Source organism: Chelonia mydas, chromosome 6 (genome assembly GCF_015237465.2).
Source record: "Chelonia mydas isolate rCheMyd1 chromosome 6, rCheMyd1.pri.v2, whole genome shotgun sequence".
NCBI classification, from domain to species: domain Eukaryota; kingdom Metazoa; phylum Chordata; order Testudines; family Cheloniidae; genus Chelonia; species Chelonia mydas.
This window is the reverse complement of record NC_051246.2, coordinates 103,843,509-104,345,056: the sequence shown is the minus strand read 5'-3', so window position 1 is coordinate 104,345,056 and position 501,548 is coordinate 103,843,509. Positions and strand designations below refer to the sequence as shown.

Sequence of the window (501,548 nt, the reverse complement as noted above, 5' to 3'; positions counted from 1 at the left end):
ACTTCCTTCAGCACTCTCCCCCAAATATCATTGGGCTCAGTGGTGCAAAGGGGCTGTAAAGTGGCCTAACTGGACAGTTAAAAGATTTCCGAGGTGGCTGGGAATGCCCAGGTAGCGTACAGCTGGCCCCTCCAGCTCTAGCCTTGGCATAGGAAGTATGTCAGGAGCATGACTTAAGGAAAAGGGGCATGGCCAGAGATGCTGGGAGGAGATTACTCTAAATTGCTATGGTGGACAAAGAAGCCAGAAGAAGACAGGTGTACATGGACACGCGGGGTCCACACACTACCCTGTCCTTTACATCATGTACTGGAACATCTTAGAGAGCAACCTTTTCTTGAGTTATTGTTATTATTCTCCAGAAGTGGGCAAGGAAAATTGCAAACATGTATGAAGATCAAAGAGATAACAATATAAATAGACAAGCACAGAGACAAAGGTTAGTGGGTAAGGGAACCACATAGAGGCAAAGTGACTAAGCAGAGCTCTCTGTCACATATTTTAACAATTCTGCTTTTTTTGTCTCAGTAATTTTACCTTCTTCCTGTGTTTGGGGAATCATAGAATCATAGAATATCAGGGTTGGAAGGGACCTCAGGAGGTCATCTTGTCCAACCCCCTGCTCAAAGCAGGACCAATCCCCAACTAAATCAAAGGGAGACAGACAGACAATGATTTTCCCTGCACACTTCTCTGGTGTCTGTCCAATATCGATATGCAATGAACTGGGGCGAGTAGAGAATTTGTCCAATATCAAATTTGCCTGACAAAGTTTTTGCAACTCTCTTAGATGTACTTTGTCACCTTAACTTTGAAAATGCCTCATTCGTTATTTGAGGTATCATGTTTGTATTTTAATAAGTTATTCCATATGTCTTTGATTCTCTGTTCATTTTTGTTATAAATATAGATTATTAATTACTTGTGCTCTTTCTAATGCCTAGAACTTTTGTGTTCCCTATTAGTCTTCATTTTGTTTGTATATAGAAGGGAATGTGGCCATAAGCCCTGACTAGTTTACAAAGATCCCACAGGAGTTTTGCACATGCTGTACTAGACAGTTGTAGGGAAGATGCTGGAAAATAATGACCTCTCCTCAGGGCAGAGACTTGAGAAATTAATTCCCAGATCTCAGTGTTCCTTCACTTCTTGTCTTACATTCATTCTTGATATTACAGACTTGATATAATTTTACACCGACTTTGCACAGATGTAAATGACTACACAGGATGCAACGGTAATCCAGGCCATTGTGGCTGATTCTCACACACAATATGAGTAGAGAAAATGCCTCTTTCTTAGGCCCTGATTCAGCAAAATACTTAGACATGTATTTAACTTTTGGCCCTCTCCTTTGTCCTCATTTCCCACCATTTTGCCACTGAAGGGAAAGGGGGAAGAGAGAAAAAAAGAGAGGAGGGAGGAACCAGAAACTGAAAACCCAAAACTTCTTGATTTCAAAAACTTAAATAATTTCCTTTTTTCCCACTAAATCAAATTAAATTTCCTTCTAAAGGAAAATTTTCTGCAAAAATGTTCATTTTTGAAAAAGTTTGTAGTTGTTACGGAAAAAAAATTGAACAAAATAAGTCCTCTATTTGTAGGCATTTTACTGAGCAGAAAAGCAGTCTGATGCACATGGGGAATCGGATGTAAAAGGTTTGGCACCCACTTACCAGAGAACTGCCCTTTTCAGAAAGTTTCTCATGCTTCTCCAAATTACACAAAACGTTTTGACTTTCAGACATGAAATCCATGGAATGTTTAACTTTTTATGAATTCTGAAAAGTGTGTTTATGTCTAAGTTTCTCATATTCCTTAGCATGTTCTTCTGTGCCAGGAACTTCATGCTTACTTGGCCCAGGGCCTTAAGTATTAACCTCTGCTGATTCAGTCTAAAGCTTTGGCTAATCGCTTGATTACAAACCTCTCAGGACCCCCTGGGTACATCCTCTGATGGCTAACCTGAGACGCCACCTTTACTACCCCAGGCTACATTGCTATTTTTAGTGTGCTAGCTGGAGCCGAGCACACCTGTCTATTCAAACTGGGAAGCAAGCTCCCAGCTGCAGTGTTGATGTACTCTTAGGCTATGTCTACACTTATGGTGGCAATGTAGAGTACCGACACTGCATATCCAGCTAGCATGGATATAAATAGCAGTGTAGAGGGTGAGGCACCGCTTAGGTGAGTAGAGTGCTGTGACCTACACACCTGAACCCTACGTATGTACCCCACATAGTTCTCTACACACCCAAGCACTGCCTCCCACATCTACAGTGCTAATTTTTTGCAGTGCAGTGTCCCACTGCCTCCAACATGCTTGAGTCTTTTTCTTTTGAAATGAAAGGCTCCAGCAGCAGGGAGGCAATAGAGAAAGGCTCTGGCAGCCACACTGAACTTGTAATTGCAAGGCTGCAACACAGTAAGGAAATGAACATAAGGAAATACCTTTTCACACAGTGCACAGTCAGTGTGTGGAACATGTCGCCAGGGGAAGTTGTGAAGGCCAAAAGTGTAATTGGGTTAAAAAAAGAACTAGATAAGTTCATGGAGGATAGGTCCATCAAAGATGATCAGGGATGCAACGCCATGCTCTGGATGTCCCTAATCCTGTGACTGTAGGACTGCTGGGACTGGACTGGACGACGGGATGGGTCACTCGCTAATTACCCTGTTCTGTTCATTCCCTCTGAAGTATCTGGCACTGGCCACTGTTGGAAGAATTGAAAAACATTTTGCTTTGGCTAGTTTCAGCAATACTTCTTTCATGGGTTGCAGGGAGGTTGCGTGAGGACGTCAGTACTCCACTGCATTCTTTGAGGTTGATGCAGATCATCAACTCACCTGGCTTTCTCACTGCCACTGTACTGCTTGATCCACTCTGTGATTTTTTTCACTGCCTTTCTAATCCCACAAGGCTGGTTTTTCTCGTCTTTCTCTTTTTTTTGAGCTCTGCTACCAAGGTCGCTCACACTTTACATGGCTGAGAGTATACTGGCTTCACCTTCAAGACCACCTCTAAGTGGAACACACCATGCATGTATTCAAGATCATGAAATAGATCCCTCTAGTCAGCCATGTTCTTTGCATAGAGGTCAGCGGTGTCCTATCACTGAATAAATTGCAGCAATTTAGCTGCTTCGTTTGGAGCTGTCCTACAGATGACATTTTCCATCTTCTAATTCATTGTAACTAGTACAATTTCCTCACATTTTAGCTGTGAGGATGGGTTATGAACCCCTTGTATAGTCTATATTATTCTATACAGGTTCTTATACCACCCTTATCACCGTAGTATCTGATGGCCTCCCACTAGTGCCTCCTCTCCCAAGAGGGAGATCTGTGTCTATAATGGAGTATTTTATTTTGGCTGTGTTTTTATTTGGGGGGATTTTATTAAAATGTGCACACCGCTATGTTTATTTTATGGAAGGCATGGTCAAAGAAATGCGCCTTACATTTGGAAGAGAAAGTCAGAAAATTTGAGATAGTCCTTTCAAGACCATCTTTCATTTCTGCGTCTAAATGTTTCATATAAAAATCATGATACACTGTCATTCTAACTTGACACCATAATGTGGGACAGCTGGACTCCCATCTTGTCTCATTTTCCAATAATCGGTGCACTGTATTAGGTTGCATGAGGAACCTAATACAGTGCACCGATTATTGACTAATTCTTTGGCAAGGGAACAATTAGTCCATGAGTTTTGTTTTTAGCTCTGTTCTGCATGTCTGCAGTTATATTTTCTCTCCTGATTAGGATTTGCTCAGTAGTGGAGTTGGTTATGCATCAAAAGGCTTAAGGAACCATTTTCTTTGGGGCATGATTTTATGCTCGGATTATTTTGATGTATAAAGGTCTAGGGCATCAGTCAGAAGGTTAGGTACATCTTGATCTTATAATGCAGACTGCAATGGCAATATATACATTAATAACATGTTAAGAAAAATGTGTTGTATAACTTTTCTTATGTAGTAATGGCAAATACCTACAAATCCATCAGAAATCATGCAAAATTGATATCTTTTTCTATTCTTTCCTCTTTCTGATCCATCTAGCTTTAGTAACTCCCCCCAGATATGTTCTTGAAGATTATCTTTAGACTCTCCCTTTCCAATTGTCTTTGCTTTTTTGCAGAAGGGGACAGTTGTGTAGAATTAGATTTAATTAGATTCGGAGACATCACTATCTTCCAAAAATATGTTCAAAGTAGCCTCCTGGCTCATAGGATTAAAACAATGATTTCACAACCGTTTAAAGCTGGAATAATTCCATTGAAATCAATGGAGTTTCACCAGAAGAAATCTGGTGGGATTTAGGCATCCAGTTTCAGAAATTTTGGCCACAGTACTTTTTGTTTGTTTGTTTTTTAAACTGCCCATATTTAGCCTACTATAGTTTGAATGAAGACAAGGCAAAGCAGGCCAATTTCAAATTCTATGGCTTTTCTGTTGAGGTTTTGTCTTTAAGAAAATCTAAGGTCTGTTTCCCAGGGAGATCTCTGGTTATCTAGACTTTGTTCAACTATTATTTTAAAATATGGTGCTAATTATTAAGCAATCAATTTGAAAACACCTAGAAGATAAAAAGGTGATAAGTAACAGTCAGCATGGATTTGTCAAGAACAAATCATGTCAAACCAACCTGACAGCTTTTTTGACAGGGTGACAAGCCTTGTGAATGGGGGGAAGCGGTAGATGTGGTATATCTTGACTTTAGCAAGACTTTTAATACTGTCTCACACGACCTTCTCATAAACAAAGTAGGGAAATTCAACCTAGATGGAGCTACTATAAGCTAGATGCATAACTGGTTAGAAAACCGTTCCCAGAGAGTAGTTATCAGTGGTTCACAGTCAAGCTGAAAGGGCATATCAAGTGGATTAAGGGTCCAGAAAACATGGCCTATGAGGGAAGAATGAAAAAAATTGGGTTTGTATAGTCTGGAGAAGAGAAGACTGAGAGGAGACATGATAACAGTTTTCAAGTATATAAAAGGTTATTACAAGGAGGATAGAGAAAAATTGTTCTCCTTAACCTCTGAGGATAGGACAAGAAGGAATGGGTTTAAATTGCAGCAAGGGAGGTTTAGATAGGAGTTACGTGAATTCCTTTCAGTAACTCCTAGAAACCATTTGCTTGATTAAGATGGATGGAAACAAGCAAATATTTTTGCTTAAAGTGTTTTTATGAATGAAGCAAAATGATTGGGTCAACTTCAGCCCCAGCATAACTCTACAGGTGCCAGTGGAGTTATATTAGGGATTAATGTGGCCCAGTATCTTTAATTCATGGTGTAATATTTATACCTCTATCCACCACCACACTGGAGCTTGTTGTTTCTTTTCAGCGTGAACAGTGCCACCTGGTGGACTCTGTGGATCTGATTCTCCTTTCACACCAGCTTCATCAGGGCATAACTCCATTGAATTGAATAGAGTTGCTCCTGATTTGTGTAAGTGAGGAGGGACTCAGGTCCTGAGTGTATACTAGAAACTCCAGAGGAGAAAATCAAGAGTAAAATATCTCTTGCTCAAGAGCAGTATGAAAGCAGCCGTATTAAACAATGGAGTCATCATTTCACTTTGCACAAACAACTATTTTCAAGTTAATTACATTATTTCTGTTAATGATCAAGTATTTAATGGGAACTAGTTTATCACCCATGGCTAACTAATTGAAGATGTTGTCTTTTCCCAAGGGTAAAGCATTCTTTGATGTCATATATTCTAACTTAATTATCTTCGCCCAGAAGTTCCCAAACTTTGCATGGTGAAGACTATATCTTAATAGTAAGACTGACTGGATACTCCCCTCCCCTTTGTAATGAGGGACTAAAGCTGTTGCAGAAGCATTTTTGCACCAAAACATGAATTTACTTTACATACAATCTTCCTGCCTCCTAAATGAGTATTCATCCCCTTTAGCTATGCAAAACTTTTGTTGAATAGAACTTTTCACATTGCTTCATGAAATTGGGCACACAATTCATGGAAATCTCTAAGGGTATGTCTACACTTTGAGCTGGGGGTGTGATACTTGCACGAGCTGTCATCAGGTTAGCACACTAAAATTAGAATGTAGCCATGGCTGCATGAGCTGCAGGATGAGCTAGCCACCTCAAGTACATGATTAGGGTGTCAGATGGGCAGATACTCAGAGCCTATCCCATAGCTTCCAAGGCTACATTGTACTTTGAGCATGCTTGCTTGTTGAGAGCTAGTGCAAGTGCTTCCTTGAGTTGGGAATCCCACCCCCAGCTTTAAGTGTTGACATACTGTGACGGGTTTCCTGGGTGCAACCTGGAACTGATGTACCGCTGAACCCTCTGTCTTACCAACCTGGACTTCCTCTCACACTGTGACAAGCTGCAAACCTCTGCAGGTACTGCTCTTAACACAGACATCTACAGGCAGGGACACACCCAGCTGTGTTACATGAATGCTTTTGCCAGCCACTCATGAACCAACAATAGAGAGGCTCCAGCCAATTCCCCCCAGCACCTTAGCCTAGGACCCCAGAGCTATACTGTCCTGCCCTGGTCAGAAGCCTGACCAGTGTAAGTTTAAATCCCAGTCTGCCACTTCTACAAAGTAAAGTGAACGTGTACCAGCTTTTGTACACTTCAAGCAAAACACATTGTTTTACATAAAATATAAAACAGATTTATTAACTACAGAAAGATGGATATTTCGTGAGTATAAGTAGTAAGCATACAGACCAAAGTTGTTACCTAAGAAATAAAAAGTAAAATTGCAATCTGAGTTCTATTAACTCGACAGGATTTGAATCAAGCAGTGTCTCGCCCTAATGGTATAGTTCCTCACTACCCAAGCTGGGATTCTCCTTTCCAGCCTGACACCACTGCCCCCATTCAAATTATTTGTTCTCCAGGCATGTTTCCAGGTGATGAGTTGTGGGGGGAGTGAGGACAAATGATGATGTCACTTCCCCTCCTTTATATGTTCTTCCAGCTTGCTGGAAAGATCTTTTGCTATGACGTGAGTCAAGCAGTCTCCATTGTTTATGTGCTCTCTCTGAGAGGTCTCCATTATATTCAGTTCCTGGGGTAGTCCTTGTGAGTGCATATTCCCCCTAGTGGGCCATCATCAGTGTCTGGCTGCCCCATTGTTGTACCTGAAAGGCTGGTTGTGGGTGTTTCGAGATTCACAACATATTTCAGTAACATACACATAGCAAAACTTCATAACTCCACATACAACAATAACACATACAATTTAACAGGATATTAATTGTACAAAACATATCATAATCATATCACATATGGTAAATATGGGGTTGACAGGGTGTTGCTTTGGGGTACAGAGTATCACACATACCCTAAGAGAAGTCTGTTTGGCATCTAGTCAGTTCATATAGGCTATCTTTCCCATACAACCCCATTTCTGACTAATTGGACCTGTTTCTCCCTTACCTGTTGCCATCATCTGAAATCTTTCCTCTGAGTTCATGTGCCAGACGACCTCTTTCCCCTCCACTGCCAGGATCTTCTTGGGGTTTCTGGTTGGCATGCTCCTCTCACCATTCTTCCCCTGCCCCCAGAAGCCTTCAGCAGCCCAGCAAAAAAGTTCTGCTACTCCCATATGTAGGTTTGGAAGGATTCCATGTTTATTGGTAAATGTCAATAAGCAATGATTTCACGAATCACATACATATTTCTATCAATAATGATCAAAATTTAAAGATAGGCAAAGTAAGAAAAATGTTGTTTGAGAACTTTAGAGTCCCATGTAATGTGTATGAAATATGTTGTAATGCTGGCATAAAAGGAACTGGAGCAGGGGCGCCACTCAGGTAGCTTTAACTTTTTGAATCTCAACACCTACCATCATTAGACAGCGTTCAAAAAAGAACTAGATAAGTTCATGGAGGCTAGGTCCATCGATGGCTGTTGGCCAGGATGGGCAGGGATGGTGACCCTAGCCTCTGTTTGTCAGAAGCTGGGAATGAGCAACAGGGAATGACTCATTTGATGATTAGTTGTTCTGTTCATTCCTTTTGCGGCACCTGGCATTGGCCACTGTTGGAATACAGAATACTGGGCTAGATGGACCTTTGGTCTGACCCAATATGGCCGTTCTTACATTCTAAATAATTATTGCATGACCCCCTCCCCCCAGGATTTCCCACAACTGTAATCATTTAAAGTTAAGTTCTTTTTAAAATGCTTTAAAATAAACATTGATATTATCTGTCAAAATTTATTAAAAAATCAAATTATGCCAAGCCTACTCATATCCAAACACTGTATTCTCTAGTGGGAGAAAGAAGCAAGCAAAATGCACCATCATCAAGATCTGGACATGCTCCTGTGGCTCTTTGCTATTCATGACCTCATTCTGGGTGGAAGTCCGCACCCTAGTGCAGAGGACCAATCAAAGCTCTATACACTACTTCAATCTCCCTATTGGGACTTAGTTTCACTTAAGTAAAAAGTGGGGCCTCATATTAATAGAAAAGAAGTAGCAGGCCATGTTAAACAGTTAAATATGGGGGGGTTGTAAACACAGAGGGCTTACTTACTAAGCAAATATTGTACATTTTTAAAAAGTGAATTAAGAATAAAGAGGCAAAAGAAACCAAAAGCCCTTAAAATATCTTTTAACAAAGTCTAAAAATGGAAAGTTTATTCATTTAAAACAGTCTTATTTGAATTTTAGCAAAATTCTTTATACAGGGGATATTGATTAGAATCCCTTGCTTCTTCTTTTTTTAAACACTCCTTCTTAGTAAAAAGAAGGGGAAGGTTAATTTTGCTGATGATTTTGTCTTTAGCTCCAAGTCACTTGTTATCTCTTCTTTTTAGACACACAGGCTTATATGAGTAGGATGGAGAACAGGATAGAGATGGGATTTAAAAGAAGATTTTTCCAGATCTCTCTCTCTCTGTGCATATGGGATGGCATGATATAAAGTATGAAGGTGCTTGAGGGAAATCTAGAACTGGTGAGTGATGACTGCTGGTGTTGGTAGCAGAGAAGGGGCAGAGGTCAACAGCTTGGTAACATGGACAAAACATCAGACTTAGACACATTATTAAGATAATCAAGTATATTTTTTCCACTTAACTTCATTGGGCTAAGGCTTGACTTCACTGATTGAGTCCATCTCTATATGTGGGATCCAAGCACTGTCAAACCTTGGGTCAATCTTGAATTGGATCCAAACATCATACCTGGAGCTCATTTCTAATTAAAAGTGTCTCTTTAGTACAGCTGGGGAGGAACCAGCTGATCAGCTTTATGGGAAATTTCACAATTTCTAATTTTGTTCCATTCTGGAATGAAAACAAAAATTTGAAATTTTCCATGAACTGCAATTCTGAAAAAAAGTTCATTTCACTTTGAGCAAAAAGTTTCATTTCAGTAAAATCAAAACATTTTGTCTGATTTTGACCTTTTAAAATTATTTTTATATAAAACCAATAGTTTTATTTCAAAAAGTCATTTGTAACAGAAAATGTCAAAACAGCACAGTTTGATATTATCAAAACACTTCATTTTGATTTTTTCAAAACATTTTGTCAAAACCAGCATTTTTTGTTGAAAAACAATTTTAATAAAAAACTTCTGAAACTAGTCAACCATGGAATGTTTGCAGCTCATTTGTATTAGTTCTGTTCACTAATGCAATGTATATACCTAACTCCTCAGGCACTCCTCAGATGTATATGTAAACCCAAACATCTTACCATGGCACATGTTACTGGTAAAAAGAACATCATCATCATCCACAGTATGCATCCGATGATAAATTGGTTAGTCTCTAAGGTGCCACAAGTACTCCTTTTCTTTTTGCGAATACAGACTAACACGGCTGTTACTCTGAAACCTATCATCATCATCAGTAAGGGAATCTTGACCTTCAGATACACAGGGACAAATTTTAGAGTATGCAGTTTTAGGGGCCTAATGATACTGACAGTGTGCTTTTAATCTTCATTTATATAGATCTACATTTCAAATATCTCTCCAGGGCCACATTCTGAGGACTTCATTCTCAATTGTTATTTAAAAGCCATGCTTCCTTACACTTGAAAGGCCCCCTTTTATTTTTTGCTGAATGCTTTCTTTCTTATATTCTTACTTTTCACCTTTAAAATTTTTGATATTTGCCTACCCCCTCTACTATCTCTAGGCTCAGCGTCTGAAACTCGTTTTCTAACTGGACACCTGTGTTGAAAGAGGAATTAATATGAAAAATGTCTCAGAATAATTATCCATTCTAAATGCTCAGCTCACGATGTGCCCATGCAGCACATTCTAGCCTGTTATTGTAATGACTTTGGACCAGAAAGTGAGCCCCTTATTCCCATTAATGAGCAGCTCCCGTGAGTAATCCCACTGAAGACAATCGGACTACTCCTGTGAGTAACTACTCAACAGTGTGAGTAAGGGGTTCATATTACAGCCTTTTAGGGTTTTAATGTAGGACTTTGATGTAGAAGACCATTCACTTTACCCATTTTTGGCTCCATAAATCCTGAGGTGAGAGCAATGTTAGCACTCATGATTTGATCTCTTGCACCATGTGGTGTTCTTCTTAAAGCCCCAGCCCCTAAACTCATATGAATGTATGTGAATAGCAACTTTCATTAAAAGAAAAAGTTTCTAGTCCTTGTGGTTGCAAAAAAAACATGAAAATGTGATCCAAATGTATCCAAAAGGCTCAAAAACCAGAATGCAAATAAAAAGAATCCAAATTTATTTTCTCTTTTTAAATCTCATAATTTTAACCCAATCTCATGATTTTGGGGGCCTGACTCCTGATTCTTGAATGGTTGGGACTGGCAATACTGTGAAAGTGTTAGCTATATAGATAATTTTTCCATCTGCTTACACAGCCAGAGTTTGGATTGCTTTCCCATTCAGAGATTATGGGGATACAAATCCCCAATTTGTAAGTAGACAAAACAAAGGAGATGATATGGTTGTTGTGTAATATACTTGTCTGACTCTGTCTGGAATACTGTGTTTGCAATATTGGACAGGATTTCACAAGAACCCTATTAATTCTGTAGCCAGCAGTCATTTTGGGGGACAGCAAGTGTGGCAGGGAGATTGAAAGGTAGGTGGAGAAAGCCAGGAAAATTTCGCCTTTAAACTTCATGGCTTGAAACATTAAAAAAATTTCTATCCAGGGAATGCATTTTTGCTTTTTCTCTCTTTTTTGGTGGCTTACATTCACTTGATATATATGACCCACTAGCTGCTTGTTCCACAACTCCAAGATCTTTGTGTGGCTTCTGTCATACTATCTTGAGGCATTTAACAAAAGAAAGCAGGGCATAAAGCAACCAGTATGTTACTATATTTCCTAAGATGTGCTGAGCACTTGCAACTCCAATTGACTTTAAGTGGACATGAGGGTGTGCAACACCTCTCCAGATCAAGGCATAAATTATTAAAACAGATTAATGAAGTAATAAAAAAGATTTTTCACACCGGTAACGGATGGTCTACAATACGTGGTTCGGTCAATGTAAGCTGCCTTGCATTGACCTAGCTGTGGAAGTGTCTTCACTTAAATTTGGCTCCTGCCAACGTAAGTGCCTCTCTACACCAATTTAGTTATACCACCTCCCCGAGCAGCATAGAGTCAAGATCAATGTAATTAGGTCAACATAGTGTCAGCAGCATAGACACTGCATTCCTTACGACGTTAACTGTTATTGGCTTTCAGGAGCTGTCCCATAATGCCCCACACCGACAATACAATTGATACAAGCTCTCCTGGTGAGGATGCGCACCACTGACACAAGAGCCAACCATGTGCATACACAAGTGATTTAATAACTGCGATGGCTGTATGCCAACATAAGTTAGGTTGACCCAATTTTGTAGTGTAGATATGGCCTTTGAGTGGGAATCAGTGGGACGGGGGGAAAAGGTGGAGTGGGAAGGAAGATAGAACTCATGAGGAGCCAGGGGAGAACTGGGACTGGGTGGGCAAAGAGACTGGGACAGAGTATTGGGGGGCAGGTAGAATGTTAGTGAGGAGCCCCGGGAGGGAGATTAGGACTGGGAGCCAGTGGGGATGGGAAACATTGATGGGGCGGTGGCAGGGAAAAGAGAGATATATGGAAAATGGAGCTAGGAGGAGGAAAACTGGGACTAGATGAGCAAGGAGATTGATACAGGGAGCAGGGTGGGAAGATTAGGACTGGAAGGAACAGAGCGGAAGAGATAACGTCAAGAGATGGGTCAAGCTTGCAGGACATGGGCAAAGAAGACTGTGCCTGCTAGAACATACTCTCCTCCAGAGCCTGGAATGGAACCCAAGATTCATGAGTTGCACCATTCCTCAGCTGGCTCACTGGCAGTGTCTCATTCCTTACTTGTCCTGCTCCACACAGAGGAGGACAATCTACTACTGCTATAAGTTATTCCATTAGCTCAAGTGGCAGAGGTTTGCGTGGTGGATCAACCCTGCCAATGAACTATGTGGATGTCAATAATTATTAAGGTTACAAAGTCAAAAGTTAAGAAATGCCTGGGCAACCTTAATATGGCCTGCTTGTGTGTGTGCGTGGATTATGATACACGCTTTAATGACATGATCAGATACTATTTTTTTGCACAGGACCACTGTTGCCTCTGAGCTGTGCGCGTGTGCGCGTGCATACAGATCCTAAACCCCACGCACACGGCAAAACACCGCTCGCACAAAAATTTGCAGAGAAGCACAACAATTTGCGCAGAAGAAATTTTCTGGGCACACGGCCTGTCAAAAATTAGAGGGAACATTGCAACAGGACCCCTGCCTCCTTCAGTGCACAGGATAGACCTGTTCTGGGGATGAATCAGGGATGTGCAGGACTGTTGTCTATAGGACTCATGCTTCATTTATTGCAGAAGCTGGAAGGTGTGACATGAATGAGGCAGGATCACAGGAAGAGAGAGGATAGTCTCATGGTTAAGGCAGTTGAATGCTGCCCTGGGGAATTGAATTCTATCCCCGCTTTTGTCACAGAATTCCTGTGTGATACTGGGCAAGTCACTTCAACCAAATTTTTCACAGGCTGTCACTAATTGTGTGTTCCTCATTTTCTGAGTGCCTGATCTGAGACCCTGAGGTCTGATTTGCAAAAGTGGCGAGCACTCAAGCAGTAACTGAAGTCAATGGGAGCAGTGCTTTGAACATATAAAGTGCTGTACAATGCTAAGTACTGTGAAAAATAAGGGCCTAGCTATGTCAAACTGGGCACCCTGGGTTAATACCACCCCATCATTTAACATAGGTGCTGTGAAAATAGATTAATGAATGTTCATGAGCATCATAGAAAAGCCCAGGAGGAAATAAATAATTCTGTCTTCATAACAGAGTTTGAATAGTCAGTAAATAAGGCCTAAGAGCCACACATTGAACAATGAGGTGAAAACAAAATATTGAATACATGCGGATTAAATGAGCACTGCCCATCCTGTGCACTTAATGAGGTAGTGGTCCTGAGGAAAAAATAAATGATCATGTGATTAAAGAGAGTGTCATAATGCATACGCTCAAGGGGACTGAATTAAGTTACTGACACAATCTTAACTGAGGAATTTCCTAACTTTTGAGCACTTGACTTTGCAACCTTAATAATATTCTTTTAACTTTTTTTTTAAATGTGTAATAATGGTTAATTTATCAAACTGGCTAGGAATCACATCTGCAGGAATACTTCATTACTGCTGCTATGTTTGTTGGTGATCTATGTATCACAGACGTATAAATGTGCATATGGTGGAACAATTTGTCTAGCAAATTTAAAAAGTGATGTTGACAGAGTCCCAAGAGAGAGCTGCACAGCCTGGTCTCATTGCTGGTTCTATCATACCACAGCAGGAGCCAGGCAGCAAGAAAGGCATGTGGGAAATAAATAAGGGGAGGGTTAAGATAAAGAGCTGGTAATAGCCCAGGCCTGTATGCCTGGAGTCTCACATCAATATCACCACTAAAGATGCCTACTTAGCATAATAAACATCAATCTCTAGTCTTATGTTTTGCCCACTTGAGAATACTGTTACTTTCTGCTCAATTACTAGTTCATATATGGTACTTTAAAGGGTGACAGACTTTGTTTTTTTTTTTTTACAGTGATATACTGCCCTAAGCACCATAAAACTGAATTGCAATCTATCCGGAAAAAAGCAGTGGCTGGAAAAAAACAGTGGTAAACTGGACAGGAATGGTTTGATCTATAACATTATAAAGTCACAGTTCAGGTGGCCATGAATAAAGAAGTGTTGCTTTCAGCAAAATATAATTATACTGTCTGAGTAAGGTGGATAATGGAATATCTCTGGGAATTATTATGCATTAAACTTCTGCAAGGTGCTGAGTGAGCCCAACTCCCATTGAAAATAATGTATGCTGAGCTGTGCTCATTACCTTGCAGGAGTCTCTCTGTATCTTGCAAGATCAAGCCCATTAGTTTAATTGTAAACTCTCTGGAGCATAGGTCATCTTTTACTCTGTGTTTGCACAACACCCAGACAATGGGACCCCAAATTTGAGTGGGACCTTGATGTGATTCTAGAATACAAATAAATAAATGATAATATATTATTAGAGAGCAAGGTATGAGAGGTAATATCTTTTATTGGACCAACTTCTGTTGGTGAAAGAAACAAGCTTTTGAGCTTAAACAGAGCTGATGAAGAAAACCTGAAGAAGAGCTTTGTATAAGCTCAAAAGTTTGTCTCTTTCACCAAAAGAAGTTGGTCCAATAAAAGATATTACCTCACCCACCTTGTCTCACTAATATCCTAGGGCCAACATGGGTACAATAGCACCACAAATAATAAGATATAGCGGATGCATACACAATTGGAACTAAAAGCGAATGAAACATTTAGTAAAATAGGAAATTAATAATTTACAAGATATTTTCAAATTTAATAGCCAATCTTACAAAATATATTTTGTCTCTAATAAGCAGTTATAGGTAGCAGTGAGGTGTTTCAAACCTTGAGCTTTCTAGAGTGCAAATGATGAATGAACTTCAGTAGACTTTTGAAGATTTGTAATAGGCAGCTACTTTTGGACTGGCATATAATCCAGTTACCTGCCTGTTAGGATTCTGGATTTATGACATACCAATATAATCTGTAAAAAGAAAAGGAGTATTTGTGGCACCTTAGAGACTAACAAATTTATTTGAGCATAAACCTTCATGAGCTACAGCTCACTTCATCGGATGCATGAGTGTAAACAAATTGTCCTCTGTAAATACTTCACAACAGGCCTTATAAAGTATCTGGAAATGGCAGATTCTGTAATTTTGGGTGTATGGAGCCAGTAAGTAACAAGAAGTCAATATTGTGTTTAAATCTATTTTTTAAAAAAACCAAATAATAGAATTCATATTTATTTACTTAATTTTTACATAACATTTGTGGAATCAAAAGATTTGGTTAACGAGACCTTAATAACATAATTATAAATCCAGAAATTCAAATACATTTCTTTAAGTGCCTAGCAATGGAATATAAATTTTTTACTGAGTGGGTATTGTATAGGGATCATAATCAGGTGATCAGAGAAAAGTTATATGTGTTTGTGAACAGGCGCACATACACTGGGGGAGAGGTTGTCAGGTGTTGAAACTTTTATCTCGGGAAAACTACTTACTTGTATGAAAAGTTCTCTGAAGACAGGATTTTTATAGCCCTTTCTACATCACATCATAGCTTCCTGTTTATCGCACTGAGGAGCATATGACTTGACTCAAAGCAATTAAGCATATTATCGTATGTCATCCACATATGTGGCTTCACTATCACAATCATTTGTGTAGTGATCAGATCCTTTTAATAAAGAATAGTTTAGAAAAGTTCCAAATGGATGTAATCACAACTAATGGGCTCTGTGAAATTGATTATGGTAATCTCCTGACCTTCATAGAAGAAATAAGTTTATCTCAGCTGGTAGGAACTAGCATTATGGAACCCTCCTCACTTCTGACTACCCATTTTGAATGCACCCATCTCTGTGGTTTCTGTGTGTAAAGGAATGCAAACAATGCAAACATTCAGCCTGTAAGATTGTTGTCTCTTCCCTTCCTCTGCGCCTCGCTACTGGTAGGATCTTACTGAATAAATGTAAAATGAACTGTGCCTGCTATGAAGGAAAAATGCATCGACTACCATTGTGCCTTTTTTCTACAGAAAATGGGCACTTCCCTGTTTAGGAACAGATCCACATCTAGTTCCTATCTCCTGAAGAAAACCAAGGGTGGCAAACTCTTTGAAGTATCAGAGGGGTAGCCTTGTTAGTCTGGATCTGTAAAAGCGGCAAAGAGTCCTGTGGCACCTTATAGACTAACAAACGTATTGGAGCATAAGCTTTCGTGGGTGAATACCCACTTCGTCGGATGCATGTAGTGGAAATTCCCAGAGGCAGCTATAAATATGCAAGCAAGAATCAGGCTAGGGATAACGAGGTTAGTTCAATCAGGGAGGATGAGGCCCTATTATAGCAGTTGAGGTGTGAATACCAACTCTTTGAAGTGTTTCCTTCAGCCTACAAGCTCTGTAACTTCTACCTTTCTAGGGTTAAACTTTAGCCAGCTCTTCTTCATCCAGGTGCTGATCTCGGCTAGGCACCCGGAGGGCCATATAACAGTGGCATTAATGTAAATTGTGAATGCCATACAGAGTTGTGTGTTAAGAGAGACAAGGTGGGTGAGGTAATAATATCTTTTACTGGATCAACTTCTGTTGGTGAGAGAGACAAGCTTCCAGGCTTTTCTCTGCGTAAGCTCAAAAGCTTGTCTCTCTCTTTAACAGAAGTAGGTCCAATAAAAGGATATTACGTCACCCAGCTTCTCCGTCTAATATCCTACGACTGATACAGCTACAACGCTGCATATTTAGTTGTGTGTCATCTGCATATTGTTGATATTTAAATCCATAAAGTGCAATCATTTCTCTTATCAGTTGCATATAAATAAATAATAGGACTGTAGAGAGAATTGAGCCAAGTGGTACTCCACGAATTGTGGGGGGGGTTATGATGGGCACATGACCTTAATCAGTAAAACTGGGGATAATAGCATTCCCTTACCTCACAGGGGTTTTAAGAGGGTAAATACATTAAAGATTGTGAGGTGCTCAGATACTATGATAATGCGGACCATATAAGTACCATAGATAGACAGATATCCGTGAACTGTAAGAGATCATCCATCAGTACCACCACTTGCTTTTCTGTTCCATATTCTAGTCTGAAAACAGTTTGTGAAGAGTTTGTCTAGGATATTGGCTGTGGTCCTGTGGACTGTTGCATTTTGAAGTTGACTTTTTCCTAGCTTCTCAATAAGTTTGCTTAGGAATGGGAAATGTTATGCCCCGTAGTAGTTAGCTAGCTCTGTTGCACCTAGGAAAGTTTACTGGGTGGAAGGATTTCTTCCATACGTTAAATGTTAGAAAACTCAATCAGAAGAGGACACAACTGATCATAGCTCTTCTTCACCAACAAGCAAAGATGTGTCTAATTCACAGGTGGTGGGCCATGCCTTTTTCAATGTGCCCAGCACTTCTTACACAATGAACACGCTAAGCTAGGGGGAGAGAGGCGATCTGGTGTTTGGAATGTGTATGAAATCCAGTTCCATGCACCCTGAAAAACCTTCCCAGATGCAGGTTATTTTCCCAACACAGAAAGATGCTTGTTCCTTATAACACATGGTGTTGGGTTCTGCTGTGGACCACAGGCAATCAGGTTTGATGAAGTGGTTCACCCTCTACCCTCCACCCAACGCAATAATAACTCTTTGAGACATGTTTGTGTGGCTTCTGTGGAGTCAGGGAAAACTGATCTATTGGCCATATTGGTTTTAATATGATTTGATCCTTTCTGGCTGCATCTATTTACAGAGAGTTTTCTTGAAAATAACTGTTGCTAGCAATGGTAGGATATGCAGCAGAAAAAGGACCTCTGGCATTTTTATTACTGTATCAGCTAGACAAGTGGTTTTCAAACTGCGGGTCGCGACCCAGTACTGGGTCGCAGAATGTAAGGCACTGGGTCGCAGCGGCTCTGGTCAGCACAGCTGACTGGGCCGTTAAAAGTCCCGTCGGCGGTGCTGCCTGGCTAAGGCAGGCTAGTCTCTACCTGTTCTGACACCACGCTGTGCCACGGAAGTGGCCAGCAGCAGGTCTGGCTCCTAGGCGGGGGGACCATGGGGGCTCCACGCACTGACCCCGCCGCAAACACCAGCTCTGCACTCCCATTGGCTGGTTCCGGGGTGGGGGACAGTGCTTGCGGGCAAGAGCTGCTTGGAGCCACTTGTGTGCCTCCACCTAGGAGCCGGACCTGCTGCTGGCTGCTTCCGGGGCGCAGCGCAGTCCATGATGCCAGGAGAGGCAGGAAGCCTGCCTTAGCACCCCAGCTGCTGGGAGCCGCCCGAGGTAAGCCCGTGCCCTAACCCCGCACCCCAATACCCTGCCCCAGCCCTGAGCCCCTTCCTGCAACCCTAACCCCTCATCTCTGGTCTCACCCCAGAGTCTGCACCTGCAGCCCAGAGCCCCGACCCCCTCCCACACCGCAACCTCCTGCCGCAGCCCAGAGCCCCCCCCTCACCCTGAACCCCTCCTTCCCAGCCCCACCTGCAGCCCTCACCCTCGCACCCCAAACCTCTGCCCCAGCCCTGAGCCGCTCCCACACCCCAAACCCCTCATCCCCAGCTCCGTTGGGTCATGGACATCAATAATTTTCTTCAACTGGGTCACCAGAAAAAAAGTTTGAAAACCACTGATCTAGACCTGTTCTGACCTGTGTCTCCTCTGAAGCACAGCTAGCATACTTTTGGCTGCTATGAACGTTGGTCCAATAAAAGATATGACCTCACCCACCTTGTCTAATACAATAATGCTAGACAAGTAGGAGAAGTAGGGGGAGGATTAGAGCGGCCAGATTGTGATCCAGAATACACCAGCATAAATCCAGAGTAATTCCAATAAAATTGCAATCTGACCGTGATCAGAATTTTGCTTGTAATCTGTGAACAAGCTCACAGGACGTTTAAACAAAACAGGAGCTAAATTAATTCTTGTTGTAAGCAGCTACCACTCCCACGGTAGTCTCAGGACACCAGTGCTATGAACCCTGGTGTAAATTACACGTGCGTGTTCAAAACGGCGAGAAGAGGGGCAATGCTGTGACTTGCCCCAATTTGGCACGCAAAGCGAGCACAATCTCCACACGGCGGCGGCGGCGGGAGGGGCGGTGCCGGGGAAAGCAACGAACAGAAGATTGCAAAATAACAGATGCCAACCGGCATCGCCTCAGGCGCGCTGCTCAGGCTCAAGGGGGCTCACGTGCTTGGACCTGTTGTGTTTACGGGCCGCGCCACTTGGCCCGGAGCTGGTACCTGGCACGCGCCAGGAGCAGGGAGGGGAACACCCACGGTGGCGGGACCCGCGCGCATTGGTGGCCCCGGTGCTGACTGGGCTCTCGGTGTGGGCACATCCCCACCGAGGGCGGGCGTGGCCCGCGGGAGACCTGTGGGGTGCTGCCTCCCCCACATCCCGCCCCGCCTCCTCGCTCCACGTCGCCGCCCCGCGGCTCCCCAGCATCCGCGGCGCTGCCTTGCTCGGTTCCTCCTCACGGCCCGCGGCTCCGCCAGCGCCTCCGCCCGCCTGCAGGGGGAGCCACCTGGGCGCCAGCCTTCCCCTCCCTCCACGGCCAACCACGTGACCCAGGCGCCGCAGAGCCGCCGCCGCCGCCGCGCAGGCTCCCTGGCGCTCCCCTCCCCAAGTCTAGGGCTTGGGATCAAAATGGCGGCGGCGGCTCCGGCAGTAGCGGAACCGGGGAGGGGAGACAGGAGAAGCCGCTGAGCGGGCCGGGCTGGGCCGCGTCGCTAATGGAGGCCGCGGGCAGCAGCTGCTGTTGGAGGTGAGGAGCCACCGGGGGCAGTGTGGTGAGTATCTGGGCTCACGGGCCATCTCCGGGCCACGGCCCCTTCCACCGGGAGCTGGGCTGTTGCTCCCATCGCCGTGGCCTCTCTCCCACAGGGCTCCCGGTACTTGTCCAAGAGCTGAGCTCCAGCCCACCTGCCCCAGACCGCCGTCTCTACAGCGCTGGGGCGGGGCTGGACTATAGCCCTCCAGCACCACCACTGCCCACCTGCCCCAGTGTTGGCCTGCGGCCCCCTTCACTCTCTCCCTCCAGGTTTCCCCTGCGCTCCCACCCTAGTGCTGGGCTGCAGGGCCCCCCTTACACCCACCTCAGGCAGCTTCCCCTTCTGCCTCGTACTGAGTTGTAGGGTTCCCTTTCAGCCCACGGGGCTTGGCTTAGTTTTCCTTCTCCATGGCTGTCTTCAGGGTCTCGCTTTAAACCAGTGAGTGGCTGGCCCCCTCTCCACTCCACAGGACTTTGCACCGTCCCTGTGGTGGGTTGCAGGACCCCGACTCCAACTGTTTTTCTCATGAATATCTCATTGCTCGTCTTAAACGAGCTTGGAGTGCTTTGCAGACAATGTGCATGCTTGTCCCTCTGGAACATTCCCACTGCTGGTGGGATGGGGTTTTCATGCTGTTGGCTTATGCCTCTCACTTTTCCTCTGTCATAGAAGGGTATGATGACTCCCACCTCACCGGTGGAAGCGGTGTGAGACTTCATGTGTTTTTCAGGCAGTCTGAGATTTTTGAGCAAAAGATGCCCAGAAATGCAAATATCATCCTAACAGATAAATAGGAAGGTAATAAGACATCAACTTTGTAGGATTTGCACCCATTTAAACCACATCTGGATTTGGCCCAGAGAATTCAACACAGCATCTTTTAGCTTTGTTTCTTTTTTTTCCTAGTAGCCAAACCAATACAGCATAATGTGATACATCTGAAATGCTTGGCAAACTGCATATACAGCACCACTGAAATGCCACCTTTTCTGGTGTGTAAATAATAACACTTTGTATTTCTGTTTCCTCTTACATCCATTTTGGACATGGGTTTGTTAGTGATAATAACTTTATCTACCTTACACAGAGGTGTTAAGCTTTGATTTATTTGACTGAAAGGTGGTATAGAAGAGTACATCTCATAGCACTTTACAAACATTAACACCACTCTCTGTGGACAAGTATTATACTTGTATTACATAAGGAGAGGGGAATTCCTTTTACTTACATTCACTGACTTATGTTTTCTGCTTTGAAGCTCTTGTTTATGAAACCAGAATACAAATGTTTATTTCCCAATTAGAAGTTCAATGCAAGCGTAACTGTCTGGCTGAGTAGATGGAACTTTTATTCTTAGTGAGGGGTGGGGTTATGTTCTCTAGTTTTTCCAGATATAAATAAACTCCGTGGATTGTATTGTCTGAACTTTTAAAAGGTAGAAATGGTTACTCTTGGCAGAATATCTGAAAGTGTAATATACTCAAAGGAATGCTCTTGGGGTGTGTGTACCTTCAGAGAATAATTTTCCTATAACTAGAATTATAATCGATACATTGAACCTACTACAGGAGAACCTCAGAGTTGCAAACACCAGAGTTATGAAATGACCAGTCAACCACACACCGCATTTAGAACCAGAACTATGCAATCAGGCAGCAGCAGAGATGAAAAAACAAAACAAACCCCCCAAAAACAAATACAGTACAGTACTGTGTTAAATATAAACTACTAAAAAATAAAGGGAAAGTTTAAAAAAAAGTTGACAAGAAAAGGAAACTGTTTCTATGTTTTTTATTTAAATTGAGATGGTTGAAAAGCAGTATTTTTCTTCGATGTTCAGTTGTAAACTTTGAAAGAACAAGAATAATGCTTTGTTCAGAGTTATGAACGTTTCAGAGTTACGAACAGCCTCCATTCCCAAAGTGTTTGTAACTCTGCTGTTCTGTTGTACTTCGACACCACGCTCTGTATACATACAGCACTTAGTGACTGTTTCCTGCACATACACATACTAATCACTGGCCTAGTGAATCAGGTTTTTATTATCTATGACTTGAAAAGTTGGTGTGATAGGCAGTAATTGGTAATTCAGTTCAACTGTTGACTTGCCTGGGGTCTTCATGTGGGAAAGGAGGACATTTAGAAAGTCAAGTTTGCAGTCAATGTTTGTTTCTATTCCTGATGCTTTCCAAAGAACTGACACTAAGTTCTTTATCGTTTGATGTATGCAGTGCTGTTGTAGCCATGTTGGTCCCAGGATATTAGAGAGACAAGGTAAGTGAGGAAATATCTTTTATTTGGCCAATTTCTGTTGGGGTGAGAGACTGAAGAAGAGCTCTGTGGGGCTCGAAAGCTTGTCTCTCTCACCAGCAGAAGTTGGGCCAATAAAAATATTACCTCACCCACCTTGTCTCTTTATACTTTGACACAGTCTCACTAAGTTATGTTAATCTGCTTCAGGATGCTGAGCAGCGTTTAGAGTGGGTTGACATTTTCCTCCCAATTTTATATATTTGGTCAGACTAGAAACACAGTTTTAAAGTTTGGAAATCTCAAACTACTTTTTCTTAGTTACTCTGGCTTAATTTTTTATGGTTGTACTTATTAATGTAAAGGAGTCTCCTTGTATGTCCAGATTCCCCTGCTGAGTCATAGATGGTTGTGTTGTAATCATGTATACCTGGCATTGGTTGATTTACAGAGATGCATATATGAAAGACTTGAATTATTTTTATAAGCCATCTTAGAATACATGCATAGACATGCTGCTGGGCTGTTTTCTCAGGTTTTGAGCCTGTTTAGGAGACAGCTTGAAATTTTGTGTGTAGACATATTACATATTCTGATGCAATTGTAGAATAAGCAGTCTCTTAGTTCATTTCTTTGAATTAATTTCAGCGGGACTATCAGAGCCTTGAGGCCAAAGTTAGCCTTCATTTGAGATAGGAAGAAACTGCTACATATGTGATACAGTACCAGGTTAGTACCAGGTTCATACCAGTGGAGAAAACAAGAAAACCTTTAAAAATACATCATACTTGCTATTGGCGTTAGTTAAGAATTTATTGGGGCAAACTCTTGTTTAAAACTTACAAAAATATAACTAGAACTGAGGCTTTCATACTTCTAAACATGTTTCTGTAGATGTATTTGTGAAGGTTGCCAAATGGCTTTTGGGACTGGTATACACTCTCTTCAGAACAGATGCAGAAAAGTAATCAGCAAGCTTTGTCTTGTGGTTAGATCACACAACCTGAATATAGGAAATCTGTATTCAGATCTGGCTCTAACCCCAACTCTGTGATACTGGGTGAGTCACCTAATCGCTCTTCTTCTTATTTTTACTGCCCAGGTACTCTCAGGAATGTGTGAGGCTTAATTCTCAATGTGCTGCTAAATGCTTTGATGGAAATTGCTACACAATTGCACAGTATTTCCCATGTTAATCTACCAATATACATATGCTGTGACCTGACAGGACTGTCTTTGAGGATGAGAGAATAGTTGAATTTTCATGCCCATTCAGTCTTTGTCCTGTATACGACTATGGGCAGGTCCACACTTAAAAAGCTGTAGCGTTTCAGTGAAGACACTGCTCTGCTGACAGGAGAGCTGCTTCTGTTGGCATCGCTAATCCACCTTTGCAAGAGGCGGTAACTATGTCAATGGGGGAAGCCCTCCCATTGATATAGCACTGTCTACACTGGGGTTAGGTTGGTATAACTGCATAGCTCAGTGATGTGGATTTTTCCCACCCCTGAGTGCCATAGTGACATAGTTATACCAATATAAATTTGTAGTGTAGACCTGGCCTACACTACGTGGGAGGGATAGCTCAGTGGTTTGGGCATTGGCCTGCTAAACCCAGGGTTGTGAGTTCAATCCTTGAGGGGGCCATTTGGGATCTGGGGCAAAAAAAATTGGGGATTGGTCCTGCTTTGAGCAGGGGGTTGGACTAGATGACCTCCTGAGGTCCCTTCCAACCCTATGATTTCTATGATCTTTCTTTCTAAGAATTCCATGCACTGCTACAGGCTGGGGATTGACTGGCTAAGCGGCAGTTCTACAGAAAAGAACCTAGGGATTACAGTGGACAAGAAGCTGGATATGAGTCAACGGTGTGCCCTTTTGGAGGAGGGATAGCTCAGTGATTTGAGCATTGGCCTGCTAAACCCAGGGTTGTGAGTTCAATCCTTGTGGGGGCCATTTAGGGATCTGGGGCAAAAATTGGGGATTGGTCCTGCTTTGAACAGGGGGTTGGACTAGATGACCTCCTGAGGTCGCTTCCAACCCTGATATTCTATGATAATCTACCAAAAAGTATACAGATTGTAATGGTGATTTTGAGTGCTAATGACTGCTGGGAACTGGACTGAGATCACCACAACACACTTCACAGATAAGCCAGTACACAATCTCTGTACTTTTTATTTTAATCTTTTGAAAAAAGAAGGGAAAGCAAAATAGCAAAGCAGGCTTAAGGAAAACTTATTTTGTAACTTGTATCTGAAATCTCACCTTAGCTGCAGCTTCTAATTTTTAGTGCAGTGGTGCTTTTTACCCATTTTTTCCCCTACCTAGGCTTACACCAGGAAGTCAAATAATGTCAGCAGCTCATCTGGGACCAGGATTCAGAATCCTCTGTGCTTGCAGTTCTTTGTTCTCATGACTAGAGCACAAAGCTCTCTTGCAGCATTAAGACATTGAGTTAAATCGGAAACTGTTTAAGTTGTTCATTGAGTAGTACCGAAGTCCACACCAAACAATGAAGGACTCTTTATATGTGTATATTTTAAAAACGTGTAATTCAATAACTAAGTAAAACTGAATGGTTTACAGATTTTTTGGGGGAAGGAGGGTTTAGCCTCTGTCCTTTTCTTACATTTAAATCATTCCCGTAATAGCCATACTGGATCAGACCAGTGGCCTATGTAGTTAGTATCCTTTCTCCAACAGTGGCCAGTACCAGCTGCTACAGAGAGAGAGAGACCTGCAGTAGGTAATTGTGGGATAACCTGCCTCCAGGGGAATTTTATTTCAAATCCCTCAAAGTTAGAGATTAGTTTATGCTCTGAAGCTTGAGGGTTCAAATAACTTCCAGAGCTTTTTAAAAATATATATTTACTATTATAACTGAATAATCTTCTCTATATAAATGTCTGATCCTCTTTTGAATCCTTTTAGCTCCTTGGCCTCTATCTTGGGGCACTGAGTGCAACAGTCTAATTGTGTATTGTATGAAAAATTTTACTGTTAGAATTTGCCACCTCTCAATTTCAATGAATGTCCCCTTTTTCTTGTACTGAGATGAACAGAAGCTCCTGATGTACTTTTACCATTTGTAGTTTTTGTAAACTCGCATCATGTTTCCTGTTTGTGTCTTTAAAGTCAACAGAGTACATCTTTTCAGTCTCTCCTCATATGAGAATTTTTCCGTGCCCCTGATCATTCTCGTTGTTCACCTTTGATCTCCCTCTTTCTACTATATCCTATTTGAGATAGCGTTATTTCAGTATGCTAATTTGCAGCTGTTACTCTTAAGTATGGTAAAAGGAGTACATTTGTCTCCCAACTTCTTAACACCAAAGACTCAAGACGATCATCCCAAGGGAAATATATTTGTCATCGTTAAACTTTTAACTAGTTAATGAGTATAGAAAATCTTTCCCTAGCTTTTCAGCTTTGTTTTTTTCAAGAGCTAATAAAATTCTGCTACTTTCAGAACTAATTGACAGATCTGTGTTAAACTTCTACTGTTAGTATGGATGCCTCAGTTTCAACATGTAGAGGCTTGCTAGTAAATGTCACTTTATCAGAGTTACATACTTTGAGAAGTGTCCCTCAATTAGTGGATCTGAAAATTTAGTGCCAACCAATGTCATCTTATGATCTGGAGTCAGATATTGAGATTAGATGCAACTATGGCTCGCTTGTATGTAACTGATAGTCCAGTGGTAGGATTTTAATCAGGATTTTGCTTAAATACTTTGTACAAACCTGTCTCTAACATTAATCCTGTGGAGTGTCTTTTGTGTACTGACATAAATAATATTTGTCAGTTACCTTAGGAGTGTGCCTAAGAAGCAATGTGATACGAGAGGGGAGTTACCTGTCTTTGCTTTGATAACTCTGCAAAGAAGCAAAATTAAAAAGCTTAAAAGTAAAGTTATTGCCATGAGTTAGTCATTCTGATAAATTGAGGAAAAATACTTCTAAAAAGCTAGAAAAATAAGGAAGTGCATTTTAGGAAACCGTATAAAATCTTAAATCAAACTCTCCTCGTTGCCTTCATGGCTCAACACAACTTCATCCTGGCCTACATCTTGGATCTCATTGTGTCTTCCTTCACTCCACTAATGGTGCCACCCTCAGTGCTTTTGTTGTTTCCTTCTCCCTCTCCCACCTCAGTCCCTTATACTTTGGAAACACTTGCCAGGCCCACACCCGTCTCACTCATATTCCTTGTAAAGACTTCCACAACGTATACGTGTGAACGTGCAGTCAAATGCCATCTCTGTCTCAGTGTTACTTAATAGAAAAGACTGGTGGTGGAGGAAATTTGAGATAGTGTTAACTTTAGCTTATTTTTCTTCCAAGTGGGTCTTATCCTCTGTGTATCATGGTCCAGTCCTGCAAACGCTTATTCATGTGAAGCCTTGTCTACACACAAATTTGCACCCCTTTAACTAAGGTTATCTTTAAATGTCTTTAAATTTATGCAGACCCCTGTATGGAGACACTCTTGGTTTAAAAGTATCTTTTATCAATTTAGTTAAGGTAGTTGGTTTATCCAGCTAGTTAGTTCTTTGGGGGCAAGGACTGTTCTTATCTGTGTCTGGTAATATGTAGTAGTCTCTTCTTTCTGAAAAGAGTACCTATATTAACCTAAGCAACTTGTGATGTTTGCATTCCTTCCAAGGTATCTTAAATTTTTTAAGGAATATGCTCACGTATTATATACTGATCTCTTGTGAAGTATTTTTCTGAATGACTGGATTGCTTATCTCGGGGGTTCTCAAACTGGGGGTCGGGACCCCTCAGGGTGTCACGAGGTTTTTAAATGGGGGGGGTCGTGAGCTGTCAGCCTGCATTCCAAAGCCTGCTTTGCCTCCAGCATTTAAAATGGTATTAAGTATATTTTAAAGTGTTTTTAATTTATGAGGGGGGTTGCACTCAGAGGCTTGCTATGTGAAGCAGGTCACCAGTACAAAAGTTTGAGAACCACTGGCTTATCTTATGTTAAGATCTGAAATGAGAATGTTGCTTCCCACAGCAACTGCAACACTAATTTTTTTTTTTTACAGACTATAACAAGATACTATAATGCCTTTGCATGATAGGGAGGTGGTTCAAGTTTATCTTTTAAAGTAATCCTAATGAAAGGAAAGGTGGTTTGGTTTTTTTTACTCTTTTCCTCCTGCTCCCAACATATAACTCACCTTTTTCTTTTTATTCCCCACCTTCCTCCCCTAAAGTGGACCATTCAAAACAACACAATGCTATAAGATAACAGCAGGGGTAATCAATTAATTTTTGACAAGGTCCAAATTTCTTTGTCAAAATGTAGTCAAGGTCCAGACTCCAGAGAAAATAATACAAAAATAACAATAAGTAAGTAAAGATTTTTGCAGTCTGTTCATAAGTGTCTGGCGGTCCAGATTTGGCCTGCGGTCCAGCTATTGATTACTCCTGGATTACATGGTTTATTGGGGTCTGTGAAACCCTGTTCTTTCTCCATTTGACTTCTCTGGTCATCCCCTCTCCTTTAGCTCACTCTTCATGAAGGCTCTTGTCTTAAACCAAACATGGAAATTCATTTAAGGTTGACATTTTGTCTTGCCCCATTATAGGCATCTGTGCTGCAGATGTCTGATATGTGGGGGATGAACTGATACAGATATAAAGTCCTATAATACATGGGAATAGCTGAGTTAATTAGCTTTATTTCTCAATTTCTTTTGGCTGTGTGCTTTCTTCAGAAGCATTAGTATAATCTACTGGTAAAGAAAAAAACAGTTAAATTAATCAGACCTGCCACTTGTCGTGCAGATTCCTCCATTACTGTCTGATGTACCTCTAAGAAGTTTTGAGGTGCATTATACTATTACGTTCTTTAAACGTTGCTGCATAGATGGAAACATTAATACTAAATATTGACAAAATGCATATTTTGGAGCCATGAAGACATGGATCATTTGGTGTAGTAATAGAAGTGACATTTTTAACTATAAAGCAAAGCAGTGCACTTTGCAATATTTTTGTTTCCAAACTGTAAATGTAGTGTAATTGACACCGAATATGATGTACTGAGTGAAAGCTCAGTATTTTCTAACAGGTATCACATACAGTGTGTAGAAGAACATGAGAAATATTGTGTTATGACCTGACTTTCAGACATACCAAGCACCTGTGTTCTCACTGAATTCTGTTATAGTTGGTGCTATGAGGCTTTGATTTTTCCAGAAATGTGCATATGCTGGTAATTCAACCGTCTATTATGTCTGAATTGAAAGAGAATTGAACGCTTATCATATTCTTTTTGTTGTTGTTTCTGAACTATCAGATTTGGATCATAAAGTAGCTCCCATCTCTGACTCAACCATTAAAATCACTTTAGTTTTTATTCATTTATTAAACACCTCCAGAAAAAAGATTTATAATGGAAATACTGAAAGACTTTTTATTATAGCAGGGTTGTCATTGACTGCTACAATATTAATTTCTAATTACAAATATGTAGACTACAGTCTTGGGAAAGTGTTTTTGGAGGCATTTCTGTGCTTAATCTAGGCTTTTATTTGATTGAGTAAATGACTCTGTAACCTAGGCAGTACTGGTGATAAAATTCTTCTCTAACCATTGAGTCCAGAAAATATCAGTAGTCAGTTACCAGTCAGAGATTTACAAAAGATCAGTATTTGCTTTTGTTGGATTAACTATCATTTTAAGGAGAGTACATCCAGAGATTGAGGTATATTTTTTGTCAAAATATTTTTATCCTCACTACTGAGAACATCTCAAGTAATTCTGACACATTGAACGGTTTTGCAGTTTATTGTTGATACTTGCTGGGGTACCCAGGGTTGTGTAACCCCTTGCCACACCTGCCCTTAGGGTGAAGCAGCCTTGTCTGTGCCTGCTGTGGATCAGCTCCCAGAACCCACCAGCCTCTGGTGACACAAGCACTGCCTTCCAGGTCCTTGCAGGCTTTGCTCTCTGTGTGTAGATATACCCCCATATCTCAATGTCTGTACTTTGACCCGTTAAACTTTTAGCCCGAATCGGGGAGATTGCAGGTTATGTATTCCTTACGCCACCCATTCCTAAACCGAATTTTGCACCCCTTGATAATCTGTACTTTATTCCCTGATAACCAGAAACTTCTATGCTTAAACTCTGTACCGTTTTCTTTTTACTTCAACATTATCTTAATAAAATTATTAAATATGATAGGCACATACCAACCCCCAAGTCCTCAGAGCGTTCTCTGCAATGTCTAGCCAGGTGGGCCAGAGTTACCAGGTCTGCTATTCCCACAGGAACAGTACGTAACAGCTTGTGAGATTCAACTGAGGAGCAGCACTTTGCTTAACACCACAGCACTGAGATGTTCTGTTTTCACTATAAATATGTTACAGTAGATTCCACTTATTAGTAACCCCTTGGTTGCCATCAAAAAATTTCTATTATTCAACATTTTCTAATAAGCAGAAGGCAGGTTTGTGAGACTGCAGCTGGGGAAGCAAGCACTGGGAGGTGCCTTCCCTGGCTGCAGCCCTGCAACCTACCTGTGGGAAGGGCAGCAGTTAGGGAGGATGGTGGGGCTGCAGCCCAGATTCTGGTGCTTTCTAGGAGGTGTGGGGCCCACGGAGTTGCATGCCTGTTCCTCTATATGTGCTCTCCAGGCATCAGGGCTCAGAACTTCTTTCTCTGCATACAGTCCCCCAGCGGGGCACAGCCTGGAGAGCACAGGGAGAGGTACTATGCAGCTCCAGCATCTGGGCTGCAGCCACTCTCCCTGTTACTGCTCTGCCCACAGCCCCTTACTGCTTGTGTGGTCCCTGGGTGCAGGCAGGTTTGCCAGATTGCAACCCCAGAAGGAAGGGCTGAGGTAGGCTGAGACTGCAGGCAAGTTTGCAGGGCTGCAGCCAGAGAAGACATATCCCAGCACTTTCTTCCCTGGCTGCAGCCTTGTAAACCTGCCTCCAGGTGGTGTCTTCCTTCCAAAAATGTTTCTAATTAGTGGTGTGCCATTGCTAGTATCTGAATGCCATTAAGACTGATGTTAATGGGATTCCCAGCAATATGTTGCCAGTAACCGGAAGCTGCTAATATCAGGATTGATATTAAGCCGAATCTACTGTACTATCAAATACTAGAGATTCAGGAGATGGCGAGTAAGGATATTGGGAACAAATGGTTATGTATAAAGCAAAATCATAACATGCTTTCTAGAGACTAAACTTAATAGGCTAACCTCCTGTCTAAAGAAGTTTGTCACCCAAAGTCCCCTACAGTGTTTTCAACCAAGATTGGCTGAGACCCTGCTTTCATGAATGCAAATACATTGTCCATTTATTTCCTAGGTGCAGGATGCCCGGGTGTTGTCTTTGCTTTCTGGAAATACCCCCGTCCCCTGAGTTCATTGTCTTTACTCCTAGACAGGCTAACCACTTGCCCCTCCCTCAGGTTATTTTTTTTCCTGTGTTCATTTCTTGTTGACTTCATAAACATTTGACTTTTGTAAATGGGAAACTATTGTAAGCTTAAAATGGTTAATTTACATCCTGACAGATCCAATTCTTAATCCCTGCCTGGAAAAAAATGAGGAGTCCTTGTGGCACCTTAGAGACTAACAAATTTATTTGCGCATAAGCTTTCGTGAGCTAAAACCCACTTCATTAGATGCATGGAATGAAAAATACAGTAAGCAGTAATATATATAACAGTACATGAAAAGATGGGAGTTGCCTTACCAAGTGGGGTCAGTGCTAATAAGGCCAATTCAATCAAGGTGGACGTGCCCATTCCCAACAGTTGACAAGAAGATGTGAGTATCAATAGAGGGAAATTACTTTTTGTCGTGACCCAGCCACTCCCAGTCTTTATTCAGGCCTAATTTGGTGGTTTCCAGTTTGCAAATTAATTCCAGTTCTGCAGTTTCTCATTCAAGTCTGTTTTTGAAGTTTTTTGTTGAAGAATTGCCACTTTTAAGTCTTTTATTGAGTGTCCAGGGAGACTGAAGTGCACTCCTACTGGTTTTTGAATGTTACAATTCTTGATGTCTGATTTGTGTCCATTTATTCTTTTGCATAGAGACTGTCCGGTTTGGTCAATGTACATGGCAGAGGGGCATTGCTGGCACATGATGACATATATAACATTGGTAGATGTGCAGGTGAATGAGCCCCTGATGGTGTGGCTCATGTGGTAATGTCCTGTGATGGTGTCCCTTGAATAGATATCCGAACAGAGTTGGCAACGGGGTTTGTTGTAGGGGTTGGTTCCTGGGTTAGTGTTTTTTGTAGTGTGGTGTGTAGTTGCTGGTGAGTATTTGCTTCACATTGGGGGGCTGTCTGTAAGTGCGGACTGGTGTATCTCCCAAGGTCCGTGAGCGTGAGGGATTGCCCTTCACGATCGGTTGTAGATCCTTGATGATGCGCTGGAGAGGTTTTAGTTGGCGGCTGTAGGTGATGGCTAGTGGGGTTCTTTGTTGGGCCTGTCCTGTAGTAGGTGACTTCTGAGTATCCTTCTGGCTCTGTCAGTCTGTTTCTTCACTTTTCCAGGTGGGTATTGTAGTTTTAAGAATGCTTGATAGAGATCCTGTAGGTGTGTCTCTGTCTGAGGGATTGGAGCAAATGCGGTTGTATCTTAGAGCTTGGCTGTAGACAGTAGATCGTGTGATGTGGTCTGGATGAAAGCTGGAGACATGTAGGTAAGTATAGTGGTCAGTAGGTTTCTGGTATAGAGTGGTGTTTATGTGACCATCGCTTATTTGCAGTGTAGTGTCCAGGAAGTGGATCTCTTGTGTGGACTGGTCCGGGCTGAGGTTGATGGTGGGATGGAAATTGTTGAAATCCTGGTGGAATTCCTCAAGGGCCTCCTTCTCATGGGTCCGGATGATGAAGATGTCATCAGTATGCTGCAAGTAGAGCGGGCTGCTAGGGGATGAGAGCTGAGGAAGCGTTGTTCTAAGTCAGCCATAAATATGTTGGCATTCTGTGCGTATGTGGGTACCCATTAGTCCCGCTGACTTGAAAGTATAAATTGTCCCCAAGTCTGAAATAGTTGTGACTTTGTCCTCACCCACAAAGTTCAGCCACCAGATTTGCCATGACATTATCGGGGATACTGTTCTGGTGGCTTGTAGTCCATCTTTGTGTGGATTGTTGGTGTAGAGAACTTCTACATCCATAGTGGCTAGGATGGTGTTTTCTGGAAGATCACCAATGGATTGTAGTTTCCTCAGGAAGTCAGTGGTGTCTCAAAGATAGCTGGGAGTGCTAGTAGCATAGGGCCTGAGGAGAGGGTCCACATAGCCAGGCAATCCTGCTGTCAGGGAGCCAATGCCTGAGATGATGGGGCGTCCAGGATTCCCAGGTTTATGGATCTTGGGTAGCAGATAGAATACCCCTGGTTGGGGTTCTAGGGGTGTGTCTGTGTAGATTTGTTCCTGTGTGGCTTCCGGGAGTTTCTTGAGCAGATGGTGCAGTTTCTTTTGGTAACCCTCAGTGGGATCATATGGTAATGGCCTGTAGAATGTGGTGTCAGAGAGTTGCCTTCCAGCCTCTCGTTCATATTCTGACCTATTCATGATGACTACAGGACCTCCTATGTCAGCCTTTTTGATTATCAGTCTAAAGCGTGTCACCTTTTGGTGTCCTGCTTTTGTTTTACATGCTTAAGAACATAAATTTTCTGGTACAGATACATAACTCTTTTAGTAGTACATGTACATACGTTTCATAATATCGATGACCACTGTGACACTGACTTTCATTTGAGGCCTCTCGTAATGTTGTGTGGTGAACTAAAATGTACACAGCAAATGCATGAAATTTCTGTAACCCCCTTCACCCTCTTGCAGTTGGCCTTAAGAGGTTCTTCAGTCACAATTATTTTGATTAGAATGTCAGTTGTAATTAATAGGCTGGGCCTTTCCTAGGTTTTCTAGGGATCTGTTATTTTTACCCAGTTGCCCTATTTTTCACCTATAGCTTTTTGTATTTTTGTGGAGAAATATTTTTGAAAATATGACAGTATTCATACTGATGAGGTACAGCTATATTAAAACTGAGGTAGATTAGGTCCTGAGGATCCTTGCCAGTAGAAAATGTTCTCAGTAAGCCCCTATCCCTGTAGGTTCAAATTTCCTTTCTTTTTGAACAGAGAGCTGGAACTTATTTCTTTTGACATTTGTTAGCATCTTTGAGTTTGTACGAGCTGTAATGTGATGCAAGGATCACTTTTGCCTCTTTCTCACATACTCATCACACCACACGTTCCCCGGGTTTAGCATAGTTGCTATACTCACCAGCACCTCCACTGCTGGTATTAGTGAAGTGAAAATCTATGCTTGTCACCTGTATGACAACGAATTTGGGTAATGTAAACTCTAACTTCAGTCCCCTATTTCTCTTGGTCTACCAGCTTTTGGTCCACCGGCTTTCATAGTTTTTAGGGCTTGAAGGGACCACTCTGATCATCTAGTCCAGTGGTTTTCAAACTGCAGGTCGCCACTCAGTACTGGGTCGTGGAATGTAAGGCACTGGGTCGCGGTGGCTCTGGTCAGCATCACTGACGGGGCCGTTAAAAGTCCCGTCGGCGGTGCTGCCTGGCTAAGGCAGGCTAGTCCCTACCTGTTCTGACATTGCGCTGCGCCCTGGAAGCAGCCAGCAGCAGGTCCGGCTCCTAGGTGGGGGCGGCCACAAGGCTCCATGCACTGACCCCCTCCTGAGCACTGGCTCCACACTCCCATTAGCTGGGAATCGGCCAATGGGAGCTGGGGAGGGCGATGCCTGTGGGCGGGAGCTGCTTGCTTGCCTGCCTCTGCCTAGGAGCCAGATCTACTGCTGGCCACTTCCAGGGTGCAGTGGTGTCCATGGTCCTAGGACAAGCAGGAAGCCTGCCTTAGCATCCCTGCTGCACCGCTGACTGGGAGCCACTCGAGGTAAGCCTGCACCCCTGCCCCAGCCCTGAGCCCTACCCAAACCCAGAGCACCCTCCTGTGCCCCAAATCCCTCACTCCCCAACCCCACCCCAGAGCCTGCACCCAGAGCCCTGACTCCCTCCGACACTCCAACCCCCTGCCCCAGCTTCATTGGGTCACGGGCATCAACAATTTTCTTCAACTGGGTTGGCAGAAAAAAAGTTTGAAAACCCCTGATCTAGTCTGATCACTTGCATAATACAGGCCATAGAACCTCACCCAGTAAGTTCTCTCTGAGCTATAACATTTCTTTTAGAAGAATATCCCATCTTGGTTTAAAGACTTCCAGAGATGGAGAATTTATCCATATGTCCCTAGGTCATTTGTTCCAGTGATTAAGTACCTTCAGTGTCAAAACTATGTGCCTGATTTCTAGTCTGAATTTGTCTAGCTTCAGCTTCCAGTGCCTTTTTCTGGTAGATTAAAGAACTCTTCCCCATGTAGGTTCTTGTAGGTACTTATGATTGTCACCTTTCAACTTTCTTTTGTGTAAGTTAAATTGAGTTTCTTAAGTCTTTCACTATAAGGCAACATTATCCATATTGCAGATATTCTTGTAGCTCTTTTCAGAACCCTTTCTGAAATGTGAACACCAGAACGAGACACCCTAGTCCACTAATGGTCTCATTAATGCTATATACATAATGCTGTATAATAATTCCACCTTCTTTCTCCTAACTAGATGCTTATACATACAAGGATCACGTTGACCCTCTACAGTACCGCACTGGGAGCTCATGTTCAGTTGGCTATCCACAATGACCACTACGTCCTTTTCAGTGTCATTGCTTTTAGGATACAGTCCCCCATTTTGCAAGTGTGACCTACGTACTTTTTCCCTAGGTATGTATGACTTAGCATTTAGCTTCATTAAAACTGATGTTCAAATGAGCCCACCTTACCAAGTGATCCAGGTCAGTTTTTGTAACTGATCCCATTGTTTATCACTCCACAGTTTGTCTGAAAATTTTACTGGTAATTCTTTCTTCATTAATAAAGTTTGAGTAGCCTGGAGCCAAAAACTGATCCCCACAAGACTCACCTCTGCTGGGTAGTGATTCCTCTACTAAGGATTACTTCTTGAAATCTCATCAGCCAGTTTTGAATCCATTTAATATGGTCTACATTGGGTTTTTAATATGGTGCTAATGTTTTAATTGGAATGTCATGTGGGACTAAGTCAGATGACTTATGGAAGAATATTATGTCAACACAGTTTATCAACCAAACTTGCAGTCTCATAATCAAAAAACAAGATCTGTCATCCTGTTTACCCTTTTTAAATACTGGCACATCATTAGCACTTTTTTTTTCTTGTTCTCTTGTCCCTTGTATTACAAGATTAAAAACAGACATCAATTATTCAGAGAGCTCCTGGGTCAATTCTTTTAATGCTCGTGCATGAAAGTTATCTGGTCCTCCAGGTTTTAAAAAACTTTAATAGCTGCTGTTTAACATTCTCCATGCTTACTGATGGAATAAAAAAAAATCATTATCACTGTATGGCTGAATATATCTTGCTGCTTTCCAAATGCAGAACAGAAATATTTAATGATTACTTCTTTTCTGCATCATGACGGACAGTTTCTCTCTGTCTCTCTCTCGTCATTACAGCCAGTATTTTGAGTGGTACTACTTTAGGAGTTGCCTCAACAGAATGCTCTAAGATCGGTATTATCTTCGCCCAGACAATTCTTCAAAAGAGGTCAGAAGTTGGTTTTCCTTGTGGGATTTACCACGTGACTTCACCTCAAAACAATCAAAGATTGGGATGATTTAAATCAAAGAAATTGTGTGCTAGTGTAGCTAGTCTTTGTGTAGCAAGAGTATAGCTAGGTAGGTATGTCTTGGATTAGTTGTAGTAAAGGAAAATGTTTCTAAAAAGCCCATTCTCCTTTTATCATTTCTGACTGTCCTCTGCTCAGCCTGTCAGATGCAGACTCCTCTCTGGTGTCAGAGGTCGAGAGCTGCCTTTTTCATGCTCCCTCAATCTCAGCCACTGAGTATCAAAACTGGTTGCAGTGTGTAAAGATGTGACACAACTGACTAATGTATAAAGCATCTCAACAATGTAATGTGATCTGGTGTACCACTGGGAGGGAAAATGTTGGCTATTATCTTGTGTATTTTCAAATGTTCACCTCTGGAAATATTTTTTCAAAAACCAACACTTAAATGTCTCTTTGATCTTGACCTCACTTTCCTCAGCCAAAAGGTCAAAGTGACTGGGTCCTGGCTTGCATACTTCATGTCCCTAGCTAGAGTTGCTAGACTGCATCAATCTCAGTGTGTCTAAAGTTTACATTTTTTGTACAGTTTCCTCTTACTAGTATTTCTTAATATTGTGTTTATTAACATCCACTCCTTTATAACAGAAATCTTGTAAAACTTGTTTTACAACTTAGAGAAATTTAGTATACACACACACACACATACAATTTATAAATTGGCCTAAGGAAGTCTCTAAAGCTGCTTTTAGTCACTTTCTTGAACTTTATATTGATCAAACACTGTGAGTGATGCTTTTCTACTCTTCCTCTTCCATCTTGTCAGTTGGTCTTTCATTATCTCATGTTTAGGTCCAGACCTCTGCGTCTCTTACATTTAGATGCATAGCCTGTTCATTAGTTGTCCTGTCAAAACTCTAAGCAATATTAAGCATTTCTCCTTTTCCCTCCTATTTCCCTTATTTTAATATCAGGTTTAACTTTGACTATTTTTGTAGGGGCTTCTCCTCCTGTAGTAAACAGAGTTCTCAAACTATCAGGTTTTGTGGCAGGCAGTTACCTTTTCCAGCAAACTCCAAAAAGTTCATTAGATTTCTAAGTAGTCATCTTCCTTTTTTTTTCCTTCCTGCTAATAAAACTCACTTGATGGATTAATTTTTCTAGTACCAGAATTTCCCACACCTTAATATTCTACTTTATATTAAATCTAAAATATGGATAGAGTAACAAATTTTCTATAACTTCATTTTAGGATGTGGATGCTGAAGGCAATTTTATGCAAGTTCTGCTTTCTAAATTAATCTTACTAGTTACCTTGGTTCTGCATAGTAGTATTTGTAGAGCAAGTCATGAAGCAGGAGATCTGAATTCAGATCCTTGGCCCAGTCTCATTACCCAAAGACAACAGCGCAGTACCATGTCCAGCTTGATAAATGAAATGAAATACAATCTCTTATTTAAAAAAAAAAGGACTTAAGGGTTGATTTTGCATTTTTAATCTCCAGTGGCAACAAATGTCCCAGGAAGTATGTTTAAGGGGAGCAATTGCGGGGGGTTGGGGGGAGAGGATGAGTGTCAAGAGAGCACAGGAATGCGTGGGGAGCCAAATTTATGTCAGGGTATGTCTTCACTGTAGGCTTAACCTAGGCTCTTACATGGGATTTAGACCAACCCCCCATCATCCACATCCACAACCCTTAAGCCCAGGTTTATATGTGCTTTGAACCCAGGTTTGCTTGCCCAGTGAGGGGTATAGGTTAGAACCACAGGTTTTGTTGTAAGTTGGGTTCAAATGTACTTACACTGCAGAGGGGAAGCAGCTGAAGCCTGGGTTATGAAGCTTGGGTTTTGATAGTCCTTCAGTGCCAGTCCACAATGCCATAGCCCAATCCTCTAGGTCTATATTTTCTGTCCCTTCTACTACTAACTTTCCATTCATCTCCGATCTACTAGAAGCAACCTGCTGGCTTATATATACCCGGTCAGTGTTTAAGTCCTCATGGCTTGCTCCATTTCTGCACTGATCAGCTCAGGTGAATAATGTGAGAAGATGCCATCCCAGTGTGCTGCTAGCTGGCTAGAGGATCACATCAGGGTTCTGGTTGCCCTCTGGTGTAGGTACAGCAAATAATATAGTTTTGAGATGCACCCGAAACTGTCCTTTTCAAGAGGCTGCCAGAGGAGGCGGATCAAGTGGCCAACTATCCAGTGTCGGGAGTGAATTAAAAATGTCAAGCTTGCCTATCCCACGGCAAAGGACACCAATAACAAGTCAGGCAACTCAATGTCTCCTTGCCTCTAACATAAAGCGTTTGAATCAAGTGATCGCCATAGCCCCAAGTACTGAGTCCACCATCATGCATGATAGGCTTTTGACCCAGAATGGCTTGGGTTTTTGTTTTTGTGTGTGTGTTGTTTTTAGATCAGGGACAGGGACAGCAGGGGGTACAGAAGAGCTGGAACAGACCATGTGGTCTGATGGTCTTGGGGACATCCTGGATCTATATTCTGACAATTATTTGGGGATGAGCCTGGGGAATGGACTGCATAGGAAGCAGCAGCAGAGATGGAGCTACAGCTGAATAACTGGCTGCTTCCATTTTCATTATTTTGGGGGGGAAATTGCAACTTAAGTGGGAATATTTCCCAGGTTATGACTAAGGCTGTGATTCTGTCATGGAGGTCACAGATTCCGTGGGGTTTTTTTTGGGACCTCCATGACTACTTCTGGGGCAGGGCTGGAGCAGCTGGTAGCACTGGGGCTGCTGGAGCAGTGGCCACCGGAACAGCTGACTGGTGGCCAGCCCTGGGATCACCAGAACAGCGGCTGGAGTTGGGTCAGCTACCTTGGGGCGGGAGCAGCAGCAGTCAATCCCTGCTGCAGGAGCAGCGGTGGGGCTAGAGCTATGGGGTGGCCTTAGCTTCAGTTCACCCTTTCTCCATCCCCCTTTCCATCCCTACATGTGTGATTTAAGATGGATTCCAAGCTCTGTGTGGGGGGAATGGATATTAAACATGCAACTAATGATTCAGTCGAGCTATGTTTGAACTAATTACTGGAGGATGGGGGGAGAATCAAAGATGGGATTATAGGCTTAGCAAGCATACATGCATATTTCCACATAGACTCCTCGCCTTATAACTTTCTACACACTGGTGTACTATTACACAGTTATACCAATAATAGTATTAACTCCAGACAGTCTCTATTTTAAGTCCCAGTGGTTGTACTAAGTGGAAAAAGTCCTTGGTGATTGTGGTACTTGGTCTCCTGATGCTGTCCAGGCCTGTGGGAGGAGGAGGAGGTTGTGGTGTTCTCAAGCTTCTGTCTCTTGGGTAAACATTCACTTACTGCTTTCCTGAATTTTTTTCTCCACTCCTGCCTGGCTGGTGATTTATATATAATATAATTTTATGTCAGTGACCTGAGATGGTTGGTGAGATTCCTGGGCAGGACACTCTTCCAGTGGCTGCCCTGTAGTTTACCATCTCTGTCTGATTTACAGTCAGCACATGAGGAGATATCTACTTTGCACAAACACAATAGCAAATAAACATATATCTACACATATGCGTTCATGCGCACACACAGTGCAGTAGTATGCTTCTTGAGGCATGTTACCATGTGATGCAAGGATGTGGGCAATGCGGGCACATAAGAATCCCTAATTTATTTTGCTTACCTGAACCCAGCCTCAGTGATGACTGGTGCAATCTCTGACTGCCTATATTGGACTTGTAAACCGGCAGTGTCTTGAGTCCATTCCTGATGGAAGCCCTCATCCTTATTCTCACAGATGTTGGTGTCCTTGTGCCAGATACCAAGAGGCATAGGCCGAATGGATACTGCTAGCAGAAAAATTGCAGACTCAGGCCTTGAGAGGCACATGTGCTCCTGAAGTGGAGCACCCATAGGGACATGCATCTTGAAGAACTGCAGTTCCTGCACAAAGTGAATGACTTCTTATGGTCGACCAAGACCTTCATGACGATTTGAGTAATGTCCATGCTGGTTGACATATGCTGCTTGTGCTGGGCAAACAATGGGTAGAGGTATGTCATCAGTGGCACCAGTGCAGTTTGGAAACCTCATTCTCTCAAAGCCAGTTGTTTCAGGCACACTAACTGTGTCCATGGGTAAAACACAGCAGTACCTGTCCCACAAAGCTCCATCACTGCAGCACTGAGTTAGCTTGCCAACACCAAAGTGGTTAGGCATGGACCTGTGCAGTGTAGGGTAGCAAACTTCCAGATGGCAGTATCAACCCACTTCTGGATTGGTATGGCTTCCCTTATTAGCATGATCTGGCACTGAAAAGTCAGGGCAAGATCCTTACATAACTCCATGAAGATCTGCTTTCTCATGGGGAAGTTCTGGAGGCATTGCTGATCTTCCCAGATCTGCATGTTGATGTAATCACACTACAGGTTGCTGTACACTAGAAGTGCCAGTCCACATACGATAGATGGTATGCATCAGCTGTCTCTGCTCTGCCATATCAACATCTAGCTTGCATGATCTTTTAATGAATAACTGTGGTTGCCTTAGGAGGTCACAAACAGCTATTGAAATGCCCTCCACCATGTCCCATACCTGTAACTGCATCCTGCTGAAACAACAGTGCTGCCAAAAGTAGGAAACAGTTCATGCACCTGATGTGGGAACCATGCCTTGGCCTGGATGGAGAGGAAAGAAGTGAGGAGTGTGCTGAGCCAGAAGTGTTTTATGCTACTATGGTGGCAGGCTATGAACACTTCCACACACAGGCTTGGGAAGGACAGACAAGTTCTCCCACAATATATTGCAAAATAAATCAGAGTGGCTCAAGTTAGTCAGGCACTAAGAATCCTGGGATATGCCTACAGAAATCCTAGCAGTTAACTTGGACTACTGCAGGACCCACATAGCTGCAGCCGCATTGGTATGAGTCAAGTGTACCTCTGAAGTCTTGCAGATGGGTTTGGCTAACAAGAATGTCTGAGGATCAGCGGCGGAGGGGGGTGGGGGGAATAAACAAGGGGAAAGAGTTTTACTTAATATAATGACTCAACCACTCCCAGTCTCTATTCAAGCCTAAGTTAATTGTATCCAATTTGCAAATTCATTCTAATTCAGCAGTCTCTTGTTGGAGTCTGTTTTCGAAGTTTTTTTTGTTGAAGGATAGTCACTTTGAGATCAGAAATTGAGTGACCAGAGAGATTGAAGTGTTCTCCGACTGGTTTATGAATGTTACAATTCTTGACATCTGATTTGTGTCCATTTATTCTTTTACGTAGAGACTGTCCAGTTTGGCCAATGTACATGGCAGAGGGGCATTGCTGGCACATGATGGCATATATCCCATTGGTAGATGTGCAGGTGAACGAGCCTCTGATAGTGTGGCTGATGTGACTAGGCCCTATGATGGTGTCCCCTGAATAGATATGTGGACACAGTTGGCAACGGGCTTTGTTGCAAGGATAGGTTCCTGGGTTAGTGGTTCTGTTGTGTGGTGTGTGGTTGCTGGTGAGTATTTGCTTCAGGTTGGGGGGCTGTCTGTAGGCAAGGACTGGCCTGTTTCCCAAGATCTGTGAGAGTGATGGGTCGTCCTTCAGGATAGGTTGTAGATCCTTGATGATGCGTTGGAGAGGTTTTAGTTGGGGGCTGAAGGTGACGGCTAGTGGCGTTCTGTTATTTTCTTTGTTGGGTCTGTCTCCTCCCCTCCCCCTCCGCGCCCCCCCCCCCCCCCCCCCCCCGTTCCTCAGACATTCTCGTTAACGCCTGGAAATGGCCCACCTTATCACTTCAAAAGGTTTTCTCCCCCCCCACCCCACTCTCCTGCTGGTAATAGCTCATCTTAAGTGATCACTCTCCTTACAATGTGTATTTTTTCATGGTCTGTGTGTATATAAGATCTCCTCACTGTACTTTCCACTTTATGCATCCGATGAAGTGAGCTGTAGCTCCCGAAAGCTTATGCTCAAATAAATTGGTTAGTCTCTAAGGTGCCACAAGTACTCCTTTTCTTTTATCAGAGAGAAAATCCTAAATATATGGAGGCTAAAAGAAAGGAAAGCAGCCTTCTTTTTGAGCTTTGGCAGCAAGTTGTGGAACTCCGGATGCTCGGACAAGCATGTTAATATAGATCATCTAGTTTGTTATAAGAGCTATGACAATAGCTTTTATTGGGCAAACCTGCTACAATCTATAAAACTATATGTTGAGGCAGGAAAGATGGTCTTATGTTTCACATTTGGGAATCAGTAGGTCTGAGTTCTATTCCTGGCTCTGCTGATTACTTCCTCTACTTTTCAAACTTTTGTACTGGTGACCCCTTTCACACAGCAAGCCTCTGAGTGTGACCCCCTCTTATAAATTAAAAACACTTTTTATATTTAACACTATTATAAATGCTGAAGGCGAAGCGGGGTTTGTGGTGGAGGCTGATAGCTTGTGCCCCCACCATATAATAACCTCCTGACCCCCTGCGGGCTCCCGACCCCCAGTTTTAGAACCCCTGCTCTATTACTTTTGGAAAATTAGAGAGACAGAATGGGTGAGGTATAAAATACACCTTGTTTCTCTAATATCCTGAGACCAACACGGCCACAACGCTACTGCATACTCACTTTAGGAAGTTATAACTAACTCCCTCTGTGATCAATCTATAAAATGGGAATAATACTTTCCTATTTTATAAGGTATTGTGAGACATTTAGATATTAGTGTTAAGCCCCATAAAAATGCCTATAAATAAAAGCAAATCTATTTTGGTGGCCCAGAACATAAGAATTCTGAATAGCCTTTGTTTGTGTGCTTTTTTGCATGCCAATTCCAAGACAACTGTTACAGTTCACTTCTGTTTTATGTGATATTGTTAGTTTAAGCTCTGAGAACAAACCAAAAGTGGACATCTACGCTTAAGGGTTCTTTCAAATTCAAATTGTGAAAGGCTTTAAGAAGTATTAATCTTCACATATTTTTAAGAATGGATTTCCTCCGTGCATAAGAGAGTTGCTGCTTTTTGGAAGTGAAGATGCCATATATTTATATATTTTAAGATTATTTAGGCTTGGCTAATCAACTTACTGATGCTTACTAAATGGTTAGCACTGTAAACATGCTGTACAAGAACCCCAACCTCTTCTCTAATAGGTTTTTTACCACTAAAAGATTAGTTTTTGAGTCTTAAGGTATTTTTTTCTTGGCACTTTGACTGTGATACACTGTGCTGATAGTAGCAGCTTTTGCCTTGTGCAGTGTTTCTAGTTGGACTGCATATTTGAAAACTAATTATAGCAGTTGTCAAAGAAAATGGCTGAAGCTAATTATGTGCTGTGGAAAATATAAACCGAATTCTCAGATATTTGACTCAACTAGAATGAAGACTTATCGTATAGCTGTTTGGTTTTTTTTCAAGGGGGCTTGGGGGGAGTGAGGGGAACGCTGTCCAAGCAATTTCCTAGTTTGGTTTAAGCTTTAACTGATTCTTCCTGGAAAAGTCATACAGTAAACAAGATTTATGGTTATATAGCACACAGAGATATGCATTAAAACCAGCAGTGTATATTATAAATATACAGGAAATTTAAAAGCACATAAAATGTTTTCAACTTTGTCTTTAACAGCCTGAAATATTCCATGACAATTATATTGTCCATCTTTACTTTGCTAATGCCCCTGCGGCATATTAATTATATCAAAAAGAGGATTTATTTATTTTGTGTACTTAAAAAAACAGAAAAAGAATACTTCCTTTTGATTTGCCCAGAATGTTTTTTTTTAAATTTCAGATTTCTCAAAAATATGCCACGGTAGCATATTATGTCAGAAGACATTGCAAATGCCGGAGATCAGTTTAAATTAGGGGGATTTTCCTCATTTTTTGTATTCTTTGTAAAGGTGTGCAGTTAGACTTGGTACTGTTCAGTGATATTCGCATGGGTGGTTTTTGGGGGTGGGGGGCTGGGTATATTTAATGCTGTTGCATAGCACAGATGTAAAAGACATTTTATCTTTGAGTCAGATAAAATTAAGCAACTTTCTGAAAATGGAAAGTCATTGCAGAAGACATGCAGTCATGTGTGTAATTTGAACAGAAGTCCTAGAAGGTAAAAATGGTGGCTTGTTGTTGAATTTGCTAGACCAAAAAATGCTTCATGTTCATCAGCGTCTTGAATGAGAATGAATTATTAAAGTCTTGCATGTAAATCTGATCAATGCAAGTAGGTTGATTTTAAGTTTAGAGCACACGTGTAATGAGTTGGAAGGACGTATGTGGTGATAAGATTGAGATTCAATTTGTCAGTATATTAAAACATGGTTGCTTGAGAGTAGCTTGGTACAATATATAGGGACTTAGTACTGCTATTGTATTAGTCTGCTGTATAGCACAACATTTTATTGTTGGTTTTGTTCTTCTGTCTGCCATTTATATAAATGTTGCTTTTTTGGGGTGTGGGGAGCGGAATCCTTGGATTTAGCATTTCCTGTTGATGAAATTTTTTTGATTGCTGCTAGGACAGGATGTGTGCACGGAGTATCACTTTGAGCTGCACTGATCTGGTCTTGGCCTTGGGTGTCAAATTCCAACTTTGCCTATTGTGAATGGCCTTGAAAAGTTGACTGCTTTTGTAAATATACCGTCTTCTATTTTCTTTCTCTCGTGTAATGCACCCCGAAGGCTACACATGTGTCTTTGTGGAAGAAGAAAGCTTGGATGTGGTTCTCGCCACTATGGTACCAGAGAGCTTTGCTGGTGTTTCCTTCTTGCTTAAGCCTTATTGTGAAGGCCTTAGAATGAAGGACCAGGGTTACTGTGGTTTGTTTTTGTTTTCTCCAATTTGTAAAACACCCACTTTTTTACAGGGAAAAGGTTTTTTTTATCCTAACTTCATAAAGGAGCACATTGTCCGAAGCTTGTAATTCTTCAAGAAAGCCACAAGAATAGTCTTTCCTAGTACAACTGGCTAATTAGGCCTACTCTTTGTACTTGCTCCTTAGTAACCTCTGATACGCTTTTATGCCTAGTATGAAGTTTTGACCAAGCTAATTTGAATGTGCCGGTTTCTTAAATTTACATTTCTGACCATTTTTAAGTGTCCTTTCTACTGTGATTTTTGCTCACTGTTTTGATGCAAAGAACTGTGAAACAGCCTCCTTTGCAAGCACGGATTTGGAGCTATAGATTTGGACTATCAGGTTTTTAATGCAAATGAGAAGGATAAAGTCAAGATTACTTTCCATCAGCTATGTTTCTTCCTCTTTTGGCCTAAACTTATGACCTTCATATTTGTGGTCAGGCTAGGTAATTGAAAGGTTCCGTAGTTTCTCTAGGTTTTTTTACTATTGTGTTCAAATGCTTTAACTACATCAAGCTAGATTTCTTTGAGATTAACAGTAGTGTCAGCCTGTAGTTGACTGGGCCTTTCCAAAATCTCCTTCAGTTGGTTTTGGTGCACAGTCTGTAAAGTTCTTTTTTTGTAAATATTTGACATACTTATGGTTGGACCTTGCCTTTCAGATGTTACCTCATTCACATTGTCACTAATATCCTCGGACCAACACGTCTACAACTACACTGCATACAGTTGTTTTTATGGTATAATCACAGCGCTGTGCTATTTCTTGGTTGTCTAAGATTCCATTTTCATGTTTTAACTTTAAGTTTGTTACTTGATATTAAGTCCAAGGAATGGTTGGGTGACCAAACACTATAGTATCCCTAGCCTGGATAAAAGCAATAAGAAACAAATGTGTAATTGGTATTCCTAACTCTGAATATGAGTTCTTACTGTGGCCAAAAGGCTAATGTGATCCTTGGAGCTATAAACAGCACTATTGAGTAGGAATAGGGGGAGGCTATATTACCTCTGTATTTGGCACTGATGCAATCACTAGTGGAAGAGAATGTCTAGTTTTAGTGTCCACAATTCAAGAAGGATATTCTTCAATTAGAGAGGGTTCAGTGAAGAGCCACAAAAATGATTAAAGTTTGGAAAACATGCCTTATCATGATAGACTCAAGGAGTTCAATCTATTTATTTTAACAGAAGCTCAGACTATATGATCACAATGGTCTCATCTGGCCTTATAATCTGTGAACTCTTTTTTGCTCTCTGTGTAAAATGTGTGCATTTAAATCAGTGGTTCCCAAACTTTAACAACCTGTGAACCCCTTTCACTAAAATGTCAAGTTTTGTGAACCCCCTCCTAAAAATGAATATTTCCAGGGATTTTCTCCTTTACCTGAGTATAAATGACAGGCGCAGTGATCTTGGAAATATAAAATTTGTTTTTATGACATGCTTATTACACACTATTATTAATTATTGTTTATCATTACAGTATTTTTATTACATTATGAAAACAGCAACACTCTTCCAAGACCTCACTTTCATAGCTTCTATCACTTTGAATAAGCCAGTTATAAGACAAGGCTCCTATGGTTCATCAAGGAGTGTCAGATGTGAAACAGCATGAAGGTATTTAAGAAGCCAACTAAAAGAGTTCCTCCTACACAAGCATTCGGGTCTTGAGCAGTCCAGGCAAACAACGCATGTTGCAACAAAGTTTAAATGTGTTCTTCATAATAATTTTAAAAACAATACTAGCTGCCTATTTAATTTTAAAAACAGCAAAAAATATCCACCTCCCTTTCCATTTCTTATAAGGAGTCTCGAAGTTTAAATCTCCTCAGTGTGATAGATATGCTTGCTTTGATCTGCTTAGCTCTTGGAAGTCCAGGGGCTCCGCGCTGCCTGGGGTCCCTAGGGACAGCTGTCCACCATTAGGGAATTTTTTCCCAAGAACCCCCTGTAACATTTTGCGAACCCCCAGGGGTTCATGAACCCCAGTTTGGGAACCACTGATTTAAATTGTAGACATAAAAAGCACATCATGTTTGTGTAAGTAACTTACTAGCCTGTTCAGTTTTAAGAGTAGGACATTTCATAATTCTCTGCCAATAACTCCAATTCCAGAAGAAATATATAGAAGAAAAACAAGCTTTCAAAATATGAGGGGGAGGAAAATATCAATCAATTAAAATTTACAGAAGTATTCCATTACACTTACAATTCATATATGAATGTTCATGTCAGTACGGGTCATTAACTACAATAACTTTAACTTTGATCTATAAGATATAATTAAATATATGTATATAATTTAAATATATTCTAATTACACTTTCCTTCATACATCTATATCTTGGGCTAAAGAATTCTTTCAATATAAACGTTACAAATATGCATCCCTTTCCACATATATCTCTGTGCTTTTTGCATGGTGGCTGGTCAAACTCCTATGGTTTCCATAGAAATGGCCATGCAACACCAGAAAGCAACTTCAAGAAGAACAAAGAGACTGCTAAAAAGGAGATAAAACAGCAGACTTTCAAGCATGAGGTTTTGGTAAGGTTGTGCAAAGCATATTTTACTGAATGTTTCACTAAATTCCTCCCACGCTGAAATCCCACATATATAAATGGAATTTTATTTATTGTGGAGCGACTGTTTTGACACAGCCTACGTCTTCTTGGGTGACTTTTTCACATTAGATATTCTAGATTTGTTGAAAGGATTCACTTTGATTATTAATAGTAGTTAGAATATATAGCATCTAATATTTTTGTAATCCGTCTCTGCCTGAAATTCGCTTATTCCTCTAATGTAATTTGGGAAGTTTTAGCAACTAATTTTTAGTGAATGTATGCAACACTTGAGCAGCTTTAAATATTTGTGAATTCTATTATATCGTGTAGACTTATGGGCCACTTGCATGTCTTGCTCATCCAGATATTTCATTGACTTCAGTGGGGACTTTGCGTGCCCAAGAAACTTATACCAAGAGATTTCAGTCAGTTGCAGTTTAAGGACTGGTTACTGTGAGGTGCTTAGTGCCTTCTGCAAGTGTCCTGAGCATCCTCAGCTTCCATTGACTCACTGTGTCTTGAGTGTACTCGGCACTTTTGAGGATCAATCCCCAAGTACAACTAACACACAAGGAAAATAGGGCTGAGGGAATAGAAATTAAATGACTGTTTATAATTGTCAGTAGCTGTGACAGCTGTACAGTCACTTCATGATATTTAAGAACAGAAACAAGAGAACCTTGTAACCTTTGCTCTTTAGTTATGTATCCTGGAAGACACTACAGTTGTTGAATAGAGAGCTCAAGAAAAAAAGAGTATCTTCTTTATAGAAACTAAATCTATTTATAATTAAACCAAATTTTGGAATTGGCAGAAAAAAAATTGATTGTCATCTTCTCTTTGACAGGTTTTTCTGAGCCCCTGTGCTGTTTGAGACACTTTTTTTCCTGTTGCTTAAGTACAGAGCTTGAAAAACTTACTTACTAGCCCAAGTCCTAAGCCTTCTAACTAGAAAGAATATCCTCCACCTCCCCTTCCCCACCGCAAAAGTCACTACCCTCAAAGTCATGTCTTCTATGATTTAAAGGAATAAAATGTGTACTGTTTGCCAGTGTTAGAATTAAATACAGTTATCTAACTTTGTACATTTGAATGCAACTTGTTAATGTTGGTTGAACAACAGAACAAAAGTTAATTATGGGGGGTAGAGGGTTTGTACTACTTGAACCTTTATACTGGTATAGTTAAAATGATACAAGTTTTGTATGAAGATTAAACCCTTAGACTGTAAGCTCTCTAGGGCAGGGGACTGTTTTTTTCTTTCTATACATTGTCTAGCACAATGGGTCCCTAAACCTTATTGGGGTTCATGGGCTATTATAATAAGGAATTTTGTAGACATCTTTCAACTTAGACATAAGTACATAATCCCCTCCATCCCATGCATCTGTGTTTTCATTGCGGCGGAGGATGTGCACCTTAAGCTGCTGATATTCAGTTGACAATTAGGCTGTTCCCTATGGTGATAAAATGTTAACACTGCAAATTGAAAACAAATCTAAACAGATCTTCTTGAGAAGAGGAGAATGTAAATAAGCTTGTGCCTGTACATAGACGCATAGACAAAGCAGTAAAGAAACAATGCAAAAAGATAAGCGAAATTGGATAGAAAGTAAAGGCTAGTGAAGCTGAAGAAGCAGGGGAAAGAAACAGTACAAGAACAGTCTACACAATCCTGAAACAGTTAACAGGATGTGGATCAAAATTCAGAAGTGTCCCAATGAAAGGGAAACAAGGAGAAATTTTGAAAACACAGGAGGAACAAGAAAAAAATGGGTGGAACACTTCAAAGAAGTGCTAAACCAACCAGAACCAATTACAAGACTGGAATGTAACAATGATAAACCATTAGACCTAGATATAGATGTATCTGAGGTAAAAATCAAAGAAGTGTTAAAAAAAGCACTGCAGAGGCTGAAAAACAACAAGGCGCCTGGTTTGGATGGCATTCATCCTGAAATGCTTAAATATGGAGGCAAAGACGTGGAATCAGTCATCTGTTCGCTATGCAACAAAATATGGATGGAGGAATAAGTGCCGGAAAAATGGACCCTTGGTATCGTCATCAAGTTATCAAGGAAAGGTGATCTAAACAATTGTTCAAATTGGAGGGGAGTAAGGAAAAGTCACAGGAAAAGTATTACCAGCAGTCCTCCTGAACAGAATGAAAGGAAAGATGGATACCACTCTACGTGAACAACAGTCTGGTTTTAGACAAGGGAGATTGTGCACAGGCACTGTTTTCACCCTGAGATGGATTATTGAGAACACAATTTAATTCCAAGGCAGTCTTGCCATCAATTTTGTGGACTTTCAAAAGGCATTCAATAGTGTAAACAGAGGAAAAATATGTGGAAAATTGTGGAACAATATGGAATTCCAACAAAATTAGTTAACATTATGAAGGCATTCTACGCCAACTCAAAATGCTGCATTAAAATGGAAAATGAATTGAGTAAGCCATTCAGTATCAAGACAGGTATAAGGCAGGGCTGTGTCCTGTCTCCATTTTTGTTTATGCTAGTCATTGACTATAGCATAAAACAATGCAACAGTGATACATACATCCTAAAATGTTAGCAGTTAAAGGCTATTTGATCTAGATTTTGCTGACGACATTGCTCTTATCAGTGAAGATGCCAACAGGCTACAAAAATGTACAAACAAAGTAAAAGTAATGGAGAAGATACAATGCAAAGAAATGTAAAGTCATGTTAAAGGGAATTATAGGGACAGAAATCAAAATTGAAGAAGAGAAACTGGAGAAGGTGGACAATTTTACATACCCTGGAAATACCATCAGCCAAGATGATAAAAGTTCTAAGGAAATAAGAAGAATTGGGAAGGCAGACGCTGCATTTGGAAGAACTATAAGAATGGCCATACTGGTCAGACCAAAGGTCCATCAAGCCCAGTATGCTGTTCTCTGACAGCGGCCAATGGCAGGTGCCCCAAAGGGAATGAACAGAGAGCGCATGGATCACTTGATGATAACGTGTCACCCAATCCCAGATTTTGGCAAACAGAGGTTAGGGACACCGTTCCTGCTCATCCTGGCTAATAGCCACTGATGGACCTATCTTCCATGAATCTGTCTAGCTCCCCTTTGAACCCCGTTATAGTATTGGCCTTCACAACATCCTCTGGAAAGAAGTTCCAGAGGTTGACAGTGTGTAGCGTGAAAAAATACTTCCTTGTGTTTGTTTTAAACCTGCTACCTATTAATTTCATGTGGTGGCCCCTTGTTCTTTGTATTATGAGAAGGAGTAAATAACACTTCCTTATTTACTTTCTCTATACCACTCAAAAACATCTGGCAACTCAAAAACATCTCCCTCAAAACAAAACTGAACGTGTACAAAGCAATTATCGCCATCACAACATATAGCAGTGAGACATGGCAACTTATCAAGAAAGATATGCAAAAGCTGGATGCATTTCATCACAACTGGCTGAGAAGAATATTGGGAATAACATCTAGAGGAAGAGGAATGAAGAAGTCAGAATTACTGGACAAGGCACTCTCTCACAAGTAATCTACAAAAGAAGACATCAGTGGCTGGGACGTGCTGAGAATGGAAAAAGAATGCTTACCAAATGCCACCCCTTGAATGGAAGCCAGAAAAGGCAAGAAAAAAGAGAGGAAGATCGCAAATAACATGGAAACTAACAGTTCTGAATGACATCAAGCACCTCAACATGAAATGGGAAGATCTGAAGAGAAGGGCAGTTGACAGGCAAAGATGGCAAATGTGGGTAGCCCAATATGCAGCAAAGCACGGGATGGACTAAGGTCTAAGGCAGTGGTCCCCAACCTTTCTGTAGGAATAGCACATTCCTATTCCCAGAAGACTGAGGTGGGCGCTAGACACCCGCTGCCGAAATGCTGCCGAGAAGTGGCAGCAGAAAGAAGCGTCGTCGCCGAGAAATGGCAACGCTTCTTGGCATTTCGGCGGGTGGTTCTCCGGTGGCCTCACTCCTCAGCGGCATTTCGGCGGCGTGGTGTCTTGCGGGCACACACAACTGCCCCAACGGGTGCCATTGCGCCCGCGGGCACCGCACTGGGGACTCCTGGTCTAAGGTCCGTACATACAACATGAATCGTTGTGCTGTATGTCTCTGGTGCTGAGTTCCCTGGTTTACCTCGTGCCTTACAATATTTACTTGTACATGATTAACTACCTTTTGACATTAAAGTACACCTTATATTTTCTATAAGGAATTTATTTTATGTGAAGACTTGGTTTGCTTTTAACAAATTTATCTAAATTTTAGGGGTGGTCTACACTAGAAAATTATTACTGTAAGCTAGGAGTTCACACTTATAATGGTTTTAAGTTCTGGTGTGGATGCAGTTATAATGGTATAAAGTTGCATTCTACTAGGATAGTTTATTCTGCTTTCCCAACCAGAAGAAGTTGTATCTGGTTTAATCAATTTTATACAGTGACAGCTGTACCTACATTAAAGGGAATTCTTGTCATTTTAACTTTAAAGCTTTGCTGCTTTAATTATCAGTATAGTATAGGCAAGCCCATAATTGTAAACTTGCGAGCTAAAAGTTCATGATACAGCTATCCTGTTACTTGGCGATTTTAACATGCAACTGCATTATTAATATGAATAATTTGGAAGAAAAATATTCTTTGATCTTCATCCATGGGATGATCACTTTTTAAAGTTATTTTTGTCTTGAAAATTGTACTGGAGGATATCCGATTAGGAACATAAATGAACTTTTTCAATTTAATATATTTTAGAGTAACTACTGAGAACAATGAACAAAACTAAATAATTTATTGTTTTTTTGTTTTTTCTTTAGAAATGGAAGAACATAGTCTGCTGGATCGGGGATTGAAGGTTTATAATGGATTATGGAATTATACATTGAAGAGCCAGCAGGCGGCATGCCTGAGTGACTAAAGAAAATGGGTGCTAATGCATCTAACTACCCTCATTCGTGTTCCCCAAGGGTAGGGGGAAATTCGCAGGCACAACAGACATTCATAGGTAACTTTCAATTCTCCTGCCATTTTTATAACGTTTACTGTATTGTATGTGCTTGTATTGGATTGCTTGCAGTATTGGTAGTGGGATGCAGAGCCTTTTATCATCTTCACCTGTTTGAATCCACTTAAGCTCAGTAGTGTGTGAAATTTGGTACTTTTTAATAACTAATTGGCCTATGTGCAAAATGAGTTGATGATGTTTCCAGTTCCTAATGGACAGATGTCCATGTGATAAAAACTACCATCACAGTTGGCTCTCTGGACGATCTCAACCATACATGAAAACTGTCCTTGCTTATAAGGGACAGATGGTACCTGTTAAACAGTACATGTACCATTTTTCTACTTTGTTTGCTCCAGAAAGCTCTGTGCATCATATTTTAATAGAATTAAAATGTTTCTATTTTTATTCCTACCTCCCCTCTCTCTCTTTCTCCTCTTTCCCCCTCTCCCCCCATGTCCTCTTTCCTGTGTTGTTGACACTGTCTACACAGAGATTGAATCACTTTCTCCCCCATAGAGATGATCACTCCAGTATATGGTTCGGGCACAACCTGGGAAACTTCATCCTTCTGTCCCTACTACATTTTTCTTCTGTTAAACAGAGGCCTTTATTTTCCAGCAGCACTAAAATCACTTAAACAGAAATTTGTGTGTTTTAGGAGCTCTGAAACCAAAGATCTTTGGAGGTGTATGTGTGTGTTTCACAATGGGAACCCCTAAACACAACCATAGTACAAAAAATTAAAACGCTGAGTGGTTTCACTGATGGCATCTTTTTAAAAAAAAACTTATTCAGAAATCTGACAGCCTAAAGATTGTTCTTGTAATGGTATATAGCATAAATGTTCTTATGCTACCACTTATTTTCTTGGATTACCCCTTGTTGAGATTTAAAATCCTAAATTGTAATGTAAACCCATAGTTATATAAGATGTAAAACTCCTTTTTTTGAGTGCTTTGGCTTGTGATGTGGAATCAATAGTTAACCAATGATCGTGATGCAATGTTATTCCTATATTTAATCAGGTTTCAGAGTAGCAGCTGCTAGTCTGTATCCGCAAAAAGAACAGTACCACCTGTGGCACCTTAGAGACTAACAAATTTATTAGAGCATAAGCTTTCGTGGGCATATATAATCTTCTTACTCTATGATCCATTCTCTGCATCCGATTAAGTGGGCTGTAGCCCACGAAAGCTTATGCTCTAATAAATTTGTTAGCCTCTAAGGTGCCAGAGGTACTCCTGTTCTATATTTAATCATCACTGAAAGTGCAGATACGTCCTAAGCAGAGAAGCATCTGCTATCTGCGAATACTTTTTGAATATGTATCTTTTAATCCACCAGAAGTTACTGAAAATCTGAGTAGATGCAATCTTCATTACATATTGCATATCTCCAAAGTAGACTCTCCATTTTGTGTGTGTACTCACCTTAGGATGCCAAGAAAACTGTTGTAGTAAATATCACCTGAGTGCCTACAGAGTATGGGACATTACTTCCTGCAAGGCTTTAAAAATTTAAGTGTTCCACTTATATCCCTTTAATTTCTGATTAACTAGCAGTGGTAAACAAATTGAGCTATCTTCCTTTACAATCCCAAGCTAAAGTCTTTCCACCATTGCAAGAATGACACTCACAAGATTGATATCTCTATCTACCTAAATGCTGCAACCCTCCCCCCCAAACAGCTGACCCTGAAATCAGTCACCAAGCCAACCAGATCATACCCCAAGCAGTTTTACCCTGAAAAGGAGACATGCCAGAGACTCCATGGAGTTAACTAGGAACTTCGCTATTGCTATTAATTATATGTGGAAGATGCAGTGATGGGCTGCAATATAAAACCCTAAGATAGATACCAATGTTTTTTGTCACCTCTAAATTTCAGCGACGCACAATTTATCCAGTGAGAATTGAGGTTGAGATTTTCAAAGAAGCCTAGGGAAATAGGGCATCAAATCTCAGTAAAAATCAATGGAAGTTAAGCACCCAGTCCTCTTATGGCTGCTTTGAAAATCCCAGCCTAAAACCCTACAATACCATGATTATATATGCTATATAAGAAGGATAAATAAGGATTATCAGGGCCTTTCCCCTAATACCTTTCCCTACCTTCCCCCCCCCCCCCCCCTTGTCTCCTTGCCTTTTTGTCGTCTTGATTCTTATTTCTTCGTTCTTTTGGTTCCATGACAGAGGAAAACGGATATTTTGCTCAAACAGACTAAGACTGTTACTGAGCGTTTCAGCAGTTGATCGAATAACTAGTATTTATTCTTAGAAATCATCACTTTTCTAGACGGTGATTGTGTATGGAACTTGTTTTCTATTCATGAGATTTACTTACTTTCTAAAAATAGAACTGGATATATGAGAACAAGGTCATAAAGTGGTTTTGTATACACTAGCTTTTTACTTCTGGGGATCTAGGTTCAAATCATGTTATCTTAGACTCTATTTATTCCCAATTAAAACTTGATACCACCGTCCTAGTATAGATATAGTCTGAGTGCTACAAATTGAGAAAACTGATTGACAAAGCAGTTGGAGTATTTTCATGGTGCCTGCCTTGTGTTACTAGTCACTTTCTTCCAAGAACACTAAAGTCACTTGCAGTTCATTGTTAGGGGGCTTATTCCTTCACCCACTCACTTCCCTGGTCCTTCTCGCATGAACAGAGAGCAACAATACCCGAAGTCCAAAGGTGCAAACAATTCGATGTTTATTGGGGTGAACTTCCAGCAAGCATGATTCCAGTTTCCTTCCTTAGTATCCTTCTTCCCAGCTCTGACACCGCAGAGCCTTACACCTGTGTCCCTGTTTCCATTCCTGCCCTTAGCCAATCATGATTCCAATTTCCCCAGCCCCATTCCCTGTTCCCATTTCCCCTTTTAGCAAAACATGATTCCAATTTCCTTACCCCCATTCCCTGTTCCCATTTCCCCCACCCGCATGCCCACCCCCACCCCCCTACATCCTGATTGACTGCAGACTATATAGTAAAACTTGAGTTCTGCTTAGCTATACCTTAACCAATTATTTTCCTGAAATTTAACTAACCAATCCTAACATATTGTAACATGATTATGTACCCAATTATATCCCACCACCTTAATTAGTTTACACCCAGCAAAATTAATTATACAGCAGACAGAAACAATCACAGAACCAGGCAGAGATTATACAGACAAACAATAGCAAAGTGGGAACTATAATGACAAAACAATACAGAAGTGAGGATTTCACATCCCAGCTATTGATAAGTGAGTTCTTGCCAGACAGGATGCTATCAAACTAAGTTTCCTTTTACATTTTCTAGGCACTTCCCTTTCTCTGGAGGTGATAGGCACTATCGGGACAGGATTGTATTCAGGACAGGATTGTATTCCTAACAGCCCAATAGCACCTTATTTCAATGTGACTAGTTTGGAATGTGAGGATGTGACCGTTTGGTTCCCAGCTTATGGCTGCCTCTGTTGCTTAGCCAAAGGCCTTAGCCTAAGAACAGGGCCTCAGACTGTCACAGTAAGAAAAGGCCCTTACACCGGCAGACAGTGATTTTGATTCTTTTGTACCTCTATAACTAGCCAAGAGATAAGAATACACCTAAATTCTTAGAGTATAGGCCTTTACAGACAGGCCTGAATATCTATATCGTAACATTCATAAAGAGAGAGTACATGAAATAGAAGGTACACCCTTTTTTTTGCTGCTGTGAGAATACGTTTGTTCCACTAAAGATTTAAACATAACATATTCATCTTTGTTACTGCTTTGCTTACAAAACTCAGAATAAGGCTTTCATACCATTTACCGTGGTGAGATGCCTGTTTAAGGTTTTATTTTTAAATATAGTTCTACAATTCCATTCTGAAAAAGTATAGGCATGCGGAGGACTGGATAAATCCCATTATTATTCAGTGTCAGTTGGCCAAGTAGTTTCTTTGGGCAGTTATCTGTTTTTTGAAATGTTTTTCTGCTCAAAGACCAGTATAAACTGAGGAGCATGAAGCTATTGTCATCTTAAAATTCACAGCACTTAACAACTCAGTGTCTCACAGGGGAAAAATAAATTCTTTAATTTTCTTTTCCCACTGTTGCACTAAGAAGAAAATCAAATCAGCATACGGAGACATTAATTGAAAATAGTGTTTTGCAGAGAGATGCTGAGCTGCTAAATGCTGCTAGATTACAACAATGACCCATCTATATCTTTAGGCTTTCTCATTTTTTCCCTCTGGCTCAAACCTGGATGACATACAGTTATTAAAATAATAGTGTACTGTTAGTCTCTCAGAATAGATAGGCGAATACATGATTGTGGGTAATACTGTAATATTAATTACAGTTAGGGTCTATACCTTGTACATGGTATCTAGTACATGCTAACTTGAACCATGTTTTGATTTCCAGTGGTGATTCAGGTGCAAGTGAAAGAGAAGAGGGGATGAGAGTTCTGCAGTCCTGGTCTACATTTTTTTTTTTTTACTTTATTTTAGGTGCTTTTTGTAATCTTACATTATTCTGGAGCCTGGGGATCACAGAACTATAAAATGCGACTTAAGTACTTTTAATTTTTCTGCAAGTCTTTTGACATTTTGCATGTCCCTTTTTTTGGAAAATGCACTTTAACATAGTGTATTTTATGGAATTATAATTATTTACATAGTGCTGCAAGTGTGGATGGCACTTCATTGATAGAAAATAAGAGCAGAATCCTGCTCCAAGCTTTCTATCTAATATAAAGATCACACAAATAAAGATGTTGCAATGGGGAGATCAGTGAACAATAAAACACAGGGAGAAAGGATGTTTGTTTTTGGAATTGTGAAGTAGGATATTTTGGCTTGCAATCATTTGAGTTGTCCTTAGCCTTTCATTTAAATAATCTTTAGATAATTTTACTGGTTACTCATACTGTAAACTGGATGCATTCCCTGGTCCGGTAGAATTTAAATGAAGCTGGGTACAGTGGGAGAGACACTTCCTTCATCCACAAAGTGTTGCAGAACCAGTAAAGCAAATCCCATAAAATGGATGGTGAGTTTTTAACTGCTTTTGCGTAACAGGTAAACGGTAGAATTACATAGCCATTTGCATTGGTGACAGTGAGTCACAACAATTTACAGAAGAATTATTTGTTCCCACAGTCCACCAGGTTCTAAAAAGTGGTTTCAGCTGAGTTTGTGCTTTTCACAGTTCACGTGGCTTAATGTGAAATGCTACAATATTAGCTATATAAGTAACACTGTATTTTCACAGGCTAATTTCATGGTAACGTTGTAACATGAGTATCACTCAATCCTACTTAAAATAATAAAGATCTCTTAGAGAAATGTACAATAAAGTATATATGTTATAAAGTCTATGATAAAACTTTTAGTTTATATAGGGCACAGAGGCTTAGAGTTAGTTGAGAATAGAGGTGGCGTAGTGAATCTGCAGACTGAAAAGGATAGACCCACACTGTGTAATATCAATAGACATGTAAAATACTTTATTAAAATTATATTTGAAAATACTATTCTAAATGAGCATAGTTATCGTAACCATTTTGGAATTCTTTTTGTAATTGCTAGATTATATCTGCTGCCTTTCTAAAGTAGACAAATGTATTTTCCCATGTAAGGTTTGTTTGGTTTAGGTGAAATCTTTTTCCCACCTGTCATATGGCAACTGGAAAAAATAAGGCTTCCATTGGTGTGTTTTTTGCCATGTTTGCAATAGTGTATTCAGAAATTGGAGATTGAGTAAAATGAGGCCAACACATGGGTTGCAACAAAATTTTAAAAATTTGTTAAATGAAATAAAAATCTGCAAAAAGCATAGTTTGGTCATGCCTTTTTCAATAGATACAGTTTGGAAATGCAGTCAAAACATCTGTTTTAAATTAAAATGGATTCTCACAATGTAGTGGGTTAGGGTGGGGTCAGGAAACCGTATTGTATTTGTGAACTTTAGAATTAGATAATACAAATTTATTATCTACTCTGGAAAAGTGGATCATTTTATTACTCTTTTGCCTCTGGTTAGCAAAACTGTGCTACAGGCTATTGCTCTGAGATGAATAAATGAACCTGCAGTGATTCATTTGCAAATCTGACTAGTGCCTATTTAAAGAACTTGATGTAAAGAGAAGGGAAGATTATGTAAATTGTGATGACATTTGCTAATCTTTATCTAACCAAAGATACCAGTGGTTCAGCGTTAAATTTTTTCTTCAAATGTTTTTAATCCCATTAAATTTTCCTTTCATCTTCAGGAACATCATCCTACTCTCATCAAGGTTATGGCTGTGAATCAAAACTGTATAGCCTTGACCATGGCCATGAGAAACCTCAAGACAAGAAAAAGAAAAGCTCTGGCCTTGCCACCCTCAAAAAGAAATTTATTAAGCGTCGGAAATCTAGCCGGTCTGCTGATCATGCCAAGCAGATGCGAGAGCTCCTCTCAGGCTGGGATGTTAGAGATGTCAATGCATTAGTAGAAGAGTATGAGGGAACTTCAGCCTTAAAGGAACTTTCTCTACAAGCGAGTTTGGCAAGACCAGAAGCCAGGACACTACAGAAAGACATGGCTGATTTGTATGAGTACAAATACTGTACTGATGTAGACTTAATATTTCAAGAAACTTGCTTCCCTGTGCATCGTGCGATATTAGCAGCAAGGTGTCCATTTTTTAAGACACTGCTTTCTTCCTCACCAGAATATGGAGCAGAGATAATAATGGATATCAACACAGCTGGCATAGACATGCCTATGTTTTCTGCTTTGTTACACTACCTTTATACAGGAGAGTTTGGAATGGAGGATTCGAGATTCCAAAATGTTGATATCCTTGTGCAGCTTAGCGAAGAATTTGGAACACCAAATTCCTTAGATGTTGATATGCGTGGGCTGTTTGATTATATGTGTTACTATGATGTGGTTCTTAGTTTTTCATCCAACTCTGAACTAGTAGAATCATTTGGTGGAAGTCCAAACTGTTTAGATGAAGAGCTCAGAGCTCACAAAGCTATTATTTCATCACGGTCACCATTTTTTCGACACCTACTGCAAAGGAGGATACGAACTGGTGAAGAAATCACAGACCGAACCCTGCGGACTCCAACTAGAATTATACTGGATGAATCTATCATACCAAAAAAATATGCCAAGGTCATTTTAAACTGTATGTATACAGATGTGGTGGACCTCTCAGTTTTGCACTGCAGCCCCTCAGTGGGGAGTCTAAGTGAAGTTCAGGCTCTTGTAGCAGGAAAACTAAACATGACTAGGGCTGAAGAAGCTATGGAGCTTTATCACATAGCACTGTTTTTGGAGTTTAACATGCTTGCACAAGGTATGTAATGTGTTCATTTTAGCTCCTGAGATTGAATACAAGGTTAAACTGCTTCTTCCTTTTAGTTTTTGAAAACGTTTTCCCAGTCACACTTGAGTTTTATTATGCCATTAGATACTAACTCTTATTTATCACATTTCATCAGTAGATTTCAAAACTCTTTACAAAGTATGTGTCATTGTTCTCATTTTACATATGGAGAAACCAAGGCACCAAGGAAGACTTGAATGGCTTGCCCAAACGTCACCCAGTAGTGGCAGAGCTGGGAATAGAACCCATGTCTCCCAAGTCCCATCCAGTGCTCTAGCCATTAGGCCACACTGTCTCCATAACATAGCCACTTATTTTGGCAAGACCAAAAGCCAGGACACTACAGAAAGACATGGCTCATTTGTTCTAATCTACTTTTAAGTCAGGGTGTGCTAATATGAGTACGTCTTTGAGAAATGGCACCTGAAAAATAGGGCCCTTTACTCTGTCTCAACTAGGACACCCCAAAAGTGGGGCACCTAAAATCACTAGTCACTTTTGTAAGTCTTGAATTAAACCTTGTTTAATATTTTCACTTCAAGGGAGGGAGCAAGGTCCAGTGGATGGAAAATATGAGCTGTGTTGGTACTGAGTTGCTGGGTGATCTTGCGCAGATCACTTCATCTTTCTGTGGCTGTTAACTTATCTGTAAATTGGGGAAAATTTCATGTATTCCTTTATAAAATATTTAAACTCTGTGGGTGAAAAGCATGATATAAGAGCCTAGATATTAAGTTTCACTGTTAGCATAGGCTTACTTGTTTAAATGAAATACATTTTCGCTTGTTTGAAAAAGAGTGAAGGCAGATATCCATTTGTGGGTGTAAATGACATGAGACGGGAAAATTAGTGAGCTTTGTTAAGCCTCATCTTGAGACAGAAGGAAATATTCCGAGTTTCATAATAGGATGTAAATTGTTAAGATGTATAAATTTGAATGACTGGCTATATAGATTATGCAAAATAGATTACATGATTTCTGCGGGTTACTGGGGAAGTTCAGAGCAATGGAAGGCTTTAAATTCGTAAAGATACATTGATAATTGAAAGGATATTTAAACAATTTTTCAATTTTCAAAAAAGTTTTCAAATAAAAATTCAGAGGAGAGAAGTTGATGGCTAGTGCCTCTCAAGGTTAGATTAATGAGAAAGATCACTGAATACAAAGAAGAAGAATGAAATAAAGCAAAATGTATGAAACATAAATGTTGGGCATTGTGGATAACAGGAATAAAAAGTGGTTTTAGCCACAAACATTTTTCTGGGTTTGAAAAAATCATTTAATCATTGACAAGTAGGACACTTCCTAGCAAATGGAGTGGTGGTTAGGGAGTAATCAATTAATGCATAATTTGGGCTTTCATTTTATGTTGTTGGTCCTTACGTCTGTGAAGATAATGCAGACAGCTCCAGTATACCTGCAGACTTCTGGTGAGGTCAAGTGTTGGCCCTTACTATCTGTTGTTTGAATTTAAGGTGCTGCCATGTCATGCGTTCTGGGAGTTGTACCTTTGAAGTATCTGGTATTGGCTGCTGTCAGAGGCAGGATTCTAGACTAGTATTGCAATTTGTATGCTCTTATCTGGGACACCTTATAATGTTGCAATGAATTTGAATAGAAGATGCAGTATATGGCAGGTCAAGTATATCGGTAGCTTGGATCCGCTGGAGAATCACAGCATGGAGCAGCAACCGCAGTGCTTCTAATCTCCCTGTCTGAGGGAGAAAAGATCATCTCTATCCTTTCAGGCCACCATTGCTCAGACCTCCTCCTGAGTACCTTTTTTTTTTTTCTTCTCCTTTTCATGGAGGCCCTTTCCTACCCAGCTTGACACTGGACAGGCATTGTGTAGGTATAACTGAGGGTATAATTTGTCCTGTGGCATCTTTATTATTGACAATGATGCATAAAGTAGAGAACATAGCATGACATTCAGAACTCAGTTTGTCTTCAGTGTTGACAGTTGTAGGGAAAAAAAACATAATTTTACTTGTAAACTGGCAGATTTGTAATGGAATATATTGAGACTATCTAGTGACATACAGTACTGTTATGCCATTTTTTAAACAGTCACTTTTCAAAGTAGATCTGCACTTCAGATATTTCCTAACTGTAACAAGAAACTTGGATAGCTTAGGAAACTTACAGAATATAGATTATTTAACAGACACTGCCAGAATCTTTCTAGTCTGCAATGTGGGTATTAAAGAATAGATGAAATTCCTGGAGGAAGATCATCTCTTATATGGACGACTGTAAGAGTGATATTGAACTGTGGAAGACAGAAATGTGGGATGTTGACTTGTTTAAATAGTTTGTGCCCTTTCCTAGAGGAGTATATCAGGAAAACATTTTGTAGGTAATAGTATTGAAGGCTGTGAAACAGTTCTTGATGCTGACATAAGAACTACTGAAACATGAAGGATGCATGTTTCTTGAAGAATGCTACTGCAGAGTTTTCTTTCCTGTAATATTACTAGAAATGTGTCTGAACCATGAAATGTAGAATGAACTGGACTGTAATGAAACACTTTTCTGTAACCTCTACAGTCGAGGAATGTGAAATGTGTGTTTGGCACTAAGAAATGTCATTGCTTCTACTCTGAAGGTGTCCGAGTACATGGAAAACCACCTGTATAATCTCCTGGCTTGTCAGTTTAGCAACTACATCAGAAAGTTGATTAGTCCATTGCTCTTGTATAAGAATTTTGTCAGTGTCCAAATGAGAATCTCTATAATGATAAGAAGGAAGGTACCAGAGCAATATATGTCCATCTTGCAAGCAAAGCAAAATGATGATGATGATGAAATTGGGAACTAAAGAGGTATGTTCCAAGACATGATGAGAGAGCTTTAGTGCCACCATCCCTTGAGGTCTCCTTGGGTTTCAAAATTTTGATAGTGGAATTTTCAGGTCAATAATTGTTTGTGTATTGCTGTTTTATATTGCAGTTATGGATTAACTTGACATAACATAAAACATATTTTAAGGAAATGAAACTGCAGGTTTTAGTTCATAAGTAAAAAGTGACAAAATATACAACTGTAGCTAATCAAGGTAGTAGGTATTAGTTTATTTGTAAGCAGTAACATTTGTTACAATCTAAAAACTGGAGTATTTGGCATATGAATTGAAAGCAAATAGTGAAAACATGTTCTTCTTTGAGTGCTTGCTCATGTCAGTTCCATTCTAGGTGTGTGCGCACCCATGTGTACAGTTGTCTCTGTAGAGCCAGCTGTGATGCTCTCTGGAGTGGCGCTCTCATGCGGCGATATATCAGGCACCACCAGTCCTACGCCCTCTCAGTTCCTTCTGACCGGCCTTGACAGTTGGTTGGAGTGCCTGGTCTTGCTTAGCAAGAGCATTAGCGATTCTTCACTGTTCAGATTGTTCTCCTTGGTTATTTAGTCAGTGATTAGTTAGCTGTTAAGTGTTTTAGTAGTAGTTTAGTAATTAGAGTCCCAGCTGGGACTTTGTCCTGGAGCGGGACATGCCCTGCTCCCCTGGCTTTAAGCCATGTTCCAAGTGTAGCTGGCCGATGCCCATCAGTGACCCTCACAACAGTTGTCTGAAGTGCCTGGGAAAGTCTCATCGAAATGACAGGTGCTGGATCTGCAAAACTTTTCATCCCCGAACTGAAAAAGAGCAGGACATTTGATTTACGGCCCTCCTCATAGAGGCTGCTCTGTGCCCAGCATCGGAACCCTCTCACTCGGATTCCACACTTACTACCTCAGTGTTGGCATGCAGTGCACCACCGGCACCAGGTTCCACCCAGCACTGTTAGCTCTTGCCAGTACTGAAGAAGTGGTCTAAGTCATCTGGTCTGCAGGCACCGCGAAAGGGAACTTCAGGCAAAGGACCTGAGCTAGGCCTCATGCCTGCAACGGAGGCTTTCATGGCTACCAGTTGGTGGGTACCAGCCAGGGACCCACTTCTGACTCCACGGAGTGGTAGGGGATCCCAGCAGGGCCATCTGTGCTTGAGGTGGGCCCGGCGGCCAGAAGAACAGTTAGTTACTGGCACAACAGACACCTGGCCGCATGGCGGATTCCACCAAGACACCAGCTCAGATGACCAAGCCTGTGATGGGACTGCCCCTAAAGGCAGTGGGATGCCCCCGGACCGTAGGTGGTGTTCCCCTTCACCATGGCCAAGGACCCCAGTACTGCAACCCCGGTCTCTGGCCAGGAGGCCCAGATCTCTGACGCCACGGTCTCTGCTAGCAAGACACGGGACTCCGGAATTGCGATGTCGATCCCCATATTCTCTGTATCAATGGTCCTCCTGCCAGAAATCGCCAAAGCGCAGGTCGCCATCGCCTCGCATGTCACCTAGTCGTCGGTCTCCTCAGATGCAAGACCATTCCTGATCATGGCACCAGTCGCCGGTACCGTTCTTCAGGCAGGAACCGGCCCTCACTTTCCCTGTACTGGTCGTCGACAAGAGTCAATCAACAGACTGAGGCTTCCACAGCCCTGCCCTGGTCTCCAGAAGGACAGTGGTCTGGGTTGGATGAACTGTTTAGCCCGTCCCCTGTACGGGACGAATCATCTCCCAGCTGGGAGCCTGCCAAGGTGCCTGTGGTACCAGTATGGGGCATTAGCCCGCCCAGTGGCAATACTGGAACCGTACTCCCACAGTTCCTCCCCAGGTGTCATCGGACAAGCTACCTCTGGCACAGCCAGCATCGGAGCAAGGGGCCCAATCTGAAGCGGTAATCCCGAGGGAGGCCTCCAGTGGTGCAGTCATCCTCCTCATCCATGGATGAGGTGGTGGTGGGGCCCTCACAAACTGGTAGCCCACCAAGCACCAAGCCCTCTTTAAAAGGGTGGCAGCCAACCTGAACTTGGAGGTCGAGGAGCCCAAGGACCCCTTCAGTGTCATTCCTGCCTTTGCTCCAGCCTGGGTCACGTTGCCCGTTCTCCCAGGGGTCCTGAAGATCACCAAGTTGGTGTGGCAGACCCTCTCTTCCATTTTGCCCATATCCAAGAAGGCGGAAAAGAAGTACTGTGTTCCCACCAAGGGGTTTGAATACCTATACACCACTCTCTTGTGGGGTCCCTGGTCATGTCTTCCGCCAATGAAAGGGCCAGGCAAGTGGCACCCCCAAAAATAAAGATTCCAAGAGACTAGACGTATTTGGAAGAAAGTTGTTTTTTTGGGGGGGTTTTTTGGTTTGTTTTGGGTTTTTTTGCTCTGTCTCTCACAGCAAGCCTCCAATTTAGGGTCTCTAACCATCAGGCCCTATTTGGCAGGTACAATTTCAACCTGTGGGACTCCATCGGCAAGTTCAAAGAGAGCCTCCCACAGGATCTGGTGCAGGAGTTCACCACTCTCATAGATGAGGGCAAGGCGGTAGCCAAGGGTGTCCTCCAGATGCCCTGGGATGCCACAGACTCTGCATCCAGGGTGTTCACCTATGTAATAGCCATGAGGCATAGCTCCTGGTTACAGACCTATGGGCTGTCCCAGGAGATGCAAACCTATGGGCTGTCCCAGGAGATGCAATCCAGCCTCCAGGACCTCCCATTCGAGGGAACGGGGCTAACTGATGCTAGGCTCCATGACCTTAAAGACTCCCAGGCCACCCTCCACTCCTTAGGCCTTCATATTCCTCAGCGGGCCAGAAAACCATTCCGCCCCCTCCACCATTGTTGAGGTCTTGGGGTACCCCTGGATCTGGCTCCTACAAAAAGGACAAAGACTGTTTTTAAGTGACACCACCTGCTGTCATCTCATCCACCTGTTCAGCCTGGTTCTTCCAGGGACCAAGGCACCCAGAAGCAGTCGTTTTGAGGGTGCGCCCGAGGATGGCGCCCGAGGATGATGCCCCAGTCACTACATCGGATCCGCTCTCCGTCTTCCTCAACCGCCCCAGTCCTTTCTGGTCAGCCTGGTCCCATATCACCTTGGACCGCTGGGTGCTTGACACAGTTTTGTCGGGTTATACCTTGCAGTTTGTAGCCGACCAATCCTTCCATTCCCCTTCCCCATCCCTCTCCAGGGATCCTTCTTACAAGCAACAGCTTGTTCAGGAGGTCAAAAACCTCGTGAGCCTAGGGGCAGTGGAAGAGGTTCCACAAGAAATGGAAGGAAGAGGGTTTTACTCTCGTTACTTCCTCACTCCAAAGGCAAAAGGGGGCCTAAGATCTATCATAGACCTGTGCCACCTCAACACGTCTCTCAAGTTGAAGTTTCGTATGGTCTCCCTGGCCTCCGTCATTCCCTCCCGAGATCCAGGAGACTGATACTCCGCCCTAGACCTAAAGGACGCGTACTTCCATATTTCCATATTCCCGGGGTACAAGCGTTTCCTCAGTTTCATGTTGGGCCAGCGCCATTTCCAGTTCACAGTGATGTCTTTGGTGTCTCGTCGGCCTGGAGAGTGTTCACAAAGTGTTTAGCGCCAGCGGCCGCTTACCTGCAACATCGGGGAGTCAAGGTCTACCTGTACCTTGAGGACTGGTTGATAAGGGGCCAGTCCTCAGATCAGGCGGAGGCATCTCAATCTAATCTGTTCCACCTGCTGCTACCTGGGCCTAATAATAAACTACCCTGACTCCAGTGCTACCTATAGAATTCATTGGGGCAGTACTCGAGTCTTGAGGAGGAAGGCTCTGGCTCAGTTCCAAGCCATAGTGGACCTCATCTTGTCTCTGTGCCCAACCACTCACCACCGCCCACATGTGCGTGAGACTGTTGGGTCACATGGCAGCATGCACTTACTTGGTCAGGCATGCGTGACTCCACTTCAGGCCTCTACAAGCATGGCTGGTGTCGGTCTGTGTGCCCAACCAGCACAGTACGGACCGGGTGATCGGGGTTCCGGACAGCGTACTGTCGTCCCTTACCTGATGACAAGATTCTGCATCAGTGCTGGAGGGCAGTCCCTTTCGCAGCCCCAGTCTCATTGGTGACTCTTGTCTCTGACGCTTCGGACCTGGGTTGGGGAGCCCACCTGTGTGATCTCAGTACTCAAGGCCATTTGTCCAGTCACGATCGGTCCCTGAACATCAATGTCAGGGAGGTCAGGGCCTCTCATGCAAGGCGGTTCGGGTCCTCACAGAAAACACAGCCACCGTCTTCTGTATCAGCAAGCAGAGGGGAATCAGGTCTTCTACCCTATGTCAGGAAGTGCTCTGGCTCTGGGATTTCTGGCTGCAGCATGACACCCATCTTGTGGCCACTCACCTCCCAGGGGCTAGGAACACTTGGGCGGACCACCTCAGCAGAACATTGTCATCTCACCACGAATGGTGCCTTCACCCGGAGGTGGTCAGTTCTATCTTCCACAGGTGGAGAACTCCCCAGGTGGACCTATTCATATCCAGGTAGAACAGGAATGCCACGTCTTCTGCTCATTCCAGGGCAGGGAAAGGGGATCCCTGTCAGACGCCTTCCTGCTCTCGTGGTTGGGGGCTCTGATGTACACCTTCCCTCCAGTGCTGCTGCTGCCTAGGGTCCTCATGAAAATCACCCTGTCCTGCTTGAAGGTCATCCTCATAGTGCCGGTGTGGCCGTGCCAACACTGCTGGACCTCTTGGTGACGACCATGTTCCGGACGCCACTCGGGACGGACCTGTTGTTCCAGAACCTTGGCAGTCTCCTGCACCGGAACTTGGCGGCGCTTCATCTGACGGCTTGGCTGCTGTGTGGCTAAACACGCAAGAATGACAGTGCTCATCCAACGTCCAGCAAGTCCTGTTGGGCAGTAGAAAGCCTTCTACCAGGCCCACCTTCTTGGCCAAATGGAAGCGATTCCCCTGCTGATGGTGGATAAGGGAGTTTGTCCTGAGCGAGCCGCATTGCAGGTCATTCTAGACTACCTCCTACACCTCAAGCTTCAGGGCTTGTCGCTCTCATCTCTAGTGCCTATCCAGGACATCTGTAGGGCGGCCACCTGGTCATTGGTCCATAGCTTCACGTCCCACTATGCGCTTACCCAGCAGGCCTGGGAAAATGCTGGCTTTGGTAGAGCAGTACAGCAAGCTGCCAAGCGGTGAATTCCGAGCCCACCTCCACAGATATTTCTTGTGAATCACCTAGAATGGAATGGACATGAGCAACACATCTCGAAGAACAAGTTATGAAAGATAGGTAATTTTTTTTTTATCATTTTTCATGTCTACTTCTAAGTGTAGAACCTCTCAAAACTCAACAGTTTTTAAGTGTACACACACACTACATACTGGCAAAAGGATTAGCTCTCAAGAATATTAATGAGGGAACTAGAAGCTGAGAATAAAGCACTTAGACACTGAATGATTGTGCTATTTTCTTTTATAAATAAATCAGAAGTCTGATTCCCAACAAATGAAAGTGAGGAATTTAAAGATGCTCAGTAAACATCACAAATGTATAAATTATACTCCTGGGGGAATTCTGCGCCACTGTGTATGCACAGAATTTATGTCCACAGCAGATTTCTTTGTTTCCCCACAGAAAACTGACTTTCTGATGGGGAAAGCAAAGGGATGCCGCAAAAGCGGTCATGCACTGCTCCCCAGCAGCTCGGGTGCATTGTTTTGGGCGTCCAGAGCAGCCAGCAGAGAGAGAAATCACTGGGGGGAGGCAGCCAGTGGCTCCTACCCTATACTAGGCTCAGCTGCTAGTTCTGGCTGGGCTGGGGAGGATGGGACTTCTTCTTCCCCTGTAAGGAGTGGCCAGGGCTGGGTCAGAGTCACCCCCAGAAACCTCTCCAGTTGCAGGAAGCTCTGTCCCCCCACCACACTTCCTGCCCCATCACTCCTCAGCCAGTGGGAGGAGGGGTCACTGTACAGGGAGCTGCTCCCCCATCTGCCCAACCCCTGTGCATCTGGACCCACCTCATACCCAAATAGCGCTGCCAAGCCCCACGCCCCAACAAGCCTCACCCTCTGCATCTGGAGGTCCCCACCTCCCTGCATCAGGACCGCACCCTTGCAAACAGACCACCCATCCCCCCCCACACTCAAACTCCCACCTGAACAAGCCCTACCCCACCTGGACCACCCTGACTAGCCCCCTTCATCCAGGCTCCCACCCCACTGAGCCCCACCAAGCAGACATCCCTTTGCTGAGCCCTCCACACCTAGACTCCCACTGCTGAGCCCCAACCTCCTTCACCTGGATGCCCCTGTTTATCCAGTTCCCTGCACCCCTCACCAAGCTGCCCGCACCTGGATAGCCCCACACAGAACCCTATCATCTCGCACCCGGATCTCCCCACACTAAGCCCCTCCACACCTGGATGCTGCTGGGCTGAGCCTGCCTGCCTATATCTAGTGTGCTTGGCAGGAAGGGACAGAGCCCCGAGGTGTTTCTGCGGCAGGTCTAGCCTTTGCACTGTGTCAGGGTCAGGTGCAGTCTCGCCACTGAATCAGTGTCCTGAGGGACAGGGGGAGGGGCTGCACGGTGATCTCCCACCTCTGTGCAGTTAGTGGCCTGTGCTCTCCACTGCCATGCTGGACCCTCCACATTTATTTATTGACAAATAAAATTTGCTGAATTTTTAATTTTTTTGGCACAGAACTCCCTCAGGAGTAAAATCAGCTTTTAAATTGATAAACTGTCATATTTGGACATGAAACTGAGTGCAAAAGGACATTGAGAGAGAATTATTGATAGTGAGCATAGAGAAATGATTCTATTAGGTGTTTCTGTGACACAACTGAAGAACAACTAAAATTTGATTCACTACCTACATTTTGTTTTACTTCTGCTAATTTTTTTTTTAACTGAAACATTTTTGGCTCAGTGTGTTTTAAACTGTTTCAACTAAAGATGATAGAATTTCAACTTTAATTATATTTTTATTCTATTTTCATGAAGATGGTGGCATTGTTGATATAGATAATTTTAAATTATTGGGTTTAATTTAAGTATTCCTTATTGGGGCACAGTCATCTTGAAAAATTTTCTTTTTCATAATAATTTAAAAGTAAATTATGTGCTTTAGCCTATTCCTAAAGACCTATGCCAATTTCTGAAGACTTACAAAAATATTTTTCTGTTTTCAAATTTTTTTCTTTCAATGGAAAAAACAGTATAGAAAGGAGATGGACTATAAACAGGGGAAAAGTGAATGCAAAGTGCTATCCAATGTAAATTTAGGATGGAAAGTGGAAACATGTTTTCTCAACTCAGTTACAGTAATCCTAGGTATTAACTTGTCCCAATGCTAAGTTTAAAAGTCCAGTGCTATTTTAAGACGTTTCCCAGTAACTGGATATCTTTGAACTTTGTAGAAATTTTGTGTTTGCTACTTGTAGCTTCAGGTTAGTGGATTGTATCAAAATTTAGTGTGTGTGTGGGGGGTTTTGGTGCCCCAAATTGTGATATCCCCATCACTGGAGGTTAGATAAACACCTGTGAGGGATGGCTTGGGTATACTTGATCCTTTCTCAGTGTAGGGGACCAGACTGGATGATCTCTTGTGGTTCTTTCCTTCCCTGCATTTCTGTGGTACTCAGAAATTCATATTTCCCGTTTATCAATGTTTTGATACCAAGATTTGTGGGAAAAGGTATAATCTCAGTTAAATGGAAAAGTAATGCATTTTATTAATCAAGAAAAAAAGATGGGTGTGTTTAGATTATCAAATGCTTTAGCACAGTGCAGATTTTTTTTTTTTAAGGGTAACCACAATAGTAAGTGGTTCTTCCAATGATCACTGTATAAGATGAAGAAGGGAGACGGGTAATAGTTTAGCCTCACATAATTAGTTCACATAAATCTCCAGTAGTGTACTATTCTCTGCTTCCATATCTAGTATATTTGAAGCTGTGACCGTTTAAAAGATTTAAAGTATGGGAGGTGCACCTAAGATGCATGGAATTGTTCAGTGATTTCTCGCCAAGCAGTCTGATTATGGAATAAATAGTATCTTTGGAATCATTTGAAAGTCAGTGGAAATTTGAAGTCCTGGAGAGTGAAGCTTTTTCAGGGTTGTTTTTTTTTAAGAAAAACAACCCCCCTAAAATACGCTTGGAAATCTATTTATCTCTTAAAATAAGCTGTTAATAAACTAGACTAGTGAAACGGTCAAGAAATGCCAGCATTAAAGTTGCGCGCACACAACCCTAATTCTTCCTCTTCGAGGATATGTATTTCAGTACAGTTTTTAATTACATGATCAGATAGTTTTGTAAATACAATATAATATCTTACACACTTTCCCCATCATCTAAGATAACTTGAAGCATCTTGTACTATATGCTACTCTCTATGCCAAAGGGTCAATAATTCACTTTATGAAAAGAACACAGTAAAAGCTATTTCAGATTGAGTCAAATTCTGCATTCATTTCATCCACTGACCTTCAGTGAGTTGTAGGATCCTAAGTAATTTTTGAAAATGAGACTTAGGCTCCTAGGACACCTTTCTTCCTAGTGAAGACATGTTCTTTACTCAACTTGATTTCAGTTTAGTTAACTAAATTTAGCTAAGTTCTGATGAAGACAACAAAGTTTGTACTTTTCACACAATTAAAATCCTAGGGTCCAGGTCCAGGTAAACACTTGGCGGCTCCTTAGCGTTTATCTCAACTTGTTAACTAGTGTGAAAATTACAAACTGCCTTATCTCACTAGGATTTTACTCATGCTAGTTAACTCAAGTTAACTAACTTGAGTAAAGAACATATCTTTTTTCCTCATGAAGAGAGAGCCTTTGACGTTTTTGTAAACTTTAGCCTAAGTCAGCAATACTGAACAATATTAATATAGTGTAGGCACATGAAGAATGAAAAAAAATGTAATAACTTGCTACAGAAATAGTATATGGTCATGTAATAAATTAAGACTGTTGGAAAAAAAAAAAAGGTAATACTGTATATTGCGACTTTAACACCGGTATTTCCTGGCCTCTTTGTGCTTAATGGTGCAGTCTTAATGTTCCATTAATTATTTCATTTTCCTATGGAATAAATATGTACGATAAGTGTAAAATAATTATAAGATGCCTGATTCCGATTTACAGACTCAAACTTCAAACATAGTAGAAGAACCATAGTTTACTCAGTAACATCTTAAATTTACAACGGAGACTACCCGGAACTTGCAAAATAGCCTTCCAGACTGCTGTTCCTTTTTTTCATTTTGACTGACTTTCTGTGGGTATCTGTAAGATTCAGAACAATAGTTATTCTAGTTAGTACACTAAATGTGTGACTGTATACCTATCAAGGAAAAGTATAACTAATTATATGTATGCAATGACACAAGTAACAGGATTCATTTTAATCAAAGCAAAACTCCACCTATTGTACTGTATGTGATGGTATAGCTCTTATTCCACACCAGTGTTCTTTTTTGATATCACATGACCCCTCTGGAAAGCAGGAGCAGATGTTCAGGGCCTTTCAGACTGGCTTCCCAGTTGACAAGGAATACGTGACATGGAGATCGAGTATATTCTAAGTGTAATTTATTTTCTTTATACACACCTGTCCTGGAGTAGAGGTGGTCGAACAACATTCAGGCTGTCCCTTCTCTCAAGAATCTCAGCCTGAGACTGGTGTTCTTCTCTCTTTGGAACTTATAACAATTGAGATACATGTTTTGACATTTGAGGAAGCTGACCCAATCTTAAGTGTTGCAGTGGTACAGCATATGTCTCTGAATCAGGAGCACAACTCCCACAAAGGCTTTTAACCTTTCTGTTGCTCCTCATTTAATGTACATCACTGTGCTGGAACAATTGGTAGCTGCTCCTCCTCTTCCCCTTTCTTTGAGCTTTCTTCTGCCAGCATTTACTAGAATCACTGGCTTACTTTTTGCCACTGAGGTTCCCATTTTTTACTTTTTTGTTTGTTTGTCTAAAACATTCAGCAAGTGAACAGGAATCTGTCTGCTTTTAGAGCCTATGTCTCAAAGCGACAATTTATCTAACTAATAAGAATGTAATTAATTGAACTAGAATCCTTTTTATCCTGCATATTAGATACAGATTTGTGCGTGTAGGACTTATGGGCAATCACCTTCCACCTTTTTCACTAATAGCTGCCTTCTCTGCTGGGCTGCTCTATGGAAGGATTCTAGCTATGTAGCAAATTCCACTCGCTCCTGAAGTGCCTTTGGTCTCCTTTTGCTGACTTTGATTTGCAAGTTTATGTCCATCTTTGCGTCAAGAAATTGGTCTATTGCCAGTGTATCCTGGATGTCTTCACAGGTATCTGGATATGCTAGATAAAACAGTCTCCTCAGATCCTCTGCTAGTTTAGTTGTGGTCTCTACTTTTGCTCTTTTCCTGGCCCTTAGCTGAACCCTTTCTAGCTCTGATTGCTGGCTCCAAACTGTATATCAGGAGCTTTTACCAAGTCTAGATAGCTATCTTTTCTGGGGATAAGTTATGCAACCCTGTCAGGACTGGTTCACTTAAGTTGGCTGCTAGAAAAACCCTATCTGGTTGAATGAGTGGTTGAAAGGTGGACATTCATTTGTGGTATGATGTTAAATTGGATGAAATGAGCCTCCCAGAAAGTTTTTTCCTCAAACTGGGACAGTTAGGAGTGATCTATCTGTGCTTCTGGATAACGGAATGGGTAAAAAGTGCTGTAAATCCTGTCTCACCCAAGTTCTCTGGCCCCATTCAAGCAGCTGAATCCTGTGACATTACCTCTACAGGTGATTTTTTTCAGCTCCTTAAATCCTTGCTGCAGCTCCTCCCTGTTAGCAAGTTCCAAATTGACCAAAGCTTTGAGTCTCCCTGATTTCCTGGAAAACATCTTAGTTCATGCTAGTCAGGTTGCTGATCTTCTTTTCCAATCTGTTTTTGCCCCAGCCCGGACTGGGCATTTAGAAGGTGGGCTTCAAAATCAGTGCAAACACTTTTTATAGCTTTTAATCCAACTATTTTTTCTCTCTTTCTTCTGATACCATTGTCCTACTATCTGTGGCCCTGCAAGCTGGCTTCCCAGTGGAGAAGTAGTCAGTAACACAGAGTCTGGGTATATTCTAAGTGTAACTTATTTTATTTACACAACCGGTCCTGCAATAGAGGTGGTCAAACAGCATGCAGGCAATCCCTTCTTTCGTAATCTGAGCCCACTTCCTAAGAGCTACTCTGCCTTGAGAATTGACTCTCATTAGAGACCAAGGCAGAGAGCAAACTTTCTTCTGTTGCTCATACAACACACTCTCCAAGAACCTCTGCACGTAATCTTGCATAATCAAAAATAACAATACAGTATGTCTTCCCAAGACACACCATTTGCTTTCATGCTAATAGGAAAAAAAAATTAGAAGACTTGTGTGCAACAGAGCCACCTGGTGATACCTGCAATATTTTTCACACAACTCCAAATACCATGCAGAGTAGCCAGCTGTTAAGTTGTGTATAAAGATCAAGACAAGGCCCCATGTCAGTTTTGTTAATTTTCTTTAATGGAGATGTTAACATTTGAAATGCCATTACTAGCCTTTATTAGTAACTTTTTACTAAATCTTCAAACCAAATTGCTAAACTTTAGATAGCTGCCAGACATCTACTATGAATCAAATAGTACCTTTCAGATTAACTGAGTATTCAATTAAGAATGAAGCCGTTGATTTTCTTTCGTAACTAAAAAATAAATTTGCTCTTGAAGGACTCTCTACTGTTCAAATGAAAATGTTTTGCTTTACTTGGAGCCTCATGTAACTTCCATTAAAGTTAATTGGAGTCTTGCAGCTTACTCTAGAATCATAAATTTTAATGGAAATCAGATCAGGCCTTTTGGAGTATGAACTAAACTGGTCAGAGAACATGTCTGCTCTATAGACCGATTATGTCAATAACACTGGACCTAATGCTCATGGGACTACTCAGGTAGGAAAAAAAGTTATGCTTGGGCAGTAAGTGTTTATAGAGTTGTAGAACCTAAGATACTATAGCATACTATGTAAATATCAATTGTATTAAGATTTTGCCTGTCTGTAGTTTTTCCTTATCTAGAGATTGAAGTTGGTGTGGAAAACAAGTTTAAATTGTATGAAAAATTAACTTTAATTCCAGGCCTCTTGCTATATGTTGTATCATTATTTTTGAGATGCTGATTTAGTTTCTCAACAGCAGTAAAAAATAAGACACTTCATTTCTTTCAAAGCCTTATTCAGTCTTTGATCTGGAGGCACACACCATCTAACATCAAAGGTACTCTTGATCTCAGCAGGACTGACATATCCAAGTGCCAGGAAACCCACACTAGCAACATTAAATGTACATAAATGTGTTGTGGGAAAGTTAGAGCAAATATTATGTCAGCTATAGATCAGTGCAGCATGAATAATCAAGTACTCAAAACTTGTTTACTCATTTCAACAAAGTAAAGTAAATATAAGTGAGTATATCTAAATACACAGTCTAAAGTAGTGGTTTTCACACTTTTGTATTAGTAACCCCTTTCACACACAGCAAGCCTCTGAGTGTGACCCAATTCCCCCCCCCCAATAAATTAAAAACACATTTTTTTAATATATACATTTAACACTATTCTAAATGGTGGAGACGAAGCAGGGTTTGGGGGTGGAGGCTGACAGCTCGCGACCCCCACGTAATAACTTCGCGACCTCATGAGGGGGGTCACAACCCCCAGTTTGAGAACGGTTCCTAGAATGGAGGATTTGGTCTGTTATGAATAATTACGGCATTTAAAAAGAAATTGAAATCTAGCAGGGAAACTGATTGAAAAGACTGTCCTATTTTTTCCTTGAGTGGCCTCTTTAGTATTTGTGTAAAGCCATGCACCCTGGAACATAAACAGTGCTGGCTAACTGCACTCCCTCCCCCACTCTTCCCACTCACTACAGCTTCCCCCACATTGTTCCCATGTTAAAGTTCTTCCTTCTGTTTTAGTTTGGTTGATTTGGCAGCTCTTTCACTTCTGTTCCATGATTATTTCCTGTTCAGCAGTTTAGCTCATGCAGTTTGAATGTGCTTCTTAAGGAATGTTGAAGCCAAGTTGAGGGCCATTATCAACTGATAATTACAAACAGAGCTGAAGAGGTAAATGCAGACTTCAGGCTTGCTAAATCCATACAACTTTGTGTATCTGTTTGCTGTGTGACAGAGTAAATGAACTTTGAAGCTGTGTATGTGAGTGCTTTTCCTAGTTATTGAATCATTTGCATGAAGAAATTACATGCTGTCTTTAACGTTATTGTCACAAATTTTACTCAAACATGCTGCAAGTTCTTTTTGATTTTGAAATGGGAAAAATTCATATTCTTCTCAGCATACCGAGGAAAAAGGGCATCTTTTGTTTTTTGCGTGGAAATATTTTAATATGCTAAATATGTGACTGTTAGATATCTGTGACCTTTTGGTGGATTCAGTGTTTCAGAAATCCAGTTGTTGAAGCTTTTGTGAAGAGTAGGTAAATTTTACAACTATTTTGTCACAATTTAAATATTTGACTTGAAAAATCTTAACTTCATATGAATTATCCATAATAGTTATTGAATGTGTTCCTTAATAGCCGTTTGCCCCTTCTAAGAAAATGTGTTTCCATGGACAACAATAAGCTACAATTAATATTAAACAAAATGGTGCATGGACTAAATTTAAGACTGTTATGAAAGAAAAAATCAAATAGGATGTCAAGTGCATAAAATAAAGCCAGATGTGTATTGAAAATGGGCAAAGAATCATACTTTGTATTGTAGCAATTAAGAAAACATTTTATATTCAGCCTTCCAAGAATGGTAACATATGAATATCTGAAATTTTTAATGGTTATAAAGTCTGTTTAGAAGAAACTAAAGATTGAAAACCTGAGAAAGTTGAATTGTAAACATCCTCTGAAGAGCAGAAAAGAAACCTACATTGTTGAAGTAGGTCAGAGGTGCAGAAAACAAACTCGAAATTTCCCTTTGAACCAGATAAGAATATGAAGTGGCACTCTGGCCTTAAATCCATCAGCTATTCTCTCAAATCTGGAGTTCAAGTGTGGCTTTCTTAAATGAAATGTCTTTGCTTGCCTCACTCTGCTCCATGGTGGATGTCTGTCCTCAAAACAAAAACACGTGTGTATGCACTTAGGGCTTTAAATCTGATATGAGATTGCAGGCGTTCCACATTTGGTCTCCCACCTATTAGAAACCCCAGGATGACTGGCTATATATGTACACTGGGACAGTGGTATTTTTCCAACAAGAGCACTGGAAAAACCCCACTGGACTACTAAGTGTTTTGCCACTCTCTTGGTCTTCTGCCAGGAAGTCTTAGAGCAGTGAGTGAGGACAAACTATTACACTAGTTGGGGATTGTTTTGAAGATAAGAGCAACTTGCTTGCTTGGAGTGCTTAATAAGGGCTGCTGTCTTGAAGAAACAGAGAATCTCCTGGTGAGATAAGACTCTAGAATGGACTGAGAGCAGATGAGTACCGATGCCATTTGTCTCACCCATATTTTAAAAAAATCAGTATGTCTAAGGGCTTATCCTTTTTGTTTAAAAAAAAAAAAACAAAAAAAAAACAAGCTTTCTGTTTGTTTTACCCCTGAGGGTAACTACTTTGTGTGAAAACAACAAGGAGTCCGGTGGCACTTTAAAGACTAACGGACTCCTCGTTGTTTTTGTGGCTAGATTAACACAGCTACCTCTCTGATACAGTGTGTGAGCTATCTTGAGGTAAAAGCACAGTGGAAGCAAGGCACTTCAGTGTTACCACAAAGTGAGCTCAGAGAGGTCAATCCCAGGTTTGAACTTGGTGAGCTGATCTCTTTGTAAAATCAGAATGCCTTGTCTTCACGGTGTTTTTACCTCAGGATAGCCCACATATGCATGTTAGTTTACCTGAAGTAAAAAACCACATTTTTTGGCAGTAAAAACAAACTCTTAAGATCAGCTGAGGATACCAAAACCTTTTTTCTAAATGTTGTGGTATACTACCGGAGTGCCATATCTCTTATGTTAAAGAAAAGTGTTAATCAACTAGGAGGAGAAGGCACTATGCTGAAGTTAGCCTGCCCTGTACCTGCCACTGGACTATTCAGATTATGGTGAAAGATTCCCTCTGAGAAAGGCCCCCTGTGTCCTATGCAATTATGGAGCCATGCAAATTGGTGCGTAGTATACCTTTTTTTTCCTAAAAAGGTTGCAGTTTCCTGTTTGTGCTGCATAACTCCACCATTTTGCTGTTGCTGCTTCTGTGACATTTTACCTACCTGTGCAAAGCTCCTAAATTCAGATTGGAGATGAGGTGCTGTGCATCTGGGTGGGCAGGCATCGTTCTAAAATATTTTCAAGAAGAACAGGAAGACATGGGTGCCTCCTGAGGTCTACAGGAGATTGGGGTCGGGGGTGGGGAAGGGCTGTTGGTAATCTGCATAGTGAGGATTGAAGGAGGGGGAAGCAGTGGACCTAGGGGGCTAAGGAAGGCAAAGAGGGATGCTTGGAAAATAAGTTACAAAGACCACATTAAAAGCTCATTAGTTGCAGCTTAAAAATTTGTGTTGTGCATACAACCAAGTTTTAATAGTATGGCTGATGGTTATCAAGCCTATCTAAATTTTAATGCTTCCCCAAGTCCCTCTTACCCTTACTGGTTATGACTACACAGCAAAGAAAAACCCACGGTTGGCCTGTGCCAGCCACATTAGACTTTGGGGCCGTTTCATTGCTGTGTAGACTTCCGGGCTTGGGCTGGAAACCCCAGGCTCTGGGACTCTCCGAGGTGGGAGGATCTCAGAGGCCGAGCTCCAGCCCAAGCCTGGAAGTCTATAAAGAAATGAAACAGCACCACAGCCCAAGCCCTGCGAGCCTAAGTCAGTTGCTGTGTAGACATACCCACTGACACCTGGATCCCCAGTTAAAATTTCTCCTTGCCTTCCATGGACATCCCTGTGCACATAAACCCCTTTCTATGGGCTTCTGTTGGATGGATACCTTCTCCAGCAAGCAGAACTGGTACATCACCTCTCTTTCACGGGTCTCTTTCTCCCTTTGGTCCACTGCTGCTTTAAAATAATAAATCCAAGGTTCCTACCAAGAAATTTAGATCTGATGTGCTAGATGAGACGTGGGGTTTTGATTCAAGGTCTTGTCCAGAATAAGGAAGAAGTCCTCTCTTTATTTTCCTCCAATTAAGTTGTTACAGTAGAAGCTCAGAATTATGAACACCTGGGGTATGGAAGTTGTTTATAACTCTAAAATGTTTAACTGTAAACAGAATGTTATAGTTCTTTAAAAAGCTTACAACTGAACATTGGATTCGTGCAACTTTAAAACTTTACTATGAAGAAGAAAAATGCTGCTTTTAGCCATCTTAATTTAAATGAAACAAGCACAGAAACAGTTTCCTTGTCACATTTTTTAAACTTTCCCTTTATTTTTTAGTAGTTTAGGTTTAACACAGTACTGTACTGTATTTGTGTTGTTGTTTTGTTTGGTTGTTTTTTGTTGTTTTTTGTCTCTACTGCTGCCTGATTGCACACTTCCGGTTCCAAATGAGGTGTGTGGTTGACTGGTCAGTTCGTAACTCTGAGGTTCTACTGTAGTTGCATTCAGCTTGATTTATAGCAAGGTGAATTATCGCTTTGGCAAGACCCCAGGCTATAATTCAATCTGTTCAAATTGAGCTAAAGGGCTGTCTACACTGAAAATCCCACTGAATAACAATTGAGCAAAGTTAGCTCAATCAAGAGAACTTGATTGAAAAAGCACCTGTTTTCCTTGTCTAGCCAAGGTCTAAGAGAGCAAATTGACATCCTACAAAAGAAGCCTGTTTGTCTCCTGTGAAATAGTCTGATAATTTTGTAGAGGTATGAGACAATAGGAGATGTGAAGGGCAAAATTTGGCTCCATAGGAATCTCCTAAAGATCATGGTAATGGCTGCCAAAGCTTGGAGTTAGAATATTCACAGGCAAGTCTGGCAAACGGGTCTTTGGAAAGGTTGCCCCCATCTGAATCTTGGGGACTGAAATACATAGGAGCCATATTCGGTCAACCTGATGGCCCATCTAGCCCAGGATCCTGACAGGGGCCAGTGCCGGATGCTTCAGAGGGAATGAACAGAACAGGGCAATTTCAAGTGATCATCCCCTGTCATCCAATCCCAGTTTCTGGCAGTTGGAATCTTAGGGATGGATGGAGTCATGTCTTGGCTAATAGCCATTGATGGACCTATCCACTGTGAATTTACCTAGTTCTTTCTTTAACCCAGTTATTGTTTTGGCCTTCACAACATCCCCTGTCAGTGAGTTCTCTAGGTTAACTGTGTGTTGTGTGAAGAATTACTTCCTTATGTTTGTTTTAAACCTGCTGTCTGTTAGTTTCATCTGATGACCCCTTATTCTTGTATTATGTGAAGGGGTAAATAACACTTCCCTATTTACTTTCTCCATACCATTCATGGTTTTTAAAATCATAGACCTCTGTCATTCCTACCCTTTAGTCTCTCTTCTAAGCTGAACAGCCCTTTTTTTTCCCCTCTCCTCACATGGAAACTGTTCCATAACGCTAATAATTTTTGTTACCCTTCTTTGCTTTTTTCCCAGTTCTAAAGTATCTTTTTTTTTTTTTTTTTTTTTTTTTTTTTTGAGGTGAGACAACCTGAACTGCACACAGTATTCGAGGTGTGGTTGCAATGGGCTTATATAGTGGTGTTATGATATTTTCTGTATAATCTATCCCTTTCCTAATGGCTCCTAGCATTGTTAGCTTTTTTTTACTGCCACTGCACAGTGAATAGATATTTCCATGTTGACTCCGAAATGTTTCTTTAGTGGTAACAGCTAATTTAGATCCCATCATTTTGTATGTATAGTTTATTTTTTCCAGTGTGCATTACTTTGCACTTACCAACACTGAATTTCATCTGCCATTTTGTCACCGGGTCAAACTTTGCAACTCTTTGCAGTCAGCTATCTTGAGTAATTTTGTGTCCTCTGCAAATTTTGCCACCTCATTATTCACCTCTTTTTTCCAGATCACTTATGAATATGTTGAACAGCACTGGTCCCAGTACAGATTCTTTGGGGGACCCTGTTATTTACCTCTTTCCATTGTGAAAACTGAACATTTATTTCTAGTGGGTTTTTTCTTTTTAACTATCATTTCAACCCATTTGCCTGGTAAGTTAGGTTATTTCGCCTATAATTGCCAGGATCACCTTTTTTTTTTTTTTTTTTTTTAATTTTTTTAGATTAGGGTTACATGAGCTATCCTCCAATCATCTGGTACAGAGGCTGATCTAAGCTATAAGTTATGTACCACAGTTCTGCAGTTTCATATCTGAGTTCCTTCAGAACTCTTCGATGAATACCATCTGATGCTGGTGACTTATGGCTGTTAACCAATTTGTTCCAAAACCACCTCTATTGACACCTCAGTCTCGGACAGTTTCTCTGATTTGTCACCTAAAATGAATGGCTCAGGTGTGGGGATCTTCCTCTGCATTGAAGGCTGATGCAAAGAATTCTTTTAGCTTCTCTGCAATAGCCTTGTCTTCCTTGAATGCTCTTTTAGTACATTGATTGTCCAGTAGCCCCACGCGCTCCCTGGCAGGCTTCCTGCTTCTGATATATTTTTTTTTAAAAAGTTGCTATTAATTTTTGTGCTCTTGGCTCTTCAAATTATTTTGGCTTGCCTTATTGTACTTTTACATGGGAGCAGAAAGCTCCATTCCACTGGGAGGAACAACACTGTGGCTTGTAATATCCTTTAGGTAAATCTTTTTCCTTGCCAGGTGGCTGTCACTCATAGCCATATGACTGCCTGGAAAGAGACTAAATTGGACTCTTTCCATAGCCTAATGTTCAAGATGTATCAGTGTTTTTAGATAATCAAAAGAGAGTTCCATTATTGCCTAGCACTTCCTTGCTTTCCAAGGAATTATTTAATGTGCCTGTATTCTGTCACATTCTGTTTTGGAGAAAGGACCATTTCCTTTATTCTGTACTTCAAATGAGCCTTGCATCCAATCAGTGACACATATGGTCACTATACACCTGTCAATCTCAATAGAAAATTTAAGACAGTTGATCAATTCTTTTGCTTTTCTGTGTTTTTTAGTAATGTTGTTCAGCTTCTCAGGACTAGACAAGTATGTGATAAGAATCTCACTGAAATGCAGATTTTCAGTCTTGCACAGTACAGCTGTAGTCATCTTTTCCCAAAAACAAATGATAGGTGTAAAATATGTGAACAGCATTTACTTTGAAATAAATCTCTTTAGGATTCTGAGAAGAGACTTTCCTTTTGAGTGATGTGTCAGAGTGTTTATCTCTGCTTATTTCCTTTGAACCAAAAATCTTTTCATGTAGTTTTCAGACTTCAGGACACTTTTGGAATAATCGGATAGTCTTTTTGCCTGCAAATCTGACTCTTTATAACCAGATTGCACAGAAACCTGCAGTGCAATTTGGCAGGGACAGAATGAATGCAACAAGAAATCTAACAAAAAAAACAAGCCCACCTCATAAAAAACTCCTTCAAGAAGTCAGACTGTTTTGTTTAGAAAAGTTAATCCTTCTAAACATACCATCATAAATCATCTCCCAGGGGCTGATAGGTTTTCATTGCCAAGTTTTTTGTTGTGCTAGAACTTCCTATTTAAAATCAAAATGGAAAAGGTTTTAAAATAGCAGTTCACTAAAATGTAAATTATTAAATCTCATGGTAGTTAAAATAGCTTCTAAACCATACAAATTAAGCTCCAAGATCCGGTTTATGACATTTTGCAACACACTGTGAAGTATTTTAACAGCTAAACTTCCCAAATGATTTCAGCTTACCCCCTCCTTTTTAAATAGCCTTTCTTTTAAATGTTAGTCTTCAAAGATCTAACATGGGATTTTTGAAGGATCTAAAGGGAATTAAGCACCCAGCTTCATTAGGTTCCTTTGAAAATCCCAGGTCTGCACATGTAGGAAAGAAAACTGTAACTCTTACACAAATATAAGTAGCATTCAAGAACTTGTGTGTAGGTCTCTGTTTTAATTGGTCATTACTTTTATTTAACAGCTTTCATTTTCGGAGAATATTTTTTTTCTGTGCTTTGGATAGCACCACTATAAATGAAGGGTGTGTCCGTAAGATAGAGGGCAGCCAATTTGAATAGAGGATATTTGAATCTGGCACTCCCTCTTCCACAGGCTCTCACTACAGGGTCCAGTCTGTTTTTGTCTTGCTCCTAGAAGCAGCCGATGCCCCAAGTAGGCCTTCCATATATACTAAACTGAAGCTTGGCCCATGCAGTTGTAGAGAGTGAGGGGAGCCAAATCTTCAAATACTATGAGAGCAGGAGCACTGAATTTGCAGAAATCTACTTCTAGCCTTCCTGACAGCAGTTCTATTCACTGTAATCAGGAGACAGCTCTGAGATCCACCACACTAAGTCACCATTGGGAACAGTGTGCTTATCTCACTGAAGGCACCACCCTTTCCTGAAACTCTACAGGGAGCCCGACACCAGGGACTAAGATGGCAACATTTAACTTGTTGAGGCATAGGAGTCCTCAGATATACCTCTTGTGAAAGAGTCTGTTCTTCTCTTAGCATTCAGCCATGTTGTGACCTATAGGTGTATGTGACTGCCTTGCACTGAGATGCCTACAACAAATTCCATAAAAGAAGCTAAGACTTCCTCTGTAAAGAACATCACCATCTTCCAAAGTGTTCCTGGGAAAAGTTCTCTTGGTTCATACTTCCATCTAAAAGTTGGTTTAAAATAGGCTGTGCCATTTCAGATGCTGACATCAACCTACCAAGAACCTCTGGAAAACCATAATCTGGAACCAAGTATCCATGAGCTCTGGCTATTCAGTCCTAAAGTAAATGCAGTTGTCATTTCCCACTCTAATTCTACTGACCTGCTTCAATGAGTGTATCCCTTTATGATCCCAGGGGGCAGTCAACATCAAGGAGCTAAGTGGCTCTTGGAGCTCTACAATGGCATATGTCTGCTATCTGGTGGATAATGAAGATCTATCTTCTGGGTTCACCAAGACAATCTGCAGAAGCCTGTCTAAATACATCTTGGCTATTAGCAGTTTCACTTATTTCAATATTGTTACAGTACCGGGGGGCTGTTTAGGGTTTAATGCATTCAAATTGGGTGAGTGTGGGGGAATAACTTCTATCCCAGAACACTGAAAGAGCTGGCACATGAGATTGATTGTCTGGTATATACCAGTGCTAGAAGTCTAAATAATAAGATGGGTGAATTAGAGTGCATTATGTTAAATAAGGATATTGATATAATAGGCATAACAGAAACTTGGTGTAATGAGGATAATTAATGGGACACAGTAATACCAGAGTACAAAATATATCGGAAGGACAGAACAGGTCATGCTGGTGGGGGAGTGGTACTATATGTGAAAGAGTAGAATCAAATGAAGTAAAAATCCTTAAATGAACCAAACTGTACCATAGAATCTCTATGGATAGTAATTTCATGCTCTAATAGTAAGCATAGAACAGTAGGGATATATTACCGACCACCTGACCAAGATGCTGATAGTGACTGTGAAATGCTCAGGGAGAGTAGAGAGGCTATTAAAATAAAAACTCAATAATAACAACAATAATGAGGGATTTCAACTTGACTGGATACATGTATCTGTCATTCAGTCATTGATACATATTGACTGGATACATGTCACCTCAGGACAGGATGCAGAGAGAAAGTTTCTTGACACCTTCTTGGAGCTTTTTGGAGCAGCTAGTCCTGGAACCCACAAGAGGAGAGGCAATTCTTGATTTAGTCCTAAGTGGAGCACAGGATGTGGTCCAAGAGTTGCATATAGCTGGAACTCTTGGTAATAGAAACCATAGTATAAATATCCCATAATATAAATATCCACAGCAGCTCAACACTGTAGCATTTAATTTCAGAAAGGGGAGCTACACAAAAATGAGGCGGTTAATGAAACAGAAAGTAAAAGGTACAGCTCCAAAAGTGAAATCCCTACCAGCTGCATGGAAACTTTTAAAGGACACCATAATAGAGGCTTAAATTAAATGTATACCCCAAATTAAAAAACACAGAGAACCAAGAAAGTGGCACTGTGGCTAAACAACGAAGTAAAAGAAGCAGTGAGAGGCAAAAAGGCATCCTTTAAAAAGTGGAAGTTAAATCCTAGTGAGGAAAATAGAAAGGAGCATAAACTGTGGCAAATGAAATGTAAAAATATAATTAGGAAGGTCAAAAAAGAGTTTGAAGAACAGCTAGCCAAAGACTCAAAAAGTAATAGCAAAATGTTTTTTAAGTACATCAGAAGCAGGAAGCCGGCTAAATAACCAGTGGGGCCACTAGATGATCAAGTGCTAAAGGGTCAGCAACATGTCAGTGGTAAAAATTTTGAGATCTGTAGTAATTTCTCAAAAAATTGAATGATTGAATGACATAACCTCCCCAAATGTCTGTCACTAAGTATGGTAATATTGTCAAGTGTCCATCGTGCAACATGGTGGTGCTGACGATAAAGCCATTGTGGAGAAACTAAATTAATTTTTTCCATTGGTCTTCATGGCTGAGGTTGTGAGGGAGATTCCCAAACTTGAGCCATTCTTTTTAGGTGACAAATCTGAGGAATTGTCCCAGATTGAGATGTCATTAGATGACAAATTGATAAACTTAAACAGTAATAAGTCACCATGACTAGATGGTATTCACCCAAGAGTTCTGAAGGAATTCAAATATGAAATTGCAGAACTACTAACTGTAGTCTGTAACATTTAAATCAGCTTCTGTACCAAATGACTGGAGAATAGCTAATGCGACATCAATTTTTAAAAAGAGCTCCAGAGGCGATCCTGGCAATTAGAGGCCAGTAAGCCTGACTTTGGTACCGGGCAAACTGGTTGAAACTATAGTCAAGAACAAAATTGTCAGACACATAGATGAACATAATATGTTGGGGAAGAATCAACATGGTTTTTGTAAAGGGAAATCATGCCTCACCAATCTGCTAGTATTCTTTGAGGAGGTCAACAAGCATGTGAACAAGGGGGATCCAGTGGATATAATGTACTTAGATTTTCAGAAAGCCTTTGACAAGGTCCCTCACCAAACGCTCTCAAGCAAAGTAAGCGGTAGTGGGATAAGAGGGAAGGTCCTCTCATGGATTGGTAACTGGTTAAAAGATAGGAAACAAAGGGTAGGAATAAGTGGTCAGTTTTCAGAATGGAAAGAGGTAAATAGTGGTGTCTCTCAGGGATTTGTACTGGGACCAGTTCTCTTCAATATATTCATAAATGATCTGGAAAAAGGAGTAAACAGTGAGGTGGCAAATTTGCATGATGATACAAAACTACTCAAGATAGTTACGTCCCAGGCAGACTGCGAAGAGCTACAGTGTTGATAAATGTAAAGTAATGAACTTTGGAAAACATAATCCCAATTGTATATACAAAATGATGGGGTCTAAATTAGCTGTTACCACTCAAGAAAGAGATCTTGGAGTCATTGTGGATAGTTCTCTGAAAACATCCACTCAAGGTGCAGCAGCAGTCCAAAAAGCAAACAGAATGTTGGGAATCATTAAGAAAGGGATAGATAAGGCAGAAAATATCATATTGCATCTATATAAATCCATGGTATGCCCACATCTTGAATACTGGTGCAGATGTGGTCTCCCCAATTCAAAAAAGGTATATTGGAATTGGAAAAGGTTTGGAAAAGGGCAACAAAAATTATTAGGGGTATGGAATGGCTTCCGTATGAGGAGAGTTTAATAAGACTGGGACTTTTCAGTTTGGAAAAGAGGTGACTAAGGGGGAATATGATTGAGGTCTATAAAATCATGACAGGTGTGGAGAAAGTAAATAAGGAAGTGTTATTTACTCCTCATAATGCAAGAACTAGGGGTCACCAAATTGATAGCAAGTTTAAAACAAACAAAAGGAAGTATTTCTTTACAACACACAGTTACCTATGGAACTCTTTGCCAGAGGATGCTGTGAAGGCCAAGACTATAACAGGATTCAAAAAAGAACTAGATAAATACATAGGATAGGCCCATCAATGGCTATTAGCCAGGATCGGCAGGGATGGTGTCCCTAGCCTCTGTTTGCCAGAAGCTGGGAATGAGCGACAGGGAATGGATCACTTGATGATTACCTGTTCATTCCATCTGGGGCACCAGGCATTGGCCACTGTCGGAAGACAGTGATACTAGGCTGGATGAACCTTTGGTCTGACCCAGTATGGCCATTCTTATGTTCTTATGTATATTTATTAAAAATACTTGCTATCTATTTGGGGGTGATACCATATAACTAGTAAATAGTTACTGTCATACCTATATTTAAGAAAAGGGGAAAAGAGCAATCCAGGCAATTAGATCTCTTAGTCTGTACCTCAGTAGTGTACAAGGCTTTAGAACAAATTGTGTGAAAGAATAATTAATGAAGGCAAACGGAAAAGGGGGTATAATGCAACGGTGGGTTTACCAAAGATTGATCATGCCAGACTAACCTGATTTCCTTCTTTAAGGAGATAACTGTTTTTTTCAGATAAGGGAAATTCAGTTGATCTAATATACTTGGACTTCGGTAAAGCATTTGACATGGAACCGCATGGGAAATTTAGTTAAATTTTAGATGATGGGGATTAGCACAAGATTTGTGAGGTGTGTAAGGACCTGGCTAAAGGGAGATGGCAATGGGTTATGCTGATAGGTGAACGGCCAGATGGTGGTTGCCAGTGGAATTCCTCAAGGACTGATCTTGGGACCAATCTTATTTAATATTTTTATAAATTAGCGTGGCACAAAAAGTAGGAATGTGCTAATGAAATTTGCTGATGATACCAAGTTGGGAGGGATCATCAGGGTCATCCAAGTTTTCCTGAATAATATTCCACTCACCCTCAGTATTGAAGACTGGAGTAACAAAAATGGGATGAAATTCTGTAGTCAAAGTGCAAGGTCATGCACTTAGGGTCTGATAAGAATTTCTAATGTAAGCTAGGAGCTCATCATTTGAAAGCAACTGAGGAGGAGAAAGACTTGGGTATGTTGGTCGATCACAGGATGACTATGAATCACCAGGGTGATGTGGCTGCAAAAAAGGCAAATGTGATGATGCATTTCCAGTAGAGAGAGAAGTATTAATGCCATTGTATAAGGCACTGGTAAGACTTCATTTGGAATATTGTGTACAATTCTGGTCACCCATGTTCAAGAAAGATTAATTGAAACTGGAACAGGTGCAGAGAAGAGCTACTAGGATGACCAGGGAAAAAGGAGCGGAAACTGGAAGAGATTTGCTTGTTCAGCCTGGCAAAACAAAAGTTGAGAAGAGGATATGATTGCTCTTTATAAATACATTGGGTGTGGGGGATGGGGAGGCGGGAAAGTAAACACTGGAGAGGTGAATAGCTGTTTAAGCTAAAGAATACTTCTGGCACAAGAACAAATAGGTATAAACTAACTATGAACAAATTCCGGCTGGAAATTAGACAAAAGTTTCTAACTCTCAGAGGAGTGAGGTTCTGGAACAGCCTCCCAAAAGAAGTTGTGCAGACAAATTAGTTTTGAGAGAGTTGGACAAATTTATGAGTGCTATGATAGGGCTGCTTGTAATGATGGGGTGCAGGGCTCTGCAGCCCTTGGAGTCCCTTGTGGTTTATATCTTATGTTCCTAAAATCTCATGCTTCAGCTGATAACCTATAGAGGTCAGGAAGGGATTTCTCTCCCATTCCCCCAAATGTATTGTTTTAATCTCCTTCCCCTGAAGAATCGGAGATGGCCCCAGTTGGGGATAAACACCAGCCCAGCCCACCCCACTCAGTGTCCTGAGGCGGTACCGACCATTCTCACTCTGAGGCTGACTGGTCCTTGCCTATATACTCAGTGTCTGACTGATTGCCATATGTGTGGTCAGAAAGTAACTTCCCCCAGGTCAGATTGGCAGTGACAATGGGATTTTTTCACCTTCCTCTGTAATGTAGGGTGCAGGTCACTTACTGGGATCATCAGGCTATATTTCATTTAATCAATTTCCTGTCATTGCAGGGCCTTGCGCACTAGTGCACCTTGGTCCCTCCTGTTCTCTGCCTGTGGCACATGATGATCTACTCTCCTGTGGGCTGGAATATTTTGGTCGGTGGGTTTAATGTTTGTGTGTAGGTGACCTGTGATATACAGGTCAGACTGGATGATCTGGTGATCCCTTCTGGGCATAAACTCTGACTCCTGGATCAGGACTTCATTGTGATAGATGCTGTACAAATAGAACAAAAAATGCTCCTTACCCCGTAGAGCTTACATTCAAAAATATAAAACAAGACAACAGTTTGTACAGATGGAAAACAACCAGGAGACAATGAGACATTATTAGTCAGCAGTGGTCATAGGACACTAGCGGCCTTAGCACTCTGAATTTTTTTTAGGTATCACTGAGAAGGAGAGTTTTAAGGAGGGATTAGATGATAATACTTTGTAGTTGCTTATGGGGAGTTCCTCCCAAGCGCAAGGGGCGACCAAGAAAGAATGAAGGTGTTTGTTTGAAAATTTAACAAGTTAAGTGTTTAAAATTTAAAATGTACAGAAATCTGTTCATCAGAGATACCACTAGATTTGTTTGTTGCCATTTTTGGGAGGTGAGGAGAGCAGGGGAGGATAATAAAACTGAGGTTGAGATTTTCAAAGACGCTGAATTCCTTTAGTTGCCTAACTTCCATGGGCTTTCAGTAGTAGTTAAGAGCCTGACTTCTTTTTTTAGATGCTTTTGAAATCTCAACCCTAAGTCAACAAGACACTTATAACCACCACAGCCCTCTAAAACACAAACTGTGTTAATCCAGTGGTTATTACTTCAGGGAAGGCCTGAGAAGAAGAGATGGACATTGAACTATGCCTCAAAAATCAGTGGACTTGGGCTTTGTAGCACCAGTGTGGTGAAATGAATTAAAAAATAAGAGGCCATCCACTGAGCACACTGCTGTCGGCACTCAATATTCAGTCACTTTTCAAATACTGCTTGTCTCTCTCTGGAGACAACATGGGCAACCTCAAAAAATGGTTGCACTGTGGTTGACAGCTCCAGGTGAAGTTCTTGGGAGCTGGAGGTCCTTGACTATAGCTGACTCCCTCCTTCCAGAAAACAGAAGATAAGTTTGCTTTGCTATCTGTGGGTCACAATGTGAGGCCCATGTGCCTGCATGTTTCTTCCCACATAACATCAACTACATAATCTGAGAACTCTTCCCAGAATACTCAATGAAGTGACTGTCTTTTCAGATGAAAGCATCTCACACGGTGTCTTAATAACAAATTATAAATGAAAATAATGAAACCAGCATGTGTACAACCAAGTAAACTCTTTGTAGTAGGGACTTCCTTTAATTTGTCTGTAAAGCATTATGTTTATTTGGGGAGTTATATAAATCTTACTACTCTTGTATATTTGATACCTATCTACTACCATTTTGGATACAACAGAAATGGAGAAAATGTTTATGTACCATTATACTGACTTTTCACCTTTGTTCATAGTGGTTTGTATCTTTTTGATTTCATTAATATACCCTGATCAGCTTTGTCAACCTTATCTTTGTCAACATATGAGCTCTTTCTGCTTGTACAATTCCTAGCGTAAAGGGGCCATGATCTGGATTAGGAGATCTGGATTAGGCACTCTGGATGCTACCATATTATACATCTTTAATATATAATAGAACAGAATGAAGTCCACTAGTGAGATTCAGTAATAGAAAATAATTTTAAAACAATTTCTTAATATTTTTTGTTTTAATATGCATCCTTAAAGGAGATGATATTACAGAAGATTGTCAGGAATATTTATAAGATAAATAGCAAAGCATTCAACTGCGTAATATTGCCTACAGTTACTCTGCTGTATTAATTTGATTTCCTAGAAGCTTTTCATACACTTTGACCATCTCTTTTAACTTTGAGGACAATGCCATTTCAAGGTATTTTTGAAAGCATCATAGATGTTCTTAAGATAATAGTGGTTACAGCTTATTCAACTTGGACATAAAATTTACTATAATGAGTAATCCTGGAGCTACTCATGATATTAAGTACTGTGCCTGGTGGTAAGTATTTGCAGGTTTGCACCTGAAGTTGATTAAAGATTAAGATTGGGTTTATGTGCAGAACTAAATAGAAAGTACTTAATAAAAACAGATTACAGTTTGAGAAGAGTGACACCATCAGTGTAAACAGTAGTGATCCAAAACTCAAACATTTTGTAAGGAATTTTATTGTTTTTGATAAAACTTCAGATAATGTTTTGTTTTTAAACCAGAGGGAGCCATAGTGTAGTATCTCAATTCAGTAACTACAGTTTCTTCGTCAAGCGATCGTCCCTGTTGTATTCCACTGACGGTTATGCATGTATGCCCGCCCGGAGCTTTTTAAAAGTAGTAGTGTCCCTTGGTCCATGCATTCACCCTTGTTTCACTTCATGGTACTGACTGAGGTAATAAAGGGCAGAGTGGACCGACAGCACGCTCAGTTCCTTTTCACCACCGCATGGTCGGTGCTTCTGCTGTTCTCCCATCCCTTGTGACGCACTTCCCAAATTTAGCAAAAACCACTGTTTTATTCTTGCACTTAGCCTTTTATTGTTTTTGTAATAGTTTTTAATTATAACAGCCCCCTTCCTTTTCTTCCCTCCCTTCCCCCAACACCAAGCCTGAGTACATGATTATGCTGAAGATGAGGTTCAAGATCTGTGCTTCTTGCCTTTGCTCGTTGATCAGTGATGAACACCAGTGCTGCCTATACTGTTTGGGGGAAGCCCATGTCATGTCCAGGTGCCTTATCTACCTCCTCTTCCCTGCCCGTACCTGGGAAGGCCAAGTTCTCTGCCTCAAGAAGCACCTCATAGAGCACCACAGTTGGACCGAGGCCGGAGATCCTCTCTCCCCTTCCCCCTCGTACATCAGTCTGAGCACTCAAGGAGTTCACCTCCTACCATGGAGCTCCAATTTGATTCCACTGGTACCATCACTACAGAGCCTGTGCTGGGGCCTAACTGTGAGGCAAGGAAGCATGCGCATAAGCATGGCAATAAATCTTCCTCAAGGCCTAAGAAAGATGCCGCATCGTCCACAAGTTCCAGTCACAGAGAAGCAGCATGATCCAAGGTCCGCAAACACAAGAAGTTGCATCAGAAGCCAGACCCATCGGTCCCAGTTTCGGAGCAGCGTACCTCCTCTGCATTGGTGCCATTGAAGTCCCGGGAGTCGTCGCTTCCGAGGAAGCCCTCCACTCCTGTTCCAGCTCCGGTTCTGTCTGTGGAACGTGTGCCGTTGATACCAGAGAGGTTTGAATCCACTCCCAGCCCTCATGAACTGATTGCCCTGGGTGCAGTGAGGTCTCCGCATTTTCTGGTGCACTCACAGCCTAAGCAGGCCCACTCCCTTATGTTAGGCATGCCACCTTCAAGTCATGTTCCTGCATGCTCCCCTGTGGCTCACTCCACTCCACCAGCTCCAGTGGCATCACCCTTTGAACAAGGATCTGAGTCTTCATCAGAGTGGGAAGACTTTGAAAGTACACATGGTCCACCGTTCCTGTACTATTGACAGAATTACTTGACAGTTCCACCAGCCCAGTGGCACTATCCTCCCCTGCCCCAGCACAGGAGTCACTGATACCCAGCTCCATTGGGACAACCACAACAGCTGTAGGATCTGCCTGGCTGGCTGTACTGGGGTTCTTGGTGGCTATATCTGCCTTCAGAACTATCCTGGTCCACCTGGGAGGAATCCCACACTTTGCCACTCCACCCTTTGTCAAGTTGACATTTGGAATCAGGGCTGGAGGATGCACCAATTAGCCAGGGTCTGACAGTACCACTGGATACAAAGCGGTTACCCTCATTGTCTCCTGATGCGGCTGAGTCATCGACATCGTCTTCTCCCCCAACGACTACTGCCAATTCCAGGAACTGTTGGGGAGGGTGGCCACCTGCTCTACACATTCTGTTGGAGTTGATGCAGGACGGTCAACATCAGTTGCTGGACATTCTGCATGCATCGATACCAACCGGAGTGGCACTACTGATCAATGATGCCATTCTCCAACCAGCCCACACTGTCTGGCATACCCCAACCACATGAACTCCCACCCCAAAGGGATCTGAGTTTTTCTTACCCTCCACAACATTTTTTGGTTATCCAAGCTGCTTCAGAGCGAGACAGGCAGCAGCACCTGCATTCCACCCCAGCTGACAAGAGGTAAGACCTTCTAGATTGCAAGGTCTTTTCCTCATCCAGCCTTCAGTTCCGCATCTCTAACTACTTGGCACTGCTGGCTAAATATGACTTCTTGAAATATGGCCAGTTAGAGGACTTTGTGGACAAACTGCCCAACAGGGTCATGCCCGCTTCCACTCTGTTCTGGAGGAAGGCAAACTGGTAGCCAAAATGATGCTACAGACTGTGGTAGATTCCACAGACACATCTTTGCTCACTGTAGCTACTGGGGTTGTTGTGAGGAGGGAATCCTGATTACACTCCTCTGGTTTCCCTAGGGTGGTTCAGAACATAATAGAAGACCTCCCCTTCGATGAAGCCCACCTTTTCAACCAGAAACTGATGATTTCCTGCATTCACTTAAATGCTCTAAAGCCACTCTGCGGTCGCTGGGTATTTATAAAGTTTTATTGTCCATCTTCTGCACAGTGATCTAGAGCTCCCCAGGTTTTCCACCAGCGATCCTATTAGCCTCCCTAAAAGCATCCTGAGACCCAGAGGTCCAGTTGGCACTGTCCTCCGCACAAAACACCCTGTCTTCATGTAAGTTATTTCTGAGTGCATGTAAAGAGCCACCTTGCGCCCCACCACTTTTGCCAGTCACCCCCCTGGGGGGCGCAGTGTCGGACTTTCTACCAGCATGGAGTGCGATAACAAGGGATAAGTGGGTCCTGGGTGTCATTCAACATGGCTATATGATTAAGTTCACAATGCTACTTCATCCACATCCCCTCCCACCCCCCCCCGAAGGGGAATAGATAGTGATATAGCCCATTCCATATGACCTTTAAGGGCCCAGGGTTCTACTCCACCTAATTCCTGGTACCCAAAAAGAAAGGAGGATGGAGACCCCAATCCTAGATGTCTGCTGTCTCAGCCACTTCGTACACAAATTAAAGGTTCACATTCTTGCAGCCATCATGCTCTCGCTAGAAAAAGGCACATGGTTTATGGCTCTCGAGATGCAAGATGCTTACTTTCACATAGACATCCACACAACCCATAGGTGATCCCTGAGATTTATGCTGGGCCCTTGACCCTTCCAATACAGAGCTCTCCCATTTGGACTCACCACTGCTCCCTGGGCCTTCACCAAGGTTTTCTCTGTAGTGGCAGTCCACCTCTGGCATTGAGTCCTCATCTTCCCTTACATTAACAATTGGTTGCTGATGGCACGGTCCAGATGAGAAACTCAAGCGTCAACATCCCAGCTGATCATGCTCACCCTGAGGGAGGAGAGGAGGAGAAGAAATCCAAAAAATTCGACTTTGGCTCTCATACAGTCCCTGGAGTTCGTTGGAGCACAGGTCATTGGTTGACATGACCTCTGCATGTGCTTACCTGCCAGAGGACCGGTTCTGAACCCGGCTGGAACTGATCACTTCGTTGACTTCCAACCACTAAGTTCTGGTCAGTGCTTGCCATTCCCTTCTTGGCCACATGGAACAGTGCCCATACCATTGTTGTTTCTGCTGTCTACAACTGTGGTTATAGAGCCCATTCTCCATTCCATTCCTTGGACGCCATTCTGACTGTCCTCCCTTCGGTGTTGGACAAACACAAATTAGGTTTGCTCCAGGATGTCCTTCCTTCCATCCTCCCCAAGCATGCTGATCATTACAGATGCATTGCTGGATGGATGGGGTGCCCACATGACTCAGGGAACTTGAACTGCTTGGAAGTACAGGCTGCATATCAACATCCTACAGCATTGGGCAGTACAACGAGCATGTCACGCCTTTCTCCCATCCATCCACTCCCGTCATGTTCTCATGTTGGACAATACCACTACAGCTTACTACATAAGCAAGCAAAGGGGTATGAGGTCTCCAGTGCTTTGTGCAGAAGTGGTACGCCTCTGGAAATAGTGCATCGTGCACTGTATCCTGTTGTCAGCAACCTATCTCCTGGGGACTCCGAATGTAGTTCCATATTCTCTCATCAGGAACTTTGTGACTGACCATGAATGGGAGCTACACGACTCAGTAGTTGCAGACGTTTTTGATCGCTGGGTGGCTTTGGCCGGGGATCTCATTGCCTCCCACGCCAAATACTCCCAGTACTGTTCCAGGGGCATGCTCAGAGCCTGCTCCCAGGGCAATGTCTTGGTCCTTGACTGATGGGACCAGATCAATTATGCCTTCCCTCCCTCCGCTTCTGCCCCATGTCCTTCACAAGATTTGACAGGAGAGTGAGACGGTCCTTCTGGTCACCCTGTTCTGGCCTCTCCAGTTCTGGTTTCCCCTTCTCCGCATCATCCACTCATGGTACCAACGTTTCCAGAACTCCTCCCTCAACACAGTGGCAGGATCAGACACTCAGACCTGCAGATGCTTCACCTGAGAACCTATTTTGTTGATGGGCATCTTCGCTAGTGTGGCAGGAAAGAGTCCATGAGGCAATCCTACCAGGCCAAATGGAAACGTTTTGTCTTCTGAGCCCAACAGTCTGGTACCTGTGGCCATAGGCATTCCGCTCCTCCTGGACTATCTCCTGTCCCTAAAACCATCAGGACTCGCTCTCAGCTCCATCAAGGTGCATGTCACAGCCATTAGTGTTTTCCACACCCCCTATGGAAGGACACAGTTTTCACTCACCCATTGACCGTCAGGTTCTGGAAGGGCCTCATGTGAACATATCCCCTTGTCCAACCCATCACTCTGCAGTGGGACCGTAACCTTGTCCTAATGGCACTCATGAAGCCACCTTGCAACTTCTGGCCTCCTGTTCTCTTTCTCTTCTCTCCATGAAGATTGCCTTCCTGATAGCTACCACCTCTGCGAAAAGAGTTGACGAAATGGGGGCCTGATAGCAGACCCCGCTTTCACCACATTACATAAGGGCAAGGTTTTCCCATGCTTACATCCTAAGTTTTTTTTTTTCTAAAGGTGGTTTCCTGTTTTCACCTCAACCAACCCATAGGCTTTATTGCCTTCTTTCCAAAGCAGCACTCTTCAGCAGAGGAATGACAAGAAGAAAGTCAAGGAAAGTGTGGGCCCCTTACTGAATGAGGGAGGCAACCTAGTGACAGAGTATGTGGAAAAAGCTAATGTACTCAATGCTTTTTTTGCCTAGTCTTCACGAACAAGGTCAGCTCCCAGACTACTGCACTGGGTAGCACAGCATGGGAGGAGGTGACCAGCCCTCTGTGGAGAAAGAAGTTGTTCGGGACTATTTAGAAAAGCTGGACGTGCACAAGTCCATGGGGCCGGATGCATTGCATCCGAGAGTGCTAAAGGAGTTGGCGGATGTGATTGCAGAGCCATTGGCCATTATCTTTGAAAACTCATGGCGATCGGGGAAAGTCCCAGACGACTGGAAAAAGGCTAATGTAGTGCCCATCTTTAAAAAAGGGAAGGAGGAGGATCCTGGGAACTACAGACCAGTCAGCCTCACCTCAGTCCCTGGAAAAATCATGGAACAGGTCCTCAAGGAATCAATTCTGAAGGACTTAGAGGAGAGGAAAGTGATCAGGAACAGTCAGCATGGATTCACCCAGGGCAAGTCATGCCTGACTAATTGCCTTCTATAATGAGATAACTGGTCCTGTGGATGAAGGGAAAGCAGTGGATGTGGTGTTCCTTGACTTTAGCAAAGCTTTTGACACGGTCTCCCACAGTATTCTTGCCAGCAAGTTAAAGAAGTATGGGCTGGATGAATGGACTATAAGGTGGATAGAAAGTTGGCTAGATTGTCGGGCTCAATGGGTAGTGATCAATGGCTCCATGTCTAGTTGGCAGCCGGTATCAAGTGGAGTGCCCCAAGGGTCGGTCCTGGGGCCGGTTTTGTTCAGTGTCTTCATTAATGATCTGGAGGATGGTGTGGATTGCACCCTCAGCAAGTTTGCAGATGACATTAAACTGGGAGGAGAGGTAGATAGGGTACAGAGGGACCTAGACAAATTAGAGGATTGGGCCAAAAGAAATCTGATGAGGTTCAACAAGGACAAGTGCAGAGTCCTGCACTTAGGACGGAAGAATCCAATGCACCGCTACAGACTAGGGACTGAATGGTTAGGTAACAGTTCTGCAGAAATGGACCTAGGGGTGACAGTGGACGAGAAGCTGGATATGAGTCAACAGTGTGCCCTTGTTGCCAAGAAGGCCAATGGCATTTTGGGATGTATAAGTAGTGGCATTGCCAGCAGATCGAGGGACGTGATCGTTCCCCTCTATTCGACATTGGTGAGGCCTCATCTGGAGTACTGTGTCCAGTTTTGGGCCCCACACTACAAGAAGGATGTGGAAAAATTGGAAAGAGTCCAGCGGAGGGCAACAAAAATGATTGGGGGACTGGAACACATGACTTATGAGGAGAGGCTCAGGAACTGGGATTGTTTAGTCTGCAGAAGAGAAGAATGAGGGGGGATTTGATAGCTGCTTTCAACTACCTGAAAGGGGGTTCTCAAGAGGATTGCTCTAGACTGTTCTCAGTGGTAGCTGATGACAGAACAAGGAGTAATGGTCTCAAGTTGCAGTGGGGGAGGTTTAGGTTGGATATTAGGAAAAACTTTTTCACTAGGAGGGTGGTGAAACACTGGAATGCGTTACCTAGGGAGGTGGTGGAATCTCCTTCCTTAGAAGTTTTTAAAGTCAGGCTTGAGAAAGCCCTGGCTGGGATGATTTAGTTGGGGATTGGTCCTGCTTTGAGCAGGGGGTTGGACTAGATGACCTCCTGAGGTCCCTTCCAACCCTGATATTCTATGATTCTAGGGCACGGTTGGTCCGCCCCACCCTTAATCACCTCGGTTGATATGAGGTGAAACGGGTGCATGCGCAGACCAACAGACATTACTACTTTTAAAAAGCTCTGGCTTCGGGCATATGGTGCATGCGCATAAGCCTTGGTGGAATACAGATAGGTAGCACACATATCAAAGAACCTCCAGTTACAGGTAACCTCCTCTTTCTGTTAGAGCACACAAGCAGATGAACAAAATTCTAGTTCTGTTTGGCTTTAAGAAGATTCAGTTTGAATGATTGCATACATCAGAATGCTGAAACACAGTTATAAATGTTTTTAAATGTACTCAGAACTCCATAGTTTGACCCTTCCTAATCTTTGTCTACAGGGCTCTTCTAGTTTTAGATTTATGCAGTGATGGGAGCCGTATAAGACCTTAGGTACAGATTTAGGTGCGTGTTCTCCTTAAGTATTAAACTGCCTCTAGTAGTCTTGCTGCTCTGTTTTGTTTTTGTAGGCTGTGAGGATATTATTGCTGAGAGCATCTCACTAGACACTTTAATTGCCATTCTCAAGTGGAGTTCTCAGCCGTATGGCTCCAAGTGGGTATACCGCCAAGCATTGCATTTCCTCTGTGAGGAGTTTACCCAGGTCATGACTTCAGATGTCTTTTATGAACTGAGCAAGGACCACCTGCTGACTGCTATCCAGTCTGACTATTTACAGGTAAATGTTTAATCTCATCCTTCCAAAAGTAGTTAATTATGTTTTGAAGCTGTATTTTACATTTAGCAGAAGCATTCAGAGTGAATAAAATCTTAAATCTTCCTAAATGGGAAGAATAGATATTAATATTCTTGTGCATTTGTGTGCGCAGAATAAAGCTTTCTCTTTAACTCACGTATACACAAAAACCACAGTAGAGGAACTGATTAAGGAAAGTACTTTGTTTTCTTGGCTTTTAACCCAACCTAAACTGGCTGTATAAACTATTGCTTGAAAGTCTAAGAGTAGTCCACAGCTGTGAATTATTTTAAGTGAAACAGTTCTAGGTTAAACTTTTGCCTTGCCTGTTTAAGTTTTTATGGAAATTGCAGTCTCAGTTTTGCTACTTTGATGTATAAACTGTATGCAAGCATTATTTTGGTTTGTGTTTAAACATACTGCTTATTTTTTACCTTAGAAATATTGATGATTACACTGGTCTTCTGTGAGGATGTATACTGTTTGCTCTTACACCTTTCTTGAAGGGGCAGAAGTGTTGAAACCATAATATATGGCCTTTCTCTAAAATGTTCATTAGTAATTTAAATTAAATGTTAACAAAAACTAACAAAATTGATTTGAAGAGTCTTAATAAAAGTCTCTTCTTTCATTCTTCAACTCCTGTGATGTGGCCATTTCACTAGTTTTCCACTTACCAGGTTCTGTGTAGCCTGGAAAACTATGAACTTCTAATGAACTTTGAACTTCTTTCAACAAGTGGAAAAAATTATCATGGGTGGCATAAGCCCACATCTCTTTCCTTTCCAAATCACCTTTTTAAACAACTACAGCCTGCTCTACGCTGGGGGGGGAGATCAATCTAGGTTACGCAACTTCACCTACGTGAATAAAGTAGCTGAAGTTGACGTGCTTAGACCTACTCACTGTGGTGTCTTCACTGTGGTGAAATGACTGCTGCCACTCCCCCATCGACTCCGCCTGCGCCTCTCACGGTGGTGGAGTACAGAAGTCGAAGGGAGAGTGATCGGGGGTTGATTATCGTGTCTAGATTAGACACGATAAATCGACCCCCGGTGGATCGATGGCTGCCCACCAATGCGGCGGGTAACATAGACATACCTAAAGAGTGGTCACTCAGATGAACCTTTATTTTTATACTTTCCCACTTGTCTGTTTTCTGTTTCCTCTCAAAGTAATTATGTTTGCAGTGTGGCTGAATGTATGAGCTAAATCTAGAATCCAAATGACATAAGTGCCATTCTGTGGCAATGATGTTCAGCCAGCAGTGCATTTAGCCTCTGTGTCCTTTCTTTCCTTCTCATTTAGAGTCTGCTGATTCAAGCCAAAGCTCCTCATAATTTCATAGTGATGTGCTGTAGATCCTGGAATAACTTCTGTAACTTCTATGGCTTGATGAAAGTTCATTCTTAATCATGATTTATTGGCATTTTCTCATGGTTCCAGACTGCTAGTTCTTGTAGTTTGGCCCTTGGCATCCTAGAAATAGACAATAGGCAAAGAGTAATGGCCATACTGCACCACACAAGTGATCCGTGAGTAACAGAGCTGGTTGGATGTCTGACAGTGTTTTTCATCAGAAAATGCCAATTTGTTAAAACTAAGACTTTTTTGCAGAAACATATTGGTTTCAATTCGAAGATTTCTCGTGTGTAGGATGGAATTTCTGGTCAAAACTAGAGAGAGACTCACTGTATAGTTGACTGATTAGGGCATTTTCCTGGGATGTTTTAAAACCAGGTTCAGATCTCTCTCTGAATTAGGCAGAGCAGGGACTTAAACCTGAGTCTCCCACATCAGAGATGAGTGCCCTATACGTGTGTATGTGTGAGTAAGTAAGAAATGTCTTTTGATGTGGAACAAAAACAAATGTCAAAACCTCTCCTCACCCCCTTAAATAGAATTCTTGTTTTCTGACCAGCCCTAGTTAGTAAGCTTCTGAGACTTGGGAGATATGTTGAAGCAGTTATGCTAATGGCCTGCCTCTCTAACACCTTTGTCTTAGAGGAAAGGTTGTAACTATGGGGCAAAATTTAAGAACTTAAGAGTGAAACTATCCAGGCCATGTCCTAGAAGCTTCAGTTCTGCAGCACAAATCTGTCATGTCAGACAGTCTTTACATTGGGTGTTCCCAGGGCAACTGGGGGCAGACCAGATCTTTTTCTCTGAGCCTGGGCTTAGAACCGCACCTCAGGAAGAACTCACCAGAATTCTCTGCCTCCAAGCAGCAGACACAACAGTCTCCAGGTCTTCCTCCTTAGCAGAGCTTTCAAAAGACGTTTAACTAATGTCTTGGTTTCTTCAGTGGCTTCAAGGTATTCCTCAAAACTACAAAAGAAAAGCAGAAAAATGTGTTTGGCTTTCTGAGAAGGATTTGAAGGACAGCATCTCTTCTCCCTTCCCCACCCTCAGAAATGGCAGATGGAGAAAACAGGTCGAAGGAACCCAGCTCCCAGCTGGAGTATGGGCAAGATCCACACCAATGGACTCAAACAGGCCACAGTGAAACCAGCTCCCAGTAGGAATGGGTCAAGGTCCCTGAGCGGTGCTTCAGGATTGGCCCTTTCCTGGGAGTGGATCACTTCAGAAAAGGAGGCTTGAGATAATCTGAGAACTGTATGCAGTAGAACTCACTCATTGCTCCAGAGGCAAGTTGATTCTTTCCCCAAAGTAAATTAAAATATACCAACATGATTAAGATCTTTGTTAGCATCAAATGATGCAGGTTGCAATAGTCCATCTCCTGCTCATTGGAACAGTAGCACCAGTTCCATGGAGAGACACACATTTTGGTATGGTCATACAATTGTCTGTGGTACAAAATAAAACAATGCCGCCCATTTAAGATCTCAGGTCGTAGCTCTACAAGGAGATATACATTCCAAATGGAAATACTGAAATCTATCATTATAGAATTATCTTCCCAGAGTTTCAGAATATGAAAACAAACTCCTGGAATCTAGTGAATATATGATTGGGGAGAATCACTCAAAGATACTTTGGCTTCTGTTACAACAAGCATTTTCAATATAGTATAGTCCCCTTTTGGACTTGCAACTTCTGCATGATTATTCACAAATGCCATATCATCCCTTCCTTCAAGCAAAAGGGATTTATGTCTACCATTGTCCGACTGGCTTCTCATCATGTTATGCAGGGCCCAGAAGCCATCACCAAGTCTCTAGAAACATGACTTTGAATGAACAAGTGGAAGGGCCAGTTACAGCCTTCACAAAATGTGGACATCTTCTATTTTCCAAGACCATCTTTATTTCAGAAAAGAGATAGAAGATTGTGTCTTATTTGCCAAAAGTTAGCACACGCCTCCTAAAATAATCTGAGTCAGTTCCTGGGGTAGTGGGTCTTGTGTTAACACCCAGCACAATTCTTGCTTTGTTTCCAACCATGAATTGCAAGAAATCAGTATATAAAGATCTTGATCCAGATCCAGTACTATAATCTCATAGTGAACTGGTTCTTAATATTATTTAAGTTACCAGATGTAAAGTCCAGAGAATCTGGTCATCAGTGCAGGTCCCAGATTGCATGTAGAAATATATCTAGACTCATATGACTTCAGAGGGGCTGGGTGGCCCAAGGAGAAGACATGGAGTATACCCTGTCTCATGCGATGGATCATCATGCTCACGCCTTCATTTTTAGCAGATGATTCTTCAGACATATGGGGTATGTTTCTAAAAAGGCAAAAAACCTTCAGCACTCTTTGGAGAAGCAGCTTTGCTCATGTCCTATCCATGTTCACTCTGTTCCTCAAGGTTCTACACCAACAAGGAAAGTTAAGGTCTGCCAGCTCAGCAACACACACTTAGAACTGAGGGAATGCTGTTGACCATCTAGCCTTTAAGTGCATCCAGTGCTGCCTAACCCATCAGCTGGGAAGCTGAGAGAGAGGAACTATGGTCACTTGTTCTAAAATGGTGATAAATATTCTACTAGCATCTTAGAGGAAATTCACAAATTTTGTCTCTGTATATATCACTTGAGGTTTAGATATTGGCATTACAAGAAAGAGACATGGGCCAAGTCGGCTGAAGCAAAGGATATTGTAGTGTTTTTACAAGATTCCCCAACCATGGGGATCAAGGCCAAAACTTCTTGGAAAGACAAGTCAGTGACTGCAGGCATATTTCACTGTAAGAAACCCATTCCTAATCATTGTCACATAACAGATTCCTGAGTATCACCAATCTTAACAAATCTCTCACAATGTGAAGATTCCTGTCATGATCTTGATCTGTGCAATACAAATCCTAATAAAACCAACCTTCAGCTTCAGTTTGTATGTCCCTTCCTCTTCTCACTAAAACTATCTTGCCTATTCACCACCTTCTCTCCCAGGGGCTTTTAGAGCTTGCCATGCTTCACTGAAAACCTGTTATATGTTCTATCAAACATGGTGGTTCCATGTACTAGCCAGGCCTCCATCCCCACTTCCACCTGTAATAAGTGGTGATATTGTCCTTCTGGATGAATCCAAACATCCTAGGGAAGTAAAATTCATGTTAGATGTGAACAGAGCTTACAGGGGGTAAAACTCCTCTCACTACCATGCATTCTGTGAAAACAGCAGCCATTTAATGGGCAAAGAGATCACGCGTGTTATGATGAGACCTCCCACCCACACTTTCTCAAACACTATGTTGACATCTTCAGTCCTCCTGATGCAACGTTTGGTAGCAAAGATGTTCCAGACCAGGATGCCCCAGTAACCCACAAGTTCATCTTCAGTCCCGTGTGGGTAAAATTAATCCTTGCTCCCTTCCTAGGGATGGCTTTCTGCATCCCACTGTGAAGACTGACAGAAAGGGGATTGAGAGAGGTAAAATTCTGTTACTTGTGAATTTTCATTCTAGGACTGTCCTTTGGAAGGTTGGAATATGTCCAGGGTATTTTCTTGCTATTGCTCTCTTAAGCACTTTGAAAGGGAAGAATGTGTTTCTCCAGGAAATCCCTAAATTTCATGTCACGACAATACTTCAAATGGTTTGAGTTGAATAGTGCTTTTGAACGTCTGTATAATTAGTATTCTTCAGCTTTGGAAGCTATAATTCTGGAGAGTTCCTTCTGTGGGGTGATCCTAAATTCAGGCTCTGAGCAAAGATCTGGTCTGTTCCTAGTTCCCCTGGAGACAGGGAATGCCCACTGTGAAGACTGTCTGACATGGAGGGTTCTAGAGTGAAAATTCACAGATAAGACACAATTTTCCCTTTTAAGCTTACAAAACTTGTTTTTGAAGATCATGTTCATGTCTGTAACTGGGGACATACTAAGAAAATTATATTTTTAAAAAGTAATATATAGGATTGTTATAGGGTTACCACCTTTGAAATGCAAAATAAATACATCCCCACCTCACAAGGCAAGCCCTCTGCAACTCCAAACACAAGGTGACTTCACAAACCCCCCTTCAACAGCCACTTATAGTATCTAGAGAGGGAACACACATAAGGTTGATAACATCATTTTCTTTTTTTAAACTGCGGAAGTGGGAACACTGCAGCATCTTTAGCTGGACACTAGGGCTGTCAAACAATTTGAAAAATTAATCACAATTAATTGTGAGTAGGGCTGTTGATCGCAGTTAACTCACGCGATTAACTCAAAAAAATTAACTGATTAAAAAAATTAATTTTGATTAATCACACTGTTAAACACTAGAATACCAATTGAAATTGATTAAATATTTTTGGTTTTCTTCATTTTCAAATATATTGATTTCTATTACAACACAGAATACAAAGTGTACAGTGATCACTTTATATTATTTTTGTTACTAACATTTGCACTGTAAAAATGATAAAAGAAATAGTATTTTTCAGTTCACCTCATACAAGTACTGTAGTGCAATCTCTATCATGAAAGTGTAACTTACAAATGTAGAATTGTTTTTATTAGATTGTTTTGGTTTTGAGTGCAGTTATGTAAAACTTTAGCACCTACAAGTCCACTCAGACCTCCTTCAGCCAATTGCTAAGACAAACAAATTTGTTTACATTTACGGGAGATACTGCTGCCTGCTTCTTATTTACAGTGTCACCTGAAAGTGAGAACAGGTGTTTGCATGGCACTTTTGTAGATGGTGTAGCAAAGTATTAACGTGCCAGATATGCTAAACATTCATATGCCCCTTCATGCTTCAGCCACCATTCCAGAGGACATGCTTCCATGCTGATGATGATCCTTAAAAAAAATAGTGCATTAATTAAATTTGTGACTGAACTCCTTGGGGAAGAATTGTATGTCCCCTGCTCTGTTTTACTCGTATTCTGACATAAATTTCATGTTATAGCAGTCTCGGATGATGACCCAACACATGTTGTTTGATTTACGAACACTGTCACTGCAGATTTTGACAAAATGCAAAGAAGGTATCACTGTGAGATTTCTAAAAATAGCTACAGCACTTGACCTAAGATTTAAGAATCTGAAGTGCCGAACAAAATCTGAGAGGGACGAGGTGTGGAGCATGCTTTCAGAAGTCTTAAAAACAAAACACTGATACAGAAACTACAGAACCCGAACCACCACCACCAAAAATAAATAAATTAAATAAAAAATTAACCTTCTGCTGGTGGCATCTGACTCCAATGATGAAAATGAACATGCATTGGTCTGCTCTGCTTTGGATTGTTAACGAGCAGAACCTGTCATCAGCATGGATGCATATCTTCTGGAATCGTGGTTGAAGCATGAAGGGACATACGCTAAAGATTCATATCTGGCACATAAATACCTTTCGACGCCGGTTACAACAGTGCCATGCAAATGCCTGTTCTCACTTTCAGGAGATATAAACAAGAAGCGGGCAGCATTATCTTCTGCAAATGTAACCAAACTTGTTTGAGCAATTGGCTGAAGTAGGACTGAGTGGACTTTTAGGCTCTAAAGTTTTACACTGTTTTTGAGTGCAGTTATGTAACCAAAACAAATCTACATTTGTAAGTTGCACTTTCACAATAAAGACTGCACTACAGTAATTGTATGAGGTGAATTGAAAAATATTATTTGTTTTGCTTATCTTTATTACAGTGCAAATATTTGTAATAAAAAATAATATAAAGTGAGTACTATAGACTGTTTTGTTTTGTAATTGAAATCAATATATTTGAAAATGTAGAAAAACATCCAAAAATATTCATAATAAATTTAAATTGGTATTTTATTATTTAATAGTGCTATTAAAACTGATTAATCACAATTAATTTTTGTAATCGAGTTAATTTGTTTTGAGTTAATCACTTGAGTTAACTGCGATTGATGGCCCTACTGGACACAAAGTTTTAACATTAGATATCTTTCCCCACTTCTCCCCCCAGTGTATTGTGATGATGATGGAAAGCTTTAGATCCTGCGTTTTAAAAAAAAAAAAAAAAAAAAAAAAAGGGCGGGGGGGGGCGCAGATTAAATTATTTCCCTGGCAACTGGTAAAAATACCGGCCCGGTGATAACTCTAGATTGCTGAGAAGAAAAGGGTGGAGCATGTGGCACAGGTGAGTTCCAGAACTTTTTATGAATACAAAGAATTTATTAAAAATGGAGATTTTTTTTAACTCTAGAAACAATATTTTTTAAAAAAAACTTTAAACTCCTAAAAGAGAGAAGGCGGTGGGGGCAGACACTTGTAAAATCATAATGAAAAAAAACAGCGTTAGCAGGTTTGAGGAGGATTTATTTTTGTTTTTTTAAATAAATAGTCACTTTGTAGATTAGATGAATTACACCAGGTTCTTTGCAAATTGTATTGCTTTGGGAAACATATATTGTATAGCAGAACTTAAAGCTAGATATTCCTACTCTATCTTTTCCTAAGTTTAGCTATCAGTTTTACTACAAAGTACTTGAAGCAATAGTGGTACAGTAGAATGAAGGCTAATGTGAATATGCTTTTGTTGTGAGGTGACTCAATTAAGTTTTTTGTCTGAGAAATATTTGTATGTTCAGTGGTTCCCATGCAACGCATTGTTAATAAACTAAGTATGCATTGTGTTCCCTTTCTTTATTATAGGCAAGTGAACAAGATATTCTTAAGTATCTTGTTAAATGGGGAGAACATCAGTTGATGAAAAGAATAGCAGACAGAGGTAAGAACCTTGTTTTTAAAAAATGAATGGAACGGAGGACATTTCAAACTGATAGTTTTTAGTTCAAGAAAACATGTAATCTGACTATACTGTGACAAAGGAAAGCTAAACAAAAGCACTACACTGGGAATTTGTCTTCACTGGGGGCATGTCTTCACTAGCAATGCCATAGCAGCGCTTTAACATGGCCGTGTAGTCACAGCATAGTGCTGGGAGAGAGCTCTCCCAGCGCTATAAAATAATCACCTCTATGAGGGGAATAGCTACCTGCGCTGGGATCACTGTCTACACTGGCACTTCACAGCGCTGAAACGTTCAGTGCTCAAGTGGTGTTTTTTCATACCCCTGAGCAAGAAAGTTGCAGCACTGTAAAGTGCCAGTGTCGACAAGCCCTGAAACATCAGCAGTAGCAAATAAACATTGTACTAGAAAATAGCCAAAAGCACAAGCACTCTTGATATTAGAAAGACAAGATAGGTGAGGTAATAACTTCTATTTTATCTTCTTCTGATAGTGAAAGAGACAAGCTTTTGACCTACACAGAGCTCTTCTTCAGGTCTGGGAAAGGTACTCAGAGTGTTACAGCTAGATATAAAGGGGGATCAGTTAAAATAAGACCATTTAAGACAAAATGGCCAGTTAACACCTCTACAGTCATAGGTAAGGCCCTACCAAATTCACGATCTGAAATCAGCCTTTCCCTGTGAAATCTGATCTCCCCTGCTGCTGGGAGCCTGTGGCACCTAGCTGCTAGTCCAGTCATACTGGGGAGGGACAGGACTTGTCCTTCCCCTGCATGGCTGCTCTTGGTGGGGAGATCAGATCCACCTCCAGAGGCAGCACAGAAATGAGGGTGATACACCCTCTCTTCTGTGCTGGAGCAGCCCAGGAGCTGGGCTCTGGGCTTCTGCACCCGGGGTAGCCCAGGCTCAGGGCTTCTCTCTCCCCTCTTCCTCCTCTCAAACCTCCCCCCCCCCCCCCCCCCCCCCCCGCCATGGCTCTGAGCTTCAGCTCCTGTCAGTGTAGTGCGAGAAACTGAAACTGCTAACTGTAGGAATTTGCTACCTGTAGCAGTTACTCATATGTAAGGGATTGCAAAAAACGGCTATCTGTAGGGATTTGCTATATCAGATAGCCGTTTTTTACAATCCCTTGCATAAGAGTAACTGCTTCAGGTAACAGGTTCTCGCACTACACTGGCTGGATTTGGGACTTCCTTAATCTGTCACTGGCCTGGACTAGGAGCCCCCGGCTGGGATGCTCCTAGCGGCATAGAGGAGATTCTACCCACCTTCACCTCCCAGAACCTCCTCTAACTGCAAGAATCTCGGAGACTGCTACCTAGGCAGCATAGAAGTGAGGGTGGCAATCTTGGACCCCCCAACAACTTTGCAACCCCCCCACGATCCCATTTTGGGTTGGGACCCCCGCGGTTACAACACTGTGAAATTTCAGATATGAACATCTGAAATTGTGACATTGACCAATTTTAAAACCCTCTGGCTATGAAATTGACTAGAGTGGACCCTGAATTTGGTAGGGCCATAGTCATAAGACAAAGTGGGTTAGTTGGTTACAGATTGGATTTATGGCTTCTTATAACAGTGTCTTTAAGTCCATGACTTTTGGTGTCTAGCAGAATTTTGGATTTAAGTTCCCAGGCTCATCTTCTGAAGGTGTTGTACAGCTATGGAGTGGTGGTTTTTTGAGAAGCGTTCGTCCAGAGGTGATATGGTGTTTTTGTCTTTTATTTTTCTGAGTTCTTTCAAGAGCATAGTGATTGTCTCATTTCCCCCACTGAATTATAGGGACATTTAATGCACTGGATATGGTACACAACATGTTGTAATAGTAATGTGTAGAACTCGTGGATATTGAAGGGTATGTTGTGGTGGGTGTTGAACATCATACCGGTGGAGATATGTCTGCAGGTTTTTTGCATCTGTTATGGCAGGGTCTGGTACCATTTTGAGTTTGTGTGTCCTGGTCTGTGGGGAACTTACCTCTGGAGAGGGGATTTGGGAAGGATTTCTTTCAGGATATGGTCCTCATCAAGTATGGGTTGTTGTTGCTTGTTTGATACCCCATATACTTTCCTGTGTGGGGTGATAGGTGACAACTAGGGGTGTGTGGTCAGCAGTTTTTTTTCTGGTATTGAAGCAGGTTCTCTTGGGGTATTTGGGTGGTCCATTCCATGATGCAGTCTACTTCTCTGGTGGAATAGCCTTGTTTGGGTAAGGCAGTGGTTTTCAAACTGCGGGTCACGACCAAGTACTGGGTCGCGGAATGTAAGGCACTGGTAGGCGGCTCTGGTCAGCACTGCCGACGGGGCCATTAAAAGTCCTGTCGGCGGTGCTGCCCAGCTATCCCCTACCTGTTCTGACACTGTGCTACACCCTGGAAGTGGCCAGCAGCAGGTCTGGCTCCTAGGCAGGGGGGCCACAGGGCTCTGTGCGCTGCCCCTGCCCTAAGCACCGGTGCTACACTCCCATTGGCCGGGAATCCATTGCGGGGGGGCGGCGGTGCCTGTGGGCAAGAGCTGCTCCGAGCTACTTGCGTGCCTCCGCCTAGGAGCCGGACCTGCTGCTGGCCACTTCTGGGGCGCAGCGCAGTCCGCAGTGCCAGGACAGGCGTGAAGCCTGCCTTAGCCCCCCGCCCACTGCACCACTGACCGGGAGCTGCCCGAGGTAATCCTGCACCCCAGCCCTGAGCCCATCCCAAATCCCTCATCCCTGGCCCCATCTAAGAGCCTGCACCCCCAGCCCAGAGTTCTGACCCCTCCCGCATCCCAAACCCCTCATCCCCAACCCCACCCCAGAGCCTGTAGCGCCAGCCCAGAGCACCCTCCCACACCCCTCATTCCCACCTCGCAGCCCTTACCCCCGCACCCCAACCCTCTGCCCCAGCCCTGAGCCCCTCCCGCATCCCAAACCCCTCTTCCCTCAGCACTCGAACTGATTTAAATCACTAGTCAGGAAGACTCAATTTAATTATGGATTTCTACATAAAAGTGCATTCTTGTTGGTTGTTATAACCTTAATACATATTCTTTACAACTCAGAGATAGATATAGTTTCATTTTTAGAACGTACACGCTGTACATTTTTAAAGCGATTTATTTTGAAAACTTTTTAGATTAGTTTTACAGCTATATCAGAAAATGAATGATTGTTTAGTTATTTCATTTACCAAAGGTAATTGAAGCAGATATTTATGAAGTCATTGAGAGGTGAACTATCTCCAATTCAACTGGTTAATCGTTAATATTTGGAGGATTTTCTTGTCATGTTGTATTAGGAGGAGAACATCACCAGACAGACATTTAAATTGTTTTATTTAACTAAAACAACAACGTTATGTATTCTGGATTTTTTTCTTCAACAGCAGACATATAATATATTAACAAAACAAGCATATGAATTTTTGAATTTAGTTAAACATTCAGGTTTTTTAAAATCAGGTTTGTTTTTGTTAAAATTGTTTTTAACTAAAATAGTTAAATGAAATTAAAAAAAAAATTAAATCGACAATGACAGCCAGCTCAACATGAGAAATTTAAAATATTGGCTTCTGTAGCTAACTCAGTTGTCTTCACCTTCACTTTCCTGTTTGTTCATAATCTGGAAAGAAGAACAAGCTTTCCTGCTTTTTCAGGTCCCAAACGATTTCTCAGTTTGGAATGAATTTGTCCAAAGGAAGAAACTATTCTTTCTACAGCGACAGAAGAAGCTACTGCTGCTAAAAGTGAGATCATCACTTCAACAGTCTCTGAATCCAAGTGCTTAAGTGACTTCCACCAGTTCACTGGTGTGACTTTCTTTAAAATATCATCAGCAAACATATATTTCTTGAAGGGTTCACCCTTAGATCTGAAGTTTATTATAGTTGGCATTATGGAGTGATGATTGCTGGATGTCCATGTCATAGCCAACTTCTCTTCTTCAGCAATTAAGGTTTGACCCTGGTACCGAGCATTGAGAGTATTTGCAAGAAAATGAACTGGAGACAGTGCTTGTCCCATTAGTGTTTTTTAATGCTTGTAATTTAATTCTGTCATTGCATATTTCTCTTTTTAAGATCTCACTCAGTTCCTTCCAAATTTCAACAGCATCAGCAATAAAACAGCTGTTTCCCTGCAGGCTACAGAAATAGGCTTCAGGGTACTCGGCATGTGTTCAACATTTCTCTTAAGCCCAATGTTGTGAACTTTGGCTGTGACAGTGCCATCTATTTTTTCATGATTTTGTTCACAAACTGTCATCAGATTAGGCCAGTTCTTGATATAGTGCTCAAAACAGTCCACTACTGAGTTCCATCGCACGTCTTGTGGGAGATTTAGCTTGGTTCCTCCCACTTTTTTCAGAGCAGCTGCTGCAAAGTGGTTGTTACGGAAGTTTTTTACAGTTTCAACAACATTAGCCTTTATTTCTGGAACACTGAAGTCTTTGGTTAGGAAGTGCATCAAATGAGCACTTGAACCGTATCACAAACTTACCTATGGTTGTTTCTAGATGATGGAGATTTTTTTTTTCTTTTTGCTACAGATGATATATTGTGGCTATGTGACATACATTATGTGACTGAAACACCCTCATTGGCAGATAAATCTGAAACTATAGAAAATGATGGTGATCTTGAAGGTGGATAGTTTTCAGAATCCTGTATGTTGAGGATGGATTCTCCTAAACAAAATAAGTCAATGCAGTTATTTAATTATTACCATACTGCTCATTTAATATTACTCACTGCATTCACTAACACTCAGTACTTCTTTAAAGATTGTAAAAGGAAGATCTGCCTATTTCAGCTATTTATTTTTTTTATCACAACTGCATCTAAAATGATAGTAGCATAGAGTAACAACTATATTTTTTGCTCAAACATGAGAATTCAAGAATAGTCCAGAAGGAAGTCAGGCAGTCTTTAAGAAAGAAGTTACCTTTAAAAAAGGTTACCAACCTGAAGATCCTGCATGTTCAGACATGTTCCTTTCATCATCTTCAGTGCAGCTTCCTCTTGAAAAGGAACACTTCTCATGATGATGTTTCATTCGCGCAACCAGGCCTTGCATTTCTTTGTTGCACTGTTTGCATTTTGCACGCATGCCTGTCTTATGCACAGATGGAGGAACTTCATTAAAATTTTCCCAAACTGGGTCTCTTTTATGGCCTGCTGCCATTATAGGTTTTCCCTTCCAGTGAGAGAATGATATGGTAGATCTGAAATAAATGAAGGCTACACTCAGAAAGACCTCAAGGCTTCTGGAATATGCTGCTCAAACAGTTTCACTTTTGTTTCTACTGCCTGTCCCCTCCCTTCTCACATTTATCCCCAGACTTCTTCTCCTTGTCTGTTCTGCCCCCAAGATCTTCTAGTCATTGAACTTTTTGAAACTTTTCATTTTTAGAGAGAGGTAAGGGATTGACTCTGTGTACCCAAATTTGCAGAGGGACAATAGGGTTGAGGTCTGTTATTTCTCATCTCCCTATATTATTTTATTTATGTATTTATTTAAAAACATTTTTGCTGTTAACAAGCATATTATGTCTGGAGACGCAAATCCACACTTTGAGAACTGCAAAGCTAAGCATCTCTGATGGTATCTTCTAGACTGAGCACTGAGTCCCATTGGGGTAGATAGAAAGATTAACCTAAATAATCTATACAGAAGCCCCTGAAACTCCATAAAATTGGGTCCCTAATCCATGAACTATTGGAACTCATTTATAAAACTTTTCTTAAACATTACATGAATATATTCTCATACTATAGAATTAGAATTTATAATCCCTATTCCATGAAGAGATATCTTTGAGCTATAATGTGTCTTTAGATCGGATTTTTTTGATAAAATGCTTTTTGAGGAAAAAAACCTATTTCTTAAAATTATTTATTTACTTTAAAATCATTTTTGTCCACCCTGGTTTTGTGGTGCATTTGTTCAGAAGTTCTTCCTCAAGGTGGCCCATGAATAGCCGTTCTAGTACTTCTGGCTATTCCAATGGTTTGGATAAAGTTTGTTATTGAATGTAAAATTGTTAAAGCTGAAGATGAAAAGGATGAGTTTTACAATGTCTGTGGAGTGGATATCTCAGTGTTGTCCTTTGTCTTCTAGATATTTGAGACAGGCAGCAGTTCTATTGTTTTGAGAGATATTGACGTATTTAGGAAGCACAAGAATGGTGTTCTGTGGGAGGTTGGTGTTGTGGAGTTTCTGGAGAAAGTCAGTTGTGTCGTGGAGGAAACTGTTCCTTTGTGTTGAGTGGTTTGAGGTTGGTTTAAGAGTCCTCATATTCCTACAGTAAGAGTGCTGTGGCCAGATAAAATGGGTCTGCCTGGGTTCTCTTATTTGTGTATTTTGGGAAGATAGGGGATGAGGTTGTATAATTTCTCAGAGTTGTTTGGGAAAGGATTTGATGATATCCTTAAATTGCTGGTTGAATAGTGGTGTGGGATCTTCTTTGATTCCTTTATAATAGGTGGTATCAGAGAATTGTCAGTTGGCCTCATTGACGTAATCATCGTGGTTGAGGACTACAGTGGCATCCCCTTTGTCTGCTGGTTTGATCCCTATCTGGTGGTTGGATTTCAGGGACTGTATAGCTGTCCTCTCCGCAGTGGAAAGATTGTGGTGGATGTGATGCTTGTTAAGAATTTCACTGATTATTTTCCTCAAGCAACTAATGTAATGATCAAGTGTATAGTTTCGTCTGCTGTGGGATGTCCAGTCAGATGATTTTTTTCTTATGACTGTCTGTGGGCGTATGACGGTAGTTGTGGGTGGTGCTGTCTTTTGTTGTGAAAGAATTGTTTGAAGCAGAGTAAGCAAAAGAATTCTTCTAGTTCTCTTGTAGTATGGTGTCAAGTTCTGTGGTGGGGAGAAGTTCAGTCCCGTGGAGAGTACATATAATTCAACTGCAGTTAAAGGAGCACTGATAAGTGGAGGATTGGGTGTAGTGTCCAAGTGGTGGGTCCTGGTTTATGGTTTCTCCTGAATGTGGTGTTCCGTGGTTGTCAAATAGTTGTAGTTGGTTCCACTTTCTGTTTTTGTGGTGGGTAGCTGTCATCAGGTTTTTTATAGTTGTTTGGGGGTTCTTGCATGATCTCTGGGTGGGTTTCCTGATATTTTTTCTTCCAGTGTGTAGAAGCATGTGATTTCTTGTCTTAGGTAATCCCTTCTGGAATATGTGAGGTGCAAGAGATGGTTCCTCAGTTTTTTCTGAAGTCGTTCTGCAGAGCTGTTCAACATGTTTGCAGTTGTATGTAGTAAAATGTGTGTTGTATCTCAAGCAGAAATAATGGGCTGGATGTAGAAATTACTAGATGGGTTATATGGCCAGTGCTGTATAGCTGACTCAGTTATGATAATGGTCCCTTTTGCCCTTAAAAATCTGTGAAAATAGTCTGGTCTTTCTTGGAAACCACTGGGGAAAGGGAAAGAATCCACAGAAGAGTATTGAGGAACTACCAACAGTTGGGGATGAAAAGCGTTTTTTGTTGCTGCAGGAGCATGGTTTTGCAAAGACCTGAGAAATATCTATACAAACCATCTTTCTGTCAGTTTAAGCAGTAACAAGCCAGATAGAAAATAAATGTTGGGGAAATGGCTTTGGGGCAGGTGACTCTCATCCATAGGAACCAGACTGGATTGTGCTGGTGGCATGCAGGTTCATTTTGTGGGAAAACAATACCAGGCACTGTCCTTTTCCTTCCTGCAACAGAAAGGTAGAACTTCTGTTTTCCTATTAAAAAAATGTTTGTTCAGGTGGAGACAATATATTTATTATTCCTTTCCACAGAGCCCAATTTACTGAGTGGTACTGCCCACAGTGTGAACAAACGAGGGGTAAAGAGGCGAGATCTTGACATTGAGGAGCTGAGAGAGATCCTGTCTTCTCTTTTACCTGTTGTCCGCACTGAGCACATTTTACCTATGAACAGTGAAATACTGAGTGATGCTGTAAGTTTTTCTTCTCCCTCACTCCACAATCTACCTTTCAGACACACAGATCTAGCCTATGGGATTTTATACTTCAAGCAGTGCAAAAGTCCTGGGTTATTTTACCTTTTTGAGATAAAAGCACCAAAATGTTATCAGTCAGAATATTTATGAACTTTTGTTATGGATAATTATCCTAAAATAATGTTTTTAATGCAAGTTTTGTGCAAAATTTAAAATTTGGAATGACTAGTGAATTTTGGATCCAAGTGAGTACTACTTGATTTAAAAAAAAAATGATTTCACTTAAATTCCTCAGGGAATATGGCTGTACCTATTCAGAGTGTTTGGTTACTAAAATATTAGTAATATAAATTGTAATATGTTCAGTTTAAAAATTCTGTCTCTTACAGATGAAGAGAGGCCTCATTAGCACCCCTCCTTCAGATATGCTACCAACAGCAGAAGGTGGAAAGTCAAATGCCTGGCTACGGCAAAAAAGTGCTGGGATATATGTTAGGCCACGACTGTTCTCACCATATGTAGAGGAGGCAAAGGTAACCATTGATAATATGTGGACATTACTAAACTGGCGTCAACAAGGAATTCTGCAGACAGAAAGTTTCCGTATATCTTGTATTGTGTGCATGTGCTGCTCTAAAATACTAACACTTACAGTTTAACAAAGCTTATGGGCCTGATCATCAGACCCAAGTCTACAGCTTGTCGGAGGAATTTTGACAACTTTTCTAGTCAGAATTTCCTGATTCACTGAAATCAAAATGTTTTGATGAGTCTTTGATTTTGATGAAATTCTGAGGGAAGACCTGTCTGGTGGGCTGATGGAGAGCTGAGAGCCTGGGGGTTCTGGCTTCTGCTAGGTGGAGAATGGCAATTCCACCTTTCAGAGAATTTTGAAATTTTTGGTTTTCATTCCAAATGTAAACTAAGCCACATTTTAAAATCTCTAAATCCTCTGCAAAACAGAATGACTGTCTTTGTCCAGCTTTTCTGAAGCCCTCCGTTGTGCACCTCCAACAACCATCTTCCCATAACTCACCTTAAGGTAGCAGCTGAGGTGTAGGTGATGTTCTAGGATAGGCTTAGGAAAGGGCCAGGGCATGTCTGTGATGGGGCCAGGAGTATGATGCAATCTGGCAATCCTGGATCACACAGTGGCCCCTTGTAGACCACTGCTACATGTTAAAGCAGGCATGACTTACGCCAGGAGCTGGTTTGGCCTCAGCAGTGTGTAGGTTTGGGTGGCAGAAGGGCAGTGTAAAGCCAGCTATTCTCATGTCCCAGCGCTTCCCCTCCACCTCCCTCCCCCCATGGTGCTCTTGTGCATCTGAAGATCGAACTTCTGTAATCATAAGAAGAGTCCATAAGCATGTGAGATTTTGACGTGTTTTTTTTTTGAGGGGAGATTCCTAATTTGTTCTTCATGGGGTCAAACTAAAGAAATTCCAACATTAAATTCCTTTTTGCTACCATTAAAGGGCTCTTTTGCTAATGTTAATCGGAATTCATTCCTCCATGTTTTAGATCTTACCTAAAACAAAATTGGATCTGGCCAGAGTTACTCAAAAGAACTAAGACATTTGCACTAAAATATCCACGTTACCCTCTAGTTTGTGTGTTAGACTTAGAGAATATTGTTTAAAATTTCTAACATTGATATAAAAAGAAAAGGAGTACTTGTGGCACCTTAGAGACTAACCAATTTATTTGAGCATAAGCTTTCGTGAGCTACAGCTCATTCATCGGATGCATACTGTGGAAAGTACAGAAGATCTTTTTATACACACAAACCATGAAAAAATGGGTGTTTACCACTACAAAAGGTTTTCTCTCCCCCCACCCCACTCTCCTGCTGGTAATAGCTTATCTAAAGTGATCACTGGAGAGTGATCACTTTAGATAAGCTATTACCAGCAGGAAAGTGGGGTGGGGGGAGAGAAAACCTTTTGTAGTGGTAAACACCCATTTTTTCATGGTTTGTGTGTATAAAAAGATCTTCTGTACTTTCCACAGTATGCATCCGATGAATGAGCTGTAGCTCACGAAAGCTTATGCTCAAATAAATTGGTTAGTCTCTAAGGTGCCACAAGTACTCCTTTTCTTTGTGCAAATACAGACTAACATGGCTGTTACTCTGAAACCTAACATTGATGTGTATAGCAGCAAGAAAAGATATTGGCTAAAAAAGTTAACCATAATAAATCTTTGATTGTAACTTCTATTAGTGTAATGCTTTTAAGATAACAGATTTAATATTTGTGGTTTTTAGCAATCTGCATGAGAGTGCATTATCACTAGTCGTAAGGAAAAACAAGATGATACATTCTGTAAATGTATTTATTGCCTGGAATCGAGGTGTCTGAGTGTGTTTGATTGCTTGGTTCCATTGTTTCTAAATCAATCCTTAAGTATTTAACTTTGTATGTGAAAAATTGATTCTCATGAACATTTTATGTTTGACCTTTGATGCATACATACTCATTTTGCATCTAGTGATTATATATGTTAATTCATATACCAGATTAGTATTGTTATGCACAGAAGTCACATATTTCCAGTTTCATCAAATTCTCTTATACCTTCATTAATATTTAGATACCTAAATTACCCTCCTGCTCGTGTAAAGGAATCAGTTTAGAACTAAATGAGAACTTTAATCAGGGTGTCCATGAAAATCCCCTTCTGTCATCAGTTGAGAAGTTTTAAGGAAGCCTGTTTCACCTCTAGGAAAGGTGCATAGTGTGTTGGCTTAAAGGAAGGATTATCTTTAAGAGTTATAGCATTAGGAGTCGGGAAATTTAAGTAATATTCCCGCCTCTGTCTCGAGCTACTTGTGTGACCCAAGGGGTTGGGGGGAGAGCGGACTTGATTCTCCTTCTTCCATCTATAAAATGAAGATATTATATTTCCAGCATTATCTGTGAGGGGTGCCTAAACTTACTTTGTTGATTGTAAAGTGCTGTGAGATTTTTTGAGTGGAAAATACTCTAGAATACCCAAGTAATGTTATAAATTGGGAGCAGAAGAAATGGGTTTGTGTACTGTTGGGCCTTCATACAGCACTGTACTGTGCTTCCTACGTACTCATGGTATCTTCTAAAAGAATTGATCTGCATATTTCAGGGGGCAGTAGTTGGTTGTGTTATGGTTACTCCATGTGGAAAATATGATTTTGGAAAAGTAGTAATTTTTTTTAGCAGTTCTTATTATCTAACTACTATTATTTTAGTCAGTGCTAGATGAGATGATGGTGGAACAAACAGACCTAGTTCGTTTGCGGATGGTTAGAATGTCCAACGTCCCCGATACCCTCTACATGGTAAACAACGCAGTGCCACAGTGCTGTCATATGGTTAGCCACCAGCAAATCAGCAGTAATCAGTCCAGTCCTCCTTCAGTTGTCGCGAATGAAATCCCAGGTAAGAATGCTAGCTGATCTGCAGCAAACTATTTACTCTTCTCTGGGGGTTTTGTTCGTGGGGATTATTAAATTCTTGTTGTTTCCCAGAGTTTTCACATCTGGGGTTGGTAGATGGACTGCTTCTTTTAAGAGATTTCCTCCAAGGACTCTGAGTTTGGGATGAGTAGGAATTTTTTTGAGTAGAATTCTAATTGTGAGGGAGAGGTGCCCTGGTAGAAAGGGTGCTAGTATTCAGTTAGTTTAGAAGCACTTTTATAAATGAGACTAGAATCAAATATCTACTTTACAGAGCTGTCCATAACTGATAGCATTCAGCTATGCTACCAACAGCAGAAGAAAGAAATACTGCCATCCTATAGACTAGACTAAAAAAAAATCAACCAAATGTCAAATTATATAACACGTTGCACTGTGCCAAATTCAAACACTAGTGAACTGCCAGTGGGAAAAAGTTCCCCAAAATAAGTTGGCTTTGACTGAAAATGTTCTGCTGCCACTCCTGAAAAATTCCACTCCAAGGACATGGAATGAGAACATCTTGACCAATCTTAAATGCCATTGTAGCTGGGTTCTGAGCAATTCAAGGTTTAAAGATTGTCATCAACACTTTGACTCACACCTGAAAACAACGAGTGAGCCAGTGCAGCGTTTTGAGCACAAGGATTTTGATCTGGTAGTGGCCCACCTTATTTAATGCTCCACTAACAACATGAAAGAGGGATTGTTTAGCCAGGTTCATGAGCAGGGAGATCACTAGAGCTGTGGACTGAGCCAAATAGGTTTGTGTTACAGTCATATGTTACAACAAGCTGTGCACTCATGCCAGGAGCCGTCCCTGGAGCACAGAAGCAGAAAAGAGCTGGCAGCCTGAAGAACCAAGCAGTGTTCTCCTGTCTGTGCTCCAGGGGCTAGGTATGATTCTCAGCTGATCATTCCCCCACAAGGACAAGATTGAACATTATGGGCTGGTAGCGTGACATGTTCCTGAGGCTTTGTGAACCTCTGCTGAACTGTGCCTGCAGTATTCAGGTTAGGGTCAGCAAACTCTTGTCGGGGTTGCTTTGGACCTGTTTGAGTTTGTCTGAATCAGAAATCATGCAAGAGCTGAACTTGGCCCATGAACTCCTGAGTGAAACTATATTGTTCTGTATCCTGCTTCTACAACACTCATGTCATCCAGACAACACTAAAATGTGTGTGATTTGAGAAGATTGAGTGTGTTGACTTATGAAAAATAGTTCCAAACTCAAGCCAGATTGTTAACAAACCTTTTGAAGGGAAGGCTGAGTCATGCTGCCTTGAAATCTTCCTTTCATATAGTGTTACCTTGATACATACAGTGTTTAACTGTCTGAGTGTTTTGCCATGGTGAAACAGAGTACAGTGGAGTTGCATCATCCGCACATTTAACTTACGCTAATTCAACTATATGCTCTCAGCAAAAAAAAAAAAGAAAAATAACAATAACAATAACTCGCGGCAGTGGAGTACTGTAGAAGAGTCAACGGGAGAGCGCTCAGGGGTCGATTTATTGCGTTTAGACTAGACGCGATAAATTGACCCCCGCTGGATTGATCGCTGCCTGCCGATCCGGTGAGCATCTCACCGCGCTGAGTGTGATTCTAGTGTTTAAAGATACGTATTTTTCGTACAACATGGCCCCTAAACACAAGCCAACTACTTCATCTGGTGCTCAACCGAAGAAACAGCGATCTGTTCCAACGCTGGAGGAAAAACTGGCTGTGTTGGACTTACTGAGAGGTATGTCGGTCTCCAATGTGGCGCGTAAATATGGCCGCAACGAATCTAGCATCCATGTCATCAAGATTTGAGAGAGAGAAATTTGTCAAGCCATGGCATCAAGTGCTCCAATAGCTGCTAAGGTGAAGAGCCAGGTGCGTGATAAGACTTTAGTGAAGACTGAAAAGGCATTAAACTTATGGCTGGAAGACATGAACCGTAAACGTGTGCCTATCGTGTGAGAAAAGGCTCTTAGCCTCTACGCGCTGTTCAAACCTCCCACCTAAGAGGGACAGCCTTCTGATGAGAAGGAATTCAAAGCCAGCCAAGGTTGGCTTAACAGTTTTAGGAACCTCTTCAACCTCAAAAACGTGCAGACTACTGGTGAAGCTTCATCTACCAATGAAGAGGCAGCAAAAGCCTACCTCGAACAATTAAAGAAAATCATAGAAGAAAAGGGCTATCTTCCGGAACAAGTTTTTAATGCTGACGAGACTCGGCTCTTCTGGAAAAAAATGCCCAACCGCACTTACACTTTGAAATCAGAAAGACAAGCCGCTGGCTTCAAAGCAGCTAAAGACAGTGAGACTATGTTGTTTTGTGGCAATGCAGCTGGGAATTTAATAAAGCCGGGCTTGCTCTACAGGGCTGCAAATCCCTGTGCCCTAAAAGGCAAGAACAAAAATCTCCTGCCTGTGTTCTGGCAATCAAATAAAAAGGTTTGGGTGACGGCAGCATTATTTATGGATTGGTTCCACAAGTGTTTCATTCCGGAGGGCAAGCGGTACCTCGAAGAGAAAGGACTTGACTTTAAAGTGTTGCTGATCGTAGACAGATGGCTCCTGGCCATCCTGAGGCACTCCGGTTTGCGCATAACGACATTGAAGTAGTCTTTCTCCCTTTTTTATTCTTTCATTCTTCCGTCGCACGCTCTCTTTTTGACTATATGCGATTTTCACCTTACGCGCTGACTTTAGAACCTAACCCCTGTGTAAGATGCAACTCCACTGTATAGAGGTTTGTTTGAGACTCTTAGAGATATTGCAGATCTGCACGTTTTTACTATGTTAGTTCATATGCCAGAAATAAAAAAAAACATTTTGGAAAAATTAGCAAGTCTGATATTGCACCAGGGTGGATAAAAATCAATGATTTTAAAAAAAAAAAAAAGATAGATACATTATAGCTCAAAGATAGCTCATCATGGAATAGGGATTATAAATACTAATTCTATAGTATGAGACAATATATTCATGTAATGTTTAAGAAAAGTTTTATAAATGAGTTCCAGCAGTTCATGAATTAGAGACCCAATTTTATGGGGTTTCAAGGGCTTCTGTATAGATTATTTAGGTTAATCTTTCCATCTACCCAATGGAACTCAGTGCTCAGTCTAGAAGATACCATCAGAAATGCTTAGCTTTGCAGTTCTCAAACTGTCGATTTGTGTCTCCAGAGACAACATGCTTGTTAACAGCAAAAATGTTTCTAAATAAATAACGTATAGAGGTGAGAAATAACAGACCTCAACCCTATTGTCCCTCTGCAAATTTGTGTACACAGAGTCAATCCCTTACCTCTCTCTAAAAATGAAAAGTTTCAAAAATTTCAATAACTAGAAGATTGTTGGGGGTGGAATAGATCTGGACAAGGAGAAGAAGTCTGGAGATAAATGTGAGAAGGGAGGGACAGGCAGTAGAAACAAAAGTGAAACTGTTTGAACAGCATATTCCAGAAGTCTTGAGGTCTTTCTGAGTGTAGCCTTCATTGATTTGAGATCTACCATCCCATTCTCTCATTAGAAGGGAAAACTTACAATGGCAGCAGACCGTAAAAGAGACCAAGTTTGGGGATAAGAACCATGCAAGAAATATGTTTGCTGATGATGTTTTAAAGAAAGTCACACTAGTGAACTGGTAGAAGTCACTTAAGCACTTGGATTCAGAGACTGTTGAAGTGATGATCTCACTTTTAGCAGCAGTAGCTTCTTCTGTCGGTGTAGAAAGAATAGTTTCTTCCTTTGGACGAATTCATTCCAAACTGAGAAATCGTTTGGGATCTGAAAAAGCAGGAAAGCTTGTTTTTCTTCTCCAGATTATGACCAACAGGAAAATGAAGGTGAAAGACAACTGAGTTAGCTGCAGAAGCCAATATTTTAAATTTCTCATGTTGAGCTGGCTGTCATGTTGATTTAATTTTTTAGTTAAAAACAGTTTTAACAAAAACAAACCTGATTTTAAAAAACTTGAATGTTTAACTAAATTCAAAAATTCATATGCTTGTTTTGTTAATATATTATATGTTTGCTGTTGAAGAAAAAAACCAGAATACATAACGTTGTTTTAGTTAAATAAAACAATTTAAATGTCTGTCTAGTGATGTTTTCCTCCTGATACAGCATGGCAAGAAAATCCTCCAAATACTAATGATTAACCTGTTGAACTGGAGATAGTTCACCTCTCAATGACTTCATAAATAGCTGCTTCAATTACCTTTGGTAAATGAAATAACCAAACAATCATTCATTTTCTGATATAGCTGTAAAACGAATCTGAAAAGTTTTCAAAATAACCTACGTTAAAAATATATAGTGTGTACCTTCTAAAAATGAAACCCACATCTATCTCTGAGTTGTGAAGAATATGTATTAAGGTTATAACAACCAACAAGAATGCACTTTTATGTAGAAATCCATTATTAAATCAAGTCTTCCTGACTAGTGATTTAAATCATTATTTAAATCAGATCCACCCTGTACTGCACACACTGTGGTGATCTTTATGAAACTAGAAGCAATTGATGTTTGATTGTAGTTACGTGACGTGGTGTTTATTTCACCTCTGAAATGCAAATACCCCATGCATTACTCTTGCTGTCTAAACCATTTAATCTTTGTGGAAATCACAGGTGGTAATATTTTGCCATTGGATAGCTGGTGAGGTTCACAATTCAGACGCTGCATTTAGGGAGGCTTGAATTTAACTTTTCTCAAGATATGCACATGTTACTAGGGACAGAAAATTCACAAAGAAATATCACCCATCACCAGACAGCAGCAAAATGTTACATGATAGTTGTGCAATAGGATAACCAAATAACCAAAATTACATATGATTTCCTTTTGGAAAGGCTTCTAATTATTTCAAGGCAGCTGCATAAAACAGTGTAATTTTCACAGGTTTATGTTGGCTTAAAACTCATGTAATTTCTTTAAAATGCATTTTCTGTAGTTATTACTGGTACTATGGTCTTGTGATCCCAGTGTTCCACCAAAAACATAAATTGCGCCAAGAATATCAGCATATTGTTGGCCTATAGTATTCTAGAGGGAATGTGCAGTTGAGATTTAAAATATCATGGCCCCCAAATCATAAAATTCCTGCATCCTGTAAGACGCTTACAAAGAAGAGTATATTTGTGGTTCGCTTTCGTAAAAGCCAGAAAAATGGCACACATCCTTAGCACTAGTTTATTCTACACTTTATCCCATAAAGATGCTCTAAGGCATTAAGCACAAATATGTAAGTCATACTATTCTTGGCTCGGTGCCGGTCGTCTTCAGCAACGTAGTCAGCCTAACGTTAATTCTGAATGAAAAACTAAAGTTAGTCACGGCATTGAATTGCTTAGTTCCATTAATGTCTTAAGAAATAAATTCTCATGTAACTTTTCACTGTCATTTTTTTTCCCCCACAGTTCCCCATCTCCTTGTTGTTAAAGAGATGGTCAAACGGCTCCAGGAACTCCGTCATACTGAGCAGGTTCAAAGAGCATATGGTCTTAATTGTGGAGAAGGAGCCACTGTCAGTTATGAGATTCAGATTCGTGTATTACGAGAGTTTGGACTTTCTGATGCTGCTGCTGAGCTTTTACAGGTATGGAAAATTGTCTGGATAAGTTTAATTCCTTCTCCAGAGTGATTTAGTGCAAATCTTTTGAAAACTGAATGTTTGACTAGGACTGCAACAAAAACAAACGTATAGGTGTTCACTACTTTTTTTAATCTGCCCTTGTATTTACACTCAGTGATCAGGCACTAGTAATGAACTGCTTGTTGGAGGTGTAGAAAATTGGATGCTAGAAAGAGGGTGGTATTCATACATCGTAAAATGGGCTTGGAAGTGAAGAATTTTTACCAGTGAGAAAACGCATATTTTTATTATATCAAATAAATTAAGCTTATTTCCAGCATCAACCAGCAGTGGCATTTGTTGAAAGAAGTGGAGGAGACACAGAAGGAATGTTAATGCTTCTTTTTGGAAAATATGCTATAATGTGGAGTGAAAATGTCCAGTGCCTGATTCCAGTGACGCTGGTTACATGTAGTCTCAGAATCTGAGAAGCTGTTGTCATTGTCACTGTGCAAAGCACTTGATGTTCAGACACTTCTCTCTTACCTTTAAAAAATTCTCATTGGGGAAAAGGGCTGATAATCGCACAGACTCAAAGTAGATAGGAAGGTGAGAAGGTCTTTGCAATAATGTAATTCAGTGGTGGTAAAATACACTGTTTTTGAACCCCCCGGGGGAACACCAGTAGATTTTTTTTTAACTGATTACACATAAGAATTCTTACATTTCTGTCACTTAAAACAAACAAACAAACAAAAACCCCAACCACCCACTAAAGAAGAGTTTTCTTTTCCTCCACTTGAACTGGTTGGTTAAATGTTGCAAAAACGGTGTTCCAGTGCTTGACACTGGTTTGAATTCTGATTTGTTTATTGGTTCAGTAACATTTGCAGTGTTTGCTATGCATGAACATTAGAGAGTAGGTATACTTGTCCCCCAAAATAATATAGGTATTGCACAAGCATTCAAGCATGAGTAGGAGCAGACTGTGCTCACTATTTATTATTTGCTTTTTGTAATTTATTGTTGGTTATTTTCCTGTTTCAAAAAGCTTCCATCTAGACACGGAGCAAAAATTATACCATGTGACTTAAGTGACCACTCACTGTAAATAGTGAAAATGAGCAATTTGTGAACAACTTGTAGGCTGCAAATTGTTCATCCAAACGACTCTGAATACTTAAGAATAACAAATTGGTTCAAGAACAGGTCATGAAGAGTGAAAAGGACTAAATATTTAGATAGTAAGTCAGTCCTTGCCCCCTAAAGAATTTACAATGTGCCTGTACAGCACCTACTGTGATTGGTGGGAAGGGAAAGGGGCAATTTTGATTGAGGCCTCCAAATGCTGCTGGAATGCAAATAATACATTTGGATATCTTGATCACGGTGAGTAATTTGACCAGTGAAGCTGATGCAAGGCTCTCGCCTCTGACTCGTTCGTGATCAGCTCTTCGTCACCTTCTTTGAGTTTTTCAGTGTATTATTTAAAATGCTGGGACTAACTAGTCATTGTACTAATCTTAGATTACAAGTCCCAATCTTTGGTCAATTTTATAGGAAATCTGCCCCAAAAACCACAACTTTTTTTAATCTCTTCTATTTTGTTGCGTTCCCTTGCAGAATCCTCACAAGTTCTTTCCTGATGAGCGATTTGGGGATGAAAGTCCACTCCTAACTATGAGACAGTCTGGACGATGTCGAGTTAACAGCACTCCCACTGCAGAAACCATGTTTACAGAACTTGACTCTTATGTGGCCTTCCATCCACCACTGCCCCCTCCTCCACCTCCTTACCATCCACCAGCTACTCCTATTCACAGCCAGTTCAAAATGGGCTGGAAGCAAAGGGTGCCGAGTCAACATCCCTCACGTTCCTTTTCTTATCCATGCAACCATTCACTGTTCCACTCCAGGACAGCTCCTAAAGTTCCCCCACCTGTCTACTTACCTGGTGTCAAAGCAGCAGCACCCCCTGATTGCACTAACACTACAGGACTGGGGAGACAAACAGTAGCTGCAGCAGCAGCAGTAATGGCAGCTGAAAAGCAAGCAGTAAGTGCATCTTTTTTCCCCCCATTGAAGTAATTTGTTGAAAAGGAAAGTTAAGGTGAAATGTAATGACATAACATGGCTTGGAGGGAGGTGCAAAGGCTGGGTTTATAACTCAATGGGGAGCATAAATAAACCTTCTCCCCTCCACCCCTTCTGTAAAATACCTGAACCATCATGGTAGAGGGAGCCAAAACAGAAGGAGCAGAACTAGTGGAATAGACAGGGGCATAGGTGGATGTAGGTGTTACTTTTGCTATACATATTCACTTGAGAAGTAATGTAGACAGACAGGCATGTGGAGGAAATCCATGGAGAGTTCTGAATGCCTGGGGGGTAATTTTGAATTGGATTCTAAAATGAATAAGCCGGTGGCAGGTGATGGAGAATGGGATATATGCATATGTAGAAAGCGTTCATGGATTAATATTTAAAGGTAAAGAAAAAATTGTGTAGGAAGACTGGTTTCCTTGACTGAAGCTGACTTCATCATATGATTGGTTGTATGTCTGGATAGAAATGTAATTGCTAAAAGCACATTTTAAAAAGAAAAAAGTTTTAATGTTGACATTACTTGATATCAGTTCTAGGACTCCTAAACCTGTTTTGAGACTCTGCATGTGCATGTCTCCCAACACACTATACTTCAGTTTCTGAAAACCTGCTTATAGTCACTCAGATCTTTCCAAACAATTTATATTTACTTAAATCTGAACTTCTGTATGCTTCTGCACCCAAAGGTGACTTGTTTTTCAGTGGGTAAAACTCAGTTCAGCTCTTTCTAAATCAGTAGTTCTCAAACTTTTGTACTAGTGACCCCTTTCACATAGCAAGCCTCTGAGTGCGACCCCCCCCCCTTACAAATTAAAAACACTTTTTTTATATACATTTAACACCATTAGAAATGCTGGTTGCAAAGTGGGGTTTGGGGTGGAGGCGGACAGCCCACGACCCTCCTGAGAGGTCCCGACCCCCAGTTTGAGAACCCCTGTTCTAAATTATTTGAACTTGGTAGAAATTGTTTTCATATTTTAAGAAAAATATTCAAGTGCTTTTTTATGCTCCCATTACAAAATAGCCCTTTTTTAAGTGATTTCAAACTTGCCATGTACTTATTCCTCATATTAAGAAATGCCTTTGACGTATGTTAGTGTCTGAAAGTCATGCACAAAGGTTGCATGCTTATTAGCCGCTAGATTATTAACAAGCAAATATATGGTGGGAACTCCACAGATTGGAGTGAGTGAAACTGCTTTTAAAGAAGGAACTTGATTTAAAGCACTTGTATGTATGCTGCTTTGTATTCTCTTTAACATTAGCTTAAAGAAACCCCCCACTCTCTTGAATGCAAAGTAATAACTAAGTATTTAGCATAGGAATTGCCCTGCTGGTCTCTGAACAGTGACCAATACTAGATATTTCAGAGAAAGGTGCAGGAAATCCTGTAGTAGACAGCCTGCCCACAGGAGAAGTTTCTTCCTAGCACACTCTGTTAGTAATTGCCTCATGCTAAAGCATAAGGAACCATTTTAAATATCCTTTTATCATTTCTAACATAACTTTAGACATTGTCATCATCCATATAAATCCTTTTTTAAAAAAAATCTTACACCCTTGGCCTCTTTATCCTGTGGCAATGGTGCTCCAAAGTTTGTTTATATTTTGGGGTAAGAAGTATTTCCTTATTGTATTGCCTTTCAGTTTCTTTGGTTGTCTCCTTATTTTTATATTATCTAAAAAGTCTAATAGGAATCCCAACTATCTTTTCTATACTTCATTATTTTGGATACCTTTAACTTGTCCCCTTATTCATTTTCTTACCAATTACAATCTTTTCAATCTCTCTTCCTGTTGAAATCTTTCCATGTCAGTTCAGTTTTCACTTTCTCTGCGCTCTTCTTTTTCTGTTACCCTTTGAGATTGAGTGACTAGATTTGACCACAGTATCTCAGGTGAGGGCATACCATTAATACATAAAATGACATAATACATCCAGTCTTTCCTATCCCTGTTTTGTTAGACATACCAATGTTTGCTCAGCATGTAAAAGTGGGTGGGGGAGGGGGGAAGTGTTAATTGAGGTAGGCAAAAGTACACGTGGGTATTTTTTTTTGAGTGATTACAATTAATTTAGGAGCCAGAAACATGTATGATTGTTTCAAATTATTCCTTCTCACTTGCATTTAACATTGACTTTTTACCTGCCACTTATGCTGCCTATTCACCTATCTTTGCTAGGTCCATCTGAAGTTCTTCTGTCTTCTCTAGTCTTGACTAAACTAAATAATTTTGTCATCTTACAAATTTTGTCATCTCACTACTCACTCCCTTTTCTAGATAATGAATATATTAAACAATTCCAGTCCTAGCAAAGAATCCTTGATAGAGTATCCTGCTGTATCCTTTTGCCATGCTGAAAATTGACTATTTATCCCGACTTGTCTTAGTTTCTGATCAATAAAAATGTTTACTTCTCAATCCATGAATTTGTAGCTTCCTCAGTAGCCTTATATGAGGGTTCAAATTTGTCAACTTCTTCTCCTTTATCCATTCTTTAGCCAGTGTGGTCAAATAATTCTAGTAAAGTAGAAACGCACAATTTTCCTTCACAGCCCTTGTACTAGGTTATCCCTGTCAAGTCGTGTTCATCTAATGGTTTGCTGGAGATGATAAAAGTAGAAATTATCATTTTCCTGGGAGGTTTATTGGTCTGTAATTGGCAAGATCACCTCCAAACATGTAACAAGGAGAGAAGAATCAATTTCATAACTACCACAGCAATTTTAACTCAGCCATATTGTGTGCATATAAATATATAAAGCATAAATGTAATTATTCTGTATTTACAAAATACAGAATATGTATACGTGCAGAGAGGTTGCAACCAGATATATACATTTCCTGACTTTTATGCATTTAAATTCTCAGCCATAATGTTTCACTAATGTTGTGTTTTGCACTGAATGTGTATTTTTTGAAAAACTAATATTGTAGGTGGCTGAAAGCAGTCATATTTAAAGTTTGTTGACTGGCAGTCTGAACTTGCACATGTAATACATTTTATTTTGTATTGTTTATTGAACAAAGGACTAAAATAATCTTCTTTGTCAATTGAAAGTAGCTACCATTTCATAAGGGAGTGGGGAAGAGAGATTGGACATGGTTTGCTCTTTGCAAGGGAGGGACATTCTCTTGGGATTTGATTAGTTGCATATTCCAATGTAGAAATGATATGCATGATCTTTTGCCTTTTACTTATTCTTTCCAAGGGCAATGTGCAGAGTTGGATGTTTTCAATAGTTGCTTCTCAGTGCTAATTTTGGGTAATAACCTGCTTTTAAAGCTGGTTAGTGTGGATCAAATGTATGGAATACAGTAGATGAGTCCCTCCTCTAGGAAACTGAAAAGTGAACTACTGATTGGTATGGGGTGTGTATGTGTGTATATATATGTGTGTGTGTGTGTGTGTGTATATATATATATATATATAAAAAAATATAAATATTAACTGATTTGGAATAGCACATGCTCTTAAACAAGTTTTGAAACAATGTTGAATTTACTGGCCAGGATTGTTCTAGAAGACTGAAGTGGGTCAGAAAGAAAAAGTATCACCAACTACTAGAGAAAATGATGATATAGATAAATGTTATTCAAATGTAGAAGTAAAGGAAAATCCAACTAAAGTTAACTCTTTTTTTCTTTCTTTTCTAGTGTACTCAGCCAATGTTAAATGAGTTGATGCCAGATATTGCTATGGGTGTGTCAACGATGTCTCTAAAGGACAGAAGATTGCCAGAGCTCACTGTTGACACAGAATTAAGCCAGCCAGTGGCAGAGGTCGGACCTGGACCACCCCAGCATATTTCATGTATTCAGACTAGGCACATACACAGTTCTCGAAAGAAACATGCAATAGAGCAAAAAATAGATACTCGAGAAAATCAACAGGAGTATCCAGATTTCTATGATTTCTCTAATGCTGCATGCAGACCTTCAACTCCAGCACCTAGCAGACATACTCCTTCACCTTCCCAAGGCATGTATTTTGGTCCAGATTTGTATAGCCACAATAAGGCATCACCGAGTGGCTTAAAGTCAGCCTATCTACCTAACCAGTTATCTCCTAAAAAGCAAGAGGATTCTAGGAGAGAATATGTGCTTTCCCAAGATGGGCATCAGCACAGACAAAAGAATGAGCCAATACACCTCGATGTCTTAGAACAACCTCCCCAGCGGTTGGACTTGGCATTGGCTGCCCAGGAAAATGCTGGTAATGGCCCAGTTCACATCAGGGGAAGAACAAAAATGGAAACTGACTTAACGTATGGGCTAACCTCTAACAGACCTTCACTCTCTACGTACAGCTCTGAGATACAAGAAGAGCGATCCAGCAGGAGACTGACAGAGGAAGAGCCTCTGGAACACGAAGCACAGAGAAATACAGATTTGGAAAGGGAAGATGCAGTAAGCAGGGGAAGGAGGTCTCCAAGCAAACCAGACTTTCTATACAAAAAATCTGCCCTCTGAAAGCAACCTCCACTATTTCTCTGTGCCTGAGAGTTGTGAAACACCCCGTTCTTCACAACTTTTGGCCTGACATTTGTCAGACAAATTCATTAATGCCAGCAGAAAACTCAATTTTGCTCACTTTTTTTGTATATACATTGCTTTATTAGAGACAGCATGCTATCAGTTTATTTTGAATGCTGCTTCTGGGTTTATTTTTGTGGTTTGAAGATATTAAGTCTTTACAAAAAATAGCTGGCACTTTTTTTTTTACAAATTGGTAGCCTTTTGCACCTGTACATTTATTTTACCTGTATTAGTTTTGTACTAATATGTTAAACTTTCTTGTTACATTTAAAGGACTGTATTTTCATACTTCTGCATTTTACCTTTCACCTCCCAGTTCTCCACGTGCATTGGGTTGCACACTATGAAATGTATTTTCTTATGAGATAGTAACAATGTGTTTATTTTTGAATTATTGTAGGAATTCCAAAGAACAGCACATCAGAATACTTTTTTAGTAACATTGTTTGTTGAGGTCTGAAATCTTCCTGGTCTATCACTACTGCAAATCCAGTCTAATACCATTCTGTTTAACGAGTCATGGCAGCTGGTCTCCATTCATTCTGATTCAGCAAGTCTACTCTAAAACATATGGCTGAGGCTTTCAAACGAACCTAACGGATTTCGATTTCCAGGTCCCAGTGAAATTCATTTGAAGTTGGGTGTTGCTGTATTCGGCTCCTTTGAAAATCTCAGCCTACGTTATCTGGTCCATTTGTGATTTTGGAGAACTTCATGGGCACTGAGAAGTACTTATTATCAGACTCAAATGATTGATTTGTGAAGAAAACTTAGAAATACTGCAGATTGATCGTAACATTACTGTGCTAGACAGGATACCCTTGAATTGGGCTGAGTGAAGGTCAGAGTTTAGAGGATTCATGCCAAAACCTAAAGCTCTAGGAAGATCAGGCTTAGTATCTGATGATGTCTAAATTATAACACTGTCAAATGAGAGGGCTGCCTCTCTAGTGGAGGTGCTGAAGTGACTGCTCATTGCCTTCTTTTGTTCTGTCTATGAGAAAAACAAAGGGCTTTAGTCTACCTGATGTCATTCACTGTTCCTTAACATTTTAAAGTCTTGAATTTATCATTTCAGCCGTTCTCTCTTGTGAACAAATTCATGGACTGAAGAGTAACTGTGTTAGCTTCATTGGTTGCATATGGCTTAGTACTTTTTAAAATTACACCTCTAGCCCCTTGATTAAAACAGTAATTTTTTTTTGAGGGGGGGGGGGGGTCCTAACTCTTCCGCTAACATGAATACAAGGTAGAGACGAGACACTGGTGGTTTGGGCACGTCCCTTGCCATGGTGCTGCGGTTACACGGTATAAGGGGTTTAGTGATAGTCATTGAAAAGTCAACACTTGCCAATAGTTACCCCACACTTATTTCCCATTCTGAATGTTGTGAAGACTCTGGTATATGATACCACAGTGTAGTAACTTCTGATAAATGCCTTTTTTTGGGTTGGTCACTATAACGAAAGATCTTGTAGCAGTTGAAGACCTCAATCAGTGTGAGCTAAAGACTATTTTAACCTTAAAAATGCTTAATGCTATTTAAATGTAAATCTTTTTCAGTTTTCTTTAGTATAAGTCAATTTTCATGTAAAAGATAGGTGTCTCTTCTTGCCCATCCCTTCCCCCCAGAACTCAAAAACAACCTCCCCGCCTCTCATTAATGTATACAAAGCTTAGGAGCCATAAGACCTTATTGTGCAACTATATACTGAATTCTCAATCTAGAAAGTGGGGGTTGGGTAAACTATCATGGGTTTGTGATCTAGTAAATCATAATCTCTCCTGCAGCGCTTTCATACCATGTTAAGATTCCTTTAAGATACAGTCATGTTAGTCTAATGATACTGGGTGGTGAAGGTTGACTAAATCACAGTTGATAATTTGTCTTTTTCATCTTAGGAGGCTTGGTTTGAAATCTGGGTTGGGTCACAAGTACAAAATGCATGTGGTGATTCTAACCTCATGTCTAATCTATGTTGTGTTCATAGAATTGTCCCACACAACACAGTGTGACAGTTGCCCTCACCTCCAGGAATGGTAGGATAGGTTAACACTGGTGTCGCACTGGCTAGGGACTGAGGTGCATTGATCTTGCTCTGTGAAGTCTGTCACAACATTTTCTAACACTAATTCTTAGCCATATGTACTCCTCCTCCCTCCCCATCCCCGCCATGCTCACGAGCACTAAAATCAATGTAACCCTCTCCCAAAAAGTAAATTACTACTTGCATTGAAGCCTGTGTTCAAATGTTAGTAACTTGATCACTTTAAATCCTAGCTTCCAACAGAAGACTTACTTTTCTGTATAACTTACTTTACCTACACCTTGATAGGTCTGCTTACAGGAAACCTGTTTTAGCTATTGATGATATTTGATGTGGTACTGTATGGTAAACTGTGGCTCAAATCTCTTAGAAATAGTATGAGTAGTTATTTGATGGAACTTGTGGAGGGGTGGCTTGTGAAGAAGGCTGACATGTTTTTTGAGTATATTTTGAACGCACCCATGAAATGTGTTTGCGGTGGAATATGTTGGTGAGAAGCTTTTTATTGGAAAGCTTGTCTGCCCTTAGAAACCAGTTGCCACTTTCAAGATCTCAGAAGCTGGCATTTCACACCGTCAAGCAGTACTTAAGGAAAAAATCCATGAAAAAGCGTGACGTCCTTGACAGGCCATAAGACAATCAGGCCACTAAGACAATCTACACTTTCACTTACTCATATTGATCTGGGAAGAAGATAGAGAATTGCTGCTGATCTCAAAATATTTTCAGCGGAGGGTAACCGTTTGTCATCTTTCGTTGGGGTTTTTCTTGTTTTAAATTGTAGGATTTAATCTACATTCTGAATTGTCGGTAAAGTGTAATTACTGAAGCCAAAAGTTGCATGAGACAGCATTGTAGTAATTGTCCTCTAATCCCAGGGGTGTTTTATATTTTTGTGTATAGTAAACATACATCACTTCCCCTCCCTCCCCCCCCCCAAGTCCTAACCGGTTTAGAAATATCAGTTAAGTGAGATGATTTTTTGTTTTTGTTTGTTTTTGGTGGAACCTCCAGGTAACAGTGGAGTGTCTCTTGCAGATGTATCAAAGGAGTGTTGTCTAGTTTGTATTTCCTGTGTCATCACTGGAGTCTCCTTGAGAAGAGAGACTTAGCTTGTAATGCTGACAGTTTTTTCTTCTAGTTTTTAAGTAGTATAGGCAAAGTAGGCCAAATTATGCCCTGGTTTAAGTTGATACAACCCATTTTTAGTGAATGGAGTTGCCTCTATTCATCCCAAGGTTAAATTTGGCCCCAGGCTTGTATAACTGGACATGTGAAACCTAATAAAAAGATGCATGCATCCTACTCTTTAGAAGCATTATGCTGAAACTAATCTTCACTCCCCTCACCCCAAAAAGCAGCTGACATACTGGGGTAGTGAGTTGTCTCAGCTACTTAATACAAAAGACATGTTACCATTCCCTATGCTATACTTCATCTCTTTTCAGTTTATTGGCTGCAGCAGAAGCCCCTTGTTTACATGACAGACTTTCAAATTAGAGTGGGAATTCTAAGATCTCCCTGTTCTTCCATATAGTTCTGAGTTAGAGAGAAAACTGCTTACCCATGTAACATTGTTTGATGCAAGATCCATCAATAGATGTTTACTTCACAAATCATAAGATGATTTCCTGTTCTTGGTTTATTTAATGTTCATTTACTTGAAAACATCAGTACACAATCTTTTATTCAAAAACAAAACACAGATTTCTCCTCTCCCCTTCCCTCCCCCCGCCCCATTTGCCAACACTGTGTATGGATGAATACCTTAATTCCTGAAAAGGATGCTTCCTTTAAATTGTTTTGCTGGTTTTTTTTTGTATCTCTCTACTTCTGGAAGGTGGCCTGGCCTTCTGCAATGTTACATTTTGTTTATTGTCCTTGTGCTGTTACTGGTAGTCAAGTGCCTTCAATGCTAAAGGCTCAGAAAATTTTCTTAAACTGACTTGATGTCCTATGCAAGTGTTTTTTCTACAACCTGCATAACCAGTACTTTGTAAAACTTGTTTACGCTTCAATTGTACATAGTGTTTTTTTTAAAAATAGTATTTTATTTAGGTACCTCCAAACTTGAATTCTAGTCTTGTGTGATGCATTGTAAAACAATACATTTCTCTTTTGAGTACCATTACAGTTGTAAAAAGGTTTTCACTGGTTCTATTTTTCTACTGTTGCTGAGAAGCATGTACCATGACTTTATCCTACATATAGTTGGCATTTCAAATAAATGGCTTGTATAGAAAGTGCTTGTGTAAAGCTTTTTCCGTTCAGCCACCTAAGACAATTGTGGTCCATATCCATCAGCATGCTCTGAATTGATAGAAATATCCCTGTTGACTTATTGGAGGAATAGAGCACCTCTTAATTACTATAATCATAGTTACCTGTCTGAGTTTAGAGTCAATGCTGTCAAAAAAAAGGAAAATATAGAGAAAAAATATTTCCCTGTAACAAAGAGTCTTAGAGGAAGAGAGTAGATTATAGGTGCTTCCTCTTAGAACAGGACGTTCTTCTCAGACATTGCCTTGAATTTTGAGGCTGTGATTCACACTAATGGGAGAATGGGAATTCAAAGGTAGTGATTTTGCTCATTAAATAGTTATGTATTTGTAAAAGGTTTTATTTGGGTAAGTGAACTTTCCTATATAGGGCCAAGTTGATCTTGCTTTATTTAGGTGACTAGTCCCAGGGAAGGCAAACAAATTGTTAGTAAGGCAGCAGGACTTGGCCCTTGACCTAGAAGCCATTTATATCCTAAAGAGAACAGAACAGTTGAAGACCTTCACTAAACACAGAGCATTCATTTCATGGACAATTTGCAGTTACCCAAATCAGTTAAGACGTATGAAATCAATTTCTCAAATTTACAGTATTTGATTATTTCAAAGCTGTAAGTTAGGTTTATATATGTGAGCCAGGCTACGTTGAATAGTTTGATTTTGAACTGCAGCTGACTTCTAGGTTACCTTATATTTAGTTTTCTTTTCTGCCTGATGCCTCAGGTGCATTATAAAACAATGTTTCCCCCTTTGAGAATAGGGGCGTTACTTCCTACATTGTAAAATAAGTTAGTGCCAATTTTAAAATGGCTTTTTTCACAAGTCATGTTCTTCCAGACTGATTCTGGGGCAGGGGGGCAGTGTTCCAGCTTTAGGTTCTTTAGGAAAAAAGCAACTCTAAAGTACATTAGATGCAAATTCAGACTACAGAGGTAAAATAGCTGGTGCAATGTATAAGCGGCCACTGATCTCTTCAGTTAAACTGCTTTACTTGATGTGTTTAAAAATGCAGTGTAAAAACAGTTGTTTTCAAAGTATGCCTCTTCCCATGAAATTCATATGCAAACTGCTAACTTCTAATGGCAATTTTTGGATAAAAATGTAGTCCTTCACAAGGAAACTATCTACTTAGTGTGTGAAATGGTGATTTAATTCTTTAAGAGCACTGTCACCTCTATAAAATTCCCCACTAGCACTAAAAACTGTTTGATGTGGGCAGAGACGTGTTATAGATCCTGAAAGCTGTCAGATTAGATAGTAACCTAGACTGTATGCTTTCCCTGGGTGCTCCCACTGATTACAGTAGTTGCCTCTACGCTTCCTGAACTGTTTACTTTGCCTTGCTCGCCATCTTAGGCTGCCATGGCTGGAGGAATGACAGCAATAGAGTTAAATGCCAAAGGATCCAACTCAACTGATGTAATTTCCCACAGCCTCCTGGAGCCAACTTTCCTTCCTTCAAAACACACTTCTATTGCTTTCAAACAGCACCATCCTTCCTGCTAGTCAGACCTGTAGCTTCTTCCAAACTTCACCCCTTTACTTTCAAGGTGGGTTGCCATTTGAATAGAAGGCAGCCTTCCACCACAGATCTTAAAAGTTGCCTGCCAGCAGAGTTCAGCTACCTGGAAATCAGGAAACAGACCAAAGGTTTAGCTTGTGAGAACTAACAATTGTTTCTAAAACAGATTTCAGGCTCAGCAGTTATATGCTGGTGTTTGGTGATCACAGTAAGCAGTAGTGGATGACCTTAAATCACTTCAGAATAGCTTTATTACTGATTAAGGAGGACCTTAATTGGTGTCCTGTCTCCATGGTTCACCCCTGTGCCCAGTATTATCTATTAAAATGGCCGATTTCCCATTACTTCTGCTAGGATTACTCAAATTAATGCCTTTACCCCACCATAATTCAGTTGTTTCTTCAAGTGCTTGCTCATGTTGATTCCATTCTAGATGTGTACGCGCTCACGTGCACAATTGTCAGAGACTTTTGCCTTAGCAGTATCCGTAGGGTCGGCTGTGGCACCCTATTGAGTGCCGCGCTCATGCGTTGGTATATTAGGCACCACCAACCCTACACCATCTCAGTTCCTTCTTACTGCCCGTGATGGATGGTTGGAGCGCCTTGTCTTGCAGATCACAAGAGCATTATTGGTTCTTTACAGCCTTTATCTTCTTTGTACATAGTTTGTAGGTACGTAGCCATTAAGTGTTAGTTGGTAGCTGAGTCCCAGCTGGGACTTCACCCCAGAGCAGGGCATGCCCTGTTCTCCTGGCTTCAAACCATGCTACTCATGCAGCAGGCCGATGCCTATCAGTGACCCCCACAACAGCTGCTTGATGTGTTTGGGGGAATCCCATAGAAAGGACAAATGTCGAATCTGTAAGAACTTTTGCCCTAGAACCAAAAAAGGAGCGGGATATCCGCTTGAGGGCCCTCCTCATGGAGGCTGCACTTCGCCCTGCACTGGAGCCCTCCACTCGGCCCCCACGCCGAGCACTTCAGCATCAGTGAGGAACGCGCCACTGGCACCAGACTCTACCCAGCACCGTTCCCCCTCGCCGGTGCCAAAGAAGCAGCAAAAGAAGAGGCGGCCCCCGGCACCAGAAGGAAAATGGGCTTTGGACACAGGACCAATGTCTGGCCATGTGCCTGCCCCAGGGCTTTACGAGGGTACGGTGGAGGTCAGATCCCCCAGCCTGACCAGGGATCCACCTTTGACTCCAGGGAGCAGCAGGAGACCTCGGTCTCTGCCAGGGCCCTCATTGCCAGAAGTGGCCCTGGTGGCTGAAGAACAAGTAGGCTGACTGGCACCATACCAGGCAGACACTCACTAAGACCCCAAGATCTAAGGGCCAGGTGATTATGGGAGTGCTTCATAGGGCAGTGGAGCACTCTTGGTCACTGGACCACAGGCACAGATCTCCATCTTTGTGGCCTCAGACGTGGGCACTGTATCCTAAGTCTCCGACTAGAAGGCTCAGGTCCTTGGCACGCTATCCACCTACAAGACATGGGACGGTGGAGTCAAGGAGCCGGTCCCCATACCATTGGTACTGGCGAGCTTCCTGTAGCCCAGACGTTCTCCCAGATGTCAGTCCTGGCCAGGGCAGGGCCACTCCTTGTCATGGCACGGGTCCCCTTTCCCCTCTCCCCCTCCAGTACTTTTCGGCAAGCAGACATTGTTCCTCGCCCTTGCCTTGCCAGTCACCAACCAGAATAGGTCTCAACGGCTCCACCCTAGTTGCTGGAGGGGCAGTGGTCCGAGTCAGACCCGGAGTTCAGCCCCTTGCCAAGAAGGGGTGATTCACAGCTGACTCGTGAGGCCGGTGCAGCACCTGCAGCGACATGACAGCCGGGACAGGGGCCCGCTCAATGGCCATATTGGAACTTGTGGGGCATGCCTGTAATGCTGGTCCCGTGTTCCCACCAGCCTTCCCTGGCCACCTCAGACAAACTGGACCTGGCCCAGAGTTGGAATGCGGTGCCAAATCTGATGTGGGGGCAGTGCAGCAAGCCCCTGCACTGAAGGAGCCGTTGCTGGAGAGGGAGGAGGACCCTGTTCCTCCACAGGTGGTGCAGTTGCCAGCGTTGTCCCCGGACGAAGCAGTGACTGGTCCCTCCCAAATGGGCAGTCTCCCTGACATGGCTGCTAATTTGAAACTACAGATTGAGATTGCTGAGGAGTCTGACTTTAACATTATATCATAGAATCATAGAATATCAGGGTTGGAAGGGACCTCAGGAGGCCATCTAGTCCAATCCCCAACTAAATCATCCCAGCCAGGGCTTTGTCAAGCATGACCCTAAAAACCTCTAAGGAAGGAGATTCCACCACTTCCCTAGGTAACACATTCCAGTGTTTCACCACCCTCTTAGTGGAAAAAGTTTTTCCTAATATCCAACCTAAACCCCTAAATCCCACTGCAACTTGAGACCATTACTCCTTGTTCTGTCATCTGACCCCTGAGAACAATCTAGATCCATCTTCTTTGGAACCCCCTTTCAGGTAGTTGAAAGCTGCTATCAAATCCCCCCTCATTCTTCTCTTCTGCAGGCTAAATAATCCCAGTTCCCTCAGCCTCTCCTCATAAATCATGTGCTCCAGCCCCCTGTCATTTTTGTTGCCCTCTGCTGGACTCTCTCCAATTTTCCCATATCCTCCTTGTAGTGTGGGGCCCAAAACTGGACACAGTACTCCAGATGAGGCCTCACCAATGCCGAATAGAGGGGAATGATCACGTCCCTCAATCTGCTGGCAATGCCCCTACTTATACAACCCAAAATGCCATTAGCCTTCTTGGCAACAAGGCACACTGTTGACTTATATCCAGCTTCTCATCCACTGTAACCCCTAGGTCCTTTTCTGCAGAACTGCTGCCGAGCCATTCGGTCCCTAGTCTGTAGCAGTGCATGGGATTCTTCTGTCCTAAGTGCAGGACTCTGCATTTGTCCTTGTTGAACCTCATCAGATTTCTTTTGGCCCAATCCTCTAATTTGTCTGTCACTCTGTATCCTATCCCTACCCTCCAAAGTATTACCTTAGCCACCGCGGCCCGGGTCACACTGTCCAATCGGGGGTCCTCAGAATTGCCAAATCGCTGTGGCAAACCCCCTCTTCTATTCCACCGACTTCTAAGAAGGCACAAAAGAAGTACGTCCCTGTGAAAGGGTTCAAATACCTCTACACGCACCCTCCAGCAGCGTCCCTGGTTGTGTCAGCTGTGAATGAAAGGGACAGGCAGGGCCACGTTAGTGGTACACAAAAGAACAAAGATGCCAAGAGACTTGATTTATTTGGCAGAAAGATTTGATGGCCAGCCTACAATTCAGGGTGTCCAACCACCAGGCCCTGTGAGGCGGGTACAATTTTAATCTGTTGGACTCCAAAAGAGGCCCTCCAATGGGACCGAGCCCAGTTCACTCCTTTGGTGGACGAAGGCACAGTGATGGTGAGGGGAGCCCTCCAAGAGGCCTGGGATACTACTGATTCAGCAGCGAGGGTGATCGCCTCCATGCCATGAGGCGCAGCTCCTGGCTGAAGTCCTCCACCTTTTTCCCAAGAGAGGCAGGCCACTCTTCAGGACCTCCTGTTCAAGGGGCGGGGCTCTTTGAGCTGACTGACTCAAGGCTCTACAGCCTTAGACTCCCGGGCCACCCTCCGCTCTTTGGGCCTTCACACTCCTCAACAGATCAAGAAGCCATTCCATCCTACATCTCTGCGGTCTAGGTACTGGGGAACTCCCTGATTGGGCTCCTACAGGAGAAAGGAGAGCCAAAGGGTCTAAGCAGTGACACCTGTCGTCTTCCCACCCGTCTGATCAGTCTGACCCTCCCAGAAACCAGGGAGGCCAGAAGCAATCATTTTGAGGGTGCACTCAAGGATGACACCCAGGTCACTTCACTGGATCCACCTTTCCTTGACTGCCTCCACCCCTTCCTGTCAGCCAAGTCTTGGCTAACCTCGGATTGTTAGGTGCTTGACCCAATTTCTTCAGGCTACACCCTGCAATTTGTGGCCCACCTCCCTTCTTCACCCTCTTCAGGGACCGTTCTCATGAGCAACTGCTTGTCCAGGTCAAAAACCTATTGCACCTGGGGGCAGTGGAGGAGGTTCCTTGGGACATGAAGGGAAATGGGTTCTACTGCAGCTACTTCCTAATCCCAAAAGCAAAAGGGGGCCCCAGACTTCTCCTTGACCTGCGTTGTCTCAACAAGTCTCTCAAGAAGTTGAAGTTTTGCATGGTCTCTCTGGCCTCCATCATCCCCTCCCTAGATCCAGGAGACTCGTACGCCACCCTTGACTTAAAGGACATGTATTTCCATTTTCCTGGGGCACAGGCGCTTCCTTCGTTTCATGCTGGGCCAGGTCCATTTACAATTCACAGCAATGCCCTTTGGTCTCTCGACAGGCCTGAGTGTGTTCACAAAGTGCATAACGCCAGTGGCCGCTTACCTATGGCATTCAAATTTACCCATACCTCAACAACTGGTTACTAAAGGGCCGGTCCCAGGATGAGGTGTAGTGGCATCTCGATCTGGTGCTGTTAATAAATGAGAAAAGGTCAACCTTAACCCCAGTGCAGCGCACAGAATTCATTAGAGTGGTCCTTGACTCTACTTGGGCCAGAGCCTTCCTCCCCGAGACTTGGATGCAAGCCATGGCAGACCTCATCTCATCCATGCAAGCCCACCCTCTCACCACCGCTCACACATGCCTGTAATTGTTGGGACACATGGCAGCCTGCACTTATGTGGTCCAGCATATATGGCTCCGCCTCAGGCCCCTGCAGGCGTGGCTGGCGTCGGTCTACATCACCAACAGGCACAGCATGGACCAGGTGATCGGGGTTCCGGACCATGTACTGTCATCATTCACCTGCTGACAGAATCCTACATCAGTGTTGGAAGGAGTCCCCTTTGTGGCTCCATCCCCATTTGTGACCTTCGTCTCTGATGCATCAGACCTGGGGTGGGGAGCCCAGCTGGGCCATCACAGCATGCAAGGTCGTTGGTCAAGTCATGATCACTCCCTGCAAATCAACGTCAGGGAGTTCAGGGGCAGTTCGCCTGGCCTGCCAAGCCTTCCTACCTCACATAGAAAGCACGGTGGTCCAGGTCCTAACAGAACACAGCAACTATGTTCAATATCAACAAGCAAGGCGGAGACTGACCGTCTGCCCTTTGCCAGGAAGCTCTCAGGCTTTGAGACTTCTGTCTGCAGCACGACATTATCTCGTAGCCACTCACCTTCCCAGGCCCAAGAATGCTTTGGCAGATCGCCTCAGCAGGATCTTCTCGTCTTGCCACGAGCGGTCCCCTCCCTCTGTTAGTGGTCAGCTTCATCTTCCACAAGTGGGGAACTCCCCAGGTGGACCTGTTTGCATCCAGACAGAACAGGAAATGCCAAGTTTTCTGCTTGATTTGGGGAATCACCAGAGGCTCCCTGTTGGATGCTTTTCTGCTCCCATGGTCGGGGGCTCTGTTTTATGCCTTCTCCCCAGGACTGTTAATTCACACAGAGTCCTCATGAAGATCAAGCAGGACAGGGCAAAGGTGATCCTCATAGCACCAGCTTGGCCTCACTAGCACTGGTTCAGCACACTTCTGGACCTCTCGATGGCTGCTTTGTTACGGTTACCACTCTGGCCAGACCTAATGTCCCAAAACCATGGCAGTCTTCTGCATCCGAATCTACACCTGACTGCTTCGCTGCTGCATGGTTGAATGAGCAGGAGCAGCAGTGCTTGGCTGATGTCCAATAGGCCCTATTGGGCAATAGAAAGCCCTCCACCAGAGCGACCTACCTGGCCAAATGGAAGTGGTTCACCTGCTGGACCTCAGATAAAGGCGTTCAGTCTGAGCAAGCCTCGCTGCAGTTAATCTGGGCCTACCTTCTGCATCTCAAGCTCCAAGGCCTGTCCCTTTCATCTATCAAAGTCCACTTGGTGACTATCTTGGCTTTCTGTCCACTGCTCGAGGGTAGGTCGGTTTTCGCCCAGGACATGACGGTCAGGTTCCTCAAGGGCCTTAAGCACCTCTACCCGCATGTCAAGGACCCCATTCCTCCCTGGGACCTGAATCTGGTGCTGTAGTAGCCCACAGGACCCCCCACTTCGAACCTCTGGCTTCCTGCTCTTTTTCCTGTCCTGGAAGGTCGCATTCCTGGTCACAGTAACATCTGCCTGCCAACTCTCTGAGATTAGGGTGCTCACCTTGGAACCACCCTATATGGTCTTTTACAAAGACAAGGTCCAGTTGAGTCCACACCCGGCTTTCCTACCCAAGGTGGTCTCTGTTTCATATGAGCCAGGACAGGAAAAAGCAGGAAGCCAGAGGCTCGAAGTGGGGGGTCCTGTGGGCCACTACAGCACGAGATTCCCTAGATATTAGGAAGGTGTTGGCCTTCTACATTGTAAGGTCTAAGCAAGTTGACGCAATTGTTCGGCACAGTGGCTGACAGGATGAAAGGTCACCCAGTGACCACTCAAAGAATTTCTTCTTTGATCACAGTCTGCATTTGCCACTGCTATGATCAGTCGAAGGTAGAATCATAGAATATCAGGATTGGAAGGGACCTCAGGAGGTCATCTAGTCCAACCCCCTGCTCAAAGCAGGACACCACCCTGGTGATTGTAACCGCCCACCTGTCCAGGGTGCAGGCCTCTTCAGCAGCTTTTCTAGCCCAAGTGCCTATCCAGGACATCTGTAGGGCGGGCACCTACATCCCACTAAACACTTACCCAGCAGGCCCGCAACAATGCTGGCTTCAGTAGGGCAGTACCACAAGCTGCTAAACTTTGAACTCCGAGCCCACCTCCAAGGATACTGTCTGAGAGTCATCTAGAATGGAATCAACATGAGCAAGCACTCGAAGAAAAAAAAGGCTCCCTACCTTTTGTAACTGTTGTTCTTTGAGATGTGTTGCTCATGTCCGTTCCATTACCTGCCCTCCTCCCCCTCTGTCGGGAGTTGCCGACAAGAAGGAACTGAAAGGGCATAGCGTCAGTGGTATCTAATATACCGACGCATGAGTGTGGCAGTCAAGAGGATGCCATTGCTGACCCTACAGATCCTGCTAAGGCAAAAGTGTCTGACAAATGTGCATGTTGATCAGCCAATTGTTCTAACAAATACTAGTGCAAGATCTCACAAGAAGTCCATTCTCTGGAAAGTTTTACTTAAAGTGAGTCAGGCATCTTAGAAGCCAGTATCTCATCTGTAAGGAAAAAGGCTAAGATCTGTTCTGTAAGTATTGCAGATTTGTTTTGCTACTTAACCATTTAAAGAGACTTCCATTACAGAAAGCTCTTGGTTAAAGGCACTGTTGTTCTGGGAGATCTGAGTCTTCCCTAGTTTTTATTTCAGTAAGATGCACTTGCTTGCTTTGGCTGATATCACCTTTGGGCAAAGTTTGAAGTTGCTATTTAAAAACCAAGTTCACTTACTTGATGCGGTTACCTTGTGGGCTTAGTGACTCCTTGAGTAGGTTTGGATGAGGTACCTAGTTACTTTCCAATCAGCTGTTTATCATCCTTCCTGTTGTCCTTGCCTCTAGTTTCTTTTTACAGTGGAAATCTCATGACCCTATACAGGAAGTTGGCTAAATCTATACACACCCACAGCCTTATTCCTGGGTTGAAAGATTTACTGTTTAGACTGGATGCACAAAGCCTAAACTGCACAACAGTAATTTTAAAAGCAACCATGACATGCAGATTGTCTGAACAGTAATTTTATTTAAATTTTACAGAATTATTTTTGGAGTTGAACTGCATATCTAACTCCAGTAACAATTTCTACAAAAAGAGCATATACAGTACCCAGAAATGTAGTTTTAAAAGCAACTTGTCATATCTGCATAAAACAAACCAATTAACTGAGTATCTATTTCTGCCAAAACTAGGTTTTGCAAAGTGAGGCAGTCAAACAAAATTAAGGGGGAGAGTAGTAAAGGACAAGTTTAAAAACAAAAAGCAATATGGTTGATGTAAAAGCAGACTCTGGGAAAATACAAGCCCTTCAAGTACTATACATATCAATTGGGAGTTTAAGATTAACCAATGTAAAAATTCTCAAGAAACTCACTTTAAACTAACATGTAAATTCTGATATTTAAGTTTTGTTTTAAGGACTTCAGTTGTAGATTGAGTCTTATGTCAAATAACCAGCAGAGTGGTTCCAAAAAGGTCACAAGTTTATATGGCAGCAAATAGGAATAAGTCAACTTAACATTTTAAAATCTTTCTCTAACATTTAAAAACTAGAACAGCTTAACGTAGGTCAGTTTTTAAAAACCCCAAAAGCTTAGTTTGTAACCTATTAGTATCATCCCACATTTAGCATTCCATTTACATTCTAGTGAGAGGATAAAAGTGACAGCATTCTATTAAGATGTTACTGTACAATGAAACATGAACCAAGTTTTTCTAAAAAAGTAAAAAACAATGCCATAGGCTGTTGCTTGAAGACCAGTCCATGATTCCTTAATCTCCTCCGACCCAGAAAATACACTTCCATAGCAACAAAGGAGTTAGTCTGTGCAAGTACAATGAAATTTAAGTTCACATAATGACCCTACTTTTAAGCTGTGATTCTCCTCTAAGGATTTAAACATACCGTAATGTTTAGAGAATTATGCCTATCAGTCTGGTTAAACATTCCAGGTGAATGAGAACCGTCTGCCTTTGTATTGTAAACTTATGATAGTACCACTACACCAGAAGAGTTAGTATGGCAGTATTCAGACCAACAAAGCAACACTATGCCACGCTACAATGTAGATTTATCACCGATTCAGAAGGCTGTCTGCCCCCATCTTTAGTATGGTATATAGCTACAGGTACTAAAGTGAAACAGGTCAAAGCCTAAAAAAGGACACAAAGTGGCACAAAAGTTGTTTTAACAAGGACCAATTCACTCCCTCTGAAACAAAACCAACTTTTGACAACTTAAGTATATTGATGCTGTCTGAAATCTGCATGATACGTTGCTTTGTTATGACATATGTATAAGCTACAAAAGTAAGAAGTATTTTATGGAACAGCGAATGAGCAGAGTTGGAGGAGACCTCTTGGAAAGCAGGATTTAGGGAAAGAGGTCAAATATTAGCAAAGGTGCCACTTCTATTTACTGAAGGATGTTTTTTCCATTTGTCCTTATGAAAGTCAAAGCCTTTTCAGTCTAACTGCAGTAGTACTGCATCCTATTTGTCCGTCTTCTCTTGCGTGACTGAAATTCTTCAAAGAATTGCTGAATGTCTTCTCTTTTAACAACCTGAGAATAAAATGAAACCCAAGTTGTGACAAACTAATACAATAAAAGAAAAGGAGTACTTATGGCACCTTAGAGACTAACCAATTTATTTGAGCATAAGCTTATGCTCAAATAAAGTGGTTAGTCTCTAAGGTGCCACAAGTACTCCTTTTCTTTTTGCGAATACAGACTAACACAGCTGCTACTCTGAAACCTACAACAAAATACATATCTGGAAAAGACAGTCTAAGAGAGAAGTTTCTCAGGATAGATTTGCAACGCACACAAAACATTCACTGCATCACCAGCAGTATCAAGAAATCCAACTTGTTAAAAACAATGGTCCTGACCTGCCCAGTGCAAAAGCATAAGTTCCATAATAAAGCATGTGAACTCCCATCCTGCATGGCAAAAAAAGCAGCCCCAAGGGAAAGGAAGTAAAATGTTAGAAAAGTACAAAATGCTTGTCCAGCTCTTATGAACTATCAGGAACTCTAATTACAAAGTGAAATAAGGTGAGTGAGGTAATCGCTTTTATTGGAACAACTTCTGTTAAACAATCTTTCACGTTTACACACAGTAAGCTCGAAAGTTTCTTTCGTTAACAGAAGTAGGTCCAATAAAAGATTACCTCACTCACCTTTACTCTCAAATATCCTGGGATCAACACTGTTACAGCAACACTACAAACAAAAATGAAATGACAGTAGGACTGTAGTGGGCTGAAGACTGCATAATTGCATACACAGTGTCTGTATTTCAGCCAAGCTAGGAACAGAACCAAAAACAGTACCAAAATGTCTCAGCTGAGGTAGTCTGGGGAAAAAAACTCATGGCTTTGAAGGTAAAAAGAAAGTTTAAGGTGTAAATTCTAGCGCGGACTGACAATGGGATGTGAAGGCCTTGGATAAAGTATAACTGAATAGAGCAAGTGTGGTAGCAACACCTGTTCTTGCTCTTTTAAGAAATGTTAAAGTGAGGCTGACAAAGGACACACAAGAGACTTAAGATGTTTATGTGGAAAAATATCATATTAGATTAAAAATTCAACTCATTTATTTTGTTTATAAACTGCACTCATCAGTACTTTAATACGCTGATAATGGGTTGTTACAGAACAGAAGAGCCTAAAGATAAACAGACATTATGTGCACAATTACAAAGAGCCCAAGCAGTCTCTCAACCTTTCCTTTACTTACAGCACATGCATTTTCTCAACGCTTAGTCAAAAATGGAGGTGACGTTTCTACTTCATTCTATTTTCACCCGTGCGCCCCCCCCCCAAAAAAATATAGACATTTTAACCTGTCATAAAATACGTATTTTTTATGAAACACTGTTTAGTTATAGCTTACTGTTCCTTCATCTGCAAATCTCCTGAGGTAGTCAGTCAGTTCTGTCTTTAGGTCGTTGTATTCTGGAAGTAAAAAATGGAAAAAACCCTCAATTGTCTGCTTCAATGATTGTTTGCTATCTCCTCTTGGTAACTAGTAACTGACTAGACTTGCCTCAGTAAATGGATTTCAAGTTTGGATTATTAATTAATGAAGAGCTGCAGGAAGGGTTTATCCTAAGGTGGTTCTTAATTCTGTGTATCCTCCTACTCAATAACTTCACTTTGAGCACAAGTTGCTAACTGTTAGAGCTGTGAGCAATGGTGGCTTGTGACTTTGACAGGAGAAGCACAAATCACAAAAGTTATATCCACCCCCACCCACTGAATAATAATAGCTATAAGAAGATTAAATACACAGAAAAGATCACTCTCAATTAATCGGTTTGCAGAGAAAGAAAAGAGTAATTCCAAATAAACAAGAGACAGTTAGGACATTTTCATATTAATTTAAATGCTGGCTTATATTAAAGTCCTAAGCATAACTTGACATTGCTCAGCTAATCTTATATCTCTGCTATGAGCATTTTCATGCATTCAGATACCCTGCAGTCACTATGTAACTATAATATAATCACATCAACTAAAAAAAAGGGCAACAATAGCACTTTAAATAACACAGCTTAGAAAACTGCTTTAAAAAAAGGTTTTATAATCACTTGGCAAATCAGAACCTGACAATCACATATTTAGTGGACTATTTGCTATAAAAATACAATATCAAAAACTCATTCAAAAAATTTCATGTCATAGCAAGAAACTGACAGTTATACATCCATTAAATGACATAAGCTTACCTTATTCATATAGTGAAAATCAATCAGGCTTTCTTTTGAAGCAAAGCGTGCAATAACATCATCGTACCAGGTTGGTTGCTTCTCCAGGAAAGACAACAGTTCTTTTTCAATGGATATTGTGGCCAGTGCACTGAGACAACCCTGATCCATTGTGCTCAAGTATGTCTTGATGCGTTTAAGGCAAGAAAAGCTGCTTTTCACACACACTGTTGCTGGTATAGTGGCAACTAAGCAAAAAAAGCGGTACACTTCCTTAAGCACCTCACAGAGCCCAGTTTCACTGATTAAGCGCAGCAGGTCGCTAACAGAACGATTTTGAAACTGCTCATCTTTGAAGATAACACCATACTCATTCTTGAGACGATCTAAATCAAAGTAGCTGCCATAAGAATTGGAGAGTGAGGTAAAAGCATCTGTGGGGAACTGTTTCCTGAAAGCTGGAAATCTTGATGAGTCTGATAGCTTAATGAAATGGAGGGCCTTTATGTCTACAAACCTGAGAGACAGCTGCAGAATGATGTTATCAATGATATCACTGTATAGTTGTAAATACATTTTCTGACCATCTTCAGAGGATCCATCTTCCAAATCCAGCCTATGCTTTTTTGAAGGTGAAGGTAAGGCAGTGAGGGTAGTGGCTGCAGAATTAAACACCTCTTTGAACTCCTCTTCTTTATGCAGATCACCAATCCTTGTGATTGTTAACTGAACTTGCAAATTGCAGTAATCTACATCAACAGCCTTTTTCTGAAGATCATCATCAAGAATGTCAGTGATGCTGAAGATGTTACGGTAGGAGTATGCCAAGAAAAGAAACGGGAAGTCGTTTAGTTTTGTAAGGTAGCCTATGGCTTGTCGCCAAGATTCTCCATCCCAACCACTGGCACTGACAATCTCCTGAAATACTTTGCACAGTTTCTCTCTTTCTGAAACAATGGCATGTAGGACTCTGCTGTTGGATGTCCATCGAACTGCACAGAGGGAAGGTATCCTTTGGCCCACAATTTGATCTAGCAGGTCACTGTGTTTGCTCAAGCGTGTAAAAAAATGTGGAGAAGCCTTCCAAGGTTGCAAAAAAGCCACGCGTTTCTTTAATACGCTGCGCCCCTTGCTGGAGAACTAGATCTAATTTGTGGGCAAAACAATGCACAAACAGAGCTTGTGGAGCTCTTTTTTAATTAGGGCTTGCAGACCTCCCAGCTCACCAGTAATCACTACAGCACCATCATATGAATGAGACAAGTTTTCTTTTGTAGTTGTATTTTAACAATACTGAATCCACAACCTGCTTCAAAGCAACTGCGGTCCGATCTGCACTGCCATTTTTAAAACCCATGAACCGCTCCTGTGTTTGCCCATTCTTGTCCATGTAGCGTAACACAAGTGAAAGCTGGCTTAAGTGAGAAATGTCAGTTGTTTCATCTACCCCGCAAGCAAAAAAGCGCCACTCTATCTCACTGTCAATGTGGGATATTATTTCTTTAGCCACACATTCGATCAATTCGTTTTGAATGGTCTTTAATAAGTCAGAAAAATGGATGCATTTTTCTGCCAATAAACATTCAATCTCTTGTCATGACAAAAAAAAATAACCAAAAAGTTCCCTGTAATTACCCTGATTGAGAGATTGTTCCATCACACAATTGCAATGGAATGCAAGTTCCTGAAGAGATAAAACTGAAATATCAATTAGTCGCTTCAAAATCTCTGTTCTTCCTGACTTTCTTGTTGTGCTCTAAGATAGCAAGGTGCCTTTGCTCACTAAGCAACACATCTATAGGAGTGCTTGCCTGTTCTAAGCGTTTCAAGGAAACTTCATTTTTTATGTGCTCTTGTGATGAGTTGTGTATAGATGTGCTTCGTGACAGATTTTTCCAGTCACAGTAACCTTCATTAGCACACGTGTTTTTTTTAGTTGAAAGAAGCAAACAGGACCAACAATATAATCTGTTACTCATAGCACTGCCTGTTAGCCATTTATGGACTTTGTACCAAGATGTCTGAAATTGCCGCGTTCTTTTCCCATCTTTCTTTAAGACCTCCAGGGCTGGTGTTATTCTGCCTTCCTTAATGACCGAACATCTCTCTTCTTGAGATCTTAATGAAAATCCTCTCTCTCAGGTCACACACAATGTCATTTTCTACAGAAGCCATTACTGAAAATTTTAAAATCTCAAATTCAAAACACACGTCACCAAGTTCAGAACTGGCCTTATCTGCTACAATCCTGCCATGGCCTCGAACAGTGGTTACCATAGCAACACCTTTATAAACTGACGACTTGGTGTGGTAACTTGCCATGGTATCAAGGCAGCTCCTTGAGGCAATATTAGCTTTACCAAGATTTGAGCCTCATGCAGCACTACATTCTTCTAACTTTTTGGCATTGCATTTCACTACTGGACAGTGAGTTGTGTCAGATTTAAATCAAATCACAAACACTCCTTGTGGATTTGTGAACTTATTTAATATCTATGCTTAACTGTAAATCTATATTTATCAATTCAATAACAAAGACTATGGAAAATCTATCTTGCAACTTTTAGGAATTCTTGGTTAGGCTGTACCTCATTTGCCTGGGCAGATGAGCTGGCTGTGAGGAAAGCAAAGCACTATCAACACTAAATGAGATGGATCAGAGAACATAGGATACAGATTCCATTTCTAGGACTTGGCAAGTCTTCAGCTCAGCCCACTGTTTCCTTACCAGATTCACAATACACCTCCCCACAGCAAGTTACATATAGCAATCTGTACCTTTCTGAATGAGAATTAACTGAGCAAGAATCAAGCAATTTGTTCTGTTCTTGTAAATTTTAAACCTAAACCACTGATTTTTAGGAGCAACCAAGCATGAACACATACTCTGACAACACCCCTACGCCTAACATCACTGACACATACTTTCTATATAAGGGAATTCCCCTGTGCCTAGAGCAACCAGCTTAAATGGGCATTTTAAGGACAAAACAAACCTAAGAATCAAGCCCTATGAATAAATTAATACATCAGTACTAGCTGTTCTTTATATGTGAAGCGAGCTTCATTTGTTCAAACCCTCGAGGGTTTATTAGCTTAAGTTCACTGGAGCAGAACAGATTCTACTCTGAGGTACAATACAGTCACACTGGCACATTGTGTTCTTCAGAAAAGTGGTAAGAGCATGAGTTGATACAATTGACAAAGTCTTCCATGTAGGAGCCCTAATTTATGACTCAGGCCTCTGGCTTTTTGGCCCAGAAATGCTCAAACATGTCAGATATAGTGCAGCCTCTTGTTGAGGGACTGTTGCACCATTTTTTCAAGTACCTCCATCTTCATGTCTACAGACACTGGACCAGAGTTTGGGTATACGCCACAGAACAGTGTCAGGAAATTCCATCTGCCCTGAAGCTGACGATTCCCCCACCCCGCAAATAATGCATATAAGAAGCTAACTAAACAGTAAAATTAAGCGAGTGCTTGACTTCCTCGTTCAGTCCCATGCTTTTCACGGTTACCCTTCCCTGCCTATTATCTACTTCTAATGACAGCTGGGCAGGGAAATTGTATTTGCACTGTTGGTTGATGCTATATACATAATGTATGAACACAGAAAACAAAGCTAGCTAATACTAACATGTCAACTTTCGAGAAGGAATTACCACTGCCAGAACACTGAAGACCTGCTGAATTAGAAAACAAGCAGAAGTTTCTAGAAAATCTACTTCCTCAATGTAAATAGTAAACAACAGGCTGGAGACAAAAACATTCAAGGTTTCCTACAGAAATTTGTCTGGAGGCTAGTTAAACAGTCTCTTATAAGTTGCTTTTTAAAGACACGGTTGCTATTTAAGTAGAAAGTCTATTAAATAGCTCCTTTAGGTAAGATATGTATTTAAAATGCTATGCTGAATTCCCAAAATGAAGTTATATTTACCACAGATGAGTTCTACTTGCTGGACTCTGTTCATGCTATTAAGCGTGTCCATTAAAGGATCTCTTCTGTCTGTTTCCTGGTCACTTGTACCTTTATTCTCATAGGCCAAGACAGTGTCACATTCATCAATCAGGAATTGGACATCCAGTTCTGAATACATTTTCTGAAGAGTAAAGTAAAAGTTATTTTCCAGCTTAAACTTTACGGACCATCTGCCAACCTTTCAAGCCCTCTCGCAAAGAAATAACATTTACCACATTGTTTTATATCAGCAAGTATTTCAGCCATTTCTTGTGAATGCTTCCAGAACTGTGCTTACTTTAGACAGTAGGTAAATAAATACAAAATGTTCACAGGCTATTATATACAATTAATTCTGAAGATGAGAAAGTCATCAGATAAGATCCACGCTTGTTTCCTTAGGTTAGTGGAATGTTTTCCAGTAGATATTTACATTCAGAAGTTTTACAAACTGTATTATTTGACTTCTCTCAGTAGAGTCTTCAAGGAACTAATATAAATGTTAGCCTAGAAAACAAAATGTATACATACTAAACAGTCTTTGCATGTGCACAATTTACTCCGCCAGTTAGATGGCCAAAAGGTGGCAGCATCCTTCTTCAGAGACTGTTTGGTCTGGAGTTCTCGCAGCTTACAGACCGGTTCATCGCTCTTTGTAACTGTCTGAATTAAAATGAAACAAGTCAGTATTTTTCACTTCTATTTTATTTCAAAGGGGTTTAATTCAGGTTTTTTCCAGTTTGTCCTTTTCTTAGCTACAATACTGTCCTGCCTTGATCTCCCCCCCCCCCGGCCCCCCTTTTTTTTTTTTTTTAAGTTCCCTAATGTGGTGTTCAGAGTAAAGTTCGAATTACGACACTGCTGTATACCCAGGAGAATCAACTAAAACTGCTAAAGGCATTCATACTCTAAATTAATTGATTATCCTTCTTACAAATCAACATCAGATTCAATGCAAAAGCTATAAAGGGCTCAGAAATTAGATCTGGGCTAGCCTGATGGCACAGTTACAGTGGGTGGTACTTCCACATTAGCAAACAAATTTAGAAGTGATCTCACGCTGATCAAGCAACAACGGGGGTGACATCAGAAGAGGAATGGAAGATCTTTGCTGAACATACTGTATTCCTGTATGCCCTGGTCTACTGGCTGATCAACTGACACATTAACCTTTCACAGCAGTATTTACTGGCACGTCCACTGCAGTGGAGGCTGTGCTAGGACAATTACATAAACTTTGAGTAATATTTAAGTAGATGAAGTATTGAAAGGGAGCATGGAATATATGTTTCCCATTCACAGAACCAAAACAGGAGCTTTGCCCACACTAAGCAGAGCGGGAACATAAGACCATAAGAAAAATGTGCAGTTTACCTCTGGACATTTCAACCCAGAACTAGTAGATGGCTCATTATACTGTTCAACTTGCTCTTCCTCCTTGATCTTCCCTTGGTGATCTCCTCCACTTTCCTTTTTGATTTCTCTGTTCTGTTCTTCAGTTTCCTTGACATTCAGCACAATCCTTTCATCTTCAAGTGAGGTCACTTTGGTCACAGCAGGAACTAGAAAATGTATATCCATAACTAACATAAGCTTGCTGGACAAAGAAATCAGTTTCAGAATTTCTTTTGATACTTTTGATTTCTTTTGGTCATACAAGTGCTCAAACTGCACTGTACACTTCAATAAAAACAAGAATATATTCTAGAGCTATCTGGGGACATCATGTTCTCATTAAACAATAATAAAACTGCTTAATCTTTTACCACAGCTTCCTCATACCCCTCGCGCCTCCTACTGCAAAAACAGTGTTAAAGAACAAGTCCCAGTAAGTTTATTTTTATTAACTGAAAGACCGATTTAAACTGCTTAACTCCTTTGTGCCTTCCCACTTCCAAAGCAGAAAAGAAAACTTTCATTGTTCTTTCATCCTGAAAGCCTAGAGTTTACTGGAAAATAATGGAGAAAACAGGGGGGAGTGGGAATACCATGATCTCCCACAGTGCTGAACACTCCTAGGATGCTAGTCTTCCTCTGAGTTCTTGAAATTCACTGGTATTTGAAAAAGATTGGATGGTAGCCAGGTACTTTCTCTGATTTTATTTTAGCATATTTTATTCCTGATATACCCTTGAAACTTTATTTTTTTCAGACAAACAGAAGGAAAAAAAACAAGAAAAATGTTTAATTTATTATAAAATACACTTTTAGAATGTTTACGGAGGTCTTAAAGACAAACAAAAGGAACAATATTCTGTGTGGATGATGAAACAGTCTCCCAATTTTACAGAGGCTTCTCAAAAAAGACTGGTTTAAATAATTTCTCCATATATATAAAGCGTAATTATGAATCAATTACAAATAAAATTAAGCAAACATACATATGCACATCTCTCTCAAGACCTGGAACACAGTGTTGCAGATGCTCTCAAATTCTGAAACACGAAAGACATGACTGCTGCTCCTTAAGAGCACTGCTTCTCCCTCAGTCAGTGAAATTGCCAACATAATTTTCTAGAGTGAGTGAATATTAATCAAAGCAATCAAACATTTCACTGAGACCATGTGCTACAGAGTTTGCTCTTTATCTCTTAGTTATTTTACCAGGGAAAAGCCCCTGTCATCTCTTTTCAAAGCAATCCTGGGGGATATAAAAATGGATAGACCTCCACTAGCTTCCTTCATGATTTAGTGAAGCACTCTCAGCACCAACAGCACTACAATGCTAGAGCATATTATATAACTATGCTATTTGGTTCCCCGTATATAATGGGTTTACTTCTTTGACATGTAATCAAGTGTATGCTCCATGCCATACCTATTCTAAGAAAACACACTGTCATGTATTTATACTACAAGATGATTCCATGTATGAAATCCTTGGACATCAACCCCTTAGACACATCCTGAGGTAGCCAACTTTTTATGACCTGACAGGTCATAATCAGCAATTGATATAATCAACCATTTGGAAGTGAGCACCTTCAGCCAGCCACCTGCTGTGGAGCAAAGCAATTTAACATAAGAACAGCCAAACTGGGTCAGACCAAAGGTCCATCTAGCCCAGTATCCTGTCTTCCGACAGTGGCCAATGCTGGATGCCCCAGAGGAAATGAACAGAACAGGTAATCATCAAATGATCCATTCCCTGTAATGCCCAAAGGGAAGATGATTCCCTTTCTTTCTAGCTCCTACATTATTTCTACTCCTGAAGAGAAGAATGTGCAGCAAAAAACACTAGGACTACTGTATTTATTTTGATTAGACAACTGGAGAGTTGTTTTCCTTAGGAGAGACCACATCCCAAACAGAACAAAGGGGAACTCTCCATATCCATTCAATGCAGAGTCACCCTTCAGGGTCCATTCAAAGTTACTCCAACATCATCTCTCCCCCCAACCTCTGTTTCCCTATATCTACGTCCAGTGTTGTAATGTCTTTTCAGTAATTTTGATTTAGCCTAAAACGTAAACACCGGGGGGCAAGAATCAAGTCTTTTTGCAATATTTGCCATAAACACCTACGCTGAGAAAATACACTTATAAACTACTTTCAAAACTAAAAAAAATAAGATTTCATAAAACTTAAGAATTAGGCCTTCCTTTTTTTATAAAGCAAAAAACCTAAAGTTGCCACATAAGCTACTTTATTGCCTGAGGTTTTTGTCTAAGTAGTGTAACAATTTCTTCAGCCTTATCAGCAAATATCTGTCTTCTACTTGATAGGATTATGTGAGTTAAGTCAGCTATGTTTGGGAGGTTTATAGAATGGAAATATTAGTACAGCTCTCCTAATTTTACCTGCTAACTGTGAAGTATACGCCCAAAGAAAAGCACAGCAATTCATGCAGGCCTGGCACACCATCTCATGGAAGTCCCCGCTCTCAGGGGGAACTGCACCAAGGTGCTGTCAAGAAGAAATAGGAACATATGACAGACATATTAGTTGCAAATTAATAGATTCTGCAGAGTATTTTTTGCTCTAGGTTTAGTGGCAGAAAAACAAGCATCATGCCCACCTCTTCCCTCATGTTTTCAGTATTCCCATTATCAGTATATTATCCCCAGTTTGTCCTCCATACCCAGCATCCGTACTGCTAGAGGATGAGAGAGGACCAATCAAATTTAAGGAATGTATCCAGATTATTAGCCTCTCTTCACATGTCAATCCCCCGAGAAGTCTGGACTCCATCAGCCAAGACATCGGGAATCCTTATGGATACTTTCAAATCTTGACTATCCTAAAAGGACAGCTACCACACACTGCAGTTTTAAGTAGCCCTCTTATTTAGTAATCTGAGATTCTCTAAATGCTGAACGAGGTTTATAAAACATTGTATCCTTCTTCAGCTTCAGTATGGAAGCAATGTGAAAAGAGTTAGATACAAAATCTAAACTGTCTTCAAACAAACTGGTGAGAAACATCAAGATGAATAAAATGACCTCCATTTTCTTTTGACAAATTTTTATAGTTACAGCTAGAATATTCATCAGAAATACTTAATATCTAATACAAACATTTAGGGAAAAAAATGCTATGATTTATCTGAATCAGAGCGTCTATAATTAATGCAAGGTATACTATACCAACAATATTCCTATTTCATGTCTTTGTTCCAGGACTTCAACCATTCTACTTGCTTCAGTCTGGTTTTGAATTTCACCATCTACCCTTCCCAACATGATAAGCTGAACCCCTAACCCTGCATAAAGCAGGTGATTTTCAAAGGCAACAATGTGACCCAGGCACCCAACTCCCATTTACTTTCAATGGTAATTGGGTGCCTTGGCCATTTGCCTTGAAAAAAATCTTCCCTAAAGTTCCTAATCAGGCACTGAGTGTGCAGCTTGTTCCCTCCTACCCAAAATAAATATGGCTCTAAGTTAATGTCCCATTAAATGAGCTGCCATTCACCACAGATCATGATCACAGTTGATAATGGCGTCCTCAATAACCTTCTCCAATTCCAATGAAACGCTATCATTCAGAACAGTCTTCCATAAAACAAAGTTTTAGATATCTATTGTCACTTATTAGGACTAGTTTATACATTAAGAGCAACCTTGAATAAAGTAGAGGTCCTCTCCATTTTGGGTACTAGTTCATCATGAGGACTGCCAGCATGCAAGAATAAAGATTTAGGTTTTTTCGTACAGCCTGAAAAGAGCTAATCTGAAAACTCTTGCCCTGGTTCTCAAAAGATCCCTATCTTTCCAAGTAAGATCTGCCATAAGGAAAACACTAATTTTAGCCTATTTCCAGACAAGATGACAATTTTGTTAAATACATATCCTTACCCTTCCATGGAACCAGTCTTCACAAACTATGCACTGGATCATTTCATCTGGGATCTAGAAGAATGGTTATATTATTAGCAATAATATCAACCTTCAAAGTTTCTCACAGGACTTTAAGTGCCATGTATTCTGAAGAATATACAAGTGAATCACTTTCCACAGTGAGACACCTAAATCGCATAACCATGATAAATACTTACAGCCTCACCTGGCAAAGTTTTGAAGCACTTGTAATTTGTTATATTCTGGCGACTAGAGATTCCCAATTATCTAACAAGATTATTTTTCCATTGTTGCCAGATATGCTCTCTGTGACATTCTGCACTCCAAATTTACCATTGTGATGTAATTATGCTATGTTTTGTACAAAGTATGCCTTGTGAAGTATCATTCTAAACGTCTTGATCTGCTAAACATTAATATCTCATTGGATTGTATGTGAAGTTATGAAGTTTTGCTATGTATGTGTAACAAAGATATGAAGTTGGAAACACCTACAACTAGCCTTTCAGGTACAACAATGAAGAAGCTACACAGTGCTAATAGTCCATCAACAAAGACAATGGAAGAGCTTAACCTCACCTCTGGACTCTTCAGTCAGCTATGGGCAATGGCTGCCATGACTCAGTGGGAACATGCAAGGGCTTGTGACCAAATCACATGATACTGAACTCCATTTTGGTACCAGTACTTTTCTACGAACTGGGCTGGAAACCTGATTTGGAACAAAGAGTTTCCTGCCATATGGAAAAACTATGTAAGAGGGAAGTGACCTCATGACTAGGAATCACTCGCCTACAAGACAACACCTGGAAACACTGGAGGAACAAAGACTGAACTGAGGGAACAGGGTCCCAGGTGGGAAAGAAAAAAGCCCTGCACGTGTAAGGAAGCTAAAATCTGCTTGTATCATCAGTCAGGGTGAGATATTGCTGATTCAAATCCTATCTAGTTTGTGTGAGACAAATTGCAATTTTAATTTTCTAGGTAATCTGCTTTGATCTGTTTGCTATCACTTATAATCACTTAAAATCTATCTTTCTGTAGTTACTAAACTTGTTTTATCTTAACCAGTGTGTTTTTAAGTGAAGTGTCAGAAGCTTGGCTCTGTAAGCATGGGCTGTTGCATATCTTCTCCACATCGAGGGGGAAGCAGACTAATTTAATGAGCTTGCACTATACAGAACCCTGTACAGTGCAAGATGGTATCATTCTGGGTTTATACTCTAGTAGGGGTGCAAGGCTGGGGAGCTGGGAAATTGGCTGGTGCCTTCATTGTCAGTCCATGAGCGGCTTAGGTAAAGCACTCAGGTGACAGGCGGGTGTGGCGCGCTACCTACTGTCCTGTTGGGTGATAACAGGGCCTGGAGGGTCTGGTTGGGCATCACCAGCAGAGCAGTGTGGGAGGCCAACCCAGCTGAATGGTATGAGAGCACAGTAGTTCCAATGGCTTCCAGGCTTCACCCCGGGGATGACAACTGGTCATACACTCTCACCAAAAAAAGACAGACAAAAATCATCTCTTCACTGCAGTGCACTTACGACCCCTTTCTCATAACTGGAAGTGTATAAATAATGGACACATCAGAAGCAGGAAGAGGTATTTATGTTAGGAGTCTCATCAGGTTTGCAGTAGGAGAGCTAGATCTGCTAATTCAACTTTAGAATTCTGTCAAGCATAATACAAGACAATTTGGTTTATTATTAAAGCATTGTTGTTTTTAAATAGTCTTTCATAATAAAGTGCTAAATGCCCCAAAACTTGGCAGAGTTGATGTTGTACTGTACTTCAAAATTATAGTGTTTGTCATATTAATTTATACATTCATATGGGTCTAACAACAAACCAGATGTTTGTTTTTCTGCATTTGCTATTTTGGTATTGCCTATTCCCAAAATGCCCTCCGTGACAAGAATTCACTATTTCTTATACAGTATATTTTAGTAATATTTTATACTATTCAAAAATAGTAAATATTTAGCAAAATACTATAAACACATTCTAACTTTCCTTATCCATTGAAGAGGTGAGAGACAGACTAGCTATAATCCAATATTTTGAAGAGAAAAAAAAAACCCTGAAATATTATGTGCCAGTCAAGTAAAGTGGTGAATTTTAATTCAGATATGATGGCTTCATAATGTACTAGTGCTGGAAACTTTGATATAGAATATGTTTTTTATTATTAATTTCTTAGAGAATGTGGTTTGTTATTTAATAATCTGAGGGGGGTTTTATTATTATTTTGAATTTTCAGGTGAACAAATACAGAGTTGAGACATTATGATAAGAAAATAATTGGAAATCCAAGATTAATACACAAGCTGACTCACTTTATTGTGGGAACTGCCCAGCGTTAATTTATCAGGATGTAGGGGTAAAATGAAGCATGATTTTATCTGTTGATGGGGGGCTGGCCCTTCATTTAAGTTTTTGAATGGAGAAACAGCATTAATTTATTGCCCGTCTTCCTTGTCTATCTTAAGGCAAAACATACTTGTACTCGTAAACATTATGCAAATGCAGAGTACTATGGAAAATGATTAACAAAAGTAACACCGCAGGTAAGATCTCTCTGTTAAGATGGAGTCCATTTGGAAGAATCTGATGATCATCGTTCTACATGAGAACAGCCATACTGGGTCAGACCAAAGATCCATCTAGCCCAGTATCCTGTCTTCTGACCGTGGCCAATGCCAGGTGCCCCAGACGGAATGAACAGAACAGGTAATCATCAAGTGATCCATTCCCTACTGCTCAATCCTAGCTCCTGGCAAACAAAGGCTAGTGACACCATCCCTGCCCATTCTGGATAATAGCCGTTGATGGACCTATCCTCCATGAACTTATCTAGTTCATTTTTGAACCCTGTTATAGTCTTGACTTTCACAACATTCTTTGGTAAAAAGTTCCACAGGTTGACTGAATGTTGTGTGAAGAAATACTTCCTTTTGTTTGTTTTAAACCTTCTGCCTGTTAATTTCATTTGGTAACCCCTAGTTCTTGTGTTATGAGTAAATAACACTTCCTTATTTACCTTCTTCACACCAGTCATGATTTTACAGACCCCAATCATATCCCCGCCCTTAGTCATCCCTTTTCCAAGCTGAAAAGTCCCAGTCTTATTAGTCGCCTCTCATACAGAAGCTGTTTCATACCACTCACAATTTTGTTGCCCCTTTCTGAACCTTTTCCAGTTCCAATATATCTTTTTTGAAATGGGGCAACCACATCTGCACGCAGTATTCAAGATCTGGGCGTACCATGGGTTTATACAGGGGCAATATGATATTTTCTGTCTTATTTATCCCTTTCTCAATTATTTCCCACACCCTGTTTGTTTTTTTGAGTGGATGTTATCAGAGAACTATCCACAATGACTCCAAGATCTCTTTCTTGAGTGGTAACAGCTAATTTAGATCCCATCATTTCATATGTATAGTTGGGATTATGTTTTCCAATGTGTATTACTTTGCATTTATCAACATTCTATGCAGAAAAAAAGTCTGTGCACTTTATCCATAGTATTATTACTAATTGTGCATTTCTTACCTCATCTTCAGGATCAGGATAAGGTCTTTTACAAACACAGTATAATCCGTAGAAGTTGTGATTATACTTATTGCCTGAATTCACTTTTCCCTTTTCCTAGAAGGGAAATGGGATATAAGTTTTAATGTACAACCTGGTGAAAAAACATGAACTTTCTTGAGAGATTGTATAACCTGAAGACAATTCTTGTCCTATTCTAATCTCCTAAGAGATGACCCACATAAACTTACTGGAAATAGCTTGCATTGCAAATTTTTGAATTTGCTGTTTCCACAGTCACAGCGGAAGTTTCTGGAAAGAAAGAGACATAATAGTTCAGATTGTTTATGCTGTCTTAAAATAATGTCTTATTCTTATAAGTGCTCCTTATTTAGAGCCGTGACATGCTCTCACAAGCTATTTAAACAAAAACATATGTGAGAATTGGCTAGACTGTCCTGAAGCCTTTCCATCTCATGCTGTGATTGTCAGATCTCAGCTCAGCAGTGTTGAGTTACATCAGTATTTGGTTGGGAAACCTCAATGGAAGATCTAATTGTTGCTGCTGTAACTACTCACATGCATAAAGGCAAACACATGTTTTACTGTTTGCAAGACTGGGGCCTAAGTTAGTTGGATGTCACGGGAGCCTGTATTACTGGACATACTGTCTTTTGGATGAGATATACAACTGAACTCCTTCCCACTTACGATCATTCAAGATCACACTGAAATGTTTGTACTAAGAGGGGTATTAGTTGGGGTGCTCTAGGTGGGAAAACTCTCCTTTGGGCATTACATCTGCCTATCAAAGATTCAGTTTCAATACATTCTGATGATAATCTTCACCTAATATATTCAAATATTTTTCTTCATTTAACCTACACTATTCGGTAGTAGTGCTGTGTTTTATTGAACAGCCATTACATTCTACCCCAGAGGTGGCTGCATGCCAATGATTAGCACTGTGAACACTATGTATTTTACTTGATTCAGATGGATGTGGCAGGCCTTAATATTTAGAAAGTTCTTTACAATGAATAAAAGTGCTTATAAAGCATGTGAGCAAGAATACTTTATAATTTAACAGAGAAACATAATCTGTACTTTGAAAATAGGTTTTCTTAAGACCGGTGTTGTTTTTTCCTGAAATCCACTCCCTCCAAACCCATGTAGTAATTGCTTTAATGAAAGGACCCAACTGTACTGTGAACCTCTTCCGTGCCATTTCTGCCTCTGCAACCAGCAAATGTTTTCCACACCTATCAACACCTCTTTGAGAAGATGGGCACTTAGCATAAAGGCACAGACGACTTTTTGGTGTGATGCTTTACTTCTTCACAATATGACAAATAAAAAAAAGTGTCTCAGAAATTACTCCAATATCTCCCTCCTCTGAAAAAGCTTTACCTTTTTGTATACAGTTCAAATAACTTGTGCGTGCCATGACATTCATAACTGCAGGCTAAACAGATTCCTGCTGGTTCTTCTCCTGGGGGGGTGCAAGTACTGCAGGCATACAAGGCTTGTCTTTTCACAGCACCCTACAATGACAAGATAAATGACTATAGAAATGCAGAGAGATGCAGAAATAATTGAAGGAAGATAACTTGCTGTTGAAGTAGTAAATGCAGTTTGTGTCAGAAGAACTGGATTTCAGAGCAAGTTAGTGTTTGGTGAGCAAGCTGGCACTAGGTGCAACAAACATACAGTACAAGGCATTTAGTTAGTACATTCCCAAAGTTGCCAAGTTCCTTCTTGTAGTCCAAAATGCTGACCTATGAATAGCTCTTGAAAAGGGGATAGACTAAAATAAATGCCATGAAGGTATGAATATATGTTTCCGGGCCCTGGAAATGAAATTTTTTTTTTCAAGACTAGGCTGTTGCAATACGTGACATGCGCCCTCAGCCCTGTACTTGAAGAAATAGGGAGTGGGATAATTTGTTGGAGAGGAAACTATGGGTGAAGTGAGTTCAGAGCTAGGCAGAGTGCTCTGGACACCAAGTCCTCTATTCACCCACAGAGCAGGCAGAGACCCCAACTTTGTCTCCCACCAATGACCATCACATAACATTTGCCGGCCAATGACTGCATTTTGTCTGATGGGGTAAACTCTTGAATTGTGCTGTTGTGTGGCCCCACTATCAGCCTGCAAACCATGTGTGGGAGAGAGAAAGAGCACAGAAAAACACCCTATCAAAGACAGGCTTATCCCAAAATACAAGGACGTTGGACCTCACCCTCTGCCCCAGAGGCACCATCTCCGCAGTCCAGCCTTGCCACTGAGCTTGCCACAAAGGGGGCACCGAGTGCAAGGCACAGGGGGAGGCCAAGCACCAGCCCCCGGCCCCCAGTGGCACTTGGGCTCTGGCTCAATCAGGACCCCACCTAGGGACTCTTGAAGAAAATCAAAGACTAACCCCGCCCCGCAACAGCCTCACCACACACACCCCGCTTGTTCCCTCGCCCCCCCATCGCCCCACACCTGCCCCGCCCCGGGGAGCCGCTCCCCGTACAGCTGCCTCAGCCCCGAGCCCGTCCCCCGCCGTTTCTTCTCCGCCTGCAGGAGGCTCCCACCCCTCCGCTGCCTCCCGGCCCGAGCCTCTTGCTCTCCCGCCCGGCCCCGGCCCCGGCCCCGCCCCCTCACCTGGGAGTAGCTGCAGCGCTCGTGATCGCTCCCACCCAGCACCGCCCGCGCCTCCTTCTCCAGCTCCTCGTTCTCCGCCAGCACGTCAGCCAGCGAGACCACGGGCTCCTCCGGGGCCCCCGCGCAGCCGCCAGCGGGCTCAGCGCCCCCGGCCGCAGCCTCCATCGCGGGATCCGACCGAGGCAGATACGGCACAAGGCGGGAAACGAGACCCAACGCTGGGGGGCGCCGCCACAACGGAAGCGGAACTGCCAACAGACCACGTGACACGGAAGACCGCAAAACAAGGGTTCAGCGCGTGACACGGGCCGACGGAGCACATAGCAACAAGTCACACAGGGTGGGGCGGGGCTGATCAGTACCACGTGACGGAGGAGGCGGTGTCACATGACGGGGCAGGTGGCGGTCGGACAATTCGCGCGTAATGGCCCCGCGAGAGTTGCTACGCGCGCCATTTGGCTCCTCGGGCGAGTTTGGAGGGGCCGTTGCCTCGTGGGCGCCGAGGGCTTCCGGGTTAGGGCGCATAGGACGGATTCCGATTGGGCAGCTCCGCTGCCAGTCTCTGCCCCTCAGGCCGGGCTGGTGGGATGGAGCTGCGGGCGCAGCTGACCGGGCGCGACGGACAGGAGTGGCCGCTTCGCGTGCGCTGCCAGCCTGAGGCCGGCGCCGGCGGGGAGCTCCGGGGGCTGCTGCGCGGCCTGTCCCAGCTGCAGGAGCAGATCTCGGCGCTGCTCGCGCCCCTAGTGGAGCAAGAGCGCGGGGGGCTCGCGGGGACGGGGACCGCAGCGGGGTCGCTGGGTGAGTGAGGCGCGGGGCCTGCGGCGGAGCTGCTGGAGTCGGGGTGGGGCTGAGTGGCTCTGGGCCAGGGGCGGGCAAACTTTTTGGCCTGAGGGCCACCTCTGGGCATGGAAATTGTATGGTGAGCCATGAATGCTCAGGAAACTAACAATGCATGTTCAGACAGGAAAGGAGGACTTGCGGCACCTTAGAGACTAACAAATGTATTTGAGCGTAAGCGTGAGCTACAGCTCACTTCATAGGATGCATGCAATGGAAAATACAGTGGGAAGATTTATATACACAGAGAACATGAAACTATGGGTGTTACCATACACACTGTAAAGAAAGTGTCAAGGTTCCTCCCCCACTCTGAACTCTAGGGTACAGATGTGGGGACCTGTATGAAAACCTCCTAAGCTTACTTTCACCAGCTTAGGTTAAAACTTCCCCAAGGTACAAATTAATTTTATCCTTTGTTCCTGGATCTCCACTGCCACCACCAGATTCTAACTGGGTTTACTGGGAAATGTAGTTTGGACACGTCTTTCCCCCCAAAATCTTCCCAACCCTTGCACCCCACTTCCTGGGAAAGGTTTGGTAAAAATCCTCACCAATTTGCATAGGTGACCACAGACCCAAACCCTTGGATCTGAGAACAATGAAAAAGCATTCAGTTTTCTTACAAGAAGACTTTTAATAGAAGTAAAGAAATCCCCTCTGTAAAATCAGAATGGTAGATACCTTACAGGGTAATTAGATTCAAAACATAGAGAATCCCTCTAGGCAAAACCTTAAGTTACAAAAAAGACACACAGACAGAAATAGTCATTCTATTCAGCACAGTTCCTTTCTCCGCCATTTAAAGAAATCATAATCTAACGCATACCTAGTTAGATTACTTACTAAAAGTTCTAAGACTCCATTCCTGGTCTATCCCCGGCCAAAGCAGCGTATGACAGACAGACCCTTTGTTTCTCTCCCTCCTCCCGGCTTTTGAAAGTATCTTGTCTCCTCATTGGTCATTTTGGTCAGGTGGCAGCGAAGTTACCTTTAGCTTCTTAACCCTTTACAGGAGAGAGGATTTTTCCTCTGGCCAGGAGGGATTTTAAAGGGGTTTACCCTTCCCTTTATATTTATGACAGAGAGTGATGTTGATTTGTTCAATATCTTCATAAATAATCTGGAGGATGGTGTGGATTGCACTCTCAGCAAATTTGCGGATGATACTAAACTAGGAGGAATGGTAGATACGGTGACAGGTAGGGATAGGATACAGAGGGACCTAGACAAATTGGAGGATTGGGCCAAGAGAAATCTGATGAGGTTCAACAAGGTCCTGCACTTAGAACGGAAGAATCCCATGCACCACTACAGACTAGGGACCAAATGGCTAGGCAGCAGTTCTGCGGAAGAGGACCTAGGGGTGACAGTGGACGAGAAGCTGGATATGAGTCAACAGTGTGCCCTTGTTGCCAAGAAGGCCAATGGCATTTTGGGATGTATAAGTAGGGGCATAGCCAGCAGATCAAGGGACGTGATCATTCCCCTCTATTCGACATTGGTGAGGCCTCAGCTGGAGTATTGTGTCCAGTTTTGGGCCCCACACTACAAGAAGGATGTGGAAAAATTGGAGAGAGTCCAGCAAAGGGCAACAAAAATGATTAGGGGACTGGAACACATGACTTATGAGGAGAGGCTGAGGGAACTGGGATTGTTCATTCTGCAGAAGAGAAGAATGAGGGGGGATTTGATAGCTGCTTTCAGCTACCTGAAAGGGGGTTCCAAAGAGGATGGTTCTAGACTATTCTCAGTGGTAGAAGATGACAGGACAAGGAGTAATGGTCTCAAGTTGCAGTGTGGGAGGTTTAGGTTGGATATTAGGAAAAACTTTTTCACTAGGAGGGTGGTGAAACACTGGAATGCGTTACCTAGGGAGGTGGTAGAATCTTCTTCCTTAGAAATTTTTAAGGTCAGGCTTGACAAAGCCCTGGCTGGGATGATTTAATTGGGGTTTGGTCCTGCTTTGAGCAGGGGGTTGGGCTAGATGACCTCCTGAGGTCCCTTCCAACCCTGATATTCTATGATTCTAAGTCCTCCTTTTCTTTTTGTGGATACAGACTAACACGGCTGCTACTCTGAAACTTGTTCAAACAGGGACACTCTTACAATAATTACTGGACTGTTTGTGGATTTTACCACACAATTTTGCTCCTGTCTGAACACAAATTGAATGTTGGCCTGGATTTGTCAGGCATCAGCTTCCCGTCATTGGAACTCATTGAGATTTACCAGCCCCCTGCTCTCAGAAATCTCCTCCCGTGTAGGTTCCAACAGCCCACAATCGAGTCGCCTCTGGGTGCCAGGAAAGTCATCTAAGCCAACAAGTAGCAGGTACCTGAGCTTGCACATTTCAGGCTGTGATGGCTCATGAGGCGCGTTTGGGTTGTGCAGCCGGAGTAACATGCATGTCCTCACGCCCGTAATGCAGAAAGGCCGGGCAGTGGAGCGGGGCAAACCCCCGACCCCATTCCCCAGCTGGAGCGCTGGGTGGGTGAAGCGGGGCAATGGAGCTCGAGGGCCAAATTAAAAGGTCTGAAAGGCCGGACGTGGCCCACGGTCCATAGTTTGCCCACCCCTGCTCTGGGCAGTAGCTGGGCACGGCGCTGGCGCGGAGGAAAGGGAAGGGGCTGGGTGACAAAGCATAAGCCCCAATGCGGTGAGAACTGGGTGCCAGGCGCTCGTGTGTCACCCAGTTCAGTTGGCCGTGAGACTGCTGGAGTTGCCCAGATGAGCCCTGCTCCACCATCGCCCCGAGTGTGTGCGGGCGCACGGCAGCCCCCATTTGTCTCCCTGGGGATAGAGATGTGGATTGGAGGCAAATGTGTGTAACTGCACAGCATCCTCCTTTGACTCAGCCCACATGTTCAGGGGTTGCCAGTCCATCAGCCTTCCCTCCCAGTGCTACATAGGAAGGCGCCTGGTGTGGTGATGAGGGTGCTGATCTAGAAAGGGTGGAGAATCACTCACATAGATCATTCAGTTCCAATAGAAAACCCAGTAAGCTTGTTGAACGTTTTGTACAGGAGTAATTTCTAGAGGGTCAGAGCTATCACAATCCCTCCACCTTAGGGGATAGAAACATATCATTCAGACTTGTGGTGCCCTTTTCCAATAAGAAAAGCAGGTCTTGTGGGGTTTTGTCTGTACCCTACGCATAGTGTCAGTGCAGAATCACACAACAAAATGGTATGGACTTACAGATAAAGAATGTGAAGAATCCATAAATAAACAACTTTGAATGACATGGTTTCAGGGGGCGGGAGGAGCATGTTTCAGCCACAACTTTTGCTCCAGGAAGGCACCTGGAAAAAAAGTTTCTCTGTCCTCTAACCCATCCACAGTTTTTCCTCAGGAAATGGATTTGTGAGTATTTTTTGTATTTCTAGTATTAATTTGTATTATAATTTTAAAAGGTGATGTTGGGGAGGAAGAGGCGGAGGAGGAAGATGAAGAAGAAAACACTGATGTCAAAACATGTGTGGATGGACCACCTTTAAAACGGACAAAAAGTCAGCACTCCTAACTATTGACTTAAAAGCTATTTAATTTTTAAAAAAAAGACTTTTCTGCTGTTGCAAATGTTAGTGTTTATATTGCACTGTTGTACCTCTGGAAGAAACTATTTTTGGAAACTAGACAACTGCATTTGTGTTCCTTTTGGTTAAGTTTTAGAAGGAAAATGCCTTTTTCTTTTTCTGGTATTTAATGTTACTAATAAAATACCTGACAAAAAGAGAGTGAAGTGTTATGTTGTAGATTCTCTTACATGGAAAGAAATTAATTCTTAAGTATTTGGGAGGAAGAAATTATGGATTGCCAGTGTCAAGAGGAACCTTTGTTTGCAGGTGTCTCTTTACTAATCTGGCCACTAAAGTATGTGGTTTTGAATCTTTTAAAAGTCAATATTATTTTGTACTGCTTCTGAGCTCCCTGTATTTTTCCTGCCACTCTTAAAATAGAGTAAGTTACAGTTAAAAAAAAGAAAAAGCAAGTTACTCTGCTGAAATATATTAAACTACAGGAAACAAACTAACAATTTTATATAAGGGTGCTATTGATAGGGGACTGTATAAAATAACTGGAGTATTTCAGATCTGCTTAAATACATTAGCAAGGAGGTAGTTATTTAAAAAAAAAAAAAAAAAAAAGTTGATCAGCTTTACAAGAAGCCTAAAAGATCCGTTTATGATGTTGGGTCTCAGGTACACTTGTGTTTAACACTTAACTTTACAAAGACATACGCATAGGTATTTGGAATCAGAATCATGTAGCTTTGGGTGCCACCATAATTCAAATAATAAATAACTACAAAATGTGCCATAATTTGAAATGAATACTAAAGTACAGTCTTAAACCAATAAATGCAAGAAATTGTCAGGAGAATTGTGTCAGTTATGTAATACCAACAGCGTCTTATCTATCTAAAAAAAACATAACCTAACTCACAACAATGTTGTAAGGATGAATTGGATTATAAAACACCCGGAAGTGCTAAGTATTGTGTAAAAATTTGTCTTTATTTGGATATGGGCATTAAGTACAGTAAGCATTGTCAGTTTTGCGGTTCACTTGGTTGACAATGTGTCTGATCTGTTAAGTAGTTTCGTGTGGTTTAGCCATTACATCAGATATGAATAAAACAAAGAAATAAACTGCTTTTATAGGTCCCTCATTGTGAACCATTCATTACTTCACTGTAGTCGACACCGAAAGTTTGTGGATTCATTATCTGTCTAAGGGATTTGCCTTGCCACCCATCATTACAGTGTTTTAAGTGCCTTCCAGAAAAAACAATTTGGGAGTACCAGAATCCCTGGTGGACTTCATGTCTGTCTCGCTTCCCTTTTTGGGTTATAGAGACACTGCATGAGTAGGGTTTTCTTTGTTTATTATTTTTGCTTTTTTGGTTGTTTCTGGTGTATTGTTCTGGTTATGATGGAAAAGCTTTAATCTGTTAGTATCTATACATAGTGCCATGCAATAATAGCTAGTGATTACTGTGACTACTGCTCTTGATTGGCTTATTACATATATGAAGAGTGCATGCAGCCAGTATGTGCTAAAACAACCTGTCATTGTTACCCCTTCTTGATCTCCCACTCCCCTCCACTGGCTTGTTTTTTACTCACCTGCTAAATCTTGTGCAGTGAGCTCTGCCCATGAAGTTCCTTACTCAATTAAAAAGGGGGGGTTTGCAGGCACAGTGGTCTGTCTGCACAGAGCAACTTGCAGGACCTAGGCCTTTAGATTATAAATGCTTTTGGAACAGGGACTGTCTCTTGTACATGTTTGTGCTGGGCCTAACAATGGGATCCTGACCTGGTTGATTGTATCACCATATAATATACTTAAAATACACAACTGCAATAGTCAGGTTGTAACATAACTCCTGTAAGATTAAAGTTTACCATTGCCTCTGCAACTCTGCCTTCATATAGTGGTGTTAGCCATCTGCTGTAGCCTGTTGCTCAGTTTGAATTGCACTGAGCAAATAATGAAAGACACTTGCATTGCATGCACAAAAGAACATAATGTATTTACTCTGTAAACCTGAAATTTTACTACCACACAATTGAAAAACAATTCATTATCTTTTTGCATATAAATTTGTTTGGCAGTCTGTTTCTGATTTAAAAAGGGAGGGGTTGTTAAGTGCTGCTAGAGTGACAGAACATAAAGATGTTCACATTCTACACAAGAGTTACATTGGATATCCTCCATGTAAATCCAAGTGTCTACTACATGGTATCTGACAAGGAGGATATGGTTGCAAGGTAGCGACTTTATTCAGTGAAGGCCTGGACAAGAGATAACAAATGCAACAATGAACTCTGGTCTCATGTTATGCTGCAGATGATTAGCACTAGGGCAAGACATCAAAATATATGTATATTTAAACTTATTCTAAATAAAGTTTTAGAAGAGCAAGGCATTCAAGACTGACTATTCAAACAGCGGGAGCTATGTAGACTGTAATAGCTTACATCTTGCTTTGGGTGTTCTAATGGAAGGTGGATGATGCTGGTCTAATGAGGGCTGAATGTGACGTCTGGCAAGTTAGTTGACTACGCTTCGCTCTTATTCTGCAATGTAATGTATGACCAGTGCCCTGTATGTTCTGTAGCTGTAGAATCGGGTACCAGTATCTCAGCTTTCATTTACAAAAAATTGTTTCTAGCCCTCATGATTGCAAGGATTACTTTGAAAAGGTGAACAGAATACAAATGGATACTTACCTGAGTTGTAAGGTGCCTGAACTAATAGCCCTAAAAGGTGTGAACTGCCCTGTTAATCTCACCTAGTTTGCAATAAATGCCACAGTTCTGTGAACATAAAATTTGGCATTTTTCCAAGAGGCTGTGGAATTGGCCAGTTTACTGTGGCCAGGTACCTGGAGGTTTTTTTTCCTCCGTGCCCAGCTACTGTGTGCCTGCAGCTGCATCCTGGCTTTCCCCACAAATGATGGGTGACTGGATTAGGGTATGTTTCCTGTAGTATCTCATGTACCAGACCATAGGGAATTGGCCACCAGAGTAAGAGTCTAGCTGCCAGTCAGTGTGTGGAGGCAGTGAGAGAGAGAGAGGCTGGTTAATTGTGCTGTCTGGAAAACAACACAGCAACCAATGATGAAAATGAACTGATAAAGCTGGCTACAAACTTCCCATCCCTCTGGTGCATAAAAACAAAGTTATGAATGAGGCTGTCTGGGTAATATAAGAACTCAGGTCTGTGAAGATAGCCTATATGGTGAACATGAGGCAGGGAAAGGCTCCAGCAGCAAGATACTACACTGCTAAAAATAGCTGTGTAGATAGGGCAGGCACTGCTTGAGTGTAGAGCTGTGGATGGTACAGGGCCACAGGGTAGTGTGTCTTTACTTGCCTAAGAAGTTCTTTACTGTCTAAACTGCTACTTTTACCTGTGCTAGGGGTGGGTATAGTGTATGTACTCTATGTGCTGCTGTAAGGCGCGTGCAGTGGAGATGAACTCACTGTGTACAGGACATTCTGTTGGATTACCTGGTTTCTGGGGATGTTGGTTTTTAAAAAAATGCTTTTAAAATATTTTTTACGCTTTGAAACTAAGTCCTCTATCTCTAGGTGACAGCCACTGCTTGAGTTCAGCACAGCCAAGGGAGCAGAAGACTGCCGCATAAGCACAAGCAAAACTGTCCTTGCCCCAGACTCTCTGCTTCTGATGTCTTTATGGGCTTGTTCTCTCAGCAAAGTGTCTGTGCTGCTAGTGCCCTGCCTTTCTGCCAATTACGTCTCCTACATCACCACTGCTCTGGGCCTCTTTTCTGGAACCACAGGGCAATTCTGATGTAGTCTTTTCTGTCACTTGTGCAGGCTTCCTGTTTCTCTTTACCCAGCTGGGTCACTTTTCCTCAACCCCTATGTAAACTGCATGGCTGAACAGCTGTCATACCACTCTTTCTCCTAACTCCCTGCCCCACATCTGTCCACTGTGGCTGCTCTCCCTAGTGTTTACTCCCTTAGGACTGCTTCTGCTCTGGCCTGCTGCCCTAATAGGTCTTGCTTCTTATCCGGAATGAATAATGGAGAAGGGAAGCGTTGGTCCATAATGAGTGGATTCATGACATTACAGTGGAATATTTTTCAAGAGGAGGTGCTGAGTAGCCTACATTTGAGGAACAGAGCAGTCTTGAGACCAAAATTAAAAAGTGAGCATCAGCAAAACAGGTAACATTGAACCATAGAATGGAGAATAGACTTATTTAGGTTAGTGTTAAATACATCTATTGTCCTCTAAGCGCTAACCCACTTCTTAAAAGGCAAGTACAAGATCATATGGGGGGAAAGAATTCATGCACTAATTTGATCTGTTGAGAATTTCAAACTTCTCGTGAGAATTACACTGTATTTGTTCCCCCAGCCAACAAAAATCCAGACCAGAAAAATTTTAAAGGTTTTATTGATTAAAAAAGTTATTCATTCACAATGCATTTAGTCCCAAAAGACACAAAAGTTCAAGAAATGCATTCTTAAAAAATAGTAGCAATTATAAGATGCTCAAGTTGCTAGTTTACACAATAACTCAGTCACTTGCAAGAGTTGAGCTTGCATTCTAGGGCTTAAGTAGAACCATAGCTGATGCAAACTTTTTAAAATGAAACACATGGTGTTAGTTAAAACAGTTAATCTTTTCATGCATTAGTTTACACCATGCATGTGTGGTGAGGTCAGACTAGAGTTGGTAGTTAATACACATTCTTAAGGCTAAGAGAACACCAAACTCCGCATTTGCAAAGTTGTCAAACCAGAGATGATGATCAACAAGGATGTAACGTTGGACAAGAGACCCAAGAACCAGCTACAACAATAAGTATGCCAGAAATAGCCACAGAAAAAGCCTTGCAGTGAAAGGCCTATCAAACAGCTTTTTTTTTTTTTTTTTTTAAGATTTTTTTTGAAACTTCAGGTATTACAGTAGAACCTCACTGTTTTGAACATATCTTGAATGGAGGTTGTTTGTAACTCTGAAAGGTTTGTAACTCTGAACAAAACATTATGGTTGATCTTTCAAAAGTTTACAACTGAAAAGAGACTTAATATAGCTGTGAAACTTTACTATGCAGAAGAAAAATGTTTTCCCTGTATTTTTTAGTAGTTTGTTTAACACAGTACTTTATTTGCTTTTTTTTCCCTCCATCTTTTCAGCTGCCTGATTGTGTACTTCTGGGTCCAAGTGAGATGTGTGGTTGACTGGTCAGTTAGTAACTCTGAGGTTTTACTGTACCCATTACCAAAGGTAAGATATTGGACTTCACAGCTTTCTCATGTGCTCTTCTACAGCAGTTCCTATTTTCTAGTGCAAGTTGAAGAACTGTAGTCTTATTCCCATGATCTTATTGTAGTCTTCATAGGAGCTGTTCTCTGATGAACAGTGTGACCAAAAAGAAGTTTTTGTACCATAATTATGAACTTCAAAACTTACAGTAATTCATTTCTTTTCCACCTCTTAGAAAATGTTTAGTATTTAAAGCCAACTGATAAAATTCCCTAACACAAGCTAAGATTATTTTAAAAGTCTAAAGTTATGCAATTTCTAAAGAAGCTGTGATTCTACATGAATGTGAGAATCTCATTAGCAAGTATCTAAAAGCCTTTAAGATAAACTACTTTTTAAAGATGACTCTATAATTAAACTAGCTGTTTAGACAGTTTGATATTCATTTTGATTTCTTACCAACTCTGAATTTTAAGGAAATCTCCCAGTGACACAGCTCCCTTGGTGCTAGAAATGGTGGTGACTAACTCCCTGCATTTCTACCACCCTCTTCTCTAATCCTGAGCAAAGCAGGTCTAGACAGTAAAGTGGTAAAATATTGGTGAGCTGTCTCTGCACTAGCCCTCTTAATATCAAATCTTTCATAAATATCCCCAATTATGTTACAGTTCGTGCATTTCTCTGCATAGCTATTTCCACAGCAGATGCTCTCTGGATCCACTAGTATAAATAGAAAGTGATTCTGCCTTCTTCCATGATCAACTACTGAAATCATGACTGTATGCTGTCCCCATCCAGAAAGGCTCAGCCTGTTACACAGAAGAGCTGACTAATCTGTGAAAGGCCACTTGATTGCTTGACACTGAATCAGACTACCTTTTTTGTTACTCTTTGAAACTTCCTCCCTCATAGGCCATTCTTCTGCAAAAGATCCTACCCACAGAGGCACAGATCTAGTTTCTTCTTTGTACCTGGCAACTTTGAAATTCATGTTCTAGATGTACTTTTTTTTAAAATTACACCATTTCAGCCAGACCTATCGGCACAGTGGTTCACATCCTATACAGTAAAGGAAGAGAGTTTAAGAGAAAAGGATTCAGACTTATTGAACCAGTTTGAATTTTCGAAGATGAAGGCAGAGGTGGCATGAGCCATGTACCCTTCTTGACATTGTTAACTTGTGTTGCCAGAAGTGTAGACAAAGGGACATTCTAGGAAGCACTGGGAAATAGCCTATCAGTGGAGCTTCTTCTAAGCACTGGCAGGTAGCAATCCCAGTAGCCAGCTTTGTCAGGCTAACTAGGAAACAATCAAAAGGAATTTTTCAAGGCAGTATTAGAAACATCTTATTTCAGCGAATGGAACTATTGTCTCACTGGTATCTGCATGGTCCCTATGTAACGACAGAAAGTAGGGAAGATACTCCAGTTTTAGAAACATGGAAAATAAGTTTATATAGGTTTAAACAGATTTTAAAAAATTAAGAAAATTGTATCACAGTATTAAAGCTCTGCCTTTAGAAAGTTGATTCTTCCATTCCTACTTAACACTTTTTCAAGACTCCTTCTTTAGGTATTACACTTTGCAATTAGAACTTATTACACTTGCTTTCTTGTAAAGGGTAGATTGTATGTTCAGTTCTTAGCACCCATGCTGGCATTTAAAACCACAGAAACAGAATTGCTCCATATGCAAACGAAAGATTAAGAATGTTTTAGCTGCTGTGTTTAAATACAGTAACGCTGAAAGCACAGCTAGAGGAGAAGTGATTGTAATCTCCCCAAGATCCAGGCAGTCCTAGAACAGGTGGATGTTTCTGCTCCAGCAGTACAGTAGAATGTTAACTTTTATTATTATAGTGGAATTCACATAACTGACACAAAAAGGGGTATAAATTATCTTGTCTTGGGCCTATTGCTTCTGCCTCTTGGAAGACTCAGCACTGCACTGGTTTAACATTCACAAGGTTATCTCCCCAAGGGCTAGAAACTTTATTTAGCCTTTGTGAATTTGCCGAGCCAAGCAATGTTCTCAGTGGCCAAGTGGAACTCTCAGAGCCTGCTGCTGAATTTGGTTAATGGGCACTCCTTGACAATGTGTAGCAACGACAGAAACTTTGATTTCCACTAAAACCAAAGGGCCACCAAGTAAGCGCCTATATGGCATGCTAAAATAGGATGGTTCAATTTGATGGGGAATCATCATCAAGCGGGTGTATTTCCAGTGGGGTCCTGTAGGCATCGGTTCTTGCCCTATGGTATTTATCATCATCACTGACCTGGAAGAAAACATAAAAGCATCACTGATAAAGTTTGCAGATGACACAAATTGGGGGAGTGGTAAATAATTAAGAGGACAGGTTACTGATTCAGAGCAGATGATGATTGCTTGACAAACTGGGCACAAGCAATAATAAGTGTTTTAACATGGCTAAATGTATATATCTTAGAAAAAGAATGTAGGCCCTATTTAGATGATAGGGAACTCTATCCTAGGAACCAATGACTTGAGCACAATCTATTTATCTTACCAAAGAGAAGATTAAGAAGTGACTTGATTATAGTTTCTAAGTACCTGCATGGGGAAAAAAAATGTAATGGGCTCTTCAATCTAGCAGAGAACGCTATAATACGAGCCAGTGGGTGAAAGATGAAGCTACACAAATTCAAAGTGGAAATAAGGTGGCCATTTTTAATAGTAAGTAATTAACCATTGGAACAATTTACCAAGGATCATGATGGATTCTCCATTACTGTTTTTAAATCAAGATTGGATGTTTTTCTAAAATCGTCAAAGAATTATTTTTGGGAAGTTCTGTAGCCTGTTGTATACAGGAGGTCAGATTAGATGATCACAGCAATCTCTTCTAGCCTTAGAATCCATGATTCTAAATTAATAGCATGATAACCCAATTGTCAGAATTACTTGCTATGCCAAAAAGGTCACTGAAAATGGAGAGTGAAATTAAGATATAGGACAACCACCAGTAATACTTCTACATGTTTTTGGAAAATAAATCAGGTACTCATTGTATTAGTGGGATTATTTAGCTCACTTGTTAATTGGGAGAAAGACTGGATATCCTTGTAGCCTTTTATTTGTTTGCATCTCACTGGTTTTCCAGCAAAGAGTTGATAGACACATCTTCTCCCATTTTTATAATAATTCCCCAATGCACAGTTGATTCACCAAAAGCTGTTCTAGTTCCACTCAAACAATGAAACACAACAGTAGTGAACTCAGTTACCATTAAGAGAAAAGTATGGAGAAGAAAATAAAGAAAAATGAGTTTTGTAGAACCTCCAGTCCACTGCCAGTTACCAGCCTCTCTTTGGCATCAGTGAAAAGATGTTAAAGGCATCACACCTCTGGGCCTAGACCACTCCCCAACTTCTGCCTAATAAAATATGGTATTGTGCAACCTGTAACTCACTGACTATGAGACAGAAAAGGACTATCCTCACTAAAAAGCTGTTCAGCCATACTTCATTCTCATCTTTTTAAAAGGATAATTCAGAATTGTAGCATGCAGTAGTATTTAAAAAAAGGAGAAAGCAAAGTAATGTGTTAAATGCAGCTTTTATCAGCATGTTCTAATCTTTTACATTTACCACAAAAGTGTCCATTTTCATTGATTCAAAGGGAAAGCTTGCACGTAATCTTTATTTGCACAGTGGAGTATGTATGATTGCAGAAGCATACTTCCCCAGGATACTTCATAGGGAGGGTGGCAGTTTTGCATCATAAGGCATCAAGTCTCACAGGGCTCTGCTATTCTGGCTAGTATGATGGGTCCATACTTTAAAAAAGCATGTTTTTTTTAAAATAGAAAGCAGCTACTGTTCAGTATTTAGCCGTTTGAAAGGAAAGGCTCTTTCCAACCTCCATTCAGAACTTCAGTCTTATGATTAGATCAGACATAGGTGTTGTTCCTGAAGCAGCTATTGAAACCGGAGATTGAATTAAGTGTCAATCAATTGTAATCTACTGATCTGATTAGAGGCCTTTACAAATGTTTGGTGCCGATTGCAAACAACAGCCAAGCAGATTGGAATGATGCAATAGCCCACAGTTTTGGGGTCAGCTCTTGTACAGGAATAAAGGAACAAAAACATCTGTAAATATGGTATTAAAAATATAATAGTCCAGAGCCAAAAAGGCAGGGACAGCAGTCGTGCTTTTAAGGAGTGTGTCCATGTGGTTCCTTCTCGTGGCTCCTCAGAGTGCTGTTGAATGTGCTCCAGTGCTAGTTTGTTGTAAGTCTCATTTATTTCAAAGACATAGTAAAAAGCTGCAGCACTTGCTAATAGATACAACCCCACACCAATCCATCCCATCCTCTGGCGAAAGTTCATCATTCTCCATGCTCTGCACCTTTAACAAAAACAAGACAAGCATTCAGTAGTGATATAATCCAGTGTTTGGGTCATGAATTACTTGGTATGACAGTATAACTACTAGAAACTACTACAAGTACATCCTGTTTGGGACTGTTCATTTTTTCCTTCTCTACATTAATAAGGTGTCATGCATTACTGCAACAGCATGCCAATGATAGTCAATTACATAACCCCTTTACGGTGATTCTGCTGATAAAGTGAAATGGATGACCCAGTGTCTACTGGAGCTTGGACAAAGGGCTAGCTGACTGAGGCTCAATCTTGACAAGACAGAAATAGCATTAATTGTGACTAGGCTAAGAAAACTGGCTAGACTTGTGCAAGCAATACTAACTAACTAGCCATTATTTGAAAGTTAGGTTTGCAATTTAAGATCTTATTAGACTTTGGGGTTCTCCTGAATGCCTAGGTAGCAGCCATGTCAGAGGACACATTTTTCCATCTGCATTTAGTAAGGCAAATGCAGTCCTATTTTGGATGGAGACCCTGCTATACTTATGTCTTCATCACCTCAAGATTAGACTACTGTAGTGTGCCCTACTTGGGGCTACACCTATAAGATATTTCAGAATACATCAACCATCTCTTAATTTGCATTTTTCATAGGAAGCACTATACTAATTTCATTTGAGCTTTAAGCACTGGCCTTGACTTTTACAGTTCTAAAAGGCTGAGAGACTCCCACTATCCTCAAACAATATTACTGCAGTCATCGCCATCTGAGGTGCTTGAGCTGGAATGTCCTCACTGTTAAGGAGGTGGAACTGTTTGTAACACAATCTTTGAGGGGTCCTTTACTTCAGAACATACTCTCTATCCACCACCCCTTGGTCTACCCGAACCTGAATTTGTTAATTGTTCCAAACTTTCTGGTTTTCCCTTTTTCTGTGACATTTGGAGAGGGGACTGAAAGAGGTTACCTGGTAACACAGTATTACAGAGATGTGAGGTGGGTCTGAATGAGTAATTGGTAGTGGTTTTGATGTATTTAATATAGTTGATTATTGAGAATTTGAAATACTGCAGAGGCTCAGTGCCTAGTAGGAGCACTTCTAATACGTATATTTTCAGACTAGAAATAATCTATAATACATAAGATACTGAAAACAGATTTTAACATGAATAGCTAACAAAGGTTATAAACAGCTGTCTAGCTCCCGGTGTCCATGTCAAACAGCTACCCCGAGGGGCTGTTTTGGTGACAGATACACAAGTTGTACCTCAGCCTTGAACTAGAGGAACATTGGCAGGGCAGGAAAGTTGCCAAGTTGTACTTATTGTGGCTAGATGATTTATATAACCAAACAAAAACAGTTTTTTTCCCCTCAGATATTCCTATCCAGTTGGTACTTTTAAACAATGTAAATACAAGTCAAACAACTGAGCAGAGTGCCTCATTCTGATATATTAGATGTGTCTGTCAGATGCTTCTAAATCACCGCGTTATCCAAAACAGTTTAAAAGAAGTGTTTAACTATTGGGTAAGTACTGCATTAAAAATGCCAGAGTATATGTTTACCCAACAGCTTAGTGGCAGTCTAGTTTTTCCAGTAATTAGACATTGTATAGTTGTCTATTGGTAATTTCCTTTTTAAAAGGAGCAAAGGAACTTGAATAAATAAATGCACAGATATAATTAAAACTGCAGTACAAAAACTAAGAAATTCAGAGTTAACAAGATTTACTCGTATCATTTTAGTTTCTTACCTCTTTCTTTCACACAACAGGAGTTACAGACAAAACATCAGCCTTAGTTCTGAATTAGTTTAGAAAAGTCAATAGAGATCATTGCTTGGAAACCCTAACATTAATTTCTTGGTTAACTGGCTTGGAATTGCCCAATTCTCTATTTATAGCTACTACAGGTTTCCAGAATTAGTATTAAAAAACCCACACATTTATTCCAGTTCCTCCACTCCCACACCAAATAACATTCAGTCAGAAAGCACAAGTTACTGCTGACTTAAAAACATGTGATCTTAAACACCAATCACTTCTAAATGACCATGAGACTTCAAACTATACTTTGGTCAGAAAGCACTCTGCAGAGGTAAAATATGGTACCCTCCTACAGAGATCCAGCAGCTGGAGATGGTCACCTGCAACTTGCATGATGCCCCACTTTTAGCAATCCTGGGCACACAACTTCCCCAATAATTAAGCCATTATTTTCCCTTTACTATATTTATGTAAATGTAAGGGAAGTATAAGCTTGTGATTACTTTCAATATGTTGTTACATGCAACAAGCCCAGGCTTATAGACTTCTAAAGTATTACATTCACACACAAGTTTAAGATGAAATCTAGATTTAAATTAAATTTGTGATTGACTATTTTCATTTTATTGCAAATCCCTTCGTGTGCAAGTTGTACACCTATGGCATTTGTTGCCATCTTTAGAGAAGTTTATCTATGTACAGTTTTACACTGAAGAACTAGTTTTAGATGCTGCTCATATTTGTGTTGAGTTGGAAGATGCTCTAGGATTTTCAGTGAAAGATGCCAGAAAAACAGTAGTACTTCCATGATATAGGTCTTTAGAAAATTTAGCTAAGGAAACCTTACTGTCAGCACTCCCCTCTTGCTGAGGCACGGAGAGATGATGTGGCTTACCAAGGTCACATAACAGGCACGTGGCAGAGCTGGGCTTTCAGGAGTTTCTGACTCAGACCACGAAATCATGCTGCTGCCACAAAACTGAGTCAGGAACAAGTTATAATGGGCTGTATGTATTATAGTAGCCAAAAGCTATGCTTTTAAAAGCTCTATAAGTGTACAGAGCAAATGTGAGAGACTAAAATTTAGCCTGCAGGCTCCTCGGGGCAAGGATCTGCCTTCTAGCCATTTCTGAGTGGTGTAGACCCAGCACGATGAAATTGAAGCGATGAAGAACCTTCCCTCCCCCACAGCGATACCCCTAAAAGAGAGGCCGCCCCCAGGCCACGTGCGCTCCCCGCGCCGGGCTGCTCCCTCTCCAACCCACAGGAACACACCCGGGAATGGTCCCGGTCCCAGGAACCCCGCACGAAACTGGTTCCCCTCCTCGACGTGAGTCCTCGCCTCCCCATTCCCCTTCGCACCCGCTTCACTCCCCGCTAGACCCTCCCCGGGTGCGTGCCTGGGGCAGCCCCACGAGCCTTCTTCCTCCCACCCCCGGCGTGTGCCTGCCTCGCCCACCCGGGCGGCCCGGCAGCGACGGTCCCTTCCCCGCTCCGGCGAGAAGCGGCTTCTCCTACCTTCCTCAACTGGAAATGCGGCGGGCGAGCGGCCCGGTCCCATCACCCCGCTCCCCCGCGCCGGGAGGAGGCCGGAGCCGCCGCGCAGCTCGATCGCTGCCTCCTGCGCCGGGCAGCAGCAGCCATCTCCCTGCGGCCACTGGCCGCCCGGCCGGAACACCTGCGCTTCCGGGAGTGGAGGCTTTCCACTTCCGGTGTACTCTGCCCGACTTCCGGGACACAGGCGGCGCTGACTGCGCCTTGTGCCGCCGGCTGAGCATGTGACGGGGCGGGGGCAGAGGAAAGAATTCTTAGCCACCGCCATCTTGGAAGGGGCCCGGAGCCCCACCTGGCTTGTCAGAGCACGCCCAAGATGGCTCTTGGGCTGGGCCGTGTGGCTCTAATGCGCTCCATACAGACGCAGGGCTGTAGCCCACCCTGTGATTGTTAGGGCCTCCCTGGTTCTCACCAGGGCTTCAGCTGGCCCCCTCGCTCGCTCCCAATCATCACCCTCACCCAGGTTTTCCCGCTGTCATCCCTTTTTGGAGGTCGCTGTCCTGGGAAGCTCTGGATAGACGTGCAACCAGTGGGAAAGTGCTGGAGATGGTTGGAACTCAACAAATGCTAGTGAGAGATCTTATGAAAAGAGTCGCTTTGCAGGGTGTGTTTTAAGGGGTTCAGCTGTGATTAAGGGTGCCAGAGACTTTGTAGAACTGGGAGGGACACTGACGCCAGAGGGGCCATGCCCCCCACTTATTAACATGGATATAGTTTGGGGGCAGGGAGCAGCATTGTCCCCTCCAAACTGCAAGCTTCAGGCCTGTTGGGGACATTGGGGCATGGCCGCTAGGTAACTCGAGGGGATGGAAGACCACGAGTGTTGATGAAGCGCCCTCGCACTAGGCCCAAGTGTCCTTGCCCCCCCCCCCCCCCCCCCCCCGCGCCTGGAGGCACTCGCAGCAGTTATGCTGAGGATCTGCAACAATATGTTGCAGAGTCAGACTGCCTGAAACTAAACAAGGCCAAACAGGGCAGATATGAAAGAACAATGCTGAATAAAGCAGCTTTATGTATGGTTTAACAGGTACAGAGAACAAGGGAACTAGCTGGTAACTGGATTGGCTGGCTATATGGATACTTAGGGCAGCTTGCTATTGGATAAGTATGCTGAAGAAAGGATGTATAAAAGCCTGTGTAACTTCCTGCTCTGTGTGCAGGATTTGAGATTCTATTCTCCCTGTACCGTGTTTGCAGCTGCAAATAAACTTTCCTGCTTCTCCACCCCGTTGTGATTATTGGGTGACGCACACCGCGCAATGAACCTTGCTGTTGTTCGCCTCTGGCACTGGGTGCCAGCAACAGGCCCAGTGGTTGACTACCCCCCGGGGCCTGTGCCCGGAGACCCCAGCCAATTTGGACCACCTGCTCCTCAGCCTTGCTCTTCCTCTTCCCCTTGAGGCCCCGCCCCTGGTAGGCCAGGAGACGGAGCCTGTGCAGAATGAGTATATTCCCCCTGCCCTCCCTTACAGGGAACTGGCCAAGCCACTTGCCCAAGCCCTGCACGGACTTGGCTGAGTCCCCTTTCCCTTCCTCCCTGAACCACGCATGTAGAGCTGGTCTGTGCCCCCTCTCCCTTCCCCACCAGCCCCTCACAGGGAGCTGGCCCGAGCCCCCTCTCCCTTCCACCCTTCCTGCCCCTCCACGGAGCCAACCTGATTCACTTGCCTAAGCCCCTTCCTCCCGCACACGGGGCTGGTTTGAATCCACCTCTCGCCCCTGCCCCGCTCCAACCCTGCTGCTCACCTCTCCCCACATCCCCGTTCTGTCAAAACTGGGCATTTGTGGTGATCAGTTGGCAAGAGCAAACGGGAAAAATGCCTGGTTTTGCCAAAAAAAAATTGGGACATCCAGGGCCAAAACTGGACTTATGGTTATCCTAGGTCAGGTGTCCCCAAACGTTTTCGGTTGTGCCTCCCTTACCTGGTCTGCGCCTCCCCACCCAGGAGCAGGGGCCGGGGTTGTGGTTGGGGCCTGGGAGTGGAGCCGGAGGTGCTTTTGGGGCATGGCCAGGAGCAGAGCCATAGCTGGGGGCAAGGCTGGGTTAGGGCCAGAGCAGAGCTGGGCACAGAGCAGAGCTGGGTCGTGCACCCTTTTCAGTCCCCACCAAACCCCCCCGAAGGTTCCTCCATGCCCCCCTATGGGGGGTGTGCCCCACAGTTTAGGGACAACTATCCTCGGCTGGTAAGAGCCACCAAGGGAGCCCAAGCAGCTGTGGAGAGCCAATGGTCATCCACTTGGCCTGGGTGGGGGACTGGGGTGCCCAAGAGCAGCCCCTGGCCTGTGTCCCTGCCCCCCAAGATGTACCATCAAGGGCTCCGCACAGCGGCTCTCTGGAGCTGTTACTAGCTGAATGAATTTTCCTAATCACCTCCTGTTGTTCTCCTATATGCCCTTCCCGTGGAAATACATACAGTCCCTCTATAGCACATATACTGCTACATTTTTAATACAATGGATTCCAAAGACGTTCAATTCAATTCAGTAAGGTTTGTCCATGATGTTACAGGAAATTATCAGTCTGTCACAGAACCTTTCGCTTGCAGGTTGTTGGTTCAATTCTGTTAGTTATTCATTCCCACTCATCTGAAATCTATCTATCTTTGTCTGTCTATCTAATCTCTGTTGCCAACTCTTGTGATTTATGGTGCAGCTTATGATACCAGATGTTTTTCTAAAAACCCTAAATCCTGGAATCATTTGAATACATCAGAATCTTAGCTTTCATTTTAAAAAAACTGTCTGGCCCTTGTGGTTGTGGAGATAGGCTTGAAAATGTGACCCCCTACCTGGCTTGACAACCTGAAGACAAAAAAATCCACCCAAAGCTCTCCAGAGGTATTATTTTAAAAAATATCATGGTTCTTAATTCAGTGTCATGACTTTTGAGGGCTTGATTCATTAATTTTGAACATGTGTGGCTGGTAGTACTCCTATCTATCTCACACTCATCACTCTGGTTTCAAAGTGCCTTACAAGTTTATTAGTAGTAGCCAGTTCATTTGCAAATATTTGTGACCATCCAGTATTACAAAGGGATTTTGACTGTTCTATATATTTTTTTCTCATGGATCTTCCATGACGACGCAGTGGCGCGGGAAAGTTATCGTTAATCGGGCAAGAAACAAAGCAGCTCTACCGAAGAACCGCGGCAGCGGATTGCCCAGTATCTCCACGAGAGTTTCCTGGAGATCTCTGAGGGAGATTCCCGTGAAGTGAGGAAGTGTATCAACAGCCTGTTCTGCTGCTCAAACTAGGCATGAGGTGGGAGACAAGCCTGCTTTCTGCAACCCTCCTGCCCACAACAACTCGCTTCAGCAATTCCCCAAATCAGATCCACTTACCAGGGGCCTCCTCTCCTGTTTGCGCTTTGCCAAGATCCAACTGCTATGACTGGCTAGCTCCTCCGGGGTAGAAAAGAGCTCCTGACTGCATGCATCTCTGGCCTCTGAGTCATCCTCTGCCTCTGGGTCCCCCTCCCCCTCTTCATCCAAGATTGCCTCCTCCTGGCTCAGTCCACTCTCGACTGGCATGCAAGCCAACGAAATATCCACAGGGGCTTTTGCAGTGGAGGTGGGGTCACCACCGAGTATTGCATCCAGCTCTTTGTAGAACCGGCAGCTTGTGGGCGCAGCACCGAAGCGGCGGTTTGCCTCCTGCACTTTATGGTAGGCGTTCCGCAGCTCCTTCACTTTGACCCTGCACTGCAATGTGTCCCGGTCATGGCCCTTTTCTTTCATGCATCTAGAAATCTGTCCATAGGTATCATAATTCCAACGGCTGGAGTGCAGCTGTGACTGCACTGCCTCCTCTTCCCAAATGCCAATGAGGTCCAGCAGCTTGGCATTGCTCCAAGCAGGGGATCGCCTGGTGTGTGGAGCAGGCATGGCGACCTGGAAAGATGTGCTGAGACCACTGCATGCATCACTGAACAAACAGGAAGGGGACTTTCAAATTTGCAAAGGAATGTATGGGGCTGATGGTTGGTCACCTGAGGGCAGGGCAGTAGAGTTCAATCCAGTGGCCAGAGAGGTGAGAACAGGCATTGTGGGACACCTCCTGGAGGCCAAGCACAGCATTGTAATCACCACGGTGCCTACACTGGCACCACAGCGCAGTAGCCCCAGCGCAAATAGCTCTATGCCTCTCGTCTGGGTTGTTTTTTTAGAGCGCTGCATCTGCGCAGTTTCTGCACACCAGGTGGCTTGGCAGTATGTACACCTAGGGAGTTACAGCACTCAAAGCTGCTTTACTGCGCACAGGGGCCTAAGTTTTGTACCTAGTTATTATGGTGATTAACATTAAGATGTGGCCATGAAAGAGACAAATGTCATCTTAGGATGTATCAGATGAGGTATTTCCAGTAGAGACAGGGAAGTATCTCTGAGCATGCCTATGGGATCAGGCCCTGGACATGACCTGGGTGGCCTAACACCCATGTTTCCCCAGGTTTGTGAATCACTCTGGGGCTTGGGAGTAGGTGCTTGAGTGTCTAGATTGAGGCAGCACTGCATGTGCTCAGATGCAGAAACATAGGCACCTAAGGAACTGTTTACTCCAATTTACGCCAAGCAACTTTAGGTGTCAGCAGGCATAGGTGCCGACTCCATGGGTGCTCACCCACAGGGAAAAAATGGTGGGTGCTGAGCACCCACTGGCAGCCAGCTCCCCCCCCTCCCCACCAGCACCTCCTGCCCCCCAGTCACCCCACTAATCAGCACCTCCACCTCCCTCCCAGCGCCTCCTGCCTGCCGCAGATCAGCTGTTCCATCACGTGCAGGAGGTGCTGGGGGGGAGGGGGCAAGGGTAGGGCACACTAGGGGGAACGGAGGTGGGAAGAGGCGGGGTGAAATGGGGGCTTGGGAGAAGGGGGCGGAGCCAGAAGGTTGAGCATCCCCTGTCAGATTAGAAAGTTGGCGCCGCTGCCTACAGGTTAGGTGTTTTGTGGATTGCAGCGGCACCTAGAACTGGGACTTAGGTGCCTAAGTACTTTTGCAGATCCCACCCTAAGTGCCTGATCCTGAACTATTAGAGTCATTGGCAGCTTTGACGTTGATTGCAATGGAGCAAGATGGCAGCTTTGACCACAAAGAATCAAGCCCATCTTTCCCTATAAATTCACGTGGCCATGTTGAAATACTGGAGAATATACGCTTCTTACTGGGGCAGATTTGTGACAGCACAGCACCCAGAACAAACAGCAGAATCCTTTGATATGAAGCAATTTCACTTTGAGTCCTATTCTGCAATCTGTACCTAGGCTACGGTCCCACTTAAGTATTTCTTCTAACTCTGCTTGACAGAAAGAAAAGGAGGACTTGTGGCACCTTAGAGACTAACCAATTTATTTGAGCATGAGCTTTCGTGAGCTACAGCTCACTTCATCGGATGCATACTGTGGAAATCGCAGAAGACATTATATACACAGACACCATGAAACAATACCTCCTCCCACCCCACTCTCCTGCTGGTAATAGCTTATCTAAAGTGATCATCAAGTTGGGCCATTTCCAGCACAAATCCAGGTTTTCTCACCCTCCGCCCTCCCACAAACAAACTCACTCTCTTGCTGGTAATAGCCCATCCAAAGTGACCACTGTCTTCACAATAAAAAGAAAAGGAGTACTTGTGGCACCTTAGAGACTAACCAGTTTATTTGAGCATGAGCTTTCGTGAGCTACAGCTCACTTCATCGGATGCATAGCATATCGTGGAAACTGCAGAAGACCTTCTGCAGTTTCCACGATATGCTATGCATCCGATGAAGTGAGCTGTAGCTCACGAAAGCTCATGCTCAAATAAACTGGTTAGTCTCTAAGGTGCCACAAGTACTCCTTTTCTTTTTACGAATACAGACTAACACGGCTGTTACTCTGAAACCTGTCTTCACAATGCGTATGATAATCAAGGTGGGCCATTTCCTGCAGAAATCCAGGTTCTCTCACCCCCTCACCCCCCTCCAAAAACCACACACACAAACTCACTCTCCTGCTGGTAATAGCCTATCCAAAGTGACCACTCTCCTTACAACCTGCATGAAAATCAAAATGGGCCATTTCCAGCACAAATCCAGGTTTTCTCACTCCCCCACTCCCATACTCACACAGAGTTCCTCTGAAGCCCACCAGATGGTGCCCTACACCACAAAGAATAGGTGTCATATAAAGACACTGAATTAAAATTTGGCTTCACTTAGGTCAATGGGAATTTTGCTACTGAGTGCGATGTGGCTAGGATGTCACCCTCTTTCTTTAAATGTGGGTGAGCCACTGGGCCCTGATCCTCAGCGATATTTAGGCACCTAACTCCCATTGATTTCAATGGAAGTTAGGCATCTAAATACCTTGAGGCTCTGAGCCTCGGTGCCTGATCCTCCTACCACTCAAGTCAATGGCAAAAGTTTCAGTGAGAGCAGGATTAGGCCTTATTTTAGAATGATTTCCCTTCCATATTTTATAAAAATCTGTGAAGCCCATCTATGAAAAACTACAGATTTAAATTTCTGGGAATTGGCCTTTTCCATAAATGATGTCATCATACTGTTTATTTTTAAAATGAATGAAGATCCAATAGATTTAATTAGCAATTGAAGGTTAACAAACAGATACAGACTCAGAAAAAGAAAATTTAAATGGAAGATTGGGAAGACTTGCTAACAGCAAGGAAACTCACAAGCAAAATAATGGAAGCCCTGTTGCTTGATACATGAAAATTTAGATTGGACAAAGCACTAGAAAACACACTGCAGAGAACTATACTACACAGGAACTGTACAGATATGTTTCTTCATCCTGTAATTTCTATGACTCAAAGATGTCCCCAAAGATATTTATAAATGAACTAAGGTAAATTCTTGGTCATCTGATTTATAGGGACCAACAAAGGTCTTATTCCATAATCTGGGAAAGGTGTAAATAAATGGTACAAAAGTATGTAACAACTTTACAGAAATGCTGAGAAAGTTCTGGATTGTGGAATGATGTGATCGCTTTAAGGGGATGGAATGATTTGGCTTTGGATATGTGATTACTGGATGAACCATACAAGGCTCCAGGACCCAACAGTAGTTTCCTCCCATTTTTCTGAAAATAAAGATCTGTAAAAGGCAGGATTGTCAGTCTCTAATAGCTTTCCTATCTTTTATGTGAGCCCAGAACTGATCCCATCCTAATACATTAAAATGGATTTACCATTAATGTTTGACAGTCAGTTAAATTCCCTGTATTCATGAAATTTAAAAGCACCTAAAGCCTTTGGAGTAAAATACCCTGTTATGTTACTGAATAGTTTAGCATCATATTGCTTTCTGGACAGCAATGGAATACAAAGCTAGACCATGATCCTGCAATGGCAGCTGTGCAGCACTCCACTGACTTCAGTGGGAGTCTGTGTGGCCTTCGGGGTCCACCTGTATGCAGCTCATTGCAGGTTGAGGGCCTGAAAGTATTTGGCAAATAAAAAAAAAGACACCAACATTAAAACAATGTGCAGAGGTTTCTTAACATCCAGAATACAACGGACCCTCGCTAGAACGTGGGATTTGGGATCCATGCACAGTACCGCGTTAAAATGAATTCCAATTAAAGTAATTAAATTTGGGATCCATGGCTGCGACTGCATTATATGTGAATTCGTGCTATATAGACACGCATTCTAGTGAGGGTCCGGTGTACTTCCTACATTTGATTATTAGAGGGCCTTAGGGATCCTCCAAACCTGACACTTAGACCAATAAGCAACCCTTCTAGTAAGGTTATTTACTGGAACTTCCAGTGTAAGGATGGACCTGTTTTTAGTATTTTGAATTGTGGTGCCATGTAAAGTCCACAGTCATGGATTAGGGCCACCACACTGTATAATCAGATAACAAAAAGCTGGTCTAGGCATAACATGAGAGACAATAGGTGGATACAACAAATAAATGAGGGAACACAAGGTAAGAGTGCGAAGATCATGATAAGCAGCATTCACAGCATGCCAACTGCCTAACCCTTTTCGAGTTTCTTGTAGCCATCCTGGCAGAGTTGAGTTTTAAGGAGTGATGTGAAGGTGGACAATGTGGTGGCTTTGCAAATATTGGTATGGGGCTCCATATGAGTTTTTAAAATTATTGTACCTGTTTGCATACTATTACTGAGGAACTGTTTCTACAGGCTTGGATGTGATGAATGATACCTCCATACACCTCACGTCTCTAGCACATAACTAACCCTCAAAACTATCACTTAAGCACACAGTACTCAGATTTCATTTTATTATACTTTTGTAAACTCACTCAATAAGTTTCACATTGTTGATGTTTCTGATTAATAAAAGAATGGAACAGGGTTCCAATGAAATGGGGATGAGGAAATGACAGCTTGCATGTCACACAGGTCCTCATGTTATTTGGAGGGCTGTTTGTAAACTGCTTGTACAAACATTTGCTTTAAAATCTTCCAGACTGAACTTGAAAAGCAGTGGAAAGGCACAATCAAGTCCTAAAGGGAAGTGTGGAAGAATGAAGGTGGCATAACTTGAATGCTCAGCCAAGGTCAACGTCTTAGTTTCCATAAATACTTTAACTCTGCAATTCATTTTCAGGCTCTGGAGAGAAAGATTTCTTCTTTGGAATGAATGTCAGTATTGTGAGTAAAACTACTGGTTTTGAGACAGACAGACAGAGAATAGAAGAGAAAACATAAAAGAAACATGCAAATCACCATTAGCCTAGAAGAAAAATATAGGAGAGAACACTTCATTCTAGGGATGTACAAATAAAAAACTGAAAATGATGGCCAGTTGGGCTTTAGCATATTTCCAGAATAATATACATAGTAGGTTACAGCCCTATTGTTTTTCCCAGAGACTGACAGTCTCTCCAAGACAGCAATGTGTTTTCATTGATCAGATACACTATCCAGTCTCCTGTTCAAACATTTAGAAGAGATTGTGTGCACTGAATAAGCTGGGCAACATCTATCAAATACTGATATCACATTAACTGGTTTGTTTGTATCTGCTAATTTATACAGTAAGTCACTCACAATACAGAACATCTGTATACAGGTGAAACAGCAGAATAGAGTCAGACAGCAATTTCTTGGTTTTTATATACTTTTGTCTTCTTATACCTATTTATCATTTAATAATACAATTAATTGAAAGGTTTGAAATAGAGAACTGATGATTTTGGTGATTCAGTACGTGGGCAATTTTCCTTCTGAGCCAGTCATGAATTAGTGACCCAGCATGGCACTGGAAGTGTTGACTTTCAGATGACGTGTAGGAGGGGCCGGGACTCCCTTGAGCCTCCGTCCCCAGGTCCCACTGTCCTTCATTTACCCTCTCTACTCTCCCAGTGGCTGAACTTGTGGGAGTTCTCTGGGGCAATCGCTCCCTGGCAGAGGGCTGGTTCCTCTTCCTCCCTTCCCCTTGTGAGAGAGGAGGGTCTGGCTGGCACAGTGGTCAGCCTCTCAGGCAGCCCCTAGATAGGGCTTTACGGGCTCAGTCTGTCAAAGTCTATTGCCCCTTTGTGGGCTTTACTTCCTACTCCTCTTCCTGGGGCGTGTTGCTTGGCTGTCAGCTGTGGTGACTCCGGAAGCGGTGTGTTCCATGGCTGTCTCCTCCTCGACTGGCCTGTTTCTGTTACTAGCAGTTTCTGGGTGGAGCAGCCTTCTTCCTGGTAAGCTTCCCCTTTTAAGCCCCTTCTTCTCCAGGAGGAACAGGTTGTGCAGGTGTGGCTTATTAGCACACCACAGGCCCTGAGGAGCTCATTAGCCTCTTCCTGGCCAGTGGGAGGGCATGTCCTTTCACATACCCCACCCCTCAAGACGGAAGGCTCTTCGGGGTGGGGAGGGGCTTTTGCCCAAGAAAAGAAATCAGCATTAGCATGGTGTTTGCCCCGTCGGTGCCATCCTCAGAAACTGTATGGTTGTTATACAAGGTATTATCTCATTATGCAAGGGTTTGTGTCCCTCATGGTCTGGATCCAGCAAAGGGGCACGTGACTGGTGATTAGGGAGAAGGGTAATACCTGCGGGTATTTACTGCCCATTTGATCACTAATGTCTCCTTTTTGATAATAGAGTATGACTTTTCCCTAGGGAATAGCTTCTTACTTAAGTATAGGACTGGGTGTTCTTCTCCATCAAAGTCCTGTGAGAGAACAGCGCCAAGACCGGCATCTGAAGCATCTGAACGTAGCATGAATTGCAGAGAGAAGTTGGGGTTAAAGAGCACGGGTGCCTGGCATGGTCATGTTATCAATTCCCTGAATGCTTCCTCCCACTTCTCATCCCAATGGATCTTGTTAGGGTTGTTGCCTTTCATGAGGTGGGCCATGACTGAGGTGAAACTGGGAATAAACCTCCAGTAATATCTGGCCAGGCCAAGAAAATCTCTCACTTGCCTCTTTGTCTGGGGCACGGGGTAAGTAAGGGCCTGCACCTCGTCGACCAGAAGTTTCATACGGCCACCCTGTACATGGTACACCAAATAGGTCACTTCATCCACAGCCAACTTACATTTTGCCAGGCTGGCTGTAAAACTGCTGCCTCCTGTTAGGGTTTTAGCACTGCCCTTAAATGCTGCAGGTGTTCTTCCCAGGTGGGATTGTAGATGACTATGTGGTCAACGTAGGCTGCTATGTATTGATGGTGGAGATTGAGGATCTGATTATTAGCTGTTGGAAGGTAGTAACAGCCCCATGGAGGCCAAAAGGCATGGTCTCGAATTGGAAAAAGGGTTTTCTCTTGTGAGGAAGGGAACAAGGGGATCTGCCAATAAACTTTTGTCAGATTGATGATGCTCAGGTGCTTCGCCAGTCCCAGCAATTCTAGTAACTCATCCACCCTTGAAAGTAGGGATAAAATTTTGTGATTGCATAAGTCTTCCTGAAATCAATGCAGAGCCAAACTTTACCATCTGGTTGGGGAACGAGAAATGTGGGGCTTCTCCATTCACTTTTGGATTCCCTAATCACCCCCATCTCCAGCATTGCTTATATTTATTATTGGACTGTATCCCACATCCTTCATGACAATGGTCTAGGGTTCTCCTGGACTACCAGCCCAGAGTAGTCTCTAGGTGATGCTGGACCAACTGCATTCTCCCCAGGTGGTTGCAGAACACCGCTGCAAAGTCCCCAACTAGTTGGAGAAGTTGCTTCATTTGTGCAGGTGAGAGACCCTCACTAGATCCCCTGATAATGCCACTGGAGCTTTGCCACTGGGCACCTGGGGCCCCAATTCTAGATCATCAGGGGTTCCCACACTCTCCAAGTTTTGAGGAGGTTCACATGATAGACCTGGGTTTCCTTCCTCCTCCTCTAATAGTTTATGGGCCCTACCTATCTGACCAAGGGGTACCTTGGGGATCCCTCTGTTGCTGGCTAGCTGAAACTCTGGGCAGGAGGAACAGTATTCTCTCACATCTGGGTGTACGCCGGGCCAGTAGAATTAGACTAATATCCAAGCCAATATCTTCTCTCTCCCCAGATGTCCTGAACAGGGGATATCATGCGCCAGCTGCCACACGGCCGATCACTACCGGTGTGGTATCAGCAACTGGGCCCTCACCACTCCAGTTTGCTGATACGTCTCGATTTGGTACAAGCGCTCCTTCCTCAGTGCAAAGTGCAGGTACTGTTCACCTCCCTGATGCTCTGCTATTTCTCCCCCCATGGTGGCCAGTTGCTCATATGCCCAGCTCAATTTAGGGTTGTTTCTCTGCTCTAGCATGAAATTCCCATCCCATAGGGGGAGCTTCTCAGTCTCGATGACCTCTTCATCCCCTGTGGAGATCTGCAGCTGTATTGCTCAGGACATCCCTTCTCCGGGATCATTGGTTTCCACAAGGCTTATGAAGCTCCCAGGAAGTGCGGTCCCCACTTGGTCCCTGTTCTCACTTGTTGCCAGGCCTGGCTATTGACAACTTGCCAAAAAAGAGGCCAGTCCCAACCTATGATAATGGGATAGGCCAACTTTTCTGCCAAGGCTATGGCTATTGCTGTAGAATGGGCCCCCACTGTCAGTTGTAATCACTGGCTGAGGTAGGTTTTAACATCACAGATACATGGAAGATGGATCGTGTTCTTCGGAGTGGCATCACTCCCCACCATGGAGGCCTGAACCACCATCTGGCTGCAGCTGGAATCCAAGAGTCCTTGAACCAGCTTCCCTTGGACCACCACTGATACCACCAGCTCAGTGGGAGGGGTTTTTTGCACATGGGTTTCCACTGTCCAGCCCTGGGCATACTCGCATTCCGTCAGCGGGCACTCCCTTTTTATGTGCCCAGTCTGCCCTCAAGAGTAGCATGTTAATGTGGATAAATTGGAGAGAGTCCAGCGAAGGGCAACAAAAATGATTAGGGGTCTGGAACACATGACTTATGAGGAGAGGCTGAGGGAACTGGGATTGTTTAGTCTGCAGAAGAGAAGAATGAGGGGGGATTTGATAGCTGCTGTCAACTACCTGAGAGGTGGTTCCAGAGAGGATGGTTCTAGACTATTCTCAGTGGTAGAAGAGGACAGGACAAGGAGTAATGGTCTCAAGTTGCAGTGGGGGAGGTTTAGGTTGGATATTAGGAAAAACTTTTTCACCAAGAGGGTGGTGAAACACTGGAATGTGTTACCTAGGGAGGTGGTAGAATCTCCTTCCTTAGAAGTTTTTAAGGTCAGGCTTGACAAAGCCCTGGCTGGGATGATTTAATTGGGGATTGGTCCTGCTTTGAGCAGGGGGTTGGACTAGATGACCTCCTGAGGTCCCTTCCAACCCTGATATTCTATGAATGGGCTGAAGTGGGTTGCCTTTTTCCTAGACTGAGGAGAGCCCATCTGTGGGGTGTTAACTGAACCTCTGTCTGTGGGCGCCACTTCAGCAGTCTGAGATCCTTGGTGTTCCTCTGCATGGCATGGCCTTTGTGCTCGGTGTCCCTGTCCCCTTCGTGCTCCATCACCATGGCCTCAGCTACTTGGGTCTTTTGTGCTCCTCCAGGTGGAGCCACTTCCAACAATGTTCTTTCAGCTGTTGTGCTTGTGCTACCATTCGGGGTCTGATCCCCTTGGGGTATCTCAGGTATGGGGCTAGAATAAGAGCCCATTGTTCTGTGGGCCACTGGACTGCCAATGCCACCCTCTCAAACATGACTAAAAAGATTTCAGGGTCATCCTTCAGTCCCACCTTGGTGAGCTTCACTGGTACCATTGAAAGGACCCCTTCAGTGGAACTGTGGCCCCCCGGTGCCTCCTGCAAGCGTATGACTGGTACTAGCTGCTGTAGCATTTCCTTTTGGAACTCCTGCTGCTGGGTCATCAGTTCCCTCAGCTGCAACTGTTGGGAGTCCTGGACTTGCCGTTGGGCATGCCACTGCTGCAGCAATTTCTGTTGTAACTGCTGCTTCTGGGTAGCTTGCTGCTGCTGCATCTCCACCACCTATTTATACCACCGCTCCGGTTCCATCTTGCATGGAGCAGCTGGGCCTTATCTTTTCTAAGCCCTTTCCCTCCCCCAGTTTTAAACCCCTTGTATCAGGCATACTGTGCCTACATTTTCCACCACTTGTAGGATGGGGTGGGACTCCCATCCAGGTCTCGCTGTCCTTCATTTACCCTCTACTCCCCCACTGGCTGCATTTGGGGGAGTTCGCTGGGGCAATCGCTCCTTGGCAGAGGGCTGGTTCTTCTTCCTCCCTTCCCCTTGCAAGAGAGGAGAGTCTGGCTGGAACAGTGGTCAGCCTCTCAGGCAGCCCCTGGATAGGGCTTTAAAGGCTCAGTCTCTCAGTCTATTGCCCTTTCATGCGGTTTACCTCCTACCCCCGTTGGCTAAGATTCAGGGAGGCTCCTGAAGCTTTGTGTTCTGCAGCTAGCTCCTCCTCAACAGGCCTGCCTCTGGAACTCACAGTCTCTGCACGATGCAGCCTTCTTCCTGGTCAGCACCCCTTCCTTTGGTAAGCTTCCCCTTTTAAGCCCCTCTTCCAGGAGGAACAAACTGTGCAGGGGCACCTTGTTAGCGCAGCACAGGCCCAGAGGTGCTTGTTAGCCTCCTTCCAGGCCCTGGGAAGGCGTGTCCCTTTACAACATATAAAACCTTAATCCTGACCACTTGTGGTCATTGAAAACCTCCTAGCATTCACAAGCATAAAGGTATCAACTCTAGCGTCCTGACCAGACATGAATTTGTGAAGTTTATGTTCTGGCTATGTAAATTCTCTTCACAATTTCAGCTGCTTACATTATTTGCCTTCACTTTTACCCTAAACAGTTGTGTAGTACTGCTGCGCACTGTTATATAGTTACCATGTTCCATTTCAGAGATGGGCACATTTCATTGGGAGAATGAAGTAATACTTGTCTACAAAGTTTGTAAAGCACTTAGTGATCCTTTGGGTCTAAAGATGTTACATCCAAATGAGATGATAATAGGAAGTCCTCAAAGTTCTTATCTAAGTCACATTGTAAAAGTGCTGATGCCAAAAGGACTAGCAATTGGGGCAACAAAATGCAATTATAGGTTTGAATTCAAAACTTTCCCAAAGTTCAGAGTTGCTAGACTCCAGAATTTTGATACCGATCCATCTTTAACACCAGCTAAATATAAAATGAAAATCTAATTACACTGCCCTCCATCTGCATGCAGATTAAAGGCCCTATAGGTACATATCAGGTTCACAGTAATAAAGAAAGACAGAGCAGTGAAAGAAAATTGTGCAGTTATGGCTATTTAACTCTTTGGAAATGGTGTCTCTAACTGCAGCAGAACATCGCTAATTTGCACTAATGACTGGGAGAACCGTTGCAAATGACTAAATGTTGCAAATTAGCGAGCAAATGAACAAACAAATAAGCGAGGATAATGTATCATAAAATGTATTTTATTTGTTTATTTAACAAGTGGAACTTGGTTTTAATTATGATACTTCATCATAAATGTGTACGTGTTCTGTTTGATATTTTGTAAAAGAAATGGAGTATCAGTGATATGAACCCTCACTAGAGTGCTCTGCTATTAAATATGCACAGAGGAATGGGAGAGACTGCTGTTTTTCATTAGAGATGGCTTCAAACTGAAAACTTTAGACCCATAATTTGAACCCTGTTCTTTCCTACCCTTCAAGTTTAGGGTAGTTCAGATCTGGGGGGTTTTCTCTGGCCCATTATGAAAATATAAACAATTAGTAAGGTTCAGATCTGAATCCAGCTTTGGATTTAATCTCCCCAGTGTTTAATATTGTTAATTCCTGGTCTTCTAGTTCAGGCTCCTCTGTTAACATTCAGCCTAGCCAACAGGGTCAGGAACTTGGGCTGGCATACAGTATCTGATCACCTGTGGAAGCCGTTTGTCAGTCCACCCACCTCCCTCTCATGTATGATAGAAAGGAGACAGATAGATGTGTATGCTTCGAAAACAGTTAAAGATTTATTAAGGAAATTGACAAAAGCAGGGATGGGGAATGATAACTAGAATAAACAACCCAATACAAATGCAAATGTGGCTGCCCCCAATTGGACATGAATCCTGGAGACTCATACAACCCTTAACCTTGGCTATATTTAAACTAAACAAAAGGAAAACACAAACTACCCCAATACTGTACTGAGTCAGAGGAGACAACTTCAAGTAAGACAAAACAGCTGATGGTGGTATATCTCGTTGTAGCTTGAGAGTATGGGATCCGAATCCTGGACCTCCAACCAAACTTCGCAGCCTGACTTGGGCTATGGGAGGGAGGAGCAGCACAGGACCGTCAGCAAAGATCTACTGGAACCAGGATTGAAGATAAAGAGGTCACTGGAATCAGGATATAGGTAGGTGTTATAGTTCGTGTGTGATGATAAGCGATGTCTTCTTGGCCGATGGTGTGGGTCCGCAGTCACTGAGGAAATCCTCGACGTCCATGCAAATCAACGTGATATCTGGCTGCCGCTCTGATGGACAGCAAGAAAGTTCAGGTGTGCAGCCCTTTTTATAGGCTCAGTGGCATGAACCTCGTGGCCTAAGCTGGTTCTAACTGCCCCCTAAGAATCTGTTGCTCTTTTCTGTCACTAGTTTGAAAAGGTGCAAATGTTCTGACAAGAAGGAGCAACAACATGGAGTCCGAGTTGTCATTATGGCACAACACCATCTTGAATCATGGACTCTATTGATTTCTGTTCCATAATTAACTCATTTTATACTAATCATTACAGTGCAAACATTAATTCAAACATAAACACTAACATTAACATCATTAAACATACATTTAGGGGAAAACTTCCCAACACCTCCCTAGGTCTTGGGGGAGATATTCAAAAGCACAAATGGGAGGTAAGTATCCAACTCCCATTGGGAATTGAGCCCCTTGGTGCCCTTCCCATTGATGAAAATCTCCCCTTCCATGAACAAATTACAGACTTCACTGTGGAATTTAGCAGTTTTACTGCCTGACAGGAGTGTTTCTAGGTGATTGAAGTCTTTGAAGTGTATTGCTAAATGCAACAGAGAGCAGCATATTACAAAACATTTACTGAATGCAACACAATAGCCACTGGAAGTTTCATATCCTGCTATAGAACATATAAAGCAGAGGTGACCTATAGGTTGTTTGTAAACAATAGACTTCCATGTGGTAGGCCAAGACACCCTCAATTTTAATATGGGGTGAGGTAGGCCTCAATCTTAGCATGATACGCTTTCTTGAACCACTCAGCTCATGACCGAGCATCCTATGCTGGGACCTAGAGTTTTGGCTCTCACCTCCATGTTAGAGAAGAAGCTAGATACAAATTAAATGGAATTCCTAGAATCTGGAGCTAGAATGCAGCTGGTTAGGTCATCTCATCCATCTTCCTCCTCATGTAGTATTTTTTTCAACTGTACATTTAGTAGTGTTCTGTCTAGTCTAGTATCCGATGTGTCAAGCAATGGGGCTTCCACAAGTTCCCTCAGGAGACTGTTACCCTAACAGATAGAACTCACTATCAAGAAATTTCCCATGATATTTCAAGTATGACCCTTAGACTCCTGCCAAGTGCCAATATGGCCTTTAGGCCACTGGTAAGGTGCCAATTTGCCCTGAACTGGGCAAATTTTGGATGCCCATTATTTAAAGAGAGAATGGAACTTGGCTGAATTTAGAATGTTTTTCAGTAAGCAAATGCTAGGGCATCTATATCTACACTACAGACCTTACAGCGGCACAGCTGTACTGGTACAGTTCTGCCCCTGTAAGGTCTCCCGTGTAGCTGCTCTTTGATGGCAAGAGAGAGCTCTCGTGCCGGCATAATTAAATGAGCGGCGTTAGCTATGTTGGCAGGAGAGCCTCTCCTGCTGACATGGCGCTGTCGACACCAGCACTTTTGGCGGTGAAACTTAGGTCGGGCAGGAGGTGTTTTTCACACTGCTGACTGACAAAAGTTTTGCTGACAAAAGTGGTAGTGTAGACAAAGCCTTTCACTTTCCTTTGCCAAGTATTTTAGTTTCTCAGTAAACCGGAAGTTTTTTTTTTCCCCAACTGAATTCAACTAAGATTGAAACTGCATTAGCACTAAAAGTGTTAACCTTTGCAATACATGAGTAATATGGCTATTGAAATCCATTTTGGTATGGCTTCTAGCACATTTTATTTCTTTTTTATAACAAGTACATTGACACAAACAAGTAGAATCAGGTATGTTCTGTGTCTCCTTTTGTAGTAAGTTAACACTCCATTGAGTCAATTGTAACCATCTTAAAAGTTATCTGAAAACCTATTCACATGCTATGGCATAGTCGCTGCAAATGAGTTGTTGTTGCTCATTGGGTAAATCATGACTACTTTGCAGGGACTGTCCATATATTGGTGCCAAGCAGAAAAGAGGGAAGCAGAAGGACCATAAAAATAAACATTAGGATTTTGTGAACCAAGAATTTGCTTTTACCGTGTAACTACAACTACTGACCAACAGCAGATTTTTATTGTTGATCATACAAATATCACAGAAGACTCAATGACAAACAAACACAAGGGGTGAGAGCCTTTATAGGAGGCAGAGCTTCTGCTGGTTGGCATAGGGGGCTACAAGTCAGGGGATCCGGGTTTATTCACTGGAGTGATCTTGGACAAACATCTTAAGCTATAAAATGAAGATAACGCTCACCTTCGTAGAGCACTTTGAGCTCCTCACATGAAAGACTCTTAACTAAATGTAAAGTATTATTATAAAGTTGGATATTTTTTAAATGATGGAAATTTGAAGGAAATTAAGTGCAACCTCAGGTTTCTGGCAAGTTGCCAAGGAGGGCCTTGGTGGGAGGCAAACCCACAGCCAGACCAGGGCTGCTAACTCATCTGCCATGGCCTCAGCCCTCCAACAGAGCCTGCAGTGGCTCAGCCCTCAGGCATGCTGCAGCAGTTTATTCCTTGGCAGGGCCCAGGTCAGATGACCTCCAGGCACAGGTATTTTACTGACCTTGCTAGACCGCCTGCAATTTAGTCTGTACAACAGCACTGCTTGGCCAGGAACACTCCTGCTGCCTTGCAGTGTTACAGACTCCCTCAGCTTCCAGTCTGCTCTTGGTCTGTTCCTGCTCCTGCCCCAGCCTTGTCCCAGGCCCTTCAGTCTTGTCCATGCCTTACTCTGACCTTGCTCCAGCATTGTTATAGACCCGCTCCAATCCTGCATCTGTCTCCAGACCCTCAGACTGACTCCAGTCCAGCTTCAATCTTCAGTCTGCATCTGGACTCCAACTCTGATCCTGATTTGGCTTGTCTGCTCTGGACTCTGACCTCAGTTCTGACCTGTGGCCTTTCCTCAGACCCTAGTTTTAGTGCAGCTCTTGGCCTAGTCCCAACTCTATGGCCGGCTCCAACCACAAGGTCTGACTACCTAGAGCTTAACACTTGGTGTCACAAAATCTGACCATTCCCTCAACTACTCTGTCTTTCGTTCTTACTCCCATTGACTTTAATGAACATTGGATCAGATCCTCAGATCTCTCTGCAAATCTTGAGACTACTGTCTTTTTGCCTACGTGAAGTGAGGGGAGAAGGAAGGTGGTAAAAATAAGAAAACCCAAACAAAATCAAAATAATCATCAAGATGTGCTCATGGACTATTGAGTAACCACATAATCTTATTTCTGTCTCCCTGCCCCTCTTCTTCTTTGTATCTTTATGACCCTTCCAACTGGTCATGACACATTTAGATGGTACATCACTGTCCTAGAGAGCCAGGTACATTTATTTGTTTTGTCAGCGTATAGGAACTGCCCAAGCTCCATCTAGATCAGTGTCCTGTCTTGAACAGTGGCCTGCACGAGATGTTTCATAGGAAGGTTCAAGAAACCTGCAGCAGGCACATAATCTACCCTCCATGAGTAGTTATTCAAAATTGGTTTGCGCTCCAAAGCATGAGGTTTCCTATTCCTTCCAAAAATGTTATTAACACTAAATATTGTAATATTCTTGTTATCCATATAAATGTCCAATCCCTTTTTAAATTCCTGATCTCAGTGACATCCTCTGGCAACGAGTTCCACAGTTCAATCATGTTGTGTGAAAAAGAATTTTCTTTTGTCAGTTTTGATTTTGCTGTGTTATGTGATAGGAGCTTTTGATCTAACTTCTCTAGTCCATTCATTATTTTATGTACTTTTATTATGTCCCCTTTCCTTTTTAAGGTAAACAATCCCAATTTTTTTTAGTCTCTCTTTATATGTGATTTTTTTCATGCCCTTAATTATTCTTCTCATTGCCCTTCTCTAACTCCTCTATTCTACACTCTCCATTTTGAGATGGGATGAGCAGTGCCACACACACTATTCCAGAGGAGGAAGCACCATTGTTTTATATAATGCCAATTCTCCATGCCATTCTGTATCCAACCTAACGTCTTTCCTTTTTTTGACCACAGTTCTGTGCACTAAGCAGAGATCTTCATTGGGTTGTCTGGGGTACTGGCCAGGTCCCTTTCCTGAGACGAGGAAAGAACATTTTTGGGTGCTTGAAAAATATTCACCCAAAATGATCCTTCAGACTTGACCTTTGGTCCTGTGTCACTGAAGTTCTGATCTAGTCTTCCTCTCTTGCTAGCAGCCACTTCTCAATGAAGCCCTTGAAAATCACATTATACATGTTTTCTGGACAGCCACCAACACTTTGTTCCTGGTTTGTCTAAATTACTTTATAAAGATTTGTCTTCTTTCCAACAAACTGTAAATAGCCCTTTGAATCTCACATAGATGTTTGCTAAATTAGTCTCTTAGTTTTCATCAGCTGAAGGAAGAATTACACTCTGTTACCACCCTCTGTCAGGGCCTCTTTTTAAAGAACTAACTGAATCTTTTACAAATCCTATCCAGGCTTTTGAACACCATGTTATGATAATGCTTCATATTTCATTGGTTATCACCAAACATGAACTGATGGTTTATTTCATATTAAGTCAAATTAATCTTGGCAGGAGACAGGGAAAATGCTTGATCAAAGAAGCATTGACCCTGCATTTTCAGACAATGACCAGGTGGCTTCAAAGGCTGGGAGGAATTGACTAGGCAGATTGAATAAACATCAGTAGAGAGGGCTGGTAACTGAACACTTCCAATTTCAAATAAGATTGAGCATTCAATAGGCAATGTCCGGAGCAGCTGTCTGTTCTATAATTGATTACATATATTTCAGGACAAACTGTAGTTTTGATCAAACAAACAATGGATGTACTAACTAGATAATTAATTCAATAATGCTCGGATGGTGCTGATGAAAGGTTCTATATAAGTGCAATTGGGATTTAGTGGAACGTTGTGTCACTCAATATCTTGGTCTTCAAAGAGAAGGGAGCTACCAGAACTGATCAGTCAGAAGCCAGGGAGCTAAATTGGGGCTGGAGAGGAACAGTGAGAGGACATGTTGTTTGTAAGAGCGGATCTGATCTAATTTTACTTTCCTCTAGTGAATTTAGCGTTCATGAGTTGCCTGTCTGATGGCCCCAGAAGACTGAAGTCTTCTATTTATCTACAGAATAAACACAGCAATGAAAGCATCCCACACAGCCCCGTCAATGTGCCTCAGTCCTCTTCTGATCTAGGAGTAAGAATAATTCAGTCTGTGGCTCTGATTCTCCTCTCACTCATACCTGTGTAAATCAGAGTGTAACTACTGAAATCAATGGACTTGCCCAAGTGTAAAACTGGTGTAAGATCAGAATCCACTCTTCCATGCTCAGTCCAAGGTGGGCCAATTTTCCAAGAAGGGGTGCCAGCTATTGTGATAGTTTTTGCATAGTGGACACCTGTCACTGGCAGGTGGTTTGAGACCACCAAACTCATTTCTACTAGGCCAGCAAAAAGCCATCAGAGGGTAACAACTAATTTAGCACCAACATAGTTTTGTTACACCATCAGCTGCAAGCAATTGACACAATGGTAAAACTCTCACATACCCACCTGGGAAGCCAGGCCTACGCATCTAGGTCTTACAATACAAAAACACAGGCCTCTGCCACTTGAGGTAAAATAGATGGCCTGCAGTTGGTAGCAAACAGGTCTTTTATTGTCTCTATCAGCCAGTCATTAGAGGGCAATATGATTTCTCTCTCCTTCTCCTCTCTGTCTTTCACTCTCTCAGCACATAGTATATTATGACAGAGGATACTAACAATTACCCTAGAGAGGCACTCTGATATGCCCTATCACTAGTTTATCACCAACACCTGAGTCATGATTCTAACATGGTGAGAATCCTTTACCTGTGCTGGCTTATTGTCCATATTTCTTGTCTCGATCAATAAGAAACAGCATTAATCCTGAATAAGAAAAGGATAAGGATTTGTTTATTTTTATCTTGTTTTTTCCCTTGTACAATTCTGACCTCCCGCGTCCAGAATTATATCTTATCAATCAATTCTTATTTAGTAAGTTATAAAGTGCATTTTTCTTTGCATTAAAACAATGAAAGCTTGTAGTTAAGTTATATTCTTTTTATGCAAACATGATATAATACAGAAACAAGAGCCTGCTGCAAACTGCAGCCTGCAGCTATTGAATCTGCCCCCGCAGCACAGAGTCTCATCTTCCAAAAGTATGTAACCTAAATCTCCCTTGCTGCAGATTAAGCCCTTTTTTTTTTGCCCTACCTTCGGTGGACATGGAGAACAATTGATCCCCAGCCTCTTTATAACAACTCTTAACATATTTGAAGACTATTATCAGGTCCCTCATCAAGACTTTCTTTTCTCAAGACTAAACATACCTCAGTTTCCTCAGGTTTTCTAAACTTTTTATCATTTTTGTTGCTTTCCTCTGGACTCTCTCCAATTTGTCCACATCTTTCCTAAAATGTGGTGCCCAGAACAGGACACAGTACTCCAGCTGAGGCCTCACCAGTGCTGAGTAAAGTGGGACAGTTACCTCCCATGTCTTACAAATAACACTCCTGTCAGTAGACCACAGAATGATATTAGCCATTTTCGCAACTACATCACATTGCTGACTCTTACTCAGTTTGTGAGCCACTTTAACTTCTAGGTCCTTTTCAGCAGTAGTACCACCCATATGCGCTGACGTACTCATATCCTAGGGGGTGCTCGACCCCTGCTCCGCCCCAGTCCCCTTCCCCACTCCACGCCTTCCTCCAAGCCCCCGCCCCCGCTCCGCTTCTTCACACCCCTGCTCCGCTTCAGGCCCTGCTCCCACTCCACCCCTGCGCCGCCTCTTCCCACACCCACTCCACCCCTGCCCCACCCCACCTCTTCCTGTGCCCGCTCCTCCCCCTTCCTCCCAGCGCCTCCTGCACACAAATGAACAGCTGATTGCAGTCAGGTGGGAGGCACTGCGGGGGGGCGGGGGGAGGCGCTGATCTACAGGGCTACCAGTGGGTGCTCTAGCGCCAGAGTACCCATGGAGTCGGCACCTATGTTACCATCTTGCCAATTATTCCTCATTTAGTAGTTGTGCATTTGATATTTTCCTTGCTAAGTGAAGTACTTTGCATTTGTCTTTGTTGATTTCAGACCAAACCTCTCATTTGTCAAAGTCATTTTAAGTTATAATGGTGTCCTCCAAGGTGCTAGCAACCCCTTCCAGCTTGGTGTCATCCACAGATTGTGTGAACATACTCCCCGCTTCATTATCCAAGTCATTAATGAAAATATTGAATAGTACTGTACCCAGGACTGATCTCTGCAGGACGTCACTAGATACATCTTTCCATTTTGACAGCAAACCACTGATAACTACTCTGAGTATGGTCTTGGATCCAGTTGTGCACCCATTTTATAGTAATTTCATCTGGACCACATCTCCCTTGTTTGCTTATCAGACTGTCATGTGGGATTGTGTCAAAAGCCTTACTAATATCAATATATATCAAGTCTACTGTTTCTTCCCTATCCACGAGGCCAATAGTCCTGTCAAAGAAGGAAATTAGGTTCTTCTTTGAGTGCTTGTTCACATAGATTTCAATCAGGTGTGCACGCGCTGCATGCACGGTCGTAGTAAATTTTTCCCTTAGCAGCTCCTGTTGGGTCGTCTGTGGAGCCCCCTGGCGTGGCGCCTTCATGGCACTCAATATATGACCCTGCTGACCCCATCGCCCTTCAGTTCCTTCTTACCGTCCGTGACGTCCGTTGGAACAGTGCTCACTTGCTCAGCAAGTGCTCCCTTAGCATTCCTCTGTTAGTCATTCGAGTTAGTGTTATAGTAATTTAGTATAGATAGGTTAGATAGTAGGTTGGGAGCGGAGTCTCTCCTCAATCCCTAACCGTTCCCCTCCTTGGTCTCTGGGGCATGCTGCCAGCCCAAGGCTTTAAGCCCTGCAGTGCTTGCAATAAGTCTTTGCCCATCAGTGACCCCCATGACTCCTGCTTAAAGTGTCTGGGGGAAGTGCACCAAACAGAATGGTGCAAAATCTTTTCGGCCAATAACCAAGAAGGAGCGTGATTTCCGCTTGAAACAACTTTTAATGGAATCTGCTCTCCGCCCAAAGCCGGCTGCAGACCGTCAGGACCCAGCACTGAGCGCATCAGTATGGAGCGCTCCAGCATTGGTGCGCAACATGGTGCCAAGGAAGGATTCTAGTATAAAAGACCCTTGGCACCGGCACCACAGCCAGGGACAGCGCCCTGGCACTGCTCGACCTCGCTGGTGCCACATAAGTGCCATAAGGAGGCTGATAGGGGGCGCTCACCAGCTAGGAAAGCCACGGGACTGTCAGGGGATGCACTACCTCTCATCCTATTGAGCTCTGTGAAGACGTCTGCACGGCAATGTAAGCCCAGGGTCAGTAGAACTCGATTTAGCAGACCCTGGGTTAGTTAATTTCGGGCTTGAGCATCTACACTCATATTTAATCTCAGGTTAGGATTGTTGAACCCTGGATCCTGACCAGGGGCTCCAGTGTCTACACTGCATTATGTGGATCCGAGTCCAACCATCCATATCCCAGACTTCCTAGCACCCTCCCATAGCCTTTGGCTATGGTTTTAGGGAACCACAAGGAACCGCTATATGTGGGTTAGAAAGGGTAGATTATGTAAAACTGCTATTGCACTCTCTTTTACCTATACTTTTCAGAAATCATGACACCCAGGGCTCTTGCATTCAAACTCCCTGAATGGAGGTGTTAATAGCAGCTTCCAGTCAGCTTCATAGAGAAAATACCACTCAATTTCTTAGGGCTTGTCTACTTGGGGACACTCAGGAAAGTTAATCCGAATAACTGATTAGTTAAACTGCATTAAACTGCTTAAATTCACATCTTTAATTAGTTTAGGTTAACTTTTTCTGAGTGTCCCCATGTAGACAAGCCAATAGTAAACAAATATTTACATTGAATGCAATAACAAAAATTAAACACCATTTGAAATACCTCTCAATAACTTTTAATACAAAACCTATTAGTTAGTAAATCTTCCTCTAGAGCTTTCTACAAACTCTTTCTGCTGCCATTACCATACACATTCATGAAAGGAAGATTTGGCGTATAATACCTTCAATACAGTCAAGAGCTGTGTGACGTTGCACTCCATATGTTTATGGAAATATGCTTATGAGTGTAAATATAATGTACCTGGAATATACTTTATGCAAAAGGTCTCTTGTAAGGTATCATTAAAAAGCTTATAATCTACTGAATGTGTTCATCCTATTTGTATGCATGTATCATTCTTGTATCTGCAGCTAGAAATATGAAGTATTACTCTGAAGTCCTATTGTAACTATGCAAAGTGTGGGCCATTAATGATGGCTTGGAATCTTGATGACTCCCATTAACTAGGATAATTGGTAGTAAATGGCTCTGTTTACTTGTAAGCCTTCCTGTATATGTAGGTGCCAGCCAGTGGGTAATGAAGTCTCACAGGACATGTGAACATGTCACATGATACTGGAATGCATCTTAAACCTAGTGCTTTTCCATTTAGAAGGAAGGGTGGGAACCCAGAGAGAGACAAAGGATTCCTGCTTTGTGCCAAAGATATAAAAGGGGTTGGACCAGAACAAAGGTGGCTGCCAGTCATGAAGAATCCCCTAGTTACCACCTGAGCTGGAACTAACAAGAATTGTACTAGGGGAAAGGATTGGGCTCAGACTAGTAAGAAGTCTAGTCTGTGAAAGAAGCTTATTGGAACATCTCTAAGGATCAGATTTACCAGTATTCAGTTCCTTAAATGTATTAGGTTTAGACTTGTTTGTTTTGTTTTATTTTGCTTGGTAACTTACTTTGTTCTGTCTGTTATTACTTGAAACCACTTAAATCCTATTTTTTATACTTAATAATATCACTTTTGTTTATTAGTAAACCCAGAGTAAGTGATTAATACCTGGGGGAGCAAACAGCTGTGCATATCTCTATCAGTGTTATAGAGGGTGGACAGTTTATGAGTTTACCCTATATAAGCTTTATACAGAGTAAAATGGATTTATTTGGGGTTTGGACCCCATTGGGAGCTGGGTGTCTGGGTGCTGGAGAGAGGTGACCTGCTGAGCAGTTTTTGGTTAAAGTCTGCAGCTTTGGGGGCATAGACCAGCCAGGGTCTATGTTGCAACCGGCTAGCGTGTCTGGCTCAACGAGGCAGGGTTCTGGAATCCCAAGCTGGCAGGGAGCCTCAGAGGTAGTTTCAGCACATCAGGTGACAGTCCCAAGGGGGTCTCTATGACCGAACCCGTTACAAGCTGGTCAGAAAATTTTTGTGAAAACTGACATTTTTCATGTCATGTCATATTATGCACTACTACCATATGTCGCTATAGTCAAAATATTTTCTTTTCTTTTTAAAATCATTAAGGACAGCTGCTACTTAGTAATGATTGAAATATCTGATCTTATTTTCTAGATGAAAGTATCTCCTGCTTGTGTGTCAATGAAATAGTTTGACACTTTGAACAAGAAAATAAGATAAGCACTCAGTGTAGTAATTAGAGGAGCAGCTGTCTTCAACAGCCTTGCGTTAGCCTGGAATGACTTGGCGTCAGTAAGTGAACTAATTGGGGCTGTTGTCATGGATGTGTGCACTGCTACTGAGAGGGTACTGCTGCCTCCGGTCATAAAGTTTTGGCAACATGCAGGAAATTATTAATAGCTTTGAATGCTTGGAATTCGCACATCATATCAGGGCCTTTGATGGAACCCACATGTCTCTTATTTGTTGTCATCTTTTCCCGCTACCCCGTTGGAACTCATCAACAGGAACAGAGTCATGCAAGGCCTGGTAGATCATCAAGGTAGATTTATTAACATTAATATGGGCTAGTCTGGATAGGTCCATGATGCCAGGATTTTTAGAATCTTGCCCCTGTTTTATGCAATGAAAATGGAACTTTTCTTCCCACTATGGATGTTAACAATGTTGTGGTTCCAGTTGTTATTCAGGGAGACACAGGTTATTTTCTACTTATCTGGCTTACAAAGCCTTTTACTGGACACTTGGACAGGAGAAAGGAGCTGCTTAACTCTGTTATGAATAGTTGCAGAATAACTATGGAGTGTGCATTTGGAATACTGAAAGGAAGGTGAAGATGTTTCATAATAACAAGGCTAGAGGTTTCTGAGAAGTGTCTGTCTCGTGTTATAGGTGCTTGTTGTGTTTGCACAACATCTGGGCAAGTAAGAGAGAGAATATCATGGAGGCACAGAGACTTTCAGAATGTTATGAACAGCCAGACAGGGTGTCTGTATCAAATGTCCTCACAGGCCAGGGAAGTGTTATGATCAACACTCTGAGAGCAGGGTGTAGGGGAGGAAAAGGAATGTAGTTTAATGAATTCAGTGGACTCAACTGAATAAGATAAAAGAAAAGGATTACTTGTGGCACCTTAGAGACTAACAAATTTATTTGAGCATAAGCTTTTGTGAGCTACAGCTCACTTCATCGGATGCATGCAGTGGAAAATACAGTGGGGAGATTTTATATACACAGAGAACATGAAACAATGGGTGTTACCATACACACTGTATCAAGAGTGATCAGGTAAGGTGAGCTATTACCAGCAGGAGAGCGGGGGTAGGGGGGACTTTTGTAGTGATAATCAAGGTGGGCTATTTCCAGCAGTTGACAAGAACGTGTGAGGAACAGTAGCGGGGGAAATAAACATGGGGAAATAGTTTTACTTTGTGTAATGACCCATCCACTCCCAGTCTTTATTCAAGCCTAAGTTAATTGTATCCAGTTTGCAAATTAATTCCAATTCAGCAGTCTCTCATTGGAGTCTGTTTTTGAAGTTTTTTTGTTGAAGAATTGCCACTTTTAGGTTTGTAATTGAGTGACCACAGAGATTGAAGTGTTCTCCTACTGGTTTTTGAATGTTATAATTCTTGACGTCTGATTTGTGTCCATTTATTCTTTTACGTAGAGACTGTCCAGTTTGGCCAATGTACAGTTGTGACTTTGTCCTCACCCATAACTATTTCACATTTGGGGATAATGTATACCTTCAAATCAGCGGCACAGCTCTGGGTACCCGCATGGCCCCACAGTATGCCAACATTTTTATGGCTGCCTTAGAACAATGCTTCCTCAGCTCTCGTCCCCTAATGCCGCTACTCTACTTGCGCTGGACACTACAGTGCTAATCAACTATGGCCACATAAACACCACCCTATACTGGAAACCTACTGACCGCTATTCCTACCTACATGCCTCCAGCTTTCATCCAGACCACACCACACTATCCATTGTCTACAGCCAAGCTCTACGATACAACCGCATTTGCTCCAACCCCTCAGACAGAGACAAACACCTACAAGATCTCTATCAAGTGTTCTTACAACTACAGTACCCCCCTGCTGAAGTGAAGAAACAGATTGACAGAGCCAGAAGAGTACCCAGAAGTTACCTACTACAGGACAGGCCCAACAAAGAAAATAACAGAACGCCACTAGCCATCACCTTCAGCCCCCAACTAAAACTTCTCCAACTCATCATCAAGGATCTACAACCTATCCTGAAGGATGACCCATCACTCTCACAGATCTTGGGAGACAGGCCAGTCCTTGCTTACAGACAGCCTGAAGCAAATACTCACCAGCAACCACACACCACACAACAAAAACACTAACCAAGGAACCTATCCTTGCAACAAAGCCTGTTGCCAGCTGTGTCCACATATCTATTCAGGGGACACCATCACAGGGCCTAATCACATCAGCCACACTATCGGAGGCTCATTCACCTGCGCATCTACCAATGTGATACATGCCATCATGTGCCAGCAATGCCCCTCTGCCATGTACCTTGGCCAAACTGGACAGTCTCTACGTAAAAGAATAAATGGACACAAATCAGATGTCAAGAATTATAACATTCATAAACCAGTCGGAGAACACTTCAATCTCTTTGATCACTCGATTACAGACCTAAAAGTGGCAATTCTTCAACAAAAAATCTTCAGAAACAGACTCCAACGAGAGACTGCTGAATTGGAATTAATTTGCAAACTGGATACAATTAGCTTAGGCTTGAATAAAGACTGGGAGTGGATGTGTCATTACACAAAGTAAAACTATTTCCCCATGTTTATTCCCCCCTTCCCCCACTGTTCCTCACACGTTCTTGTCAACTGCTGGAAATGGCTCACCTTGATTATCACTGCAAAAGGTCCCCCGCCCCCGCTCTCCTGCTGGTAATAGCTCACCTTACCTGATCACTCTTGTTACAGTGTTTATGGTAACACTCATTGTTTCATGTTCTCTGTGTACATAAAATCTCCCCACTGTATTTTCCACTGCATGCATCCGATGAGTGAGCTATAGCTCACGAAAGCTTATGCTCAAATAAATTTGTTGTTCTCTAAGGTGCCACAAGTACTCCTTTTCTTTTTGCGGATACAGACTAACACGGCTGCTACTCTGAAAACTGAATATGATGTAAAGGATACGCTTTGTGAATTGATTTTATAAGGCGTTATTAGGGAGAGCTGCATCCTAATGAAATTTTTCAACAGTGTGCTATTGTAAATAATTCAGAAACTTTCCTGATGACACAGTGCAAACTTAAAACAACTAAAATGGTGCCGAAACAGCCAGCATGCAGAACAAACCCATCTTTATGCAGCTGGGGTCACAAAAAGCTGTAAGTGGGATTGTACTTGTTCTTCTTCCCTGCGGGAGAGAGGGGGATGATATGGGAACTGTCTGTCCCTTGCACTTGGGGGTATGAAAAGGGGATCACAGTATCCTGTGTTCTCTACAGGCTGCAGGACAGGGTTAGGTTGGGATGTTATACGTGAACACAGTGAACAATGTTGTCCAGAGAATTTGTCTGCTTCCGCATCATGTCCTTTCCTACATATCCCTTTCTCTGTCTTATTGCTCCATGCACTCCTTTGCCCTTACGTTTCTCGTGGGGCCCTGTGCTAGTTAATATTTTTATGATTGATCTGGAATCAAACATAAAATTGTCACTAAAAAGGTTTGTAAATGACACAAAAATTGGGGAAGTGGTAAATAATGAAGAGGATAGATCACTGATACAGAACAATTGGGATCACTTGGTAAACTAGGGAGCAAGCAAACCATTTTAATATGGTGAAATATAAGCATACACATCTAGGAACAAAGAATGTAGGCCATACTTACAGGATGGAGGACTCTCTCCTGGGAACCAGTGACTCTGCAAAAGATTTGGGGGGTCATGGTGGATAATCAAATGAACATGAGCTCCCAGTGACCAAAATGGCTAATGCATAGACAGGGAAATCTCGAGTAGGAGTAGAGAGGTTATTTTACCTCTATATTTGATGCTGGTCCAACCATTGCTGGAATACTGTGTCTAGTTGTCTTGTCCACAGTTCAAGAAGGATGTTGATAAATTGCAAAGTGTACAGAGAAAAGCTACAAGAATAATTAAATGTTTAGAGAACTTGCCTTGTAATGATAGATTCAGGGAGCTTAGTCTACTCAGTTTAACAAAGAGAAAATTAAGGGGTGACTTGATTACAATCTAGAAGTACCTACAGGGGGAACAAATATTTAATAATGGACTTTTCAGTCTAAGAGAAATGTATAACACGATGCAATGGCTGGAAGTTGAAGCTAGACAAATTCAGACTGGAAATAAGGTGCACATTTTTTCACAGAGAGAGTAATTAACAGAGTCGTGATGCATTCTCTGTCACTGGCCATTTAAAAATCAAGACTGGATGTTTTTCTAAAAGATATACTCTAGGAATTATTTTGGGGAAGTTTTATGACCTGTGTTATATAAGAGATCAGACTAGATGACCACAATGGTCCCTTCTGGCCTTGGAATCGATTAAAAGAATGCCTAAACTCTCTCTGTAATCTTAGGTAGCCAGTTTACCTCATTTAACTTTACATGTCTGAATAGCGAAAAAAATCTTAGGCAGTGGCCAAACTGTGGTTTGCGTTTTCTACTGTTATGCTTTTAACTTTGTTGCAATACAACTGCCTTGGATGATGTGTGTGTAACATACCAAAGTACAAACCAGACTACTGAGCAGCTGTGTCACCGCTGCCCTGCAACCTGGGGTGCCTTACAATGCCTTGCTGAAGGAGCTCCCACCTGGGCCACTCACAAGCAGTCTTCCAGCATGTAAGCCGCACCCTCAGTGTGTGTGTGTGTAACTGCAGCCTGCCAGCCACACTTGGGTTACACTCTGGCTCTCACCTGCCTTGGTTGTATTGCAGTGTGAGCCCAGCACACCCCCAGTCTTCGATTTTCCCCCAGAAATGTATGTCCTGTACTGCCCAGCCCTCTCCTGGGCAATACAAACTATATTAGGTCCATTATTTCTTTAAAAAGAATAATATATACACAACTTGCCATCCCAAATGGAGTTTCCCAGATACTTCAATTAAACACTGGATTAGATATAACAATAAAACTAGTTTATTAACTACAGAGAGATTTTAAGTGGGCACAAGTAATGAGGCATAAAATTCAGAAATGGTTTAAAAAAAAAAAAGATAAAACTCTACTAGTCCCTAACTTAAACTATGTTAAAATTCAAAGCAAAGTTTTCTCATCACATGCTTTCAGCAGTTTTACTGACAAAACTTCTCAGGTCAAGACCCCTCCCTTAGTCCAACAGCTGCTTCCTTTGTCCCTTCACATAAGGTGAATCAATATGGGGAGCGGTGACTTGGGGTGTTTGTTCCTCCTTTTTATACTTTCAGTGCCCCTACTGAAAAACATTTCCAGCAGGGTATCAGAAGACCAAAAAGTCTATGGGGAAGGATGTTCCCTGCTGTTTTCTCCTCACTTGTTTCAGAATTCTTTCTTTCCCTTCCTGCTTGATGACTCTGTTTACTGCTTAAATGCAAATTAAGCAGAGCACACATTCCTTTGTTTGAGACAGACCTGTTCACCAATCTCAATTTGGAACATGTGTTAACAACACTGTACAGTGGAATCTTGTAACTTCATATACAACGTTGCTACACATATTTTATCAGGACAGTACTGATCAGCAAATTATGAGTTTTCAACTGACACCTTACATGGCATACTTTATACAAAGATTATTACAACAGTGTGTAGGGTGTGAATGCAGGGGTACATACTATCACAACGTGTTTGTCTTGTCAAATGTTTATCTCTTTCATGTGGCCTCCGTACTGCACAGCACTGCATAAAGGTGTGGAGGAGTGGGAAGAAGAGATGGTTGAGGGACAGGGAACGTGAAGCAGCATGGGGATGTGGGGGACAGCACATTTGGTCTATGGATGTGAGAATACATATATTTTTAGAGGGGGCCCCTGCTTTTAACCATTTAACTGTCCTGCTTGGATGCCATTTTGAGCATACTGTGGGAGCTGGAAAAAAAACAAGTAAATAGAGAATTAGGGGTGTTGCACAAGGATGGATATGTCCGCCCTCCACAGCACAACTTGTACCTGGAAAAAAAGCTTCTAAATCCCCCCAAAAAGGCACTAATGGGAGAGTATTTAATACGTAATGAATGAGGTTCCTGCTACAGTACTGTCACTCTGGGTCTGTGGCTACATCTTAGGCGGTGTCTCCAGAGGCACTTCCAGATGGGTCTGAGGCTGGCTATAAGATCTGAAGAGATCGTGGCTGTTGCTCCTGTTCAGGGGCAGTGGTTACCTATGTGGTTTTCAAAGACATATTTGCCTCATTGTGGGCAGTAGGCAAACAAATCCTGGGGTTTTGTGGTGGCCTCTCAGGGAAAAATCTAGTTCAGCTCCTCATAGTAGCTCACGTACTGACAGCATTACCAGATGTCTTGTTTTTTGTCTTTGGCACATGAACCTTATAGAGATATAATTCATTCTGTAGTGGCTATGCCTCTTTCAAAATGGATGAATTATAGCACGATAAGATGCCAGATAAGATCATTTGTAAGTGGAAGCAAGGGAGTTTATGTTGAAAAAACTAGATATACCAAAAAAACCAAATCCTTCCCTGTATGGACAAGGTCTGTGAGTTGTACCAATTTAATTATTTCAGAAAAAAAAATCACCCCATAACCAAAATATTTAAATCAGTACAAAAACTGTGAAGACCAGGCCTCAGTCTATAGTGAGACCCAATATGCAGCATGTGTCACTTGAGTTCTTCAGAGCTTGAGAGGAAACTGCAATGTCTCAAGGCATAAGTAGATCCACGAGTGGTACCATTTTAGCTAGACTGGTGTGGCAAATCCAACCCTCTTTCCCAGAGCGTCTCTCCCTTTCTTTGGACTTAAAAATAAACGTCTGCAATATAAAGTTGTCATAAATATAAAGGGAAGGGTAAACACCTTTAAATCCCTCCTGGCCAGAGGAAAAACCCTTTCACCTGTAAAGGGTTAAGAAGCTAAGATAACCTCGTTGGCACCTGACCAAAATGACCAATGAGGAGACAAGATACTTTCAAAGCTGGGGGGGGGGGGGAAACAAAGGGTCCTCTCTGTCCGTGTGATACTTTTGCCAGGACCAGAGCAGGAATGTAGGTCAGAACTCCTGTAAAGAGTTAGTAAGCAATCTAATTAGATATGCGTTAGATTCTCTTTTGTTTAAATGGCTGATAAAATAAGTTGTGCTGAATGGAATGTATATTCCGGTTTTTGTGTCTTTTTGTAACTTAAGGTTGTGCCTAGAGGGATTCTTTATGTTTTGAATCTGATTACCCTGTAAGGTATTTACCATCCTGATTTTACAGAGGTGATTCTTTTACTTTTTCTTTAATTAAAATTCTTCTTTTAAGAACCTGATTGCTTTTCATTGTTCTTAAGATCCAAGGGTTTGGGTCTGTGTTCACCTATGCAAATTGGTGAGGATTTTTATCAAGCCTTCCCCAGGAAAGGGGGTGTAGTGCTTGGAGGGATATTTGGGGAGGAGACGTTGCCAAGTGGGCACTTCCCCTGTTCTTTGTGTAACACTTTGGTGGCAGCTTTTAACCTAAGCTGGTAAAAATAAGCTTAGGGGGTTTTTCATGCAGGTCCCAACATCTGAACCCTAGAGTTCAGAGTGGGGAAGGAACCTTGACAAAAGCTTATGGGTTACACAGGCTGTGGTCCCTCAAAGACTTTTCAGAGAAACCAGAGACCAGCTTCCACCCCTAAGAACTGATTGCCATCCATTTGTATTTTCAAGGCTTCTGTCTTCTCAAGGAAATGGGCTCAGAAACTTACTCTTTGTTTTTAGACAAAGGCTGAGAGTCTCCTTCAGATTTCTTAGTTTTACAAATTAGGAAGAGTGGTGGCTTCCAGAGGCCAACTACAAATTCACGGGTCCCTGGGTCCCAGTCCCATTCCACTAGACCCTTGTGACTTTAAAATAAATAAAAATTGACATTTTATTTTAATCTAGCAGTAGTATGAAAACAAAGGTCTTTTAAATAACATAAAATAATAATGAAAAAGCCAGACTATTAGCAACGAAGATCATGTCATTGCCTTCTTTCCATTCATTACAAAAGAACATATTATGGCCTTTACCTGTTGCTAAGGGATAGTTGAAAAAAGTCTTAATTCAACGGGCCAAACTCCACCATGGTGCCTTTGAATACAAGCCTATTGAAATAAATGGAGATGCATCTGCTTATTCCTGGGTTAATTTCAATGGCATTTCAGCCACAGCTAGCTTGCTTACCTGTTAGTTAACCCTCAAACAATCTAACAAGTGCAGAGGGGACTGACTGAGCCACCTGGTTGGCCAAACTGCCCAATTGGCAGACCGGTTCTTAAGACCAGCAGCAAGTGCTGGGTGCTCAAAGTGTTCACCTGTGTTAGCTTCCGATCCTGCCTTGTTCTAGCTTAGACCCTGCCATGCTTCTGCCTTCTCTGACTCCAGGAAACTTGGTTTGGACCCAGTTCTTGACTCTTGTTTGCCCCTGGGCTCTGGCATTCAGCCTGATTCTGGTTCTGACCCTTGGTTCCATTTCCCTGTGCCTAACTCCTGCTCTGGCCACTAGGCCTGGGCCCTAACAAGAAGAGTGATTGAAAGGTTCCAGTTACGCAAAAGAAACCTAACTGAATTATAGCCAGAGTCAAGATGAAAGGGAAGGTTGTTGTGATTTCCTCAAGAGGCCATGATTTTAATTGTCCCAAACTCTTAGTCAGCATAAAGCACCTCATAATCCACACCTCACAGCAGTGGACCATGAGCAAGTCAACCTGATATTAAAATGTGTTCCCAGTCAGGAACTGGATACATAAGAAGAACATCAGAACATAAGAATGGCCATACTGGGTCAGACCAAAGATCCATCCAGACTAGTATCCTGTCTACCGACAGTGGCCAATGCGAGGTGCCCCAGAGGGAGTGAACCTAACAGGTAATGATCTGGTGATCTCTCTCCTGCCATCCATCTCCACCCTCTGACAAACAGAGGCTAGGGACACCATTCCCTACCCATCCTGGCTAATAGCCATTAATGGACTTAACCTCTGTGAATTTATCCAGTTCTCTTTTAAACCCTGTTATAGTCCTAGCCTTCACAACCTCCTCAGGCAAGGAGTTCCACATGTTGAGTGTGCACTGAGTGAAGAAGAACTTCCTTTTATTTGTTTTAAACCTGCTACCCATTAATTTCATTTGGTGGCCCCTAGTTCTTATATTATGGGAACAAGTAAATAACTTTTCCTTATTCACTTTCTCCACACCACTCATGATTTTATGTACCTCAATCATATCCCCCCTTAGTCTCCTCTTTTCCAAGCTGAAAAGTCCTAGCCTCTTTAATCTCTCCTCATATGGGACCCATTTCAAACCCCTAATCATTTTAGTTGCCCTTTTCTGAACCTTTTCTAATGCCAGTATATCTTTTTTGAGATGAGGGGATCACATCTCTATGCAGTATTCAAGATGTGGGCATACCATGGATTTATATAAGGGCAATAAGATATTTTTCATCTTATTCTCTATCCCTTTTTTAATGATTCCTAACATCCAGTTTGCTTTTTTGACTGCCGCTACACACTGCGTGGACGTCTTCAGAGAACTATCCATGATGACTCCAAGATCTTTCTCCTGATTAGTTATAGCTACATTAGCCCCCATCATATTGTATGTATAGTTGGGGTTATTTTTTCCAATGTGCATTACTTTACATTTATCCACATTAAATTTCATTTGCCATTTTGTTGCCCAATCACTTAGTTTTGTGAGATCTTTTTGAAGTTCTTCACAATCTGCTTTGGTCTTAACTATCTTGAGCAGTTTAGTATCGTCTGCAAACTTTGCCACCTCACTGTTTACCCCTTTCTCCAGATCATTTATGAACAAGTTGAATAGGACTTACCCTAGGACTGACCCTTGGGGAACACCACTAGTTACCCCTCTCCATTCTGAAAATTTACCTTTTATTCCTACCCTTTGTTCCCTGTCTTTTAACCAGTTCTCAATCCATGAAAGGATCTTCCCTCTTATTCCATGACAACTTAATTTACGTCAGAGCCTTTGGTGAGGGACCTTGTCAAGGTTTTCTGGAAATCTGAGTACACTATGTCCCTGGATCCCCTTGTCCACGTATTTGTTGACCCCCTCAAAGAACTCTAATAGATTAATCAGGCATGATCTCCCTTTACAGAAGCCATGTTGACTTTGCGCAACAATTTATGTTCTTCTATGTGTCTGACAATTTTATTCTTTACTATTGTTTCAACTAATTTGCCCGGTACTGATGTTATTCTTACTGGTCTGTAATTGCCAGGATCACCTCTAGAGCCCTTCTTAAATATTGGTGTTACATTAGCTATCTTCCAGTCATTGGGTACAGTAGCTGATTTAAAGAACAGGTTACAAATCATAGTTAATAGTTCCACAATTTCACATTTGAGTTCTTTCAGAACTCTTGGGTGAATGCCATCTCATCCCGGTGACTTGTTACTGTTAAGTTTCTCAATTAATTCCAAAACCTCCTCTAGTGACACTTCAGTCTGTGATAATTCCTCAGATTTGTCACCTACAAAAGACGGCTCAGGTTTGGGAATCTCCCTAACATCCTCAGCCGTGAAGACTGAAGCAAAGAATTCAGACTGAAGCAAAGAATACACATTATCTAGGGGCTCCATCTGGCCTCAGGTGGGGCAATGTTGCCTGAACTGACTCTGCAAGGTAAACAGAGTGTTGTAATGTATTTAGCAACTGATAATGCAGCAATGTACAGAGGAGGAAACAAATTCCTTGGGTATGAAGTTATTGAATGATTAGACCCAGGAAATTTACAAGGAAGGAATTTCCCAGATTTTCTCATTCCCATGATTAAATCACTGAACTGACATCACACAATTTAACTCCTATTATTAGGAATTGTCCTCTCATGTACCTGTAAAGTAATCTCCAAACTGAAAAGAAAGCAAAACAAAGAGTGAAGTGTAAATAGTGACAAGAAATTGTATTTTTTATTATTCTGCAGATACTTCACTTCCAAATGAAGTACTTATTATAAATATCAGAGGGGTAGCCGTGTTAGTCTGGATCTGTAAAAGCGGCAAAGAGTCATAGAATCATAGAATATCAGGGTTGGAAGGGACCTCAGGAGGTCATCTAGTCCAACCCCCTGCTCAAAGCACGACCAATCCCCAATTAAATCATCCCAGCCAGGGCTTTGTCAAGCCTGACCTTAAAAACTTCTAAGGAAGGAGATTCTACCACCTCCCTAGGTAACGCATTCCAGTGTTTCACCACCCTCCTAGTGAAAAAGTTTTTCCTAATATCCAACCTAAACCTCCCCCACTGCAACTTGAGACCATTACTCCTTGTCCTGTCATCTTCTACCACTGAGAATAGTCTAGAACCATCCTCTCTGGAACCACCTCTCAGGTAGTTGAAAGCAGCTATCAAATCCCCCCTCATTCTTCTCTTCTGCAGACTAAACAATCCCAGTTCCCTCAGCCTCTCCCCATAAGTCATGTATTCCAGACCCCTAATCATTTTTGTTGCCCTTCGCTGGACCCTCTCCAATTTATCCACATCCTTCTTGTAGTGTGGGGCCCAAAACTGGACACGGTACTCCAGATGAGGCCTCACCAATGTCGAATAGAGGGGAACGATCACGTCCCTTGATCTGCTGGCTATGCCCCTACTTATACATCCCAAAATGCCATTGTCCTTCTTGGCAACAAGGGCACACTGTTGACTCATATCCAGCTTCTCGTCCACTGTCACCCTTAGGTCCTTTTCCGCAGAACTGCTGCCTAGCCATTCGGTCCCTAGTCTGTAGCGTTGGATTCTTCCGTCCTAAGTGCAGGACCCTGCACTTACCCTTGTTGAACCTCATCTGATTTCTTTTGGCCCAATCCTCCAATTTGTCTAGGTCCCTCTGTATCCTATTCCTACCTGCCACTGTATCTACCACTCCTCCTAGTTTAGTATCATCCGCAAATTTGCTGAGAGTGCAATCCACACCATCCTCCAGATCATTTATGAAGATATTGAACAAAACTGGTCCTGTGGCACCTTATAGACTAACAGACGTATTGGAGCATAAACTTTCGTGGGTGAATACCCACTTTCTCGGATGCATGTAGTGGAAATTTCCAGAGGCAGGTATAAATATGCAGGCAAAAATCAGGCTAGGGATAACGAGGTTAGTTCAACCAGGGAGGATAAGGCCCTCTTCTAGCAGTTGAGGTGTGAACACCAAGGGAGGAGAAACTGCTTTTGTAGTTGGCTAGCCATTCACAGTCTTTGTTTAATCCTGAGCTGATGGTGTCAAATTTGCAAATGAACTGAAGCTCAGCAGTTTCTCTTTGAAGTCTGGTCCTGACATTTTTTTGCTGCAGGATGGCTACCTTTAAATCTGCTATTGTGTGTCCAGAGAGGTTGAAGTGTTCTCCTACAGGTTTTTGTATATTGCCATTCCTAATATCTGACAACTCTCCAGACAACTCTCCAATACCTAATTCTACAGGCCACTTTCCTCAGATCCCACTGAGGAATACACTAAGAAACTGCACCATCTATTCAGGACACTCCCTATACTAACACAGGAACAAATCAACATACCCTTAGAGCCCCGACTGGGGTTATTCTATCTACTACCCAAGATCCACAAACCCGAAAATTCTGGATGCCCCATCATCTCGGGCATTGGCACTCTCACTGAAGGACTGTCCGGATATGTGGACTCTCTACTCAGACCCTATGCCACCAGCACTCCCAGCTATCTCCGTGACACCACTGATTTCCTGAGAAAAGTACAATGCATTGGTGATCTTCCAGAAAACACCATCCTAGCCACCATGGATGTAGAGGCTCTCTACACAAACACCCCACACACAGGTGGAATAAAAAGCTGTTAGGAACAGTATCCCTGATGATGCCACAGCACAACTGGTTGCTGAGCTCTGTGACTTTATCCTCACGCACAATTATTTCAAATTTGGTGACAATATATTCCTTCAGACCAGTGGCACCACAATGGGCACCCGCATGGCCCCACAATATGCCAACGTTTTTATGGTTGACCTGGAACAATGCATCCTCAGCTCTCGTCCACTCATGCCCCTTCTCTATCTACGCTACATTGATGACATCTTCATCATCTGGACCCATGGGAAGGAAACCCTGGAAGAATTCCACCATGATTTCAATAGCTTCCACCTCACCATCAACCTCAGCCTGGACCAATCTACATGGGAGGTACACTTCCTAGACACCACGGTGCACATAAGTGATGGTCACGTTAACACCACCCTATACCGAAAACCCACCGACCGCTATGCCTACCTTCATTCCTCCAGCTTCCATCCTGGATATACCACACTATCCACTGTCTACAGCCAAGTGCTGAGGTACAACCGCATTTGCTCCAACCCCTCAGACAGAGACCAACACCTACAAGATCTTCACCAAGCATTCTCAAAACTACGATACCCACACGAGGAAATAAGGAAACAGATCAACAGAGTCAGACGTGTACCCAGAAGCCTCCTGCTTCAAGAAAGAAACCAACAGAACTCCACTGGCCATCACATACAGTCCTCAGCTAAAACCTCTCCAATGCATTATCAGTGATCTACAACCCATCCTGGACAACGATCCCTCACTTTCACGGGCCTTGGGAGACAGGCCAGTCCTCGCCCACAGACAACCCGCCAACCTGAAGCATATTCTCACCAGCAACTACACACCGCACCATAGTAACTCTAACTCAGGAACCAATCCATGCAACAAACCTCGATGCCAACTCTGCCTACATAGCTACACAAGTGACCCCATCACAGGACCTAACCAGATCAGTCACACCATCACCGGTTCATTCACCTGCACGTCCACCAATGTAAAATACGCCATCATGTGCCAGCCATCATGTGCCAGCAGTGCCCCTCTGCTATGTACATCGGCCAAACTGGACAGTCCCCAAGAAAAAGGATAAATGGACACATCAGATATTAGGAATGGCAATATACAAAAACCTGTAGGAGAACACTTCAACCTCCCTGGACACACAATAGCAGATTTAAAGGTAGCCATCCCGCAGCAAAAAAATGTCAGGACCAGACTTCAAAGAGAAACTGCTGAGCTTCAGTTCATTTGCAAGTTTGACACCATCGGCTCAGGATTAAACAAAAATTGTGAATGGCTAGCCAACTACAAAAGCAGTTTCTCTTCCCTTGGTGTTCACACCTCAACTGCTAGAAGAGGGCCTCATCCTCCCTGATTGAACTAACCTTGTTATCCCTAGCCTGATTCTTGCTTGCATATTTATACCTGCCTCTGGAAATTTCCACGACATGCATCCGACAAAGTGGGTATTTACCCATGAAAGCTTATGCTCCAATACGTCTGTTAGTCTATAAGGTGCCACAGGACTCTTTGCCGCTTTTATTATAAGTAGTGACTACTTCCAATAGTAAGCACAAGATCAGACCCTAAAATGTTATGAGTAACATAGACAAAGTTTGAGTACACCGTGTGATTTTGTTGTTGTTGTCCTTGACAATATCTTTTTAAAATTACAGTACAGTGAATGTGGTTAATTTCCTAAACTGAACTACACACCCCTCAACAACCAGTTAAGCAATAATAGTTAGTAGTATGAATCCATTTTCTTTGTAGTCTTTCAAATCTCATGCAATCCTAAATGCAAACTCTGACTAAACTCTTAGACATATGCAAAGGTCAAATGCTTCTCCAGAGTCTCCCCTAGACTGCAACCCTTTTCTCTTTACCCCCTAATGCTTGTTCAGCACTAGCCTCTTCTTTTTCCTTTCATACAATCATGCCCACTGGTGCAAGAGTTCTATAGCTCCTTTGCTTCTGTTTTTATAGGGACTGCAAATGCTCAACACCTCTGAAAACCGGGCCTCTGATGTCTGGAACAAAGTTCTTGTACCTTTCTGCCTCATGAGTTCTCCACCTGTTTTCCGAATAAGAATGAAAAGCCTACATTTCTCATGGGAAGGAAATTCCCAAAAACTTTCTTTTGGGAAGATTTACACATGTTGTTTCAGTAATGTTGAATCATTTTGTTTCAATAATGTCAAAACATTCTAATATATAATTTAACACACAAATACCATACAATCAGAAAATGAATGAAATGAAACAAAACACCGTGGTATTATCAAAGAGAAACAAGAAAGCAGAAATGCCTTGTTTTGATTTTTTCCCGTTGACAATTTCACCAAAATGGAGGTTTCCACAAAATGTTTTGATTTCAGTTAAACTGCATTTTCTGAAACTAACTGTTCTGGTGAAAAAATGTTGACCAACTCTATTATAACCATTAATTAACTTTGCCAAATGGTTGAGGATATCATTTGCATGAAAGATGTTCTTAAAAAATAGAAGTTGTAGAATATTAAGTGAGTGGAAGAACACTTCAGATTGCTGACTTGTAGCTGAGTGAAAGGGATATACTCTCATTCTCCTTTTGCAGTAGAGGTATTTCTATTTGAGGTAGAAATATTATTATAATATACATTTTTCAAAAGTGCAAGCAGAGGGTATTTCCACCCTGCTCTGGATATTCCACACCCTGCATAAGGTCAAACATCTCCTTTGTTTACAGTTTGTTGGAATTTGACTTTATCATTGGCATTAACAACAGCAGGTAGTAAAACAGCCTGTCCTGCTCCTGGGGGAATTCTGTGTCACTGCACAATGCAGATTTTTTCAGAAATTAAAGTTGGGTGCGCAGAATTTTCTTTTCCTCCCACAGAAATGGGCTGCAGAGATGTTGGCTGCCGTGAGGGGCCGCTAGATCCGGCAGAGCATAGCTCACAAATAAAAGACAAGGCCGGGGAGGGAACTGGATGGTTCCCAGCACACCCTGAAGGAAGGAGGCCATGGCGTGCAGGAAATTCTGTGCAAGCCTGGGACCCAGCGTCAGACTGTTTCTCCCTCTGAATCCTTGGCCTCTGTGGGGTAAGGGATGTGAGTGTCTTGGCCATGGAAAGCTGTGGCTGGACTCTGGGGGGAGGGGGTGTGAGTTCCTGGGTTGGGGGGGCGTGGCTGGGCTCTGGTGGAAGGGGGTGTGGGGCTCTGGTGGAAGGGGGTGTGAGTCTCTGGGATGCGGGGGCGTGGCTGGGCTCTGGTAGGAGGGTGTGTGAGTGTCTGGCCCCCCAGCTGGATTCTGTGGGGGAGGAGGCAGAGAAACAGGAACTGGGTTGTCACAGGGGTTTCTTTGACACTCTACTCCTGGGGGAAATTTTCTGTGTGTCTGTATTGTTACAGACATACTTGTTGACAGGTATTTTGAAATACATTACCAATTGAAACTGGCATGATTATATAGTGTTATTTTGACAAATAAATTGACAGAATTTTAAAATATTCTGAGCAGAATTTTTAATTTTTTGGCACAGAATGCCCCCAGGAGTACTGTGCTTACAACCCAACCCAAGCCAGGCACAGTTTCATTTTCCTAAGACCTTTCTATTTCTACCTCTTGTTCCCTCTGAATAGAGGCTCATACTTACCTTTTTTCTAGCCCGGTGCAGTTAATAAGCCACACTCATTATGGCTGCAATGAGTCAGCAGAGTTTACCCAACAACTTTATATATGCAGAGTCCTCTCAACCTGGTTTTACAGAGCATGTCACCAGAAAAGGGTTGTAGATCCTGCCAACTTGTTACAGAAAGAAATAAAATAATTTGTATAAAAGCTACGTTACGCAAATATCCGTAGTGTCATGTTTTCCATCCTCGAAGAGAAAAACATGATTTTTGGTTTAGATGATGGGTTGTTTTTTTTTCAGATTAAGGAACACAATAAAGAGGGACACTTTGCATTTGCTCTGTGAAAGCTCACTGTGATTCAGTCTGAAATATTCTGCATCTGAATTAAAATACAAAATGACAGGTGTCTCTATATTTAAAGGTGCGGAACATAGACAAAGAATGACCATTAGAACTGGTTGGCAAATTATTTTTTCCCTATGCCAACAAATTTAAATAAAAAAAGTTTTTGTCAAACATTTTCTTCAAAATTGTTCAAGTTTTTGTTGACCACTGAAAAATTTGGGGTCTTTGATTTTTTTCAGTGCAAACTCATTTTTTTAAAACTATTTTTTGTTTCTAAAAAATTCCTGTTTAGTCCAAAAATCATTTGTTTAAAAAAAAAAAAAAAAAAAGGCAGCGCTTCTGACCAGCTCAATTGTCGTCATCTCTTCTTAGGGGCTCTAGGACCCTGTGAGATGGGAGGATCTCAAAGCTCAGGCCGCAGCCCAAGTTCAAATGTCTACATTGCAATGAAGAAGACCCTTAGCCCGAGTCAGAGGGCTCAGGCCAGCTGCAGGTTTTTAATTGCAGTGTAGACATACCCTTCATGTTACATACACCATACTTGCAATGACATGCACACTGAATGATCCCTGAACCCCCTGTTGATTTCAGTGTGTGTGTGTGGGGGGAGGGGGGTCTGGGCAGGCATGAACCTACACAGAGCTCCATTGCAGCATTGGGACCTTAGCTACTACTGCATTTAGAAAAGGGGTACAAGGGACAGCATTCAAACTGAAGATGTGATAAGAGGGCTTTCCCTGCCCCTACTGAGGCTTGTTCTTATATTTGTCTAACTTCAGCCTGTTCTCAGGCCCCCGAGAAACCTCCCACACCCCCAAAAAATTAATCAGGGACTTCCTATGACCTCTGTTACACAGGAGGTCAGACTAGACAACCATTTTGGCCCAATAATCTATGAAAATCTCAGCTGGCGCTGTATCCAGGGGTGGTTTAACTGGAAATACAACATTGAATAGAATAAAAGGGAGGAGACTAAAATGTTCTTGATCTCCAGTCTTGTCTGAAATCACTTTAAGTACAGGGAATATTATCTTTCTGGTTTAAAAGGAAATATATGTGATGTCCATGTTTTCTTCTTCTTTCAAATGGGAAATCTTGGGAGCGGGGGCAAGAAGATGAGGCAGGGGATCAGCTGAAGGGAAGATCTCTGGTGTTTCATTTCCAAACAAAGGCAGGTATTGGTGTGTGGACGGGGGATCATCCCTCTCCCCTACTGCTCAGTGGTCTTTGCTGGGGTAGCATGTATCCCTGGCTCATAAAGATTGAATAACTCTGAAGAAGAGCAAGATTTTGCCTTTCAGATGCCCGCAGTTCCACTGAATGGAAGGTAGTAAAGGCAGCTTTTCTGGGGGGTGTGTGAAGGGGGACCCCCTACCCCCCCCCCCAGTCTTCTTGTCCCCCCCGGCTTCATCCTCCCCTTTTACAAATGACTCATCGTTTAACACTGGAAAACCACACTTTTCAAACCCCATTCTCCACCAGGCCACAGGACAGAGCACTAGCCCTGGCACGACCAGCTCTAAAAGGGGGGGGAGGGTGTGTCTGTGTGTGTGTGTGTGTGCGCGCGCGCGCTGTGCTTTTAAGGAGCTGGAGCCCTATGCTGCCCCCTGCAGGTCCAGCCGCAGCGGTTTGCCCCTGCCCGCCTCCCCACCGGGGCCCGCCTGGGCAGGTTGCTGCTGCGCGGCAGAGACGCGGGGAGTAGCTAGGGCAGCCGGGTGCCGGCCGGCCGGGGCTGCTGCTCGCAAGCTCTCCTTCGGGCAGGAGGCGCAGCAGCCTGGCGCAGCCCCCGGGAGGGTGTGTCCTTGCTCGCCCACCCTCCTGCTTTGGGGGTGGAGGGAGGAGGAACCAGCCGCGGCAGGAGGAAGTGGAGGCGGCTCGGAATAGCGGGCAAATGGAGACGTGAGAGGCAGCAGCAGCAGCGGGGGAAGGAAGCGAGCTGGTCTCTCGCTGCCCGAGCGTGCAGCCCGACGGCCACTGGGGCTCGCCTCTGTAGCCTGGGGTAGAGGCTTGCTCGGGGCTCCGCTGCTGCTTGGGGGGTGCTGCTCGGAGAGCCGCGGCGTTGTGCTCGCTCCGCGGGCTGCTCCATTAGCGCACGGAGGAGGATTTCAGAAGGTAGAAGCTTCCCCTCCGCCAGAGGCACCTTCCCACCCAGCCTCTCCGCTTTCCCTTTCCTGGGAGGGCCTGCAAGGGGATTGCACGCAAGTTACTGCTGCTCAGAGAGCCTGGACCCTACCCGAGCCAGCCAAGCACGGGGTCTGTCTGGGGAATATTGCTGGCGGCTTCCGAGACAGCCTCTGATTTTTGTTGTTGTTGTAAGTCTCTGCTTTAAAACCCAAGTGCATATGAAATATTAAAGCCCCTCCCCTGGATTTTCCCGTTTTGCCCCTCTCAGAGTTCCTTGCACCCCAAGGACTGAATGACTTCCCTCTAGAGACTTCTTTTTTTGGGGAGGGAGGCACCTCCGTACCAAGCTGCTGCATCTTGTGTACAAGACTTTTCTCTTTCCTCCTTTAAAAATAACCCCCACCCCCACTCCGCTGGAGGGTAAGGGAAGATGCAGACCTTTCTGAAAGGGAAAAGAGTTGGTTATTGGCTGAGTGAAAAGAAGATCAAGAAGCTGAATTTTCAGGCCTTTGCAGAGCTCTGCAGGTAAGGAACAAATCCTGGCGAGCTATAATCGGGGGCGCGGGGTAGTCAACCTCCTCTGTCTCGCTAGAGCTTGACAGTCTGTCTTTTACCCCCTCTCCAAAGTACATTTGACATTGTGGGCCTTCAGCTGCATCTCTGGTTATCAAATTAACATGCAATTATAATATAGTATTGCTTAAGAGCAGGGTGACTGCTGCTTGGAAATTGAGTCATAAATTTTAACAGCCTGGGTCTAGGATTGTCATGGAAGCAATGCCTGGCATGGTGGTGATGTGAAAGCATGCTATTGACTTGGGGTTCCATTGTGGGCAGGGACAAAAAAGAAGTTTGGTAGCCAGGCTGCATTAAGTTGACCTTTACTATTACCTGTGTAAGAAGGTTTTCTTTAATGTTTTCCTCTACATTGCATACAAGGAGTAAGAAATCTTAAACTGTCCATGGTGTCAATTTCCACGAGGCTAGAAGTAGCCGGGCAGAATGGAACTGATACCCAGGCATCCATGTATCATTCTTTCGGGGAAGAGAGAGGAGCGGTGTACATTGACAGTCTTCTTGGCAGACTGCATGCATGACTTCCACCCCCTACCTATTCAGTATCCCTTGACCCCAAACCTGGTTTTCTAGATCTTGATCTGAAGTCTCTTTGCTTCCCTTTTTCATATGCATGGTACTGTTGATATGGCTTTTACCATAGAATGTCGCAAACTTCTGAGAAACTCGAGTTTGAACTGTGGTTTTGACTGTGTGAATGCGGATGAGACATAGTCATGCTCTGAGACTTGCGCACATTTCTATTTGCACATCCCTCCTTGAGCTCTCCTCTTTTGAATCCCACCAAGTTCTTTAAAAAGTCCGATTTGGATTATTTTATCAGGAAAACAGAAGCATGATGGCTTCTGTTAATAAATTCCATGTGGGTGGCTGGTTAATTTTCTGGGTGTCATACCACAAAATATTGGGGTTTTACAATATTTTCAGTCCCTGTGTAACGTTTTAATCTTCCAGGGATGCTTAGGGGATTTCTGCATTAGTGTAAATGCCTGTATTCACCTCCATTGGTGGGATGTTAAACTTTTTACTACAGGTTACTCTTTTAGTTATACAACTACTATTACGTGTAGTTACAAGGATATATGCTATATTGCTTAATAGAATCTGTTGTTAATTTGATTCCATGAGTGAAGTAACAGTAAATGTCAGAAGAGTTTTCAACTAACTGGCAAATATGAACTATCAGAGTTCATTATTAGATTTTCCAATATTAAAATAACTCTTATTTAACTACTGTTCCTAAATTCACCCTGTTTACACACAAACTTTTAAAATTTGGTGTCAATAATATGCATGTCATACTAGATAAGTCTCCTATTTTCTTAAAGTTTGGCCAACGTCACTTATGATTAAGGATCTTTCACCACAAGTTCTTTTTGTAAAGATGAAGGGGAAAATGGAAAAGCAGTTTAACCAAATGACAGAAAAGTGGCATATCAGTTTGTGTTCCAATCACTTTGTATTCTATTAAAATTCACAGAAATAAGATTTTGGGTAAATATACTGTATGTAAATAGATCACAAGTTCCAATTTAATATATAATTTCCCTTTTTGGTCATGTAAACAAACTGCTTTATTAATGACTGATGCTGGGGCTAAGACCTGCCTAACTGACTTTCTGGTTCATTTTGATGCTGTACACTTTTTCCCGTGCTCATAAAAGGATCTGATGGTTACTGTACACCAGATTTCATAACCTAAAACTAATAGGGCTGTTTATGTTAGACTCTAAACATACATAGATTCTACTCTGTTTCTTTGTGCCAGGTATCCAGCATTCTGCATCCTCTGTGTAGGAATCCAAGTTTCTCTGCCCCTCTCCCCTCCCCTCCTCAAACCTTTTTGTTTCTCTTTCTGACTGTCTTGTAAGTTGTTTCATTTTCCCACATTGTACACTTGTATTACTGTATTACGTAACACTGCTCTATAATTTCCACACATACTGCACAATTATGTTAATAGGTGTTACTGGCACTGAAGTGTAAATAGGCCCAGAGTCTCAGAGTACAGCTGCTGAAAGGCGGTTTAGCTAAACTGGTTTTAAAAACTGGTCCATCTGTTTTTTTGCCTTGTCTGTGCTAGTGCTCCAGCTCATTTTTAAAACCAGTTAATATTTCTGGATGGATTTCCCCAGTTTAGACAAGGCCTAGTTGAGGAAGGATGACTCAGTGAATAAGATGCTAGGCTGTGAATTGGGAAGATCTGCATTCTATTCCCACTTCTACCAGAGACTTCCTGTGAGATTTTTTTGGCAAGTCATTTAGTCTTGTTGTGCCTCCATTCTCCATCTGTAAAATGGGGATAGCAATAACGCTGTACCTCATGGGGTATTGAGGACATACACAATAAAAGATTGTGATGTACTTGAATACTGTGGTAATGGGGGGCCATATCAGTACTACAGATATATATGGGCCTGATCCTGAGATGAGTTCTATGTGCTTGACACCCTTGAAATTAATGGGGAGTTTCGGCATCTACAAAGGCCTCTTTCCCAAAGGAAGATGAGGGCTTTCACAGAGAGCTGGTCTGTTTAGCATCAGAAAGTGAGCTGTGCATTGAGGGCAGTAGTGAGGTGCCAGGAGTCCCAGAACTTCCATCCAAACCAGGCTAAGTGGCAAGAATGTAATAGCAAACTAGCTGTGGATCTGTCTGAGGGTGTACTCAGTGACATGGTAGATCTTGGAGTTACTCTGCATGCCAAGTCACATTTGTGCATTTCAGTGTCCCAGTGATTAGAGTAAGAGTGCCTGGTGCTGCTGTTCTCTTTCCACAAAAGAGGAAAGTGGATGAGAGAAGTTGTGCTGTGAAAATCAATTTCTGCCAGTTTCCACCAACATGAGAAAATGGAAATGAGGGATTCCACAGAAACTCCACTTGCTGAACACCAGTTGCAACAACCCCTTGTGTGAACAAACCAAACTGCTTTCCTGCTAAGAAGTCTGAGTGACAAGTCAGCCACGGATTGACAAATATGAAAAAGCGAAGGCACTAAATCTTGTTTGGAGCCTCTAGGTGCTACTGCAATACAAATAATAACTAACAGTCTTCAGGCTGTGGATTTTTGATTAGTGTAGACAATGTCTGGATTGGTTCAGTGGAGGAACACTTCTTTTTTCTATAGAAAACCGAATGGATAAGATTTCATTATTAGGATTCCACACAAAGGGGACATTCTTTTTCATTATCTTGAGTGTTTGAGTAAGTCCTCCTACAGTGCATGTATCACTTGTACTTAAGGCCATAGAAACTGGTTTCACTGGTCATCTAGCACGTTTTTGTTGCTTTAGGATAAGAATATTTTTACGGGCCTAGGAAATAACCGTGGTGAATTAGAGCATTGCACATATACATATTTCTCCCCCCCCCCGCCCTTCTCTCTAGTTCTTACAGCCTGGTTTCTGTGATCTGTGGAATTTAGCTGCCTTTGTGCAGTTAAATCTCCCTAGTAGCATTTTATAAGCTACCAGTCTTAGCAAATCAGCTTCATAAAACAGGGGTAAACACTACTGTCAGAGCTATAGATAGGTGTTTTGTTTTTTTCTGTTCTGAACTTTTATTCATGTTTCTTATGTTTACTGGACTAAGCACAAGAAGCCAAATATGAGATTTGATACAGAGATTTAGGAATAATTTTGATCTGAGAATATTAAATTAAGCATATTCTTTGCATAGCAAACCATTCAGTATATTACATGTTTTTCCAGGAAGAACTTGGGATTTTCTTTAATCTCAGCTCCCCACAAAAAACTAAATACTGATTTTGTTAAATGCATGGCTTGTGCCAGTTGGCTTCAAAGACTGTAGAAATTATAAAAATTAAACATAGGCATGCTGGTCAATAGCTCCAATTGTTACCTACACTGGTGTGCAATATTGTATCACGAGAAGTCATACAGGGAGTAATAGCAGGGAGTAAAGTTTCTTTCTCTGCAATTCTCACCAATAGCTGCAAGCCGTCAGGTGTTAGAAATTATACTGAAGGTAGGAGTGAACTACTGATGACCTTTTGGGGATATGGGGGTTCAGTGCTCCTTCTTCCCGCAGGAGTGACCTTTCTTCTAGCCATGGATCGATGGAGGTGTACTGCCTCTTGAAACCACTGTGAACACTGTCCACAGTGAAGTGAGGGGGTCATCTTCCTCCACCCCCAAAAAAAGTTTGCAGAGTGTTTGCTACATTCTAGGATCCTAACTACTCTCTGGGATCACAGACCACACCCACTGGGCTGCAGGAGTGGCTCAAATTATCAATATTTTCATTACATGCCTGTGTTTAGTGGACTAACAGTAATTTACCTTAGATTAAGGAGCCAAGAGTCCTTTTTCTGGTACATCCTTTTGTCCACAAAGCAGTTTGATTTAGGATGATAATAAATCTGGCCTCTTTATATTGCAGAAGGTTCCTGAAAAGTAGTTCCTAGTATGTGCATATGTTAATTTCTGCATCTCTACTTTCAATTTTGTTGGCTCCTTACTAATTCAGAAACCACCACTCTTGACTTTGGGGAGGGTTTAAATGTAAGCAGTACTCTCTGAAACAGAAGTTTGATCTGAGGTGGGATTTTAGGGTTGGTGTAGTTACAAGAAAACCCCGGAAAGTTATTTGAACTGCTCAATAGGAGAATGAAGATTGATACTGTACATCCTGTGATACAGTCCAGATAACATGCTGTTCATCTGAAAACTTGACAGTTTCCTTTAAGATGACACTGAACATATCCCAATGAAACAGTGGAGCAAGGCATCTGAAATGCAGACATAGAAAAAATAAGCACCTGGCTTGGATGCATCCACTCTATTGCTATGTGAAACAAGCACTCTTCTATTGGTGCATTTTTCTTCTTATCGCCTTTATTTCTCATTCATAAATCCAGTAATCCACAATAATGGTTCTATTTGTGTGGCTGGAACTTAGTTTTATTCAGAAGGCATTTTGCCCTCTACCTGATCAGATGTACTTTTATAGTGTCTGATATCTTCAAAGTACTATACAAACTTTATCTAGTCTTCATAGCACTCAAAGTAGTAGTATCCCCATTTTACAGCAGAGGAAAACATATTAAGGTGTGTGGTGGCTCTCGTAAGAGTGTCTCTCAAAATGACAGTTTTAGGCTTCCACTTTTGAGGTTGCTGTAACTTCAGGTTCAATGTCCTCATCTTGCAAGTTAAAAGGTGTTTTTTTTTTTCCTCCTCTGGTATATGAAAGTCAAGCTGTGTTCTTGGCTCATGTAGGAGCACCAGTAGTAATGGTTCTTCATTTGGAACTGAATGAATGATTCCTGTGAAGTGAGTCAAAATAGAATCCAGCTTGCTTTCCCATAGCCACGTTCGCTCTGCAGAGGTAACAGGTAGTCAGTTTATTGTGATCAGTAAAAGTGGCAGCTGTGACTTTGAAGGCCCTTGGGATCTGATCTATAAAGTGAGAAGGTGCTACTTTTCTGGTCGTAACTGCACATTTAACTGAGTCATTGGCAGAGCCAGATCTAGAGCTAGGAATTAGCGTCAGCTCACACATAGGTGCTGAATTTCACCCCAGGAGAGGCAAACTGAAATGATGGTTTGATCTTTATTGATCTAGTGCTGCATAGTTAAGAGTACCACTTAATCCATGCTGACTTCTGAATTGGTAACTTGAAAGCCCTCAGGGAACTGGGATGTCTCCTGCTTTTATTACAGCCCTCGCAGGTTCTTGTTCCTCCTGTTCAACAAGAAAGCTCCTTCCACTGTTTCCCAAACACACACCAGTTCTGCACACTCATCCTGGTCCTGATCCCCATGCAGTCCATTGTGGCACTGAACCCCTCGTGCTCCAGCTGGCAAACAAGAGTTTGGGGCAGGTGGGGTCGGGGATCGAGGACAGGAGAAGGTGGAATACTGAATGCTTGCCAAGAACTCTGGGTCCCACACCTTTGCTCAGTCTATTAAACTATTATGTTTGGCGGGTGTGTGTGTGAGTTGAGGGAACGTTCCTTTGAAAGAGTGCTGTCAGGCTAAAAATCAATATTTTAAAGAGGCCTTACCGCTGTTGGACATTTGGGTGCTAAGCAACAAGAGTATAAGAACAAGCATTTCCTTCTCCAGTCTAGAAAAGCCATGTTAAAATGTCATTTTCCTAGTGAAATTCTCCTTGCTAATTATGTCTAGAGTATCTTGAAGATGTTTTTTTTTAAATAAGTGTGAACGATACTGAAGAATAATGAAGACCAAAAGCTATTTCTTTGTGGATCAATTTCACTCCATATGGAGCCCTTTGGATTTTGATGAGCAAGATCATTGTTACAAAGATGATGATGATGATTTAGACCTGTTACGTTACAATCTAAGTAGTGAGCTAAAGTATAAGGCTTATATATACTACACCAGCGGTTCTCAACAGGGGGTCTGCGAACCCTTTCAGGGGGTCCACGGAGCCCTGCAGCTAAAACCCAGAGTGTGAACCCCAGCACCTCTCGCAAGCCAGGAGCTGTGGGGTTGAAGCCCCGATCCCTGGTACCCCCTGCCTGATTGAAGCCAGGAGCAGCAGGGCTGAATTCTCGAGCCCCAGTGCCCACCATGGGCCAGAAGCCCTGAGCCCATGGGCAGAGTTGGGGGGACACAGAGGTGTTCCCCCCCCCACCCCGAAACTACAGTGCAAGAGCAGGGCAGTCCTGGGGCAGTTCCTACCCCCACCACCTTCTCTCCCCACCCCCTTCACTCACGCAGGCGGTAAGAGCTGCCTGGGCAGGGGACCTGGCTCTGTGGCTGGCAGAGCCCTCGGGGAACAGGAACTGCAGGGGAGCCCTCCTGGCACACAGCCCCTAGCTACCCCTCTCCCTGCACCCTGAGCTACCCCCGTCTGTCCTCTGAGCTATTTTCAATATTTTTGAGCTGAGGCCCCTACCTTTTGAGTTATAATTTTTGGTTGAGTGTGCCTTCCCCCCTCCCCCCCCCCAACCCAGACAAGCGGGTGGCCTGCTGAGGTGAGGTAGTGGGTGGAGGTGACACTCCCTCCCCAGACCCTGCCGTGCAGAGCTGGCTCAAGCCCAGTTGGCCCCTGCCCACCCAAAATAGAAGTCAAACTACACATATGTTCAAGCCCCCTCCCCTGCTGGGCCCTGAAGTTTTTATAGCATGTTGTGAGGGCCTCAGAAAGAAAAAAAGTTGAGAACTGCTGTACTACACAACCTCACTTCCTAGAAAAGTGTTAGAATGGAGAGGTCAATGAGGCTGTAACATTGAGGGTTTTTACGTTTGACGCTGTGCTCCTGTACCTTCAATGGAAATGGTATTTGGCACCATAGCTTTTTGATTTCATGTTGGCTCATCATTCCCCTGACACTTACAAACACCTCTGAAATTAAGGAGATTGGGGAGAGGGAGAGTGGAAAATGAACTACCTCAGCTTTGATTTTGAGAAGTCACTAGTATCTAATGTTCCCAACTCGCTTTACATATTTAACAAGCACTAAAATGGCAGAGCATATTGAGAATTGAATGACTTAGTGAGTTATCCTTGGCAGTGGTTGGCCAGCAAACTGTTGAGGCTGTGCAACACTGGGATTAGCTGTGCCAGGATAGTGTGGTGGGTCCATTTTAGACTGAAAACTAAAGGGATTTATGCATAAAAATACATGATATCCAATCCAGCGATAGCTAATTGTTAGCACTTTTCACTCAAGGATTTTAAAATGCTTTACACACGTTGGAGTAAGCTTCACAGCAAAAATATTTATGCCTGGTTGTGGGGAGAGACATGACTGAGACACAGAGAAGTTGACTCCAGGACACAGTATAATTTAGGGCTTATCTACAAGGAGCAGTAACACGCAGTAGGGAGGGTGTAATTTCTAAACCTCACTAACGTGTTGTGTACTAACTGGTCCGCATGGACCCTGCTAGTGTCCGCTAAAAGTTCTCTAGAGTGCTTTAATGTGCTATAACAGTACTACATTAAATAGTTCAGACTTTTTTTTTAGAGTTCAGCATAGTAACGAAACTGCTGCATTTGAGTATATAATGCTGTTTGCTCCCTGCCTCACCTTGCTAAAGCTATTTGCAAGTTGAGATTATCAGTTAATAGCTAACTGAACAAATGGTGTGTGTGTGAGGTGGTTAACGGCATTGGACAGAAATGACAGTATCATAAGTGTTCATTTGTAATTGGCCACCCTCATCGCAACCACAGTGATAAAATGCTTTGTGTCTCACTGTGCCACTCGTAAATGACTTCTACTCTTACAAGAACCAGTGTCAGAGGTCAGCTTATTCTTTATCTTGTCAGCAGGATTTCATTACAAGGGCGTAAAGGGACAAGTGTTCAGATGGGAAGGCCATGATATATAATCGGCTTCAGCACTACATAATGAATATATTATTCAGCAATATATTAAGAAATATCCTAATTCCTGGATTTGTTAAGTGTCATCGTTGTACTAACTGTACTATTTTAAATGTGTTTCAGTGAGACTCTGTAGTATTTCCCTTTAACCTTTTTAGATTAAAACACATGAGATGTATGTAAAAAAAATAATGGATCTTACTCCTCCATTTGTTTGTATTGTAGTAGCTCCTGGATGCCTCAGTCAGGGCCCCACTGTACATGTATGTAACAAAAAGACAGTCCCTGCTCCAAAGGCTTTACAATCTTAAAACCAATCCTGCAATTGTTGGGGACCACTGCACCCATGTGGAGGCCTGTTCAGGCATTGGTGCAGCAGTCCTGTCCACCTGTTCGCATTTGCAGGATCAGGGCCTAAGTGTATGACAAGAGAACATGTGGCCACAACAAATAGATGGGGTGAGAGAGAGCACAAAGTACTAGTGAGCTTAGTGATAGGTGGAATAAGCAGAAGTAATAGTACATCAGAAGCCTAGCCACTTTTGGGTGTTTTGTAGGCATCATGAAGAGGTGAGAGATTTGAAGGATATAAGGCGTGTTCTTGTCCCTTTTTAGTCTTGGTTCTTGGCCTTGCAATGATCTTTTTTTTTTTTTTTAAGGAAAGTGTGTGTATGTATGTGTATATATACGTACACACTTTATATTATACATATATTTACAAGGCATTCTGAATTTGCTTCCATTTTGCAGGGTTCAAAATGTAACCAGTTTCAATGTTAGTTTTTTTTAAATGGTTATAAACACTTTTTTTTTATTTTAAAAACATTTTTTGATAAATGAAAAATGTTAGTTAACTTTTCAGTTAAAAGGATTGCAAAATAATTAGAAGTCCAACCGTTTCTCAGACACTTTTGTTTTCAGTAAAAGGTGTGTCCCCCCCCAACCCCCCCAAGCAGACTATGGCCTGTTTAAAAGAAAAGTCAGCCAGTCTGTCTTTATCCTTGTACTAAACAGCCATCAAATTTTGCATATCCCAGTACAGCAGTACGGGCTCTTGTGTAAAACACGCACACCACTTTTAGTGAAAGACAGGAAAGAGCCAGGACTCCTGAGATACAGTTTATTGGCTAGGTTTAGATGATTATGGTACCTAATAGTGGCTTTCACAGAGCAAAGTACGGTATAATACAGGAGCAACATGTACCTTTCTGTAGCCAGGAAGTGCAACTGTTGTTTCAACTCCAAACAAAATCTTTTTTTGTCCTTTGAATAATATTGTGAATGAGGAGCCTCTTTTGTTTTCTGTTAGTTTGCAGTGCTTGTTTGGTGCAGTATTTAGAGTCACGAGAGCTTCCAGGTCCTTGCACTGTAGTCACTCAAATGAACTTTGGTTGCTAAAGAAAACCACAGACTTCAACGTGTTTAGGCCTGGCTGGAAGACAAGAATTCCATTTTGTGAAAAATGTCAAGGTTTTGGCATTTAGTTCCATTTGGCATTGACTCCTGTCAAAATTTTTTTTGGTTAAAAAAACATACCTCCATCAACCCCTCCCAAACAATAGCTAGTAGTCTGTTGGTTAGGGCACTCACCTGGGATGTGTGAAACCCAGGTTCAAGTCTCTCAGCGCTGACTGATTCAGAGCAAGGACTTGAATCTGGCTCTCCCAGATGTGTGCCCTGACTACTGGATTACTGGCTGTTCTGGTTTCCCCTCTGTCTGTCTCTCTTCCTGATGAAAGTTTTGTCAAAACATACATTTCTGCAAAAAGTTTTGGTTTTGACAAATTTGAATTTTTCGGTGGGGAAAAATTGTCTCAGAATTTCAGATCAGCTCTAGTTTGCACAATGATCATACCGCTGAAAATGTTCTGAGACTGTGCTTTGCAAGAGTGAGAGAGAAAAAGAAAACACAAACACACTGGTCTAAAATTGCTGTTTCATCTAGACGCTGCATGTAGCCTTACATGTGTACTGATAATCCAATTCAGTGCTTTCATCCTGTTTCCCTCTTCTTTTTCAAGGTGTTTGATGATGCATCTTTGTTTCTGGGGTTAGTGTCCAATATAGAACAGGTTACTGGGAATCATGTTCTGAGAAGCTCTCTTTGAGGCCAGAACAGTGTGGTAGAGCGATTAATGAAGGTCAGGATTTAGGTATGCTTGCAGTTTGAAGGGGTGGGAAGAGGAGTATAGATGAAGCTTGTTCTGTGGATAAAAAGAGGGCTTAATTCACTAGAGCTGTCAGTCTGGCACCTTTCATGAGCAGTAAAAGAAAATTGCTAAAGTCTGTGTGTGTTTGTGGGGAGGGCCTGTCCCTTTTAGGATATCTTCCAGAGAATGCTAACATTAATCTCTAGCTGAAAAAATTAAGAGTAACAGAAGGAGGGAAAAATCCTGTATAAATGGAAGCCTACACGTAGAAGCTGCAGCAATTTGAGGCAGACCTACGGGGCAGAGGCCATATGATTATAAAGCGTGGTTGCCTCTTGCTATCATTTGAAAGAACAAATGTTTTTTTCCTTCAGATTTTTTTTGTATACTGAAACATCAGTTCTAAACTGGCTGTTCCTGGGAGATGACCGCATGCTGAGTCCCATGAGAGACAGCATCTTGTGTTGCTTCTTAGCAACTTCTGGACCCATGGATTGCATCCAGCCCTTAGCATGTAGAAGGAAAGGTTGCCTCAAGATGGGTCATTTGTGGAAAGAAGGGTAAACCTTTAGGGCTCTGGACATCTTGGGTAGAGAAGGGAAGTGTATTTTGGCTCTGGGGCATGCCGCCATCTGTGCATAATGTTTTCTATCCCTCCCAAAAATTTCTTTGGGGCCTGCTGGCCCTACACATGGGTTAGCGATAGAGCTAGTTGGGGGAAATGGTGCTGGAGGGAGAAACTCATGAATATTTTGTTCACAATTTTCCCGATTTTTATGCTGTATTCAAAGTTTTTAAAAATGCAGCTGCTTTAATTATGGTTTAAGAAAACAGGGTGCTGTAGGTGGGAAAACATAATACTTCAGCAAGGTGTTTTCCCCCCTTATTTTTGTCCTCTCTGTTCGGAATGACGTTCTGGGCTGTGAGCTCCCAGGATCTGTTTGTGAGGGAGTTAGTGCACGGAGCTCTCTCCGCGAACATGTGGATAAAGGGGGAGTGGAAATCCTTGCTGGCTAGCTGATTTAACAAAACATCAAAACAATTAAAAGTGTGTTTAAGCTGTCAGCCCAGTGAAAAATAATTCTGGTTTTGTTTAAAAAAAGCTCTCTAGCTTGGTTCCCTTCTGATTCCTCTACTGGAGGAGTGTAGCTCCAGGATTTGTATAGCACACAGAGGTTCATTGATCTCAACTGCTCTGCTGCTTAGGGGCAGCGGCACTGTCCCCAGCAATGGGGAAGCTCATGTTCTTGGGGACAGGGCTTTCTTGAGGGCAAGCTCAGAACTCTGGAACTCATTTATGCAGGAGCTTTGCTGTTTTCTAGTCCACATGTAAAAATGCACCTCCTTTGCCCTCGTTTTCTCTCAGAGTCTCACATAAGATACCCGTTTGTATGGTTTAACTAATCAAAACCAAACCGTTCCTAACATACAACTTCATTCATCTGTCCCAGGAGAAAGGGCACTGGAGTGGAGAGGAAACCATACTTCACTGATGTTTGTCAGCTTGTATGTTTTTTAACTTGGAAGAGCACTTGGGTGTCATGTTGATGGGCACGGTGTACCTGCATCGGATAGAACCTGAGTCTCCCATGTGGCAATGTGGAGCCCTGCTGCTATGATGCTGGCATGACCTAGAAGTGATCGTGTGAGAAATAAGTAGGATCATCTTGGTGTTTTATTCTACAAGTTAAAACAGGGAAAAAATGTTTTGAGCCAAACTGTGTGTCAGGTGTTATGTTTACCCGTGACGCTTTCATTTTCATGTGTCTGGCATGTTGACATTAAATGGTTATTTTAAAATTAAATACTTTTATAATACCTCAGTATGTGCTGTGCGTACCACAAGGTCTCTGAGCACAAGTTTTCTTCCCCACTGTATGCTCTTTGTGCTACTGTGGGCAGCAGTTTCCTCAGCAGCCTGGCACCCCGTGTTTGCTCACAATGAGCATTGTTTGGGAGGAGGCTGGCACAGTATACTTTTGCTCTGATTTGATCTCTCTTTTGTACAGTCAGTTAATGTGACACTGCTGAATCCCACTCCTTGTTGCCAATTTTTCACCTGCTGTTAAAGTAGCAATAAACGGTCATGACTCTAATTGCAAGAGATTGGAGACAAAACTTTGTTTCAGTGTTTGCTTTGTGCTTTTGTCAGTGGTTTTTGTATAGTCAGTTACATTGCTTCTCTTCTCTTTTTTGGTGTCTCTTCTTAGTATGGGTATTTCTAAAAAAATAGGGAAGGCAAAGAAAAGTCTTAAACATGGGGATATGTAATTGTGAAATCATAACATTTGGCAGGGGGGACTCGGGGTTAGGTGTAACTATTTCTAATTCATTTTAAGACTGAAACTACTTTTACCTATGTTTTTAAAAAGTTTTTAAACCGACTAAATTACAAATTGATACCGTTCCTTTGAGTGAGAAGCGCTCTGTGTTAGCAAGCTTCATGGTGAAACTCATCTAGTTTTTTAAAAAATGATTGTTACCATAATTAATAATTTCTATTGTTTATATGATGCTGTGCACCGTAAAAGGAAGGTGTGGTCCATTGGTTTGAGCAAAGGATTAGAAGATGAAGTCTTGAGTTCTAAACCCAGCCCTGCAGTTGACTTCTCTTGGGCAAGTCGCTTACCTTTCTGTCCATTTCTCCATATGTAAAGTGAAGATCCAGTCTGTCTGGAGGTGCTGTTTTGCAGATGGATTAGATGTTTGTAAAGCAGTTTGGACTTGAAGAGTGCTAAGTATTGCTATTATCAAAGCACAGTACAACGGCTAATCCTTACTTTTTGGATTTAGAGCCCAGTCCAGGACCCACTTTGCATTGACTTCACTGGGAACTCTGTATGCATGTCTCTTTCGCACACACCCAGACACCGTCTTCCCATCTTTTATTAATGGAGAATCTGAGACACAGGGCGGTGTGGTGGGAAGTTATTTTTCATGACCACACACAATTGGTGACAGGGACATGGCTGGGATTAGAACTGAGAACTGTCTCCCTTCCATTCTAGTTGCACTAAGTCTTTGCTGCTTCTGTAAACTTATAAATCACTAAAACAGAAACTTGGGCCTGTTTCAAATCAATATGGTTACTGTGGCAGGTTGTCACTGAGCTGTGCTACTAGGATCTTTTTTTTTTTTTAAGCACATTCTGAATACATGTTTGGCCCAGGGAAATATTCTTTGTAGTAATCTCAAAATGTTTTTGCAGCATCAAGTACAGTATTCACATTTCCTGTCTCTTGGCACTCCTGCCTCCTTGTCTTATGCTGAGTGATTTGTGTGTGTGAGAGAGAAATGCACAACTGCTCTTACACTGTGTTGTCTGCTGCCTTTAGTGAGGGGTTTTAGCAGCGGATATTCAGTCCTAGAAGCACAAACAGTGCTTTTAAACTTTTTAGAATCAAAGTAAATTGTCATTTGTGGGCAGTGTTTTCCTTTTTGTGGTGCAACCTAATAGCACTATTAACACATTGCAGTGAGAGAGGGATCTAGGTGAAGTGTTTTCAGCTAAAGCACATATTATTCAGTCTTGAATAATGTCTTGAAACTATGACGCCCTGCCTCTGTGTGGGTGTCTTTAGCTGGCAGTAGGGCTGCAGGAGATAATTATTGGAGCCTTTTATGAAGGCAGAGTGACTAGGGGCTGCCATATGCTAGCCTGATCTCCTTTGCTGTAGCAAAAGCTTGTTCAGAGTTCATTTCCTTTTCTTTTTCTTCCCTTTAACACAGCCAGCTTCCTTCTGAGCACCCCCTTGTGGTGAGGGGCACCTCTGCAGTGTTCTGCCTCTGTTTTGCCCTTCTTCAGGTCTCCTTAAACCCCCCCTCCCTTCCCCCCCAGTCTCTCTCATCCAGCTGTAGCTTCTCTCGGGGTCTGTGTTTTTATTTTTAATTACCACAAAGTTGTAAAACCCAACCAACCCAACAAATCTTCCACCCAACCATAAGCTAGGCCTAGCCCTTTCTCCCTGAGGTACTCTCTCTTCCTGGTCTCTGACCAGTGGGAGAAGATGCAAGGCTTGGCCTGCCTTCTTCTAAAGGAAGAACAAAACTTTCAACTGGGTTGTCTTACCCAGCCCCAGCTCCGTTCCTTGGGCACTCTCGCCCTGAAGAGTCACTCTGCAATTACCCTTCTAGTTCTGCCCTCACTGAAATGCCCCCTGACCCTTTATAGCCAAAGTGTAGCCCTACCTCCTTAATTGGCTCAGCTTGGACAACTGCTCTGGCACAGAGAAGCTTCTATTGTTTTAATCGCAGGGGCCTGCCACCCTGTGACATTCCCTCAATATATTTCATCTGCATGGGAAAATCGTTCGCCCCCGAGAATGTCAGGAAATTAAATTGTTTACTCAAAATGTCTGTCATGAACGCTTACACTAGCCCAGGAGAGCTCTGAGACATTCCTTCGAGCAAGCCCAGAAGAGTGGGAGCTGTATCTCTTCATCTGAACTGTAAATGTAAAGTTCACCCACAGAGTTTGCTAGGCACTCTGCCCAGACAGTTTTAAAATTAGACTAAAATCCTGCATTGTTGTAGCCATATTGGTTCCAGGATATTAGAGAGGCAAGGTGGGTGAAGTAGTATATATTAACTCATCCACCTGGTCTCAGGAAAATCCTATGCATTTATAAATGTGCTGTGAACAATTTCAGTCTCTTGGGGAAAAAAGAAAAGGAGTACTTGTGGCACCTTAGAGACTAACAAATTTATTTGAGCATAAGCTTTCGTGAGCTACAGCTCACTTCATTGGATGTAGTGAGCTGTAGCTCACGAAAGCTTATTAGAGACTAACAAATTTATTTGAGCATAAGCTTTCGTGAGCTACAGCTCACTTCATTGGATGTAGTGAGCTGTAGCTCACGAAAGCTTATGCTCAAATAAATTTGTTAGTCTCTAAGGTGCCACAAGTACTCCTTTTCTTTTTGCGAATACAGACTAACACAGCTGCTACTCTGAAACCAGTCTCTTGGGAATATTTTGAATGTCCTCCCCATGGTCACAAATATTTCAAGCATTCCTTAACCTGAAATGAAGTGGACCTCAGACTGAGGATAGGTGGCAGAGGAAAGGCTTGTGGTGGATGCACAGGACTGGGAGGCAGAACTGGGATGTGGGGGAAGTCTGTTCTTTGCTCTGTCATAGGCTTTATTGTCGTTTAGGCAAGTTAGTTAATCTTTTTGTACTATTATTTGTCTCTCCATAGGGGATTTAATCTGAAGCTCTTTGATGCATGTCAGGTAACTAGCAGCACGTGAGTCACACCAATAGTGTGCACATGTAATGCTTGTTCTGTTTTCAATTTGCATGGTGTAAACACAGGGCGTCTGTTTGCTGTGTACTGAGGGATAGCACTTTCCAGTGCTATCCCAGGGTTCTTTACTTCACCGCTGAGCAGTGGGCGGACAGGGAGTGTTTTCACTGTGAATTGTGGGAAGCCCAGTGGATTCAATTTTTTTATTTTTTATTTATTTATTTTTTTTTAAATCCTGTGGTTCCACTGTCTCTGTGCCATACTTCCTTTCTGGGCTGGCGTGCGCCGATTTTTAAATTGCTGTGGACCAGCACGGATCCAGCAATTCTTCATGCTGCTAGGGCGACGAGAGCGAATACGTGCAGGCTGCTTGGGTTGTATTACAGCACTTAGAGCTGGATGGATTCTGCCTTGGACTTTGCCTGTTGCACCACCAAACATGATGCAGGAGCAGGCGAATATTCTATGGCCGCAACAACAGAAGGGTATTCTGCAACTGTTGGCAGCCGGACGAGGCGGACTGGTTTCTGGATCACCTATGCAGCGTTCAGTGTCATTTCTGAGTCTGGGAAACCAGTGTGGGTTGGCGGGAGTGGATTGTTCTATTAAGCTAGGATAATCAGCAGTGGCAAGAAACCTTCAGGGTGGGGAGGGCTACCTTTTTTTTTTTTTTTTTTAAGGCAGAACTGACCAGGAGCTGCAGTGAGAGCAGACCAACATGCAGTGCTCCCTACCATGGAGAAACAGGTCACCGTGGCAGTCTGGAAGCTGGCCAACCCAAAATGTTACCAGTCTGTAGCCAACCAATTTGGCATGGGGAGATCAGCTGCTGGGGCTATTCTCATGCAGGTCTGTTATGCTGTTGAGCTGGTGCTGTCTAACTGGGTCTTGAAGCTGGGTATTGCTCAGGAGACTATTGATGGCTTTGCATGCATGGGGTGCCCAAGCGGCATTGGGGCAATTGATGGAACCCATGTGCCTATTATTCCGACCCATCCTTCCCAGGATGCAGAATTTATAAAGAGAAGGGTGCATGTCTTCATGGTGCTTCAAGGACTTCTGTGTCACTGTGACAAGTTTACAAACATAAATGCAGAGTGCTCTGGGAGGTCCACGATGCTGGGATCTTTTTAAATGAACGGAGAAAGGACTGTTTGCCCCAAGGAGAGCTGGGCACATTAATGGTGTGGAAGTTGGTCCAGTCATTCTGGGAGACCTGGCTTATCCCCTGATGCCCTAGCTTAGATAATGAAGCCATACACTGGCCGCTTGGGCAGAAGGAAGGAACATGTTAACTATCACCTGAGTAGTTGTAGAATGGTAGCCAAATGTGCATGTGGCCCTTTGAAAGGCAGATCTTGCTGTTTCTAGAATAGGTCGAGTATCAGAGGGGTAGCCCTGTTAGTCTGGATCTGTAAAAGCAGCAAAGAGTCCTGTGGCACCTTATAGACTAACGGACGTATTGGAGCATAAGCTTTTGTGGGTGAATACCCCCTTTGTTGGATGCATGTAGTGGAAGTTTCTGGAGGCAGGTATAAATATGCAAGCATATTGAATATAGAATAGGTTGGAGGTAGCAGGAAAAAAATGTTCCAACCAATATAACTGCATGTTGTGTTTTGCACAGTATTTGAGAGCAAGAGGGAGAGTCCTACTGACGGGTGGGCGGCTGAGGTGTGGAGACTTGTCCGGAGCCATGAGCAGCCAGCAAGGCATCCCATGGAGAGCACACACATCCCATGGGAATGCTGTCAGGGATGCCTGTTGTTCATATTTTGAGTCACATGCCTGAACATGTTAGCCCGTCGTGGGGGTGTTAAGACGCAGACACTGCGAGCACTAGGATATTGCGTGTGGGTGGTTGAAGTTTGATGTTCCCTGTGTGCTTTTGTCAAAACCTTATGAATGTTTTCATTCTTATTTAAAGGATTTTCTGTGCGAAATGTGATGACTCGTAATGGATGTATTGTAAATGGTTTTATTATGAAAGAACAATTAAAATAACTAATAATAAAGTTTTAAGGCAACCAAAAATAATATCTTTGGTTAGTTAAATGTGTTTTTTCTAAACACAGTCTTAAAAGTTTGTGTGTAGTTGGTTACTTTAATTCCTGCAACAGAGCAAACAAAGTTCAAAATGCAGCAGCAAGAACACTTTAAATACACAAGAGTTTTATGGGTGGGTGGGGAGGGATTGTATAAAGTTACAGGTGAATATAAGCCTTGTCTCTGCCTCCTCTTATCAGCATAGGGTCTGGGACTGAGTGCTTCAGCTCAGAATTCTCAGGGGCGTTGCGGGGCTCAAAAGAGCTGGTCTCCCAGGTGCAAGTGTCTTGTCAGATCCTACCTCTGGGCACCAAAGTGAATGGGTTCTGCTGGGAGCACTGCTGCAGGGATGTGGAGGGTAGGAGTGGCTTCTGCCTTAGTAGCCAGCATTGTCCAGGGGCTGAAGGACGTGGCTGGGTCCCAAAATATGGGCCTGCAGGACCTGCTTGCCTAGCAGGAGGGCATTCTGGCTTAGGGTAGTGTCCATGAGTTGCCTTTGCAACTGTGTCTTTTTCCATGCTCTCCTTCACCATGACAATGCTGTTCTTGGCCATAGCGACACTTTCCCTGGCCCCTGTGATGTGTCCTTGGCAACTACAAGTATCTTCAGTATTTCTTTCTACCTCTAGGTCTTACTATACAGCCTCGTTTTCCTCTGTGACTCTGCCATGAGTTCTGCAAACATCTCGTCCCGAGTCTTTCTTTTCTGCACCTCAGGTTGTCCAGCCTGTCAGCAGTATGTAGAGGCCTGTCCTTGACGGTCTGGCTGTTGCAGGTGCTATGGGAATAGTGGGTTGGGAGGAAACAGTCGCTGCTTGTTCATATTTCGGTGAGTTTTTTCAGTAAGTACGTGACCTTTCCTTCCTGAGACGCTTCGCACTCTTGAGGGAAACATCAGCACTGTTAAGTGGTCTGCATGTGTGGAGGGTCCTGGGTGCATTTTTGATTTGTCTACTGTATCTGCTTTTGTGCTGTTAGGGGTGGGGGCAGGGAGAGCTATCTTCCAGGTTTGTTTGTGCGCTGGAGGCACGACTAAGGCATCAGAGCAGTAAGGGAAGGGTTATGGGGACTGGAGACTGAGCTGGACAGTAATCCCCTCTTGGCTGTCTTCACTCTTGATGATGATACACTGAGGTTGGTGACTTGGAGGCAAAGAATGCTCATATTCCGAAAGGCAAAGGAAAGACTGGTGAGATATGCTGTGAAGTTACTCACCAGAGTGGCCCCTCCCCCCAGAAATATTGCAGGAGTGTAAGGGGCTGGCAAGCTCTCCCGGGGGTTGTGGCCGTGTAACTGCTTCTCAGTCTTGCGTTTTGCTATTATCTCCCCCGCAGACATGGAGAAAGTGCAGGGAAAAATACGTCCTATAATGACTGTTACTACAATGCGTGTTACAGGGCACCTGTACCTCAGTGGGAAGCAGTATTGTTTGTGCCTTCACTGGGTGTGCAATGTGCACTTACACATCATGTGACCTCCAAAAACTAGCCAGATTTCTTTTCCTGTAAGCACTGTCTCAATAAACTATTGAATTTTACATAAATGAATGTTATTTTTACAAGGGTGAGTGGTACAGTCTGCAGCTGGGCCATTTTGAAGCAGCACAATAATAATAGATTGTAAATATAGGTACCCTCATGCCAAAGGTTCCCTCCAGGGGATCTGATTTTTCAGCCCCAGCCTGGCTCAGGCTCAGCTGATGCTGGGCAGAATCTGGGTCCGTTGTAGCAGGGCAGAACTGGGGCTGGCTTTCCAGGTGTCCATCATCAGAGCTCTGAGTCACAAAAGATCTTGGCTCTCGGGATGGCTCCTCTCTGGCATCCTCCTGCTTACCGTCTGGGGTCTAGCTGGTCGTCTGCGGTGGGGTGAATAGAGCCTGTGACAGGTTGTACTATAATTGTGTAGAATCCTCTCCAGGTCATCAAAAAATGGACAGGTCACATGCCCCTTGCTAAATTGTCACCTTTTTATCCTGTCTTTCAGTGTACTTTCTCCTGAGCAACTTGCTCTTTATCTGGCACTGGTTGGCATCCCGGTCGGGACCCCTCATGGACACCTGCTCTGCAATGTCCACAAAATGTCCTTAATCATGGGGCTGGCCACAAGAGCTTTCTGAACCGATGTGTCTCTGCAGATGGCAGTGAGATCCAGGATCTCAGCACAGCTCCAGGCAGCTGCCTGAGGCATGTAGTTGGGCTTCAGGAGAGCTGTCACAGTTGTATGGCCAGTATAATGATATACACTGAGATTCAGGTGTAAATAAGCAACATCTGGCTCTTCATCCTGGAAATTTGACACCAGGGCAGGGATGGCACACAAGTAAATGGACAGGTCAGTAACTTGGATTGGACCAACTTCTGTTGGTGAGAGAGACAAGCGTTCGAGTTTACTCAGAGCACTTCTTCCACCATCACGGCAGGGCTACAGCAATGCTGCAGGTCAGTAGCGTCAACCTGCAAAGCACGTGGGATAGCTGTTGGAAACCTGCAAAAAGTGGTGCGCAGCAATTGTGTGCACACAAACGAAAGACTGAACTAATTCAGTGTGAGGCAAACCTAGCCTACTTTGCAAGAGGACTCCAGAATTCCTGATAAATGTGGAGGTAGTGCGCAGTGATGGGTTTCATTGTGTGTACGCAAGTGTTTTCAAACCACATTAACTTGATTTGATCCAGTTTAAAACCCCCATGTAGACAAGCCCTTAGTTTTCCCCCATTTATCAAATAGGATAATAACAATACTCTCTCTCAGCTCTGTTGTGGGGCTGAGTTGATTGTGAATGATTTTGAAGCTGTAGGATTGAGGCTGTTATAGAATTGACAAAATATTCATTATTGTGAATTGTTTTACCTATTTAGACATTTGATCTTGATAGCTGTCAGCAGTTCTCCATTCAGAATTGTCTCTTTCAGGCTACTGTTAACAACTTGGGTTTTAAATTGTGATGATTTGACTATCCCTCCTTTGAGATGTCTATGAAGGGGATAGTATGATGAGACTATCACTTGGTACTTGGGGAATGTAAAACTTTTTTTTATATAATACACACACACACACACACACACACACACTTGACTCAACTGTCTCTAACAGGTAATGTCTTAAAAACATATGTAACAAAGTATTTACTTTATATAGAACACAAGACTAGCTTTTTTTTTTTTTTTAACATTCATGGAGTTAGGGCTTGTTTTTTGTGTATCCATTGTCTTACTGCTTGTGTAAACAACCTCCTCCTCCTGTAATTAGTCAGTTGAGTTCAAAACCACCTGTTATTTTCAAACATGAGCAAAACAAACCTTCAGCTTTAAATATTGTGGAAAGCAGTTTGTGTGCTGATGATGAGATGGTTCCCTTCTCTTACTCATTCAGGGATATTAGTAATGAGCAAATCCAGTTTCCTTGCCTGTAATTTTGATTGCTCTTATGATGGATCCTCTGCCCTGAGAAGAACATACTAATTCATGGGAAGTAGCAAGTGCAGTTGCTATCATCCACCAACCACCCAGGGATTATAATGAAATGGTGCAAACTGCAATAGACACTACAAATAAATGAAATGGGGCCTGCTGCTATACCCACTGAAGTCAGTTGGAGTCTTTATACTGACTTCAATGAGCTCTCGCTCAGGGCCATAGAGAGGTGACTGTGTGCTAAACAAGAGGCCACTGAAAAACTCTCTCATAAAATAGCTTGAGATTTAAAAGATGCTGTAAGGTAGATTCAGTTAGTTTCGAACGAAAAAATTACCACTTCCCAGAAGGAATGATTTCTCTTTCTCACATACTCAAGGCTTGTCTATTCTGAAAGTTGTTCAGAATAAGGGAGGGTATGAATTTAATGTGGAATAGCTATTCTCGAATAACTCCATGTGGGGATGCTCTTATTCAAGGATAAGAGTGTCCATGCATGGAGCTATTCCTGAATAGCTCCATGTGTAGACAGGCCCTCAATACTCTTCTATTTACTATTATAAAAATAATTTTATTTTAAATGATATTCATCCCAAAATGTAAAGAAGAGATTTGAATGCATGATCTGCTGACTGAAAATTGTATCAGAAGAGGATAGCAACTGAGTTTTCTAATGTGTAGCTTACAATATATCGATGACCAGGTAGCATCCTTGCAGATTTTCTCATAAGAAGGACAGTCTTTCACAGTCCAATTGTAGAACCTGTTTCTAGCAAAATGAGGCCCAGAATATCAAAGGAGGTTCCAAGATTGCTTATTTCTCTGCTGGAAAATGGGATCTGTTGACAAAATAGGTTGGAGGTTAAAAACTCTTTCGAGTGACTAACAATTAACACAAAAAAGTCATTAGGCGTCCTACGCCAATTAGAATGGAGTAAATAGAAACCATTGGCCAGATCACTTTCAGACAATGAAAATGGAAGCAAGTAATCAGATAGTTTATGACTGAAAAGGGAAGGGAATTGACTGCTTTTGGTGGAGCTCAGTGTTCTAAGCTGGGCAGTGATCTGCGGGTTGTCTTGTAGACCCTCCTTTTCAGTTCTCTTGTAAAAGATTCCTTGCTCGCTTAACTTTCCCATCTAAGTGAAAGTTTACAGAGGTAACTTCAGGAGTCAGAAAAGGGAGAAACTCAGCAGCAGATCTAATGAGGGTTTTTTAGCGCTGTGTTACAACGCTCTGGGCCCGAGTGAGTGAGTGTGAGCCATTACTACAGAGAAGTAAGAAACTGGAATATGACTAAAGATCTGAGCAGAATGCATGATATGTGATGTGACTTGAACCTAAACAAACTCCTTCTCAGACCTTGTGAAAATATCTGCTATAGGGAACTTTGGATAATGACAGGTTTCAGAGTAGCAGGCGTGTTAGTCTGTATTCGCAAAAAGAAAAGGAATACTTGTGGCACCTTAGAGACTAACAAATTTATTTGAGCATAAGCTTTCGTGAGCTACAGCTCACTTCAAAAGAAAAAGGACACTAAACTATCCAAACTACTACATGCCACAAGGGGCCACAACAGTGGTTCCCTTAACCCACCCAGCAATATTGTTAATCTATCCAACTATACTCTTAGCCCAGCAGAAGAATCTGTCCTATCTCGGGGCCTCTCCTTCTGCCCCTCCACCCCCACGAACATGATACAGTTCTGTGGTGACCTAGAATCCTATTTTCGACGTCTCCGACTCAAGGAATATTTCCAACATACCTCTGAACAACATACCAATCCACAGAGACCTCCCTACCAAGATTACAAAAAGAAGGATTCTGGGTGGACGCCTCCTGAAGGTCGAAACAGACTGAACTTCTACACAGAGTGCTTCCGCCGACGTGCACGGGCTGAAATTGTGGAAAAGCAGCATCACTTGCCCCATAACCTCAGCCGTGCAGAACACAATGCCATCCACAGCCTCAGAAACAACTCTGACATCATAATCAAAAAGGCTGACAAAGGAGGTGCTGTCGTCATCATGAATAAGTAGGAATATGAACAAGAGGCTGCTAGGCAGCTCTCCAACACCACTTTCTACAAGCCATTACCCTCTGATCCCACTGAGAGTTACCAAAAGAAACTACAGCATTTGCTCAAGAAACTCCCTGAAAAAGCAAAAGAACAAATCCGCACAGACACACCCCGGAACCCTGACCTGGGGTATTCTATCTACTACCCAAGATCCATAAAACTGGAAATCCTGGATGCCCCATCATCCTAGGCATTGGAACCCTGATAGCAAGATTGTCTGGCTATGTAGACTCCCTCCTCAGGCCCTACGCTACCAGCACTCCCAGCTATCTTTGAGATACCACTGACTTCCTGAGGAAACTACAATCCATCAGTGATCTTACTGAAAACACCACCCTGGCCACTATGGATGTAGAAGCCCTCTACGCCAACATTCCACACAAAGATGGACTACAAGCCTTCAGGAACAGTATCCCTGATAATGTCACAGCAAACCTGGTGGCTGAACTTTGTGACTTTGTCCTCACCCATAACTATTTCACATTTGGGGACAGTGTATACCTTCAAATCAGCGGCACTGCTACGGGTACCCGCATGGCACCACAGTATGCCAACATTTTTATGGCTGACTTAGAACAACGCTTCCTCAGCTCTCGTCCCCTAATGCCCCTACTCTACTTGTGCCACATTGATGACATCTTCATCATCTGGACCCATGGAAAAGAAGCCCTTGAGGAATTCCACCATGATTTCAACAATTTCCATCCCACCATCAACCTCAGCCTAGACCAGTCCATACATGAGATCCACTTCCTGGACACTATGGTGCTAATAAGCGATGGTCACATAAACACCACCCTATACCGGAAACCTACTGACCGCTATTCCTACCTACATGCCTCCAGCTTTCATCCAGACCACACCACACGATCCATTGTCTACAGCCAAGTTCTACGATACAACCGCATTTGCTCCAACCCCTCAGACAGACAAAGAAAACCACTAACCCAAGAACCTATCCTTGCAACAAAGCCCGTTGTCAACTGTGTCCACATATCTATTCAGTGGACACCTTCATAGGGCCTAATCACATCAGCCACACTATAGGAGACTCGTTCACCTGCACATCTACCAATGTGATAATATGCCATCATGTGCCAGCAATGCCCCTCTGCCATGTACATTGTTCAAGCTGGACAGTCTCTACGTGAAAGAATAAATGGACACATCAGAAGTCAAGAGTTATAACATTCAAAAACCAGTTGGAGAACACTTCAATCTCTTTGGTCACTCAATTACAGACTTAAAAGTGGCAATTCTTCAACAAAAAAAACTTCAAAAACAGACTCCAACGAGAGACTGCTGAATTGGAATTAATTTGCAAACTGGATACAATTAACTTAGGCTCGAATAGAGACTGGGAGTGGATGGGTCATTACACAAGGTAAAACTATTTCCCCATGTTTGTTTCCCCTCCACCCCCACTGTTCCTCAGATGTTCTTGTCAACTGCTGGAAATGGCCCATCTTGATTATCACTACCAAAGGTTTTCTCCCCTCCGCCCTCTTTCCCCCCCCCACCCCCCCACTCTCCTGCTGGTAATAGCTCACCTTAAGTGATCACTCTCCTTACAGTGTGTATGGTAACACCCATTGTTTCATGTTCTCTATGTATATAAATCTCCCCACAGTATTTTCCACTGAATGCATCCGATGAAGTGAGCTGTAGCTCACGAAAGCTTATGCTCAAATAAATTTGTTAGTCCCTAAGGTGCCACAAGTACTCCTGTTCTTTTTAGGGAACTTTGGGTGGCACAAGAGAGCTGACAAAAGGCACACCTATGTCTATTCTGCTGCACTGGACCCAGGAAGCAAGAATTTCCCCCTCTGAAATGGAGGTGTTAAATTGAATTCTGCCAAACATAACTACATCTGTCAAAATTATATATAAAAAAAAATTAAGCATTTCCCCCCATTTTGATCTATTTTAAATTTTAAACTATTTAATGACAGCAGACATTGAGATTCAAAAATAAATTTTTATAACTGTTAAAACATAAATTGTCAACATTGCATGTCAAAATATACCAAGTAAATAGCCTTAAATCAAACTCTGATAAGTTCTCAAGTAGCATTTTTCTTACTTTGCCTACATGTAAATTTCAGTTATTATTAATGGAAATATTTTTTCATTGGTTTGTGTGCATACGGTGAAATTGATGTTTATCGACATTACCAATTTAAAAAAAAAAATTGAATCCTTCCAAGCCTCGTTGTAGGAGAAATTTCCATCTGTGCTGGAGAATGGAGATCAGGAAAGTGGATGGCAAGGAGCATAGCTAGTCTATTGACAGCCAGCTTGGGAAAACAGAGATTGGGCTTCTGTTCTCTAACTTTGTGTTAAACTCTAGTTGAGAAACCTTTTGAGAATGTATAGGAGATTTTGTTCAATGTGCCCTGTAAGGAAGCATCCACCAGTTTTGCAGTCACCTTTCTCATAAGAAACATGCAGAGCTTGAAGAATCAAGTCCTATAACTTTAGTCTCTCAAAGGCACCTTTATTCCTGGTCTTGTAAGGCAAATGTGAGCTGCGTTTCCCAAAAGAGGGGTGGGAGGAGCTGGGAAGCTGAGTGCAGTGCTATGTAACCTTGATGATTTCAGTACTTGGAAAATAACTGGTTAATTTGGTCATTGAGTTTGCCCATGGACAACACCCAAGTTTCTGTAGTTTAAGTGCATGGAAGTAACTGTCATTTGTTGCATGTTTTATATAAAAGGATCTGTACTAGACCTTAGAATTACTGGGTTAAAGACCATGTTTAATATGATTCTAATATTTAGAATCTAACCTCTGCACCTGGGGCAGAATTGTTTGTGTAATCTCTTCGGGGTTTTTTCAGATGAGTCCAGTTAGTCTCTCTGTGCAAGTATGTACAGCAATTTTGCTTTTAGTGCTAGAGCAACAAAAAATTGCTGTTATCCAGAAATAAAGCAGTTACACACTGTAATGCCATTGTCTGGTTGATTATTTTGATAGGGGCCTGCAGAGGTAGATGATAAAAATCAGGGGTTTGGGCATTTGTCTTTCTTGTAAGAGCGATTTCAGTGAAAGTTGTTTACTTCCAGAGAGGTCTGGAGTGCTAATCCTACAGCTCTCCCAGTACAACAACAATCCTGAGGCTCAGCATCTCAAGAAGCAATGTCTCAAAAGAAGAGAAGCTCATCCACCTCCTCTTTGACATCTGGGGGGCGGAACATTGTGAGAGTTTATATAATGGCAGGCACCATCAACTTCATCTGTTCTTTATAGGGCTTTATATTGCAATCCTCGTCATAGTAGCCACTTCTGAAGCTTGTAGCTTAGTCCAGACAGTAAATGATGCATCTGTAGGCAATGGAACAACTTAAGGAAGAAGGGAAGTGAGTCTGTTTTAATGACTAAGAAACAGGCCAAGCCTTTTATTGTGTTGACTGTGCATCTAAGGCAGGGGCCCAAGAATTCTGTGGTATTTTGAGTCCCATATTGACATAAAAGTTGTGGGAACTCAATGGCAAATTTAGCATGAGGATGTATACTGAAGCATCTGTTATTGGTCAACTGCTAAAGGTAGAATACCAGACTTAATGGGATAAGGATTTTAATTGTATCGTGGATAAAAGTAACAATGTTTTTTACTTTTAAAAAGTTAATAAAACCCTAAAACTTTACATCATGATTTTTATGTAAATTAATTAGAATTTAAATCACACTTTTTATTTACGTTTTAGTTATTTAGTTTCCATTCTGTAGTCTTAAATTGCAAAAGTGGATGTTTCTTTAGTTTCCTAATTGTTAGAATTTTAGACTTTACATTAAGATTTTTTTTCCTCCCCACTATGGAAATTCATACTTAATTTATACTGAAAAGGATAAGTCTAGAGCCTCATTAACATCCTTACTATGAGAATAGCAATCTCAAGCAAAGAACGTGTGTTATATGTGCAACCGACAGCATCTTCTGATAGACTGAATTTCCACTAGTCAAGAAAGCTGTTTCAACCAGGCTGTACTCCTCCCTCAGAGTTTGTACTTTTCAAGTCAATGGGATTTGTGCTTCCAAGTCATTTAGGTACTGTTGACCATTTCACTCTTAGGTACCTATGTATAGGTTTAGGTCCAATTTTGGCCTTCGTGCATGGAAAAGTTTACAATAACTTTCACGTACTGCAAGTGTAAATAACCCTTCATTGTTAACGGTGAGGAAGGTTTGTTTTGAGGTGACGATAGAAGGGCATTTTCTGATGCAAAACCCTGCAGAATCACAGCATGACCCTTTCTGTTCTGATACTGTTAGGTCCTCAGTTAAATGACAGACCTAAAAAATGAAACTGGAATGGTGGGAACACATGGCACCTCAGCTGGAAGTTATGCTACAGATTGATTGTAGTAAGGTGTACAGTTTGCTGGGTTGATTGGCATCCTGTAGCTCTAACAACCCCCTGCTTTTAGTGAGGGTTAGACAAGGTGATTATTCTCTTGTGAGACCTGTGTGCATTACACACACATTCACATCAGTATGGGGAAACAAATGAGTTTTAATTATACCATAATGGGTAGAATGTGATTCTAGAACTAGCAGGGGGAAAAAAACCTTGAGATGTTTCGATTAGTGTGATTGGATCTCCAGCTTTATCTGGAAACTAAGTTCAAAAATAATCAAAAGAAATGACCGTGTGACTCATTAAGATGGGCTGAAGGTGTGGTCCCTATAAATTAACAATCTGAAGCCATTTAAAGATCGGAATTGTACCTCTCCAAGATTTGATTATCCCTTGATAACTGCACTAAGTAGCTCTTTTGCTCCTGAGGGGTGGGGAGGTTTTCTACTAAGGCCTTGTCTACACTGGCAAGTTTCTGTACAGTAAACAGAGGTGTACACACTGCCAAGCCACTTAGTGCACAGAAACACTGCAGTTGCACCACTGTTTTAAAAAAAAAAAAAAAAATGCCCCTGATAAGAGGCGTAGAGCTTTCTGCGCCAGGGCCACAGTGCCGCGGTGCCAGTGTAGACACCCTGGTCGATTACAGCGCTATGACTGGCCTTCGGGAGGTGTCCCAGAATGCCTGTTCTCACCTCTCTGGCCATTGGTTTGAACTCTACTGCCCTGCCCTCAAGTGACCAACCGTGAGCCCTACCCCTTAAATTCCTCGGGAATTTTAAAAGTCCCCTTCCTGTTTGCTCGGTGACGCATGCAGCGGTCTCAGCGCATCTTTCCAGGTGACAATGCCTCCTCTGCACACTAGGCGATCCCCAACTTGGAGCAATGCCAAGCTGCTGGACCTCATCAGCATTTGGGGAGAAGAGGCTGTCCAGTCCAATCTGTGCTCCAGCTGTAGAAATTATGATACCTACAGACAGATTTCACGATGCATGACAGAAAGGGGCCATGACCAAGACACACTGCAGTACAGGGTCAAAATGAAGGAGCTGCGGAACACCTATACCATAATGCACGGGAGGCAAACAGCTGCTCCATCGCTGTGCCCACGAGCTGCTGGTTCTATAAAGAGCTGGATGATGACCCCACCTCCACTGCGAAGGCCAGTGTGGATACTGTGGTGGCTCGTGTGCCAGTTGAGAGTGGACCAAGCCAGGAGGAGGAAATCTTGGATGAGGATGTGGAGGTGGAGGGAGACCTAGAGGCAGAGGACTACTTGGAGGTCAGAGATGTATGCAGCCAGGAGCTCTTCTCTACCCCGGAGGAGGCCAGCCAGTCTCAGTTGTCAGATGTTAGCAAAGCGCAAACAGGAGAGGAGGCCCCTGGTAAGTGGCTTTAATTTTGGGAATCGCTGAAGTGAGTTGTTGCGGGCAGGAGGGTTGAAGAAAGCAGCTTGTCTGTATCATGCGCGTACCACCACTTACGTAGGCTGAGCGGCAGAACGGGGTGTTGATTGACTCCTTCACTTCACGGGAGTCTGCCTCAGAGATCTCCACAAAACTCTCATGGAGATACTGGGCAATCCGCTGCTGTAGGTTCTTTGTCAGAGCTGCTTTGTTTCTTGCCCCATTAAGGGTAACTTTCCCGTGCCACTCTGCTGTCACTGGGGACCATTGCTGCACACAGGTAAGCCGCATAAGGATCAGGGTGGAAGACGCCATCTTGGAGAAGTCCCTCCCTTGATTCCGTGCTCACCCTCAGCAGCAAGATCTCTTCCATAATGAACACAGCCTGTGAAAAATGTGGAATGATTAGAAGGCCCCCTGGTACAGTGCTGGCTGTCCCCAAGAGCCACATGCCCAGTGTACTGTGCAGTCCTGGAACACTGATTTCCCCTGCCTCTGCGGTTATGTACCTTTTTGGGGGTCATGTGGCTCGTGTGCTTGCCTGGGGTCAGCCGGTTAGTGACAGGTATGTGAATAGTGACACTGTTTTAAATCACTGAATAAGCGATCTGTGCACTGCAAACAATACTGCTTCTGTAAAATGTAGCATTTTGGAATTACAGAGGTGACCTTGGGAGCCCAGCCTCCCTCTTTTTGTTATTACCAGCTGAGTGGCTGCACAGAATTAGAAAGTGTGCCCTTTCTGTGTGGTGTCATGATGCATTCCGCGGCTGAAAGACAAGAATTGAAGGAGTGGTGGGACAGCAAGAAGAGAAACCAAAAGGAGAACACGGTGTGCCATAACGAAGCAACAGAGCTGCTCTTAAACGTTATGGAGCGCCAAGCGGACACGCTTCAGGAGCTACTAGCATTGCAAACTGAGCAGCTCCGTGCCCGCCCTCCCCTGCAGCAGCTGTCGCAAAACTCTTTCCCATGTGCCCCTCAGACACCGCCAACACACTTGTATCAACCTCCTGGCTCCAGTCTGTACCTGCTGCATTCCACTCCTGCCCTGTCACAGTCCAACCCTGCAGACTTCTAGTACCCACTGTACTCAACAGCTGTCCCTCTGCAGTTTAGCCCTGCTGAAGTACAGTACCCGCTGCACTGTCCTCCAAAGGACAAGGTTGCATATGATACCTGCACATACACAAATCTTTAACTGTCCCTGGACTCCACCTCCACCTGGGACCCTCCCTTCCCCCATCCCCCACAGGGCTGATGAGTGTGTGTGTGTGTGTGTGTCTCCCCTCCAGTTCTTGGTTTTTAGTTTGAAAGCAATCTTTATTCCATTAATTGAAAGCAAACCGAGCCCTGCAAAGCAACAGGCAATTTTCTTAAACCTTCATAGTGCATCATCTGCACCAATCACAATCACCTCCTAGCATTACAAGCACTGCACTTTCAAGCATAGCAACAAATATTAGTGGGTTTCAGCTTCAAATTGCTGCCTCAAGGCATCCGTGATTCTTGTGGCCCATGCTGTGCCCCTCTAATAACCCTGATCTCTGGCTGTTCAAATTCAGCCTCCAGGCGCTGAGCCTCAGCGATCCAGCCCTGAGTGCAGCTTTCACCCTTCTCTTCACAAATATTATGGAGCATGCAGCACATGGCTGTAAGCATAGGAATATTGTCATTGGCCAGGTCCAGCCTCCCATATAGGCATCGCCAGTGGGCCTTTAAACGGCCAAAAGCACACTCACCAGTCATTCTGCGTTTGCTCAGCCTGTTGAACCATTCCTTGTTGCAGTCAAAGTTTCCCGCGTATGGCTTCATAAGCCACAGCATTAAGGAGTAGGCAGGATCACAACAGGCATTTCAACTTCCCCTGCGGTTATCTTCTAATCTGGGAAGAAAGTCCCTGCTTGCAGCTTCCTGAACAGGCCAGTGTTCAGAAACATGCAAGTGTTAAGCACCTTTCCGGACCAGCCTCTGTTAATGTCCATGAAATGCCCACGGTGATCCACAAGTGCCTGGAGGACCATAGAGAAATACCCCTTCCAATTAATGTATTCGGTGGCTAGGTGGTCTGGTGTCAGAATTGGAATATATGTGCCATCTATTGCCCCTCTGCAGCTAGGGAAGCCCATTTGTGGAAAGCCATCCACAATGTCATGCACGTTGCTCAGAGTCAGTCTTTTGGAGCAAGATAAGATTAATGGCCCTGCACACTACCGTCAACACGTGTCCAGTGGTCCACTTTCCCACTCCGAACTGGTTAGCAACTGATTGGTAGCAGTCTGGAGTAGCCAGCTTCCACAGTGCAATCGTCACACGCTTCTCCAGTGACCGCAGCTCTCATTCTCGTGTCCTTGTGCTGCAGGGCTGGGGCGAGCTCATTACACAATCCCATGAATGTGGCTTTCCTCATGCGAAAGTTCTGCAGCCGCTGCTCGTCATCCCAGACATGCATGACGATGTGATCCCACCACTCAGTGCTTGTTTCCCAAGCCCAAAAGTGTCGTTCCACTGTGGTCAGCACCTCTGTGAATGCCACAACCAATCTTGTCATAGCTACTATGCACGGCAAGATCAATGTAAAATTTCTCTTGCCTTTGTAGTGTAAGGAATAACTCCACTGCCACTCGTGACGTGTTAGTGAGAGCGAGCAGCATATTGGTCAACAGTGCGGGATCCATTCCTCTAGACCGAAGAGGTAGAGCGCCCAGTACGCAAATCGTTGAAAGATGTTGCCAAATGCAGACAGAAGCGCTGGGATGCGAAGCAATGCATCACAGGGCGTTGGGACAGGACCCAGGATCCCCTCCGCCTTCCCACAACTCTTAGTGGCAGAAGAGGAAGAGATGCTCTGTGGGATAGCTGTCCATACTGCACCGTTCCGAATACCGCTGTAAGTGCCGCAAGTGTGAACATGCTATTGCACAGGCAGCTGACAGTGTGAACACACAACTGTGGTTTCCCTTCAGCGCGCTCTGAGCGGCGCTGTAACTGCCGGTGCTGTAACTCTGCCAGTGTAGACATACCCTAAATCTGAATAGTTACTTCCCTTAGGGTGATGTCTGTGTATCTCACAGATTAATATGGCATCTTGAAACGTTCACGGACAGAGCAAGAAAGCATGCAAATCAGCATGTGTCGCTAATATATATTTGAAGTATGTATATGGACTGCAAAACAATATTGGGCATCTGTACATGATGTACTTAAGTAATTTCGCTGGTGGAACAATTAACTTCCTTAAGGACCAGGGATGACTGTGTGGCTCTGATTTGCAAAATCTTGCAAGCATAAAATCCTGCTTTTGCACATGTAGATGGCTTTGTGTACGCAAGCAGAGTGTTTTTTGCATTCAAAGTCCATGTGCACCTTGCAGATATTATGGGCACATTCAGTACTGCTTTCTAAGAAGTTGGCTCTGTAGCTCATGAAGTGGGAGGTAAGCGTGCACAGTCTTTCATGTATGAAATCCTAATTCTGTTATGTAACTTGTGACCTGTATAGTTCATGTGTACTTAGCCATTGGTAGGCTGTATATTGTATGTATATCCAAGTGAAACCTAGCTTAAGTGACTCCTCAAGGGATGAACAAAATCAGTGGCTTAGCAGAGCTGGTTCTTCAGGGGCCTAGCTAAAATTCCAAGTTTCCAGCATGATTTGTATAGCGGTTTTAAAATCTAAAAAATGTTAAGGGTCTTCTCATCTACTGTGGTGTAACTCCATGGACATCAGTGGACTTACTCCTGGATGTATAGCTCAAGGTAACTGAGAGGTGATCAAGGCCTGGGTGGTGATGGGTTGTTTTAAGCTAAATATAAAAACCATAAAGAAAAATTAGAATGTTAATATGTATCTAACATGGCAGTTCAGACCAGTTTAGAGACTCACGTGTCTGAGCAACTGACAGCTGTGTTTTTCTAAAGTTTTGTGTTCCTTTCTTACATATACAATTGCTTGTTTGGCTTGTATAGCCAGCTGTAAATCTAAAAAAGGGGCCTGAAATCCCTGCATAGGATTTAGTAAGAGCATCACCATCTCAAAACTTCCAGTCTACTAGAAATGAGAGAAGTGAGTACGGGAAGACGGGATCAGAATTGTCACAGCGAAATTAGTTTGTAATCGCCATCGTAGAAATCACTTAAATCCCTCATGTTTTAAGATTTTCTTCTCATTCGCTTGCAGTCAGTCGATAGATGCAGAGAATGGGGGTGAGGATTGTGGTGGGGGGGAACCACGGACAAAAATAGTCTGAAGTGAGGAAACCACCTGTTGTTTCCATGCCCTTTCTCCTTCCTGTGCATCTCCTAAACAGAAGTGCTCTTGGGTTGTTTACATAGCCACATCCTCCTCAGCAAAGACAGAGACCATTGTAACTTGGTTGCTTTAAAAAAAAAACACACCCTCTGATTTGTCATTCTAAAGTCCTTTAGATTAGCTGCTAGCTCCTTAACCTGCTGCGAACCTGCCTGTGTTGTAAATGGTGCAGGCAGCTAGTTGAGAACCTAGAAAACACTAGCTAAGTCTACCCGTAAAGGGAAACCTGTGAAAGGTACAGCTGACTTGTTGGCCACAAGCGGTGCTTCGAGTACGGGGGAAGTGAGAATGTGGCTAACTGAACTTTCTCATGTTACTGTAAGTATCAAGGCAGTTGCCTAAGGATCTGTGGGGCTTTTGGCCCAAGTAAGTGTGTCGTTGCCAGACTTCACCTTTCTGCACTTAAGCAGAACTGCTAAAGAGACATCAGCTTGAAATTGAGTCAGTCTGGAAGAAAGTCGGGGTAACAGTTGGTTTGGGTTGCACACCTGGCCCTCAACCCCCTGGCAAGTTTTGTGGATTCACTGTTACATTTCCCAACTCTTTAAAAAATGAATAAATCCCCCCCCTCCCCTGTTAGGGTGACCAGATAGCGAGTGTGAAAAATCGGGACACTTTTTTTTTTTCCGGGGGTGGGGTGATATAGTTGCGTATATCAGGCCTGGTCTACACTAGTGGGGAGATCGACCTAAGATACGCAACTTCAGCTACAAGAATAGTGTAGCTGAAGTCGATGTATCTTAGGTCGACTTACCTCGTGTCCTCATGGTGCGGGGTTGACTGCCGCCTTTCCCCCGTCGACTCCGTTACCACCTCTCACTGTGGTGGCGTACAGGAGTCGACGGCAGAGCGATCAGGGATTGATCAATCACTACCCGCCAATCCGGCGGTAATGTAGACGTACCCTCAGACAAAGACCCTAATATTGGGATGTCTGGTCACCCTATCCTCCGCTGCTGTGTGAAAGCAACAAGTGAAACTGACTGTACAGGGTCACTATGATACACAAGCTGCTGTCCAGTACAAAAAGTGAACACATTGGGAAAAGTAGAAATAATTTTCTCTGATCTTTTTTTCAATAGGAATCTCAAGTGTAGGTTGTAACAGTAGTAGATAAAAATGTTTTTGAGACTGATTTTTTTTTTCCCAGTTGACTATGGGTAAAATTTTCACAATCAGTTACGTCGTGCAGGAGCTTAAACCCCATTGAACATCAGTGGGACTTAGGCTCCTCAGTAACTGAGTGCTTTGAAAATATTTCCCTGTGTCTCTAAGGTGGTATTCCAAGGAGAGGCATTTACAGTAGTTCCATAGTGTAGAGTAGACCTCTGTCCTGCAAGCTGAACTGTGTGGGCTCTGTGTGCGGCTATGGAGCCCCACTGACTCCAGTGGAGGAGGAGGAGATGGGTAGAGTGTATGCCAGGGGAAAACTTCCATTACCTGACACAATGAACCCAGTTTACTGATATTGTTTCCAAAGGTGCCTCATGAATAAAATCAGAACTTAACCTAGAGTAACTGAAAGAGAGTCATGTTTTCAGTCAGACCTTAAAGGCAGCATTTAGACAGGCAGTTTGACACTAGCTTAGAGGCTATTCAGCTTGAATCCTGTCCTTTAATGAGTCAGTTTTCAGTACCCTTTGTATCTGGGCAGGGATGGGGAGAGGAAACAAGATGGAAAATGCTTTAATCACTTACACAACAGTTCCTAGTCTACCAATCCTGCAAGATGATCTGCTATTTTAGGTTCTGTTTTTGTTTGCAAGGCACTTTGAAGCATGGTAAAATCAATCATTAATGTTGTCCTTCGTGTCAGGTAATAGAACTCTTCTTCCATTGACATGCTCTCTGCCTAACCCCTCATCTTCCACTGGAGCCACAGGCACACTCAGTAATCACCTCTGTTTTTGGCTCTCGTGCTAAAGTGTCATTTGATCACTTAGTTTTGCACAATCATGTGTGATTCACATGATGATGAATCATCCTCGTGGCCACCTTGAAACTCCACTGGCCAACGCTCTGTCTTGTTGCTTCATGGGGAAGTTGACCACATATCAATCAATGGAGTGGCATGAAAAAATACAGCTATAGTTTGTGGGAAGCCAGACTGACTTATATCTTTGGCAGGATCCCTTAACTAGGCTTCCAAAGGAGGTGAAATCACCCTGGAGGAATTTTTCTTTAAAGTCGTTGATTAATTCAGTATCTATATTGGCCTAAATAAAAGTGAAGCTATCAAGTGAAAAATAACATGTGCAAAAAATACCTTTACCTGCGATGGTGACATTTTTGTTTATTGAAATGGAGAAAAGAAATCTCTAATTTTCTTTGCGCTGTTTTATACAGTGGATTACTCCTTTTGCATTGTGTTCCACTCGAATAGTGGAACTAGACTGGTAAGTTTCACTTTTCTTTCTGGTCACTCCCTTGCTCTCTGCTTGGCTATTAGCAGCATTTTGGGATCACACAACAGCAGGGAAATTAATATTTAAGTCAAAATGAAATCCTGTTTCAACTTCTATTAAGTTTGATGCAACAATTTTAAATCAATTCTAACTTGGGCCTAATTTACCTCATGCTGTCCCTTTAAAAAAAAAAAAAATAGCATCACTCATTTAAAACTTGCCAAAATTAAAGGTGAAGACTCAAGATGTATCCCTAGAGAGTGAGTGTCATGCTGTCTGGCGTGGTTCCTGACCATGAGTGACAACCTCAGGGCAGACTGTCAACAGACCGGGAAGATACCCCAAACTGGCTGTTTGTTCTATAATTAGATTTCACCAACTCAGTAACAAATGCGAACTCCTGAAGCACTATAACAGTCTTACAAAAAGGAGAAAAGGAGGACTTGTGGCACCTTAGAGACCTAACAAATTTGTTTGAGCATAAGCTTTCATGAGCTACAGCTCACTTCATTTTCCACTGAATGCATCCGATGAAGTGAGCTGTAGCTCACGAAAGCTTATGCTCAAATAAATTTGTTAGTCTCTGAAGTGCCACAAGTCCTCCTTTTTCTTTTTGCGGATACAGACTAACACGGCTGCTACTCTGAAACCAGTCTTACAATGGAGTCACAAACCGTTCCCTGGGGCTTTCCAGTCTGTCTTGGCACCCCGGCAAGCTGGACTTAGTGCTTCTAGTTGGTTGCCTTATGCCAAAGATCACAAAATATTCAGGTTGCTCCCAGGCCCAAGAGACCAGTTACTTACATCAGGTCAATTTGTACCTTAGATCTCACACCAAAGACTATGCTTGTAGTCAATCCTATAGTAAAGTAAGGGATTATTAATTAGGAAAAAGAAATGAGTTATTTACAGGTTAAAGCAGGCACACACACATACTAGTGCTGTCAATTAATCACAGTCAATGCATGTGATTAGCACACAACAAATGAACGTGTTTGTTTGTTTTTTTAGCAAGTGTTAATCACACACCTCTGGAGACTGGATTCAGCAGCAGCGAGTTGGGGAGGGAGGCACTGATCAGGAAGTGATTGGGGACAAGAGACTGAACAATTTGGGAGAGCTGGTTAAACGCTTTCCAGGAGGGGGAGAGGAGCTCAGCTCCCACCACCTGCTCCATCCTCTTCCCCCCCCCCCGGACAGGGCTAGTCTTAGGAGTGAACAAGGGAGCCATTGTCTAGGGTATCATGCTCAGGGAGGCGCCTCTGTATGCTTCCGGGGTAGGGGTGCCCCTTCTCCCATCGCCCTCCTCCTCTGTTGCTGCTGCCCCTGGCCAAGCTGCTCTGGACTGGGAGCCTGCCTTCTGTCTGTTGCACAGAGCAGGAATGGGAGGGCTGATGTCAGGGTGTTCCCCTTCCCTCACCTATGTCCCCAGTTGCCGCTGAGCTAGAGTCAGGGAACAGGGGGAGCCTATCTGCTGCTGGCTCAGGAGTGAGTGCTGGCGACAGCAGCTGCTGCTGGCTGAAAAAATTTTCAAGCTCCTGAGTGCTCTGCTTAAAGAGACAGTGCTCTCCTCTACCCCCGCCCCCCGGTACAAATGTTTGAAATAAAAAATAATAATATAAAGTGAGCACTATACACTCGGCATTCTGTGTTGTAACTGAAATCAATATATTTGAAAATGTTGAAAACATAAAAAAATATTTAAGTAAATGGTATTCTATTATTATTTAGCAGTGCAATTAAAACTGTGAATAATCATGACTATTTTTTAATCTCGCGATTAATCACAATTATTTTTAATAATTTGACAGCCCTAACATATACGCAAATGAGTTACAACCTATGGTTCCAAAATGTGACTGAGTTATAGTATTCTGTCAGCACTGAATGTCTTATAGCCTTATAACCTGGATTGACCCTGGGTCTCTGCTTTTGATTCATAGCTCCAGCCTTCTGAGAATCCAAACAGCAAAAATAAATAAAAATTTAAAGAGAGAGAATTTTCTAGTGTTTCCCTTCTTCCAGCATTTGAGCTGATGGACGGGCTTTCTTGCATGTAGCACCTTTATGGGTATGAGAGGGCCATGAACCAAGTCATTGTATCGTGATGTTCCACAATGGCCTTTTTAGTTTTTGATAGTCCTTCTTGATGGGCAGTGGACTGTTTCTGCTGACTGGGTTCACAGGTTCAGAGCAGGCATTTTTACAGGTTTAAAGCAAAACTTACATATCACCTTATAGCTTAGGATACAGACATGACAAGTGAAATTAATGCATGCAGCAACTTACTAGTGTTCTATAGCCACGTTCTTATAAGTCTTAACATCTGTCTTGAACACAACTGACATGCAAGTGAGCTGGTTTGATTTCCAGCTATGAATTTGTCAGTGCTCAGCTGACAACTACAGCGTTGGCAAGAGCTGGCACTTGGTTTGCCAGCATAATAGTGAACAAAGCAGTGGAGTTGACCAGGTGAGGGCTAGAGTTCAGAGTGTGAAGATTCCTAGCAACTTCTGTTCACTTCAGTTATTTCCTGCTAACTGTTCCCAAAGAACCAGTTGTTATCTTGTCATTTTTCCATGTTTAGTTATGCATCTGTATAATGTAGAGTCTTGAGTGTAGCAAAGTTGGGGCCACTTTCACTGTCAGTGACAGCCGTATAAATCCTGTGTAACTGTTGAAATAGGGTGAGTTACTCTGGATTTGCATTTAAGCAGAGCTTGTTCCTTTTTCTCAGGCAAGTGGCGATCTCTGGCCTACAGATAGGACAAGTGACCATGAATATTTTCAAAACAAATAAGACTCTGTTCTTCTGACTTGTCTTGTGCAAAAACCACAGGACCGTGCTCTTATGATTGATGGGAATAGACCGATTAATTAGGAGAAAAAGGGAAATTGTCTGAGATCTAGTCACGCACTGCTCCTAATCTGGTGGAACTGACAATTAAATATGCCTTTTATTAGCTTTTTACAACTGAATTTATCTTAGAAGCTTTCACTAAAACATACTGTCTTAGATATCTGTTACTGAACCCATTGCCAGTAAAGCTCAGCTTATACAGGGGGTGACATGAGAAGGGGTGGGGCCCCCAGTGAACTATATACTGAGGCTCCAAAATTCTCTTGTTGGGGCTGTTATTTTTCCAATAAAATAAAGTTGCAACCAGGGTTCCATTTCTAAGCAATATGCTTAACTCCCTCCTGCCTGCCTAATGCCAGCTGTGTCTAAGAACAAAAACCCAAACAAACCCCAAATACCTGCATGCTTTATGGAAATCAAACCATCGGTTTTTCTGAAGGGCAGGAGAGAGAAACACATACAATTCAATCTCCTTTAAAAAGTGCCCGGTTTTTTTTCCTGTGACATGAGAACTGAAAAGTCAGAGTTTATCACAAATTTCTCATGCTCTTCTCAACTTCTAATTTCTCAACCAGTGCCTGGGCAATATTGAGTATAGTCTGTCAACAACCAAAGAAAGTTGTTCAGGGCTTTATGTCAGCAAGTGGCTATGTGGATGAAATGTTTTGTTGATGATTTGGTGGTTAGCGGTTTAGGGTATGTCTACACTGCAATAAAGGCTGGCCCATGTCAGCTGACTCGGGCTCGCGGGGCTTGGGTCAAGGGGCTGTTTAATTGCAGTGTAGATATTTGGGCTTGAGCTGGGTCCTGGGCTGTAGGATCCTGCATGGTGGGAGGGTCCCAGAGCTCGAACTGCAGCACAAGCCCAAACAGCTACAAAGCAATTAAAGAGCCCCTTAGCCCGAGTCCAAGTCAGCTGGCACACTGTCTAATTGCAGTGAAGACAAACTTACAAACTTGTCTTGACAAGTCAAGCTTTCAGTTAAGAGAGTAAGCTTTTTTTTTTTTTTTTTAACCCTTCTCTCGGACTTTTGAGATTTATTGTACCCATTCGATATAATCTGAGGGTTATAGTGAATCATAAATTGAATCTGAGTCAACAATGTGATGCAGCTGTGAAAAAGGGTAATTTCATTCTGGGGTGTATTAACAGGAGTGTTGTATGTCAGACACGGGAGATAATTGTCCTGTCCTACTTGGCACTGGTGGGGCCTCAGCTGGAGTATTGTGTCCAATTCTGGGCACCATGCTGAAAGAAGATGTGGACAAATTGGAGAGAGCCCAGAGCAACAAAAGTGATAAAAGGTTTTGAAAACCTGACCTATGAGGAAACGTTGAAACAGCTAGGTATGTTCAGTCTTGAGAAAAGTGTGTCGGGGGGGAGTACTTGATAACAGTTTTCAAATATATTAGGGGCTGTTATAAAGAGGATAGGGATTGATTGTTCTCTGTGTCTGCTGAAGGTAGGACAAGAAGTAATGGGCTTAGGAGATTTAGGTTATCTATTAGGAAAAACTTTCTATCAATAAGGGTGGGTATGCTCCGGAATGGGCTTCCAAGGGGGGTGGTGGAAGCCTCATCCTGGAAGGTTTTTAAGAACAGGTTGGACAAACGCCTGTGAGGGATGGTGTACGTACTTGGTCCTGCCTTAGCATAGCAGGCTGGACTAGATGACCTCCTGAGGTCCCTTCCAGACCTACATTTCTCTGATTCTCTAACAATTCATGGGACTAACCTTAGGAAGGAATCCTCCATCTAGTATGGGGTAAGAGCAGGCCAGATGCAGCCTGGTAGTTGTGCTATCCAGTCTGCAACAACCTTCATCTTCAACAGGACCATGCTGGACTGGTAGTCTTTATGGAATGCACATCTGTGTTCAAAATGAGGGCAGTTGTCTCCATTGATTACTGTGGCTCCATTGAATGCTAAGTACAGCAGAGCCCTTGGGCTCCTGACAAGTTGCTTAAGTGGTTTGTATTCAGGGGAAGAGTAGGTGTGCACATAGGACTCTCTAAATTAGATGTGCAACGGTAAGGTGTTGGAAAGCCTCACTGAGAGTGGGAGGGAGAGGCAGGCTCTGGGCCATCCCCTTTACAGTCTTTTTCGGAATGCATTTATTTATTTAGAAGCCTGATTTGTTTCACAGGCACTTCCAACTTTGCCTGATTTGAGAGCCTTAAGCAGGTGTTTGATCTCTTCATTCCTGCACAGAAGGGTTTTAGACTAGCTTACCAGGCTGTTACAGAGCTTCATGAAAGGCATTAGAGAGGAGATCCTCCAGGATACTGTTAACTCGTCCTTTGGATTTAGTTAGTGTTGTGAGGACTTTGACAGAATTTTCCCATCAAGACACTAATGCTGTCATTTAAAACATCCCTCTGGGAAAGTGGTCTTATTACTCTGACATCAGCAGGGTGGGGGAACTGCAAGCTCTGGTCTTCTGTGAACCTTTTCTGAACTTCAGCAAGGACTCCAGTGTTTCATAAGTCAGATCTTGCTTTTATTAATTTATTATTCGTGTTACAATAGTCCATAGAAGCCCATGGACTGATGGCGCCAGATGTTCTATGGACCCAGAGTAAAAGGTGATCCTTTCCCCCCAAAGAGTTTACTATCTAATTAAGAGAAGCTGCAGCCAATGTGTGTAACAAGCAATTAAGGGGAGGAGGGAAACAACCTTCCCCGTCTAAATGCATGTTCTTATGGTAAAGTGCAGGGCTCGATGATGATGTCAAAGTCCAAAGTAACTTTTGGTCAAACTTTGAACTAAGTCTTAGTTTCTGAGGCCAAGGTTGCCAAAAAAGACTGACTGTTGTTGGTCCCTCGATTTTTCAGTGCCCAACTTGAGACACTGTAATGACGCTGGATTCTGAAAATCTTATGAAAATCTGGCCCCCTTAAAGGTATCTCAAGTTGGGCACTCAAAATTGTTGGTTACTTTTGAGAAACTTGGTCAGTATTTTTGGCTGTACTGCGATGTGCAATTTCTCTTTGTTTTGTTTTTTTGTAGCTGGCAGATGTTGACCCTTTCTTTAAAAAGGGTGCAAGTGTTGAGGAAAGCAGAACAACTGGTTAATTTCAACAGACAGATGTCAGAGAGCATAGTCTTTAGACGGACGCTTGGACAGGGAATGAACTTGTCCTGTGCAGAGGAGGCTTACGTTGTACTGAAGAAAGTCCTTTTCTTCCCAGCTGGGAGAGTCTCAGCTCATCAGGTTAGGGGTTTTACCCCATTATGATTCACAGTTAAAGCATCTAGATTAACTAGACCTATTTGCTGTTTCTGCTCTTCAGCCAGCAATGAAGGTGATGGTGGTTAGTTGCTAAATTGACCTTCCTGGGCTGAGGAAGCTAGTGGAAAACAGGGCTAAGTCGCCATAAGGAATCTGTTTCCCTTTCTGAGCATAGGTCCTTCATCATGGCTTGGTCAAGCTGTCTGAACTGATGTCCCCTTTTTTAAATTCTTGAATTATAAGCCTTCCCTCTCGCATTCAGACTCATTTAGTTTGTGTTGATTTGTGTATAATTCCATGTCCAGAGAAATAACTAGTCAGATTTCAGTCCTGGGCTTTGGCAATTGTTTGAAAGGGAGGTGTACTAAGGAAACAAAGTGGGGAAGTTACCATGGTGAGTTGGCTCCTCTCTAATCAAGTCAGTCAGCTAGGACAGAACCCTGCAAGAAGCTTAATGTTCTGGTCCCAATCCAGCAAAATGCTTATTCATGAGTAAGTCCCATAGAGGTCACTAGGACTACTGTAATTTTAAAGTTAGACACATACTTAAGTGATTTGCTGGACCGAGGCAAGAATGTTCAGTACATTGAGGATCAAGCCCAAAGAAAGGAAGGAGAGTCTTGGAGCTGGAACCATGGATTGGAAGTTGGGACAACCGAGTTCTAATCCTGGCTCTGCTCCAGTCACTTCCCCCTCTGGTACCCTCTCTCTCCACTGATAAAATGGGAAGGATATTTCTTTTCTAACTAACAGGGGTCTGGAGGCTCAATTCGTTCATCTCTGGACAGCCCTTTGATATCATCCAATGAAAGTTGCTGCTGAAGTGTGAAGTTTGAGGTGTTTCAATTATTTGAAAAAATATCAGATATTGAATATTTATTTTGCTCTGAGCAAGTCAGGAGTTGAAGGGTGGAATGATAGGGCTGTAAGAATATTGATATAGCAGGGAAGCACCTAGATGTCTGGTCTCTAACTCAGATTACCGCGGTTGAAAACACACTAATAAGTTAGAAAAGCCTAAACATTGATGCTTTAAAAGCAGTTTTTTCTTGTAGACCTTAAAGAAAAGGTCCTTGTCAACAAAACTCCTCTTAAAAAAAAGTCCTGATTTTACTCTTTTTGCATTTCACCCATCTTGGCTGATGAAAATTGCACTTATGGTACCATATTAGAAGTAATTTTGATCTTTTTTCACTTTCCAATTGTCATATAGCAGCATAACTTCCCTCTTCGCTGACATTGTCAAAAGTCAAAGAAGGTGAAAGACAAACAAACGGGTTCTCCAGAGTTTCCTTTTTATTCTCTTTAGGCACAGTCTAAAGTTTGGACCTGACATTAGCTTCTAGTGTCCCTTTTTTGGTTTGTGATTTCCCTTCTGGTGGCTTGTTAGAACTGGTGCTTACTGCAGTGAGAAACTAAAAAAAATAAAACCCTCCCCCTTCTCAGCTCCCCAGACAGTTGTGCCTTAAACAAATTTCTGCACTCTTGCTATTCTCTATTCTAGTGGGCAAGTAGGCTTATGTTGTCCTGCATATATAAAACTTATCTCTTCAGGGGGAAAAAACCCCACATTTAATCTGGGTTGACCCCTTAAAAGAAAAACTATCTATCTTATAGCAAAGCAAATTTCCATATTAAAAATTGTCTTCCTAACCCTGCTCTACACAGCTGATACTTTAGGTGTGTTTACTGTGTTAACACTGGTGAACTGATATTGACCAGACAGGGAGCTTATATCCAGTGAAGGAGAAAAATCTTCTGATTCTTAAGCCTAATTGATGGTGCCTAAGTCCAAAACCTCTAGAGAAACAGTCTCTGCATGTCTCAATGTGCTGAGAGTTGTAATTCTATAGGTGTCCAAAGGAAAACACATACTGTCTCTATGCCAACCGTGTTTTGCATTGTAAAAACCCCAGTAACCTGAAATGTTTGTTTAACCAGTGTATGGGGAGCAGCTGTTTGTGTCCCCACCCCAGACATTAATGATTTATTATGGCCACAGCAGAAAACTGTGTATAAAATATGTACGTTGGTCTCTCAAGCCATAGTGTGCATTTGCTAAAGATTAAAAACCATATTGAACAATGAAGCAATTGTATGTTGCGTCACGTTTTAACAATGAGGCAGGAACCTTAGAAAGACTCATCTGGTTTAAACGTTCAGTTAATGAATGCTTATCTCCTTATGTCTTCTGGCAGTCTGTGTGAGTAAAACATTTCATGGGCCTTTGGAGAGGAAGGGTTCTCTGGGGTTTCCTTTTCTGCCATGGCCCTGTTGTTGTGTAGGGACAAAACTCTTCTCCATGTCTCTCCTGGCTTTTTGTCTGTCTTTTCCCCTCTGTTTCTTGAAGCACTGCCTGCTCCTTGTGACTTTTTCCTTGTACACAACCAGCATTTGTTGATTCATTGGTTTGGGCTTTTTTTTTAAAGCCTGCAGAGACCATTATGACCCCAATTTTTATAGTGTGTGTTAGGGAGGAGGATGGACTAGGTAAGCTTAGCCGGCTGCTTGACACAGGCCATAGAATTTCATTCAGTAATTCCTGCATTCAACAGTCAGTATTGGTTATAGGCAAGGCAGAGGGAGAGAAAGAAGGCTTGCCAAATAGCCATGTGCTCATCAGTGAACTCATATCAGTAGGTCCTTAGAAGTAGCTGACCAGCACTAGGTGATCAGGAGCTGTTCGTTAAAGGTAGGAGAGAAATCCCTATGTTGCTGAAGACTGCTTTAGTCCCTAGGGCATCAAAATGCGCTCTGCTAATGTTGTAATGATAAAGCTGTGCAGTCATCACAGGAATTGTGTGCTTGCTGCTCCCCCTGCTGCTAGCATGGAACTCCCCTGGTATCAACACTGCAGCTGATAACAGGAATAATAGACTATGTAAAAGCAAGAATTGGGCCACAACCCAGCACTTTTTGTTGTTGTTGTTGTGTTAATCTTCACTGCCCTGCAGCAAGCCATGTGATAGGGTAACAGTGGGTCCAGTTAGCAGCTGCAACATGTAGATCTGTTATCCTGAAACATCTGTGCCTACAAACTAACACTAAATGTCTCTCATTTCTTGGTGGCAAGCTCACTTTCCTTTCCTTTAAATATATTACTTTTAATTTCATGTGACCACCTTTAGTCTTGTATGTGCTGTCTTGATTGGCATTATTCACTTTTTAAATAAGCCTTATGATATGGTATGAAAAGAGTGCCAGTGAAGCAGGTGACCATCATCAGTGCATAGTCACACACCACATCCACGTGCCTCTTATTCTATTAATGTATTGCCGTGGAGGAGCTGGAGATCGTTTTCTCCAGTGGTTGGTCAATTTGAAAAATATTTTGCTGCTGTGGGTTGTTTTGAGCTCACCTTATTGGCACTCTTGGCTGTAGGTAACATGCATCCTACTGCAGGGTGTTGACCAAAAATGGACTCTCATGTTAACCTTTAATGCCTTTAAAAAAAAAAAAAAAAAGCAATATATAAATGAATAGGTTGATCAGACAAGTATTGAGGGGCAAAAGGAATTGAACTAGGAATAAACCTGTCCGCTATTTATCTAGAGTGGCCCAAGCTATATTCTCCAGAGATGAATTAGGCACCAAGGGTGAAATCCTGTCCCCACTAATTCAGTGGGAATTTTGTCGCTGATTTCAGTGGAGCCAGGATTTCACTGCACGTCTTTACCATGGGCCTTTTTACACTGTTCCACTGGAGGACTATAAGGGTTAGAGGAGATGAGATGTTCCTGACATCTTCACTTTTTAGTTAGTGGAAATGAGACTTGAAGGAGCAGAGGCTTGGCTGCCTCTGGCTTTCCAGATCCTACTAAAGTGCAGAAAAATGATAAATACCCCAATTGAAAAATTGGTGAGTGTCCTAATGCACAGAGGAGGCCTTTCTCACCTTCCAACTACTCACCTTCCTTATTTCCTAACCTATATGGTTAGTGTCTTGATTGAAAAAGGAAGGATTGAAAAATCTCTTTTGACATATGCTGTGTTAGTTCAATCTCTTCTCTTCTACTTAAATCAAAAGGAATTCAGTAATTTGTAACCGTTGACTCAAACAGTTGCATATTTGCTTGGGTTTATTAAGACTGAAGTAAACTGTAGATTTTAGAAACTGTTAATTGTACTTAGTAATTGTTAATTAACAAAAATAATACTAATCTAACTTATTGTAGGTATAGTAGAGAGAACTGTACCCATAAAGACAGAGAGCAATGGATTTTTTGTCTGATTTAGACATTTTAAAGTACTTACAACTATCCTGCAAAGAGATGGGCCTTGCATTTGGCTGAGCCAAGGGTTAGGCTTGGATTCCTCCTGATCTTGTGAGCTAAGAAGTCCTATCACTGGGGACCCTTTGCTAAGTGTGCACGCTGCCCCAGCTGCTGACAGTAATGACCAGCTGTATCCACTGATGACCTCTCTTAGGGTGGTTTGTGGATGGGGAGGTAGTCTCCAAACTAGCAAAGGCCCATGCAATTACTCAGAATCGCTATCAGTTACTAATATTGCTACAAATGACTGGTAGGATGGCTAATTGACTGTTTCTATTAGTTTTCTTTAGATAGGTATAAATTATTCTTCCTTCCCTCTCCAGCCCACATTAGGTTGCGTTTCTCTTACTTCAGGATTCAGTGTCCCTGCTACGCAAATGATGACAGAAGAAGAAAGTCTTAGAGCTCAATAGCACTGATATATGTTTAAAAGGCTCATTGAGGGAGGAAAATAAATCTTTTCGTGTTTATGGATTTTGATGACGATTTTAGTAATACAACTTGTTTAGGGATAGTGCTAAAATCAGTAGCCCTGTAATATATCTTGAAACTCCCCCCCTCCACCCCCCCACACAAACCCACTCTCCTGTTGGTAATAGCTTATCTAAAGTGATCACTCTCCTTACGATGTGTATGATAATCAAGGTGGGCCATTTCCAGCACAAATCCAGGGTTTAACAAGAATGTCTGAGGAAGGGGGGCGGGTAGGAAAAAACAAGGGAAAATAGGTTACCTTGCATAATGACTTAGCCACTCCGTCTCTATTCAAGCCTAAGTTAATTGTATCCAATTTGCCAATGAATTCCAATTCAGCAGTCTCTCGCTGGAGTCTGGATTTGAAGTTTTTCTGTTGTAATATCGCAACTTTCATGTCTGTAATTGCGTGACCAGAGAGATTGAAGTGTTCTCCGACTGGTTTATGAATGTTATAATTCTTGACATCTGATTTGTGTCCATTTATTCTTTTATGTAGAGACTGTCCAGTTTGACCAATGTACATGGCAGAGGGGCATTGCTGGCACATGATGGCATATATCACATTGGTAGATGTGCAGGTGAACGAGCCTCTGATAGTGTGGCTGATGTTATTAGGCCCTGTGATGGTGTCCCCTGAATAGATATGTGGGCACAGTTGGCAACGGGCTTTGTTGCAAGGATAGGTTCCTGGGTTAGTGGTTCTGTTGTGTGATATGTGGTTGCTGGTGAGTATTCGCTTCAGGTTGGGGGGCTGTCTGTAGGCAAGGACTGGCCTTTCTCCCAAGATTTGTGAGATTGGGTCATCCTTCAGGATAGGTTGTAGATCCTTAATAATGCGTTGGAGGGGTTTTAGTTGGGGGCTGAAGGTGACGGCTAGTGGCGTTCTGTTATTTTCTTTGTTAGGCCTGTCCTGTAGTAGGTGACTTCTGGGAACTCTTCTGGCTCTATCAATCTGTTTCTTCACTTCCGCAGGTGGGTATTGTAGTTGTAAGAATGCTCGATAGAGATCTTGTAGGTGTTTGTCTCTGTCTGAGGGGTTGGAGCAAATGCGGTTGTATCGCAGAGCTTGGCTGTAGACGATGGATCGTGTGGTGTGGTCAGGGTGAAAGCTGGAGGCATGTAGGTAGGAATAGCGGTCAGTAGGTTTCCGGTATAGGGTGGTGTTTATGTGGCCATCGTTGATTAGCACTGTAGTGTCCAGGAAGTGGATCTTTTGTGTGGACTGGACCAGGCTGAGGTTGATGGTGGGATGGAAATTGTTGAAATCATGGTGGAATTCCTCAAGGGCTTCTTTTCCATGGGTCCAGATGATGAAGATGTCATCAGTATAGCACAAGTAGAGTAGGGGTGTTAGGGGACGAGAGCTGAGGAAGCGTTGTTCTAAGTCAGCCATAAAAATGTTGGCATACTGTGGTGCCATGCGGGTACCCATAGCAGTGCCACTGATTTGAAGGTATACATTGTCCCCAAATGTAAAATAGTTATGGGTAAGGACAAAGTCAAAGTTCAGCCACCAGGTTAGCCGTGACATTATCAGGGATAGTGTTCTTAACGGCTTGTAGTCCATCTTTGTGTGGAATGTTGGTGTAGAGGGCTTCTACATCCATAGTGGCCAGGATGGTGTTATCAGGAAGATCACCGATGGATTGTAGTTTCCTCAGGAAGTCAGTGGTGTCTCGAAGGTAGCTGGGAGTGCTGGTAGCGTAGGGCCTGAGGAGGGAGTCTACATAGCCAGACAATCCTGCTGTCAGGGTGCCAATGCCTGAGATGATGAGGCGCCCAGGATTTCCAGTTTTATGGATCTTGGGTAGTAGATAGAATATCCAGGTCGGAGTTCCAGGGGTGTGTCTGTGCAGATTTGTTCTTGTGCTTTTTCAGGGAGTTTCTTGAGCAAATGCTGTAGTTTCTTTTGGTAACTCTCAGTGGGATCAGAGGGTAATGGCTTGTAGAAAGTGGTGTTGGAGAGCTGCCGAGCAGCCTCTTGTTCATATTCCGACCTATTGATGACAACAGCACCTCCTTTGTCAGTCTTTTTGATTACGATGTCAGAGTTGTTTCTGAGGCTGTGGATGGCATTGTGTTCTGCACGGCTGAGGTTGTGGGGCAAGTGATGCTGCTTTTCCACAATTTCAGCCCGTGCACGTCGGCGGAAGCACTCTATGTAGAAGTCCAGTCTGCTGTCTCGGCCTTCAGGAGGAGTCCACCCAGAATCCTCCTTTTTGTAGTGTTGGTAGGGAGGTCTCTGTGGATTAGTATGTTGTTCAGAGGTGTGCTGGAAATATTCGTTGAGTCGGAGACGTCGAAAATAGGATTCTGGGTCACCACAGAACTGTATCATGTTCGTGGGGGTGGAGGGGCAGAAGGAGAGGCCCCGAGATAAGACAGCTGCTTCTGCTGGGCTAAGAGTATAGTTGGATAGGTTAACAATATTGCTGGGTGGGTTGAGCTATTACCAACAGGAGAGTGGGTTTGTTGGGGGAGGGTATTTGGGGGGGGGGGGGGGGGGGAGAAAACCTGGATTTGTGCTGGAAATGGCCCACCTTGATTATCATACACATTGTAAGGAGAGTGATCACTTTACATAAGCTATTACCAGCAAGAGAGTGGGGTGGGGGGAGAGAAAACCTTTTGTAGTGATAATCACCCATTTTTTTCATGGTTTGTGTGTATAAAAACGTCTTCTATATTTTCCACAGTATGCATCCGATGAAGTGAGCTGTAGCTCACGAAAGCTTATGCTCAAATAAATTGGTTAGTCTCTAAGGTGCCACAAGTACTCCTTTTTTTTTTTTCCATTATGAAATTAAGAAAATATTGGCTGCAGAAGGAAAAACTTGCTGAAAGGCAAATGTATTCCTGTTCTAAATTGGGAAATTTAGCACAGACTTGAGCTCCCTGGGCTGGGTGCAAGGAAAGCTTAGTTGGGGCTCAATCCTGCAAGTGCGAAGTGCTTCCATGCATGACACTGAGCATCCTCTAGCTCAGTGAACTTCAGTGGGAGTTGATGGCATTTACAATCTAATGGGATTGAGCCTTCAGTAAAGGAACCATTGAAGAGCCTGTGTATCCCTAAGGAGCGCAGTTGCCCATAAACATTTTGGAATGGGGCAATCCATCTGCATTGGCTCTCCTGTACAAGTGGTTCCTTAGCAACTGTTGGTTACAATCAGTTTTAGCGGCGATTAAGATACTGTAGTTGGAATAAATTGTAGGGCATGAAAAGAATTGATTCATATGCAGGGACATGATGTTAATAATAAAAATGCAGACTAGTCAGATAGTGAAATTCTGATGCAGACTAGCTAGGCAAAGAAACCTTTGTGCCAAGAGGACAGATGGCTAAGCAGAATGTCTTCAAGATGTTAATGACCAAATGAAGGTGAGTATATGTGGATCCTGTTGGCCAACTGAAGCTTTGTTTTATCCGGAATCAGTAGATACACTCAAGCATTCCTAATCTTCAGCTTTCTGCGCAGGAGGAGCATCTCTCCTGATCAAGACCTTGATAGTAACTTCCATATGTCCAGGAGGCCATCATCTGCTGTCTTCCACACTTAGGGATTCAAGTGAAATCCAAACTTTATCATCAAAAACCTATGAGTATTCCAGTCTTGGAATCATGCTGGAAAGGCTTTGTTGAGAAGGAAAGTTTTGCAGTCGTATTTGGAGGCTTGATTTAATAATAGTTATAAAGCACTCTGGGAAGTCCTTATAAAAAAGCAAAATATTTTTTTACTTCATTTAAATGGGCAATGTTGGATTAAAAATCCTACTATATTAAAAAACCAAACTTCCTTACTTGTATTTATAATCTCTTAGACTATTAAAACTGATCATTTAAAAATAAAATCTGCTTATTATAAATGCTGTTTGTTTTTCTCCATGTCACTCAGCTCAGACAGTAATATACTAGTCAGGTTAGCCTTTTGTTTTCAGTCATTTTCTCTTGCTGGCTGGCATTCAGCAGCACAATGTTGCAACGTTTAGGTCTCAGATACTGCTGGGAAATGTTTAACTCCACCTGGGATATATACAAAAAGAAAGGTTTCAGAGTAACAGCCGTGTTAGTCTGTATTCGCAAAAAGAAAAGGAGTACGTGTGGCACCTTAGATGCATCCGATGAAGTGAGCTGTAGCTCACGAAAGCTTATGCTCAAATAAATTGGTTAGTCTCTAAGGTGCCACAAGTACTCCTTTTCTTTATACAAAAAGAATAAATTAATGGAACTATTTCTTCTGAGCTTTAGGATATGTAAAACCTTCCAAAGCATCAGTTATGGTCCTACATTAACTTGGTGGTGTCTCCTTCTTTTAAATTCATAGATCTAGCGAACTTAAAAATATCAGAGGTGGGTGAATCCAATAAAGTTACATTTTAAGGCTTTTAATCATGCTTGCATGTGGTACAGTTTGCTTCATAGCTTAAGAATTGTTCAGAAATTTCAAGCACAGAAACAAGCCAGAACAAGCTTCTGACTCTTTTTTTCTACTGAGAGTTAATGATGTGGCAATGACATGACTAGATAACATTTATTTCTTTACATGCAGCAACACCTGATTCCTTCTGAGAAGAGTGATTAATATAGAGCCCCATGCTGAAAGGGAAATAAAGCAGAAGCCGTAGTCTGTAATCTGTGCTGCACCCAAATAGGTTTCTATAGCTCCAGGCGTGCTACGGCTGCTTGTGGTATCGCAGCTTTGCTGCAAAGGATTTACTTGGTTTTTTCATTGTAAACCACTTCTTTCAGAGGTTTAAATGTGGGATAAACATTTCTTCTGGGCTGAAAATTGGAATATAAACACCAGGCCTAGATATGGGAGCTTTGTGCTTTCGACCAAAATGCATTTTTTTCTAAATGACCTCTTGGGATCTAGTTTAGTTTTAACCTTTTGGGCATTTTCATAATATCCATGAAATGAAAATGTGCAGATTAGTTACCCTGAGCCCCAATTGTGTTTCCCACTTTGAGGGAAGAGGGGAAAGCTTTAAAATGAATGTGAGTTTTTGTTCTCAGAAATGACTTGCTATCTCTGTGTGTGTGTGTGTGTGTGTTTGTACACAGCTGATGGGTGTTAAATTATAGCTGCTCCATGCAAGTGAGCTGGGTAGGGAGGCCTTATGTTGGACCTACGAAGGAGGCAGTCAGACTGCAGATGCTTGCAGTTCCTGAGTGCAAGGAGAGGAGACTGGCTGCACTGCTCTCTCCAAAGGAGAGGGGTGTGTGAGTGAGATGGATCCTGGCTCCTTTGTCCACAGGAAAGAACATAGTAGCACCCAGAAGGGCAACCCTGTGATGAAAGCATCTTTTGCTATAGTTTTTGGCAAGCATTAGCATCTTTGGTGGCATCCAGCTGTACCCACAGGCGCTTACATCCGTGTGCTTCACCCAACACGTCTCTCTCTCCATGAATCACAAATGTGGCCAAAAGAATTCATAGCGGTCTTTTCATTCTTTGCTCTCAAGGCAGCTGGCTGTTGGGTCAGGACTGACTGCTGCTACAAGTGGTTGTAGTTTTGTATTTGGAGTTGCGGGGGGGTGGGGAATCTTGCACACGTTGATTGTATCAGTGGTGGTCTCAGTACAGTTTAGTTCACTGGTTAATATTGTCAAAGGAATTTGCCCAATGGAAACTGTGTCTGAGGTGCAGGGGTGTGTGTGTGTCTAGATTTTAAGCACCAAGTACGGGGGGATCAGTACACTGGAGATGTAGCTGACTCCAGAACTGATCATGTGGTTGCCTGTCTGAATGGGCTTTTCCCTCAGGAATAAGTCATCCTGGCTGTTGAGTGTTGTTCTATTTAAAGAACTTTTAACAAAGCAATTTCAGTAAGGACTGCAACCAAGTTAGTTACTTCTCAGAAGATTTAACTTTTCTGGTTCCTTCTCCTCTTGGTTCTCAAGGGTGAAACAGAACATTTCAGAAGAGCTGCATTCCTTTTGGTTGTTTGAAGAGAGGCTGAGGAAGGCCCAGCAATGCAAACCAAAGTCACAACCATTTCCACCCTCTCCTCTGTCCTTTGAGCTTGTGTTTAACTTTTTATCCAACACAACACACCTCTCTTACTTACCATTTTTGCACTAAATTGAGTAGTGAGAAGCTAGTGTAATTTGTTCTTTGGACATACTGTTGCATTTATGGTACAGTCAGTGCTAGTAAATTCCAATCAATTTGTAAAGCCCATTTTTATTGGGATTATAAAAAAGCTTTCAGAGTGAATGCTCCTCCAGTGGGTTTGGCAACTAGCATAGAGCCTCTGACTCCTTAAAAACAGAACAGGATTTATTCTGTTTACTAGGAGCTGAAATCCTGTGCTGTTGCACAGGTGGAATTCGTAAAGTCATGTAAAGTTTGTAAAGCCCCAAAAAGCTGAGAACTTAAAAATTGTGTGGTAACGGAAACAGACCACAAATCCCCATGATGGTTGAACCTGGTTATACTCTAAACAAAAAGAGCTCTCAGCCATGCGTGTAGCTGTTTCCATCACTTCACACTGACTGTGCAGACAGACTAGGCTTCAGAGTGATGGTTTCTGGAATCTTATATAGATATACGAATAGAAAAATGTATTCTTCCACCACCTGGGTTTGTTTGTCCATAACGAGGCTTTGGAACAGCGCTTCTATGGGAGCATTGGGGGATGAGGCTTTGAATGTTTCAGCAGCAGCCCCAGTCTTTCTGCTTATTATTAGGCAATGACGGCAAAACTGTAGCCCATTTGCTTGCTGGAAGCTTAAGCGCTGGGTATTCTGAGATGCTTGGAATGCTTCTGATTGGGTTGCAGCCATTGTTTTCTAAACCTCTCCCTGGCCATTAAATTCCTTTTTCTTTTTCTTGCTACCTGTTATTGTAAAATTTGGTCACTGACTTTTTCTTTGCTGAATCATATTTTCTCCATAGCCATACTAGAAATAGCTGTTTGGTTAACCTCATTTGCTGTGTGTTAATCTGCAACAAATTGCCATGCCATGGGCAATGTGTATGTGTCCTGTATCGCTCGCTGAATAATATTGTGTTTAAAATAGCTGGAACTTGCTGGCTACAAAAGAAGTTGGAGATTGTCCGCTTCTCTGTTCGATGATTTTACCTCATTTATTTCTATTTTAATGTCTTTGCTGAGCAGCAAGCTCTGAGTGGCCTAGGTGTACAAATAAGGGAAGCTTCCCATAGCTCTGTGTGATTCCCAGAGTTTGAGGTAGGAGAAGGAAGCCATTTGTATCGCTTGTCTCTCCTCCTCCTTGTCTTCCAGAAGAACGAGACTCTGGGTTGGGTAGACAACGGGAGCAGCCACTTATGCAGTCGGCAGCTGTTCACCCCACCCACACACAGAGCCATGGACTCTACTGCTGTTTTATTCAGCAGGGGAATGTTGGCCAGAGTTACTCACTCTTTTTTTCCTTTTCCTCCTTGTGCCAAAGGATCTTTCGCTTCTACCTGGGGAGTTAGCAGAGGCAAGTAAAAGGAATCCTGGTCTAATGCCTCTTCTGAAGAACTGGCTTACTAAATTAAATTCTCTCTTTGAGTCTGAGGGGAAAAATTGCTCTGCATTTAAACGGCCTGCACATAGAGGGGAAAGTGTCATGGAGTGGGCATGGATTTCTACTCGTAGTTTAGTGTGGTGTCAGCTTGTTGGATGTAATAAAGGAAGCATGTCTGGTTGCATACATATAGGCTGCCTTGCCAGTGCCACCAGAGATGACGGGCCAACTTTGGGGTGAGCCTAACTTGCAACTTCTAGCCATGTTGGTGTACCTCTAATGGACTTCCTCAACCTCTGGCGCTCTGACTGCCCTGGCCAGCCCCATTTTTTTAGTCATGATGCAACTATTAACCTTAAGGATGGAGCTATATATGCAGGGCACAGAGCTTCCTAATGAGTCCAAGACTTTGCAGTTCACTCCAGCAGGAATTAGGAATGGCCTCAGATCTGGCCACCTTTTGGATCACAACATTGACAGCAGCTCTTGTAACCTGTTAACGTTTCTAGGACAGCTTAAAAATCCCTTAGGTAAGGTCCTCAGCCCATTCTTGCCCACGAGGGGTTAAAAAGAGGAAAATTGACTGATGTAAATCTCCATGTAGATGCTTGACTGTGGAAGGTGGTCAGGTACCAGGGTGATGGGCATGGTACAAGGACGCGAATAAGATAGAATAAAATGCAGCATCTTAAACTTGCACCTGCTGACTGACAAACTTACATCCCCTTACATGTCACCTCTGAATTTGACCTATTCTGTAGTTGACAGTAGTACCACGGTATGAGAATTACATTAAAGGGTGAGGAGAGAGGGATAGCAGGGAAAAGGAACTAAAAATAGCATGTTCCCTGCTTTAACATGAACCTCTTATGCTTCCTTTGCCTGGTAGCTTATAAATGACATCAGTATAACATCCCTTATGACCATTCACTGATGTATAATTTGCATAATCTTCCACCTCACCTCCCAGGCCCCAGTTCAGGATGATGCTTAAGCATGTGCTGAAGTTAGTCCCTATTCAAGACAGCACTTAAGCATGTGCTTTTCTGAATTGGGGCCTGGAATTGGCTCAAGTACTGTAACGTAGAGTTTTTCTTTAATGTTCTAATATCAAACAATGCGTTTCTTTGAATATTTGAATTCTGTTACTATTCATCATTTACTAACATAACCCTTTGTCCTTTTCTTTTTTTCCAGGAAAAGAGGGATAGAAGTCATACAGGTGAGTAAAGATTATTTTAACTTTTCTGTATAAAAAGCAAAACGCTTCTTCTCTGTTTACAAAGAAAACTACTAAATCTCTGGCAGATTTCACCAACAATTGGTCTTCATTTTTTTTCCATTCCATCAATCTTTTTTCTTGTTTCATTCCCTTATTATTCAAACATTCACTCTGGGAAAAGCAAGTCTGATGCTGCTAAGTGTATGATAGACCCTATCCAATCTTGTGGCCAGTGGTTAGGCTTTTCTTTTCTGTATCAACTAGTAAGAGTCAATAACACTGGTTATGATTAGGTGGTGTAATCTGTGTTTATTGCATTTAAATACAATAAGGCTTAAGGGAAAGAAGAGCTGCCTGTTTGTAAGAAACTTGTAAAGAAGTTAGTCCATTATGCAGAGAATATTCTTGCAACCCAATGGACAGGAAGGAGACAAAACTATCGCTTAATTTGGTATTGGCCCATCTACTGATGGTCTTGAGGGGTGGCTGGATTTTCTTCCTGTTTGCTAAGTCTGGATGCTATATTTCCACTGTGCTATAGGTAAAAGCAGTGCTTAAAGTGGTCTGAAAACAGGTGGGGTTCTGTCATCTGAGCTGAAATAAATTTGTATGTGCTGGATACAGACAATTCACAATTTCGTGTATATATTTATTTTATAATAATCACCTTCAGTTTTTAGCTTGAGAAGCTATTTACCTATTTACTACTATTGTTTTTAAATGAGGAGAGAGACTTCTATTGAGACAATAACTAGTTGAGATATTTTTAAATTTTAACATACTAACTCTAGTGATGGTCCAACATAACCTGACAAAACAACTTCCAAAGTCCTTCATAAAGGGAAGAGGAGACTGAAAATGCGCCACTCAGGAGCCCAGCTTGATTAAAAAACAGTTTTGTTTTTTTTTCTGGGCCATGTCTGTGATCCCACCCACTTCAGGCACTGGTTAAAGGGACATTGTAAGCTCAAAAAATATTTCTCTCACGAACAGAAGTTGGTACAGTAAAAGATATTACCTCCCCCACCTTGTCTCTTACATTTCTATCTGATGCTTTTGTTGTGCCAGGTAACCCCTTAGAGTGCGGTAACTGAAAGAGATCGGGATACAGGCTTTGTTCCCATTTTATCTTGTGCATTCTACAGTACCTTCTATCATTGTCACTCTTTTGTTGCTGGTCAGTTGCACTCTTGCCCTGCACTAAAGTGAGAACTTTGCTCGCGTGCTCCTCAGGTGCTGGAAGAGGGAGTTCACCAGTAACAGCAGCACAGCTGACACTGTGTACACCGAGAAAGAGGGATGGGGTGTGAGCTGAGGTTGTTTGGTGTTGCCCTTCTTTCTGCTTGAAAGATCTTTCTAAACATCAGCAGGGGTGCATAAAAAATCCTTACGAGCATGAATAAAATCTCTTTTAAAAATTAGATCATGCTATTTAAAGGCTCCTCTCTCAGAAAAAATACATTTTAAAAAAAGTCAGTTTGACAACACTAAATTTGGGAGTGTTCCTTTAAGGTGTATGAGAATATTCTTGTGAAGATCAGCTGCTTGACAGCATTACAAGAAAAGAAAGAATCTGCCTTAATGTCCAGCTGTATTTATCCGTACTCCTCTAGCATGCTACAGCCACAAGATCATCCTCCTTCCCTTTGCCAGCTACTGCCAGGAGCTGAACAGCGCATTGTTCATTGTTTGCTCTTTGTTTAGACTCTCCAGATCTCTGCCTTTTGAGACGCTGGTAGTATTTATCTTCTTTACATTCTAGAGAAGATGAGTATTAGCCTGCATCTTATGATAATGATGATCATTATTATAACATTAATAATAATAATTGCTGACAATGGGCCTGGATATATTTCATTGGGTTTCTAAATGCTGCACTGTTTGTTAAAGTAATGAGACAGCCATATGAGACGAACTCAGCGCAGCCCCTACTGGCTGAGAAGAGGGGAAGATCCTTTTTACTTCCCTGGGTTAAGGTCCTGTGCTTATATTATGATGATTGGGTGAGTCTCCATTATAGTAATGTAACATGCAGGGCTCATAAGCAGAGTTCAGTTATTGAATGGAGGACTCTGTAATTAAGTGTGGTTTAATGTCTGTTCACCAACTAGACACAAACCAAGTGGAAAAGACCTTTTTTAAGCAGAGAAAGTTTGGAAATGTTTGGCGAGAACTTGGTGAGGACTCAGTGAAAAGATACCTTATGGAATCAAACCTCACAGCATTGTACAGGCGGCCCGGGGATCTTGACTTTGAGAGATCTGCCCCTAACAGCTATACCTAGAGGACAGGTGGGTAATCAGTAACCTTTACTTGATTAAAAGCTGTTAAAAGACAATTATCATTGCCGCCCCCCTCCCAGCCCCCCCCGCTGCCCAGCAGCAAGGGAGGAACATGCTTCCGTGGTTGCATTGTTGAAGTTTCATGAGATCTGAGGCTTACCTTCCTGTAATGGCCCTCACTCGGAATTTGCTTGGGAAGCATAGCCTAGTGGTCAAGGCCGCAACCTGTGACTGGCAGGGAGGGGAACCCAGTCCCTCCCACTCCACCCTTTGGGCTACCAGTGGTCTGGCAACTGACGTTAAGGCTGCCCTTCTTGCCCCCCTCTCTCCAGTCAGCTTAGTCCAAGGCTTTCCTCTCTTGGGGAAGTCCAAATCAAATAAGTAAGAGGGGGTTACCAGGGTCCACAGGCGGAGAAGAGGGGGATACTTCTCTCTCTGAGGTGGGTCTTCCTTTCCCTCAGGGAGGGCCCATTTGGGCAGCTATGTCCGAGACTTTAGGCTTCCCTCTGCTCTGTGCTGCTGTAACTGTGGGCTGCAGGTCTGCTCACTTCCAGCTCCACTGCCAAAATGAGCTGTTTCCCTGTCTTTTAATTCCTTCACCAGATGGAGCATTTGCTGCAGGTGTGGTGGGGCAGGGCTGTCTGGGCCCAAAATCCCTTAACCCTTGTTGCCCAGTGTGTGGTTTGTAGACCCCATCTGCAGTGTTGAGTATTTTCTTCCATCTCTTAGTAAAGAATTTACACCGTAGCTAAGGGTGTCCTGATAAATCTTACTGCTGACAGCACTTTAGATGCCACCTCCCTGCTACCAAACCAAACCAAGCTATTCTGTACATACTCCCCCCCCCCCCACCAAATGCAAACTTTCTGTGCATAGAGATGTAACCAGAAACCTGTATATTCTTTTCATACCAGACCCCCTGAAAACCTCCATTGCCCACATGATGTGCTTTCTCAGTTCTCCTCGTAGATGAGGAATGATGGTTTTGGTATTTGATCTGCTGGACAACGTTTATTTGGCAGTAGTGTTGTTTTCCTTAAAACAGCAGGACTTCTTTGCTTTCCAGGAATAGCTCCTATTGTGAGCTGTCCCAAAGTAAGCCACCTCATATTCTTGACAATAAACAAACAACTTGATGCACAAAAATACACAGACTCTTGCATCTGTGTTCCTATTTGCACAAGATCAGAAATGTTGCCACTGATTTCTGAATACATTTAGTGTGGCGTGTGTATACACAGGATAGCCAAAGAGTCAGTAAAAGGAATTTGCTGTTAACCGGTTGGATTCAACAGGATGGCTGTAGTAGTGTACTGAACAGGCATGTGGTGATTTGTGTGAACAGACACCAAATCTTTGTCTCAATTCCTAAAATGTTGCCCAAGGTGAGGAAGATCCATGGATCTTCCTAATAAAAGAAAGGAAATTTTCAGGTGAGTGCCGATACGTTTTCCTATTTCTCTTCTCTGTGAGAAGATAAGGTGACCCTTTTTCCTTTCACTAGTGCTAATGAAAGCCTCAACCTCATTTTCCTTACAGTTAATTTCTACCTATATATTGGTGGTGAGCTACTCTTGGATGATAGTTAGACTTTGCTACTGAATTTGATGTTAAGGCCAGCCTACGTTTCTGAGTTTTGCCTGAGACTTCAGGCTGTAGGTGTAGAGTTGTAGAGTTCCAAGTTCTTGGAAAGTCAGCAAGCAAACGTATTTGTGAAAATGAACTGGTGTAGGGCAAGGAACGCTAATGGTAGGTTAAGTAAGCATCCTCTTCCACCCACTGGTAAAACATTACTTTTGTACCAGGCATTTATAAAAACAAAAATAGCCGAATCCAAGACTGACAAAATGAAATGTAATAGGTGCATTTGAAACATGGATAAATGAAAACCCACGTGAGTGTTTGTTTATGAACTCCATGCATTAGAGTTGAAACAGGCGGTGGTATTACTTAATGCTGTTAAATGAAATCCACTAAGCTGTTTGGCTTAAAAATTGGCATGGCAAAAGACCCTCAGTGTAAGGTTCTATAGAGCAGCCAGACCCTAAACTTTGCGCACAAACATATGGGAGCTTTGGATCTGAACTCTTCAGCTGGTTCCTATCAGGCTAGTGGACAGATACAAAACCCTGGATACCAAATCCTCCAAATGGTGAGTAATTTCAGATCTGGATCTGGACTTTGCAGCTTGAACCCAACTCAGTAAAGTAGCTACAGATTGACACCAGAAGACATAATTCAGTGTACAACATTTTTTTAAATAAGGACACTAACTGTGTAAAATAGTTTGTTGCATCTCTTCCGCTTGCAGCAATTTAATCTGTCTGTCTGAGGTACTGACTGGCCTGCATAGCTGGAGTAGCTGAGTGCCTCACAGTCTTTAATGTAGTTATACAAAACATCCCCGTAAGGCAGGGAAATGCTATTATCCCCATTTTACAGATGAGGATCTGAGGCACAGGGAGGCTGCGTGACTTGCCCAAGGTCACACAGGAAGTCTGTGGCAGTGACTTGCCAACATTGCATTGGCACATCAATACACAGTACACGTGACAACTGCAGTTGGAACAGTATGTGCTGGCACTCTGGAAGCACAAGTAGCATAGTGCCTAGCACTTGTTCCTGGGAGCAGGGGCTTTTGGATGCTGTGTGATGGGATGAGGTTAAGAGGGCCAGCAGAACCAGGGCAGCTACAATACTTGTGTTTTTTTTTCCTATGTAAAGAGATTGCACTGGTGGAGCTGGACTTTAGCTGAAGACCTCATTTAACATGTTCTAACCACTGCTTGGAAAACACCTGGTACAGCAGTTGCATGTCCACTCAAGGTGTTGTAACCGTGATACAAACGTAGGGGATTCCAGCCAAGGACTTCAAAAATCACAAGTAGGGGAACTTTTCCTTTACTTTTTTTCATTGTGTTTAAGGCATGAAATTTCTCTGTATATTTATAAAATATTCAGCATATAAAACATTGAATTGATATCCAGTGTCCTGGTGATGGAATCTAATGCCAGCTGTTTTAATTGGAATTTTAAAAATGTAACATTTATTTGGGACTTGGGTTTTAAACAAAATTTGGTGTCCAACAGGGTAGATTTGATTTAAATCAATTTGATTTAAATCATGATTTAAATCACTAGTCAGGAAGATTCGATTTAATCATGGTTTTCTACATAAAAGTACATTTTTGTTGGTTGTTATAACCTTAATACATATTCTTCACAACTCAGAGATAGATGTAGGTTTCATTTTGAGAAGGTACACACTATACATTTTTAAACAGTGATTTATTTTGAAAACTTTTCAGATTAGTTTTACAGTTTTACAGCTATATCAGAAAATGAATGATTGTTTGGTTATTTCATTTACCAAAGGTAATTGAAGCAGATATTTATGAAGTCATTGGGAGGTGAACTATCTCCAATTCAACAGGTTAATCATTAATGTTTGGAGGATTTCCTTGCTGTATTAGGAGGAGAATATCACCAGACAGACATTTAAATGGTTTTATTTAACTAAAACAACAATGTTAAGTATTCTGGATTTTTTTCTTCAACAGCTAACTTATAATATTATAACAAAACAAGCATATGTCCCTCGCTTCTCACATTTGTCTCCAGACTTCTTCTTCTTGTCCAGATCTCTTCCACCCCCAACAATCTTCTATTCATTGAACTTTTTGAAACTCTGCACTTTGAGAGAGGTAAGGGATTGACTCTGTGTACACAAATTTGCAGAGGGACAACAGAGTTGAGGTCTGTTATTTCTCACCTCTATATATTTTTTATTTAAAATTTTTTTTGCTGTTAACAAGCATGTTATCTCTGGAGACAAATCCACAGTTTGAGAACTGCAAAGGTAAGCATCTCTGATGGTATCTTCTAGACTGAGCACTGAGTCCCATTGGGTAGATAGAAAGATTAACCTAAATAATCTATACAGAAGCTTCTGGAACCCCATAAAATTAGGTCCTAATCCATGAACTATTGGAACTCATTTACAAAACTTTTCTTAAACATTACATGAATATATTCTCTCATACTATAGAATTAGAATTTATAATCCCTATTGCATGATGATATCTTTGAGCTATACTGTATCTTAATCAAAACTATCTTTAGATCGGATTTTTTTGATAAAATGCTTTTTGAGGGGAAAAATATTTTAAATAAAAATGATTTTTATTTTTAAAAAAAATCATTGATTTTTATCCACCCTGGCATCCAATTTAAGTTGCCTGTATTAGTTTAACTAGTAACGTGGCCTCTTGCTCCTCTCAGCTTGGCTGCCTGGCCTGAGGTCGTGGGGGGTAACAATACCTTGCTTTGCAAAAGCTCTCTAAAATGAGAGAGATGCACATTTTTATAAAGGGGAATCCTCACAAGAACATCTGAGGATGGCTTACATTTATTTTTGTTTCAAATTATGCAAATAAGTATTAATTAGGTGAAGCCCTTAGGCCCCTGACAAATTGCCTGGTTAGCTTTTGTGTTGCAAAGTTTGGGGCACTTCAAAGCCCACTTAAGTAACTACCTCACACAACCTTTCCTGGAGACGTAATTCATATTTTTCTATATTTAAAATGAAGATTTATAAGTATTTTTTTGGTGCCTAATTAACATTGGCACGCGTTGTCTTGGTAAGACATTGAAGTTCCTTGTCTTCAAAACTGGGATTAGTTGTTGAATTCCAAGCTCTGATGTGGTTTTTTTGTTTTTTGTTTTTTTTAAATAAAGTAACAATGGTACCTGGAAGATAAAATGTTTTTTAATGTGGAACAGCTGACTGTAGTAGTCAAAATGGTGTAGGTTGCTGCTTTGTTTTTCCTTTCCCCCACAACTCTGGGAATTCAGATATTTCAAATCTCTTATTTTTGAGTGGAAAACTATCCTTTAAACAGTTGGCTTTGCTGAAATCCGTGAAAGAGAACTGAGGTTTTTATCTTGAATCTAAGTAAAATACTGATGACAACAGTTTCCACTATTTGTTGCCAGGGAACAGTTGTTTTCTTGAAATGTTGAGAGGTTTATTTTCGCATGAAGTATGAAATGGAATAAGTTAGGAACAGCAAAATATAACCAAAAGAAGGGTGCTTATAAAATACATATCCAATAACATATACAGAAAGATGGGACTGGAGAGCTTCCAAAGCAAGCAGAGTCGCTGAGATGTTGGAGAGTTGGCTCGCTGGAAGAATAACGTTTATTTTCATTTGCGTGCCAGCATCTCAATAAAGTGCACATTCCCCTGGGTATGGCATTCAACTGTGACCTTGGTGCGTCTTTTGGAAAAGCTAGTACAAAGCCCTCAAAATCCCTCTGACTTTTGCAGGTAATTTTCAGATGTTTTGACATGTGGGATTAGACGTTACAGGTGTTCAGTTTAACGTTAAAAGAGATTCTGGTAACTTCTTAAGGTTACATTTTGATTTACTGTATAAATACTGTAAAGTTATGATGTGGGAGTGTCTTCCAAAATTAAAGTACTGTATCGAATTTTTTTTCAAAAATCCACAACTCTATCCCCAAGAAATAAGTATTTAAAAAAAAAAAAAAAAAAAAAAACCAAACAAAATTCTAGCTTTTTTTTTTTCCTGGGGTAAGGCAATGTGGTGATCTCCTTCATCTGGTTCTGTGTCACTAACTGCAAAGCACTATTTGCTGAGGTGGCAGGAATTGCAGATTCTAGTGCATGCACGGAGAGAGAAAGAGGGAGGTTTGGACATGATGGGATATTATATCCTGCAAATTGGACTTAAAAGCAAAATCAAACATATTTCTTTCTGCTCCATTCAGAACACCTGCATAAATACATATTTGTGGGAAAAAATAAAGAGAACAAAGATAAAATACTCCACACTGTAGTGTAGCAATTAAGAAGACAAGTTAAATGTATTGTGACAAAGTTCCTCCTCTGCCTTGGTGGGTCCTGTGCTTTTTGGCGGATTTGCTCGCCTCAGAGGTTCACGGCAGCCCTCAGTTTGGCTGCTTCTGCTAGAGGCTCAAACCTGCCGTTCACTCAGCTAACCTCATCACTGGCCAACATGGGGGAAATGGAGAACAATCCCCACAGTCTCTGTGTCCCACCTAGTGGGTCGGGGACAGGCCAGATCCCTTTCCCTTCTGGTGTTGCTCACAGACCAGGTCAACTCCTCCTGTGTCTGATCAGGAGTTGGGGGGATGTGGGGAACGCAGGCCTGCCCTCTACACTGGGTTCTAGCCCAGGGCCCTGTGGATAACAGTTGTCTACAATGTCTCCTGTACCAGCTGCATGACAACTACAACTCCCTGGGCTACTTCCCCATGGCCTCCCCCCAGCACCTTCTTTATCCTCACTGCAGCATCTTCCTCCTGAAGCCTGATCATGCTTGTACTCTTCAGTCCTCCAGCAGCACACCTTCTCACTCCCTGCTCCTTGCATGCCCTCCACTAACTGATGGGAGGTCTTGTTTAAACCAGGTGTCCTGGTTAGCCTGCCTGCCATAACCGATTCTAGTATGTTCTTAATTGGCTCCAGGTGTCTTAATTAACTTGCCTGTCTTAATTGGTTCTAGCAGGTTCCTGATTGCTCTAGTGCAGCCCCTGCTCTGGTCACTCAGGGAACAGAAAACTATTCATCCAATAGCCAGTATATTTGCCTTCTACCAGACTCCTTGGGCCCCTGCCCCGTGGACCTTCCCGGCCATCCTGCCCCTTTACCTTGAGCCAGCTGCATGAGTTCAGTTGCAGTTGGTTCGGTTCCGGACCGCGCCAAGGAAACATCTGTACATGCTCGTGCTCCACACCCTTCACGTCCTCATCCTTGCGTCCTGCCCTGACACGAAGTGGCGAGGCATCCTGCCACCTCTGGAGGGTGAGGAACCCCAGTGGGCCAGCCTATATTCCACCCTGGTCCCGAGGCCCGCCAGGGATGTCAGCTGCTGGCTCCTTCACGGAGCCATGAGCACGGGCATGTACTTGGCATGGTTCACTCCCCTCCCGGACACCCGCTCCTTTTGCGGTGTGAGGGAGACCCTGGCGCATGTATATCTGGAGTGTGCCAGGTTGCAGCCCCTATTCCGGCTCCTCTTGGACATCATGTTATGTTTTTGGTTGCACTTTTCCCCTCACCTGTTCATCCACACACTCTCTATCCGTGGCCCCAAAAAAATGCATGGGACCTCCTTGTCAGCCTCCTCCTAGTCCTGGCCAAAATGGCCATCTACAAAACCAGGGAGAGGAGGTCTAGCACATTGTTGGAAAATACTTTCTTTTTGTTAATATTTTTATTCATGATCATTATCCAGTGATCAGTTGGGCGTGGACATTTATTGCTTACAATAACTTTGCGTCACTGTCCAATAGCACAGAAGTTAATAATCTGGCATGGGAATTGCTGAGCATAGGTCCCAAACCTGAACAGTGCAGAGGTCCAGGGAAGCGAGCGGGGGGTGGGTGGGTGTGTGTGTGTGTGTCAGTCACAGTTGCTTGCACTTTTTGACTAGATGGGAAAGGGGTAGTGTCTAAAACTTTTCTTTTGTAACATGGAGTCATGGTGTGGAGAAGGTCGAGAACTGCTGGTGGACAGGATTTACTTTGACATTAGAGAGGAAGGATGGCGCAGTGGTTAGAGTGCTAGCCTGGGATTTGGGAGACCTAAGTTCTGTTCCCTGCTCAACCACAAACTTCCTGTGTGATGTTAGACAAGTCACTTAGTCTTTGTGTGCCTAAGTTCCTCAATTCTAAAATAGAGATATTAGCATGTAATGGTTGAGAGGCACCCAGATTCTGTGGTAATGGAGGCCCCATAATAAGTTTCTAAGACAGAGAATTCTACAAATCCTAAAGAGCCTTCTCTGACCTGGGATGCAGCATTGTTTTGTATTATTCTGGCTACAGCTTGTACACACATCTCCTCTTAACTCTCCTTTTGTCTTTCATAAAGCTCCACAGTTTTGCAGATCCTTTAGTGCCCCCAGGATTCTTTGATATTTGGGTGTTGCCTTTTTTGATGCCAGTCTTGATACAGCATACAAATGTAGACTCATCAGAGGGTGACAATTTAAAAAGTCACAGGTTATATTCAGCTTATGTTTATTAAGGGCAACTGTTACAAGCCTGTTAGAACCAGGAATAATATGTGTTATAGACAGATATAAGCACATCAGAAGATGGTGTTCTAGTATGGTTGCCATCCCTCCAGGATTGTCCTGGAGTGTCCAGGAATTAAAGATTCATTTTTAATTAAAGATTATGTCATGTGATGAAACCTCCAGGAATACATCCAACCAAACTTGGCAACCCTATGTTCTAGATGGTTAAGTCATGGTTACAAATAACCTATTGACCAGTTGGAGTCTCAAGGAAATTGAAACCATTGATTAATGTGCCCAGAATATTAAGTGTGACCAAAAAAAAATAAACCAGATGACAGGAATCAAGCTGGGTTGGAATGCCAGGAAGTGCAGCTGGGGAGCATGAGTTAAACCGTCCAGAGCAGAGTGAATCCCAGTTGTACAGACAATTTCCGGTTCCTGTGCTAGGTTTATATGGAAGCTATGAGCCAATCATGTTCCAGGACTGGAGTCCTCTGAGGTTCAGCTTCTACCCTAGCAATTGTTAGCAGATCCCTCGGCGGCAGGTTGGCACTGACTAGCACCCAGGTTCAGGACCCACATTCCTGACACGCAATAGCACATCCAGGATTCTGCCCCACTAAGCAGAGACTGCAACTGCGCACGCAGCATACACGGTCCTTGCTGCCTTTATTAAATGGAGACCTATCATGGACTAAAATTCAGTTGTCATTTCAAGATTCAAGTTAATTTACCTTGTTCCCTTTTACAATGGTTACATTTGCCACGCTGATGTTGCTCCAAGAAACTATCAGTTGCCTCACATACTTAGTTATGTAACCAGTGTCGTAGCTAAATCAAAGAGGCTTTTTATGTATATTTCATAACTTGTGTGCATGTGTATACCCACCTTGCATCAGTTGTCAGGCGGTGCTTTTTTTATTAAGCAAAAAAAGTTAGTCATGACTTATTTGTTAGTCCAGATGCTTTCCTTTTGTTTTTGCCAGTCTGTCCTGCCAAAGTGGAAACAAGTTATTTACAATATTTTGACAGAATAAACTGAAGAGTGGATGGAAAAGATGCCATTGGGTCTGAGCTAATAGCGAAAGAGACCTAAATGTAAGGGAAACAACTGCAGAAGAATTTTGGCTAACTTTGCAAATAAAGGAAACCCTTCTAATTTTGTTTTCATAGTACATTGTTGACTGAGGCCTAGAGCTTCCTGTAACAGTAGGCTCTAAATACATCTGAATATATTTACTTGTACCAAACCTTCTTTACAAACACCCTTCCCCAAACTCTTTAATCTTAGCAGTGTAGAGTTCCTGTGTTCTATTAGTGCATTGACTCACTGATTGCAAAGATTACTGTACAGGGTACATGCGATGTATAGCTATTTTATGTTGATTGCATATGCTTTATTCTTGTACTTAGGGTTAGCTTAGTAATAAATGTTCTTTCCTTGTGACCTAGAAGGGCTTGTCTTGTAATGTCCTTTTCCTTATGTTAACATACTAAAAGTGGCTGAAAAAAGAACTGGAGCCATAAAAGAGGAAAAAGTGCAACTTTTTTTAACCATGGGTAAAGCGCATGGAATGTACAATGTGCTTGCTGACGCTTATTTCATAATCCTGGTGATTTGCATGCTATTCAAGCCCTTTACTAACTGGGCTATCTGTAGCTTGGGCTACCCAGCTACTGGTACTGGTTTCTCCTACATGACTAGAAGAAGCAAATTTTTTCCTCCCCACCTGATTTCCATCACACTCAGGCTATGGCTACACCTGCAGATATAGCGTGCCGGGAGTTAAACCAGCCCTCGGAGACAGCAGTAGGGAAAGCGCTGCGGTGTGTTCACGCTGTCAGCTGCAAGTGCAGTGGCATTGCCACGTTTGCCGCACTTGCAGCGGTATTCAGAGCGGTGCATTATGGGCAGCTATCCCACAGAGCACCTCTTCCCATTCTGGCGCTGAGGCTTGTGGGAAGGGGGAGGGAGGCCGCGGGGCATCCTGGGTTCTGTCCCAATGTCCCGTGATGCATCACTTTGCATCCCAGCAATCCCTGTGCTTCCATCCACATTTGGCACAGTCTTTCAACGTTTTTTGTCCTGCACGCTCTGTCTTCCCTTTTGGTCTGCGGGGTTGGATCCTGAACTGCTGAGGAATATGCTGATGGGTCTTGCCAGCACGTCACGTATTGCAGTCGAGTTACTCCTTAAGCTACAAGGAGGAATCCGACGATGATGTCAACACGCATAACGCATATGACACGAGATTGCTTGTGGCATTTACGAACGTGCTCACCAGCATGGAATGCCGCTTTTGGGCTCGGGAAACAAGCACCGAGTGGTGGGATCACATCGCCATGCAAGTCTGGGACGACGAGCAGTGGCTGCAGAACTTTCGGATGAGGAACGCCACTTTTATGGGACTGTGTGCAGAGCTTGCCTCCACCCTGTGGCACAAGGACACGAGATTGAGAGCTGCCCTGCCAGTGGAGAAGCGCATAGTGATTGCAATCTGGAAGCTGCCTACTCCAGACAGCTACTGATCAGTCACTAACCAGTTCGGAGTGGGAAAGTCGACTGCTGGAATCGTGTTGATGCAAGTGTGCAGGGTCATTAATCGCATCCTGCGCAGAAGAACCGTGCCTCTGGGCAATGTGTGTGATATTGAGGATGGCTTTGCACAAATGGGTTTCTCTAACTGCGGAGGCGTGATAGGTGGCATGCATATTCCAATTCTGGCACGAGCCCCCCAGCCTCTGAGTACATAAATCGGAAGGGGTATTTCTCGATGGTTCTCCAGGCGCTTGTGTATCACTGTGGGCGTTTCACGGACATTTAACGCAGGCAGGTCTGCATCTTTCGGAACACAGGCCTGTTCAGGAAGCTGCAAGCTGGGACTTTCTTCTCGGACCAGAAGATCACCATAGAGGAAGTTGAAATGACCATTGTGATCCTTGGAGACCCCTCACACCCCTTAATGCCATGGTTCATGAAACCATACACAGGGAGCCTTGACAGCACCAAGGAGTGGTTCAACAACAGGCTGAGTCAGTGCAGAATGACTGATGAGTGTGCTTTTAGCCTTTTAAAGGACCACTGGTGCTGTCTGTATGGGAAGCTGGACCTGGCCGATGACAACATCCCTGTGGTTATAGCCGTGTGCTGTACTCTCCATAACATTTGTGAAGGGATGCATGAAAGCTTCAGTCAGGCATGGGCCGCTAAGGTTGAATGCCTGTAGGCTGAATTTGAACAGCCAGAGACCAGGGCTGTTAGAGGGGTCCAGTGCGGGGCCGTAAGGATTAGGGATTCCTTGAGGGAGCAATTTGATGCTGAAAGCCACCAGTAATGCTTGGTGCCCTGCGCAGGAGTGATGTGCAGTGGTTCCAGTGCTAGTAGGCATCTGTGTTTGCTACGTATGATGCACTGACTAGCAGTGCCTGTTGCTTTCATGGCCTACGGTATCTTAATGCAATAAATAATGTTTCCAAAACCAAAAAATTCATTTATTGAAAAGAAACACAACTGCTGGAGAAAAACACATGGCATGACGCATCTGTGCTGTGTGAGAGGAGGGAAGGGGGGCAGGGTGGAGAACGGAACAATCACAGGTTTGCATATGTCCTCTTATACTCAGCCTTACTGTCTGGAGTGTCTCGCAATGAGTGCTGCACTTCAGGCTGGCTAAAATGCATGGTGATGGGGGTTGAGTGCAGTGGGTAAGGGTCGTAGTTTACAGGGCTGGGCAGTGAAGCTAAAGGTGTTGGAGGCAGCTGGTGGCGATAAGAAACCGGATGTTGGGGAAGGTGGGTTGGTGGTGACATGGGGACACAAGGGAAAAAGTTTTGGGAAAAGGGCTGCAGAAGGGGGCGGGCGCAAATCTGCTCTGTATGCAGTGCTGTGAGCGCCTGCATCGAGTCCACTTGGTGCTCCATAATGATTAGGAGCCACTCCGTGCTTTGGTGCCGGCGATCTGCATTCTCCTTACGGAGCCTCCTTTCGGTCTCCCGCCACTCCTGCGCTTTTTGATTTTCATTAAGGGACTGCTGCATCACTTCATGCAGAAAGTCCGCCTTGCTTTTTCGTGGACGCTTCCTGAATCTTTGCAGCGTTTTGGCCTTTGATAACAAGGGCGGCTGGGATCTCAAGTTTGCATCTGTAAAGCCAAAATGCAACATTTAACAGAGGCAGCCTTGTTCACACTAGACAGAGCAATGATTTGGCTGAACTTATAGTCAAGCTCAGTGCACACAATAGCACAAACCGCCTGTCCCAAGGCGAGCGCGCACAACCCACAAGAGCCTCGAAATGGTGAGTAAGCACAGGGGCAGCGGGGACTGATTGTTCCAGGGCTGTACTGTCCTCTGTGGTCCTGTGCCTTGGGGAGAGCCAAGAGCTGCAGGGGGCCCCTATACTCAACACTGTCCACACGTTTTCCACAGGATGGGTTCATCCTGGAAGATGCCTCACTGCTGAGGGTGACGTGGGAAGTAAGGGAAGGTCTTCTGCAACAATGCGGCTTCCACCATGGCTCTTATGCGGCTTGCCTGTGTGCAGCAATGGTCGTCCCGCCCCAACGGCACAATGGCACAGACATGTTAGCCTGACTGGGAAAAGGAGCACAGTAGCTCTCCTAAGGAACCTGCGCAAGTGGATTGCCCAGCTTCTGCATGAGACCTTCGATGAGATCACTGAGGCCGATTACTGCGATGTAAGAGAGTATATCAACGCCCTATTCTGCATCTAGGCATGCACGCAGCCCTAACCCTTCTTTCTTCAACCCTCCTCGCCCCAACATCCTGCACTGGACAACTCCCTTCTCAAAATAAAAGCTGCTTACCGGGCACCTCACCTGCTGTTTGTTCTTCCCCAAGCACCATCCGCTGTGACTGGCTCCTGGCTGCATGCATCTAGGGATGCTGTGCTGTCCTCTGGCTCTGGGCCACCCTCCGCCTCAGCTTCCGCTTTCCTCCTCCTGCCTTGTGGAACTTTGGGCTGTCACAGCCTCTGAAGTGTCCATGGTGCTCTTTGGAGCAGAGGTGGGGTCGCCCCCAAGTATCTCATCCAGCTCTTTGTAAAAGCGGCAGATTGTGGGGCCAGCACCGGAGGGTCGGTTTGCCTCCCACGCTTTGTGATAGGCATTCTGCAGCTCCTTCACCTTTAACCCTGCACTGCACTGCGTCCCGGTCATGGCCCTTTCTATCATGGCCTTTGATATCTGCCCATAGGTATCGTAATTCCTACAGCTGGAGGACAGCTGGGACTGGACAGCTTCCTCCCCCCAAACACTGATGAAGTCCATACCTCGCCATTGCTCCATATTGGGGATTGCCTGGCACGTGGAGGCATCATCACCTGGAAAGATGTGATGAGAGCACTCCATGCCTAGCTGAGCAAACAGGAAGGGGACTTTCAAAATTCCCAGAGAATTTAAAGGGTGGGTCTGACAGTTGGTCACCTGAGGGCAGGGCAGTAGACTTCAAGGTGATGACCAGAGTGGCTAGAACAGGCATTGTGGGACACTTCCTGGAGGCTGATCATAGAATCATAGAATATCAGGGTTGGAAGGGACCTCAGGAGGTCATCTAGTCCAACCCCCTGCTCAAAGCAGCACCAATCCCCAATCAAATCATCCCAGCCAAGGCTTTGTCAAGCCTGACCTTAAAAACTTCCAAGGAAGGAGATTCTACCACCTCCCTAGGTAACGCATTCCAGTGTTTCACCACCCTCTTAGTGAAAAAGTTTTTCCTAATATCCAACCTAAACCTCCCCCACTGCAACTTGAGACCATTACTCCTTGTCCTGTCCTCTTCTACCACTGAGAATAGTCTAGAACCATCCTCTCTGGAACCACCTCTCAGGTAGTTGAAAGCAGCTATCAAATCCCCCCTCATTCTTCTCTTCCGCAGACTAAACAATCCCAGTTCCCTCAGCCTCTCCTCATAAGTCATGTGTTCCAGACCCCTAATCATTTTTGTTGCCCTTCGCTGGACTCTCTCCAGTTTATCCACATCCTCCTTGTAGTGTGGGGCCCAAAACTGGACACAATACTCCAGATGAGGCCTCACCAATGTCGAATAGAGGGGAACGATGACGTCCCTCGATCTGCTTGCTATGCCCCTACTTATACATCCCAAAATGCCATTGGCCTTCTTGGCAACAAGGGCACACTGCTGACTCATATCCAGCTTCTCGTCCACTGTAACCCCTAGGTCCTTTTCCGCAGAACTGCTGCCGAGCCATTCGGTCCCTAGTCTGTAGCTGAGCATTGGGTTCTTCCGTCCTAAGTGCAGGACCCTGCACTTATCCTTATTGAACCGCATCAGGTTTCTTTTGGTCCAATCCTCCAATTTGTCTAGGTCCCTCTGTATCCTATCTCTGCCCTCCAGCGTATCTACCACTCCTCCCAGTTTAGTATCATCCGCAAATTTGCTGAGAGTGCAATCCACAGCATCCTCCAGATCATTTATGAAGATATTAAACAAAACCGGCCCCAGGACCGACCCCTGGGGCACTCCACTTGACACCGGCTGCCAGCTAGACATGGAGCACATTAATAGAGCGCATTAATAGACCAGGGCATCCATACTGGCACCGCACAGCAAGCTCTATGCTTCTCGTGGAGGTGGATTACCAGGGGTGCTCCAGCCGTGGAGTCCGGGCACTCTACGTGCCTTGCCAGTGTGGACACCTGAGGAGTTAGGGTGCCCGGGGCTGATTTAATGTGCTCTAACTTGCAAGTATAGCCAAGGCCGCAGTGTCTGCAGTCTTTCAGATTGGAGTTCCTTTCTGAAGCCTAACTGTGCTTCTCTTGCATGGGTCAGAGGGGCTGTTGCAGGGTGCTTCCCCTTCATGTCTTCTCCCAGTGGTTGAGTTTGCTACCTCTCAGCATTTTCAGTTCCTGCGGGATTGGAAAAACCTCTTAACCCAAGACTCAAATGTAGTCATTGTATTGTAGCAGTTTTTTTTCTGATATTCTTGCTTTCCCTAGTCAGTGATGCGCCCCTCCACTTCTTTCCTCTTTTGCAAAGTTCCCCCCACTGTACTATTAATATAATTAAGGTAACTAATACAATTCTTTGACAGTCCCCTCTATCCCTCCCAAACTTGGGTCCCGTGGCTGGTAGCATAGAGCTCTAACCTCCACGTTCCTGCTCTAGGCAGGCCAACCTGATCCTTTTTATTTATTTAGGACTCTCTGGCATCTTGGACAGCGGCTTAATGGCTTTACATTATTTCCACTGAACTATGCCAGTGTAAAGTGGCTCCGTCTTCCATTTCGTTTAGAGAAGGTGTGGGGATGATGATGTAGCCTGATGTTAATCGTGTGGGTACTTTTCTGTTGTGGATTATGAAAGTAACAAAATCTGTGATAGCTTATTTGTCTAGTGATCTCCTCCACTTTTGAATCGTGCCAGCTCTTATTGATTAACCGTTTTATGGCTGTGTTGTCTGGCTGAGTCACGAGTGTAGTTCAGCTAGATCCATTCAGGCTGGAGAGGGTCTGGAAGTTTGGAGCTACTTTTGGTTATGGAGAGGTTATGGAAGTTTGGAGCTACTTTTCTCAAGTCCCTAGTGTTTGCCACTAGCATCCTCATCTGCCAGCTTGTATACATTCTGATACCTTGTGCACAGGGAAAGACCTCTTTCTCCAATGATTAGCAAGGGGTGAGGCATCCCTCCACAAGTGATTGCCCTTGCTGAGCCTGGAAGAGTTTTAAAAACCTGTCTTCAAGTGAGAGATTTAAGATCAATCTATTTATTTTACCGAAGAGAAGGTAAAGGGATGAGTTGATCATGGTCTACAAGTACCTACGTGGGGAAAATATTTCTGATAATAGAGAGGTTTTTAATGTGGCAGACAAAGACATAACAAGATTCAGTGGCTGGAAGCTGAAGTTGGACAAATTCAAACCTGCAATAAGGCACCTTTTTTTTTTTTTTTAAAGTGAGCATAATTAACCACTGTTACAACTTACCAAGTGTCAGGATGGATTGTCCATAGCTTGATAGTTTTTAAATCTAGCTTGTCTTTTTGAAAAGTCTGTTGAAGGGCAACCAGAAGTTATTGGTGTGATGCAGGAATTGCTAGATAAAACTCTGAAGCCTTTTTATGGTCAGACTATAGATGATCATAATGGTCCCGTATGGCCTTCCCCACGCCATGACTCCTGTAATATTTTCCCACTCTTGATTTGAAGAACATGTTGTACAGCACCTTAGTAGTGTGTGCGTGCAGGAACTTAACAGGTGTTCTCTGAGAAACTTTTGATATGGGAGTAGTTTAGGTCTGTTTAGAGTATAACTAATTTGCAAGTAATATGGTGTTGGCTATTTACTTTGTATAAGGAATTGCAATGTAAATACTACATAATCGTGTCTGAAAAATCCTCTCCCTTCATGGAAACATTGCCATGAAGACTTTCTGTTTTAGTGCCCAGATATGGTGTCTGTACACCCGAGCTTCAGGGCAGTCATTCCATTAATCAGAGTGTTTAAAAGGAGGGCTAATGTAATGTTTACTTAATTATCAGTAGACCGAAATACGGAATGTAGTTCGTGGTGATTGTGAATTTTAATTTCTTGAAAATTCTCTGCATTACATCTTTATTTATTGAATCTATCAGGGTTGTTTATGCCTTTGCCCAAGAACTTTGTGTGTTTGCAGATGGTGACATAGCAACAGCCTGCAGCATATGATGTTGAATAGAAGCAGAGTAAGCCAGGATGATGGACCATAAAACAATGAGAAACATGTCCAGTTATAGAAAATAAATGGAAATTTAAAACAAAAACAATGTGACTTACTCAGTAAAGAGCTTCATACTTACTTAGTATTTTGCTTTTAAAACTCTTGAATGTCAGACTCCACTTAAGTGTTGTCACCCATTTAAATAATAATGATACTTTCCACGTTCTTAGTGCTTTTTCTCCATCTATCTATTAAAATCTATCTAGGTGCTCCTATGATCTCTGTCACTGTAATGTCTCAGCTTCTCCCACATATTTTAAAAAATAGAAATCTCAAAGCACTGCACACATGTTAATAAATAAATCCTCAGAATGAAACTTTGTTTCCTTGGTCAGGAATTTATCTCCATCGTACAGACTGTGAAACTGAGCACAGAGAATTACATGACTTTGAACAAGTAACAATTGAAGTCTGTTCCGAGTTCCTCTTCCATTCCCACAGACTATATATATATCTCCTGATTCCCAGTTTTGTGTTCAAGCCATGTGCTTGAATAGATGCGCTCCCTCTTGTATGCTGCATTTATTTTCCATAAATTCATAATTTAAGGTCAGAAAGGATCACATATGGTATAGTCTGAACCCCTGCATAGCACAGGCCGTTAAATTTCACCCAGTTACACCTTTATTCATCCCAATAACTTGTGTTTGACTAATGTTCTTGAATGGCTTAATTCGTATTGGAAGCAAAACTTTAAACATACAATCACAAATCATTTATTCTTTAAAAGTTTCCAGAGGTCAGAGTTCTGAAGACTGAATAAATGGGGCATACACTACATGCTTTTAAATTCTGCTTTATGCTTCAAATATGAGGGCAGAAGATGTTTCTATTGAGTTTTTAGTACAGATGGGACCAAATTGCAAAGTTTGGATCTGGGTTCAAACTTCACTAAAGTTGAAAGTGTTTAAGTCTTTGCTTTGGGCCCAGTTTTCATTTTTAGAAAGTGGATCAGTTTAGACGGGATTTGATATGGCTATATTAGTTACACTGTTGATGTCATGAATGTCTCAATTCCACATGTAAAGAACTTTTTGAATCCACTGTTTTCAGCAAGGGGGAAAATTAGTGTAAATTACTGTTTTCCTTGAAAGGCATGCCTTATGTGGCTACCAAAGCATGCCTCTTTCAGTAGAGGGGGTATGAAGATGGTGTTTGTGTGTGTATGTATGTATGTATGGTATTTTTTGAGCCACAGTAGCGATGTTGGTGTACAGTGAAATACAGAACATTATTACTGTTCTAGCAGTTCCTAGCTTGCCATGTTCATATTCAGAGTTGTTCAACATGAAGATTACCCATCCCATTCCCACCCCTCTGCCAAAGCAGTACTGTCATATGTTTTAAGAGTGATTATCTTGAGAGATTTACATGTATGTGCTTGCAGCATATTAAATGACTTAAGTTATCTTGCAACCTTATTTTGAGTAACATGGTTCATAACACTACAGATGTTAGATTTCAGAGTAGCAGCCGTGTTAGTCTGTATCTGCAAAAAAGAAAAGGAGTACTTGTGGCACCGTAGAGACTAACAAATTTATGCTCAGATAAATTTGTTAGTCTCTACGGTGCCACAAGTACTCCTTTTCTTTTTACTACAGATGTTGAAGTTCACCGTTCACTTTGTTGTCAAGATCATGGGGTTGTTTTTCTGAGATAAGCCATAGGTAGGGATATAGAGCAGGTTGAGTGTTGACACATGCAATATGCTATAGGAGCGTTATCATGGAGAAGTCAAACTGAAATAGTGTTGTAAATTAGTCAAGGCTGATGCCTCGTGCTCTGCGTGGTATATAGAGATTAATGAATGTGGGACTGTTCTCCAGTCTGCAGTAGTCGGTATGGCCTATAACCTACGGCTGCTATCGGAATCAGGACGTGTTTGTAGCAGTTAGCTTTTTAGATTTTTCCTTGAGGTGCACTTGTTGCAGATTCTCTGTGGTGTTTTCCTTGATTTTATTATTGTTGTTTTTGGAGCCATACATGAAGCACTGCTCTTTCCCACAGGAATTAGAGCGGGGATGGAAGGAATCCTCATTAGTTCTGAAAATATGAACCTGTTGTATCTTCTACTCCATTCTCTCATTGTCCTCCATTGCTTCCTCATATTTTTGGCTACCGTCACTTGTTCCTGTAGAGTGAGTGTGAGTGAAACTTTCTGAAGCATACACCATCCTGCCTTGGCCTTCATTCTTCTTGAAATAAAAGAGCTCACAGATAGCAAAACCTCTGCACATACTGATCCCTCAGACTAAAAGACTATTAAATGATTATCATAGTGTTGAGAATGCTTTATTTAAACCAAGTTTGAAAACATTAGACTGGGGCCAATGGGAGTTAGGTGCTTAAATACCTTTTAAAAATCTCCTGTGTGTTGTAATTACATTATGGAATATTCAGGACTTGGGAATTATGTGGCTACTAAAAGAAAATCAAGTCACTTTTTACCTCTGTGCTCCAAGTCTTCACTCTATTGTGGATACATAAAACTAGTTGCTGTAGTATATAGAACAACCTCTGCTTTTGTGTAGCTATTACAGGAGAAATGGCACTGACTTCTGTAGTTGCAGATATATAATGGTTTCTTGCTGTTTTCTGTCAACCTGTAAATTTCTTTCAGGCTGAAGTTTTCCTTGGTTGGCGCTCATTGCCAACAGGTTATTTTACTAGTGTAGGTGCACCTGAAATGCAACGCTCAAACCATTTTCCACCCTGTTTCAATACTGCTGTTTTCAACACCTGTAAATATCTTGGACAGGATTTTCCAAATTGGGTGCTTTAAAGTTAGGCTCCTAAATCCCATTAATTCTCAGGTCATATGACCGGAATGTTAGGGTCACTGTCTATCATCTCCTATTTAGAGGGATGGAGTGGGTGAAAATGGGAGAACTGGCATGCTACACAAAATATGCCGGTATCTGTTAGATTTATTGAAAACTTGGAAGAACAAGCTCTTGAGTGCTTATGGATCAGCATTTTAGCTGACAAAACACAAGATGGGGTGCTGGACACACTCCCAAATCTGACGAGAGAACAAGATAAGAAGCCCCATAAGCATCTAGCAGTAATGTGTAGAAAGAAATGTTGTTATCCTGTGGGACATATGCAGGAGTTTTTATGCTGCCCGTAGTAAATTTTCCTTGTATTTCCTACAAATTACAGATGACTCTGTAAACAGTATGGATAGAATATGAAGCTTGGAAAGTCACCCTGGAAATAAGATTCACCTTTGTACTGCTGAGGTTAACTAACTGTTGGAACAGATTACCAAGGAATGAAGTAGATTCACCATTGCTTGACATCAATTTGAAAACACGATTTCATGTCTTTCTAAAAGAGATGCTCTAGTTCAAGTATAGAGGGTTGGTCTCAAAGGAGGACGTACTGACATAAATTCTGTGGCCTGTGTATTGCAGGAGGTCCGACTAGATGATCAAATTGGTTCCTTTTGGCCTTAAAATCAACAAATTCTTTATTTAAGTTGTTAAATAAGTGGCCTGATTTTTTTCAGAGGTGCTGAGTATCTTTAGCTCTGCTTGAGGTCAGTGAAAAATGCTGAGCGCTCAGCACTTCTAAAAATCAAACTCTTTGTTTAGGTGCATAAATATGACGTTAGGAGTCCAACTACAGGCACCCATTTTTTGAAAATTTGGCTGATACATTTTCTTCTTTCTAAGTGAGTTCCATTCTTCTTTAATAGTGGCAAATTGCCTCATTGACCTCAGTTCAGTTGCACCACTTTCGTCAGGGCATATTTGACCCTTCATGTTCAAGTACGTTTAAGGAAGTACACAGACATAGGGACTTACGTGTTACAAGGCCTGGGGAAACTTTTTTTTCTTAATGGGTGGGGGAAGGTCTGTTTAGCTTCTCTCTCTGTCAGAACACTTTTTACCAGTGGAGAGGGCAATCTTAGCCTGTGTCGTTGTCACTGTTTATTTTCTGAACTGAACCCCAAGACATGCTAGCTTGATTCCTTTCACAGCAAACAAAGATACAACATGTTTCTTGCTCTGTAGACCTCACACTCTTTCATTCATCATGTTATATTTGAAAGTAACAAACCATAGGTGGTAAGAAGCAAGGCAGGACAACTGAGGTGAGGAAAACACTCTTTTCCTCAGTTTGGGGATGTGCACATCTTGATAGCTGTCTTAAATGTACCATTTATTTTGTTTGTTAACTTGCTTCTTTGGGGTGATGTGGAAGAAGGAAATCTAGATCCTAGTTTGTTTACCAGTTTACATTATGTTTATTGCTTAGCAATTTTGGCAGAATTAGCCAGTTAGTCAATAGAAGATAGAAACCTTGTTAATGTTATTGTGGCCATTCTCTAGCTTAGACCTTTATCAATTAACAAGCTAACGCTGGCAGTAGAATACGCACAATGTAAGTGCAGTGCTAGTCAAAATGTGGAAAAAAGTTTGAGACAAACATTTCTTGGGATGAATAAAAGGCTCTCTTCCTCCCCCCGCCCCCCCCCCCCCCAATCCCTTTCCACATGAAGCAAGGTATTTAAGTATTCAAAGAGGGACTTTGACTCTGTGGGAAATGTTCAAACATAGCTGACTTAAATATAGAATCGCATAATGCAGTGGCCTAAGGAAACCTTGCCCCTATAAAGCAAAAAATGTGTGTGCTGTTTCTACCACTAACTACTTCTTTAGGCTGCATAAGGAAGGTCTTTAAAGTTTGTTCCACAACCCCCCTTCCCCCCCCGACTGTTTTTTTTATGTTGGAAACCTTTAGCTCCACTATGAACCCTCTTTGCAAGGAGAATTTCATCATGATAATGACATGACAGGAGGCTGAAAACCCCAAGCCACAGCTCACTGCTCCTGCTTTAATAGGAGGGATCTGAGGGCCCTGCTACACAGGTCAAAACAAGAGTTTAACAGTAACTTTTCAACTTGCCTGGGTTTGACCTGGGGTACAAGAGGGTTTGGTTTTGTTTGGCCAGCGTGGAAGGGGGCAAACCATAGAATAAGGCTTATTGAAAAATGCCATTGGTTCCGCAGGCTGAACTGAACAGTATTACCTCCTGGTTCATTACAGTAGAGTTTAACCACCCTCAAATGAGTTGCTGGCTTTGGATGCTGTGTCCCTGGAGTCTGGGGGAGTTGCAGCTTCATTGTCAGTCTCTGGTCTTGAGGGCACCATCAAGGTCTTCCAAACTTCTTGACCAAGTTTTCCCACACAAATAGCGGGCTAACTTGATGGGCTCGTTTGTAACATGAAGAAAATAATTGGAGGGGAGGGGAAATCTTTACATAAAGGTCATCTGTGTCCATCTTAAAGGGACACTGAAGGGGGCAAAGAAAAACTTGTCACTTTTGCACTTCATTTTACCCCTTCCTTACAGCCACATCCCCTCCCCACAACTCCCTAATACAAAAATCTGAGAGCAGGTTTTGTAGCTTGCTCTTATTAGAAGACTTGTATGTGAACTGTAGTTAATTTGTCTCCAAATGTGTACTGTCAATTTTGGATGTAGATAAAAAAAATTCTTTTTTAGTATTTTTCGCAGACATCGCTTGTGGGTGCAAATTAGTTCTCATGATGCTCACTAGGAGCATATGGCTTTAGAGGTGCCATTTTTTAAATACCTTTTTAAAAATCAACAATTTTTTCTTTTTAAAAAAAAAAGGGGGGGGTCTTGATTTGCCAAAAAATACACACCTCATATAAGGAAAACTTCTAAGCCCTGAAATCCTGCATATACACTAAATATCTGAAGGGTGATATCTCTACTTTTTTGTCCCTTTGGAAGGTTGCATAGCTACTCCTGACTGTCCCCTCTCCTGCTGTTCATCTGAAAAGACAGCAAATCCCTTGATGTGTTTAACATCTTTTGATTAGTTTCAAAGCAACTTATAAAAGTTTCCAAAAAGAAATGCAGCATGTCTTGTATTCCTTCCTGTAATTTGGTGTCTGCCTGTGGACTCCAAATTGATCACATCTCATTATCATGGCTCAAATTAAACAGGAGGAGACTAGGTCAATCAGGAGATGAGTTGCTTTTTATAAGCTTTAGTTTTATTAGCCTGCAAACTCAAAGTTTGGAACGGAAATGCCCCAGTGCAGTGACCTACGTCCTGCTGGAATGGAAGAAAAAGCTGACAGGAAAACAAATTGAGGAGGTGGCTGGTTTCTCCTGCACTTGTGACATGATGCAAGAATGTTGGAGGGGTCTGCGTCTGGCTTATCTATGGATTTTATTGTTCTCCTGGGAAATGGCTGACTAAAATAAAAAACCCAGAACAAAACTCCAGCCACAGCTGTTTTAAGGCAGCGTGGTTTGTGTTTCAAGCAGGAGGAATTGGAGTTACAAAGCCGGTTTCTTTTCCCACACGGGCGACTTTTGGACAAGTGACTTAACCTTTCTGTCTCTTGATTATGCTTGTTTTCAAAAAGGTGGAAATACCTCACTAGGGCGTTCTGAGGCTTTAATCTTTGTAAGGCATTTTGAGAACCTCTGCTGAAAGGCGCTACAGCCCCTACTGCGTGTAAATATAGCTTCCTAGTTTGATCTTGCCTCTACATCACAGCACACCAAGCATCTGATTTCCCAGGGTTCTGTACCCTTTGATGTGCACCACCTGGTGCCTGATGGGGTTTCTTTGGCAGCATTAAAGGCCTTCTACATCGGCAGCACTGGTCCGTTAACGATTAAGCGTCAGTCTCTCATCCTTGTGCTAAAGACAGGTAGAAATGGTTACAAAGAGAAGAAAAGGAAACCACCCACCTGCCTCAGGAGGAAAAACACTTTGAAAAATAATGGGAGTGAAATTCTCAGTTGGCTTTTTTCAAAAGTCTTTTTAAAATAATTGGTGTGAGGAAGAACCGTGGTTACCTTTTGAAGAATGGCCATGCACTGTCAATGAGTTCTATAGAACCCTCTCCCTGACAGGCACTGAGCAATGGAAAGAGAAGCCCTACTTCCATCTCCTCACCCTCCTGCCCTTGAGCATCATTCATTCATTAGCCAGCTGTCTCCGAGTCCTCTGCTGTGACAGTAAAAGAATCAGATTGCACTATCTCAACTCTGCATTCAGCCTCAGGTTAGAAAGCCCTTTCTGAAATATTTCACCTGTTGTTTGCTTACCGCAGGGCTTGATCATTCCAGCTGCTACTTGTTTTGGGTTGTCTCCCCCCCGCCCCCCAGCACCAGCACTGTGAGGTTTTTTAGCAGGCATCTGTAGGTTGAAAAATGTGCTCTGGTGGTGATAATGTCTTTTGCAGTTTCTCACATGTTTAAACTCCCATCCTTGTGGATGTCCTGCACACAGTGGTTGGGTTTTTTTGCTCTGCTGGTGTAGGTGTGCACATCACCTTGTGCTAGCCCCATTGTAACTGGCTGGAGTGCAGCCCGAGTCAGGACTAAGTGTACTTAAAATAAGCAGCCTTCTGAAATTATCTAGGTGAGCTTATGCTCCTTTTTTCGTATTAAATTATATGTAAGGGGACTGTTGCCCCCTTACTAATATTCAGTGGGGATGTTTTAGTTACTAGCTCCCAGTACTAAAAGGGGGAAGGGTCGATGGGGAATCGGGACCCTGAAACTGACAGTCCCCAGGATCAATGGGGAAAGGCCAATGCTCCAGGTCAGCCTGAATGACAGGGCGGGCAGGCTAATCAGGGAGTCAGAAGGCCAGGGAGGTCCCATCCTCTGTGTGAGCTGGAATTGCCTGGGTCAGACAGAGTGGGGCTGAGCTAAGGAGAAAGCAGGGGCCAAAGCTGAACTGGGGAGCAGAGCTGTGCCAGATCCAGAGGGACCAGAAAAGCAGCCCAGAGAAAGCAGACCCTGTCCTGGGAGCAGAGCTGCAGCCCTAAAGCCAGAGGCACAGCCCAGAAAGAGCAGACTTGCCCTGGAAGGACAGCTGCAGCAACCAGAGCTAGAGGGGTCAGAGTAGCAGCCCAGGGAGCTGGAGGCAGAGCAGCAGCCGTGCTGAGGTAGAGTGGAGCTGGAGCTGGGGCTGAAGCAGTCCAGAGCCAGGTGTCGTGAGCAGCTGGGGAGAGCGACGGGGGACCCTGGGCAGCAGGCCCAGCACAGGGAGATGCCTCAGCCAGGAGGCTCTGCAGGCCAGACTCGGGGGGGGGGAATGGTAACCCTGACAGGGCGGGGGCAATGCTGGGAAGAAGGGTCCTGCCACCACGAGCCTGAGAGCGTGTGGCCACCACCAGAGTAAGTATCCAACCCACCGCATCCCTGCAGCACATCCAGAGCCTGAGAAGGAGGCCTGGGACTTGCAAGGAACAGACTGAACTGTCCTGACATTCCAGAGACACTGTTTGTGATGTTCCCTGCCACAGAGTGGGTTGATGTGTTTCCTTTAACCTTCCTCATTTTTCCTTATTCTTTTTGAAATTAATTGTTGATTAAATAACTTGCTTTTCCTTTAAATTGTATGTAATGATCAGTGCATCAGAGAAGTGCTCAGTGCAGAGAGAGTACCCCGGAGTGGGGACACCCTAGCCCCTGTCCTAGGTGACTACAGCAGTGTTGGGGATCGAGCCCTCCGGGAATCCTGGGACCAGCCTTGTTGGGGTTATGAGGACTTTGCCAGGCAGCAGAGTGGAAGAGGAGTCCTCAAGGGCAGGGAGGCCTCTGGGTAAAGGAAGTGGGAGCGAGGACTCAGATCCTTTCGCTAGCCCACTTCACCGGGGTAGTGCAGAAGCCAGAAAAGTTCCCCACAATAGTGGGACTATTTCCCCGCTTACATATAGTAACAGTGACAGAGAAGAAAAGTCTTACTAGGGCATCTTGTGCATTTTCCTACCAGTTGGGAGATATTTCCGATCATGCATTTCCAGTACTTTATGTGGACTGGTTCATCCTATGCTTTGGTGCTTCTTGAATGCTCTTCAAGAAGCACCATGTAGCTGGCAGGCACATGCATAGTATGTGGTGTATGCATCTTGGCATTCTCTGTATGAATGTGGGCACCATAGTCTCTTGCTGCATCGTTGTCAGGTGGAGGTGCCCTACAGAATCCTGAAACAACTGAATCAGGATGTGCCATGCAAGTGCAAGTTCCTTAATCTTAGCTGCTTAGTTAATGGTGAGCCAGAGGCGCCTCTGAAAGATCTTATCAGGCAGCAAGTAAAATCTGTTGTGTTTGCACAGGGTATTTCTCACGCACATTGTGCATTTGCAGATGGTTTTAGGACAAAGGGCACACTCTCTCAGAGCCATTAACTTGCTGAATATGAAAATCAGCCCATTTCGCCCCACTTTAAACAGTTTCTCTACTGGACTTTTGCAGTCAATGAGCTGGATTTTTGTTTAACGCTAGTTACTGGTAAAGGATACGAAGAAACCATTGGAGCCATGGAGCACATTACAATACAAAGCACTTAGTAAAATAAATTTTCACTTGACATTTTCCATTGTAAATCGCTATTGGGTATGGCTAACAAGCTGGTAATTCCCCAGCCCATTCATAGTCACTGACTACTTAATGGAGAGAACTGGAAATACAATAATAATACAAAAAGATGTAGTGCATTTATAATGCACTGTTTTCTTTTGCATTGTGAATGCTGCAGCATGGCTGTATAAAAACTTGTTAAACTTCAAAACAGATTTATTACTTAAACATGATTTGGTTACATCAAGGATGGAAAAACATTTATAGCAAGCAGCATAATTAATATGTATTGATTAAATTGTTCCAGGACACTGGGATCACAGGTCTGACTAATTTAAATAAATAGCAAATGTCACCAGCTACAAAATAGGCTTTAAATTATTTTTCAAACATAGGAATTATTCCTCAGGATCAATACCCTTTTTTCTGGAGGGTTTTTTTTCCTTCTGTTCTTGCCATTATGCAAGATACAGGTCAGTGCTTGGCAGACTTTGGACTCTGACCACCCAGTTCAAGAACTTCACTTCTGCTTGACCCATAATATGAAGAGAAGAACTTGTTCCCCCATCCAGTGCCTAGATTTTGTGAGAAATGAAATTGTTGTGGCCAAGTGAGAACTTAAGTCCAAAGGACTTTCTCTGACTCTCCTAAAATGTGCTGACTTTTTGATATTAGATCACCTGGTCTGTTTCCCTGCCAATCCAGGAATATTCCCTATTATACGTTTTTGTATTGTTCAGTCTAATTTTGAAAGTTCCAAGTGAGGGGGCTTTCACCAGTTGCTTCGGGAGATTATTCCACAACCTATTACTGCCAGGAAGCTTTTCCTGGTAATCAGCCTGAACATTTTCCTTTCTTAACTCAGAATAGTGGGATGAAATTAACATCTTTCGTACTCTACCACCGTATATTATTTCTATCTCCAACTGTGGCTTTATCACTTTCAGATATTTGTATTCTGTTGTTATATCTTCCAGCGCCACGCTCCCCTTTTGTTATCACTTGGTGTAGCAGTACAAATTGGGGCCGAGAGTTTTAAAACTAGCTGCCTGGGGAATTCGGATGCCCAATTCATATTTAAAATTAATTAGGTAATTGGGCATCTGAATCTCCTAGGCAGCTTTGAAAATCTGACTCTGCTTGTTTTAGGCTTCCCTCATGTATCGATCTCTCTGGCCTCCTGCTCATTTTTGTTGCTCGTTGCTAGTTTGCTAATATTTTTTCTGGCAATCAGATGCCCAGAATCAAATGCAAGAAAGAAGTAGATCTCATTCTGTGTCATTAGCAGCGATCTAAATTCTGTAGATAAACTCTGTTGTCCTTTTGTGCTCTCCAGATCTGATTTATTTTATAATAGTTTAATACAGTACAATAGAATTACTTTCTCTGCTTTTTTTCCCATTAGTACTTTGGGAAGGCTTTCCTGGTTTAGTTCCCACACCCTATAGTAGAAAAGCTTTCTGTTGAGCCAGTGTAGTTCTTTGTATGTTTGATTATCTTAGAACACAGGTATACCTGTAAGTGGCGTACGCATCCACTTTTATTTGCTTTATTCTTATCTCTTAGTGTTCTTGTGATTTGAGCCATTGTAGCAAATTTGAGAACTTCATTTAGTTTTGGAGTTTTTAGCTTGGACTTTGCAGTGTTGGTGGTTGTTTAATGTTTTGATACCAGCATATTATTTTTAAATACCTTCCTCTGGAAAGTCTTCATACATCATGCATCTAGATTTTTAGGTCTCTTCCTCCCCAGTTTTTTTCTGCTGTGCTATGGAAAGGTGGAAAAAGCCTTCCTAATTTTCAAAAATCGTCATGAAGCTGCTTTCTGTGCTTATCAGGAAAGCTTTTAACTAGAATGGTATTAGCACAGTGATAGAAAGGTGCTTAATATCTGTGGTGCCCAGTCCTTTCAGGAGCACCGTGTGTGTTCACTTTTTGTCCTGGGATCTGCTCCCAAAGAGCTCTTTGGAGAGGCCGGGGCCTATTCAGTTTGAGCCTGCATGCCTTCTGCACACAGGATTGTACTGACTTAATGGGAGTTCTGCTTAGGCTGACCAGACGTCCTGATAAAATCGGGACTGTCCCGATATTTAGTTGTTTGTCCCGCGTCCTGACCAATGTATGGTCGGGACGCCATTTGTCCCGATATTTTGCTTCGGCGGCACTCTGGCTTTTTTTTGTGTGTGCTTGGGGCAGCAAAAAACCTAGAGCCAGCCCTGATGGGTGGGGGGGCTGTGAGCCTGTGGCTGCCCCCCCCACGTGTCCCGATATTTTGTTCTTGTCATCTGGTCACCCTAGTTCTGCTCATAGAGAACTTGCAGGATTGGGCCCTTAATTTTCCCATTTCAGGGGTTCTCAAACTCCACTGCACCACAACCCCCTTCTGATAAAAATTACTACAGGACCTCAGGAGGGGGGACCGAAGCCTGAGCCCGCCCAAGCCCTGCCACCCTGCGTGGGAGTGGGGCAAGGGCAAAGCCAAAGCCCTTCCGCCCCAGGTGGGGGGGCCAAAGCCGAAGCCCAAGGGCTTCAGCCCCAGATGGGGGGCCTGTAACCTGAGCCCTGCTGCCCTGGACTGAAGCCCTCAGGCCCCAGCAAGTCTAAGCTAGCCCTGGCGACCCCATTAAAACAGGGTTGCAACCCACTTTGGAGTCCTGACCCACAGTTTGAAAACCTCTGTTCTAGTTGTTGTAAGCAGGACCTGACTTGTCTTACAAAAGGGGGCCTTAAAGAGCTTGGTCCCATCTCCTTGCCTTTTATACCTAGTGTATGTTGTGGTATCTTTCATATGGTGGTTCTTTTATCCCCCTCGTTGGTATTCCCAGCTGTTAGCCACTGATTGCCTACAGCAAAGATGACAAATGACCATTGTTCTATTGGAGATGGTCTCGTTCTTCTTTGTCTCTCAGTTTGGTCAGTATTTTTCTGTATGTATTTGGGAGCCAGCGATGTTTGAGTAACACAGTTTTGTTTGGAGCTCCTGATGATTTTTCAGTTTCTTGGACAGCATGGGAAGCACGATGTGCTATTTAATGTTAATTGGTGTCCCGAGCATGAACATTTCGACTGTTTGAGGATTTACAGTGAATTGCGAGGAGAATGTCACCCCTTTTTGTAGTTCTCTCGGGTGGCATTATTTATATTAATACCCAAATTATCAAGATGGAGGAGGGATTTTACAACTGGTAAATGCAACAGTTTTTTAACTTTAATTTTATTTGGATTAATAAAAACTCAGGCATCTGTCTGGCTTTCTTTTCAAATGTCCAACTTATTACCTGTGCATTTTTTTTGTCTGGTTAAAAACAAAACAACATCCTCCCATTTAAAAGCAACCAGCCTTATTTTTCCTCCGCCTGTGAAGGCGGACTTCTTGAATTGCTCTGGAGCTGCAAACAGTTTCCAAAGGTGGTGCGTCTCTCCATACTACTCTCAATAACCATAATTTACCTTACAGTGGCACACAGATGAGTAGTGAAGGCTCATAGTACTAAATTCTATAGAAACATGCAGTTATGCAAACACAAACCCTGCCCGGAAGAGCTTACAGTCCAAGGCTCCAGACCTGTGGTGAAATCTATGCAGGCACAGGGGTTTGCCATAACGAGCCTAATGCAAGACGAGATACAAAAAGTGCATGGAAAAAAAAAAAGAACCTCCTGTCCTCCCATCCACAGGCCCTATGTAACGGTGATAGGACTAAGTGATTATATGAACTAACAATGTATACAATTAGCAGATTTCAAGTCAGCTTTTGAAAATCAATTTGATATCCGTGATCTCCTCTGGGCACATTCCTAACCATTAACTAAGGAAACTATTATACCAAAGTCTGAAAGGGCATTATACCAATGTATAGTCAGTTAGCGTATTTATGCTTGAAGCACTCAGGACTTTAGGAAAAGGCACTTTTTGTACAAATTCAAATATATAACTGCCAAAACCGGTGGTGAAACTCACTTCTTTCTTTTTTAAAATCTTAATTTGTGGAACTGAAAACTTAGAGTGCAGCAGGCTGATGTGGGGTAGATTTTTCCACCCCAGTTTGACGTGAACTAACCATTCATATAGGCAAGCCCAAAGGCAATTTCTGTCCTAAAAAGCTCATGTTCCCAAATAGTTTGCTCCCACTCTTTTGTGGTGGCCCAGAAGGGCTATTCTGATGCAATGTCTGGGCCATACTATCGAGAACAGGTGCTGTAGAAATGCTTATAAACTTGCATCAGTTACAGAACCCTATCAGAGCATGGAGCCAACCTGCTGGGTTTGTGTGCCCTTTAAACACTTCGCTGAGTGGTTTCCTCCCCAAGATTAGTATTTTGTATTGGAAAGGGAATAAAATTTAAAACTTTGCAAATCTACAAAACAGTTTAATAAAACAATTACCTACCCTTAACTTTAGAAAGGGGGGATAATTTAAAATAAATGAAGACAGTAATCACGAAGACCATAAAATAAAAAAGTGGATAGTTTAAACTCCTTTGACGAGGCATGGAGGCTTCTAGAGCACATTGTGAGTCCCAGAAGGTATGACTCCCCTGAACAGGAAAGGAAACAGGAAGGCAGGAAAATAAAAAACTCCCATAGAGCTAAATCGCAAGGCTCAAAATGCTATTTGAGCCAAAAAGTATCCTGCCAAAACAGGAAATCTGACTATGGCAAATCCAGTAGAAAGGAGCATCAGTTATGGCTGGTGACATTGAAGATGGAAGCTGGGAGGGAATTTGACTCTCTTGACATAAAAGCTTGTCTCTCTCTCTGTCAGTCTTAGGTATTTATATGACCCCCCCCCCCGCCCCATTACCACAGTATCTGAGCACCTCACAATCTGTAATGTATTCATCCTTGCAACACCCCTGTGAAGTTGGGCTGTGCTATTTTTCAGATGAGACACAGAGACACTAAGTGCCTTGCCCAAGGTCACGCTGGAAGTCTGTGGCAGAGCAGGAATATCTTTTCTGTGATAATGCCAAACTTTTAGATAATATTGTGAGAATGACCAGTGGGTGTTACACATGTGCTCTTTTGGGGTGAGAATAGTTACATAGGCAAGATGAGTTTCATTACAAGCTCTTAAGAGCAAACAGACTCCTAGTAGGGAATGGATTCAGATGGGTTGTTTGTTTTTGAGATTAGTTGGAAAGGAAGGGGAGAGTTTTACAGAGTGTAAATAGATCCCAGTGTAACCTCCTTGTTCGGCAGTGTTAGCAGTGCAGGGAAGATAAAGAAAAGGAGAGCTACCTGGCAAAACTAATGTATGTGCCATGTAACTTCTTGGATTGAGCATTAAGTTATTTACAAAGGCTAATACTATGTGTATAGAATAACTGCAGATTGGTTGTCCAGGGAAGATAATGGGGGAGGTGTGACGAGATCCCGGAGTACAACCTTTAACTGTGGGACTGCTGTACTTCCTTAATTCTCTAGCCTGGGTTGTCTCTCACAAAGCTAGGTCAGTGACAAGCAGCAAAACCGCTCCAGGCGCTGTGATCACTGAGTCATCAACATGTGGAGCCACACACTCAGCTAAATTGAATGAATACTCCGAGCCACTCATGAATCATAGAGAGGCACCAGCAAATCACCCCAGCTCCCAGCCTTGCACCCCAGAAATATACCGTCTTACACTGCTCAAAATTCCCTTGGACAGTGCAAGCTCATTAATAAGTTTGCCACTTCTTCAAAGGAAAGTGGACATGCACCCACCTTTTTAATCTGAGCTGAGATTCCCTAGCACTTCCACCAAAAACACACTGTTTTAGGTGAATTATAAAACAGATTTATTAACTACAGAAAAATAGATTTTAAGTGATTATAAGTAGCAGACATAGAGATCAAAATTGATTACCTAAGAAATAAAAATAAAAACAGTCTAAATTCTAACTTTAGCAGACTAAGCAAGATATAAATCAAGCAGCCTCTCACCCTAACAGACAGCTCACGGTTCCTCAATACACAGATTGGACTCCCTTCCAGTCGGGGACCAGTCTCTTGAGTTCCAAGTCTTTGTTTCCCAGACAATTTCCCTGGTGTTGGGATGGGGGAGGAGGGAGAGAGGCCAAGTGATGATGTCACTTGCCTCACTTTTATACTTTTTTCCAACTGCTAGAAAGATCCTTGCTGTGAGGTGAGGGTCAGGCAGTTCCCATTGTGTATGTGCTGGTTTCTAAAGAACCTCTAGGAGAGTGGAATCTTCTTGATGGGCCATTAACACCTGTTTGCCCAGTGATAGCTGCTCTTTTGTTGCAACTGAAAGGCTGTCTGTGGGTGTTTCCCAACCTCACAAATTTTGGTAACACACACACAGCAATACTTCATAAGTTCATGTACAATGATAGTACATGCAATCCAACAGGATATTAATGTTCATCAAATCAAGACTTCTTAAATGATACCTCAAAAGGCATCCTTTGTACAGAATGTATCATAACCACATGGTGGTGAAAATGGGGGTTCCGGGGTGCTATTTTGAGGTACAGTGTGCCACAGGAGGGTTCTCTTTACTTGTCTGCTTGGATTATAATTAAGGCTAAGATTTTGTCATGGATATTTTTAGTAAACATCAGGGACAGGTCATGGGCTTCCATGAATTTTTCTTTATTGTCCATGACGTTTACTAAAAATATCCATGATAACATGGGAAAGGGCTGAGCAGCTGCAGGGTGGCTGAGAGCTCCAGGGCCCCCACCACTTGTCGGGGCTCAGAGCTCCACGGTCTCCCTGCCCCACTGGGGAGCTGCCGGGGTCTCCCTGCCCACCGTGGCAGCCAGCATACCCCCGCTGCCCATGGCGTATTGGAGCTTGGGGGCCTGCTGCCTCATGTGATGGGCATACCTCACAGCTCCCTGCCGCTGCGGCGGGACCCTGCAGTTAGAATGAATCATAGAATATCACGTCCCTCGGTCTGTTGGCAATGCTCCTACTTATACAAGGGCACACTGTTGACTCATATCCAGCTTCTCATCCACCGTAACCCCTAGGTCCTTTTCTGCAGAACTGCTGCTTAGCAGTTCGGTCCCTAGTCTGTAGCAGTGCGTGGGATTCTTCCGTCCTAAGTGTAGGGCTGTGCACTTGTCCCTGTTGAACCTCATCAGATTTCTTTTGGCCCAATCTTCTAATTTGTCTAGGTCCCTCTGTATCCTATCTCTATGCTCCAGCGTATCTACCTCTCCTCCCAGTTTAGTGTCATCTGCAAACTTGCTGAGGGTGCAATCCACGCCATCCTCCAGATCATTAATGAAGATATTGAACAAAACCAGCCCCAGGACCTGCTGTTGGGGCACTCTGCTTGATACCTGCTGCCAACTAGACATGGAGCCATTGATCGCTACCTGATGATCTAGCCAGCTTTCTATCCACCTGATAGTCCATTCATCCAGCCCATACTTCTTTAACTTGCTGGCAAGAATACTGTGGGAGACTATTTCAAAAGCTTTGCTAAAGTCAAGGAATAACACGTCCACTGCTTTTCCCCTCATCCACAGAGCCAGTTATGTCATCATAGAAGGCAATTAGGTTAGTCAGGCATGACTTGCCCTTGGTGAATCCATGCTGACTGTTCCTGATCACTTTCCTCTCCTCTAAGTGCTTCAGAATTGATTCCTTGAGGGACCTGCTCCATGATTTTTCCAGGGACTGAGGTGAGGCTGACTGGCCTGCAGTTCCCCGGATCCTCCTCCTTCCCTTTTTTTAAAGATGGGCACTACATTAGCCTTTTTCCAGTCATCCGGGACCTCCCCCGATCGCCATGAGTTCCCAGCCCCCGTGGCTAAAGGGGTCTTTGGAAGTCAGATTCTGTGACAAAATCGTAGCCTTAATCATAATGTAGGGTTCTGTGTGGAGAGGTACAAAAGTGAGAACTGAAATTTTTTTTTTTAAATTCTTGACTGAGGGATGTTTTATCTTCATCCCTTTTGGCTTCATTTTGTGCTCTGACTTTTCAGTGGCATGTTGAATAGCTGCCTTGTTTGATGGGAAGTTCCTGTCCTACGGTTTTATGCTGATAAGAAGAGTGGTGAACAAATTATACTTTTCACACATGTTAATAGAGGTGTTGTATTTACTGATGATGAATGAGAAACTTCCAGCCTCATTTTCCAAGAATTCAAATAGAAGCCAACTTTTGCTCTCAGCTGGCCGTTTCAGTTGACTTTAGTCATTTGGTTTTGCATGAGTATAGCAGCAGGCATGAGCTGTCCTGTCAATAATTTTTTAAAATACATACAGTAAGCTAGAGTAACTCAGTGTGGCTTTGAGGCCCTAATTCAGCAGTCCATCCCTATTCAGCAAAGCACTTATACACATACTTACCTTTAAGTACATGGTTATGGCTCATTGATGTCATTGGGTTTAAGCATACGCTTACATGCTTTGCTGGATTGGGGCCTTCGTGAGATCGAAGCAGAGCCCCTAATACAGACACTGCAGTTTAAAGTGAGCCAGTCTGTTAAACCTAATGAAAATGCTTACTGTTGTAGAAGGAGAGAGAAAAATAATTTTTCCTTTAATAAAAAACTTGAAATCTTGATGCCTCTGAGCACATTTCATTGTGCTTCAGTTTGAGAGCTGCACAATTAGACCAGTTATAACCCTAGCACTTTGCCATTCAAATGTTATATGGAACAAAGGTCCTAGAAGGTCAGCGCTGAAGAACACTCTCAGTATGTGTGACCAAGCAAGAACCTGACCCCTTGGTGTGTTACACTATAGGAAGCGTGATAAGATGTTCGGATGGAGGAGGCCTCCTGCCTCCATTATTTTTCACTTTCCTCCTCTTCCCGCCCCACCCCCCGGGTACTTGGCTTGGAGTTTAGCAATTTAGCACATGCGTGTAGCTCTTGTAACACTTCCTGTTTTGTAGCTGATAAATTTTCATTGCAACGTGTATCCACGCCAGACCCTGCTGATAGCTGAAGCGCTATCTCTGCAAGACACAAAATCTTGCCTCTTGCATCCAGCTCCTGTTTTTTCTCCTCTGACCAATAATTTGCAGCTTGTTATAATGAAAAACCCTATAAATGCAATATATGGTCAAAGCTTTATACCATCAGATCCATATTCTCCAACACCCCCTATTCCTGCCCAGACAAATGGATTATTTCCTCCTAACAAAGACATAGACAGGAACAATGGGAACTGTGCTAACATCTTTAATAGGGGCCAGCTGGGTCACAGACCTCAGTTGTTTCCTGTCTCTAGACAACTAGCGGGGACAGCCTACTGGTCAGGAGGACTGGGGACTGCTAATAACTGAACTGACTGAAGGAGAAGAGGAAGATGATGGTTTAGCATTCCTGTCAAGGCAAAAATGGCTGGATGGAGATGAGGACAGGGTTAGAAGGGGCAAGGAAGCAAAGTGGGGAAGAGCAGTAGAAACAATCCAAATCTCCTACCAGTTCTGTACAATCCAATGACTGGAAGGTGAAGTTAGACAAATACAGACTGGAAAGAAGCCGGAAATGTTTTGCAGTGAGTAATTAACCATTGGCACAATTTACCAAGGGTCATGGTGGATTCTCCATCATTGGCAATTTTTAAATCAAGAGTGGATGTTTTTCAAAAAGCTACACTCTAGGAATTGTTTTGAGGAAGTCTGTGGCCTGTTTTATACAGGAGGTCAGACTAGCTGATCACAATGGTCCTTTCTGACCTCAGAATCTATTAATCTCCTCCTTCCAGTACCAGAAGAATCAGAAATTTGACAGCTGTGCATCAAGTATAGATTAGATTCTTGTGTAAAGGATTGCTTAGTGTAGCATACTTTTTGTTGCCTTGCCAGCACCGCTGAGAGGAACCCAGGCTCGGAAACTGGCTTACCATCTCCCACTGGGAAGCAGTCAGCTTGCTGTCAAGCAGAAACCTGCTGTGTGCAATGTTAACCTGATTCATGGGAACTCTTTTCCCCAGTCATCTGCAGTCTTCAATTCAATCTTTCTGCACTAATGATCTGAACAGGTATGAAATGCTAGGGAGCTTGGGATGGTGGGGGGATAGGGGTTGTGCACTGCTCCTGTTTCTTCACCTCAGTTCATTAAAGATCCTTCTTAAATGTAGCAGTTCTCTAAGTTCCCCATCCTAGCAATAGCCCATTAGAATCCTGCAGTAAATTAGAGTGGAAGATGCTTCCCTCTTCTGATTTTTAATAAGAAAAGAGCTTTGCATTTGTAAATTGAAAAATGGAATTTGGCTTGAAAGTTACAAGTGTGTGCACACAAAAGGGTTCAGGATGTTTTGTTTAGACTAGCAATAAGTGTGGGCTGCCAATTAGCGAAATGAATGGAGGTTTGTCACAAAACAGGATCCCTTTTTATGCTTTATAAATTTTAAGTGACAATATCTAGATATTGAATTGGCAACCCTGATTGGCAACCCTGGCAGAAGTCCTCTAACCACAGAGCAGATACAGTGCTGGCAGGTACAGTGAAAGCTTGTTCCACAGTACCCCACCAAGGTATCTGAATCCTGATTTAAAGGGATTATTGCTCATGGTGAGGTGGCGGTGAGGTTTGCAATGTGAGCACATGTCCACTGGTTTGAGAACAACAACTAATTTCATGTATCTCTTAAATGTAATGGGTTGGTGTGTTCAGCTCTTAACCGAAAGATTGGTGGTTGCAGTTCCTCCAGGAATACAGCTAATTTTTCCAGGGTGCTCAGAAACCACAATGATGGAGGCAGTGGAAGAAATTAAATGGAAGATGCCACAGAGATAATGATTTTCAGTCTCTACGGGAGAGGACCAGACTTGGACTAGCAACATGTTCTGTTGCCACATTAGAAGACAAAATTGACAATAGTCTGGAGGAGACGGGACGACGACAACTCTCACCTTTCTGGTGAATGACCCACACCGATTTAGGATATGTCTACATGGCCGAAAAAAAAGTCCTTCTTAATTTGGGCTAGATAGAATCATAGGACTGGAAGGTACCTCGAGGTAATCTTGTCCAGTTCCCTGGACTCATGGCAGGACTAAGTATTATCAAGACCAGTGGTCTCCAACCTTTTTATGCCCAAGATCACTTTTTTGAATTTAAGGGCAACCCAGGATTTACCCCTTCCCTTCTCTGAGGCCCTACCCCTTCCCCAAAGCCCCATCCCACTCACTCCATCCCCCCCCCTTCCCCACCCTCACTCACTTTCACTGGGCTGGGGTAGAGAGTTGGGGTTCAGGAGGGGCTGCGGGCTCTGGGCTGGGGCCGAGGGGTTTACAGTGTGAGAGGGGGCTCTGGGCTGAGCCTGGGGCAGCGGGTTTGAGTTTGGGTGCGGCCTCCCGCAGGCAGCGCTTACCTCCGGCTGCTCCTGGTTGGTGGTGCAGTGTGGCTGCCGCTAAGGCAGGCTCTCTGCCTACCCCAGCCCTACGCCGCTCCCGAAAGGGGTCAGTGCGGCCCTGCGGCCCTTGGGGGGTGGCAGGTGGCACATGGCTCTGCGTGCTGCCCCTCTCTGCAAGCACCACCCCTGCAGCTCCCATTGGCCACAGCTCCCCATTCCTGGCCAATGGGAACTGCGGGGGCAGTGCTTGCAGGCAGGAGCAACGTGTGGAGGGAGACTCCTGTTCCCCTGCCCGTGGGGCCTCTCTGGCCACTTCCGGGAGCTGTGTGGGACTGGGACAGGCAGGGAGCCTGTCTTAGCGGCAGCCCCGCTGTGCTGCCGGAGATCGTGATCGACTGGTTGGTGACCACCGGTCTAGACCATCCCGCACAGGTGTTTGTCTAACCTGCTATTAAATATCTCCAGTGATGGAGATTCCACAGCCTCCCTAGGCAATTTATTCCAGTGCTTAAGCACCCTGACAGGAGGTTTTTCCTAATGTCCAACCTAAACCTCCCTTGCTACAATTTAAGCTCATTGCTACTTGTCCTGTCCTCAGAGGTTAAGAGCAACAATTTTTCTCCCTCCTCCTTGTAACAACCTTTTATGTACTTGAAAACTGTTATCTTGTCCCCTCTCAGTCTTCTCTTTTCCAGACTAAACAAACCCAATTTTTTTCAATCTTCCTTCATAGGTCATGTTTTCTACACCTTTAATCATTTTTGTTGCTCTTCTCTGGACTTTCTCCAATTTGTCCACATCTTTCCTGAAATGTGGCACCCAGAACTGGACACAATGCTCCAGTTGAAGCCTAAGATAACCTGCATTAGTTAACTCAGGTTAAAATAGCAGTGAAGGCATGGCAACTTGGTTTTTAACTTGGACTAGCAGCTTGAGGTAAATTCTATAGGGCAGCCTGGGGTTGAACTCAAGCTTCTAACCTGAGTTAAAAGCTGAGCTGCAGTGTTGTCACTGCCATTTTAACCCTGGTTAGTTAAACCGAGTTAAGAATATACATTTTGGAGTGTTTTTTTGCTGTGTAGCCATACCCGTAGAGAGAGAGAGAATCAGAAACACTAGTTGATAGTCTGGCAGCCTGGTGAAAGACACTCTGGTAAACATATAAGAGCATAAGCTCTTTCTATCTCTGCATCTAAAAGCCTGATTCTCCACTGTTTGAGCTGAAGAGCCAGGTCCATTAGCTTTCGAGGCAATAGGAGACTCATAAACTTCTGTATATAGTCCAGCTGTGTGCTGATTGGGCCACAAGCAGGCCGCAGGTTGAGAACCACTGTACTAGAGGGAGACATGTGCCCCATGTACCAGTAACTTACCAAACTTCCTCTGTCAGAAAGCTTAGAAGCTAGCCAGCTGTGCTTTTGACAGTTTAGCTCTGGTGGTTTTGTTTTGATTTTCTTCTTTCTGCCCTTTACCAGTTAAACTTATAATTTATAAGTGGAACTGGATCTGGTGTCTGTTGAAGGGGCACCATCACTTTAAAGATTCTGTTTCTCTCTGTAAATGTTTTACCTACTGATGTGTTAGATATCTCCAAGACTACTTTAAATGAAAGGAATTTAAGGGGGAGGACAGGCACCCCTTTCCTCCCCTAACTCCTCATTTCTTGCTGTTCTTCTCTGTTTGTTTTTTGGTGCCTTTGACAGCACTTTGGCACTTTCTCACCTGTACAGGGAGTTAGTTTCTCCTGTTTGTGTGGGCCTTTCACACAGCAAGAGGGGAGAGAAAAAAGATAAATGGGTTGGGGGATAGGGGAAATAGGAAAATGTGACTATAAGCACAGCAGTTAGAAGGGGCATTCGGGCAGTACCTGAAACTACTATTAACTAATCTTTAAAAAAAAATAAAATTAAACGTTTTAAAAAATGGAATTTGGTGCATCTGCCTGAGGAGACACAGATAGACATCTGACATAAGGGACACCGAAGCAAGAGTTACGGAATGGCCTGGGCACATAGCCAAAGGAGTTGTTGCGACTTCCTGCTCCAAATGGTAGCACGAAGGACGTGGGTGAGGGGAGAGGCAGATTTTATGGAGCGACCCAGACTTGGTTACATACAGACTTCCAAGTAACCTCCTCATTACTCAGACCTTTATTGGGTTGTGCCTCTGGTGATCTTTTCCCCTTGGCACTCCGTTTTTAATGGAAGTGAGGAATGCAAGCTCGAGAACATGTAATTTGGAACTCGAGATTGTGCAACTTTGATCTTTTCGCCCATCCCCTCTAGCTTTAGAAAAAAATTCTCAGATGGCTCCTTGATCACATACGTTCTTGAGTATATTTCCACTCACTCACATTACACCACCGCAAAATGTGGCATTAATTATACTGGTGCTTAATAACCATGTGTGCTGCCTCAAGAAATGAGGGAGAAAGGGAAGACTAAATTAACTTTGTGTGTGTGTTACTTTCTATTAAGAAAGGGACACAGAAAAGTAATAAAGTGATCACAATACGTAGAATTAAAACAGGCTAAATTCCACACTATTATTCTTGTAAAGTCTGTGAAGATCAAGGTTGAAATCCTGGCCCCATTGAAGTCAGGGGCAAATCTGCCATTGACTTCTGTAGGACAAGGATTTCTTCCCCAGTCTCTCTACTTTACTGAATGTGCAAGTCCTGTTAAGTCTATGATAGAATTTATTTGCATGCATGTATTTGATGATGCATCTTATATCAACAATCACATGCAAAAAAAACAATCATGAGATCCTAATTAAAAAGCTCTGGGTTCGCCTATTGTTTTGTTGTAATCCGTTATGTCACGCATATCAGTACACATACACACATGGCAAAATCATGAAATCGTAAATTCCAGTGTTGGCCATAAGTATTCTGCTAATCTAAGAAATGAAAAACCTATCAGCTAGATAGATCAAGTTGTGAATTGACATTCCCAGTGCAAGGATCCTGGTAGAATTGTAGTGTTAATACATAAACATTCTGACAGATAAAAATGTCTTTGAATTCATTGTCTGAAGGTAAACATTTGTCATTTATCTCATGGGAAATAAAAGTTTCAGACTGAGCAATTTTTTTCTAATTGAAAGAGAGCTAATATCCTTCTATAAATAACACTCATTTTAGCAAGAAAGAACACTGAGCGCTCCACTTTTTATCAATTCAGATTTCAGCACATGGAGTGTAGGGGTTATAGAATCATAGAATATCAGGGTTGGAAGGGACATCAGGAGGTCATCTAGTCCAACCCCCTGCTTCAAAGCAGGACCAATCCCCAACTAAATCATCCCAGCCAGGGCTTTGTCAAGCCTGACCTTAAAAACCTCTAAGGAAGGAGATTCCCTAGGTAACCCATTCAGTGCTTCACCACCCTCCTAGTGAAAAAGGTTTTCCTAATATCTAACCTAAATTTCCCCACTGCAACTTGAGACCATTAGTCCTTGTGCTGTCATCTGCTACCACTGAGAACAACCTAGATCCATCCTCTTTGGAACCCCTCTTCAGGTAGTTGAAAGCAGCTATCAAATCCCCCCTCACTCTTCTGTAGACTAAATAATCCCAGTTCCCTCAGCCTCTCCTCATAAATCATGTGCTCCAGTCCTCTCATCATTTTTGTTGCTCTCCGCTGGACTCTTTCCAATTTTTCCACATCCTTCTTGTAGTGTGGGGCCCACAACTGGACACAGTACTCCAGACAAGGCCTCACCAATGCTGAACAGAGGGGAATGATCATGTTCCTTGATCTGCTGGCAATGCTCCTACTTATACAGCCCAAAATCCTGTTAGCCTTCTTGGCAACAAGGGCACAGGTTTGATTCATATCCAGCTTCTCACCCACTGTAACCCCTACTTCTTCTTCGAGTGCTGTCCCTGTGGGTGCTCCACTCTAGGTGTCGGTGCGTCCCAGCGCCGTTGATGGGACATTTTCGGTAACAGTGCCTGGTTGGGACTCAGGCGCTCAATTGGTATCTCCCATCTCGTTGGAATCTTCCTGAGCACCTGCATCCCGCACCCCCCTCAGTTCCTTCTCAACCGTCCCTGGCTGAAGACGGGACTCGGGGCAGTGTTACTTCTCTTCCCTGGTCTCTGTAGGAAAAAAAGTATCAAAGAATATAGAAATAGTTATTAGTTACATCCCAGTTGTTTCCCTTCCTTTAGTGTAGTCACATAGTTTAAAAGAAAACAAACAAAAAAAACTTTTCGCTTCAGGCTTGTCTCCTGCTGAGACACTCTCCCCTGCCATTTCTAGTTCACAATGCTAGGGGGTTCAGGATTCAGAAAGTGTGTTTCCTGTCAGGACTCCATGCCACGGTCGGATGGGCACTCACATTGTGAGTGCCTCGGAGAAACCCACATCCCTGCAAAGTGCCTCCACTGTACGAGCCTCAAGTCAAGGGCTCGGCGTGACAGGGACCTGCGACTTAAAATACGTCTCATGGAAAAATCCCTGCAGCCCCTTTTGGAGACGGGGAAAGTTAAACCCACTCCTACACGCTCCCCGGCCAGAGCCGAACCAGTGGGGAGCGCTGCTTCACCCTCTCTGGAGCAGAGGCAAGAAGCACAGCAGTCTCCGGGGAGAGACTCCGACAAGGGTAAAGGGCCTCCCGCGAGATCCTTACCCTCTGTGCTGACAGCGCCACAGGCAGGCGCCTCAGCCCTTTCTCAAGCCTCCGCCGCGGCTCCCACAGACCGCAGAGGCAGGAACCCAACCTCCCGTACCGGGATGGTCTCCGCGGCACCGAGTGCCTCAGCACTAAAAATAGCCGCGGTGCCGGCTGCGTGCTCTGCCCTGGAGCCGGGAAGAATGTCAGCACCGAGCCTGCCTCCTGCTCCGGCAGCGGACCCCCTGCAGGGCACTTCTCACAGACCCGCGGCACCGCTGTCACTTTCACTTTCCAATGCTAATGCGCTAGAGCACAGTCCAGGCTCAGCGCAGCCCAGCGAGCAGGAGCAGCAGTTCCTCATTGAATGTGACCTCTCAGTGCCACCTGAGCCTAACTCGCCGCTCCTGGATACACAGGGCTCACTCTTTGAACAGCCGCTCTCACCACCTGAACTGGCTGCCTTCACTGACAGCGAACCCGATATACAGCAGCAGGCGGAGTTCTCCCCACCTGTTTCTCCTCCTCCACTGGACCCTCTTCCACGTCAGGCTACGGTCCTCAGCCACCAGCCTCAGTTTCCCTACTTTGCCCCCCCCGTGGATGGCACCTAAGTTCTCCTAGCCTATGCCTTGGCCCCAGTGGTACCCTTGGCCACATCCTCCTACCACTCATCCTCAGACCTCTTCCACTAAACCACTGCTTGCTTCAGTGCCTCGATCTCCAGCTCCATTCACTTCTAGAGTACCTGAACCCCCTCCTGAGAACGTGAGCTACGAACTGTATCCTGATTCACTGACCCCTAATTCTCCATCTGCTCCAGACAGAGCCCTCTTCCCCCCCGCCTCCACAGAACGTGGACGACTGTAAACAATTTCAAGAGCTTTTCAAGAGGGTAGCACTCAGTCAAGACATCCCCCTAGAAGAAGTTCAGGAGAGACAACACAAACTCCTCAGAATCCTTCAACCCTCTGCACCCTCAAAGATCATGCTCCCTATAAATGAAGCTCTCCTGGAACCAGCTGACACTCTCTGGCAAACTCCAGCTTCTTTATTACCTACCTGCAGAAAGGCCAAACATAAATACTATATTTCTGCTAAGGATGCTGACTTCCTATTTTCTCACCCACAAATGAAGTCTCTCATCATGGATGCAGTCGCACAAAGGACAAAACAGCCACAATATCGGCCCACCCTGCAAGACAAGGACCTTAAACGCCTTGACGTCTTCTGACGCAAGGTTTACACGTCCTCCAGTCTTCAATTCAGGATTGCAAACTACTCTGCACTCCTCGCCTGCTACGACTTTGATAACTACAATAAACTTTTTGAATTTGCCTCCTACGTTCCAGAGGATAGGAGAGCAGACTTTAAATCACTTCTGAGCGAGGGCCAATTGATTTTCAGAATGTCCCTACAAGCCTCTTTAGACACGGCAGACACAGCAGCCCATACTACTGCAACTGCTGTGGTTATGCGCAGATCTTCATGGCTTTCTGCATCTGACATCCCTAAAGATCTGCAGACCAAAGTGGAGGACCTCCCCTTTGATAAAGACAAACTGTTTTCCAAAAAACTGATGAACTACTTCACACTATGAAAGATTCTAGAGCGACAGTGCGCACCTTGGGTATTCACCCATCTCTTCCCAGGAGACGACGATACCAACCTTACCAAAGACTATACACACAACAATAGTATCGGCCTCAACCCAAACCATATGACATAAATCGGAATCGCTCTAGACCCGCCTAGCGCAGACAAAATCAAACTCAAGCAACCACCTCCCACCCATCTGGGAATAAACAACAATTTTGAAACGTTGGTCGAGGGTCTGTGCGACTACCCCTTGATTCCACAGCCTACTTGCCCATTTGGCTACCGCCTCCAGAGTTTCCAACATGCCTGGCAGCATATTACACAGGATCACTGGGTCCTTGAAATAGTTCACTCCGGTTACTCTATCCCATTCATATCCTGTCCTCCTACCCTTCCCCGTCCCTCTTCAGGGACCCTCTCATGAGCACCTGCTTCGCGTAGAAGTGGCTCACCTTCTCCAGCTAGGTGCAGTGGAACCTGTGCCGACGCAACATTGAGGGGAAAGGGTTCTACTCCATTACTTCCTGACCCAGAAAAAGACCGCGGGATGGAGGCCTATACTAGATCTACGCCGACTAAACAAATTTGTGAGGATACAAAAATTCAAGATGGTCACACTGGGCACAATAATTCCTGCACTGGATCAAGGGGACTGGTTCACAGCTCTCAACCTACAGGACGCTTATTTTCATATATCAATTCATCCAGCTCACAGACGCTTCCTACGATTCGCAATCAGTCATGACCATTTTCAATACAGAGTTCTTCCTTTTGGCCTCTCCACAGCGCCGACAGTCTTTTCCAAAACTCTAGCTGTGGTCGTGGCTCACCTCCACAAACATGGGATCACGATTTTCCCCTACCTGGACGATTGCCTCATCAAAGGCAACGCCTATGGCGAGACACTTCAGGCTACCCGATTTGCCATCTCCCTCTTTCACAGCCTAGGCCTCCAAATAAACATCCAAAAATCCACCCTGACACCTACACAACAGATTGAGTTCATCGGAGCTCCTCTCGATTCAATCCAGAGCAGGGCCTCGCTCCAATATCATAGACTCCTCGCTATCACGCAGCTCATACGCACACTCTCTGTTCGTCCCAGGACACAGGGAAGAATCTGTCTACAGCTCCTTGGTCACATGGCAGCCACCACCTTCGTGGTCCAGTATGCCAGGCTATACATGAGATGTCTTCAGGGCTGGCTCAATTCCAATTTCAAACCCAACAGATACACCTTAGGAACGCTGCTAACTCCTCCTCCCAATGGCCCAGCTTCCCTACATTGGTGGACAAGACCAGAAAACCTCTGCATGGGGGTTTCCTTCCAGCAACGATCCCCAATGCTCATGCTCACCACGGACGCTTCCCTAATTGGCTGGGGAGTGCATCTAGGGGGGCACAAGGCCGGTGGTCCGCATCAGAGACACACCTACACATAAATCTCTTAGAGCTCAGAGCAGTGAGGCAAGCATGCCTTCACTTTCTTCCCCTCATAAAGAACAAATCTATTTGGGTCTTAACAGACAACATAGCATGTATGTACTACACCAACAGACGAGGGGGAGCCTGATCACATTCCCTTTGCATGGAAGCCATCTGACTATGGAATTGGTGCATACAACATCAAATACAAATCAAATCATCGCTTCCTACCTACCAGGCTGCCACAACACTACTGCCGATGCACTCAGCAGATGCTTCTCAACAGAACATGAATGGGAACTGCATCCCGCAATACTTCAACAGCTATTCTGCCTCTGGGGCACCCCGTCAACAGACCTCTTTGCGACATCCCAGAATCGAAAATGTCGGCTGTTTTGCTCCAGAGCGGGACTCGGGACTGCATTTCTAGGAGACGTGTTCCTCATCTCGTGGAACAACTCTCTCCTCTACGCCTTCCCACCAATCCCTCTGCTACACAGCGTTCTTTGGAAGATCGTAGACGACAAGAGCTGGATCATCCTTATTGCCCCAGCTTGGCCGAGACAGACGTGGTATCCTTACCTACTCCTTATGTGCTCCCGTCATCCACGGGCTCTCCCCAACAGGCCAGATCTCCTTTCCAAGGACAAGGGTTCTTCACCCCCAGCTCCAAAAGCTCCACCTGACAGCCTAGTTCCTTCATGGTTCCAAACCCATGAACTAGCCTGTTCCAAGCAAGTACGATATGTCCTTCTGCACCGTAGAAAAGACTCCACTCGTAAAACTTACCTGCAGAAGTGGAAGTGTTTCGTCCTCTGGTGCTCACATAATCACTTAACGCCCAATACGGTGACCCTCCCTAACATTCTAGACTATCTCCTGAGACTAAAACAGGATGGACTTTCGCTCAGCTCCATCAAAGTACACCTGGCGGCGCTTACCACCTTCCACATCCTGTTAGAAGGTTATTCACTCTTTACGCCCCCACCCCACCACCATAAAATGATTTCTCACAGGCCTGCAAAATCTCTACCCTGAAATTTACCCAACGGCAGCTACATGGAATCTTAACCTCATTCTTCACGCTGTCATGAAACTTCCATTCGAGCCTTTGGCTACCTTCTCTCTTCTCCATATGTCCATGAAGGTAGCTTTCTTAGTTGCAGTAACATCAGCAAGGAGAGTAGGTGAAATATAAGCGCCCTGGTAGCCCATCCTCCCTAAACAATCTTCTCCAAAGACAAAGTCACTCTGAGACCACATCCTAAATTTCTCCCTAAGGTGGTATCCACCTTCCACCTTAACCAACTGATATACTTGCCTACTTTTTATCCCAAATCTCACAAGACTCCACACGAAGCATCTCTACATACTCTCGATGTCAGGCGAGCAATCGCCTTTTACTTAGACAGGACTAAGCCATTTAGTAAATCTCCACGACTCTTTCGACTCCATGACTCCATCACCGAAAGATCGAAAGGTACGGCTATCTCTAAACAACATCTGTCCAAGTGGATCTCTGACTGCATCAGATCCTCTTACTGTATTCAAAATATTCAACCGCCCAAAGACATTAGAACTCATTCCACTCGAGCTATGTCAACATCCGTTGCCTTCCTACATTACATACCCATTTCTGACCTCTGTAGAGTGGCTACATGGTCATCTGAACACGCGTTTGCCAAAAACTATGCTATCACGCAAGATACCACGGCAGACACCATAGTAGGCCATACAGTACTCTCTACAGTACTCATTGTCACGTCTCCAAAGTCCCACCGACCATAGTGGGTACTGCTACACATTCACCTAGAGTGGAGCACCCACAGAGATAGCAATCGAAGAAGAAGGGGAAGTTACTCACCTTGCAGTAACTGAAGTTCTTTGAGATGTGTGTCCCTGTGGGTGCTCCACTCCCCATCCTTCTTCCCGCTACTAGTACCCGTGGAGCGAGTACTAGTATAATCGCTCCACGGTAGAGAAGGAACTGAGGGGGGTGCGGGACGCAGGCGCTCAGGAAGATTCCAACGAGACGAGAGATACCAACTGAGCGCCTGCGTCCTGACCAGGCACTGCTACCGAAAATCTCTGATCAACAGCGCCGGGACGCACCGACACCTAGAGTGGAGCACCCACAGGGACACACATCGCAAAGAACTTCAGTTACTGCAAGGTGAGTAACTTCCCCATCCTTTTCTGCAGAACTGCTCGTTGGATGCAAGCTTGTTAAGAATCTTCTATATTTTTTTAAATGGAGAGTGTTAGGGTTGTAGGTACAAAATTTTATCCATTGTTCTCCTGAAAGTTAGCGGAGTCCATGTGATACTTTTGTGTCTTCCCCGCCCCCACCAAGTATTTCAGTGCTTTGCACCACTCCTCCTTCTCCTCCTCCTCCTCCTCCTCCTCTCTCTGAGTTTTAAAAAACCCAACATTGCTAGCCACCCAGCATTTATGTGCAACTCTAAATAATACAATGTGATGGAGGGTGGAATTTTGATCAGCTGAAACTGAAATGCATTTCCTTATTTTTACAAAGGATCCTAATGAGTTCGAGAGAAATAAAAAATGCCAAATACACTTGCACTTTCTTTTCTTCCAGCCGTCTCTCACTTCACCCAATTACGATTTTTATCATGTAATAAAGATTGTACAGATTCAGCTGGCTGATGATCAGACTTTGTTTAAATGCGTACTAGATGCTCTCTGGGTTTGCTCTCTGCTTTGTCTCATCAGTGTGTCTTTTTGTGGAATGGGAAGCACATGTGGAAACCAGACACACTGTTGTCAGCTGGTAAAAGAGAGGTGATTAGAATGATGAAAGCATGGCTGTGACTGTCTGTTCACCAGCTGGAACCCCCATTTAGAGGAGAATTATTGCTGAGGCATTAGGAATCCATCAAGGAGTGCAGCAGCAGATTCCAAAGCATCTACTCCGGTTGGTATCTGAAAAACACTACTTAGGACTCTCATCTTTAGGAATCTGACCTATCTAGTTCTGGTCCAGATATGAACTTTCTTAAAGTTCAGGGTCAGCAGATGGAGCCAGAGATCAGCCCACCCCAAAATAACATGAATATAAACTGCTTCTGATGATCCCACCACTGAATGCTCCGCTACAGACTAGGGACCGAATGGCTCGGCAGCAGTTCTGCAGAAAAGGACCTAGGGGTTACAGTGGACGAGAAGCTGGATATGAGTCAAACCTGTGCCCTTGTTGCCAAGAAGGCTAACAGGATTTTGGGCTGTATAAGTAGGGGCATTGCCAGCAGATCGAGGGACGTGATTGTTCCCCTCTATTCGACACTGGTGAGGCCTCATCTGGAGTACTGTGTCCAGTTTTGGGCCCCATGCTACAAGAAGGATGTGGAAAAATTGGAAAGAGCCCAGCGGAGGGTAACAAAAATGATTAGGGGATTGGAACACATGAGTTATGAGGAGAGGCTGAGGGAACTGGGGATGTTTAGTCTACGGAAGAGAAGAATGAGGGGGGATTTGATAGCTGCTTTCAACTACCTGAAAGGGGGTTCCAAAGAGGATGGCTCCAGACTGTTCTCAGTGGTAGCAGATGACAGAACAAGGAGTAATGGTCTCAAGTTGCAGTGGGGGAGATTTAGGTTGGATATTAGGAAAAACTTTTTCACTAGGAGGGTGGTGAAACACTGGAATGCGTTACCTAGGGAGGTGGTGGAATCTCCTTCCTTAGAAGTTTTTAAGGTCAGGCTTGACAAAGCCCTGGCTGGGATGACTTAAGTGGGGATCGGTCCTGCTTTGAGTAGGGGGTTGGACTAGATGACCTCCTGAGGTCCCTTCCAACCCTGATATTCTATGATTCTAATGTGGAAGTCAGTGCAGTATGTATTTAGGTTAGTGTTCTTATGAAAACTTCTGTGAATGGTTATTCCATCCCTTCACATCTCTTCTCCTTCATCTTAATATCCCAGGTTCCTTTGATATTTTTTTTAAGCTTAGTCACTGTTTATTGTGAGCAGTCCTCTTCCAGATAGGCCTCCAAATACTGAATGATTTTAGTTGTAGTGAGTACTTACATGATTCTATTATAACTGGATATTACAGGTTGAGTCCCCACCTCTCACTCAGACTGCACTGAGTCCTGTGTGTTGCAGTATTTTAATACATGGTATTGAGGACCAAATAACATTCTCTACTCTGAGGGATTGCCCAGTTCATTTCTGGCCTGACTTGGCAACGGAACTGCCAGTTCTTTCAGCATTTCTGACACAGCTACTATCGAGAAGTATCAGAAATTTCCCAGGAAACGTTTTTTTTCTGGTCTTTCTAAACCAAATTTGCAAATGCAGAAGCTTTGATGAAAGCACCCAAGGATTAAATTGCTTTTCTGATCCACACCCCTAATTTGCCCAACCTTTCTGGTGCTGTGATTTTATTGTTGTATATAAGCAAATGCTGTTTGCTGTCAGAAATGGAAGCCAGGGAAATGAGAGTCTCAGCATCATGTTATGTTTGCTAAGAACTTTCTCCAGAAGCTTATATTTCCCTATAACTTCCTGTGTTTCCTCAGAGCTTTAATCCTCCTGTCACATGTTTTCAGTTCAACTTTTCTTCTCTGCTAATCTCAGGATTTATTCTGCTGTTGTTCCTAATCCACAAGAGCATTCGTGACCTCAGAAGAAACCCCCGGCAAGAAGCTTTTTTGGATTTGGGTGATACGGATTCTTCTGCCTTCGGTGCTCAAAATCACCAGTTGCCTTTCTGAAGCCGTGAACAAGTCTGAAGCACTTAACCACTTGCCTACCAAGAACGGCTTGCTGCATTCATCCAGGGGTCCTAATGGCAAATGAAACTCTCCTTTTGGTATGACAGGAACAGTCGTTCCTACACCCCTACAGGACAGACTCAGTAAAGTACTTCCTGCAATCACCAAAGCCGTGTATATAAAAGAACAAGACAAATTAAGAGCTATATATACGTTTTAAAAAAAGTTTTTAGCTAGGATTTATCTTGGAGGAACTATTTAGCAGCATGATTCTCAGCAGATAGCGAATGTCACTGAAAGGAAAAATATGGTCAGAAATGCACTGTGGAGAACTTTTAAATGGTGGCCCAAACATTTAAAAAAACAAACAAACAAAACCCACAACCCACTAAGGGCAATGTGATGGGGTGTACGAGGCCCTTTGAGGCCCCTACTGGAAGCCCTGCAGTCCTACCAACTCCACCCCAGGAAAAAGTAGTGAAGTCCTTGGTCCTCCAGGTCTGCCTGGAAAAGCTGCAGAGAAGCAGCCAATCAGAGCCCAGCAGGCTAAAACAAGCTACAGGGCTTGAGCAGGGCAGTTGCTGGCTGGGACCAGAAGGCTGAAGGAGGACTGGAAGGCTGTGAGACTCCACAGCTAACGAGACTGGGGAGAAACCCTGCTCAAGCAGAATAGGACTGTGAAGCTTTCCAGGCACAGAGGCCTGGGAGAGAGAACCCTGACTGACTATTTTAAGCTCTCCAGGTAAAGAGGCCTGAGAGAAGACCCTGAGAAATCAGGGGAGAGACTGAGAAACTCTCCAGGGACGGAGGCCTGGGTGATAACCTGCTCAGACAGAGAACACAAGAAGGTGATGGGACAGTGTGTGCAGCAGGTCAGAGAATGCAGCAATAGCAACTAGTAAAGAAAGAAGCATGTGGCTGATAATTGTAGGGTCTCTGGGTTGGGACCTGGAGTAGTGGATGGGCCTGGGTCCTGCACTGGCGAAGTGGCCAAAGCCCTGAGAAGGGGCAAGTTTTTGTTTTGGAGCCCAAGACAGGGACTAGAGTTTAAACAGGCCCAGAGATTGGGCTGAAAACTTTACAGAAGGCCAGTTGTTTGTTGAACTGTGTTACCTGGAAGGGGGTTCCTTCATGTGTCTGTCTTTAGTCTATGTGTGACTTAGCCGAAGGGCTGAGTCACTGAAGACCTGCCTGACGAAGGCAACCGCCATCATGGAGCACCGGGAACAGAAAAAGGAAAGAGTGCAGGATTGCACCCCGCTGACAGGAGGTGCTCATGAGAGGTCCTCTCCTCCTCCCCCCATCACAGGAAAGTAATAAACTGAGCACAAGCCCTGTGTAGGTGTCTATAGCGAAATCAAGTTGCACAAACAAACAGGACAGCATTTGAGAATGAAAAATCTAAAATGCTAAGGTCAGAACTTTCAATTGGTTACGCAGAGGAATAGGAGCCAGTGGAAGGGGTTTAAATAACTGAGTCAAGTGGAGATTGCCAAGAACCCAGAACAAAAACTTCAGTGCTGTTCTGCAAACCCAACCTAAAATTCTCCTTCATAACCTCTCTGTCACTTCATCACATTGCTTAGGAGACCATCTCTTGATGCTAACAGTCTTACCAGTTATTCCCTGTTTGGGGGGGAAGATTATTGAGAAGGCTGTGGCGAGGCAGCTCTGGTCACAGGTCTGTTGGATTAATGGGGGCAGGATTCCTTTCTTATAAGGAGGAAGGTTAATCATGATTATTTACTTATATTATTGGAGTGCTGAGGAGCTCTAGTCATGGACCAGGACCCCATGGTTTTTAGGGGTTGAAGCACAGGAGATCTAGGTTCTTTCCCCAGCTTTATCTTGGGCAAGTCCCTAAGGGCTTGTTTACACTGGCACTTTATGGCGCTGCAACTTTCTCGCTCAGGGGTGTGAAAAAAACACCACGCTGAACACAGCACGTTTCAGCGTTGTAAAGCGCCGGTGTAGATAGTGCACCAGTGCTGGGAGCTACGCCCCTCATTGAGGTGGGTTTTTTTAAAGCACTGGGAGAGCTCTCTGCTGTGATTACACAAGACACGTAAAAGCACTGCCCTTAGTCTCACTATGCTTTGCTTTCCCCGTCGGCTTCTTGGAAATAATACCTGCTGCACAGAGGTGTTGTGATGCTTTACTTAATGAAATGAGTAAAGTGCTTTGAGACCCTATGACAGATAGTGCTATAGAGATGTAAAGTAACCATTACTGGTATCAGTGCAAGAAAATGCCAAGTAACAATCTGTTAAGTGTGGGATTCCATATCTAAGTATAATTGATTGGGACAGAGGAAAGAGAATGGGAAGCTACTTTCTTATTAGTGCTGGCTTGGTTTCTGCCACAACTGTAGTTTCCTCTGGTATTTGTGATGGACAAAGAGCTCTGTTCAGAGGCTCACATCAAAGCATTGTGTGGGACAGGCCAAGCAAGGTGTTGGTGAAATAGAATCTGCCTAGGGGTGGCCTGGCATGCAGTCTTCTGGTTGACTTGAGTAGATCTGCTGACATGCTTGTAGAAGGGGAGGTGCTTGGCAGTTTTTTGTTTCTTTGGGGCGAAGGAGGAACAGCTTCCAGTTCAAGTATGCAAAATCTCATTTTTTTCAGCAAGATAATTTGTTACCAGGATGGTATTTGTATGGAGACCATGAAAGAGATAAGACATGAAAGAACTAGCTGACATGTGTCTGTTTTATGTCTAGATAGTCTGATGCTTTTCAGTAGACAAAAACATGGGAGCAGGCATGCAGCAGGTATCCTCTAGTGGTATGAATTAGTAGTACCTGTGCCCTAGCATAACTATGTATTTTGCTGCAGGTCATCCTAACAGTGCTCTACTTCCTCTCCAAAATTTCAGTAAATATTAAAAAGATGCCAGGTCCTATATTTTAGTTATTTGGACTGGATTTTGCTATTAGGTTATACTGCTTCTGGGATTTTGGAACACATCACGGATGGGGCTGTGTGTTTTATCCTTCATGACTGCTATAAGGGTGCCACTTAAAAATAGACTGGGCAAAGCAGTAGTAGAAAATGTACCGTAGGGACCAGTCCTGCATTAGTTACCACCAGATGTGCCCGTTATTTTGGGGTATGCTCATTTATTAGGGTTACTCTTCTGGGGGAGAGGGGGTCTGTAATTCTATTAATGTATTGCTTATGTCACTTATGTGTTCATATGGAGCTCTACTCCTTCCTTCTGCAAGTCCCCTCCAAATGGAGCTATCCTGCAGGACCTAGGTTCACCAGGGCTGGGTTCCTCCAGCCCTAGAACTAGATGTGCGCGCACACCCACCCACCCGCGCACACACTAACAGAGCTAGTCTGAGTGGACTGGGTCAATCAGTACTCTCAAGCTGACCTCTTATATGTCCCTGTACTCAATGGGCTGGGCCGAACAGCACTTTCAGCTGTCACCCTTATATGCCACAGGTTTAACACGTCCCTATCCCCACTTTCATGTCACAATTGTACTGGTAGTAACTCACTTGATGAGCAAACCCCACAGTATTTTGGGCGCCGCAGGGATCTTTAGCGTAGGTAAAAGAAGCTTTGCTGCAGAGTAAATGGGGGAAGCTAGAAACACAAAAGAGTAAAGTTCAGAGAGAGAGAAAGAAGCAACCAGCTTAACCATAAAAGTTATTTATTGAATAATAGTGATAACTACACAAGGAGAGCCTAAACCAACGTAACAGTTACATTATTAAAGGCTAATACCTGAGGTAGAAAAGAAAACAGAGAGAGAGAGGGATCTCACCCACTCCATGGAGCTTGAACTGGTCGGGGTTCCCAGATGATGGTGGTAGCTCAGGGTCTTAGGTGCTGGACAGGCAGAGCCCCCAGCATGATCAGTCAGGAGATGGAGTCCTAGTGGAACTGTTGGAGAGTTTGGGTCCATGCATCAGAACACTTACTTGAACATAGGTAGGCGTTTTTGTAGAGAAACAACAATGGTTCAAGGGGGAACACTAGATTTGTTTATGGGTAAACTGATGACTCAAGGGTTTTCTTTAGGCTAGACAATAGGAGCTGATCACTCTTGGCTATGGGTGGTGTTTTTTTCCAGGAAGATCACAATGCAACTAGGCTGCTTCAGTATTTTGGATATCAATCAAGGATTTATTGCTAGAATTGGTCTGATAACTGCTGAGCTGGGTGTGTGCAGGCGTAGGTTCATTAACATCTGGAGCAGAGATCCCCCATGATGCAGTGCTTCCCTGCTTTTCTGGTCCCAGAGTTCAATGTGGTTCTCTGTTCTCCATTCTGTATGCAAATGGAGATGTCTCCCTGTCCCATCTTTCGTGCAGATGAGGCTATGGGAGTTGTCTCTGTTCTTTGTTTTGTATGCTAATGAAGATGTCTTAATCTTGTCACCTTTGTCAGGAGGGGTCTAGGTGTGTCTCCCAATGCCCTTCTCTGCTCTCTGCAAGTCTTTTCTCTGATCGGTTTTAATTCAAGCAGAAACTGGAGGGGGGGGGTCTTTCATGAGTCAGACAGGCTGGATACTGTACCCTGGTTCCCCAAGAACACAGAGCTGACTCATGTCACAGTGCAAGGATAGGTTTGAAGTCCTAATAGGTCATCACTGTCTTGAATTTCCTTGAATCTACGAAGAGTGAAGCAATGGTATTTTCAAACTGCATTTCGTTCCCGTTGGGGGAGATTCTTTTGATGGCCGGTGTCAGTGTTTTTATCAATGCAGAGGTAGTCACTCCTCTCGTCAGGCAGTCAGGAAGGGGGGAGGGTGTGGAGAGGAGGGGAAATCTCCCCGCCATAGCAGATTTCCTTTCTCAGACCTCTTGCTGCTGCAGCAGCACTTTAATGGAGAATGGCACAAGTTAATTCGGCACCGTGGAAGGTGCGGGGGGGCGAGGGGGAGAGAAACAAAAAGCATCCTGTTAGTGAACTCTTCACTCCTGTTCCTTACAGTCTGCTGTGGTTTGCTTTGCGTTTGCCCTTTGCAATGGGATCAGGCTGGTGCTCCTGTCACAAAGAGAGGTTTATATTCAGCCAGTTCTCACTCCCTGCCCTTTGGCTCCATTATCAGCCGCAAAAAGTGCTGAATAGTTGTTAGCTTTGCATGAGGAAGACCGAGAGCTTTTTGGCAGGGTTAGAGAGCTGATGAGATGAGTCGTACTTCTTTAAATGCTTTAAAGAGACATGAAGGAGTGTGCGTGGGTACTAATTTTGATGGAATAAATGGGTCCAAAGAATTGAAGTTGTTAACATAAGTCAGTCACGGCCCAACATTAAACACCTTTAAACGAGGTTCGGGCGTTGGCATACAGAGACCTCAGCCTGCTTAATACCATGGCAAATGCAATTAAAAATTCTTTTTAACCTTTTATTAAAGATACAGAAAAAAGAAGAAAAATAGTTAAAACATTTTAAATGTTAAGTATGAAGTCTGGGTTTCATTTTAACACCCTGGTTCCCTTTCTCTGTAGCTGGAGAGATTTTTTAGAAAGCACTCCACCCTACCTGGTGGTCTTTGACTGTATTAAAGATAGTAATAACTGTCCTATTGGGGGGGAAAGAAAGGAAGTTAGATGAAATAGGCTGGAACTGTTGTTGTTCAAGCCCAGTCTCATCTAGAAAACAAAGCAAAACAAGACGAACACAGACAAGAAGGGAAAGAAAAGAACAGCAAAGATATTAAATGCAGCTTCTGTCTCTGGTGTTGACTGCTACTTGCAGCCATGCTGCTGGAAAAACATGGGCATGACGCACGGTCTTATTAGCCACTCTGAGATCTTGCAACTTGTACTAGCATGGGTTTGCTTATGGCATTTGTTCTTAACTGCTTCTCTCTGATCCCAGACCTAGTGCAATGTTGCAAAGAATAAAGCCTTGGCTAGCTAGGCCAGACTCTTATTAGACAGAAGGCAAAAGGAGAAGGATAGAAAAGAGAAGAAATAAGTGGAGAAGGAAAAGAAACACATGGTGTGTGACGAAGTCTGACATCCCAAGTGCTATTTGGGATTTAGCCAGAGTTGGTGAAAGTTCCCATGTCATCCGGGTCTCTCTCTCTTGCCTGGTCTGGTCAGGACATTTCCCAGGATCAGGGCAATAAATGCCTAGTGGTGTCATGGTAGAACCTGGAGTGCCAAAAGATGGTGGGGGTGGCAGTCGTGAGAGTGAAGCTTGCTCCTTCCTTTTCTGTTTTTCAGTTAGCCAGCATCTAATTCCTTCTCCCCCCTCCCAAGTCTCTCTTTAAGCATTCCAAAAGGGAGTGATGGATGGAATAGTCCATCCCCTCATTATTTTATTCACCAATTAGGCTTAATTTCTGACAAACCAGTTTTGGTCCATTAATTTCCAGTCCCACGCTTCTCTTGTTTGCCAGGCAAGATCTGAACAAATTCCTTGAATTATATCAGTACGACTCTTTGTTTGGATTAATTTAATCTTTGTCTCCCTTTTGCATCTTTTCCTATTAATATTTGTCATAGTGGATTGTGACACTTTATGAACTTTCACTCACTCCTTACAGTTGAACTCACCATAATGTAAAATTGTGAGCCTAATTATTACAAGTGTGTGTGTCTGTGTGTGTGCACACACGCTCCCTCTCCCCAACCCCCCGGGTGATTTAAAAGGACCAGTTTGTGGTCAACCACATAAGCTAATATCTTCCTCATACTTCCTGTAGGAAATCTTTCTCTACCCTTGCCCTCCAGTGCAGTGACTCTTATTACTAATGTCACTTGGTGGTAATTGGAACTCACCTAGTGACTTCTGGGTGATATTTGTTTTCCCAGCTAATGGAGGCTTATGGGCTGTCACTGTCACATGTATGCATAGCTGAGAGGGGAATACATGGGAAGCTTTAGAACTAAATTATGCTTGTGACTGGACCCCAGACACACCAAGGTCTGAACTCAGGGATCCTTCTGGTTGGAGTGACACACCACTAAGTGCTGAGCCAATCTGCTTGCTGTGTTTTAGTCTCTCTGAATTGGCCATGTTATACCAAAGCTGCTATAGCTTAAATTAGAGTCACTCCCAGACACTCCCAGGAAAGAGCCTATTCATATATATGAAATACTGTCCTGGCTGAGTTTTCTTTGCAAATAAAATCACTAAGTGTCTCCTTGGCAGATAAGCTATAGTAGATCTTTTGCATCTGTTTTCTTTATTTCTGACAATGGATTCTGTAGCATCTTCAGCTAAGGGGAAAGAGTGAGACTGGATTTTGTGAGTGACTTCTGTCTGTTCCCCGCCCACTCCAATCTGTTTAAAGGTTTTCAAAGGCTGTTTTCTCCAGAGCTGGTGGACTCTACTGTGCACACCAACATACCAGCTTTCAGTCCTTGAGGACTTGCAATGTACAAATGAAACCCATAGCTCATTACTGTTTTTGATGACTCACATCACTGTTGCACACCAAAGCTAATCACTGTAAAGCAAGAGGGTGCATTTATATTAAAGGGATCATAAAACAGAGTGCAATAAAAGATGCAGAGTAGAAATTTGCCCAGGAGGGGAGAAAGGAGGCTAACAATCAGAAAGCTTAGATTCAGTGGACTTTGATAGGCTGAATTCCCAAACCTGAAATGAATTCCAAACGTTTCTGGGTCAGTGCAGTCCTAACTGAATAAGCGTACAGTAGATCTGCATTGGGAATACCATAGACAGCCTTTGGAAGAGAGAAACAAAGGGCAGACTCAAGCTGGTGCTGTACTTCCTGTTCAGAGGAAGGAGCGTTCCGTGCCAGAGAACATCTACGTTACCAGCAGAGAGTTTGGACTCTGCACTTTTGCAAATCTTAGTGGGTATAGCCTGTCCCCTTCCCCCTCCCGTGGAGTGGAAAGTGAATGGAGAAACCTTCTTTGCCTTAGAACAAATTTGGTGTTTGTCCGTTTCTCTAGCATCCAGGAGAACATGAAAAGTGCCACAGAGGTTGTCTGATATTCCCTTAATCAGAGGGGTCAGAGCTACAGTCTTGATCTTCACTACTCCTCTTCCCTCCTCCCACTTTCCAAGCATGAAAGATTCACCCATAGTGCACATGCTTTCCCTATTCAGGATAGACTGTCATTGGATAAAGGTCACAATCTCAGATTATTTGAGCATAAGCTTTCGTGAGCTACAGCTCACTTCGTCTCTAAGGTGCCACAAGTACTCCTTTTTCTTTTTGCGAATACAGACTAACTCGGCTGCTACTCTGAAATCTCAGATTCTGTCACCACTAAATGTCAGGTCAAGTTCAAAAACTCAGTACAGCATTCTAGTTAGAGAAGTTTTTGCATCTGAAGATCGGGAGCGAGATGTTTCAACAATGGGTGTGTTAATCGGTTTATACAGAGAATCATTTTAGGAGGAAGATGAGGGTAAATGGAACGAGTGTAGACTGCAGTGGGGAGCAATGACCAGAAAAGTCAAAAGGACAGAAGTGCACACAAGATTTGTCCACTTTAAGAGAACAGGATGGTATTAAGACTTCATTTGATTCAAATGATAATCCAAGCTATTTCTAAAGACGAGCGTTAAGCAACAAATCCAATTGAGCCTCACTGTGAAATACATGATATTGTAGCATGTACTAGGAACATTTAAAAAAAATTGAAACAAAACTAGATTTTTAATCATTTAGAAAAATAGCATTTCTTCTTTCGCTAAATCTTGCATTTGCTGTTGATGTGTCTTTTGAGTGACCAGATCCAGATTTTCACTCGGATATGATTTTATTTTTAAACACAGCATGTGGGGTTGCAGGCATTGCCAATAGAAATTCACGGAATTTTGCCAGACATTTGTATTGTCCACAGAATACAGAAAAATCACCAACGTTCCGCAGAAAAAAATTAAACAAATTCAGTTTATTGAAAATGAACTCCCTGTGCTCCCCTGACCTCTCCCCCCATCCAGTAGCTGGCCTGCAGAGGATTGGGGATGTACTGCTATTGTGCGCTAAGGGAGCCCTTTAGCTCAAGGCCTAGTTTATGCTGAAGGACCAAGGTTCCTAGTGTAAGTTCGGTGTGCGTGTGGTTTATCTCTAATAGTTATTGCTTTCTTCAGCATGTGGATTTGTAACACCTTGGAAGCATAGTCTTGATATTTGTCATTTGCTACATCTTAGCAGCTCACACTCTGTATGTCCCTCATTCCTCTGTCATTCATTTACCTAATTTTACTGGTTGGCTGGAGAAATCAGGTGAAATTGACACATTCTAATCAAATTCCCACTATCAAATGGAGGGCATATCAAATGGAAGTAAATGGGCCGCAGTTGCAACGTAAACATTTTCACGCTGATGATGATAAACCTTTTCTTTCACTTTCATTGCTATGGCATTGACTCTACTTGAAAATAAACCGTTGCATGATCATGTCAAATGCAAGGAACAGTTAGAGAAGGATACTGAAAGGAACAGGAAGCAGGAGGGTTCAGATTCCAGCTGACGAGCACTAACTCATTATTTATCTCAGCAGAGACCATCAGAAATTTTATGCTAGCTTTTGTCTGACTTGTGACTGGAGCTGATATTCCTCTTGAAAAGGCTTCATTTTTCAAGGACTTTTTTATGCCAATATACAAAGGAAGGTGGAACTCTTCCAAATCCTGAACAGTTCAGAAATGTTTACCTTCCATGGCTCTCACTAGAAGACAGAGAATTTACTTTTTCAAACAATCTGATCCTCAGGTCCACATAATGTTGGATGAAACTACAGATAGTGTGGTTGAAACGTACTTGCTATCCCTTCATCCTTAAAGAGCCAGTTAGAGTGACCTAGTAAGCACTGAATTTCTGGACAGAGTAAACTATTAGAATGTTGAATTTGGTATTCTTGGTTCATGGAGGGAGAAATTCAGATTGCTCCTTGATGGGTATGTGTCCCAATGCCATCTGTCTGACTTGTGTACTATATGCGCTTTGTTTTCATTCTGAAAACATGCCCATCTTTATTTGATGACACAAATAACTCTTATACAAAAAGCGTTTTTCCCAATGACACTGTACTCAAAAAGCATGGGAGAGCCTTACAGGCTCATTTCTATTCTTGGATCATGGCTGGTAGTTACTGATGGGGAAGATTGTCTTTTCATTTTCTGAGTTTGTCCTTACAGCTCCAACTGCAAAGACAATAGGAGTGTAGAGAACTAACCAGCCTGGCCCACTTTTGCGCTTCTTGCTTACTGTCTTCCTAACTAGATGATCTGAAAATAAATTAACCAATTTATTTGAGCATAAGCTTTCGTGAGCTACAGCTCACTTCATTGGATGCATACTGTGGAAGTGAAGAAACTATGCATCCGATGAAGTGAGCTGTAGCTCACGAAAGCTTATGCTCAAATAAATTGGTTAGTCTCTAAGGTGCCACAAGTACTCCTTTTCTTTTTGCGAATACAGACTAACACGGCTGTTACTCTGAAACCTGAAAATAGATTGGTTTAGATTTCTGCACCTTTGCAGGATTAGGGGTTTCAGACCTAATTGAACAGATCCTTTTATGTTGCCTTTTTTATGTAAGAGATGATAGGCTGCTGTGGAAAGTGTCAGTCTGGAACTGGATGTTTTCTTGTCTCTTTTCCTTTCCTTTCCTTTTCATAGTAATTGAAGTTCTAGACTCAAAGCACCTCTGCTTTTGGAGAGAAGCATAGTAATTCATTCAGCATGGATCCTGGGCTAAGTAGTGTTTCACATAATTTGGACCCTGATCCTGCAAACGGTTGTGTGCTTAACTTTTCTGCTGTTACTAGTCCCACTGAAATCAACAAGCAGTACTCAGAGTAGTAAAGTTAAGCATGCACGTAAGTGTGTGCAGGATCACGGCTGTGACTGGTTAAACTCGTCCACAGTTAAAACTCTGCAAGCACCCGGCTATTAAAATCAGGCTTGTGCGTGTTCATTCTGGTGTGTTTCAGGTGCTTGGTGGACAAACCAGGGAACAGCAGAACCTACGTTAGATGCCTCAACAGAAGATGTGCAGGGTGCTCTTTGTTGTATGAAGATCCTTAGGGGCTTTCCAAGGTCCACTACTCTAGATAACCTTAAATCTTGCTTATTTTATAATCTGTTGTAAATCACTGTACATGGCATCTTACAAACAGACTTGGCCCCTGTCCTGTAGAGATTAGTTGTTTGTTCGAAGAGAACATTAATGATATATGTGTGTGTCTGAGGAGTGGGCTTGCTTTCAGTTTGTTGTGCACACATCTTTTGATCCTGCTCTTTCTTTCCTTTTTAAAATCACTTCTGTTTGTGGTTTTACAAGCTAAAGTTGTTACATGTGCTTAAATACAACAGCCACCGGTAGAAAGAGATTGCACAGGCCACTATCTTTTGACATGTGACTAACTTGTCAGTATTGATAATCTGGCATAGTTGTTAGAACACAGGACTGTCTGTCTCGATGTTTATACTGAAGGAAATTTTCCAGTCCCATAAATGAATTAGAAGCTGAAGTCACATAGACACTTTTGAAAATTCTACCCAAGCTGCTCATCACCGGGTGCCTAACCTGAATGTTGCTCCTTGTGGTTATTCAGCAAAGACCAAAGCACAACATGGTGAACACGTTTCTTTTAAAGTATCCGTAAATGTCATTGACTTGTTTCTTATATGTATGTAAGGTGGCACAAGTGAGTTTTGGGGAGGGGTTTGAATGGGGAGAGGGTACGTGCTGATGCCCTAGCTGAGAAAGGGCCAGGTGAAGTGCTCGAGATCTTTGGATGAAAGGTGCCTCAGAGTGGTTTGGGTGCTGATGCTTGACATTGGATATAACCTGTTACTACAGAAACCTCTGTGTGCAAAGTTCGACTTTTCAGTTGCCCAGGGAATAGGGACTTTCCATGCGTTTCTAATGGATGAGATTAAAGCAACATCCCAGTACATTTGGAGTTCAGTGCCAAGAGTGATGCCCAGAGCAACACATCACACTTCAGGGAAATATTTTGACACTGAAAAGGGGATGGTGGGGCAATAAAGAATTTGATTGTGGATGTCTTAATAAGTTTCTTTTTTGTATGACTTCCTCCAGCTCGACCTTACCAAACCGATTGAAGATCAGGGCCCGTTGGATGTGATCATACATAAACTGACAGATGTCATCCTTGAAGCAGACCAAAATGACAGCCAGTCGTTGGAGTTGGTTTACAGATTCCAGGTCAGTGTCCTTTTTCACAGCCCTTGTGTGCTTAAGGTGGAGGCAAAAAGCAGAGCAGGAGGCTCGGCTCTTAGTGTTGCCAGTTTAATCCTTTTCCGTGGAGTAGGGACACTTGACTAAACCAGCTCCCTGTGCGCTGCTGCTCACGTACTGAGAGCTCTGGGAAAGGTGGCTTTATTGAGCTAGACTGGATGCCATAGCTCTCGGTAAATTTTACATTGTGGAGGTAAGCAGTGCAATACCCCGTTCACCCTGGCATCCTCCTTTCATCATCCTAGAAACAGTGCTACTATCTCCAAAGAGGAATAGGTGTCTGTAGGGTTTTCCCCAGATCCCTGAAGTACAGCACTGGGCCAAAGAAACATAACTAAACAATTTTAAAATATTTTTTTCATGTGCCAGATTTCTCCAACTTCGGAGGGGTGCATAGAAATCCTTAGTTGGTTTGTCCCCAACCTTTCCCTATTGAGGAAGCCCTTGCTCTCTCTATCCCCCTAGATTTATGATTCACACAAAGCAGAGCTGTTGTGAATTTTTCTATAGTGTTCTGTCTCCGGTTGAGGAGACTCTTTTATTTATTTCTCCCCGGGAAGTTTACAGTATAGGTCAGATATGCAGGAAAACCATGCAGACACGTCAGTGATGAAAATAATATCCAGAGAGCAGGTTTTTCCAAATAACTCCTCCCATTAGTAATGGGAATGCTAACAAGTTCACAGCTTTAAAAGGAATTGTTTCTAGCTGGTGACTTTGTGGAATGATGCATGTTTTTCTTTCAAAGAAAGGCAACATTCAACACGGCATCACAAGAAATTGCTGTGTGTGCTGTTGACATCAGCTTTAAAAATCACAAACCACGCAACTTTGGCAGCTTTGCACTTGTAGGAAAGGGTGTTTTCTCTGCTCTGCTTAATGAGTTAAAAAATCTTTCCCCTTCTCCTGCCTTGGTCAAACTCTTACGTGAAATAACAAGTTTGATTTGCAGGGATAGCCCCTCTAGTTCTGATTCATTGAGGAAAAGACGAATATTTATCACAGAGTAAGAGAGATGTTCATTACCTTTTGCGCTTGGAAATTGTGGGAGTTACTGAGAGAAGATTTGGAGGCGGGGGAAATTTCAAATGCCTCTCCCTTGCACTTGACTTTCTCAAAAATCAACTAATTAATTAATCCTCACAACACCTGTGTGAGGGAAGTATTATCCTCACTCTGCAAATGGGGAAAATGAGGCGTAGACAGTTTGAGATGTGCCCAAGGCCACCCACTGAGTTGGTCAGAGCTAGGATTAGAATTCACTAAATCATGTTTCCCAATCCCATGATTATTACTGTATGTCTTGCTGCCTCTCAGTACACTAAATATTACACATTATAAAATAGTACTGTAAGATGTGCTGGCTCGTCCCTTAGTTCCCAAGTGAATATCTTCTAGGTGAACTCCTGCTAGAGATTCAGCAGGTTGATGTATGGACTCAGCGATCCGTTGCTGAGATTAAGGAGTTGCAAAATACAGGGTTTGGGTCTCTCTTCCTCCCCAGGATATACACAGGCAACCTCAATTGCAGAACCAGAAGTTCAGCCAAAAGACAACTGCCCAAAGATAACTAATTGTTGAAAATTCTAGCTGTTAGAAAAGACAGAGCATGTGTACTTTTGTGATTCCTAAGGGAAAGGGAAAATCAGAGAGGGTTTCCAGCATTAGACACTAGCAGAGATCTTCATCGGTTGCTGTGGAATCCACAGGAAAGACAAAATACATGAAACTAAGCAGTTTTTATTTATACATCTACATGCGTGTGTATGCATATAAAATATGGAGAGATTTCCATGCATTATTTGTTCGTTTCACTGAATTTTTTTTTAAACGTATATAACAAATACTGTAGTTTAGATTTATACCTAATTTCCTATGGAGAAAAGTAGTGGTTGACCATGATATTAAACTGAGTTACTGTCTTGCAGCTCCTGGTCCCCACATTTCTGTTGCTGAGACTGTATCACTAAAACAAACTGTTCTTTTTGGGGACCACCAAGATGAAAGTCAGTTAAATAAGGGAAACCCATTCCAATTAGTATCTGAAATCCAGGTTCTTTTATTCCTAAACCAGAACTCTTAATTGATGTTCTTATGCACAAGAAGGCTGATCTTTGTTCCGTGAGCTCAGTGTGTTTAATAGCTCTTAAATAAATAAGACCGTTCCTAATTGTTGGGTTTTGGAAGGAAGGGCACCATGAGTATAAATATGGGAGAATCTTTTTTTTAAAGCTGGCATCTAAATACCAAGATGAAGGATCCAGTATCAAATAAACAAAACAAAGGAATATGCACTCTGTTCTTAATGTGGAGACTGAGAAGTTAATGGGATGCTATCTTGTATTTGTGGCTTGCGTGCTGCGGAGTTGGAGTTGGGATCAAGTGACATCCTCAAGCTGAAGCCCTTGCTTTAGCTGATTTGTTACATGTTTTGTGGTATTTTTAACATCGTTCTATTGTATCTTGTTACTTTGTCTTTACCACTGGAATAATTTTTTATAAAATATCCCTCTCCAGCCCCTGCTGCCATTGACCATATAAATGTTTTGTTAGGAAAGTGTCAGTGGAAGTGATACGAGTCATCTGTTGAGAATACATTTCATCTCCTGTCATTTCCAGAATATAAATGGTGGGTTCATACTTAGCTCCATGACCAGTTCCTTGCAACCTCTTGATCTCATTACTTGACCATAGCTTCTCAGTTATCCTGCTCCATCAGTTCTCTATCCCCTTGTTTGCCACCTTTCCCTGCCCACCTTGCTAAAGAAGATAGTGCACTTTGTGCTAACTTCACTAGCGAGGGGGGCAGACCTCCAGTGGGTGGGCTGAACAGTCGCCACCTATTACAGTATTACTGTGGTAAAGCACATTAGGCTGGAAACCTGACTCCTGGTGTTAGAGCTAAATTGCTTTTTGGTTTATGTCTTAATGACTGATTTTACATGTTGCTCAGACTACACTACAGCCTTTGCTGTGCTGACAACCTATCTGTATATACAAGCTGGATTACTTTGTGGATAGTTTAAGAAATTAGGTCTCAGTGTATTGTTTTGAATAATTTAATGTTTATTCATGGTACAGCGAAGAACCAATAGGTATATTGCTCCTGTCCCACTATGGTAAGTGGGGATATATATACTTGGTAGTGTCAGATCTGTTTGCAGAACTGCCTGACTTCAGCTACATAGCAGCTAAGAGATGGTTGCATTCAGAGCCTGTGTTCTGCTGATGTATGCTACTGTGGCCTTCCATTTATAAATCTGCAATCAGCTACCTATTATTCATGTGAATGCCATATGGTCTCCTTATTTCATTCCTAAATTACTAAATTGTCAAATTATGTTCTTGACCAAAGTTCTCAGCTCAGAACTGTGTGTCCGTGTGAGGGAGATTTCTTTCTCCTTCTCCTTTGACTCCTCTTCTCCGGGATGTGTTTGGACCATTAATTATCCCGGACCTATGGGTACTCCAATGTATTCAGTATTAAATATCTCACAGCCTAGTTAAGTCCCTGTTTGTAAAATCTGGGAGCAACTCACTATGAACTGTTCCAATGAATCCCATGAACAAGGTGTATTTTCCCTGAGGTTATTCTACAGCACTTATCTGTACATTTGGGATGCTAGTCACTCAGCATTTTACTTCTGCTTGGTGGACCACATGATCTCAAATATCTCTCTAGAGGTTGGGACAAACAGAAGAGACCTTACTGCTCTCTCTAGCGTTTGTTGGTTTACATCTCCCCCAGCTTCCGCTCACCCCCATACGTGCTCCTAAGCATTTCTTGGGAGTTTGCAGTGTCCCTTATTGACTTGGTCTTAACTTCATGCACAATGTAAAGTATTGGGTCACCCATCAAATCAGTGACTGTAACTGAAGATATGTTTGAGTCATGATTATTAATGTATAGATGTGAGGACAGTCAGTGATCATTGCATGTCATATGCAAAGTACCAATGAAGCACTGGCTGAGGAATGTATAACTTAACATCAGGTTCTTATTTGTGGAACTTGCATCATGATTAATTGCTCTTGTGCTGGATAGACATCTGTGCTATTCAGTTCCATTAGTTATTTTCACAGAGCTGCCTGTCTCCAACAACACTGCATTCTTCTGACGGGGCAGAGAGCAAATAGACAGCCTGTTAGCTTCGTATTCTTAATCTAACTTCAATATGTATATGGGGACAAGGACCAAACATAGCCCAGAGATTAGATAACATAACTAGAAGTTATGGCTCCTGGGTTCTATTTCTACATCTGCTTCTGTCTTGCTGTCGCTTTCTCTTGATGCCTCAGTTTAACCATCTGTAAAATGGATTTAATATTTACACCATTGCTGTTGAGGTTTACTTAACTGTAAAGTGCTTTGAAATCTTCTTATAAGCAGCACTCTAGACCAGGAAAACCTTATTATGATCCTTATTAAATTAATCTAAAATAGTCTGATAATAAGTCTGAAGTAATTTACCATAATAGTCTGAATTTGGATAGTGTCAAGTGCTATTGAAAGAAATCTGGTACTTACTCCCGTGTCTGAGGCATATGCCAACATAACAGTAAATAATGCCCTTTGCTAGCCATCTGACATATTAACCAATAATGAGACTTGTTCATCCAGGCTATGTATAGTTAGAAAATGCTCTTTCAGCAGTAACATTTTATATTCGTTTTCCAGACCAGATATTGGAGACCGAGGGAAGTATCAGGGAGCATCTCCCTAGGTCAGATGAAGTATAAATGCACAAACTGCTATCCCCCGGTATTGGGATTTAATGCATAAGATTAGTTGAATGAGCTACTTTGCTAGGAGCCTTGTAAACTAAATGAAAAGTGCAGTATAAATGTTGAATATCATCATATTGTGTAAAACCAGACCTGCAGGAGTGAGGAGTCGGGATGCAGTCAGTTAGTGCACTGGACTAGCATCTCTAGAGTTTAAATCCTAGATAATGTCACTGGTGGTCTCCTAGTCCCCTATTTCGTGCACTTCACTGAACTACCATACAGGTTTGCTCTATTCACAATGATTAATCATCTCTGACAGTGTTCCAGGAGGGCTTCTGCAGACCAGGACTGAGGAGCATTGACCCAGCTATGTGTGGAAACTTGCAAAATATTTGGCTCTAGGTACTGCCTTTGAGGCCTTCATTTTTAGGAGTATTAAATTTAACCACAAATAAAAACAATAGTGAAAAATCCAAAAATGCATGAAAGGAACTCGCTGTGCTCTCCTCTTCCCTTGTCATTGTTTCTTGGTCATTCAGTGAAGTTAATATCTAATATAGCTTCTCTTTTTGATGATATCTGCTTCTTGCACGCAGTGTGACCTAGTGAATACAGCACTGGACTGAGACTCCAGATACCTGGGTTCAGTTTCTGGCTTGGCCACTGCTTTGCTGGGTGACTTTGGATGAGTCACTTTTCATAGACCATAGGTAAGGCTACAATTTTGTCATGGATATTTTTAATAAAAGTCATGGACTGGTCACAGGCAATAAACAAAAAATCATGGAAGCCATGACCTGTCCCTGACTTCTACTAAAAACATCTCTGACAAAGTGGGGAGGGAGAAGGATCCAGCGCCCTGCCCCCTCGCAGTGGCTGGGAGCTTCAGGCACCCCATTGTCCAGTGGCTGGGAGGGGTTCCCCTGCCGCCCAGTGAGGTTGGAGCTGGGGTTGGGGTCTCCCCACCGCCCTGCAGAGCTGGGAGTTGCGGAGGGTGAGGTGGGGCCTGCCACCCGCAGTGGCAGGGGAGCTGCGGGGGACCCCCTGCCAGCGCTAAGCAGCTCCAGGGTCCCTCTGACACCATAGGCTGGTAGCTGTGCGGGGCTTCCCCACCCACGGCTACTGAGTAGCTCTGGGGTCCCTCTGCTGCCAATGGCAGCAGCTGGGAGCTGCAGGAGGGGGTGGGGCAGCTCAGCACGGCACGGCTGCTTGTGGCGGCTGGGCTCCTGCGGGGTCCCCAATGTCACGGTGGTCACTGGAAGTCACGGATTCTGTGACTTCTGCAACCTCCGTGATGTAATCTTAGCTCTAATCGTAGGGCCGGAAGGGACCACTGTGATCATTTAGTCTGACCTCCTGTATGATATGGGCCATAGGGCTGCCCTGAGTTAATTCCAGTTTGAACTGGATTCTGTCCTTTTAGAAAAACATCTGATCTTGAGAGAAAAATTATCAGTGATGGAAAATCCATCACAACCCTTGGTAAAGGGTTCCAGTGGTTCATTACCCCCAGTGGTAAAAGTTACACCTTTGTTTATAGTCTGAATTTTTTTAGCTTCAGCTTGGATCTTATTATAACTTTTCTTTCTGTTCAATTGAAGAACTGTCTGTTATCAAATTTCTGTTCCCCAAGTTAGGTACCTTTATAGACTGTGATCAAGTCACTCCTTAACCTTCTCTGCATTGAACTAAACAACTTGAACTCCTTGAGTCTTTCATTATAAGGCATGTTTTCTAATCCTTTAATCCAGGGGTGGCCAGCCTAAGACTGAGAAGGAGCCCTATTTACCAGTATACATTTCCAAAGAGCCATAGTAATATGTCAGCAGCCCCTCTATCCGCTCCCCCACCCTGCTCCAAGTGCCTCCTGCCCACCGGCAGCCCCGCTGATCAGTGCCTCTCACTCCCTCCCCACGCCTCCCGATCAGTTGTTTTGTGGCATGCAGGAGGCTCTGGGGAGGAGTGAGGGCATGGCAGGCTCAGGGGAAGGGGTGGAGTGGGGGCAGGGCCTTTGGCAGAGCCAGGGGTTGAGCAGTGAGCACCCCCCGGCACATTGGAAAGTTGGCGCCTTTAGCTCCAGCCCCGGAGTCGGTGCCTACACAAGGAGCCACTTATTAACTTCTGAAGAGCCGCATGTGGCTCCAGAGCCACAGGTTTTCCACCCCTGCTTTAATCCCTTCCCTCCCCATGCCTCGTTTCCCATCTGTAAAATGGGAGTAAGGAGACAGACCTCTTTTGGAAAGCACTTTGAGATCTATGGACGATCTATATAAAATCTAAGTGGAATTGTTTATTATAAGGGGATGCGCTTGGTTCTTTCCCCCATCTCTGACGATAACTCTACTATGAGTCTGCAGTAGCTGTGACTGGAATGGGCTCATAGAAGCAAGTTACAATAGTAATACTGAAATGCTTTTGATTAATTGAACTCAAAATACTTCTCAGATGTAGAAACTGAGGCACAAAAAGGTGATGTGACTTGCCTGTGAACACACAGCAGGTTAGCAGAGCCAGGATCAGCTTGTGTTTCCTGGCTTCTCGTCTAGTGTTGTATCCACTAGATTGTGCTGCTTCCTGGTTGTGGTTCTATTAAAAAAAAAAAAATGGTGTTTTTTTTTTCTTTCTTTCTGGTGAATGAACTACAGAGGGTGGAAATGCATCTTAGCAAAGTTCTGAATGATATTCCATCCCTTTATAAACCAGACACAAGGAACCTCCGGAGTGTGTGTGTTGCTGACTTAGCCACACCCTCTTGTCACTTGCATGTAGGAAGATCTCACCATGGCTGATTGCACCATTTGTTTGCTGCTCACTGTATTAAAATACATACGCAGGGCTTGGCAGGGCAGAGGAGAGTGCTGCCAGTGCTGACTAGCATGCCAGTGACACTGTTTAGAGAAAGTGTTCTCGTGTCCTCACAGAGACAGAGGAGAGTTTAGGGGAGGGAGCATAGGAGGGAAGCAGAGTGATAAATGTCTGTAAATCTATTGCAAGCCACTGGAAATGGATGGAGAAGTGTTTTCCCAGGGAGCAATAACTCTTAAGAGTCAGTTTATACAGAGAGTCAATTTAAAAAGAAATCAATGAATAAATTTAAATAAATATGTACACTGATGAACCCTGCAGCTGAGCTATTTGAGTGTATATGACTGTGCGTACGTGATTGTGGTATTTGTGACCTCCTAGCTATTGCATTCAAAATGGGGAACTGGTTTCATTCTCTTCTTGTTCAGTAAATTGGGGGAAGAAACTCTGATGATCCTGAGCAGACCAGTCAGTCCAGTTTTTGCAGTGCTTGATATATCCTTTTCAGCTAGCCAGTTGTCCTGCTATTGAATATAATTTTCAGGATAGAAACTGTTGCTTCTGTTACTGCTGTTCTAAAAAACTGGATACGATGAACAGGAGAGCAGTGCATCCTTTATGGTGTTATGAGAAGAAATTGGATAGTCTAGATTTGTTACGGCTCTTCAAAAGCTTAAAGCATCAACAGCCTTATCTCGGAAAAGAGAAAGGGCCAACCTTCGGTTTACCACCTTAGGTGTGTCTGTGGTCCCAGTGATAAACTGCTCCAGCCCAGTGGGTACACACTGCTGATGGACTTGAAAACCCCTCTGTCTTTCCCTTGGACTACCTCTAAGGTGTGCTCTCACTTCTCCTCTTAAAACATAACCATTTAAACCGACTGAAAATGGTGAGGACTATTCATCTGCCTCTGAGAGGCTTGTAGCTGAAGAAACAGACCCCAACAGCTGACTTCCACATCAGCTAGATGTGGTGTTCTACAGAACAGCTGAGAGATGGTGTGACCGGGATCCCGGGGGGTGAGGGGGAGGACCACTCTGAGATTGCTTAATTAGGGCACACTGCAAAGAATGGGGCAGACAATCCCCCAAATTGGTGGTTATTTTAAGACTTAGATTTACTAAGCCAGCAACAAAACAGCTTCTACAATACCTTACTGGTTACCCAGAAATCAGAAATACAGTTTCCTTAAAGCAACCCAGCCTTGAGCTCCGACCCAGACAGCCAAGATTATCAAAAATCTTGTTTATCATATAAAAGTTCTATCAATTCAAAAGGATCGGACACATTACCCCACTGGTTAATTAATATTTTAGATTTTACCCAAATAAACGCTTACAGTCAGTTTTTATTAACTAACTTAAATTTATTTTAAAAGAGAGTATTGGTTTAAAAAAATCATTCTACATACAGACACAAATAGAGTTCTTAGGTCAGTTTCATAGGAGAGATGGTGAGCTTTAGAGTTGCAAAAAGTCCTTTCCAGAATTAGTTCATTAGGTTATAGTCCAATGTTCAAATATTTAATATCCGAGTGATCCAGAATGAAACTGGACTTATGTAGCAGATGTGGAAGTCAGCTGTTGGGGTCTGTTTCTTCAGCTACAAGCCCCTCAGAGGCAGACGAATAGTCCTCACCATTTTCAGTCGGTTTATTACTTAAACTTACCTTGATGAAGCTTAAGCAGATGCGAGATGAAAGGAGCAGGGCCCAAGATTTCTTTATATAGATCACTGGCAGGCTATGATAGCCTCTTGACAGCAGGTGTTCCTTGGCTGAAGAATAGTGTTTTTGAAGTAACCTCCTATTTCCTAAGCATGACTTACCGGTAATTAGCTACATGGATTAAGATAAAGAAATTGCCTGTCTCCTGCCATTTATAGGTAGTTTGCTGTATACTTCAAAGAGAAATTAAGACAGTGTTATTGCTACATTCACAGTTCATTTAAATGTTAACATCTTCTTTTGATCTCTGAATTAACCTAATACAGGGATAGACAGGAATTGTTTGGTGACATTGTCAACCTCTAACAACATATATGTAAACACACAAAAAACCAAAGCGTCATCTACTAATATGTCTCTAAAGAATGAATCTGGGTCAATTAGCCAGCTGGTAGTGTAACCCTTTCTGGCCCTGTGTCACAGCTGGACTTCTGCCAGCCTCGTTTGCGTCTGTAAAGGTGTGCTGTGCAGGTGGGGCCCCTGCTGCAAATTGCCCTCCACTGTGTTAGTGATGGGGGATGACGACCTAATGATCTCTACCCATCCGGAAAAAGGGACCTGATCCAGGGTCCAGTGACATCAGTGGAAGTGGACATCTTGGGCAAGGAAATCTTTCCATTGGCTAGGCTTTGTATCAGGTCCTTCATTCTGGGAGGGTAGAGATCAGTAGGAAGTCGTCACTCCTGATTAACGTTGCATTCAAGCTTTAGGGCAGAGATGTGAGTGAGAACTAAAAACTGTTCAGCTGACCTGGAGCCCCTACGTTTTGGTGGGTTACTAATTGAATTATTTGTTGGAGAGAGCAGTTCCAGGATGCCTGGTCCTGCTACCATAGTGCCTCATCAGAGGAGTTAAAGGAGCAAGACACTGAATCTGGAGCAACTTTAGGCCCTCGAGTTTTTTTTCTAGACAGAATAGGACCATTTCAGGTCTGCTGCGGAGATTGATCTAATGTGGAGGGAGTGTTGTCTGATCAGAATTTTCCTCAGTCCTTTGTGGCTCCTGTCTGACTGATGGAAGCCTGGAGCAAGAGAGAGAAACCAAGCACCCCCAACAGGTCAGGCTGGGAATACATAGGCTCTCTGAATGCTATGCCAATTTAAATGCCGATGCTCCAATGAATGTTTTTTGCTAGCAAAAAATCCTCACATTCTCTTAGTGAGATGGCCACCCCTGCTCCTACATTCCAAGCAAAGTTTACGACTCTGACAAGCCAGCGTGTCTGTTTTGTCTTGTGTAAAAGGCTGTGACTAGGGAAACCTCATTATGTTCTGATTAGAGCAGAATACTAACCAGATGCCTCTCTTCACTCTACAGGGACATGGGCAGATTTATTCACTGGAACTCCATTCTAGTTTGACAGATTCAAGACGATAGTGTATGTGGTAGAAGATCCACAGGCTTGTTTAATTTGTCCTCCTGAGCTTCTTTTTTGTTAATAGATTCTGTTACATCAGCCTTGTGAAAAGCTAAATCACCATCTCTCCCTACATGCAGGTTTCTGTTATCAGTGAGCATTTTAAGTGTATAAGCTTTACTTCTGGTTTGGTTTTTATACTTTCTACTATCTCTCCTTCTGAACCCTCTCACCCCAAACTTTGCCAGGAGCAGCTGGTGCCCTTGTTTCCTTATATTCCTAGACCATGGGCCCTAGCTAGAAAATTTTCTTGTGTTTTCATAGAATCATAGAATATCAGGGTTGGAAGGGGCCTCAGGAGGTCATCTAGTCCAACCCCCTGCTCAAAGCAGGACCAATCCCCAATTAAATCATCCCAGCCAGGGCTTTGTCAAGCCTGACCTTAAAAACTTCTAAGGAAGGAGAAAAGGAGTACTTGTGGCACCTGAGAGACTAACCAATTTATTTGAGCATAAGCTTTCATGAGCTACAGCTCACTTCATCGGATGCATACTGTGGAAAGTGTAGAAGATCTTATTATATACACATAAAGCATGAAAAAATACCTCCTCCCACCCCACTCTCCTGCTGGTAATAGCTTATCTAAAGTGATCACTCTCCTTACAATGTGTATGATGATCAAGTTGGGCCATTTCCAGCACAAATCCAGGTTTTCTCACCCCCCCCTACACACACAAACTCACTCTCCTGCTGATAATAGCTTATCTAAAGTGACCACTCTCCTTACGGTCACTTTAGATAAGCTATTACCAGCAGGAGAGTGGGGTGGGAGGAGGTATTTTTCATGCTTTATGTGTATATAATAAGATCTTCTACACTTTCCACAGTATGCATGCGATGAAGTGAGCTGTAGCTCACGAAAGCTTATGCTCAAATAAATTGGTTAGTCTCTAAGGTGCCACAAGTACTCCTTTTCTTTTTGCGAATACAGACTAACACGGCTGTTACTCTGAAACCTAAGGAAGGAGATTCTACCACCTCCCTAGGTAACGCATTCCAGTGTTTCACCACCCTCCTAGTGAAAAAGTTTTTCCTAATATCCAACCTAAACCTCCCCCACTGCAGCTTGAGACCATTACTCCTTGTCCTGTCATCTGCTACCACTGAGAACAGTCTGGAGCCATCCTCTTTGGAACCCCCTTTCAGGTAGTTGAAAGCAGCTATCAAATCCCCCCTCATTCTTCTCTTCTGCAGACTAAACAATCCCAGTTCCCTCAGCCTCTCCTCATAAGTCATGTGTTCCAGACCCCTTATCATTTTTGTTGCCCTTCGCTGGACTCTCTCCAGTTTTTCCACATCCTTCTTGGAGTGTGGGGCCCAAAACTGGACACAGTACTCCAGATGAGGCCTCACCAATGTCGAATAGAGGGGAACGATCACGTCCCTCGATCTGCTGGCAATGCCCCTACTTATACATCCCAAAATGCCTTTGGCCTTCTTGGCAACAAGGGCACACTGTTGATTCATATCCAGCTTCTCGTCCACTGTCACCCCTAGGTCCTTTTCCGCAGAACTGCTGCCTAGCCATTCGGTCCCTAGTCTGTAGCGGTGCATTGGATTCTTCCGTCCTAAGTGCAGGACCCTGCACTTATCCTTGTTGAACCTCATCAGATTTCTTTTGGCCCAATCCTCCAATTTGTCTAGGTCCCTCTGTATCCTATCCCTATCTGCCACCGTATCTACCATTCCTCCTAGTTTAGTATCATCCGCAAATTTGCTGAGAGTGCAATCCACACCATCCTCCAGATCATTTATGAAGATATTGAACAAAACCGGCCCCAGGACCGACCCTTGGGGCACTCCACTTGATACCGGCTGCCATCTAGACATGGAGCCATTGATCACTACCCATTGAGCCTGACAATCTAGCCAACTTTCTACCCATCTTATAGTGCATTCATTCAGCCCATTCTTCTTTTCCAGACTTCTGTTCCTGCTGGAGCAGTTGCTTTCATCAGAAGTCCTCACTTCCAGTGGAACGGCAGTTTTGGGACATCCTTTAGGTGATAATGCCAGTGGCTTTCTCTGCTAATGGATGAGCAGGATAAAATTTATCCTTTCCTTACATCCAGCCCATCACTCTTCTGCACACTCCCAATCTCCAGCCTGTGCCCTAAAAGTTACACGGCCGCAAACTCTTTGAAAGGCAAAAGTGATCTTCTGTCTTTGCTTTTGTGTAACACTGGAAAATAAGAGTTATTGAGGAATTAGAGGGAAACCACCAATCTGTAGTCTTGTAATTTTTTTTAAAAGTTGAGTTAAAAATAGTTTAAAATACTACACCTGCTTGTGAGTCCACTACCAACTTTTGTGGTTTTACAGACACTTTTTCCCATTTTCTCTGTCATAGTGTGAAAGACCACCCCCCCCCCCCCACACACACACAGGTGAAATTAACTAAGGGCTCAATCTTGCAAACGCGTATGTGCATGAGTCTCTCACATGCATAAGTGTTTGCAGGATTAGGCACTGAGCACCAGATTTTTGAAAGTATTTAAGCATAGGCGCAGACCCCACCAATCAGCACCTCCCCTTCCCTCCCAGCGCCTACTGCCCATCGCAAAACAGCTGTTTCGCGCAGTCAGGAGGCACTGTGGGGTGGGGGGAGTGAGGGTGCAGCGTTCTCGGGGGAGGCCTGGGCAGAGCTGGGACGGGGGGGGGAGAGCACCTGAAGTGCCTGAAGATGCAGATCCAATGAGAATTAGGCGCCTACATTTTTGAAAATATCGATAGGTTCTTAACTGCATCTTTAGGCAGGCACCTAATATCTTTTACAAATCTTGCCTTGACTTGCTATTCTGGGAAAAACAGTGAAACTGATTACTCACAAGGTTGCTGTCCAATGCACAGTGAACCAGAAAACCACAGAAGAATATATTTTTTCTTTGAGTTTCTAGTTATCTCAGATATTCCGTATAATCATAGAATGTTTAAAAAACAATCAGAATTTTAAGGTTGATCGTGTGTACTTAAAAAGCAAAAACAAAGCGTCTGGGTGAGTGTGAAGACTGAAGGAAGTACATCAGAGGAGGAGAGTCTGAGCACAAGGCAGGGAGCAAGGAAGTCCTGTATTTTAGTCCTGAGTCTGCTGTTAACTTTTTCTGTGGCATTAGACAAGTTCCTAAGCATCTCTTTACATCCATTCCCCCTCTTGTAAAATGCTGATCTACTTCACAAAGGTGTATTGAAGAATAAAGCTTGTGAAAATGGGAAAACACAAAGTATTATTGCGGCCATGGTTAATGTATATGTAGTGTAGGGGGATTTTGTAAAAACCAAAAAGTTATCCAGATGAAGTAAATGGCTCATCCACCATCTCTTAGCATCTAACAGCTGATATTTACAGGTATGGATGAGTCAATCCACTGTACCGCAGGTCTTTTAAATCAGAATTGTAGTGGCTAATCCTCCCCCTGTTACCTTTTCAGATAAGATGTCAAGCAACCCCTAGCCTGTTTGTTCCCCCTCCTCCCACCCACACACATGAACCAGAATAAGCATTTCTTCCAGAGCCCTCTGATATAGAACTGGAAATAGTGGGTCTCTCTTTGAATACTAGTTTCCTTGTTGGGCTCCTGCCAGTGCCAAACTTGGTACAGAGCATAAGTAAATGCCAGGCCTGAAATCTAAACAAAGGAGGATCTGCTCGGAAGTTGTTTCTTCTTGTTTGTTTTTGTTTTGTCAAAGATTGGAAGGAGAAAAACGTACATGTTGTCCGGGTCAGGCTGAATTCCAGCCCAGAGCCCATTCAGAATATTGTCAGGAAACCTAAATCTCCTCAAAAAGAAAAGGAGTACTTGTGGCACCTTAGAGACTAACAAATTTATTTGAGCATAAGCTTTCGTGAGCTACAGCTCACTTCATCGGATGCATTCAGTGGAAAATACAGTGGGGAGATCTATATACACAGAGAACATGAAACAATGGGTGTTACCATACACACTGTAACAAGAGTGATCAGGTAAGGTGAGCTATTACCAGCAGGAGAGCGGGGGCGGGGGAAAAAACCTTTTGTAGTGATAATCAAGTTGGGCCATTTCCAGCAGTTGACAAGAATGTGTGAGGAACGGTGGGGGGGGGGGGGAATAAACATGGGGAAATCGTTTTACTTTGTGTAATGACCCATCCACTCCCAGTCTTTATTCAAGCCTAAGCTAATTGTATCCAGTTTGCAAATTAAGTCCAATTCAGCAGTCTCTCATTGGAGTCTGTTTTTGAAGTTTTTTTGTTGAATTGCCACTTTTAGGTCTGTAATCGAGTGATCAAAGAGATTGAAGTGTTCTCCGACTGGTTTTTGAATGTTATAATTCTTGACGTCTGATTTGTGTCCATTTATTCTTTTATGTAGAGACTGTCCAGTTTGGCCAAGGTACATGGCAGAGGGGCATTGCTGGCACATGATGGCATATATCACATTGGTAGATGCGCAGGTGAACGAGCCTCCGATAGCGTGGCTGATGTGATTAGGCCCTATGATGGTGTCCCCTGAATAGATATGTGGACACAGTTGACAACGGGCTTTGTTGCAAGGATAGGTTCCTGGGTTAGAGTTTTTGTTGTGTGGTGTGTGGTTGCTGGTGAGTATTTGCTTCAGGTTGGGAGGCTGTCTGTAAGCAAGGACTGGCCTGTCTCCCAAGATCTGTGAAAGTGATGGGTCGTCCTTCAGGATAGGTTGTAGATCCTTGATGATGCGTTGGAGAGGTTTTAGTTGGGGGCTGAAGGTGATGGCTAGTGGTGTTCTGTTATTTTCTTTGTTGGGCCTGTCCTGTAGTAGGTAACTTCTGGTTATTCTTCTGGCTCTGTCAATCTGTTTCTTCACTTCAGCAGGTGGGTATTGTAGTTGTAAGAACGCTTGATAGAGATCTTGTAGGTGTTTGTCTCTGTCTGAGGGGTTGGAGCAAATGCGGTTGTATCGTAGAGCTTGGCTGTAATCCAGATTGTTGCCTGGCCGCTAGTCTGCAGTTGGCAATAAAGTTTTAGTAAAGCACAGAGAAGGAAAGGGCAAGGTGATTTTGTAGAAATGAATGTGGATGAGCTGAGGGGACCAGTTGGACTCCCCAAGCTTTTGATTTGTTGGGAGCTGTGATCTGTCTTTGATAGTTCCTTTCCCATCTCCTCATCTGTTCCCTTTTTTGAAGCTCATATGTGTTAGTAGTCTGTGCACTCCTGGCATTCTTCCACTCTCCTCACCTGGTAATGGTGAATAGATTTATTTGTATTTTTTTCAAAAGCAGGGGATCCAAAGCTCATGGCATGAGGACAGGGGTGCTCCTTCAAACTCTAGGGACTTCCACTTTCATTGCATCATGTTTCAACCTCTTTAATGGATACTCCCTTGCTTCAATATATGGTATGCTTAAGTCCTGTTTACGTCAATAGGACATAAACACATGTGTAAGTGCTTTTGTGACTAAGGATGCTTCCTTAAATCATGGCCATGATGATTCTTGTTAGGTAACAGGTCTTTTTTTGTTTTTTACTTTATTTACACAAACTCAGGACCATCAGCTCACCTAAAGGCTTGTCTACATGTACATTTAGACTATGGTAAGTTGGGATGTGAACTTCTACCAAGTTAGCCTGCTGAGATCTAACTGTCCATGTGTACCCTGCTAACGTGCGCTAACAGTTCGTTAGAGCGCTTTGATCAGACTGGCTCAGACCGCCTCAAGGAACTGGCAACATGCATCATCAGAGTGTAAACAGACAGTTAGACTGCAGCAAGTTAGTGCAGGGTAGATTCACACCCCAGTTTGTCACAGTCTAATTGGGTGTGTAGACAAGCCCTTGGTTAAACGAAGCATTCCCTCTTGCAATCTGTTATCAGAGCTCTGTGCCTTCACGTGTCTGAGAGCCTCGTGTGGTGCCGCATCTGGGCGGAGAGAAAAAACATCGCTGGAAGGTATTGTTGAATTCTTCTGAAGATGCCAAGGCAGATAAGCTTTGATAGGAGGAGAAGGAGGGCAGAGCCAAGGTTGTGATAGCTAAAAATGTTCCAAATAAAGAAGGTAAATAGATGGGAGATTCTGTTGTACTACTTTGAGGTGCTTTTTGACCAATAGGCAATTTCAGTGAAGGGGTTAGAATGGGGTTTGGGAAGGGGGGGCGGGGGGGGGTCTCACAGAAGGGGTGGAGTGGGGTCGGAGCAGCGCGGGGTGGTGGTCAGTGGTGCGACCCTCGGGCCAGTGTACTAGTCCTCTTGTGGCCCTCGTGGTCATTTGAATTTGAGACCCGTGCTCATGTCAGGTGAGGTGGTTGGCGGGAGGGGGACCTTTCTGATTAGACCCTCTTTGTTTAGCCTGCATCCTGGTTTTATTTTAAAATCTAACTCCTCTGGTTTTGATACAAAATTAACTATCCTTGAGCCTAGTGTTGTCGTCAAGGGAAAATGAGCACGCAGAGTTGCATTTGCCACAATACTTTCCCTCTTGCTAGTATCGGAAGATGACCGGTATGTCTTTGCTTTTCTTATACATACTCACTCCTGTCCCTCTATATTTTATCCATCAGAGATGCAGAGTTGCTGATGCTTCGGCTAGAGAATATCATTTCACAGTGCAACGGGAGTGTGCATGGTGCTTGTCAGGTGGTAGAAAAATAACAAGGTCTCTGCGCTGTGGAGCTTACAGCTTGAAGGTATATCTACACTGCAATTAGACACCCACGGCTGGCCCATGTCAGCTGAGTTGGACTTGGGCTGCGGGACTGTTTAATTGTGGTGTAGACGTTTGGGCTCAGGCTGGAGCCCGGGCTCTAGGATCCTGCAAGGTGGAAATGTCCCAGAGCCTGAAAGTCTACAGTGCAATTAAACAGCCCCCCCAGCCTGAGCCCTGTGAGCCTGAGTCAACTGGCATGGGCCAGCCACGGGTTTTTAATTTCAGTGTAGACAAACCTGGAGGGTCAAATCCCATTCACAGTGAAGTCAATGGGAGTTTTCCAATGACTCAAAGCTCCAGAAATGATGAGTGCACCGCAGAATCCTGGCAGAATATGGTAAAAAGGGCAGTAGGAAAGGGAAATGGGCATGGAAAGGGTTGATGGCAGCAGTGGGTGACACATGGGAGTTCAGGGAAGATAGAAAGGCAAAGGTAGTGGGGTAGCATTGTACATCCAATGATAAAGTAGACTGTAAAGAAATCAGAAGTGATAGCATGTGTCAAACAGAATCAGTTTGGGTCAAAATCACTGAGAATGGATTGTAACAGAGGTTCTATTGGAGTAGTGTGAGGGGTTTGCGATAGACCTCCAGGGTCAGATTTGGATATAGACAGAGATCTATGTAATATTATTAGAGAGATACATACTACCAGGATTTGTCGTTATAGGAGACTTTAAATTCCCAGATACAGATTGGAGAACAAATGCTACTAGGGAGGACTCAGTTATTCCTGTGTGTGATAGCCAACAGATTTCTTCATGAAAAGGTCACAGTACCGACAAGAGGTGATGCTGTTTTAGACTTGGTATTGGTAAGTAGTGAGAACGTTATAGAAGAGCTGGTTATGGAAAATAACCTTGGATTGTGAGTGATCACAAGCTGATTTATTTTAAAGTAAATGGAAGGATAGACTCATAGAACTGGAAGGGACCTCGAGAGGTCATCTAGTCCTGTCCCCTGCACTCAAGGCAGGACTAAGTATTAATCAATAACAGGTCAGTGACTAAGGTTTTAAAGTTCAAATGGCAAGACTGAGAAATGAAGGGAATTAGTCAGCTGAACTGAAGATCTCAGGGACTTAAATGTGTAGGAGTTTTGGAATTTCTTTAAGTCAAAGGTACAAAAACTGTCTGAAATTTGTATCCAAGGGAAAAAACTTGTAGGGAAGGGTTCCAGGCCTAACTGGATGAAGAAACACCTCAAAAAGGAATTAGGAGTACGCAGAGAGCCTATGAGGAATGGAAAAAGGGGTTGATCAGCGAAGAAAGCTATGTCTTGGTGGTCAAAAAGTGCAGGAATAAAATGAGAATTGTCAAAAGTCAAGGCTGAATTTTGCAAAGGAAATTTAAAACAAATAGCAAAAGGTTCTTTAGCCATATAAACCAAAAGAGAACAAGAGAAAAAACAGGGTTGCTATGCAGTGAGGATGGGGTAGCGATTAAGGATAATGTAGGTATGGCCAAAATGAAGAGTTTGCCTTAATTTTCAAAAAGGATGATGATGTACAACGTGGGGACTAAGGCGGGATATCTAATGAAATGAGTGTATAGAAATAGAAATGACTACATTTGAGGTGGAAGCAAAACTCAGAGTTTAATGTACTCAAGACGGAACAACTGGATAATCTCCAGCCCAGAATACTGAAAGAACTGACATGTGAAATCGCAAGTCTGGTAGCAAGGATTTTTAATAAATCTATCAAATCGGAGGTGGCATTGTGTGACTGGAGAATAGCTAATGATGTACCTATTTTTAAGAAAGGGGAGCAAAAAAATGATCCAGGCAACTACAGACATGTTAGTCTGACCTTAAAAGTATGTAAGACTTCAAAACAAGTGTTTGAAGGAAAGAATAATTAGACATGGAAGTAAACAGAAAATGGGATAAAATGCAACATGGATTTGCTAAAGGTAGATAATGCCAGCGTAACTTGATATCTGTCTTTTGATAAGATAACAGATTCAGTTTTCTTGTCTAAAAAAGTCAATCTGGACTTAGTAAAGCATTTGACATGGTACCACATGGGAAATTATTAGTTAAGTTAGAGAACTGCCCCGTGTCTCCCTCTTGGGCAGTGCTGCTCTGGAATTCAGCAGAGAGAGAAAAGTTGTTGTTTTGGGGGGTGGAGGGGCTGAAGGGGGGTTATTAAGGTAAAATAGTTTGTGTTGCCTTAAAATGTTTCTCACAATTTTTTAAATAAATCTGTATGCTTGTGTGTGAACATAATGGCACATACAGCCAGCCAACAAGTGGTGGTAAAATATTGTACAGTGCCATGCACATGTCTCAGAGCGATTTGTATGGTATTTCTAAGAGACATATTAAATATGTAAGAAGTGTGTGGTGTCACATAGCAAGTGCCAAGGGGCTGTGAAGGAAATTCATTTGTGTGATCTGAGCAATGTGACGGGGCCGCTAACCCAGCACTGGCTCCTCTTAACATTTAAAGAATAATCCCTCTGGAGCAAGCAGTGAATTAAATGCATTCATTCTTCAGCAAGCAAAGACTTGTTGGTGTCAAACAAATAACTCACTCTCACCTGCTTAGAATTGGGAGTAAAGTCCTAGTGTTGGGATCAGATGTCTCCGTTCCTTTCGTTGTATCAGTAGCCAGTGAAGTGTGTCTCCCAGTGCTGCCTTCATAGAATCATAGAATATCAGGGTTGGAAGGGACCTCAGGAGGTCATCTAGGCCAACCCCCTGTTCAAAGCAGGACCAATCCCCAGTTTTTGCCCCAGATCCCTAAATGGCCCCATCAAGGATTGAACTCAGAACCCTGGGTTTAGCAGACCAACACTCAAACCACTGAGCTATCCCTCCCCCTCAGGAGCCTTGTGGTACTCCTGAGCATAATTTGGAGTATGATTTTTTTTTCTTTGAAGAATGTCCTCTTTAGGTACTTAATTAAACCAGTTATTAATGGAAACGTTTACCATGCACCCAAGTAAATAGATGTGAAGAAATGAATGGAGATTAATGGAGGCTGATCAGGAAATTTCATTAAAGAATAAAGACAGATTTTAGCTTAGAATTACTTGTCCGACTCTGAACGGGATGAGAGAGAGACGCTCTCATTAATCATGTTGACTTTATGGAACCAGTGTGGGCGGGCGCATGGCCTCTTGTATACATGCACATATGTGGGCATGAAAGAGAGATACCTCGAGCATCTCAGATCACAGTAGACGTTGGCAGGAGCTAGTGGGGTATATATAAAATTTCCCCTAGTAAAGCGGCAGCGGTCATGATGTCAGAAATGAGAATGTGGTGCTCGGAGTTTTTCACTACAAAAAACAACGCATGGCAGGGAGTCTCAGAGCCAGGACCGGCTCTAGGCACCAGCAGAGCAAGCACGTGCTTGGGGTGGCACATTTCCGGGGCAGCATTCCCGCCAGCCTTTTTTTTCGGGGCCGTTGCGCTCTTGGAGCTGCGCCACTTAGACGGGGCGAGGGCGCCGCGCCCCCGGCCGCAGCAGGAAGGGGAAGCCCCAGTCCCGGGATGCTGAGCTGACAGGGCCCAGAGGCTACCTGGGGAGGGGAGGGGAGGGCGAGTCCTGCCGGGGAGCCGGGGCTGCACTGCCTCATCTACGCACTGGCTGCTGCTCTGCCTTGTGCCACCCCTTATCTCGGGGCTTCTCTGCGTGGCTGGGCGGGGGAGAGGGGAAAGCCCCTGCAGGCGCTGGGAGAAGGTGACATCACTCCCTCCGCTTCCAGCCCCACCTGCGAGCCCCAGCCCCGCCTGAGCCTGGGGCAGCAAAAACCTTAGAGCTGGCCCTGCTCAGAGCATAGGTCCACTGACGCAGGCTCATGCTGCTGGGCTAAAAATAGCAGTGTAGGTGTTCCGACTTGGGGTGGAGCCTGGGCTTTGAGACCCGGCGAGGAGGGAGGGTCTCAGAACCCGGGCTCCAGCTCAAGCCCAAACGCTACAATGCTATTTTTAGCCCTTTGGTGCGAGCTCGAGTCGGTCGACCCAGGCTCTGAGACTCGCTGCTGCGGGTCATCTTTTGCAATACCCCTCATATGAAGTTCACTGGGGGAGTTGCTGTGTTCTCGGAGCTAGCGGGCAGGGGAGCATTTGCTTAGGGACGTGGCAAGATGGATGCATAGTGCTGTTGCTTTGAAAACTGCATTGTGGTTCAATGAAGTAACAACATCCCTGGCCCTGCCACCTTTTTTCAGTCCTTATCATCTAGCTCCTCACTTGGCAGTCAGCACAGGTAGGGGACAGTCATACTAATGTAAAAGAATGCAGATGTAGTTCTGATCTGCACTCCGGAGTGGACTGATGCCCAGAGGCTGTTTAAGCTCATTCAGTGTAATTACAAGGTTGACCCCAATAGCACTGTGTCCTCTTTCTCCTAATAGTTCCTGCCAGTACCGCTCTCTGCTGCTATTGTGACTCTTCGCCACTGGCTCTTCTCTGAACTGATGTGGCTGCAGAGCAGTTTGCAGGGCTGATGAGTCCACAGTTGGATGTCAGTGTCTTAAATGCTGTCTGGCATGATATTTATATTCAACAGGATTCCAGTGTACAATGCCAGTGACGAGAGAGTCTAGACATGCCCTGCAATTATATTTACGAAGTGCCAGCTTCATTCGGAGGAGTTGTTGCAGATTGATTGGATCCTTAACCTTCTCCTCCTCTTTATTTCCCCATGCTTTGGTGCTTTTTATGCTGTCCAGCAAATCTAACAGTAGCCTTTGCTCCATGTTTGTTCTGCAGGAGTATATTGATGCTCACCCTGAAACCATCATCCTGGACCCCCTTCCTGCTATCCGTACGCTGCTGGACCGATCCAAGTCTTATGAGCTTATTCGGCGAATAGAGGCCTACATGCAAGGTAGGCCAGTGACTTTTCATTTCAGAAATGCATGTTCCTTACATTGTGGGTGTGACCGGGGTCCTAGTGGGGAGCCAGCTGTGGTCACTCAATTAGGGTGAACTGCAAAGAATGGGGCAGACAATCACCAAAAAGCTGGTGGATATTCCAATACTTAGATTTACCAAGCCAGCATAAAACAGCTGCTTTATTACCTCTCTGGTTACTCAAGTCCAAATAACACAGTTCCCTTAAAGTGATCCAGCCTCAGGCCTACATCCAGGTACGTAAGTCAAATATGATGATTTCTGAAAATCTTATTTCATCATATAAAAGAAAAGGTTCTACCAATCCCAAAGGATCAGACACATTACCTCCCAGGTTATTGAATATTCCAGATCTTACCCAAATACACACTACAGCCAATTCTTATTAACTAAACTAAAATATATTACAAAATAAAAGAGAGTATGGTTAAAAGTTCAATATACATACAGACATGATTCAGTTCATATAGGTGCGGATTCATAGCAGAGATGGTGAGCTTTGTAGCTGCCAAGAGTTCTTTTAGAAATAGTTCATAGGTTATAGTCCAATGTCCAAATATCATACTCGGGGCGTACCAGCATAACTGGAACCTCAGTCTTGAGACTCAAACTTCCCCTGATGAAGCCTAAGCAGATCTGAGAAGACCAAATCAAGACCCAAAGATCTTTTATACAATTTCATGTCTTTTGACAAGTTGGAGTTCAAAAGGTCATTAGCATGACTTTGAAGGAGGTCCATCACTAGTACTCAGCTATAGAGTTAACATAAGGCAATTTGTTTGTTCCTCCACCATTCTCAAATTATTTGCTATATGTTTCAAAGAGAGATGAATACAGAGATGTCCCTTGTTTACAATTCATTTAAATGCTAGGATGTTCTTTTGACCTCTGAATTATCAGAATACGGCATGGACAGGCACTGTTGATTACATTGTCGACCCTACTCATACATATGTAAATACACAAGAACACAAACATTATCTCCCCACATGTCTTTTGAGGGTTATGTATTTTACAGGATGTTTAACCCTTTCTAGCCATGTGTCCCAGTGGGTTTGTAGCAGAAGGAACAGCTGGTTCCTGGAGTTAGGTATGTGAGTGTTAATAATGGGCAGAGGCAGACACAGTCCTTCATAGCAGAATTGTACTCCAGAATCTAGGCTTCTGTTTTTGAAAACATGAGAATAGGGGTTTGATCTAAGTTAAACAAGGTGTGTGTTTGATGGGGAGCATATTTATTACTCTGAGCAGCAGCAGAAATGTTCTTTTCATGCACACTGGTAAATTGAAATTATTGTACAATCTATCTGCTTGTCACGGGAATACTAAAGCCTACAGTTAGCTCTTGAGCCAACTCCTGTGTGTTAGGATTAAGTCAAGAGTAGCCTCTCCTTTTGAGTGCTGTAGAAGTAGCTGTTCCAAGAGCCAGTTGTTTATGGTGTTGAAAAGTTGCTTCTGTAAACTGTTCCAGTGTGACATTTGACTGGTTAATGTTTGCGTCGTTCTAGTGCTATCCCAATTCTCAGAAACTTACCTTATTGGTATCTTTTGTATTTTTATGATTTGGGATTTATATTCATACAGTTTGTATCCACTTTGTCTGGCCATCATCAGCATGGTCTCTGAAATCGTCCCAAGTATGTAAAAATAGAAATATGAATTACAGTCTCCAACACACTCTCTCTTCTTTTCCAGGCTGTTGGAGAAATAGCTTAATTAGTTTGTGTGTGTGTGTGTGTGTGTGTGTGTGTGTATTGTTTTGTTCTGAAAGTGGGAAGAGGTAGTATTTTTATCTCTTGTGGGAATGAACAGCAGAACTGGTAGAAAAATGGGATCCTTTGTTCACAAACACATTGACCCATTTTTCAGTCAAGATTTGAAATTTTGAAGAAAAATTTCATTTAAATTGTTGATTTTTTTTAAAAAATGTCTGACTGGCCCTGCTTGACAGTTTGATCTTTTCAGTGGAACGTAGCTGCCACGTGTGGGCAGTGCCCCTTCCCTCCGTCTCTGACTCTTCCTTAGTTTATCTCATGGATGGCTTTGAATATCATGACTGGGACCTTTATCTGCACTGTCTATTGAGTGGGGACCCAGCACTGAGAGCTGAGCACCAGTGGTGATATGGTTGTGGTGGCCTTTGCTAAGCAGATGGGCTGCTTCATTTTGTTCTAAGAGGAGCATTTTTAGGGCATGTAGCTTTATTTCTGGCTGTAACTACTTGCAATAATTGAGTCAGGGAGCCACAAATTTGTGGATCACTTATGATCTGTATCCGAGAGACTTTTTTTTTTCCTCCTCTTTAATCGGGTTGTCTAATCTGTATTCCCTCACTATTCTCTTCTGTTGTCTATTGTGCTGCGCCCTAGGGTTTAAAAGTTTAAGGCAAGCGTGATACAGCTGCAAATAACATGGAGATTTTAACAGTTACATCATCTGCATTTGGGTTCTTCAAAATAGAAATCAATTGCAAGAAGACTGTCCTACTATTGAGCTGCAGCTAGGTATTGCCACAGTTAGAGATGTCCAGTTGCATCCTCAGGTAGCTGTGTGATGTACACAGTATTGGGCTGCATCGCGTCCCCAGAAGTGGAAGTAAAAGGAAATGTAAAGAATTGAACATCCATGAAAGTAGAAATGTCACTCTTTTTACGGAAGCCCACGAGCTATAGAATTTTTGTACTAGTTATATACCAGTGTTTTAACTATAGATAATAATTCCTTTCATGCATGAATTGCTGTGCTCCCTTTTAGTGTAACTAAAAGTGAAATACAGTTTGCCCCTTCAGTTTGCAATTCATTTCAACTCTCCAGACATTTAGGGAGTTTGATAACTGACGAATGGCACCATTTAGGTTAACGGGCTTTATTCTTGTTCTGGGTTTATTTTTTCTCAGCACAGACTCTGTCCCTCACCACTCTGATGTGTGTCTAACATAAGATGAACATGTTGTGCTTTGTTGATTCCCAAATAAACCCTCTTTAGGTATGCTATTGCTTCTGCCTGGCTCAGTAAACACATTCTTGATGTATTATACGGTTCTGTAAAAGTAGCTTACATTGCTGGGTCACTTTGCTCTGCAACCGAGGGTCAAAATTTTCAAAAGTGATGTAATTTTGGGTGTCCAACTTGAGACACCGTATAGGGGCCTGATGTTTTCAAGTAGTGGGTGTTCAACACTTGCTGAAAATCAGGTCTCTTAAAGTATCTCAAGTTGGGCACCCAAAATCAATAGTCACTTGGACCGTGTCTAACAAAAGATATTTAAGTTGAACTGTTTGATTGATTAACTCCTGGGCCCTGGTTGAAAAGATTTCTATCTATCTAAGATACTTTTTTGACCTTCATTACCATAGTAGATCAGCGCTCCACAATCTTTAATGTTTTTTTTTCTTCCCTGTCTGACAGATGTGTTGTAAGTACTGTTATCTCCATTTTTTAGATGGGGAACTTAGCCATAAAGAGATGAAGTAAATTGCCCAAGATCACACAGGAGGCTTGTGGCAGAATAGAGAATTGAATCCGGTCTCCCTAGTCCCAAGCTAATACTCTAACCACTGGAACATCTTTCCTTTTGAGACCCTAAAATTCCTATTTTACTTGATGTACTAGCAGGTAATTAATGATTTAACCTGCTGGATGAAGTATAGAGATTGATCTGATTCCAGTTTCAACAGGAAATGTTTCTCTCTGAAGCAGGAAACATTTCTAATAATTCTCGTTACTATGAGATGTTTTGTTATTAGAAATAGGTCATAGGCTGAGCTCTTTCCTGTTCCTTTTTTGTTTTCACCGTGCAAACGCTGAATGATTCACTCATTTTGAAACCCTCATTCCTACCTTTTTCAAAGTCCTTTAAAAATAAAAGTTTGCATTCCCCACATGTGTTCAATGTAGCCAGCAGATCACTGTGAAATAAATCACTGAAAAGTTCTGCTAGTTTAGCAGTTCAGTTCTCTCAGCAATTGCATTGCTGTGGTTTTTTACTTATCAGTGAAGGATTACTTCTTGGTGAAAATATGAGCTTGCTGGGAGTTTCTCCCCATGATAGCAATGTTTGGGGAAACTAGCCGCATGTTTTAATGAAAAATGCATTTTCAGCAGGGCTTCTGTGTGATCTAAGCTGCGTCTGCTCTTTCAGTTGTTGACCTTATGAAAAATACCTTTGGATTCATGGAGGCATATTGAGAAGCTCTGACCTTCACAGCATCAGACTTTCAAGACGTAACCATAACAAAAAAGAAAGTTAAGATGTTAACAAATATTGGTAGTGATTTGCTGCTCTTGCGATTAGACTTAGCAATCAGAATGTCTTCATTAGACTGTAGTTTTCCTTTCAAGGGATGCTTCAAAGGCTAAAAATCATATTTGGGAAAAAAAATCCTTACCTGTGTTCCAATAATACCTTAGGTTATTAAAACTGAAGGAATTTTTAAAAGGACAAAAACATGCCATTCTCTGTTTATGCTGTTTTACTTTTTTCCATTTTGCTTAGGGTTGACAATGGAAATGTACTAATCAGTTTCACTTTTAGTTTCTCTTGGGCAATGTTTGGGTTGCAAATAGTACAGGACACATGTTGTTGTTCCTTTAAATGGTTTCCATATGATTTAGAAAAAAAATAAAAATTCTTATTGACCTTAAGTTTTTCTCATCATTTGTTTTTGGAAAAATTAAATTTGGGGTGAATTTGTCCTGATGATGCTCCTTTGAAAGAGTTCACACGAGAAGAAAACTGGTTCTTAACTATGCCTTTGAAGTACAGGAGCTGCTCCCTGAGGATACTGTAAACAATATAAAACCATTTAATTGTGACATTTCCATCCTAATATGTAATTGAAACCATTTAAGTGCTGTTGTTTTTGTGTTATGAGATGCTGCTGCTTTGAGTGCTGCTTTCTGCATGTTTAGGAAGATTAGGAAATTATACTGCGCACCATTAGTTTTTCCCCACTAAAACTTTTTAAACCAGATCTTCCTTTGACTCAGTTAAAGGAATCCCTGTTGCACAGTCACGTTTCGTGTATGGCCAAAAGAGAGAGGGGCAGTGTGATCAAACAGATCTGATACTAGATAGAGGCTCAGGAAGCCTGGATTCTCTACAGCAGCAGTTCTCAAACTTCAGCAACCCCAGTACCCCCCACTTTGATTTAAAATCTTTTGGGACCCCCAAATTCCCCGCTCAGCCCCAGGCCCCACTCCCACTCCACTCCAGTCCTTCCCCTAAGGCCCAACCCCCGCCCCCACTCCGCCCTTCCCCACATGTGCCCCACTCCCACTCCTTCCCCTCCCTCCCAGTGCCTCCTGCACACCAGGGAACAGCTGTTCTGAGGCATGCAGAGGGTGCTGGGGGGTTGGGGGAGGAGTTGGTCAGCGGGGCCAGCAGCCCTGGACATGATTCCACCCTCTCCCCCAAGTACGCCCCATCCCTGCTCCTCTCCCTCCCTCCCTCCCAGCGTCTCCTGCATGCCACTGAACAGGTGTTCCCCGGTGTGCAGGAGACGCTGGGAGGGAGGGGGAAGTGTTGATCAGTGGAGTTTGGGAAATGCTGCTCTACAGTGCTCTGGTTGTGGGACCATCACAAATTACTTTATCGCTCGGCGTTTTTATCTGCTGGTATGTTCTGTTTATTATTATGGCTTTGTCTAAGCTGGAAGACTTCTGCTGGCATAGCTATGTGTTATGAAATGTGATGTTTACTGACATAGTTGTGCCAGAGAGAGCCCCTACTAGTACACACAGTAGCTTGGGGGAGCTGAAGCGAGTTATACTGGCTAAAGGGCAGCTTTGCCAGTATAGCTGTATCCCTGCTAACAGCGCTTTGCCGATACAGCTATACTGGTATAACCTAGCGTAGACATAGCCTATGTTACGGATGTTAGATGGGGTGGGATCTGAGTTACTACAAAGAATTCTTTCCTGGGTATCTGGCTGGTGAATCTTGCCCACATGCTCAGGGTTCAGCTGATCACCATATATGGGATCGGGAAGGAATTTTCCTCCAGGGCAAATTGGAAGAGGTCCTGGGGAGTTTTCACCTTCCTCTGCAGCATGGGGCACGGGTCACTTGCTGGAGGATTCTCTGCACCTTGAAGTCTTTAAACCATGATTTGAGGACTTCAGTAGCTCAGACATAGGTGAGAGGTTTATTGCAAGAGTGGGTGGGTGAGATTCTGTGGCCTGCATTGTGCAGGAGGTCAGACTAGATGATCATAATGGTCCCTTCTGACCTTAATGTCTATGAGACTGTGTGTGTGTGTGTACACTGCCTGGCACAATGGGGCTCTGAGCTCAGTTAGGGTTTGTAGGTGTTGCTGTAATACAACTAATAGACCAGTTTGCTGAAGGGAAGACGAGGTTGGACAACAAGTCCAGTGTTTTCAAAACTGGGTGCCTAAAATTGGATATCTAAATAGTTGGCCTGATCTATTATTTTATTTTTTTATTTATTTCTGTGCTGAGCACCTCCACCTCTGGAGCTGTGTGCGTTCAGCACTTCTGAAAAGCAGGCCAGCTATTTTAAGTCCCTAAATATGTGTGCCATTTTCGCATGCAATCTAGTTCAGTGAGGGGCTGTTTCACACTTGCCCTGCAACACTGGGATGCCTCACAGTGCTTTGCTGTTGTAACTTGCACCTGGGTCACTCACAAACAGCATTCAGGTCATACTCCAAGTGTCTGTGTATAGCTTCAGCCGGCAAGCACACTCCAGTCAGACTCTGGCTTACGCCAGTCTGGGTTATCATATGCAGGGTGACCCCAACACACTCCCAGTCCTGGATTTTTCCCCCAAAACATGCATTCTGCACAGTCCAGCCCTTTCCTGGTCAGTCCAGATATATTACATCCATGGCCCCTCTAAGTGGTCAATATGCAACAATTGATCAGTTTAAATGGAATTACCCATGGAGTTCACAACTTGGATTAGTTTTGATTGAAGAATAAAACAAGGGTTGTTTTTTTTAACTACAAAGAGATGTGTGTACAAGTACTGAGGCATTAAAGTCAGAAATGGTTACAAGAAAAATAAAGATACAATGCTTCCTAGTACTAAATTTAACAAACTAAACTTGCTTTCAAGGTGAAATCTTTTCCACAGGTCCCCAGTGTCATAGCTGACCAAGTTTCAGGTCAGAATCTGCTCCCAAAATCCACAGGCTGTTTTTCTTTTGTCATCTTAGGTGGAAAAGAGAGATGGTTAGGAAACGATAACTTAGGGTGTTTTTGCCCCTCACTTTTATAGTTCAATCACCCTTTTAAATGCACTTTCCTGAGAGTTCTTTCCAGCTGAAAGCAAGGAGACTTGAAGTCTGGTAGGGAAGAGGTGTTATGCTATTTGCTTTTCAGCTCTGTTTGCTAAGATGCAGATCTGTTTGTCTCTTCCCTTCTCCTCCTTCCATGCCAAAGAATGGCCACTTGATAGATGATAGTCCATCAGCTTTGATAACACCTGGCTAGGGGTGTGAACTTGTCCTTTGTCTTTGAGAAACAGGTTTACCAGCTTCCCAGACTCGTCTGGTAAGCACAATTGTCATGATTTCAGCTTATGTTCTTAACTTCACATATATTGTTGAAATACATTTCACCATGGTATTATTGACCAGCAAGTTATTAATTTTCAAATGATACCTTACAAGGCATATTTTGTACAAAGATTATTACAGTAGTGTGTAGGATGTGAATACAGGGCTGCATCCCTCACAATATGGATTTAGATGCACCTACCATTAAAAATTTTGTCCATTCTATTACATGTCCTATTTTTCTTTTGTGCTTTTGGACACTAGGTGTTAGAGCATTAAAATCTGAGTCACTGAGTGCATCCACTGTTTCTTCCAAGTGCATGTGATGAAGTGTCTCTTACCTCATGAGTTGGTCCAAATGGCTGTTACTTACCACTGTCTTTTAGTCTATTTATTTTATATTCCCAGCAGCGGTCAGCTTTGTCCTAGCTCTGCACCTGGGAGCTGGCAGTCTCTTTCAAGCAGTAATGTGACTCTAGCACAGCAATTCTCAAACTTTAGCAACCCGAGGATCCGCATTTTGATTTAAAATTTTTTGGGACCCCCAATTCCCCCGCTCAACCCCCAGTCCCGCCCCCACCCCACCTCTTCCCACCCCCACTCCACCCTTGTCCCTCTTCTGTCCCGCCTCTTTCCGCCCCCTACCCCGAGCGTGCCCCATCCCTGCTCCGCCCCCTCCATCCCAGCACCTCCTGCATGCCAGGGAGCAGCTGTTCCGCAGCATGCAGGAGGTACTGGGAAGGAGTTGAGGGGGAGGAGTTTATCAGCAGGGCCGTGGACCCCCTCGAGAGACCTCCGTTTGAGAAACGTTGCTCTAGTAGATAGTGAGGAAAAGGAGGGAGGTGCCACAATGGTGATAGGGACTTCACCATTCTCCTTTCACTTCATTTTGCCAGAGAGTGTCATTGGTAGAATGCTCCAAATTACTGAGGGGCAGGGATCCCAAGGTCAGTCTTGAACTCCGGTCTCCTCCATTACACTTATGCATGAGCTATTTTATTTATGGGTATAACAAAAATCTTTATTTCCAGTGTGAAGAAGTTATCTAAGTCTCAGAATTCTTAGAGAAAAAATTAACATATTCCTCCCAAAGCTTCCTTTGGTTTCAGCTGCCAGCCACGAACTGAAGAGCATTCTGGGCACTGGCATGCAAAGGAGCGAGCAGGCTTCTAAGGTCACAGCTGCTGTTCCCCACATAACCACAGGTAGCTTTCAGACAAGAGTAGGGTTCAGCTAGGTAGCTGTTTTGCCCTACCAGCGCCTACATGGCCACTGGTGCTTCTGAAGCTGGCAGTACAGTAACAGTCCCCATCCAGTAAAGGTCTGGAGCCTAAAAATGGGAAAGGCCTTCTACAATTTTGTCTCCTAAATTTCTCAGACTAGAAATCAGTGAACCGTCGACCAATCCTGCTCCTGTCTCCCTGCAGTATTGATGGTGGCTGAGCTCTGAGAATAAACTGTAAGGTTTGGATGTTGCTTTTGGATGCACTGAGGTTTTCTTTTTAATCTGTATGCCTTGCTAGCCAAATGTGTAGAAATCTTTTCCGACTGTCAGCCTCCTTCAGTTGGCAGCAGGTTATGGATATGGTGATTTGAATCAATGAGTTCAGTTCACTAACTACAGATTATACTTCCTTTAATAAATCAGTTAGTTTTAAATGCAAGGCATGTTTTGATAAACTTCTTTTCTTATGTATCCAGGATGGTTAAGGTAGTTTTTATTGAGCTAATTAAAATGCTGTTTTATGCATTTTTAATTTAATTTTAATTTCCATTTAAGAAATGCATCTTTCACCATTTTCTAACAGAATAAAAAATGTAAAAATTAAGACTCTGAATTAACGTAAATTAAGCTATATAATTGCTTAAATGAATATGTATAGCTGTAATGTATCTTCCTGCTTAAAGAAAAGACCAAATGTAGTGTAAGATCTATATTTAGTTTCAAATTAACATGTTTTAATGGTTGCCAGTCAGTGAAAATCAACCTTTCTTTAGCAAAATAACTAAAAGGTACCAGCATAGAACAAGATTAAAATCAGTGAGTTAAATCCAGATTTCCTGCTTGCTGATTTAAAGCATGACTCAAAGCAGTGATTTAAATCAATCCATTCTGCAGGGCAATGTTGCCACATTTACTTCCAAGTATCCGATAAATGTGTTCTCTGCCCTGTGTGCTCAACAGTGCTCAGGGCCACAGAGAGCTCTGAGTGTAACAGCAATGCCTATAGGCTTGTTGTCTCTGCAGGGCTAAAGAAGATTGTCCGGTAGGATTGCGTCCTGGTTTGAAATCTGATTATGAAGGATCTGGGATATTGGAAGAGGGCAGATGTTGCTGGAGCATCCACCTCCTCAGAGACCTTGCTAGGAAAATGGAGAGGCTGGATGCTACGCAAGATCGTCCGTCTCATGCATAGGCCTCTTCAAAATTGGCTGAACTACTTCGGTTTATAGGGTAGCTGCTGAAAAAGAATGGGTGAGGGGCAGTTTCACAGATGATAGGTCAGATGTTCATCAAGGCTTCTGTGGCTTATGCCTGGGTGACTGAACAAAACCTTCAGGAAGGTCAATGATTTTGTCATCCTTCCTGGGTTGGGTTGGTTTCTTTTGTCCCAGCAAGATCCTTTTCGATATAATTTAGACATTCTAATATCCCTAAACAGAAGTCACCAATAAAATGGTGTATTTTGACATTATCGGAGATACCACAGTTGTTGCTTACTCTCAGGGTAGGGGAGAACTGCAGTGCCTTGGAAACCCTTTGTAGCAGTGACAGAAATGCTGGGGGGGGGGTTATTTTATTATTATTATTTTTTTTTTAAACAGAGAAATTGTAAGTACATGTGGATGCTCGCACACGCGCAGCTGTGTAGAGATTGCCCTTCTCTGTACTTCTGTCCGCCTACAGCTCAGGTCAGGCTACTTTATTTGTGTGATGGAAACAAAACATAGCCCGTGCAGGATGTGGTTTAACTAAATGAAAGTGGCAAGATGGTGCACGAAGAACAAAGAATAGCAGTACCTGATGTACAAAACGTACTCCCTTTGAGCATATTTCAGGGTGTATTGATTCGGAGCAAAAAGGTGCAAAGCTTTTGTGTGAAGCATTGTGTGTTAACAAACGACAACTTTTACCCCATTTTAAAAAAATTAAGAACTATTGTAGAACTAATAGGACACATGCTAAATATCACTGTTCAGTCACATTGTTCGGGTGGTATCCAGCCTTTTCTAATCTACTAGACATTTTTCCACATATAAAAAAAGAGTGGTTAGAGGAGAACCAGCTGGCAATTTTTATTTGGATTTTCAGAAAAGTCCCTCAAAGGGCTTGGCTACACTTGCAAGTTAGAGCACATTAAATCAGCCCCGCGGGCACCCTAGCTCCTGAGGTGTCCACACTGGCAAGGCACTTAGAGCGCCTGGACTCTGCAGCTGGAGCACTCCTGGTAATCCACCTCCACAAGAAGCATAGAGCTTGCTGCGCCCTGGCTGAAATGCCCAGGTGTCAGTGTGGACGACGTGTTGCATTACAGCGCTGTGATTGGCCTCCGGAAACGTCCTATAATCCCCTGAAGTCAAGTGACCACTCTTGTCATTGTTTTGAACTCGGCTGCAGGCATGTGGCTATCCCCTTTCAAAACTCCATTTCTGACAGCCAGCATGCTTCTCTGCTCCAGGACAAAGCAAACCGTTACTGTGGAATGCTGCTGCTGCCGAGGCAGGCACTCGTGTGTGTGTGTGTGTGTGTGTGTGTGTGTGTGTGTGAGAGAGAGAGAGGCAGCGGGAGGGTGGTCTGCTGCTGTCTGAACTTACAAGACAGTATGCTAACACACACTCTGCCCCCCAAAACACACTGTCTCTTCCCTCCACAGACACACAACACACTCCACACACCCCCTTTTGAAAAGCACGCTGCAGCCACTTGCACACTGGTATAGCTACCACAATGCACTGCTCTCTGTAGCGTTGCAAGATCTGCTAATGTGGCCGCGCCACTGCGCTTGCAACTGACAGTGTAAACAAACGGCAGCGTTTTCCCTGCTGTGGCCTCCGAAGGCTGGTTTAACTCCCAGCGCTCTACATCTGCAAGTGTAGCCAAGCCCAAAGAGGCTGTTAATTAAACTAAGGAGACTGGGAGTGAGAGGCACTTCCTCTGACATATCTGGTACTGGCTGCTGTTGAAGGCAGAATACTGGGCTAGATGGACCACTGGTCTCATTTGGTATAATCCCTGTGTTCTCAGTACTCTTCCCATAAAATAATAATGCTTAAAGCTGTAAGGAAGATTTAGGTAGCCAGAATACGATTACTTGTATCAGATTTGAAGTATACCCAGGACTCCACAGCTGACACCTCTATGCTTTGAAAAGTGTCATGGGATTTGTTTTTAATTTTACTAATTTATTATTAGCAAACTGTAAGTTAAAGGGAAATGCCAAATACAGTCTGTAACAGCATCAAAGCTAGAAAACCTGTAAGCCATTTGATCTCTTCCATAATGCACCAGTTTGCTTGTGTGCTTATAACTATTTTTTCTTTTTAACAGCCTTACTTGGGGCTAATGAGTTGAATAAAACATGAAATATATGTAAGAAAGCAAGGCTTTGTGGAGGGCCAGGACTGTCGCCCTTTGGACGGGTATTAATAATGTGGGGCGGGGTCCTATGCTGCTTGTTGTTCTCGAGTGAGCTTGAGCTTGAGTTTTAGTTTTAGTTCTGTTAGAGGGATCAGACCCACGTCATGCTACTTCATTGTTTTAGACAGGGCTTTACTTGGAGCTTCTGGACATTGGAGTGACTTTTTAAACTCACTTTAATTTCCTCTCTAACAGCCTGGCAGCATCATGATGAAGATGTACTAGCCTCACCACAAAATCTGTTCTCCCACATTAACATGAGGAGGATGAAAAAATGAATGATATTTTACATGCCCCACGCAAATGGCTGCTCCGCAAGTCTGGTCCACAGTGAGGATTGTTGGTTTTTTCAGCAGCTCTGCTTTGACAGCTGCAAGCTTCTCTTGCATCTCCTAGGACAAGGAGGGTAGTGCTCAGAACTCAGCTGTTACTAAGTACAGTTAACTTTAGACACGGCAGCAGCATTCCTGCAGAAGGGAATGTTGCTATTCCAGCTCCTTTCATATGCAGCTTGAGGATGCAATCTGGGCAGTTGTTCCAGCTGGTCCTCTTACTGCCAGCTAACAGCTATCAGTGAAATCCATACTACCTAGTGACAAAATGTCAGCATACGTGTGGGCGGTGACCAGGTGGCAATGTACACTAGGCTGCCTTTAGCGATAAGCTGGGTCCCACGCTAATGATGAGGCCTGCGATATTTTAACTCCTCAAGGTTTTGAAGGTGGCAAAAGGCCTTTCTCAGCACCACTCAGGGGATGTCTATGCTGCAATCAGAGGTGTGACTAGTTAGCTCGAATAATAATACTTCTGAAGCTGCATCAGCACCAGCTACACACTCGAGTAATTATCCAGGGTCCTGGGCAGGGTCTTGCAGCCCGTGCTGTCGCAGCTTTACTGCATTGTTGGTTGAGCTAGCTGGGTCAAAGCTAACTCAGGTATGTCTACCCGCACCGCAGTGACACCTCTGAGTGCAGCGCAGACCCACCCTCAGTGAGGAGGCAGCTCTCAAAGCTACAACTCACAAAGAGTTGCTCCATTGGTTCAGTAAAATTAGTAGTTGTAGTAGTACTCTGTATTATGATACCACCTAGAGGCCAGTTGAGATCTGGGCCCCATTGTGTTAGGCATTGGGTAAAGACAGGGTAAGAAGGAGTTCATGCCCCTAACAGCTGACAATCTAAGTAAGTGTTACACCTCTTTGTATAGTCACCGGTGTACAGAGGCGAGGCAGTTCTCGGTACAAGTGAACTGGAGCTGATACCAAACACTGAATCCAAACTTCATTGTGCAAGTGGGTTTGTATTTAGCATGAAGGGTGAAATGTATTTCAAAATACAACCTGGGAATTTGTGAGCCCATGGCATGTTCCCTGGGTTGAAATGTGGCACCAGTGTTGGGTCACTGTCAGAGACTGTAAAGCAGGTGCCATCTTGCCTAACTTTCAGGAACAGCTGTATTGTTTAAGTGCCTCCTGAAGCCCTGACAGTCAAGCCTGATTTGCCTTGATGCTGTGAAGTAGTATAGTGGATTAAGCATGGGGCAGGGAACCGGGCACTTCTGAGTTCTAATCTGGACTTTGTGGCTTGGAATAAGACTCTTCATTGCCCTGCCTCATTTTCCTTATCTGTAAAATGAGAATGAAACTTGCCTACTTCCTAGGGGGTGTTGTGAGGATTAACTAATATTCATACAGGCCTTTGAAAGTACTAAGTGTGATGAGGGCTGTTTTGGCTGACATACCGGGGATTGAACCAGGGATCTTCAGAGCTTAGTTTCTACAGCTTGCACTAGAGCTCTCTTGTTGGGACTGTAACAGACTTGTATCCTCTGGGAATCAGGCACAGCTGGGGACCTGTAACAGATGCTCACCAGTGGGCGACCTAAGTGCTAAGCATTGTTAGCAGCACGTGCTTCAGAGGGAGAGAAACAAATGCCTTTCTCCTGATGAGGAAAGTTATTGAATGAATGTGTTGCCTGCTGGAGGAGGGTGAGGCAGTTGAAGCCTGCTTTCCTGAAGCAACTGGTGTGTGTCTCACCATGGCATAGTTTAGGTAACTGCAGATTGAGACTAAATCTATAAATAATTTGTATAATATGTTAGATGGAGAAGCCAGATGAGCAAAATGTTAATTGCTGATGTGGGGCTGCTAGCAGGAGCATGCTAGGACAGAATTGCTGCTGTACTGAAATAACTTCAGTTTAACGTTGGTTTTCTAAGAGAATATGAGAAATCTGTCCTCTCAACTGATCTCTGCAGCGTATACTTTGCTGACACAATTGTTACCCCGAGGGAGAGCTTTTTCATTTCCTTTATGAAAATCAGGTTATTGAACATACTAGGAAAAGCAGCTAATTTTTTGGCAAGGAGTGAATGCAGATCAGGGAGGGCATTTCCACTAAACATTTAAATCTATGGCCATGTCTGCAGTACAGGGACCAGAGCTATATACAGTAAAAGCGTTTTTATCCAGCATGTTGGGGGGATGCGGGATGCCGGTAAGTGAAAAATGCCGGTTAATTTAGAGAGAGGGAGTTTGGGTGTGGGAGAGGATGCGGGACTGGGAGTTGAGGCGCCGGAGGGGGGTTGGGGCCTGGGCTCTGAGAGGGAGTTTGGGTGCAGGAGGAGGCTGGGGGCAGGGGGTTGGGGCGTAGGAGGGGTATCGGGGTGCTGGATTCAGGGGGCGTTCACTTCTGGCAGCTCCCCGCAAGCAGCAACCTATCCCGGTTGCTCCTAGGTAGAGGCGCTAGGAGCTTCCTTAATTCTGTGGCATGTCCTATCCTACGGTGTCATCAGTGTTTTGCCTGCATGTAAAAAAATTGTCTCTTAAAGGTTTTGTTCCTTTTTGGCAAGCAATATTTCTCAAATTTAGTCAGTATTTTACTTAACTTTATGCTTTCACCTTCTTCAAACTTAAAGTTGTTATAAATATCCAATGCTTCCTCCCCAACAACATGCAAAAAGATTGCTGATTTCACTTTGTCATTTTTCTCCTCTGCCTCTCTGGCTGCTGAATACAATTCAAATCTCGGTCAGAATTTTTTCCAGTTCTCTGCAACATTGCCTAACAATTGCAGACTGGATGGAGGTTGCAACACATCCCTTTTTGGCTCTCCCCCCCCCCCCCTTTCTTAATCTAGTCAAGCTACAACTGTGCTCACCAAATATATGTAAAAGCCTCAGTGCCTGGTACGCCACATGCTTGTCTGGTGCCTCTTTTTGTCTCTGCTTTCAGTTGCAAACACAGGAGTTAACTTCAAAATGACTGCAGTTTCTTTGTCATGCAGCACTTCTGACACCATGTTATGATCTTGGGGTTCATTAAACAACAAACCAAATAAATGAGAAAGGAATAAAACTTTAATAAAACAAACTGGAGAGTTGCTGTGGTGAACTGCTGCACGCAGCCACATGGTGTTCCCAACCCCTGCCTCCAAGGCATATCTCCTAATTCCTATATTCATAATACTGTCCCTTATGAGGGAGCGTCTCTAAATTATAATCTTCTACAAACCTATCTTTTATGGACATCTTCAGCATGGGAGTGGGGTAATCGCTTAGTAACTCAAGGGATCTCATCCGCAGAGCTGGTCAGAATTTTTCAAATTTTCAATATTTGGATGAAATTTTAACTAAAAAAAAACAGGAAAACATTCAATGGAATTTTCTTGTTAAAAGGTAGTTCCCATTTTTCAAACGTTTCTAAAGCTGGTTAAAAATATTTCACAATTTTGAAATTTCATTTTTTTGGCCGGGGGGGAAAAAAGGGTGAAAAATCAGAAGAGCTTGAGTCACCTGTGAACCCATCTGCTGCTCTGTCTGGGGCTTGTTGATGCCAGAAAGTTACACCATTTTTCCTACAGTAGAAACCCCTATTTTACAAACTAATTGGGGATTGAGGAATTAATGAAACTGAAAAGTAGGTATGGTGTGTAAATTGCAGTATGATGCAATACATCACTTTCTTCTTATCCTTCAAACCACTGCACTGAAGGCATCAGAATGTGATATCAACTTATTCTTCGACCTCGACCTTGGTTTTAAAAAGAGGATTATTTGGGAACTGCAGTCCAGAGTCAAATAGGTGTCGTCTGGGTGTACAGGATCACAATTGCATGTTTAACATCTATATATGCCTGGAATCATACCGACAGAACTTCTCTCGGCATACACATCCTTGATTTATCCAGGGACTTTGTTTAGAAGAGAAGCTTTTGATAATTTTGCTTGTTGATCTGTAACCTTAACCATTATGTTTGTCCTTCTTTTGAGCTTTATCAAAGAATGTTAAAATAGCCTGTGTCTCAACCTTTATCTGTCTTAGGGGTTTTTTAAAACTCTTTTTTGTATTTTCACTCTGTAGAATAAGTAAATAATATAAAGACATTAACATGTAGAAAATCGAACAAGCAGTACAAGGTAAATTAAAAAGCCTGCTCAGAATTTCACTGCGAAACAGCTCTGTTGAAATCAGCATGTCTGATCTCGTGGAGTTGTTTTTTGGTCTGCTTTCTCTCATACTCCCTTTTGGGTCTTGTGTAGTTTTTGTTTTTCATTTCAGTTTGTCCAAGGGCACTATTTTTAATAGCTTTCGAAGCTTAGTGAGTCCTTATGGGAAAATGATTATTTTTTCAGTTGGTAACAGTAAATCCGTTTGTATAGAGGATTCAAGGGAAGCTTACCCAGGCTGAAGTATAAGTAGCCTTTTCTTCATCTTAGAAAATCACTGGTCTTTTCAGGTTTCAGAGTAGCAGCCGTGTTAGTCTGTATCTGCAAAAAGAACAGGGGTACTTGTAGCACCTTAGAGACTAACAAATTTATTTGAGCATAAGCTTTCGTGAGCTACAGCTCACTTCATCGGATGCATTCAGATGACTGTTGTTGAGGTACTTCTGTTTTTTGGTTTAGTATTATGGATTTTTTTTATTTATTTTTATTTTTTATTTTTACTGCATATTCCCATAGTGTAACATCTAAAGGGTATTGATCCAGGTCTTACTGGCTTCAGGGCACATAGTATTAAAACTATATAGGGCCATGCTGATTAGAGCTCTCTCCAGTAGAGCGAGTTTGTCTTACTCAGGAAAGGGAGGGGAATAAAGGGATTTTAAAATGTTACGGGAAAGCAGTAAACCTATAGCAAAATCTTACTGGACTGGAACTTGGAACCCATGAGTCTCTTCACAGCCTCATCGCTATTTTTTTGTGGGGACTCTTGAGCAAGTCACTTCCCCTCTTTGTGCATCTTTTTTCTCTGCCACCCTATGTTGGTCCTGTCTATTTAGATGGTGGGCTCTTTGAGGCAGGGACTGCCTCTTCCTATCAGTATGTACATTGCTTAAGAAAATGGGCACCTGGTCTGGGTTGGAGACTATCAGTGCAACTATAATACAAATAGTAATAATAGTGTAAAGTCAAGGGAAGACAGTAAAGCTGCAGAAAAATCCAGGTAGAAGATTAATCATGGTCATACACAGAAAAATGCATTGTTTTTAAAAACATGTAACTAATGAAAACAGGGACATTCTGAGTTAGGACTGCCTATTTCTTTACATGTGCAGCTTTATCCCTTCATATTGAATCCTACAGTATCTGACAGAAAAAATAACTGCTCTTGCAGTGCTTTGCATTTTCAAACGGTTATATAAACCTCACTATAGGTAATACCTATTTAACAGGTGCTTATAGGAACGACTAGCCCCAGAGAGGTTAAATGATTTGCCCACAGTCACACAAAGTTGGGCAGCAGAGCACAAAGTAGAATGCAAGAGTTCCTGGCTCTCTCTCCTGTTTTCACTTCACTCAGATCATGTGGCCTTTCTAACATCCCCTTCCCCACTGGTCTGAGATCCCTGTAATATTTAGGCAAATCAGAAGAATGCTGAGGAGAGGCTCACTTAATTCCTGGACAAACAATGAAATGCTGAGAATAGATGTCATACTCTGAAATCTGGATGTGTGAAAGAGGTTTAAGCTTAAATGTCATAACTGTTTTTTGTCAGTGTTAGCACTGCATAAGCTTGTAAACCTTTTGGTTTATGGTGTTAAAAAATCCTTTTGTAGAAGTGCTTGAGGGCTGACATCTGAGAAATTAATGACTGTAGTAGGGTCTGTTGTGTAAAAGCACTAATTATTTTGCCAGTATAGGGTGAATTGCATAATTGAGAGTAGGAAAAGTATTTTGAACGCATTTTGACATGTGAGGCAGAATTCCTGTAGTATTGTACTGTCATTGAGATGCATGTGCAGTAGTCACTTCCCAAAGCTTAGGCACTGTAACTATTTAAAAAGAAATCCTCCCCCAGACCAGCAAAGATTTGACCACAGAATGGACTTATTAAATTTTATATTTAAAAAAATAAATCAGAACTGGGTAGGGCGTTTTCTGGAAGTTACATAAGTGTAAAGTGTATTTAACTGAATCCTGGATTGATCTCATTTCTACAACATTAAATATAACTTGGAAACGTCAGTGAAGCAATATATGTAAAAGGCTGATGCAATCACACATCTTTATTAAACAAACCAAACTGAAATCAGCAAGATACGTATATAGCAAAAGTGTATGTCAGAATCTCTTACTAAGGTCCTTGTCCTGTTCTCTCCTTGATCTAATTTAGGACCCTATCCTGCAAGATACCAAGCACCCTCTTTCAAGGAAATGAGCAACCCCAACTCCCACTGATTTGAGCGAGAGCTGTAGGCTGTCAGCACCTACAGGACATCCTCAGCCTTTAGGCCCTGATCCAACAACTTTCTGTGCACAAGTGGATCTCTCCATGTGCAGCTGCAAGTTCAGTTCCTAAGATCATAAACTCCTTGTGGCAGGGACCTGTGTGGTTTTTATTTTTGTGAAGTGCCTTGTGCAGCTATAATGTTATAGCGCTAACTATGCTGCCCGGCTTCTGCTCTTGAGTGGGGTTCCGTCCATCCAGAGCTGGCTGTATTTTAAAGAATCCTTATTGAGGTTACAGGGACAAACCATCCCGATGCGTAGAAAGAATAGTAAATATGGCAGGCGACCAGCTTGGCTTAACAGTGAAATCCTTGCTGATCTTAAACACAAAAAAGAGGCTTACAAGAAGTGGAAGATTGGACAAATGACCAGAGATGAGTATATAGATATTGCTCGGGCATGTAGGAATGGAATCAGGAAGGCTAAATCACACCTGGAGTTGCAGCTAGCGAGGGATGTTAAGAGAAAGAAGAAGGGTTTCTTCAGGTATGTTGGCAATAAGAAGAAAGCCAAGGAAAGTGTGGGCCCCTTACTAAATGAGGGAGGCAACCTAGTGACAGAGGATGTGGAAAAAGCTAATGTACTCAATGCTTTTTTTGCCTCTGTCTTCACGAACAAGGTCAGCTCCCAGACTACTGCACTGGGCAGCACAGCATGGGGAGGAGGTGACCAGTCCTCTGTGAAGGAAGAAGTGGTTCGGGACTATTTAGAAAAACTGCACGTGCACAAATCCATGGGGCCGGATGCGTTGCATCCGAGAGTGCTAAAGGAATTGGTGGATGTGATTGCAGAGCCACTGGCCATTATCTTTGAAAACTCATGGCGATCGGGGGAAGTCTCGGAAGATTGGGAAAAGGCTAATGTAGTGCCCATCTTTAAAAAAGGGAAGAAGGATGATCCGGGGAACTACAGGCCGGTCAGCCTCACCTCAGTCCCCGGAAAAATCATGGAGCATGTCCTCAAGGAATCAATTCTGAAGCACTTAGAGGAGAGGAAAGTGATCAGGAACAGTCAGCATGGATTCACCAAGGGAAAGTCATGCCTGACTAATCTAATTGCCTTCTATGATGAGATAACTGGTTCTGTGGATGAAGGGAAAGCAGTGGGCATGTTATTTCTCGACTTTAGCAAAGCTTTTGACACGGTCTCCCACAGTATTCTTGCCAGCAAGTTAAAGTAGTATGGGCTGGATGGATGCACTACAAGGTGGGTAGAAAGTTGGCTAGATTGTCGGGCTCAACGGGTAGTGATCAGTGGCTCCAAGTCTAGTTGGCAGCCGGTATCTAGCGGAGTGCCCCAAGGGTCGGTCCTGGGGCCGGTTTTGTTCAATATCTTCATTAATGATCTGGAGGATGGTGTGGATTGCACCCTCAGCAAGTTTGCATATGACACTAAACTGGGAGGAGTGGTAGATACGCTGGAGGGTAGGGATAGGATACAGAGGGACCTAGACAAATTGGAGGATTGGGCCAAAAGAAATCTGATGAGGTTCAACAAGGACAAGTGCAGAGTCCTGCACTTAGGACAGAAGAATCCAATGCACCGCTACAGACTAGGGACCGAATGGCTAGGCAGCAGTTCTGCAGAAATGGACCTGGGGTGACAGTGGACGAGAAGCTGGATATGAGTCAACAGTGTGCCCTTGTTGCCAAGAAGGCCAATGGCATTTTGGGGTGTATAGGTAGGGGCATTGCCAGCAGATCGAGGGACGTGATCGTTCCCCTCTATTCGACATTGGTGAGGCCTCATCTGGAGTACTGTGTCCAGTTTTGGGCCCCACACTACAAGAAGGATGTGGATAAATTGGAGAGAGTCCAGCGAAGGGCAACAAAAATGATTAGGGGTCTGGTACACATGACTTATGAGGAGAGGCTGAGGGAACTGGGATTGTTTAGTCTACAGAAGAGAAGAATGAGGGGGGATTTGATAGCTGCTTTTAACTACCTGAAAGGTGGATCCAAAGACGATGGATCTAGACTATTCTCAGTGATAGCAGATGACAGGACAAGGAGTAATGGTCTCAAGTTGCAGTGGGGGAGGTTTAGGTTGGATATTAGGAAAAACTTTTTCACTAGGAGGGTGGTGAAACACTGGAATGCGTTACCTAGGGAGGTGGTGGAATCCCCTTCCTTAGAAATTTTTAAGGTCAGGCTTGACAAAGCCCTGGCTGGGATGATTTAGTTGGGATTGGTCCTGCTCTGGGCAGGGGGTTGGACTAGATGGCCTCCTGAGGTCCCTTCCAACTCTGTTATTCTATGATTCTGTGATCCCCAGCATCAGGACATGTGGCCAAGGTTTGATGCTCTCTAAGCCACGTTCAAACCTACAATACATGTTTCCAGGGGAGAGAGCAGTTGCACACACAGTAGTTTGGTTGGGATATTCAAAGGGTGCTAATGGAGTTTGGATTGTGAGGACTGGGCGCTTAACTCTTAGTCTCGTTTTATAACGCCAGCCTGTATTCTAACTTGAACTCTTACAAAGCCTTAATCACGATAGGAGGCTGACTGGGCCTACGTGAGCAACAAAATGTACGGATCTCTAAAGGCAGGAGTATTATGGGCTCCAATCTGAATACAGCCCTTTATCCTTGTGGGGTTCTGATGTCCAGTAAGAACAGTACAGTATGTATGCTTAGATAAGTCAGTCACTGCCTTGAGCTGTCATTATAGTACTAGGAGTGTGTCATGAGAAACAGATGAAAGCATTCTCTATTTTACTTGTAGCTATTCTCATCCAGTTGATTAAATTCAAAGTAACATTTGTGGGCTGTATCTGAGAGTTCACCGCCTTTTGATGCAGAATGATGTTGTTGAAGAACGGTGACCTTTTGTTCCCCTCCCGTTTCTTTTTTCCCCTCTTCCCAGGTTGGTATCTTTTGGAAGTTAGGTTGAGAAGAAGGTTTTTTTGGATCTTTTGAACTTATGATCTTCCCCCACCTGCCCCATCCCCCCATAAAAGGGAGGGGAAGGAAAGGGGACAGGGAAGCGTCTGGAAATGCTGAAGTTAAATGGCATGGGAAAACAAGGCTGCTGATCCAGTTTGCGTTAATAGTTATGTTAATCATAGAAATTATTATTGAACAGACACTGACAAGTAAGCTTAAAGACTTAAAGTTTTTGCATTTGTGAAGTTTTATAAAACCCAATTATAATACAAATATTTTGATGAAACTTTTTAAACAAAATTAATTGATCACATGGAGGTGGGAGGGGAGTATTTAAATCTGAATACCCTCCTGTAGTATTGTGAATCCATGACCAAAGTATTTGGCCTATGAGAACAAAAAAAGTGAAAATGACTCATCTAGTTTCACTGTCCAAACCTATGGAAGTGCAAAAAGCAAAAACTATGAAAAGTAAAGTAGATACTTAAAAATATTTTTTTTAAGTCTCAGATGTTTCTCACACAGGTAATGAGCCTTTCTTTTGACTGTGTCTTAGCAATAATGAAACCGATTATTAAATGTTAACAGAAGTTACTTGTTCAGTCATCACTTGGCACGTGCATTCGCAAGAGAACCTGCGCTGCCCTGCACCTAATTATGATCTATAAATGTTTATAAAGCCTGAATGAATTCTATAGGAGCTGCTTAATTTTTTAAAGCAATAACAGATGGCTTGTTTTAAAATGTTAATACGCATACTTTACCCACCTTATAAATCTAGCCAGGGAGCTTTTCGGGATAGTGGACACAGGTCAGCTAACTTCTTGAAATGATTGCAGGGCTCCCTGCCCATTGGATAGTATCTCCTAGGTTTTTGAATGTCCATTGGGAAATCAGAGGGTTTGGTGGATTCTTACATGTGCACTTTTGACCTGTTTCAGAAGTTACAAGTTGTCTGTGATGAGTTTGAATTTCTGGCAGCAACTGAAGTTGCCATTGAGCTAGGAAAGAACAATGACATTTGGTTGTCTAAAGTTACCTCTCTCTAAGTGAGTGATGGCAGTGAACCTCTTTCTCTAAAGGTTAATGTGGGACTTCCTGTGGGACTATCTAGGTTTAGTGAATACCGTATCCTGTGGTGCTAGCTCTTCCACTTCTCAAACCCCACTTACAGTTAGACCTCAGCTGGTGTAAATTAAGGTATCTCTCCTTATACTATCTTCGAATCTGAGACCTAGTCTTCTGTGCAAGCATGAGCTATACTGAGAGTTTGGGTCTGATCCCGCCACCTGATCTCTATAGGCTGTCGGTCCTTAGATTGTGTTTTTTAACATATCCTTCAAGATTTTTTGTTGTTGCTTTGCCACAAGTCATTTAAGCAACTGTGGTTAAAATGTTTTCTGATTTCTTATTAGCCAGATCTCCTTGTTAGCCAGATCAATTTGAAGAGCAGTTAGAGTATGATTTCAAACCCTGATGTGCCTGAACGGTAGCTAAAAACTCAAGCAATCTTTTCCTCGCTCTGATCTATCAAGATTGAAAAACTTGAAGCCTCTTGTTAGTGCTAGAGAATTGAGATCCTGAAATCCTGCCACTGGACAGTCCGGTTCAAGCAAATCTCTGGGTGTGCGGAGTGTGAGATCATCTTACAGCTAAGTGGATCTCTCTTCCACCCTGGCCCTTGCATCTTTCCCTGATTTTTCAGTGTTAATTTGAGAGGCCTGTGTGACAGCACTGGTATTTGCTGACTAATGACAGAAGAGAGGCTGTGTAAATTCAGTGCAGATAGCAATTCAAGCACTTTAAAACCTATTTAGTTAGAAGAGCCGTGCTGATCAACCGGGAACACATTTGTTCAGTGGAATGCTCCTTCCACACACACCACATTTCCCCCCCCCACACCCCTCGCTGCTTTTTCCACTTCATCAGCTAATCTTTGGAAGTTCATGTTGGCTTTCAAGTTTTATCAGATTGGAAGGAGCAGTCTCTCGGAAGAGGGGATCAGGAGGAGATTAGCTCCGTTGGAAACTTGATGTCTAAATTTTCAGTACTGTGATTTGGCTTTTTTCTTTAGAATGACTCTCAACAGGAGTAAATTGGCTAAACTAAGTATGCTGTGGTTTTTAAAAATAACCTAGGGAGACATGTTTATGCAGTTCAAGATATGCATTTCCTAAAACAAAAAATAACTTTAATGCTGGGTAATTTCATATTGACTTCAGACTTTTGCATAACGTAACAATCTTTTTCCTGTAGGAAAACTGTTTGTTGAGAGAGTAAAATCCTACATCTGGTAGAGTCAAATTTCTGGGGTTGGGCGGGGATGGATGGGAGGGGAAGTATGGGAGGGGTGCTAATATATAGTCTGGTTTTTTTTCAATCTAGATTCTGTGATCTTTTAAGCTTTAATTTTTTTTAATATGTGAAATTTTTAGTAGAGCAAGAGGCTAAACACTTAGCTAGCTGATATGACCACAGAGCTGCCAGTCAGTTTCCAAAACAGTGTGTGTTTATTTTCAAAATTGTAACTCTTCTGATGTATTTATCAAATCATAAAATCTCTAGCTGATGTCTCTAGTATGGCTCTGTCTGGTGGCTGGATAAGATAATGTGACAGTTCCGTTTTCTGTCATTTGGCTCCCTATAATCTTCTTCCTTAGTGTGGACGCTTCTAGCGCAGAATAACAATGCCCTTTAATGCAAGGCTTTCCTGTTTGGAAAATTCCCTATTTTCCAAGTCCTTGCAATCATCCAGCAAATGAATTTTAAAAAAAAATCTCTGGTAAATAAAGGTAATATTCAAGTATTTGTAGACAGATGATTTAAGTTTTATTCCATTGTCCATCTGACGCCTTTCACTAGCATTGTGTTTTAGATCAGATTGGAAGAATAATCTCCTTCTAGATTGTGATTTTTTTTTTTCCTGGAAGAAACTAGCTCTCGTTCCCTGGCACGTGTAGACTCAGAACCATGGCACCATCTGGGTTTATAGCTCCTGCTCTAACTGAAAGAGCAGGATTCAGACCAGGCTTCATACCAGAAGCTATTTGAGTGCATCAGGTTTTTTTCTCCCGAGCCACTTCCACTATTTTAGCGCCACCAGCTACAAAACAAAAGAAGTTTGATTTAAAGCAGGTTAGAACATGAACCTTTGGAGCCAAGTTTTCAAATGACCTTGAAATTCGTGCACATAAGATCTACTTTCATATGAACCTACAGGCACTTGTATATGCTAGTCAGATGAGACTTAACACAGACGAAGGCAGGTGTCATCTATGTTAACAGGTGCATGTACAATCTGGCAAGGGCAAAATTAGAGGCTACGTCTGGAAATGTGTTCCTGAGTAGGAGTTGCAATGAGGATTGATGACAGAACGTTAACATATGTTATAGCATCAGAGGAAGCACATCGTAATTTTAAGTGAGGCAAGTAATTTTGTTTTTCTTTTTAAGCAGCCTGCTTCTCGGCAGGAATCACACTGCACTGTCACGCCTTCCCCACCTCTGCGCATCACTTTGAAAATTCAGGGATTAAAACAGTCCCTAGTCAGAGCCAACGCTTGGCAGAGCTGCTGGAGTTCTACTTTGGCCAGGATATATGCATCATCATCTTTGAACATGAGGAATTTTCTTTTCTAAAGCCAGTTTGGAAGGATTCACAGCAACCTCCAAGTAATCCTCATTCTGAATGAATACCTCAGGAGCAGCCCATTGATGAATTCTGATTACTTTCCTACCACAGGAAAGGAATGTGATCTCTTATTTAACTCAGTGGATATGGATAGATATAAACTAGCTTTTAATCTTCGCTATAAATGTGATACATTTTTTGCCTCTGTAAATTAAGTTAATGTCTGCAAGGAATGGTTTTTAGCTAGTTTTCTGGCCATTTCGTTGGCCTTTTGTATTTCCAGTAACTTGATGCTAGTTATAAACTTGTGCTTTCTTCTATGAGAAATATGTATAAGGATGCTATTTGCTAGTTTTTTCTTAAAATGTGACCTGCCTTTATGAGTGAAATAATCAATTTTTGCACTACTTTATCATCTTCCATCTGAGCATTTTGGAGCATTTCAGATGGTAATCATTTTAGTTTTACAACCTCCCTGCAAGGTAGATAATACTCTCATTTTACAGATGAGGAAACTGAGACAGAGAGTGTAATCAGGTTGTCCAGTGTCATGTGGGAAGCTTAAAGAAGAGCTGTGACTTTGTTTCCAATCTTGTATTGTAATTACAAGACCATCCTGTTGACCTTGTAAAGTATTAATTACTGCAGGAGTCCCTATAGATCTTACAGACCCTGCATAATGCTCTGCAGGGTTGGAGCACCTGAACTCCTGAGAGCAGTCACATTCTACACAACGTTCTACTAGCTAGTCACTTTCCTCTCTCTCACACAGTAGGCAGAGATTTTGATTAAAATATTTGATTTAGAGTATTTACAAACAACGGGATGGAACCCAAAATTTCCCATCCGCGTGGCATATACTAAGTATAAGTGTGCACACGTGTGTCCTATGTTTAGTGTGAACTTCGTAGTTACTTCACAGTTTTAAGGAAAGCTAGTAACTGACAAAGAAATCCAAATGGTAGGGCTGTTTTTTTTTTGTTTTTGTTCTGTTTTTGGAATATTTGTCTAAATTCACTCTCCCTTTTTCCCCCCTTGTGCAGTGGAGTTTTCAAGGTTACCTTTCAAGTAAACGGTATTAAGCTAGGCATTAAAATCTAAAGCAGTTAAGGATTTTCCAATTTTGCATGATTATCATAAAGCAATATATATGACATTATTTTTTTAAAAGTGATGCCTTCAGGTTACATTTCATGTATGCTGCTTGCAAATTAATTAAGGAAATAAAATGATCATCAAGAAGGATTTGTAGCTTTCTTTATAAAGGACTCCAAACTCTTCAGAAGAGCAATATTCAGAGCGAAGTTGTGGTAAATTTTCTAGGTTTTATTCACAAGACTTGCATAAGTCATTGTTCTTAAATTTCGCTGGCTGCAATTTAACCTGGAGATCCAGACAGCTTTGTGTAACACAAAGTAGGAAGTCTGGAAAATTGCGGCAGATTTTGATGCTTTTGAAAACAGATACAAAGATTAAAAGTAAAAAATCCAAATAGCTTTCTCATCCAACCAAGTGAGTTGTTGTGAAATGAGCACTGTCTTAAGTATAATGTTGTGACTTATAACAAATGAAAATATCTATGTCCAGTCTAATTTCCTCATCTGTGTCCATCCTTTTGTTATCTCAAGTTGATTTCTGGAAAATATCTCATTAGAGGTGGGTTTTAAGGATTCTGGGGCATTGTGTTCTGTGTAATAAACAGGAAGAGGAGCTAGCAAGGGAGAGTTATTTTGTTCAGACTTAGATCTCTAACAGTGTTGCCGGTGAACAAAAGATAACTGCACAATTAGTGGACACAAGTTTGAAATGTTTTATTTTTCATAGTGCTCTGTGTGAATGTTCATCCATACAATAAGTAGCTTTTCATACAGAAAACAAATCTCTGATCCTGGTCTTAAAACAGAAGTACAAAGCACATGCAGGAGAAGTTTTCTTTATGCAGGAAGAGTTTTAGGTATATTATTGAAAACTACATACGCATAATGGCCAGCTAACAGATATTTGCAAAGGATTCCTGTAGGCTTACGAACAGGTGTTGGAAACAGGATGTTCTTATTTCAATAACAAACTAATTGTCCTTTTGGCAGAAAAATTCTATTATGTATATATGTATATATATTCAGAATATGTGATCAGTTCCTCATCAGCTGCCCTGAAGGCTCTTACAACCCTCACTTGTCATCAGTATGGCTTACCTTTCTCACCAGCCTAACACCCTCCCCCCCTTTTTTTTTTTAATTTAAGATATTTGTCTGTTTCCACAGCTGGAGACCATGTCAGAATTAGCCTTCTCCAGATGCCTTCAGAAGATTCTCAGTGTCCTTGGCTCATTCTCCCCAGAGCTACCTTTTATAGCAATGGGGTAGGCTTCTTCCCCAGATGTTACCACCTTTAACTTTCATTTGCATTTAGATTCAATCCAAGCATCCTAAGAGATTCAGCCCCCTGGTTTCCAGTAACATAGCTACAATAATTTCTGCAGATTTGCTGATAAAGGAATCACCCCTGTATATTGATTTTATCTATTTCCTCAGATGATTTATGATCTAAATCACTAAGGGTGAGGTGTGAAAGGGTCATAATCATCCTTTTCCCTTTTTATATATTTGCAGGTAACACCTGGGCTGATGAGGAAGGAAAACACTAGTTTATAGTGTGGAAGAGGGTTTTTTTCAGTTCTTTTTGGTGGAATCAGATGGTTAATATTTCACCTCTTGATTAGTGTGGTGGAATGTCATATCTGTCTCCTTTTAGGCCCAGACAGAGTGTAGTAAGGAAATTAGAGAGTTATCTCTAGAGGGTAAATTTCTTTTGTTAACACGCCACCAAAGTCTTGTTACATCTGTGTTAAGCTCTCTGTTCTGAGGGTCATCTCTTTGATCTCTCTGTTAGATGCAACAGGATCATGTGATTCAAAGGCAGAGCCCACAAAACTCGATCACATCCTCTCTAATGATTCCGTGGAACTTCTGTTCCTAGGCAGCACTGTGACATACCTGGGGTACAATCTAGACTGATGAACAGCTATGCCACCTCAGCCTTCTTACTTGGGGTGCCCTTCTCACTGCTTTGTGGCTGTAGCTACCACTCCTGGTCTGCTCACACACAACCTGCCGCATGTAAATCACAGTTATATTGTGTGAGTGCTGCAGCCAGCCATTCTTTAATTACACTGCAGGGTGACACCAGCATATTCCCAGTCCCAGATTTTCACCGGAAATGTATGTCTTGTGCTGCCCAGCCCTACCCTGGACAATACAAGCTCATGTAAAGTCTGTCATTCTCTTAATAGAAATGATATGCACAAATCCTGTTATCCCAAATGGAGTTTCTCAGACACACTGCTTTAGATAAAACAAGTTTATTAACTACAGAGAGAGATTTTAAATGAACACAAGTAATGAGACATAAAACTCAGAATTGGTTACAAGAAAAATAAAGGTAAAATGCAATTAATGCCTCACTTAATACACTAAGGTAAATTCAAAGTAAAATCTCTCACCATGTTTCAGCCGTCTGGACTTCTACCAGGCTGGATCCCTCCTCCAGTCCAATGTTGCTTCCTTTGTTCTTCAGATGTTGTAAATGCAGTGGACAGAGAAGAAGGGAGAGATCATATGGGGTGTCCCCCCTTTCTCTCTATAGTTCTCTTCCTCCTTTAAGAAGCTTCTCCAGCTGGGAGCAGGGCACCAGGCAGTCTTCCTGTACAAGAACTGTATACTCTCTTTGCTAAGATGTAGATTTTTGCCCTCTCCTTTTTCCTGCCAGTGAATAGCTACTTAGCAGAGGATGGCCCATTTAACATTGTTTAGACCTGGCTGAGGCGTCAGCGTGCCATTTGTCTCTGAAGAACTGGTATGGCTACTCCCCAGACTTGGAACATGGGTTAGTAACTCCATACAATGGAATCTTATCACTTTATGTACGGTGTTGCCACACACATGTTATGAGGACGATACTGATCAGCAAATTTGAGTTTTCAAATGATACCTCACAAGACATACTTTGTGCAAAGAATTACAATAGTGTGCAAGGTGTACAGACTGTCACAGCACCCCCAAAATGTTGGTCCATTTTGATTGAGGCAAATGGGGTGAATGCTTTATCTCTGGATTGCTGTGGAGGAGGTCTAAGGAAAAAAGCTGTTTTAATGAAGAATCCATTGCTTATCAACACTCTGAGCTCACTGTTGCATATTCCCTCCTGGTGCCCTAGTTCAGTGTCGTCTTGCTTTCAGTTCTGTGTATTATTCAAAAGCTGTACTATGCAGCCATGGTTTCTGTTTCTACCATGGTGTGTATCCCATTTATGTTCTTTGCAGTGCTATTGAATGTGCAGCCATTTCTTTTCACAGGTAACGTAGCAGTTTTTCTGCCTTACCTTTTAGCAGTGCACCAAATCCTCTGATAGCCTCCCCCTTTTGTACTGCTCCCTTATGTTGTCCAGACTATTCCTGAGTATTATAAGGTGGATATTGTTAAACGTTGGTGGGGGAAGCTTTAACTTTCTTCAAAAATTTTTGCTGACCAAGTTGATATTGGCACCTGTTGGGATTGTCTAGTTCTCAACAATGATTTTTCCATTTTCTCTGCACAATGATTCAATCAAGTTCTCTTCCTGTGGAGATGTTTTGGGGAACTCCCAGGGCATTTCCTCCTCTTGTTGTAGTGCTAAAACCAAATGTTTACAAGAGATGAGCAGATTCTAAGTGGAACTCAATGAGTTGGTGTCCTTGTTAATTTCTCTCTCCTAATGCATGTCTCCTGTTACATTCTGATAACCATCTTTCCCTCTGTTATAGCAATGAAAATTCCCCTGTAATTGGCAGCATGTGGTGTTTTGGCAAAGTATGAATGAGTTCCTGAGTTGTCTGTACAGCCCTTCAGTTTCTTCATCTTTTGGCTGGTGCAATCAGTGGATAGATGTGAATAATACTCAGATTTATTGAGTTGAAATAACCTTTTGGTATTGCCTGGCTTGTATCCCCATAGGAGTCAAATATATCCTTGTTTAGAACCCATACAACTCCTTTCTTGAAGCTTTTCCATCCTTGCATACATTGCTAAGCTAATTTCGGCAGCAATGAATAGCATTCCCTTGTTCTGTGTTGAATCTTTAGAGGAAAGCTGCTGTCGTCAATCATTGGGTGATGTATCTTCTGGCTCATGGGTTACATTGGCCTGTTTTAATTCAGCATTACATTGTTTAGCTACCGGTGTGCAGTGTTCTAGTGGCTTCACACTGTCCTTTTCAGTGATGACTGTAAAAGACCAGAAACTACCCAAAAAAGTGGTCCGACACAGGCCCTCTGATTTACTGCCTAGAATAGCAATGTCTGACTTTTTCTTAGGCTGTTTACACTACCACTTTTGTCACTCAGGGGTGTGAAAAAAACATAAGTTACACTGACAAAAGTGCCAGTTTGGACAGTGCTATGTCGGTGGGAGACACTTTTGTCGAAGGCAGAGCTCTCTCCCATCAGCATAGAGCGGCTGCTGAAAGCTCTCTAGTACATGACCTTAGTCAGATGGTCCCAGGCCCAAGAGTCAACGACTCTTCTTAGGGTACATTTACACAGCATTTTGAATCCCATGGAAGCAAGCCTCCCTGCCTGGATCAATAGATTCAGGCTAGTGGGGCTTGTATTAGCACTCTAAACCATGGGCATCATTTTGGTGGGGGAAGGAGGGGTGTTTCCCCCCAAATAGGGCAACCACCCATGGCGCTGTGGTCAAGGGGGCACCTTTGGTCAGAGGGGCGAGGCTCAGTGTATTCAACTTAATGCACCAGGGTGGGCCCCTTCCAGCAGCCCCTCTGATCCCTGACTTCTTCCTCCTCACCCCCAAGCAGCCTGGGGTGCTGGCTGTTTGGTGGTCCTAGTGGAGCCCGCGCTGCTGCATGTCTCTGTGCAGTGCGGCAGGGAAGTGGGAGCCTAGCATGTGGCATCCACTTGCACCATGAAATACAGCGGTGGCATCCAGTCCAGGTACTCGCAGCAGCCAGTGCCGGAGCTTCCGCAGCTCCCGCACTTCATCACAGCAGCTGGGGCTCCCCCACTAAGTCAGCCTGCCCACCCCAGTCAGCCTCAGTAATCCACAGCCGGAGGAGTACCTGCCACTCCAGACAGGGAGAGAGCCAGCGAGCCAGAGGAACTGGCTTCAGCATGTGCCAGATGGGGGTGGTGGCGGTGTCTGTGTATACGCACTCGGGCGCATGTGTTTCTGGGTCAGCCCTTCTCACACTCTTCGCATTTCTCTCGCCCTCAGGGACACACACAGGCACGCATGTGTAGACACACACACACACCGCTCCACTCAGCATGTTTTGGCATCAGAAGCTACACCCACTTAACCAAAGAGGAATGGACACGGAGCCCTCAGGGTCCGTGTGTGAGTCCCGAACAAACACTGGGGCAGCGGTAACCCCACAGCGGGCCTAGCACTGCAAGCCTCAGGCAGGTGCGGAATTTGCCCCACCCAAGCGACTCGGTTGGCCTGGCTGGAGCGCGTGCCCCTCCCCCCCCACAAATACAGCAGTCAGACTACACCTGTGTGCTAAACATAGCAGCATAGACAGCGCTTTGGAGCTGCAGCTTGGGCTGGAGCTCAGGCTCTGAAGCCTGGTGCGGGAGGGGGTTCAGAGGTTGATCTCCAGCCCAAGCCGCAACTTCAGAACACTGTCTACATCTACTTTCATAGTGCTTGTGCAAGTCCTGCGAGCCCAAGTCTGTTGACCTGGGCTGGGAGGCTTGCTCCCATGGCCTCCAAAATGCTGTATCAACAAAGGTGATCTGGTCTCAGATGTCCTCCGTTGTCTAAGCTCATCTATACGTATAGAGGAAATTAGAGTGTAGGTGTTTCGGGGCTGGGATTGCATCTTCCTGTGGGTTTGTGCAGCATATGTTGTGCTCATCCCTGAAGCGTGTGAACATCTAAATATACATCCTTTTATTCTAGAGGTGTTTGTACAGCATCTCACACATTTTGGGCACTATCACCTTTTTGGTGGCAGGGTTGCTGTTAAATGAGATCGCATCTGGGCACAGACATGATCCTGCAAAGTAAACAGACTCATAATCGTCAAAACAATGCAGTTATATATGGTTATAAAGTGAGTTGGAAAAAACAAACACACACACACACCCTATAGAGCAAAGGTTTTCAAACTGTGGGGCATGCAGGAATGTTCCGGGGGGGAGGGCATGATGCGCAAGACATTTTTTACTTTTTTTAAAATTATTTTTAAGGCCCTACTTAATTTGCAATATGGCAGTAATTGCGGATCCCGCAATATTAGGCTTCCACCACAGTTTTGTCAGCCGTCCTGGGCTGACAGCGGGAGCCCCAACTGCCCAGGCCTGACAGTGGGAAGCCCAGCTGTCAGCTGACAACATTACGGTGCAAGCCTAGTATTGCAGAATCTGCAATTTCTGTAATATTGTGAATTAAGTAGCATGGACCAATACAATGTTGCTGATGCAGTATGCAAGAGTATGTTATACTGTGTTTAATTATAAGCCAATGTCATTTCTATAGCGACAACTACCTTTCCTGCCTTCCCATTTAGTATAGCCTATCCTGTCATTCCAACAAGCTGTTGTGTAGTGCTTATTGTGCTGGTGAGTTTGATATTTTTTCATATCATCATGGTGAAAAAGCCTTATACAACTGGGGGAAAAACAGATTCTCCCAGCAGCAATTGACATTCGCTTGGTGACTGTGTGGCAGAGAAGTCAAAAATGATCCTGCTGTCAGACAACACGGTCAGCCTTCAAGTCTCTGACATGTCAGAAAATATCAAGGCATAGCTGATCTCTCGATTGCAGTCTAGTTTATTTGCAGTCCAGTTGGATGAAGCAACAGATATATCTAAAGTGCTTACGTTTGGTACTCTCGTGAAGCATCGATATAGGAAGATTTTTTTGTTCTGCAAGCCAATTAAGATGCATGGAACTGGATATGAACGATCTAACATTTTAAACAACTTCCTAACTTCTCATGAGTTGAAGTGGGAAGCCTGCATCGGACTCTGCATGGATGGAGCCCCTTCTATGTCTAGAGATAGGGCAGGCTTAAAAGCCAAAGTGTTTGAAATTGCTCCACATATATCATGTATGATATACCATGAAGCCTTTACAGCTCAAAACATGGATTGGGAAATTACTGATGTTCTGAGGTCTGCTATTAAAATTGTGAACTTTTATCAAGACGCAGCCCACAAAGGCACGTCGTCTCTTCACAATGCTTTGTGCAGAAATAGGAGTAGAGCACAAGGCTTTGTTGTTTCACACGGAAGTCAGGTGGCTATCCAGGGAGAAAGTATTGCAGTGCATTTATGAACTTAGAAACAAAGTTTGACTTTTTCTAGTGGATTTGAATTTCAGCACTGCAGAGACACTGTATGATCCCTACAGGCTTTTGCTTTTGGCTTACCTTACTGATATTTTTTACCAAACCAGAAAATAGTACCAGAAAGTATTATTTTTGACCTGCACAACAAGATATTAGCATTCAAGAGAAAGCAAGATCTCTGGAAAACAAAGGTCAAAACTGGTTTAAGAGTTCCATTTCCATTGTTAACGCATGCTATTGATGAAACAGAATATGAACTATTGAGTGTTGTGGAGCCAATCAAGAATCACTTAACTTTTCTCAGAGCCAGTTTGGATAAATATTTTCCTGAAGGAAATGCGCCCCTCCCTGAATGACTGGATTATTCTACCTTTTGTAGCTGAGGCAGTGACCTTGTCTCATCTCTCAAATGACATTCAGAAGAAGCTGATTGAACTTCAGAGTGGGAGGACACTGGCCATTCAATTTTTAAAAAACAGTCTTTGGGGGATTTTTGGTTGAAAGTTGGCTCAGAATATCCAGCTTTGTCAAAGTATGCGATCAAAGCTCTTTTATCGTTAGGTTCATCTTATTTGTATGAGATCGGATTCTCTGCGCTGGCTGTGCTAAAGACAAAGTACCATTCGAGACTGGAAGTAGAGGACAACCTCAGTGTCAGTTTCAAAAATCTCCCCACAAATTGATAAACTGTCTGCAGAGAAACAGGCACACCCTTCACATTAAAGTATCTGTGTACTTGAAACTTACAGGTGTAGGTAATTTACTTGAGGTTTGTTAAGGTCTCTGTTAGGTGTATGAGTAGGTTATCAAACATACTTTTGCATATGTCTATTTTTGTCTGGGTTAAAGGGTGCAACCAAAAATTATAACTCAAAGGGGGATAGGAATGGGAGCTCAGCTCAAAAAGTTTGAAAACCGCTGTCATAGAGCTCTGTGCTTTTAGGGTGGTCTTTTTCAAAGGAACCAAAGGGAATGAAGCACCCAAGTCACAGTAATGAGTGAATTGCCCTTACAACCTTTGGAAAACCCCAGGGTGGTTATTGTTTATCATAAAATATTGTGTACGGGGGGTATAGGTACAATATTTGTATTCTGGCACTGTGCATACAATGGCATCATTGTGTAATCTTTTCATTTGCCATTTGTTACTTCAGTATTGGTTTCCCTTCCTATACTTAGTGTGTTACTTAAATACATGGATATAGGAAAAAATCTTGCTTAGTTGTCAAATGTTGATTGATTTCTCAGAGATAGATATGGTCACAGTACCAAGCTGGGAGGCAGACTCCTGAATTGGGAGTAGTTTCCCCTAGTAGATAGAGCATTGGACTGGGACTCAAGAAACCTGGGTTCTATTCCTGGGTCTGCCACTAGTCTGCTGGGTGACCTCGTGCAAGTCATTTTCCCTGTGCCTCATCTGTAAAAGGGGGCTCATAACTTCATATATTGCAGTGGTGCTGAGGATTTGTTAATGTCTGTGAAGCTCTTTGAAGACAAAAACAAGTGTACACGTGCTATATAAATGTAGCCATTTTCAGATTATCTATAGTTGTCCTATTCCCAGTATTTGTATTTTGTCCAGTTAAGAGTTTAACCACAATCTTCAGGGTAAAGAAAAATTGCCATTCCCTATACAGGCTAATTCTGTTTTTCTAATAGGAAGAAGATTAATATGCTAGAGGTTCAATGAAAGAAATGACCCTAAATATCTTTTGAAATCCACTAATTGCTTTTTGAGGTTAATCTGTATTTCCTAGAACTATAGGCAACTTCCCCATTTTGGTAATGTTAAAAATGTTCTCTATTATCTGGCCCTAATTTTGTTACTAAATTCCGAGTCTGTGAACAGGCAGAAGGAAAATAACTGTCTTAAATCCACAAGACTTTAAAAGGTCATTTAATAAATCAGGCAAAAAGGAAATAGCATTGTCTAGTAAATCAAAAGATATTTTATACAAGCCATGATGGGTCATGCCAAGAACTGTCTAGCTTGCTGTGTTTAGCAGTGTTTCTCTCTTGAAAATGAGCCAAAACTTTAGCTCTTTCCATGTGCACATCCACTGACTGTAGTGGAGTTAACTCCAACTTTACTCCAATATAACTGAGGGTAGAACATAGCCCTGTGGCTCTGCACATTTAACTAATGAATGACTTAAATTAACTATTAAAGATCATATAAGAAGAAACTAAAACTGCTTTGCAGAATGTCTTAATATGCTGCTGAGGATCTGAGTTTCCACGCTAAGAAGTGTCCAGTAGTGTCTTCCATTCAAATGTTGGTGGGATTGAGAATCAGCAGGTGCTGTTGTGATAGTGGGATGCAATCAGACATTAATTTTGCAGCTATCTGTGCTTCCCAAAGGAAATGTACGTTCTTCATAAAGGGGGGATGTTCTTTTTTTCCTCTGAAGAAGGATCTGGTGAAAGATGCCAGCTGAAGCTGATTGAAACGCGAACACTTCTCTGCAAGATCAGATATTGTGTAAGGCAGAAGGAAGGCCAACTCTGCCAAACTGGCTTGCCAGTGGCCCTCAATCCTCTTCTTGATGTTCTTCCTCTAGGTCATTTAATAACATGGACAAACTGGAAGTGCTGCCCCTTAGGGGTGAAAAGTTCCTTATTACATTACCAGTCTCCCGAACCATCTAATCCCACATGGATTTATTTTGCTGATAAATACCGATGTTCCATCCTTCCGTTGTTAAAATGCACAGTCTGTCCCCCACCATGCACCACAGAATAGTCACGTTATGTTTAAAGGGCTCTGAGGGAATTAAGAAGGGCAGGCTGCTGTATGCAATGATGCACTTCAGATAACTGTGGCCTTGGGTGTTCTTTGCATTAACTTTGTAGTTTGTGAATATATTGTAGCTCAGTTGCCTTGCTCCTTGTTTGCCGTTTGTGACGCCTTCCACTCTTTTAACTTTACCTGAGACATTAGTTTCAGCCACTCTCAGTGGCAGAACGTTAAGCAGTAACTTCAGGGTCAGCAGTAACTTGAAGGTCAACTTCATTTTGGGATTTGGCCTCGGTGGAAAGGGAGTAGTTGTGATTAAGTCATACAATTAGAAACAATTGCAGCTGTATCATTTCTCTTTGGCTCCTGCTAAATAAAATGGAGATTGACATTAAGCAAAAACTCCAATCCAAATATTCTCTCCTTCTCTGTAGTTAAGATCTAGATCCAAATGTTGCATGTCTACCCTAGCCTCTCTTATGGGCCAAATCAAAACCCGAGATCTGAACACCATGGAACTTTGGAGAAATCTTGGGTCTGGATCTGAATATTGTGGTTTGGTCCCAGTTCTAGAATAAGAACTAAGGAGGGTGGCTGAAGAGCTGGGAGTTGAATGTGTCGGCGCTATTAATGCTGTGCTCTTGAGCATGAAATGGCATATAGAAGAGGGTTAAGTACTCAGTTGCATCTGGGAGTTTTGAAAGACTATTCCTACAAGATTAAAAGTCATAGAATTACTGTAATGACTTTGTAAATGATGGCTTGTTGGGTAGGTCGAAGAGGGGAGAGATGACAGGGAAGTTGGAGAGGAAGAGGTTATATCCACCCAGCAAGAGAGAAATAGGGCATGAACCTAGCTTTTGGCAGTGGGGGATTTCATGGATCCACAAGGCATGGATACATTTGCAGAAAGATTGCTTCTTAGTGCTAGGCCCTGGCCCTCCATTTTGCTCCAGGGGGGAGCCCCCCGACTCCACTACTCTGAGGCTGAGTCCCTGGCTTCAGCACCACCTTCTGCAGGTCTAAAGGAACTTGGACCCCTGTTGGAGACCTACCCTCTTAGGAGCTATACAATCAGCAGATGTTGGCAGTGACACAGGGCATCCTTTTCAAAACAAGACCTTATTTATCAGTCAGCTGGAATACAGCATTTAGTGACCTAGGGTTTCAATGGAAAGCAAAGCTTAAACACATCTCCGCTAACTTGCAAATTTCTCCTTGCTCCTCTTTGCCCTGATCTGATAGACCGATTACACGCTTGCCACAAACTTTCTGGCCTTGGCCCTCCCAGATTAAATTGTTCCCTTCCACTGAGAGAGCAGGATTTTTACGAGCTTTCCTAACAACTTAGTCCTTTGTCTCAAGCCCCAGTCACATGTGCTGCCTCCCCCTGCATTCTGGTAGGGGAAGCGTTGTAGTCAGACTGGTAATTGTCCATCACATCCATTAGGTCCCTTTGGGCAGCCATTGTTTAAAGTTAATGATCTGGACATTGGTCTCCATTGTATCTCTGAAGTAGCTCCAGTCCTATGTTGACAGTTCTTACTTGTCCATTCATACCAACCCATACATGTCTACATGACCTGCACCTAGTCAGTTCATCATTTATTTTCCTGTTTCTGAAAATAAATTAACCCTTTCATACCAAGTAAGTAGCAATACAGAAGTGAGTGGGGAAACTGAATCACATCCCATGTTTATTAAAAATAATACAGAAATATCTCTCATCCTTCATAAGGAGTTTTTAGGAAAGCTTGTACAAATGTCACAGAGGGAGAAACCAAAAGGTTGGGTGTGAGCCTGGATGTGAGGAAAGAAGGGAAAGGAAGAGTCAGAGAGTGCTCCATGTTTGAAAGCCTTAGTGACCAGAAGTGCAATAGAGAGATCACTGTTGATGGAAGATTGGGAAGGGGATAGCCTGTATCAGAAAGATGTGAAAAGATGTCAGCATAGATGGGAAGGGGGAGGTTGGGAGTGGTTTGAGTTTTCAGTACAATGTTAATGAGATTATAGGAGCAGATGTGGAAGAACATCAGAATAAAGACAATGGACTTTAAGAAATCAGACTTTAGCAAACTCAGAGAATTGGTAGGTAATGACCTCAAACAAACAAACAACAAAAGTTGTACAAAAAGTGGAAAGTTGGTCAAATTATGAAAAATAAATATAAAATAACACTAACATGTCGCAAGAAAATTAGAAAGGCCAAGACAAAAAGCAAGATTAAATTAGCTAGGGTCATAAAGGGAAACAAGAAAACATTTTACAAATATATGAGAAGCAAGAGGAAGACAAAGGACAGGGTAGACCTGTTACTCTATGAGGAGGCAAAAAAATAGCAGAAATCACAGGAATGGCCAAAGTGTTAAATGCCCTTTTTTGTTTGTTTTCACCAAAAAGGTTAGCAGTGATTGGACAACTACCATAGTGAACATCAGTATAAATGGTATAGGATCAGAGGCTAAAATAGGAAAAGAAAAGTTAAGACTTACTTAAACAAGTTAGATGTTTTCAAGTCAGCAGGGCCTGATGTAATACATCCTAGAATACTTAAGGAACTGACTGAAATGTTCTCTGAGCCATTAGCGATTGTCTTTGAGAACTCATGGAGAATGGGAGAGATCCCAGAGGACTGGAAAAAGGCAAATATCGTGCCTATTTATAAAAGGGGGAAAAGGACAGCTCAGGGAATTATAGATCAGTCAGATTAACTTCGATACCTGGAAAGATAATGGAGCAAATAATGAAACAATCAATTTGTAAGCACCTAGAAGAAAATAAGGTGATAAATAATAGTCGTCATGGTTTGTCAAGAACAAATCACGTCAAACCAACCTAGTACCCTTCTTTGACAGGGTAACAAACTTTGTGGATGTAGGAGGAGGCAGTGAGCAGTTGATATGATATATCTTGACTTTAATAAGGCTTTTGATACTGGTTCACATGACCATTTCAAAAACAACCTAGAGAAATATAGCCTAGACCAACCTATTATAAGGTGGGCGTGACGGGCTGGACCCCCTGGGATGTCACCTGGTGTGCTGGGACGCCGCTGAGGCAGGCTGTTCTGCCAGCCTGGGCCCCCTGTTACCTGGTCTTGCTGGGCTAAGCTCCCCAGCCTTTTCCAGCCATGCACACAGGCAGGGCCACGCCCAGCTTACACAGAGAGACAGAGATCCACTCTGGGAAGGCTCAGCTTAAGGGGCTTGCCACAGCACCCAGATATCCTCCCACCCCGGTAGTACAAACCCAAAATTATATGAAATTTGCCTCTTCCCTCAATGTGGAGGAGGGTATGCACAAATTCTTGCCCCCCTTCCCAGTCAGAAATAACATAAACTGGATTATATTGTAAACCAGAAATCAATTTATGAACTATAACAGGTGTATTTTAAGTAGTTAAGGAGATAGCAGACAGAACAAGGCAGATTACTAAGAAAATGAAACATAGCACGCAAACTAAGCTTAATACACTAAAGAAACTGGTTACATGTAAATTCTCACCCTAAATGTGGTTCTAATAATCTTCTTCATAGGCCAGATGCCCTTCCAGCCGGGGTCCAGTTCTTTCCCTCAGTTCAGTCTTAGTTGTTTCCAGCAGTCATCTTGGGTGGGGAAGCAGGGGAGAACTGCCAACCTGGATTACCTCATTCCCCACCCTTAAATAGTATTTGCATAAGGCAGGAGTCCTTTGTTTCCTAGTGTGACCCTCCTTTCCTTACAGTGGAAAATTACAAGAAGTCCCAGATAAAGTTTTAGTATCAGGTGACAAGACCACCTGACTCTGTAGGATCACAGCATCCATGAGTCAGTGGCAGTATGGAGCGTCCACAGGAAGACCAAGCTTTTCAGTCTGTTGTCCTCACTGATGGGCCATCTGCCCTGTCTGGCTTTTCCATTGTTGTACTTGAAATTGTTAGCAGTGGACATCACCCAAAGTAGCATAGTTGAAATACAGATACGTAGTCAATATTCTTAACTTCAGATACAGAAATGATACATGTATACAAATTGGAAAATCACATTCAGTAAATCATAACCTTTCCAATGATATCTCACATGAGCCATCTTGCATAAACTATATCTGTTGTCATATTCATATCATTACATATTCTTTATGAAAATATGCTTATGACATGTCACAGTGGGTGCACAAGTGGTTGGAAAAGCATACTCAGAGTGTGGTTATGAATAGTTCACAATCAAGCTGGAAGGGCATATCGAGTAGAGGCTTGCAGGGACCTGTCCTGTGTCCAGTTCTATTCAATATCTTCATAAATGATTTAGATAATGGCATAGAGATTACACTTATAAAGTTTGCGGATGATACCAAGCTGGGAGAGGGAGAGGTTTCAAGTGCTTTGGAGGATAGGATTAAAGTTCAAAATGATCTGGACAAACTGGAGAAATGGTCTGAAATAAATAGGATGAAATTCAATAGGGACAAATGCAAAGTACTGCACTTAAGAAGGAATAATCAATTGCACAAATGCAAAATGGGAAATGACTGGTTAAGAAGGAGTTCTGCAAAAAAGGATCTGGGGGTTATAGTGGATCACAAACTAAATATGAGTCAACAATGTAATATTGTTGCAAATAAAAAAAAAAAGCAAATATCATTCTGGGATGTATTAGCAAGAGACAGGAGAAGTAATTTTTCCACTCTATTCAGCACTGATAGTGCCTCAGCTAGAGTATTGTGTCCAGTTCTGGGCACCACACTTTGGGAAATATGTGGACAAATTGGAGAAAGTCCAGAGGAGAGCAACAAAAATGATTAAAGATCTAGAAAATATGACCTACAAGGAAATATTGTTTTAATTTGAAAAAGAGATGTGTGAGGGGAGATATAAGTCTTTAGGTATGTAAGACGTTGTAAAGAGAAGGGTGATAAATTGGTCTCCTTAACCACTGAGGGCACGACAAGAAGCAATGAGCTTAAATTGCAGCAAGGAATATTTAAGTGAGACATTAGGAAAAACTTCCTAATGGTAAGAGTAATAAAGCCCTGGAACAAATTACCTAGGGAGGTTGTGGAATCTGTCATTGGAAGTTTTTAAGAACAGGTTAGACAAACACCAGTCAGGAATGGTCTATCTAATACTTAGTCCTGCATCAGTGCAAGGGACTGGAGTAGATGACCTATCCAGTCCCTTCCAATCTGACTTGTCTATGAGGTAGGTTCTCCTCAGTGTGAGTGTCGAGAGACAGTGGTGGGGAAGAAGAGAACCTAAGACAAATCTCTGAGAACAGGAAGATATTTTGAAGGGGCAGTCAGCAAAGTGGGATGAGAACCAGGAGCAGTCAGTCACAGAACCCCTAGGATGAGGGGGTCTGGGGGAGCCATGAATAGTTTGCTGTGTTTAAGGTAGCAGGGAGGTTGAGGGGAAAGAGTTATGGAGAAGTGACCCTTAGACTTGGAAAGGAATATGTCATTAGTGCCTTTTATAAGGGTTGCTATCTCTTTTAATGCATTGAAAAAGGGTACTTCTCTGTCGAGGAAAAAGGGCTTAATAGTTTGCAAAACTCAACTTTCATTTTTAGGAAAACACATTCTGTACTTCATAAATCCTGACTGCCTGATTTCAGATACAACACTGATTCTTGCTATAAAATCCCCTATGATGGATACTCCAATTAAGAAAATAAATTGGTAAATTTCAGTACGTGTTGTGTCTCTATCAGCAGTCTGGAACTACTCATCAAGGCCTGTAAAAGCCCCTCCAGATAATGCAATGCAAAGGAATACAAAGAAACAAGTTTCCAGTCACCGGAAGAGCCTATGCCAGCTGGTTATGCAAGAGCGGGTGATGCAATCTTGGTTTATTGTACTAAGACGAAAGATTCAGTAAGTGGCAGCGTGTCTGTAAATACTGTGCCTACGTTTACATGGAAGAGTACAATACTTTTTGCTCCCTTCAAACAAATAAAATCACATTAGCAAAATTTCTTGAGATTTAATCTTTGCTAAGATGGAAAGAATGATGCAGGGGAATAATTGACTTGGCTTAACATTGGTAAGTGTGTAGTAAAACAACTGGGGACAAACCCACTGCCTTCTAAGGGATTTAGTTTGGGATGCTTATTTATGTGTGTATATCTTCTGTGCCTCTCCTTCCCAGCCCCAAAGATCTTCTTTCCAGGAAGTGGGAGTTCTGACCACATAATTGTTTTTTCTACTACAGTGGCGCTTAAGGACCCCAAGACAAAGATCAGAGCCCCATGGTACTAGAAACTGTACAAACAAATAACAAAAGACAGTATCTGCCACAGACATCTCACAGCTTTAGGGTGCAGACGATATTCAGTAGGTGACTAAACATGCAAAGGAAAGGTAGGAGGACAAGGTAACAGTAAAGACGGGTGCAATTGCATATATTAGTAGTCAGAATGGTCTCCGAAGTCAAATACTGAATGCATTTCCTTAAGAGCATCTAGAACGTACAGCCACATACTCTGCTTTGGGTGGGAATAGGTGTAATATTTCAGTGCAAATTTCATCTGAGTGTGGGGATTCCTGTCCTCTGACTGAATGCAGTAATAGCGTAGGAAGAGTGTTTCTCTGCCACAAAGACCCAACCTCCACCAAAAAGCAGCACCCAGGAGCAAGGGTTTTCCTTGCTGTGGCCACAAGATACATGTGGAAGGAATTTGAATAGGCAGAAAGAGGGGGTATTCTTGCCTCATGCTGAAACAGTGTGATGCTGCCTGATATGATGGATTCATTAAAGATCAGTTTTTAAAAAGAGCAGTCTTGCCAAGGTCAGAAATCTGGCCTGATCTGCTTAGTAAGTGATAATTGCTCAGTTTAAATTTGCCTGGGAAAAACTTTAACTTAGGGCTTCTCTGCGTGGGAAGGGTTTTTTGTTGCCTGCCCCCCAGTATAACTTTATTTTTTTCCAGAATAAATTGTGTTGTGTCCACACCCAAAAGTGGTGGGGTTTTTGAGTTATCAAGCATTTTATCCCGTTTTAATTAATCTGCTTTGGAAGCTATATAACTCTATTCCAGGATGAGTTATACACTTTAAGACTTATGTGACTACACTCCTATTTTAAATTAACATTCCTGCTTCAGACACATCACCTGCTACCATCCCCCACTGCATTTCTTCACACCCGAATCAGCCTGTTTTGACTTGTGTGCCCTCCACTGCTCCAGGGTTGTCTTGACTAGATGTCATCTCCCTTTTTAAATTCTGGCGCGCACACAGGTATGCCCCTTTGCTGTTCCAGCTTGTGGTAAGTTCACATAACTGGAGTCCATTACAGAAGCTATGCCCGTGTGATCCCATTTGGCGTTTCTGGACTTACTTGCTGTCTGGGGAGAGGAGCATGACCACTCCTGTCTTAAAATGAGTCACTGGAACACAAAGCTCTTCAAGCAGCTAGTGGAACAAATGTGGGAGAAGGGGTACTCCCAGGATAGGGTCCACTGCCATACCAGAGCCAAGATGCTCCTGCAGAACTATAAAAATGATAAAGACAAAACCAAGACTTTTGGCAGTGCTCCCAGTGCATGCGCTTCCCAGGAGCACAGGACTGGATTTTTACCAGGAATGCCACTGTGGAATCCCGGTGTGTTGTGGACAGTTTGGAAGGAACCCAGCCTATCCCATACCCCAGTGAAGAGACATTCCTCCAGACAACCCAACCCTGAGCTTAAGATGCAGTCAGAGACAGCACTGCAAATGACTCCTGAGACCCAGGTGGATAGCCAGCCTGACAGTGTTGCAGGGGGGACCTCAACCAGTGAATACTATGTGCTGTATTACAAAAAACTGTCCAGGTACTGACTGTATCAGGGGAGTTAAATAACTTTATTTCTAGGACCACCTGGGAGCTGCCATGTTGGCCAGATACTGCTAATTAGGAAGCCAGACACGCACCTTAGTTCTCTCCTTCCTTAGTTTTTAATATAATCACCACCTCCATCCTCCATTGAGTGATCAAAAGGGCATCTGTACTGGAAAGTTTAAGCTCAAAAGTGTTTTTTTCCATGATATACCAAATCCCTAGATCCCGATAGATGCTGGACGAATCGTGCCAGCCCCCACTCTCCTTCCCTCGCTGTTTAAGGATCCCTCCTCTGCCCAGGAGATAGTGGCTGGCCAAAACCAGATGAATTCTGGGATATCAGGTAAGGAGTCACAGGAGTTTGACCTCAAATCCCAGAATTCCATTAGGTTCCTGTAGGCATCCCACAATTCGATGCAAGAAAAGTCCCAGAATGCATAGAGCCTAGCTATGGAACATCACACTATGGGATATCTGCCCAGAAAGTTGTGCCATTATTTTGAGAAAGTGCAGAGGTGTCTGGATGCAATAATTCACAAAGGCAGTAGCTTAAGATGGCATAAACAAAGTAATGTGAGCACATTCTTCCAGCATAGTTATACCTGTGTAGTTATAGTAGAAAAACATATGCCGACAAAATTGCCCCATGTAGCTACTTGTGAGATGATGAGTCATCCCTGAACTAGAGCCTGATTAAGCCACATGGAGGGATGATTCATTCCTGTGTTAGGCTCTAGGCAATCCGCAAGGTGGTCTGATGACTTTGAGCAGGTATTTAAGCCTCAGAGGCGAAACAGCGCCTGTCTGCTCAACTTAGCCTCATGGCTTGGAATTCTCCTCTACCTGATAGTGGTGACAAACTCCACAGGCCTCATCCTGCTCCAGCCCTGCTCTCAGCCCTACTCTTGCTTTGTCCCACCCTGCTCTTGGCTCCTGATTCCAGGTCTGACCCTTGGCTTTGATAGCTAAGCTCGACTTCCACCGCTTCAACTGCTGAGCCCAACTGCCATCATTCCAACCTCAAGGCCTGACCATCCTCACCTCAGTTTCTGATGACAAGACTTCACACTTTAGTCAACACCTTTTTAAAAAAAAATGCACATTTTACTTGCTTGAGTTGGGCAAGTTTCTCCCCTTTTCCTTGTTTTAAGTGGACCGCATTCCTTCTTACTCAGGACTCCGGTATTCTCCAGATTGCAACAGTCTGTGTAATCTGAGTAATGGTGATGGATAGCATCACTCTTGTCTACACTAAAAAATACCCCTTGGAAATAAGTGCAGAATAGAATCCTTGATTTGTCTGCACTTCCATTTTGACCCATGTAATCCACTTCTCTAGGCATCTGAAATGCATCTAAAGATCTATTCTAGTCTTAATCAGAAATCTCAGAAGGTTCACTAATAAGCACAATGTAAATCTAGCCATTACTTCACCATCACAAAACACAAGCTTCTATGCTAGCTCTGACTTGTTAAGTATAAAAGGAAGTCCCACGTACATTAGAGTTCATTAGCTATACTGATGACTGTTCTTGTTGAGGGCAGTAGGAAGGGAGGATCTCGGCTTTCAGCTAAGTGCAGATTACCTGAAAGCCGTGGTCAGATTTCCATTTGCATATGTTGCTGGCTTTTTAGATTTCTGCTTGAATTCCCCCCCTCCATCCCTATTTATTCACATCTTTTAAATATCTGTCTGAACATTTCTCTCTCTCCGTTGTGTTCTTACTTTTCCATCGTGTTCTTATATTTCACTCCTCGTGACGCAGTGTGAAACACATTAATATCACAATGTGTTTCTTGGAAGCTGCTTTGCATAACAAAGACATACCCATATGAAAACACTAGTCCCCAAATGTGGTAAAGCGTAAGGCTGTAGCAGAGTAGAAATAGGCATGCATTGCACTAATGTGGGGCTGGATCTGAGATACCGCAAAGCTCAGGGATGTTCTGATGTGGGATTTTGCTTTGGGCCCTTCTTGGTAATTCAACAAGAATAATTAACGTTTCGTAATAGTGTCTTTCATCCAAGGATCTAAACATACAGTACAACTATGTATTAACCCTCTCAGATCTCAGTGCACATTCATTTACAGAGGAGTAAATGGAGACCTAGAGGTTAAATTACTTGTCAAGTTTCCACAGAGAGTCAATGACAGGGTCAGGATAGTACACCAGTCCTGACTGCTGTTTCTGTGCTCTAATCGTTCGAGTACAATCCTTTTGGAAATGCTATGTAGGCACTCAGGCAGCATGATAATGGGCACCGTATAGGAACTAGATGGAGATACCACTGAGCTGCTTCTCTGCTTTAAAAAGGTTTTAAAAAAAAAACCTCTTCAGCACTGCCATGGGCCACTTCCTTGCTTCTGCCTTAAATATGCAGTATGTGGGCATGCACTGTGCAGAATAAAAGTGATATTTATAGGGACTATGGGCTGTGCATTCTGTAGTCCCTCTTAAGACTTAGCTGCAGAAATCTCATTAAATTGATCTAGTTAAGGGCTATCAGCCCTCTTAGATTAGAGCTATAAAGAGCTTTATGAGAGTATCTGTTCTTTTTGGATACCCCCTTAGCTTTTGAAAGTGAGCTGTTCTGTTTATGTGCAAGAAGCAGCAGCCTATCTTTTCATGGATATTACCACCAATGTTCTTTTCCCCCCACCCCTTTTCTTGTTAGACAATGTGAGAAACAGAAGGTTTAATTCTTTGGCCATGCTGGTCTAAATGAGGCATTAACTCCATTGAAGTCAAAACGACTTGATGTAAAACAAGCAAGAAAGGAGAATCAGGCCCTGATCCTTCAAGGTTAATCTGGATGATTAGTATCCTAATATGTAGGAAGAGCTATCCTACTGTAAAGTGAAACTTCTCAGGCTGGGCTTTCATTGGTAAGTGGGAATATAGTTGGCACAAAATCCTTTGGCAACAGTCTCGCACTTTCTGCCAGTTTTTAAACTGTTTTTTGGAGTCAGTGGACGTCAGAGGTTATTGAAGGACTGGGGCCTGTCTCTCTCAAACTGGTGTTGAATAAAGAAAAGGAGGACTTGTGGCACCTTAGAGACTAACAAATTTATTTGAGCATAAGCTTTCGTGAGCTACAGCTCACTTCATCGGATGCATTCAGTAGCTTATGCTCAAATAAATTTGTTAGCCTCTAAGGTGCCACAAGTACTCCTTTTCTTTTTGCGGATACAGACTAACACGGCTGCTACTCTGAAACCTGGTATTGAATAGTCTGTCTCCCTAACTACTAATTATTTCTCTGTTGGTCCAGATGGTCTCCACCAAGTGTTTATGAACAGTTTTTTGGGAGGGAGGGGTGCGTGCGTGCATGCATTTGTGAATCCTCTCAGCATGAAGCAGTTATTGAATAATCTCTTCCATTCAGTGGCAGGCAGGAATTCTTAGTGGGGAACAACATGCTGCTATAGCCCTTGCATCAAAGGGGATGCCTGTCCCGTTTTTCTCCACAGGCCAGATTTGATCTACTAATCTCCTAGGTTGGCCTTTTTGTGCACTGTGCTGCTCTTATACAAAGTGCTGTTCTTGGAAGACGAACCTAAGAAGTAAGTATAGAAATGGGCTGTGATGGGAAACAGTAAATACTTTTACTGGAGTGCAAACTGAAGGTAATAACCATCTGCTTGGCTGCAGATGAATTTGCCAGACACGTGCAGGCAGAAGGTACCTGTTTGTGCTGCTGAATTTATTAGGTAGAGTCTAACATTTTATTGACTCCAACAGAATGTTAACTTAACAGGCAGCAGCACATTGGTTGCAATAGAGGCCCAGCAGCAAAGTAGTGTTATATTTAAAAACTACTAAGAAAATGATTCACATGCTGCCGTTGCTAGAAAGGTACAGATAGTTTTCTATAGGAAATTCTCCTGTTTTTTAACAATGTAGTATTTGGGCCGTAAGTTCCTCAGGCAGAGAGTTTATGCCTAGCAAGCTTGGCACTATATAAATAAAAATCCTATTATTAATTAGAGTGGCTGCATAGTTGAGTGATCTGCGCAGGAAACAGGAAGCCAGGAATGCCTCATTTCCACTGTTGTTGACACACTACAGTATTTGTTGTTGTTAAGCTGATTGCTGAACCTCATCATATCTACTTGCCTATCTGTAAATTGGTGATAATGCTTACCAGCCTGCCTACCTCACTGGCATCTTTTAAGTATTAATTAGCCAGTGTTGGCAAAGCACTTTTATATTTCCATCCTTATATCTTCAAAGTGCTAAGTATCACTATTACAGCTTATTAGTACAGCACAGACTATACAATAGAATAGGAGATAGTACCAAAGCCATGTCATAAGTGATCAAGCCTGATAGGCAGTGTATTTGTATAATTATAACATATCTTGGGTTATGTAAAAAGCCAATAGGCTGAAAGACTTTAATTATCTCAGAAGTGCAGTGCCAAGTTCTAGTTCTGTGTCTGATACACTATTTAAAAAAAAAAGTGTGGGAAAGTGTGCGAAATGCAGTACGGCTGTGTTACTGGCATGTTTATCAAGACAGTTAATTAGCTCTGAATAGGTAGAATAACCATTGGGCCTCAGATATTCACACTGAACCCTACAGTCATACCTGAATATAGAAGACAACCTGAGAAGTAGATTTTGCATTGCCTCCCTCTTGGATGTCCTAGATGTCAGTACTTACAATGCCATTGCAATGACCATATCATTAAAGGTATAAACATGGAGACAGAGACTCCTTTGAACTCACCAAATAGGTCTTTTGTTTTTCCTGGAAAATGACTCCTCATCTCAGCCTTTTTTGCTCTTGGCAAACTGGAAATGTTCCGATCTGTGAGAATAATCCCCTTAACTTTCATACAGTTTCACTGCTCTATGGAAATTCTGGCGATTTCAGCAGAAACTGTTTTAGCCTTCTGTTTCCAGGCTCCCTTCTTTTTTTGGAATGTGGAGCATTTTATAAGAGGCCCAGCTCCTTCATGCAGTGTCTGAAAACCACCTGAATACACATCTTCCTCTGGAGAGCTGGTCAGGTTACTCTGGTTCCAGTTGTTATTACACAGCCGCACTGTGGGCCTTCATTCTCTGTTACATGTGGTGTCAACATAGGGTTACCAACTTTCTAATTGCACAAAACCAAACACCCTAGGCCCGCCCCTTCCCTGAGGCCCCACCCTGCACTCACTACATTCCCCCTCCCTTGGTGGCTTGCTGTACCCCAATCTTACTCACTTTCACTGGGCTGGGGCAGGGGGTTGAGGTGTGAGAGGGGGAGAGGGCTCTAACTGGGGGTGCGGGCTCCGGGGTTGGGCCAGAAATGAGGGGTTCAGGGTGTGGGAGGGGAGTCCAAGCTGGGGCAGGAGTTAGGGTGTTGGAGGGGGTGAAGGGTCCAGCTGGGGTGCAGGCTCTGGGGTGGGGCTGGGGATGAGGGGTACAGGAGCGAGCTCCGGGTTTGGGGGGGTCAGGGGGTTGGGGCACGGGCTCACCTTGGGTGGCTCCCAGTCAGCGGTGCAGTGGGGCGAAGGCAGGCTCCCTACCTGTCCTGGCACCGCGCTGTGCCCTGGAAGTGGCCAGCAGGTCCTGCTCCTTGGCAGGGGGACAGGGGTCTCCATGCGCTGCTCTCGCCCTCAGGCACCCCCCCCCCCCAGCTCCCATTGGCCACGGTTCCCAGCCAGTGGGAGTGCGGAGCCAGTGCTCAGGGCAGGGACAGTGCATGGAGCCCCGTGGGCACCCCGCCTAGGAACTGGACCTGCTGGCCGCTTCCAGGGTGCAGCACAATGCCTGGATAGCTAGGGACTAGCCTGCCTTAGTGCCACCGACCAGACTTTCAACAGCCTGGTTGGCAGTGCTGACTGGAGCAGTCAGGGTCCCTTTTCGACCAGGCATTCCAGTCGAAAACTGGACACCTGGCAACCCTATGCCACCATAGACTTGTAAAACACAGTTGAGGAAGATGGCATAGAGTTTTCAGCAGCTCGGTCATGTGACCAAACTCCCTTGGATTTTCCTGATAATCAGCGCTGATTTGGGGGATCATCATAAGAATGTAAACTTAGCCAAAAAATAGCGAGATATTTTGAAGCTTCTACTTTAATATAACTTTTTTTTTTAACTATAAAACCCCTCCATCATTCTGCTCTCTTTCACATGTGTGAGGTGGTGTGTTGCCATTCTGTTCCCCTTCATCGTTGGAAAAATAAGTCTGCCTGATGTCTGATACTAATGCTTCTCTCAGCCTTTCCTGTGATCTGTCTCCCCGACAGGGCGGCTCTACCAATTTTGCCACCCCAAGCAGTCGCAGCCGCGCTGCCGCCGAAAAGCTGCCGCGGCGGGAACAGCAGTGGAGCAGTCACTGAATTGCCGCTGCGGGACACGGACTGCCGCCCCATTCTCAGTGCCGCCCCAAGCTCCTGCTTGGAAAGCTGGTGCCTGGAGCTGGCCCTGCTCCTGAATGAGACAGATCACCTCTCACCTTTTACGTTTCCATGGGATCGCTCTATTGGGTTCTAGTGACCAATGTGTGTTCGCCCCATAGCATATCTTAATTCCAGACATGTCTATGGATGTACTGATCCAGTTCCAATACTTATGAAGCTGAATCACAATGAGTAAGCTGAAAGTTTGTTTGCAGAACATTTATCTTGTTTTAAACGGGCGTGTTTATATGTGAGATAGACATGCACATTTCTAATCAGGAGCAAATTCCCCAAACAGAGTTGCATGAAACATTTGGTACCTTGGAATCTAATCATTCTAGCCATGCAGGAGAAGGGGGGTGGGGAAGTTGCCTTCAACAAGATGTAAAAGGGTAGAAACCTATATTTCTGCCCTGTAGCAGTGGGAAATGCCCTAAAAAAGAGCTATTTGGGCATTGTGGGTTGCAGGACAGGATAAAAAAATTTATGGATGTGTTGGCAGTATCATTTAGACCACAGTTTTTTGAAAGAGCTGTATCTTCAATATTGGAGAAGTCAGCAGGCAATGCTGACAGGGAAAGTTGTACCTAGGGGTGATGGTGCTGACTTTCCTTTCTCGTCAGCTCTATTTCCCCTTAAGTGTCTCCTACCCCAACCCCCAAGTTTAACGTGATTTTGCCTTGTTCTAAAACCATCCTTGACAGCCCTGAACTGTGATAGTTATAGTAGGTTTATATATTATTATGAGTTTATAATCCTGTTGTCTTTACTTTCAGGTATGGGTTTTAACTTTCCCACTAGTATTCAGAGGTTCCAAATAATGCCCATTCATTTTTGGTAGAGACTTGTGCTTATGTGGGTTTTCAGTTACATGTAGATACTCCATGCAAAATTGTAGCATTAATAGTGTTAAAGTTGAGGAATCCAACCCACAAAGCTAAGTAGAACTCTGCCCCCTTGTGTCTTTGAATTAAGGCACCAAATTCAGACTTAGTGTAACTCTCTTGCCTTCTCGCAGTGGAGTTGCACCATGGAATAAATTCAGCCAATGTCTTTAATTCATTGTATTAATTAATAATTTATCTATAATACAATCTGGAATTTCTTATGTAGCCTTGCAGTAAGGTGCCGACGATACCGATCTTAAGACTTGACTTGATTTTTAAGCCTCAGTACTATTACAAACCAAAGTATATTTGAACAAAATCTGTTCTGCTGGTGTTGAGTTGTGCACCAGAAATACTGAGTGGAATTTATGGAACAAATAAGAGCGTTTGGGAGTATTTTTTTTTAACACTGCTCGAAAATGGCTGAATAGATTTTTCTGAAACTTAAAAAAAAAAAAAAAAAAAAAAAGCCTCTTGGCTTAGGTGTGACTTTTTAAATTTTATTTATGATCAGATCCATTTTTGTAGCAGAAATCTTATAAAACTTGTTTTACAACTTAAGAGATATCAGTATTATACAGAAATACACAATTATAAATTGACCTATGGAAGGCCTTAAAGCTACATTGACAAGACTTGCTACCAGTCTCTTTCTTCTTTGTGGTATTGATTACATAGTGTGGTTGATGCTTCTCATCTTCTCCTTCTGTCTTTTTAGTAGATAGTGTCAATTAAAGTCTTTCATCTCATGTTGAGACCCAAGCTTCTAGTTTTTCTTGCATTTAGGCATTTAACACGTTTATTAGTTGCCGTATCAAAACTCTACACAATATTAAGATTTTCTTCTCCTTCCTCCCGTCTGTTTTACTTATTTTTATATCTTAATCTTGAGTTTAACTTTGACTGTTGTTGAAGAGATTTCTCTTTCTTAGTATTCAAAAAAATTTACATAAAAAATTCCATTTGTGAAAGCTGTGAGCAACTGCAAAAGGGGGCGTTCTGATGAAAGCTGTGTTTCAAATTTAACTATGGCTGTCACTATAGTAACTATATAATGATTCCATGTATTCTGAATGAGGAGGAGACCATCGTATAGCCTATATCTGCACCTCAATTAAACACCTGTGGCAGGGCTCAGGCTGCAGGTCTGTAAAATTGCAGTTTAGACGTTTGGGCTCGGGCTGGAGCCCAAGCTCTGAGACCCCAGGAAGGGGAGAATTCTAGAGCCCAGGATCCAACCCAGCCTGAACGTCTACGCCGCAAGTTCAAAGCCCGACAGCCCAACTCCTGTGAGACGGGCCAGCCACAGGTGTTTAATTGCAGCGTAGACATACCCTTGGTGGTTTAAAATGAGAAACCCTCAACCTAAAGTAAACTGGCTACTATCAAAGGAAATCTGCTAGGTTTTTTTCCAGCTGAAAGTGAACTCCAGGGGCGGGGGAAGCGTTTGTTGAAGTTCACCTTTCCTCCACATGGTGTATTAGGACAACGATATGTGGCACTGACTAGATCAATAGCTACACGTCCTTCATAACCCCATGGGTGTGGAGTGCAGTTGTGGCAGTCTGTGAAAGTGATAATGAAATGCAGTTTACTGGAAAACTCCAGGTTTAAGCTTCTTGAAGTCACAGGGCCAAGTATTCTGTCGATTTAAAGAAGGGCTTTTCTCTGGTAAAGACTGAGGATTCAGAACTGTTGTTCCTTCTAACAAATCTCTTGTGATTGTTACTTTTGATTTGGGAGCCTTTGAGAGTGAATAAACTGAACCAGTGGTACTGAGTTATGGAAACTGCCTATTTATTTTAATGACTGTTTACAAAGGAGGCCAAGACTTCAGGAGCATTCCCTTTACTGTATATTGTGTGTATTTTATCATACAGAAGTAACTCACCCTATTTCTTCAAAGCAGTCCCCACAGCCTCTACAGCCAAATGTAGAGACTCACAGGAAAGCTGTTGCCATCTTTATAACTAGCTAGGAAAAAAAGATGGTAAATAAGCAGCACCAAGCTCTTTCAGAAAGGTGGATTGTGTAAATAAACAGTTTGGCTCTCAGAGTTGTGTTACAGATTGAGTCTTTCTGGTGGATCTGTAGAGATTAGTTTTTTGGCAGCTAAAATTCACAGATTAAAACTGTCTATGGGGCAGTGTGTTAATTTGCTATAATAACCTTAATAATGATTTGCATTTCTGTAGTGCCTTTCATCTAAGTAGCTCAGAGTTTTGAGAGCCCTTTTTACTTAAGCCTCACAACACCCATGTGAGGTTAGTATTCTCCTCATATGCAGATGGGGAATCTGAGGCACAGCTAAGGGAAGTGATTTAGCCAGTTGCACAGTGAAGCAGTGGTGGTGCTGGGACTAGAACACAGGTCTCCTGGTTCTCTATTCTATTCTTTAATCACTCGGCAGTGAAGATTTAAGGGAGGCTGTTGTGACTATGGGTCTGGATGCTGGAGTCCGGAGCATTAGTGGTGTTGGTGTCTCAGTGCATTATTTCCAGTCACAGGCTTTGCAGTACCCTGATAAGAAATCCCTGGCCTTTAGAAGGAGAACTAATCCTTTTTTGTACTTGGATTGGGATAAATAAAGCCACTTGGTTGCACCTTGTATGGTCATGATGAAGCTTTCAGTGTTTTTGCTGGAGGTTCCCCCCGTAGAAAGCTGTTCTTCTCTTTTAAAAGCTACTTAGCTGAAAGCTTCAGAAGATGCTACAGCCATAGCCCTAGGCATGTTAATTGTTCTCATCCTAGCTTGACTTTTCTAGACATGATAGATGGGAGGCACTCGTGGAGCTTCCAGAAATAGTTGCTCCACACGAATGGGTAGTAAGAACTTGAGATCAGAATTCTTCTCTGGAAAAGTGTGTCTCTGTATCCACTTTGCCATCATACTATGTCTGCAGTACTTGGATTCTGCTGATATTTTTTTTGACGTGTTGATACTTTGCTTCACAAATCTTAAGGATCATAGAAGTTAGAGAAGTTGTATCATCTGGTGCTTTGTCCAGTTTGGTTTTTATAGTCCCAAGCATTGAGACTTCCACCACATCTCACTGCCAGAAAAAAATTTTCCTGACCAATATTCAATCTACATTTTTCTTTTTTATTAATTGCATTTCATTGCTTGTAGCAGTATCCTTGCATGTCACCCAAAATAATTCCCTTCTTGGTGTTTATACCCCTCCGGTTCTCTATCGCCCTCCACTCCTCTTATTTGTTGTTTGGGCAAGTTATTCTTCTACCCTTTCTTCATAGGTCAGTTTCTCCAGCTCCCAGATCATTTTTTGGCTTCCACGTGAACTACCTCCAATTTTTCTATCTTTCTGAGAAAGTGATACCCAGAACTGAATGTCAGATTCCAGGTGCAGCAGAGCCATAGAGAGAGAGAGCCAGAGAATGCTACATCGTCACTTGCTGCCTGTTGGTATATGCAGCCCGCTTTCCCAAACACACTTATCACCTGCATCTGACCTGCAACCAAAGTGGGAAGGGGGTAGAGCAGTGGTTCTCAACCTATTTACCATTGTGGGCCACGTATGCAGCTCTGTGTGTGTTATGTGGGTCCCATCCACACAATATATATACTACCTGTATGGCCCTGACGATGTCACATGGGCCGAAGCAGTGTGCTGATTGGACCGCAGGTTGAGAACCCCTTGGGTAGAACAATGGAAGGAAAAGAAATGATGATGAAAAGAGACTGGGAAAGAAGGAGGGGGAGAGACAGAGAGAGAACAAAATTTTAAAAATGGGGTAGGGGAGGGAAGGAGCCTTGTCAGAGTAGAGTCTTGAAGAGAAAGAGGAAGGGGGGGGGGGGAGTAGAGAAAATATAGTCTGAGCGAAAGCAGATGCTGCAGAAAACATATCAAGATATAAAATGAAAAATAAGGACAAAGGGGGGAGAGAACAAGAAGGCACATTGATATTTCAGCTGTGATTTAATGGTCGTGCTGTTTCAAATAGCAATGACAAAAATTCTAAAACTATATCCAGCACTGGGTTGGATGCAAGACTAACCCTCTACCCCCTTTAGATGTAGTGAAGGTGAGCCTCTCAGGCTTGATCCACGTCAGTATTCTTTTTCTTGCTTTGTTTGTTTTCTTTGTTTTAAGTTGACATTTTCTCTGATCTGGCCAAGTGGCATCCTGGTTGTGTTTCCAAATTCAGGTCTCTGACATAGGCTGCCATTGTACTAAAAACAAACAAAAGAGCCTTCTGTAATGCCCAGTTCAGAGTGAGTAAAAACAGGGCTTAAGAACTTAGTGAGTCTCTTACATCATGGCATTCCTTCGATTTTTAAAGAGATCTCTTCACTGACTTCCTTGTTTTAGTAAATGCTGAGGAAAGATATTGTTAACAATTCTGTTTATCAGGGATTGAATTTATTATCTTTTCTTTAATCATTATTATAAATAAATTAGCCCTGAGGATTTCCAGGAGAAAAGAATCCTAGATTGTAGTTCCCCTGCAGTCAGTGGTTAGTGCTTAACAATATTCTTTAGATATTGGAGCCAGTAAATGTTTAGGTTTTGTAGTAAGAAAAATGAACATTTAAAAATGGTCCCTCCTTATTTAACAGCTCTGCTCCCTCTTGCTTCAGTTATCGTAGGTCATCCATAAACCACGGTGACTTGCATGGATGGAGCTGGGAAATGGGACATATGTCTACACAGCAACTAGACACCCGCGGCTGGCCTGTGCCAGCCGACTCAGGCTCTCAGGGCTTGGGCTGCAGGGTTGTTTTTGTTGCTGTGTAGACTTCCATGCGCAGGCTGGAGCCTGAGCTCTGAGACCCTGCCATTTGTTCAGTAGCAGAGGACAAAAGATTATATTGTCCTTCAAAACGGTCAGTATTTCTGTTGGATGACCAATGCTCTTCGTTATGGTCTGATCAGAACTGCTTGACATTTTTCCTTGGAATATTTCTTTTGATGAAAAATGGCCTTTTTTCCATAACCATTTTCAATTCTTTTAAAATTTTCCAGCGTGTGGATGAAAATATAAAACTGAAAATTGTTTGGCTTTTGAAAACCACCAAAACAAGTGGTGTTTGTTGGGGAAAAAATGGAAAATTTTGATGAATTTTTTTTTTAAATGTGCAGCAAATACTTATCATTTTCTGACCAGCCATAGTTCTGATAATTGAATCTTTATGCATGATGGGAGGCAGAAGGAACCCACTTTGACTTTAAAATCCCAAGCTGCGTGCTCAGGGCTGGAATTCAGAAAAATCACTTGTACATTAAGGCAATTTTGTATTTAGCCATTGTGAGAGAGTGAACAATGAATCCTCCCCAGATCTACCATTGAAAAACATTCTTTGGCAATCACACTTTAACGTGAAGCTCTAATCTGAAAAGTGACTGTAAAAGTGGCACCATCTCCTGTTATCCGTGTGTACTGAGTTATATCTACTCACTTTCCTGACAAAACTAAATTTAACATAACTACTTTTTACTTCTATTAGACATGCAGAACTAACACAGCTCTGGAAGAGGTGAGGTAGGTGTGTATATTGGGGAGGTGGCATCTTCTTTTAGAAGATCTCAAAGCACTTTAAAAACATAATTACTTAGTCCTCAGTAGACCTTTCTGAGTAATGCAAATAATTATTATCCTCTTGTTTACAGATAGGACTAATAATGCCCCAGTGTCACAGAGTGAGTCCGTGGCAGAGCCAGGAATAGAACACAGGACTCCTGACTCCCATTCCTCTGCTCTCATCTCTAGACCAGTTCTTGTTATGGCCATTGTTATCCCTCTTGGTGGTGGTTTCCTGTGGCAACCGGAAACCATTTTTTGACTGAGAAACAGAGAGAACATCCAATAATGCCCGATGCTGGAATGCATTGCCACAATGGGTTAAATGTACCTTGAGGTGCTTGTTTACACAGGGTTTGGCTTATATGACATAACTGGGTCTCTCAGTTTCATGCTGATGAGAATCAGGATCGAGATCAGTCATCAAACACTAAATTTGCATACTGTCTCACATGAGTTCTGATGCTGAGCAGCTGCACCGAGCTTGCTTTCCCTCTGATAACGGAGGCTTGGTGGAGAAAGCAGGATGCTTACATCAGAAAGCTGTGGAGCATGTGTGCAGCCACAGAAAAGACAGTAATTGGTGACTAGCAGCTGTTTTTATTTTATTTTATTTTATTGAAAAAAAAAACAACCACTTTTAAAATCTGCAATATGTGCAGTTAATTTCTGAGAAGTAGCTTTCTGTGCTTGAGGCCAGGCTGGGATCTTAAGCTTGGGTGGGGGGCAGTGCTTTCCCACTGAGTTATAGGTCTGCTCCAATGGATTCAGCAAGCAAGAGTCCTGCCCTTGATGGTGGTGTGGGGAGGATTGGGGGACTTACTGTCATCCAAATCAGCAATTCAGAAGCATCAGGACCACTCTGAAGTTCTAGCAGTTTTCATTTTCTCTTTCATTCTTTGTTGATCCAGCTGGTTCTTTTAAGCACTGAAGTTAAAGAAATTATAAGGACTTCTCTCTTGCCCCCTCCCCATGTGTCATGTGACTGGCAAGAACATTGCAGCGTACCAATATCAATTGCTAGTTAGCATGGGAAATAAATGGAAGGAAGTGAGATGGAATCCTATATCCTTTTGAATATACTCGCTGAAAGCAAGAGTTATTTGTGAGCTTCAAGCATATGGGTGAGAAAACAGCCAAAGCCAAAGTTGTTCCCACCTGTCCATAAACTAAATCTGATTCCTCAAATTAATCCAAGTAAAGAAACTTTGCTCTGGCAGAAGCTTGTAAATATTACAGTACCTGTCATTTTTGGATGCTGTTTTCTGTTTTCATAGCTATGAGCTGAAAGCTTTGAAGTGTGGGAAGTTTTGTTTTGACTTTTAGAAATTGACCTCAAAGCATCAATCTCTTTATACATCTGCTCCTTTCAGGCTACATGAAAATAGACCCTTAATTTTTTCAGGCAAAAACTTATGATAACAGCATGGTTTAATGGTGAGAACTATAAACCAGGAACTCCTGAGGTATAATCCCAGCTCCAATGCCCACTCTCTCTGTAAGCTTTAATGCTTAATTTTTCCCATTTGTAAGCTGGTGGCAAGGTTATACCTATCCTCAGAGGAGTAGGAGGATTAATTTAGTCAATGTTTGTAAAGAAATGTCCAGATGTAAAGCGCCATGTAAATACTAAGAATTACAATGCTCATCTTTTAGACACTACGTTATTGAGAACAGACAGTGTCCTTTTATTCTGTTTGTGCAGTGCCTATGACAGAGACCTCAACATGGTTAGCCGTTCTGAGCTATCACAATAACAAAGATGAATAGTAATAATTACATGTTAGCTTCACTTACTGCCAAGCCAAATTTCTGGTTGATCCAAAAATGTAAATTATTTCTGACAGATGTACTGGTAACAATCTTTCTCCTCCTCCTCCTATGTTGGTCTCCAGCTGATATTCAGAGATGAAGCCTTCATTATTGCCGTTGAACTCTACTCTTTATTGTCATTTTTTGTTTGGTTACGAGTTGTTGTTTTTTTAAACCCTCCTAATTAGCAGTGCTTAACTTCGGGCTTGTCTTTACTGCAAAGTTAACAAGTTACAACTTAGTGTTGCCCCTAAGTCAACTCCTATCCACACACAAAACCTTTAACTCAAAGGGTCGATCTTCACTGCAGACTTAAGTCAGGCTCTTACTTCCATATTGTCCCTAGCTCCTATCCACACACACACAACCCTCTCACCTGAGTGTGGTGGCCCTTTCTAGTCGGGTGATGTGAATTGGATAGGATAGCCCCGAAATGCAGAGTTCAAGTCCTGATCCTAGGCTGAATGATTCCAGGACATCTTTTATCCTGGATTCCCTGTGGCACTGCTCAGTGCTTGCCCAAGGCTCAGGGGCAGTGCCAGTCTCTTGCCAGTGGTGGGACGAGGGCTGAGGTGGACCTTAGCACCCCCAACCCCCGCCTCGAGGCCCCACCCCCGCTCCTCCTCTCCCCTTCCCACTGAGGCCCTGCCGCCAGGCCAGGATCTGGAGCTGAGCAGTAGTAAGAGCTGCCCAGGCTCGAAGGGAAGAAGAGGAATGGGGTGGAGCCTTGGAGGCAGCGGGGCTCCTGCAGGTGTCCCATTTTTGCCTTTTGAAAAGGTGGTCACTCTGCTTTCAACCCAGGATACCTGACTCATCTGGGGCTATAGGCTAAAGCCTATATGCTGCTTACACTTGGGCTGGTAACCCCCCAACTTTGCAGTGTGGATGCAGGCTAATCAATTCTGCCACTACTAGTCCTTGCCTTCTCCCCCCATTACCCCAACTCCCACCCCCATGTGCCCAGAAGGACAGACGAGTTCTCACACAATTCACTAGGAAAGAATCCTAGAGAGGCTCAGCTTACTGCGATGCTAGTACTCGTGGGATATGACCACAGAAGTCCTACAGCAGCAGTGTGGCTACAATTAAGTTGACATACTAAAGTCTGGCTTTGCAGTGTGGCTGCTCATATGTGGGCTAGGCTAACCTGGGTTCTGATCACCTGGAGTTAAGATATGCAGTCACTTAGACTCTTGAGAATTTTACCTTAAAGCAATAGTTTGTGAGCCAAGATTTGGGCTCTGTTCTGTGCTGTGTCCTTGGGTGCGTAATATGCAGCTAAATTTTCAAAAGTGGGCAGTGATTCTGTGTGGCTGCTTGTGAACATTTTGTCCTTTCATTTCTGTTTCCTTCAAAGAGAGTCTGTAAATTGGGGCCTTTATCCATTCTAAGGATCCCAGAGTCCCAAATCCATGTTTGATGAATGATCTTACAAGTGTTCTGCTTTAATCTCTTAGTGGAATAACTAGGAAGGAAAACAGCTACTGTGGAGAGAGCTGGTAATGACCTGAACTGGGAGGCAAAAGCTCCAGATTTCCATTTGACTCCTCTTTTTGTCTTGCAGATGAGAGGATCTGTTCACCACCCTTTATGGAGCTGACAAGCGCCTGTGGAGAAGACACCTTGCAGGTCATAGAGAAGAATGGACTAGCATTCCCATTCAGTATGTAAACAGGCTTTTTTATCACTTCTCCTAGTATATTCTGAACATTCGTCCTTTAAGAACACTGTAACCAATGTAGAACTGCATGATTCTTTGTCAGGGACACCAGAACCTTTCTATAATTAGCACTGTTAAACTGAACAGTTGGTGTATAGAATAATGTCTCTCCCCACAAGCTTTTGAAGAGCTCCATACAGATGTTCTCTACCTCAAACACCTCACTTCGGTAAACAACGCTATGTTCCTGGGAAATGCTCATAGTTCTAACAGTTATACTGCTGTCTTGAACCTGCTCAGGAGCTTGCTCCCACCAGCCATGTTTGCTATTTTTCCTCAAGAGAATAATTTTTCCCCCTACCCCAAAATCCAGATGGAAAATATGCCCTTTAAATGCCAGGAAATTAAATATAATAATAATAAAGTGTGTAAGGCAGGTTTGAGGGGCTGCAGCCTCAGGCAGCTGCAGGAAGCTGATTGTCTCATTGTAACAGACATCCACACTGAGACTTTTTTTTATTCCTTTCCTCATTTGATACGGTCAGTGTAAAATGAACAGAAGTGGTGTCTGCTCTGTGTCTTAGCCCCCTGTATTAGGCTATGGCTACATAACGAGGCTTTTAGCGACATGGCTGTGCCGCTACAGCTGTGCTGCTAAAAGGCACGCTGTGTAGCTGCTGTGTGTCTGCCGGAGAGCGCTCACCTGCCAACAAAAAACTTCCACCCCCCATGAGCAGCAGCAGCTTTGTCAGCAGGAGAACGCTCCTGCCAACAAAGCGCTGTTCACACTGGCGCTTTTCATTGGTAAAAATTTTATTGTTCAGGGGTGTGTGTTTTTTTTTAACACCCCTGAAAGACAAAAGTTTTGCCGACGAAGTGCCAGGGTAGACAAACCGTTAAGGTGCAGTACTTTGTTTGTAAGGTGCTAAGGTAAAACAATTGTCGTATTGCCTGGCTGCCCTCTTCTCCCCAAAATGAGATGCAGATCTCATGAAGTTATATTGTGAAGCAACACCCTATAGCTAATTGAATGATTTTGACTCCCCACTTCATTCACATTATAGACTGGCTAACAGCAGTCTGGTTCTGCAGCACTGAGTGAGATGGTCAAACTGCAAAGCAGTGGTTCCCAGCCACTCGTACTGCAATTTTGACAACCCCAAGGTTCAACAGCCAGAAGTCAGATCTCCCCCCCCCCCCCCCACCAAAAAAACAAACAAACATGCAATCTTTTAGAGAGAGATTATATTGTGGGGGGTTTTGTCTGTCTTTTTATTATTATTTTTTAACTCCACCTGCCCATCCCCAGTGTGTATGTGTGATGATAATTAGTGTTGTCCACTCTCTCAGTTGTACTGGGTAAAGAGAATCCTCTCTGTAGGAGCTCCCATCCCCTGCACAGCAATTAATTCTGCCCCCATCCCTCAAATCAATCCCCCCCGCACCCCCAGCTCCCATATCAGTTCTGCCCTCGCATCTGCCTATCACATCAATTCCACCCTTCTAGCCTAACCTCTGCTGCTCCTGCAGCTCCTGGGTTCTTCACCCCACTCTTCCAGGTCCAGGGGGTAACAGCAGCTGGTTCCTCCCTTTCCCCCTTGTCAAGCCTGGTGTTGTAGGGATGGAGGGAGGGAGCAGGCTGACCCATTGTTCACAGCTGGGCAGAGGGAAGAAGGGAGTGGAACTGCTCTGAATTGCTGAGAGCACTTTCTGCTCCCTCGTGTGAGAATGGAGTGGGCTGGTGAAGAGAGGGAGACAGCTCTTCCTGCTTTATGCAGCAGTCCTGGCTGGCTGCTCTTCCCCAGAAAGCAGCAGGCAAGTGGGGAAGGCAGCCATTCAGAGCAGGTTTGCACAAGAGGACTGGAGCTGTTCACATGATTGCCAGGCTGACTTGAGCCCCGGCTGAAATCAAGTGACTCACAAAGAAGTCACGAGAGTTATGAACACTGGCATTGCTATTTCAGGCTTTCGTAATTGGTGCCTTGTGCTGCCTTCCCACCTAAATGATCAGCTTCTGTGCTGAGCCCCCCGTGCTACTGCTGCCTGCCTTCTCCTGAGTTCTGTGTGCTCTAACCCAGTGTGTATCAACTCCAGTTCCAGAATAGCAGTTAAGAGACACGGGTCTGGAGCAGTCCAAACTCCATGGCAATGGACAGCACATAGAGTTGAAACAGTGAGCCCTTGCGAGTCTAACTGGTACCGCTGAGGTCTTAGCCTGGTGGGCTGCTATATGGGTTGGGAACAGCTAGTACAAAGGATTTTGTGTGTGACCCATTTCGCTTATTCACACGCTCTCTCCTTTTTTTTTTTTTCTTTTTTTTCATTTACACAGTTTGTAAAACCAGAGTGGCCCATGGAACCAACTCTCATGAGGTGAGTAAAAGAACTCTGGGGCTTCAGTCAGCTTTATCCCCTCACTTGTAATCCCCTCCTGACTACTTATGGGTTGGTTGGGAGCTCTACTGTGCAATAATAGAATGATTGTTATCCCCCAAGCTACTTCCCCTCCCCCCTTACATGTCCTTACTTCAAATACCTTTTGTAAGGTTACTTGGGCTCAGTTTAAACAGGGCTTATCACCCTTGAGCAGAAATTGTGGTTTTTGGAGGGGGGTGAGAGAACCTGGATTTCTGCAGGAAATGGCCCACATTGATTATCATATGCATTGTGAAGACAGTGGTCACTTTGGATGGGCTATTACCAGCAAGAGAGTGAGTTTGTTTGTGGGAGGGCGGAGGGTGAGAAAACCTGGATTTGTGCTGGAAATGGCCCAACTTGATGATCACTTTAGATAAGCTATTACCAGCAGGAGAGTGGGGTGGGAGGAGGCATTGTTTCATGGTGTCTGTGTATAAAATGTCTTGTGCGATTTCCACAGCATGCATCCGATGAAGTGAGCTGTAGCTCACGAAAGCTCATGCTCAAATAAATTGGTTAGTCTCTAAGGTGCCACAAGTACTCCTTTTCTTTTTACAAAGCTTTCAGTGCCTAATGAGTTAGCGTGGACATTCATTGCTGTGATGAGCCCCTCTTTGCAGTTCTCATGAAAAGTACTTATTTAAGTTTTCTGCTCGAACCCCAGCATCTGCAAGATGTGATGCTCAAATAGAGTTGTACTGCTGTGGCTTTTCATGGGAGCTGATTATTGGTGCACAGGTTGGTGTCCTCAGCGATGCCTGAGGTCCTGCATGACACTTCAGTCCCTCTGGAGGAGAACCATTCTTGAAGTTGCCATGTTCCCAGGGGTAGTATTAGGGCTCATTTGTCTGATAGACGACAATCTATCCTGTAAGAGCCACATGTGAAGAATGACTGCTTGAGAAACATGGAATGTTGTGTTTGTTGAAAGCTCCTGGTGTGAAAGCAGCATGTCCAGTGCCTTGAGCACAGGACTGGAAGCAAGTAACTGTAGTTCAGTTGTCCTCTCTGTGGCCTTAGGCAAGATGCTTAACTTCTCTGTACAGTATTGGGGTTGTGCCTAGAGACCCCATCGAACTTAGTTACAGAAGCCTACTTACACAGGTTATTAGCATGTGCATATTGGATATGTGCTGCCAAAAAGATAGCATCTCGTAGAATAATGATAGAATAAAAAAAATCAGTTTGAAATAGGCATTGGCTACATGCACTAACTTGCACTCAGAAAATGTTAGAGAATCTCCTGATTGTGTACGCGTGCAGAAAATTATGTGATCTCATATGGTGTGCCCGATATAGAAGAGAACAGAATAATAAACAGCTAGATAGAGACAAACATGTTCTTGGCCCTTTAGTCATAAATGTATAGTCATCCCATTGCTTATTTGACTAAAAGTATGACTTTTTGTTGAAATATTTATCATCTTATTATACAGGAACAAACTAGAAAGCGAACATGAATTTAGAAAAAGCCCCACAAACTAAGAGTACAACATAAATCAAATTGACAGGTACACATAGAAGAGATAGAAAGTGTTCCATGGTATGCAATTTGTAAAATCCCTCCGGTTATCCTGACTTTGCTGAGATCCAGCTAATTGTAGAAAGCAAGAAAAGAGTCAGAATTTATGGAGAGAAATGGCTATCTTTGAGAGGGATTCAGAGTCAGAGCTCATAAGCTGTATTCTGAACTCTGCCATTGTGACCTAGGACAAATCACTTAAACTCTCTGGGCATTATCCTGGACCAATTTGAACTCAATAGGAAAACTAGTAGTCCCTCTTCAAAGTGACAAGATCATGGATCACTGCACCCGGGTCTTTGCCCACAAAGAGAGGGCATAGCCTTCGAGCTAATTAAAGGAGTGAATAAGCATTTCTGGTCAGTGACTTAATCAGGGTGCCCAAGCACGGAACTGTGTATTATGTGATGTGGATTCTGCTGCCTCTTCAGAGTGTTTCCTTTTACCCATCAGCATCACTTCCATCTTACATGGGCTAGGTTTGAGCCAGCCGCTGTTCATCGTTGAGCCCCTAAATTACTTTCTCTGTGGCATATTTCTTCCAGTCCCTGTGTCATTCATGTAAGGGGGCTCTACGCTTGGCGTGATGGGATGAAACCGAGCCAAGGCAAATGTTGGCTGAGCATTTTCCAATAGTGAGGGCGGTTGACTCTGAAAGAATCTCTCACTGAAGGGGCAGAAACCCCAGTTGCTTGGGAGATTTAAACCTGAACCGAACCAACCCATTAAAAAACAACTGTAAGGAACAACTTTCATTGGCAAAGAGGGTCAGGATGACCTAATACATCTATTTCTTCATATCTCGGACTTCCTGCATAATCTGATGGGTATTTTCCAGGTTCTGTCACTCAGATATTTTATTGATTTTAAATTAAAAATCAAATTGGGATTGTTGCATAACTAACAAAGATAAAATGCCCTTGTACATGTTAAAAAGAATCTTAATTTAAAATGATAATGTGTGCAACTGAAAGCCACGCTGATAACACCCTCAGGGATTTAGGCTTATTTTAGCAGTAAATGTAATAAAAGAGAAGCTAGCTGCTGAGAAGGGATTTGCACTTGGTTATTATCCCTGGATAGATTTTCCCCCACATCACATGTTTCAGCCAGACAACAGAAAAACGTGAAATAAATGAAAGCCCAAATCCTTGTGAAGAACTGTGTTTGCATTTTGTGTTTCAGATGGCAATCATATTCAACCAGGAAGGCCTGAAGGCCATCCAGCCCCCCTGCGTGATTCAGAGCTTCATCAATCACAACGCTGTGCTGTATAAAGTGTTTGTGGTCGGGGAGTCCTACACTGTGGTAAAAAGACCATCTTTAAAGAACTTCTCGGCAGGCATTTCAGGTAAAGTACCTGTGCGCCAGCTTAAATGCTAGCATGAGCTCAGAGGCCCTTGGCAGCAGAGATCTTGAATGAAAAATGTTTTTGAATAGGCTGCTAAAATTAAAGCATCTGCTTTTTACATGCTGTATTTCCTCCTCTGTGTTATTTCAACAGGAAGGGAGATAACTCATCTGCTCTGGAATACATCTGAATAGAGTTCTTATAGTAAATGTTTAGGTGAAATTAACCTGAATCTTACCTATTGAAAGCTGGGTTTTATGTCATTGTGGAAGTGGAGAAAGCTCTTTTACTGGAAACTCTCTAAACACTCAGTAGGTCCATTTGTCATTTGCTCTTGAGTTATAATTGCAAGATAAAGGGGAAATTCCTGGATTCCATCATTTTTCTTCCTGTCCCTGTCTTTATCTTGTTCACTTTTTGTTTGTGTTTAAAATAAGAGCAGTTGAGTTCTCCCATGCCAGAGCCTCTTGGTTTGTTCATGTAAGGGCCAGTTCTTGAAATTCTCAGGGGAAATACACTTGATCATTTTCATTTGGTTCTAGTTGGCAACTATTTTTGAGATAAGCGGAGTGGAGCTGCTGAGCTAAGGTCCTCTTGTAGTTATCGACAGGTACGGTTATAAATCAACAGAGATCATTTGAAGGGTGTTAATTGAGTCTGCTGCAATTTCCTTTTTGGAAGAAGAACAGCTTTCTGTTGTGAAGCCTGAGGAATCGAGAGCTACATTCAATGGCTATAGGAAGCAGAAAATGTGTAGTGGGACTAGTATGAGTGAAATAGTGATATGTTTATCAGTTAGTATGAGAAATTAGCATTAGGGAAATGTACTGAAGTATCAACTAATTTTAAGGCATCTTTATGAAAGCCAGTGCCTTAGATGCAGCCATTAGCTTGTTAGTCTAAAGTTATAATGTTAATTTTGAATCCCATGTTAAAATGAAATGTGCAGACTGGTTTCAATGAATTCCTGGATTCCAAGTCTGGATTTCTTGGCCTAAAATCTGCTGCTGGCAAGGGACATGTTATGAACAAGGGATCAAGAAGGTCTGACTGTTTCAAGGGTCTACAGTAGCTGATTGCAGAAATGTGAAGTCTTACGAAGTAGGAGCAGAGACAGGGTATTTGAATTTCTGCCCCTTGGCCCCACCTCCTGAGCTCCTTCAGTGATTAGCACTGGAACAGGAAGAATAAAGCTGGCCTGGCAGCATCCTCACTAGAGATCTTGTGGGATGTTTGTCATTTTGTGTCATGAGGATTTTTAACAAATAGACGTCTTTTCCTTCTGGGGCTGCTTCTTTGCTCCTGCCCTTCTTCATGCTCCCTGGTATTCCTTCCTCTGGCTAGGAGGGTTGCATTGGTTAGATTGGTCGGCATGGTACGCTAGAAGGGGATCAGTCCCCTTTGAAACAATATCTCAGGACTTATCTTGACATTCCCTTTATTTAAAAAGCCTACATTTTAAAGGGCAGCTCACTTCGTCTTTTCCTGAGGCTAAGGGTCTCAGCTCTGCAGTTCAACTCCAGGTCTTGGCGGTAGGATATTCAGCCTCTGCTAAGTCAGGTTTGTTTTTATGTCCCACCAGCTTTGTCCAGGTCCAACTTTAATCTGTCCATGCTTCTCAGGAACGTGCACAGTTATGGACAACTAAGCACACGCTGGCTGGTTTTCAAAGCTGCTGAGCACCTCATCTCTGTGGGAGATGCAGTTACTGAGCACCTCTGAAAATCAGGCCACAGATCACTTAAATATCTTGGGCTAGCCACCTGCTTCAAATCTTGGCTACTGCTCTCTAATATGTTACCAAAAGTTACAGATTGTTTTGGGTTTGCCTCCCATGATTCCTGCATCTTTCCCACAATAAAGCGCACTAAGCTTGTGGCTGTGATAAGCTGCTGTGATCCAGTCTGCAGAGGGAACAGCCTAGTAGAAACATATCCTACATCATGCAGCAAGTGTGTGATAACTCTGCACATTCAACGTTATGTTTGCTTTGATGCTGTCCCAGATTCACTTCTGGGTTTATGTATACCATGGCGGTGGCTTCTGGCAAGCCCAAGAGGACAGGTTGTCATAATGGAAAGCTGCCACAACATTCCTCCCCCCCACCACCCCTCTCCCGCCGTTGGAGGGGTTTTGTAGGAGGATAAATTGGCCTGGGAGGGTGCATGGATGGAGGATGTGCTAATACAATTCCTTGAGCAGCCTCCACTGCAGGGCTGCTGTGGTGTCTTCAAATTAAAGATCCTTCCTGCCTACCCTCCGCTGGGGTGAATTTTACTCTGTGGATCATGAAGGTCCACCTTTGGTACAGGGAGGTATAATTTATACCTCCCCTGCACTTGCTTGGGTGGATCTAGTGCCAACCGTGAAATCATCTGCCATGTAATGAAATCTTGTACGTTTCCAGTTGAATGGTCCCTTTAATTCCTAACCATTTCCTAGGAATGATTTCATTAACTTACAGAAAACATTCTTTAATGAGTGGGATTTATTTGAGTGCAGAAATGAAACCCGTTCGTGTACGTACACACACACACACACACACACACACACACACACACACACACACACACACACACACACACACACACACACACACACACACACACACACACACACACACACACACTTTTACCTTATCTGTGGCCTGAGATCTTGAAGCTGTGTGAGTCTTGGGCTGGGTTTTCTGCCGTGGGCAGGTGCCTGTGTGCAAAAGGAAGCTTTGCGTGACAGAGTCGTCTTGGTACATGCACAATGTGCCTCAGATGGCATGTGACCAGGATTCATCATCAAATGTGGTCCACTAGTTGGATCATTAGCTTCCCCAGCCTGGGCTAGGTACTGACAGGGAGTACGACATGAACACTGATCCATGCCCCCTGTGACAGAGTGGAGAACTTTATCAGCTATTGAGCTGGATTAGATTCCCGGGGTTGCACTGCCACCTAGTGTTGCATACAGCATAAACCAATCCTTTTAAAATTCAAATCCAAGTATCAGTTCATTTATAACTTTTTTTTAATTTCAGATAGAGAATCAATATTTTTCAACAGCCACAATGTGTCGAAGCCAGAATCCTCCTCTGTCTTAACAGCAGTAAGTACTCCAGGTCTTTTTTTTTTTTTTTTTTTTTTTTTTTTTACCATTGATAGAAAACGAATCTCTTTTTCTGATAAAGATGTTCATGAATAGTGACTCTTGTACATGAATTGTGTCCTGTCAGCTCCCAGATAGCAAATTGAGATCTGTTTGCTACTTAGAACCAGCACAATTTAAAGCTGTGTTTCCCTGTTCATTTGATATCCCTTACAAGGTTTTTCTCCTTTGTGTTGTGGAAGCAGAGATGCTGCTGCATGTCTGTGTGCTGCTTTGCTGTGCTTTGTCTTAACTGAAAGCCAGTCCAGATGGGGAAAGGAAAGGTCCTGAGTAGTAATGTCTGATACTTTTCCTCTCCAAAGAATTTTGTAAGCCTTAATGAATCCTTATGGCACTCCTGTGAGGTAAGGGAGTGGTATCCCCATTTGACAAATAGGGAAAACCCAAAGCAGAGAAGTTAAGTGAATTGCCCCAGACCACGAAGATATGCACCTAGAATGTAAGCATTCCTGAGGTCTGACCAGTAGGCTACACCTCTATATATCCTCAGAGTACATTAACCCCAAGCACACCTTAATTGTGTTTGACTAGCCCTGTTAATAGCCAAAGTAAAGTTGGATTCTACAAGATGTTGAGCACTCTTAACTCCCACTGAAGTAATCTTGCAGGACTGGGCCCTAGTTTGTCTCCAGATTCTTCTCTGATTCATGTGATCTCGTTAGTTTGTAGTCAAAAGTTTAATACAGTGACCAGATGTGGAATTGCAGTGTCCTAATTGACATGCTAAATATTATTCATGTCACTGAACTAATCATAAATCCCTTCCAGTGGCTAAATTTTGTGATGTATATGTTTATGTATATGTTTTGGATATATACACAGCTGTTCTGTACACAAAACAGTACTTGTATTGCTCAGCCTCTTGGCTAAGAAATGTGTGATTAAATTTCACATTCACAAGTGACCCGAGTCACTCTTAATAATAAACTGTTCTAAAATAACTCTGACTTCAAACCCATACAAGAGACCTCCCTTATTAGACAACTGCCCTGAGCAGTGCCCCAAAACACTGAGCACAGTAGTGATGCACCTTAACACCTTCTGTTAAGTAACTCATTCTTGTCAGCCCCTTAATCAGTCGCTTAAGGCAGGTTTAATTTTAGATCAGCTTATCAAACGCACATGATGAAAGGCAGAATATCTGCAGTGCAGGAGCAGAGGCTGCAGTTTTCTTTTGATTTTAAAATGGGTGTCTAATATTTAAGATACTGGGTCTAATTCTCCATTCAGTTCGGTGCTGGTGTGTATATCCATTGATTTCCATGGAGTTACACCAGTGTAACAAATAGAGAATCAGGCCCACTGAGTACAGTAGAAGAGCCTAACATTTAATGTATGTAGGATGCAAAATCAAGAAAAGCTCTTGTGGCTTCTTCCCTGCAGTTGGATCCTACCGGATATAGAATGGGGAAGCTCTGTAAATCAACACGTACACTAAAGAGAGAGCCTGGTTCAGAACCCCTCAGTTGTTTCTCTTTGTCTTTTTCACGGTAGCTTGATAAAATCGAAGGTGTGTTTGAACGGCCAAATGATGACGTCATCCGGGAGATCTCCAAGGCACTGAGACAGGCTCTGGGGGTTTCCCTCTTTGGGATTGATATTATCATTAACAATCAGACCGGCCAGCATGCAGTCATTGATATCAATGCATTCCCAGGTAAGAGAGACCTTTCATCTTTCACCAGACTGTGTGGATGCCATACCATGTGTGTTTAGTGAGAATTAGTATTGCTGTTCATAGAATATCAGGGTTTGAAGAGACCTCAGGAGGTCATCTAGTCCAACCCCCTGCTCAAAGCAGGACCAACCCCAACTAAATCATCCCAGCCAGGGCTTTGTCAAGCCAGACCTTAGAAACCTCTAAGGATGGAGATTCCACCACGTCCCTAGGTAACCCATTCCAGTGCTTCACCACCCTCCTAGTGAAATAGTTTTTCCTACTATCCAACCTAGACCTCCCTCACTGCAACTTGAGACCATTGCTCCTTGTTCTGTCATCTGCCACCACTGAGAACAGCCTACCTTCATCCTCTTTAGAACCCCTCTTCAGGTAGTTGAAGGCTGCTATCAAATCCCCCCTCACTCTTCTCTTCTGCAGACTAAATAAGGCCAGTTCCCTCAGCTTCTCCTCATAAGTCACGTGCCCCAGCCTCTAATCATTTTTGTTGCCCTCTGCTGGGCTCTTTCCAATTTGTCCACATCCTTTCTGTAGTGGGGGACCCAAAACTGGACGCAGTACTCCAGATATGGCCTCACCAGTGCTGAATAGAGAGGAATAGTCACTTCCCTTAATCTGCTGGCTATGCTCCTATTAATGCAGCCCGATATGATCTTATCCTTCTTGGCAAAAAGGGCACACCGTTAACTCATATCCAGCTTCTTGTCCACTGTAATCCCTAGGTTCTTTTCTGTAGAACTGCCGCTTAGCCAGTCGGTCCCCAGCCTGTAGCAGTGCATGGGATTCTTCTGTCCTAAGTGCAGGACTCTGCACTTGTCCTTGTTGAACCTCATCAGATTTATTTTGGCCCAATCCTCCAATTTGACTAGGTCCCTCTGTGTCCTATCCCTACCCTCCAGCATATCTACCTCTCCCCCCATCTTAGTGTCATCCGCAAACTTGCTGAGAGTGCAATCCATCCCATCATCCAGATCATTAATGAAGATGTTGAACAAAACCGGCCACAGGACAGACCTCTGAGGCACTCCACTTGATACTGGCTGCCAACTAGACACTGAGCCATTGATTACCACCCGTTGAGCCCGACGATCTAGCCAGCTTTCTATCCACCTAAAAGTCCATTCATCCAATCCTTACTTTTTTAACTTGCTGGCAAGAATACTGTGGGAGACTGTATCAAAAGCTTTGCTAAAGTCAAGATATGTCACGTCCACCGCTTTCCCCATATCCACAGAGCCAGTTATCTCATCATAGAAGGCAATCAGGTTGGTCAGGCATGACTTGCCCTTGGTGAATCCATGTTGACTGTTCCTGATCACCTTCCTCTCCTCCAGATGCTTCAAAATGGATTCCTTGAGGACCTGCTCCATAATTTTTCCGGGGACTGAGGTGAGGCTGACCGGTCTTTAGTTCCCTGGATTGTCCTTCCCTTTTTTAAAGATGGGCACTATATTTGCCTTTTTCCAATCATCCAGGACCTCCCCCGATCGCCACGAGTTTTCAAAAATAATGGCCAATGGTTCTGCGATCACATTAGCCAACTCCCTCATTACCCTCAGATGCATTAGATCCGGGCCCGTGGACTTGGGCATGTCCAGCTTTTCTAAATAGTCCTTACCCTGTTCTTTCACCACTGAGGGCTACTCACCTCCTCCCCATACTGTGCTGCCCCGTACTACAGTCTGGGAGCTGACCTTGTCTGTGAAGACCAAGGCAAAAAAAGCATTGAGTACTTCAGCTTTTTCCACATCATCTGTCACTAGGTTACCTCCCCCATTCAGTAAGGGTCCCACACTTTCCCTGACCACCTTCTTGTTGCTAACGTACCTGTAGAAACCCTTCTTGTTACCCTTCACATCCCTTGCTAGCTGCAACTCCAGTTGTGCTCTGTCTCATTACACCTCTGCATACTCGAGCAATATTTTTATATTCCTCCCTAGTCATCTGTCTTAAGTTTCCATTTCTTGTAAGCTTCCTTTTTGTGTTTAAGCTCACTGAAGATTTCTCTGTTAAGCCAAGCTGGTCGCCTGCCATATTTGCTGTTCTTTCTGCACATTGGGATGGTTTGTTCCTGCGCACTCAATAAGGCTTCTTTAAAATACAGCCAGCTCTCCTGGACTCCTTTCCCACACATATTAGCCTCCCAAGGGATCCTTCCCATCAGTTCCCTGAGGAAGTCAGAGTCTGCTTTTCTGAAGTCCAGGGTCCATATTCTGCTGCTCTCCTTTCTTCCTTTTGTCAGATCCTGAACTCGACCATCTCATGGTCACTGCTGCCCAGGTTGCCACCCACTTCTACTTCCCCTACCAATTCTTCCCTGTTTGTGAGCAGCAGGTCAAGAGGAGCACGGCCCCGAGTTCCTCCAGCACTTGCACCAGGAAGTTGTCCCCAGCACTCTCCAAAAACTTTCTGGATTGTCTGTGAACTGCTGTATTGCTCTCCCAGCAGAGGTCAGGGGTGATTGAAGTCCCCCATGAGAACCAGGGCTTGTGATCTGGAAATTTCTGTTAGTTGTCCGAAGAAAGCCTCGTCTACCTCATCCTCCTGATCTGGTAGTCTGTAGCAGATGCCCAACACGACATCACCCTTGTTGCTCTCGCCTCTAAACTTAATCCAAAGACTCTCAACAGACTTTTCTCCAGTTTCATATTGGAGCTCTGAGCAGCCATACTGCTCTCTTACATACAGTGCAACTCCTCCACCTTTTCTCCACCCGTTTGTCCTTCCTGAACAGTTTATACCCATCCATGACAGTGCTCCAGTCATGTGAGTTACCCCACCAAGTCTCTGTTATTCCAGTCACCTCATAGTTCCTTGACTGTGCCAGGACTTCCCATTCTTCCTGCATGTTTCCCAGGCTTCTTGCGTTCATGTACTGGCACCTAAGATAACTAGCCAATTGCCCTACTTTCTCACTATGAATCAGGAGGCCTCTTTTGGGCTCCCTGATCCTAAGGCATTGCTTGTTAGGAAACTTCCAACCCTCAATCAGCTATGTTTTCTCATGAAATACATGCAATATGTTTAAAAGATACCTTTTTTGTGGGGAACTAGGCGCCACAACTGAGAGTAATTTGATGCGGAAAAGATGCTGGAATCCTAGGAGCACAGAAATTGCCACAGTGGATCGACCAGGATTCCATCTACTTCAGTATCCTGGCAAGTTGCTATAGCTGAACCCTGAAATATGACAATATTAGTAATCAGGTTTACTCTGATATTTTCCCCCCTTGTCCTGTTAGTGCAGGATACAGCCCAGAAACAACAAAAAAAGCGTTTCAATCTTTGGAACGTCTGAATCAGCGTTACGTTTCCTGGATCAGGCGAATGAATGTATCGTCCAAGGTTCAGGAGCTATTTCCTTGTGTTTGCTTTTCATTTGACGAATTTATCTCATTAGTGAATAGTGGTGCTGGCTTCAAGTGACACATGCAAGACTGTTACCATGATGTAGTTCCATTACAGTGGGTCTCTCACAATTTTTGTATTGTAGAGCACTTTTTAAGATAGAGATCCTATCACAGACCATCTGCTTCCTAATCTTTCAGTCCTGTTTCCTCACCTCCCTGAGAAGTAGGTAGAATGAAGGAGTCTAGATGAAAATAAACTCACTTTACTGTGATGAATGTCACTATTGGATTTGATCCCCTCCCATTGGATCTGTGTTGTCTTTCCTCTCCATAGATACAAGACTTCCTTTAAAAACACCTACTTTCCCCCTGTTACCTGCAATTCCCCAGCTGCTCTTCAGGATGTTTTACAACTTGGTTTTGCCCTTCTCTGTGTTTTCCACGCCTCCCAGTGTTCGTGTGATCCATAAACAAATGACAAAAGATTTGCAAAAAGCAGAGTGCAAAGAATCACTTAGGATTTTCAGGAGTGCTTTTAACTAACTAAACTTCAATCTCTCTCCCCTCCCAAAATGCTGAGAGTGCTGGTGAGGGTGACAACTGGCAGCAAGCTTAACTGTTTAAAGGGGGGAGTGCTTCTTCACTGGGGCAGAAACATCCATGGAGCACGTGGAATCACTCTGCACCCCACCATTTCTCCTTTGTTGTGCTTCCAACATGAGGTTGCATCTTGAGGTCTGCATTAGAAATTCACTTTGTGTCATGCATTTTGAGCTGCGTGTTAGCTTGTGCTTTGAAGGGGGTTTGGATCAATAGTCTATTCTCTGTAAATAGGTGTTTTGGACAAAGATGCAAGTAAATTTCTTGCCCTTTTGAAAGAGCAGAGAAGCTCTGTCACTTTTTATGTAGTTTTTTTGTTTCGTATTCTTAAATTTGTTATCAAGCATTACAGACAATATGGAGGTGCAGCTGACCATTGGTATTAGAACATGTATTTATTTTAGATTTGTAAGAAATTATACACCTGTCCTGATCTCTAGGGGCCTTTGTCCAAAATGTGGTCAATTCAAAAATAATCCACTTCCCTTAGCTAAAGAAAATGACCCCACAGACAGCAGCCGTTAGCATGCTGCTTCCTCCCCAAATGCTTGGGGAGAGAGATGGGCCTTGCAGCGTGCCCTGAAGGTATTACTTCAAGCCAAGAAGGCCCAAGTTTAAGACCACATAGAGAAGACATCTTTCCAGCAGCCCTTTCTGTTGAATCTCTTTCAATACAGATCTCAAGCAGCTCTGCTGACTGCACTAAAGTAGTGGCAGTATTACAAGGAGAGAGAAACAGTCTTGTAGGTAGGCAGGATCCAACCCATTTAGGGCCTTATGTTTTAAGAAAGAAAGAATACTCCAGCCTTAAACCTACAGCCAGTGTAGATCCTGGAACACTGGTGTAGTGTGCTCATCTCTCTTTAAAACAATTGGGCTGCCACATTCAGCAGCAGCTTTAGTTTCCAGATGGATTTAAGATGCAGTCCCATATAGAATGCACTCCAGTCATCCAAACCTGGGAATGCCAAAGGCATAGATAATGGTAACACTGACCGCATCCAAAACAAACTGGCACAGTCTCCTGGTCAGATGTAGATGGGGGGAGGTGGAAGCCTCCTGAGCACTGCTGCACTAGGATCATTTAACCAAACTGGGGATCCAACAGTACCCCCAGATTGTGAGCCCAAGTCACAAATGGCAGACACACGTGGTCAGGCAGATATAATCCTCACCTGCCGTTTGCTTTCTCCAGTCTACCAATGTCCCTCCAGTCTTATCCTGATTTAGCCAGCTAGCTCTCATCCATGCCCCACTCTCACCTAACCACTGAAACAGGCCTTTGACTGCACTGGCTGTTCAGGTGAGCTGGAGTCTTGTAGCATGGTGTCTTCAGAATATAGGGAGCTCCACAGCCCAGCCATTGGCCTTGTATACACGTTGAGCAATTGTGGAGATAAGAAGGAGCTCTGTGAAACTTCCACTGGGCAATGTCCCTGGGGATGAAGAGCAACTGCCCAGCTCTACCTTCTGGGAGTGCTCATTGAGGAAGGAATTGAGCCATTGAGAACTGTCTTACTCCTCCACACTACAGTCTGCAAGTGAGTCAGCAAGACCCCATGATCAATAGTATTGAAGGAAGCTGATGGATCTCACAATATCAAGCTGGACACCAATCTTCAGCTGTTGCATGGAGGAGATCAACCCCTCATGCCATCAGTGGTTAAGCACTGGAATAAATTGCCTATGGAGGTTGTAGAATCTTCATTATTGGAGATTTTTAAGGACAGGTTAGGCAAACACCTGTCAGGGATGGTCTAGATAATACTTAGTCCTGTCATGAGTGCAGGGGACTGGACTAGATGACCTCTCGAGGTCCCTTCCAGTCCTACGATTCTGTGATTCAGTTTCTCTCCCATATACCTGACTTGCAGGTGGGGGATGAAAGTTTGGCTAGGCAAGATCCATGCAGATTTAGTGGCTTCCAAACCTGGCCATCTGTTTGTTATACTCAGTGGAGCTGTGTGGGGTTCCTTTAAGAAGGACTCATACCCTCCTCAGTATAGTCACAGATGGCAGGATGTGATAGGCCAGGCCAAAGCCTGGGTCATTCCGTCCCCAGATCTGGTTCCTGCTGCTGCTGCAACCAGATTCAAAATTCATTTAAATCTGTCGCTTCCCCAAGCCATTGCTGTGATCTTGGACTGATTTAACGTAACCAGTTTGGAGCAGATGTATCTGTAGGGGGACCTCATCTGTCACCTGCTCCAGTTAGTCCCTCTCTCAACAAATTTAAAAGAGGAGTGTTGCCTACTGTCTGTCCTGTGCTGCAGAAAACTGGTTGGATTGGACTTGGCTGCGGTTACATAGTGAGATCTTTAAAACTAGCCAATAATCAGGTAGCATGTGGTTTTTATGGTCTCCTGATCTGGGGCAGCTGATAAAGTGCAAAAGGTTTCATAAGGCTTGATTTTCCATGTTTCCTTAATCTGGCTTCTGCTTGCCTCTGTGGAATTTTGTGTATACTCTTCTTGTGCGTTATCACCTGCACATGCAAGGTATAGACTCCATGTGCATTAGTCAGGGGTTGAGTGTGTCAGTTCTATCTGGATACGTATGTTTTGTGTGTGTGAACAAGGCAGTGACTATCCTCTCCTGTGTGCTTAGGTGACTCAGCTGAATTTGAATGAGTGAAGGTGCCCTTTTAAAAAGCAGGCCTGTGGCATTTGCAGTAATAGCTTGGGAATATTAATCATTTCCCAGAGCTGTGCAGAGAGAAGCCTCGGTCTCCAAATCTAGATCTGAATCTGAACGCCCCGCAAAGTTCAGGACCGGGAACTTGGATTCCTACTTCAGCCCCATCTCTAGTTCTGTGTGGACTTCCTTCTTATATTCAATGAGGTGACACTGATATTATCCCCGTACACCCAGTATTTTCATTCCATTCCCACACAGGGCCAAATTCAGACCTCATGTAAGCAGATGCAACTACATTGATTGGAATGGATTTCAAGGGAGTGGCACCCACTTAGAGGCTTATGACAAGTACGTCCTGCCACTATTCCTTGATGCAACATAATCCCCATCCCAGCGGTTTAAAATTTCTTCAAACTTAATTAAATCATCCTTCCACTTGATCTCCTGCATATGAATGTGCAGTCCTTTCCCCCCGGTTGTCTTGTCAAAATAGCTGCAGCAGCAGTGTCAGTGAACAGCAACCTGTGACTGTGTGCAGGGTTCTCTCGTGCTGGTACCGGGAGTTAATCACTGTCTCTGTCCTATGGCCATAAAGCATTAAGAGCAACTTCATTGTGAGTTTCCCTTGTGCAGTCTTAATAGTCTGATTTTTTTCTAACTGAGCATGTCCAAAACACCCCAAGGAACTATGGATCTGTTCTCTGCACATTAAAGCTGTTACTATGGAGATGACTTATTCCCAGGGTGTTTGAAGCACAGAGTAGATTTAAAGGCTAATCCTGGGGGAAGGGTTTACATAAGCAAGAAATTTTAGAAGACCAACTCTTTGTGAGAGAGACTGGGATTCCATGACTCCTGTGATTCTAATGGTCTTAGCTAGACCCTGGCTGATGAATAGATAGTGATGGTTAGTGTTGGTGGCCTGGCACTTTGTCATTAAGTGGGTTAAATTTTTTTTAATGGTCTCCAGGTTGCTAAGAAAACTGAATTATAAATGCTACTATCTTAGACCATGCACAGCACACTAGTTGCATTATCAAAGGAGCATATGAAAATTTGTAGCTGCTGTTGTCACTAAAACAAACAAAAAAAGACACTATATCGGTAACAGTTAATTGATTCACACATTGTTTATAAATACACCTTAAAATCACCAAAGTACCCCTGTTTAGATTCTGATTTTAGCATACATTTTTCAGTCTGTAGTATTATTTTTATTCTGATAGGGTGTTTTTTTAAAGGGGAAGGAGATTAAAAATATAAATATTTGAGTTTTCCCTCCTTGTCCTATTCTACCTTGTACCCACACACAGATGTTTTAAAATATATATTTACTTCGTTCATGCTCTCTTTGCTCTGATTTCACAGTGGCCTGGGAATAGGTTTCAAATGAAATTTTAAAAATATTAGTTATTTACACAGTAGTCAGCAATAGCTCCTAGTGATCATTAAAATATATATATAGCCTTTTTAAAACTTGTCATGTATTTGATAGCTATAGTTCTTGCATAATTCTCCACCTCTACATGTAAAACACATTAGTCCAACTCCTTAATCTTTTAATTACAATAATGTTACAGTACCACCTATTGACTCCTTGCTAGGCATTGTACAAACATATATAGACCAGGCTTCCAAGAGCCTACAATTGAAATAAAGGTTCTGACCACCTGCAGCTGACATTCAAGATACTAAGTGTTCAATGCTATTTCTTTCTTTTTCTTTCTTTTATATAATATAAAGAAACAGTCCTGAACCAGGACCTGTTTGTGCTAGGCGCTGTACAAACACAGAACAAAAAAGAACAGCCCCTTTCCCAAAGAGTTTACAATCTAAGTAATCTCCCAGGATTGGCCAGTTTTATTTACCCAGAAGACCATAATGGTTTTCTGTTAAACTGTGTAATGTAAATCTTTTGGAATCTTTCAGAACAAAGGAATCATTCCCATGCACGGACAATTCTTAAATTTCAGTATTTTGCCCCCTTCCTCCCCACCCCCAACCATTAGATCAATATTGGTTTGAGTAATTGCTTGCCAAGTGTCAGGATTGAAATGAAAGATTTGTTTCTAAATAATATTGCCCTGTTGATTTGGCTTTAGCGTTGCCCTAACATTGGCACACAGTATCAGTGGGGTGCATGATATAAATAGCTCGTTGGATTAGGTTAGACAAGCATGAATGGAAAGTTCACAAAGTGCATTTTCTGTAGTTTGTAAGGCCAGGCCAATTGCTCTGTGAAATATCCGCAAATGGGGCTCCTGTTAGGAATTTCTATATGGTGCCTTGGACCAGCCCCTCGGGGCAATTGTACTTTAGAAGGAATCTTCAGAGGAAGATTTGGAAATCAGGTGACAAGAGTTGGTTAACATTGTCCCAAATAGTCTGTAATTTTGGGGTAAAAGTGGAATTGAGGACAGATAAGATACAAAAACAAACAACTTGAGAGAAGCGGAAATCAGAGCTTGAATTGAGAGAGGACACAAGTCACCTCATCAAAATATTTAAACAAAAGGTAATTTAATTTCTACAGCAAAGTAAGGGGAACTTACTGCAGTCTCTTTGCTACAACTTTTACAAACATCGTGTTGTTTTAGTCCCTCATGAGGCTTTACGATCAACCAGACCAGATGATCTCTGGTTGCTGAATAATTTTCCTTAGAAACATTGTAACTAGAAATAAAGTAGTGAGGGGAGCCATTTTTTGAAGAGCATCTACTATCTATTTGCGGGGTGTGGGAGGTGGAGTTTTGCTTCTGCAGTTAATTAGCATGTAGATGTTTAACTAGCTTTTTTGAGGGTGCAGGTAGGTGTCTGTCTTATGCAACTAGTTGTGTGCACCAAATGGTGCCCAGAAAAATAAAGGCCACTTTTTATTGTGGGGTGTTGTGTGTGTGCGCTCGCGCTCAGGGAAAGGGGTAAGAGAAGGGAGACTTGTACGCAAGGCCAGTGACATGGAAAGGTGGAAATGACAGCATTGCTTTTCTCTCTTTCTCAGGTTATGAGGGTGTCGCAGAGTTCTTCACAGACCTCCTGAACCACATAGCTGCTGTCCTACAGGGCCAGACACCAGAGGTGACCCAGCTAAACCTCAGCAAACTCCTGGCTGAGCAGACCGGCGGCATAGTAGGGGAGCGGACATGCTGTGCTAGTACAGGCTGCCGAAGCGTGGTGGGAAAAGACTCCTCCTGGATTGTGGAAAGTGAGACCAATAGCTCAGTAAAGCTGCAGCACCAGAGACTAGGCTGCAACTCTGCAGTGTCCCCCAGCTTTCAACAGCACTGCGTTGCCACGTTGGCAACAAAAGCTTCCTCTCAATAGCCAGACAATGCCGTGGACTAAGGAAAAGCCGTGGGGAGTCAAATCATGGTCCTAGAATCAGAGCAGGCTGTAACAAATTTCTCATGATTTAACCCAATTTGTTGATGAAATTATCTGAAAAGGAGTGGGGAAGAAAAATGATCCGGATACATTTCATCAGATTCCATTTGCAAATCTGTAGTGAGCTTGCACATGCTTGTGTTTTTAACACTAGACCTTAATGTGGGAGGGTTGCTTTTGCGTTTTGTTTTAGATTTTATTTGTAATCACCAGTGACCAGCATTTTAAAATCAGACCTCATGGAACCGGAAAGAATTAAAGTTGACATGGCATGCGTGACAATGCTAGAGATTTTCACCTTTCCAGAGTACTTCCCATTCCCTCTTTCCAACTGGACCCTTGAAAAGAACATTTAAGAAAGCTTCAGTATCAGCAGAACAGGTGTGCTCAGAGCTTCATTGGCAACTTGCTGAGGGCACTAGGACTGCACCTTATTTGGTGGATCAAAACAGATTGCGGCTGCCCTCCTGTTTAAAACTGAGGTGGAGACTGCAGTTCCAACTCTGGGGTTCTCTTCCTGGAACCGAGTTGTTTAAGATAAAGGACGCTTCAAATTGAATTTCGCCACAAGAATGCTACCATGGCAGTAACAAATCTTTTCTGATCCAGCAAGGCTTGAGTTTGAAAAGCAAAGGGTGCATACTACTAGCGGGAGTTGGGTGTCTTGGTAGATAAAACACTGCTCTTTGTACTTTTGGCTGGCCGTAAGACCCTATAGCTTATTATTTAGCTGAGAAAATAATTGTCCTTCCATTTCACTCAGGCAAAGTGTAGGAATGCTTTGCTAGAGGGCTAGCAAATGGATCCACTTTTACTTTCACAGAGTAGTACACCAGCCTTGCACATCTTGTAAATACATGTGTAATTCAGATTTGTAGCCACTATTCTCCATTAATACATGGCTATGCATAAATCATTGCTCTCAACAGTGATTGAACATGAGCAAAATTGGAGAGAGCAGGGTTTTGTGTAAGTTAGTGACTTGTGACAGTTTTTCTGATTTAGAAACTGTTACTATCTGGGACCGCTAGAGGAAGCGGGGTAGGTAAATTACAAGAGTAGTGGGTGTACTCATTTGTGAACTATAATACAGTCTGATCATACATTACAGTTGAGATACCGTAGCAAAACTAAAATGTATGTTCTCTTCCTGCAACACAGCAGCATCTTCTATCCTTTTAAATTTCCTGCAGCTTTTGTCAATCCTGAACACTAAATTGGAAGTAACTGAATCAGACAATGCTGTAAAAGCAGGTTTCAAGCATACACATTATTTTTGTGGGGCTCATGGCCTTTCCATCTTTAAGAAATCCCTAAACTATGTTCATGGAGATGCTATTAAGAAAGCTTCACCTTAGTTAAGCTCTGGGATGTGACAGTTCCATGTTTTTCTATCTTAAGCATTTGTAGAGCAGTCATCACCATAACACGTTAGCGCCAACTAATCTAGTATCTGATAGCCAGAGTGGTGGGAAGGAACAAGTAGGGGATGTAATACAACCTTAGGATAGTGGAGGGAGCCAGAGCAGGAAGACACGGAGGGAGGAGTGAGCCAAACCATTTGAAAAATGCTCACTGCCATATAGTGGTGGCCATCCCTCATGGAGAAGTCCTATAGGGTCCTGTAAAAATCACTCTTAACCTTTCTGTAGGATTTTATTGGGGGAGGGGCTATCAATTTCTGTTAACTTCTACAAGACTTTTCCATAAGTAATGTCATTCATCTTTGGGATTTCAGAGTCAGATTTGTATGAAACACGAATACAGCAAAGTTCCTGGATTTGTGTAAAAATCAATTCTGAATTGGGCACCTGTCATAACCCTACTATGCGTCGAGGCTGCTGAATAATTGCTGAATCCCACCGTTTACTGCATGTTGTAGGTCCCAGGTGGCAGGGGTGAAAGTGAGGACGACAACCATAGTTATGGACTTAAAACAATTTTCATGATTGACCAAACCTTTCTTAGAACCAAGACTGAAATAAAATAGACATCTAAAGGTTCTTTTTTTGAGATCTTTTCATGTTTCAAGTAAAGCAAAGATGCCCTCAGGAAAGAATTCACCAGTGTGTATTTTTGTATGGTACTCTTGTGTAACTGGCGGGTGGAATGTTTATAGATTTGCCATTTGCTTCCTTTATTAAAATGGAAAAATTTTAATGGGTGGTGGTGGGAGGAAAAGAAGCGATGCTTAATATGGTTTAGTAACACGAGACCTTTCAAACTAACTGTGTTTACGTGAATCAGAGTGTTGGATCCAGTTAAAATGTCTGTATGCTGTTTCCTAGTTATAACATTGAATAAGAATTTATTTTCCCTGGCTACCTTCTGAATTTTGGTTGGCCTATTTTGCACTGCTTTATTTCTCCAAAATAAACTACTGAAATACAATTGTGCATTTTACACTTGTTTACAAATGATTGTTAAAAAGATTATTTTGTAATTCTCTGAAGCCTTACGAGATACTTTACCTATTTAAGTATAATCCAGACCTTGGCAATAATTAGAAAATAAGCTTAGTTCACTAGCATGATCCCTGACAGGGTCTTTCCAAAATTCTATAATTTATTTTTATTTATCTAGTTTATTCGTATCGGTTTAATTTACTGGGCACAAATATCATGCAAATATTCTTTAATGATATAGCATTACAATGGGATTTCCATATAAATATCATGTAGATACAATCATGATATGTTTCTTCAGATTGACTCACAATAGAATTTTGCTAATTCACATGAACAGCTGGGAGACCAATGATGAACTATTGACATTTGTGTTCATGTATCAAGTACACAAACAAATGCAGCAGAACAAAAAACAAAACAAACCACCCAAGATTACTTCACTGTAAAGACATTCAAGCATGTCCTCAACTTTAAGAATGTATTTAAATCCTTCCCTATTCAGGAAAACACTTAAACACATTCATCACTTTAAACAAGTGTTTAAGTGCTTTTCTGAATCAGTGCCTTATTTGGCAAGTGTAGACTAGCTTTAGTTATGATGATGCTTCATAGTAAACTGCTCAATGTTCTGTAGTATATTTTATAAAAGTAATGGAGTCTTAGTAATATTAGACCTCACTATAGTGTCCTTGCTATTAAAATTTTCCTGAGAATTAGGGAGTGACCACTGTTTTCTGTATGTGAATTATAGGGTGTGTGAATTAGTGAGATTCTGCTGTGGTTTCGGATGTTTACATACTTATCATTGTATGGATTGATATCATTTCCACGGTAATTAGAATGGTCAACTGTTACCCAAAATGGACCAAATTCTGTCCTGTTAACTGTTGTAAATCCTCAGTAACACTATTAACTTCATTGGCCTTTCTCCACGTTTACTCTTGTTTGAATGGAGCAGAATTGACTGTGACGGTCAAAGTCTTGGTCCTATTGAATCCAATGATAGTTTTGCAATTGAAAGATCAAGATTTGCCCTTATGTAGAGAATACTTGCATGGTATTAGAATAGCCTGCAGTGGAAAGCCGTTACCATTTATCCATCTATTCACCCGACCGGCTTGATTTGCCACATTATGCTTTGGTTTGTAGTGGTAAATCATTCAGAAGATACATACTGCTTTATTCAAAGGGCAGTTTTAAAATGCATCCTAACTGTGATGATGATCAGTGGTTAGGGTTAGTGAAATAGAACATACACTTGGACTATGGCATTTTTCCTTTTGTTTTATCCACATGTCTGGGTATACAAAACCTATGTGCTTTAGATGCTGACTGACTGGGCTGGCTGGCTTATAGGATGCATCTTGTAGCTTATAGACTGTTGATTTGTAAATCTAGGCTTTTTTAAAATCTGAATGATAAAGTGGTTCAAAGATCCCAGTTCTAAATGCATGTGCACTTGTATGTAGGAGATCTGTTAGATTTCGGTGTAATCTTCGGCGGCAGGTTCCACAAACAAAACCACTGGTAAGGTGTGTTTTTGTTTGTTTATTTCATTTTCTTTTAAGTAGCTGAATACACATTAAGAGCCTGACCCGAAAGGCTAGTCTACACTGGCAATGTTTTTGCGACTACAGACTAACACGGCTGCTACTCTGAAACTGTCAGTGTTGGTTTGTGTAGTCACGGCAGAATGCTGGGAGAGAGCTCTCCCAGCGCTCTAAAAAAACACCTCCACGAGGGGCGTAGCTCCCACCGCTGGGAGCACGGCTACCAGTGCTGGTGCACTGTCTACACTGGCACTTCACAGCGCTGAAACTTTCTGCGCTCAGGGAGGTGTTTTTTCACACCCCTGAGCGAGAAAGTTGCAACGCTGTAAAGTGCCAGTGTGGATAAGCCCTGAGACTTCAATGGGAGTGGCAAGTGCTAAGGATCTCCCAAGGTAAATCCCAAAATTCTTCAGATAATTTAGGACTGTATCCAAGCATGAAACATTCAATTGGTGTTTTGCACAGAAATCGGTATCAGGATACAGCCAAAAGGCAACAGAGTAAAACTGGCCAAAAGCTTTAGATGTCTCTGGAAAAAATAATCTTTGATCCTTTCCAGACTTCTCAGTTTTTAGGCAAACATTTGCTTCACAAATTGTGAGAGGAGTGGTAGTGTCAAGTGGATCTGTGTTTTGTTTTGTTTTGTTTTTTTCAAACTAGCTAGCAGCACTAAGCCTGCACAGCTGTGCAGAATATCTTGGTGGTGTTTTTTTTAATGAATAAACTCTAGAAATAGTTTCACAGTTACCCCTGTACCCACTTGCAGTAATTTACTTGCATTATCTTTGCTAATTTTCTTTTTTTTTTCCCTCCCATTTTGGTAACTGCTGTATTGTTTTATAGCCTTTACCTGTAAATTATTCACAGTATTGCAATACTTCTTAAAAATTAGAAGTTGAAGAAAACGGTCAGTGTAGATTAAAATGTTTCCTTTAATATAATCTCCTTTTACACACACACACTCACTCTTCCTCTCTCTTCCAGATCAGCTTATTGATTTTATTTGTACCTGCTGCTTTAATACCAGTGTCATAGGGATGTACTCACCAGAATAGATCCTTTTGCACCTTCATTTCCCCACCCACTCTATGGATCCTGGCCACCGAAAGCTGAACTCATGACTGCATGTGTCTGTTTATATTTCCACTAGATTCAACAAGCTCTCATGTGGTTAGGGTTTTAAAATACATTTAAGTGAATCTGGTTCTAAATAGTGCAGTGAAATCTATAGTAAAGTAGAGTGGATGTTATGGAATATTCCAGCACATAGCAATGTTCTGGTTGCTGTTTGATTTATACTGAACCTCTGCTTGCTGTGAAGCTTTTCTGTAGTGGGAAGACAACGACATCGCTATAAGAAGATTGTGTGTGTGTGAGTGAGAGAGAGAGACAGACCGAGATAGTCTGATGGTGTCACGCGGACTTGGAAGTGTGGCTTGAGCCAGTTTGTCATTATTTGCACGGGGAGGGATGGTGAATAACAAGAATCCAAATCCCTTTGCTGGCTTGGAGCTCCTGATGCGCTGTTTCATTGGTGCCCTGGAAAACTCCAGCATCAGCCATAATTGCTAATGAATAGAGCTCATAGAAATCAGGTCTTCCTGTTAATCCTTTTTAGGAAATCCATATTGTATTTTCTTTATCTTCCATTCCTTCTACAGTAGTTTTCAGATATAAATTAATTTAACAATCTTGTATGTGAAAAGGCATATATATCTACACATATATTCAAATTATAAAAGGGCGCATCTATGTAAGTATAAAATAGTGACTCCTGTGTTTGAGATGTTAGCAGCCCAAAGGAATGAGAGAGTTGTTTATCTCTTGTAAAAAGTCAGTGCTGTTTAAAAAAAAAAAAAGTATTAGATGTATTTTTTTAATTATTTATTTCTTTGGATCATTTATTTGGTATTTTACATGGCTCCTGCATATCCCTGTGAGAACCACACGTCCCACTGAAATGCAGCCATTCTCCTTACAAATAATCCCTTAAAATCCTACAGCTTTAAAAAAAAAATCCCTTCATGTGTGAATGGAGTTGTATACCCCCTTTGTTGTCCTCTTAGGCATGTTTAAAATTCAGTGTCTCCAGTACAAAGCCACCAGTTCTTGGGACCATTTTTTTTTTTTTTTTGGTGCGGAGTTTTACGAGTATGGTAATGTCCACACATGAACCAGCTTTATAGTGTTAACAAGTTTGTTTTTGTGCTTTGATTCAGTCCTGTTCACAAATGACTCATGAAGAATAAAACCAGTTTTGTACTTAATTTGTATATAAATATATAAAAGAGAAAAATTCATGGCTTACTGTAAAAACCAAAAGTATTTACTCTTTGGCTTTTTACTTATACTGCATGACTGAATACATGTGATGATGACAATGAAGATGGTGCTTTGTTCTCTCTGGTACCATTTATTTCAGTGGCAACTTACCCCTTTTCCTCATTTGCCAAGCACCTGTGATGGACACTATTTTGATTTTAACAGTAGAATAATATGCAGTACGTATTGTATTGTTATTTCTGTAACTGTTTTGGAGACACAACTGTCCCTTTCCAGCACATAGTGAAATAAATGCCTTACAACATCTCTTATTTTGCATTCTGTTAATGAGTGGGTGGGTGGGTGTTTATGGGAAACTCACCTGCAGGATTTTGGTTTCCACATCTAATATCTTCCTCTTCCCTTTCCAAACTTCCAGTTATTTTGATTGATAATTGTGGACCTACTTGTATTGCTTTACTAATGAGGGAGGTTTTTTGCCCAGTAAGACTGGTGGGAAAGTAGGATATGCATCACACTTCACTGAGGTTTGGCCCTCAATACAGTTGAAGCCGTGTTAGCTACAACTTTGTTTATGGTTGTTGATTGGTAGTGCTTTAGTGTGGTTTTCCCTTGATTGTAGTCGAGATGAAATTTGTGGTCTGAGAAGCCTGTTACTGCATTCTGCTGGGTATTAAGTAATGAATAGCACAATTTGGCCAGCAGAAAAAAATCCCTGTCCACGCTGGCAGGGATGTTACAACATTACTAAGTAGCAAACATTGTTTAAACATGGCTCTTGTTACAAGCATGAACAAGGGCCTGCATGAAATAAAATCCATGTCTTATTTCCTTGTGTACTTTTATTCTATAATCATGAGCCCCTTAATTGGTGAATTAATGGGATACTGTCCAGTACAAATGAGCATTTACCAACAGCGCCATACTGGTATCTGAGTTTACCTCCATTTCTTCTTCTCCTTAACACAGGGCATTCTTAGCTCATCTGTGGCAACAGTCAGCAAATAATGACTTTTTTTTGTTTGTTTTCTACTATAGCTTAAAAATAGTTTTATTCAGATGGGGGAGATTCGCTGAATTCTAAATACCTTTTATTGCTTTTTACTTGGTAAAAAAAGATACGTACCTTTAGGCTTGGAAGGATTTGATTTTTATCTCCAAATGTCAAATTCACTGTTCACACACAAACTGACTCCCCCCCCCCCCCCAAAAATTTCCATTGATGATGATCAAAATTTACTGATAGGCAAAGTAGGAAAAATGCTGCTTGAGAATTTAGAGTTTGGTTTAAGGATGTTTGTTTTGTATATTTTGTAATGTAATGTTGGCACTTTTGTGTTTTAATTGTTATAAAACTTTTACTTTTTGAGGCTCAACAGCTACTGGCATTAAATAATAATTGTCTGGCTCCCTACTGTTTGGCTCCTCCCATCATTTCCCACAACTGTGAAAATTTAAATTGATAAAAATTGAACAAAATGCTTAAAAGTAAACACTGATATCCTTCAAAATTATAAAAAAAAAAAAATGAAAATCAGATTCTCCCAAACCTCTGTATCTTGTAGGATTCCTTCAAAACAACATTCGTTCTTCCTTCTATTGATACACCAATAAACTAATTATCTTTGCTGAGCTACCATTATGGAAAAGTCCTGTAGAACTTAATAGAAAATAGCCACCTTTCTATGGTTTTTTGATCCATTCTATAGAAATTATTATTATAGTTATATTCTAATAGCATCTGCATTGTTTTAGGCACTATCCACACAGTCCTTGGCCCAAAGAATTTACAGTCTCAGCCAAGAACTTCATAGGATGGTTTAAAACAGAAATCGGACATGAAAGCTATAACCCTCTAATAGTCCATAGCATTTTAGAATAATTTCTATGGATCCCCACTGATTTCTTCTCTAAAATCATTTTCATAATTGAGATGGCCCTGTGAGCTAATAGAACACTGGACTAGGGGGTCAGGAGTCTTGGGGTCTATTTCCGGGTCAGCCACTGACCTGTGTATGACCTTACGCAAGTCACTTACACTCCCTGTGTTGCTCTTTCCTCTCCCTCCTTTGTCTGTCTTGCCTATCTATAATGGAAGTTCTTCAGGCTGTCCCATGATGTGCCATGTGTAGGACCTAATGCAGCGGGGCCTTGGTCTTGGATAGAGACACTAGGCACTGGTACAACATAAATAATAACAATGAGGCTCCTTTTACCCAAACAGAGCATGGAATTTAACCAGCAAGGTTAACTGTAATGCAATCCAGATTGTGGGGTAAAAATCAATATACAAAAAATAAAATTAGTAGGGGAAGGGATTTTATCGTTCGAGTCACAGATGGTATATCACCAGGAAAAAAAAAAGCACTTGTACCAGATGTATCTTTTAAAAAAAAAAAATTTATTGCACTGCAATTTCAGGAGTGGGAAAGTTAGCTTTCTCTATACTAGGAACAACTGAAAGAGGGTATCTGATTACAAGAAAACTGTATCTTGATTTGGGTAAAACATAGCTCAAATTTGTTCTGTGAGCATGACAGTGTTGCCTAACCAGTCTAAGGCACATGCAAGATTGTATCTGGGTGTGAAACACAGGCAAAGAGGTGTCTGCCACAGATTGGAACGTTGTTTTAGCCTGCTCTTCTGGTTATTGTAATATGGGGTTGGGGTTCAGATGGCCAGGGGTATGTTTAAAAAAAGGTAGAACTTTCCCTAAACTCTATCCACAATCCCAGATTAGCTGGATGTCTGCTAAAATGATGTTCATCAATTAAATATGTAACCCTGGTGCCATATCTGTCTAGCCATTTATGATACAGTGATAGCTGTGGCCTTTTAATGTCATTATGTTTCAGAGTTAACATCCATTGCAATGAATGTGACAGTTCAACCCTTTTAGAACTGTAGTTTGACTGCCATACTTTAGACTCAGTAAGACATTGCTTCCTCAAGTCATGTTTGAGAGGTTGCCTTTGTGGCTGTAAGGTAAAAGTTTATTTTATAGAATCTGATGTGAGTATGGTATAAGTGCTGGCATGATGTACCACCCTGTCATTAGCTTTGTTTGACCCTGCATGGGTGTATTGTAGTGTATTGGGACCCTTAGAGGACAAAATATGTCCTCATTAACACTCCTGGGATGCTCTCTGAAATGTTCGCAGTTGTACATAGATTCATAGGTATTAAGGTCAGAAGGGACCATTATGATCATCTAGTCTGACCTCCTGCACAATGCAGGCCACAGAATCTCACCCACCCACTCCTGCAATAAACCTCTCACCTATGTCTGAGCTATTGAAGTCCTCAAATCATGGTTTAAAGACTTCAAGGTGCAGAGAATCCTCCAGCAAGTGACCCGTGCCCCATGCTACAGAGGAAGGCAAAAAAGCCCCAGGACCTCTTCCAATCTGCCCTGGAGGAAAATTCCTTTCCGACCCCAAATATGGTGATCAGCTGAACCCTGAGCATGTGGGCAAGAGTCACCAGCCAGATACCCAGGAAAGAATTCTCTGTAGTAACTCAGATCCCACCCCATCTAACATCCCACCACAGGCCATTGGGCCTATTTACCATGAATAGTTAAAGATCTTGAAGCCAGATAGGTCTTTTGCCCCCACTGCTTCCCTTGGAAGGCTGTTCCAGAACTTCACTCCTCCGATGGTTAGAAACCTTCCTCTAATTTCAAGTCTAAACTTCCCGATGGCCAGTTTATATCCATTTGTTCTTGTGTCCACATTGGTACTGAGCTTAAATAATTCCTCTCCCTCCCTGGTATTTATCCCTCTGATATATTTATAGAGAGCAATCATATCTCCCCTCAGCCTTCTTTTGGTTAGGCTAAACAAGCCAAGCTCCTTGAGTCTCCCTTCATAAGACAGGTTTTCCATTCCTCGGATCATCCTAGTAGCCCTTCTCTGTACCTGTTCCAGTTTGAATTCATCCTTCTTAAACATGGGAGACCAGAACTGCACACAGTATTCCAGATGAGGTCTCACCAGTGCCTTGTATAACGGTACTAACACCTCCTTATCTCTACTGGAAATACCTCGCCTGATGCATCCCAAGACCACATTAGCTTTTTTCACTGCCATATCACATTGGCGACTCATAGTCATCCTGTGGTCAACCAATACTCCAAGGTCCTTCTCCTCCTCCATTACTTCTAATTGATGCGTCCCCAGGTTATAACTAAAATTCTTGTTATTAATCCCTAAATGCATGACCTTATACTTTTTACTATTAAATTTCATCCTATTACTATTACTCCAGTTTACAAGGTCATCCAGATCCTCCTGTATGATATCCCGGTCCTTCTCTAAATTGGCAATACCTCCCAGCTTTGTATCATCTGCAAACTTTATTAGGACACTCCCACTTTTTGTGCCGAGGTCAGTAATAAAAAGATTAAATAAGATTGGTCCCAAAACCGATCCCTGAGGAACTCCACTGGTAACCTCCCTCCATCCTGACAGTTCACCTTTCAGTATGACCTGCTGTAGTCTCCCCTTTAACCAATTCCTTATCCACCTTTCAATTTTAACTAATAATTCCCCATGTGGCACGGTATCAAACGCCTTACTGAAATCGAGATAAATTAGATCCACTGCGTTTCCTTTCTCTAAAAAAATCTGTTACTTTCTCAAAGAAGGAGATCAGGTTGGTTTGGCACGATCTACCTTTTGTAAAATCTTGTTGTATTTTGTCCCATTGACCTCAATGTCCTTAACTATTTTCTCCTTCAAAATTTTTTCCAAGACCTCGCATACTACAGATGTCAAACTAACAGGCCTGTAGTTACCCGGATCACGTTTTTTCCCTTTCTTAAAAGCAGGAACTATGTGAGCAATTCTCCAGTCATACTGTACAACCCCTGAGTTTACAGATTCATTAAAAATTCTTGCTAATGGGCTTGCAATTTCGTGTGCCAATTCCTTTAATATTCTTGGATGAAGATTATCTGGGCCCCCCAATTTAGTCCCATTAAGCTGTTCGAGTTTCGCTTCTACCTCAGATATGGTAATATCTACCTCCATATCCTCATTCCCATTTGTCATGCTACCATTATCCCTAAGATCCTCATTAGCCTTATTAAAGACTGAGGTAAAGTATTTGTTTAGATATTGGGCCATGCTTAGATTATCCTTGACTTCCACTCCATCCTCAGTGTTTAGCGATCCCACTTCTTCTTTCTTTGTTTTCTTATTTATGTGGCTATAGAACCTTTTACTATTGGTTTTAATTCCCTTTGCAAGGTCCAACTCTACTTGACTTTTAGCCTGTCTCACTTTATCCCTACATGTTCTGACCTCAATAAGGTAGCTTTCCTTGCTGATCCCGCCCATCTTCCACTCCTTGTAGGCTTTCTGCTTTTTCTTAATCACCTCTCTGAGATGCTTGCTCATCCAGCTTGGTCTACAACTCCTGCCTATGAATTTTTTCCCCTTTCTTGGGATGCAGGCTTCCGATAACTTCTGCAGCTTTGATTTAAAGTAATCCCAGGCCTCCTCTGCCTTTAGATCCATAAATTCTTCAGTCCAATCCACTTCCCTAACTAATTTCCTTAATTTTTGAAAGTCAGCCCTTTTGAAATCAAAAACCCTAGTTGCAGATTTATTTTGGTTTATCCTTCCGTTCAGTTTGAACTGAATTAGCTCATGATCACTTGAACCAAGGTTGTCCCCTACAACCATTTCTTCTCTGAGGTCCTCACTACTCACCAAAACCAAATCTAAAATGGCATCCCCTCTTGTCGGTTCAGCAACTACTTGATGAAGAAATCCATCAACTATCACATCTAGGAAAATCTGAGCCCTATTATTATTATTATTACTAGCACTTGTCCTCCAGTCTATATTTGGGAAGTTAAAGTCTCCCATGATCACACAGTTTCCATTAGTATTTACATGTGCATCTTCAGGCTAGAATTTGGCCCACAGAATGAGAGAGAATTCTGTGAATTTCTTGGCCTAAATTCTGCTCTTAGTTATAATTAAAGTTGTCCAACTTCCTGGGGATCAGACTGAAACCAGAATTAGACTCTTTAAGGCTGGGCCTTTTACTGTTTCTGGAAGACTTTCAATAGTTAATTCTCTGCAAATACAAAAATTACATTCTCATATTTATTAGGGTTTAAAATCCACTTGCAGGAGTCTCACATGCTCTCCAGGTTACTTCCTTTTAATCCCCAGGCTGACCAATTCCTTAGACGTCTAAACTATATTCACATTGCTTAACTTAGTGTTGTAGGTCTATAGATCCTGGGTCTTGCTCTGTATCACCCACTGAAGTCAATCGATTGGATTGGGCCCTGTGCTCTTCTTAGCATGAATGGCCTTTTTCCATTTTATCTTCGGGGTTTGTACTGTTGTCTATCACCATACTTCCTGACCACTGGGCACCTTGTGAGTGGTGGGGCTGAATTACTTTATGCCCTGTGGCAGTCTGGATGTGTTCTGTTTCATGCTGATGGAAGCCTATGCAAAACCTGGAGGCTACACTGAACCCTTTTCATGGTACTAGTGGAGACTTCAACACTTCCTCTACTTGGCACCATAGAATGAGAAACTCTTGCTGTGTTCAGTGCTGAGGATTGAGGCTCGAGCTTGAAAGGCAAAGGAAGGAACCCATCACAGTTTTATTTTTCCTTAGATAAATTTTTATATAGAATATATTACAGTCAGAGTTCTCAGCTTTTAATCAAAAGAGAAGTTATTGCAATTTTACCCAGTGAATCTAATGGTAGAAGTAAAACATTCTAGAAAGCTGTCTTTAAAAAAGAGAAAAAGAAAAACCCGAACAAACAAAGTACATGAGTAAGTCACACTGCTCGGGATACAATTATCCAAAGGGTACAAGAGAGAACCATAGTGGCTAAGGGAGCACAAAATCAAGGAAGAAGCCGACGATGAGTGTAACATTACTGCAAGCCTGTCATTTCCTAGCAATTTTGGCTTCCTGGACGAAATGCTTCTGCTCTGTCTTTATTTTTTACTTTTTGAATCAGTAACTTAAAATGCAGTGTAAAAGGATGAGTTAATTTCTGGCTTTTGCTCATGTTATGTGTAGGGGGAACTTCAGCCCCGCCTCAATTCATGGAGCTTGTGGGCGACTTTCTCCAGTTCGGCTTCTATTGCTGCCAGGCTTTCCAACTCCTGATCCTAAAACATCAGAAATAAAAATGAGGTAATTACACAGCATAATGTCAGCCCTTAAGTCTCTTTCTTTGCATTGACCAATCAAAGAACTTATGGTATTTATCTGGGCCTGGCAGGCGAAGCAAGGGGAGAGACAGTGTTATCTAGTAGATAACACACTGGAAGTCAAGAGATGAGGGTTCTATTCCCAGTTCAGCCAGTGGCCTACTGTGTGATCTTGGTCAAGTCATATCACCCCTTTGTGCCTCTCTTTAGATTATGAGCTTCTCAGGGCAAGGACAGTCTCCTACAATGTGGGGCTGATCTAGCATGTTAGGGCCTGACTCTTGGTCAGAACCTCTAGATCAGAGGTCCGCAATCTGTGGGGCATGCCCATTTGGGGGGGTGCGGTGGTGGCCTGGGGCAGCCACCGTTGGAGGCAGGGAGGGAGCACTACCCAGTTCCGTTCCCAGGGCCCCACTTGCGGCTACTGGCCCCACACCCAGGTCCCCGTTGGCGACTCCTCTCCTGGGGCTCTGCTTCCAGCTGTGGCTGCCAGCCTCAGGCACCACTCCCACCCCCGTTCCTAGCTATGGCTCCAACCTCTGCCCCCTTACCCATGCCCACATCTCCCCCCTTCCGAGAGCTCCTGGCTCTGGGAGCACCAGGGGGGCACAGACAGGGGTAACTACGGGCGCAAGGTAAAATGTTGGGGGACCACTGCTCTAGGTGCTTCTGTAATAGAAATATCAATGTGTGGGGGGGGGGATTTTTGGGTGGTGTGGACATTTACCCATTGGACACCTTCCCAAGCCCTTCAGCTGCATTTTGCATAAACTATTTTTGGCTGTGGCTTCAGGCAAGTGGAAATCATCCCACCCATTCCCTTTTTTCCTGAAAATGAAGTATTTCAATTAAGAATGAGGTGTGCCATGCTCCTAGCACCTCCATCTGTGCCGTGGGAGTGCCTCACAGCTCTCGGAGATCGAAGGAAAGGCAGGTATTTACAAGGCGTTGATGTTGGAGTTCTGAAGCATCCAGCTGAGCAGAGGAGAGCAGAAGCTGTTGTTTGGGGGGGGCGGGGGAAGATTAATCTCTTTAAAATCAAGCTGGGTTGTTCAGAGAAGCTATAAACAAGCTGGATATTGTTACTATTCATGTGCTGTACATCCTAGCACAACACTTCTCTCATTCTGAAACATAACCCCAATCTAGACGTACGTGGAGAATAATCTGGGTTTAATCATTCTGGGCACTTTTGTGATGCTTTATATTTTCAAAGGAGATACGATACATGAATCAGTTTTCACACCTTTGTGAGCTAGGTAAGCAGTACCCCTACTCTGAAAGAAGGACCCTGAGAGACGGAAGGTGGGATTCACAAAAGCACCTAACTCCCATTTAAATCAAAATGCCTAAATACCTGCATGAATCCCACCTAGAGAGGCAATGTGAATTTCACAGGACCACACTGTAAGACCAAGCTGTGCTCCTTCAACACATATCAAGAACATTTTAATCTATGGGAAATTGAGAATCTTATTTACAGCACTCATCACATTAAGTTCTGCAGTACTTGCCCTGTAGAAATTAAGCCTTCTGTCCCGTTGTTGGTAAGTAGTATTGGGCCCCTTACATGCTCAAATTCGTTATCTCCGGGTGCCTTAGCAGATTTGGGTTCGATTCCTGGCTCTACTGTACCCTTCCTGAGTAAGCATGGACATGCTAAATCCCAGGCATAACCCTTAACCATCTTACCCTTCCTTTCATCCTTATTTGCTGCTGATTTAACATTTCTTACTATAGTGACATGCACTTTATAATAATACAAAAACCACCCCTCACATTAACAGACTTTTTAGGGTATTGAAACAAATGTTTGTACTTATAAAACAAAACAAAACACAAAACCCACCTGCATTACACCACAAATGTGCTTTCATTGCTACACAGCACAAGCGGCATGCCTTGCCTCCTTGTACATAAATAGCACTTTATGGAACAGCAATCTGTCTCCCAGCATTTATCCGCCTAGCTAACTGTGTGTGTACAAGCAGAGCGCTTGCTACGCCTAGTTTGCATTTATGACCTGTGTACAAGAAGTTAAGAGATCACAGGGAAGAAATCCGTATACACCATGAACAACTCTTTTGAAAATGTGCTCTAAAATTGATGATGATTTTTCTAAAGTTGCTCTTCTGTATTCACAGTTGCTCCTTTACCTGAGCATATTTTTGTTAGTAATTTAAATACACAGATTAAGCTGCCATAACTGTATGGTGCTGGTCCAAATTCCAGTCTGTCCTGAAATCCTGTTTTTTGCTACAAAAATGTAAATTTCAGAGTAACAGCTGTGTTAGTCTGTATCCGCAAAAAGAAAAGGAGGACTTGTGGCACCTTAGAGACTAACCAATTTATTAATAAAAATGTAAATGTATTTCAACAACAGGGATTTAAATCAGCCGGCTAATTTGGTACGTGTCACTGACCATGGCCTCATAAGCACAGACACTGATCATCTGCAAAAAGTGAACGAGGCATTAAGCAACACCTAACCACAACTCTGCACCAACTGAGGTAAAAAAAAAAAAAAAGGGCTCCACTAAGTAGAAGGGTCTTGTCCTTGTTCGAGTCAGGGGGTGTGTGGGTGGGTGAGAGGGAGACACACGCATATAATTATACATGGTCATGCAAATGGCTAATGCGCCGACTGGAGCAGCAGCAGGTAAAGAGCATGTTAAACCTCCGCTGTTAAAAAGTCAAGCTTACCCTAGCTTTTGTTTTCAGTATTATGAAAACAGCAGTGGCTCCCCATTGGACATCTACAGCTTGACCTATCCTATTGGAATCCAGGAAGTGGGCAGGCGGAAGCCCGCCCACTGCTAAAGGACCTCCCCCAAGCCTAAGGGGGGATCCACATGACCTGGAAGCCAAATGATTCTGGGGGACAACTAATGAGCTAACAGGGACAGGAGTGTGGTTAAAGGGTCAAAGGGAACCTGACTGGGACACCGAGCAGAGAATCCCAGACAGCACCCATTGCTCCTCAAAGCTGTCAAGGGAGCCAGCGGACGCGGCCCAGAGGAACTCTGCCCAGATGCGTGAGTGGACGGAGGATCGGAAATAGGCCCCACAGTCATAGGAGACCCCATCGGCCAACCTCCTCTCCCCGGTTTTATAGATGGCCATTTTAGCCAGGGCTAGGAGGAGGTTGACTAGGGGGTCCCAGGATTTTGTGGGGCCACGGATAGGGAGTGCATCGATGACAAGGTGAGGGGAAAAGTGCAACCAAAAACATAACAGGATGTCTAAGAGGAGCCGCAATAGAGGCTGCAATCTGGTGCACTCCAGGTACACGTGCGCCAGGGTCTCCGTCATGCCGCAAAAGGGGCAGATGTCCAGGATGGGGGTGAATCGCGCCAAGTACACACCCGTGCTCATGGCTCCGTGAAGGAGTCACTAACTGATATCCCCGGCAGGCCTCGGGACCAGGGTGGAATATAGGCTGGCCCACCGGGACTCCTCACCCTCCAGAGGTGGCAGAAGGTCCTGCCACTTTGTGTCGGGGTGGGATGCAAGGATGAGGATGTGAAGGGTGTGGAGCACGAGCATGAACAGATATTTCGTCAGTGTGGTCTGGAAACGAACCGGCTGCAAATCATGCAGCCAGCTCACAGTGAAGGGACGGGGGGAACTGGTCGGGTCCACGGGGCAGGGACCCAATGAAAAGGTCTGGAGGGTCTGGGGTGGGTGAGGCGTGCCCTCTCGCAGGACCCAGTCGAGGTAGGCCCGAGCAGCGAGTGGTAAAGTGGCCCTCCCCTCCTGAAGTACGCGCTGGGGAGTCTGAGGTCTGGAAAGCCACATATGCCGCGCAAGCATCAGGGGATCCAGCCAGTCTCCCCGGTTGTAGTCCAGGAGGTCTCCGACTCTAGTGACTTCTGCCAGGACCAAACTCTGGTGCACTGGGGGGACTCCACCACCTACACACAGAGCTGGGGGTTGTGTAGCAGGGGCTCTGCGAGGAGATCTGCCCCCTCGGTGGCCGTCACGGACCTGGTCACTGAAAACAGTTTCCAGGTCCGGAGGAGGTCCTGGTAGAAGACTGGCAGCCTGGAGAGGTCTTGTGGAAGACCTCTCAGATGGAGATAAAGGAGCTGCCAGTCATATCGGAGTCCTCGGACGTGGCGCAGGAAGGCTGTACTCTCCACGCCGGACTACCTGCACCATAAAGGAGCCTCTGCAGGGCCTGGAGGCAGAAGACATGGACCGGACTGCATCAGCACTTCAGGCCCTGCCCTGCCCTCCCTCCTCCAGGGGCAGGTGGAGGACCCCTGCAGCGACCCAGTGCACTCCTGGCCAAAAGAACTCCAGAATTGCTGTCCAGAGGTTGGCCAGGAAGCCCGGGTCTGGGACCAGGGTGTTGAGCAGGTACCAGAGTATGGACAAGGGTTCTCAAACTTCATTGCACCACGACCCCCTTCTGATAACAAAAATTACTACATGACCCTGGGGGGGTGGGGCGGGGAGGGACACTGAAGCCTGAGCCTGCCAGAGCCCAAGCCCCACCACTTCATGCAGGGCGACCAAAGGCCAAGGGTTTCAGCACCAGCTGGGGGGCGGGGCTGTAACTTGAGCCCCTCCACCCAGGACTGAAGCCCTTGGGCTATGGCTTTGGCCTGAGTTGTGGGGCTTAGGCTTCAGCTTCTGCCCTAGCAAGTCTAATGCCACCTCCGGTGACTCCATTAAAATGAGGTCCTGAACCACTGACCTATGGTAAAAATTATCTGCAATAAGTACCACCACAGGGGGGCTCCTGCAAGGCTTTTCTCCCCACCCCTCACCCCAGCTCCTCACCACCAGCTCTACACACCTCCCTGGTGCCTGGTACATTACAGTCCATCCCTTACATTGGGGGCCTGCCCCTTTCCTGGTTGCCAAAGTAGGGTGTGCCAGGTTTGTCCATGGGGGCGGGGGTGCAGGAGCATCCTTGTGGGGGGGGGGAGGGAGAGTTTGTCAGTCCTGCCCCCCTCCCCCACCTCCCAGCTGGGGGAGGGAGGCAGTTCCCAGCTGGGGGGAGGCAGGTCCCCATGGGTGGGTGCTGGATCCTGGGGAGGTGTGTGATGGAGGAGGGGGGGTGTCTGTCATTCCCTCCCCAAGACAGGGGGGTGTGGAATCATATGGGATGCCCTCCCCAAGCTGGGATGCAGGTGGCGCCCTATGGGGTGTGGTAATCGGCATGGGGGCGGTCTGGTAGTCCCTCCCTGGGCAGGGGGACAGGATCTGGGGTGGGGGGGTTTCCCTCAGGGGTGCAGGGGTGTGAGGAGGTCTGTCAACCAGTAAATCCTAAACTCTGACCTAACTCTGTTAGTAGTAGTAGTAAGCTCCCTGCTCGCCTCCCCCCATATAGAAGTTAAACTACACCTATGATGTTACCTCATGTATCTGAGCAGGACACAGTGGGGGTAGCCTCTTGCTTGTTGAGCTGAAGTCAATGGCTTATCTTCCCTCATCTACTCGTATCTTGGTGCAAGTTGGTACTGTTGGCTTGTTGCCTCTTACAAGAGTTGTCTCGTCCTACCCCCAACACCGCCTAGTCAGTGGCGATTTCCAAACTAAGATGCCCCATTCTGAGACAGCCAACTTGCAAAAAGAGAAATTCTTCTGCTGGTTCCAGAACTATGGGCCAGGCTAACTGGTGTGAAGGGGGTTTGGTCACATCTAAGACTGGTTCAAAAACAGGAGCAGATTAGGCTCCCTGCAGTTTCCTGGGAGCACAAAGGCATTGCACCTGGTTCTGTGTGCAAACCTGGTGCTCAGAGTGACTAATGTGCCAGCATTTCAGTGGGTCTGAAGGACAGTCTGTAAATTAGTGCCAGTTTTATAAACTCACAGAGTGATCAAAGAAGTGGCTCCTGCTGTGATGCTTTTCCTCCTGCCCTGTGCTACCAGGGCAGCTGAGTCTTCGTGGGACACGAGTGGCTTGAAGAGAATTTATATGTAAAGTTACTTGGCATCTTTCTGGTCATAGAAAGACAGTCTAACAGTGGAATCTCTTTAGTTTACAACATGCTCCAAGAACAGTGTGAACATACACTCCTAGTTCAATATGGGAGGGGGGAAGATCATCTTCCAAAGTCTCAGGTACTAGGCTCTTGCTGGAGCCAGGATACCTTAAGATCCTATGGTCTGACCCAACATCGAGAACAGACCATCAGCTTTGTAGTTGCCAAGTCCAGGGTTGAGCTGAGAAGCAGTACAGACCAGAGGGAGGAAAAGAAATGGTAAGGGGCCATAAAAGCACCTTGTCCCCTCCATAATTCTTGCCTTGTTCCTGGCATTTCATGGGGGAGACTCCCTGTGCTGGGGGTGTTTCCTGTGGACTACCTCCACCAACTTTCCACCTGCTGGATGCTGCTGGACTAATGGTACAGTGGATGGAGTTCAATGGATAATCAGGACCCTGATGGACTTGAAAGCTGATCAAAAAACTAAATAAAACTCTTCCTTCTTCACAGAAGTAACTGAAATCCTGTGGCAAGGGGCTATGTCTGGCAGTAGATCACTCCTATTGAGCCATCACATTTGCAATATTGCTCAATTTAATCACAACTTCTAATTATTCTGCCTCGTTTATCCTTCAGGTGCTTAGTATGGCTCATTGGCCACAGACCTTCCAGTCAGTGACATGCTAGAGTTTTGACATACAAGTAGTTATACAATAGCAAACAGCCATTTACATTTTGCTGGTTTAAATGCAAAATCATGCATCCTGCTATTCATAGGCCAGCCTGACTCCAGCTATAGTGATGAAACTGCTAGGGCTTTGGATAAGTGACAATTAAAGGCCTTAAATAGAAATGAAGGGAGGAAGAAAGTGATTACATGGTGGTGGTGTTTAGCACAACGTCAATCATTTCCCTTGCAGACTCTCCCAACCCGTAGAGCTCTGGGTAATGCAACAGCTTGTCTCTTTCACCTACAGAAAAGTTGGTCCAACAAAAGGTAATATTTCTGAGACAAGCTGGGTGAAGTATTAAAGATTAGTTAAAAGAAAAGGAGGACTTGTGGCACCTTAAAGACTAACAAATTTATTTGAGCATAAGCTTTTGTGAGCTACACAGCTCATGAAAGCTTATGCTCAAATAAATTTGTTAGTCTCTCAGGTGCCACAAGTACTCCTGTTCTTTTTGCAGATTCAGAGTAGCAGCTGCTACTCTGAAAGCTAAAGGTTAGTCATCCTGCTGCCAAGATGCATGTGAATGTACTCTACTGACACATGCAACTACAGTAAGTGTAGTTGCAGCTACGCTTTTATTGGGGTGTTTTTTGCACATGGATCTAGGCCTCTTGTTTTTGTTTAAGTTTGGCCCTAAATGTCTGGATCAGCACCTAGCACAATGTGGCTGGGGCCTCTAGGTGCTTTACCATACAAATAGTAAAAACAACCCTGAACTGAGAAAGGATCACAGACTAACAAAACACAGCTGCCTGACTAACACTGGGCATAATAAAGTAACGGTGTGGAACCTTCCTAAACCTCCCAGTGCACTTTTGATACCCTGAAAATGACTGAATGGTTGTGTGTTTTTTTAAATGCATGCACAGGTGTCACACCAACCTCTGTTCTTCTGTTAGCGCTTCCTTCTTCATCCTTCTTTTCTTCAGGCATGGCGGCAAATGGAAACCCTGCTTCGCTGCTGTCCTCCTTTGCGTGATGTTTCCATGACCTTCTCATATCCTCTTCTGGGTTATGGAAGTCATACTTGTGGGACCTGAAGGACATTTTCATGGACCTATCTGGGTCTTCGCTGCTGTCGTATTCCTCCATGCGCTTCTTGGATGTCAGCTGCTTGGCCAGCTCATCCATTTTGTTCCATCTCTTGGAGTCTTCCCACGCTCTGGAGGGCTCCTCCTCCACTTCCTCACTTTTGACATCCCTGGGGTGGAAGGTGTCCTCTGCCTGCATTGCTTCGTCCTCTAACCCATGCCTCCCTCCTTTCAGTCCATGGGATTTCTCTTCCTCTTCCGAGCTCTTCAAACCTTGGCCAAAGCCCAAAGCATCTTTGTTATCTGAAGCATTTATTGAGCAAACAATGAAATGGTGTTTAGATTAGTTAGACCCAGTCTTTGCTCCAAGCCTGATTTCTTACTGAATTACTCTATGTGAACTAACTGACATGCTGAAGCAACAGATTCATGGATTTTAAGGCCAGAAGGGACCACTATGAATGTCAAGTCTGACCTTTTGTATACAACACAACACAGGTCACATGAACATACAGCTAGACTTGCAGGAGAAGACACATATGCACTGCAATACTGACGACAAAGAGACTGGAGCTAATAGTAGTCAAGAAACTTCTAAAAAGCCTGAGAAGCTGCAATAAATTATGTAAAAGCTTTTTGAAAAACTGACCAGACACATCATAAGGCTCAGAGTGAAGTAAATGATGGGCAGATTTACAACAGTATTTTGGTGTCTAAAGATGCAGATGGGCCTAGTGGGATTTATGTATAACTGCTGGTTGGAGTTATGCCTCTAACATGCTTAGGTGCATTTGGAAATCCCACTAGGTGCCTAGCTGCACTTTAAGGCCTCTAAATACCTTTGTGAAACTGGCCTGGAGCTCTCCGTTTGTCAAACAGCACAAAATGAATGAGATGGTTGGGACATCGTGTGGAATACATACCACCTTCCCTGGGAGTCTCCTCGGTCTCATCCTCAGCTGAGCCAAGTATCCTATCTGCTTTGGTAGGCTGCTCATCTTCCAGGGTGCTTCTCCTGGCATCCTCTTCCGCAGTATGCTCTTGTAGGGTCTCCTCTTCCACTTCTTGGCTCTCTTCCTGGCCTTTTTTGGAAATCTGCTTCTTTTCTCCCTGAAGCTCCTGACTTCCGTCGGTCTCTTCAGGCTGCTCCTCTTCAGCCTCTTGGAGCTTGTGCTCGGCGAGCTCATTCTCTGTGAGGTTGTCATTGATGTGGTTGTCTAAAGCATCTTCCCTTGGCGATTCTTCAGCCTCACTGACCTCATTGCTGTCAGATTCCTCTGCATTCTCCTTGTCGTCTTCAGGGCCGGCTTCATGCAGTCTTAGCTCCCTCTCTTCCAGGCTGTTTTCCTCATCCTCCTTGGACTCCTCCCTCTCACTGTTCTGCTGGCTTCTCTCTGCTGCCAGCTCAGCAAACGAGGCTGTGGGCTCCTCCACAGCAATTTCCCTTGATTTATCTGTAGTGGCAACATGGCAAAAACAGAACCTCTCTTTAGAAGTCTATTTCACAAGTTGAGGCAGCTTCTTACTTATCAAAGAGCTCAACTCCAAACAAAAACAAAAAAACCTATGTTTCACTTTAAGCAGATGAGTAAATCCATCCTGTTAATGCATTTAACTATATGTTGAACTTTAACCATGTGAGTAGGCCCAATGAGGTCTACTGTACTGAATCATGGGTGGAATTAAAGATAAACATGGGCTTAAACCGACCCACTATTCAGTATAGTAGACTTCAATGAGCCTACTCACATGCTTAGTTAAGTATGTGCATAAGTGCTTTGCTGAAGCAGAGCCTATATTACTACCTAGTCTCAGATGATAAACTATCAATAGCATTTAAGATTAAATAGAAAATAGAAAATCTTAGAATTATCATCATGCTTTACATTTATATAGCACTTTTCATGATCAAAGTCCTGTGCAAAGACTGGCTAATTCCTATTCACAACAGAAAGGGAAGTCTTATTCCCACTTTATACAGATGGGATTAGTATGACTGGGCCAAGGCTGCTCAGCCAGTCAGGGGCAGCTATGGTTGGCCAAATGGGTTTTTTTTATTTATTTTTTGTTGTTCACAATGGGGCCTGATCTCAGGAGGGGTGTAGGCAGTACTCGACTGCAAAAATGTCAATCATATTTTCAGAGCAAAAGAGGAAGAGACAAGGGATGTGAGAAAACTAGAAAAGAGGTAAAAGGAAACGGACATAAAGAGAGAGAAAATGGAATGAAGCAATGCTAAAAAAAGCTTAAGGTGAGTAAGTTGTCATTAAAGTATTCAAGCTCCTACATTATAGCTTATATTCCTGGCAGAAAAGTGGCACTGAAATGACTGGCAGCTGTCCCAGCGGGTGAGAGGGTCAGGGCCAAGAATCTTCAGACTGAGACTCCCCTTGGGGTTGGAAGAGTGGACATACTAGCAGTTTAAGTTTTTCCAATTTGGTTTAAATGAAAGGCTGATGGCTGGATCCCGCTCCCACTGAGTGCAGTGGAAGCAGGAGCAAGCCTTGATGACGGGGACCTTCCTGTCCCCTCAGTTTTGTTTGAATATACTAGACTTTGTAACAACCTCAACTGAGATGGTCATTTACCATAAACAAGTGACAGCCATGGGCGCTTCACTGCTGAATGCAACAGCGGAATAACAAAGCATGGTAAATACCAATAGCTCTTCCAGAAATGATACTCGCGAAGTTAGATTGTGACATGATCTTCCTTTGGAATCCATTCTGTATTGAACTATATTTGCAGCAAACTAATCCCACACAGGCACTACCTTCTTCTGATATGGAAAAGAGAAGGCACTGAGCTAGAGAGAATGACCTAAAGTCTCTTACTTCCATGGGGGCAACTCCAGTTAACCAACAGGATTGGACGGGAGAAAATAATCACAGCTGGGTTTGGTCTGTTTTAGGACCCTACATTTTCTATGCATCCAAAACTCCCATTGACTTCAAGGGATACATTACCTGACCATTAGTGTTGTAGGTTCTCAGATACAATGGTGATTGGTGTCGCATAAAAATCTAGTCCGATTAGAGAGCTAATAAGATAGACCCCAGCCTCTTTAATATTCCATCAGATCTTTCGTCGTAGGACTCACCTGTCACTCATTTTAATACTGAAAATGGCAAATCACTATCTGTTATGATTTAGAATTTTTCCAGTAATTATGACTGCAAAATGAAATGTTTAAGCCATTAACTAATTGCAAAGCAAACCCAAGGTCGCTAGTCTATTTCAGCAACAACAAAAAAAAGGGCTAAAATGTGAAGTACATTGTATGCATCAAGACTGTTCGAAAGAACATCCCTGTTTACTGCACTACATGGATTTCCTGGGGGGTTAGGCTGACACTAACCTCTTTGCATGTTCTTGTCATTCTGGCTTTCAAGGACTTCCGAAAGTTCATCTTCAAAGCCACTGTTTTTCTTCTGCTGCCAGGTTCTTTCATTGGCCCCTGTGTCAAATTGGAAGGGGGTCAAAAAGCAACATTCCCCACTATAGTTTAAAGAATTGTGCTGGGAAAACTGTTTCAGTACATTAATATTAAACTCTGACACTAAGAAGCTGGAACAAGAAAAATGCATTAGCTAGGAGCTACGTGAACCAACTGTATTAACGATGCTTCAGCAATGTGCAAAACAGACATTTAATGGGAAGAGACATTTGGAAAGCAGTAATGCTGAAGGAGACTTAGGGGTGAAAGGGGACAGAAAAGTAGATGTTGAATTGCAGGGAGTCCTCAGTCTAGCAAAGCACTTATGTGCTTATTTTAAGTATCTGAATAGTCCCACAGAAGCCTCGCCCTTCTCAGAGTTACCCACTTCCACCATCATACAAGAGCACCCAGTACATGCGCACCTGTTTCCTTCTCAGTGCTTGCTGTCCCCACTGTGAAACACACTTGCCCCTCTCCCATGCATGCTTCTCTCCCCTGTGATATATCAGCTGCCACCAGAGTCACTGAGCCTGCCAGTGAGATGATAAATAGGGATTCCTTCACACAGGGTGTTTTACAACTCATGCCACTGAAGAAGAGCAGCAAGGAGTGGCATTTACTATGACCTATTCTTTGTATTACATAGTGCCCAGAAGTCTCAGCTTCCTCAAGATCACAGTCCCCTTGTGCAAGGGGCCATACAAACACTTAGTCCTTACTTCAAAGAGATTCCAATCCATATAGACAAGGAGGACAAAGGGTGGGAGAAAGTCTGATTACCCTCATTTTACAGATGGGGATGTGAGGCTCAGACATGATGCGACTTGCCCAGTGGAGAAAGACTGGTCAGGAAGTCTAATGCAAACCCAGGAACTGATCCCAGCCAGTGCCTGAGTCACAAATCATACCATCCCCCAGCTTGTCTACAGTGCGGTTTATCAGAACAACCACCTTCCTTTCCAGGCACGGCCTTTCCAATCCCAAATCAGCCCCTGCCGCCAAATCTTTGTTGAGGGAAACAGTCCAGATTTTTCAGACCAATCCTTCCCCACTCCTATGAACAGGCAAAACAATTTGAGGTATGGGCTCTTCCAGACCAATTTACCTCAGCCCCAGCCAGACGAATGGAAGAGGGAGGGAGGAGAGCACTTTCCATGGCTAGTGTTTCCCCTCCCCTTCCTCCCACTGTTTCCCTATTCTGCAAGAACCATTTTCCACTAGAGATCCATGAGCTACATTTGGCGCTGAGCCCAGTAGTCCGGGGCGGGAGGGAGGCAAGCATATGATGGCATAATTACAAGATAGGGGGCAGGGGAAGAAAGGAAGTGCCTTTAGCTAGCTTATCTTGCATTATTTTAAACATGGCCTCATTTTGTGAGTGAAAGGAAAGACTCCCTTGGAGAACATGTGCTCAGTTTCACTGTGCAGGGGTAGCTCTAGCTGAGAGCGTAACAATGGCTCACCCTATACAACAGCTCCAAAGAGTGCATGAGCATTTAATAGGGGTTTGGTCAAACCGTGCGGAATGGCTCTGTGTCAGGTAAATGAGGGCCAGAGGGACTGAGTCACCTAACCCAGCTGGTCAGAGTGTCCATGCAGCTGGACTGTGGCTGCTGCTAATGGGCAATCAGTGGAGGTAGCCTATTACTCCCCTTCACAAGTAGGGATTTGGGCCAGTGGATCAGCATTTTGTAGGGACCCATTAGTCCTGCTCCTGGCTCATGCACATCCCTTCTCTTTGGTGAGCTCTGGCTGAGACATCTGTGGTAGGCAGGATGGGCAGGTCAGTGCTGCTTTTGCCCCCTCTGCAGAGTTGAAACTTTGCTTTTAAGCTGCTTTGGGGCCCACATGGGGTTGGTTTGTGTTTGAATGTAACTGAGGAGCTTTAATGCACCAGATACTTTTCCTAATCTCTTGACCTTCCACTCTCCTTTTTGTTTGGTCTCCCCCTGTCTGCTGACTTCCTGGTTTCTTTTCTGAGGTTAGTTCATGTTATTCCTGGTCATCCAAAGCATCACATAGCTACATTGCTACTTCTTACCGGGGCTGTGTGAAACACTGGCAATGAAATTCCAGAGCCTCACCGTTCAGTATCCCTTAATGACAGGGAATGAATGAATACAAGAGTTAGATGCTGCTTCTGTTCCTGCTGTGTTGACTTGAGCTCAGACCCTAATGTGGTACAACACTTGTACCTACGAGTGGGAGCAGGAAGCATCTTTTCATTCATACAGGTAATGTGCTGAGAAGGGGGAACTGGTCAGCCCTATGTGCATGACTTAAATTCTGCTTTCTGGCTGCATGGGAGGACAGAGGCAGAGTGACAGCCGTGCCTGCTCTGCACTACTCAAGAGTGTGTGTGTTCAAGGTCACACAGACAGAACCAGGAGCAGAACTCAGATTACCCAGAGGCTCTGGTTCCGTGGTTAAGCCCAGTTGCAGAGGACAATGATGTGGGTGGTTTGGGGAGAGGCCACAGAATCCACTGGCCCCCAATGTTCTATGCGACGGGTGCAGAGGACATGAAGCTCCACAGAGGGAACAGCATTGCAAGGCCCCAGCATGGCCCCAGGTTGGGGCTGATGGATTTCAACACGCCTGCTTGCACACCAGCAGATTACCCAAGTGCTTTGGGCTCTCTGTTGCTGACTCTCATTTCTCCCTACCTGCTGTTCAGAGCATTAAATATTAATTCGTATCCCTCTTAAGTCCTCCAGTCTAAATTATGACTAAAATATACAGCATTTAACAGGGGAAAAGACTCCCACTGACTTCTATGAGCTTTGGCTCTGGATCTTATACTTCATAATCAGCAGACATTGATTTGGTCAAAGTTCAATTGTATTTCTAACTATAAAGGTTGTTTTAGTTTAAATAAGCCCAAGTGTTTCTCTTAGGTATCTGCTATCCATAAAAGGGTAGGCTCTCTTGGGTAAGTTAGAGTAAGTTATACTGATGTAAACCTGAAGTAATTTAATTGGCTTCAGTGGGAATCAATCTGGATGTATACAGGTGTAACTGAGGGCACAATTTGACCCTCTGAGTTGATGGTCTTTGTTAGAAACCCGGATAGAAAAGTTCTCAGTTTTGTAAAGTTATCTGTAGTACATTTATATGACTCAAATAATTTACATTGAATTTAAAAAATTGCCAGGGGCTATAATCATTTATTAAAACCCTTCTGCCACTTTAATTGTCGCAGAACTGTACCTTGAACTGCAAGTTCTTGAAGCTCCTTCAGTAAATTTTGATGACGGAGGATTGAAATGATCCTTTCATCTGCAACAGAAGATTCTTGTTATAGGTTTCCTACAGCAAAGTAAACGTTCTGTTCACGTGCTCCTTTAGCTAGTTCATTTACTGAATTTGCTCTTAATTGCAGACCCAAACAACATCAATTCAATTAAAGAATTATGACTAGGTTTTTAATTTCATGCAAGTGACCCCAGACTTCAGCTTCAGTACAATCAATGCTATGACTACAGCACAAGAGCTTCACTGCCAAAGGTTAAAGTCTCTAAACTGGTGGATAGATTTTTCATAACAGATACTTTTCCATGGTCTCCTGAAGTACTGAGTGTCTCTCTGTACCTCCTCTGAGAGTTTCTAGGCATTCCTGGCTGATTGGCAGCGGGCTTGGCTTTGACAGAGTATCAGAAATGACTTCTACAATGCACTTCATCACCTAGAAAGATACAAACATACAGATTAAAATCTCTCTCATCTTGGCTTTATTTATTACCCAAGCTAAGTGAAAAAGATCATAGGGCAAATCCTACAGATGTTTATATTCCACATACATATACTAGTTCCACAATAGGTAGATAGGGAGAACAAACTCCCAGTCTCAGAATACAAGGGGGCAATCAATGGAATTAAAAGGTGTGAAATAAAATAAAAGTAGATTCTTTTGAATACAACATGTTAATAACCTGAGGAACTCACAGCCACAGGAAGTCTTTGAGGCCAATAATTTAGCAATATTCTAAAAGGGATTGGACATTTATATGAATATCAAAGTTATAATTAATAATAACAAATTTAGGAAGTACTGTTAACACTTGTACTCCTTGTACTAAGCCAACTGCTAACTAGTAGAGTCCAGGATGAGACCTGTGTGGGGAGCAGCTTGTCCCTCAGTTGCCTACTGTTGGGTTCTTACATGTTCCTATGAAACATCTGGTATTGGCCACTATCAGAGACAGGATACAGGAGTAACAGTCTGAGCTGCGACTGTAATATTGCTACTTATAGATGATTTGGTTCTGATCCTGTTTGGCCATTCTTACGTTCCTGTGTTTCTCTGTTCCCATTTACATCAATGTAAATGAGAAGAGAATTTTGCACCATTTTTGTATCACTGATTTGTTGAACAGAAATGAGACAATGGGCTTGACTCGCCTCTCACACAAGAGTACCTCCACTGGTGTCTCTGGAATTACATCTGATTAATGTTGATGTGAGAAGAGAATCTAGGCTGAAGATTTCAAAAGACAAGTGCAACAAATGTGCCGCATGCCTGTGAGCCCATTGCACATGGAAACCTCCCCCTCCCCCCCCGCAACATCTGAGTACACGGTAGTATGTTTGTGTTTGAATTAAGTGACTGGGACAATGAGGAATGACAGCATTGGTTTGAATCCAGCAGTGTTTATGCTAGTGCACAGACCTATCCTGCAGTCTTTACTTGTGAAAATTTCTTATTCCTTTACATTTCCCAGATATAGATTGGGGGACAGTCTCCATCCAAGAATATTAAAGGAGTGGCACATGAAATTTCCAGCCCAATAGCAAGGATTTTTAATGAATCTGTAAACTTGGGGTTCATACCCTATGACTGGAAAATTGCTAGCATAGTACCTATTTTTAAGAAAGGGGGAAAAAATGTGATCCGGAAAATTATAGGCCGATTAATTTGACCTCAATTGTATGCCAGATCTTGGAACAAATTTTGAAAGAGAAAGTAGTTAAGGACATAGAGGTACATGGTAATTGGGATAAACTACAACAGGGTTTTACAAAAGGCAGATTGTGCCAGACCAACCTGATCTCTTTGAGAAGCTTACTGATTTTTTTAGACAAAGGAAATGCAGTAGATCTCATCTACCTGGATTTCAGTAAGGCATTTGATACACATGGGAAATTATTAGTTAAATTGGAGAGGTGGGGATTAATAGGAGAACTGAAAGGTAAGGAACTGGTTAAAGGGGAGACTACAACAGGCCATATTGAAAGATGAATTAGCAGGCTGGAGAGAGGTTATGAATGGAGTTCCTCAGGGTCTGGTCCTGGGACCAAACTTATTTAACTTTTTTATTGATGACCTTGGCACAAAAAGTGGGAGTGTGCCAATAAAATGTGCAGATGACAAAGTTGGGAGGTTTTGCCAGTACAGAGGAGGACCGGAATATCATTCAAGAAGATCTGGAGGACCTTGAAAACTGGAATAATAGAAATGGGATGAAATTTAATAGTGCAAAGTGCAAAGACATGCACTTAGGGACGAACAATAAGAAGTTTTGCTATAAACTGGTGACATATCAGTCGGAAGCAACAGAAGAGGAGCATGACCTGGGTGTACTGGTTGATCACAGGATGACAATGAGCCACCAATGTGATGCGGCAGTGAAAAAGGCTAATGCAGTTCTAGGATGTATCAGGCGAGGTATTTCCAGTAGAGATAGGGAAGTGTTATTGCCATTATACAAGGCCCTGGTAAGACCTCAGCTGGAATACTGTGTACAGTTCTGGTCTCCCATGTTTAAGAAAGATGAATTCAAACTGGAACAGGTGCAGAGAAGGGCTACTAGGATGATCAGAGGAATGGAAAACCCTAACTTAAGAGAGGAAACACAAGGAGTTTGACTTGTTTAACCTAGCCAAATGAAGGCTATGGGCAGCTACGACTGCTCTCTATAAATACATCAGAGGGATAAATACCAGGAGGGAAGAGGAGTTATTTAAGTTAAGCACCAGTGTTGACACGAGAATAAATGGATATAAACTGGCCATCAATAAATTTAGGCTTGAAATTAGGTGAAGGTTTCTAACCATCAGAGGAATGAAGTTCTGGAACAGCCTTCCAAGGGGCACAGTGGAGGCAAAAAAACCTAACTGGCTTCAAGACTGAGCTTGATAAAGTAATGGAGGGGATGGTATAATGAGATTGCAAATGGGCCATCTCCCATTGTAGGCAACGGCTAGTAGCCAATATCCCCAAACGCCATAGAGGGATACTAGATGGAGAAGATTGAGTTACTACAGCGAATTCTTTCCCAGGTGTCTGGCTGGTGGGTCTTGCCAACATGTGCAGGGTTCAACTTATTACCATATTTGGGGTTGGAAAAGAATTTTCCCCCAGGTCAGACTGACAGAGACCCTGGAAGTATTTGCCTTCCTCTGCAGCACAGGTTATGGGTCACTTTGCTAGTTTAAACTAGAATAAATGGTGAATTCTCTGTAACTTGAAGTCTTTAAACCATGATTTGAGGACTTTGGTAATTCAACCAGAGGTTATGGGTCTATTATAGGAGGAGGTGGGTGAGGTTCTGTTGCCTGCAATGTGCGGGAGGTCAGACTAGATCTGGGGGTCCCACAAAGTAGTTTTTGGTGGCCTCAGTGCAGCCACCAACTCTTGCTGATGGCCATTCTGATAATTTTTCCTAAAATATGTAATTAACTTTAGGAAAAACAACAAAATATAAACATATACATGTCCAAATTATTGTAATTTATGTGGGTTTTTTTTGCAGACTCAATAAAATAATGTACAGTTGTCTATTCTTTACTGGACCTAAACAGAATAGAAAAACAAATAAGGTGCTTTGCACGTTCTTGTCTTTTTGGTTGTTGTTTCTTTTGGGGGTTTTTGGTTGGGGTTTTTTATAGACTTGCTAGCTAGTAAGTCTGCTGCTGTGAAAAGTGATACCTGTATGTTAATATCACTTTTCACAGCCTCCCAGCTAGCTACTACGTCTGCTGTGAAAAGTGATATTAATAAACATATAAATATCACTTTTCACAGCAGATTTACTCAGCCCTGGCAAGCCCAGGGACAAATTAAGCCCTGGATGGGGAGCTGAGGGAGGCAGCAGGGGCCCGGAGTGATGGGGGGGGTGACCCCAAGGCTGGTGCCTGCTGCCACACTGCTGGCAGCCCAAGCTCAAAGCCCTGTAGCCAGATACCAGGGCCCGAGTCTGATGCCTGTGGCTGTATCCCGGGGCCTGCCACTGCGCAGCTGAAGCCGGGATCTGGAGAAGCCAGTGGGCACCGTGGGTAATGGGTAGGGCAATACCAAATTCATGGCCAAGAAAAACATGTCACATACCATGAAATCTGGTCTCCCCCTGTGACATCTGGTCTTGCGTGTGCTTTTACCCTATACTATACAGATTTCACAGGGGAGACCAGCATTTCTCAAGCTGGGAGTCCTGACCCAAGAGAGTTGCAGGGAGGTTACAGTTATTTTAGGGGGGGTCATGGTATTGCCACCCTTATTTCTGCACTGCCTTCAGAGCTGGGTGGCCAGAGAGTGGCGGCTGTTAGATGGGTGCCCAGCTCTAAAGGCAGTGCCCTGCCAGCAGCAGTGCAGAAGTAAGGGTGGCAATACCGTACCATGCCACCCTTCCTTCTGCGCTGCTGCCTTCAGAGCTGGGCGGCCGGAGAGCGGTGGCTGACTGAGGACCCAGCTCTGCAGGCAGCAGCACAGAGTAAGGGTGGCAATACGCTGCTTTCAGAGCTGGGCTCCCGGCCAGCAGCTGCTGCTCTCCAGCTGCCCAGCTCTGAAGGCAGCGCTGCTGCCAGAAGCAGTGCAGAAGTAAGGGTAGTGGTACCACAACCATCCCCCCGCACCAATAACTTTGTGTCTTGCCCACAACTCTCGTAAGGGTCAGGACCCCTACAATTACAACACCGTGACATTTCAGATTTAAATAGCTGAAATCAAATTTATGATTTTTAAAATCCCATGACTGTGAAATTGACCAAAATGGACTAACTTTGGTAGGGGCCTAGTAATGGGGGCGGGGTGGTGAGCCCAGGGCTGGAGCCCACTGCCATGTGACCAGGAGCCAGGGCCAGAGGTGGCAGCAGGGGCCAGGGTGGAAGGGGGAAGACTTGAGCCTGGGGCTGGAACCGGCTACCACCTGGCTGGGGGATGGAGTCCTGGGGCCCGGAGACAGAGCCTGAAGCTCTGCAGCTAGAGCCCAAAGCCCCGCAGCTGGAGCCTGCCACCTCCCATCCAAGGGGGGGGAGCCTGATCTCACCACCCCTGGGAATGGGGAGCGGAACTCAGTGGCTGCCTGCTCCTCCAGTGTTTATGTCTCCAAAGGGGGCAGGGCCCAACCCCTGTTGGCAGCCCCAGGGGAGGGGCTGCTGCTTCTCTCCTCCCCCCACCACCCAACCACCACCCAGGAGGCTGTGGCCACAAGGAAAGCCCCTGGTAGCCACATTTGAGAACTATTGGACTAGATGGTCATGGATGATTCTTTTTGGCCTTAAAAAGTATGAGTCTATAAGTCTGTATCATTTATAAGGCAGCTTGTAAAGCACACTGGGGTGAGAACTGCCAATGGAAGAAAAGACGTTGTAACCGGGCCTCAAATCAAAGAAAAGAAAAAAAAATTAATCCTTGAGAAAAATGTATGGTAATGTTCTAAATGAATGCTCATCTCTTTATAGCCTGAACTTCTTTTCAATTTCAGCAGGCTGGCCTTTTAAGAGTCTTAGCCTCTTAAACTGTACTACTCACAAGAGATTCAGAACATTGTGGCTGCACAGTAAGTTAACACTAGTCAGCAATTTCTGGGTGCCAACAGTGTTGCTTGTTCAAGCAATCAGATGTATTCATTTATCAGATAAGATGGTTGAACAGTTCACAATTTGTAACTAGCTAATTTATTTCAACCATTTGATTTTGCAGATTAAAGGGATAACAAAATGAAATATCTTCCTGTAAATACCTTCACTGTTTGTACAGATTGCTTGGTTTATTAATAAGAAAGACTAGAAACATTACCAGAAACATCTAACATAACGAAAATAAAGGAACTTCTACGCTTCCTTTGGTATCATTCTCCTATATGACAAGCAATCCATTAATATTAATTTTACGTGTGCTAAAACACATCACGCACCCATTAAACAAGACAGAGAGGCAGATTCTGATACCCTTTCTCATGCTGAGTAGCACCTTACTCCATGAGTCGTCCCATTTAAATCAATAAGACCTGTGGAGTAAGGTGTTTCTGATATTTAATTATATTGAGAATCTGGCCCAAAGAAATGCTATAAATAAATATTTTGTGGTTATATATTATCATTTTCTACCATCTGACTGTTATATTTTATGTCCCAAAGGAACCTAACATGTGATTTACACCCACACATATTTTATACTTGTACACATGCCTGAGATTCACTTCACTCACCACGGAAATGCTGCCACCTCTGGGTGGAACTTGGCAGCTATTAATGCAACAATTGTGTAGTTCTCACTCAGGCAAAACTCTCATTGATTCCACTAATTGTTTTGCCTGAGTAAGGTCTGCAGGTTCAGGCTCTAATACTCCACTGTGACATTACATTCTCCATAGATCTATTCTAAGTAAGATCATGGAATTAAACTCTGAAAAGGTCCCATCCTGCTGTATCTACACAGAATAAAATCCCATTGAAGGGTTCAGGCCCTTAGAAGGAGTGGAACAAAAGATGAGACCCTTTGAAATATTTTCAGCAACAATAAAGGCCTTTAAGTGGGAAATACTGGCCTTCTGGGGCCCTGGAACTGATGAAGGACCAGGAGTATTTCAAATATTTGAAGAAGTTATGGTCAGACTCTCAGTGGAAGTCATTTTGCAGTATGAAAACATGCCTAGCTACGGAGAAACAGCTTTCAGTGCTCAGACTCCCATTGCCCCCACCTGCACGTGCGAAAATTTTACTCCACCTCTCAGCCAACATCAAGAACTGGGAACACAGGGCAACATGGCAGGCAGAATCCTACAGTGGATGCTTTGTGCTGAAAGCTCAGAGTCTTGCACCCTGGGCAGGTTGACGAGGTTTCTATTTACTCTGTAACTTAAACTAGAATTTTGTATGGCTCATACTAGTGTGTTGGTAGCCTAATTACTCAAGGGCTTGATCCAATTCTTTCTAATGTTAATAGAAAGACCCCCACTGAAATCATTGGAGCTGGACCAGGTCCCATTACAGGAGTTGGAATCATGAACAGACAGAGCTCTTGGGGAATAATTCACACTTGGTGTAACTCCACTGACTTCCACACAGTCACACCTACTTACACAAATACTGGATTTAGCCCTTTAATCAAACCCTTGGAAAATGGGCACTTCACACAGATGGTGCACTTAACTTTGGGGAAGCCATCACAAAGCAGACTCAGAAAATCACCAGTTATAGTAGAGGGGAAATTATGGGTTTAATAGGCTTCCTCAGATGGCAACCACTGAAGCAGTCTGTACAGAAGAGAAAAATTTTCTGCTCCTTACCTACCCATGTAATCTTTTACAATTACAGTCATTTGAGCCAGCAAGAAAGACTCCGACAATAACAAATGCCTTGCTGCTTTCATGAGCCATCAGCTTAGCTCACGGCACTGCTAGCCAGCTAGGAGTTCTAAACAAAGCAGCTGCAACAGCTCTCCAGGTTCCAATCTGTAGACAAAGGAGGGGGAGTTTTTTCTTGTAGTACTTACACTGTAAGTAACTGTGATGATGAATGATGGAGTGCAAGGGAGCTAGCACAGAGATTGACAGGAGCTTTCTCCCCCACTGTAAGGAAAAGGGAAAGAGCCTTTTGTGGCTTATCCTTGAGAGACGATTTTGATGAACAAACACGTTCAACAGGCAGAGGATGAGGACTGGCATTTCTGCTCCTTTAGCAATTATCAGAGAAGAAAAGGAGTACTTGTGGCACCTTAGAGACTAACCAATTTATTTGAGCATAAGCTTTCGTGAAGTGAGCTGTAGCTCACGAAAGCTTATGCTCAAATAAATTGGTTAGTCTCTAAGGTGCCACAAGTACTCCTTTTCTTTTTGCGAATACAGACTAACACGGCTGTTACTCTGAAACGTGTAATTAGCTAGTTTGAGAGAGAAGTTACTTCGAAAAGGTACACACTTTCAAGAATAAGGTTAGAGATTTTTGACTACACCTCTCTATAGGTTGGTAGGTAGATGTCTGTGCACAAATAGGTAGGCAATTATACACACATGTATAAGTATACATGCATATGTGAGTATGTACATATATGCATGTATGAGGTTGTGAAGGCTAGGACTATAACAGGGTTTAAAAGAGAACTGGATAAATTTATGGAGGTTAAATCCATTAATGGCTATTAGCCAGGAAGGGTAAGGAATGGTGTCCCTAGCCTCTGTTTGTCAGAGGGTGGAGACGGATGGCAGGGGAGAGATCACTTGATCATTACCTGTTAGGTTCACTCCCTCTGGGGCTCCTGGTATTGGCCACTGTTGGTAGACAGGATACTGGACGGGATGGATCTTTGGTCCGACCCAGTATGGCCATTCTTATGTTACATATTTGCACACACATTTATATCTGTTATGCACACATACATACATGTGGGTGTGCATACAGAAAGATTGGCTAAGCAAATCAAGATACCTGAAGAAAGATTTACAGCCAGAAAAAAGTGAGCCCTCTAAACACGCAGGTGTGCACCTGCATAAAGTCTTTACATTTTCAACAAAGATGGCTAACAATGTGTTTATAATTAGTCAAATACAATGTAGCTAGAAAGCTAGTTCCTTGACCATTCACACTCTCCTTTGTCTGTTGCTGAACTTCTCAGGGGATTGACAAAAAAACAAAACCCAAACAGTTTGAATTATGCATAAAATGCAAATGCAGAAAGAGGAGCAGATAATGCAGCTGGAAAATCTTTGCCCTAATAAGAAATGGTTCATACCTCCCTATTAACATTTCAAGTATTATTTCCAATAATGCTTCTAGACAGATAAAACAGAGCGAGGTCCCTCAGGTTTCTTGAATGAGCAGCAAGAGAGACATCAGCACTCGTATTTTTAACAACACCGTCTCAGAGCTTACCTTAGCATCCCCTTTAGTCACTGGATTGGTTACCGGGAGGGAAAGGACTGTAAAATCAAAAGAAGGAAAGGGTACCTGGTTAGTCTCCGTTTCCTGGCACGTTTCCAGCGAGCCGGGGCACAGCTGGGGAAAGGCAGGCAGAGCGCTCCAGCGGTGTCGAGAATGTTTTAGCAGCAAGGCGGAATCTTGGGCTTGATTTTCGACCATAAACCACACCAGCTTATTAACGGCGGGCTTCACCAATCAGCAGTACTCGGGCGGACTCTAGCAATAGGGCTTGGGTTTCTCCCTTAGAGGTTGACTTAAACAGTCCCCCGCTTAAGCGAAGCAGGCGGGACTGCAGGCGAGATTTTTATCTGGCCAAACCTTTGGCAATGATCAGCCTCATGTGGCTGAGCCTGTGCAGAGTTCTTCCCAGGCCAAGCCTCATGAAATCAAGCCGCTCCCCGGTAGCCAGTACCTGTCCGGCTAGAGACCGATCGTATTGCTGCTAGCTACAGAGAGAGGGGCGAGAGTTGCCTTTGCAGAGCAACGGAGGGGCGAGTTGGTGGCTCGATGCGGCTTTCTAAAGTCCCCGCAGGAGGAGATGACCTTGCAGGTGGACGTGCAGCGGGGATGTATTCAGGGCACTTTCATTTCCCACCCACGCAGAGGCTTGTCTCAGCCCCCCCGCCCCCCGAGACAAGAAGACACCCCTGGATGCCTGCGACCAGGCAAGGCTGCGGGGGGCAGCGCTGGCTAGACCCAGCTCCCCCGTCCCGCCTTTGCGGCGGGCTCGCACGACCCTCGGCTGCCCCAGCGGAGGGGCGCTGTCCTTGGTGCTGAAAGGACAGTCACTGCGGAAGAGCGTCCCGGGCCACCCCCCTCTGCCCGGGGCCCGCTACGGTCCCGAGCCCGGGGCGCCCCCCCCGGCCCCACACCTACCCTGCACCGCCAGCAGCAGGACAGCGAAGCCTCCCCTGCAGCCCATGGCGCCGGAGTGAAGGCGGGCCGGGTGCGGGCGGGGGCGATGCGCTCCTCCCCTCTGGGGCGGCCGGGCTTAGGGCGAGCCGGTGACGCGGGGCTCTGACCCGGCGCGGGATTAGCTCGGGTGCGTGTCTCCGCCTCTCCCCAGAGCACCTCGCGTCCCCGGTGGCTTTGCCGAAGATCCCGACAGGGCACTGCAGCAGCAGCCCCCTCCTTTATATACCCCGGGCCTCAGAAATGGCGGCAGGCGAAACGGCACCGCCCCTCCGCCCGCCCACCGCCAGCCCCTGCTTAGCCGGGCATTTGCGGCGCCCAGGCACGGGCGCCCTGCGGCTCGCTCGCCCACCCCCCGCCGGCCCGCGCAGGCAGCCGCTCTTCAGTCGGGGGCCCCCTCGCCTCCCCCCCGGCGGGCTCAGGCAGGCAGGGAGCGTGTGATCTGGTCGCAGCTTTTACTTTTGGCAACAAGCACAGGAGAGCTGGATCAAAGTCACCCCTTGAACAGGGCCGGGGGGGGGGGGGAGAGGAAGGGAGGGTTATTCAAGGACTAGTGGACTGGTGCTCAAACTTTTTGTCTTGGAGACCCCTTTGACACAGCAAGCCTCTGAGTGTGACGCTCCCTTAGACATTAAAAATGGGGGGGGAGTCATTTAATTTAACAGGGGCTCAGGCCTGCTTGCCCCAGGGGGTTGACAGCTGGCAACCCCCCTGTAACCACCTCAGGGGTCACGACCCCCGGTTTGAGAACCCCTGGCCCAGTGGAATGATTCAAGGTTACAGCCGTCTTTCCAGTGGAGCTGAGGGGTCACTTCTTGTGCTGGAAGACACCCCATAGGACATGCAGCCTTGGCCCTTGGGGGCCAAACAGCCAGTCTGGGTAGACAAAGGCTGTCAGGATTGTCATTCTGCAAGAAGACATGCCATCTAGCTACTCTTTGTTCAGCACAGTCCACAGCCTAACAACCTATAGTATTATCCCCCTTGCTAACTTGTCTCCAAAACTGGAGCAAGTAAGCCTTGCTGATTATTACAAGTTTGGCTGATAAAAGTAATAGTGCTGACACAATAGACTTCTGCAAGGCTTTGATGTGGTACCACACAACATTTTGATAAAAAAATTAAAATGCTATGAAGTTAGCATGATACACATTACTTGGATTAAAAACTGGCTAAGTGATACGTCTCACAATGTAATTGTATGTGGGGCATCAACACTGTGTGTGTGTGTCTAGTGGGGTCTTGCACAGATTGGTTCTTGGTCCTATGCTATTTAACATCTTTGTCAATGACCTAGATGAAAACAAAATTATCACTGATAAAGTTTGCTGACACAAAAACTGTGGGATTGGTAAATAATGAAGAGGACAGATGTCTGATAAGTGCAATCTGAAGTGCTTGGAAAATTGGGCACAAGCAAACGATATGTGTTTTAATATGCCTAAATGTATACATTTAGGAACAAAGACTGTCGGCCATACTTAGAGGATGAGGGACTCTATTCTGGGAAGCAGTGACTAGCAAAAAAAAGATTCGGGGTTATGGTGGATATTCAGCTGAACACAAGCTCCCAGTTTGGTGCCATGGTCAAAAGGGCTAATGTGATCCTCGGATGCAAAAACAGGAGAACGTCGAGTAGGAGTAGAGAGGTTATTTTACCTCTGTATTTGGCACTGGACTGAGGGTCCCAGTCTGGTATCGAAAATTCAAAAAGGATGTTGATAAATTGGAGAGGGTTCAGAAAGGAGCCACAAGAATAAACGATTAGAAAATATGCCTTATAGTGATAGACTCAAGGAACTCAATAGATTTAGTTGAAAGAGAAAGTTAAGGGGTAACTTGATCACAATTTATAAGTACCTACATGAGGAACAGGTATTTGAAAATGGGCTCTTCAATCTAGCAGGCAAAAATGTAACATTAGCCAACAGATGGAAGTTGAAACTAGACAAATTCAGACTGGAAATAAGGTGTAATTTTTTAACAGTGAAGGTAATTATCCTTTTGGACATTTTACCAAAAGTCATGTTGGATCCTCCATTACTGGCAATTTAAAAATTGACTGGATGTTTCTCTAAAAGATCTGCTACAAAAAATTTGGAGATGTTCTCTAGAGATGTTCTCTGGTTATACAGAAGGTCAGACCAGATGATTAGAATGGCCCTTCTGGCCTTGGAATCTATGGATTGATTTCTGGCACTAGTGCCAGTGCCCTTTCCCTGGCACTGCAATCTGCCACATCTCTACCATGACTGTTTACATGCTCCAGACCTTTTCATGACAGACAAGATGACATTAAGATGCAGCTGCTAAAAGTCTTGACCTAATCTTTAGATTATGGATCACTCAGGTGAGCCAGTTAAACTTCCTTTTCCAGGCAAACACAGTGTTTCTTTAGGACAAGTTCAGCAAATTTTTTGCTCCTTCCAATATGTACAGCTGAAGTTCAATACCACCACCAAGCCTGAAGAAAGCATTTAGCTATAAAGAATAATACCTTGCTTTTAATCCATAGCTCTCAAAGCACTTTAGGAGTTAAGTACCATTATCCCCACTTGACAGATGGGAGGAAATAAGGCACAGAGACATACCCAAGATCACTTAGCAAACTAGAGACAGGAACAGAACCTAGGTCTCCCAAGTCCCACTGCATTGGTCTAGCCCCTGGAGCACAGTGCCTCCTGCAATAGCTAGAGTGTAAGATTGATCTAAGATTACCATATCTTTACTGTGGGACTGATTTAACCAAGAGTTCAGATTCCATAGTGGGTTTCCTACTTATATTGTCGTGTGGCCTCTGCATTGTTAAATGTCCACCACTGTCTGTCTTGTGTAAGGGCATGCCCCTATACATAGGTTGGGTTGCAGAAGCCCACACATACAAAAATATATGAAGTAGAGTTCCACTTGCTTACGTATTTTTCATTAAACTGAACTGAAGAGCTGATGGTGAATTGGTCATTTGAAAAGTGTTTTATGCATTATATTGATTAAGTGTTTATGAGACCATGAAATGAAAACCAATGACAGCTTTGTTGTCCAAGGAAATCTGTACCCTCAAGTAGTAGATCTTTCTCCTCTTTTCATATACCATTGTCCTCCCTCTCCCTTCAAATAGCTTTTTGATGTGTGGCCTGGAGGTGCATTTTGGAGTATGCATCTGGTACATCTAACAGTTAGGAATTGGTTATTTCCTATATATTCTTCATACAGTAAAAAACAGATTGACCAAACATGTTATTGTTAACACAGTCAACATTCACTCATCCTTCCATATAAATATGACTTTATTAGGGCTATAAGTTAGTTCAGCCCTTACCCAGTTGCTTATGGCCTGTGCTTTCCTCCCTTGGGGCCTGCTGCTGTGAGGTGTGGAAGCACCTGCAATTCCCACTAAAAGTACTTTTTTCTCCTTGTGTGAGGGTCTTACAGTGCTTCCACTGAAGTCAATAGCAAGACCAGGCCCTAAATGTTACATTGCACTACAGCATGAATGATCCCTTTGGGCTCACCAGCCCTGTTGCCTAAGTCCCATTGATGCTTTTATTTCTAGCTGCAGATGAATGGATATGAAACTGTTAACTCAGCAAATCGGTCTTTTCCTTTGCCTATCTGACTTTTATCTCATTAGGCACAGCTATATTAGGAACTGCAGAAGTAAAGCATATCAGGATAAGAATTATGTCAAAAGGCAGTACAAAAGTGATCAAAGATTAATGTAAAAGATAGCTAGTCAGAGAGAGGCAGTCTATGCTGAAAAATAGACTTCAAGGGATGAGGGAGGTTGAGAGTCTCTCAAAGAGTCTGAGACTAAGTGGAGGACAGAAATGGCTTGTTAGTAGCTAGCAAATTGACATTTTAGACATCTACTAGCTGCTCCATCCCAGCTCACAACATGCTTCCAAGGTGGATAGCCTGCTCACTGGAGTAGGGATTGTTTCTTTTATATGTTTGTACACATCTAGGACTATAGTGTCGTGATCCATTTGGGGGCATGACCAGAATATGAATAATAAATAATTTTCCATTATACCTACTGTGATCACTAACATGGTGAGTGTAGGTAGATATAAATATGCAACAATGTGGTAAGAAAGGGCCGATGAACACTGCCCCGGAAGCCTGGCTGCTGATATAATAAAAAGTCCCCTCTTCCATAATCCACCCCAAGTTAGTTATATACTAACATGGTGATGGGCCCACTAAAACCATGAAATGAGGAGAGACGAGTTGCTATATTCAGAAGATAGAAAATGAAAAAGGTCTGGTTGTGAAACTGGAGGAGCTTAGGCACGGCTCCATACTCACTGGGTATATTTATGTGGCAAGTTATCCATTCCAAATTCACTGTATTCAATTTGGAAATAGAGCTTTGCACTTCAACAATGCTTGCCACCTGAGCATGCAAAATGCTTTATTAAGCCACAGAACCACCTTGTGATTTTATAGCTAGGAAAACTGAGGCAGAAAGATCAAAAGCCAAGTTCTCAGAAAAGATGTAAAGAAGAGCAAGGTCCATGCACAACTGTCCATCTGTATTTTTACTTACAATTGCATGTGGAATTAACATGTGCATACAAGTTGTAACTGTCACCTGATTTATGCATGAGACTGTACACAGACATCTGGCTTTCTGTTTTTTTGAAAGTCTGGCTCTAAGTAAGATGGCTGTGGTCACGTGTCAAGTACATGGCAGGGTCAGTTACAGGACAGACATCACTCAGCTGTCAGGCCCATGCTTTAATCATTTCTCCGCTCACTTCTCTCCATGAGCATTGCCATTTTTCCAGTACAAGCTCAGAATATTTCCATATATTGTGTCCCTAAACAGACCAGGCTAACAAAGGTCATGCTGCTGCGATCATCCATGCACACTATTAAATGGCATTTTTCATTCTTTTCCTTTGTAGGTTAGCAGCAGACTGATGTTGACTTGCTTCGATTTTCTTAGTCTAGACTGCATTTACGCTAATCTGAAATTAATCAATCATACCGCTCAGGTCGTTGCTTACAAACTGTCAAAAATGTCTAATGTAGTGCCAAATCCTGCTACTGCTCTAGGTATCTATCCCCAATCTCTCTTTGATGTACCTGCATTCTTCTGGGCAATGTCAATGGGACATGTGAATTGATCGGAGACCAGACCATTAGTTCTCAGAAGTTGGTCAAGGTGTAGCAAGAGGTTGCTATTATGAACGAATTGGTTTCCAAATTTCATTAATGATCAAATTGCATTAAAATCTGAAAATGTATACACCTGCAAAGACTGATTCTGTAACCCTAACTCAGAGCAGTAGCACTAACTCATGCATATCGGTCCTATTGACTCATGTTAGTAAAGGCTACCTGACATGCGTAAGGGTTGAGGAGACATACCCATAAAGATGATTATCAGTCTGACTGGAACTTTCTGTAACATCCACTGTAAATTGATTATTCCAGTGGAAAACAATTACCACCACAATCAAATAGTCAAGTCTTTGTCACATTAAAAAAAAACATTTAAAGTAGCACGAAACAATTTTTCCAGATCTACGTTGGTCTAAAGCAAATGATCAAACCGGTTAGAACATTCATATTGCACAACATTTACGCACCTTCAAAGAAACAGGTGTGTAAAGTCTTATTTCATTACGCTACAGACGCCAGCATGGTTTATGGCTGGGAGTTAGTGATGGCAAACAAGCCCTGGAGTTTTTAATTAGTTTTTATTTTTTCAAATGAGGAAATGTTTATTTAAACGTAATAGGCAGAGTTAGAGCCTAAATAAATTACCAGACTTTCAATGGAAAATTACACACAGATGTATCACCTGGACATAGCAGATCTTTTCCTATGTTACAAGCATAAAAAAAGATTAGTGATGTCAGTGTAATAACTGAAAGCTTTAGACAGGCTCAAGCATCATGAAGGTCTTGAGCTCACACGGCAGCCTTTGCACTTCCTGAAGATCATTGCTGAGATGTGGCTCCCCAGTTAGCGCAAATTGGAGTGTAATTTATGCACAAGGACTGACTGAAGTTTTTCCACTTGGATGACTCTTATACTCCATCTACTTCCATTAAAAGTCAAATCCCATATTCTTTGGGCATCCAAAACTCCCATTCAGTTCCAAGTGAGCTTTGGTTGCCCAAGGAATACAGAGTTAGCTCTATATTTTTATCCCTGTGGTAGATATAGTATGCGATTGTATAAAGCAATCCATTGTCAAACGAAATTCAGAGAATAGGCTTGCCTGTGAGGACGCACACTGAATCCAGTTCTATAGGAGCAGACCCTTTGGGCCAAACTCAGAGGTGTTGGGTAATTTAATTATGCTCCTATTTGTGTAATTTAAGTTCACTCTTATCTGGCTCCTTTCTAAAGTGAGCAATCTCCCTATATGGACTCTTCCTTATACTGAGTTGATTCCCACAGATAAAGTGACCAGATTTTCAAAATAAAATTAAAAAAAAAAAGGACCCTTTTATAGCAATATTTTGCCTGGTTGTAAAATGCTCAAGAGCTTCCCATTCTGTTTCTTTTCTTTGATCTGTTCTGCCTGGATTGTAAAAGCTTCACTTGGAGCAGATCAAAGGCTAAGCTCTGCCTCATTCCCCTGCACTCTTTGTGGGGAGAAGGGAAGAGTGGGATGGGGGAAAACCAGGTACTGTCTTCTATTTCCTAACCCCCAGAGGGCCAGTGGAGGGTTTTTTTTGCACTGACTAGACTGGGTCATTGGCTCACCTGGGAATGCACATTTTAACAGTAAGGGTAATTCGTCAGTGGAACAATTTACTTAATGATATGGTGGATAGGAACATAAGAATTGCCAGACTGGATTGGACCAACAGTCCATCTAGTCCAGTATACAGCCTCCAACAGTACCAGATGTTTCAGAGGAGTAGGCAGATGTGGGATAATTTGCTCCACTGCCGACATTAACTACTGAGACCAGGATAAAACCTAGAGACTGACCTGTTATCCATAGTAATGGCCAATCCCTTTATGAATCTTGCAAAGTTTGTGGCCCTAGTGATTTCATGTGGCAATAAGTTCCACAGTTTAATTGAGCATTGATAAAAGGAAATACTGTTTTTAACACAGTTTTAAATTTACTCCCTTTTAATTTAATTGAATGTCTCCTCCTTCTTCTTGTGTTAAAAGGCAGAGAGAACAGAAGTTCCTGATCTATCTTCTTTAGGCCATTCTATATACATTTATCATGTCCTCACTTATTTGTCTCCTTTCTAAGGTGAACAATCCCTTCAATCTCTCTTTATGAGTTTTCTCCCTGGCCATAGATCATTCTTGTTGTCCTTCTCTGAACCCTCTCTAATGCTGTTGTATCATTTTTGAGATGGGGTGACCAATGCTGCACACAGTATTCTGGATGAGACTGCACCATTGGTTTATATGATGGCACTATAATAGCATTCCTTATTCAACATAACATCTGGTTTGCTTTTTTGACCACAGCTGCACATTGAGCAGAGGCCTTCATTGCTGTCTGTAATGATGCTCACATCCTTTTCCTGAGTTGATGCACGTTAATTTAGAACACTAAGGTATATGAACAATTTAAATGTTTCCTTCCAAGATGCTCATTCTAGCTGTCACTGCCAACGCTGTAACTCTGCAAAACTGAAAGATTTAGAAATCTAATGTACATGTCACCATTTTGATCTTAGAAGTTATTCTTTTCTTTTTGCTTTTCATTCAGCTTAGGTTTGCCAACCTTATATAGGAAAGTTTAGGCACAAATAACACTTTCCATTGAAATGCAAAAAAACCAAACCGAACAAAAAAAAGCCTGACAACATTTCTATTGTTAGACTTTTCCCCAAAAACATCTTGTGTTTCATTTTGTTTTTTAACAAAGCCTAAATCAGGAGTTTAAGGCACCTGACAGTGTCTCTTTAATGCACATGTATCTAGGTAACAGAAAACATCAGTGAAATCTTTTCACAAGCTTCCTTCCAAACAAGGGCTTGTTTCTGTCATGTCCAACCCCAGTGGAATAAATACATAAGAGTAACCCCTGAGTTTCAAGAGGATAAAAGGGATTGTGTGTGTGTGTGTATACATATATTTAATTACACACACACACACACACACACACACCCCCGCTTACATGGCATTTAAAGTTGTACTAAACATGATTGTTACATTTAGAAGTTGTTAAAAGAAAGTTGCACCTATTTTGCTCAGCATAGCAACTGGAAGGTTCACATATACATTGCAGCTTGCGTTTGTAAATCATGAATGGCCTGATTCCAAACCCACAGAAGTGAAGGGAAAGACTCCTGTTGATTTCAGTGGACTTCGGATCAGGCTCTAAAACCGGTATTTCTGAGCTTGCCTGTGTGGTCTCACATGCCCAATTTTGTGCTCTGTCATTTGGTACCTGATAAATTTTGCCCATCCAGAGTTTTACAAGCAGGTGGTGTTAAGGAAGCATTTGCACATAATGGGAACGCTTATGTCAATTACAGGTGAGCCAGGAGGGCAACAATTAGGATGAACAGAGCAGAATCTAATAATTGCTATTAAGAGGAAGAAAGTTTTGGGGAAAATGCATGTAATTAAATTCTATACCTTGGCCAAATAAAATGGTAATCCTGTTGCACCATGGTAAACCTAACAACAGATGTCAAACACTTTCTAGACCTCATATTGATTTAGATTCCAACAAGTTTGCTTTGTTGAGTAGAGGGGTTATGTAAACCTAAGCCTCACATGCTATTAAAAAAAAGTCTTCTTTGACAATAAAAGGGCCCAAGAAAGAGCTGCTGAGTGCAAAAACAAACCCTGCATTCAGGCAGGCAGTGTTGGGAGTACATACAGTGACAGCTAAAGGGGGTTGTTTTTCTTAGGTCACATTTTAAAGGAGCACAATGACCACTTTTGTCAGCCAATTGCTTATTAAACCTGATAGCCTTTCTCCTTCTGGGCAGACTATGTGACCCCCAAGCACTTGTCGGTTGTGGCAGAGACGTAGCATCTTATTAAGCCATCACCTTCCAAATTTCTTGTAGTCCTCTGCTGAAGGCAAATAATAGCACCATGTGATCTGGCTATCCACTGTTGTAATCTGACTTCTCTTTGCTTGGAACCTAGCCCCCACTATTGTAGGACGTTATTTGGGGGCCTGGTTCTGCACCCACAGATGTTACCAGGAGTTTTGCAATGGATTTTGAGGGGTACAGGATCAGGTCCTTAGTATGTAAGGGCACCAGCAATGGCCATGTTTAAACTGCAAGGCCAGACACAGTTCCCCTGCTTCCAACACCTTAAAGAGCTACCAGTTATGCAAGGATGGATTAAGACACAGTTCTTGGATCCTTGGTCTCTGGGCCACATGGTCGGAAGGCAGAGTTACAGCAGAGTAGCAGCCCCTAGTGTTATGTATTGCTGGAGCAGACTTGGGCTTCCTCATTCAGGAAGAAGGAGACTTCTGGGAAAGGAGAGTCTCTCTTGCGGGGATCCTTGAGCAGCTTCAACTGGGAGCAAAGAGGGCAGTTCCAGGCACTATTTAGCCTTAATCCACACCTGGTGATTTATACAAAGAGGTTAACAATAAATCCAGGACTGAACTAACAAAGGTTCTCACTCCGGACATGGGAACTCAACTAAGCTATTCACATGAACAGGAACCCTGCCATTGTTACAGGTATTGTGTAAGACATTATTCAGGTTCCATTAGGGAGCAAAAGAAAATCCAGAAACTCTACCAAACAGCCTCAGTGACACTGGAGTTGGCTGAAACTTTAAAGGTTTGAGCCAAGCACCCACATGTTGTCTGCCATCGCAGTACACTCTGGTTGCTGTGTGAAAGTGCGTGGGGATGTTCCGTGCCAATAGGTAAACCCAGCCCTTATAGCTTTAAGTGAGTTCCAAGGGCAAGAGCAAGAACAAGCCTGTGCATTGGAGTAGAGAAGGTAGAAGACCAAAGAGACATGCAGAGACACAGGAAGCAGCAGCAAGGGCTAAGAAAGACACGGTAAAGAGACTGAGGCAGAGAGACAGAGACATGAACAGAACAGGAGAGGACAAGGATTGAGACAAAAGGGAAGGGGGAGGGAATATCCAAGGAAGATCTAGATAGAGGAAGGGAGAAGAGATTATAGAGAAATACATCTACCTTGTTTCATATGGAATTGTCTAACTGGAATTGATTTTAAGGGAAGTTCCTCCATGGGAGAATTATTCATGGTTTAAAGTAAATCACCAAAGCACGGAGGCAGAGCTTGCTTTTGTCTATATTGGCATATCTCTAGTGATTTCAGCCTGCTTGTTGCTTGTGATTCACACAAATAAAAGTTTAGGTCAGGCCAGATGGTCACAATCAACAAAAGAACAGCCATATTGGGTCAGACCAGTGGTCCATCTAGCCCAGTATCACTGCCTCTGACGGTGGCCAGGGCCAGGTGTTTCAGAGGGAATGAACAGAACAGACAATTATTGAGTAATCCATCCCCTGTCGTCCACTCCCAACTTGTGACAGTCAGAGGCTAGGGATACCCAGAGCAAGGGGTTGCATCCCTGACTATCTTGGCTAATAGTCAGCAATGAACCTATCCTCCATGAACGTATCTAATTCTTTTTTGAACCCAGCTAGGCTTTTGGCCTTCACAATATCCCCAGCAACAAATTCCATGAGCTTGACTATGCATTGTGTGAAGTACTTCCTTTCGTTTGTTTTAAACCTGCTGCCTATTAATTTCATTGGGTGACACCTTGTTCTTGTGTTACGTGAAGCAGTAAATAACACTTCCTTATTCGTTTTCTCCACACCATCCATGATTTTACATACACCTCTCTCCTATCCCCCCTTAGGAATCACTTTTCCAAGCTGAACAGTCCCAGTCTTTTTCACCTCTCCTCATGCGGAAGCTGTGCCATACCCTATTGTAGAAAGAGAGAGCCTGAGTCATGAGGCCTGGTGTAAGGCCAAAGGCCCAAACTCAAGTCAGGCCCTGCTGATATAAAAAAAAGGTAGCAAAGTCAGGCTATGAGCAAAAGTTAATGAACCCGCTTTGTAATAGGGCCTATTTCACACATGAACTTGGCAAGAACAGGGCTGGCATTGCAAAAACACAAGCACTCCTGCGCACCAGGTATTCACAAACACAGTCCAGAAGGATCGTTCCAGGACACCCTGATACCAAGTTACAGTGTAAACACACTCCCCAAAGAGGATACAGGACATACTGACCCCTCCAAAAGATAAAATCAGGATGATGGATAGAGATGTTTTGACTGAACCAATGTACAAGGTAAAGGGTGGTAACTAACGACGTTAGAGGGGCAATATGTAACTTGTTTGTATCTGTGTATAAAAGAGGAAGGGTAATGGAGCAAATAATTGAGCAATCAATTTGCAAACACCTAGAAGATAAAAAAGGTGATAAGTAAGAGTCAGCATGGATTTCTCAAGAACAAATCATGCCAAACCAACCTAATAGCTTTCTTTGACAGGGTAACAAGCCTTGTTGATAGGGGAAGCAGTAGATGTGGTATATCTTGACTTTAGTAAGGCTTTTAATACTGTCTCGCATGATGTTCTCATAAACTAGAGAAATACAACCTAGATGGAGCTACTATAAGGTGGGTGCATAACTGGTTGGAAAACCATTCCAGTAGTTCACAGTCATGCTGGAAGGGCATATCGAGTGGGGTCCTGCAGGCATCAGTTCTGGTTCTGGTTCTGTTCAATAGCTTCATTAATTATTTAGATAATGTCATAGAGTACACTTATAAAGTTTGAAGACATTATCAAGCTGGGAGGGGTTGCAAGCACTTTTGAATTTTAATCCTATCCTCCAAATGATCTAGACAAACTGGAGAAATGATCTGAAGTAAATAGGATGAAATTCAATAAGGACAAATGCAAAGTACTCTACATAGGAAGAAACAATCAGTTGCGCATATACAAAATGGGAAATGACTGCCTAGGAAGGAGTGCTGTAGAAAGAGATCTGGGAGTCATAGTGGATCACAAACTAAATATGGATGAACAGTGTAACACTGTTGCAAAATAAGCAAACATCATTCTGGGATGTATTAGCAGGAGTGTTGTAAGCAAGACACGAGAAGTAATTCTTCCGCTCTACTCCATGCTGATTAGGCCTCAGCTGGAGTATAGTGTCTGGTTCTGGGCACCACATTTCAGGAAAGATGTGGAAAAATTGAAGGAAGTCCAGAGAAGAGCAACAAAAATGATTAAATGTCTAGAAAACCTGGCCTATGAGGGAAGATTGAAAAAATTGGGTTTGTTTAGTTCGGAGAAGAGAAGACAGAGGGGACATAACCTCTTTCAAGTATATAAGAGGTTGTTACAAGGAGAAGGGAGAAAACTTGTTCTCCTTGGCCTTTGAGGATAGGACAAGAAGCAATGGGCTTAAATTGCAGAAAGGGCAGTTTAGTTGGACATTAGGAAAAAATTCCTAACTGTCAGGGTGATTAAGCACTGAAATAAATTGCTTAGGGAAGTTGTGGAATCTCCCTCATTGTCTAATCTGCTCTTTAAAATATCCAAACACCTGTCCTGTCAGGGATGGTCTGTGTAATACTTGGTCCTGCCATAAGTGCCAGGGACTGGACTAGATGACCTCTCGAGGTCCCCTGCAGTCCTACAATTCTGAGAGAGGTCGCAAAGGGGGCGTCTTTGTCCAGCCAAGGGGGGAGTGGAAGGTCCTATTGCTCACTGGTCAAGGTATATTGTAACAGGCATACCTGTACTAGTGTAACTGTAGACATTGATCCGAGGAGCTAGGACCGTGCTTTGTTGACAATAAACTTGGTCTAGTGAACTGAGTCTGTGTTGTCTTTGGGCAGTTTGATCAAGGTCTGCTGGGTCAGCTATCTGCAAAACACACATGCAGCCAACAACTGACAACACACCCTTAATAATTTTTGTTGCCCTTCTCTGTACATTTTCAAATTCCAGTATATCTTTTTTGAGATGGGGTGATCAGAACTGGACACAGTATTCAAGGTGTGGGTGTACCATGGATTTAAATAGTGGCCTTATGATATTTTCTGTCTTATTATCCATCCCTTTCCTAATGATTCCTAACATTCTGTTAGTTTTATTGACTGCTGCTGCACGTTGAGCAGATGTTTTCAGAGAATTAACCACAATGATGCCAACATCCCTTTGTTGAGTGATAACAGCTAATTTAGATCCCATCATTTTGCATGTATAGTTGGGATTGTTTTCCAACATGCATTGCTTTGCATTTATCAACAGTTAATTTCATCTGCCATTTTATTGCCCAATCACCCAGTTTTTTAAGATCCTTCTATAACTCTTCACACTCTGCTTTGGATTTAACTGTCTCAAGTAATTTTGTATCCTCTGCAAATTTTGCCACACCACTGTTTAACCCTTTTTCTATATAATTTCTGAATATGTTGAACAGCACCGGTGCCAATACAGATTCCTGGGCAACAGCACTATTTACCTCTCTCCATTCTGAAAACTGACCATTTATTCCTACCCATTGTTTTCTGTCTTTTAACCAATTACTGATCCATGAGAGGCCCTTCCCTCTTATCCCATGACTGCTTACTTCATTTAGAGCCTTTGGTAAGGGACCTTGTCAAAGGCTTTCTAAAAGTCCAAGTACACTATATCACCCTTGTCTGCATGTTTGTTGACCCCCCGCCAAAGAATTCTAATAGATTGGTGAGGCATTATTTTCCTTTATTAAAGCTGTGTTGGTTCCTCCCCAACAAACTGTGTCTGGTTTAAGTGATAGGTTACATACCACACTTAGTAGTTCTGGAGTTTCACATCTGAGTTCCTTTAGAACTCTTGGGTGAATACCATATAGTCCTAGTGACTTATTACTGTTGATTTTATCAATTTGTTCAAAAATCTCCTCTATTGACACCTCAATCTGGGACAGTTCCTCAGATTTGTCACCTAAAAAGAATGGCTCGGGTGTGGGAATCTCCCTCACATTGTCTGCAGTGTAGGTGGATGCAAAGAATTAATTTAGCTTCTCCACAACAGCCGTATCGTCCTTGAGTGTTCGTTTAGCAGCTCTATCATCCAGTAGCCCCATTGTTTGGCAGGCTTCCTGCTTCTGATGTAATTAAACATTTTTGCCATTAGTTTGAGTCTTTTAGCTAGTTGCTCTTCAAATTCTCTCTCAGCCTGCCTAATTATATATTTACACCTGACTTGCCAGAGTTGATGCTCCTTTCTATTTTACTCAGTAAGATTTAACTTTCAATGTTTAGAGGATGCCGTTTTGCCTCTAACTGCTTCTTTTACTTTGTTGTTTAGCCGTGATGGCACTTTTTTGGTCCTTTGACAATTTTTTTTTAATTTGGGGCATACATTTAATTTGAGCCTCTATTATGCTGTTTTAAAAAGTTTCCATAGAGCTTGCAGTCATTTCACTTTTGTGACTGTTTCTTTTAGTTTCTGTTTAACTGGCTTCCTCATTTTTCTGTAGTTCCCCTTTCTGAAGTTACGGCTTCTCTGGTATTCTCTTCCCTCTCCACCCCCACAAGAATGTTAAATTATATTATGGTCGCTATTATAGAGCAGTCCAGCTATATTCACCTCTTGGATCAGATCCTGTGCTCCACTTAGGACTAAATCAAGAACTGTCTCTCCCCTGGTGGATTCCTGGACTAGCTGCTCCGAGAAACAGCCATTTGTGGTGTCTAGAAAATGGTCCCTTCTGGTCTTGGAATCTTCAATTCTTTAAGTGAGAAGAGAATCAGTTCTCACTGCTGCCTCAAGTGTGAGCCTCTGTCTAGGTCAGAGGTGGGCGAATTATGGCCCGTGAGATCATCCTGCCCGGCCCTTGAGCTCTCGGCCGGGGAGGCTAGCCCCCGGGCCCTCCCCTCCCCCGCAGCCTCAGCTTGCTGTGCCGCCAGCGCTCTGGGCGTTGGGGCTGCAAGCTCCTGCCAGGCAGCATGGTGGCATGGCTGGCTCCAGCTGGGCGGTGCGGCTGCCAGTCCTGGTGCTCTGAGCAGCATGATAAGGGGGAGGGGAGCATTGGATGAGGGGCAGAGGGTCCTAGGGGGCAATCAGGGGACAGGGAGCAGGGGGTGGTTGGATGGGGCAGAGGTCCTGGGGGGGGCGGTTGGGGACGGGGAACAGGGCGAGTTGGATAGGCATGGGAGTCCCGGGGGGCCTGTCAGGGGGCGGGGGTGTGGATATGGGTCGGGAAAGTCAGGGGACAGAGAGAAGGGGGAGTTAGATAGGGGGTGCGGTCCCAGGGGGGCAGTTAGGGGTGGGGGGTCCTGGGAGGGGGCGGTCAGGGGACAAGGAGCAGGGGGATTGGACGGGTCAGTGGGGTTTGGGGGGGGCAGTCAGGGGGAGGGAAGTGGGAGATGGTGGATAGGGAGTGGGGGCCAAGCTGTTTGGGGAGGCACAGCCTTCCCTACCCAGCCCTCCATACAGTTTCAGAACCCCGATATGGCCCTCAGGCCAAAAAGTTTGCCCACCCCTGGTCTAGGTACTTCCTGGCCCTCATTGCTGCAGTATGAGAGCACCTCACCTTTTAGGCAATGCTTGTCTTCTTTCCAGCTCTTTCTTTCTTTAGCTCCTGTCAGCATCGATGCTTGTGCATGCTCTGGGGCAGCCACTGGTTCTGCTTTCATAGACTCAAACTTTAAGGTCAGAAGGGCCCATTGTGATTATCTAATCTGACTTCCTGCACATTGGAGGCAACAGAACCTCACCCACCCACTTCTACAATACACCCCTTATCTCTGGCTGAGTTACTGAAGTCTTCAAATCATAGTTTAAAAACTTCAGGTTACAGAGACT

At 42.9% G+C, this 501,548-nt stretch overlaps 6 protein-coding genes and 2 long non-coding RNA genes across 28 annotated transcripts; 3 read left to right on the top strand and 5 right to left on the bottom strand.

Moving 5' to 3' along the window:
• The first annotated feature begins 19,286 nt into the window (after window positions 1–19,286).
• On the top strand, window positions 19,287–134,233 carry BTBD7 (BTB domain containing 7). 10 transcript variants are annotated; one of them, XM_037900867.2, is made up of 12 exons: window positions 19,596–19,936; window positions 34,810–34,970; window positions 52,091–52,278; window positions 58,541–59,620; window positions 97,994–98,202; window positions 106,247–106,322; window positions 114,122–114,282; window positions 114,675–114,818; window positions 117,512–117,701; window positions 123,140–123,318; window positions 124,918–125,349; window positions 129,061–134,233. In XM_037900867.2, exons 3-12 carry the CDS (start codon window positions 52,197–52,199, stop codon window positions 129,874–129,876), a joined length of 3,369 nt encoding a protein of 1,122 aa, XP_037756795.1. In that variant the 5' UTR covers window positions 19,596–19,936; window positions 34,810–34,970; window positions 52,091–52,196; the 3' UTR covers window positions 129,877–134,233. The 10 variants fall into 10 exon arrangements, 7 of the variants coding, with proteins under 7 accessions (XP_037756794.1, XP_037756797.1, XP_037756795.1 ...); XM_043548069.1 differs by lacking the exon at window positions 34,810–34,970 and adding an exon at window positions 47,155–47,248 and having other exon boundaries at window positions 19,740–19,911; XM_037900868.2 differs by lacking the exon at window positions 34,810–34,970 and adding an exon at window positions 47,155–47,248 and having other exon boundaries at window positions 19,740–19,936.
• A 9,258-nt stretch (window positions 134,234–143,491) lies between these two features.
• UBR7 (ubiquitin protein ligase E3 component n-recognin 7) lies at window positions 143,492–162,949 on the bottom strand. Of its 3 annotated transcripts, XR_006291494.1 has the most exons (12): window positions 162,637–162,935; window positions 161,397–161,530; window positions 160,238–160,298; window positions 160,008–160,103; window positions 156,455–156,508; window positions 154,958–155,063; window positions 152,532–152,719; window positions 151,689–151,820; window positions 151,137–151,299; window positions 147,218–147,995; window positions 146,383–146,444; window positions 144,930–145,048 (listed from the first exon to the last, which is right to left on the bottom strand). XR_006291494.1 is itself a non-coding variant. In XM_037900863.2 (11 exons), the coding sequence occupies exons 1-11, from the start codon at window positions 162,799–162,801 to the stop codon at window positions 144,956–144,958; spliced, it is 1,254 nt and encodes a 417-aa protein (XP_037756791.1). In that variant the 5' UTR covers window positions 162,802–162,949; the 3' UTR covers window positions 143,492–144,955. The 3 variants fall into 3 exon arrangements, 2 of the variants coding, with proteins under 2 accessions (XP_037756791.1, XP_027673656.1); XM_037900863.2 differs by lacking the exon at window positions 147,218–147,995 and having other exon boundaries at window positions 143,492–145,048; window positions 162,637–162,949; XM_027817855.3 differs by lacking the exons at window positions 147,218–147,995; window positions 162,637–162,935 and adding an exon at window positions 162,230–162,401 and having other exon boundaries at window positions 143,492–145,048.
• A 268-nt stretch (window positions 162,950–163,217) lies between these two features.
• On the top strand, window positions 163,218–167,213 carry LOC119566457 (EKC/KEOPS complex subunit GON7). The gene is made up of 2 exons (XM_037900865.2): window positions 163,218–163,434; window positions 166,890–167,213. Exons 1-2 carry the CDS (start codon window positions 163,224–163,226, stop codon window positions 166,997–166,999), a joined length of 321 nt encoding a protein of 106 aa, XP_037756793.1. The 5' UTR covers window positions 163,218–163,223; the 3' UTR covers window positions 167,000–167,213.
• A 4,180-nt stretch (window positions 167,214–171,393) lies between these two features.
• On the bottom strand, window positions 171,394–180,069 carry TMEM251 (transmembrane protein 251). 3 transcript variants are annotated; one of them, XR_006291495.1, is made up of 3 exons: window positions 179,865–180,069; window positions 175,665–176,601; window positions 171,394–174,505 (listed from the first exon to the last, which is right to left on the bottom strand). XR_006291495.1 is itself a non-coding variant. In XM_027817839.3 (2 exons), the coding sequence occupies exon 2, from the start codon at window positions 176,583–176,585 to the stop codon at window positions 176,190–176,192; it is 396 nt and encodes a 131-aa protein (XP_027673640.2). In that variant the 5' UTR covers window positions 176,586–176,601; window positions 179,865–180,069; the 3' UTR covers window positions 171,394–176,189. The 3 variants fall into 3 exon arrangements, 1 of the variants encoding a protein (XP_027673640.2); XR_003563746.3 differs by having other exon boundaries at window positions 175,839–176,601; XM_027817839.3 differs by having other exon boundaries at window positions 171,394–176,601.
• A 44,509-nt stretch (window positions 180,070–224,578) lies between these two features.
• ITPK1 (inositol-tetrakisphosphate 1-kinase) lies at window positions 224,579–454,341 on the top strand. Of its 4 annotated transcripts, none has more exons than XM_043548510.1 (11): window positions 224,646–225,641; window positions 280,948–280,972; window positions 285,979–286,138; window positions 345,090–345,215; window positions 367,305–367,422; window positions 427,952–428,050; window positions 430,380–430,420; window positions 433,173–433,338; window positions 436,367–436,434; window positions 437,989–438,151; window positions 447,758–454,341. In XM_043548510.1, exons 5-11 carry the CDS (start codon window positions 367,416–367,418, stop codon window positions 448,078–448,080), a joined length of 867 nt encoding a protein of 288 aa, XP_043404445.1. In that variant the 5' UTR covers window positions 224,646–225,641; window positions 280,948–280,972; window positions 285,979–286,138; window positions 345,090–345,215; window positions 367,305–367,415; the 3' UTR covers window positions 448,081–454,341. The 4 variants fall into 4 exon arrangements, with proteins under 4 accessions (XP_037756789.1, XP_043404445.1, XP_043404446.1 ...); XM_043548509.1 differs by lacking the exon at window positions 285,979–286,138 and adding an exon at window positions 319,216–319,391 and having other exon boundaries at window positions 225,540–225,641; XM_037900861.2 differs by lacking the exon at window positions 285,979–286,138 and having other exon boundaries at window positions 224,579–225,641.
• On the bottom strand, window positions 374,685–416,936 carry LOC119566456. Its single transcript, XR_005225591.2, has 2 exons — window positions 416,482–416,936; window positions 374,685–384,379 (listed from the first exon to the last, which is right to left on the bottom strand). It is a non-coding gene; the product is annotated as an uncharacterized LOC119566456 (long non-coding RNA).
• Window positions 403,096–406,503, bottom strand: LOC122466176. Its single transcript, XR_006291493.1, has 2 exons — window positions 406,444–406,503; window positions 403,096–404,320 (listed from the first exon to the last, which is right to left on the bottom strand). It is a non-coding gene; the product is annotated as an uncharacterized LOC122466176 (long non-coding RNA).
• Window positions 454,342–461,013: 6,672 nt separating the features above from the next.
• CHGA (chromogranin A) lies at window positions 461,014–501,339 on the bottom strand. 5 transcript variants are annotated; one of them, XM_037900856.2, is made up of 8 exons: window positions 501,277–501,339; window positions 484,811–484,857; window positions 476,312–476,405; window positions 475,931–475,999; window positions 472,640–472,738; window positions 470,205–470,735; window positions 469,133–469,584; window positions 461,014–461,538 (listed from the first exon to the last, which is right to left on the bottom strand). In XM_037900856.2, exons 1-8 carry the CDS (start codon window positions 501,332–501,334, stop codon window positions 461,455–461,457), a joined length of 1,434 nt encoding a protein of 477 aa, XP_037756784.1. In that variant the 5' UTR covers window positions 501,335–501,339; the 3' UTR covers window positions 461,014–461,454. The 5 variants fall into 5 exon arrangements, with proteins under 5 accessions (XP_037756784.1, XP_037756786.1, XP_037756785.1 ...); XM_037900858.2 differs by having other exon boundaries at window positions 469,133–469,554; XM_037900857.2 differs by lacking the exon at window positions 501,277–501,339 and adding an exon at window positions 485,735–486,110.
• Between the last annotated feature and the right edge of the window lie 209 nt (window positions 501,340–501,548).

Excerpts from the sequence above, each read along its gene's own strand:
- BTBD7 (XM_037900866.2), top strand. The coding sequence starts at position 52,197 with ATGGGTGCTAATGCATCTAACTACCCTCATTCGTGTTCCCCAAGGGTA. Across the intron at positions 59,621-97,993 it reads GTTTAACATGCTTGCACAAG|GCTGTGAGGATATTATTGCT; the intron begins GTATGTAATGTG and ends TTGTTTTTGTAG. Across the intron at positions 106,323-114,121 it reads GAAAAGAATAGCAGACAGAG|AGCCCAATTTACTGAGTGGT; the intron begins GTAAGAACCTTG and ends TCCTTTCCACAG.
- CHGA (XM_037900856.2), bottom strand. The coding sequence starts at position 501,334 with ATGCTGACAGGAGCTAAAGAAAGAAAGAGCTGGAAAGAAGACAAGCAT. Across the intron at positions 476,000-476,311 it reads CCTAGAAACTCTCAGAGGAG|ATGAAAGGATCATTTCAATC; the intron begins GTACAGAGAGAC and ends CTTCTGTTGCAG. Across the intron at positions 469,585-470,204 it reads GGAGACTCCCAGGGAAGGTG|ATAACAAAGATGCTTTGGGC; the intron begins GTATGTATTCCA and ends TAAATGCTTCAG.
- TMEM251 (XM_027817839.3), bottom strand. The coding sequence starts at position 176,585 with ATGATGAACTTTCGCCAGAGGATGGGATGGATTGGTGTGGGGTTGTAT.
- UBR7 (XM_037900863.2), bottom strand. The coding sequence starts at position 162,801 with ATGGAGGCTGCGGCCGGGGGCGCTGAGCCCGCTGGCGGCTGCGCGGGG. Across the intron at positions 160,104-160,237 it reads TGCAATGCAAGCTATTTCCA|GAAAAGGGAAAAGTGAATTC; the intron begins GTAAGTTTATGT and ends TTTCCCTTCTAG. Across the intron at positions 151,300-151,688 it reads GCACATGCAAAGACTGTTTA|AAAATGTATTCAGAACTGGA; the intron begins GTATGTATACAT and ends TTTACTCTTCAG.
- ITPK1 (XM_037900861.2), top strand. The coding sequence starts at position 225,547 with ATGCAGACCTTTCTGAAAGGGAAAAGAGTTGGTTATTGGCTGAGTGAA. Across the intron at positions 430,421-433,172 it reads ATGGAACCAACTCTCATGAG|ATGGCAATCATATTCAACCA; the intron begins GTGAGTAAAAGA and ends TTTGTGTTTCAG. Across the intron at positions 438,152-447,757 it reads TGATATCAATGCATTCCCAG|GTTATGAGGGTGTCGCAGAG; the intron begins GTAAGAGAGACC and ends TCTCTTTCTCAG.
- LOC119566457 (XM_037900865.2), top strand. The coding sequence starts at position 163,224 with ATGGAGCTGCGGGCGCAGCTGACCGGGCGCGACGGACAGGAGTGGCCG. Across the intron at positions 163,435-166,889 it reads GACCGCAGCGGGGTCGCTGG|GTGATGTTGGGGAGGAAGAG; the intron begins GTGAGTGAGGCG and ends TAATTTTAAAAG.